General features: G+C 39.8%; 5 protein-coding genes, 1 long non-coding RNA gene and 3 other non-coding genes across 28 annotated transcripts; 5 read left to right on the forward strand and 4 right to left on the reverse strand.

Moving 5' to 3' along the window:
* The first annotated feature begins 39,609 nt into the window (after positions 1-39,609).
* Positions 39,610-39,681, forward strand: TRNAY-GUA (transfer RNA tyrosine (anticodon GUA)). Its single transcript has one exon. It is a non-coding gene; the product is annotated as a tRNA-Tyr (tRNA).
* Positions 39,682-65,639: 25,958 nt separating this feature from the next.
* Positions 65,640-86,156, forward strand: HMGCR (3-hydroxy-3-methylglutaryl-CoA reductase). Its single transcript, XM_019968060.2, has 20 exons — positions 65,640-65,775; positions 70,301-70,488; positions 70,903-71,014; positions 71,294-71,381; positions 72,866-72,950; positions 73,851-73,956; positions 76,660-76,766; positions 76,877-76,993; positions 77,419-77,579; positions 77,690-77,937; positions 78,051-78,229; positions 79,225-79,419; positions 79,765-79,923; positions 80,063-80,220; positions 81,015-81,120; positions 82,942-83,112; positions 83,354-83,494; positions 83,582-83,740; positions 84,221-84,375; positions 84,510-86,156. The coding sequence occupies exons 2-20, from the start codon at positions 70,324-70,326 to the stop codon at positions 84,562-84,564; spliced, it is 2,667 nt and encodes an 888-aa protein (XP_019823619.2). The 5' UTR covers positions 65,640-65,775; positions 70,301-70,323; the 3' UTR covers positions 84,565-86,156.
* CERT1 (ceramide transporter 1) lies at positions 85,523-227,063 on the reverse strand. Of its 8 annotated transcripts, none has more exons than XR_011568711.1 (19): positions 226,314-226,549; positions 221,273-221,407; positions 185,294-185,410; positions 163,978-164,085; positions 163,461-163,599; positions 156,332-156,415; positions 151,667-151,824; positions 146,549-146,641; positions 121,950-122,036; positions 116,619-116,711; positions 116,024-116,101; positions 109,651-109,746; positions 107,287-107,419; positions 106,401-106,471; positions 103,370-103,498; positions 102,257-102,386; positions 100,888-101,024; positions 95,347-95,524; positions 85,523-91,485 (listed from the first exon to the last, which is right to left on the reverse strand). XR_011568711.1 is itself a non-coding variant. In XM_070796856.1 (19 exons), the coding sequence occupies exons 1-18, from the start codon at positions 227,046-227,048 to the stop codon at positions 100,897-100,899; spliced, it is 2,268 nt and encodes a 755-aa protein (XP_070652957.1). In that variant the 5' UTR covers positions 227,049-227,063; the 3' UTR covers positions 95,554-98,621; positions 100,888-100,896. The 8 variants fall into 8 exon arrangements, 5 of the variants coding, with proteins under 5 accessions (XP_070652953.1, XP_070652957.1, XP_070652956.1 ...); XR_011568709.1 differs by having other exon boundaries at positions 85,523-92,438; XR_011568710.1 differs by having other exon boundaries at positions 85,523-89,017; positions 91,346-95,524.
* Positions 192,021-221,266, reverse strand: LOC139185186 (uncharacterized). The gene is made up of 2 exons (XR_011568712.1): positions 210,494-221,266; positions 192,021-206,037 (listed from the first exon to the last, which is right to left on the reverse strand). It is a non-coding gene; the product is annotated as an uncharacterized lncRNA (long non-coding RNA).
* On the forward strand, positions 226,987-307,703 carry POLK (DNA polymerase kappa). 4 transcript variants are annotated; one of them, XM_070796851.1, is made up of 16 exons: positions 227,100-227,118; positions 229,153-229,213; positions 269,145-269,309; positions 275,998-276,117; positions 282,715-282,867; positions 286,157-286,288; positions 288,874-289,027; positions 292,728-292,967; positions 294,130-294,254; positions 295,112-295,278; positions 297,548-297,580; positions 301,272-301,368; positions 302,440-302,611; positions 304,332-305,288; positions 305,841-305,883; positions 306,117-307,703. In XM_070796851.1, the coding sequence occupies exons 2-16, from the start codon at positions 229,211-229,213 to the stop codon at positions 306,199-306,201; spliced, it is 2,646 nt and encodes an 881-aa protein (XP_070652952.1). In that variant the 5' UTR covers positions 227,100-227,118; positions 229,153-229,210; the 3' UTR covers positions 306,202-307,703. The 4 variants fall into 4 exon arrangements, with proteins under 4 accessions (XP_019823621.2, XP_070652952.1, XP_019823622.2 ...); XM_019968062.2 differs by lacking the exon at positions 229,153-229,213 and having other exon boundaries at positions 226,987-227,118; XM_019968063.2 differs by lacking the exon at positions 227,100-227,118 and having other exon boundaries at positions 227,192-229,213.
* A 2,106-nt stretch (positions 307,704-309,809) lies between these two features.
* Positions 309,810-383,689, forward strand: ANKDD1B (ankyrin repeat and death domain containing 1B). Its single transcript, XM_070796807.1, is given in 23 exon segments — positions 309,810-309,864; positions 315,036-315,248; positions 315,251-315,328; positions 320,023-320,126; positions 322,562-322,660; positions 327,364-327,462; positions 327,560-327,664; positions 343,130-343,228; positions 343,266-343,273; positions 343,987-344,031; positions 344,033-344,075; positions 349,104-349,202; positions 353,978-353,993; positions 353,996-354,087; positions 356,570-356,656; positions 359,338-359,404; positions 359,566-359,727; positions 359,897-360,063; positions 368,951-369,184; positions 380,793-381,008; positions 382,491-382,589; positions 383,146-383,254; positions 383,628-383,689. Coding segments are annotated over 23 exon segments (2,358 nt in total).
* Positions 332,152-332,267, forward strand: LOC139185529 (U5 spliceosomal RNA). Its single transcript, XR_011569103.1, has one exon. It is a non-coding gene; the product is annotated as a U5 spliceosomal RNA (small nuclear RNA).
* Positions 359,260-359,375, reverse strand: LOC139185532 (U5 spliceosomal RNA). Its single transcript, XR_011569106.1, has one exon. It is a non-coding gene; the product is annotated as a U5 spliceosomal RNA (small nuclear RNA).
* On the reverse strand, positions 379,392-416,449 carry POC5 (POC5 centriolar protein). 10 transcript variants are annotated; one of them, XM_019968066.2, is made up of 13 exons: positions 416,302-416,425; positions 415,768-415,820; positions 412,310-412,405; positions 407,426-407,567; positions 404,933-405,016; positions 404,455-404,651; positions 402,750-402,926; positions 400,939-401,043; positions 399,119-399,298; positions 398,704-398,857; positions 393,790-394,076; positions 389,676-389,852; positions 379,392-386,859 (listed from the first exon to the last, which is right to left on the reverse strand). In XM_019968066.2, the coding sequence occupies exons 3-13, from the start codon at positions 412,391-412,393 to the stop codon at positions 386,716-386,718; spliced, it is 1,731 nt and encodes a 576-aa protein (XP_019823625.2). In that variant the 5' UTR covers positions 412,394-412,405; positions 415,768-415,820; positions 416,302-416,425; the 3' UTR covers positions 379,392-386,715. The 10 variants fall into 10 exon arrangements, with proteins under 10 accessions (XP_019823625.2, XP_070652959.1, XP_070652960.1 ...); XM_070796858.1 differs by having other exon boundaries at positions 415,768-415,929; positions 416,302-416,424; XM_070796859.1 differs by having other exon boundaries at positions 404,455-404,648; positions 415,768-415,951; positions 416,302-416,422.
* Positions 416,450-576,716: the final 160,267 nt, after the last annotated feature.

Genomic DNA, 576,716 nt, shown 5'->3' on the forward strand with positions numbered 1-576,716 from the left:
ACGCCTTGTTAATTATTAGCAAAATCTGGAAAAAATATTAAGGCAAATGGATTAATAAACTGTGATATATATTCATGGGCTTCCCTGGTGGCTCAGCAGTAAAGAGTCTGCCTGCCAATGCAGGAGACACAGGTTCAATCCCTGGGTTGGGAAGATCCCCTGGAGAAGGAAATGTCAATCTACTCTAGTATTCTAGAGAAATCCCATGGACAGAAGGAGCCTGGCAGCCTACAGTTTGTGGGGTCATAAAAGAGTCAGACATATGTTCATGTAATATGATAAATACAGCAGCAAATCTGAATGAATATAGTTATAAGCATCAACATGAATGACTCAAAAACATATCGTTTGGCCAAAAGGAAGGTATAAAAAAAATACATATTCACATAATTTTCAAAGGAAAAAGCAAAACTATTTAAAATATACTGCTTAAAGATACACAGATTGTGTAACATTATAAAGAAAATCAAGCTGAAAGTAGCAGCGGCAGTAGCACAGGTTTTTTTTTGTTTGTTTGTTTTCCAGTTTAGCTATTAACTTATTTTTTTTAATTGAAGGATGGTTGCTTTACAGAATTTTGTGGTTTTCTATAGCACAGTTTTTGAATCTCCTCAAATTCCCAGATATAAACAGAGAAACTAGAACAAAATTTGTGGACAACATTTTTAACACAACCATTTGCCAAAGTCTCTCCATGAACCTGAAAATACAAACGGATGGACATAAACACCCATGACCCCAAGAGCTCTGTGGTACTGGGGGCTGTGCAGGGAGAAACAGAGGGGAACCGGGGCATGTCTGACAGACTGAGAACAGAGAAAGCCCAAATAGCCAGGAGACAGTCTCTGGAAAGCACGATTCACTCGTTTCAGAACAGCCGCTGATATTGACAAGGGTATTCTCCAGTGCAACAGAGGGTTAGTACAGGGTCCTTTACTTTCAGAGTAAAGTCTGAAAGGCCACAGGCAGACTGGAATGCATGAATGTAAAGACAGCCAGGCAAAGCTGTCTTTCAAGATAAAAATCCCATACTGAGGAGCAAGTGCTGAAAATAGGTTTGAAAAGAGTAGAGATGGAATTTGTGTCTCCTAATGAAAAAACACTGTTTTGAAAAGTGTATTGTTTCCATTTTTATATGTATGCATCAGATCAGATCAGCTCATATGAGTCGCTCAGTCATATCCGATTCTTAGCAACCCCATGAATCACAGCACACCAGGCCTCCCTGTCCATCACCAACTCCCGGAGTTCACTCAGACTCACGTCCATCGAGTCAGTGATGCCATCCAGCCATCTCATCCTCTGTTGTCCCCTTCTCCTCTTGCCCCCAGTCCCTCCCAGCATCAGTCTTTTCCAATGAGTCAACTCTTCGCATGAGGTGGCCAAAGTCCTGGAGTTTCAGCTTTAGCATCATTCCTTCCAAAGAAATCCCAGGGCTGATCTCCTTTAGAATGGACTGGTTGGATCTCCTTGCAGTCCAAGGGACTCTCAAGAGTCTTCTCCAACACCACAGTTCAAAAGCATCAATTCTTCGGCGCTCAGCCTTCTTCACAGTCCAACTCTCACATCCATACATGACCACAGGAAAAACCATAGTCTTGACTAGATGAACCTTTGTTGGCAAAGTAATGTCTCTGCTTTTCAATATGCTATCTAGGTTGCTCATAATTTTCCTTCCAAGGAGTAAGCGTCTTTTAATTTCATGGCTGCAGTCACCATCCACAGTGATTTTGTAACCAGAAAAATAAAGTCTGACACTGTTTCCACTGTTTCCCCATCTATTTCCCATGAAGTGATGGGACCGGATGCCATGATCTTAGTTTTCTGAATGTTGAGCTTTAAGCCAACTTTTTCACTCTCCACTTACACCTTCATCAAGAGGCTTTTGAGTTCCTCTTCACTTTCTGCCATAAGGGTGGTGTCATCTGCATATCTGAGGTTATTGATATTTCTCCCAGCAATCTTGATTCTAGTTTGTGTTTCTTCCAGTCCAGCGTTTCTCATGACGTACTCTGCATAGAAGTTAAATAAGCAGGGTGACAATATACAGCCTTGATGTACTCCTTTTCCTATTTGGAACCAGTCTGTTGTTCCATGTCCAATTCTAACTGTTGCTTCCTGACCTGCATACAAATTTCTCAAGAGGCAGATCAGGTGGTCTGGTATTCCCATCTCTTACAGAATTTTCCACAGTTTCTTGTGATCCACACAGTCAAAGGCTTTGGCATAGTCAATAAAGCAGAAATAGATGTTTTTCTGGAACTCTCTTGCTTTTTTGATGATCCAGCGGATGTTGGCAATTTGATCTCTGGTTCCTCTGCCTTTTCTAAAACCAGCTTGAACATCAGGAAGTTCACGGTTCACATATTGCTGAAGCCTGGCTTGGAGAATTTTGAGCATTACTTTACTAGCATGTGAGATGAGTGCAATTGTGTGGTAGTTTGAGCATTCTTTGGCATTGCCTTTCTTTGGGATTGGAATGAAAACGGACCTTTTCCAGTTCTGTGGCCACTGCTGAGTTTTCCAAATTTGCTGGCATATTGAGTGCAGCGCTTTCACAGCATCATCTTTCAGGATTTGGAATAGCTCAACTGGAATTCCATCACCTCCACTAGCTTTGTTCATAGTGATGCTTTCTAAGGCCCACTTGACTTCACATTCCAGGATGTTTGGCTCTAGGTCAGTGATCACACCATCGTAATTATCTGGGTCGTGAAGATCTTTTTTGTACAGTTCTTCTGTGTATTCTTGCCATCTCTTCTTAATATCTTCTGCTTCTATTAGGTCCATACCATTTCTGTCCTTTATTGAGCCCATCTTTGCATGAAATGTTCCTTTGGTATCTCTCATTTTCTTGAAGAGATCTCTAGTCTTTCCCATTCTGTTGTTTTCCTCTATTTCTTTGCATTGATCGCTGAAGGCTTTCATATCTCTCCTTGCTATTCTTTGGAACTCTGCATTCAGATGCTTATATCTTTCCTTTTCTCCTTTGCTTTTCACTTCTGTTCTTTTCACAGCTATTTGTAAGGCTTCCCCAGACAGCCATTTTGCTTTTTTGCATTTCTTTTCCACGGGGATGGTCTTGATCCCTGTCTCCTGTACAATGTCACGAACCTCATTCCATAGCTCATCAGGCACTCTATCTACCAGATCTAGGCCCTTAAATCTATTTCTCACTTCCACTGTATAATCATAAGGGATTTGATTTAGGTCATACCTGAATGGTCTAGTGGTTTTCCCTACTTTCTTCAATTTAAGTCTGAATTTGGCAATAAGGAGTTCATGGTCTGAGCCACAGTCAGCTCCTGGTCTTGTTTTTGCTGACTGTGTAGAGCTTCTTCATCTTTGGCTGCAAAGACTATAATCAATCTGATTTCGGTGTTGACCATCAGGTGATGTCCATGTAGAGTCTTCTCTTGTGTTGTTGGAAGAGGGTGTTTGTTATGACCAGTACATTTTCTTGGCAAAACTCTATTAGTCTTTGCCCTGCTTCATTCCGTATTCCAAGGCCAAATTTGCCTGTCACTCCAGGTGTTTCTTGACTTCCTACTTTTGCATTCCAGTCTCCTATAATGAAAAGGACATCTTTTTGGGGTGTTAGTTCTAAAAGGTCTTGTAGGTCTTCATAGAACTGTTCAACTTCAGCTTCTTCAGCATTACTGGTTGGGGCCTAGAGTTGGATTACTGTGATACTGAATGGTTTGCCTTGGAAATGAACAGAGATCATTCTGTCATTTTTGAGATTGCATCCAAGTACTGCATTTCGGACTCTTTTGTTGACCATGATGGCTACTCCATTTCTTCTGAGGGATTCCTGCCCGCAGTAGTAGATATAATGGTCATCTGAGTTAAATTCACCCATTCCAGTCCATTTCAGTTTGCTGATTCCTAGAATGTCGACATTCACTCTTGCCATCTCTTGTTTGACCACTTCCAATTTGCCTTGATTCGTGGACCTGACATTCCAGGTTCCTATGCAATATTGCTCTTTACAGCATCGGACCTTGCTTCTATCACCAGTCACAACCACAGCTGGGTATTCTTTTTGCTTTGGCTCCATCCTTTCATTCTTTCTGGAGTTATTTCTCCACTGATCTCCAGTAGCATATTGGGCACCTACCGACCTGGGGAGTTTCTCTTTCAGTGTCCTATCATTTTGCCTTTTCATACTGTTCATGGGGTTCTCAAGGCAAGAATACTGAAGTGGTTTGCCATTCCCTTCTCCAGTGGACCACATTCTGTCAGATCTCTACACCATGACCTGCCCATCTTGGGTTGCCCCACGGGCATGGCTTAGTTTCATTGAGTTAGACAAGGCTAACTCCTAGTGTGGTCCTAGTGTGATTAGATTAGATTGACTAGTTTTCTGTGAGTATGGTTTCAGTGTATCTGCCCTCTGATGCCCTCTTGCAACACCAACCATCTTACTTTGGTTTCTCTTACCTTGGGCATGGGGTACCTCTTCACAGCTGCTCCAGCAAAGCGCAGCCAGTGCTCCTTACCTTGGACGAGGGGTATCTCCTCACTGCAGCCCTTCCTGACCTTCAACATGGGATAGCTCCTCTAGGCCTTCCTGTGCCCACGCAGCCACGGCGTGGGGTTGGTCCTCCCAGCCACCACCCCTGGCCTCGGGCGTGGGGTTGCTTCTCCAGTCAGGAAGATCCCTTGGAGGGGGAGATGGCAACCCACTCCAGTATTCGTACCTGGAAATCCCAAGGACAGAGGAGCCTGGTGGGCTACAGTCCATGAGGTGGCAAAAGAGTTGGACACGACTGAGCGACTAAACAACATCACCAACACCTATGGCGATCAAGAGCCCCAAATCTGGAATAAAAATAGAGGTTTATGGGACCAATGCAGAAATGCCAACTACTTTTTCAATATGTTGGCCAAGAAAAGATGTAGACAACAGTGAACAATCCCATCCTGGGACAAAAAGAGATAAAAGATATTCTTTCCTTCCCTCTCCTTCCATGTGTACACAAAACATGACTAAATACAATTTTGAGTCTTTGAGCAGAAGGTGAAGGTGTGCGATGGTATTTTTCAGGAGTCCTTTCACTGGGTTCCTGGTGTACAATGCACATGTCAATAAACTTTTGTTTGCTTTTCCCTTGATAATCTGTCTTTGGTCAGTCTAATGTACAAGGGCCTCAGAGAATCTAGGAGGATGGAGGGAAAGGTTTTCCCTTCCCTACAACATGAATATTCAAACTGTTTTCAACATAAAACGTAATTTTTTGTCTGTTTTTCCCCTTTGTGCACAAGAAAAATCGAATTCAAATATTTATAGTTCACCTCCTGTAAAGATTTAAAAATTAGGCTATCAGTCACACTTAACCAGTTCTCAGGGAAAGGGAAATTTATTTTTTTGTTACTAATGATCACTGTTCTTGGTTTTAGAAGATAACAAGGAGGATTTCCCAAAGTCTAAAAAGGAAAAGCAGCAAAGTGAGGTCGAACGTGCGTATATATATATATATATGACCTCATTTCCAAGGGCAGTCCTGACATGCCTTGCTTAAGAACAGCAGTCCATGGGACTTCCCTGGCCGTCCAGTAATGAAGATTCCGTGCTTCCAATGCGGGGGAGTGAGTTCGACCCTGGTCAGGGATCTAAGCTCCCAAATGCTGTGGTGTCAAAAATAAACAAATGTGCCTCAGGACATAAAGAAGTTCAAAGAAAGGTGAGGGGAGGGGAGCTAGAAACCCAGTTGGGTAGGAATTTCTTATATATACACCTGTACTTGTCAGAGAAGAATGAACTGAAAGATTTTAAAACATTCAGGCTCAGGCAATATTAGTAATAATATTTAACATTAGCATTGGAAAACAGTATGGAGGTTCCTCAAAAAAATTTAAAATAGAACTACCGTAAAATCCAGCAATTCCACTCCTGGGTATTTTTTCAAAGAAAACACAAATACTAATTCAAAAATAAATATGCTCTCCTATATTCACTGCAGCATTATTTACAATAGGCAAGACATGGAAGCAACCTAAGGATCCACTGCTAGATGAATGAAAAGGAATATGTGAAATATATATATATATATATATATGTATATGTGCTGTGCTGTGTGCTAAGTCATGTCATCTGTGTCCAACTCTTTGCAGCTCCATGGACTGTAGTTCACCAGGCTCTTCATCCATGGGATTTTCCAGGCAAGAATACTGCAGTGGTTTGCCAAGCCCTTCTCCAGGGATCTTCCCAACCCAGGGATGGAATCTGTGTCTCTTGCATCTCCTACATTGGCAGGCGGATTCTTGACTGCCTTTGTATTATGTTGGGAAAAAATATCTCACATATCATGTTTAATTAACAATAAGAAAATGTTGTAACATTTTCTTACATGTAACAATAAGAAATTAACAATAAGAAAATACGTGATAGGGTTGCTCACAATTAAAATAATATGGCTAATGGAGTTTAAATGATTAGGATAAAGGTCAATGGAGAGCATGCAGGGGTCTGGGTGCTTGCGGCTGACAGTACACTCAAGGGAAGGAGGCAAAAGATCTAGACCATGCTATTTCCGCCAGACTGACCAACACAGGGCAACAGGATTAGCAAGGAGGCAGGAAATCTCAGCAACAGCACTGTCTTGGGAGCAAAAATCATGCATTTAGCTGAAATGTCTCAGAAAAGAGGAGAATATGTCAAGACCTGGGCTTGAATCTTTTTGTTCTAATCAAAGAAAAAGAACAAGAAGCAAAAGAAAGTCATAACCCAAATAAGCGCACAGTTGAAATTGCTAAAGGTCAAGTAGCCACTCCTTTGCCCCAAACTCAGATCAACACAATTACGAGACACAAAGAGCTAACAGAGTTTTTGAGGTCAATTATCTCTCACCTGAAACAAGAGGGGACCCTGAGAAGATCCAGAGGCAAATGCTTAGAATAATGTAGGACCGCCTGACCCTTTGTCTCTGCTGGAAATGGCATCCGGCAGCAGGTGAGGGCACAAGTTACTGTTTACTTCTGCTCAGCCCACCTACTATTTTGAAAGCTCCCATTGGTAAGACTGTTTTTGAGGTAAATAAAGCTCTGGTACTTCCTTCCCGAGCCTCCTCTCAATTTTCCCCAAATACGACCTTGTTTTTAGACCTGAGAGACGCTGAGTGGTTTAGCATGGCATCGAAGCCTGCAAGAGGGACTGATGTGGTAGGACCGAAAGTCACTTCAGGAGTCTATTCAATCCTGGTGTCTTTCTGTTGCCTTCTTTACACTGTTTTAATCAGGAAAGTAAGCAATACGCAAGATGAACAGAGAAAAGTGTAGCAGAACTCGTTGTGCTGTCAAACAGGGCACTTCCTGTCCTAGGTCTCCAGAGTGAGGGTCTTTGCTATTTAGGCCTATACTTGCCTCCCTGACTACCTGCTCCCACTGGTTCTAAAGGGAAAAGGATTCCACTAGACCACAGGCTTTACATCTTTGGGTCTCAGTTTCTTCATCTATAAATTGGGCATTAAATGCATCTCTGACCACCTCACACAATGATTGTGAGACTTCAAAAGAGATAAACTCAATGTTGGCATTGAAAGTGAAAGTGAAGTCGTGTCCGACTCTTTGCGACCCGTGGACTGTAGCCTACCAGGCTCCTCCCTCCAGGGGATTCTCCAGGCAAGAGTACTGGAGTGGGTTGCCATTTCCTTCTCCAGGGGGTCTTCCCAACCCAGGGATTGAACCCGGGTCTCCCGCATTCCAAGCTTTAACCTCTGAGCCACCAGGGATTGAGAAGGTCCAATTAAAGACATTCTTGTTTTCAATAGTCACGTTCTGAATAACTGAGGAGTAAGACAAAAGGATATCTCAGATGGAGAACTATAATACCACTTTTATTAGTGATAAAGCTAATGTGAAAAATGAATTATATCTGCAAGCACATAGAATTCCAAATATAGAACTGAAGAATTAAAAGGACTTACCCACCCAGCACTGGAATACTCAAGTGCCCCTCATCACCTCCTCCCTTCCCAGTAAACACCTGGAATGTAGGGAAAGGGGAGAATTTATGATTCTGCCGGGTAGCTTGCTTCCAAGAGGAAGACAGTGTAATTGAGCTGAACATGGCTAGTTTACACTTCCAACCCTACCAATCTATTAGGTCATCTCTTCTTTTCTGGGGAAATGCAAAAAGAGAAAAAAGGACAGAAAGAATCAGGAACGTCATACAAGTAAAGTCATCTCCATATGGACGCGCACTTCAGAAATGTGGGAAAAAAAAAGAAAACACGGCCTTCACCTTCCCAAGAAACCGATCTTATCACACCACGAACACGTTTTATACTTGTATTCAAAAGCTGCACTTTAAATGTAGTACTTCATATCTATAGCAAATGCTGGGGGAAAGGGAACCCTCCTACACTGTTGGTAGGAAATAGAAGTTGATGCAACCACTGTGGAAAAAAGTATGAAGTTTCCTTTAAAAACTAAAAGGAAAGTTGCCATATGATCTAGCAATCCCATTTCTGGGCATAAATCCAGACAAAACTATAATTTAAAAAGATATGTGCACCCTTATGTTCACAGCGGCATTATCCACAATAGCCAAGACATGGAAACGATGTAAATGTTCACTGACCGACGAATGGATAAAGAAGATGTGATACATATATACAATGGAGTATTACTCAGCCATAAAAAGCATGAAATATTGCCATTTGCAGCACCATGGATGGACCTGGAGATTATCATACTAAGTGAAGTAAGTCAGAAAGAGAAAGACAAACGCCATATGATACCACTTATGTGCGGAATCGAAAATATGACACAACTGAACTTACATTCAAAACAGAAACAGCTTCACAAACATAGAGAGCTGATTGGTTTCCAAGGGGGTGCGGGGTGGGTAGGGGTGAACTGGGAGTTTGGGATTACTAGATGCAAACTAGTATACATATAATGGATAAACAGCAAGGTTCTACTCTATAGCACAGGGAACTATTTTCAGTGTCCTGTGATGAATCAAATGGAAAAGAATTGAATCACTTTCCTGAAACTAACAATGCTGTAAATCAACTATACTCCCATAAAAATCATTTTAGAAAAGAGAAAATGAGGAAACCACACACAAAAAGGCTAGTGAGAGAGTCCCTTTCTCTAGTCTGCTACAACGGTTTAATGTAGCATAATCATAGGGGTAACATCGCCTCATTTTTGGCACATTCTACTGGTTAAAAGCAAACAGCAGGTGTCGCTCTTACACGGGCCAAGAGATCATACAATGCTGTAACCCATGGGAAGCAGGGACCACCTTGCAGTGTGTCTACCACACGTGGTATGCAGTGGTACTGCAGTTCATCACATTATCACCTATGGTTGGTACTGTTACAGCAATAATGATGACTGTAAGGATGTGGTGATGAACAGATTTTTCTGAGTGCATAGTAGCAGTTACAGAAGAAAAGGAGCTGAGGCTTTTAAACTCTCAGCTTAAGTCATCATCATAGAACCAGAGAGTTTCTATGGCAGCCCTAAGGTTTTCAATGTTTTGTGGCCATTAAATTTCTCCTATGAAACTTAGGGCATTGACTGGGAAGAAGTGGGAGGCTGAAACTTAGAATGATTACCTTTGTTTGGATTAAGATGAAGCTGAGATTCTTGATTCTCGAGACACCCCTTGCAGTGTGGGGAGCTTACACTCTTTTTGTTTGAGTTGGCAAGCCTTAACTTGCCTGAAAAACCTGTAATGATTCTACATGAAGCAGGTGCCCATAAGGGGATGACTTTGTGGCTCAGTTGGTAAAGAATGTGGGAGACCTGGGTTCAATCCCTGGGTTGGGAAGATCCCCTGGAGAAGGGAAAGTCTACCCACTCCAGTATTCTGGCCTGGAGAATTCCATGGACTGTATAGTCCATGGGGTTACCAAGAGGTGAACATGACTGAGAAACTTTCACTTTCAGTTTCATGCTCCTTGAGATTTGCCCCTACACTCTATCCGGTCACAAGATCCATAACTAGGGTGAGATTGCACATTGCTTCGAGGAGATAAGTACGAAGTCTGACATGGAAGGAAATAGCTTACTCTCTAAAATAATGGCAAAATTTTGCTACTTTCTATTGGCAGAAAGCTGGTGAATATGTGAATGCACTGGTTTGATCAAGGAGGATGAAATGTAACTCTTGATGGATCAAATGTTATTGTTGTGGGTGTATTTGCCAGTGATTCTGGATTTAATGAGTTAGCAGTGGTGCACCTTTGTTTTTATCCGACAGGGCCTGCAGCCCACCGTCACAGTCTTGCCTGAAGGATGTGTCAATTTACCTGCTGTCTGCCAAAATTAGCAGAGATCTTGACTGTCTTCGATTCTATCAAGCATCACACTGGTCTATTACTAATTATGCCTATTGGCCTAATGAGCAAGAAATTTGCAAGTTTTTAGATTCCTTCTCCTATGCTATGACTCCAGTGTGGTGCACATTCCCACCAAGCATTCTGCCTTTTTTAAAGGTAGGCCATCTAGGGGCAGAATGCTTGGTGGGAACGTGCACCACACTGGAGTCATTATACAGAGCTAGTTACTGAGTAACTGGACAGATTTCCAGACATTTTTTTTTTTTAAACTTTATTTCTCTGGAACTTAGATTGACTTCACTCTCAAGCCCCCATTTCCACCGAAAGTAGAAAACATAAATCTTCCTAACTCAAGCTTTCTTAGTTTCATCTGCATGAGATGTCTTGTAGAAACAGCGATGAAAAGCAAGGCATGTGTAGCTTCTACTCTTGTGTTCCCAAGCTCATCTAGTTTTTCTTTCTTTTTTTTTTCACTTTGGCTGACAGATCTGAGTGGATAGAAAGTTCAGGCTGCAGTACAAGCTGCTCTTAAGCCCTATGACCAAAATACCAATGACCAATAATACTCAAAGGGTCTAGGGCAGGGGTTCCCAACCCCCAGGCCATGGACCAGTACTGCTCCATGGCAGGAGCAGTAGGAACCCAGCTGGATGGCAGGAGGTGAGCTTCCTCTGAGTCTCCCCATCACTTGCATTACCGCCTGAAACATCCCCTCTCCCCTTCCATGGAAAATTTGTCTTTCACAAAATAGGTCCCTGGTGGCAAAAAGGTTGGGAACCGCAGGTCTGGTGCATGTCTATCTAGAGACTTCTGTTAGCACCAATAGGCAATTCAGAGCATATACCTTAAAGATTTGGAAGCAATTTATTATCATCTCTTTTTCAAACAATATTAATCTGAAGTTAAATAACTTGTCTAAAGACAGACAGGTGGGAGGTGGTAGAGCCAACACGAACCCATGTCATTTGAATTAGCCAGCACACTCTATTGGCTTCCGTAATAAACACTCAGGGCTTCAATTATAGCACTGGTTGTTGTTGTTATTGTGGGCTCCCCCAGTGGGTCAGCAATAAAGAATCCTCCTGCAATGCAGGAGATGCAGAGACATGAGCTTGATTCCTGGGTCAGGAAGGTCCCCTGGAGGAGGAAATGGCAACCCAGTACAGTAATCTTGTCTGGAAAATCCCATGGACAGAGGGGCCTGGGAGGCTACAGTCCATGGGGTTGCAAAAGAGTCAGACACAACTGATCGACTAAACAACAATAACTTCAATTACGGGACTTATCTTGATCTAATCTATGCCTAGTCTTCCCACTAAATGGTAAATTAACTAACACGAAGTCACTATTTCTTGATATCCCACACTACCCTGCAGAATGCCTCTCACAGAACGGATTCTGCATTGAATGTCTGTAGGATTTGATAGCTACATCTCCACCCTTGAGGTATAACACTTACCTACGATGTGCTGACTTGGCAATCAATGAGCACCATAGCAGGGCTTCCTGGGTGACTCCGTGGTAAAAATCTACCTGCCAATGTAAGAATGCCAGAGATATGAGTTCAATCCCTGGGTCAGGAAGATCCTCTGAAGAAGGAAACAGTACCCCCGTTCCAGTATTCTTGCCTGGATAAACCCAGAGACAGAGGAGCCTGGCAGGCTACAGTCTGTGGGGTCACAAACAGCTGGACATGACTGAGCGACTGAGCACGTGCACAAGTATCATAGTAGTCTTTCCCCTGCCAAACCCAATGCCAAGGAGTCTCCTAAGTTACATTAGAATCAGAGCATCCATGTGCCCATGCCTGTGATCCTCTCTTGCAAAGTGCTTTCCTCATGACATCTGCTTTATAACCCACCCAAACGGAGCATGACTCTCCTCTGTGGGCAAAGTCATATTCTGAGACCTTTGATCACAACAAAACAGAAATTATACATCCAAAAACCAGACATCTGTAACCAGACATCTGTAAAAACCAGGTACAGTGCTAAGCAATATCCAGATATTAAATTGTTCTTGCGTTTGACTGAAGGCATAATTCCTTTACTTTTGACCTTCGGCCTCAAAGCTAGTGGTGACGCCACCTTGTGAGCGTAATCAGGTAACCCCACGCAAGAGTAACAAATAGCCAATTACAAAGTTTCACTCCGGGCCTAAACTGTGGGCCCAGGTGACACCCAAATGTCATCGTCTTTTACGTTATTCAGGACACTGAGAGTCAACCTCCTCCCTAATCTCTGTAGCAAGAAAGAAAGCGCAAGGTATGATTTTTCAACAAAGGGGGTTACAGCAGGGGATTTGTGGGCATTATTACTTGTGAAAATCAACATAGGCTTTGACATGTTTTGCTAAAGAACAACAGACAATGTTGATCCATTTGCTCCTCAGGAGACAGTAAAAGGACAAACTGACATCAGGAGATCTTAGACATCATGGGGTCTTCCACCACATTTGTCTACACCATGGGATTATGTCTAGTGAAAGTCTTCTTAAATGAGAAATCATAAGAATGAGAGGACATGTCTCAAGACCAGAAGATTGTCTCTGGGCCTCTGTGTGGGGACCACTCTATGAGCTGTTCAGTACTCGGCATCGCCTATCGGACTTTACCAAAATCTTTGGGAAATTCTACAGTGAGAGATATTTGGCCCATTCATTCAGCCAACACACAGTTTTGGAAATCTTAGACTCTGGGGAAAACTACTAAGTCTTCTGGAGTGAAGAGGAATGTGAATGGGAGACAAAGCAGATGAGGTCTCTTTCCTCAAGGAATGTGGACTTTAGTAGCAGAGGCAGGAAATCAGACAAGCAATTGCAACCACTGTGTGAAAAGCTATAATAAAGGAGGTTCAAGGATACAGTAGTTAACTCAGGGGAAGGGAAGGAAACCCAGCAGAGGTGACATCTAAGTGGACACCTGGGGAATTCCCTGGTGGTTCAGTGGTGAGGACTCCACACTCTCGTTGCCAAAGGTCTAGGTTCAATCCCTGGTGAGGGAACTAAGATCCCAGAAGCCATGTGGTGCAGTCAAAAATAAATAAATAAGCAAATAAAATGGTTAGTTAAAAAAAATGTCTATTAAAAAAATAGACATCTGAAGGATGTTTGCAGGTCAGGAAGCAACAGTTAGAACCGGACATGGAACAACAGACTGGCTCCAAATAGGAAAAGGAGTACGTCAAGGCTGTATATTGTCACCCTGCTTATTTAACTTCTATGCAGAGTACATCATGAGAAACACTGGGCTGGAAGAAGCACAAGCTGGAATCAAGATTGCTGGGAGAAATATCAATAACCTCAGATATGCAGATGAAACCACCCTATGGCAGAAAGTGAAGAAGAACTAAAGAACCTCTTGATGAAGGTGAAAGAGGAGAGTGAAAAAGTTGGCTTAAAGCTCAACATTCAGAAAATGAAGATCATGGCATCCGGTCCCATCACTTCATGAGAAATAGATGGGGAACAGTGGAAACAGTGGCTGACTTTATTTTGGGGGGCTCCAAAATCACTGCAGATGGTGGTTGCAGCCATGAAATTAAAAGATGCTTACTCCTTGGAAGGAAAGTTATGACCAACCTAGACAGCATATTAAAAAGCAGGGACATTCCTTTGCCAACAAAGGTCCGTCTAGTCAAGGCTATGGTTTTTCCAGTGGTCATGTATGGATGTGAGAGTTGGACTATAAAGAAAGCTGAGCACTGAAGAATTGATGCTTTTGAACTGTGGTGTTGCAGAAGACTCTTGAGAGTCCCTTGGACTGCAAGGAGATCCCACCAGTCCATCCTAAAGGAGATCAGTCCTGGGTATTCATTGGAAGGACTGATGTTGAAGCTGAAACTCCAATACTTTGGCCACCTCATGCGAAGAACTGACTTATTTGAAAAAACCCTGATGCTGGGAAAGACTGAGGGCAGGAGGGGAAGGGGACGACAGAGGATGAGATGGTTGGATAGCACCACCGACTCACTGGACATGAGTTTAGGTGGACTCCGGGAGCTGGTGATGGACAGGGAGGCCTGGTGTGCTGCAGTTCATGGGGCTGCAAAAAGTCGGACATGACTGAGCGTCTGAACTGATCTGAACTGAAGGATGTTAGACTTTGCCATATGATAAAGAGATGGTGGGGCTAGGAGGTGTGGGAACACTCTTTTAGGTGGAAATAATAGAATATTTGAAGATAAAGAAGAGTGGAAGAAGGAAGAAAATAGTGGGACTGGGCCACAATGTTGACATTGGTCAAGTGGTGGAAGATGAGGCTGAAGATGGAGACAGTCAACGGGATCCAGTGCTGCCGAAGGGTGCCACATGCCTGTGGATTCTAGATAGCTAGCTGCTGCTGCTGCTGCTGCTGCTAAGTTGCTTCAGTCGTGTCCGACTCTGCTTACGCATTTTGTTTCAAGTTGCATGGCATTCCATTGTACAGATGCACCAAATGTATTTACTTAGAAGGTGATAGGTAATCTTTCACTACCATGTATGATGCTACAGCGTATCACTTTGCCCATGAGAGCACAGCCCCCGTTGTCCATGACTGCTTTCTCAGTTAATCCTCACCTTACTCTCCACTCCACAGAGGCTGAGAAAAGGGCTCGGGTGCAGTTAGTCTATTGAAATGTAATTCCAGGAAACAGCAGAAAGGGAGTAGGGAGAGGGAGGTGAGGGGGAGGAAATGCCAATATGAAAGTGTGTCTGAGAAGTTGCCAGGACCCCCGAGATATGTACAGAGCACCCGCAGAATTGTTTACATGGAGACAAGGCTGGAGCACTTATCCGCCACCTCCCATGCCCCCCCTAGACAAAGCTTGCATTAGTTCCCCCTCAGGGCCAAGCTGAATTTCCCCTACAAGAAGCTCACTAAAGGTTACTGTCCACTGAGATGAGTCTGAGAAACCAAAAAACTGTCCACAGCAAGCTGGCTGAGGTATGTGGTGGGATTATAGAAACATCAGTCATATTTGCCTTTGTGAAATTCAGAAAAAAAGGCGCTCTATCTAAGCAGAGCCAATCCTGCATTCTCCTTGCTTGGTGAGTAGATAGCATCTCTGTGTTAATTTGAAAAAGACTTCTTTCTCTAGGCTTTTATCACCCTGCTCCAGGGCCAGCGTGCACAACTAGAAAAAAAAATAGACTGAATTTCAGCCCCTTGGCCAAAGGTATTCAAGCAGTGATCAACTTGTACAACCATATAGCACGTCCCGGTATGTCTCTATCAGGAGAGTCGTTTTCTCAAAATGGCCCAGAAGTATCCAGAGGTTCTATCCCCAGCTCCATGGATTCCTTATGTGTCTGCAGATCTCTGGGCACTCTCCCTGTGCATGCTCCTCTCTGGAACTCTATTCATAAATGCCATCCACCCTGGCCTCAGTTCGGTTCAGTCTCTCACTCATGTCCAACTCTTTGCAACCCCATGGACTGCGGCACACCAGGCTTCCCTGTCCATCACCAACTCCTGGAGCCGGCCAATGTCCATCAAGTCAGTGATGTCATCCAACTATCTCACCCTCTGTCATCCCCTTCTCCTCCCACCTTCAATCTTTCCCAGCATCAGGGTCTTTTCCAATGAACCAGTTCTTCGCATCAGATGGCCAAAGTATTGGAGTTTCAGCTTTAGCATCAGTCCTTCCAATGAATATACAGGACTGATTTCCTTTAGGATAGACAGTTGGATCTCCTTGCTATCCAAGGGACTCTCAAGATACTTCTCCAACACCACAGTTCAAAAGCATCAATTCTTCAGTGCTCAGCTTTCTTTATAGTCCAACTCTCACATCCATACATGACTACTGGAAAAACCATAGCCTTGACTAGATGGACCTTTGTTGGCAAAGTAATGTCTCTGCTTTTTAATATGCTGTCTAGGTTGGTCATAGCTTTTCTTCCAAAGAGCAAGCATCTTTTAATTTCACTGTGATTTTGGAGCCCAACTAAAGAAAGTCTGTCACTGTTTCCATTGTTCCCCCATCTATTTCCCATGAAGTGATGGGACCAGATACCATGATCTTAGTTTTCTGAATGTTGAGTTTTAAGCCAACTTTTTCACTCTCCTCTTTCACTTTCATCAAGAGGCTCCTTAGTTCTTCTTCACTTTCTGCCATAAGGGTGGTGTCATCTACGTATCTGAGGTTATTGATATTTCATTCAGCAATCTTGATTCCAGCTTGTGCTTTATCCAGCCTGGCATTTCACATGATGTACTCTGCATATAAGTTAAATAAGCAGGGTGACAATATACAGACATGACGTACTCCTTTCCCAATTTGGAACCAGTCTGTTGTTCCATGTCCAGTTCTAACTGTTGCTTCTTGATCTGCATACCTCAGGAGGCACTTCAGGTGGTCTGGTATTCCCATCTCTTGAAGAATTTTCCATAGCTTGTTATGATCCACACAGTCAAGGCTTTGGCATAGTCAATGAAGCAGAAGTAGATGTTATTCTGGAACTCTCTTTCTTTTTCTCTGATCCAACAGATATTGGCAATTTGATTTCTTGTTCCTCTGCCTTTTCTAAATTCAGCTTGAACATTTGGAAGTTCACAATTCATGTACTGTTGAAGCCTGGTTTGGAGAACTTTCAGCATTACTTTGCTAGCATGTGAGATGAGCGCAATTGTGCAATAGTTTGAACATTCTTTGGCATTGCCCTTCTTTGGGATTGGAATGAAAACTGACCTTTTCTAGTCCTGTGGCCACTGCTGAGTTTTCCAAATTTGCTGATATCTTGAGTGCAGCACTTTCACAACATCATATTTTAGGATTTGAAATAGCTCAACTGGAATTCCATCACCTAGCTTTGTTCGTAGTGATGCTTCCTAAGGCCTACTTGACTTTGCATTCCAGGATGTCTGGCTCTAGGTGAGTGATCACACCATCATGATTATCTGGGTCGTGAAGATCTTTTTGTACAGTTCTTCTGTGTACTCTTGCCACCTCTTCTTAATATCTTCTGCTTCTGTTAGGTCCATACCATTTCTGTCCTTTATTGTGCCCATCTTTGCATGAAATGTTCCCTGGGTATCTCTAATTTTCTTGAAGAGATCTCTAGTCTTTCTCATTTGATTGTTTTCCTCTATTTCTTTGCATTGATCTCTGAGGAAGGCTTTCTTATCTCTCCTTGCTATTCTTTGGCACTTGGCATCCAGATGAGTATATCCTTCCTTTTCTCCTTTGCCTTTCACTTGTCTTCTTTTCTCAGCTATTTGTAAGGCCTCCTCAGACAACCATTGTGCCTTTTTGCATTTCTTTTCTTGAAGATGGTCTTGATCCCTGCCTCCTGTACAAAGTCACGAACCTCTGTCCATAGTTCTTCAGGCACTCTATCAAATCTAATCTCTTGAATCTATTTGTCACTTCCACTATATAATTGTAAGGGCTTTGATTTAGGTCATACCTGAATGGTCTAGTGGTTTTCCCTACTTTCTTCAATTTAAGTCTGAATTTGGCTATAAGGAGTTCATGATCTGAGCCACAGTCAGCTCCTGGTCTTGTTTTTCCTGACTGTATAGAGCTTCTCCATCTTTGGCTGCAAAGAATATAATCAGTCTTATTTCTGTATTGACCATCTGGTGATGTCCATGTGTAGAGTCTTCTCTTGTGTTGTTGGAAGAGGGTGTTTGCTATGACCAGTGCATTCTCTTGGCAAACTCTGTTAGCCTTTGCCCTGCTTCATTTTGTACTCCAAGGCCAAATTTGCCTGTTACTTCAGGTATCTCTTGACTTCTACTTTTGCATTCCAGTTCCCTATCATAAAAAGGACAACTTTTGGAGGTGTTAGCTCTAGAAGATCTTGTTGTTCTTCATAGAACTGTTCAACTTCAGCTTCTTCGGTGTTACTGGCTGGGGCATAGGCTTGGATTACTGTGGTATTGAATGGTTTTCCTTGGAAATGAACAGAGATCATTCTGTCATTTTTGAGATTGCACCCAAGAACTGCATTTTGGCCTCTTTTGCTGACCATGATGGCTACTCCATTTCTTCTAAGGGATTCTTGCCCACAGTAGTAGATATAATGGTCATCTGAGTTAAATTCACCCATTCCAGTCCATTTTAGTTCACTGATTCCTAGAATGTCGATGTTCACTCTTGCCATCTTCTGTTTGACCACTTCCATTTACCTTGATTCTGGATCTGACATTCCAGGTTCCTATGCAGTATTGCTCTTTACAGCATCAGACTTTACTTCCATCATGAGCCCTGGCCTCCCCATGGTCTAAACCCTATTCCCCACACCGGAGACCCCCTGAGCCTCCCTTGCCTTGTCAAATTGGAACCTCTCTGCAGGCAGTGATCTTGGACACTGAAAGCATTCACCTTGCTTGTATTCCCAGTCTCTCAGATCACTCTTCTTGGCTGCCTGGTGGCCAATATTTTGAAAGTCATGATTTCATATACTTGGTCTGAATTTACAGTTGTTAAATATTAATATGAAGGTAAATTTGACATCAGTTACTCCTTTTCGGCCAAAAATGGGAATCTCTGTATACTCATGAAAAAAAATTATTATTGGGCTGGTTTGGATCTTTCTTGCATCAGGTGAGATCTTTCCTTGCGGTGCATGAACTCTCTAGTTGTGGCTCAAGGGCTTAGTTGCGTGGCATGTGGGACCTTAGTTTTCCAACCAGGATTGAACCCACGTTCTCTGCATTGCAAGGTGAATTCTTAACCACTGGGACACCAAGGAAGTCCCTGTATATGCATTTCTAATTTCGATAAATACTCCCAGAATTATTTTCACACCAGTGGTACCAATCTTTACTCCAACTGGCAGCAACATGTGAGGCCCGTGTCTTCATGTGCCAGCCACAAGACAGAATATTATCAAAATGTGTTTACCTTTGCCAGATTGATGGGTAAAATGGTGTCCAATGATAGTTTTAATATGCATTATCTTGCTGTGAGTGATATTGAGACTCTTTTAGGATAGTTAAGAACCATTTGCATTTCCTTTCCCATGATCTCTTTATTCACATCTTTTGCCCATTTTTTCTGGGTTGTTGGTACTTTTCTTTTTGACATATGTCAAGGTCCATTATTTCACAGGGTCACATTATCAGTTGAAGGTCACATCAAGCCAGAGGCTAAGGTGACTTTATCGTGCATCTCATGTCATAGTGTTTCATTTATGAAGCAGCATCATATTTTAGATTTTGCCTTAGTATTTCTTGAGTAAAATGTGAAAATGAAAATACTTTCTCAGCTAAAATAATGGTCTCAATACGTGAGAAGTGTTAGTCACTCAGTCATGTCCAACTCTTTATGACTCCTTTAGGATCCCACCAGGCTCCTCTGTCCATGGGGTTCTCCAAGCAAGAGTGGGTAGCCATTCCCTTCTCCAGGGGATTTTCCCAAGTCAGGGACCTAACTAACCCAGGTCTCCTGCAATGCAGGCAGATTCTTTACTGTCTGAGCTACCAGGGAAGCCAATATATGAGAACACACATGTAAATATGTTTTGAAGCAGGAACTTCCAAGACAGGTACATTTATTATTATGTAAGTGCCTTGAGGGAAGAGATCATGTTTTATTTTTATAGTTTAATACATTTTAGTCTTTCTCACCATATATATATACACACTCATTCTTAAAAGGATTCTCTGATAAAAATTGATACATTACCCCAAAATTGATACAAAGGCAGAAATTCTAAGCTTTCCTTTTATTGTTATAACTGTCTTCTAGCTTCCTTTTTTAGACTGCATTTTCTTCCGTCTTATATGCTACTTTCCTTAGTATTCAGTCTATATTTTTTCAACCCCTTGAGGAAGGATTTAATATGTCTTCATTTTCATTAAAAAGAACTCAGCTTTACCAAACTTTTGAAAGCAAAACACTTTTTCAAAAACAAAATTTTTGTTATTGAGACAAAATGTAAATATAGTGAAAAGCATCCATCTTAAAGGAACAATCTAATAAGGGTAAATCTACAGACAGGATGCTGGATGTCTGCATTATGGTGGTGTGAGTTATTACTTTTCTCTCCCCTTTGATTTCAGTTAAGTGAACATTCATAATTTTAAAAAAAAATGCCTCTGCAGAGCACACCAGGACACCTGAAAGATCTATCCATCTATGCATCGGAAACTGGGTTGACTGGACCACAGAGAAGATGGCAGAGCAAGAGACGTGGTGGCAGAGCCAATGGCAGCAAAGGCCGTGGCTGGTCCAGAAGCAAGCCAGCACGAAGTGGTGGAGGGTGAGGGCGCTAAATGGGAGTGTGCCTGGCCATGCAAGCTGCAGCTGCAGGGACCAGTTGCTCTCTCTAAGGAGAGACCACAGTGACTAGCGAGAACAAAAGAGACGCTTTCATATCTCTTGCTGCCTGCCTTGGGAGGCAAGGAGACGGCTCATAGACCTCTGACATCACCCCAGGCTTGAGGATTCCCCTACTGGGCTATGTGTTAGTCGCTCAGTTGTATCTGACTCTTTGCGACCGCATGGACTGTAGCCCACCAGGCTCCTCTGTCCATGAAATTCTCCAGGCAAGAATGCTGGAGTGGGTAGCCATTCCGTTCTCCAGGGGATCTTCCCAACCCAGGGATTGAACCCAGGTCTCTTCCATTGCAGGCAGATTCTTTGAGCCACTAGGGAAGCCCCTCTACTGGCCATAGGCATATTCAAGTGCTAAGTACGCACATTCCCCACTTCCTGCACCCTGAAATAGGCACTTATGCTGCCACCACATTCGCTTTTTTCTTTTAACGCACCATGGGTCAGTTCCAGAGCAAGAAGCCTAAAACCTGTGCTGTATCACCACCTTCTGGAAACATAAGAAAAGTTCCTAACTACCAACCCGTTAGATAAACAAAGCCTTGCCTGAAAAAAAGGGTGTGCATTATTTCAAATGCAGCAGCAGAGGCAGTTTTCATCAAACATCATAAAAAGTCACAGTGATATGGTATCACAAAAGTAAAATGACAGTTCTTCAACAGCCAAAGCCAAAAACATGGAATATTGAGATGTAAATCATAAAGAATGTAAATAGCTGTTACGAAGAAAATCCATGAGCTACAAGAAAGCTCAGAAAGGCAATTCAATGAATCCCAAAATAAAATTAATGGACAGAAGGAGTACTTTACCAAAGAGATGGAAATTCTAAAAAAATAAGCAAATAAAAATTCTGCAGGTGAAGAACCCAATAGATAAGATGAAGAGTGAATGAGAATGCAATGGAAATAGAACAGGTCATGTGGAAGAGAGAGTGAATGAACTTGAAGGTAGGTGCCGGGAGCCTGCGAGAGACATTCCACTTGTGACAAAGGTCATGAGGAAGGAGGCTCGGCATACGCAAAGGCGGGATCAAGCCTCAGGAGTCCCCCCAGATATTCTCGAGCATCTACCCCCAAAAAACCAGAGTCTGCCTACTTTATTGCTTTGTGCTCTCACCTCTGACTTTACTGGGGGCTGTCCCCCACCACCATCTCACTCTCTCTGTCAAAGAGTTAACTTACAGCTCCAATTAATAAAGTTCCTGGGCAATTAGGAGTGTTTAAATCCAAACCCCTCAGATCGCTCTCTAACTTGCCTGACAAGTTTACCCCGACTCCTACAGCTATGCATACGATTGTCCACAGTCTCCCAGCCTCGAGAGGCACGGGAAGCTTAAGATATTCAAATAGCTTAGAGCCTCTCAGAGAGTTAGAAACTATCAGAATAAAACTAGTAAAAGATTTCACTGATGAACCAATGCTTGCTGCCAAGTTTCCACATCCCCTGTGTTGTATCCTTGAATGTGTATTAATTAATAGTTGGTATGTAGAAAAAATAAGTAGTGGCCTTGGTGTTAGTAACTTTAGATCCTTAAGGTAATAAATTCTTTCCTTTGTTGTAAACCCATTACACATCCGCCCTATAGGAATGCAATTTTATCTTCGGAAGATGGTGCCAAACCTTAAAATAATTACTCTTAGAGAAAATAAGTCTTTGTTGATAAGTCTTTGTCAAGAGTCATAAAATGTTAATAAGCCTTCTGGCCAGAAGATGATGTAAATCAGCTAAACCATTTGTATATGATAAATTTGCAGGAAAGAAACCCTGGTTTTTGATAAGGATCAAAGACTGCTGACTTTGCATCCCCTATTATCCTCTATGTGTAACTTAGGGTATATAAGGCTCTGTTGAAAATAAAGCTATGGGCCTTGCTCACCAAAGCTTGGTCTCCCCATGTCATTCTTCCCCTTAACTTCCAGCTGAGTCTCCATCTGGAGCGCGGATATCCTCTGCGACCATTTATTTGCCTGGGCTTCTAAGACCCACTCGAGAAGGTGTCTAAGGTGGGGCACCTTCCGCTATTCGAGAGGGTGCCTGCGGCCTCCGTGGTCAGAGCTTACCTGGTGTCACGGGTTATATTGATTCTCCGTGTAAACCAAGCTACTCAGCTTCTTTTCTCCACTGAATTTTCCTACTGAGCTATCCTCATTTTATTATTCTTTATATCTTTGATGAATAAATAAATAAATAGTCACCGAAGCCATCTCTCCTTCGAATACCCTGGATCAGCCAGGGCTGGACCCCGGCAGGTAGGAATATAGAAATGATTGGGGTGGAAAAGGAGAGAGTATTAAGATTTTTAGAAAGTGAAGAAAACCTGACTCCATTAGAAGAGCCAACAGAAAGAAACTCCCTGGTGGTCCAGTGGTTAGGACTCCATGCTTTTACTCCTGGGGCTAAGGTTCGATCCCTGGTCAGGGAACTAAGATCCTACAAGCCAAGTGGTATGGCCAAAAAAAAAAAAAGTCAACATAAGAATAATGAGTGTAATGACTATCCCAGCAGCTGCAGAGAGTGAGAAGGGAGCAGAGTGTATTTAAAGAAATAATAGTTGAGAACTTCTCAAACCTGGAGAAGGAACTAGAAATTTGAGTCCACAATGCTAAAAGAACACCTTATTATCTCAACCAAAAAGACCTTCTCCAAGACATATTGTATCAAAACTGTCAAGAGACAACCATAAAGAAAGGATTTTAAAGGCAGCCAGGGAGAAAGACAGTAGCCTATAAAGTTACCCCCATTCGGCTATCAGCAGATTTCTCAGCAGATATAACAATTGTTATGTAAAGCAGTGCAATATATTCAGCAATTAATAACAGATATTAAGGGACAAATAGACAACAATACAATAATTGTATGAAACTTCAGTACTAGAACCTTGAAGATGAGGAGTACAGTGGCCAGCCACTGGAAGTTGACAATGACCAATTGGGAGCACCATGAAAGCTGATCCTCTTACAAGAAGCTGCCCAAGAACTCAAAGTCAACCATTCTACAGTCACTTGGCATTTGAAGCAAATTGGAAGGGTGAAAAAGCTCAATAAGTGGCTGCCTCATGAGCTGATCGCAGATCAAAAAAAATCATTCTTTTGAAGTGTTGTCTTCTCTTATTCTACACAGCAACAATGAACCATTGCTCAATTGGATTGTGATGTGAGACAAAAAATGGATATATAAGACAACCAGCAAAGACCAACTCAGTGGCTGGACCGAGAAGAAGTTCCAAAGCACTTCCCAAAGCCAAACTTGCACCTATAAAGGGTCATGGTCACTATTTGATGGTCTGCTGGCTGTCTGATCCACCACAGCTTTCTGAATCCCAGCCGAAACCACCACATCGAGAAGTATGCTCAGGAAATCGATGAGATGCACTGAAAACTGCAACACCCGCGGCCAACACTGGTCAACAGAAAGGGCCCCGTTCTTCTCCCAGGCGATGCCTGACTGCACATCGCCCAACCAAAGCTTCAAAAGTTGAACGAATTGGGCTACAAAGTTTTACCTCATCTGCCATATTCACCTGACCTCTCGCCGACTGACAGCCACTTCTTCAAGCATTTTGACAACTTTTTGCAGGGAAAATGCTTCCACAGCCAGCAGGAGGCAGAAAATGCTTTCCAAGACTTCATCCAATCCCAAAGCATGAATATTTATGCTACAGGAATAAACAAATTTATTTTTCATTGGCAAAAGTGTGTTGATTGTAATGGTTCCTATTTTGATTAATGAAGATGTGCCTGAGCCTAGTTATGATTTAAAATTCAGGGTCTGAAACCATAATTACTTTTGCATCAACCTAATAATAAATGCTCACGTTAAGAAATCAGAAAGGTCTCAAATAAACAACCTTACTTTACACAAGGAACTAAAGAACACACTCAGCCTCAAGTTAGCAAAAGAAAGGAAATAATAAGAACCAGAACAGAAATAATTGAAATGGAGACCAGAAGGACAATAGAAAAGGTCAATAAAACAAAAAGCTGGTTCTTCAAAAAGATAAAAAAAATTGACAAACTTTCAGCTAAACTAAGACAAAAGGAGAGAAGATTCAACTAAATAAAAATAGAAATGATATTACAGCAATACGTAGAATCATAAGAGACTATTATGAACAGTCATATGGCAACAAACTATATAGAAGGAATGGATACATTTGTAGAAACACATAATCCACGAAGACAGAATAAGGAAAAAACAGAAAATCTGAACATAATAATAAAAGCAGATATTGAATCAGCAATCAAAACACCCTCAACACAGAAATCTCCAAAGCTAGTATGACTTCACCAGAGAATCCTATCAAACATTTAAAGGATTAACACCAATCTTCCTCAAACTCTTCCAAAATATTGAGCAGGAGGGAACTCTTAGAAATTCATCCTGTACAAAATTAGCATTACTTTGATACCCAAATCAGATAAGGGTATAACAAGAAAACTATAGACCAATATCCTTGATTAATATAGATGCCAAAATTCTCAACAAAATATTAGCAACCTGAATTTAAGAACACATGAGGGTTATAAATTCAGACTTAAAATGAAGAAAGTGGGGAAAACCACTAGACCATTCAGTTCAATTCAGTTCAGTTCAGGTATGACCTAAATCAAATCCCTTATGATTATACAGTAGAAGTGAGAAATAGATTTAAGGGCCTAGATCTGATAGACAGAGTGCCTGATGAACTATGGACGGAGGTTCGTGACATTGTACAGGAGACAGGGATCAAGACCAGCCCCATGGAAAAGAAATGCAAAAAAAGCAAAATGACTGTCTGAGGAGGCCTTACAAATAGCTGTGAAAAGAAGAGAAGTGAAAAGCAAAGGAGAAAAGGAAAGATATAAGCATCTGAATGCAGAGTTTCAAAGAATAGCAAGGAGAGATAAGAAAGCCTTCCTCAGAGATCAATGCAAGGAAATAGAGGAAAACAACTGAATGGGAAAGACTAGACATCTCTTCAAGAAAATTAGAGATACCCAGGGAACATTTCATGCAAAGATGGGCTTGATAAAGGACAGAAATGGTATGGACTTAACAGAAGCAGAAGATATTAAGAAGAGGTGGCAAGAGTACACAGAAGAACTGTACAAAAAGATCTTCACGACCCAGATAATCATGATGGTGTGATCATTCACCTAGAGCCAGACGTCCTGGAATGTGAAGTCAAGTGGGCCTTAGGAAGCATCACTATGAACAAAGCTAGTGGAGGTGATGGCATTCCAGTTGATTTATTTCAAATCCTGGAAGATGATGCTGTGAAAGTGCTGCACTCAAGATATCAGCAAATTTGGAAAACTCAGCAGTGGCCACAGGACTGGAAAAGGTCAGTTTTCATTCCAAAGAAAGGCAATGCCAAAGAAAGCTCAGACTACTGCACAATTGCACTCATCTCACATGCTCGTAAAGTAATGCTCAAAATTCTCCAAGCCAGGCTTCAGCAGTACGTGAACCGTGAACTTCCAGATGTTCAAGCTGGTTTTAGAAAAGGCAGAGGAACCAGAGATCAAATTGCCAACATCTGATCGATCATAGAGAAAGCAAGAGAGTTCCAGAAAAACATCTATTTCTGCTTTATTGACTATGCAAAGCCTTTGACTGTGTGGATCACAATAAACTGAGGAAAATTCTGAAAGAGACGGGAATACCAGACTACCTGACCTGCCTCTTAGGAAGCAACAGTTAGAACTGGACATGGAACAACAGACTGGTTCCAAATAGGAAAAGGAATACGTCAAGGCTGTATATTGTCACCCTGCTTATTTAACTTATATGCAGAGTACATCATGAGAAACGCTGGGCTGGAAGAAGAACAAGCTGGAATCAAGATTGCCGGGAGAAATATCAATAACCTCTGATATGCAGATGATACCACCCTTATGGCAGAAAGTGAAGAGGAACTAAAAAGCCTACTGATGAAAATTAAAGAGGAGAGTGAAACAGTTGGCTTAAAGCTCAACATTCAGAAAACTAAGATCATGACATCTGGTCCCATCACTTCATGGCAAATAGATGGGGAAACAATGGAAACATTGTCAGACTTTATTTTTTTGAGTTCCAAAATCACTGCAGATGGTGATTGTAGCCATGAAATTAAAAGACACTTACTCCTGGGAAGGAAAGTTATGAGCAACCTAGATAGCATATTGAAAAGCAGAGACATTACTTTGCCAACAAAGGTCCATCTAGTCAAGGTTATGGTTTTTCCAGTGGTCATGTATGGATGTGAGAGTTGGACTGTGAAGAAAGTTGAGTGCAGAATTGATGCTTTTGAACTGTGGTGTTTGTGAAGACTCTTGAGAGTCCCTTGGGCTGCAAGGAGATCCAACCAGTCCATCCTAAAGGAGATCAGTCCTGGGTGTTCATTGGAAGGTCTGATGCTGAAGCTGAAACTCCAATACTGTGGCCACCTCATGCTAAGAGTTGACTCATTGGAAAAGACCCTGATGCTGAAAGGGATTGGGGGCAGGAGGAGAAGGGGACGACAGAGGATGAGATGGCTGGATGGCATCACTGACTTGATGGACATGAGTCTGAGTGAACTCCAGGAGTTAGTGATGGACAGGGAGGCCTGGCGTGCTGTGATTCATGGGGTCGCAAAGAGTTGGACACGACTGAGCGACTGAACTGAACTGAGGATTATATACCATGACCAAGTATAATTTATCCCTTGGATGATGTAAGGATGATTCAATATATGCAAATCAATAAATGTAACATATCACAACAATGTGCTTTCCAGATAGCACTAGTGGTAAAGAATTCGCCTGCTAATGCAGGAGATATAAGAGACTCGGGTTCAATCCCTGGATTGGGAAGATCCCTTGGAGGAGGGCATGGCAACCTACACCAGTATTCTTGCCTGGAGAATTCCATGGAGGAGCCTGGCGGGCTACAGTCCATAGTGTTGCAAAAAGTTGGACATGACTGAAGCAACTAAACCACCACCACCACCACCACCATCATACCAATAAAAGGAACAATAAAAATCACATGATCATTTCAGTAGATACAGAAAAAGTATTTGACAAAATACAACATCTTTTCATGGTAGAAACACTTAATAGACTGGGTATAGCAGGAATATACCTCAATGTAATAAAAGGTGTGTAGGAGAAACTCATAGCCAACATGACACTCAATGGAGAGAAATTTTAAATGTTTGTTCTAAGATCAGAAACAAGGATAGGATACCCACCCTCACCACTCCTATTCACTGTAGTCCTGGAAGTCCTAGCTGGAACAATTAGGCAAGATAAAGAAATAAAAGGCATCCAAAACAGAAAGGAAGAAATAAAACTGTCATTGCTTGCTGATAATATGATCTTATACTAGAAAATCCCAAAGAATCAGTTAAAAACAAACAAACAAACAAAAAAATCCTTATTTTTACTTATGAACACACGAACTGTATATCTCCTAACGGTAAACTGAATAACTCTATTCTTTATCAGAAATATTGTTTACTGAATTCTCTTTCTACAAAGTCACCCAAAACTAAAGCCTAAAAGTCATCCTGCACTTCCCTGGTGGCTCAGTGGTAAAGAATCTGCCTGCCAGTGCAAGAGATCTGGAAAGGTCCCACATGCTGGGGAACAGCTAAGACCCTGAGCCACAAGTATTGAGCTTGCGCTCTAGAGCCAGGGAGCTGCAGCTGCTGAACCCACATGCCACAGCTACTGAAACCCGCCTGCTCTAGAGCCTGCGCTCTGCAACGAGAGAGGCCACTAGAGAGGAGGCCTGCTCACCGCAGCTAGAGGAAAGCCCGTAGCGTGAAGACCCAGCACAGCCAAAAGCAAATAAGCAAAATTAGTTTTAAATGTCATCCTATACAAATGAACTCATTTACAAAACAGAAACAGACTCACAGACACAGAAAACCAACTTACAGTTACCAAAGGGAAAAGGCGGTGGCAGAGCGGATAAACTAGGAGATTAAGATTAACAGACACAAACTACTGCATATAAAAGAGATAAAAAACAAGGTCCTACTGTATAGCACAAGATATTCAGCATCTTGTAATAAACTATAATGGAAAAAGAATGTGAAAAAGAATATATATGTATATTAATATATAAATATACTTTGCTATACACCAGAATCTAACCTAACACAACATTGTAAGTCAAGTATACCTCAATAAAAATTAATTAATTAAAAATAAATCATCCTTTATTTCCCCTAATCCCTTTTCCCAAATCACTGAGTCCTTCACATTCTTCTACCTTTTGAATTTCTCTTAATACATCCTTTTCATTCAACCCTTATTACTCTGCTTTGGTTCTTAAACACCATAATTTCTCATCCAATTTCCAGACCTTCAAGTCCCACTTTCTCATTTTTCATTCCACCTCCAAGTGGTTTAATAAGCAAGTTTATAAAAGGAGCCTAAATATTCATTGCGTGAAAATGATTTGTTTACATAGAAGCCCTAAGAAAACCCACAGAAAAACTGTTAAAAATAGCAGAACTTGGTAAAGTGGTTGAATATAATAAAACATTTTTTAAAAATATCTTTCCTTTATAAGGAAATAGAAGGGAAAAGTAATCTGTTTATGATGGCAAACAAAATACCTAAACCATCATAGGCAAGTTAAAAAAAAAAAAAAAGAAATGTGCCATGAAGAGAAAAATAGCAAACCTCAGAAATATATAAATACAAAGAAATGTCTTTGTCACTTTTTCTCATCAGATCAGATCAGTCGCTCAGTCGTGTCCGACTCTTTGCGACCCCATGAATCGCAGCACACCAGGCCTCCCTGTCCATCACCAACTCCCGGAGTTCACCCAGACTCATGTCCATCAAGTCAGTGATGCCATCCAGCCATCTCATCCTCTGTCGTCCCCTTCTCCTCTTTTTCTCATGATAAACTCCTAATTTTTGTAAGAAAATATGTATAAATTTTTGTTCCTTGTAGACATATCCTATTGATGTCCTTGGTAGAGAGGACTGAAGAGTATAAACACGTCAGTTCAGCCCACATTAATACGTGGATTTATCGAATTGCCACCAGGAACTATTGAGGGAGAAGAGTGCTTGATGAAATAATCCTAAAATTCATGTGAAAGAACTTGTAAAATGGCAAGGAAAATTTTACAGAGAAGAACATTTAGGGGGACTAGGCTCCCTAGCTACCAAAACATTCTAAAGCCACGATAAGTAAAGGTTAAGATACAGCAAAAGAATACAAAAATGAATGAAACAGAAAAGGAAATTCCCATATATTTGTATAAACATCATAATATAATAGCTATTTTATATATTATAATTTAATTGGGAAGAAATGGATTATTCAAGGAACAATTGGGGACAAGGGTTAGATATTGAGAAAAAATATTAGTTGTTTAAGACTTTGATGTCATTTATTTATCTAATCTATTCCGAACCATAAATACAAAAGTATTTCTTAATAGTTGCTACCTCATGCCCCAGACACCAGTGTGAGTCAAATGCCTCCCACTGAACACACTGCATTGCAATAATTGTTTTACTCGTCTGTTGCCCAACTCAGACAGGGACAAAGAACTGGGAACTCAGACCAAGAGGAGAACTGCGGTGTGTCCCATCTTTGTTTGAGTGAGTGCTCAGATAGTTGCGTTTGACTCTTCGCAACCCCATGGACTGCAGCCAATGAGGCTCCTCTGTCCATGGGGCTTTCCTGTCAGTACTGCTACATGTGGGTTGCCATTTCCTCCTCCAGTGGATCTTCCAGACCCAGGGGTCGAACTTGCATCTCTTTCATCTCCTGCATTGGCAGGCAGATTCTTTACTGTTGAGCAACTGAGGAAGCTGTTTATTTTATATTAAATATCAGTATGTATAGAGTTCATAACAGAAGGGAGGGAACACTGTGTGTGCAGGCTGGTAAGCAAGACTCCCTTCAATAGCTTTTATTACTCAACTAGTAATTGATGGTTGGGTAACTCAAGATTTCCTTTTAGCTGTACAAGTTTAAACAACAGCAATTTCAAAATCAAGATGTTAATTAAATGCAGATTAATGGGGATTTAAAAAGATACAGTAGTAAAATGAAGATAAACAATACCCCCCAAAGAACAGAGAACTTTCAGCTACATCTATCTTTTATTCTACATGGAATAATACCATATCTTCTTGTGTGCTGTGTGCCTAGTCGCTCAGTTGTGTCCGACTCTTTGCGACCCCCTGGATTTTAGCCCACCAGGCTCCTCTGTCCATGGGGATTCTCCAGGCAAGAATACTGGAGTGGGTTGTCACGCCCTCCTCCAGGGGATCTTCCCAACCCAGAGATCAAACTCAGGTCTCTTGCATTTCAGGCTGATTGTTTACCATCTGAGCCACCAGGGAAGCCCAAGAATACTGGAGTGGGTACCTGGTCCTTCTCCAGGAGACCTTTCCCACCCAGGAATCAACCCAGGGTCTCCTGCATAGGAATACCGTATCTTCTTACATAACTCTAATTCCTCCCAGGTGTATTTCCTCATCTGCCAACATTTAAAGGAAAATACAAGATTCTTTGGTATGGCATATTTTTTTATCCTTTTTTACTTTTTTTAATTAATTAATTTTTATTGAAGCATAATGGCTTTTCAGAATTTTGCTGTTTTCTGTGGGTTAACAGTGTAAAGTTGTTGTTATTGAGCATTTTATAAACATTCATCAAGGTAATTATTTTTCCTGCTATGTTGGAGGGAACAGCTACACAGCATTGCAAAAAACTATGTATCCTCACAATGGTACAATGGAGCAACCATGTCTAGGTGTACAGAGTAGACGGGAGGGGAGACTACGTTCTACTAGATTTCCAAACAGCTTAACAGCAGCAACAGTGAGGTTTGTAGGTATGAGAGTGGTCGTGGTGGCTGTCGTTTAGTCACTCAGCTGCTTCCGACTCTGCGACCCCATGGACTGCAGCCCACCAGGCTCCCCTGTCCATAGCATTTCCCAGGCAAGAATACTGGAATGGGTTGCCATTTCCTTTTCCAGGGGATCTTCCCAACCCAGGGATCAAACCCCCGTCTCTTGCATTGACTGGCAGATTCTTTACCTCTGAACCACTGGGAATACCCAGTAGCAATTGATACTGTGGTAGGGGGGTTTATTTTGTTTTGTTTTAATATTTATCTGTTTTGGCAAGATCTTTTTTTTTTTTTTGCAAGGTGACAAGTGGACCATTTGATGGCTTTACTGTTACATAGAAGGAAATGTCTTCTGTGTTAATGATCAGGCTCCCAAAGGAAATTCAGAAAGAAAATCCATGCTGCCAAACTTGCTTTTCTTTTCCATGTATAATCCATAACTGAAGGACGCTGGATGATCTTTGGCTGGCTATTCTTCTCAATATGGTGGCCCTTTTCAAACTGAAGGCAGTGTTCATGAGCAGATGACATAGGCAGCCTAGAGAGAGAAGCTGAAGGAGGAGAGCTGGTGGCAGTTGGGAAGAAAAGGATTAGGGAGAAGTCTAATGAGGGCAGCAGGTTGCCTAATACTCTAAAACCCAAACACCATCTTTGTTCTTGCAGCAGTTTGATGGGCCCTTGTGTTTATGCTGACAGCTTCTCTCTGTCACTGCCTTCTTACTACCAACCAACCGCCTGACCCTCCATCTCATATCTCCTACTTACTCATAGTTTCTGCTTACTCATAGCTTCCATGTGCCATACTCTGAGTCTTTTGGATTCTGTTACTACCACCAACTCTTTGGTTCCTTCTTCAGACCTACAGTTCAAATTTCCTAGGAAGAGAATCGGCTTCACCAAACATTGTCCCCATTAAAATAGAGTTTTCCTATCAGGAGATTTAATAATCACAGGGCTAAGTCTATGGATTACGGAAATATCTAGGACTTCTACAGTCAGCAAGATCTTTGGGGGAGAAAAGTTCAATACCAGACATGGAAGGAGCCTGCGGACATAGCCACATAGGCTTGTCTGGTACTAAGACACAAAAGAAAGAACTTGAGAAAGTGGGATGGATGGGGAGTCACAACACGGGTTTTGTTTCATTGGTTGTCTGTAGTCTAGTCCCATCCATATGTCCTACAGGCTAAGGGAAGTTTTGGGTTCTAGAGTTTTGGAAATTTGGGCAGCATTTTTCATGTCTCTTACAGTACGTCAGTTCAGTTCAGTTCAGTCGTTCAGTCGTGTCCAACTCTCTGTGACCCCATGAATCGCAGCACACCAGGCCTCCCTATCCATCACCAACTCCCAGAGTTCACTCAGACTCACGTCCATTGAGTCAGTGATGCCATCCAGCCATCTCATCCTCTGTCGTCCCCTTCTCCTCCTGCCCCCAATCCCTCCCAGCGTCAGAGTCTTTTCCAATGAGTCAACTCTTCGCATGAGGTGGCCAAAGTACTGGAGTTTCAGCTTTAGATCATTCCTTACAAGGAAATCCCAGGGCTGATCTCCTTTAGAATGGACTGGTTGGATCTCCTTGCAGTCCAAGGGACTCTCAGGAGTCTTCTCCAACACCACAGTTCAAAAGCATCAATTCTTCAGCGCTCAGCTTTCTTCACAGTCCAACTCTCACATCCATACATGACTACAGGAAAAACCATAGCCTTGACTAGACGGACCTTTGTAGGCAAAGTAATGTCTCTGCCTCTCAATATGCTATGTAGATTGGTCATAAATTTTCTTCCAAGGAGTAAGTGTCTTTTAATTTCATGGCTGCAGTCACCATCTGCAGTGATTTGGGAGCCCAGAAAAATAAAGTCTGATACTGTTTCCACTGTTTCCCCATCTATTTCCCATGAAGTGATGGGACCAGATGCCATGATCTTCGTTTTCTGAATGTTGAGTTTTAAGCCAACTTTTTCACTCTCCTCTTTCACCTTCATCAAGAGGCTTTTTAGTTCCTCTTCACTTTCCGCCATAAGGGTGGTGTCATCTGCATATATGGGGTTATTGATATTTCTCCCGGCAACCTCGATTTCAGCTTGTGCTTTTTCCAGCCCAGCGTTTCTCATGATGTACTCTGAATAGAAGTTAAATAAGCAGGGTGACAATATACAGCCTTGATAATGACCAATGTACTTGTTTCCAAACACCAGATTGCTCACTCCATGAAGCCCAGTATTGGTCTTATTTATCTTTGTGCCCTTAGTGCCTGACATGGATGATGAGCAACACGGATGATGAGTTAAGTCCAACTCTTGGCGGCCCCTTGGACTATAGCCTGCCAGGCTTCTCTGTCCATGGATCATCTTGGTGAGAATACTGGAGTGGGTTACCATTTCCTCCTCCAGGGGATCTTCCTGACCCAAGGATCAAACCCTAGTCTCCTGCAGCTCCTGTGTTGGTAGGTGGATTCTTTACCACTGAGCCACCTGGGAAGCCCTGCCTGACACAGAGTAAATGCTTAATAACTATTGATTTGAATGAATGGTTGTGGCTTGGAATCTGAATATTAAGAATGTTTCTGAATAACTTGAAAGATCATAGTATCATGGCATTTTTTTCCTATTTTGTACTTGAAAAATATTAGCAGGAAAGACATTACATCTTTTGAGATCCTTCAATACATATTGATAATGTACATAATCTGAATTTTTAAAAAATGCCTTAATATACATTTCTTTACATATTTTGCTTTTTTCCATTTAACATTCTTTTGTACACAGATTTCCAAATATTGATGTAGCCACATAGTAGATATTTTTATGAACTTCCATGGTCTTAAATAATTGTCTACTTAACCATGTCTCAATTATTGGATGTTGAGAGATGTTATGGTGTCCAACAGAATAAAGACTTGTGTACATGTATAAGTTAATTTTCACCTCACCATAGAGGTATTTAGTTTATATTTAAAATACTCCAACCAAGAATCTGTACTCATGAGATAGATACACAAGCATTCCAAATAACTTATTGAAATCTACCCAACGGTTTGCTAATTAGCTGAGGGACATAATGTATAACTTTTGTTGGTGAAATGAGTGGTGGTCAAGATTCAAAGACTGGGCTTCCTTGGTGGCTCAGATGGTAAAGAATTCACCTGCCATGTGGGATATCTGTGTTCAATCCCTGGGTCAGGAAGATCCCCTGGAGAAGAAAATGAACCCCACTCCAGTATTCTTGCCTGGAGAATTCCATGGACAGAGGAGCCTGGCAGGATACAGTCCATGGGGTCGCCAAGAGTAGGATACAACTTAGCGACTAACACTTTCACTGCACTTTATTGATGAGATGAGTGGTGTTCAATTCATGAATAGGGTGTCAGAATCCAAGAAGCCCAACAAGTTATTACTCTTGGTGGAGCATCTGAGGTCTAGAGCTTTGCTTTATCCAGCAGCTGTCACTTCAGAAAAGATTCCTGATAACTACAAGGTGAATTTCTGCCCAGTCCACTAAGAGTGAACCACCAACTTCAGATACAAGTCAGAGTGCCTGAAGCCAGAGACTGAGATCTGCTCTTAGTGTTGGTTACAAGATAACTTTGTGTTTGTTTGCTTACAAATGATTAGGCAGAATTTGTTTGAAGATTTGCTTTCACTGTAGCTTATAACTTGGAAGCAAGTTTGTGGAACAGAGACACCCTCCACCTATTTAATCACCAGAGTATTTATTTGTACCTGACAGCTGCTGAACGATCAATGCAAAGAAATAGAGGAAAACAATCAAATGAGAAAGACTAGAGATCTCTTCAAGAAAATTAGAGATACCAAGGGAACATTTCATGCAAAGATGGGCTCGATAAAGGACAGAAATGGTATGGACCTAACAGAAGCAGAAGATATTGAGAAGAGGTGGCGAGAATACACAGAAGAACTGTACAAAAAAGAGCTTCACAACCCAAATAATCACGATGGTGTGGTCACTGACCTAGAGCCAGACATCCTGGAATGTGAAGTCAAGTGGGCCTTAGAAAGCATCACTATGAACAAAGCTAGTAGAGGTGATGGCATTCCAGTTGAGCTCTTTCAAATCCTGAAAGATGATGCTGTGAAAGTGCTGTACTCAATATGCCAGCAAATTTGGAAAACTTAGCAGTGGCCACAGGACTGGAAAAGGTCAGTTTTCATTCCGATCCCAAAGAAAGGCAATGCCAAAGAATGCTCAAACTACCACACAATTGCACTCATCTCACATGCTTGTAAAGTAATGCTCAAAATTCTCCAAGCCAGGCTTCAGCAATATGTGAACCGTGAACTTCCAGACGTTCAAACTGGTTTTAGAAAAGGCAGAGGAACCAGAGACCAAATTGCCAACATCCGCTGGATCATCAAAAAAGCAAGAGAGTTCCAGAAAAACATCTATTTCTGCTTTATTGACTATGCCAAAGCCTTTGACTGTGTGGATCACAATCAACTGTGGAAAATTCTGAAAGACATGGGAATACCAGACCACCTGACCTGCCTCTTGAGAAATTTGTATGCAGGCAGGAAGCAATGGTTAGAACTGGACATGGAACAACAGACTGGTTCCAAATAGGAAAAGGAGTACGTCAAGGCTGTATATTGTTACCCTGCTTATTTAACTTCTATGCAGAGTACATCATGAGAAACGCTGGGCTGGAAGAAGCACAAGCTGGAATCAAAGTTGCCGGGAGAAATATCAATAACCTCAGATATGCAGATGACACCACCCTTATGGCAGAAAGTGAAGAGGAACTCAAAAGCCTCTTGATGAAAATGAAAGAGGAGAGTGAAAAAGTTGGCTTAAAACTCAACATTCAGAAAACGAAGATCATGGCATCTGGTCCCATCACTTCATGGCAAATAGATGGGGAAACAGTGCCAGACTTTATTTTTCTGGGCTCCAAAAATCACTGCAGATGGTGACTGTAGCCATGAAATTAAAAGACGCTTACTCCTTGGAAGGAAAGCTATCACCAACCTAGATAGCATATTGAAAAGCAGAGACGTTACTTTGCCAACAAAGGTCCATCTAGTCAAGGCTATGGTTTTCCTGTGGTCATGTATGGATGTGAGAGTTGGACTATGAAGAAAGCTGAGTTCTGAAGAATTGATGCTTTTGAACTGTGGTGTTGGAGAAGACTCTTGAGAGTCCCTTGGACTGCAAGGAGATCCAACCAGTCCATTCTGAAGGAGATCAGCTCTGGGATTTCTTTGAAAGGAATGATGCTAAAGCTGAAACTCCAATAGTTTGGCCACCTCATGCGAAGAGTTGACTCATTGGAAAAGACTCTGATGCTGGGAGGGATTGGGGGCAGGAGGAGAAGGGGATGACAGAGGATGAGATGGCTGGATGGCATCACTAGGTTGATGGATGTGAGTCTGAGTGAACTCCGGAAGTTGGTAATGGACAGGGAGGCCTGGCATGCTGCAATTCATGGGGTCGTAAAGAGTTGGACACGACTGAGTGACTGAACTGAACTGAACTAACAACTGTTGAACGAATTGGCTTATGTCAGTTCTCAGTAGACAGCTTGAAATATTCCCTGTCAAAAGTAAGTGACAAGAACCTGAGGTCTTTGATGTTTAAGTGATTTGTTCAAGAAACACACAACTTGTTATGGCAGAGCTGAGGCCAAACCACAGGATCTTGTAGCCTAGAACTGTACAAACACACATCTTTATTTTTCCAAGGACATTCAAGTTTTTCTAATAATGGTCTATGTGGTGATCTTGAAGGCTAGATAAAGTTTTCATTGCTTAAAAGTTGTGTCAGGAAAGTTCAAGGTTGGCATATGACAACCTGAGTCATTTGGAGGCTTTATTCGTGTTTAGCTTTATTTTCAAGTCTACTAATCTTCATAATCTCAATTTAGTGATCTAATTTGAGTGACATTAAACTAGAACAGGTTAAAGTTATATAATTATGTTTGACTTCAATTATAGTTACTAATCAATCTAGATTGCTACCAATCGGTTACACTACATATATGAACTTACAGATTCACATGTTACTTTACTGTACATTTTTGGAGGCCTAAAATATTCATTTTCTATAGAGTGTGTGCATCATGCTCAGTTGCCTCAGATGCATCCAACTCTTTGCGACCCTACGGACCGTAGCCTGCCAGGCTCCTCTGTCCGTGCGATTCTCCAGGCAAGAATACTGGAGTGGGTAGCCATGCCCTCCTCCTATGTAGCACATGTGCTATGCTGCGCTGTGCTTAGTCGCTTAGTCGTGTCTGACTCTTTGCTGCCCCATAGACTGTAGGCCACCAGGCTCCTTTGTCCATGGGGATTCTTCAGACAAGAATACTGGAGTGGGTTGCCATGCCCTCCTCCAGGGGGTCTTCCCCACCCAGGAATCCAACCCAGGTCTCCTGCACTGCAGGCGGATTCTTTACCGTCTGAGGTATAGGGACGCCCCATGTAGTGTATACATACTAATCATTTCGCAGCTGGATCCTTACATGAGATTTTTTTTTTTTTCAAACTGGCTTCTGTCATTAAATGGCTGACTTTGGGTGAGTCACTTAATGTCTCAGGAAGTCCTCATAGGAGAATTAAGGTAGAAAATGTCTAAGAACAAGTCTCACTTCCAAACTGCCCTTCACCGCTCACAGTTTAGATACCCCTCGACATTCATGTTTACTTTCAAAGGGTATTCTAGACTCCTGTCTTCTTTCTAACTTGGATCAGGCAGTTTGGAAGGAAACCTGAAAATCCCCTTCACCATTTCCCTTGCACCTAGAACCAGCCCTCTGAGACTCTAAACTCTTCAAAGTCAAAGAGACATCTTAAAAAGAAAACCCTCCTTTCTCATCTAGCCTCTAAATTCCCTTCTACCCTATTCATGTCTAAAGTTCTACACTCTTCAGTTTTTCTGAGACTGTAATCGTTCCCTCTTCTAGACAAAACACTTTTCACTCTAAATGCTTTCTCTACTTCTAAGAAAGGAAGCAAGTGTCAGCTAGCATCTCTGTCCCAAAGTGTAGGTTTGTCCAAACTCCAATCAATTTAAAATATTTTGTGTAAGCAAAGTCAGTTTCACTCTTTTACCTCTGTCCCATTTAATTAAATTTCTTTTCTTTTGTCTCATCAAAAAATAATCACCAATCACTATACAAATTTGGAAATTATGGGAAACTGTAAGGAAGCAGATTTTTTTAAAAAAAAGAAGAAGAAACAGTGATAAACAAACTACCCCAAGGCAGCCACTGACCACAGTTGGGCAGTTTCCTCTTGGACTCGTTTGAGTCTCTGTAGTGACTTTTCACTTTTTCCTCCCACTCATCCTTCCTGTATACCTTCAGGGTCTGAGAACTCTCAATCTGCCCAAACAACCAGACTGAAGGATGAAAACTTTTAGAACTTGAAAAGGAAATTAAGTTCTAGAATAGGAAAAGCAATTTCCTCTTTTTCAGACCATGTTTTCTCCTCAACTTAGGAAAAAAAAATTATGACGGCTTCCCTCGAGGTCTAGTGTTTAAGAATCCACCTGCCAATACAGGGGACACAAGTTTGAACTCTGTTCTGGAAAGATCCCCACATGCCACGAAGCAACTAGGCCTCTTTGCTTCAGCTACTGAGCCTGCGTGGTGTAGAGCCTTGAGCTACAACTCCTGAAGCCCACGGACCTAGAGCCTGTGCTCTGCAAGAGAAGCCACTGCAATAAGCCCGTGAGCAGCAACAAAGAGTAGCCCCCCCGTAACCACAGCTAGAGAAAGCCCACATGCAGAAACGAAGGCCTGGCACAGACAAAAATAAATGAATAAATCTTTCTAAAATATTATGAACACTTTCAAAAACATGAAAAAGTTGAAAGAGTAATGAAATGAAAACCTGAATGCCTACTACCTAGACTGAATAATCGTTAACATCCTAAAATTTTGCTTTATTTCCATCAATCATCTATATATACATTTTTTCTTTTGAACCATTTGAAAGTAAGAAGCAGACATCGAGGCACTTTACCCCCAAAGACTTCAGCATGCATCTCCTCTGAAGAAGACATTCTCCTAGATAACTGCATATCATTACTTAAACTAGTAACAGTAATTTCACACCACCATTTAGTATCCAATCTATATTGAGATGTTTCTAGTTGTCCCAAGAATACACTTTGTGTTGCTTTTTTCTTTTGAACAAGGATTCAATCAAAGAATTACAGGTGGCAGTTAACTGTCTCTTTAGTCTCTTTATGGGCTTCCCTGGTGGCTCAGACGGTAAAGTGTCTGCCTGTAATGCAGGAGACCCAGGTTCGATCCCTGGGTTGGGAAGATCCCCTGGAGAAGGAAGTGGCAACCCACTCCAGTATTCTTGCTTGGAGAATTCCATGGATTGAGGAGCCTGGTAAGCTACAGTCCATGGGGTCGCAAAGAGTTGGACACAACTGAGCAATTTCGCTTTGCTTCACTTAGTCTCTTTTAGTTTAGAGCAGTCCCTTTTCCTTTTTCTTTTAAAATGAGCTTTACCTTTTGAAGTCAAACCCTATTTTAAGACCATCCTTTGAATTCATTCCCTGCCGGGGACCAGCCCCGGCTAATCCAGGGAATTCGAAGCGGGGACGGCGTCGGTGAGGATCAGGAAACAACTGCTTAATTAAACGTTAATTAAGGATATAAAGAGTAATAGAATGAGGATAGCTCAGTGAGGAAATTTAGTGGAGAAAAGCGGCTGAAATAAGGATAGCTCAGTGAGGAAATTCAGTGGAGAAAAGAGGCTGAATAATTCAGCCAGAAGGTAAGAGAAAGAACGACATGGTGAGACCAAGTTTTGGGTGAACAAGGCCCGCACTTTATTTTCCAAAGTAGTTTTTATACCTTAAGTTATGCATAGAGGATAATGGGGGAAGGGGTAGAGTCAGGCAGCAAGCCAGGCTTTCTTCCTGCAAACTTATCATATGCAAAAGCTTAGGTGATTTGCATCATCTTCTGGCCCAGAGGCCTGTTAACATTTTAAGACCCTTTCTTCAGAAAACTTATTTTTCTCTAAAGGTGATTGGTCAGGAGCCACCCTCCAAAAGCATTAGATAAAGTTGCATTCCTACAGAGCAAAGGTGTGGTGGGCTATAACAAGAAAAAGAATTAACTCAAGGGTCCCAGGTTAGAAACATTAAAGCTACTACTTACACCAATTATATTAATCAATACACTGCCAGGGACACAGCAGGTAAGGGATATGGAAACTTAGCAGCAAACGTTGGCCCAACAAGTGAAAATCCCTTCACCAATACAATTTCTAATCAATCTTTTAACTACTCAAAAGAATCTGTGTTTAGACAGTTTAGAACATCTCCTGCCTCTCACAGTTGGGAGGCTCTGAACAATCACATGTGGCCAGAAAAACCTATTCAGGCAGGCTAGAGGATTTCCAAAGGAAATCTGTTATTTTACCACCTAGTCTTTGAACTTTCACTTTAGTGAATTTATATTGTCAATACTATTATTAATTGCTCTAAATCATCCGTTGTTCTGAAATGAGAAAGAGTGAGAGACATTTCTTCTTTTCCTTGAGTTATATTTTCTTCTAGAGTAGATTCATTGTCTATCTCTTCACTTGCTCACTTCTTTAATCTAATTCACTTATGGTTCAAATGAATTATGGTATGTTTCTCTAGTTACCATACCATTTCTTTTCTTCTTGCTCATGTCTGAAGTGGGCTGCCATGTCTAGACTCTAGGGCAGTGTTTTTCAACTCAGGGTGATTTTGTACCCCAGAAAACATGGGGATATTTTTGGTTGTCACAACTCGGGTAGGAGTTGGTGGGGGGGGGGTTGCTACTGACCTTTAACAGGTAGAGGTCAGGGATACTGCTAAACATTCTTTAATGCACACGGTATTCCACTCCCCCACAACCGAGAATTATCTGGCTGAAAATGTTAAGTGATCAAGTTGAGAAACCCTGCTCTAGGGGCTTCTGTTCATCTGATGTCTGATCTATGACATGAAGCCACTGTCCTTGTTATTCTTCCATATTTCTCTTCCTTTAAAAAGAAGAACTTTCAAGCTGATTACTGGGCTTTCCTCGTTTCTCTGTATAACTGGAGGGGAGAAGGGAAGAGTCCTTCGGGGACTGTGTGTACCTGTTATTACGGTACCCGGGCTTTGCTCTGTTTTCTGAGATTTCTTATAACCAGGAAGCCTCTCCCTGGGTGGAGGAGTATCTATTTCTATGGCTTCCAATCATATTCCTAACTCAGCATGAAACCAAGAAAATGGTGAGATCGTGCAGTTCTTCTGACGCCTGTTTTTTGTGGGGCTTCTTTTGGCCGCACTGCATGGCATGTAGGATCCTGAGCAATGATCAGACCTGTGCCCGCTGCAGTGGAAGGGCAGATTCTTAACCACTGGGCCCCACTGGCCCCAGGGAAGTCCCTTTCCTGCCTCTGTGGCCATCCTGTGGTGATGGTGGCTTCTCTTTAGGGATCTGTGACTTTTCCCTGGTCTATCTGCTGACCACCTCAGTCCATTTCTCGCCTGTGTGTGTTTGGGTGAGCTCAGTCGTGCCTCACTTTTTGCGACCCCATGGACTGCAGCCCACCAGGCTCCTCTGTCTATGGAATTTTCTACGCAAGTATATTGGAGTGGGTTGCCATTTCCTTCTCCAGGGGATCTTCCAAGCCCAGGGATCAAATCTGCGTCTCTTAGGTCTCCCTCATTGTCAGGTGGGTTCTTTACCACCAGTGCCATCTGGGAAACCACTGGAAGTTGTTGAGATTGGATCAAACAACCTAATTCTTTTGCCTTGCTCAGTTGGGCTGGGATAAGATGAAGAGAGGGTCAACGGTAAGAATCTCTTTATTGCTTGGCTACTACTTACTTTTCGAAGTTTTGACCTAAAGTTGTACTCCTTTCCTTGCTTTATTGCTATTGGTGAAACCTCTCTATCTCTCTCTCTCAATCTCTCTCTCTTTCTGTCTTATGAAGATTTTATCAGGTGATAAGAACAGGAGATCTTTGTGTTCAGTCTGTTTTCTTTCCCTCCAATGTTCCTACTATAGCAATAGGTATTATTGCTCAATAATTATTGCTCAATATTGCCCTGACTCAATATTTTATTATGCCAATATTACTTTATTATCAATCTTGGATGACTATGAAACCAGGCCACCCAGGAAGCCACAAATCAATATACTCACTTGTCAAATATAGTTTTCAAAACACATGGGAGAATTGACAGTCTATGGCCATACCACCCAGAACAGGCCCAATCTCATCTGATCTTGGAAGCTAAGCAAGGTTGGGCCTGATTAGTACTCGGATGGGAGAATCCACAAACCTCTGAACCTCAGAGTCCAGTCTTTCTGCCTCGGACAGGCCTGGCACACAGATGTGCTGACTGTTCTGATCACTGGCGAGAGCTCTGTAGCTTTCAACATTCACCTTCACTAACAGCTACTCCCTGAGAAAGGGAGCATGCAGGGCACCATCTGCCAACAGACGCAGTCCTCCCATCTGCAATGCTCAGGGGGAAAGCTGAGCAAAGAGGCGGCTCCACAGACAGCCCAGCCAACACCCTGGCAGGATTTCTGGCCACAAAACCATTGCACTCCCTGTATGTACTGCGTTTGGAATGCCTCCAAATTTGCTAGACTCTAGTCAATGAGGACCTAGCAGCTGGACATAAATACTCATTTTTCATAGCCAGGAGAGGGTCAACTCCACAAGGGCTGTCTCTATCTGGCTTTGGCTTGCTGGTTTCTCTTCCACAGCTACAGTTCATGAGAGATCATAAAGCTGGCCGAAAGCAGGTGGGAGCTATTTCTGGCTGTAGGCCAAGAAAGCAGCAGATAGAGAGGCAGGAAATGATCAGCCCTTTTTCTCCCCAAGTGGCCAGCCTCCCAACCACTGAAGTTCCAGGAAGACTCTGAAAACTTAAAGAAATTCTGTGAAATCTTTCAACTGATTAATTCCATAGTTATATTCAGTTTAGTTAAGTTCAGTTCAGTCGCTCAGTTGTGTCCTACACTTTGCGACCCCATGAATCACAGCACGCCAGGCCTCCCTGTCCATCACCAACTCCCAGAATTCACTCAGACTCACATCCATAGAGTCAGTGATGCCATCCAGCCATCTCATCCTCTGTCCTCCCCTTCTCCTCCTGTCCCCAATCCCTCCCAGCATCAGAGTCTTTTCCAATGAGTCAACTCTTTGCATGAGGTGGCCAAAGTACTGGAGTTTCAGCTTTAGCATCATTCCTTCCAAAGAAATCCCAGGGCTGATCTCCTTCAGAATGGTCTGGTTGGATCTCCTTGCGGTCCAAGGGACTCTCAAGAGTCTTCTCTAACACCACAGTTCAAAAGCATCAATTCTCTGGCACTCAGCTTTCTTCACAGTCCAACTCTCACATCCATACATGACCACTGGAAAAACCATAGCCTTGACTAGACGGACCTTTGTTGGCAAAGTAATGTCTCTGCTTTTCAATATGCTATCTAGGTTGGTGATAGCTTTCCTTCCAAGGAGTAAGCGTCTTTTAATTTCATGGCTGCAGTCACCATCTGTAGTGATTTGGGAGCCCAGAAAAATAAAGTCTGATACTGTTTCCACTGTTTCCTCATCTATTTCCCATGAAGTAATGGGACCAGATGCCATGATCTTCGTTTTCTGAATGTTGAGCTTTAAGCCAACTTTTTCACTCTCCTCTTTCACCTTCATCAAGAGGCTTTTTAGTTCCTCTTCACTTTCTGCCATAAGGGTGGTGTCATCTGCATATCTGAGGTTATTGATATTTCTCCCAGCAATCTTGATTCCAGCTTGTGCTTCTTCCAGTCCAGCGTTTCTCATGATGTATTCTGCATATAAGTTAAATAAACAGGGTGACAAGATACAGCCTTGACGTACTCCTTTTCCTATTTGGAACCAGTGTGTTGTTCCATGTCCAGTTCTAACCATTGCTTCCTGACCTGCATACAAATTTCTCAAGAGGCAGATCAGGTGGTCTGGTATTCCCATCTCTTTCAGAATTTTCCACAGTTTCTTGTGATCCACACAGTCAAAGGCTTTGGCATAGTCAATAAAGCAGAAATAGATGTTTTTCTGGAACTCTCGTGCTTTTTTGATGATCCAGCGGATGTTGGCAATTTGGTCTCTGGTTCCTCTGCCTTTTCTAAAATCAGTTTGAACATCTGGAAGTTCACGGTTCACATATTGCTGAAGCCTGGCTTGGAGAATTTTGAGCATTACTTTACCAGCATCTGAGATGAGTGCAATTGTGCAGTAGTTTGAGCTTTCTTTGGCATTGCCTTTCTTTGGGATCGGAATGAAAACTGACCTTTTCCAGTCCTGTGGCCACTGCTGAGTTTTCCAAATTTGCTGGCATATTGAGTACAGCACTTTCACAGCATCATCTTTCAGGATTTGAAAGAGCTCAACTGGAATGCCATCACCTCCACTAGCTTTGTTCATAGTGATGCTTTCTAAGGCCACTTGATTTCACATTCCAGGATGTCTGGCTCTAGGCCAGTGACCACACCATCGTGATTATCTGGGTCGTGAAGCTCTTTTTTGTATAGTTCTTCTGTGTATTCTCGCCACCTCTTAATATCTTCTGCTTCTGTTAGGTCCATGCCATTTCTGTCCTTTATCAAGCCCATCTTTGCATGAAATGTTCCCTTGGTATCTCTAATTTTCTTGAAGAGATCTCTAGTCTTTCCCATTCTGTTGTTTTCCTCTATTTCTTTGCATTGATCACTGAGGAAGGCTTTCTTATCTCTTCTTGCTATTCTTTGGAATTCTGCATTCAGATGCTTAAATCTTTCCTTTTCTCCTTTGCTTTTTGCTTCTCTTCTTTTCACAGCTATTTGTAAGGCCTCCCCAGACAGCCATTTTGCTTTTTTGCATTTCTTTTCCATGGGGATGGTCTTGATCCCTGTCTCCTGTACAATGTCATGAACCTCATTCCATAGTTCATCAGGCACTCTATCTATCAGATCTAGGCCCTTAAATCTATTTCTCACTTCCACTGTATAATCATAAGGGAATGGATTTAGGTCATACCTGAATGGTCTAGTGGTTTTCCCTACTTTCTTCAATTTAAGTCTGAATTTGGCAATAAGGAGTTCATGATCTGAGCCACAGTCAGTTCCTGGTCTTGTTTTTGCTGACTGTATAGAGCTTCTCCATCTTTGGCTGCAAAGACTATAATCAATCTGATTTCGGTGTTGACCATCTGGTGATGTCCATGTGTAGAGTCTTCTCTTGTGGTGTTGGAAGAGGGTGTTTGCTATGACCTGTGCATTTTCTTGGCAAAACTCTACTAGTCTTTGCACTGCTTCATTCTGTATTCCAAGGCCAAATTTGCCTGTTACTCCAGGTGTTTCTTGACTTCCTACTTTTGCATTCCAGTCTCCTATAATGAAAAGGACATCTTTTTTGGGTGTTAGTTCTAAAAGGTCTTATAGGTCTTCATAGAACCGTTCAACTTCAGCTTCTTCAGCGTTCCTGGTTGGGGCATAGACTTGGATTACTGTGATATTGAATGGTTTGCCTTGGAAACGAACAGAGATCATTCTGTCGTTTTTGAGATTGCATCCAAGTACTGCATTTTGGACTCTTTTGTTGACCATGATGGCTACTCCATTTCTTCTGAGGGATTCCTGCCCGCAGTAGTAGATATAATGGTCATCTGAGTTAAATTCACCCATTCCAGTCCATTTTGTTCACTAATTCCTAGAATGTCGATATTCACTCTTGCCATCTCTTGTTTGACCACTTCCAATTTGCCTTGATTCGTGGACCTGACAATCCAGGTTCCTATGCAATATTGCTCTTTACAGCATCGGACCTTGCTTCTATCACCAGTCACATCCACAGCTGGGTGTTATTTTTGCTTTGGCTCCATCCCTTCATTCTTTCAGGAGTTATTTCTCCACTGATCTCCAGTAGCATATTGGGCACCTACTGACCTGGGGAGTTCCTCTTTCAGTATTCTATCATTTTGCCTTTTCATACTGTTCATGGGGTTCTCAAGGCAATAATACTGAAGTGGTTTGCCATTCCCTTCTCCAGTGGACCACATTCTGTCAGATCTCTCCACCATGACCCACCCATCTTGGGTTGCCCCACGGGCATGGCTTAGTTTCATTGAGTTAGACAAGGCTGTGGTCCTAGTGTGATTAGAATGACTAGTTTTCTGTGAGTATGGTTTCAGTGTGTCTGCACTCCCATGCCCTCTTGCAACACCTACCGTCTTAATTGGGTTTCTCTTACCTTGGTCGTGGGGTATCTCTTCAGAGCTGCTCCAGCAAAGCGCAGCTGCTGCTCCTTACCTTGGACAAGGGGTATCTCCTCACCGCCGCCCTTCCTGACCTTCAACATGGGATAGCTCCTCTAGGCCCTCCTGCGCCCGCGCAGCCATGGCTCTTTGGACGTGGGGTTGCTCCTCCTGGCCGCCGCCCCTGGCCTCAGACACGGGGTAGCTCCTCTCCGCCGTTCCTGTGCCATCGCAGCCTGGCACTCTCGGCCGCTGCCCCTGACCTCGGACGTGGGATAACTCCTCTTGGCTGCTGCCCTTTGGGCATGGGGTCCTCCTGGCTTCTGCCCCTGACCTCGGACGTGGGGTAGCTCCTCACGGCCGCGCTTCGCTTAGTGCGCCGGTCGCAGCCGCCACCATAAAATGGTATGGTAGCTATATTAGCCACCATAAAACTGGTAGGAAAATAATTTTTCAATTATTTGTTTCTTGGAATTCAACCAGTGGCTAACCCACTCAGGATAGGCTGAGGAGATGTGACCAAATCAGACAGCAGACCCTCATCATCCCTAGAGTTTCCTTTGGTTTCTGAAAGTTTGAAACCTGACTCTGTTGCAGACTCATGTCAACTGTTTGGCTTGCATGCATGCTCAGTCGTATCTGACTCTTTGCAACTCTGTGGACCGTAACCTGCAAGGCTCCTCTGTCTATGGGATTCTCCAGACAAAAAAACTGGAGTATGTTGCCATGTCCTGCTCTAGGAAGTTTTTCTGACCCAGGGATCAAATCCGTGTCTCTTGTGTCTCCTGCGTTGACAGGTGGATTCTTTATCAATGAACCACCTGGGAACCCTAGGCTGTTTGGCAGCTGTCAGCAAATTGTTAATTGGCAAACTGGCTTTTGATGAAATCGTTTTCAGGGACATGACCTAGAGCCCACTTCCCTCCCAAACACTGGTCCCTTACTACCCACTCTGGCCCTTAGCAAGTTGCCCATTCCAGGCTCTGGCATTGACAACCTGTTCCTGAGCCTAGTCTGCTTCCCAGGTCTCTGACCTCAGCTCACACCTGGCCAAAACCAGCCATTGCAGGGCCATTAATCAACTGGCTTGACTTACCTTAAGCCTTCTAAACTACTCATCCTTGATCTCTCAGAATCGTTGTCTCTGTCTTTCTCAAAGTTCTTTGTTGTTTTAAACTGTAAGTCCTGCGGATTACCCTTCCAGGTCAAGGCTGCTACCCTCTGGTGGAGTAAGCTGGCCCTCCTTGGTCACAGTGGAACGCCTCCAGAGTCATTCTAACTCATCCTCTCCATTTTTTGCTCTATTGGTATCTCTGAGCTACTTTTACTCCCAACACTTCTGGCAACAAAGGTGTCGGGTGTTTTCCAACACCCCTTCTTTAACTCTGCTACATCAGCTGGCTGCCCTGCAATCGAATTGAATTCTGACACTACCTACCTGGAATTGAAGCTGAAGCTCCAATAATTTGGCCACTTGATGTGAATATCTAACTTATTGGAAAAGATCCTGATGCTGGGCAAGATTGAAGGCAGAAGGAGAAGAGGGCAACAGAGGATGAGATGGTTGGATGGCATAACCAATTCAGTGGACATGAACTTGGGTAAACTCCGGAAGATAGTGAGGGACAGGGAGGCCTGGCGTGCTGCAGTCCATGGGGTCGCAAAGAGTTGGACATGACTTGGCAGCTGAACAACCACCACCACCTGGAATTAGAATCAGAGCCCACGAGTTAACGACTCAATTCCACACAACTGCCCCACTTCAAATGCTAGTCTTAAGCCCCAGGTTGTCACAGATGCTTCTGATCAACTAGTTATAAATTCGGGGTAGGGGGTCCCATAGACTCTCCCTCAGTTTTGATAATTTGCTAGAAAGGCTCACAGAATGCAGGAAAACAAATTTGTTGGTTTATTATAAAGGATTCAACTCAGGAAACAGCCAAATGAAAGAGATGCATAGGGCAGGGTTTGGGGGTGGGTGAAGGCCCTCTCTGGGTGTACCGCCCTCCCAGCACCTTGATGTGTTCAGCAGCCCAGAAGCTCTCTGAGCCCCATCATTGAGGGATTTTTTTTTTTAATGGAGGTTTCATTACATGCTGCTGCTGCTGCTGCTAAGTCGCTTCAGTCGTGTCCAACTCTGTGTGACCCCATAGACGGAAGCCCACCAGGCTCCCCCATCCCTGGGATTCTCCAGGCAAGAACACTGGAGTGGGGTGCCATTGCCTTCTCCATTCATTACATAGATATGCTTAATTAAATCACTGGTCCTTGGTCATTAACTCAATGTCTAGCCCCTCTTCTTTTCCTGAGGTGGGAGGACGGGGCCTGGGGAAAGGTGTTGAGGTGAAAATTTCAACCCTCTCATCTTGCCGGGGTCTTTCTGGTGAACCAGCCCTCACCTTGACCCTATCCAGGGACCCCAACCACCAGTCATCTAATCAGCATACAAAGGACACTCTTATTATTCTGTACATTCCAAAGGTGACCTGCTGTGGTCTCAGTAGAAGTGAGCTGCCAACCCTGCCGGGAGCCGGGAGCCGGAGAGAGACATTCCACTCGTGACAAAGGTCATGAGGAAGGGGGCTTGGCATACGCAAAGGCGGGATAGAGCCTCAGGAATCCCCTTGGATATTCTCGAGCATCTATCCCCCAAAAAACCAGAGTCTGCCTACTTTATTGCTTTGTGCTCTCACCTCTGACTTTACTGGGGGCTGTCCCCTACCACCATCTCACTCTCTGTCACAAAGAGTTAACTTACAGCTCCAATTAATAAAAGTTCCTGGGCAATTAGGAGTGTTTAAATCCAAACCCCTCAGATCGCTCTCTAACTTGCCTGACAAGTTTACCCGGACTCCTACAGCTATGCATACGATTGTCCACAGTCTCCCAGCCTCGAGAGGCACGGGAAGCTTAAGATATTCAAATAGCTTAGAGCCTCTCAGAGAGTAGAAACTATCAGAATAAAACTAGTAAAAGATTTCATTGATGAACCAATGCTTGCTGCCAAGTCTCCACATCCCGTGTTGTATCCTTGAATGTGTATTAATTAATAGTTGGTATGTAGAAAAAATAAGTAGTGGCCTTGGTGTTAGTAACTTTAGACCCTTAAGATAATAAATTCTTTCCTTTGTTGTAAACCCATTACACATCCGCCCTATAGGAATGCAATTTTATGTTCGGAAGATGGTGCCAAACCTTAAAATAATTACTCTTAGAGAAAATAAGTCTTTGTCGATAAGTCTTTGTCAAGAGTCATAAAATGTTAATAAACCTTCTGGCCAGAAGATGATGTAAATCTTCTTACATTTGTATATGTATATGTAAAAACCTAAACCATTTGTATATGATAAATTTGCAGGAAAGAAACCCTGGTTTTTGATAAGGATCAAAGACTGCTGACTTTGCATCCCCTATTATCCTCTATGTGTAACTTAGGGTATATAAGCCCCTGTTGAAAATAAAGCTATGGGCCTTGCTCACCAACGCTTGGTCCCCCCATGTCATTCTTCCCCTCAATTTCCAGCTGAGTCTCCATCTGGAGCGCGGATATCCTCTGCGACCATTTATTTGCCTGGGCTTCTAAGACCCACTCGAGAAGGTGTCTAAGGTAGGGCACCTTCCGCTATTCGAGAGGGCACCTAAGGCCTCCGTGGTCAGAGCTAACCTGGTGTCACAGGTTATATTGATTTTCCGTGTAAACCAAGCTACTTAGCTTCTTTTCTCCACTGAATTTTCCTACTGAGCTATCCTCGTTCTATTATTCTTTATATCTTTGATGAATAAATAAATAAATAGTCGCCAACGCCGTCTCTCCTTCGAATACCCTGGATCAGCCGGGGCTGGACCCCGGCACAACCCAACCTGATACAGCCAGCCTCTTCCATCTGAACTTGAACTGTGGGACATAGAGACCCGGAGCTGGGAGCTGCTCGGCATCAAGGGCAGAGCTCTGAGCAGAAGATCCCTCAGTTCATGCTCTTGAGTTTCCTACCATCTGCTTGTTTAAATTTTTCTTAGATTGCATAAGATCTGATATTGCAAGTTCAGCATCAGATCTATATCACACCAGGCACTATTTCAGCCAGCAGAAATGAGCTATTTCACTGTGGTCGATCCACTGGTTGGTTGAGTAGTCAGTCCCAGTCCCCTTTCCTGTGCTGTTCCCCGCCCCCCGCCCCCATCAAAGAGATTACAAGACTCCAATGTTCTATTTCCCTACTTCTCTTGGATTTAAGGGTGGCCATGTGATAGAATTCTGGACAAAGAGATACAAGCAGAAGTGTTCTGAAAAACTTTGGGGAAATTGTTTTTCTGATGAAAAAGACAGCTTCAGTATGCCCCTTCACCTTATTTCTCCTTTAAACTCTGGGAGACAAAACTTTTCCTCGACTCTGTTAAGAGTCTTTGGCTGGACCTGAGAATTAAGTTGACATAAGATAGGTTAACATGAGAAAAATGTACAAATTTTATTTTTTATCCCTACGTGGGAGACTTCACATAAAAATGAAGACCCCAAAAGCAGTTACACCCAAGTGCTTATATACCAGGTTGAACAGAGTACTAATTGTGGAAAAGTAACTGAAATATACAGGGAGGCTAAAGGAAAATAAGAGTTAACTTAATAAGATCTGTTTGTACAGGTTTCCCTTAGACTCAGCTCCTGATCTCTGGTGATAAGAATGTTTTCTTCCTGGTGTAGAGAGGCCATCTTCCACATGAAAGAAAAAGTGCTTTCAGGAAGAAAAAGGGAGGTCACAGCACCTTTCCTTCATCTGCTATTTTCAAGTACCTCTAGCTCAAAATTATCCTTATGCCAAAGTGGCATGTTCGGGGATGGCACTTTCTACTACTCTTCAGAACCCAGATGTAATACCTGGAGCTTCAGCTGTCATCTTCAAAGACCAACAGAATTGTAGAGGTGCTGTCCCTGACAATGCTAGTAACCGCCTACCTCCATATTTCTTGATGTGAGGGTGGGGGGAAATGTTTAAACCTCTGTGAGTTAGGGTCCCCATTACCTGCAGCTGAAATGAATAATTCAAAAGCAACTCATCCATGAAGACTAATTACCCTATATATATACATATATATGGAAGGAAAGTTATGACCTACCTAGATAGCATATTAAAAAGCAGAGACATTACTTTGCCAACAAAGGTCTGTCTAGTCAGGGCTATGGTTTTTTCTGTGGTCATGTATGGATGTGAGAGTTGGACTGTGAAGAAGGCTGAGCGCCGAAGAATTGATGCTTTTGAACTGTGGTGTTGGAGAAGACTCTTGAGAGTCCCTTGGACTGCAAGGAGATCCAACCAGTCCATTCTGAACATCAACCCTGGGATTTCTTTGGAAGGAATGATGCTAAAGCTGAAACTCCAGTACTTTGGCCACCTCATGCGAAGAGTTGATTCATTGGAAAAGACCCTGATGCTGGGAGGGATTGAGGGCAGGAGGAGAAGGGGACGACAGAGGATGAGATGGCTGGATGGCATCACTGACTCGATGGACATGAGTCTGAGTGAACTCTGGGAGTTGGTGATGGACAGGGAGGCCTGGCGTGCTGCGATTCATGGGGTCGCAAAGAGTTGGACACGACTGAGTGACTGAACTGAACTGATACATACACACACATATATATCCAAAGAAAATAAAAACACTAATTTGAAAAGATACATGCACCCTGAAGTTCAAAGCAGTATTATTTACAATAGCCATGCCATGAAAGCAACCTAAGTGTCCATCAACAGATGAATGAATAAAGATGTGACATAGATATATATACGATGGAACATTACTCAGCCAGAAGAAGAATGAAATTTTGCCACTTGTAACAACATGGATGGAGCTGCAGCAACAGCAAGGAGTGTATCATGCTTAGTGAAATAAGTCAGAAAAAGACAAATTCTGTATGTTATCACTTATGTGTGGAGTCTAGAAAAATAAAACTAATGAATATAACAAAAAAGAAACAGACTCACAAATATAGAAAACAAACTAGTGGTTACTGGTGGTTACTGGTGGGGAGAGGGAAGTTGGGAGGGACAAGATAGGGGTAGGGGATTAAGAGGGAAAAACTACTATGTAAAAAGTAAATAAGGCACAAGAATGTTCTGGGAAATATATATATTTATATATATATATATATAAAAGGGAATATACCCAATATTTCATAATAACTATAAATGAAGTATCATCTTTGAAAACTGTGACTCACTATGTTGAAACTAATAGAAGGTTATAAATCAGCTACATCTCAACGTTTTTTTAAACTCACCTTGGTGCAGAGAAAGTACTTCTTAGTATTGAGGCAGTAAGCCAAAATGTAATTTTGCTTGTTCTGGGAAACCTTTAATTGTTTTCTAATCACTCCACATGAACCCCATTAATCATGGGAACCATGTCATCTACCTTATTTAAAATTTCCACAATCCCTGAGCAGGGCTGGACTATCAGAAAAGTGCTTTTTATTTTATTTTATTTTTTTTTGAAAGTAAATATGTTTATTTAGTGAAGCCCCTCTATAATTTCCAAAATGAGCCAAATTCAAAGACCTAATTCATTTAAATATCTTTAAAAAATTTTATTAAACTATAATCAGATAATTTTTATTTTGTACTTGACTCTAAAATATTTAAGTCATTCAAATACAGCTGTTAAATTCTTACAATCATTTCCCCAGCTGCTTTGTATTTTTCACTTCCTAAAGTTTAGCTGGAACTGGGGACGGTGAGATGGGAAGAGGAAACACATCTGTAATGGCCATTTAATAAGCTATGCTCTGTGGCTAAATAATTATACATATAGTTATAAAGACTCTCATTCTTTTAAAATTAAATAATATCAAAATTTGGTTTACCTACAGTATCCAGTAAGCACAGAAACACTTTATATTACCTGAATTCAGAAACACATGGCACCAAACAGGGGACCACAAATATTATACAGGAACAGAATAATGCAACACAGGGGCAAAAAATGCTGAAGAAATTTTTTTTCTTTGCTGGAAGATTTTTGATTACAGTTTCAATTTCCGTGCTTGTGATGGGTCTGTTAAGATTTTCTATTTCTTCCTGGTCCAGTTTTGGAAAGTTGTACTTTTCTAAGAATTTGTCCATTTCTTCCACATTGTCCATTTTATTGGCATATAATTGTTGATAGTAGTCTCTTATGATCCTTTGTATTTCTGTGTTGTCTGTTGTGATCTCTCCATTTTCATTTCTAATTTTATTGATTTGATTTTTCTCCCTTTGTTTCTTGATGAGTCTGGCTAATGGTTTGTCAATTTTATTTATCCTCTCAAAGAACCAGCTTTTGGCTTTGTTGATTTTTGCTATGGGTCTCAGAGAGTCCCAAACAGGATAAACCCAAGGCGAAACACCCCAAGACATATATTAATCAAATTAACAAAGATCAAACACAAAGAACAAATATTAAAAGCAGCAAGGGAAAAACAACAAATAACACACAAGGGAATTCCCATAAGGATAACAGCTGATCTTTCAATGGAAACTCTTCAAGCCAGGAGGGGATGGCAAGACATACTTAAAGTGATGAAAGAAAATAACCTACAGCCCAGATTATTGTACCCAGCAAGGATCTCATTCAAATATGAAGGAGAAATCAAAAGCTTTACAGACAAGCAAAAGCTGAGAGAATTCAGCACCACCAAACCAGCTCTCCAACAAATACTAAAGGATATTCTCTAGACAGGAAACACAAAAACGGTGTACAAATTCGAACCCAAAACAATAAAGTAAATGGCAATGGGATCATACTTATCAGTAATTACCTTAAACATAAATGGGTTGAATGCCCCAACCAAAAGACAAAGACTGGCTGAATGGATACAAAAACAAGACCCCTACATATGTTGTCTACAAGAGACCCACCTCAAAACAGGGGACACATACAGACTGAAAGTGAAGGGCTGGAAAAAGATTTTCCATGCAAATAGGGACCAAAAGAAAGCAGGAGTAGCAATACTCATATCAGATAAACTAGACTTTAAAACAAAGGCTGTGAAAAGAGACAAAGACGGTCACTACATAATGATCAAAGGATCAATCCAAGAAGAAGATATAACAATTATAAATATATATGCACCCAACACAGGAGCACCACAGTACGTAAGACAAATGCTAACAAGTATGAAAGGAGAAATTAACAATAACACAATAATAGTGGGAGACTTTAATACCCCACTCACACCTATGGATAGATCAACTAAACAGAAAATTAACAAGGAAACACAAACTTTAAAGATACAATAGACCAGTTAGACCTAATTGATATCTATAGGACATTTCATCCCAAAATAATGAATTTCACCTTTTTCTCAAGTGCACATGGAACCTTCTCCAGGATAGATCACATCCTGGGCCATCAATCTAGCCTTGGTAAATTCAAAAAAATAGAAATCATTCCAAGCATCTTTTCTGACCACAATGCAGTAAGATTAGATCTCAATTACAGAATAAAAACTATTAAAAATTCCAGCATATGGAGGCTGAACAACATGCTGCTGAATAACCAACAAATCACAGAAGAAATCAAAAAAGAAATCAAAATTTGCATAGAAACAAATGAAAATGAAAGCACAACAACCCAAAACCTGTGGGACATGGTAAAAGCAGTCCTAAGGGGAAAGTTCATAGCAATACAGGCACACCTCAAGAAACAAGAAAAAAGTCAAATAAATAACCTAACTCTACACCTAAAGCAACTAGAAAAGGAAGAAATGAGGAACCCCAGGGTTAGTAGAAGGAAAGAAATCTTAAAAATAGGGCAGAAATAAATGCAAAAGAAAAGTGCTTTTTAAACACAGTATTCTTTTCATGAAGCACTAGCCTTCCAGATAAGGCGCACTCCAGAATCTGCAAACGGTTTCAGAAAACAGTACCCTTTGGAACCAAACAAAAAACCCCAGCGTGATTCAATGAAGGCAGAAGTGACTCACTCTAAAATGGAGCTATAGATGTGACTGCAGAGAAAACAGTGTTCTGTGATAAGAAAACCAATACACCTCACACCACATGCAAGAATAGATTCCAAAGAGATCAGAGATCTTAAAGAGCAAAACCCAACAAGTAGTAAGAGAAAACACAGATGGATTCCTTATGACCTGGGTGTAGGTGAAGGCTTTTGAATTATAATTTAAAATCTAGATACAATACAAGACTACATTAACATGAACAAAAATAAAACCCAAAACTTCTGCATGGCAAAAATGACTATAAGCAAAGTCAAAAGACAAGCTGGAAGAAAACATTTGCAAAATATATCACAAATGATGATCTAACTCTCATTATAAGCTGCACATCTCAAATCTAACAGCAAACAGAAGGGGAACACAGACACAGATTAGAACATCTCTAAACAAACAGGAATAGATTACCATTCACTCACTAGTTCCCATGCATTTTAGGACTTTATAGTTAAATTTTACTGGCAGAAAGTTTGAAATGCTTACCTGTTTACAGACAGGCTATTTCAACAGACTATTTCAAATCTAGTGTGCAGAAGAATTTCCGTCAAATCTGTAAAAACAAAATATGCACCCTATGTTTTAAGAAATACAAGGAGATTTCAAAGATATTTTTGACACTGACATTTCCCTCCCCCCCACCCCACCTCACATGGTTTTTTAAAAATGAAAAAGCCTTGAGATTCTGCTGGAGTTATGGTTTTGCACTGATTTTAGAAAATAACTCCCACAAATAATATGCTTCTTCTCTCTAGCAAAGACAAGATTTTACATATTGGAATCATAGTAACTCCAGTGGGATGTAGAAGCTTCTTGAATTCCTCCTTAACTGTCCATCAGCCCGCTTGTCCTTTCTATGAAATACCAAGGGCAGGAAATGTTTGCTGACTTCACTTGACAGGGTAAGTTCCTGCTTAGCAGTACTTATAACCACAGTCAGAGTTTCACTATATTTTAGAATTGTCAATAAGTACATATTGATCACTTTTCCACTAGAGTACTTGCGAGTTTCAAAATGTGGACATCCACCAGTTGCAGGGAGCAGGTCTACTCAGAGGCCAAGAACAAGCCAAGAGAGGCAATAAGAGGCCTTCAGAATGTGGTGTGTGAATGGAATACCATGGCCCAGGCATTGGGAAGGAATTATAACAGTTTCAAAAGAGGCTTAGTAGGAATATAAAAGGAGTGAAAAGGCTGATATGGCCACCCATGATTCCATCCTCGCAGCAGACGAAGGTACCTCTTACAACCCACTCCCGTATTCTTGCCTGGAGAATCCCATGGACAGAGGAGCCTGGTGGGCTACATACAGACCATGGGGTCGCAAAGAGTTGGACAAGACTGAGCTCACAGCACACACACCTCTTGCCACATCTCCTGCTCCTGTGTCATCATCAGCGGCAGTTCCTGGCAGACAGAAGGTGTCCCCTTCAAACATGTACTATCAAGTCTTTCAACTTATTTGCCTCAAGGTTTTGTCCAAAGCCTCAGGATGTGCCCTGCATATGTGCAGTTGGTGCCCCAGAGGGCACTTTGCAACCAAACAGGGAGGGGTAAGTGATCCCACCTCCCCACCTCTCCTGATCCACCACCCTTTGGAGGTGCCTTCTCCAGGTGGTGCCCCACAGAGCTGAGTCCCACTGCCCACAGTGGTGGCTAGCTGGAGACTGGCCTTTTCCTCTTCCCTGTTATTCTTTGCATACTTATTCTGACCTCCTAGAGTCACCCCCTAATAAGGTATTGCTCTAAAGTTTTTGACCCAGTCTTTGCCTTTGGGGAACCCAAATCAAGGTGGTCCTACTCTATGTGAAGGAAGAATAGGATCAACTGAAAAAGCAGGTTGAAGTTTTTAGACTCAGTCAGACCTGCTTGAAAAGAATAGGGTACCAGAGAGCAGTGGCTCTATCATGCTGATGCAGGGGAGAGTGGAAAGACATGTTTCTATTATATTTAAGGTCTCCCTTCTCTGTACCTGACTATACTTTTTGTTTTTACTGAAATGAAATGAGAAGGGTACCTAAAGACAGAGATCAAACAGTTTCACTCTCACTTGATTCTCTGTTAAATCCAATATCATGCAATGGCCAGATAATTACAAGTTGAGCTTTGAGCTTCTTACCAAAATTGAGATTATCTGGAGGTCCATCCAGTCCTAGATTACAAAATAAAGATGTCTCCCTGAGTGAGGAATAAAACAGAGACATAAGGCTTTCTCCACAACCTGTAACCAAGCTCCTGAAGAACTTCCCGGGTAACTGTTTCTATTTCAATCAAGGATTGGGCAAGGGTCCATTCCAACTGCTTTCATTACCTTCTCAAGGGCAGAAATTATTAGCCTATTGGTGACATCGACTATAACGATCTTGATTTTTCTTGGTGTCAAAGTGAAAGTGAAGTAGCTCAGTCGTGTCTGACTCTTTGCGACCACGTGGACTGTAGCCTACCAGGCTTCTCCATCCATGGGATTTTCCAGGAAAGAGTACCAGAGTAGGGTGCCACTTCCTCCTCCAGGAGACCTTCCCAACCCAGGGATTGAACCCGGGTCTCCCTCATTGCAGGGGCATGCTTTACCCTCTGAACCATCAAGGAAGCTGCTTCCTTGGTGTACACAGGTCAGATTTCTTCCTAAACATGTGTGTCAAAGGACAAGCAAGTGGGGGTTGTGAGCAGAGAGTCGTTGAGCAGAGTCTTTGCAGGTGTTTATGTTCTCCCTTGGAGAAGATGAACTACCCATCTTTCTAGAAGAAACAGAGAGAACTTGGCAATACCTTTCTTGAAAACAGAGGTTAATTTGCTAACTCCACTCATTCTCCAGGAGAAGGAAAAAATTAGCTTTAGGGATGTTTGGACCCACCTGGGGAGGTTTTATCAAGAACATCTCATAACATAGTGTCATTCAAGAAGCACAAATTATTCAAAGCCTAGAAAAATGTAAGTTTGAAGGAAAGAAGTAAGATTTGGGGAATGAGACAAGGTTAGAGGACCTATTGGTGCTCATTGATCCCTGCCCCCTGCCCCTGCACCAAGCATCAGCAGCTGTGGTTTCAGTTCAGTCCAGCTGAAACAAATGTGGAAAGAACTGGAAATTTTCTAAGGGAGGCAGGACTCACAGGCCTAAGAAATTTCAGAGTAAGATGCAGCCATTGTGGTAAAAAAGCGTGGAGATCACTGTTAGGATTGTTAGGTATTAAACAATGCAGAAGAAAAAGCGGGGAAATCAAGACAAAAGACTGACTGAAAGCTTCTGTGAACTATTCAGTCATTGTTACAGGTGTTGGAACAGAGCAATGAAAATAGTGAGGCCCTTTATTCTTTTTTTTTTTTTTTCACTTACGTTTTGCCACGCTGCTTGGCTTGCGGGATCTCAGTTCCCCAATCAGGGACCGAACCTGCACTCTGGCCAGTGAATGCACAGATTCCTAACCACTGGACCACCAGGGAATTCTTGAGATCCTTTATTCTGAAGAGAGAGTCCTCTTTGCTAGTTTCCCAGATTGCTTTTTTATGTTCAACCTTTCATAATATACATTTTTGGTGGATTTGTCTAGGTGTTAATGAGAATTCTATGGACGTTTCAAGCTAATGTTTAAAAACAACAGATCTTTGATCTTAGGTTTGTGTCTTTTCTTATGCCCTTAAAATCTTGATAGTAAAACTGTCTCCTGTTTTTGAGTTAAGTGATCAGCAACTGGATTGGGTACTCACCCAGTATGGGGACAATACGGAAGATTTAGAGGCAGGGGCCTTTCTTCCATCTTGAGTTGGGCACGTTGATTCTGCAAATAAAGATTACATTCCCCAACTCACTTGCTGCTAGATATGGCCTTGCACTTCTGGCCGTTGAGATATAAACAGTGAAAAGGAGTTGACTAAGCTGGGATGGGTCCTTTTTTTGCCCTTTTGTTGTTATTCTGCTTCTCCCAGGAGGACTGAAATACAGATTTGAAGAGTGGAGCTCCAGTTGCCAGCTTGGCCCGTAAGGTGACCCTGAGGATGGAAAACACACGCTGAGGATAGTGAAGCAGAGAGACAGAAGGGTCCCTGAGGGTATCTTGTGCTTCCATGTTAATTCTGGACAATCTATTTCCAGTTTCCTTTACCCAAGGGCTTAAAAAAAAGAAATGTTCATCTTATTGAAGCCACTTCTAGTTTAGGCTTTGTTACTTGTAACAGATTCATTGCAATTTGTAGCAGCTATAGTAAGGGGGCCATTTTGGGGGCCACTTTATCTACAAGTGACAGTAATTTCATATTAAAAGGTTGCCTATATTTGCAGGTCTGGGCAATTGTCCTTTGGCTTCTCTTCCAGTGGAGTTGCTCAGGAAAGCTGAGTAGAGCTCTTTTGGGTTCCTCTCCTTCTTCATTTTCTTTTGCATTTGCCTTGTTTTTTCCCCCCACCACTACTATTTCCTCCCTCAACTGGAAGAAAATACGAAGCTGAAGGAATAGGCCAGAAGTGGGAGAGTGAAGTTGAAAAGAAGGAAGATACTGGAGACTTGAAACTCAGCTGGATACAGCTTTCATAGTAAACGGCTCCCTGTGCTCTTATCACCTAAGACCAAGACTAGTTTTGTTATTGAAGGAGAAAAGTAGTGCTTGTACTTGGGTCAAAATGTGTGTTTTTTTTTTTTTCTTTCCTCCTTGTTTTATTTATTTATTTATTTTCTTTTTTGGTCTTTCATTGACTTTTTGGGAACCAATCACCCAAGCCAAGAAACCCTAAGAGTCTCAGGAACGTATGCTTACTCCTCTTTATAGATAAGCTGTTTCTCTGTTATCTGGGCAATTTTTTTTCCCCTGAGATAAGTAAATTCATTTAAAAGAAAAAATATGTATTTGAATATATCTCACACTTACCTGAGCTTCCCAGGTGGCACTAGTGGTAAAGAATCCGCCTGCCAAGCAGAAGACCCAGGCTCGATTCCCGGGTTGGGAAGATCCCCTGGAGAAGGGCATGGCAACCCACTCCAGTATTCTTGCCTGGAGAATCCCATGGACAGAGGAGCCTGGCAGGTTGCATGCCATAGGGTCGCAAAAAGTTGGCCACGACTGAAGCAAGTTAGCATGTACGCATGCATACTTACTCCTCAATTGATTCTACAAAGCTGGGGAAAGGCCTAAAGAGAAGAGTGGGGAAACCATGAATAAAACAAACAAAATCTCCATTAAACAGTGCAAGCAGTTTTGGTGCGTAGAAGTCTTTAATTGTGGGCACCCTCTCCTGAAGAGACCTTTGCTCCCAACTTCAAGAAAGGCTCCAGCTGTTGATTTCTGTCTACAAAGTTTTAGAATCAAGAAGCAGAATTCTAAGTTTTGCTACTGAAGTAAAATAGCAAAAAAAAAAAAAAAAAAAAGAGGAACATCCAAAACTTTAGCTTACGTGAGATGCCCCCGTAGAAATCTGAGATCTACCAATCTGTTTATGACTTCCTCACCTCTGACATATCTCATATCCTGCAGTGCTTCAAGATTTTTGCTCAATTAAATGTTCTGCTCCTGCATTTATGCCACCTCCATTCTCATGCTCAGGATCTTGAGTCTAGCGCCTTGAACAGCCTTCCTTCAAACCACTTCCTCCCTTTACTCAAAACACCCTGAACCCCAACTCTGTGCCCTACCTGTTTCCTCAGTGAACCCTTTGTATGCTGCTGCTAAGTCACTTCAGTTGTGTCCGACTCTGTGCGACCCCAGAGACGGCAGCCCACCAGGCTCCTCCGTCCCTGGGATCCTCCAGGCAAGAACACTGGAGTGGCTTGCCAGTTCCTTCTCCAATGCATGAAAGTGAAGTCGCTCAGTCCTGTCTGACTCCTAGCAACCCCATGGACTGCAGCCTACCAGGCTCCTCTGTCCATGGGATTTGCCAGGCAAGAGTACTGGAGTGGGTTGCCATTGCCTTCTCCGCGTTGTATACCTCATGCTAAACCCTTACCATGTTATCTGGAAGGACCTGTTTGTGTATGTTTTCTTACTTAAATTTGACCTTGAGGGACTTTCCCTGGTGGTCTGGTGGTTAAGACTCTGCACTTCCATGGCAGGCGACGCAGGTTCTATTCCTGGTTGGAGAGCTAAGATCCCACATGCAGCAAAGTGTGGCTAATATATTAAAAAGCAAACTGAAACTTGAGTGTTAGCCCCTGGCTTAGCAGAGTAGCTCCTCATTGACTATTTCTTGACCTTGAGCAGGAGTGATAATCACAGTATCTGCCAAAAGCTAAGTGGCCAGTTATTACTTGCAATGAACTAGTTAAAAAAAAAAAAAATCCTTGAAATTAAAAAAAAGTGTGTGTGTACGCAAGAAAAAGAGAGAGAGAAAATTACCCAACATGAGAAGATGTAAATTTGGATGCATCTGGAAACTGTGAATAAGAAATTAATAGATAAGTAAAATTCGATGTTATGAAAGGTCTTTCACAATGGATCATCAGAAACTTCAACAATCATGATATGTGCTAATACCAAAGATCAAGGCAGTGGAGGGATTTAGAGCATGTGCTTAGCAAATGGATTTCAAAGTTCATATTCCAAATGTGTAAACCTAAGCCGATTACTTAACTTCTTTGTTTCTGTAGATTCATCATTTGTCAAATGCATATTCTACTAATGCTTTCCTAATGTTATGAGAATTGAAGGCGTTAATATAAATAAAACACTTAGAAAAGTGGCTAGTGCATAGAAAGAACTATATAAGATTTTACTATTATTATTAATGTTCCTGTTATAATTCCTCATTCTAAACATGGCCCATGACAACAAGAAGGAAAAGTGGTGGTTGGAGGGCTAACATACTTATGTAAATAAACATTAATACTAAGAGCTATGTTCAAGATGGCAATGTGGGCCACTTGCTACTTTAAAAGTGTCTCTTAAAACTGTGCTTTTATAGGGTTCCCTGGTGGTCCAGTGATTGGGAGTCCATCTTGCAGTGCATAGGACACCGGTTTGGTCCCTGGTCAGGGAGGATCCCATGCTGTGGGGCAACTACGTCCCTGAGCCTGTGCTTTGGAGCCCGCGTGCCACAGGGACGGAGCGCACGCGCAGAAACTGCTGAAGCCCCTGCACCCTATAGCTCTGTGCTCGGCACTGAGAAGCCCGTGCACTGCAATGAGGAGGAGACCCCGCTCCCCGCAAGTAGAGAAAGCCCGCACATGGCAGTGAAGTCCCAGCACAGCCAAAACCAAATAAATATAAAAAACAAAACCAAAAACTGTACTTTTGCAAGTGTACTTTGCTGTGAGGTCGAAGCCACACAAGAAGACGCACAGATTTCCTTGACCACCCGACATCCCACTTTCCCCTTCTACGTTGTGTCTTTGCCAAATTTTGTGATCTCTCATTAAGTACAAATTTTTAAGAGTGGTAAAGATTCTTTCACATAAATTTTGGGAATCATATATAAGTTGTTTTAAGAATATCAGATCAAATCAGTCTCTCAGTCGTGTCCGACTCTTTGCGACCCCATGAATCGCAGCACGCCAGGCCTCCCTGTCCATCACCAACTCCCAGAGTTCACTCAGACTCACGTCCATCGAGTCAGTGATGCCATCCAGCCATCTCATCCTCTGTCGTCTCCTTCTCCTCCTGCCCCCAATCCCTCCCAGCGTCAGAGTCTTTTCCAATGAGTCAACTCTTCCCATGAGGTGGCCAAAGTACTGGAGTTTCAGCTTTAGCATCATTCCTTCCAAAGAAATCCCAGGGCTGATCTTTAGAATGGACTGGTTGGATCTCCTTGAAGTCCAAGGGACTCTGAGGAGTCTTCTCCAACACCACAGTTCAAAAGCATCAATTTTTCGGCACTCAGCCTTCTTCACAGTCCAACTCTCACACCCATACATGTTCTTTATTACTTGCTTTTGAACTCATAATTTTATTGGAGTTCATAATTAAGCAGAATTTGGGAGTACAGTTTCCAAATCTTGGTCTAAAGCCTTTTTTTGAAAAACCTTCATAATCCTTATTTGAATTTACATTAGTAAGCATTTGTATAAACTGTAACTAATAATTCTGAGATATCTGGTCCTTTTGACTTATGGGGACATTAAAAGTATGACAAAGTTTCTACCTCTTATACAAATCTTTCTTCTTCCTTTTGATAAAACTCATAATAGGATACTTCAATTTTTGGTTAGTTCCCTTTGGTCTTCTTCACTGTGAAAACTCTTTCCTTCCATTATAATTAATTCAACAAATAATTAAGAATCATCTAATCCTACGAAGAGGTATAAGATTCAGAAAAGGCAGTTTCCATGTCTGTCATGTTGCCACTGTAGCTCCAGTGCCAACCAAGGTGCACTGCATATAATAGGTGTTCACAAGTATTTGGTAAAGAAATACAAATAAAGATCCTACACCGAAGACGCAGTCTAAGTTTTAGCTCTGGGTTCAAATCCCAGTTTTCCTAATTATTACCTATTTGATCTAAAGTAAGTTGTTTAACAAACTCATTTTCCTTGTAAATGTAAATAATATCTATTTCATAAGGGTCATGAGAATTTAGCAAGAGAACAGTTTAATAAAACTTCTCCTGAGTGTATAGTACGTATCACGGACTGCATTTCAAAATACACGGCTTTAGAAATTGGATTGCAATTTGTGTTCTTAAGACATTTCCACATAATAAAATAATAACACAGGTCATATAATATGGACCTGTTTGGGTGTTCAAAGTAGGAAGAGATGACGTATATTTAAGGGAATTAGGAAACAAGGTGATATATGAAATGGTCCTTGAAGGAGAGCTAGGATTTCACCAGTTAAAATGAGCAGGCATATCCAGATGGAACACAGAGCTCATAAATGGGAAGGTAAAAAAGTACTGAGATGTCAGTTATTCTTTTGGCTGAACGTAGGGCTGAGGTCGGAGAAGGCAATGGCACCCCACTCCAGTACTCTTGCCTGGAGAATCCCATGGACGGAGAAGTCTGGTAGGCTACAGTCCATGGGGTCGCCAAGAGTCGGACACGACTGAGCGACTTCACTTTGACTTTTCACTTTTATGCACTGGTGAAGGAAATGGCAACCCACTCCAGTATTCTTGCCTAGAGAATTCCAGGGACAGAGGAGCCTGTTGGGCTGCCATCTATGGGGTCGCACAGAGTCGGACACGACTGACGCGACTTAGCAGCAGCAGCAGCAGGGCTGAGGTAAGAAGTGAGACACAAGCAAGAAATGTGGAGTAGGGCCATACTGAGGTTGCCAGTTTCTTTAATCCAGTAGGCAAGGAGCAACTCTTGATGGTTTGGGTGCAGACCAACGGAATTATAGGATTTGAAGGTGGAAACACCAAAGTGGAGAGACAGGTTAGGAGAGGTTATTGCATTATTTCAGCGAAGAGATAATAAAGGCCTGCAGCAGGGAGTGGTCAGAGGCAGCGTAGACATAACAAAGCAGGCACATTTCAGAGAATGGAGGGTCTGTGACTGGTGCCAGGCGCTGGAGGGAGAGAAGGGGAGTGGGGGAGGAGAGGGGGCAAGTGGTTTGGGGAGAGAGACCCGGTGACTGAAGCCATTGACACTATTTACAGAAAGGGGTATGTCACAGGGAAGTGTGGGGTTAGGTTTCGGAAATGGGTCAGCTTGAGGTCTGAGTTTCTCCTTTCTGCCACCTTCCCTTTTTAATATCTAGGTTTTCAGGGCCACCTCCACTTCCCTCCTCCTCTATCCACTAAGACATTGTGCCTTCTATTCTCATTCTCAACCCTGCGCTTATCTTCAGGCCCCATTTATTCTGTTCCCTATAGTACTCTCCCAGCCAAAATGACCCCAGGTCAGATCCTGGACTGGAGGACACTCCACCCGCCAGATCCCCTATCGTCTTCGCCTAGGCAGCTTCCATGAGTGCGCCTCCACGGCTCTATGACCAATAGGCAGGCCCCAGTGCTGGGATTCGACTCGCTATTGGTTGGCGGAGCCATGGTGAGAGATGGTGCGGTGCAGGTTCTCAGCACCAGCGAGAGCTGTGGGCGGTTGTTAAGGCGACCGTTCGTGACGTAGGCCCGTCAGGCCGAGCCAGCCCCAGATGATTGGCTAGACGATCGGACGATCCTTCCTTATTGGTCGTGGTGTCCTCCGGTGCCGAGCGTGCGTAGAGCGAAGGTTCCTTCCGCTCCGCGTCTCCGTTGACTGGAGACGGGTGGAGCGCCGGCTCCCGGGAACTGTGGCCTCTAGTGAGATCCGGAGGTGAGGAGGGCGGTGAGTGGGAGATAGTTGGGGTCGTGTAGGTGGAGGTTCTCGAGCTCCGTCCGACCCTGCCGGGAAGGGGCACCTGGCACCGTCGGCTGATCCGGAGGGGAGCTGAGCGGGAGGCTTTGCCCAGGGTGGCGCCTCGGTCCGGCGGGGACTGCGAGGAGACGTCCTTGAGGCGCAGCTGGCCGAGCGGCGGCCCGCATCTATGCCGGGGAGCCGCGGGACAGGCTAGGCCTAAGGGGCGGACAGGGGGCCAGCCTCTTCGGGGCTGCGGTCGCTGTCGATGGACCGGCGGGGCGTCGCCGCGTTCGCTGGTCCTGTCCGAAGCCGGCGGTGCTGGCCGCGCAGTCGTGATCGTTGGGGCGACAACGGTGCCAGGCGGGGTGACCTCGGGGTCCCCTTGATTCGATAAATGCTGGGGGGTTGTGGGGCAGACCGGCCCGCAGCTCGAGGAAAGGACGCGAAAAGTCTATACGGTGCCGTGGTTCACGCCCATGCTTGCTGTTCTTACTGGGTTCACGCCCTGGCGCTGCTGTTCGTCAGCACCTTTCCGTAAAGTGACGGATGAGATCTCCATAAATGCTGCTGACTAGCTCAGAGCTGTGGATCTGCATAGATGCATCCGGTTATTTCTTGGAGAAGCGAGTTGAGAGGATGCGAGAGCCCAAGGTAGAGACTTGCCCAAAGACTGAAACGATTCTTCTTTTTGCGAGAGGCGTCTTCTCCTTGGTGTTGATTACTGATGTCCTTTAATCTAAATCCTGTAGGTTGAATTATTTGGTTTTGGTATTTTGGCTAGGAGAAACGTACCTTGGAGATTCACAAATAGAAGTCAGTTTTTACGGTGGGAGGAAGTTGATGTACTCCATCTTAAGTGGTCGTTTGAAATTGTTCAGGGCTTGAAGACTTGCCTTCTCAGCATCACACAGTGTATTTGTTGTTGTTGTTGTTTGCTTGTGGATTGATTTTTCTCTTCATGCAGCGAGAAACACTTTATGATTTAGAGGTAATCTAGCGAAGACTCAGAGTGTGCTTTGGGGACGGACTGGATTTTGAGGGCCTTCTTGGTGGTAGTGTCTTTCCAGTTTGTGATAAAACTTGGGAGTAAAGACACTGACAGTAATATGAAGGCTAAAAAATATGCAAAGATCAAATCATTAACATGTGAAAACTTCGTGTGTGTGGCATGAACATTTCAAGATGAAGTGTGTGCGCTCATGTTTCATGTTCTCTTTTTATTCTTGTATGATCTAGACTATGAATAGGTAAACACATCTGTATCAGTAGCTGTTCAGGTTGACCATATGAAATTGTTGATATTTGAAACTTGACCATTATTCCCCATACAAAAAATAGCAGTTTCATATGGTTCACTTAATACTTGCCTTTGTTAAGGAACTTTGGAGCTCTAGCTTTATAAGTGAATAAAAAGATATGTGATTTACAAAGAGGCATAATGCCATAGAATTGAGTGTAGAATCCAGGTTTCCTGATTCCAGTGCAAGAATTTTCTCGCCCCTAAGATACTGGGTTGAGCAGCAGAATGTTAATCCTGTTGGAATTAAAAATGACTCAGTACAAGACATGGTTCCTGCCCTCAAAGAGACAAACATACACAGCAATTAATATAAGAACAGTGTAAGATAGTATATAATCAAGTACTGGAATATACAGCATACAAAGAGCACTGAGAGGGAGAAAGGATTAGAGTAGGATGCCAAAGCATCCTTTTCTGCAGTTTGCCACCGTAGGTGGTTTTTGTAGCACATTGGGTTAGAGTTTGGGGATTCAGTTTAATTTAAATTATCCATTCTTTTGAGTAATATATGAAATGTTTGCAGCATACTTCTGTCTGTCTGGGCAAGGCACACATTGCCTAACTTGATTTTTTTAAACTAAAATTTATTTTTATTGCAGCATGGCCTAAACACTTTGAATTTGCAGGAGCCATCCCTATTGCCTGCTGGTGCCATTTGCAACTGCTGATGAAGTTGGAGGATTGAATTCCATGACGTGTACATGCTTTGCATAATCACAGGGATATAGGGAGGTTGCTAGTGGGAAATGAGATGTGTGTGCAATTATGGTGACTTTTGACACACCTTTATACATTTGGTTACTCATTTTGTTTCCAAATAGGTGAGGTTCTCTGTGTTTGGGAATGGTTCATGGGCTTCTGTGTCAGTCTTTACCTGAATGTTGCAAAGATGACTTTACACCTAGGAAAGAAATGTCCCAGAATTGACAATGTTACCATGAAGCTTTTGAGGAAAAACATAATGTTCCTAATATATAATTATGGATTAATAATGCTCAACCTATTTGTGATCAAATCGGGGTGCCTTCTTGCTAGCAGCTCAGATTTTAATTCTGCTGAATTCACTTTTTGATGGTGAAAAATATATTGACTCAATAAGGGAGTACTCTAAGTTGAGAAGGCTTGGGGAGAAAGGAGTATTAAAAATTTTGACCTAATTTTGAAATGTATTTTCAGTTAATTCATCTTCTGGAACATTGATGCTATTAGACTAGTTTACAGGGTTTTTGTTTTTGTTTTTAAATATAAGGAAGTTATGTGATAGAAGGCCAGCATGAAAATCTAGGCTCTTATGAGGTTTTTAGTTGAAATGAAGTAGAGTTCAAGTCTAAGATACGATTAATATTCTCCAGTACTTCAAGTCCTTGCTAATTTAACAAAAGATATTTTTGTTACTGTTCATTTTCCAGGATAGTATAGAAAATATAACTTTTCCCCCCACCCCCTCCTCCTCCTTAATATGTTCTCTGAATGCAGAGAACTGGGGCCCTTGAAGAGGGGGGAATTCTATCCATACCCTGCTGCTGCTGCTAAGGAGGCCTTTAAAAAAGTCATCTTTAGATCAGGTTCAAGATGTGTCAATAACATGCATGCTGTTGTAGCTTAAGAATTTATTTTTAAGTAGCAGGTATTTCTCAAGCAAGTGCTATTAAGATACATGAGTGCAAGGCACTGGAGGATGAAATGAGGACTAGAACTCAGGGAGGAAGGTTGAAAACCTGAAGAGACACAGGCAGATGCATGCCACATATCTCAGTGCCTGCCAGCCTTTGAAATTGAGACCCACATTAAGAAATACATGTTATGTCAGAAGCCAGGACATACACTCATATCTATCATTTCATGAAACATAGTGTTTCAGGAAATAATACCTACCCATACCACATGTCTAACCCATTGCTGTTTTCTTCTTGTATTGTAAAATGTTTGTTCTGACTCATAAACTTGTGTTCATGGTCCCATTGATCCAGTGAAGGGATTATGACCTGCAGTTTGGAAACCACGTCTCTCTCTGGTGGTCTGCTGTGGCCAAAGCGTAAAGAGTAGAGCACTCTGAGTGATGCAGTGAGGGGTGATGCTTAGTAACTGCTCTGCTTCCTAAGTGTCTCTAATTTTCTTTTCCCGAATCCTTTAAATAGATTAATCCTTTATTTTCCTTAATTTGATGCTTTTTTATTTTCTTCTTCCATACACAAATCACTTGCTTAATTAGCCTAAATGAAAGATTCATTTGAAATCTTGATTGTCAGTCAGTGGGCCTAAAATTTAATCTTAATTTTTAATTGATTTTAATGGGTGGTTAATATGGTTTATCAAAAGCATTAATTTTAGTGTAAGAAGGCTTATAAGTTCCTATATTAGAGATCAATAACTATATTAGATTTTTAAAAAATCAGAATATCAAAATTATTATTACTTAGTCAACAAACATGGAGAAGCTTAGTTATGATACTCACTAGACCAAAATAACCCAAGTTCTGTTGGAAATTTTTGAATGCCACATATGTCTGCTTTGGCCAGCCAGCCCCTTATTCTTATACTGGTCCAGCATTTTTATTCACTCTTAAGGTCTGGGGAAAGACCTCTAGTGACAGCAACATTAGGAAGGTTAATAAACATCATTTTGCTAGTGACATTATGCCATGTGTTGTATGGGATGGAAAGGTCTAATGGACTCGTGCCCTTGAGGAGCTTTATAAACTAAGATAGTGGTTTATAGGACACTGACGGAGAAGATGGTTTGGTGCTTACCTTTTGCGCAACTAGAATGTAGAGTGAGGACGGTGCTTCTACCCATTTTGTGTCAGGGTAATCAGAAAATGAACCTGAGTGGTTGTTTCTCACTTGCGTTTTCTACTTTACTGCTCTCCTCCTTGGCTTAGATAATAATCAGGAGCTGAGATATTTATTTGGTTTGATCTTAAATGCTCAAATTCATACAAGTGGTAAGAAATAGCTGCTTTTAAGCTGTTTGCTAGTGAATAATAGAGGATTTAAATATTGTAAGTAAAAGAGTAATGAATCCTGTCATTTGAATTTTGTAATTATTTCCCAGAATTGCAAGGAACACTCCCAAATAGTATTATCCTTAAGGTACAAGACACTGCATACAAAAGCAGGGTTTTCAAAGCAGGGTTAAAGTGTTTTCCTAAAAATCCAGTGAGCTGTATATTAAGCGTTCATACTTGGTGCTCCTCCCAGGATCCGAGGACTCTGCAGCTGCAATGCTGTCAAGACTTTTCCGAATGCATGGCCTCTTCGTGGCCTCCCATCCCTGGGAAGTCATAGTGGGGACAGTGACGCTGACCATCTGCATGATGTCCATGAACATGTTTACTGGCAACAATAAGATCTGCGGTTGGAATTATGAATGTCCGAAGTTGGAAGAGGTTTGTGAGACTAATCTGATTGTTGACTCAATTACATTTTAAATTTCTCCTTTTAGAGACCATGTAATCAAAAAAACTTATGAGTAAAATTTTTATTTCAGTATTCATAACTTACCTCAAATTTTCATTTACTTATATTTACTTGTATTTACTTATACAGATACTTTCCTTTTGCTTTTGGTATACAAATGAGTGTAATTGACTTGACCTGAGAAATCTAGCTTTCCTAAGTGACTTAACAGTAAAAAATGATTGGCTTAAACATTGGATGTTTAAAACTTGGGAGTTAATATTTTATTTGCATTTTAATATTTTACTTGTGCCTGCATTATCATGATGATACATAAACTACTGATGCCAATACAAAATAAAAATTCTTATTTTTGATTTGGACTTTCCTATCTCTCCCGATAGGATGTTTTGAGCAGCGACATCATAATTCTGACAATAACACGATGCATAGCAATATTGTATATTTACTTCCAGTTCCAGAATTTACGCCAACTTGGATCAAAATATATTTTGGGTAATAATTTTATGTATGAACCTTTTTGTGTGCTATCAGCTTTTTTTATTTCCTGTGGGAATTTGCCTGTTTAAGTCACATGGGCGGGAGCGTGTGCGTTGCTTAGCGTGTGCTGCGTCTATTCAGTAGTTTCTTTTCATTTAAGTTAGACGTTCTGCTCTTTGAGACCTTAATAACCTGGAGAAAATAATACTTCCTTCAGAATACTGTAGGACTGTATATTATTATGTGTGTATAAGGATGAAATTTTTTCAGTTTGTTGAATTTTGTCATTTATAGGTATTGCTGGACTCTTCACAATTTTCTCCAGTTTCGTATTCAGTACAGTTGTCATTCATTTCTTAGATAAAGAATTGACAGGTTTGAAGTAAGTATTTAAAGCATAAATATACTTTCTTCCAAAATATATTGTTAAGAACTTTTCTACTCCATGTTATAAAGCGTTGTAATATTTAAATTAGCAAAAATTTATGGAAAATAGGGGGAAATTTTTCACGAAATCAGTTAGCTGATACCTGTTAATGTTTTGCTGTGTTTTGTTCCCCACTTTTTTTATGCTTAAAGAAAACCTCTGAGATGATACTCTGTATACTGCTTTATAACTTTTATGCTTATGGGAAGTTATAAACATCTTTGCATGTCCTTAACAGCTAGCTGTGTAGTATTTTCCTATATGAATATATTGTAGTTTATGTACTTAATCCTCTGAGTTGGATTTTTTAGGTCATTTAATTTCTTCCATTAATAACAATACTGTGATAAGTGTCGTCCTAGCAAATTTTTGTTCTTATTTTCTTAGGATACATCTGTAGGAGTGAAACAGTAGCCACTGTAGGTCTTTAGGGCTTTTAAGGGTCATTATTGCCAACTTAACTCTCCAGAAAAGTTATCCTTCCATAGATAGTATTTTAATTAATCAGAAAAGAATTATATACAGTACACTGGTTTTCTCTACTACCTGAAAATACAGCTCTCCTATGAAACCTTTTGTAAGTGAAGAAGCAGTCACCTTAGAACACATCTTCCTAATGGATGCACACAGACACTCACACAGTGTCTATCTTTGAACTCAGTCATGTTCGAATCTTTGTGACCCTGTGGACTGTAGCCCTCCAGGCTCCCCTGACCATGGGAATTCCCAGGCAGGAATACTGGAGTGGGTTTCCATTTCTCCCTCCAGGGGATCTTCCCCACCCAGGATTGAACCCAGGTCTCCTGCATAGCGGGTGCATTCTTTGCCATTGAGCCATGGGGAAGCTCTGGAGGCACGCAGTAAGCCGAGATGCAGCGCAGGTGTGCTTCAGAGCCGTGGCAGCTTGGTGCCGAGATGCTGACCACAGCCCCTGGGCAGTGCCACTCTGCTCCAGGTGCCCACGGCCTCTGCATCAGCTCCCTCAAAACAAGCACTGCGTGCTATTTTCACTTTTCACCTTTTTTTGTAAGAGTGAAAACCCTCTTTGGATTTCTTTTGGTTAAGCAAAAATGAGTACTATGTAAGTCTTTCTTAAAAGTGAAGTGGCATAAAGTGAGCTTTTGAAAAGTGGGGGATACCTGTATTCCACTGTTTGCCCCCATACTAATACACAAGAATGCATTTTTTTCTTTTACTAATGATGCTGTTTTGCTCTAAAATTATCCAAAGGTGTTTCTGTGTATTTACATTTTTAAACACTGAAAATCTTCTTAAATAGTTTGGCTAATAAATTTAGCTTTGAGGTTGTCAGAGGGGTATAGGGTATACGTCTTGGTCTGTAAAAGGTACACCAGGGCAAAGTTTTGTTTTAGGAAGGGATTTTTACTGATATTTCTCTTTTGTTAAATATACCTGATCATGTTGTTTTTTCCCCCCAGTGAAGCTTTGCCCTTTTTCCTGCTGCTGGTCGACCTTTCTAGAGCAAGTGCGCTAGCCAAGTTCGCCCTCAGTTCTAACTCACAGGTATTATTGATGAGACATGAATGTACGTGGTATTCTTTTCTCTCAGGTTGTTTACATTAATAGGAAAGATTAATAGAGCTTCTTCTTAGTCCATGATTCAGGAATTGCATATAATTTTGTCCAGTCTTAAGACTGGTCTTCTTAGGTACCCTAGGAACTGTCCCATTTTTCTGCCAACTCAATTGTAATTCCACAGCTTCTAAAATTTGGAATTTTCTCCATTTTCTTTTTTGAAGGTTTCAGAACGTAAGGTATTATGTCTTTTGCATAAATTACAGTTTCTACCTATTGAAACGCATTAGCGCACAGACAGGATCTAAGGGAAGAATCTCAGGGTAGATTGATTTCTAAACCCCTTGAATTAACACTAGCATTATTTCATCAAACGTTTCATCTTGGTGTTCATTAGTCACTTTAAAGAATGTAACATTTTTAGTAATACTGAGTATAAAATATCATGTACTTCTGCCCTGAGCATGTATTTGATGTATATTTATGATCATTTGAGCATTTTGACAAGGATATTTAAGTTTCATAATACTAACATAATCTCAAAAAATTTGAAACTAAGAACTTGTGTCAGTGAGTGGTAGCCAAAATATAAAATGATGTAGGGGTTTATGTGGGATTTACATGGCAGGACTCATATACCACCTCAAAGGAATCTTCCTAAGAAATAACTCAGTCAGTGGGTGGGGAACGCAGGGAAGTGTGCATACTCTTTTTTTAGACCTTTATATTGTTAGTGTCCTTTATATCTGGAATGCCTGTTAGTCTTACCATATTGTGTATTTTATTCTTCATATAGTATATTTGATTTAGTAAAAGCCCTGGGATGCTCCAAAAGTTCTTAAAATGATTTCCTGCCTTCTCCTCATTTGCTCTGTTTGTCTGTTTCAGGATGAAGTGAGGGAGAACATTGCTCGTGGGATGGCGATTTTAGGTCCCACCTTCACCCTGGATGCTCTTGTAGAATGTCTTGTGATTGGAGTTGGTACCATGTCAGGTTTGCAAACAATTTTTAATATACTTTAAAATTAATTTGTAGGAGAGAGGAACACATTATGTTAGTTAAAGTCTGACTTTTAAAAGTCTGACATTACAAAAATTTTAAAAATTTTAATTGTATGAATATGTAGGTATATCTGATCTGACCTTTTGTCTGTCTGCTTTAGTGAAAACTGAGCAGGTTACTGATTTATTTTCACTCTTACTATCTCATCATCTTCTCTGGTGCTCCACTTTTTTGATGACTTCAAGATGTTTTTGTCTGGTTTTTAACCAAGATTGGACTCTAGGCTCATTTAGAAAGCCATCTTCCAGCCCCTGATATCATCTGGACTGACTGAATGAGTCAGTTCCTTCTGTTAACTATCATGTAGGAGACAGTGCAAAAGTTGGGAGTTGGACAGATCTGAGTTGGGTCCACCTAACAGAGTGGTTAGGAAGATTTAATCAGTATGCAGTATGTCTTAGCACTGAGCCAGCATTGACCCTAAAATATATGTTTATTCATCGTTAACTGGATAGTAGAGAACTAGATGTTAAATATCAAACATAGGACTCCATTATATAGGACAGAACTTGTGGCCTCGTGGAAATTTGCCAGAAAGAATATATCATGCTGTTGTCAAGGTTTCCTAATTATTGAGACTAGACTTCATGGCCCTCTCATGAGGGCCACACTTGGCTAACTGCTCTTCTAGTGTATTTCCTGGTGCCTTGGTGTCCTCAGTAAGGGATTTGATTCTTTCAGAAGTACATCAACTTTTAAGAGTTAGTTGTCATTATTAGTTGAGATCTGTTCACTAGATTGTGTATAAGTATATATAATGTTTCTTCTAACTTCTATTTATTCAGTTATTTAATCTATCAGAACTTACTCAAAACTTATTCAGCAAAGAATATTTTTTAAGTTTTAAAATGTGTATTTCTTAAAATTTACTTTTTTGGGGTACAGTTTTAAGTTTTGACAAAGATGTAGTCATATAACTGCCACCACAGTCAAGAAAGCATTTTTGACCAGGTGAAAATATAACTATGTGATTTTAGTCAAGAAGAACAGTATATAAGAAGATGAGAGGATTATCTGGGAATGTGGAAAGCAATGGAAACTGATATGGGAAATAGGGCGATGACTTTGGTCAGGATAAGGCACATGGATAAAGGAAGTGATTCAATTTGATGTTGGAAAAGCCAGCAAGGAGGCATTTACAGCCATACAGAAATGGGAAAATCAGTGATTTGGCTTAGAGTAGAATAAAAGGACAGATTTAATACTTAAGGAAATGGCAACCCGCTCCAGTGTTCTTGCCTGGAGAATCCCAGGGACCGGGGGAGCCTGGTGGGCTGCCGTCTATGAGGTCGCACAGAGTCTGACACGACTGAAGCGACTTAGCAGCAGCAGCAGCAACAAGGAACAAACACTTGGGAAAGCCAGTAAAAAAGAAAAAACTCTGTACTTCTTGGAAGTATATAGTGCTGTCCCCATGTAGCAACAAAGTGGCACAAAGAAACTGTGCCCTGGGCCAGAGTGAGGAAGAATGGCCGAAGGGCGTGTGGCAGCAGTGGCTACACAGAGCTGAAGCGCGGGCAGCTGATGGCTGCACAGAGCGGAAGCGCGGGTAGCGGGGCTTAGAGCATTGGGCAAGCACGGTTTTGATAGTCTTCAGTTTGAAAAGATCCTGTTTGGCTACTATTTAAATGTAGTTGTTCATAATGCTTTTGGCATTGTAATTTTGCATTCTCTTGAATTTCTGTCTCAGAGAGTAATAGCTATAGAATTTTTAGGAAATACAGAATATGCTTTTTTCTTTCATTTAGTCCAATGATCTAATACAATTCAGAAAATAAAATCCAATGTTGAATTTTTTTAAGTTTTGTATTACTCTAGTTAGCAGTTTTTATGGGAGAAGGTAATCAATTTTTATATGTTTTCAAAACATTTTTATTTTAATATGAATAATGTCAAATATGTTTTATATTCAAATTTATTTGTATAGCGAGGGAGTAGGATTTGATAATCTAATCTCTTCCTAGCTCTGTTCCCTTCTATTTGAGATTACCAAATGACACCTGAAACATTTGTTAATTTTGGATGTTGGGTTGCCTTTCTGTGTTACATCATTTTTCAAAGAGATCAATGAAATGAACTGAAATTTTAAGACTGTCAATAGATACCACAGAGGTTATATTGAAATGACAGTTGAGTAGTGCACATAAAATATTTATTATGATACTATATCAAGAATGATATAACAGGCAGTGTGTTTTACAAAAAGTCCTTGGTCCGCAGGTGAATTGCTTCTGTGGTGATGAATGGGATTGGACTAGTGGGATAACCTGGTGGAAGGCATTTGCCCCATTAGAGTTCTGTCCCTGATATCTATCCTATCTCAAAACAGAGTACTGCCATTTGATACAAGGGGGTGATCGGATGGCATTAAGCACTGCCGTGCCTGGCACTGTGACTCTGGGGACATGGGAGGAGGCAGGGTCTCTGCCCTCAAGGGAGCTGTCCCTCTTGCACTCGGGCTTCACAGCACTTCTGAGCTCCTGGCTTCCTTTTCCAGTAGATGGCAAAGGGCTTAGTATGCTAATACTGTCACGTATTTGTCTACCTATAGGAAGAGCCTTGTGATGCAGGCAGCCGCAGAAATATACATGCTACTTACTCCCTGGTTCACGTTTTTCATTTTTCTCTAACCAGGGGTGCGTCAGCTCGAAATCATGTGCTGCTTTGGCTGCATGTCGGTTCTCGCCAACTACTTTGTGTTCATGACTTTCTTCCCAGCTTGTGTGTCCTTGGTTCTGGAGGTAAGAGCTGTTCTTATTTATGGCACTAGTAGAAGAAGAAGATTTCTCATTACGTTAGTTCACCTAAAGACAATCAGCACCTTCTAACGTAACACTGACTTCCTTTGTAGCTTTCTCGGGAAAGCCGCGAGGGCCGTCCAATCTGGCAGCTCAGCCATTTTGCCCGAGTCTTAGAAGAAGAAGAAAATAAGCCAAATCCTGTTACTCAGAGGGTTAAGATGATTATGGTAATTACATGATTTCTTTTCATTATCTTTGGTTCCAATATCATATTCTGCTTTTCAGTTTTTTTTTTTCCCCTTCTTGTCTTTCTACAACTTTTGGCTCTTGCATGGATATTCCTCTTCCTTTTTCCCCCCCCTCTTATCTTTTTCCTCATTCCTTATGAGATCTCTGGTCTTCTCTCTGCCCTAAATAGATTTTTCAAATCCTTCCACTTTCTCTTTCTTTGCAGCTCTGTTCTTTTGGGGCGGTGTTCTCAGCCTTTCATGGGGGTTGTCCCTTTGCTCAGTCACGTAGCGAGCCTGGGGCTTTCTTTACCTGGTGAGGGAGGGCATGGGAGGAAGACAGTGTTCGGTTATCCACTTGGAAAATGTGAGTTTAGGCTCCATTGATATGTAGAGGGTACATGATTTTTAAACTTTTATTTCAGTCTCTAGGCTTGGTTCTTGTTCACGCTCACAGTCGCTGGATAGCTGATCCTTCTCCTCAAAACAGCACAGCAGACAATTCTAAGGTCTCTTTAGGACTGGATGAAAATGTGTCCAAGAGAATTGAACCGAGTGTTTCCCTCTGGCAATTTTATCTCTCTAAGTAAGTTCCCTGAGCCCTACTTTGAATCATGGCACTCTGTGCTTCTGAGTTTAGGTTATGCCTTTTTTATTTCTGAGTAATAACATTTTCATTTGCTTTCTTCTATTTAGAATGATCAGCATGGATATTGAACAAGTTATTACCCTAAGTTTAGCTCTCCTTCTGGCTGTCAAGTACATCTTCTTTGAACAAGCAGAGACAGAATCTACACTCTCGTTAAAAAATCCTATCACATCTCCTGTAGTGACCCAAAAGAAAATCACAGACGATTGTTGTAGACGTGACCCTGTACTGGTCAGAAATGACCAGAAATTCCATGCAATGGAGGAGGAGACCAGGAAAAACAGAGAAAGAAAAGGTGATTTCTTATTCTCTTCATTTTCCGTTCTTCCAATGTTGATTTGTCAAGAAGTTGAGTCTTTTTTAAAGCACAAATTCAGTGTCTGAGATTTCTTTTGATCTCTTGAACAGTTGAGGTTATAAAACCCTTACTGGCAGAAAATGACACCTCACACAGAGCCACATTCGTGGTGGGGAACTCCTCCTTACTCGGTACTTCGCTGGAACTAGAGACACAGGAGCCTGAAATGGAACTCCCTGTGGAGCCTCGGCCTAATGAAGAGTGTCTGCAGATTCTTGAGAATGCAGAGGTGAGAAAGCAGACTCAAGTTGGTATCTTTCTTAAGAAAAGGAGTTTTTTATTAAAGGTAGGAAGGAAGTTACAGCTTCTGAGTACCTGTAAGTTCTCAGCACAGTGTTTCATGGTTTACAGGTCCTGGTCTTATTATTTATTCCCTGCAACCTTGTAAGATAGGTATAATTTTCTCCATTTTTCAGATGAGAAAATGTTGGCTCTAGGAGGGTTAATTAAGTATGTCCCAAAGTAAAACAGAAAACGCTAAAGCTGGGCTCAGGAGTCCAGGCCTTACCAACTGAAGACTCGGTGCGCTTTCTACTGCCGTTTGATAGAGAGAGGAGCAGCTACTGTATTGTATGTGTGTTAAGGCCTAGGAGCACTTCTACACAGAAATGAATTTCAGAGAAAGAAGAGAGGTTTGAGGGGCTTTTTGAGTTTTTAAAGTAAGCTTGATGCTCCTGAGGAGGCTTGTTTTCTTTCTGATGTTTGAACAGGATGTCCTGCTGACAATCCCTGTTTGACTTAGGGGTTTAGCATGACTGTTATGTTCCATTCCTGTCTGCTTACGCTGATTCATTCCAAATGTATGTGCATATGAGTGAGAGTAGGTTTTATCACTTTCCCTCATTCTTATTAATACGTGTACCAGTGTCTCAACTGCCATGCTACATACAAAACTTACAGGGTGGGTGTCAGAATCTTAATTATGAAATTTTTTCCCCCTATGTATGTCACTTGCAAAATTTAGTGTTTTGGCTTAACATTTTGTTTAGCTTTGCATTTTTATAAAGAATTTTTATTTTGATGTTCTCATTTCTACTCAAATCATCTCCTTCTTTAGAACTTCAAATTCCTTTGGGTTCTCAAAGTACTTGTATTTTAGTTCTGCAGAGAGCACTGTTTGTATAACATGGTCTATTTATTAATAGTATGAAGTATGATTCTTCAAGTCTATTTTTATTTCCCTCTATCAACCCCCTTCCATTTTTTTTTTTTCCATTTCTTTAGAAAGGTGCAAAATTCCTTAGTGATGCTGAGATCATCCAGTTGGTCAATGCAAAGCATATCCCAGCTTACAAATTGGAAACTCTGATGGAAACCCATGAGCGAGGTGTATCTATTCGCCGACAGCTACTTTCCAAAAAACTTCCAGAGCCTTCTTCTCTCCAGTATCTACCTTACAGGGACTATAATTACTCCTTGGTACGTTATTTTCTGTATTCAAGCAGGTTTTCTTTATAGCTTTAGTCTTTCAGTCTTCTTCTTGATTCGTCTTTTAAACTTTCATACTTTTATAAAACATTTTCCTTTTGAATTCATTTTACTGTAATTTTGTATTCTACTTATGGTATAGGTCATCAAAATTCAAAAATACTTTCCCTGTTATTTACAGTCATTACTCAAGAGTTTAGTGTTTTCAAGACTTTTTAAAGAGTAAATAAAAAAACTGGTTGAAAATAATACACTAAAGGATTAAGTTTGAAGGAATGACAGGGGCTGGGTATTTGGTATATAGATTTTTACTTGGTGCCTGACTTTACCTTTTAGGTGATGGGAGCTTGCTGTGAGAACGTTATTGGATATATGCCCATCCCTGTTGGAGTGGCAGGACCTCTGTGCTTGGATGGAAAAGAATTTCAGGTTCCAATGGCAACAACAGAAGGCTGTCTTGTGGCCAGCACTAATAGAGGCTGCAGAGCAATAGGCGTAAGTGGGCATTTATGTGTCTGCCTGTCAAGATACTCTAGGCGGTGAGATGAGATTTGGGAACAGTCAAGGAGACCTTTTGGGACAAGCAGAATTTTTTTCAGGATTAATGTCTGCTCTTGTCACACCCTCTGGATAGCTTGGTGGAGGTGCCAGCAGCCGAGTCCTTGCAGACGGGATGACTCGTGGCCCAGTGGTGCGTTTTCCCCGTGCTTGTGACTCTGCAGAAGTGAAGGCCTGGCTTGAGACGCCTGAAGGGTTCACAGTGATAAAGGAAGCCTTCGACAGCACCAGCAGGTGTGTGTGGGGGTGGGCGTGGGGGCTTATATGTGCATTCACATTTATTTCAGAACCAGCGCCATACCTAGGATGACGAAATATAACTAAACATATTGCCTTCTTAAGATGATGTAACAAAACATCAATTTTAAATCCATGCTTTCAGAATAGTGATGTTAATTCTTGGTTGGGATGGAGTGGGTGGGGTGGGATGGGGTGGGCAGAGCAGAATATTGATTTCAGTGAATAGCTACATAGAGGTAGTTCAAAACTAATACAATTATGTAAAGTTTAAAAATAAAATAAAATTAAAAAAAGAAAAAATAGTGCGAGCTAGTAAGTTTGTATGTTGGATTTAGAAGGCTCATTTTGATTAGGCTATTACTTTGCCCTAGAACAGTTTTGATCTAAAATTGCCCTAGGGCAGGATTGCCTGAGAAAAAGATTTTCCAAGCAGGATAGAGGTAAATAAATTAGTATAGTAGATGTACTTTGACTACAGAAAATTAAATTGATAAGGATAGTCAATACAAATGATAACGCCAGTATAGTTCAAGTTTTTATGCTTGTTTTTATATGACCTTTTAAAGTTTGTCATCAAATGACTTTCTGTATCCCTTCCTTCTTGCAACATGTAAGAATGAGATACAGCTGAAGCAGTATTCTAATAGAATATTTAATTAAAGAAAAAATACTTTTAATATGTAGTCTCCATGAGTTTTCTCTTAAGTATAAAATGAACCAAATAAGCTAGACTTTAGGATAATGTCCATTTTCTTAAAAAAAAAAGTCTTTGCTTCTTTTGTTTAAAGGTTTGCACGTCTACAGAAACTGCATATGAGTGTGGCCGGACGCAACCTTTACATCCGTTTTCAGTCCAGGTCAGGTGATGCCATGGGGATGAACATGATTTCAAAGGTGAGCATGGATGGACTGTAACAGAATTTGCTGGAGTGATTATCCCTGAAGAGGAGAGCAGACTCACTCTGTATGCCCTCCTATATTTTTGAATTTTACACCGTGTACATACTACTCAAGGAGTTAATTGATTGAAAGATTTTTATTGGAAGGTCAATATTGATACATGTAGGTCATGTTATATAAATCAGGCATTTGTTGGTTGGTATTGTTCATATTTGGGATATTTAATCTAGAGTTAGCATTTGGCATGCTCCGGGTCTACACTGAAGGGCTGGGAGGAATCTGGGGATTAGTGCTTCAGAACTTTGTCCTGTAATCCTGAAAGCTGACTTCTTCTAGAGACTTCAAAACACACAGTTAAGAAGCCAGGTTCATGTCTGTGTAGTTCCTTTAATTATCTCTTTATAAGAAGACTGTGTATAGTTCATCTTTTTTCTACTAATATTTGTTATTTATCAGATAGAAATGTAAAATTTTAAAGTCAACTAGTCAGGCTAATTATGCTTTCCCAGTTATAAGGACTATTCAGAAAGAGAGTATAGTGACTAAATACATATGCTTTAAAAATTTCCAGTAAATAGCAGTTCCTGAAGAAAAAATTACAAATAGGATTACTTTGACCCAGCAATTCCACTTTTGGGTAGACACCCAAAAGAACCGAAAACAGTCTCAAAAAGATGTTGGTAGAGCCACGTTCATAGCAGCGTTCACAGTCGCTAAAAGAAGCCCACGTGTCCACCCACAGATAAAGTGTGGGATGTACATACAGTGGAATGGTGTTCAGTCCTAAAAAGAAAGCAGAAAGAAAGAAAGAAAAGAAAGTGAAGTCGCTCAGTCGTGTCCGACTCTTTGGAACCCCACGGACTATAGCCTGCCCGGCTCCTCCATCCATGGCATTCTCCAGGCGAGAGTACTGGAGTGGGGTGCCATTGCCTTCTCCAGGGGATCTTCCCGACCCAGGGGTCAGACCCGGGTCTCCTGCATTGCAGGCAGACGCTTTACCATCTGAGCCACCAGGGAAGCCCCCAAAAGAAAGCATGCCACATGCTAAATGTGCATGAGCCTTGAGGTTCATGTACTAAGTGAAAGAGTCTGGTCACATAAAAAGAAGTACTACATGATTCCCCCTGAAGAGTTAGCTCGGTTAGTTAAATCCATAGGAGCAGAAAGAAGGGTGGTTGCCAGGGGGTGTGGGGAATGAGGAGGTGTTTAACGGGCATGATTTGTGGAGATTGCTGACACAGCAATGCGAAAGTTCTTAACAATACTGAACTATGCACTAGAAAATAGTCAAGACGGTAAGTTCTGTAAAGTGTATTTTACCACAGGTAAAAAAACATTTTTTTTAATTCCAAATTTTTTTAAATTGGGTTTTTGAAGTGTGAGTTAATTGATCTAACTTGATTAGAAGTCCTTGGAAGTCTTGTTATATTCTGTGTAAATCCTAATGACATTCCATTTACAAGATTTACTTGAATGTTTGAGTTCTCTTTACTGGCTTTGGTAACTTGGGCTTGTAGGTAACAATTTAATAACTAGAAGAGGGGATTTATGACACATTGGTCATGGATTGGGGTCCTCACTCCCCAGTGACACGAATATAGTATTATATCCTTATTATATCCTCATCATACGATTCATCAATGACTACGAAGAGCTTCATTTTCATATAAAAAACATATTAGGAAAAGATTATTATTACAGTTATTGTATTTAGAAGTGTTAGTATTATTAGATACAAAAAAAGCCTCCGATTCATAAATAATTTTGTGTGTTTTAATGTAGTTTTTCTTGTTGTTTTCTTTCTTTGGCTAATAGGGTACAGAGAAAGCACTGTCCAAACTTCAGGAGTATTTCCCCGAAATGCAGATTTTGGCCGTCAGTGGGAACTATTGTACAGACAAGAAACCTGCGGCCATCAACTGGATAGAGGGACGAGGAAAGTCTGTGGTCTGTGAAGCTGTCATTCCAGCCAAGGTTGTCAGAGAAGTGAGTGGATGACTAGTTTATTTTGTTAATCTTTCACTGGATTACAGAATTGGGAAGAGAAATAGTTACACTCTAAGTAAACTTGAACAGACAGGTGAATGTTTCATGTTCAAGATGACCGCTTCATTCACAGACCAAACCTTCACACTCCCTTGTGTTCTGGAGGCACTGAGAGTAGATCTGGTAACCCATTCCTAATCTTCAGGGGAAGATGTAAAATGTGCACAACTCTGTGTCCTAGGTATTAAAGACTACAACAGAGGCTATGATTGAGGTCAACATTAATAAAAACCTGGTGGGCTCTGCCATGGCTGGGAGCATCGGCGGCTACAACGCCCACGCAGCGAACATTGTAACTGCCATCTACATTGCCTGTGGACAGGTGAGGGCTCCAGCCGCCACCTTTCTTGTCTTTTGCTGCTTAAAGAAAGAGAAGTTTTATATTTTTACTTTCTATTTTTTTTGTCAGGATGCAGCACAGAATGTTGGTAGTTCGAACTGTATTACTTTAATGGAAGCAAGCGGTCCCACGAACGAAGACCTGTACATCAGCTGCACCATGCCATCTATAGAAATAGGAACCGTGGGCGGGGGCACCAACTTGCTGCCTCAGCAGGCCTGCCTGCAGGTGAGACGCGTGGGGGCACCGCCTGCAGTCGCCTCGAGCCTGGTTCTGACTCGTTGAGGTCCTCCGTATTGCTACCTGATACCGCGCATCACTCTCCTCTCATTTTAGCCAGTGTGTCCATTCATTTCCCACCCGTCTAACCCAGTGTGAATAAGTGTACCGCTAGCCAGGTCACAGGTGTCAGGTTCATTGTAGTGTATCCACCGTATGCTGGCTGGGAGATTTTGAAAACGTAGCACATCCTGTGGGGCCTGGTTCTGTTCTAACGGTGTTGCTGTTGCTGCGTTGCTCAGGCGTGTCTGACTCTGCGGCCCCATGGACTGCAGCATGCCAGGCTTCCCTGTCCTCTATCTCCCGGAGCTTGCTCAAACTCATGTCCATGGAGTTGGTGACCTAGTTGCCCTCGTTTTAGTTGATCGAGTAGGAAGCTGTTGCCATGACTGGAAGGTTGAGTCCTGCTGTGTCTGTCTCTGGCTGCAGATGCTAGGCGTCCAAGGAGCATGCAGAGACAACCCCGGGGAAAATGCGCGGCAGCTGGCCCGAATCGTGTGCGGCACGGTGATGGCTGGGGAGCTGTCTCTGATGGCAGCACTGGCAGCAGGCCATCTGGTCAGAAGTCACATGATTCACAACAGGTAAGACTGACAGATTGGTTTGATGTATTTTCCCCATGCTTAAAATATGCAGTGTAAAAAACCTACCTGTCAGATAAGCCCCAGCTTAACATTTTGCATTCCTGATATTTTGCATATCTGCTTTTCTGCCATAGGTCAAAGATAAATTTGCAAGACCTCCAAGGAACTTGCACTAAGAAGGCAGCTTGAACAGCCTGACCATTCAGAACTAAAAAATGGGCATTGGGTTCTAAAGGACTAACGTAAAATCTGTGAATTAAAAAACTCAATGCAATGTCGTGTTGAGAATGAGTAGACATGATCAGTGAGACGACTGCTTGGTTTCTGGCTCTTTCAGAATGATTGAGGTTCTTCTTTCCATGCAGAGTTCTCAGATCTGAAAACAGTTTACATGCTTTACATGCTGTGTCCTCTGCAAGATCTCGACATGGATATTATGCCTTTATAGCATCACAGATGGTAATCTACAGCACACTTCTGAAGGAGAATACAGCTGGAAAAAAAACTGTTTTCTTTTCATGGAACTCATGGAGATCAGTGTGAGATTGAACCCTCCTCCTGTCCACACCCACCCGGCCCCAACCCTGGGTTGAAAATGGATTTTTAAATTATATTGTAGCTGACAAAACTCCTGATTTCATAGTTAATTTATTAAGTCTGGGTTGTAGACCTTTAAGAAATAGGAGCTAAGTTTATTTTTTGTAAACTAATACTTCATTTGGTGCTGGTCTATTTTGATTTCGGGGAATAGCCAACATAATTCTTCAGAAAGGGACCTGCTTTCTTAAAAGGAAGAATTACTCTTATTCCCAGATTACAGAATTATGTGCTAAGCAGTGCTAAACAGTTTTCTTTCAAGAAAACAAATCACTGCATTTATTTTTGCAGGCTATTTGTTCAGAGACGACTTGTCTAAATATAAATGTTTGTCTAGATTGATTATAACGGATCTTTCAGTATATAAGGCTTTAAGAAGCAGAGTTTTGTGCTCTTTATTAAAGATACAAGAGCTCTTAATATTGCTTAGACAAAGGTGACTATTTATCAATGAAATACAAGTCTGTGACCTCTCTCAGAACTCAGAGGGTGGAAAAGGACAGGTTTGGGAGAAATTTACCATTTCTTGAAGCCAACTTAAATTTCTTAAGAGACAAATTTATTTAGCTGAAAAATCTAGGTAGTTTTTGTAAAGAACTGTACCAGATCTGTATATGTTGTAATAAAGTTTCTTGTGCTAGGAGTTTATTGAAAGTGTTCAAGAAATAAATAAAATCAACTGATATTCTGGTAAAATACTCTCAGCTTGGGCCAGAGCAGACAGTATTCTTTAATGTTGTCCAGGAAACCCTGGCTTGCTTGTTGAGCCTAATGAAGGGGAGAGTCCTCTTTCAGAGCCAGTGAAGGCACCGCATGAATGGCCTTGGAGGGAGTGTCCCTTGTCCTGTGGCCAGGAGGTTGGTGGCTGAAAGGTTCACACAGGGCTATTTGATGGACCCAAAAAAGCTTCCTCAGGGGGTCAGCAGAGTTGTTGAATCTTAATTTTTTTTAATGTAACTTTTGTATAAATAATAAAGAACTCCTTATTTTGTATTACATCAAATGCTTCAAGTGTTGGTCCTGGAAGGCTGGAGGCTCATGCAGAAGATGGACTTTGAGAACCATTCCAGTCATGCCATGGCAGCATGGAGAGCCTGAATGGTGGTGTCTGCTTTATTGCTGGGGAAGACTGACATTTTCTGTTGTTATATAAAAGTTTAAATTGTTTCTGTTGTGACTTTTCATCCAGTGACTTCTTATTTATCTGAATTTTTTATGGAAGTGGCAGTGAAAAATATTTTGGGTCCTCATTTTGGTGACTGTAACACATATCATCTTGCTAAACTGATGTTTTGTACAATTACTAAACTGTATACATTTTGTTATACTTTTTTCCCCCCAGTTCCAGTAAATTATGAAAAGGAAGTTAATACTAATAAGTGTAAGCAGTAACTCTTTTTTTGTTTGGATTAACTATAGGCCTGTCTGAGATTTAGAAGCTTTTAAAGTCTGGTCAGTGTGGTACCTCTAATGTGAATTGGTGTCCTAAGACCATTTATCATTCTCCATAATCTTCTCCAACTCCACAGGAGCGGCAGGCCAGTTTAACACATGCATTAAGACTATCTTTCTTATACTTTGAATTGTTCAGATTTATCATCTCAACTGGACTACTTTTGGATATTGGGGGTGTGGCGGTTAGTTGAGAGGAAGGAGCCATAAAGATTGGACAGCCAAAACCAAATGGCCATTGCAGGAGTGCATATAAAGCTTTTCCGGCTGAGTTCAGCTTAATATAGCTGAGGTAGGCCTCTTCAAAAGCTGATTCCCATTTACTCGTGATTTCTGACTTTACTGCCATAGTTAAACAGCTGTGTATGAATCCCTAAGAACCAAGCCCAGATACTTGAAAATCATTTTGAATTTTTCTCCCAAGGTGTCTTGTCCAGGTGGCCCCCTTGAGAGAGCATCAGGCTGGGCAGGAGACGGAAGGGATTTCATCTTACTGCTTGGCTGAGCAGTGAGATGCATGTGGCAGCACAGGATTTCCTCATCTCAGAGGCTGATGAATTAAATCCAAAGAGAACCTCCCACACTGAAGGGTCTGAGCTCACGAGAGGCCACAGAACAGTAAAACCTCAATACAAATCCACTGGGAACAGAAGACTGAAGTAAAAGCAGTAAATTCACTTACAGGAACTTTTAACACCACAGTTTCTCAAGCTGTCCTCTTTCTATTCGGACATGAATTTGTTAAGAACTTTGCCCAGTTAGCAAAAAATAATAGAAAACTTCTATACTGTAAGCCAAAAGAAGATAGCAAGTGATTTAGTTTATATTTCAGCAGATTCCCTTCTCATTATGATGTGCATGGAACCCCTGCCTCATCACACACACGTATGCTTTTTGTTCTTTTCCTCCTGAGCAAGTTGGCAAGCTGCTGAGTGCGGTGTGGCCCCTCTCAGGTGGTGGCCCTTTCAGACAGTAGTTCCCTAAGGCCAGGGGAGGCCTGGCGCCTCCAGCTGGGGTTGGGGTGGAATCAGGTGGAGTTACACTGTAGGTGTCTTCAACCTGACACCCTTGGTCTGGCGTGGGGCCAGGACCCTGGCAGATTTTTCTACTGTTGCTGCTGCTGCTCTCAGTCCTGGATTTCAGTCTGAGGGTCATGGTATTATTGTGAACAAGCTGTATGAGAAACTTGTGTCTATCTGGAAGTGCAGTTAGCAGACTCCCACGGAGAGGCCAAGTACTGCTTAATATTAAAGACAATTAGAATTAATCTTAAAGAAGTAATCTTGGAGATACAAGCAAATAGAAACTAGTATGTTATTTGGGTTTGTGTCTGCCACCTGTGATCCCTCCTCGCCCACCTCCAAATCACCTGAGTTCTCCACATTTTCAAAGAATGGTATGTCCCAGAAAAAGGCATTTTTAGCCCCCCATCCCCCTCACTTTCCTTCCCCTTGGTCTCTGCTCTCCCCCAAAGGGCCAAATAAGACAGTAGAGGACCAAAGGGGAAAAAAGGCCCACCTCTCAAGAGGTTTGCACGGATAGCACTCCCCACTCACCACTTCACCTCCCCCACCTCGAGCCCCCGAGTTTGACTGCCTTGCACTTGAACTTCCCAGGATGGTGGCACTGGAGTAAGATTACCCAGAGGCAAGGAGCTGATCATTGCACCAACCATTCGACTGGTTAATTCTGAAGCCAGATGGCCATGAGCCTAAAGGTGGGAGGGCCCTGTACCAACTGCTAACAAAGCACACAGAAGGCGCCTGTGTGTATTGTCAGGAAACGTGGCGGGAAAGCAGCAGGACCGGAATCCGAGAGAAGGCTACAGTCGCCTAGCCTGTGTTGCCTCCTTTGCTTGCCTGTTACTGCAACTGGGCTTCCCTGATAGCTCAGCTGGTAAAGAATCTGCCTGCAGAGCAGGAGACCTGGGTTCAATCCCTGGGTTGGGAAGAACCCTGGAGAAGGGAAAGGCTACCCAGTCCAGTATTCTGGCCTGGAGAATTCCATGGACTGTATAGTCCATGGGGTTGCAAAGAGTCGGACTCGACTGAGCGACTTTCACGTCACTTCACTTGAAATGGAAAACAAGGTTTAGTGGATGAGGTGGGAGGGACCGGGAAGGGAGCAAGTCTGTCTCGGTCGCCCCTGTAAAATCAGCCGGGATTGTATGTGAGAACCTGTAAAGCAGACTTGGAGTATTGTTAGCCCTAAATGATGTGCGATGGCAGGACCTCTCTCCCCAGCTGTCTCCTAGCCTGGTGGGGGGGGTCGCAAAGGAGATCAGGTGCTGGTGCCCCACCTCCCTGCCCATTTCACCGTGGGGACAAGGGCTGTAGCCTCAGGCTCTTCGGCTCTAGGGTATGACCTGTGAACAACCTACCTCATTCTGAAACCTTGATCACTCTTAGTAGGAAGGTCAAGCCAGGTCTTCTTCTGAAACTTTGATCACTCTTAGTAGGAAGGTCAAGCCAGGTCTTATGAGCAGCCAGCTCACCTCTGGCCCATGGCTCCGTCAGCGAATCTGGATGCTCTCACCCATACTGCACAACCCTCGGTAAGTAGCCAAAGCTTGAAGCTGGTTTGCTGGTACAGCCTGGATAATTACAATTTTAAATGGAAGCTATTGAGGAAAGGTCCATCTTTAACTTGCTTTTAGGACAGTACCTACCCAGGCCAGTAGAATCCAAACCTTCAACAAACTTGAGCACTCTACTCCATTAGAGAAAACAAAACTAAAATGATAAAAACATGTACAAATAAAAGTTGAAATTTTTTGTTTCCATATTTCAGTGGTAAATCTTGCCCACATTTCCCCCCAGATCCAGGCCTCTTGAAGACAGGGACCATGTCTTTTCTTGTAACTTAGTACAGTACCTTAAGTTTAAAGGTCCTCTATTGTTGGTGAATGACTGACACAATAAACTGTTGTAATTAGGACTTATTCCAAAGGGAAAAATATGTTACAATAGAAAGAGGACAGCAGTGTTGAGGGAGCTGGGGATTCCACTCGTGGCTCTGTCACTAACCAGCTGTGAAACCTTGGTTCCTTGGCTTTGTGTTTCCCTCAGACTTGTTGTTCAGTCACTAAGTCAACACTGCCGACTCTGCGACCCCACAGACGTCCCTTCTGCATGCCAACCTTCCCTGTTCTTCATCTGCTGGAGTTTACCCAAACTCATATCCACTGAGTCAGTGATGCCAACCATCTTATCCTCTGTTGTCGCCTTCTCCTGCCCTCAATCTTCCCCTGCATCAGGATCTTTCCCAGTGAGTCAGCTCTTTGGATCAGGTTGCTGAAGTACTGGAGCTTTAGCATCAGTCCTTCCAATGAATATTCAGGGTTGATTTCCTTTAGGGTTGACTGGCTTGATCTCCTTGCAGTCCAAGGGACTCTCAAGAGTCTTCTCCAGCACCAGTTTGAAAGCATCACTCAGCCTTCTTTACAGTCTAACTCTCACATCCGTACATGACTACGGGGAAAGTCTCGGATTTGCTAGCTTCTAACGCATTGTCTGGGAGAAGGCGATGGCACCCCACTCCAGTACTCTTGCCTGGAAAATCCCATGGACGGAGGAGCCTGGTAGGCTGCAGTCCATGGGGCCTCGAAGAGTCGGACACGACTGAGGGACTTCACTTTCACTTTTCACTTTCATGCATTGGAGGAGGAAATGGCAACCCACTCCAGTGTTCTTGCCTGGAGAATCCCAGGGATGGCGGGGCCTGGTGGGCTGCCGTCTACGGGGTTGCACAGAGTCGGACACGACTGAAGTGACTTAGCAGCAGCAGCAGCAATGCGTTATCTGGGCTTCTCTGGTGGGTCAGATGGTAAAGAATCTGCCTGCAGTGCACAAGACCTGATTCGATCCCTGGGTCAGGAAGATCCCCTGGAGAAGGGAATGGCAACCCACTCCAGTATTCCGGCCTGGAGAATTCTATGGACAGAGGAGCCTGGCTGGCTATAGCCCATGAGTCACAAAGAGTTGGACATGACTGAGCGACTAACATTTTCACTTTTTTCCCCACTTTTCAAGGCCTATATTCCAGAAAATGCTTTTATTTACTCTCTCCTCATGTATATGTTTGAGTCCATTGGGCTGATAAGCTGGTCTAGCTTATTAGTAGAGCTGCTAGAATAATACAACAGCAATGTCATAGTAGTTACATAATCCATCTACCAGACTTAAGTCCAGGAATGTGGACTCAGTCCTGGAGATGAAGGCACTGCTGAAACACTTAGCTTTAGATATTCAAGGCATTAGGTTTCCTAGGTGGCAGAGAACCCACCTACAATGCAGGAGACGCAGGAGACCTGGGTTCAACCCTGGGTTGGGAAGATCCCTTGGAGGAGGGCATGGCAACCCACTCCGGTATTCTTGCCTGGAGAATCCCATGGACAGAGGAGCCCAGTGGCTACAGTCCATGGGGTCACAAAGAGTTGGACACAACTGAACTGACTTAGCATGCACATTCAAGGCATTAGGTATGAATGGATTACTTGATCAGCAGAAAAGAGATCACGTAGGAGACTCTCAAGGCTACTCTGATTCTCCAGCTCTGAGTGCTTCCCCGTTCATTTACAAACACAGCAGTGACGGCTGGGCAGCTCGAGGCACTGTCACTTCCATATTACTGACATAATTGTCACTATTTCTGACATTAGCATGAGAATTATATATACAAGTAAAAACATCAATAATGGTTGACTTATTCTATATCCAAATCAGGAACCAAGTCCCACTGATTTTTCTTAGATATGTAAAACAATAATGCTCAAGAAGGCTCTCGGTGCTCCCCCTGCTGGTAAAAAGACGACCAAGCTACTTCACAGAGCCAAGTTTTCCATGAACTGCCTCTGCCTCTCGTTTTCTCCCTTACCAGACATATCCTGTAGGCTAAACCCCACATAGACCGAGTGACTTACCATTTGACTCAAAGCCCCAAAATGTGTGTGTCCCTTTCGTCATGTTGTGTCTTGCTCAGCTCCATGCCTTCAGCACTCAAAAGACAGCATGTAGGCACGTATTTGTGGTTGACCAAATTGCTCCTTACATTTGCACAGTGCTGTAGAGTTCAAAGCATTTTGAATACATTATCTTACTCTTCCCCAAACGATTCTGCAGTGTAGGTGATTTCATGTTATTTTATAGAGGAGAAAAATAGACGGAAACATTGAAATGATGGCAAGATCAAGTCATTCCAAGCGAGAGACCAAGAAAAACTCTGGTCTTCTGGCCTCTAAATTTCATTGCTTTTCAGTATGTTGAAAACATGGTATCCAGAAACATGGGGGAAAATTCACTTAGAAGGGACAGAAAAATCTACTGGATGTTAGGAATTAAGAGATAAAGTCACAAGCCACAAATTAATTATAGTTTTAAATTCAAATAATTGGCAGAGGAGAGTTGAACTTGTTAAAACACAGCAACAATCTAGGCCCTATTTACCTTTTGAGGCCACAACTGAAAACCGAGAATCAAAGACTTTCACGCACCTCAAATGTGGTTAAGTCTACCATTAATGCACTTTATTAAAATGCTCTTGATTACAAAGCCTATTTCCTTTTAGTGTAGATACATCTCTAAAAAGCTTGGTTATGACAAAAATGCAGGCTACATGTGGTTTGTATATATTCCCAGTCCTAGAACACTGCGTGGTGTGTAGCAGGTGCTCAATAAACATTTACTCTGCAACTTGTTTTCAGTGCTGTCGATCGACATTGCTCAAATGGTTGGATGTTGACTACATCTTGATTTAGCTACCATACAAGGATTCCCTGCTGCCGGGCCCAAGTACCACTTGGGTCTCCCAATCACAAGGAGTAGAGACATTAAAGAATTACAGTCAGCTGACCAGGTGTGGATCCAAAGCATGTTTTAGTCACTACCTCATTGGTCATTTTGCAGTAGGCTGTCCACAAAAGTGACAGCTATGTTGGATCTCATCGTTGGGTTGAAAAATTCAAGATTAAAATATTCTCCTTGGGCTTGTTTGTGATGATGTTTCATCCTTCCAAACTAGAAGACAGGAAGGAAGTTGAGGTCAAAAGGAAATGATGGTCAAATTTCAACTTTAAGACAAATTTATTTATCTAGCGGGGTTTTGTAACAGGTATTGTAGCTTTGTGAAGCTGACACTGAAGTGTGGTGTTAAGACCTTTACCCCAAAGTTCTAGTCTTCAAGCCCATCAGCTCTTCTATTCTGTCAAACACTGTATTATAGATATTAAATATTAACATATAAGACACTAAAAAGTAGTCTAATGCAGAGAAGACTTAAGAGTTTGAGTTACTCAGTGGGCCTGGAACCCTGGCCCACTCTCTTGTCTTTATGAGTGGTACCACCACCTACTGCGTGGTGCCATCACCTGCTGCCACCCAGTGGGTTCTCAGGGGAGAAGTTGGATAAAACGTGGGCAAGGTGTGTGGCACACGTGATGGAGACATCATTTGGCAATTCAATTATCATACATCTGGGTGATAAAATCTTGGGATGAGAATCCTGAGTAATTTCAAACGTCTTTTAAGATTTGTTCTAGACATCCTCATTTGGCATCTCAATGATCCTAAACTCTGGGCAATAAAATCTTGGTTGGGAATCTTAAGTAATTTCAAACATCTTTAAGATCTGCTCTAGCACTAAACTCATAGAATTCTCTGAAGGAGAACAAGGAGGCCACACAAAATAGTTTATGATATTGTTTAAGGCTATTCAAAGTGTACAGACATAGAAAGTTCATAAAATTTTTATGGGAAAACAATGCAAATGCTAACAATGTGAGAGCCCTGTGATGTAGATCAAAACGATAACAAGAAAATCTGGGCAATCCTATAAAAACAATTCGAAGTAGCCAGTTAGAACTATACCACATTTCCAGGTTACAGTCCGAAGTCAAGCCTAAGGCAAAAACTCAACAAAGTTAGAACTGCTCTTGAAAAACGTGTCATGAAGACAATACTATTTGTCAATAAACGCAACACAACAGAGATGCAAAAAGGCAAAATGGCTGTCTGAGGAGGCCTTACAAATAGCTGAGAAAAGAAGAGAAGCAAAAGGCAAAGGCAAAAAGGAAGGATATACCCATCTGAATGCAGACTTCCAAAGAATAGCAAGGAGAGATAAGAAAGTTTTCACTCAGCATTTCACTTTGCACTCAGTTATCAGTGCAAAGAAACAGAGGGAAACAATAGAATGGGAAAGACTAGAGGTCTCTTCAAGAAAAGTAGAGATACCAAGGAAACATTTCATGCAAAGATGGGTTCGATAAAGGACAGAAATGGTATGGACCTAGCAGAAGCAGAAGAGGTTAAGAAGAGATGACAAGAATACACAGAAGAACTGTACAAAAAAGTTCTTCATGACCCAGATAATCACGATGGTGTGATAACTCACCTAGAGCCAGACATCCTGGAATGTAAAGTCAAATGGGCCTTAGGAAGCATCACTACGAACAAAGCTAGTGGAGGTGATGGAATTCCAGTTGAGCTATTTAAAATCCTGAATGATGATGCTGTGAAAGTGCTGCACTCAATATACCAGCATATTTGGAAAACTCAGCAGTGGCCACAGGACTGGAAAAGGTCAGTTTTCATTCCAATCCCAAAGAAGGGCAATGCCAAAGAATGCTCAAACGATCGCACAACTGCACTTATCTCACATGCTAGCAAAGTAATGCTCAAAATTCTCCAAGCCAGGCTTCAACAGTACATGAATTGTGAACTTCCAGATGTTCAAGCTGAATTTAGAAAAGGCAAAGGAAGTAGAGATCAAATTGCCAACATCTGTTGGATCATAGAAAAAGAGAGTTCCAGAATAACATCTACTTCTGCTTCACTGACTACGCCAAAGCCTTTGACTGTGTGGATCATAACAAGCTGTGGAAAATTCTTCAAGAGATGGGAATACCAGACCACCTTATATGCCTCCTGAGATATCTGTAGGCAGGTCAAGAAGCAACATTTAGAACTGGACATGGAACAACAGACTGGTTCCAAATTGGGAAAGGAGTATGTCTTGTCTGTATATCGTCACCCTGCTTATTTAACTTATACGCAGAGTACATCATGTGAAATGCCAAGCTGGATAAAGCACAAGCTGGAATCAAGATTTCCAGGAGAAATATCAATAACCTCAGATACATAGATGACACCATCCTTATGGCAGAAAGTGAAGAACTCAAGAGCCTCTTGATGAAAGTGAAAGAGAGTGAAAAAGTTGGCCTAAAACTCAACATTCAGAAAATGAAGATCATGGCATCTGGTCCCATCACTTCATGGCAAATAGATGGGGAAACAATTGAAACAGTGAGACTTTCTTTTCTTGGAAGAAAAGCTATGACCAACCTAGACAGCATATTAAAAAGCAGAGAGATTATTTTGACAACAAAGGTCCGTCTAGTCAAGGCTGTGGTTTTTCCAGTGGTCATGTATGGATGTGAGAGGTGGGACCATAGAGAAGGCTGAGCACTGAAGAATTGATGCTTTTGAACTGTAGCGTTGGAGAAGACTCTTGAGAGTCCCTTGGACTGCAAGGAGATCCAACCAGTCCATCCTAAAGGAAATCAGTCCGGAATATTCATTGGAAGGACTGATGCTGAAGCTGAAACTCCAATACTCTGGCCACCTGATGTGAAGAACTGACTCATTTGAAAGACCCTGATGCTGGGAAAGATTGAAGGCGGAGAAGGGGAGGAGAGAGGATGAGATGGTTGGATGGCATCACTGACTCAATGGACATGAGTTTGGGTAAACTCTGGGAGTTGGAGATGGACAGGGAGGTCTGGCGTGCTGAAGTCCATGGGGTCGCAAAGAGTTGGACATGACTGAGCGACCATATATACATACACACATGTATATGTGTGTATATATAGTACATAAATATACACACATACACATATATATGTGAAAAGATTCAAAAAATATTTACCTTAACCTCCTATGTATTTGGGTCTATTCCATGCTGTTAAATTTTTTTTTTAGGTAACAACTCAGCAGTTTCCTTGATGCCCAACTGGGGTTACAACCTATAGTTTGAAGACCATTAAACTGGAGTATTTCAAGCTCTTAACTAACAGAGAATTATGTAGAATTATGTAGGTCCGTACCTGGGGGTTAAAAAAAACAACCAAGCAAGCACATTTGTCATAATATTTTAATACTTTTCCACTTTTAAATACTGGTTTTAATTTTGTGATTGTAACATGGAAGATCCAACTTTATTATTTTTTTAAAAACATCATCAGGATCATAAAGCTATTTAGAATAGTTACACTCTACACACTCCCAAGGTACGTAAAATGATTATGTTTTGAGTTTGTAGATGAACAATGACAATAATCGAAATACAGTCTGTACAACTTCTGGATGAATACTGGTGAAAAGTGTTTAACTGGACAACAACTAATAAGTTTAAAGATAACAAGCACAATTTCACAAGAGAACCAGCTCAGCCCAACTAAAATTTTCTCAATAGCAATGGACACTGATGTTGTAGAGGAGTACAAATTAGTTGATGAAACTGAAGAAATGGGAACCTCATTCCTCCTTTTCCTTCTTTTGTATTCTGACATCCCTCCCAGTCACCGCCCTCCTTGGTCTGGCTCCCCCTGTGGCGAACCCAAATCAAGAGCTGCTGTGACATACCCTCCACCTCAAAATCAGGACTCCTGAATTGCAAGTGGAACAGTGTGCTCTCCTGAACTGTACAGTGGGGACTCAGGGACAAAACCCCTCATCGCCAGTCCTGTTCATGCTTCTATCACAGCACAAAAGAGCAACTGAGTAGGAAAGAGTTAAATCTTTTCTTTTTTTTTTTGGCTTGGGGAAGAGAAGTAGGAAATAACTGTAGAAAAGAAAGTATCATGTATATTCAGCATGTTGGAATTAGCCATACGGAAATAATTCTAGAGGGTCTGAATGTTGTCTAAAGGGCTAGTACAGCTCCAAATTTTGATTTCTTTTAAACATCCTTCGTATTCCCTAACTCATTTTCTAAATCTGGTTGGGCAGGATTAACCCTAGTGAAGTTCCAGTGCAATTATCTGAGGATAAAATGTATCTTTTTCTTTTCTTTAATACAAATATTTTTAGTTTAATCATTTTATTTACAGAATAAATTGCAAAAGTATATCATTAACATTTAGTGCAAATGCAACTAGTGAAGATTTAGACACTGCTCTGTAAACTGTCCATACCTTTGTAAAATAAAGCTATCCAATTTAGTCATGATAGTTATCAGAAATGGCAAACAGAGAAACATTTATAGTGGGCATATAGAATATTTTAGAAGATTCCCATCAGTGGCTATGGTGAATAACCCTTCCCTCCCCAACCCTCCCATCCCAACTGCAGAACTGATTGTAAAATAAAATACACATTTGAGGTATAAATTTTTCTTTCTTAAACATCATGATAAAAAATGTTACCGGTGATGTAGTAAACTGATAAGATAATTTGTTTTATTTGCCTTAACTAGCATTACCACCATATAGGCACTTCTCCACATAGTCAAATTATGAACGGCATTTTTCTGTAATAAGGCATATTCCATGCACATCATTTAGAGAAAGGTAAATTAAAAAATAGAAAAGATTTATGGAGCATGAAATCTGCGTGCATGTAATGTGAGCATATGCTTTATATGTATTTTTCTCTCTGTACAGAATAATAAATACCACTATATTTGATGCAAGTAATTAACTTCCAGGATTGTGTATATTAAGTGATCAGACTAATCCCATCATTAAGTTATCACCTTGCATTTATCATTAAGACTCCATTACCATGTATGAAATATATACAGGACATGTTCCACATGACATGACTTTCTGCTTTACAAAATGGGTCTGGTTTCTGTGTTTCTATAGAGATGAACAAGTCAGCAAAGCATCTACAAAATGCCTCTGATTTGTGTAAGCACACTTGTGTATAAACAAAATGAAGGTTCTGAAGTGGGCAGTCATTTCCACTTCAGTGAGTTCCATTCCCTGCCTCAACTCCATGTGTCAAGGTTTTCAAAGAGGGAGGCCTAAAACTAAAAAAGGTATTTTACATTTAACTTCTTACAGCAACTAAAGAAAGAATTTCAGTTCGAATCACTCGGACTTCTTTTCTGCCCTGCTAAAGTTTCTGATCAAGAGGCAAACAGGAGTGACACCCACATTTTCTATGCCTATCTTGTAACATAGCTTTTAAACCAACCCAAATTAGAATGAAAAAACATACGTTACTGAATACTAGAAATACTGGATCAAATGCCAAACAGTGAGATTTGCTGGAACAATACCGTATGCCCTCTCACGTGTGTCAGGAAAACATGACATCATTTTATTCTGACTGTTTTACCAGAAAGTAGTTTATACCTAGTAAGGTTGTACAGGTGTTTCTGTTTGGAGGCAGACAGAACCAATTTAGGAATTACCAAATTGTGTTTGTAATAAACTGAAAAAAATCTGTAGCACACAGTACACAACTAAAAATACAATAGAAATATAAAGGTATCTGGAGAAAAAATAAAGCTTTTCACTCTTTCTCCATCAGAACCAAGGTTCTTCATGGGAGTAAGACTATAGAAAAGGCGAAATCACACGTTATTGACAGCCCTCAGTTATTAAGAGACACTGTACATAACAACATGAATTATTATAGAAATCAGCAGCAACGAATTCTATGATTATACAAAGCAAAAAAGTCAAAAAATTCCAGACACAGACTTGACTGTGGGCCTAAAAACAGAACCCCATCCAGGCACCTGGCGCACAGAAAGCGCGTGCCCACGTGCGTCCAACTTGTGTGCTTCTCTTCTGCGCACGGAGCCTGATAACAACTGAGGGTCTCAGGCCGAACCACAGAAAATTAAAAATTCTGAAAAAGTTTCCAAAAATTAAAGCATCAATTCCTAGTTGTGATTCAAAGTTGATTTTTTTTTCTCTCTTTTAGGAGCAAGCAAATAAAAATATAGCCATATACATGTAATTTTACATGTATTTATAGTTATATGCTGAGCAAGGAGATCTAGCAGAAGACAGCTAGTGTTAAGATGTTCAGCTTTGCTATTGCGGTATTTCTTCATTTTTGAACACAAGGCCAAGGTGTTGGGCCACATACAAGGCTATAGATCCTATGTTCCAGCTTAGAGCATTCAATTTTGTTTTTTAATTTTTTTCCTCCAACATGGAATGTCACACAGCCTTGCTTCAGTCACTGTAGAAAAGAAAATAACAAGTAAAACATTCAGTACTATTATGACCACTAGCACCTGTGGGACTACCAGAACAGACTTCTCCTTCCTTCTGAATCCATGGCATGCACAGAATCTCTACTGAAGTTTTACATTTTACAGATTTTTCACCTTAAGGAATATAAAATTATTAACTTTACATATTTGAAACATATCATGAGAAAAGAAGGCATAAGAAATCTTGTGAAGGCTAGAAAAAATGAAGACAGACAATGTGCTACAGGAAGCGAAAAGGGAATCAAGCAGAGGTCTCTGGATCTGCACCTCATAGGCTGGAACTTCCTTTGTCTTAGTGTTCAATATAAACTGTGCCAGACAGTATCAAGGATTTACTTAGGCTGTGGGAAAGAGGCCTGCCTTATCTTAAGAGATACCTTGTCAAATGAGTTTAAGAGTTCTAAGTTTTAAATATCTCTGGGCCTCACTAACTCTTTATGGACACTATTGAAAGTTACTATTTCTCCATCATCAAAGTAATAATGGTAGCTTTCCTAAGGTTTCAATGCTAGGATCCAGTTCACACATACATCTCCCAAAATTATTATGAAACAAACTGTTACTTTAGGTAAATGAAGATTTAATGTAGGTAAATGAAAATCTGATTTTCTGTCAGAAAGAAGCTCAATCTGGACTCAAAGAGTCCAGTTCTGTCTTTACACACACACATACACTGTATAAGATATTCTAAAAATAGTGCCTTTAGATAGTACACTTATGCTTTAAGAGAGTCCTTCAAAGGTCAGACTTTGTCCCAAACACTAACCATTCAGAGAAGACCAGTACCTGTTTAACATTTTCATGTAACCTATTTTCCTGGGAAAAGCTACATATCTGGGACTTCAATACAATAATCCCTGTGTTGGTGTCTGAAAGTAAATTAAGCCTATTTTAAAACAGAAGTAACACAATATAAACAATCAGAAATCAGACGTAATTATAGAAGTAGTTCTCAACTGGATGAAAAGATGCTAGAACTCATGTGTAACAAGAGGACTATAATTTTTTTTTGGCCTTGCCACGTGGCTTGTGGAAGCTCAGTTCCCGGACCAGGGGCTGAACCTGGGCCAGGGCGGTGAGAGCCTAGAATCCTAACCACTAGGCCAGCAGGGAACTCCCAAGAGGACTATAATTTAAATTGCACTGGGAGAATATTTCTCACCTATCGAGTTGGAAAAAATCAGAAAGGTTTATTTCCTACATTGTGTGAGTGTCAGAGAAATAGTACTCCCGACATGTTAGTGCTGGTGAGATGGTAAATTAATACAACCTCTACAGAGGGCACTACCTGAATTACAAATGCACAAGACCTCTGAAGTGCCAGCAGTGCCACAGCTAGTAATTTATTCACAAACTAAATGACACATGGGTATGACTGCAATACTGTTTGCTCCAGCAAAAGCTAGAAGCAACTTTAACATCTGCAAGTGGAGAACTGGTTAGATAAATTTATGTGCATCCATACAATGGGATTCTACACAGCCATAAAAAAAAGAATAAAGCAGCTCTGCACCAATGTGGAAAGACCTTCAAGATAAAGCGTAAGAAAAGCAAGATGCAGAATCCACTTACAGTATGCAGCCTTTTACCAGTAACAATAAAGGTGTATGTACGGCAGGAATATACTTGTATTGGCTTATTTAAGTGAAAATAAAACACTTCTGGAAAAACACAAAAAACTACCAGTAGCAGCTATACACTTTGGTATGTGGGGTATGCGGCAGTGGTGCAAAACTGGGTGATTAGGAGACAGGGGATAAATTTTACTGTGCATCTTTTCAAACTTTTGACTTCTGAACCATGTTAACATACCACTTATTAAAAAAAAAAAAAAAAAAAAGATTTCAGTGCCTAGCACAAAGATATTCAGTGCAGCATCATTTGACAATAAAAATATGGAACCAGCCAGACATTAACATGGGCCAGTGCTTAATAAATTTTACAACATTTATACAACAGATGTTAAAAGAATGATATAGTTTTATATATCTTTCTATGTACTAATAGTCAAGATATATTAAATAGAAAAAGCAAGCTGCAAGACAATACTTTGGGGAAAAAAATCAAAGATATATGTCAGTACATACATATAAGCCTGGAAGAATATACAAAAACCTAAAACTATTTTCTGGGAAGGGAAAAATAAGGGAAATTGTACTTACTTATTATGTCTGCAAGAGCCATGTTAATCAAATAAAGTTTAAAAAAAGGATAAAATACATTTTCCAGTACCTGTTAATACTAGAACAAAATAGGTTTTCCTGCAGTTTTTTCTTGTACGTAAGAAGTAAAACGCTTTAGAAACTTTGGATATTCTCGCTTTGCCACTGCCCGTAACACTGAGGCTGGGGCCCATCCTCCAGGGTTTACTGTGAGACAGAGGAAAATGCAAACTGTTAAGGTAATTCCCCACATGTGTAAAGCACTCACTTTGTTCTTCTGCCTTAAAAACTATTCCTCACAATAAAACAGCGCCTCTTAAAAAGTCTTGACCACTCAGTCCTTAGTACTGTACCAACCACCAGATGAGAACAGATAACAAACTAGAAAGCATTTATTACTGTTCTAAAATGTTCTTGGTTTCCTGAACTATATGCAAATATTAGTACAGCAGCACTTCAGCTTACTAAAGGCAGATTTATTCATTAAACTCTATTATAATCAAATAGTAACTTGCTCAGGCATAACTGTCTCTGTAAACATACCAGCAATGATGGTTCTGTATAAAGAAGGTTTGAACATTTGATTAGAGGGACTCTAGTTTACTGCAGGTAGGAAATGGGTGGAATGAGGAACCATTAAAAGTGATGAACAGGGTTGTCCAGCCCTAGGCCAGTGTGAAATAAATATATCACTGCTGCTGCTAAGTTGCTTCAGTCATGCCCGACTTTTTGCGACTAGCAGCTACTAAAGGACAAGGGAACAAAGATTTAGAAAACTAAAAAGTCTGACAATAAGAAAAACAACTATTCACCTGAAACTAGCATAATATTTTACATCAACTATATTTTACAAAAACCCAAAATTATAAAGTAAAAAAGAAGAAAACAATAATTTCCAGTAATCCAACAATCAAGCAACAAGTCAGTATTAGCATTTCAACTTTTCATATGTACATATTTTCTTCTTTTAACATTTACTGAAATGGTATTTTATATGCTTTTTCTCACCCCACTTAACTTTAAGTTATAAACATCTTTCTAAGTCACTAAATGGTCTTTGAAAATTTGGGTAAAAAAGAAGTGTTTATTTCTTTTCTCACTGTTGCTTATATTCCTAATTACACAAATATTCTATAAGACATGTATCTAATACAATGGTTCTTACAACTGTACATGTAATAGTGATCTAAAGATGAAGTTTACAAATTTACCTTTCCAGCCCCAGCTTCAGAAATTCTGATACAGTAATTATTCAGACATGTATATTTTGAAAGAGTCCCAATAATTTTGATATATATCTCTCCAAATTAAAAATTACTAAATCTAATGGATAAAAACTAAAATGACATTGGTAAATGGTATTTGTCCAAACTGTCAGTTATCATGTAGATCATAATAAAAACATCCATATGACCAAACACCAAAAACAAAATACATACCATTGGCCACGTATGTAATCTTGCATAGAATGTTGTCCCTGCTAATCTCCTGGTTTCCCTCTGGGGGGCTCACCAAGGTCTGACAAATCATAGCAACGTTTATTTTGGCACGGACACATCGATTGTTTAGCTGCCAAAAGAAAAAATACCACCACCAGTGTAGTAGATATCCAGTATTTTGTAACCTCTTCTGGTCTAATTCTACATTAAGTTCACCAAAACTATAACTCATCATCTCCAACAAAATCTTATATACACCAATAAAGGACACATACCAATGTCTGAATGCTGGGGGACAGCAACTGTGGGGTGTGGGGTTGAATTTACTTGAATGGATTAAAGGTTGCATTGTCACAAAGCTAGAAAAAAAATTTGTGTATGAAAGATGGTAATAGTCTTGCATTGAATATAAATAATACTCCAAGCATGTGAAGATGTGATCATTTGTGATGTTACTTGTTAAAGAAAAAAAGTATATATATTAATACATCTTTTGGAGTATTGGAAAGGAAAGTAGTACTCTATATTCTTTATCATATCACTTTTCGTAAGTACTGAATATACTCCTGTTCATTTTTCTATGTTCTGTTTTACAGCCTTAAGAAGTGTTTCAAACATTTCTGAATGTACACAATAAGAGTAAATGCCCTGCATGGTGTGATGCTGTATTACACAGGAAACTGTGTGCAGACATTAAACTGTCTCTTGAAAAAAAAAAAAGAATAGATGCCAAGCTGATTTGACATCAGGAACGTTTCCCCTCCTCCTAAGTAGTAAAAGTAGCTAAAACGAGATAGAAACCACAGAGGCTTTGCCTGCAGTTGATCATGGCTTGAGGTAACTATGAGAAGTAGCCTACCTAGTGACCCATCCAGCTGCATCATCGACCCTCAAGAGGAAAGGAAAACAGTCCTGCTGGGATGTTCATGGCATGACTGTTGCTCTCAGGTAACACTACTAGCTGTACTCTTCTAAGAAGTCAACTTTAATAAAAATTTAAGAAGCATTATCAAATCTTTATGTGTGGTGTGTGCTGATCACTTTTGCCCTGTGCTGTGTTGTGTATTTAACTTCATAGTGTACAATTATAACATGTTTATACACTGTACTTACAGGAGCACTGCTGTGATCTACAGAAAAATTACAAACTATCCAAGTCTCCGGGTCATTTTCATTCAAAGCTGGTATCTTTCGAATGGCAGACAGATATAAGACATCCCGCTGAGAGGCTGGCCACACTCTCTGTGGAAGAAGTACAAATATTTTGAAAGTCTGAACTCCGTTTTTCGTTTTCTTTTTGGCTGCACCACCCACTCTAGTTTTCTTGGGCTTCCCTGATAGCTCAGTTGGCCTGGGTTGGATCCCTGGGTTGGGAAGACCCCCTGAAGAAGGGAAAGGCTACCTACTCCAGTATTCTGGCCTGGAGAATCCCATGGACTGTATAGTCCATGGGGTCGCAGAGAGTCGGCCACGACTGAGCACCTTTCCCTTTCACACAGCATGCAGCATCTTAGTTCATCAACGAGGGATCGAACCTGCACCCCCTTCAGTGGAAGAGCGGAGTTTTAACCACTGGACTGTCAAGGGAAGTCCTAAACTTTGAACTACTTTTTATTTACATTTAATATGGAACTAACAAAGAAACAAATGTAAGACTAGTAAAATGTTTTAGTAGAAGGTAATATCTGTCAGATTTTAAATGGAAAGCACCCACACCAAAGGATTTGATTATGAAAACTGAGTTAATGACTTTGCAGAATACACCAAAAGAATAACATTCTGCTATTTACAGTTCTCTTTAAATTTGGTAACATATACGTAACATAAAATGCTTTAATTTTTAAGTGTACAATATTTTTTATTTCTGGAAAACTAAAACTAAAGATTATTAAAGTAATGTATTTTATATATAACACACTTTAAGTTACAATTGTAGTTAGTTTTCCAGAAATAATCCTAATATGACCTATATATTGCTGGGAGAAATATCAATAACCTCAGATATACACATGACACCACCTTTATGGCAGAAAGTGAAGAGGAACTCAAAAGCCTCTTGATGAAAGTGAAAGGGGAGAGTGAAAAAGTTGGCTTAAAGCTCAACATTCAGAAAACGAAGATCATGGCATCCAGTCCCATCACTTCACGCGAAATAGATGGGGAAACAGTGGAAACAGTGTCAGACTTTATTTTTCTGGGCTCCCAAATCACTGCAGATGGTGACTGCAGCCATGAAATTAAAAGACGCTTACTCCTTGGAAGGAAAGTTATGACCAACCAAGATAGCATATTCAAAAGCAGAGACATTACTTTGCCAACAAAGGTTCGTCTAGTCAAGGCTATGGTTTTTCCAGTGGTCATGTATGGATGTGAGAGTTGGACTGTGAAGAAGGCTGAGCGCCGAAGAATTGATGCTTTTGAACTGTGGTGTTGTAGAAGACTCTTGAGAGTCCCTTGGACTGCAAGGAGATCCAACCAGTCCATTCTGAAGGAGATCAGTCCTGGGATTTCTTTGGAAGGAATGATGCTAAAGCTGAAACTCCAGTACTTTGGCCCCCTCATGCGAAGAGTTGATTCATTGGAAAAGACCCTGATGCTGGGAGGGATTGAGGGCAGGAGGAGAAGGGGAGGACAGAGGATGAGATGGCTGGATGGCATCACTGACTCGATGGACGTGAGTCTGGGTGAACTCCGGGAGTTGGTGATGGACAGGGAGGCCTGGCGTGCTGCGATTCATGGGGTCGCAAAGAGTCAGACACGACTGAGCGACTGATCTGATCTGATTCCTCCCCTCCATCTACTACTTAACAAGTAAAATAATTTCTGCAGCCCATTTTCCAGGATCAATTATCTTTAGAAAATAAGAGCCTTCTGATTCTAAATGCTGCTAAGTCACTTCAGTCGTGTCCGACTCTGTGTGACCCCATAGACGGCAGCCCACCAGGCTCCCCCGTCCCTGGGATTCTCTAGGCAAGAACACTGGAGTGGGTTGCCATTTCCTTCTCCAACGCATGAAAGTGAAAAGTGAAAGTGAAGTCGCTCAGTCGTGTCCGACTCTTAGCAACCCCATGGACTGCAGGCTACCAGGCTCCTCCGTCCATGGGATTTCCCAGGCAAGAGTACTGGAGTGGGGTGCCATTGCCTTCTCCGATTCTAAATGACTGGTCATTTATTTTCACTGCAAATTACAGAGCGACTAATATTTTAAAGTCTAATAAATTTCAGACTCTACTTTAAACCCCCTAAATCAGTAAGTTAAAACAGAATCTTGTTATGCCTTTCTTGAGTAGCTGTCATGTAAATGAAGCCTAAGTCAGAGTCATTAAACATTACATGCCTCAGATAACAAGACTAACTCAAGAAATACATAACAAAACTGAAAATATTATCAAATATTCAACTCAATTAAAAATTATTTTAAAAAGAAAAATGAAGTACTTACTGAATCATCATGTTTCTTATATAACGTACTAAACTGCTTTTGGTGGATCTCTCCAAAATTTTAATTTATTATTGTTTATTCAACATAATATTTGGCAATGTTAAGAATGGAAATAGAGCAGAATAAGTTAAGAGAAATATTCTCTAATTTAAATATTTAGATTAACAGAGGAAGAAATGAAGTGAAAGGAAACCAATTTAAATGACAATGTTTCTTTGTGTTCTGGGGCATGACCAACAACCTCTCAATAGCTGATGCTCAGAAATTTTTCCCTGATGTCAGATAATCCATTTAGATCATGTTCACTTTTAAGTCTTAACACAGACTAATAACATACTTTCCATTTTCTATTACTGTTGCAGGAAACCGATTCATATTTGGTTACTCATTTATTTCCTCTAGAGACTAGATACTAGAAAAACATTTAAATAGATTTGAGTACTTTCTTCTCCAGACTTACTATATATCTTCTTCAACCATGTTCTGGATATTTTTCAGGTTTGTATTTGCACCCATTTCTGCTTTAAAGCAGAAATGTTTAAATAATCTGATTTACTTTTCGAATACATGAAATTCGTGATTAATAAAGTCTTTGAATCTTTTTGTGCAACTTAATTTCCTGCCAAATTTTACTTTAGAGAGTATTTTATATGTCTCTGTTCAAACTACGCTGGAATCCTTTTGGGATTAAAAGATATTTACCTTGTGCGTTTGATAAATGATGATTGCATTATCAGCTAATGTTTCCACCACATGAAAGTTTTCTATAGTTGCTGCAATGAAGAGAAAATGTTAGTAGTCAAAAAAATGTATTACCGTTTCCTAGTATGTGACTAATTCACTTACATTACGAATGGACATTATAGTAAAATGAACAGGATCTTGTTCTACTGAGGCTACATCCACATGGAAGGGAGTTTATATTTATTTAGTATTAGGGGTTATAGATGGTGGCAATGAGATCTAATCACCAGGAAACCTCATTTTCTTTGGCCCAGTATCCAGCTCCCACTGCAAGAACGCAGTTCTAATCATGGCTTCATTACTAGGGCACAAATTATTCCCTAACACCGTGACCCCTTCCCTCCCTATCATCCTTAATTTATTGAAGCTGAATAAGCTGTTCACCAAGGTTCAGGTGACTATGTTTGTAAGCCTGAGGAGAACACACCCCCTCCACCGACACCACTCCCCCCACAGCCCCCCTTAATCTACAATTTATGACGTAAACAAAGCAGTATAGAAAAAAAAGAAGATGATAAAATAGAAACCTTTTATTTTAGCCTTGGCTTTTCCACTAACTAGTTCTGTGGTCTTTAACGTGTCACTTAGGCTATCTGAATTTTACTTTATTACCTACCTATCACACAGGACTGTAGTGGATTAAATGCTGTAATTCACTGAGAAGCATTTTGTACAATGAAAAGCTCAGGTACTATCAGTCCCCTGTATGATTCTCCAGATAGTTTTTATAACTATCTGGAGTTTTTATGACTTTGTAAACTACAGCTCAGACGAAGAAAACCAGGTTAGATTTGGTATTCAATTTAAAATTAAAAACTATCAAAATATAATAATGGCAGCTTACTTTCCCAATCATTGCGAACATCAACATTCCAGAAGTAATTGCAGACCTCGTGTCCTGTAACGCCTTTAACTGCATGGGTAGCTTTCAAAGGATCCAGAACAATCCCATTTTCTTCTACTTCTCTTCTATATACCTAGAGGATATATTTTAAAATATGTTTGAAAAACACTTATGGAACATAAATATTCTGCCAAAAGAAAAATTAAAATTTCAAATTATTAACAGAGACAATACATAAAAATATTTAAAACTACAATTCCAAAGTATGCATATGTAATGAGTGAGAGCTACGAATACATCAATTTAAATTAGACATTATTTATTGAACATTCTCAAAGACCATTCATCATGGCTAAAAAGGCCAAATACAGCTGGTTAAACATTATCTCCTTAGGGATAATGCTGTATCCCCAGCATCTAGAACAGTATCTGAAACACAGAAGGCACTCAATTATTTGTTGAACTAATGATGGAACGCTAACATCGCATAAAGATCAATGATATCTTGTTTTTAAATACTGAGGTTGCATGCCTTAAGATCTATCTTGCTTTAAATACTGAGACTATATACATAAACTCCTGAACAAAATTAATTACTTCAAAATTACAGAGGATTTGGTACTTTAGACAGCTCTTTAGTAAGTTCTTTTGAAAAACAAACAAGTTATCACAGAGGAAACCAGCTCTGAATTTATGGAGTGCCTATGGAGCCGGACACTGTTAGGCATTTCACCTAATTTCTCTCCAAAGTACCTTTCCTTACATATTTATTTATGTTATTGGGACTGATATTTTTCCAGTAACCAAAACTGGAAACTCTAGACTTTTGATTTCCTCCCTTACATTTCACATAGCTTTTAATCTATTAGTAATCTATAAGACATCCAAAACTTGGCTTTTCTACTATTGTGTATCTTTTTTAGGTATGTTTTCATCACCTTGTACCTGAATCTCCTAAGTAGTTTTCTTGGTCTCTAGTTGCATATCCCTACGAGCCTAGTCCTTCTAAAATGTCACTCTGTATACAATGGCTAGCTCACTGCTACAGACAGTAACACATTTTGCTTAGTGGGTTATTTTATAAACCCCATAAACCAGCCCCAATGACTCTCTCTAAAGTTGCAGGAGCACTTCTTCTCTACCACTCACTTCAGGTGAAGGACCTCCACCTAGACAGTGACTCCTGGCTTCTCCAGCCTTTCACTTCCCCCTCCTTGGAGGGGGGAAACGGACACCTGAATGGTGAACACAGAAGGAGGGCCAGGCAGGCTTGGCTGAACCCCTTCTCCTGTGGGCAGGATGTATGCTGGTCTGCTTTTGGGGCATGCTCTTGTGGGGGAAGGCCTGTGATTACCTAGTTATGTCAGAAATATTATGTTTCATTCTGGGGTAACATATTAGTAAGACCTCATGACAGCTGGTCTTTATTTCTAAATCAGATTGTCAGAATTATAACTAACATCCTGGTCTCTCATTTGCTTATCTCTTCTGATTTCTTAATTTGTTCCCTATTCAGGAGGACAGTAAATTCCAACATTTAATACGTATCTCACTTGTGAGAATAATTCTGGTCAAAAATCTGTACAAAACTCCTGAATATAAATGCCCTCGCCTCACCTTTGTGATAACCTTGTTTCCATTTCTCATCATAGTCCTTGATGTAAAACAATCTGTCTCAAATCTGAGATCCCTTTCAATTTTTCTCCACTATTCACGTGTACTTTTCATTCAATATTATCTGGTAGAGCTAAATAATTGCATCTTTTAAATATCAATATCCTCCTTCCAACCAAAGTTTTAGCTTGGAGGGAGTCTTATTAAATATCTCTTTATCTTTAGCATTGTGCCTTGGGCATAAAGTAATCCAAAATTCAATGATAATGTTGTTGGTTTTCAACTGAACACTCAATCTCTTGTCCCTTGCTCTTACTCTCTTACGCTTAGGGATATGGGCAAGATTAGCTAATCAATGTCCAAAAAAAAGAAGCAGTGAGAGTAAGAACAAGAAGTGAGGTACAGACCAAAAAGGGAAAAAAGTTAACACCTGGGCACAACATTCAGTATATTTAAAGAGAGAAATATCCAGAGAGTCATTAGCTAATTGTGACCTGTTCATATCAAAACCCATTTTCTCCAAGGCCAAGGTAAAACAGAAAAATCTGTGTACAGATTTATACTATGATCATAAAAAATTATGTAAAAGCTAAATCAAGAAAGCAAAGAGACATTTTATTTCTATTTAGAGCTTCTTCAATCATACGTAATAGTTTACTTAAAGGAAAACTGTAAGTGCTATCTTACTTAGATCAGTAATAATAATACAGTATGACTGCAAGGGGCTGCAATTAGCCTGCAGGGAATTACCTTCATCTCCCCTTCTTCTACAACCAACTGCCAGTTGGCGTCCCCACCTACATCCTGCAATGAATAGGTCATGTGGTTCTGCACCATCTCTTCAACCTTAAAAAGAAAAACAGAACTGTAAGAATCCACGTCCAATAATCTCTAAAACAGAATGGTATTCAGTTATTTCAGTTCAGAAATGATGTTTTTAGAAAGGTAAGCAACCAAATGCACAAAGGTTAGTAGGTTTTATACAGTGTTGAAGAGTTTTAGTCCACATTCCAGATATCATATCCAGGTTAATGACAGGAAGGAGAAATGTGGGGAAAGAAGGTGCTTCACTCTACTTAACACTGGCCTAATGTCCATCAAGTGACCAAAATGTGTGTTTTCTGGAAGAAAGAACTACTCCTTCCTTTCCTACAATATGTATTCTTACAGAGATGTCGTCTTAAAGCATAAAATCATGGAACATTAAGCGTAAAAGGGGCACAAAGAGACCATCTAGTCCAGTGTTTCTGTAGTTAAATACTACACAGAAATATTAGAAAGCTTGTTTGTGTGTCAAGATTTCTCTACAAAAAGAAAATTTTTGTTATTTTATTCAATTCCTCTTTTATCATGAATATAAGCCAACTTAAAAAAATAACCAACTTCTCCATATATCTGATTCCATTTCATTATTCTACATTCTTTCTAAATTTCTAACTAAATTTCTTTTACTAAATTTAAATTGCAACCTCTGCTTTTAACTATCAAATTATCCTGACACATCTTTTATAAATAGAGTCAAATAGTTCTTCCTCCCAGAATCCTCAATCAGATTCATTGGTAAGATCTCATTTAAGTGTTCTCTGGAAACCCTCCTAGTATGAAACATGTTTATAAACAGAAATGAAGTGATAAACAGATTGTTTCTGAAGGAACTGGCACCTTTTCCATCTACACAAACAGTTTCTAAGTCCTATTTTCTTAACTTTTACTCATAATTTTGTTTTATAGAATATTAAAAGAAGGCAGAAAAGAATTGAAAAATATGTATATTAAGCTTCAATTTTAAGATTTATTCCTAAGTTTAACAACTTGTTGTACATAAAGTCTATTACATTCATTAGGGAAACATAAGAACCAGGTTTACATGTATTTTGAATTAAATACATTAATGATTTGGGAGCAGAGCTCTTAAAATTAGTCACTTTGAAGATACCATTTTTCTGCATATAAGGATGTTATCAATATGTTATTGTGATGTGTATACCAAGTTTCCTGGATTTCAGAAGGCATTTTTGGCTTCATAATTACTGAAAGTAGTTATGACTAAAAATGTCTCTTTAATTGGCAATGATCATCAGAAAAGTTTTTGGTAATAGTGTGTAGGCTGAAATTCTACAATCTACGTTTGTACTAAATAAATGTTACATAGTAACTTATTTCTTTATCCATAATCTTTAACGTGAAGGGTGTTGAGTTAGAGAACTGGAAGAAAATTTAAAACATGACTACTAGTCCATCTATAATTTTATAAAGCCTTAATTAGAAAACATAACTTCAAAGGCTGACTGGGAATAAAATCTTTGTGTCTCTAAAATTCTGAAATCCGCTTTGAGAGGTTCAGGATGACTAATGTAGAATTCCAAGTTACAAATACTACACACCAAAGGTATCTTATTAGAGGAAGAACAAAGCAAGTCCCAGTTAGCATGCACAAATAGAGCCTCCACAGCAGCCTGGCCTAAGGCATTAGTCTTCGGCCACACTAGGAGATTATTTTTAATCACTTTTAGATTTCAAGATCTTAGAAATCTTTAGATCCGGGTATGTACATACTTTTTCTGTAGGCTACTAGGAGTTAAGAACACCTATATTTATCATGAGATTAGAGGTAGAAGAAATATTTCTCCCAAAGAGGCCCTACTTTAAATGGATTATTTGTTTAAGAAGAATGTTAAGGATTTTATTCTGCTAAAAAAACAAAGAGAGTTCTGTTTAAAAGAACTTCAGTGCCATTTAGCTCTTTTGTTGAAAAAATATGCAGGTAATTGTGTTTCTATTTGGGAGAGTATTCCTAAATTAGTTATTTCAAATGTCTGAAAAATGAGAAGCTGTTTTTGATTTGTCTTTTGATGCAAAAGAAACCAGATTCCACAAATATAAACTGATAGGAAGTAACTTAAGTTTGAAACAGTGTACGGTAAATGCATTTAACATCGTCTTGCTAGATAGATGAAGCAACAGAATTCCTATTATAGCTACCACTGCATCTATGGAAAAGTTTTCAGTCTTTTGTCCTCATTTACTTCCTTAAGAGGGCTTGAAAACATCCAACAGAGAAACAAACAGGATGTATTCACAGCTGCGCTCCTAGGAAATTAACAAAACTAATAAAGTACCGAATTACTATATTAGCCATGTCTTCAAAGCCTCACCAAGGAATCTTTATCCATTACGGTATATTCCTTGAAGTAATAATAGTAAGGTTACAAAGAAAGGTGACACCAGTAAAATCTCAGTGTATAAATTTTATCTTAAAATATGCAGTAGCAATGTTACTACAGGGGCAGTGGCTTGGGCCTTTGTGACCACACTCATATTTCAGATATAAAGATGCTCCATTTACTGTTTCCAGTTTCAACTCTATATCAAAAATAAGTGTAACGCTAGGGACCATTAATTGGATGACATGAATAAACATTTGCCCAAATTTCTACCTTATCAGGTTCAAAATCTGATATACTAGAAAATAATGTTAAATTCACCCTTAAAAACAAGAAGGGTGAATTTTAGCCTAAGCGTAATTTCAGGAATTGTGTCCTTGGTTTTTTGCACCTTGAGTTGAAAATGGTAAGCTGACATAAACAGCATCTTCATAGCAAATGAACTATAAAAAGACTGGAGATAAAACACATTTGGAGGTGATGGCACTCCAGTTCTTACCTTTTCTTTCACTTCACATTTCAATCACTCAGTATGCCATTTTAGAAGGCTAGCTCTAAAGAAAATTGTCCTTTGATGGCACAACAAAAGTGTAATGAACAAGTCTCAGAAGGGCTCAAACAGAGTTTGAACCTCTTTTTCTTATCTATGTGAAAGGAATACAACTAAGCTTACTGTTACAGGGTCATAAAGGGATCTGCTGGACACAGTTATTTATTAATAACAAATTAACAGTATACTGTTAACCCAAAAGAAAAATGGTCAAGGATATGAATAGTCAATTCACTGAAAAATGCAAATAGTCAACGAGCAAAAATAACACTTCTAGTCTATCACATTGGCAAATATTAACTAAATTATAATATTCAGTGTCAGGAGAGGAAAACAAAACTGACCCGGGAGTGTAGCTAGTTCAACTTCTCTAATGGACAGTCTGGCAATAAGAATAAAAAAGCTTAGGCGTGTGCATGGCCTCTGTCCTAAAACTTCTTCTAGAAATATATTCTAAGAAAATAATTGGATAAATGTACCAAGATGTATATATAAAGAAGGTGTATATACAGGGAGGCCTAGGTAGCACTATTTATTAAATAATAGAGACTAACTGAAAATAAATGTTCAATATTAGGTGGTAAATCTAACATGCATATTCATACAACAGACAAGGAGATCTAGACCTATATTTACTGATGGGAAGATGGGTCCAATTACAGGTGTTTAAAAATAAAACAAAACAAAAAATGCTAGTTTTTATACAAAACAGTATATATAGAATTATCTACATTGGTAGGAAAAAACTATTACTGAAGTATGTAATTTTACTTAATATACATATATATGAAAAAAGGATATGTATAAAAATATTAATAGTGATCTATTATTTTAGACTATGTTCTAGTTCAGCTAAATTAGCACTTATCAGCATAAAAGTAATTAGCGATTTTATTTTATATAATAAAAAAGGGAGGGGTGAAATAGAGAATTACCACAACAGTAAAGTTACTAAGGACGAAAGTGGGCAAAAGCTTTACATAGACTTTTTTTTGGCAATGGTAATTCTCATCATACATTAACCTGTAGATGTACTACCCACCCTTTGATTTTCTCTCTTTTCTTTCCAACTAAGGATGCTTTTTATTTTCCTTTGGTCTGTGAGTTGCCACCTTTACATGGTAACTGTGTTATGAAAATAAATGTGGCCAAAAAAATCCATTTGGGAATGTAATTCTTTCCTACTTTCTATACCCTTTCATTTAGAGCTACTTCATTTCCAACACCTGTCCAAAAGATTCATGTGTTACTACTAATTTCCTAGTGCTGTGCTTAGTCGCTCAGGCATGTCCAACTCTTTGTGACCCTATGGACTGTAGCCTGCTAGGCTCCTGTCCATGGGGATTCTCCAGGCAAGAGTACTGGAGTGGGTTGCCATGCACTCCTTCAGGCAGATTCTTTACCAGCTGAGCTACCAGGGAAGCCCAATTTCCTAAGAGAGTCATATATTTTATTTGAAGTTATTTTCAGGGGCAATCTCAGTTTTACCTTTAATTATCCTCTTTAAGCAGGACTATGACCATTACATATCAACAAGAACAAAGTGATCATGAGCCAGTATTTGTATGTAGATGGCATAGCCAAATTAATCAATAGTTAACTGCCAAGTCTGCTAATGACAACAAATACGTTAGCAAGACAGTAAATACTTAGAGACCTCAATGCTATTGCTCTTAATTTCCCCTTCGGGCATATAAAAGAGCAGAATAATCAAAAGCTTTAAAAACAAAACCAGATCAATCATGAGCATTGTACATCAGGAAAAAATACTAGAAAGATTTTTCTCAACTGAGTTATACAAGAAATTAGGTGAAGAAGTAAGCTACATTTGGAAGTTTTGTAAAAATCTGGGCACCTGCTCCTCGACATTTCACTTGTATCCGAAATGTTTTATATATTCTATAACTAAGGTCCAGATCTGGGTTCTGAAGCCCTAATTCTCAGGCACCTATAGACAGTTCAAATTCTTTTCTTGCTCTCATTACATTTTCTTTAATTTATAGCCTGTATATTTCTATATTTTAAGAGAAAATAGTGACCAGTAATGATGTCTTTTAAAGAGTCTGTTATTTTATTATTTCAATGCAAGGTGAAGCTTAGCAAATAAACCAGTCTCCCGGTATTATCCAGTTTGGTCACTCATTTATTGTAAAATAAAAGTCACTATTTTAAAAGCATGCATAAATGAATTAGCCGGAGGTGAGAAATACTGTAATAAATCTGGCTAAGGGTAATTTCTGATGAGAAACTGATATATCTCTTTCCCAAAAATGTTCGAGAAAAAAGCTACAAAAGTCAGAAAAGAAATCTGAGTCATAAACAATTTTCTTCTTTATTACATAGTTGAAAACTAATGTAAATTTTATTCATACACCTGGTTTAAACTGATTTTTAAAAATCATTTACTGGAAAACTGAGAGAAAAAAATAATTCAGATAATTTTGATTAGCTCAAAGAAATAATATGACAATGATAAAAGCTCATTTATTGAGCACTTCCTACATGCTAGGTTCCAGCTCTAACACAGTCCTAGCTAGATGACAGAAGCAAAGCACAGAGGAGTTAGAAAAGCTGTCAAATATTATGTAGGAAACCAGATTTAAACGTGGTCATTTTGAGTAGAGTTCAGGTTCTTAACATGTGATGACATATCACAAACAAAATGCCATCACCATAAAAATACAAGGTTGAATGGCAAGTATGTAAAGATTAAAAAAATTTTTTTAACCTAATGCTGATGCAAAAATATCCTTCTGTTGGTACTTTTGATTTTATTATGAGGGCAGAGATGGCACGCATCCAAATCCCTATCCTAAATTCTTAAATGATGCTGATACTAAATAATTTAAAATCAATTTCCATAGATTTATCATATGGACAGGAATACTCATTTCCAAGGGTAATTTACCTAAGGAAAATACAACCAGTTCAACAAAACTTAGAATGGTAATGAGACAAATTTTATTTTAAAAGTTATTTCCCTGTTGAATATATTATGAGATATTTTAAATTATATTGGAAGTGAGACTTGAAACCCACTTTGATGCTATAACATATCCTATAGACCATGTCCACAAAAGTTGCTGAATGCTGTCTGAAGAAACAGATATCACAGCATAGTTAAAAACCAGATACCTTCTACTCGCTTCAGTTCAATTTGAAATCTTTCAGGAGTACCTCCTATATGGTGAAATTCCAAGCTATTCAACAACAGAGGATACAAAGGGCACATGCATGCCTGACAGAGAAACTATTTAGCAGATAAGGAAGGCTTGTTTAATGCTTGATGTTACTATTTAAAATTCAAACCAAAACAAGTGGCCTAATCAAAAGACTTCTAGGAACTGGGAAAGCAGGCTGAAACATAGCACAGACAGACTCGAGTCCACTCTATACGTTCATACAGTACCTGGGAGCTGAATCTGTGAACACCGTCAGAGGCACTGACTAGATCAATGGAAGACATGGAGGAAGAGCGACTATAGGGCTACCAGAGACAGACAAAGAAAAAACCAAGTAATCAGAACAAAGGCGCAACAGAGCATTCAGTACCAACTTCCAAACACAAGATAAAGAAAGAGAGAACAAAGCACTATATGAAACAGGCTCAGCAGCGAGGGCTGACTTCATGCACCTATTATGTGTAATGCTCCAAAATCCTTCTATAAAGAATGCAGGCTGCCAAAAATACAAAATGGTATCACTTAACCCCAGAGAAAAAAGATTTAATATTGCTGGCCACGTTTCTGGTTAACTGTTTTGGACAAGCCATTCCCTATCCCCCACCCTTCTTTTCCCTTAAATAAAAATGGAAGAACATTACAGTCAGAAGAAGATTTCTAACAGTTTTTGGAGGATGTCTATGGAAGAAAACATGTAATACCAAACAAAAAAAATCTCATTACTTAAATTCAGAAAAATGAAGAAAACTTATGTAACAGGGTAGTTTCATCAACAGTGAAGAATACAGTATATACTTTCAGTAAACTCTGGCATTAGCTTACCTTTTGGACAAATCTATGAGTCCCCACAGAAGAAAAGGCATCTCCAGATGGCATTGAAGTAGACCAATGTAACCTGACCTTTTCACTCTGCGACTAAGAAAGCACATAATTTTAAATAGGAAGGTTACAAAGTGTATTTTGCAACTTAAGAGTGGACAGTGTAACATTTAATTACTTAACAGTTTCAGTTCAGTCAGTTCAGTCGCTCATTCAGTGTGTCCGACTCTTTGCCACCCCATGAATCGCAGCACGCCAGGTCTCCCTGTCCATCACCAACTCCGGGAGTTCACTCAGACTCACGTCTATTGAGTCAGTGATGCCATCCAGCCATCTCATCCTCTGTCGTCCCCTTCTCCTCCTGCCCTCAATCTAGTATTTATAAATATTTGAATTATGAAGCTACTTCTAAAGACACAAGTCTTGCCAAATCTTGACACTTGATGTATCCTGATTTTCTTTCAGATTCCAAAGATACTAACCTTAGACCAAGGATATGGATAGCCCCTTGAATATTTCTTTTTTCAAAGGCTAAAGAAGTTTTCATTGATTCTCTTCAATTCCAACTCAACCACCATACTGATATTCAGTAGAGGAGCATTTTAAGCCAGAAGGGATGATCTGAATCATCCTGTCCAAGCACTTGTTTCAAAGATTAGAAAACCAAGGCCCAGAGGATTTAGGCAATAAGTGTTGAGCTACATAGTTAGTGGCAAAACTCAAGACTAACTTGTCTTGATCTCTTGAAAAGTTCAAAACTCTTCCCCAAATAACCCAGATTAAAACAAAAGGAAAAACACAGTGAAGGGGAAAAAACTAACCAAAAAAAACCTCAACACCAAAAAAAAAAGCACCCAAATACAAGGATGCTATTTCAGATGCTACATTTTTGGCACCCAAAATGAGAACTCACTTAGGAACTGGAAGTTTTAGAGTTCTGCATGTTAAAAAACGGGAAATGAGATCTATAAAATGAACATGAAAAGCAAACAGCCACTGTTGCAGATGACTTACCTTGGGTAGACAGATCAGTAAATGGGCACTATCAACTTAAAACGATGCACAACATGAGAGCTGTGAGCCAAGCTTCACTTGGGGAAAATGAGGACCACAGCCTAGGAAGGAGCATGGCAGACAGCTCTGAGACACTGCTCCAAAGAGGCAGTGAGGGAAGGTCAGCATATTTATGATTTTGGTGAAGGGGGAGTATATGTAATCAAATGCATTTTTGCATATGTCAGCTAGTCACCAGTAGCAGAAATCACCATGAAGGAGTTCAGTGAACTGGGCTCATAAAATCACGTCCTAAAGATATCTATCTGAAGGCCTATTCTGCCAATTTCCCCAGAGCACGGAGTGCCTCATTCCTCCTCTCCAACCTGTACTCTGTTTAGGGAGTGCTGAAGGACAGCAGTTGCAGCAGCACCTGTGATTTAATCCATATAGAGGCAGGCGGCAAGTGCCCATCTGCAGGTGACAGCATAATAGCCTTCACTGCCTTTAAAATCAAAAGGAATAAACAAGCCAATTTTTTATGCAAGTTAATTTAGGATATACAACTGACACACATGACTTATTTCTAAGATGCTTATAGTCTTGAGAATAACTAAAATTCAAGCATAAGTACCATCTAGTGGTTAAGTTCAGTTCAGTTCAGTTAGTCATATCTGGCTCTTTGCAATCCCATGGACGGCAGCACACCAGGCCTCCCAGTCCATCACCGACTGCCAGAGCTGGCTCAAATTCATGTCCATTGAGTCGGTGATGCCATCCAACCATCCCATCCTCTGTCATCCCCTTCTCCTCCTGCCTTCAGGTAGCCAAAGTATTGGAGTTTCAGCTTCAGCATCAGTCCTTCCAATGAACATTCAGGACTGATTTCCTTTAGGATGGACTGGTTGGATCTCCTTGCAGTCCAAGGGACTCGCAAGAGTCTTCTTCAACACCACAGCTCAAAAGCATCAGTTCTTCAGCACTCAGCTTTCTTTATGGTTCAACTCTCACATCTGTACATGACTTCTGGATAAACCACAGCTTTGATTAGACAGACCTTGCTGGCAAAGCAATGTCTCTGCTTTTTAATATGCTATCTAGGTTGGTCATAACTTTTCTTCCAAGGAGTAAGTGTCTTTAATTTCATGGCTGCAGTCACCATCTGCAGTGATTTTGGAGCCCAAGAAAAGAAAGTCTGTCACTGTTTCCATTGGTTCCCCATCTATTTGCCATGAAATGATGTGACCAGATATCATGATCTTAGTTTTCTGAATGTTGAGTTTTAAGCCAGCTTTTTCACTCTCCTCTTTCACTTTCATCAAGAGGCTCTTTAGTTCCTCTTTCCTTTCCATCACAAGGGTGGTGTCATCTGCATACCTAAGGTTACTGATATTTCTCCTGGCAATCTTGATTCCAGCTTGTGCTTCCTCCAGCCCAGCGTTTCTCATGATGTACTCTGCATATAAGTTAAATAAGCAGGGTGACAATACACAGCCTTGACGTACTCCTTTCCCGATTTGGAATCAGTCCGTTGTTTCATGTCTAGTCCTAAGTGTTGCTTCTTGACCTGCATACAGATTTTTTAGGAGGCAGGTAAGGTGGTCTGGTAAACCCATCCCTTGAAGAATTTTCCAGTTTGCTGTGATTCACACAGTCAAAGGTTTTAGCGTAGTCAGTGAAGCAGAAGTAGATGTTTTTCTGGAACTCTCTTGCTTTTTCTATGATCAAACGGATGTTGGCAATTTGATCTCCTGTTCCTCTGCCTTTTCTAAATCCAGCTTGAACATCTGGAAGTTCTCAGTTCACATACTCTTGAAGCCTGGCTTGGATAATTTTGACCATTACTTTCCTAGCATGTGAGATGAGTGCAATTGTGCGGTAGTTTGAGCATTCTTTGGCATTGCCTTTCTTTGGGATTGGAATGAAAACGGACCTTTTCCAGTCCTGTGGCCACTGCTGAGTTTTCCAAACTTGCTGGCATATTGAGTGTAGCACTTTCACAGCATCATCTTTTAGGATTTGAAATAGCTCAACTGGAATTCCATCACTTCCACTAGCCTTGTTTGTAGTAATGCTTCCTAAGACCCACTTGAATTAGCATTCCAGGATGTCTGGTTCTAGGTGAGTGATCACACCATCATGGTTATCTGGGTGATAGAGATGTTTTTTGTATAGTTCTGTGTATTTTTGCCACCTCTTCTTAATACCTTCTGCTTCTGTTAGGTCCATACCATTTCTGTCCTTTATTGTGCCCATCCTTGCATGAAATGTTCCCTTGGTTATCTCTAACTTTCTTGAAGAGATCTCTAGTCATTCCCAATCTATTGTTTTCCTCTATTTCTTTGCACCAGTCACTTAGGAAGGCTTTCTTATCTCTCCTTGCTATTCTTTGGAACTCTGCATTCAGATGGATATATCTTTCCTTTTCTCCTTTGCGTTTTGTGTCTCTTCTTTTCTCAGCTATTTGTAAGGCCTCCTCAGACAACTATTTTTCCTTTTTGCATTTCTTTTTCTTGGGGATGGTTTTCATCACAGCCTCCTGTACAATGTTAGGAACCTAGTGGTAATATATGGTACCATCTAGTGGTAAAACATGGTAACTGCACTGTTGCAGAATTAAGGTAAAGTGAAAAAGTGAAAGAAAGTGCTAGTTGCTCAAAAGTGTCTGACTCTTAGGGACCCCATGTACTGTAGCTCACCAGGCTCCTCCATCCATGGAATTCTCCAGACAAGAATACTGGAATGGGTAGCCACTCCCTTCTCCAGGGGATTTTCCCAACCTGGGGATTGAACCTGGGTCTCCTGCACTGCAGGCATATTCTTTACCATCTGAGTCACAGGGAAGCCTCTAAAGAAGGTGAAGACCCAAATTAATCTTGAAACTGAGTTGAAGGATTTAAGAAATACTTCCCTTCAATTTCCCAGAAAGGCTTGGTATAATTGCTGTGAATTTAATGATGATAAAACACTAAGCATGTAAAGTTTAAAAATAAAATAAAATTTAAAATTAAAAAAAAAAAAAAAACACTAAGCAAAGTTAAAAGTGAGGAAGTAATTATGGTGAAGGTAGTGAAAGCAATAAATGAGTTAACAATAAAAACTGAATGGTACTAACATAGAAGAAAAATAAATTCTTGGTCATCTTCCTTTCAAATTCATATAGTATTTGGTGATGAAGAGAAATTCAAAGAGACTGTTTTAACTCAGAGCAAATATATGTTTTTTTATTAATAGAATGATAATAAAATTGGATAATGATAATAGAATTATAATAAAATTGGCTGAGAGAAATATCAATAATCTCAGATATGCAGATGACACCACCCTTACGGCAGAAAGTGAAGAACTAAAGAGCCTCTTGATGAAAGTGAAAGAGGAGAGTGAAATAGCTGGCTTAAAATTCAACATTCAGAAATCTAAGATCATGGCATCCAGTCCCATCATTTCATGGCAAATAGATGGGGAAAAAATGCAAAGAGTGACAGACTTTATTTTTGGGGGGCTCCAAAATCACTGCAGATGCTGACTTCAGCCATGAAATTTAAAGAAGCTTTCTCCTTGGAAGAAAAGCTAGGACCAACCTAGACAGGATATTAAAAAGCAGAGATATTACTTTGCCAACAAAGGTCCATCTAGTTAAAGTTATAGTTTTTCCAGTAGTCATGTATGGATGTGAGAGTTGGACTATAAAGAAGGCTGAGTGCCAAAGAATTGATGCTTTAGAACTGTGGTGCTGGAGAAGACTCTTGGGAGTTCCTTGGACTGCAAGGAGATCCAACCAGGCCATCCTAAAGGAAATCAGTCCTGAATATTTATTCATTGAAGGACTGCTGCTGAAACTGAAACTCCAATACTTTGGCCACCTGATGTGAAGTGACTCATTGGAAAAGACCCTTATGCTGGGAAAGACTGAAGGCGGGAGACAAGGGGATGACAGAAGATAAGGTGATTGGATGGCATCACTGACTCAATGGACTTGAGTTTGAGTAAGCTCCAGGAGATGGTGATGGACAGGGAAGCCTGGTGTGCTGCGTCCATGGGGTCGCAAAGAGTCTGACACAACTAAATGGCTGGACTGAACTGAAAATTGGATACTTCAAAGAGAACAGGCAGAATATTTCCATTCAATTTCATGTTATTTATGCATGCTTCGTTTCAACAATTATTAGTCTTCTTTCTATTGCTTGAAAATTGATCAATGAAAAAAGTGACTTATAAAGGTGCTTCTATATTTGTAGACTCAATGTAGTTCATTTCTTAGGTTATTAGGATCATGATTTCAAATTCTATTTATATGAAATATACATCAAGGATTTAAAAAAATTTTTTTAATTTACATACCTGTTCTTCTATTTTATCTTGTCTGTCAAGAGCAGCTTCAACAGCATCAAAGAACTCCTCTTCATTAATCAAACTGTTTGGGCCTTCCTATTTAGACACATGGAGAGGGAGAAAAAAGCAGCTGATTCAAGAAAACAGAAAACAGTGATAGTCCTGGCATTAACTCTCGGAGAAAATTTAGAAGTGAGCCGTCAAACATTTTGGAACCAGTTAGTACACTAAGGTAATACACAAAGATGAACAACATATGTTCTATGCAAAACCACTAGTGTTACAATTAATTCATTCACTTGGTACTCAAATACTTACTATATATTCACCAAGACTGTGTTAGGGCAAATATAGTTAGCAGGGGGTTAATGAACTATGGCCAATATGCTCTATACAAAATCACTGGTGTTACAATTAATTCACTCATTTGGTGAGTGAATTCACTCAAATACTTACTATATATTCACCAAGACTGTGTTAGGGCAGATACAGTTTAACAGGGTTGGTGAACTACATGGCCAATTCTAGTCCACTGTCTACTTTCAGAATGGCCTTTAAGCTCAGCATTTCATTTTTAAGTGGTTGAGAAACAAGAGAGTAACATTTCAAAGAATTCCTGGTGGTCCAGTGGTTAGGACTCTGCACTCTCCCTCACGAAGGTCCGAGTTCAATCTCTGGTTGGGAAAGTAAGACCCCACAAGTGGAGCGGTGTGCCCCCAAGCCCAAATCATGACATGGGAATTGTATGAAATTAGGGCTTTACTGGGACATAATCACGCCCATTCATTCATAGACTGTCCGTGTCGGCTTTCATGCTACAGTGGCAGAGTTGAGTACCTGTGACATGAGTACTTGTCAGAAACCATATAGAATTGCAGGGAGGTTTTAAGTACAAAGTTGCAGAAGGTCTATAGCCGATGAAAAGTACCAACAGGGTTTCTGAAGGGGATCTTCCTAAGTAAAGACAATTACGTCATAGAGAAAAAAGTTGAACTAATGCTTGAAAGCCTGCTTAGAACAGTAAAGCAGTGGCTCCCAATCACTTGAGGAACTGCCTGGGGAACTTATTAAAATGAAAAGTCCCAGGCCCCAATTCACAGAAGTTACTTTTTAGTAGGTCTTGGGTAGAGCCAGGAATATGCATGTTAATAAGTCCTCCTAGTAGTTGTAATGCAAGTAGAACCTCAGCTGCATCACAAGATAAAAATACAAAGAATAACAGCAAAAAGGAAACAAGCAAGGTATGTACAAGCAAGGTGTCTTGCGGTGATAAAACACATTTAAGTGGACTGAACAACAAGTAGACTACAAGCGGAACAACAGCGCTATTGGGGTCCAGAGGAGGCTACCTCATGGTTCTTAATGGCATATTGAGTATTTTGAATTAAATTTACATAAGAAATGGCTGATGCAAGAGGAACACTCTGACACTCCAATCTCCCTGAAAACAGGAAACAAATCTCATGTGAAACGTGCATTCCCTGCATCCAGAGGTTGCTTTGTTGTTGCTGTTTAGCTGCTAAGTCGTGTGACTTCCGATCGCATGGATTATAGCCCGCCAGGCTCCTTTGTCCATGGAATTTTCCAGGCAAGGATATTGGAGTACGTTGCCATTTCTTCCTCCAGGGGACCTTTCTGACCCAGGGATCAAGCCCTGGTGGATTCTTTACTACTGAGCCACCATCCGAGGCCCTATCATCCTATCAATTCCTCAAAATTTTATTGTTTCTTTGTTGAATGAGCATAAAAGCTGAATGCTTTGGCCTCTTTTTAGGTCCCATTTCTGTGAGACTCCGCCATGCAGATGAATTAAAATTTGTTTTTCTCTTGTTAATCTGTCTCATGTCAATTTTATTATTAGTCCAGGCACAAGAACTCAAGGAGGGTAGAGGGGGGAATATTCCTCTCCCCAGCAGCTTCATATTATGGTTAAACTGAAGGCTGAAAAGGCAGGCTTGGGTTTAAGTTTCCTAAATTTTTAAATATACAAAATAAGACAAATGAACTATTGTGGGTCTGTCTGGAATCTTCCCAATTAAGACTGAAAATTCCAAGTCACCACAACTCCATTAAAAAGTCTGTAGTAACTCATCTCTACCCTGCCACAGCCTGGGGCCCCACAAGAAGAGCAGGAGGAACTGTGCTCTAGCGCTTCTGTTATTTGGCACAGGCATATCAGAAATCCTGATTCAGTGCAACAGTTCTAGAGGGTCATGAAAGTCACTTCAAAACCCCCCTGAACTTTTTAATTTAACTACAACACACATAAAAGTGCACATCTCAATGAATTACCAAAATATCTGTTTGGCACGTGGATTATTCTGAGCTAGCTAAAAACAAACAAAGGCCTGAAAGATTCAGGAAGAAATTCTGATTTTCCCCTCTCATGATCTAAAAAAGTTTTAGACAAAGTTTCTGTGCCGAGAACACAGCAATCACTAGAGAGATCTGCACGGAATGTGGGCTAGATGTTATGAGGGAAACTCAGCAGGATCTGCAGACCAGAGCCTGCAGTGTGCCACATTTTCTGCGTGGCCCAGCAAACAATGGTTTACCAAACATCTGCTTTTCCCTCTTCATGTGAATTACCTTACCCGTCTTTTAAGTTCCAAACCACTATGTCCCCATCTTTTGTCTTTAGCTGAAGATGCTATTTAAGGTGAGAATTTCGGCCATTTTGGGGAGTTACTCAGTTTCCCTGGATTTTTCCCACATAGACATATCATTAAACCTTGATTTTCTCCTGTTCATCTGTCCTGTGTCAATTTAATTTTTTAGATGAGCCAGAAAAAACAAAGAAAGGTAGAGGAAGATTTATCCCTCCCTAACATAACCATCTAATGACCAGCTATATCATGAAAGAGAGTCCTGCAAGACGCCCTTTATAAAGCCAAAACATTTCAGACACTCAAATGTCAACAGAATCATTTTGGTCTCTGTTGATGTTACAAAACCATAAAATACCAAAAATCTATTCTGAACTCAAATGTTTTCTAATGATTTTTAAATTCCACTGATCATAACCACATCTATACTTTACGAAGTTCTAATGCTCATTCAATCTATTCAAGAGTCAGAGTCTCAGGAGTCTACCAATTGGGAACTACAGTGCTAAAAATCTGAGAAAGAACTGGAATAAATTTTCCTTTATTAAAATACTTAAGTTCTCACAGCAAAAAAAAAAAAATTGTAAAAATGTAAGGTGACAGATGTTGTGATCATGTTACAGCATATATGTATACTGAAAGTTGCTCAGTCATGTCCAACTCTCTGCGACCCCATGGACTATACACTCCATGGAATTCTTCAGGCCAGAATACTGGCGTAGGTAGCTTTTCCTTCTCCAGGGATCGAACCTAGGTCTCCCACACTGCAGGCAGATTCTTTACCAGCTGATCCACAAGGGAAGCCCAAGAATACTGGAGTGGGTAGCCTATCCCTTCTCCAGCGGATATTCCTGAGCCAGGAATTGAACCAGAGTCTCCTGCATTGCAGGTGGATTCTTTACCAACGGAGCTATCAATTCAGTTCAGTTCACTTGCTCAGTCATGTCCAACTCTTTGCGACCCCATGAATCACAGCACGCCAGGCCTCCCTGTCCATCACCAACTCTCGGAGTTTACCCAAACTCATGTCCATTGAGTCAGTGATGCCATCCAGCCATCTCATCCTCTGCCGTCCCCTTCTTCTCCTGTCCCAAATCCCTCCCAGCATCAGGGTCTTTTCCAGTGAGTCAACTTTTCACATGAGGTGGCCAAAGTACTGCAGTTTCAGCTTCAGCTTCAGTCCTTCCAATGAACACCTAGGACTGATCTCCTTTAGGATGGACTGGTTGGATCTCCTTGCAGTCCAAGGGACTCTCAAGAGTCTTCTCCAACACCAGAGTTCAAAAGCATCAATTCTTTGGTGCTCAGCTTTCTTCACAGTCCAACTCTCACATCCATACATGACCACTGGAAAAACCATAGCCTTGACCAGATGGACCTTTGTTGGCAAAGTAATGTCACTGCTTTTTAATATGCTATCTAGGTTGGTCATAACTTTCCTTCCAAGGAGTAAGCGTCTTTTAATTTCATGGCTGCAATCACCATCTGCAGTGATGGAAGCCCATATATGTATGTATGTATGTATGTATGTATGTGTGTGTGTGTACCAAAGCATTACATCGTACACCTTAAACTTACACAATGTTATATGTTAATTATATTTCAACTAAGTTGTAAATAAATAAATGTCCTCTGAAGTAAAAACAAAAAACTTATCTATCTCATTAAGCTTGCCAAAGGAAAGAGCTATTTATTGCTAAGTCTATGGGACACTGCAGAGTCTTTATCTTACTTGCCCTATTAGCAGAGTTTCTTATGCTAATGATCTTCATTGGTGCCCTCATCCTCCTCAGTTCAGTCAGTTCAGCTGCACAATTGTGTCTGACTTTGTGACCCTATGGATTGTAGCACCCCAGGCCTCCCTGTCCATCACCAACTCCCGGAGCTTGCTCAAACTCATGTCCATCAAATCGGTGATGCCATCCAACCATCTCATCCTCTGTCATCCCCTTCTCCTCCCGCCTTCAATCTTTCCCAGCATCAGAGTCTTTTCTGAGTCAGTTCTTCACATCAGGTGGCCAAAGTATTGGAGCTTCAGGTTCAGCATCAGTCCTTCCAATGAATATTCAGGACTGATTTCCTTTAGGATGGACTGGTTGGATCTCCTTGTAGTCCAAGGGACTCTTAGAAGTCTTCTCCAACACCACAGTTCAAAAGCATCAATTCTCTAGCACTCAGCTTTCTTTATAGTCCAACTCTCACATCCATACATGACTAGTGGAAAAACCATAGCTTTGACTAGATGGACCTTTGTTGACAAAGTAATGTCTCTGCTTTTTAATACGCTGTCTAGGTTTGTCATAGCTTCCCTCTGGGATTTGTAATTTCCCAGTCCTCTTAGGCTTCCCAGGTGGCTCTACTGGTAAAGAATTTGCCTGCCAATGCAGGAGACATAAGAGAACAGGGTTCAATCCCTGGGCCGGGCAGATCCTCAGGAGGAGGGTACAGCAATCCACTCCAATATTCATACTTAGAGAATCCCATGGACAGAGAAGCCTGGTAGGCTATGGCCATGGACAGAGGAGCCTGGTGTGTTACGTAGTCTGTAGGGTCACAAACGATCAGACATGACTGAAGCAACTCAGCATGCACTTGGGCTTCCCAGGTGATGCCATCTGGGAATGCACCAGCCAATGCAGAAGACACGGGTTCATCCTTGGGTCAGGAAGATCCCTTGGAGTAGGGGAATGGCAACCCACTCTAGTATTCTTTGCCTAGAAAATTCCATGGACAGAGGAGCCTGGTGGGCTATAGTCCATGGGGTTGCAAAGAGTTGGACACAACTAAGCATTCACCTATGCACTGGGAAAAGCAAGCACTTTTTCAGGTTCCCGAGCAGGTTCCTCCTCTGTCTACTCCGTAAATGTGAGTGCTCCTCAGGGTTCCACCTTTGCTCTCCCCACAGCATTCTTACTATTTCTATGACTTCAGTCATCATCTGAAGATTCCCAAGTTCACAGCCTGTCATCTCACTCCTAAATGCAGATCTTTACATCTAATAATACATAAGATAGACTCCTCATGTGAATGTTTAAACTTATATGCACCAGGTCTAAAATCTGTTCTTCCCTCTCCACATCAATATGTCTTAGGCAGAAACCTGGGCCTGTTCTTGAAATCCTTTTTTCCCTCATTCAGTTACCACATACTACTTTCCAAATACCTGATTTGTCTATGTACATTCCTACTGTTCTATCCGAATTTAGTTCAGTTCAGTCGCTCAGTCGTGTCCGACTCTTCAAGACACCATGAATCGCAGCACACCTGGCCTCCTTGTCCATCACCAACTCCTGGAGTTCACTCAGACTCACATCCATCGAGTCAGTGATGCCATCCAGCCATCTCATGCTCTGTCGTCCCCTTCTCCTCCTGCCCCCAATCCCTCCCAGCATCAGAGTCTTTTCCAATGAGTCAACTCTTCGCATGAGGTGGCCAAAGTACTGCAGTTTCAGCTTTAGCATCATTCCTTCCAAAGAAATCCCAGGGCTGATCTCCTTCAGAATGGACTGGTTGGATCTCCTTGCAGTCCAAGGGACTCTCAAGAGTCTCCTCCAACACCACAGTTCAAAACCATCAATTCTTCGGCACTCAGCCTTCTTCACAGTCCAACTCTCACATCCATACATGACCACTGGAAACACCATAGCCTTGACTAGATGTTGGCAAAGTAATATCTCTGCTTTGGAATATTCTATCTAGGTTAGTCATAACTTTCCTTCCAAGGAGTAAGCATCTTTTAATTTCATGGCTGCAATCACCATCTGCAGTGATTTTAGAGCCCCCAAAAATTAAGTCTGACACTGTTTCCACTGTTTCCCCATCTATTTCCCATGAAGTGATGGGACCGGATGCCATGATCTTCGTTTTCTGAATGTTGAGCTTTAAGCCAACTTTTTCACTCTCCACTTTCACTTTCATCAAGAGGCTTTTTAGTTCCTCTTCACTTTCTGCCATAAGGGTGGTATCATCTGCATATCTGAGGTTATTGATATTTCTCCCAGCAATCTTGATTCCAGCTTGTGCTTCTTCCAGTCCAGTGTTTCTCATGATGTACTCTGCATATAAGTTACATAAGCAGGGTGACAATATACAGCCTTGACGGACTCCTTTTCCTATTTGGAACCAGTCTGTTGTTCCATGTCCAGTTCTAACTGTTGCTTCCTGACCTGCATACAGATTTCTCAAGAGGCAGGTCAGGTGGTCTGGTATTCCCATCTCTTTCAGAATTTTCCACAGTTGATTGTGATCCACAAAGTCAAAGGCTTTGGCATAGTCAATAAAACAGAAATAGATGTTTTTCCGGAACTCTCTTGCTTTTTCCATGATCCAGCGGATGTTGGCAATTTGATCTCTGGTTCCTCTGCCTTTTCTAAAATCAGCTTGAATATCAGGAAGTTCACAGTTCATGTATTGCTGAAGCCTGGCTTGGAGAATTTTGAGCATTACTTTACCAGCATCTGAGATGAGTGCAATTGTGCGGTAGTTTGAGCATTCTTTGGCATTGCCTTTCTTTGGGATTGGAATGAAAACTGACCTTTTCCAGTCCTGTGGCCACTGCTGAGTTTTCCAAATTTGCTGGCATATTGAGTGCAGCACTTTCACAGCATCATCTTTCAGGATTTGAAAGAGGTCAACTGGAATTCCATCACCTCCACTAGCTTTGTTCATAGTGATGCATTCTAAGGCCCACTTGACTTCACATTCCAGGATGTCTGGCTCTAGGTCAGTGATCATACCATTGTGATTATCTGGGTCGTGAAGATCTTTTTTGTATAGTTCTTCTGTGTATTCTTGCTACCTCTTCTTAATATCTTCTGCTTCTGTCCTTTATCGAGCCCATCTTTGCATGAAATGTTCCCTTGGTATCTCTAATTTTCTTGAAGCGATCTCTAGTCTTTCCCATTCTGTTGTTTTCCTCTATTTCTTTGCACTGATCGCTGAGGAAGGCTTTCTTATCTCTTCTTGCTATTCTTTGGAACTCTGCATTCAGATGCTTATATCTTTCCTTTTCTCCTTTGCTTTTCGCTTCTCTTCTTTTCACAGCTATTTGTAAGGCCTCCTCAGACAGCCATTTTGCTTTTTTGCATTTCTTTTCCATGGGGATGGTCTTGATCCCTGTCTCCTGTACAATGTCACGAACCTCATTCCATAGTTCATCAGGCACTCTATCTATCAGATCTAGGCCCTTAAATCTATTTCGCACTTCCACTGTATAATCATAAGGGATTTGATTTAGGTCATACCTGAATGGTCTAGTGGTTTTCCCTACTTTTTTCAATTTAAGTCTGAATTTGGTAATAAGGAGTTCATGATCTGAGCCACGGTCAGCTCCTGGACAGGATGTGGTCCACTGGAGAAGAGAATGGCAAACCACTTCAGTATTCTTGCCTTGAGAACCCCATGAACAGTATGAAAAGGCAAAATGATAGGATACTGAAAGAGGAACTCCCCAGGTCAGTAGGTGCCCAATATACTACTGGAGATCAGTGGAGAAATAACTCCAGGAAGAATGAAAGGATGGGGCCAAAGCAAAAACAATACCCAGCTGTGGACGTGACTGGTAATAGAAGCAAGGTCCGATGCTGTAAAGAGCAATATTGCATAGGAACCTGGAATGTCAGGTCCATGAACCAAGGCAAATTGGAAGTGGTGAAACAAGAGATGGCAAGAGTGAATGTTGACATTCTAGGAATCAGCAAACTAAAATGGACTGGAATGGGTGAATTTAACTCAGATGACCATTGTATCTACTACGGCAGGCAGGAATCCCTCAAAAGAAGTGGAGTAGCCATCATGGTCAACAAAAGAGTCCGAAATGTAGTACTTGGATGCAATCTCAAAAACGACAGAATGATCTCTGTTCGTTTCCAAGGCAAACCATTCAATATCACAGTAATCCAAGTCTATGCCCCAACCAGGAACGCTGAAGAAGCTGAAGTTGAATGGTTCTATGAAGACCTACAAGACCTTTTAGAACTAACACCCAAAAAAGATGTCCTTTTCATTATAGGAGAATGGAATGCAAAAGTAGGAAGTCAAGAAACACCTGGAGTAACAGGCACATTTGGCCTTGGAGTACGGAATGAAGCAGGGCAAAGACTAATAGAGTTTTGCCAAGAAAATGCACTGGTCGTAGCAAACATCCTCTTCCAACAACACAAGAGAAGACTCTACACATGGACATCACCAGATGGTCGACACCGAAATCAGATTGATTATATTCCTTGCAGCCAAAGATGGAGAAGCTCTATACAGTCAACAAAAACAAGACTGGGAGCTGACTGTGGCTCAGATCATGAACTCCCTATTACCAAATTCAGACTTAAATTGAAGAAAGTAGGGAAATCCGAATTTAAGCTATCTTCAATTCTTACCTCTAATACCGAAAAGAGTCTCCAAGCCCTTGGTCACAACTGTCATCTTCAGTCCACTCTCCTCACTGCAGGAAGCAGGAATGACTTTCTAAACTTTAGATCTGGTAAGTTCCTGTACCTCAAACCCATTGCCTGAGGCAGATTTTTCCAGCCAGTCTTGCCACTCCCTACTGTGTACAGGCCCCACCCTCCACATATAAGTGCTTTGTGTTACCCTGGGGCAAAATGCTCTCTTTTCTTTCTGGGTCTTCAAATGTTTTCTTTTCTATTTGCTTGCCTATAAGCAAATACTTTCCAGGCTATCCACTTGGTTAATAAATACTAAGCTCAGTCCTTCTTAAGGTTTTAGCTCAGATGTTACTATACCTGGAAGCCATCCCTGACTTAATATCCTCCCAGTGTTAAAGTGTTTCATAACAAACATTATTCTAATCACCCATTAACTACTCTGTGTTCCCATTATATATGTACTTAGTTGGATTCCCCTGCAGCTTGGTGGTAAAGAACCCACTTGCCAATTCAGGAGACACAGGTTCAATCCCGACCCTCCAGGGTCGGGAAGATCCCCTGGAGAAGGAAATAGCAACCTATTTCAGTACTCTAGCTTAGGAAATCCCATAGACAGAGGAAACCGGCAGGCTATAGTCCACCAGGTTGCAAAGAGTCAGACATGACTTACTGACTAAACAACAACAACAAGGTCCCTGGGCAGGATCCTTGTTTGTCTTATTCTTAAAATATCACCCATGCCCAGCAGGGCTTCCCTGATGGCTCACCTGGTAAAGAATCCACCTGTAATGCAGGAGACCTAGATTTGATCCCTGGGATGGGAAGATCCCCTGGAGAAGAGAAAGGCTACCCACTCCAGTATTCTGGCCTGGAGAATCCCATGGACTGTATAGTCCATGGGGTTGCAAAGAGTCAGACACAACTGAATGACTTTCACATTCAGTGTTTATAAAACCAAGATAAATGATGATGACGATAATGGGCTTTTAAAATTTCATTAATGATTTTAAAGTGTTTGCTTGTTCACTTTTATGCCTAGCAGTGTCTTGCATTAGTTATATCTTAAGGAATGGATTTAAGATTATAATTTCTGTGGCTACAGAGGACAGAAACAGCTAAATCTTTGTTCAGTAACTAGTACACTGTGATTGTTTGATAAGAACAAAACAAAGTTTGAATTAGTGTCTAAAATCCAATGGTTCAAAACTTGAAAAGGAGAAAAATGTGTAAGAACAGGCACTAGTTTAAGGATTATATAACTTGAAACTACAGGGATTTGACATAAAATTTGTATTTTATGACAAGAAAAAAATTTAAACATAGAAAAAAACTTTTCTCTTCCCTTTGGCCCCCCCTTTCCCCTCCATTATTTATTATATATCTGCATTATGCATCATGACCAAATCTTCCCCATCAGGAAAAATACCTGCCTAAGGGCTTCCTTTGGAGAAGGCAATGGCACCCCACTCCAGTACTCTTGCCTAGAAAATCCCATGGACGGAGGAGCTTGGTAAGCTGCAGTCCATAGGGTCACTAAGAGTTGGACACGACTGAGCTACTTCACTTTCACTTTTCACTTTGCCTGGAGAATCCCAGGGACGGGGGAGCCTGGTGGGCTGCCATCTATGGGGTCGCACAGAGTCGGACACAACTGAAGCGACTTAGCAGCAAGGGCTTCCTTGATGGCTCAGCTGGTAAAGAATCTGCCTGCAATGCAAGAGACCTGGGTTCGATCCCTGGGTTGGGAAGATCCCCTGGAGAAGGGAATGGATACCCACTCCAGTATTCTGGCCTGGAGAATTCCACAGACTGTATAGTCCATGGGGTCGCAAAGAGTAGGAAATGACTGAGGAACTTTCACTTTTCAATCCTAACGCAATAGTTTCCTAGTATCAACAAGACAACTCCTAAAAAGATAAACTTCTTTCTTGATCCTGTAAGGCATCACATGACATCACTTTATTCCGGTAGAACTGGGTTGTGCAAACTGTCGATATTACATCATTTGATGTACTGCTCCCATCTCAAGTTATTCTACTATGCTTTGACTTCTAATGGGCACAACAGTTCTCCTCAATTTGGCTTGAATACAATTTTCCATTTCTTTCTCAGACAGACTGATTAATTTTTATCAACATGCATGGTTTAGCTGGCAGGATGTCAGAGATGCCCACTAAATGACACTTGGGAGTCCACACAGAACCCATGCTCAGTGACAAGCATGGGCCCACAGAGCCCCACCAGCTTACCAGGACTCCTCAGGTGTTCTGGTGAGCTCTCCTAGAATCCAATCTCATAGTTTGAATGACGATCCTGAAAATTTTATTCATGCTATTTCACTTCAGATTTGGAGTCTCAAGGGGCACTTGTGCACTTCTTAGGCAGGACCTAGGGATTCTGGACAAGGGGCCCAGGGAAACACAGATGGCTGGGTATTTGTTAAATTTGGCTTAAATTGAAAAAAAAAAAACAAAAAACAAAGGTTGATATATGGTCTGAACAAAGCTTTTGTTAGTGAAATGAGAGAATGAATTACTCAGCTCTGAGAATAAGGGAGTTCCACTACAATCATTAAGTAAATTAAGTAAACACTACTCATGGGGGGAACTGAGGGGAAGCACAAGCGAGGCTGATCACCTATGGTCCAGGCACCAGTGGTAGCTGCAGGCTGTCACAGGGAGAACCACGCCCTGCGAGGTGAGCTCCTTGGGGCCAGACTCAGAACAAGCACACATCTGATCTGACACTCTGTCCTCAGAATGTTCTTCAGATCATATCTCATATCCCACATCTGAATTAGGCTACAAAATAGTGAGAAATTGTGCCTTACAGCCAAACCCTTTGGGTGGGCAGTCACCACTGGGAATACCAACTGGGTTTATGTATGCTTGCAAGTTCTTAAATGCAACTAGAATGACTTCAGCCCTGAAATGGTCGAAATAGGTTCTTTTAGCACTTCCAAACTGATTTTTTGCAACAGCAGTAAGTTTTTCTTTTCTAAAATTATATTAGCAGGGAAAAATATTCATCAGGCTACCTTCTTAGACCCTTTGAGTGGGAAGGTCTACTAAATTGTTAAAATTTTACAGAGTTCTCATCTTAAATATCGTACCTATTTTAATTGGTAAACATAAGCCCCCAAAGACTTCAAAATTTCAAGTCTCATTGAAAGATTTGTTGTAAAAGGCTAAAAAAAAGATTAATGATATAAAAGGTACCTAAAACTTTAACTACTGTTCCCCACTATTAATAATCTTCCGTCTGAATTGCCTTTCTACTCACAAAACACTATCAAATGGTTACTTTTACAACAGGAACACATGAGGCTTGTAGGCAAGCCTCTTCAGATCAAAGGCCAAACAAGGGCCACAGTTAGAATTTCTTAAAACCAGGGAGAATCCTCAAAATTGTTTACAAATGGATTACCAAGTTGGGAGGTGGGAGGCCAATGGTCTGACTAAACTGACCATAGGTGATACTTGAAGCCTGACAGAATTCGAGAGGGCTAGCTGGGAAGAGGCTCTCCCCCCCACCCCGCCCCCTGTAAGCTAAATGAAGGAAAGAAAGATTCCAACAAAAGTGAATGGGTATGTCAGTCCTTTGCTGGTGTCACTGAGATGGCCACCCAATTCTTTGAGAAAGGGGGCGGGGGGGGGAGCCAAACCAAAAACCTTATTTTACAAATCTAGCCTTTACAGCATCAGAAGGGTAGCTCCAGAAACAACCCAAAGCCCACCAATCCTTTTACCACTCCCAAAATGTCCCCTAATTATCTTAAGAGGTTTGTAAATAAAGGAAAAAAATAATAATTCTGGCCTTGAGATGGGGTAAATAACTTGTTACTTGACTTCTCAAATAGAAATGTGAATTGTCTCTCATCAGTCAGTTCAGTTTAGTTCAGTCGCTCAGTCGTGTCTGACTCTTTGGGACCCCATGAATTGCAGCATGCCAGGCCTCCCTGTCCATCACCAACTTCCGGAGTTCACCCAAACTCATGTCCACCAAATCGGTGATGTCTCTCATAAATACTAGCAAAGAGTTTAACAATCTAAACAGGTGATCTTGATTTGTTCCATTTGGCAGAAACCCAAATAGAATTCAACCTCTTTTATAACTGATGGATTTTACATCACTACAACTGATTTTTGGCTGAAATTCAGTAATATGTGTGTTTACTCGTATCTCTATATAAGTGCTGTAGATGTGTGGTACTGTCAGAATTATTTGGTAAAAGAGCTCTATTTAATTGGTTTAAAGGCAATTAAGCTCTTATATAAGTACTCAGAAATATATAAGAACCTGGTCAGAATGAATTTCAGGTTTATATGGTCCATGATATATTTAGTACCGACTTTATATATGTTTTTAAGTTAGCTTAAGCTTGTTTGCTTAACTAATACAGAAATGTCTTTAGAGCATCAGTTCAGTTCAGTTCAGTTCAGTCGCTCAGTCATGTTCGACTCTTCAAGACACCATGAATCGCAGCACACCTTGTCTCCCTGTCCATCACCAACTCCCGGAGTTCACTCAGACTCACATCCATCGAGTCAGTGATGCCATCCAGCCATCTCATCCTCTGTCGTCCCCTTCTCCTCCTGCCCCCAATCCCTCCCAGCATCAGAGTCTTTTCCAATGAGTCAACTCTTCGCATGAGGTGGCCAAAGTACTGCAGTTTCAGCTTCAGCATCATTCCCTCCAAAGAAATCCCAGGGCTGATCTCCTTCAGAATGGACTAGTTGGATCTCCTTGCAGTCCAAGGGACTCTCAAGAGTCTTCTCCAATACCACAGTTCAAAAGCATCAATTCTTTGGCGCTCAGCCTTCTTCACAGTCCAACTCTCACATCCATACATGACCACAGGAAAAACCATAGCCTTGACTAGACGGACCTTTGTTGGCAAGGTAATATCTCTGCTTCTGAATATGCTATCTAGGTTGGTCATAACTTTCCTTCCAAGGAGTAAGCGTCTTTTAATTTCATGGCTGCAGTCACCATCTGCAGTGACTTTGGAGCCCCCCAAAATAAAGTCTGACACTGTTTCCACTGTTTCCCCATCTATTTCCCATGAAGTGATAGGACCGGATGCCATGATCTTCGTTTTCTGAATGTTGAGCTTTAAGCCAACTTTTTCACTCTCCCCTTTCACTTTCATCAAGAGGCTTTTTAGTTCCTCTTCACTTTCTGCCATAAGGGTGGTATCATCTGCATATCTGAGGTTATTGATATTTCTCCCAGCAATCTTGATTCCAGCTTGTGCTTCTTCCAGTCCAGCGTTTCTCATGATGTACTCTGCATATAAGTTAAATAAGCAAGGTGACAATATACAGCCTTGACGGACTCCTTTTCCTATTTGGAACCAGTCTGTTGTTCCATGTCCAGATCTAACTGTTGCTTCCTGACCTGCATACAGATTTCTCAAGAGGTAGGTCAGGTGGTCTGGTATTCCCATCTCTTTCAGAATTTTCCACAGTTGATTGTGATCCACAAAGTCAAAGGCTTTGGCATAGTCAATAAAACAGAAATAGATGTTTTTCTGGAACTCTCCTGCTTTTTCCATGATCCAGCGGATGTTGGCAATTTGATCTCTGGTTCCTCTGCCTTTTCTAAAACCAGCTTGAACATTAGGAAGTTCACGGTTCACGTATTGCTGAAGCCTGGCTTGGAGAATTTTGAGCATTACTTTACCAGCATCTGAGATGAGTGCAATTGTGCGGTAGTTTGAGCATTCTTTGGCATTGCCTTTCTTTGGGATTGGAATGAAAACGGACCTTTTCCAGTCCTGTGGCCACTGCTGAGTTTTCCAAATTTGCTGGCATATTGAGTGCAGCACTTTCACAGCATCATCTTTCAGGATTTGAAAGAGGTCAACTGGAATTCCATCACCTCCACTAGCTTTGTTCGTAGTGATGCATTCTAAGGCCCACTTGATTTCATATTCCAGGATGTCCGGCTCTAGATGAGTGATCACACCATCATGATTATCTTGGCTGTGAAGATCTTTTTTGTACAGTTCTTCTGTGTATTCTTGCCACCTCTTCTTAATATCTCCTGCTTCTGTTAGGTCCATACCATTTCTGTCCTTTATCGAGCCCATCTTTGCATGAAATGTCCCCTTGGTATCTCTAATTTTCTTGAAGAGATCTCTAGTCTTTCCCATTCTGTTGTTTTTCTCTATTTCTTTGCACTGATCGCTGAAGAAGGCTTTCTTATCTCTCCTTGCTATTCTTTGGAACTCTGCATTCAGATGGGTATATCCTTCCTTTTCTCCTTTGCTTTTCGCTTCTCTTCTTTTCACAGCTATTTGTAAGGCTTCCCCAGAAAGCCATTTTGCTTTTTTGCATTTCTTTTCCATGGGGATGGTCTTGATCCCTGTCTCCTGTACAATGTCACGAACCTCATTCCATAGTTCATCAGGCACTATATCAGATCTAGGCCCTTAAATCTATTTCTCACTTCCACTGTATAATCATAAGGGATTTGATTTAGGTCATACCTGAATGGTCTAGTGGTTTTCCCTACTTTCTTCAATTTCAGTATGAATTTGGCAATAGGGAGTTCATGATCTGAGCCACAGTCAGCTCCCAGTCTTGTTTTTGTTGACTGTATAGAGCTTCTCCATCTTTGGCTGCAAAGAATATAATCAATCTGATTTCGGTGTCGACCACCTGGTGATGTTCATGTGTAGAGTCTTCTCTTGTGTTGTTGGAGGAGGGTGTTTGTTATGACCAGTGCATTTTCTTGGCAAAACTCTATTAGTCTTTGCCCTGCTTCATTCCGTATTCCAAGGTGAAATTCGTCTGTTACTCCAGGTGTTTCTTGACTTCCTACTTTTGCATTCCAGTCCCCTATAATGAAAAGGACATCTTTTTTGGGTGTTAGTTCTAAAAGGTCTTGTAGGTCTTCATAGAACCGTTCAACTTCAGCTTCTTCAGCGTTCCTGGTTGGGGCATAGACTTGGATTACTGTCATACTGAATGGTTTGCCTTGGAAATGAACAGAGATCACTGTCTTTTTTGAGATTGCATCCAAGTACTGCATTTCGGACTCTTTTGTTGACCATGATGGCTACTCCATTTCTTCTGAGGGATTCCTGCCCGCCGTAGAAGATATAATGGTCATCTGAGCTAAATTCACCCATTCCAGTCCATTTTAGTTTGCTGATTCCTAGAATGTCAACATTCACTCTTGCCATCTCTTGTTTGAACACTTTAGAGCATAATACTTTTATTATACTTAAATTTACTAGAAATCAAATAAAATCTTAGTGTTCCTGTTAGAAAATTTTTCAGCAAGTAAAAATAACAATATGATGAAACTTTTAACCCTTTAGGAACAATTTATGTTTTGGGTATGTCTATATAAAATACTCCTTCTAGATTTTGGTAACTTGAACTTTAGAGTTGCGCTTAATTAACTTAAATGGAATCCATTGCATACCCAAGTTGTTTCCAAGTAAGATATTCGGACATTATTTACAGAACACAGGTTTCCTTTTGCAGAGAAACTTCTAAAAGGTACTTAGAGGATTATTAATATGATGCTGCATTAAGACATTTTCTGTAAGAAAGTGAATGTTTTCTAGGAACAAACAGTATTTATAAACTTGCCAATCTAAAGAATAATGTAAAACACAGTTTATAAGTGCTTACTTTTTACTAGAAACTAGGTTTTAAGGTTAAAAATTATAATATATATAACTAAAGCTACTAAAATATTAAAGGAAACTGCGGGGAGCGAGCTCCGCCCCTGGCAAAGGTCATGAGGAAGGAGGCTTGGCATACGCAAAGGCGGGATCAAGCCTCAGGAGTCTCCCTGGAAATTCTCGAGCAATCTACCCCCAACACCAGAGTCTGCCTACTTTCTGCTTTGTGCTTTCACCTACACCTCTGACTTTACGGGGGGCTGTCCCCCACTACCTCTCTGAAAAAAGAGTTAGCTTACAGCTCCAGTTAATAATTCTTGGGTGTGACAGTGTTTCAACCTACAAACTCCTTTGGAAATCCTCTAGCCTGCCTGAATAGGTTTTTCCGGCCACGTGTGACTGTTCAGAGCCTCCCAACTGTGAGAGGCAGGAGATGTTCTAAACTGTCTAAATACAGATTCCTTTGAGCAGTTAAAAGATTGATTAGAAATTGTATTGGTGAAGGGATTTTCACTTGTTGGGCCAATGTTTGCTGCTAAGTTTCCATATCCCTTATCTGCTGTGTCCCTGGCAGTGTATTGATTAATATAATTGGTGTAAGTAGTAGCTTTAATGTTTGTAACCTGGGACCCTTGAGTTAATTCTTTTTCTTGTTATAGCCCACCACACCTTTGCTCTGTAGGAATGCAACTTTATCTAATGCTTTTTGGAGGCTGGCACCTGACTTTAGAATAATCACCTTTAGAGAAAAAGGCCTCCGGGCTAGAAGATGATGCAAATCACCTAAACTTTTGCATATGATAAGTTTGCAGGAAGAAAGCCTGGCTTACTGCATGACTCTACCCCTTCCCCCATTATCCTCTATGCATAACTTAAGGTATAAAAACTACTTTGGAAAATAAAGTGCGGGGCCTTGTTCACCGAAACTTGGTGTCACCATGTCGTTCTTTCTCTTACCTTCTGGCTGAATTATTCAGCCTCTTTTCTCCACTGAATTTCCTCACTGAGCTATCCTTATTTCAGCCTCTTTTCTCCACTGAATTTCCTCACTGAGCTATCCTCATTCTATTACTCTTTATATCCTTAATTAAAGTTTAATTAAGCAGTTGTTTCCTGATCCTCGCCGACGCCATCCCCGCTTCGAATTCCCTGGATCCACCGGGGCTGGACCCCGGCAGGAAACATTTTAGTATGCAAGGAAGATGGGAAGCATGTTTTCACTAAAAGACGATGAGAGGGACTTCAGGGGTGGTTCAGTGCCTAAGAATCCACACTCCCAATGCAGGGGACCCAGGTGCGATCCCTGGCCAGGGAACTGGATCCCAGATGCTGCACCTAAGAGTTCACATGCCACAACTAAAGATTACATGTGCCCCAACTAAGACCTGGTGCAGCCAAATAAATACATAAATAAAAAATTTTAAATACATGAATAAAAAGTATGAGGAATGGAAAGGCTTTTTTTAAAAGGGGAAGACGGGATAGTTTTGTCTTAGAGCTAGCTGGTTGTTTCTGAATGGAAATAACGGAAAAAATAATACGGATACAGAAAGCCGTTAAAGGGTTGAGGAAAAGGAATACTGAGAAAAGAGTTTTGTACATGGTTGGGAATGGCTAGGATAAGACTGAATTAAGAAAGTGATTTTTAAAGGTAAGTATACGAAACTTGAATTTAGTTTTCTCTCTGAGAAGACAGTTTCCTTAAAATACTGAGCTGCTTTTAGTAAGAGTGTGAGTTTCTTTGCCTTTTGGTGATTTACGACAACCTTTGAGCTCTTTTACTGTCGTGCTGGTTAAATGACACTGACCTATGATCCTATTTAACCAGGTTTTTGAAAGTTTTTGGTATTTTTGACAAAATTTCCAAAGATCAACTTCTAAATGAAGTTCACCGGACCTTTAGTTAACGTTGAAGTTTTTCAAAGGGCCCCTGGTATATGTTAAATTATTTGTTTTCTCTCCATCTCAGAGAAAAGATTAATTAACTATTAGGCTTATTTGGTATGTTAAATTACATGGCAAGTATTGTCAAATTTTAGTGGTGATAAAACTTCTGAGGGCCTATTAAATGGGTAAATGTTATTACTAGAAAGTCTAGCTTCCCTGGTGGCTCAAACGGTAAAGAATATGCCTGCAATGCAGAAGACGCAGGTTTGATCCCTGGGTTGGGAAGATCCCCTGGAGGAGGAAATGGCAACCCATTCCAGTATTCTTGCCTGGAAAGTTCCATGGACAGAGGAGCCTGGTGGGCTACAGTCAATGGGGAGTCTGATGGGCTATAGTCTATGGGGTTGCAAAGAGTTGTTTATGACTGAGCAACTAACTCTTACTTTTGTAGAAATTCTAGAAATTACATGGAACTCCTAAAATGTCCTGGTAACATGTTATCAGTAATAATTCTAGAAATTATCTTAAATTGTTTTATGTCACAGCAGTAATGAAGTTTGTCAATTGGACTGGAATCAGGTCTTTAACTTTTCAAAGCTTTTGTAATTTATGGACAGTTATTGTTTTACTCCAATGTTTAGGTAAAAATACTTCATCTTCAAGAATATTCATAAAAAGAACTTTTTTACAAGTACAGGTTTCTGATAACTTTCAGATCATACCACTGAACTGGGTAAGAAATTAAAGACTTCTGATGGAAAACTGGATGGTTTCATAAAACTGCTAACTGAAGATTAAGATCTAGGATTAGTCTCGCAGGACTGAATGAACTTATGAGTATGGTTATAATTTTTTTTTGTCTGAAATACTATTCATTTTTAATCTGCTTTCCAGATATAAAGAAACCCTTACTATACCTCTGAATATAGAAATAAAACATTTATCTTTTCTCTCTATCTGATCCCTTCAGAATCTGTAAACTCTTAGATTTTTAGCTTACCCAGGTATACAAGGAAGGCCACCTACTAACAGGTGCAGGAATCTCAAGGTATTCAGGGAATCTAGAGAAGAGAGCGGAGAAGGCAATGGCACCCCCTCCAGTACTTTTGCCTGGAAAATCGCATGGATGGAGGAGCCTGGTAGGCTGCAGTCCATGGGGTCGCTAGAGTCGGACACTACTGAGCAATTTCACTTTCACTTTTCACTTTCATGCACTGGAGAAGGAAATGGCAACCCACTCCAGTGTTCTTGCCTGGAGAATTCCAGGGACGGGGGAGCCTTGTGGGCTGCCGTCTCTGGGGTCGCACAGAGTTGGACATGACTGAAGCGACTTAGCAGCAGAGAAGAGAGAAATTCACCTAAACCCAGCACCCAAATCTACATTTATCACAGGAAGAATCCATGACATGCCTTTGGTGTGGCTTTCCTGGCCTAGAGAGTTTAAGTTCAACTGAGATTCATTATGAAGTTCCATCAGAGCCAATTTAAAGAGTCTATGTGGTCAATTAATCAGACATTTTGTGAACAAATTAGTCTTAATGTGGTTGTATTTGGTAGAAATTATGGTAATTTTACAGAAAGATAATGTTTAAGTGGTTATTAAATTCTAATTTTATTGAATGAGGTCTTCACTACTGTCTAAGATTCTTTTCTGAGATAGTTTCCTTGTTGTCATATTATTGTAAAGTTTAGTTATTAAAAGGGCACTCAAAGTATGTTTCTGAAGCTTATCACAGTAATTTAATTTTGGATGAAGATCGGATGTGCCATGACCTGCAACCAGGAGATTATTCCTACTGGGAAAGGTCTCAGATAAAGGACTCAGTCACATTAGAAGGGACTGTATTAGGCCTCCTCTTCTGAATAAACTGCAACTCCTGTTTCTGACACCTGACTTCAACTAAAAACAGTATTACCAGACCAGCACAAGAAGCCATCTGAAGGAGACAGCTAATCCAAGATGCTGCACCAGGTCTGTATACTGGTAACTTTGACAACTACTTACACTCGTTTTTTGGTGGGGTGGGGGGAAATCATATCTTTGCTTATGAATCAAATGTATTTCTTTCTTTAGTTCAGTCACTCAGTCGAGTCTAACTCTTTGCAACCCCATGGACTGCAGAACGCCAGGCTTCCCTCTCCATCACCAATGCTGGGAGCTTGCTCAAACTCATGTCCATCGAGTCGGTGATGCCATCCAACCATCTCATCCTCTGTTGTCCCCTTCTCCTCCCGCCTTCAATCTTTCCCAGCATCAGGGTCTTTTCTAATGAGTCAGTTTTTTGGTTTCAGTTTCTTTCTTGGGCTCAATATTTGCAAGTTTAGAATTAATCTAATCACTGGGTTTGGGGCCAATTACCTATGGCCCAGGTTGTCCTGCTGGATTTCTCCTCTCCAAGGCTCTAACTGGATGGCCCTTGGACATTTTATTTTAAAGAAACTCTAGCACCATGCAAGCTAATATCACCGCCAATATCCCTAAGTGAGATGCTCTTACCTGACCAAGATGCCTATTCTGAATCTGGCCATAAACAGCCCATTTCATTAGATGGTGAATACTGGGTAGCTCCTACAAGGACCCAATGGATTTATAGAACAAATTCATGACCTTGGTTTTTCCCAGGTTGGTTAGGAATACACATAGTTCATTTGCCTTGGGCTTAAGATCCCTTATGGGTAGCTTCTGTTAATCTGTAATGTGAGTACACTGGTTTCTATCAGGTATCCAATGGTATGACCATTTGGCCACAATATTTGGTAACTCATTTCATGACACATGAAGAGCTAAATTTCCACTTTGAACAATCTTCTTCCCAGTTCAGGGGAAACACTAGGAAAAGAGTTCAGTTTAGGAGGATCTTGGCTTAAATCTCTATTAATGATGATGTTGGTCCTCCTGACAATTTAAATTACAGTTTGTGGAGTTACAAAGTGATAGTTTCTTGCCTTCCATTCTGTGTATCACCTGCTAATAGTAAAACAATGATGTCTAAACAACCTGAATTTGTAGATCATGTCTATATAGTGCTCTATAAAATAATGGGCATACATAATGCACATGTGAGGAAATTTGGGTTAAATCATATTGGACAACCTGGAATCAGCTCTCAGTACTTGAACATTCTGCTAGTATAATTCCCTCTGCCAAAAGAGAACTCAGCTATTTGGACCCAGCGCTGAGAGACATGATGATCAAGGGCAGGTGAGCAAGAACCCTGGCATCAAGGGACCAAATATTTGATTGCCTAATGCTTTCTATCAAAAGATTAAAGATCAAAAGAGGGAAATTGTGAAATAAAATTAATATTTTATGGCAAGACGAGAAAAAAATTAAATGTTGAAAAAAAAACTTTTTCTCTGCTCTTTGGCCTCCCCTTTCCCGGCTACTGTATACTGTATTATCTGCATCTTGCATCATGACCAAATTTTCCCCATTGACAAAAACACCTGCCCAATCCTAAAACACAATGTTCTCCTAGCATCAACTCCTTAAAAGATAACCTTCCTTCTTGATCTTGGAGTGAGTCATGTTACCTACCAGTTTAGACTTGCAGAAGAGAGCTGTGTAAACTGTCAGTATTACATCATCTGATTTGATGTAGAGCCTTCTGTCTCAAAAACACTTCTAATGGATGGAACAGTTCTCAGAGCTGTCTGAGATGCTGTTCCTGGGATATAATCCTCAATTTGGCTCCAATAAAAATTTCCATTTCTTTCTTAATTTTTCATCAACAGAGAATTGATGAGAAAAAAACTGAAGTCTCCTTAACTATTAAAAGAGAAAGAGGGGAGGTGCATTTCAACTAGGTGGGAAAAAGATGGTTTAGTCAACAATTCCAACTGGAATATAAAATTACAGATTCCTCCATTACATCATAATTTTAAAAAAATCAGATGTGTTAATATATTTAGAAGAGATCATTAAAAAAAAGAACAGAAAATATAGATAATTATTTGCAGTACAGTGTGAAAGGATTTCAATCTAAAATGGAATCTGAGGATGTGAAATGGGAATCTCATACCTGTACCTAAAGAATGGAACTTAACTAAGAGAATGATTTCCGTAAATGCCAGATCAACAGAACACAGAGCCTTATCTCCAGACCAATGACCATCTGCCAAGTATCTCTCCCCATCTTCAAGCTAATGAATTTACTGCTTGGACTCTGGCTGGACTTCCCTTGTCTGCACTCCTTGCCCATAAAATACAGCTTGCCCGACAGCCTCTACAAAACTGCCTGTAACTTTCTATTTGGCATAGATTTACCAAATCATAATCTCTGCTATTCCCAAATAAACTCAATTTCTGTTAATTTGAGACTACCTCAGTTTACATCTTTAGGCCAAAAAAAGAACACTTTTTAAAACATGAAAAAAACATAAAGATAACTGTATCAAGACTGTGAGTTAAATACAAGAAAGCACAAAATTTGACATGGCAAAACTAATAAGATTTTTTTTCAACTATTAAAAAGAAGAAAATTGAGAAATGAAGTCAATCCTGTCCATCTTCTAAATCAAGAGAGGAAAAACACCCAAATTCTAACAATAAAAATGTCAAGGGATGTGTATAAGAGAGCCACTAAAGAAGAAATGCAAATAAACGATGAACATTTTTAACAGAAAGCCTAAATCACATCAATAAAGCAATTTCTTTAATGAAAATAAACCTATCACAAGGACCCTCCTTCTCTCTCCTCTGAAATAACAAAAGGGGAGACAAATATGAAATCATACAGTCGTACAAACAAGTTCCATTTGGAGAGTACATTCCTAAGTTCAATTTGTTCAAATTGTTAGCTCAGGTACCCAACTGACACAATGGGCTATACAGTACTGCACTGTAATAAGTTTATAATACTTTTCACACAAATAATACATACTACTATAGAGTATACAAAAGCACAGCCACTTGTAGAGGATGTACACACACATGGCAATGTACATCACATACATGAACCAACTGATGTGACTGGATATGCAAATGCATGTTTGCAATATGAAAAAAATAGGGTAAGTTTTAAAGGCTCATAGTTCCCCCGCAAACAAACCTAAAATAGCAAATCAACCTGCTCAGCTTCAGAGTAAAAGTTAAAATTTTTGTTTTAACAGCTAATATTTCAGTAATCTAGACTTTAAAATCCAAGACAATAGCTGACTATGTAATTTTTATACATTCTAGAAGGAACAAAATAACAGCTTATTAATTTAAAAATATTATCGCTCAAGTCTTCATACTACAGATTTTCACAGCTGGAAATCAGTCCCAACATAAAAAATATTATCAATAGCAGGTCTTTTTTTCCTTTCTAGAATAATAACGGCAAGGAATTTTTCTTCTATTTTCTTAAATACAATCTAATGTCTTTTTTTTAAACATTCTACTTCCATGTCAATGATACTCCTTGTACTCCTATATGTGTGTGTATATGGAGAGGCAGATTCTACTAACTGCTTAACAAATAACAAAATGGGGAAAGAAACTGATTTCAGACATTTTTCAAACATAAAGGTGAGGCAATTAGAACAGTTCATGCTCTGCTATGGATAAGACCTCACAGTATACAGCACAGACTAAAATCTTTCACCAGTCAAGTTCTTGGAGTTTTCCTCTGTAGGTTGCTTTTATTTAAAAAAACAAAAACAAAAAAACAATTAGGGACTTCCTTGGAGGTCCAGTGGTCAAGACTCTGCAGTCCCAATACAGAGAGCACAGGTTCAATCCCTGGTCAGGGAACTAAGATCCCACATGCTTTATAGTGCAAGCAAAAAAATAATGCATCTATTGATTTCAAATAATAAAATTTAAAAAAAAAGAAGGAGTTACAAGGTAATATCAATAAGTATAACCCTCACAGGCGAGACAAAAACTTGTCCTATAAAGCAGACAGGCCTAGTAATGAGCCCTTTAAGGCTCTTTATTTAAAGTTTTGTAGGAAAAAAATCTTTTCAGGGTAAGCCTAGCATATATTATAAAATATTCAAAATATTTAAAGGTTACAAAAGCATAATATAAAAATCACTTTTGTGACATAAATATATATTATTTTTTTTCTACGTGTTTCTAAGACCAAAACTATAATTTCATACCTCATAATCTGGTCCTCCAAAGTGGGATTTTTTCTTAAGTTCTGTCATGGCATTTTTGTATGCTTCCTCCACTCTTCTTCTCTTCTCAGTTTCCTTTAAAAAATAAAACCAGACGAAGAATTTATCATGTGATATGGGATTTTTTTTACATTTCACCAAAATTTTATAATTTGGCCAAAAAAATAATTCTTACTGCAGGAAGAATTTATCTTCCGCTCAAAAAAAAAAAAAAAGAAAGAAAGAAAAAAATGAGTATTCTTCTGTTCCAGAAAACACTGTTTTTCTGGGCCATATATCACATACAAGCTACCATAGGTTGAGAGAAGGAAATGGCAACTCACTCCAGTATACTTGCCTGGAAAATTCCATGGACAGAGGAACCTGGTGGGCTATAGTCCATGGGGTTGCAGAGAGTTGTTCACAACTGAGCACCTAACCCACACACACTAGGTATGTTACATATTTAAATGGATTAAGTAACTACCAAAGTGTCTACATGTCAAAAAAAAGAGAGATAAATTAGCATCAGAGAAACACCTATAATATATATTCATGTGTCTGTTTTCCCCAGTAGGAGCTAAATTTATTTTGTTATAGAGAAAAAAAAGCAAGTAATGGATGCCAGGAAGAAAATAACTCAATAATTGGTAAAACCAATCACTACAAAAAAGATATTCTAAGAGATGTTTCTTATACTTTCCAACTGCTGGATTAAATTATTTTAGAGCTGAAAAAGAGCTTAGATTTCTACTTTAACCTTCTGCTTTTATAGATAAGGTCTATAGCTCTCAGAATCTGCTATAAGATCCAAGGACAAAATTTTAGAAGGCTGGCCTTGGCACCAACCTCAAACTTTCTTTTTTAGAACAATGGATTGCAATGGGTCAAATCTGATATTAAAGCCTAACAGAATTATTATTAATATAAAGCACCTAATACCTTTATTCCTTCACCTCAAACATTTAAGGATTAAAGTCCAAACAGAACTCACACAGAGCTTGCTAAGCTGCTAAGTCACTTCAGTTGTGTCCGACTCTGTGCGACCCCATAGACGGCAGCCCACCAGGCTCCCCTGTCCCTGGGATTCTCTAGGCAAGAACACTGGAGTGGGTTGCCATTTCCTTCTCCAGTGCATGAAAGTGAAAAGTCAAAGTGAAGTCGCTCAGTTGTATCCGACTCTTAGAGACCCCATGGACTGCAGCCTACCAGGCTCCTCCGTCCATAGGATTTTCCAGGCAAGAGTACTAGAGTGGGGTGCCATTGCCTTCTCCCTAACACCTTTATTCCTTCACCTCAAATATTTAAGGATTAAAGTCCAAACAGAACTCACAGAGCTCACCCACTTCTAAAAACCCTATCTGAATTAAGCTGGTGCAAATCAATGAATTAGTATACTAGGCCTACAAACTGATTTTTGTGTACTGAAGTGAAGAGAGGACTACAGAACCATCAGAATGGCTAAAATCAAAATATAAAAAATCACTCACAAAAAAAAGACAATACCAAGTGCTGTCAAGGGTGAAAAGCAATTAGAATTCTCACTTACTTGCTGGTGGGACTATAAACTGATATAACTACTTTGGAAAACTGTCTACCTCTGTAGACCTAAAGCTAAGTATATACCTCATGAACTGATAATTCTACTGTTTGGTATATGCCCAAATGAAAACAGTGCATATATCCACCAAAAATACACATAACAATGCTCACAGCAGCTTTATTCACAAGAGTCAAAATTAAAAAATGTCCATCAGCAGGAAAAAGGAAAAAACACAGTAAAGTCATAGAATGAAAATGCATCATACAATGAACAGTATACAGTAATAATACTATATAACAAAACAACAAATTATCACTAAAAGTTACAAGATGAAGGAACTTCACAATCAGTATTGGGGAGGGGGTAGCCAGACACAAGAGTATATTTTGTATGATTCCATTTACAAGCTGTCCAAGAACAGGCAAAACTAATCTATAAGGATATATTAATAAGTTAAAACTGTGGTTACTTCTTGAGGCAGTGGTATGGTATGGAGTAGGAAGAGGCATGAAAAACCTGGGGGGTTATAAAAGTTCTACATTTTGATTTGAGTAGTGGTTACAGGGGAGTATACATATGTATAAAACTCATCTAGGAGTACATTTAAGAGTGGTACACTTCACTGTATATATATTAAACCTTAATTTTAAAAAATGAACAAAACAAAAACACACAGAACAGCAATAACACTAAAAAGACTTCGAGGCAAGTGAATAAACGTGCAATTACACACCTGTGAATCTATTAATATAAGCTAACATCTTTGATGAATAGGTTTTCTCTTACTAATATTGTTAACAACTAAAATTACTTAATCTTAGAATTCTTGGACATAACTGGCTAAAAATTAAGTATACTTCTATAAGAGAAGGAATTATTTATACAGGTAACTGAGAAAAATCATCACCACTGACGAACATTAATTTTAAATTATTTAACTGTAAGAACAATGGATATAATGTTAGATAAGAGCTATTAAACATAAAATTAGAGACTATAGAGATTTACATATATATTATACATATCTACTATATATTACTAGATAAACATATATTAGAAATCTACATAAAAAGTATATAGTTATTAAATAGCTATTATTTTATCAACTATCACGTATTTAATTACTCTCATTAGATTTTAAGATCCTTCAAGAATGACTTCCTGTTCATTACTGTTTCCTCATTTCTAGTTTACAGTTTAGCACACAAGCATACAAATACTTCTTGAAAAAAACACAAATTCATTTAAACCATATTGTTATCATTGTACTTTGCTTCCCAGTTATATCAATTACCTAAGTGAAGTGAAAGTAGCTCACTCGTGTTCAACTCTTTGTGACCCCATGGACTATACAGTCTATGGAATTCTCCAGGTCAGAATACTGGAGTGGGTAGCCTTTCCCTTCTCCAGGGGATTTTCCCAACCCAGGCATTGAATCCAGGTCTCCCACATTGCAGGCAGATTCTTTACCAGCTGAGCCAAGGATATGTTTCTTGATAAACAACTCTCTCTATTCAAGAATTTCCTAATCTTTACAGAGTGTGTGTGTATATATATATATATGAGTATATATGTACATACATGTGCATACATATATATACATACACACACTAAATATATATGCATATACTTTATATGCACACATGCATTTACATTTCCTGTAAAATGTAACTGGGATCCTATATCAACCTTAAGAAAAAACGTGATGGTGGAAAAGGTGAATGAAACTTGTAAGAGCACTATAAATTACAATTGTTTGCAGATTTCAATTAATACTACCATATTTTGTGCTGTTATTTGGTTAAATATGGTACCAAAAAAAGTGTTGTTTTTCACAGGTTCTTTGATACAGTCTACTTGGTGCTACCCAGTAAAGAAAGAGCATGGGTAAGATTACCAATATTGAAGACAACTGCAAATCCATGTCCCTTTTCAAATAAGAAATCTGATTGCCAAAAAGATGGGGAAGCCATGTGTTATACTTAATGGATTTTTTTAGGCAGTGTCATTAGAGCACATGACTAGAGATGGTGACCCTCTAGGGAAGGATTAGTAGATGGGGGGCCGGTGTGGGGGGGCACTTAAGAGAAAGCTACCAAAAAAGTTTTGAATAAGCTAATCCAGACAAGTTGAAAGATTCTCTTGAACCAGTAGTCTAGTGAATTTAAGGGGTTATCCTGTTTCCTCATACTTTTTTGTGTGTGACTCCTCTAAAGATTCACTATGATCCACAATTGAAATCGCTGATGGTCTAACAGTTTGACTCCAGAATAATAATGAAGTATACATATGTACCTTAAATGGATTTTTTCACTGCTTGGTTTTAAAAGAAAACATATAGTCAATCAACCTGGCTTACTTTCACTTGCACCTGAGAACATGGGAACCTTTTGTAAACATCAAGTGCCATTAAATCTATAGCCTTTCTGCTATTACATCCGTGATGACACTGCTTTCCTTAGTGTTCTGCTCAAATTGCTAAGACCTCCAAATACTGCAAGCAATATGACTCACTAACGGGTGATAAGATTCTGACTGACACCTGCCCTAATATCCAGAGATGAAATACAGAAGAGTAAAATTCTTCTAATTCTGCTACTTAATACCTCTAGACAAGCCTCTGGACCTCAGCTGCTTCTATAAAATGATGGCACTGCACTAGAACTAAATTCTCTAAGATATACTTTGGTTCTAACATTTTTATGATGTTAAATTATAAACAAAAGTTTTCCTACTAAACAAATTCACTGAGCCAAATTCTACTTCACACTTATAACTAAAGATTCATATTATAACATTATTATCAGTGCTGCAGTTTAAACAAAGGTGGAGAAGGCAATGGCACCCCACTCCAGTACTCTTGCCTGGAAAATCCCATGGACGGAGGAGCCTGGTAGGCTGCAGTCCGTGGGGTCGCTAGGAGTCGGACATGTCTGAGCGACTTCACTTTCACTTTTCACTATCATGCACTGGAGAAGGAAATGGCAACCCACTCCAGTGTTCTTGCCTGGAGAATCCCAAGGACAGGGGAGCCTGGTGGGCTGCCGTCTATGGGGTCGAACAGAGTCAGACACGACTGAAGTGACTTAGCAGAGGAAAGGTGAACATAAAGCAAATGTTCAATGAACAACAAAATGTGTGCTAAGTGACACCAGTGATGCTGGAAAATATACACGGCCATGAATGCAGTAAGTTAATATTTAACTTTATAAATTGGTATTTTTTTATATATACCAAGTAGTTCATAGAACTTAGGTATACTTTCATGTGTTAGACAATAAAGCTAGGAAATGTTAAATGGTTCATACTTCTATTTCAAAGCATTACTATTATCACTAGAAAAACTTTTATGTTAAAATCCAATGACGAATGCGTATCATACAATAACCAAATACATAACCAGTGAATCTCATTAGAAAAATGAATTTAAGATGTTCTAAAGTTTTAGAGGATTAGTACCACCTGCTACTTCTAACAATCCAAACGATCTTTCCCTAAGAAGTTAGTTAGGTTTAAATGTTTGATTGGTATATAAACAAAATCTGATTATTTTTTAAAAAGTAAAAAGAGAATCTTACCTTGTCCATTCTCTTTTGCCAGCTGTCCTCACGTTTTACCATCAGCTCAATACAATGAGAAAGTGTAGCAAGGATTCCGGCAGTAGTTGCTTTAAAAGTTATCGCCTCACCTTTAAAGTCTATACCATTAATTCCTTTTGGTGTTACATGTGGAAATACTGAAAAAAAAAAAATTATTCACTATAAATCTTTATAACAAAGAAATCATTCCTCACTACAACTTAAAATTAGATACTTTTTAGGAAACTATAAGAGCAGAACTTTCAAAATAGAGTTGCCTTCCTGTTGGCCAACACTTAAAAATTTCCATCCATCTCTACAAGCAAAGAAGCCTGGGACAACATATGTACTCCCAAGTCCTTTTCTCTGAATTCTGTTTCTTGAAATCTATTTGCTATGCTGTACCCAGTGAATAAGTGGTAAGAGAAGTAATAATTTAATAATAACAGATAGCCTAGAGTGAGACCTAATTATGGCAAGAACTATCTTATATTTTGAGAAACCAGGAATTTAAAAGAAAAATCTGAGGAGAAACTGCTGAAATGAATAACGTAACACAAAAAACTTAAGTAAATGTCTGAATATAATTCTGGGACCAATGCATACATAAAAATGGTTATGTTATATTATAATTTTAAGTTAGTCTTTGAATTAAATGAACAATCTTAAAAAAAAAACTCATAAGATGCAAATAAGACAGCATAATATCTTTCAGCTTTATTCATTTATTTTTGGGCCACCACGTGCAGTATGTGCAATCTTAGTTCCCTGACTAGGGTTCGAACCCACAACCCCCTGCATTGGAAGCGTGGTGTCTTAATCACTGGACAGTCAGGGAAGTCCCAGGGCACTATAGTTATAAGAAACCATTTCAATAGAATTCTTATAAATGAAATAATACTTCCAACTTTAAAAACTCATAATGTAGATATGACAGCAAAGCCACAATCCAAAAAATAAACTGACAAACTAAACCATCCAACTTTAAAATTTCTACTCTTGAAGGCACTGTTAAAAGAACGAGAGTTGCAGTTGTGGGATAAGTAAGTCTAGAGAGCTAATCTATAGTTAATAATAAAATAATGGTAACTGAGGAAATATGTTAATGAACTTGACCGCAGTAATCATTTCACCATAATCATATACACCAAATCACTATACTGAACACCTTAAATATGTTGCTGTTGTTTAGTTGCTCAGTTGTGTCCGACGCACTTCGATCCCAAGGACTGCAGCCCACCAGGCTCTACTGTCCATGGCATTTCCCAAGCCAGAATACTGAAGTGGGTTGCCATTTCCTTTTCCAGGGGATCTTCCTGACCTAAGGACTGAACTCACACCTCCTGCTTGGCAGGTGGATTCTTTACCAATGAGCTACCCGGGAAGTCTCACCTCAAATATATATAATATCCATAAAAAAATTTTTTTAAAGAATAATGAAACAAGCCACAGACTGGAAAAAAAAATCTCTGCACAGAATACATATGATAAAGGACATATCCTTTATCTATCTATCCATATATATATTAATATTAATATAGATATCTCAGTATATTAATATATCAATACAATACACAGTAATCTCAATAGGAAAATATAATCTAATTGAAAATTGAACAAAAGATCTGAATACACATTTCACCAAAGAAGAAATATGAACAGCAAATAAGCAGATAAAAAGATGCTCAACATTTATAGTTAACTAGGAAAAAGCAAATTAAAACTACAGTGAGATATCACTATATACCTATTAGAAGACTAAAATTTTAAAAGACTGACCACATCAAGAGTCAGTGGGGATATGGAGGAACTTGAGCTCTCAAATATGACTGGTGAAAAGTAGTTTGGAAGGTTTTTAAAAAGTTAAATATATACCTACCATATGAGTCAACCATTCCATCTCTCCAAAGAAATAAAATATATATCCATAAAAAAAACTGTGTTTGAATGTTAACAGGAACATTATTTATAATAGCTCCAAACCATAAACAATGCAAATTTCCACCAACAGACAAATGGACTGAAGAAACCTGTCATGTCATCTGTACAAGGGAATACTACTCAGCAATGAAGACACTGAATAATGATATGTGTAACAACGAGAAATTTCAAACTAAGAAAGAGATCAGGCAAGAAAAGTTGAATTCATTAGATTCTAGAAAATGCAGACTAATCTACAGTGAAAGAAGGGTTGCGGTTGGTTGAGAGGTGGAGAAAAGGGAAGACAAAAGGGATGGAGGCAGGGAACTTTTGAAGGACAGTCTTGACAGTGGCAATAGCATCATGATAATATTAAAACTAACCAAACTGTACACTTTAAATATATATACAGTGTATGGTATGTTGATTACATCTCAATAAAGCTATTTAAAAACCTATTTTTTCTTGTATTCACTCTTATAAAAGATCGTATTTATTTTATATGAAATAAGGTTTCCTTCTGGACTCTCAATTCTATTCCACTGTTGTATATATCTTTCCTTGAATTCCAGAAGAACATTTACTTTTGTTTCATTGACTACTCTAAAGCCTTTGACTGTGTGGATCACAACAAAGTACAGAAAATTCTTCAAGAGATGGGAATACCAGACCACCTTACCTGTTTCCTGAGAAATCTTTATGCAGGTCAAGAAGCAACACTTAGGACTGGACAAGGAACAACGGACTGGTTTCAAATTGGGTAAAGAGTACATTAAGGCTGTATATTGTCACTCTGCTTATTTAACTTATATGCAGAGTACATCATGCAAAATGCTGGGCTGGATGAAGCACAAGCTGGAATCAAGATTTCTGGGAGGAATATCAATAACCTCAGATAGCAGAAGACACCACCTTTATGGAAGAAAGCAAAGAGGAACTAAAGAGCCTCTTGATGAAGATGAAAGAGGAGAGTGAAAAAGCTGGCTTAAAACTCAACATTCAGAAAACTAAAATCATGGCATTTGATCCCATCACTTCATGGCAAATAGATGGGGAAACAATGAAAACAGTGACAGACTTTATTTTCTTGGGCTCCAAAATCATTGCAGATGGTAACTACAGCCACGAAATTAAAAGACACCTGACCCTTGGAAGAAAAGCAACGACAAACCTAGACAGTGTATTAAAAAGCAGAGACGTTATTTTACTGACAAAAGTCCATATAGTCAAAGCTATGGTTTTTCCAATAGTCATCATGTATGGATGTGAGAGTTAGACCATAAAGAAGGCTGAGCACAGAATTGATGTTTTGAACTACGGTGCTAGAGAAGACTCTTGAGAGTCCTTTGGACTGAAAGGAGATCAAACTAGTCAATTCTAGAGGAAGTCAATCCTGAATATTCACTGGAAGGATTGATACTGAAGCTGAAGCTCCAATACTTTGTCCACCTGATGCAAAGAGCTGACTCACTGGAAAAGAGCTGATGCTGGGAAAGATTGAAGGCAAAAGGAGACGAGCGCAAGAGGACAAAATAGTTAGATAGGCTCCCTGACTCAATGGACATGAATCTGAACAAACTCCAGGAGATAATGAAGGACAGGGAAGCCTGACATGTTGCAATATATGGGGTCACAAAGAGTCAGACAGGACTAAGCAACTGAAAAACAATTTGAAAATATGCCATGGCCACAGATTTTACTTCATATTCTTTCAAAACTTCAGCAAAAATAAACATAATTAGATTAACTTATTTTTCTCACAAAGGCTTATTTGCAACTTAAAAAAAAGTTTTACGAATCCATGTCAGCTTTTTCTTAGAATATATTAAAAGAAAGCACTGACTATGAGTGTCACAGGTTTCTGTTACAACCTAACTTCTCCCAACAGATACCACATATATGTGATACCATGTGTTATTTGTCTTCGGTTTATTTCTTAGCATAATGCCCTCCATTGCCCTCCAATGCGATTCCCTGGTGGCTCAGACGGTAAAGCATCTGCCTGCAATGCGGGAGACCTGGGTTCAATCACTGGGTTGGGAAGATCCCCTGGAGAAGGAAATGGCAACCCACTCCAGTATTCTTGCCTAGAGAATTCCATGGGTAGAGGAGCCTGGTGGGCTACAGTCCATGGGGTCACGAAGAGTCGGACACGACTGAGCAACTTCGTGAATGCCTTCCATGTTCATCTGTGTTGTTAAAAACACAGATTTCTAGTGAACAATTAGGAGTTCCATCCAGAAAGTAACTCGTTATTAACTGATAAATGAAATAAACCACTTTGTTCCTGAGTTTATGAACAACTGTGCTATGAAAGCAGCTATTTCAATAATCTTCCTTTAGTAACACGGATTAAATACATCGCAACACCAGTTTATCAAGTGGAAAGAGAAAAGAACACTAAAGACAGACATAGGCATTAAAGAAACATTCAAGTTCCATTACAATCTTTCCTAAGAAATACTTTTTCAGTACTAGAAACTGATTCTATCAAACACTACTGAAATAACTGGCCAATGTCTAAAATTTAGAATGAAATATTTATCAGATAAGCTGTCACATTATTTAACGTCAGACTGTATTTTACCTCCATGTCTTTTCCTAGAAGAAACGTTCATGTTCCAACTTAAAAAAGACTTTTTCCAATTACTCCATTAAATAATTATTCCTGTTAAATAGTTACTTTGACACTTTAGAAAGTATATTTTTTCCAAATACCCTGAGGGGGAAAACTTCACTACTTACCCTTTTCCTTATTGCCATTGGTATTATGCAAGAAGTCTCCATCAGAACGTGTCGTAGGAAAGTCATCTTCATCATCTTCTACCACTAAATAAAATATATTTAAGAATATCAGGATGAAAGCACACAGAAATTAACCAGTTTATTCTTATGTTCAACTGATTAAATATCTCTGGATTCCATGACTACACGATCTTATTCATCTTTGTATTTCCAGTGCTCATCAATGGATGTCCAATAAGTATGCTGTGAAATGTCTTTAAATACATTATAAAAACCATATCCATCCTCATTTTTGTAAGGGATAGTACTGAGATATAAATTATTCTGTCCTTTAAGTCTTCCTATCTCTTTTTCCTTACCTTGGGGAGATTTTCTAATTCTACCAGAGACCTACAAAGACTGAAGAGGATGGTAATGCTATCAATACATAAATAAGATACTTTATCTTGCCTCCAGTATACACAGGGAAAATATAATGACTTACAGTTCTGATACTGATTTTAATTCATCCCAGTATGTCTGTGCCTGGATATTCCTTTTAACTTATCCAATTCCAGGAAATACAGAATCCCCTGTGTTCTTCAACATACCTCTTTCTTCTATACAATACTCTCCTTTTACACTGCCTAACATACGAATCCTCTGCACTATGTATTCTGCTTCTTAACATCAATTTCTAAACCTCAGCCACCAACCTTAGTCTCTATTTTTGAATGGCTTCTTCAGTTTTAGGTTGGAGCAAAAAGTAACCGCAGCTTTTGCATTATTGAAATTTGCCGTTTGATATTAGAATACATTCTAAATAAATGTGGTTATGTTATATACCATTTTAATGCACATTTCTTGCTTTTTTTGGCTAATGATTACTTGTTTACTTTATATTTATTTTATATGGAAGTGATACTAGACAAAAAGCAAATTTGAGCATTTTCTCATTTGAGTTCAAAATGGTTCGTAAAGCAGTGGAGACAACTCACAACATCAACAATGAATTTGGCCCAGGAACCGCTAACAAACATACAGTGCAATGGGGGTTCAAGAAGTTTTGCAAAGGAGACAAGAGCCTTGAGGATGAGTAGCCTAGAGGCCGGCCATCGAAGCTGACGATGACAAGTGACAGCCATCATCGAAAATGATCCTCTTACAACTTCACGAGAAGCTGCTGAAGAATCAACATCAACCATTCTATGGTCATTCAGCATTTGAAGCAAATTAGAAAAGGTGAAAAAGCTTGATAAGTGGTGCCTCATGAGCTGACTGGAAATAAAAAAAAAATCATCATTTTAGTGTTGTCTTCTCTTAATCTAGGCAGCAGCAACAAACTATTTCTTGATCAGACTGTGACATGTGATGAACAGTGCATTGTACAGGACAAGCAATGACGACCAGCTCAGTGCTGGACCAAGAAGAAGCTCCAAAGCACTTTCCAAAGCCAAACATGCACCAAAAAAAGGCCATGGTCACTGTTCGATGGTCTGTAGCTGGTCTGATCCACTACAGCTTTCCGAATCCTGGCAAAACCACTGTATCTGAGAAGTATGCTCAACAAATTGATCAGATGCACTGAAAACTGCAATGCTGGCAGCTGGCACTGGTCAACAAAAAGGGCCCGATTCTTCTCCATGACAACGCCCGACTGTATCTTGCACAGCCCACGCTTCCAAAGTTGAACAAATTGAGCTACAAAGTTTTGCCTCAACCACCATATTTACCTGAGTTCTCACCAACTGACTATCACTTCTTCAAGCATCTAGACAACTTTTTGCAGGGAAAATACTTCCACAACTAACAAGATAGAGAAAATGCTTTCCAAGAGTTCACTGAATCCCAAAGCACGGACTTTTATGCTGCAGGAATAAACAAATTTATTTCTCATTGGCAAAAATGTGTTAATTGTAATGATTCTTATTTTGATTAATAAAGATGTGTTTGAGTCTAGTCGTGCTGTAGTCCATGGGGCTGCAAAGAGTCAGACACGACCTGGCAACTGAACAACAATAATGATTTAAAATTCATGGTCTGAAATCACAATTACGTTTATAGCAACCTAATATTATCTTTTGCTGAACTCCTTTTCTACAAGAGAAATCTTCACATTAAACTAATGTCTTACTTCTTGTCTATATCATCTTACGTCAGGAGCAATTTGGGTCTACAAGGAACATTTCATCTATTTTAACTCTCTCTCTAATGGAAGCAAAGCCTATTCCTATTTCTTATTCCCTCCCTGACTAAATGGAAAATAGCTTTATTCAGTATTACCATTTTCTAATTACTGGGCTCTTTCTTTTTTTTATTACCTGAAAATTCGTACTTATTTATAATAATTTTCAAACCACAAGCTGCCATTATCTATTTATATTAACACCTACTATTTTATCAGCAGCTAACTGCTATCAGTATCCAACTAACATTTTTCTTTTCCACGCCCATCATTATTCCTACAGACTTCAAAATCCATACTGTAGCTTCTGCAAATACTTTAGTTTCAAGATTAATCAAATTTCCAGATTCTGTGGATCTCTGGCTTCTCATCAATAATTTGCAAATAAGGTCAATTCTATGCAACAGTGGCTCAGAGGGTAAAGCATCTGCATGCAATGCGGGAGACCCGGGTTCGATTCCTGGGTCAGGAAGATCCCCTGAAGAAGGAAATGGCAAGCCACTCCAGTACTCTTGCTTGGAAAATCCCATGGACGGAGAAGCCTGGTAGGCTACAGTCTATGGGGTCGCGAAAGTCAGACATGACTGAGTGACTTCACTTTGACTTTAAGAAATTAACTACCACAAAGCTGCTCTGACTTTAAGTCATTAGTCATCCTCAGATAAGATCCTGACCTTGGCTCAATACTACTATGATTAACTGGTCTTCAATACCAAAATTTTTGCACTTCTTTCATCTCCTCAGCATCTACCTTGGGTTACTAAAGATTTCCTTTCATCTCCCTAACCATTCAGTAGCCTAGTACTATCGAGCAGAAATTTTCAAACTTTTTTTTTTTTAAAGCAAATAATCAACATATAAAACTGATGAAAACAAAAGCTTCTCCAGGTAAAAACGTGGCCTTCCCCCTTCCCTTCCCAATCAAGGACTCCTTGTCCATACTGAAGCACCTTTAACGGATGTCTGGCATGGTTTGAAACACTGTCCTAATACAAATCTCCCATCCCTATCAGACCAGTCTCACCCTCACTAACACCCATTATCTATTATGCTAAATTCCATCTTTGGATCTTATACATTCCTGCTTTCATTATCCCTGCAATTATCCAAATTAACCATATTAATAACAGCAGCTATTATTGATTTTTTGCTACTAAGCATGGTGTTAACATACATATTCTAATTTAAATCTCACAATCGTGCTTGTGTAACAACATCCATGTTACAGAGGAAAGAGATATGCAGAAATTGATAAGTGATTTATTTCAAGTCATCAAACTAATAATGAATAGAAAAATAAGATCAGAACCTTTATTTTCAATATGAATATGTATCTTGTTTTTGTGCGTGTGTTAAGTTGCTTCAGTCCTGTCTGACTCTGCAACCCTATGGACTGTAGCCCACCAAACTCCTCTTTTATGGGGTTCTGAAGTCAAGAATACTGGAGTAGGTTGCTATTTCCTCCTCCAAGGGATCTTCTTGACCCCAGGGATGGAACCCACCTCTCCTGCATTGGCAGGCAGGTTCTTTACCATTAGCGCCATCTGCTGCTGCTGTCGCTTCAGTCCTGTCCAACTCTGTGTGACCCCATAGACAGCAGCCCACCAGGCTCCCCTTTCCCTGGGATTCTCCAGGCAAGAACACTAGAGTGGGTTGCCATTTCCTTCTCCAATGCATGAAAGTGAAAAGTGAAAGTGAAGTTGCTTAGACGTCTCCAACTCTTCACGACCCCATGGACTGCAGCCTACCAGGCTCCTCCGCCCATGGGATTTTCCAGGCAAGAGTACTGGAGTGGGTTGCCATTGCTTTCTCCAGCACCATCCAGCTGGACCTAAATGGTTAATTAAATCTTACTGAATAGTGTGTGTGTGTGTGTGTGGCCGGGGAGGCGGGGGTTGGGGGGTAAGGGGGGGCAGCGGGCATTCAGTCTTACTAGCAATTATAATAAAATGTTTTAAATAAAAACACTGAACACTTAAAATGAGAGCTTGCTATTATCATTTCAGTGACACACAATGTCTTGGTAATTTAGTGAAAGTATTACTACACCTACAGAGATCCTTAGGTTGGCAATTCTGATGTGTAGTTGAAGCAAGAAACTATGGCCCTTAATGTTCTTATTCCATGTTCTTATTTCAGCTGTACCCAGCACGTACTCTTAAAAATAAAATTTTGCAAAATAGCCATTTATAGGGAAATTAGTTGTTATGGCTGAATTGTGCCACAACTAAATTCATATGTTGACATCCTAACCTTCCTATATTCCAAACTATGACTGTATTTGGAGACATGGTCTTCACAGAGGTAATCAAGTTAAAATGAGGTCATGACAATGGGCCCAGTCAATATGTCAAGATGACCAGTGTCCTTATAGGAGAAGGAAGTCTGGACATGGACACTTACGAAGGACGATAATGTGAAGACATGTGGAGCAGATGCTCATCCACAAGGCAAGGAAAGAAGTCTAGAACAGATCCTTCCCTCATGACCCTCATGGTTTCAGAAGGAACCAAACTTGCCAAAACCATGATCTCACATTTTTAGCTTCCAGTCTGTGGAGAAATAAATTTCTGCTGTTTAAGGCACAGGTGACGGAGTACTTTGGTGACGGCAGCCTTAACAAACCAATATGTTAGTCTGTCACTGTTGCACTTTCCAGGTGGCGCTAGTGGTACAGAATTCACCGGCAATGCAGGAGATGCAAGAGGTGTGGAGTTGATCCCTGGGTCAGGAAGATCCCCTGGAGAAGGAAATGGCAACCCACTCCAACAGTCTTGCCTAGGAAATCCCATGGACAGAGGAGCCTGGCAGCCACAGTCCATGGAATCACTAAGAATCAGACATGACAGAGCACACACACATCACTGTTGCTATATAGTCAAACACAAATAGTGTCTAAAGATATTTTTCAAATCTTCTACACAACTTGGTTGTGAATGCATGCCAATTTCTGCTCCTTCCACCATCACTTTCCTCCTTAAAATGCTATGTATTATTGACATGGAGACATGGACCATTTAAAAATTAAGAAGAATTCTACTCTGTATCTACCTTGTTTTAGTTTAAAGGACAGTTTGCTTGCTATCTGCAAACAAATGAAAGCTGATATGTAAGGTCTACTTTGACAGAAAAATAAGTATACTTTTTTTTAATTAATGAGAAATAAAAGTTCAACCGTCTTTATTTTTTAGAGAGATAAACATTAAATATTAAAGAGCCAAAAACTTGAAGTGTATCAAATATAAAGAATTTCAAGTCTACTGTGGATAAAATTAAGTATTTTAAGAGGAATATGGGCTTCTGCTTCAGACAAAGATGGAACAACAAGGAGAGAATTTACCCTCTCGCATGAAACTAAAAAATCAGACAAAATATATGAAGCAATGGTTTTCAAGACACTGGCTATGAGGCAACAAAGGACAGTGATCCCTAAGGGCTGGGGAACAAATGATGTGAGCCCTGTGACTGGTCCAGTCTACTGCGGTGAGGGTTTCCAAGCTGCAGAGTAAGGAGGAACTCCGGAGGAGCTGGTACTCTCTGAGGTGAGAAAATGGAGCTGAAAATCCAGATAGACAAAGGTCACTAGAGTTCAGAAGGCTGAGTACTTGGGAGAAGAGAGCTGTACTGTACAGAGACAGAACTCTGGATAGGGGCAGAAGGTCCCACTGAGAGTCTTGTGTAGAGTACTGATAGCACATATAAGTTGAGGAACTACAGAGGTCATAGAAAGAACCATCTGAAAGGATTCCTGGGAAAAGGACCCAAAGCCTATGTGGAGCAGGCAAGTGTCTGTCCCTACAACACAGACCTGGGACAATACATAGAGAACTGGCTAGAGAATGCTGAGCTGCTCTGCCTTAGTAGTGGGGAGAGATGGAAATACATTATTCTAGGTTTTTACACAATAAAAGAAGTGGTATATTACTTGAAGGTAGACTGTAATAACTTAAATGTGTATACTATAAACCCTGAAATAGCCACTGTAATAACAAATTTAACAAAAAGTCAACAAAGGAGATAAAAAATAGAATTATAAAAAATATTCAATCCAAAAGAAGGTAGAGAAAGGGAAAAAAGAACAGAGAATAGGAAAAGAATATGTAAGAAGGGATGGGCTCATGTTCTTCTACTCACCATCTTGTAGGCAAGTTAACAGAAAGAATATAAACCCACATAACACATTTAATAATACCAAAAAACAAAACCATGTCAGGGAACCTAGTCATACTGAGAACGAACTTAGCACTATTTAGTAAAACTGTTATGAGTAGTTCATTTTTGCCTATATAGCAGATTAACAGAAAAACTGAAGAACAGATACTACACCAGTAACATTCAGCAGTTAACAAATGAAAAGTATCTTTAGAATTCATATTACAGGTTAACTAAATATCATCTCTCTCTCTCTTTTACCTCTTAAAGGAAAAAATCTCCCTAGAAATTACTTATATATGTACATGTCATTCCATGATTATTCTATTCCATTATCCAGACTTCTTCCTCTATGAGAAAAAGGGCAGAGGAAAGGAAGGTAGAGGAAGAGAAAGAGGAAAGAGGGAGAGGAAGAAGAGGAAGAGGGAGGGAAAAAAGACTGACTGATTCCCGATGTGGAGGATTTAACATAAACATATGCTTGTCTCTTATGACTTGTCATAGGGTGCAATTTATTAGACATAATCATGTGAAATGCTCCATATTATCAAGATGATATTACATTTTTTAATAAAATAAAGAGTTCAAAAATCATTTTAAAATCTTCAATAATATCTGGTATGGGTGATCAGATTAATTAAGGTGCTATTAAAGTACACAAGTTACGTGGACACTGAAATCTGTGACATTAGTGATGTGCATCAAAAGTGACTATAATTACCTTCATCACTTAAAAGACATTACCCTTTAAGATCAAGAGGCTTTAAATCCATTCATTCTCCAAGTAAAAATAGTGGTAATAGCCTAATTAACCTTTATCCCTTTGAAATTCATCCTTGGAGACAGCATCAGCACAGGCATCAAAGAACTTCTGTAGGGTATCAACTTGTCTACACAGTATATCTCTAAAGGTTTCCATTTCAGCCAGTTTCTCACGTAAACTGTGGCCCTTCTGCAACATAGAAAATGGGAGGATGGAATCCAAGTTAACAAAATTAAAATTTACTTAGTCCCATGGGGTTTCATCATCTTTTAATTTAAGGTCTATATCTTACTACTGAGGGCTTGGGGTAAGAAGAGTTGTCAAGTTCAATGTAGTATTTCCAAGGAAAGACTTGAAACTAATTAATTGTTTGACAGTGATAAGCCTGAAGGAAATGACAGAAATAAGCCTGACAACTTGCTAATATTTAATATTTTCAAATTAACATTGTGATGAAAAATTATGAAAAATTTTTTTTCAAAAAACTATTAAATAAGTTCTGCTCACAACATTCAGTACTAAACTCAATTTATGCTGCCTTAACTTAAAGCATTCATAATTACAAACCTTGAATGAGGAGGTGGATGTTGCAGAATAGCCACTTGCTCCGGATACCAATGATACCATGGAGCCATGTCGACGCAAGCTGGATTCAGATCCATATCCAGATTCAGTCTAAAAAGGAAAGTAAACTACATGAAAAAATTAAATAAAAAATACTTAATCATCACAAGAAAAAACTTTTTAACCATGTCAGGTGAGGAACATTAAGTAAACTTATTGTAATAAGCATTTCACATTATATACAAATATCAAATCTTTATGCTATAAACTTTAAACTAATACAATGTTACATGATCAATTATAAAACTGGAAAAAATACTTGCGAAAACAAAAGTTTCCATATAAACTAATAAGGGTTATGGTAAAAAATTAAAAAATAAGGTTATTGGAACAATAATTAGAAATAAGAGTTCACTCAAGAAATACAGGTAATCCACTGGCATAAGCAATGTGTCTCAATCGCTAAGTGCCATTAATTTAGAAATTTACTGAATACCAACTGCACGCTGGGCTAGTGGGCTAACCGTTTATAACAGGAGAGCTACCTATAGTAGGTAAATTCATGGAGACAGAAAGCGGAGTCGTGGTTATCAGGGAGCTAGGAAGATAGGAGAATGAGGTGTTAGAGTCTACTAGGTACAGAGCTGGATAAGATGAAGTTCTGGAGATAGATGTGATGATGGTTGAATAACAATGTGGATAAATTTAATGTCACAGAACTGTACAGTTAAAAAGCTAAAATGATAGATCGTCATTCATATTTTACCATGGTAAAAAATTTTGGTGGAACAAGGACCAAAAGAAAAAGGAAACTTTGAATACTGTTTCTTTATCAAATTACTTTAACAAATTACTTATCCTCACATAGCTCAAATACCTCTGTCTCAATGAAGCCTTTCCTATTATTTCAGGTAGTTTGACTCTGTATTCTCAACATTCTTAACCTATTATGATTATGGCATCTACTACCCAATTTTAATAGTTACATTTCATTACTACTCCTGGACTACTGGACTTCGACCTTCTGTAAGACAGTTGCAATTTTTTCCATTTTTGGAGTGACCTTAACAGTTCATGACACAAAGAAAATCCCCAATTTTCCCAACCTATTTTGTCATCACGCGATAGAAGGCTTTATTTAGACTCAGCACTGTGATCTAATTTTGAAGAACTGCTACTCTTTAGGGGTCCCCAACCCATGGCGCCACAGACTGGTACCAGTATCGTGGCCTGTTAGGAACTAGGCTGCAGAGCAGGAGGTGAGGCGGTTAAGTGGGTGAAACCTCATCTGTATTTACAGCTGCACCCCACTGCTGCAGTTGAATCATCCTGAAAGCATCCCCTGATCCCATCTGTGGAAAAATTACCTTCAATCAAACAGGCCCCTGGTGCCAAAAAGGTTGGGGACCCCTGCTTAGGAGTATCAATTTTGTATCTCATCCTCCCTAGGAAAATGCAGTACTTCCCTTGTGGCTCAAATGATAAAGAATCTGCCTGCAATGCAGGAGACCTGGGTTCGATCCCTGGGTCAGGAAGATCCCCTGGAGAAGGAAACAGCAACACACTCCAGTACTCTTTCACCTGGAGAATTCCCTGGACCGAGGAGCCTGGTGGGCTACACACAGTCCATGGGATCGCAGAGAGTTGGACACAGCTGAGCTACTAATTTTCACTTTTCAAAAATATAGACAAAGGAATTGAACATTTGGAAAAAATAAGTTTCAAATACCTAAAACCTGTTCAAGTATTTAGGGTATCTGATTACTTTCTATAGATTTTAGAAGTACTGTGCATAATGTTAATCCTAGTCATAAACTTAAGAAGTAAAATAATACCTAATCATTTTTAGCATCCTATCTAGCATATGCTTCCCAAAGTCCAAGCTTCAGGTACATACTGGTTGTTAAAGATTCAAAATAAAATTGTCATACTGTAATAATGATTGTTCATAAAACATTCTAGCTATAAAAGGTACTGCAATATGTTCTTAACTGTTAATTTACCAAGAAATTACACACTTATGTTGTTCAGCTACTCAGTCGTGTCCGACTCTTTGCGACCCCATGGACTGCAGCACACCAGGCTACCCTGTCCTTCGCTATCTCCCAGAGTTTGCTTAAATTCATGTCCATTGAGTTGATGATGCCACTCAACCATCTCATCCTCTGTCACCCTCTTCTCCTCCTGCACTCCGTAAAAGTTATGACTAGATGGAATCAAAGCTCTTCTCCAAGACTTGTATCACCCTATACCACTCCCTATCTCAAAGCAAAGCAATATTTTACTAATGAGGTAGAAATTACAAAGTAAGCATTTTGATGCCAGGGAAACTATTAATGAAAGGATTAAATATATGCATTGTATATATGCTACCTCAAGAAAACTGATTATTAAAAAAAGACAAAGTTATAGTTCATGAGAAAAGCAGGCCAGGGGACAGTGGGGACACTAACTCTAAAGATAAATTTTGGTGAGAATACATTACAGTTGTCAAAACTCAAAGTGTCCAGTTAAGTTGATACATTTTATAAATTATACCTCAATAAAATAGCTAAAGAAAAAAAGGTAAGCTTGTTTCAGTATAACAGAATCCCAATAAAAGAGAATTCTAATTACAGAAATCATATAATTCATTAAAAAAATAAGACTTTTTCTTTTATCAAATAATGCCCTGGAACAAAGGCACTGACCTAGGTTTCTCGTGGCTCTAGTTTCTGTTTCCCATCTGAAAGGAATACTAACTTTCTGAGCACAGTGTTTCTACATTTTAACTGTTGTACTGTTTTGGTAAAGTTTTTCATAGATTTAAATATAGAAGACTGGAATTAAAAATAAGAAAAATCTATTGGACTAAATAGATTTAATGGACTATTAAATGTAATGGACTAAAAATATAAAGCACTTCAGAAGTCACTTATCTCAGATACTTGTATGTCATTCATTTCTAACCAGTAATTAATTTGAACTGTCCATTTAAATATAAAACTCATAATTTTCAAAATTTTATTTTAAAACAATTTTAGATATTTATTTTAAAATATTTAGAACCAAACAATTTGAAATTCAAATCCAAATGAATCTACCCTCTCCATTTACATGCTTTATATCAATGAGTCCTAAACAGAGTAAGTCAAAACTTTAAGATCTTGAAACAAAATACAAACACTACAAAGCTTTACTAATCATTTTTTGACTCTAAAAGACACTTCTTATATTCTTGTCTGTTTCTTCAGGTTCCACTATTTCAAAACAGTAATATCTCCTTACAACAAATGCATGACAGAACAAAAGACTCTAATATAGCAATAATGTTGCGGTACATTTTAAGTAATGGATAGTAAATGAATGTTGAGTCTGAGCATTTAGAATAACCGTGTTTCTATTTCTAACAAAGTTTCGCTTAAATAAATTGTATTATAAATTATATATATCATTCTAAGGGAAAAAATATAGTATACTCATGAATATCAATTTCATTCTATTCAGTTTAAATAATGGGGGTTCATTTGTCATTCTATGTCAGTAACTGCACTGGGACAACTTTAAAAATAATCTAAGTGCTTAACAAACATATACATGTACATACAAATGAATCACCCCTGTTTAAAAACCAGTCATTCTGGAAATGCCTAGCATTCTGGCAACAATGCATCAAAGATTCCTAGGTACTATTATAACATTGAGAGTGATTTTATGATACAGCCGCAAAATGGAGCTATCTAAAATCATTTTGGGGAGTTGCAGAATATAAATTTTAAAATGGTCTTACTACTTTAAAGGACTAGCTACAAACTGTAGAATTAAGCTTGACTGCCTTTCCTATTCACATGACATGGCTTCATTTGGTACTGGATTTCTCTCAAAACTCTATCAAAGATATCAATATTTTTCTTTTATTTTTAATAATTAAAAATTTTATTATTTATTTATTTAATTGGCTACGCTGAGTTTTATTTGTGGCATGGAGGATCTTTTTCTTTTTTGGTTGCGGCAGGCAAACTCTTCCCTGCATGTGACATCTAGCTCCCTGACCAGGGATGGATCGATGCTGGGCCCCCTGCACTGGGAGCACGATGTCTTAGTCACTGGATCACCAGGGACGTCCCCCAGGGATATCAATATTTTAAAAACATTTTGTCACAGGGGCTAAAAATTATTCTAAAAGATATAAAACTATTCTGAAAAGTTGCAATGTTGTTGACATCTATTTGGGCTTTCTAAGATGTTCACCTTAAAGGCAACAATACTCACCCTGAATTTATCATCTGTGTTTTGAAGGTGGGGTGAGGAAAATGGGAAGAAATTTCTTTATGGTCACAATGGATATACACTGTGAAATGTTCTTAAAAATTGTGACATGCTTTCAAAATTTCATTGGTACAATTTTAGGGATAATACATTAAAGGTACATAGCTTTTTTTCTTAATCTCGCTTTTCCACAGGAAAAAAAGTGGAACTTATTTACAACCTGTAATTACCAAAATAGTATTTTTTAAAACATCGATTTCCATCTAAAATTAATAATGTGGAATTCAAATGCAGTCACTATAGGAATATTTCCCCCCTTTAACATATATATGCTTTAAGATTCCCTCACACAAATTGCTTTACCAAAAAAAAACCATGATGGGATAGCTGTTTTGTAAGCAGTATTCATCAATGTGTTTTATATAAACATAAAATGCCATTTTGGTTCAATGACATACTTACTGAACATGTCCTATATAGTACAAGGTGGGGTTCTTTTAAATATTACAGTAATGAGACCACACCTTTATTATAATACTCCTCCTCATTTTAGGGGGAGGAAAAAGCATAATCTTTTGACCACCAGAGGGGGTCAGTAGCACTCTGGTGCTTTCCAAGCAGTATACTTGGAAAGTTGATACAAAGGTTACTATTGGTCAAAGTACGACAGTAACCTTCATACTAAATCCCTTACTTTTACCTTCTGTATCTTGATTTTTTGAGAACACTGAAGATCACAACAAATTAAATCATATAGTTCAAAGTTACAAGTTTTAAAAAGGACCAGAAATGCCTAAGAACTAATTTGAAAAGAGAACTCTAGGGACTTCCCTGGTGGTCCACTGGTTAAGATATGCAGGGAGCCCAGGTTCAATCACTGGTTGGGGAACTAAGATATCCCACACGCCACACCACATGCCACATGTCACATTAGTTTGGCTCATTCACACAGGAGATAAACATCTATTCTCATTTTGCACAGTCTCATTTTTCATCAGCCCATCTACACTCTGAAAACAGTGGTATAAGATACAAGAAAAAAGCTGATTTATTTTTTCATAGCACTTGCCTTCTGAAGAGCTTATTCCTTGTCCTAATAATATTCTCCAGGAAGAAGCAACCAAAGAAACTGAGAAAGAAATGAACTTCCTCATGGTGTCAAGAATTCTCTGTTTAGTGGCACAGGTCTACCCCTGACATTGTCCCTTTCCATTTTATTTATGGGAAAAGAGAAAAGAGAAGTAAGACTAAATGTTAACATAAGAACAAAGGAGTATTTTCCAGAAACTGAAACTCTAAAACTCTTAATAAAACCAAATGCGCCTGCCGTGTTGCCAGTATCCACACATCTACTTTCAATATCATTTTAAAGCAAACCACATGAGAAGCAAGACACCATAGCCAAGAGAACGATGTAATCAACAGGATTATGGCTTAAGTATCATAGTAAGTTGCAATGGCAATAATTTTGCTTATGATTCTAAGTAAACAAATTATTAATATTTGCTGTAATAAAATTTGGTACAATTTCACTTATATTAAAAATCTGTTTAGCCTTTCAAATATGTATGGTTCCCCCTTCAGAAGCACTAGCCTCTGAAGTGCAAAGAACACAGGAACAGGGAGGACACAGGCTTGAGTGTCACTGTCACCACTAGACAGGCAGACCAGTCAGTCATTACTTTCTTGGGCTTATTTTTCTTATCTTTAAAACGATATGGCTAGTCTAGAACTACAATTCTCTATATCAAGCTGAAAACACCAAAACTTAGGCTAAAAATGCATATATCCAGTGGAGGCCCAAATGTTCAACAAAGGGGTTGAACCAGCTGGAAAGATAAAACATAACACAATTTATTCAGAAAATGACACTAACAATGTATCAGATGAGGAAGGGTTGAACTTACAATGATTTCCAGAAAATTGCATTATCTCATATATCAAAGAAAATTTAAAATATATTTTGAAAAATTGTATTAAAGAAGATTTCATCCATTTCTGACTGCCTAGAACCCAGCAGCAATATGGCTAAATGAATAGAATATATTTGCTTACTCTCAAGATATTTTTCTCAAACCACAACTGAAAAACCACTATCTCAACCGATGAGTGGATAAAGAAGTTGTGGTACGTATATACAATGGAATATTACTCAACCATAAAAGGAACACATTTGAGTCAGTTCTAATGAGGTGAATGAACCTAGAGCCTATTATACAGAATGAAGTAAGCCAGAAAGAGAAAAATAATATTGTATACTAAGACAAGTATACGGAATCTAGAAAAATGGTACTGAAGAATTTATTTTCAGGCAGCAATTGAGAAAGAGACATAGAGAACAGACTTATGGACATGGGGAGAGGATGAGATGTATGGAGAGAGTAATATGGAAACTTACATTACCATATGTAAAATAGATAGCCAACAGGAATTTGCTGTATGTCTCAGGAAACTCAAACAGGGGCTCTGCAACAACCTAGAGGGGTGGGATGGGGTGGGATATGGGAGGGAGGTTCAAAAGGGAGGGGACATATGTATACCCATGGTGCTCATTCATGTTGAGGTTTGACAGAAAACAACACAATTCTGTAAAGCAATTATCCTTCAATTAAAGAATAAAAAAAAAATTATCAAATAAAATACCTCATTTGAAGGTCCTTTATGGAACTCGGTTATTCATTTTTCATTTTCTTCTAATAAGCATGAGATAGGCCTTCATTTATAGAAGTATCTAAGTAAGTAGTATTGTAGTGAGATAAGGCTGGAAGGGTTAACTACAGCCTTACTGCACATCTTATTTAAGTATTAAAAGAAGGCTAGAGGGGTAAAAGAAAATTAAGACACTGTCTACCACAATCCAAAGAACTACCACAGTGCCCAAATACAATATGATACTACAGAAGTAGAGTACACCAACAGCAGTGCCCACTCTCCTTGATTTCAGACATTCCTCTCTTATACTTATAATAATACATATCTTGTTTAATCTGTAGGGGAAATTAGACTTTTCAGAAAGCTACCAAGTATATCCTCTGCACCAAAAGCTTTCTTTAATGGGAATTTTAAAACATTTATTAATTAACTGATTTTTGGTTGCACTAGGTCTTCGTTGCTGTGCACAGGCCTTTTCAAGTCACAGAGCGCAGGGGCCACTCTTCATTGCAGTGCACGGGCGTTTCGTGTTGTGGAAAACAGGCTCTGGGGCACATGGGCTTCAGGAGTTGCAGCAGGAAGGCTCAGTAGTTATGGTGCACAGGCTTAGCTGCTTTGTGGCACGTGGAGTCTTCCTGGACCAGGGATCAAACCCGTATCCCCTGCAACTGGCCAGGTCGATTCCAACCCACTGCGCCACCAGTGAAGTCCACCAAAAGCTTTTTAAGTACCCAATCTGTGTCACAAAAGATGATTCCAAATAAACTAATTTTGACACTCTGAAGTTCAGTCATTATCTGTTTTTCAAATTCTTCCCCTTGTAGGGAGTCTAGAAGCCCAGCTGTTTTTTCTTAATTACATTAAAATGGAGATAAGAAATAACAGATAAATCAAACGAGGCTGTATAAAGGCAAGTTGTTTAACAATATTTCCACTCTAGCTTTAGAAAACAAGTACTAAAGAATAAGAGAGATCTTTCTTGTTTTGCCTTGAGAGGAAGGCTGATGAAAGAGTTGAGCAATTTTACATGGATATTTTATATATAAATCCCACAAAGCCAAGCTGGATAAATTATAACACCAATACCAATAGTAAAAGCTAATACTTAGGATACTTTGTGCCAGGGCTGATGCTAGAGCTTTAAGTGAATTATCTCATTTAATCCTTTTAAAAGCCTAAGTAAAATGGGTACTAATATTAACCCATTTTGTAGGTGATTTTATGTGATGAGTTGCACAACTGGTAAGGGAGCCAGGATTTAATTCCAAATTCAAGAGCCCATGATGTTAATCATTACTGTACTGCCTCAACATCCAGAGATTCTGCTTCTACTTCTTTTAAATCTGTCCATTTCACTCTTTTCCCACTGCCATTTCCCACTGCTGTTTTCCAGCTGTGGTCACCTAGTGTCTCATTTGGATAAATCCTCCAGATTTCTAACTACTTTTAGTCTAGTTCCTCTTGAAATCTTTTCTAGTGTAGCCAGGGTGGTACTTTAAAAACAGACATCTGATACTCCACTTTCTGTTTTAAATCCTATTTGGCTCATACTTCTCCTTGGATCAAGTTCACACACTGCTTGTAAGTCCCTGTTAGAGGCAGAAGTACAATTAAACTAAACTACTGTCAGCCTCCCTATTCATTTATTATCTATTATTTAAAATGTGTTTACTCAGTAAAGCTATAATAAAGTCTTTTGTTCTAGCCTGTTTTTTGTACGGAAATACCTGTTTTGAAACAGTGGAACTTGAAGAAGTAGACAAGGATATAAGAAGTGTGCTTTATAGTGAAGAAATCTTTAACAATACTTTCTAATATTTATATTACATCATAAGTGCTTAGTAAGTATTAGCTACCATTGCTTCTTCACCTTTGCACAAAGTCAGGATATTCCTTTATATCTCTACTTGAGAAACACTTTTACAGAGGAAAATAAGTTTAAAAGTAGCTAGCAGCAGATGTAACAAAATACCAGCACTGCTCATTAACTATTTTATGATTTGCTGAAGAAAAGGGGGCCAACGTATATTTGCTTTTAGAAGGAAGTTTCATAGGTATAAAGTAAAAAGGTCATAATTTCATTCTTTTTATCTAACTACAAAGAGATGAGAGTGGCAAAATAATTAACGCTACTTTTTGAGACTCCTTTAAATGTCCCAATAAGAGAAAAAACAGGGTTAATATGTCTAAGTAGTATTTTCTGCTGCTGCTGCTAAGTCATTCCAGTAGTGTCCAACTCCGTGCAACCCCAGAGACGGCAGCCCACCAGGCTTCCCCGTCCCTGGGATTCTCCAGGCAAGAACACTGGAGTGGGTTGCCATTTCCTTCTCCAATGCATGAAAGTGAAAAGTGAAAGTGAAGTCGCTCAGTCGTGTCCGACTCTTAGCGACCCCATGGACTGCAGCCTCCCAGGCTCCTCCATCCATGGGATTTTCCAGGCAAGAGTACTGCAGCGGGCTGCCATTGCCTTCTCCAAGTAGTATTTGCAGGACTGTTGAAATGTTAAGATGGTATTTGGCCAGGGGACCTGAACTATTAATTCTTTCCTGCAAGGATCCTGAAAGAAATACATGCACATAAAACAACAGTCAGCAAATGAACATTCTTAATTACTCTGGGGCTTTGATCGAAAACCAAACTTTTCTAAAAAGGACATGCATTCTTTTCTCAGGGAGTAAGGGAGGAACGAAATCTATTTCAAACACAAAAAGATCCTTGTAACTTACTGTTGAGTGAAGGAAAAGCTACAAAGTAGTATGGAATCTAAGGTGTACATGCAAAGAAATTATCTGGAAGAAATCTTTACCAAAGATGAAGAGTGGTCATTTCTCTGTGGCCAGAATTTTCAATTTCTTTTATATAGTTTTCAGTATTGGCTGTATTGTTTGAATTATTTACAGTAATCATGTATCGCCTCTACAAAAATAAAAACAAAAAATGCAGTCATAGAACACATGTTTAATCTATCTCACTTGGAAAAGGTTAAAAATTAATGAAGCTGGTAGAGACGCAGAGCAGAGAAAGGAAGATCTACACATTTTGTAGGTAGAATGAACGCCAGTCTGGGAAATAACCTGACAACATACAACAAAAGTGCTAATACCCTTAAGTAGAGCAGTCCTACTTCTGAGAATCCTTTATGAGGACACAAATTACAGAAAAATACTTCATGTAGAAGGGAGTAAAAACTAAATGCAAAAAATAATTGAAACCATCTAAAGGCCTAAGAATAAGCAAATGAGTACCAAAATTAAAATATAATGAAATATTAATGAAGTTGTGTTATAAGGAGAAAATGATGTTAGAGTTAAAAAATCAACAACAGGATATAAACTTCATTATTTCCATAAAGTTACAGGGGCAAAATGTACAGAGAATAAGAAGGAAATATACCAAAATGAAGAACTGTCTTGGTTATAAGACTGATGGTAATTTTGTAACTTTTTCCTTTTAATTAATAAAAGTTACTTTTAAAAAACCCAGGGCAAGGGGAGCCAATGAAATCTGATCAATACAACTATTTGCAGGAATGGTTTTAAAAGACTTAAGAATTTTTAGATCTAACTGTATGGTGAAGATTCTTTTTTTAAGGAGATTGATGATTTATTTCTTAGTATTCAACTATGCACCCATGAGAAAAAAGCTGGAACTAACTACAAAGCGGGGTGTATTACAAAAAATTGAGGTTTGGTTCTTGGAATAATGTTACCACGCACTAATCAATGTTCTCATAATCTGTTCAATCTCACTTTTATGCAAAATGGGAATAATACCTACACTGAAAGACTTCCCACAGGATTAAATGATAACACTGGCTAGTTACAGTCTATCCTTCTACAGGTCAAGGTGGGTGCTACTGAAGAGAACAACGGGCTAAGAAATAAACACTGATACATACATATTCCTGCCAATGATCATGACTTGTCTGTCAAGAACATGAACTTGATATATGACTGAAAAATGACAGAATTTTTTTTTTTGAGGATAACATTTTAACTTAAAGTTCATCTACTTTGCTACCTATTCTTATGATTCTTAACACAATGCTGTCTTTCATACCTCAATACCACACAAGCCCAGAGTATCTATCACACAATTAAGACAATGGAAGCAAAACTGTTTTTCAGGTATTTGGTAAAAAGGCATGTTTGATGAAAACGAATAGTTTTATGTACCTTGATTTTTTAAGAAACATTTTCTTCCAGTGAATGTTTGATACACTCAGCAAGTAAAATGAGAAAATAATTTCCACTGCTGTCAATATGCATAAGCCATGCCACCCACCACTACATTTCCATATCAGATAGAACAAAAGCAGAATCACATCTGTCCGGGTGACTGTCAGAAATCTTCCCTCCTGATTAAATAAAAATTCAAATACAATACTGAACACTGTTTAAAAAAAACAAAAACAAACAAGGACTTTAATACTACAAAGCTTCATTTATCTTTAATATTTTCTAAAACTAGCAATATGGAACCTTTATTCAACTCCAGATTAACTGTCCTTTTCCCCCCTCATCTTTTTTATCTAAAGAAACATTTTGCAAGCAATTTACAGACTTAAAAAGATACAAGGAATCAGCTAAAAATCTAGTAATATTTACCTGAATTGTTAGTAGCAAATATGTGGTAAGCATTACAATAACATGCAAGTTTGGTAAACTCTATACATCTTCAAGAAAACTAGAGATACCAAGGGAACATTTCATGCAAAGACGAGCACAACAAAGGACAGAAATGGTATGGACCTAATAGAAGGAGAAGATATTAAGAAGAGGTGGCAAGAATACACAGAAGAACTATACAAAAAGGATCTTCATGACCCAGATAACCACGATGGTGTGATCATTCACCTAGAGCCAGACATCCTGGAATGTGAAGTCAAGTGGGCCTTAGGAAGCATCACTAAGAAGAGAGTTGAAATTCCAGTTGAGCTATTTCAAATCTTCAAAGATGATGCTGGGAAAATGCTATACTCAACATGCCAGCAAATTTGGAAAACTCAGCAGTGGGCACAGGACAGGAAAAGGTCAGTTTTCATTCCAATCCCAAAGAAAGGCAATGCCAAAGAATGTTCAAACTACCACACAACTGCACTCAACTCACGCACTAGCAAAGTAATGCTCAAAATTCTCCAAGCAGGCTTCAAAAGTACATGAACTGTGAACTTCCAGATGTTGAAGCTGATTTAGAAAATGCAGAGGAACCAGAACAGAGATCAAACTGTGAACATCGGTGGATCAGCAAAAAAGCAAGAGATTTCCAGAAAAACTACTTCTCCTTTACTGACTATGCCAAAGCCTTTGACTGTGTGGATCACAACACACTGTGGAAAATTCTTCAAGAGATGGGAATACCTGACCTCTGACCTGCCTCCTGAGAAATCTGTATGCAGATCAAGAAGCGACAGTTAGAACTGGACATGGAACAACAGACTGGTTCCAAATGGGGAAAGGAGTACGTCAAGGCTGTATATTGTCACCCTGCTTACTTAACTTCCATGCAGAGTACATCATGTGAAACGCTAAGCTGGATGAAGCACAAGCTGGAATCAAGATTGCTGGGAGAAATATCAATAACCTCAGATATGCAAGTGACACCACCCTTATGGCAGAAAGTGAAGAAGAACTAAAGGGCCTCTTGATGAAAGTCAAAGAGAGAGGACAATGAAAAAGCTGGCTTAAAACTCAATATTCAGAAAACTAAGATTATGGCATCCAGTCCCATCACTTCATGGGAAATAGATGGGGAAAAAATGGAAACAGTGACAGATTTTATTTTGGGGGGCTCCAAAATCACTACAGATGGTGACCGCAGCCATGAAATTAAAAGACGCTTTGTCCTTGGAAGAAAAGCTATGACCAACCTCGACAGCATGCTAAAAAGCAAAGACTTTACTTTGCTAACAAAGATCCATCTAGTCAAAGCTATGGTTTTTCCAGTAGCCATGTATGGATGTGAGTTGGTCTATAAAGAAAGCTGAGAGCCGAAGAATTGATGCTTTTGAACTGTGGTGTTGGAGAAGACTCTTGAGTGTCCCTCGGACTGCAAGGAGATCAAACCAGCCAATCCTAAAGGAAATCAGTCCTGAATATTCATTGGAATGACTGATGCTGTAGCTGAAACTCCATTATTTTGGCCCCCTGATGAGAAGAACCAACTCATTGGAGAAGACCCTGATGCTGGGAAAGACTGAAGGCGGGAGAAGGGGACAACAGAGGATGAGATGTTTGGATGGCATCACCAACATGATGGACATGAATTTGAGTCAACTCTGGGAGTGTTGGTGATGGACAGAGAACCCTGGCGCGCTGCAGTCCATGGGGTCACAAAAAGTCAGACATAACTGAACAAGTGAACTGAACTGATGACATCAATACTTGTAAGACCTTTTCAAATTTTCAATATTCACCTGATCATGACAACCCACTCCAGTCTTCTTGCCTGGGAAATCCCATGGACAGAGGAGCTCGTCGAGCTATAACAGTTCATGGGGTCACAAAGAGTCAGACACGACTTAAGTGACTAATCCACTGTGCTCAGCTTTAGAAGACAGTACAAAATTGTTTTACCAGTGGATATCTGTTGCACACCATCCTCATCAACATTTGGTATTAAATCTTTTATTTTTTAAGCTACTCAGGCATATGGCGGTATCACTGTGCTCCCTGACATCTAATGGCATTAACTGTTGACTACCTTTTCATATGCTCATTACCCATTTGGATATGTTCTTTATGAAGTACCAGATCAAGTCTCTTGGCCTTTTTTTTTTTTCATTTGCACTGTGTAAACTTTTCTCATTAATTTGTAAGACCCTCCCTGTCTTTATGACATAAAATGTTGTCAAGTTATTTCTCCTCAACTGGCCACATGGTTAATAAGATTAGCTACCTAAATATCTTCTTGGTTCACTGTTCTTGTAAAATCCTGATTCCTCCTTTAATAACTGGTAAAAGATAAACACCTTCCTAGATAGAAGAACCTGGCTGAAAACTACAAATCAATGACATTTATTCCCTCTTTTTAGATTATAAACTTCATTAAGTATTTAGGCAACATTTGGAAGCACAAAGTGCAGATGAATTCAGGTGAATTCTGCTTTTGACTGCAACAAAATTGCAGGCAACAGAAACTAAAAAAGTTATTTTAAAAGCCTTTGACACAAGTATTTTTATTCTAAAACACTAAGACTATTAAAGAGAGTTAGTATCTTGTTTTCTTCCTTGATTTCACTAACCTTAAAAATCATGATAGTTAGACATTATCTATATTTAAGTGTTAAAACATTTTACTAACCATTATGGATTATTGCCTTTTCATACTGTCCATGGGAAAAGGCAATAATCCATAATGGAGGAGAAGGGGACGACAGAGGATGAGATGGTTAGATGGCATCACCGACTTAATGGACATGAGTTTGAACAAGCTTTGGGAGCTGGTGATGGACAGAGAGGCCTGGCGTGCTGCAGTCCATGGGGTTGCAAAGAGTCGGACACAACTGAGTGATGGAACTGAACTGATGGATTATTGCAAGCAATCAAGCGAGTAACTACCACTTTTAGAATCAACCAAATTCCTCATTTTAAGGAGAGAAACATCCAGAGACTTAATAAATGCTGGTTAATAAAGTTCAGTTGTTATATCACCTACTTGGGTTTTTCTACAACTTATCTGAGAAAATGGCAAAGCCCTGACTACTCCAGCAGCTAGTACTGGGTCTGCACTTCCCTCAACAATTAAAGGGCTTCCCAAGTGGTACTAGTGGTAATAAAGAACCTGCCTGCCAATGCAGAAGACAAAAGAGACACAGGTTCGATCCCTGGGTTGGGACGATCTCCTGGAGAAGGAAATGGCACCCCACTCCTGTATTCTTGCTTGGAAAATCCCATGGACAGAGGAACCTGGTGGGCTGTAGTCCATGAAATTGCAGAGTTGGACACAACTGAAGCGACTGAGCACGATTAGAACTCTTTAATATAAAGGAAAAGTAAAATTTGATTCCATCTTCTTCATCACTGTGGTGTGATGCAAATAAGGTAAAAGAAAAACTGGTTCTAATCCACTGAGCCCATAAATTACTTATATAAAGTATACACTAAAAACTAGTTGTTGTGAAAGTTTTATTTGCATTCTTAAACCTTCATCAATTTAATCAGATTCAAAATGGAAAGCTAAGTTTACATGATAATCATTTATAAAGCAAACAAGTATAGAATGAGCCTCTAGTACCTGTTCAGAAATTTCTCCAATATTATAGTTGGTTAAAAAAGGCAGAGGACTTCCCTGGCAGTCCAGTGAAAGACTCTGAGCTTCCATTACCGTGGGCATAGGCTCAATCCCTGGTTGAGGCACTAAGATCCCGCAGCAAACAGAAATGGGATGACTTTATATGACTTTGATGTTTAAAAACTGCTAGAAAGAAAACAGGTATATTCTGCCACCTAACTAAAAATAGTTTTCTAATAAATTTATGTCAAATTTAAGATAAAAGCAATTAAGATGTCAAGTAAGCAGAAACTGCTTCTTTTAGAAGTAGAGAAAAAGCACTAAGATCAAACTGACCCTGACATACCATAGGAAAAAGAAAACTCATTATGGCAGAAAGCAATACCATTTTTAAAAGATCTTTAAAGTGAGTCTTGGGCATCATTTAGGTTTGCTCAACCATGAGAATCTTCTGGTGGGGAAACTTTTTTCATAACCCATTTCAAGTAAAATATATCAATTCCTTAAAAAAAAATTGCACTTAATTTCCTCAGACAGAAATCCTTTAACTTCTCAGGCCAAGAATACACCTTTCTTCTGAAAGTAATCAAACGGAGCTTTACAGATGAATTAGTGAGCCTTCACACAGGAACAAAGGCACAAACACCAAATTGTAAAACAGCTGCCTGTAGATGCTCACCACAGAAAATCAACGTCTGTCAAAATTATCTGCATTCTTCCTCCCTAAATTGTATACTTTCCTATGACTGCTTAGGTCTTAGATAATTTACAAAATATAGGGAATATGGGTGGTCCATGACCACCAAAATTTCAGCATCTACTAAGGTTGCTCCCTTATGGAAATAAAGCAATGTCATGATTACTACAAACTTACCAGAGCAAAAAAACTTAACTTTATCAACGTGATTCTTACATCTGCTAGTACAGGGAGAGCATTCCTGCTAGTTTTCTTGTTTGGATGCGGTGGTGATGTAGGGGAGTCTGTTTCTTTCATGGTAGGAAGAAACCCTGTTTATTCAAAATCACATGCACTGCAACTGTAGAAGATTCTAGGAGTAATCCTATGATTCTTTTAAATCATAGAGTCAACAGATGGCTTATCATAATTCCTTTATTAACTGATTACACAGAAAATGCTCACAGAAGCCTTTAGATAATACTAGATACATCTTTACTAAAAATATTAACTTATCCAAATAAAAAATAACCAACCTGCCATCACATTTGTAGTTTTTAGTTTTAAAATAATTTTCAAAAACAATTCATTAGACCTCAAAGACAGCATGGCAGATGGCTAAGAGATTAAAAAAACAAGCAAGCCCCGTCTTTAAAGATTTATTTAGTGTTGTTTCAATTCCTAAGGGGAAATGCAAAGTATGAATGGATTCCACATATATAAAGGCAGCACATTATTTTAAATAAAATTACTGGTTTTGTATACATATGCCTCTTTCTATATTTTATATTAAAATAGAATCCCTGAATTTAAGAAAGACCTCAGAAATACCTTCTTTCCACAGGGACAACTTGAGGGACTACTTGTTTAATGTTATTTCTAATATATTGCAAAAATTTAAATCATGAAATCATATTAACTTTTCTTGTACTGAGCAAGTTATTATGGAATGAATACCAAGGAGGACAAAACAACAGAGTTAGACAAAGAACGGAGAAGGCGATGGCACCCCACTCCAGTACTCTTGCCTGGAAAATCCCATGGATGGAGGAGCCTGGTAGGCTGCAGTCCATGGGGTCATGAAGAGTCGGACACGACTGAGTGACTTCCCTTTCACTTTTCACTTTCATGCATTGGAGAAGGAAATGACAACCCATTCCAGTGTTCTTGCCTGGAGAATCCCAGGAACAGGGGAGCCTGGTGGGCTGCCATCTCTGGGGTCGCACAGAGTCGAACACAACTGAAGCAACTTAGCAGCAGCAGCAGTAGCAGACAAAGAACACAGAACCCTAGTGTATTTTTGTCAGTAATCATTCTAACACTAAATGTAAAGATTAAAGAGAAAAAACAACTCCTTAAATTACAAATTTCCCCCCTAAAATGTTTACAATACTGTAAATTATTTCAACTGGAAAACATATGTGTCTAACGCCTTGCCGATTCCTACAAAAAAGTTGTGTCCCTGAGCCTTTAAGAAGTTTATGGTTCAAAACAAACACCAGAGATATGAAGGACATATAAAAAATATGAGAACACTGTGATTTAAGAAGCTCAAGATTTCAGTCAACAAAATACATCTGCCATGAACACTTATACGATGGCAGAAGTGTTTGCTGGACAGAAGTTCTGGTTCCCAGGTCATACAGACCTGGGTCTGAATGCTGGCCCTTCACTGGCAGTTTAACCTTGGACAAGTTACTTAACCTCTCTCTGTCTCAATTTCCTAATGTGTAAAAACAGGACAGTCATGTTAATCTCACAAGGTTGTGAGAGCAAAATGTGAAAAAGCATATGAAGTGTTTATTACTCTATCTGGCACACTGTAATCCTCAGAAATGTTTGCTATCATCAACATCACCTCTACCATATTATTCTTGTTGAAGAGGTTCTGTAAAATAGAATTCCAGATATGTATGTAAGTATCTATGTATGGATGTATGTGTGAAATTGATTGATATATAAAGGTTATCATAATGAGAATAACAGCTTCCTGGAAAGAAAAGAACAGAAACCTCCAATTTCCCCAGCCAAACCTATCAGGGAAGCCCTAACAAAGGCCTAACAGCAAGAAAAGGCAATGGAGTGGCAGGGCCATCTGACGACATCAGAAGAGAAAAAGACAGGTCCACTGTTCCAAGTGTACTGTCCAGCCATCATAAGGACAGGTGGTGCCGTGGAAGTAACTCTGAACTGAACTGAGTGAACTGGAATGATAGGAACTCAGGTCATCTCTGAAGTACTTGCTTTATCATGATCTGGTTATTCCGCTTGCTTGTTTGTCTTTTGTGGGTTTTTTTTTTTTTTCAGGGAAGTAAACAATGCATTATGTCATCTTTCCTTCTTTAGGTAATTTACCAAGGTCACACAGTTGTTATATAATAGTGTTAGGATTTAATCCCATATATGTCAGACCCCAGTCTCCAGTGCTTAAACACTACAATGTAACACTGTTATGGCAATCCATAGGCAGAAAGATGAGTTCATATTTATCCTGTGTATATATATATGGTATGTATATGGTAGCAGAACTCAGACAAAACACACTAACCTGCAGGAAGTGAACCTGTAGGAACTATTTTCAAGCATTCCGCCAACGGTAACCAATAGCACAATCAACATAAAATTGAATCCTAAGAGTCTACTTACGAAAACACAGTATAGTCTCTGGCAAGTCACTTAAGTTTAATCTAAACCTCAGTTACCATGTCTGTGAAATAATATTTCCCTCATCTCTCACGGCAGTAGCTAGAAAATAAAGTACCTGAAGTATAATAATGCAATGATTAGTACCTGGTGAACCTCAAAATAAACAATACCTCCTATCCTCATCAAGATACCTTAACAATTTGATCTGATTCTGAATATCAATCTAAGAATGCTTGCTTAAATAGTAAAATTACCAAGTTTAGGTTCCACATTAATATTTTTTAGTGATTTTGAAGCATGAATCCGAAAACATCTCACTATCTTCCTGCTCCTGGTCTATGGGAAGAAAAAAAAAAGAGAGGAAACTTTTCTGGTTATGTTTGATGATAGCTTTTGAATTTTCTCTTTCCCATGTCGGTTTAATAACTCAATTTATTTTTAGAATTCAAATTCAGTTTAAATCTTCACTGATATGTTAATTGGTACATATCATTTTACATTAAAATTTAACAAATATTAATAAGAATAACAATGATTTTTCCTTCCTTGTTTATGAATAAACTATATTTAGAAATAAGAAAAGAAAGTTTATATACTGTATCTAGAACCTTGCTGCTGAATCTAAGAAATTAAATTTACCAAAACTCTGTTACCCAGAGTAAGTCACAATGTTCTGATGGAGACTTAAAGATCCTATCTATCCATTATTCAAAGGTGCAAAGAAATCAATGATATAGAAGAAATATATGCTTTATGCATCATTCTTCATACAAAGAGAAGAAACAAAATGACAACCTGCAAAGATTCCTGAACCAGCTTCACTATGAAGAATGAACAAAATCAAATATGCTTATTTAAAACAGAAAAAAACTAGTGCTGTAATCTAAATCAACTAAGCCAACAAACATCATCTCAGTTAAAAATACCGAAATTAGTTTTAATAATCCCTTTAATCATTATTAAGAGGGCTAGCCCTGACAACTACACAAAGCAGACCACTCTCTTTAAATGCACATTTAGCAACTCTCATTGAATATAGAACTCTTTATCCATAAAAAACATGGTATAATTTCAGTCAATTTGTGACTTCAAAACTGTTTCTTTTCCCACTATGTCATAAATGGGAAAAAACATCAGCCATTCTGGTAAGTAACCTTACATATATTATTTCATGTCTTCCTTTAAACACATTAAGAAGAGATGACAGCAAGGTCACATACGTCATGCATGGCAGACTCTGCAGTGTCAGAATTCAGGTTAGCCCCGTTCCAAAGTACTGAGATTTTAGAATTCTAGCTTGTCTCACTTTTATTTATTTGCTTTAATTTTTACTTAACTATAGTTGGTTTATAATACTGTGTCAGTTCAGGTATACGGCTTCACATCCTTCTCCATTATAGGCTATTACAAATTACTGAATATAGATCCCTGTACTACACAATAAATCCCTGTTGTTTATCATATATATAGTGGTGTGTGTATGTTAATCCCATACTCCTAATTTGTCCTTCCCCCTTCTGTTTCCCCTTTTGGAGTCACAAGTTGTTTCCTGCACCTATGAATCTGAGTCTGTGTTTTGTATTACTAAATAAGTTCATTTGTATCTTCTTCTTAGATTTCACATATAAGTGATATCACACAATACTTGTCTTCCTCTATCTGACTTTCTTCACTTAGTGTGATAATCTCTAGGTCCATCCATGTTGCTGGAAATGGCAGTATTTCATTCTTTTTTGGCTGAGTAATATTCCATTGTTTACATGTACCACATCTTCTTTATCCATTCATCTACTGATGGACATTTAGTTTGTTGCTTCCATGTCTACTGGGTCATCTTTTCTTTAAATAATACAAAACTGTTTACCATTTTTACACCATTTCCTGAGGTAATAATATCAAGGTAACTAAGATTCACAAAATGCTTTAAAGTAATATAATTCTAAAGTTAAAAAAAGGACAAAAGGAAAGCATGAAAGCCAGATTTCCTTAGGCTGGGAAAATTTATAATGAAGAAATAAACCTAATGCACGATCAATATCAAGAAGAAAGTGCCTGCAGTACCCCAGGCCTGACCAGTTTTTCTTGTTGTGTGTATGTGTGTACATGTTTTGTGTCTGTTAAATAACCAAAACAGGTGTTTCAGCTACAACTCTGTGAAACCCAAATGAACAAGTACAGACAAGTATATGAACAAACTCAGTTTTCTTAAGTCACAATCAGGAATGGCATGGTGAATTTGTAACTTTCCCTATTCCTTGTTTTACCACGAAATACTGAATTAGCTAATAATAGAGATTTTAAAAAAATATTTCTTTAGTCTATATACCAATTATTCATACAGAAGTCAAAAACTAGCTTTAAATATCAAGACTATGACTTATACACGTATTTAAGAAAGACTTTTTCAAAGTTTATTAAAAACTTTATATTTACCAAAATTTAACAATTTACAAATGATTATACTAAGGATTTACCCAAATGGTTACAAATGACAATAAAAATTAACACTGAAGCTTTCAACATTAGGATTTTACAATCTGATGTTATTCCAAGAATTCTTTTACCCAGATGATATAAAAGGCATTCATTATGAAGCAAACTCTAAATAAAAAACAAATTTATATACAAGGGCATATTTTGCTTTAATCATCAATTTAAAATATTTATCATGGCAATCCCTTAGTATAATTCAAATGTTAGAAACAAAATCATTTCAAAAATTTACACCTGTATTGCTTTATTTTACAACCCAAAACATTATGTTCAACTATTCAGTACACATGTACAGATCAAGATTCTTTTAGAGGTGTTTACCATGAGTCTCTTGCCTAAGTCTCTTTAGATAGGTAAACACTAGAGACCCACCTTGTGCTGTTCAATGGCATCTATCCACTGCTGTCTGTGATCTGGATCTTGAGCACGAAGATACCAAACACTATCATTTACACTAATATCAAATCGGCATTCATCAAAATCATGAGGCTGTGGAAGAAAAAGGGAGAAAAGGAAAAGCAAAGGTAATTATATTCTTAGAAGTGTTATACTCCACAGAAAAAACATGAACATACCCATTCTGCCCGGTGAGAGACTCTTGTTATTCTTTTTGTACTCAAATAACTTTTTGAAGATATTTCAGATAAAGAGCACAGCAAGGGTATAATTACCAAAAACCATGCTCATTCACTATTTCTACAAATGAACTGACACATGAACTACAGACATGTTTTTAAAAAAGAGGTAAAATATTTTCCATCAAATGCTTTGAATCAGTGTAAAGTAGTGGGAAAACATCTATTTCTGCTTTATTGACTATGTCAAAGCCTTTGACTATGTGGATCACAATAAACTGTGGAAAATTCTGAAAGAGATGGGAATACCAGACCACCTGACCTGCCTCTTGAGAAACCTATATGCAGGTCAAGAAGCAACATTTAGAACTGGACATTGAACAACAGACTAGTTCCAAATAGGAAAAGGAGTATGTCTAGGCTGTATATTGTCACCCTGCTTATTTAACTTATATGCAGAGTACGTCATGAGAATTGCTGGGCTGGAAGAAGCACAAGCTGGAATCAAGAGTGCCAGGAGAAATATCAATAACCTCAGATATGCAGATGACACTACCATTATGGCAAAAAGTGAAGAGGAGCTAAAAGCCTCTTGATGAAAGTGAAAGTGAAAAAGCTGGCTTAAAGCTCAACATTCAGATCATGGCATCTGGTCCCATCACTTCATGGGAAATGGGGAAACAGTGGAAACAGTGTCAGACTTTATTTTTGGGGGCTCCAAAATCACTACAGATGGTGACTGCAGCCAGGAAATTAAAAGACGCTTACTCCTTGGAAGGAAAGTTATGACCAACCTAGATAGCATATTCAAAAGCAGAGACATTACTTTGCCAACAAAGGTCTGTCTAGTCAAGGCTATGGTTTTTCCTGTGGTCATGTATGGATGTGAGAGTTGGACTGTGAAGAAAGCTGAGTGCCAAAGAATTGATGCTTTTGAACTGTGGTGTTGGAGAAGACTCTTGAGGGTCCCTTGGACTGCAAGGAGATCCAACTAGTCCATTCTGAAGGAGATCAGCCCTGGGATTTCCTTGGAAGGAATGATGCTAAAGCTGAAACTCCAGTACTTTGGCCTCTTCATGCAAAGAGCTGACTCATTGGAAAAGACTCTGATGCTGGGAACGATTGGGGGCAGGAGGAGAAGGGGAGGACAGAGGATGAGATGGCTGGATGGCATCACTGACTCGATGGATGTGAGTTTGAGTGAACTCCGGGAGTTGGTGATGGACAGGGAGGCCTGGCGTGCTGCAATTCATGGGGTCGCAAAGAGTCGGACACGACTGAGTGACTGAACTGAACTGAACTGAAAGTAGTGGGAATATCACTGACAACACAATTTTAAAAAGGGCAAAAGTAAGTTTTACTAAAGACATTTACTGATATTTTTCTGCTTTCATTATTCAAAAGTAAATTCTCATCATCAATAGTCTTTCATTAAATTTGATAAGTAAGATATTTTTATATTCTATCAAAAAATAACATTAACATCCTTCAAAATATCTCAAATTAACTTCTAGGCTTTTTTACATCTTTTAATAGCCAGGAGAGTCTCTAATGAAAAGCAAAAGTAAAATGAACACTACATCAGATCTATGTTAGAGGAAACTGCCTTCATCAAAATGTAAGCAATTAGTGCAAATGTAAAATATCTGGTTCAGTGTTTCACATTCTTCAAAACAATATATAAAATAAATATTTTATATACTTGTTTTTCTCTCAATGAATGAGTTCAAATATGACAGGATCATATCACAAATACAACCTCTTCTTCTACTGGATAAAGTACAATGTCCTCTTCTGTAAACTAGCTTAGCCTTAGAGGAAAGAGACTCCTCCCTAGTCTATATAGTAATAAACTTACTAGCTGAATGCAATCTACATATTGTGTTTATTCTCTCCCACCTTTAACAGTATCAATCTTTTATCTCCTTATCAGTTTATTCAACAAAAACAATATAAGCTAATTCCACAATGTTCTTTAGCCTATGAAACAATTTCTCTTTTAATATTAAGACAACTAATTCATGGCTCTGGCTAAAAGATAAAAGTTAAAGCTCTGAGTCACTATGTGCTGGGCATCGCAGGGAGGGAGTGCATGCTGGAAAGAAGAGACAGGAAGGGAAGGGACAAGACAGTGCACACCCTGCTTCAGTCACTATGAATATGGAAATACGCAAAAGACAACTTTAACACTCAAAAATATGACTGTAAACTTAACTGAAAGCTAAATATTCATAAATCTTAAGAATGAAGTCCAGTCATTAAGAAAAGCTTCTTGGAGGAAGGAATGCATATGTACTATCTGAAAAACTAAGTAAATAATTTATCTGATCAGTCTACTGTTGTAAATAAATAGCCCAGAGGTTTTTAAACTTTTACTATGAGATATAATCATTATTATATTTCTAGTGACTATTCTTAAAAAGGATTTATATTTCATAGTGTTCAATATTTTCATTAAAGCTTTAGAAAATAAAAAGGTAATATATATATACAGTCATTGCTTATTTTTTGCTGGGGACTGTTTCAAGGACTCCTTTGGACACCAAAATTTCAGATGCCTAAGTCCGACACATAAAACAGCTCAGTACAACTAGCTCTCCTTATCTGCAGACCCTGAGTTAGTGGATATGGGGGTCACCTATTGTTCAAAATTTACTAGTTTCCCCAGCCAATTCTTTTTCCAGCTTTCATATCTTCAAAATTTCCTTATAATCTTCCAAAGAGTCCCATGCCACATTTTAAATATTTCTAAAAACAGAAACTTGCCATTAAGTTTTCTCTGGGTGTGAATGACTTAATAAAACCTGAAATCAACGTAAGTAAACTTTGCCAAATTACTAAATCTGTTAAGTATATCAACTATGTTTTCTTTTCCCTATGTTTCAAAGTTTCAATATATGGAGAACTTTAAGCTTTTAATAGATAAAAATGTTATACACAGGAATGGAATAAAATGATACTCTGCAAATCTAGAATTAAAGAATTTGAAAACTTCATTGAATGTCACATTGATATGAGATGCAGTATCTCAATATCCGCTCAAAGAGATGGAGCTGACAGAACGTGTACACAAAGTAGCCATTTCTACCATCAGCAGTCTGAGGGATAGGTGACACAGAAGGGGGTCTACCAATTTTCAGGTGGCAGTATGTAAACGACACAGAAGTTTTGAATCCCTAAAAAGTCAAGATGTGCAGGAAGCGGCTAAAGAAATGACAGATTTGTTAAGAGGTGTGTTTAGGAGGGTAAATCAAAGTCTAGACAAAAAGTTTACACCATGTCTCAACACATACACACTCAAACACACAATACAACAGTCTCCCTTTATCTAAGAGAAATACATCCCAAGACCCCCAGTGGATGCCTGAAACTGTAGGTAGTACCAAATCCTACAGAGAGAACTGGCCTGTGAACAACAACAGGATTAGGGGTCTGGTGCTGCAGAAAGCCTGAGTGTCTTACAGTCATTCCTCTGCATCTGGGGTCACCATCCTCGAATTCAACCACTCCTGGATTGGGCAGTACTGTAGGTATTATACACTACTGAAAAATCCTGAGTATAAGTGGATGTGTGGGGTTCAAACCTGTGTTGTTCAAGGGTCAACCGCCCTATGTGTTTTCCTATACAGGTATTAAGGAGCAGGTAGTATACACAGCATGGATATGGACAAAGGAACAAGCCATGGCCCACCAGGGACAGAGCAGCCTGCATGACATCTCATTATGCTGCTCAAAACAATGTGCCATTTAAAATTTATCAACTGTTTATTTCTGCAATTTTCCACTTAACACTTTCAGATCTTAAAGGTAACTAAAACTGCAGAAATCGAAACTGCTAATGGGTTGGAAGGAACTACTGTGGATAGTTAGACTTTAATTCAAAGAAAACTAATCTTATCTTTACTTAGAATTTCATTGTGGATATTTTATTCATCATGCTGCTGTTGCTGCTGCTAAGTCACTTCAGTTGTGTCCAACTCCATGCGACCCCATAGACGGCAGCCCACCAGGCTCCCCCGTCCCTGGGATTCTCCAGGCAAGAATACTGGAGTGGGTTGCCATTTCCTTCTCCAATGCAGGAAAGTGAAAAGTGAAAGTGAAGTCGTGGATTACTCTAAAAAAACACATCAAAATACTATTTATCTTGATTACTGAGTTTTTTGATGCTATCTTAAATTTTACAACTTAAGTTAGTCCCTCATTGGTCTTATCCTAGTTGTAGCCCTGACAGATGATTAGAAGAAAACCAATAAAGGATAAAGAACAAAATTAGATGAAAAAATACAAGAGGTGGTAGATGTAAGAGATGACATGAGCTACCTTCAGAAAAAAATAACTAAAAAATCTAAAGAAGAGATAAAGCAGCAAGCAATGAAAAGTAAGCTAAAAGAGCTAAGAAAAAAGAAATGAGTTGAAACCACATCAGAAGCAGCAATAAAAAGCAAATAAGTCTGTTTTCTAAACAGACTTGAGAAAAATACAAAGTAAAAGAAATATAATGAGTGAACAAAGGAGGTTAAGCAAATGATTTAACTGGTGTTTTAAAAGAGGAAAATGCAACAAATGTAACAAAAAATTCAAAGACACTATCTTCTCTTCTTTTTTTAATCTTTTGGCGCCACCAGGCAGGCATGTGGGATCTCTGGCCCTAAGGATCTTAGTTTTCTGACCAGGGATCAAACCTGCATTGGCAGCACAGAGTCTTGACACTGAACCACCAGGGAAGTCCCGATACTATATTTAAATGAAATGTTCAATCACAGATCCAAATGACATATTATACCCAGGAAAAATGGTCGCAGGAAATAAACTCAATGTGAAGGCTTATTTTGTGAAATCAATTTAAGAAAGAAGAAAACGATTCTCAAGCTTTTTCCATTGTCACCCCCTACTCCAAGAAAAAACAAATTCTCCTTAGTGAGAGAGATCAAACAGTAAGAACTAAGATTTTGTCCAGTTCATTTTTCTTGGAGGCCACATTAGATATTGTAAATACCTAAGATTATTTCACTTTCCCAAAAACCAAGTATAGGGGCCCACTGAGAATGAGAACGCACATGCTAGGGAAGAAAGCCAACAACATAAAGGAAAACGTAGATGGGCCTCATCCTTTACCATGTCAACATTCACTGTCAACAACAGATATACCAAAAGGTGAAATGGCATTTGTATCTACTCTTGGTCTGCCTTATTTGTTCTTAGGGCTGCTGTAACCAAAAAACCCAGCATACACTGGGTAGCCTTTTAAAAATTTTTTTTTATTATTATTTTTTTGTTTACTTTACAATATTGTATTGGTTTTGCCATACATCAACACGCATCCGCCACAGAAAAACACCAATATAGTATACTAATGCGTATATATGGAATTTAGAAAGATGGTAACGACAACCCTATATGAGAGATAGTAAAAGAGACACAGATGTGTAGAACAGTCTTTTGGACTCTGTGGGGGGGGGGGGGGATGATTTGGGAGAATGGCATTAAAACATGTATAATATCATATAAGAAACGAATCGCCAGTACAGGTTCAATGGGTAGCTTTTTTGATTGTTTTATTAGTGAAGTTTTACAATCTACCTACGTGGCATGTGCTGCATGCTCAGTCTCGAAGTCGCATTTGACTCTTTGCAACCCAATGGACTGATGCCCTCCAAGTTCCTCTGTCAACACTGGACAGGGTTGCCATTTTCCTCCTCCAGGGGATCTTCCCAACCTAGGGGTGGAACCCATGTCTCCTGCACTGGCAGGCAGATTCTTTACCTCTGAGCCCTGGAAGCCCCCAAGGTAGCTTTAACAACAGAAATTTCTCTTAGTTCTGGAGGTATGAGCACGGGAGGGCGCTCAGGGAGGGCCTTCTTTCTGGTTTGCCGATGGCTGCCGTCTAGGTTTGTCCTCATGTGGAGGACAGAGAGCGCTTGGGTTTCTTCATCCTCTCATAAGGGTACCAGTGTCACCATGGGGGCTGTACTTACATGACCTCAACTAAATCCAAATTCCTCCCAAAGGCCCCACTTCCAAATTACCATCACAGTGAGAATTAAGGCTTGAACACATACCACAGCATCCATTATCTATCAAAATACCCTTACAAGAAAAGAGGCATATATCCACAAAGAAAAAGAAGGAAAACAGCTGCCAACAAAATTTAAAGCTGGAATGTGATAACTGACATTAACAGGCCTGAATATGCTGAAAAATAAATATATACAAGGAAAAAGACAAAAAAAAAGCCAATTTGTTTTGGAGGCATCAAGTAGCACTAAAGGTAAAGGCATGGGAAGAGCTGAAAACAAAACTAATCAAGAGTCATTAAAAAGTGGAACCAGACCCCTGGAACCTCATTTGCCTACCCCACTGTGCAGTAACATTAGAGGCCCCACCTCTCAGAGAGTTGGTACCAGACAGGTGTAGGAAGAAGGGACATTCCTATAAACAAGGAAAGGTGAAAAAGCAGATAAGGGAAAGTGTTCATATTAAAGGATTCTTTCCCTTACTTGATTCCCAAAAGTTCTGTACCCATACTTGTTCCTTCTATCTCCTTCTGCCTGTGAGGAAGATTCATCTGCAAGAAAACTAAGTAATCCGAGAGAAAAGACATATAGTAATAATACTTAGGGGTTTCATAACTGGACACTAAATCAGTATGAAAGTTCTAAACCACAAAGATATAGAAAAATTACCTTTCAGAACTGGAAGATATGCTTTATCCAAAATGGAGAAGTAACCAAGAGAAGTAAGAAGCAATGGAGATCCAGGAAAAGAAGCAGCAAAGGGACTTCCCAGGAAGACATTAAGGAAAATGCCCACAGCAGAGTTATGTAGAAGATGGAAAAGTCTAGATTAGAACAGTATGACAGGATGATTTAGAAGGAATTTCTCTAGTGGGAGGAAAAGTAGAATAAAAAGATTAACTAAAAAAGTTAAACTCAGTGGAGAGGGTGTAGGAAGATTTCCCTAGAAATTCAAAGAAAGCCAACCAAATTTTAATAAAGTTTACTGACATATAATTAATATATAATAAACTATCCATTTAAAGTGTACAATTCAATGGTATTTTCACTTGTATATAACCCATGAAATCAATACCATATCAGGACAGAAATGTTTTCATTTCTGTCTATTCCTTTGTCACCAGCTTCCAGAAACCAAGGATCTTCTTCCTTTCACTGTATATTGGTGTTCACTTTTTCTAAATTTATATAAATGTAATCAGATAGTAAATACTGTTTTTAGTATAACTATCTTGAGATTTACTCATTCTGCTGTGTTTTATTGATAACTTATTCTTCCTATTGCTGAGAAGAGTTTAATAATGCTGGATATAACATATTTTACTTATTCATACCTGCGGTTGGTAAAAAGTTCATGTCTTGTAAGGATACAAATTTTACTTCTTTTGACTTAGAAATGGGCTGACTCATAAAACAGATAAACAGTCAACTTTAAAGAACTGATGAAAGTAGCTGCAGCCATTTTACATTCTCACTGGCAGTCTTATCACATCTACTTACTCCACATCCCTGCTTGATTTACGTATAGGATTCTATTCTGTTCCCCTGATCTATAATGTCTATTCTTACTCCAATAACAGTATTTTAATTACTGTTGCTTAACAGCAAATCTTGAAATCATGTAGTATTATGTCCTCAAACTAAACTCTTTTTTTAAAAACCTGCTTTGGCTAGTCTAGGTAGTTTGCATTAGAAATTGTAGTAACAAGGGCATTAATACCTTAGATTTTTTATAGATTATTATGTTAAGATGTGATACTGTAACAATGCTGAGCCTTCTAATCTATGGACATAATATCTCTCCATTTAGGTCTTCTTTATCTTGACAATCTCACACAGTTTGCAGGTAACAGTGTCCAAAGTATAGTATACAATGTTAGACTGATTCCTGAAGTAGTTTTTTTACGCTGTGTATGGAATTGTTTTAAAAATTCAAGTAGTGTTTACTAAGAGTTCGCACACCACAAATGGAAAGATCCTACCTGCCTCAATGAAAATCAAAGATCCTACATGCCATAACCAAGATGCAGCACAGCCAAACAAATAAGTATTTTTAAAAAGTCAGTTTGCTTAGTGTATATGACAGTACATTTTTTAACTGTATATTAACCTTATATTCTACGGGGTTCCCTTGTGGCTCAGCTGGTAAAGAACCCACCTGCAATGCAGAAGACCTGGGTTCGATCCCTGGGTTGAGAAGATCTCCTGGAGAAGGGAAAGGCTACCCACTCCAGTATTGTGGCCTGGAGAATTCCATGGACTGTCCATGGGGTCACAAAGAGTCGGACACGACTAAGCAAGTTTCATTTATATTCTACAATCTTGCAAAATTTACTTAGTAGTTCTCAAAACTGTTTACCTAATAAATTTGAAGGAAAAAAGAACAACGTCGAGTTTCCCTGATAGCTCAGTTGGTAAAGAATCCACCTGCAATGCAGGAGACTCCAATTCAATTCCTGGGTAGGGAAGATCCCCTGGAGAAGGGATAGGCTACCAGTATTCTTGGGCTTCCCTTGTGGCTCAGCTGGTAAAGAATCCACCTGCAATGAGGGAGATCTGGTTTTGATCCCTGGGTTGGGAAGATCCCCTGGAGAAGGGAAAGGCTACCCACTTCAGTACTCTGACCTGGAGAATTCCAAAGACTGTATAGTTCATGGGTCGCAAAGAGTCAGATACAACTGAGCGACGTTCATTTTCACTTTCAGAGAACGATGTCACCTGCAAACGGCTTTACTTTAGCCTCTCTGATATTTATGTCTTTTTATATTTTTTTTCCCTTGCCTTACTGAAATGACCAGGATGTCCAGAACAATGTTAAACAGAAGTGGTAAGGGCAGATATCTTTGGCCTATACCTAATCTTAGGGGAAAGGCATAGTATTTCACCATTAAGCTTGATGTCAGTTGTGTGTTTTTGTGGATGCTTTCATTCAGTTAAGTTCAGTTCAGTCGCTCAGTCGTGTCTGACTCTTTGCGACCCCATGAATCACAGCACGCCAGGCCTCCCTGTCCATCACCAACTCCCGGAGTTCACTCAGACTCACGTCCATCGAGTCAGTGATGCCATCCAGCCATCTCATCCTCTGTCGTCCCCTTCTCCTGCCCCCAATCCCTCCCAGCACCAGAGTCTTTTCCAATGAGTCAACTCTTTGCATGAGGTGGCCAAAGTACTGGAGTTTCAGCTTTAGCATTATTCCTTCCAAGGAAATACCAAGGCTGATCACTGGTTGGATCCCCTTGCAGTCTAAGAGACTCTCAAGAGTCTTCTCCAACACCACAGTTCAAAAGCATCAATTCTTCGGTGCTCAGCTTTCTTCACAGTCCAACTCTCACATCCATACATGACCAGTGGAAAAACCATAGCCTTGACTAGACGGACCTTTGTTGTCAAAGTAATGTCTCTGCTTTTCAATATGCTATCTAGGTTGGTCATAACTTTCCTTCCAAGGAGTAAGCATCTTTTAATTTCATGGCTGCATTAGGTTGATGTTATTTCTAGTTCTCTTAAGAATTTTTATTTTCAATACTAAGTAGTATTGAATTTTGTCAAACACTTTTTTACTTGTCTGCCTTTACTGAAATTTGTTACAAATTTTTCTCTTTCATTTGTTAATACAGTGAATTAAAACGACTGATTTAATAAAATTATATTAACCTTGCATTTCTGGGATAAACAACACTTAGTCCTTTTTATGTACTATTGGACTTGATTTGCTAATATTTTGCAAAGAAATACAGTGTTTATGTCTACCAGAGATACCAAGCTGTAATTTTATATTCTTGCAATTTGTCTGATAGGCCTAGGTGTCATGGTTATACTGCCCACATAATGTATGTTGTAAAGAGTCTGTGTAAGATTGGGATTATTTCATTGAATATATGAAAGAATACGGTGGTGAAATCCTATGGGTGTGTTTTCTTGGTTAGGCAGGAATTTAAAAATTCAATGTTTTAGACATTGCTTTATTTACATTTTTAGTATCTTAAAAGCAGTAAGAGGGGAAAATATAACCCTGTGCTGTGCTTAGTCTCTCGGTTGTGTCTGACTCTGAGATCCCGTGGACTGTAGCCCACCAGGCTCCCCTGTCCATGGGGACTCTCCAGGCAAGAATACTGGAGTGGGCTGCCATGCCCTTCTCCAGGAAATATAACCTTATTATTTACCCATATATTTATTTTCTCTATGCTCTTCATTAGCGCCTAAAGATCTGACTTTGCCTCTGGTATATTTCCCTTCAGCAAGAAAAACTTCCTTTAGCATTTCTTGTTAAGGCAGGCCCATCCACAACAAGTTCTCTTAATTTTCCTTCATCTGAAAACATCTTTATTTCATTTTTGAAGGATAATTTTCATTGAATACAGAATTCTGAATGGAAAGTTTTTTGTCTTTGAGCCTCTACGGTTTCTAATGAGAAGTGTATGGTAACTTGAATCACTGTCCCCCAATATGTATGGTATTTCTCTATGGCTACTTGCAGCATTTTTTTACCTTTGGTTTTTACAGTTTGACTATGATTACTATGATTATCCTGTTATGTGTCTGTTAAGTTTGGGGAATCTGTAAATTTATATTTTTCACCAAATTTGCTAAGATTTTACCATAAGTTCTTCAGTTTTTTTTTTCCCTTTTTCCTCTCCTGAGACTTCTAAAGGCCATTTAATTAGAAATTGCCTCAGAGATCCCTGACATTCTGTTCATTTAAAAACAAACACAAAATCCTAAACATCTGTTATTAAGAATGACTTCTTTTGCTCTAAATTCAAAATCTTGATTTTCTGTCATCTTCATCTGCTACAAATCCTATACAGTGAATGTTTTTCATTTCAGATGGCATTCCTTTCAGTCCTATTGGTTCTTTTATACGTATTCTTTGTCTCTTCTGAAACTACCTTTTATTCATTATAAGCGTATTCTCTTTTACCTAAAAAAATTATAAATAATTATAATTTACCTCAAATTATTATAAAAATAATTTTACTTTAAAACCTTCGTCAGATAATTCCAATATCTTTAACTTCGCATTTATTCATGTCTTTGCCCTTGAGAATGTATTTCAATTTCCTGGCTCTTTGTATGTTGAGGGAGTTTATCTTGGACATTGCGAATGTTAGGTTGTGAATTCTGGATTCTATCGTATTATTCTGAAAAATACTATTTTGTTTCAGTGGGCAAAAATTTTTGCAGGCCAATTCTTTTGTGTGTTTAATGGGCAGCATCTAGGACCTTAGTTCAGAAGGTTTTGGTCTGGCCTGTACATACACTGCTGAGGATCAAGTACAAATCTGCGCAGAGAGTTAAACTCAGAATCTGGGGTTCTTCTTCTCTGGCTCTTTTTTTTTTTTTTTTTCTGGATTATTCATTAACTGGACCCCTCCTGGTTCTTACAGCTAAAAAGATGGCAGTTTTCTTTAAAGGAGTTTTAACATCCCCAAGTCTCTGCCACAGTACCAGTGACTCAGGTAACACCCCAGACTGCTTTCCATCTGTCTCATGCGTGCATGGCTCAGGAGTCAGCCAGAGACTTGGGGAGAGTTTATACACACAATTTTGAGTTCCCCTTCTTTGGCTTCTCATTTGCAGGATTCCCTCATTCTCCAGCAGCCCCAGATAGCAATAAAGAAGGCAGAAAAAACTTGTGCTTTTGTCTACTGCTCCCCATTAGGATCTATCCAGCAGAGATTGTTAGCCCTGGCAATGGCAGTCAGCTCCAGTTTCCATACTCATTTAGAATTCCCGGAACCAGACTCGGTGAAGTATAAGGGGTGGGGGAGGACAGGCTAAGCACCATGCTTATTTGTGCCACAGAACTACAGAAAGAATAAAAGAATGAGAATCAGTAATTTGAAGCTACAGACAGACTGATTAAAAGAAACAATTAGTCTGCCTAGACAACAGCTCTAAAAATAGCCAAACTACCACTCCAGCAGAAGATTAGAGTTTTCTATTTGGGTATGTTGAACTACAGGAACCCCTAAACTAATAGCTATCAAGGAAGGCTGAAGAAAGGGTTCAATATTTAAAAGAGGAAGACAAAGTCTACAGTGAGTAATAAGACCCCACTCCCACCACAAGATTCCACCTCCAAAGCAGTCAAGCAGTATGTCAAGGCTGTATATTGTCACCCTGCTTATTTAACTTCTATGCAGAGTACATCATGAGAAATATTGGACTGGATGAAGCACAAGCTGGAATCAAGATTGCTGGGAGAAATATCAATAACCTCAAATACACAGCTGACACCATCCTTATGGCAGAAAGTGAAGAACTAAAGAGCCTCTTAATGAAAGTGAAAGAGGATAGTGAAAAAGTTGGCTTAAAACTCAGCATTCAGAAAAGTAAGATCATAGCATCTGGTCCCATCACTTCATGGCAAATAGATGGGGAAACAGTGGAAACAGTGACAGACTTTATTTTGGGGGGCTCCAAAATCACTGCAGATGGTGAATGCAGCCATGAAATTAAAAGACACTTGCTCCTTGGAAGAAAAGTTATAATCAATCTGCTGCTGCTGCTGCTAAGTCGCTTCAGTAGTGTCCAACTCTGTACAACCCCATAGATGGCAGCCCAACAGGCTCCCCCGTCCCTGGGATTCTCCAGGCAAGAACACTGGAGTGGGTTGCCATTTCCTTCTCCAATACATGAAAGTGAAAAGTGAAAGTGAAAGTGGGGTGGCGAAGAGTCAGACACGACTGAGCAGCCCACCAGGCTCCTCCATCCACAGGATTTTCCAGGCAAGACCGCTTAATAAAAAGCAGAGACATTACTTTGCCAATAAAGGTCCATCTAGTCAAAGCTATGGTTTTTCCAGTAGTCATGTATGGATGTGAGAGTTGGACTATAAAGAAAGCTGAGCACCAAAGAATTGATGCTTTTGAACTGTGGTGTTGGAGAAGACTCTTGGACTGCAAGCAAAGCCAATCAGTCCATCCTAAAGAAAATCAGTCCTGAATATTCATTGGAAGGACTGATGCTGAAACTCCAATACTTTGGCCACCTGATGTGAAGAATTGACTCATTTGAAAAGACTCTGATGCTGGGAAAGATTGAAGGCAGGAGGAGAAGGGGATGACAGAGGATGAGACGGCTGGATGGCATCACTGACTCAATGGACATGAGTCTGAGTAAACTCCTGGACTTGCTGATGGACAGGGAGGCCTGGCATGCTGCGATTCATGGGGTCACAAAGAGTCGGACACGACGGAGCAACTGAACTGAACTGAAAGCAATCAAGGCTCCTAGAGATATGGGTGATTCCTGGGCTAGAATAGGTAAGGTACACAATGAACTTAGAAAATCTTGAGCCTAAAAGTAAGGGGGTACTTTTTAGCGGTGGGGAGGTGGTCCTGGGGGAGAATGTCAAAAGGACCAAAGAAAACAGCTCTCAAAGGACTTCAGTTACCCAAATCAAGGGCAATTAGATCATCAAAATACGTAAGTACAGTAGTGGATTATAGTTCACTGAATAATTCAGGAATGTATGAGTCCATTCTGTTAACAAATGGAACAAAAACAGAGGGCTTTTAAAGAACAAAAAAGAAGAATGCTGACATAAATGTGAAAAGGGTTCATAGAACTGGAAAATCTCCATTTTGCAATCATTACAGAAATCACTGGGTGAGGCAGGCATCATAAAAGATTATTAAATCAAAAAGGGGGACGAGTCTGATGAAGAATAGGATTTTTATACATGGTCTTAAACGTCTTCCCAGAGAGCTAACATTTTAAGTTCAAGGAGAACAGTCACTACAAGCAGGAAAACTGGACAATCCCTTGACTGGATGATTGAAATTAACATCACATGAGATGCAGACAGAAACATGTGCCTCTGATGTAGTATCATGAGAAGGATATCATATCATCTGGTAGTTATTTTACCAAGGATGAACAACCTGAGTCTAATCAGGAAAAACTGTAGGACAAACTCTGAATGAATAAAATTCTATGAAATAACTAGTCTATATTTTTTAAAAACATGAATGTTATGCCAGGCAAAGAATGGCTAAGGAACTGCTCCAGATTAAAAGAAACCAAGAGACATGAAAATTAAATGCAATATATACTCTGAACTGGATTCTGACTGGAAGGAAAAAATATGCTATAAAGGAAACTGCTGGACTAAGTGATAAATGTAGACTGTAGATTAGAAAAAGGTATTACATGAAACTTCTTGTATTTTTGATAGCCAAATTACATATTTAGTAAGAGAGTATCTTTTGGAAATTATTCACTAAAGTATGCATGATGTATACTATGTATTCTCAAATGACCAAGAAAAAAAAAAGTGTGTGTGTGTGTGTAGAGGGAAAGAATGGTGAAAGAAATAATGTTAAAATACTGTTGATCACTTATTAAGAAAATGAAGATCATGGCATCTGGTCCCATCACTTCATGGGAAATAGACGGGGAAACAGTGTCAAACTTTATTTTTGGGGGCTCCAAAATCACTGCAGATGGTGACTGCAGCCATGAAATAAAAGACGCTTACTCCTTGGAAGAAAAGTTATGACCAACCTAGCCTAGATAACATATTGAAAAGCAGAGACATTACTTTGCCAACAAAGGTCCGTCTAGTCAAGGCTATGGTTTTTCCAGTGGTCATGTATGGATGTGAGAGTTAGACTGTGAAGAAGGCTGAGCGCCAAAGAATTGATGCTTTTGAACTGGTGTTGGAGTTGACTCCAACAACTGTGGTGTTGGAGAAGACTCTTGAGGGTCCCATGGACTGCAAGGAGATCCAGCCAGTCCATTCTAAAGGAGATCAGCCATAGGATTTCCTTGGAAGGAATGATGCTAAAGCTGAAACTACAGTACTTTGGCCACCTCATGCGAAGAGTTGACTCATTGGAAAAGACTCTGATGTTGGGAGGAACTGGGGGCAGGAGGAGAAGGGGACGACAGAGGATGAGATGGCTGGACGGCATCACCGACTCGATGGACTTGAGTTTGGGTAAACTCTGGGTGTTGGTGATGGACAGGGAGGCCTGGCATGCTGCGATTCATGGGGTTGCGAAGAGTCGGACATGACTGTGCGACTGAACTGAACTGATTGCTTATTGGCCTTTTGGCTAAGACTAAGAGTAAAATGCTGGTGAATCTAGGTGTTCTTTGGAGTTATCTACATTACTCTGACAACTTTTCTGTATTAAGTTATTTTAAAATAAAAAGTTAAAAATGATACATTAAAAGATACCAGTAATAAACTCTGTGCTTTCTCTACTGTCAACAGTTCCCTGTGAGAGTCAGTTGCTCAGTCTCTCCTTGTATCTCATTGTCAAGGGGAGCCAATGTCATCAAACATTTGAGAAAACTTTTAACATTAAAATCAAAGACTAAACACACCAGGGGCGGGGCAGGGTGGGGGGCGGTGGATTAGGAGGAAGAATTCTGAAGAAATCAATGATGTAAGGACCAAAAGATAAATTCATACACACATACATACAGTGTGATTCATGCACACACAAACATGCACAAAACTTGTAACTCCAAACAGGCCCTCTTCCTTGACATGTTGACTTTGAGTTAATTGCCTCCTCCATCTTCTCTTGAACACCTAAGAGGCACCTCAATATATCCAAAACTGATTAGCTGATTTACCTCCAAAATGTCTCCTTTTGCAGGCTTCCTTTCACATTTCTGTAAATGGTAACTATGGGTTGCTTAGACCTGAAATCATCTGACTCCTCATGTTCCTCACACCTCACAAGGAATCCATCAACAAATCTGCAAATTTTATCAGCTCTACCTTCAGAATAATCTGGAATCCAACCATTGCTCATAATCTTCACCAACACAACTCTGGTCCAAGCCACCATTTCTCATCTGCATTACTTGCAAGAGCCTCCTACGGCTGCCTGATTTTATTTTCCTGCTTCCATTCCTGCCTCCGACAGTTTATTCTTAACACAGCAGCCAAAAGTGATCCTGTTACAAGGATCAAATCACTCCTCTGTTCAAGCCTCCAATAACTTCCCAGCTCACTCAGCATGAAAGCCAAAGTACTTACAACGACTCACAGTCAGGCTCCACATGGTCAGGTCCCACAGCCTCCTGCCTTCTTTGTCTACTCCACTCCAGCCATACAGGCCTCCTTACAATTGCTTCAAGTGGTCCAGGAGGGTCTTTACAACTGCTGTTCCTTTCCCAGTCACCTCTCCCCTTACTCCTTTTCCTCTTTGAAATTTCTTTTCAAATACTCCATTTCACTTATTATAAAAACTACCCCCTTTATCTCTAAAATATGGACAAATCTTACAATTTGATATCAACTAAAACTGGTAATGTGGCATATAAAATAATGGCTTATTGTAAATTTAGTGGCATCAAACTCATTAAAATACCAGTAATACTTTGCCAGGGAAACCTTCCCAGATCACCCTATAAAAAACGATGCTTAAAAAACAAAACTTTCTTAACAAATATGTGTTAGTGTAAGAGAGTAGATTCAAGAACAGATTCCCAGACAAGGTCACTCTGATCAACTTCAAGGCCCCTAGCTGCAAACTATCTTCCCCCCAATTTTTTGTTTTTGTTCCCCCCAGTTGTAAGGAGGCCTGTATGGCTGGAGTGGAGTAGACAAAGGCGGCAGGAAGTTGTGGGACCTGACCATGTGGAGCCTTACTGTGAGTTGTTATAAGTACTTTGGCTTTCATACTGAGTGAGCTGGGAAGTTATTGGAGGCTTGAACAGAGGAGTGATTTGATCATTGTAACAGGATCACTTTTGTAAACCTAATTTGCAAATCTTCAGAAAAATATACAGGAAGATAAAATTATAAGTATTCATTATTCAACTTTTTTCTTTTAACATATTGACTTAATATACCCTCTGGGTTGTTTGTCTCTTATTTTTACCTCAATTTTGATAATTTCTGAATAAACAAAATGGTTTCAATTTCTATCCTCAAATCAAGGGCTGACCATGATCCAGGCAGCCTCAATTTTTTCGTTTTTAATATGCTTTGACATGAGTGTTGTCCAATACAGTAGTCACTAGCCAGGTGTGACTGATTTGAACCAAGATGTGCTAGAAGTATAAAATATCATACACTCTGCATTTTGAAGACTTGGCATGAAACATCTTAGTAATAATATTTTATGACTATAAATCAGGATAATATTTTAGATACATATAGAAAACTTTTAATTACATATATGTGACTTGCCAGGTGGCACTAGTAGTAAAGGACCTGCCTGCCAATGTGGGAGACCTAAGAGACGTGGGTTCGAGCCTTGCATCAGGAAGATCCCCTGGAGGACAGCATAGCAACCCACTCTAGTATTCTCGCCTGGAAAATCCCCATGGAGGAGCCTGGTGGGCTACAGTCCATAGGGTCTCAAAGAGTCCAACACGACTGAAGCGACTTAGCACATAGCGCGTGTGGCTTGCACTTGGGACTCACATTATATTTCTATAAGACAAACATGATGTAAAGCATTCATTTATCTATCTAACTAACCAACTAACCATCTATCTGTAACCAACTAACAGATAAAATGGTTATGAGTACCTCTGATTTACCAAGTACTAGTCAAGGCACCCAGGATATAGTGATGAGGAAGAACAGACACAGTTCCTAACTGCAGAGCTCACATTAACCAAATCATAAGAACTGCAAAACTTCAACCACAACTACAGATAAGAAAGGTGTACTGCCATCCCCTTCCTCTCTTGCCCTCAATCTTTCACAGAATCAACTCTTCACATCAGGTGGCCAAAGTATTGGAGCTTTAGCATCAGTCTTTTCAACGAATATTCAGGTTGATTTTCTTTAATACTAACTGGTTTGGTCTCCTTGCAGTCCAAGGGACTCTCAAAGAGTCTTCTCCAACACCACAGTTCAAAAGCATCAATTCTTTGGTGCTCAGCCTTCTTTATAATCCAACTCTCACATCCATACATGACTACTAGAAAAACCACAGCTTTGACTAGACAGACCTTTGTCAGAAAAGTAATGTCTCTGCTTTTTAATACACTGTCTAGGTTTGTCACAGCTTTTCTTCCAAGGAGCAAGAGTCTTTCTAATTTCACGTCTTCAGTGACCGTCTGCAGTGATTTTGGAGCCCGAGAAAATAAAACCTGTCATTTTTTCCATTTTTTCCCCATCTATTTACCATGAAGTGATGGCACAGGATGCCATCATTTTAGTTTTTTGAATGCTGAGTTTCAACCCAGCTTTTTCACTCTCCTCTTTCACCTTCATCAAGAGGCTCTTTAGTTCCTCTTCACTTTCTGCCATCTGTATATCTGAGGTTATCAATATTTCTCCTAGTAATCTTGATTCCAGCTTGAGATTCATCCAGCCCAGCATTTTGCATGATGTACTCTACATATAAGTTAAATAAGCAGGGTGACAATATACAGCCTTGACATACTCCTTTACCAATTTGGAACCAATCCATTGTTTCATGTCTGGTTCTAACTGTTGCTTTTTGACTTGCATAGATTTCTCAGGAGGCAGGTAAGGTGGTCTGGTATTCCTATCATTTGAAGAATATTCCACAGTGACCGTGGTATCCACACAATCTTAAGGCTTTAGCGTAGTCAAAGAAGCATAATGCTGGACTTTATAACCAGAGCTTCTTACTCATTAGGTCTGAGGTAGGGCTTGAGAATTTGTATTTCCAACAAGCCCACAGCTGATACTGATACTACTGGCCTGGATATCATATTTTAGGTATAATGTCAATGCCCTCTGCTTATGTTCCTTTTATTTAATATTTCCTTGTTTTGAAGTGGCACATTTCCCAGAAGAAACATCTGTGGAATGTTTTTTACTTATTATTATGAGAATTCTCAAACATATGCAAAAATAATGAACCCCCATGCCACCATTCAGCTTCAACAATTACCTCACTGTCATTTTCATTTCATCAACACCCTCCACCAATTCATGCCTGCATAAATGGATTATTCTGAAGAAAATTCAAAACATATCATTTCATCCATAGATATTTAATTACGTATCTCTAAAATAAAACATTTTTCAAAAACCACAAGAAGTAAATTTTTTAAGACCTTCATATTTTAAAATGCTTTTATCTGCCTTTATACTTCCTTAGTGGTTCAGCTAGATACAGAACTCTATGTTGAAAATATTTCTTCACAAGGCAAGTATGACCTTTTCTATTTTACCTACCAGCGTTGTTCTTGAAAAGCCCACAGCTATTTTGAATCCTTGTCCTTTGTTGTGATCTCCCCCCACCTGCCGCCGAACCATTCAGGATATTTTTTCTCCGAAGTGGTCTGACTCACCTCAAAATATGTCTTTCACGATTTTTTTGTTTGTTTTTCACCTATGGTGTTGGATCTTCATTGGCCCTTTCAGTGTGAGAATCCATGCTCTCAACTTCTGTAAATGTTTCTCATATTCTTGCATTGAAAGTTGCTTTCTTTTCTCTCTTTCTGAAGCTCCCACAGTTCACATATCAAATCTCTTTCTTTAGTTTACCTTTTCTCCTGTTTCCTATCCTTTTGCTTTTTGCTACTTGTTGGGAAATGTGTATAATTCTACCTTCCAATTCGTTTGATTTTTTTAAATCACTGACCATATTAATAATTTCTAAGAGCTCTTTTTTACCTTCTTCCTTTCTTATAGTATACTTTTTTGGATTAATGATTCCAAATACTCATTTTAGCTCTTTGAGAAAAGTAACAAATTTTCTTATTTTGTGGAATATTTGAGTAATCTATTGCCTAGTATTACATTTACTCTCTTGATTTCATTTATACTGAAAACTTTCCTCACAGGCCTGGTAGTGTTGACTGTTCATTTCTAAAAGTGAGGGATCTAAAAGCTGCCTGGAAGCTATAAGGCTATGGGTAGTTTAATCAAAGATGGGATTCACTGTGGGATAATCTAGGTAGTTGGGTGACTTTGTTGGGGAAGTTCCAGTGCTATTGTTAGGTATTTCCTCTTAAGGTTGGTCAGATTCTCTAGAAGACTCTAGCAACCTCCTCCTCTGAGGATGAAAGTTTATTAGCTAGTGTTTTGGGAATCAAGTTGGGAATAGGAATGGGATGGGTTAGAGGGAGCTCTCAATATTTTATCAGCATACTTTTTTTAATCTCCCTTTATTCAGTGATTCCTTGCTTTAATTTTTTTCTAGTGCACATTCCTCCACTTTCCAACCCAGAAAACACTATTTTATCCACTGTAAAAGAACAATGCACCACCTTTTGTCAGGTGAGGGGTGGGTCAATTATCCAACTGCACAAAGTTGTGTGAGAAAAATCTGAGGATGTGATTGTTTCTTAAGCTCACATTTGACTCATCTTGCTTATTTACAACTTCCACTCTCAATTCTTATTTCAAGAGGTATCTGGTACTACTGAAGTATTACATGATTGTGACATAAATCAAGTTCACAGTATTCCCAACTCATAGCTTAGGAGTTGGATTTCTCAGATCTACAAACTCACTTAGCACTTGTCCATGTTTTTCCAGCTTCTAAAACTCTGTCTTCTATTGTCTTCTTGGGGCTTCCCTAATGGCTCAGATGGTGAAGAATCTGCTAACAAAGCGGGAGACCTGGGTTTGATCCCTGAGTCGGAAAGATGCCCTGGAGAAGGGAATGGCGACCCACTCCAGTATTCTTGCCTGGAGAATTCCATGGACAGAGGCTACAGTCCATGGGATTGCAAAAGGTCAGACACAACTGAGTGACTAACACATACATTATCTCCTTACCTTTCTCCCTTTCGGGATTAAAAATCTTTTTTTTAACTCTATTTCTAAACTAAAGAGCCTCTTGATGAAGGTGAAAGAGGAGAGTAAAAAAGCTGGCTTAAAACTCAATAGTCAGAAAATGAAGATCATGGCATGAGGTCCCTTCAGCCCTTCAGTCCATGGCAAATAGATGGGGAAACAATGGAAACAATGACAGACTCTATTTTTGGGGGGCTCCAAAATCACTGCAAATGGTGACTGCAGCCATGAAATTAAAAGACGTTTGCTCCTTGAAAGAAAAGCTATGACAAACCTAGACAGCATATAAAAAGCAAAGACATCACTTGGCTGACAAAGGTCCATCTAGTCAAAGCCATAGTTTTTCCAGCAGTCATTTTTGGATGTGAGAGTTGGACCATAAAGAAAGCTGAGTGCCAAGGAATTCATGCTTTTGAACTATGGTGTTAGAGAAGACTCCTCAGAGTCCCTTGGACTGCAAGGTGATCAAAACAGTCAATTCTAAAGGAAATCAACCCTGAATGTTCATTGGAAGGACGGATACTGAAGCTGAAACGCCAATACTTTGGCAAACTGATGCGAAGACCTGACTCATCAGAAAAGACCCTGATGCTGGGAAAGATTGAAGGCAGGGGGAGAAGATGACGACAGAGGACGAGATGGTTGGATTCCATCACTGACTCAATGGACATAGTTTGAGCAAGCTCTGGGAGATGGTGAAGGACAGGGAAGCCTGGTGCTGTGGTCCAATGGAGTTGTAGAGCTGGACACAACTGAGAGACTGAACAACTATTCTTTTTATGGGCAAAGAGATACAGTACATGAATCTTTACCTAGAAGAACTTCCTAATTTTTTAAAAGCCAAATGAAACCTCACTTTATGAAATTGGGTTTGTATTTAAGTTTTCAAGAATTATTACCCAATCCAGTCTCCTTCCCTCAAGACACCATCCTTGTAGAGATAACCTGAATTTCTGGATGAGTGTCAACTGGTCATGATGTCTTAGTTTCTTGTACCCTCATAATCAATTTATAATGATCTTTTTCTTTGTTAAGAGATAAATCCTCATTTTTTAAAAGATGAAAATATAGGAAAGCATATTTTTGGAAGTAATTTTTGGGTAATATATATTCTCTAACTTAGGGACTAAGAACATATCTCATTCTTTTTATCAGCTATGTTTCCTTCCTTAAATGAAGAAAGGACAGAGATTAAGTCTACACAGCAATCACTCCAAGGAAGAAGCTCAAGAGTAATACCAATTTCCCTAGTGAAATCACTACATGATGAGTCATTAGCTTGTAATTTTCAATCTAAAGCTTTGTAATTTTAATTAAGTGGCTGTGTGCCACTGAAGACCAAACTAAAAATCTTGAAATTAAGCAAAATATACATACAAATAGGTTCTAAATATGTTATTTTCTAATGACAGTGACAAAAATCAGTCTGTTAGTTTGGCAGAAAATATTACCACATACCTGAAATTATGATATATAGAATATATAAAGAACTTTCGTAACTCAACAGCAAGAAGGCAAACAGAAATGAGATTTGAAAAGATGCATTACCAAAGAGATACAAATAACAAGCAGATGAAAAGATGTACAACATGATTAGTCATTAGGAAAATGCAAATTGAAGCCACAATGATATCACTATACTACTACTAGAATAGTTAAGATAAAAAATCAACCAAAAAAAAAATAAAAAAAAAAAAACAAGCAATGAAAAAAATGTTGAGCAACTGTAATACATTGTTGGTAGACATATAAAATGGTACTGCCACTTTGGAACACAGCTTGGCAGTTTCTTATAAAGTTAAACACACTCTTACCAATTCCAAACCCAAAAGAAATAAAACATTATATTTACACAAAGACCTGTACTTGAATTATTAGCAGCTTACTTATGGTAGCCCCAAATTGGAAGCATAGATCAAGTGGGGAATGGATAAATAAACAGTGGTATATGTAATCTGTGGAACAGTACTCAGTAATAAAAAGGAGTAAATTAGGGATGCATAGAACATGGATGAGTCTCCAAAAGTATTACACTAAATGAAAAGTCAGACACAAAGAGTTGCACATTGTATGATTTCATTTTATATAACAATGTGGAAAAGGTAAAACTATAAGAACAGTGGTTGCCAGAGATTGGGGATGGAGAGATAACTAATCACAAAGAGGGCAGGCAAGAGCTTTTTGGGATGATGAAAATTATCTATGCTCTGTTGTAATGATCACATGACTATATACATTTGTGAAAACTGTAACTGTACACTTAAAAGGGTGATTTTACCAAGCATAAATTATACCTAACATGGTTTTTAAAAAGGCAAAATATGCCTTAACACACATACACGCACACAATAAGCAGTAGAACAAAGAAAAAAGTAGTCAGAGCATGCAGAAAGCATAAAAAGAGCTAGCTGTTTAGTATACTACATATTTTATACAAACACATATAATTTCTTTTAAGTTGTGAAATAGAACTCCTTGGTGCAAGGAAACTGCTTACAGGAAAAGCATGAGAACTGTTCAAATATGGCATGTCACATATTTCAACTTTAATAAGTCGTTTGCATCTTCGTCTTTGTCTCCCTTTAACAAAAGGCTTTGCCAGCTTCTCCTTTCTTCTTTAAAAACTGCAGGCTTTATTTCTAATACAAGCATATCACAAAATAAACTTAAAGAAATCTGACTGCCTCTTATGTTGCCAAGAACAAAAGTACAAGTATTTTATGTTATTTTGTTTAATACACATAATCATTCAATCCTTTCACCACTTAAGAAAGCTGAAGCTCAGAGAAATTTAGTAATCATTTGAAGGCACCTTTAGCCATAAGAGACAGAGCCAAGATCTAAATCTGGGTTTGACCTGAAAACCCATGAATGATATATTTTTTAAGTTTTTATTTTGTATTGGGATATAGCTGATTAACACAGCAAAGGCACTCAGCATACATATATGTGTATCCATTCTCCCCCAAACTCCCTTCCCATCCAGGCTGCCACATAACATTGAGGAGAATTTCTTGTGGTCTACAATAGGTTTTTGTTGGTTATCCATTTTAAATAAAGCAGTGTATACATGTCCATCCCAAACTCCCTCTCTCTTTCCTCTATCCTCCCCCAACCCTGCCCTCGGCAATCATAAACTTCATAAGCTCCTTCTCTAAATCTGTGAAATCTGTGAGTTTGCTTCTGTTTTGTAAGTAAACTCATTCGTATCATTTCTTTTTAGATTCTGCATATAAGGAATGTCATATGATATTCTCATTCTCTGACTTACTTCACTCAGTATAACGCTCTCTGCTGCTGCTGCTAAGTCGCTTCAGTTGTGTCCGACTCTGTGTGACCCCATAGACATCAGCCCACCAGGCTCCCCCGTCCCTGGGATTCTCCAGGCAAGAACACTGGAGTGGGTTGCCATTTCCTTCTCCAATGCATGAAAGTGAAAAAGTGAAAGTGAAGTCGCTCAGTCATGTCTGACTCTTAGCGACCCCATGGACTGCAGCCTACCAGGCTCCTCCGCCCATGGGATTTTCCAGGCAAGAGTACTGGAGTGGGGTGCCACTGCCTTCTCCGATAATGCTCTCTAGGTCCATTCATATTGCTGCAAATAGCACTATTTCATTCTTTTTTAATGGCTGAGTAATATTCCACCATATCTATATGTACCACATCTTCTTTATCTATTCCTCTGTTGATGGACATTTAGGTTGCTTTCATGTCTTGAGTATAGTGCTGCAATGAACACTGTATCCTTTTGGATGTTTTTCTCTAGATATATGTCCACAGGGTCTTACGGCAGCTCTATTTTTAGTTTTTAAAGGAACACTCATACTGTTCTCCATAGTGGCTGTATCAATTGACATTCCTTCCAAAAGTGTAGGATGGTTCCCTTCTCTCCACTCAGTCTCCAGCATTTATTGTTTGTGGATTTTTTTTCTGGCTGGTGTGAGGTGATATCTCATTGTAGCTTTGATTTGCATTTCTCTAATAATTAAGTATGTTGAACATCTTTTCATGTGCCTATTGGCCATCTATATGTCTTCTTTGGAGCAATGTCTAATTAGTCTTCTGCCCATTTCTTGAATGTGTTGTTTCTGTTAAGCATCACAAAGTGAAGTGGCTCAGTTGTGTCTGACTCTTTGCGACCCCATGGACTGTACCCTACTGGGCTCCTCTATCCATGGGATTTTCCAGGCAAGAATACTGGAGTGGGGTGCCATTTCCTTCTCCAGGGGAACTTCCCGACCCAGGGATCAAACCCAGGTCTCCCGCATTGTAGGCAGACCTTTACCAACTGAGCCACAAGGGAAGCATCACGAGCTGCTTGTAAATTTTGGAGACTAATCCCTTATCAGTCACATTATTTGCAAATATTTTCTCCCAATCTGTGTGCTGTCCTTTCATTTTGTTTACTGTTTCCTTTGCTGTGCAAAAGCTTTTGAGTTTAAGTAGGTCCCATTTCGGAGAAGGCAATAGCACCCCACTCCAGTACTCTTGCCTGGAAAATCCCATGGACGGAGGAGCCTGGTAGGCTGCAGTCCATGGGGTTGCTAACAGTTGGACACGACTGAGTGACTTCCCTTTCATGTTTCACTTTCATGCATTGGAGAAGGAAATGGCACCCCACTCCAGTGTTCTTGCCTGGAGAATCCCAGGGACAGGGGAGCCTGGTGGGCTGCCGTCTATGGGGTCGCACAGAGTCGGACACGACTGAAGCGAATTAGCAGCAGCAGCAGGTCCCATTTGTTTATTTTTATTTCCATTATTCTGGGAAATGGATGGAAAAAGATATTGCTGAGATTTATGTCAGAGAGTTTTTGCCTATGTTTTCTTCTAGGAGTTTAGTAGTGTCTGGTCTCATATTTAGGTCTTTAATCCATTTTGAGCTTCAAAAAGAATAAAATACTTTGGAATAAACCTACCTAAAGAGACAAAACATCTGTACTCCAAAAACTGTTAAGATGCTGATGAAAGAAATTGAAGATGACATAAACAGATGGAAAGATACACCATGTTTGTGGACTGGAAGAATCAATATTGTCAAAATGACTATACTACCCAAGGCAATCAATAGATTCAGTGTAATCTCTATCAAATTACAAATAGCATTTTTCACAGAACTAGAACAACAACAACAAAAATCTCAAAGTCCGTATGGAGATACAAACAATCCTGAATAGCCAAAGCAATCTTAAGAAAGAAAAACAGAGCTAGAGGAATTAGGCTCCCTGACTTCAGACTCTACTACAAAGCTACGGCATTAATGATATTTTAAGCATTTCAGAAATTAGGATAAAATGCTAAATAAAAAACTATATACGTATAGCATTGAGAATTAAAGCCATTATAACTTTTAATGGAGTATAAACTGCACAACTACAAAATCAATATGCTGTATGGCTGCAAGCAATATACTGTAAATCAACTTCACTTTGTAATTAAAAAAAGAAAAAATACTAAACAAAAACCTGTATAAGAACTTGAGAGAAGATCTTAAAAGATCTTGAGAGAAACTAAAAAAGAAGCTTGTTGCTAATTACTTAAAGCAGGCAAATCTAGGAAATTTTGTGTATTCCTTGTTTTAAGGAAACTTGAATGCTAAAATACAAACTATATTTATTAGAGATTTAATAGAAGACAGTAATAGCAAATCACACATTTTTGTCCTTTTCACTTTATTTAGAAAAAAAAATTAGTAAAATTTACATATAAGAAGCGTGTATCTCAAACAGACCTTCTTAGGATTAAAATGGGAAAAAAAAACCCTTTTCATCTTAATAAGATGCTTTAAACAATTGTTTTATAAACATTTAACAGTCATGTTCCTGTAAGTCTAATACCAAATACAGTGCATTGCATATGCATTTTTCCTAAGCTCATTAAGTGATAAAATAACACCAGGTGGGAATCAGGAGACTTGAGTTCTAATTTTAACTCTTGATAGTTTGTGTTATGGGTTACATTGTGTACCCCCACATTTATATGCTAAAGCCTTAGCCTGAAACATGTCAGAAAGTGGATTTATTTGAAAATAGGGTAACTGGAGATGTAATTAGTTAGGATGAGGTCACACTGGAGTAAAACAGGCCTCTAATTTAACTAGTGTCCTCATAAAAGGGGGAAATCTGGACACAGTTACATGCGCAGGGAGAATACCATGTAAACATGAATGCAGAGATGGGGATGATGCATTATCAGCCAAGAAATGCCAAAGACTGTCAGCATACCATCAAAAGCAACAGAAGGAACCAACCCTGACAACATCTTGATCTGGACGTCTAGCCTCCAGAACTATGAGACAATAAATGTTATTTAATTTGGTACAGTTGGAGGATACAAAATTAACATACAGAAATCAGATGCATTTCTACATACTAACAAAATATCAGAAAGAGAAATCAAGGAAATAATCCAATCTACTGTCATATGAAAAAGAAAAAAATGCATAGGAATAAACCTACCTAAGGAAGCAAACGACTGAGTGACTGAACTGAACTGAAAGGAGGCAAAAGACCTGCACTCAGAAAAGTATGAGGTACTGATGAAAGAAATCAAAGATGACACAAACTGATGGAAAGATATACCAAGTTCTTGGATCAGAAGAATCAATATTGTTGAAGTGGCCATACTACCCAAGGCAATCTACAGATTCAATGCAATTCTTATCATATTATCAATGGCATTTTTCACAGAACTGGAACAAAAAAATTCTTAAAATTTTTATGAAGATAGAAAAGACACTGAAGAGCCAAAACTATTTTGAAAAGGAAGAATAGATGTGGAGGAATGACACTCCCTGACTTCAGATTATACTACAAAGCTACAGTCATAAAAACAGTATGGCATGGACACAAAACCAGACAAATAGACCAATGGAATAGGATAGAGTCCAGAAGCAAACCCATGCACTTACGGTCAATTAATCTAAAACAAAGCAGCCAGAGTTACATACTAGAGAAAAAAAAATCTCTTCAATAAGTGGTGCTGGGAAAATTGGACAGCTACATATAAAACAATGAAATTGGAACATTTTCTATAGCATGTACAAAAATAAACTCAAAATGGATCAAATGCCTAAATGTAAGACTGAATACTATAAAACTCCTAGAAGAAAACATAGGCAGAACACTCTTTGACATAAATGTCAGCAACATCTTCTTGGATCTATCTTCAAGAATAATGGAAACAAAAGCAAAAATAAACAAATGGGCCCTAAGTAAACTTAAAAGCTTTTGCTCAGCAAAGGAAATCATAAACAAAACAAAAAGATAATCTATGGAATGAGAGAAAAATGTCTGCAAATGATGTAACCAATAAGAGTTTAATTTCCAAAATATACAAACAGCTTATACAGGTCAATGTCAAAAAAACAAAAGCCAAAACAATAAAAAAAAAAAAAAAAACCAGGCAGAAGACCTGAACAGACATTTTTCCAAAGAAGACATACAGGATGGCAAGAGGCGTATGAAAAGATGTTCAACATCACTAATTATTAGAGAAATGCAAATCAAAACTACAATAAGATATCTCCTCATACCAGTCAGAATGGCCATCATTAAAAAGTCTACAAATAACAAATGGCAGAGATGGTGTGGAAAAAAGGGAAACCCCCTACACTGTTGATGGGAAAACTGGTGCAACCACTATGGAAAATAGTACAGAGGATCCTTAAAAAATTAAAAATAGAGTTGCCATATGATGCATCAATTCCATTACTGCGTGTATATATATCCAGAGAAAATGATAACTTGAAAAAAGACATGCACTCTAATGTTCACATCAACACTATTTACAATAGCTGAGACATGGAAGCAACCTAAATATCTGCCAACAGATGAACTGATAAAGAAGATGTGGATGTATACACATACACACATGGAATATTACTCAGCCATTATAGAGAGGAATGAAATATTGCCATTTACAGCAACATGGATGGAACTAGAGATTATCTATTAACTGAAGTAAATCAGACAGGGAAACACAAAGATATACATATCATATCACTTACATGTGGAATCTTAGAAAATGATACAAATGAATTTACAAAACAGACACAGACTCACAGCTACAGAAAATAAACTTATTTACCAAAAGGGAAAGGGCAGGGGGAGGGGTAAATTAGGAGCTGCAAGAGGAAGGAGACATATGTATACCTATGGCTGATTCATGGTGATGTATGGCAGAAACCAGCCCAGTACTATAAAGCAATTATCCTTCAACTATAAATAAGTAAATTAAAAAAAAGAAAATTAGGAGTTAGGAATAGCAGAGACAAACTGCTATATATAAAATAGATAAACAACAAGGACCCAGGAACTAGATATCTTATAATAACCTATAATGGAAAAGAATCTAAACACATATATTTAAAAAAATTTTTTTAAAAGCTACCCAGTTTGTGGTTCTTTATTATGGCAACCCTAACAAACTAATGCATTTTGTAATTATATAATTTTGGATATGCTATTTCAAAATTCTGGGCTCTACATTTCAAATGCTATCTTTTTAAATATTTGTTTTCTTCTAAAACCTCTCACCAAATATTTTAAATATTTCTCACTGTATCTAAATATTAGAGTTACATTATTTGAGTTATACTCAACTTAAGATGAAGATAATATTTCCAAATGAACGGCTGAACAGATACTATTAGAGTCTAAAGACAAAAATCTTAGCAGTATAAGGTTCTAATTTGTTTAGATATTTACTGGCAAATGCTCCTCAAATGAGGAGAATTATCAACTAGTACTATCTAGTGCTTTTTACGGTTGACAGACCTTCCCCTCCTTCCTTGAGTTCTTATTAACTCAGTTCAACAGAGCAAAATTGCACATTTGATAAAAGGCCAACTTCTCGGATTTCTTACTAATCTGTAGTTCCTCATACGATGATCAGTTATGGCCCTCTTCCTGACTGGTGATAGCCAATTTGCTGAATATCAACTTAAATTATTATTTTCTACTTTAAAATCCCACATAAAATTTTTAAAAATTAAAAACAAAATTTTTTTCTTCCAGTTTTGCTGAGAGATAGTTAACTCAAAAACTGTTTAGATCTGACTACTCTTTATTTGGCACTTTTACAATTCTTTGTTTAATGATCATCTTCAATTTTGAATACTTCTTCCCCTTCCTGTTGGCTTCTTTGATTTTGCCAGGATCTTTCATTTCCTCCCTTAAAACCTTTACTTACCTAAGAGCTATTGGCTTACTTTTTTTTTCCCCCAATGTAGCAATAAAGATTTGCATTACCTTTGTTTTCTGTCTGAAAATATTAGAACACTAAATTGGTGTATACATTTCACTGTTGTGTGTGTGTGTGCTCAGTCATGTCCAACTCTTGGTGACCCCATAGACGGACTACAGTCCATCAGGCTACACTGTCCATGGGGTTTTCCAGGCAAGAATACTGGAGTGGGTTGCCATTTCCTACTCCAGGGGATCTTCCCAACCCAGGGGTTGAACCTGTGTTTCCTTCATCTCCTACACTGGCAGACAGATCCTTTACCATCCACTTGGGAAGCCCCGAATTTCACTATATCCAACCTATAGTAATAGAAAACCCATTCACTTAAAGAAGTTTTAGATAGTAGGTATACAAAGTCAGATGCCTAAGATGAGACTGGGGCTACAGACAGAGCTTAGACAAACGAATTCTTTTTGTTTTTTTGGACTGGGTCTTAGTTGTGGCCTGCCAGATCTTTAGTTGTGATGTGCAAACTCTTAGTTGTGGCATGTGGGATCCAGTTACCTGATCAGGGACGGAACCTGGGCCCCCCTGCATTAGGAGTACAGAGTCTTAGCGAATGGACAACCAACAAAGTCCCCAAACCAATTCTGAAGACATTACTATTTCCATTATTCCAAAAATCTGTACTAGCTAATTCCTGAAACATTGTCTAATCTCAATAACTACAAACAAACCATTTCACTTATTTTTACAAAAGGAGCATTAGCAGATTAAAGAACTGATTAAAGAAATGCTAGCAATGTAATTTTTAAATATGATACAAAAAGAAGGAATAGGCAAACCAACTGAACAAAAAAGAGTCCAGAAACGACCTCAAATATACATGGTAATGTAATATACAATAAAGATGACATTTCAAGTCAGTGGGGAAAAGGTGAATTTTTCAATTAATGGTATTTGACTAGATGTTAGCCGTTTGAAAAAAAGTTAGAAGTCCCCACATCACTCCTTTTACTAAAGTAACTCTCACAGAAATCAAATTCAAATATGAAATTGTAGTTGAAAATGTAACTACATGAGTTATAGTCTTTAAGGGCTTTCCAGGTGGCTCAGTGGTAAAGAATCCACCTACCAAGGCAGGAGATGCAGGTTTGATCCCTGAGTAGGGAAGATTCCCTCAAGAAGAAAATAGCAACCCACTCCAGTATTCTTGCCTGGGAAATCCCATGGACAGAAGAACCTGGCGGGCTGCAGTCCACGGGTCACAAACAATCAGACATGACTGACCAGCTCAACAACAATAACAACAAATAGTTTTTGAGGGGGAAACACCTATCCAAACACAATACAGTAGCCATAAAGGAAAAAGTCAAAAAAAGGACCCAAAATGTTTAATTTCTGTTAGGCTTAAAAAAAGACTATAAAACAAGAAGAAAGCGACAAATGACAACCTGAGGGGGAAACATTTACAATAAATATGACAAACTGCCAAATATGATATAAAGAGCTTTTACAAATCAGTTATTGAAAAAGATATGAACAAGCGACGAGAAGAGGAAAAACTAAGAGTTCTAAACATAAGAAGTTACTCAGCCCCTTGAATAAAGAAGTGCAAAATCTAATATGAGACACTATTTTTATCTATCAGTTTGACAAATATTTAACATTTCCAAAACCCGACTTTCTCAATACTTGAAGGTATTGGGAAATAGAGACACTCATACACAATCAGTAGGAATGAAAAGTGGTACTTTTGAAAGGGCATTTGACAGTAAACTATAAACAAATTTAAAAATATTACATATGTTTGTTTCAAGAGTGCTTACAGTAAAACAAACTTAAACATGAGCTAAATGTCCAAGAACAGGGAAATGGCAAATAAATGTTATAGGCACATAATTCAACAAAGTGTAGTAAATGTCCAAGACATAGTAAATGAAAACAAGGTACAGAATAATAGGTTTAGAATGATGCAATCTGTGTAAATGAAAAAGGAAGGATAGAAACAAATAAATGCTTATATAGACATGATATTATCTGGAAGAACAGACCAAAAATTTAACTTTGGTTATTTCTTGAGTACAGGACTAACAGTAAAGAGAAGCATTTACTTTGCAAACCTTTTCATGGTATGGTTTATATTTTTTTCACCATAGGTATTTTAAAACAGAACTTAAAAATTAATAAGTTTAAATACTCCATAAACATTGCTTTTGATTGATGAAATACAACTAATAATACAACTAACATTCACTGAACATCTATATGGAAAGTTTTGTAGCAGAGACTGAGTCTTAAGTAAATAACTACTAAACTACAATAACTGAAAAATTCAACTTACCACACTCATTTATTCAAGATACACATACATCATTTCCCACAAAGTGACACAGCACTGTTTTTCTTATTAACTTACTCCCAACCCCTCACATTAAGAATTATTTCCAGGTAACAAATTCTCCCAAGAAATACAAAGTTCCTTGAAAGTATTTCACTCAATTTATTATCACAGAGTTAAAGAACATGATTCAAATAAAGAATGACTTCATTGTTAAGCTAAAATAAGAAAACAATGAATTAGGTTCTATGGGAAAAGGTGGGCTCAAGTGTTATGTTCACTAACAAATAATAAATACGTTAATGAATTACAGTAGTCACAACTCTTCAAGTCCAGACTTCCTCACATATGAGCATTATGATTTCCTAAGGATGTCATGTGTGTGAATTCAAACATATTTATTATTTGCCTTCAAAGATTAATTGATACAGGTAATAGCCCACATTTAAGGAAAGCAAAGATAACTATTTAACAGAGGTTAGTATTGTATTTTCGGAGAGGGCAATGGCACCCCATTCCAGTACTCTTGCCTGGAAAATCCCATGGATGGGGGAGCCTGGAAGGCTGCAGTCCATGGGGTTGCTGAGGTTCGGATACGACTGGGCGACTTCGCTTTCACTTTTCACTTTCATGCATTGGAGAAGGAAATGACAACCCACTCCAGTGTCCTTGCCTGGAGAGTCCCAGGGACGGTGGGGCCTGGTGGGCTGCCGTCTGTGGGGTCACACAGAGTCGGACACGACTGAAGCGACTTAGTAGCAGTATTGTATTTTAAAAATTTAACTCAAATACATACTCTATTTGTCAACTTCATTCTGAGAAGCTCACTGAATTCAGTTATATTTTGGAATTTCCTTGAAATATTATGTAACAGTGAACCTGGGAACCCACAGAGTAGGAGCAAAGTTGAAGGAGTTCAGGAATGTAAATGCTTCTGTTTCCCCCGCCACCTGTTTAGCTATGCGTGGGTGCTCAGGCACTTCTGTCGTGTCCAACTCTTAGCAACCCCAAAGACTGCAGCCCGCCAGGCTCCTCCGTCCATGGGGATTCTCCAGGCATGAATACTGGAGTGGGCTGCCAGGCCTCCTCCAGGGGATCTTCCCAACCCAGGGATCTAACAGGAGTCTCTTATGTCTCTGCATTGGCAGGACGGTTCTTTACCACTAGTGCCACCTGGGAAGCCCTGCTTAACTATAGTGAAGATTAACTACCCCTCAGATTCTGCTGCTTTATTTTTTTTTTTAACCTTCTGTACTACCACCTAGCCCAGTGAATACTTCCACTAGGTTCTTCCAAACTTTTCAAATCATTTTGGTTTCCTACTCATTTATTTGATTATGAACTGCAATAAAAGTTCTGTAAGCAACTACAGATCTAAAAACAATAGAAATCTACAAAGAACTAACACATGGCTTTTTCCTGAGTAGATGCAATGTAAATATTTACTGAAACTTTTTCTTTTTCCCAAATAAGCCAGGCACTATTAACACAATCCATAATTCAAGACAACATAACTAAATTTAACTCCACAAAAATTAGCATGGCACTCTACGAATAGTATTTCTTAGGAAGATATAAAACCTCATTCGTCTCTTTCCACATCACCAATCAATAAACTATTTTCAAAGAGTCAAACAAGCACTGTAACTAACAAGCATCTAACAATATGCAAAAGAAGGAAGAAGGGAAGAACCAAAGGAAGACATTTCAAGATTATAAAATATATTTCTATCCCTGATTCATTCTTTCCTCGAGCATGAGCAGTGATCCATCTCAAAAGAAAGAAAACTCTAAAATGCTAAACTAGATACAATTTCAAAAGTTCATTATAATGAACCACAAACCAGTCAAAACAAACACTGAGTTTTTACGTTCAACCTATTTCTTTAAAATTGTCTTTAAGAATGGAGAGCAGTAGTTTCATTCTGAACATTTCCAAATAAATCCTCCATAAATTTTTCCAACTCAATATTCAACTAAGTATTTGTTTTCAAACTGTGAACACTTAAGGGCAGAATGTATGAAAAATGATGGAAAAATACTACATGATTTTCCTTAAATGTGTAACATAAACATATGTTAAGTCATTTAGATATGAACACATATCCAAAGCATACCATTTGCTTTTTATAAACAATATAAATTCTCTCATAAAGTGAATTCTCTTTGGATGTATCAGTGAAATCTAAGACTGTTTTAAGACACTCATTTTTAGATTTTTAACTACAACAGCTTCCTTAACTGACTTCCACTTAACTAATCTGCCTTGTTGTTACTGTTTTGGTTAAGTCTGTGTCCGACTCTCTTGCGACCCTGTGGACTGTAGCCCACCGGGCTCCTCTATCCAAGGGATTTCCCAGGCAAGAATACTGAAGTGGGTTGCCTTTTCCTTCTCCAGGCGATCTTCCTGACCCAGGGATCAAACTCACATCTCTAGCACTGCAGGTAGATTCTTTACTCTGAGCTCCTAGGGAAACTTTCCCAACCTGACTTAGATAACATGTTTTTAACCTTTATTAAACATGCCATGAATGGTAATCACTCTCAACTAGTATGTTATTTTTAGTACATTCAGGTACTTCTGACCTACTAGTTGAGTTACACGTTTAACAATTCATTCGGTTGTTCCTAAACCTGTTTATATCAGTTTACTTGCTGTAGTCCTTACATAACTTAAACATTATGTAAGCCTATGGAACACAAAAGCAAAGAGTTATATCTATGTAAATGAAGTTGAGTGCAAGCTGAGGAGAATGACTCAATAAAGGTGAGTCATTCTTTTAAAAGGTATTAAATTAGATAAAGGTGAGACATCTGTAAAATATTAGGGAAAAACATTAAAAGTCAAAAAGAGGAACCTATATTTAGGGTTTTTCAAAAGTATCTTTAAGGCTTTATTCCACTTTAGAGAATCAAAACTGGAAATTGCAGATCATGCATTATGGATGTACTACTTTACACAAAAACTTCTCTCAACCATGATCTTCAAAGAGATATTGTTAGCTCTACATCAGAAAGTTGATTAAGTGAATTTAGATTTATGGTCTATTACATTTTAAGTCAAAATTTCAAAATGTTACAATATGTATCTTTTTACTTTCCTCGTTTAACTTTTTCAATAACTCACTAAGTAACTGTGCCAACCTATCAGATATGAAGCCATCTAACATGTTTTTCTGAAGCCCTTGTTTAAGGGCTTGTTGTAACCAACTAGACAAATCCTACATGTCTAAATAAAATAACTGGAGGAGGCAACAGCAACCCACAGAATCCCATGGACAGAGGGAACTGGCAGGATACAGTCCATAGCGTCACAGAGTCAGACACAACTGAGCATGCACGCACACAAACAAAATAATAGTGTCCAGTGATATACTCTAAAATAATTCTACGGAAAAAAGTACTAGACTATGCTTCACAAGGGCAAGGATCTTAATCTATTCTTTTCATAAACATAAGCCCCAAGAATAGAGTTCCTAGTGTATAGCTGATGCTCAATCAACATTTGTTGAATGAAGGGAAACAGGAACTCACCGTGATGACAGCCTTGCTAAGACAGATGGATCCTCTGCAGCCATACTCTGTCTCATCTTCAGATTTGTAGTAACTCAGAGTGTTATTTTTCAAAACTACCCAGCGATCCTGCCACCCATGAATATAGTTTGTCCACTGAAGGAAAAGAAAACAAAAAATTAAGTCAGTATTTTAGAAATCCAAACACTCTTAAACAGCAGTCAATCTAAGTTTAAGACCAAAATGTGAAAAGTTCTAACTACAAACAGTTAAAATTAAAAAAGCTAAGATTTTCCAGATTAAATATGATTTTCCATAATTTCTTCAAAATTATAGATAAAATAGACAATAAATAAAACATAACATCTAAAGAATAAAAACTGAAGCACATTTCGGTTAAAAATTCTGCTTTTTTTTTTTCTGGTGTGCTTTCATCCTCCCCTCCTCACCACCTTCAAGACTTAAATTTGTTTCTGTCCCTGTCGCATTCGACATATTCAACAGCAAAATAAGTTTGGCTACACAGTCTCTCACTCCCCTCATGCATGAAGCATTCTAAAATAGAAGCCAATCATGCCCAAAACTCTGTTTTTGTTGTTAAGTTATTCCTATATGAAAATGTATGATGTTTCTGACTACATTAAAGTAAAAATACAGATCACCTCTTTGGCATATCTATCAACTACTTTTACCTCCATAGCACTCTTTGAAGATCTATTTTTCAAACTCAAGGGTAAAATACAAACATAAAATTGGTTTCCAAAAACATACTTGGATTATCTGTTTCCAGTACCTACAAATGGTTTGTGCTGCTAAAGTTCTGCTGCTGCACAGTGAGGATCAAAACCAATAAACTTACAAAGGCAGAAATGTAACCTCTATCGGAATTGTTGATATTGTATATTTTTATGCCCTGGGGTTTTAAGTAGACAATTCAAAAACTATCTGCCAAAAACTAACTCTAAATGGATTGTTAAAAATATACTGCATTGGCTCAGAGAAATCTTTTCTTTACTGTTTCCTAATTCAACAGGTTTGAGACTGTTTGGCTCTTAACATCTTCTAAACTCCACCATTACAAGCCCTCCCTAAGAACTTATCCACACAGGATAAGCGCCCTGAGATTTACCACCACTTAAGACAGCGACTTAAAATGACAACAAATAGACACAAAAATAAATTTACCTCTACCATAGAGTGCACTACCCCACTATGTTCCTATTTCTTTGGCTATACTGCTACTTCCAGTCATTCAGACTCAAACCCGGCTCAGGATTCTGGTATAGCATGGACAGAGCAGTGGATACAACATCAGAGAGGCTCAAGTACTTTCCTAGCTGTGTGAAAAGTTTTGACAAATTATTTAACTTCATCTTTCCTGCCTATTAAACCCTTAAATCTGACTCTCATCTTTTTTCAAGTAATCCAATCAAATTATCAGGGGCTTCCCTGGCGACACAGACGGTAAAGAATCTGCCTGCAATGCAGGAGACCTGAGTTCATTCCCTAGGTCAGGAAGATCCCCTGGAGAAAGGAATGGCTATCCACTCCAGTATTCCTGCCTGGAGAGTTCCATGCTCAGAGAAGCCTGGCGGGCTACAGGTCATGGGGTCGCAGAGTCGGACACGACTGACCAAATAATACTTTCTGGGTTCCTGAGAAGGCTTAATAACCTTACCTCTAATATCTTCTGCTTTTAATTTCATAACTTACATAATCTTATTTATTAGGCATATTTTGCTTATTTATCTTACATATTAACCTCATTTAGTCTCCAGTTACAAAACTTACATGAACAACTGATTGCCTACAATAGACACTGTTTAGACTGGTATACCTTAATCCTACCTTGTATTCAATTATTGCCTCTCAGAAAACTAGTAACTGTGTGACTACGGTCAAGTTACTTATCCTCTGTTTGTTTGTCACATTTTACCTCTTAAAGTTTTTTAAGATTAAGCATGAACAGACTTAGAACACTGCCAAGCACATAGTATTTTCTCAGTTGGAAGCAGAATTATGAATAGCTAATGAAGCTCTCTATACAAGGGACTTCCCAAGCAAGAATACTGAAGTGGGTTGCCATGCCCTTCTCCAGGGGATCTTCCAGACCCAGGAATTGAACCCAGGTCTCCTGCGTTGCAGGCAGATTCTTTACTGGCTGAGACATCCGGGTTCCCCAAAAATGAAGCTTAGAATCCTTCAGGGAACCTCACAAGAACAGATCCCTTTCAAAGTGACAGACAAGACACTAACAATTTTGTGCCCATACTTTTATATTATATTCTTATAGAAGACCCAATAATCACATAAACTTCAGGCCCTTTACCCAGGTAGTGTTAACTCTATTCACAACCAGGCGGCAGACTTCTGCCTTTCCTCCTAGCCTCACAACATTTCTTCACTCTTCCCCATTCAACAGAGCCAAGGCGATATGTGGGCACTGCAAGAGAATTAAATGATCCTGCTTCCTAGTAGTCCAGCAAGCATAAATTCAGGAGGAAAAAAAAACACATTTATAATAAGGATCAGAAGCAAGTCACACATAAAATGCTATATGAATGAATACTCTACTATATTCATAGGAGATAACACCCTTGAGGAAAGGAGTGCTGGGATGGCTGGCAAAATAAAAGTCTTCATAGAAAGAACAGTTGAGATGGACTCCAGAGATGGACAGAATTTCAGCCAATAGTTAGGTGTGTGAAGAAAACATTAGATAAAGATAAGGTAATAAAGTTGGAGAGAATTCAGAAGAAATTGGGTGAGATTTATCCAGGCTTAGTTGCTCTCAAGTCCATCTAAGGCCTGAATCTTTTCCCATCCATAACCCAACTTGACATCTGTTATAACCACCTAGAATTATTGTCAACCCAGTATTTTTGGAACTTAACGTGTCTAAGAAACAAGCCTGTAGAAAATATATTCATATTAAAAAAACGCTGGGCTGCTGTATTTCTCATACAAGTTTACTCTACCACCACCATTTCAAATTCACTCCATTCGTGGGGGAACAAAACAAGTTAGCATTAGGATTTAACTACATTACTAAACAGAAGTTAAACAACAGACACTGAGTTCTAACCTTTGTTTAAAATTACCAAGTGAATACAAAGATTCAAAATATATATGTACTTGAAACTTAAAAACATACATTCACTATAAAACATTCTTGATGAAAAAGCTTCCAAGAAAACATATGTATCCATAAATTGCTAAATTTCAGGGAAATTTCTTTCTTAGCTGTTAACAAGAATACCAAAACCTACGTCCCTGTTGATTCCAGGTACACAGCAACATGGAAGTTATCTGCCTACTAAAGAAGTGGTCAAATACTACATCTCTATGCACTTAAATATCACAGAGACAAATCTTTTTTTTTTTTTTTTTTTTGGTCATAAAGTATATACTACAACACTCTGCTTAAGTGATTCTTGGATACTCACACACAGCGCATACTCAGAGCACTGGTGACTCCACCCCTCACTACAATCCTATCCCACAAAAAGGGATAATCAATAGTTCAAAAGTACAGCTTGTTTTTGTAAAATACTTAACACACCACAATACTAATTTGGTGAAATTATCGGAATCACTGAGAAGCAAAAAAGATTCATTAACAGTTCCAAAGGAAAATGTACACCCATCACACATGTTCAATCCAGATTCCTAAATTACAAGATACATCTAATCCAAAGAGACCCTGGGGAGTTTCACCTTACTGAAAATTTTTCACTGAAATTCCAATAATGATTACATTATCAACACACTGTAATTTTTCCATACACAAATAAAAGTTAACACGTGCAAGCCTTAGTTTTGACATACTCATGCCTTTCATAGGTCCTTTCTCAGTCTTCTAAAGACAATATAAAAGCCTAATATGAAACGATTACACAAACGACGTCCAAAAGCTTAGCCAAAGTAGGTATACTGAAAGCATGGTGATTTCTTAATAGGCAGTGGCTGCACATGATCTAGTATCTTATGACCAGCCTGTTGAAAGACTGGACCCTGCTCCCCTTCTCCAAGTTAACTGCCAGCTCCAGCCATTTCTAAAAGTTTAACAGAAAGAGAAAACGAAGTAAAAAAGGCAATGTGGATCTTATCACAGCAAAAACCTAAAAGAAAAAGAAAGAAAAGAAGGAAAGAAAACAAAACCTTAACAACAAACCCCAAACCACGTACTACCAACGGAAAAGATTACCCACCTTCCCTCTTAAAAGGGGCCTCATCCATTTTCGTTAACTAGCTTTCAAATTCTACAAATGACTATCTACTTCGTAAAAATTTTGGAAAAAATGTTTTTAAAAAAATACAGGAAAAGTAAGATGTCTTTTCCTAACTCTGCCCCCTGTCTGCAAGAATACTTTACTAAATAACACTCTTCTTGGACTAAATAAATGTCGGTTTCCATTCTGACATGTTTCAAGTTACTACGAATATTTCTTGTACCTATCACCTGCCGATTCAATAGCTCCCTCTGAATTGGGGTAAAGGGTGAAAGGAAAGTACAAAACGTCCTCCTCATTTAGATCTCTCACTACATCTAGCCTGGCATAGTTTCCCACCTCACATTTCAGCACCAAGCCAAGTTGCTCCGGCTTCTTTCTCAAAAACTGCGTCTACAAAAATCCCCCACCCCTGCTCTGCTCGGCATCTCTGGACAAACCTCTTTACCGTACTCGTTCCTTCGGATACTGCTGTTGCTCATCCCGAATTCCTATATCCAGGACGCCTGCCGCCCGGGGTCCCGAGTCGCGGTGCGCATCCCGTTCCCAAACTGGATGGATCCCCGGGTTGGGACGAGCTTCCCCCGGTCCTAGGCCGCCGAGACCCAGGGCAGGCGAAGAAGACCGTCCCCTTCTGCCCCCACCCCCACCGCGGCCCCGGTCCGGGCACTTCAGCGGCAGGACTCGGCCCCACACCCCGGGCCCATTCCGCAGCCCCCGCCCCGGGACAATCCGTGTTCTCGCTGCCAGCCCCACCCCGTGCCCTCAGCTGCTCGCCTCGCGGCAGGTGAGTCCGGGCAAGGGGCCCCTCAGCCTCGCGGACTGCTCACCTTGCTGAGGACTCCGCAGCGCTCCACCGGCGGCCCGGACTCCGTCTCCGGATCCTCCTCCGAGCCCGAAGAGTTCCAGCTCTGGTTATCCGACATGGAGGCGCGACAGCCGAGCAGGAGACCGGCCCCCGCTCCCTGAGCTGCGCCGGTGGAGGCGCCCAGTCCCCGGGGTGAAGGGTCGGGGGATGGCGAAGGAAGGAGTGCCCGCTCCGGTGCAGGAGGGAGCGGGAGGAGGGATGGAGTCCGCCCGCCGCGCCGCCGCCGCCGCCGCCGCCGCGCCTGACACCAAGCGGACCGGGGAAGGAGGTCGAGGGGCGAAGGAAGCCTGCCCTTCCAACCGTCAGCCGTCGCCGTCGTTGTGACCCCTGCGCTGCGCCCGGCGCCGCCGCCCGAATTTGGCCCCCTCGATGCCAACCTCGGGGGAGAGGAAAAGAGGAGGAAGACGGGAAGAGGGAAAACCCAGCTGCAGAGACCCAGGTCCACTCACACCTCCGCTAGGCCGCCATCTTCCTGCCTAGCCCACTATTTACCCTCCCCTCCCCTCTTCCCTCCCTTTCGTCCTCCCATTCTCCCCTCTGCTCCCCGCCCCGTCCCCCTCCCAACGTCTGACGCGTCACGCCGAGGCTCGGAGTTCCCTCCCGCAACTTACCTCCGGCCCTCCCGGGTGACGCCGGGTAGGAAAGTAGGAGGAGCGGAGAAAGGAGAAGGCGGGATGGGGACCCCGCTGTGCTGCATTCTGGGAAGGACGCTGCTCCGTGCGCCGCGCAGCCTCCTGGGAGTTGTAGTCGCGGTCCGGAGGCAACTGGTGAGTGATCCGCGCCGGGAGGGCTGGTCGCCTTGGGGACCGTCAGAGGGAGGGTGGGCTTCGTTTGATAGTTGCATGACCCGTCCCCTGTGCCACGCTCCTATCTGTGCCTAGCGTGTTTATGACGAACCCGCCGGGCTTGTGGACCGGGACGTGAGACAGCTTGCGGGGGATGCCCGGGCCTGCCCTCCGTGGCCGTTTCCCAAAAGCCGGATAGCATCTTGCCGCTTGCCTGGGCAGAAGCATACCGGGCTTTTCTGCCTCAACCACGGGCCGGGGGGTTGCGACCTCTCTAATGACGAGGGCATTTCTTTCCGTCAAACCACCTCTGCAAATTTCGAAGATCTTCCGTCTCGCCGTTTAGAAGTTAGACTTCACCTGAGGTTTCCCAATTTAGAAGGGAGAATTTTTAGTCCCTTCTCACCAGAGCAAGAACTTTTCTTTGTTAGATTTACAGAGTTTTTAATTGTGGAAAGTAATTTTGGAGATGTCGGAGAATAAATGACATTGAAGAGTTTTTAAAGGAAAATAAGAATGTGAGGTGAGAGAGATGAGATGAGACTTCCCTCATTGTCCAGTGATTGGGACTTCGCCTAACAATGCTGGGGTGCAGTTTCGATCCTTGGTCGGGGAGCTAGGATTCCACATGCTTCGTGGCCACTTCCTTGCATTAACAGAGATGAAAGTACAGTAATCTTATTGAGTGATAACGGGTTAAGCAGTAGGAGGTTGGCTTTGCCTGAAGACTAGAATTAGTGGAAAGACTGAGAGAAGATCTAACAGATTTCATTTTGCTTTTTTGCATATATTAAGATAATTTTTATGGGGAGATCGTTAACTTTGTAGCATCAATTCTTTCATCTTGTTTGCTTCTTTTCCATCTTGTCAACTTCCTAATAATTGCCAAGAGTACAATTCCTTATTAAACCTTAGAAAGAATACCTGCTTACTGCAGGTGACAGGAGGATAGAAGTGAAATTTTCAATCTGTGGGAAAAGGCTCAGTGGCCAGAAGGCTCTAGTCGCCACAGAGGTCAACTTAACTGCAATCTTCAGGAAAAAAAACGGAATGATAGAAAGGGTTTTGTTTTCCTAGATTGACACGAAATGCTGAATCTGTTGTAAATCAGATACAAATTATTTTTCTGTTGTGAAATCAAGTGAAAACGCATAATTGAAAGCCATTCAGATGAATAAAACCTTGAGATAAGCTTTTGAAAATACTTTTTCAACATGTTAATTAGGAGATAATCCCAATTTTGTCATTCAAAACAGAAAAATAGAAAAAATTAACTTAGCACATTTTCCCTCTTTATTGAATTACTAAATTATATCCCTGGTAGCTCAACAGGTAAAGAATCCACCTGCAATGCAGGAGACCCCAGTTCCATTCCTGGATAGGGAAGATCCCCTGGAGAACGGATAGGCTACCCACTCCAGTATTTTGGGGCTTCCCTTGTGGCTCAGCTGGTAAAGAATCCACCTGCAGTGTGGGAGACCTGGGTTCAACCCCTGGGTTGGGAAGATCCCCTGGAGAAGGGAAAGGCTACCCACTCCAGTTTTCTGGCCTGGAGAATTCCTGGTTACAAAGAGTTGCACACCACTGAGCTACTTTCACTTCACCTTTAGAGTGTCAAATGTAGCAAATTTTGCTTTGCATTTCAATTACCTAATATAGTTGACTTCCTATCTCTGATTCTTTTAACTCTAGGTTTTAAAATGTCATAAGTCTCAAGGAAATGATTATGAAATGTTGAAAAATCCACTTCATATTGCAATTTATCAATAGAATCATGAGAGCATCATATATATTTATTTTTAAATTGAACTTTCTGTTGTATTTTATGAATTTCTAAGTTGTGTGGTTGTAAGCACCAATGCTTACATCACTAAGTTGCCCATTTAATCAGTAGGGAATTGTTTAATTGTAATAGAATTGTAATAGAATTAATGAGAGAAATTGCCTTTTTAAAAAAGCTTCTTTGTGTGTGTCTCTGTACTTACACAACTATTTTTTAAATGTTTTTAAGTACAGAAGGATTTTTGTACACTGATCAGAATACCATTTTGGAGGTTGGGATTCTCTTCTGTTAATGGTAAGAAACTGCAATACAAGAATGAAATACACAAGCTTTCTCTTTATTCTGTTGTGAGAATGATAGCTTCTGAGTTTTCTCTCTTACTTAGAACCATCCTCAACCTTATCAATATTCTATATTGTCTCTTAGGTTTTTTTTTTTAAACTTTTAAACTTGAATTCACCTGTTTTAAGAACAACCACTTGGTCCACTGTTTTATTTAATAGTTTTTCTTACCCTTATATTTACGTGATTTGCAAAATCTCCATATATTGTGTCTAGGTCTGTTTCTGGACTTCATTCATTTTTATTATCTATTTTGTCTGTAGCTGTGCTAATACCATACTGTTTTAATTATTTAACTTTATCCTATTTTCATATATATAATAACAAAACTCCTAATGTTCTTTCTCGTTTGGATATTTTTGTATATCTTCTCTTCCAGGTGAGTTTTTAGAACATTTTGTCAAATTACATGAAACACTCTATTGGAATTTGGATTAAGAATGCACTTAATTTGTGAAGCAAATGACATCTTTACATTATTAGTTCTTAGCCTTGGTCAGATACTTTATATACCTGATCTAACTTACTCCTTACAAACCACATAATGTAAGCATTGTTGGCTTCATCTTAAGGATAATGAAACTGAAGCTCAGTGCTGCCAAGTAACTTACCCAGTGCCAAACAGCTACTAAGTATTGGGGTTAGGTTTTGAAAACAGATCTGATTTTAAAGGTCATACCATTTTATTTGATTCAGGAGACCCCTAAAGGTGGGAAGAATTGTGTAAATAGTTTATTCTGTAGATGAGTATATCAGAGCAACTGTGCTCTTAATTCAGTTAATGGTTTTGAATATCTTTTCACTTACCCAGCCCTTACATCTATGCTGTCTTATTTAACCCTAATATAGAATTTATTAGGTGCTCTTCTATTTCTATTATTATTTCTAATATAGAAATAATATATTATTTTTCTAATATAGAAATAATATATTATTTTTCTAATATAGAAACTAAATTATTTATATTTATAATATAATTATTTATATTTCTAATATTATTTTCTATTTCTAATATAATTATTTTCTATTTCTAGTATGTCTTCACATGAAGACACTGAACCCAGAGATTTTAGATAACTTTCCAAAGGTCATACAACATCAAAGAGAATAGTTGTTGTTCAAACCAGCATCTCTTGCGTCTCCTACATTGGCAGGTGATTCTTTAGCACTGACCCATCTGGGAAGCCCTGTCATCCCACTACAATTCTTCAATTCCTCTTCTTTCTCCCCATCTTCACCTTGCTTCATTCTCCCACCTTTTTCTTTCTACAAAACCCCAATCCCTTCATCCCTGCCTCCCTCTCCCATTGCAATGACACAGAAACCAAAAACCTAGCAGTTTTACTAATCACCAGGTAGGGGTCTAGAAGTAAATATGTCTTCTTGTTGCTGGAATTACAGTAGCAGAGGATGTCCCAAGTTGAAACTGAGGTCATTGTCTAATATTTAAAAATGATGTTATAAAGAGCCTTCATTCGTCCACTTAGCCTGCCATAACAAAATACAACATGCTAGGTGGCCCTGGTCTCATTATCTCTTCTAATTCAGAATACCAGTCCTATTGGATTAGGGCCCCATCCTATGGCCTCACTTAACCTTATCTATAGGGCTTCCCTCATGGCTTAGCAGGAAAGGATCTGCCTGCCAATGCAGGAGACTGAGGTTCCATCCCTGATCCAGGAGGATCCCCTGGAGAAGGAAATGGCAACCCATTCCAGTATTCTTGCCTGGAAGATCCTGTGGACAGAGGACCCTGGTGGGCTACAGTCCATGGGATCACAGAAGAGTCAGGCATGACCTAATGACTAAACAACAACAAGCAAAATTATCTTTTAATAGGCCCTGTCTCCAAATACAATCATATTGAGAGTTAGGTCCTCAAAATATGAATTGAGGGGAGCACATTTAGTCCATAACAGTGCTTACAGGTTCTGTATTCCCACAGTGTTTATTACGGTAAAGATACATTTTGAGTTAAATAGTCCTTTTTAGCTAACCTGGGAATTTAACTGTTCATGGTAATCTTTATAATACTGTTCCCAACTGAAACATAATCAGTTAAAAACTGGAGATTTACATATAAAACCTGATTTTTAAAACTTAAGAATTACTAATCCGTGAAGTAGAGGTAATGATCTATGAATAGCAACAGTCTAAAAACTAAAGTACAAGTGAACAAAATACAGCATGTAAGCAATACAGCTGATATTTTTTTCCGCTTTTTAATGTGTTGAATAATAATCTGGGTAATGAAATTATGGACCACTTGAATTTCCTCTTTGAACCCTTTGGTATGAAAAAAAGTATGTCATGTGAGTATGTGTGTGCCTGTGTATCACTTTTGTAATAGAAGAAATTGTTTAATTATAAATGATATAAATTAAAGATTAATCTCTACATACAGTGTTCTAAGTTAATTTTCAACTTAGAGTTGTTAATGTCCCTGTTTTTCCATACATTTCCCTCTTTAACATAAAGCGAATTGATGATTACAGCATTTCTTAAGAATGCCCCATCGTGTCTTCAGAGTTATTTTCCCCAAGCTGCCGACCCCTATTCACATTTTGATGCACAGGTAATGACAGTTATGTCATAACTGCTGTCTCACTGACAAGGATTATATGAAACATCCCAAGTTTTGAAAAGTTAAAATATGAAAAAGAGATGTGTTCTTGAAGCAGTGAGATATGGTGCAATCAGCCTTCCCTGTCTATGGATTCCACATCCTTGGATTCAACCAACCTTAGGTCACAAATATTCAGGAAGAAAATTCCAGAAAGTTCCAAAAAGCAAAGGTTGAATTTGCTGCCCACCAGCAGCTATTTATACATAATTTACATGATATTTATGTCATTTACATGAGCTATTTGTAAATCATATTAGGTGTTATAAGTAGCCTAGAGATTATTTAAAGTATATGGGAGGCTATGCACAGGTTGTATGCAGATACCTCACAATTTAACATAAAGGGCCTGAATACTCATGGATTTTGGTATCCGCAAACAGTCCTGTAACCAATCCCCTGTGGATACTGAGAGAGGTCTGTACTTGCTTTTTTAAGCATTTCCCCTTCCTTTTTCCTCCGTTTTTAATTTTTAGAATATAAAAACATACATACAGTCCCCAACTTAGAATGATTCAACTTAAGATTTTTGGACTTTATTTCTTCTCTTTTCCCAGGCTAGCAGTATGTAATATGATACTCTCTTGTGCTGTTGGGCAGTGTCAGTGAGTCACAGGTCCTAGTCAGCCATGTGATCATGAGGGTAAACAACACAATTCTGTACCCTTAAACCTGTTCTGCTTTTCACTTTCAGTACTATACTGAGTAAATTACATGATTTTATCAAGGCTCTTCAACTGAAGGGATCAGAAATGTATTTCAGGTAGCTCAAATAAGAGATGTTATTGTAGAGCTCTCTGAATCCTCAGCTGGGCCTTGTATGCATATTTCAGTCCTTGGAAAATGAGGTCTTGGTGTTTTTCTGTTCATCTGTGGGGCCTCATGGTATCTTTCATCTCTGTGTTCTTGTCTTCTCAGTCTCAGTTTATTTGTCTCTTCATATCTCATCTTGCATGTTGTCCAACTTGTTTTAACTACCTGTCAGTTTCGGGGCCCTCTCCATGTCAGTAAAGAATCCGCCTGCAATGCAGGAGACCCTGGTTCGATTCCTGGGTCGGGAGGATCCCCTGGAGAAGGGACAGGCTACCCACTCCAGTATTCTTGGGCTTCCCTTGTGGCTAGCTGGTAAAGAATCTGCCTGCAATGCAGGAGACCTGGGTTCGATCCCTGGTTTGGAAAGATCCCCTGGAGAAGGGAAAGGCTACCCATTCCAGTATTCTGGCCTGGAGAATTCCATGGACTGTATAATCCATGGGGTGCCAAAGAGTCGGACAAGACTGAGTGACTTTCGCTTTCACTCAGTGTCTAAGTTTAAATTCTCAGGTAATTAGCCAGCCAGCGCTGTAATTAGCTCTTCCCAAAAGTATGGAATATGTCTGCCCCTTCTGTGGTTTGTTGGGAGTTGGAGGCCAACTAGAAACAATAGGCATGTCTAGTATATATATAATTTACATTATAATCTGTTTATAGCTGTAGGGGTGGGAAAGGGGGCATTCTGAGGGGAAAGAATTATGTAATGTATAAGAAAATCTAATTGTCAAATCACAAATATTCTTTTAAAAGGAATAACATGATAATGTTTAAATGACTGTATTAGACTGTATATATTATTTTTTCTTCTACTAAAAACATGACTAAAATTTTTTTATCTACTTTTTTCAAATATTAGTCCCCAAAATAGTGCTTAGAAGGCAGTCAATATAATTAATTAATTAATGTATTTTACCTTATCTTTTCAGTTAATGGTTTAATTCAGCAAGTATCCGATATGTAAGCTATTATGCTGACTACTATGAATAAGTTTAAAATAGTTATAGATTAAAAAAAAAAGAAGGGAATTGTGTAGGTCTGCATTCAAGGAGTTTATAACAGAAAACAAGGTAAGAAAGTATACATATGAGTTGAGCTGGTATTTTGTAAGTTAAAAGAAGGTACCTTTTACTCCTCTGGAGAAGGAAATGGCAATCCACTCCAGCACTCTTGCCTGGAAAATCCCATGGCTGGAGGAGCCTGATAGGCTACAGTCCATGGGAGTCACAAAGAGTCACAAAGACTGAGCGACTTCACTTTCACCTTTTACCCCTAGGATCTGACAGTGATAACTCCTGTTCTCTAATGTATTTTCTAATCCTTAGGCCACTTGCCCCAGGTCTTTTTAGTTAAAACAATGGTTGTTTGGGATTTTCAAGAAAAAAGGATTGTCTTTGCTTGCTGATCTCTTACCATCAAGTTATCACTTTAATTGTTTTATGAATCTTGTCACATTAGAAATATCATAAACTGATAGATCTCCTTTTCTTTTAACGTATAACTGTGTGTGTGACATTCAGCATGTGCCCTAAATAAAGTTCAGAGATTTAAAAGATTTAACAGCTCTTCTGCAAACCTTTTCCAGTTTAACCTGAACCGCTTGCCCTTTTGAATGCTTTTGTTTCCCACTTTTCCTGTTTTGACTACTAATAAATTATATTAGTCTGTTAGGCTTAGTGTTCCTGTCAGGCCTGTTAAAGAATCATATAGTTTCTGCCACTATGGTGGTTCTCCCTGAGTTCAGAGTGAACAAGCCGACAGTCCCTGAGTGTGAGTCCTAGGACTTCATCCTTAATAACCATTTTGACTTTGGTGTGTATTAAATAAATGCTAACTTAATAAATGGCATCAGTATAACCAGTCTCTCTTTATTGCTATGTATATCCCAGTTGTTGTGGTGTTATATGCGTTTGTAAAATGCTATTTTCATAAGTATATCAAAGTAGATATTCATTTATGTGAAATGTGGTGAATGCATCTATATCCATTCCTGACAATGTAAACACTAGTTTCAGAAATATTAGGGGCTGCAAGAAACTTGCATGTGTTCATCTTTTGTGACCTTGTACAGAATTCTTTTGTAATATCTTTGTGACTGTATTCAAAAAAGGGAGTAGTATACAAACGTGTGTAAAGTGAATGTAAAGAAGCTATTCATGGCTTTGCCTCCCAGTGTATCTTAAGCTTTTGAGTTGGTACCAAAAAATGGTTGTATGTTACCTGTTTGTAGTCAGCATCTGGCATGCATATCTCCCACATTAGTAATTTTCTGTTAGACTTAGATCTTTATAGATATAGTCATATCCAGTGTAAGTAACCCAAATGTACTAGTCTATGAATTAGCATAAATAATAAAACAAATTTTCCAGTTACTGAGAAAAATATGAAAAGCTGATCATAAAATCTAGTTGAATAAAAGGAGCCTTGTAGAGGGGTTGGAGCAACTGGGAGATTGGGATTGACACATATACAGTATTGATACTATGAATAAAATAGGTAATTAATGAGAACCTACTGTGTAGCCCAGGGAACTCTACTTAATGCACTGTGGTGACCTGAATGGGAGGGAAGTCCAAAAGGAAGGGGATATATGGATAAGTATGACTGATTTATTTTGCTGTACAGTAGAAACTAACACAACACTGTAAAGCAACTATACTCCAATAGAAATTAATTTAAAAATAGTAAGTTTAAAACAACCTGGAAGAAAAAAGGAGCCTTGTAATTAATCTGATGAATTTATGTGCATTCTTTATATGTGAATGGTCCTCACAGCCAGACAGCTGCAGAATTTCTCTCCTTCCTGTGTACGCTGGCACTATTTTCTTTCTCTTCTTTCCACCCCTTCCTTTGTATTACTGTTGTTTATATGTGTTGTGCATTGCTATTGTCTGCTATTATTTTTCCTCTTCTGTTCCTCCTCTACAGTCATTGGCAGAAGTTATGGGAAAAGCAGAGGAGGGAGTCAGTGAGAAATAGAAGCTAGGAGGAAAATGAGCTATAATAGAACCTTCATAACATGCCTTCCATCCTATTTTAATTGATTCATGGGCATAGGGATTATGCTCTACCTATTCTTAATTACTTACTTAGATTCGTTTTCCCACTTACTTTGATTCTTTTTCTCAAGAGTCCCTAAATAGTCTCACCATTTTTCCAGGCCCTGCAACTGCTCTTCATTTCTTGGTTTCAAATATAGACTTGATGTCCTTTTACTATATCCCTGTCATATTTTTATTTTCCTCAATTATGATTCTAAATGATTAGGACCACTTACTTGGGTTTTCCATGTTATGATGATATGATGGCTATCTAACTAGGCATTGTCAATATTTACCTTACTTACTTTCTTTTTCTTTGTTCTAACTACCCACAGTCCATTTGGATTGAAAGACTTGTTTTATTGACATCAATTATTGTTATTATGCTCATACTGCTAGGACTCACCTGTTACTCTGATTCTTAAGGTTACTTGCATATATATCTTAGACTCACTTATGTGTTGATATTTTACCATGTAACTCTCCAAGAACAACTTTATTTGAGTAAGGGAAAGGTACCTGTTGGTAATACATTGCATACAGCTGCTTAGGAATATGTCATATCCCATGGAAAGTTCTAACATTCATCAATAAGACTGATTTCAGAAAAAGAATTTCAAAGAACATGTAGGCCACCCTTAGAGCCAAGCCAGGCATGTTCCAAGCAGAAATATTCTTTCTTACTGTTGAATAAAATTAAAATTGTATTTCATTAACTTTTGTTTATATGTTTGGTTTTGTAGGGTTAAAAATGTATCAGAAGTAGTTGGTATTTAATAGGTCTCACTATAACACTAAAAAAATCCTTTAGTCTTAAAAGTAGTGTTTGTAGCATATGCCCTGAGAAAAACCACAATTCTAAAATACACATATACTCCAGGGTTCACTGCAGCTCTATTTATACTAGCCAGGAGATGAAAGCAACTTAAATGCCCATCAACAGATAAATAGATAAAGAAGTTGTGTTACATGTATACAATGAAAATTACTTAGCCATAAAAAGAAATGAGAGAATGAACTTGAGTCAGTTCTAGTGAAGTAGATTATCCTAGAGCCTCTTATACAGAGTGAATAAGTCAGAAAGAGAAAAACAAATATCATATATTAAGACATATATATGGAATTTAGAAAAAGGTACCAGTGAACTTGTTTGCAGGGCAGCAGTGAGAGACCCAGACATAGAGAACAGACTTATGGACACAGCAGGGAAAGGAGCGGGTAGGCTGAACTGAGAGCGTAGCATGAAGCATCGATATGACCTTATGTAAAAGAGAGAGCCAGTTGGAATTACCCTATAGCGCAGAGAGCTCAACATGGTGCTCTGTGATGACCTAAGAGTAGTGGGGTGGGGTTGGATGTTTAATAGCAGGGGAACATATGCATACCTATGGCTGATTCATATTGATGTATGATAGATACCAGCACAACATTGTAAAGCAATTATGCTTCAATTAAAAAAAATTTTAGAAAGTGAAAAATAAGTATGTAGTATACATCTATCAGAGAAGGCAATGGCACCCCACTCCAGTACTCTTGCCTGGAAAATCCATGGACAGAGGAGCCTGGTGGGCTGCAGTCCATGGGGTCGCGAAGAGTCAGACATGACTGAGTGACTTCACTTTCACTCTTCTTTTTCATGCATTGGAGAAGGAAATGGCAACCCACTCCACTGTTCTTACCTGGAGAATCCCAGGGACGGGGGAGCCTGGTGGGCTGCCGTCTATGGGGTCGCACAGAGTCGGACACGACTGAAGCGACTTAGCATAGCATAGCATACATCTATAATAGATAAACAGGAATATTGCTGTCTAGTCTCTGCATATATATTTTTTCCTTCTGTTTTTCTCCCCAAGCTTTTGAGTCTTGTAGCCTCTTTTCATTACATCGAGAAATTCTTTTGGTAATGTATTAAAGCCATACTACATAAAGCATTATATTCTTAAGTATTGATAGAATCCTCATGATAATTATTTTGTCAATGTGTTTGCTTTCTATTTTTCTTCCCAGCCCTTTCATTGTTTCACTTTTACTGTAATTTCAGATCCTCTTTTCCTTAGTCACATAAACTGAAAATTATCATTATGAAATACACATGTTGTTATGGTGATACAGTTTACCTTCATCTTCATTTAAAGTATTTGTTAAGAACTTGCTATATGGGGACCCTAATTAGGGTGCTGTAAAAATGAGATACATACCACACTTTCATAGACCCGTTATTCTAGCATACAGAAATGTGTCTAAGGATACAGACAGTAATACTAAGACTATTTAGAAATATAGACAAAAATAAGTAATAAAACTGTTGTTATGGTTTTAACAGTCACATTATTATTAAAAAGCATGGAGAGCTTTAAAATTGCCAGTCACATAGTAAGTGATCAGTGTATATGGATGAATGGAATAAGTTTAGTTGGTTAATGATTGAAGGGAAATTGTAGGGATTGCAATTAACAAAGACCAGGAGAAAAATCACTAAGCACAGTTAAACTTAATGAGGGACTAAAGAACCAAATTGCATCATAGTTTTTTGTAAGGAAGAAGTATCATTTGTTAAGGGCCTACTCAGTGTAGGCATTGTTTTAGGTTTATCACATTTAGTATTCATTTTTCACAAAAACCCTGCAACATACACATTATCCTTATTTTACATATAAAGAAATTAAAGTTCAAATAAATAAATTGCCCAAAGTCCTAGCTAGCAAATAGTCTAGCCCAAATTTTTGAACCTCATAGGCTTATACTATGTACTTTTTATACATACACAGTTGTCTCTATATCCTTTGGGCGTTGGATTTGTTTCCAGGATCGCAAAGATACCAAAATCTATGGATGCTAAAATCCTTTGTATAATCATGGCATGGTATAGTTGGCAGAGTACATCATGCGAAATGCCAGGCTGGATGAAACACAAGGTGGAATTAAGATTTCCAGGTGAAATATCAATAATCTGAGATATGCAGATGATACCACCCTTATGGCAGAAAGCAAAGAGGAACTGAAGAGCCTCTTGGTGAAAGTGAAAGAAGAGAGTGAAAAAGCTGGCTTAAAACAACATTCAAAAAATGAAGTTCATGGCCTCCAGCCCCATCACTTCATGGCAAATAGATGGGGAAACAGTGACAGACTTTATTTCTTAGGCTCCAAAATCACTGCAGATGGTGACTGCAGCCATGAAATTAAAAGACGCCTGCTCCTTGGAAGAAAAGCTATGACCAACCTAGACAACATACTAAAAAGCAGAGACATTACTTTGCCAACAAAGGTCCATCTAGTCAAAGCTGTGGTTTCTCCAGTAGTCATGTATGGATGTGAGAGTTGGACCATAAGGCAGGCTGCTGCTGCTGCTGCTAAGTCGCTTCAGTCGTGTCCGACTCTGTGCGACCCCAGAGACGACAGCCCACCAGGCTCCCCCGTCCCTGGGATTCTCCAGGCAAGAACACTGGAGTGGGTTGCCATTTCCTTCTCCAAGGAAGGCTGAGTACCGAAGAATTGATGTTTTTGAACTATGGTGTTGGGGAAGACTCTTGAGAGTCCCTTGGACTGCAAGGAGTCAAACCACTCAGTCCTAAAGGAAATTGGTCCTGAATATTCATTGGAAGGACTCCTGTTGAAGCTGAAGCTCCAATACTTTGGCCACCTGATGTGAAGAACTGACTCATTTGAAAAGACACTGAAGATGGGAAAGATTGAAGGCGGGAGGAGAAGGGGATGACAGAGGATGAGATGGTTGGATGGCATCACCAACTTTATGGACATGAGTTTAAGCAAGTTCCAGGAGATGGTGAAGGACAGGGAAGCCTGGCATTCTACAGTCCATGGGGTTTCGAAGAGTCAGACATGACTGAGCAACTGAACAACAAAAGAGTTGGCCTGCCCTATCTGCATTCCACATCTGCGTAGTCAGCCAACCTGGATCCATCGGTTGGTTGAATCCCCAGATGTGGAAACTTCAGATACAGAGGGCCAACTTTATTTAGACAAACAACAGCTGTGATCAATATTATTAAACATTTAAGCATTTGTTAGAGCCAGATTACGTTGCATGGTTTTTCTTTAGTTTGACAATTTTCTTAAAAGAAAATTCACCCACATATGTTTTTAGGGTGCAACAACATATAATAAAGCCAGTTTACAATTTTTTTTCTGACTAATAACTAAAGGTGTGTATTTGCTAGCCAGGCTGTGTTCTAATTACCCATAAATAATTTAAGTGATCTCTAGAGCCTGTTGCAATCATCCTTTTGTCTAATATTGATAAAGGAGTTATATAATCCCAGGGACAGGGGAGCCTGGTGGGCTTCGGTCTATGGGGTTGCACAGAGTCGGACACAACTGACACGACTTAGCAGCAGCAGCAGCAGAGCCTGTTGCAATCATCCTTTTGTCTAATGTTGGTAAAGGAGTTATATATTGATCTAAGTTTTATGTCATGAAAAGTAGTCATTGGCATTTATCATCATGTTATATATATTTTGTTGTTGTTGTTGGAGTAATTTAGGAGTAATCTTGAGAAGTAATAATAAAGGGATAGAGAACAACAACATTACTAGAAATTATAATAACACATAGTAAACTCAAGTTTTTATTTCATATTTTCCTGAACTAGGTCATGTCCTTTGAAAGTAACTAGTTGCTCACTGACTTTTATGTGTGGTCCTGGAACTATCCATTTTTAAAATAAAGATCCCAGATTTCATATGCATCTTTAATAGTAACTTCTAGTATATCATTACTTCTGGCTTTTATCTTGCATTTGTATCATCCAAATGCAATGACATTACAAACACTGACATTCATAATCTAGTTTTTAAAAAAGCAACCATTCTCTTTCCTTCATAATTGTGAAACATTTTCAATTTTATGTTTATAAACACCAGTTAGAATGAAGGCCAATAAAATTTTAATTTCTTCACCATCACTTCCTATTTCCTTTGTGTAATATCTACATTAAGCATTTGTACACTTACAAATTATATTAAGTAACTTTTAGTGCTCAAACATCATAAAGGATGAAAGAACACTGTCATACATCCTGTTAACAAAATGGGATGTTCCAAATTATTCTTGCAAAATACCCTGTGATGAAGGCCTCCATGTTAAATGACAAACTGGGTGGAAATGCCACATTTGCTTTTTATTCTTAAAAGTGCATTGTTCACTCATTGATTTTTGAGTTTGATAAAATATATCTATGTGAATCATCTGAAATTTCATAGCCTGAGATTTTGCTTATAATATGAATTTCACCATCACTATGGTCTATAATACTATTAGTCTCTTTATGTTTATTTTTAGAGTTGTCTGATAATTGTGAAACTCCTCTGTCAAATTTCCTCTTTTTGCCTGTATGGGTAGAAAGTGAAAAATTTAGAACTCTCAACTATGTTTATTGAAAACCACCAAAAACAACAACAAACCCTGAAAAATGTCTCTATGCTTCTTTTATACTTACATTCAAAGACATAATACTATGGGCAACACAGTAAGAAAACTAAAGAATGATGTAATAGTGATAATTTATTTCACTACTAGATCATCTTTCTAGATGATTCCATTCCATTTCCATATAATTTTTAAAATAATTGATTATTAATGATTAATTCACAGGATGATAAAATAACAAAATATAGGAAAAATAAGATCCCTAAGATATTTTATGGTATATCTTCAATTTATAGAGATCACCATAATGTATCTTCAATTTGTGAAAGATTCAAATAGATCCATAAAGAAATCTCAAAATAGGGTGAAATTATTCTGATTTTAAAAAAGTAAGTTTGAGACTTTCCTGGTTGTCCAGTGGCTAAGACTCTGCACTGCCAATGCAGGGGGCCTGGGTTTGATCCCCGGTCAGGGAACTAGAGCCTGCATGTTGCTACTGAGACCCTGTGCAGACAAATAAATTATTTTTAAAAGTGTAAATCTGTTTTTGTTCCTTGGAAGATTCCTAAAAAGGAATAAGATTTGAAATGTCAATTCCTATAATAAAGTTGCTCAAAGAAAAAAACTCAAAAACTAAAATTGAGTCTAATAGTCTTTGTGGTATACCAAGGGTTAATATAACCACATTCCTTACTGTTATTTCATAACCAAACCTGAACTAGTTTCTGTTTCCTTTCCTGTCTCAGGTGAAAAAGTTAAAAACTTTTTTGTATTTCCTTCTCCAATTTCAGGCAGAAGGTTAGCCATTGTAATTCATTCCAAGATAATGTCTTGGCCAAATGACAGACACACCTTAAGTATCAAAGCATATCTTAATATATTACAGGTTCATTTCTCTTTTCCCAATCCAGTGGAATTTTTGCACTTTTAAAAACTAGATGGAGAAAGTGTAAGAATAGATGTATTAAAAAAAAATCGTGTAGGGGTTTCCCTAGCAGTCTGGTAGTTAAGACTCTGCAGTTCCACTGTAAGGGGTGTGGGTTTGATCTGTGGTGGGTGAACTAAGATCCTATAAGCCACACAGCATGAACTAAAATAAAAAATAAAGTTATAGTAATGTTTAGAAATCAAGTATAAAGTATATGATAAAAATTTGACCTTAGGGACATCACAATAGTTCATTTTTGTTAGAAATAACTAAAATACTAAAAATGTTTCAGTTTTTCACATAAGAGAAGCATAGCTGTCATGTATATACCATTGTAGCAAGCATTTCACAGTGGAACTGTACTTTATGTATCATGATCTGAGAAAATTATCAAAAACCAACAAGAATTCAAGGGAATCAATAAGCAACATGGGATAATACTTTTGCCTCAGTCAGACATGTTGAAAGATGTATGAAGTAAATACTGGTGAATTTCAGAGGCAAAGCCCTTCTCTTTGCTTATTTCTAGGGATTACTGGTAGTTTGTTTTGTTTTGTTGGTACTTTTTTATGGAATAAGAACCCAGACTATTTTGTGAGTAAGGTAAGTATAATACTTGATATTTCAGATAGTAAACAGATGTATGTGTGTGTGCTCAGTCACCCAGTTGTATCCAACTCTGTGACCCCATGGACTGTGGCCCACCAGACTCCACTGTCCATGAAATTTTCCAGGCAAGAATACCGGAGTGGGTTGCCATTTTCTTCTCCAGGGGATCTGCCTGACCTAGGGATCAAACCTGCATCTCATGTCTCCTGCACTGACAGGCAGATTCTTTACCGCAGCACCACCTGGGAAACCCAGTTAAACAGGTACATAATCCAAATCTATTTGTAAGTCATATTCCTGGCAGGGCGCGGGGGAGTTGGGAATTTTTGATGTCTTGGAAGCATGTTTTCTCTTTCTCAAAAGGGGATATTTTGGAAAAAGAGAAAAAAGCAAATGCAGGGGAAGGGTGGGAGGGGATAAGGAAGACAGCTGTGCTGCATATCAGAAACAGAGGAAGCCTTCAGTTCTTTAAAAGAGCAGATGAAGAGGAAGCAGGAGTAGAGAGGGAAGTGTTCACGGAGAATTTAGGAACCTGGTCTAGATCTGTCCTTTAAAGGAAGGTATGTGTCTAGGCATCATGACCAAACTGTTGAAACCAAGATGAGGAGGAAAAACTTGAAAGTCAGAAAGAAAGAACATATCACATATAAGGAACAACAACTTGAATGATTATGATCTTAACAGATATAATGGAGACTAGAAAACAGTGAAGCAACATCTGAAATTCACTGAAAGAAAATGAACTGATTTCTATATCTGATGAAAATATCTTTCAAGAATAGAGGTAAAATAAGTCTACTGGCATCTCAGGCAGTGTTTATATATTTGGCATACACATTTAAAATGTGGGCTCTGGACACAGAATCTGGAATTGAGTTCAGGCTTGGACACCTTCTCCTTATATATCTTACTGTCATATACTCTGTTGGGATAATATATAAACTAGTGAATAAACATGAAGAATAAATTAGAGAATGCTTCTTAAGCAGGTGCCTAACATATGGTAAGTTGTTAGAACATGTTAGTTATCGTATACTCATATGTGTTTTTAGAAAATGTAGCTAACCTTATGGAATTTCATATTTTCAATTTTCATCTGTTCTATTTTTTCCCTTAACTTTACTGAATTTGGCTATCCTTGAAAACGGAAGAAACACTGATAGTGTTGTGAAAGAGAAGTCATTTTTACTGCTACTTTGACCTGTACAAAGACCATACTTAGGAAACTCTCATTTTCATAAAAAAATCTTTTTATGAATAATGCTTTCCCTTTATTTTCTGCATTGCTTTAGGGAGAAATATAGGGCTTTTTATTTTGATAATTGATTTTACTATGATTATTGAAGAAATTGCCCTTCAGATTACTAGGAAGATCTGCAGTTGATCCCCAAATGTATTTTTATTTGTATACTGTTTCTAACATTTCAGGATACTCTTTAAAATTTCCTAGTTTTTAGAAAAGTTTGAATGAACATCATATTTTCATAGTTTTATTTTAGTTTCTTTGTCATTATTTCGTATTCTTCAATTGAAGACTTCCTAGGCTTTTAGAGAGTTTTCAAGACTGCAATATCATTTAAAATATTACAGCAAATGTAATGTATTTTATGTATTACAACTATTATCATCACCAACCATACCACTTTGATGTTACTTCCATATTAGTCTGCAAAACAACTACTCTTCCTTTTTTAAAATTTCAACAATTTTCTACTTCACCTTTTTTGTGTTTATAGTGTTAAGTGTGACACCTTTGAAGCCAAATCTGAAATAGTATCAAATCTCTATAACTTTAAGGTACTTACTAAATATGCGCCCTGGTTTCCTCATCTCTTATGAAAATTAAATAGGGTAATGAGTGTTAAATACTGTAAGATCAAAACACTTTTACAGTTATTGCATTTAAAAAGATTTAACAAGCTGTTACCATTAATTTTATTACTTTCTGTTTATTAATCTGCACATCATTCATTTATTCAACATGCATTTATTAAATAACAGGCTCAATGACCTATCACTGTACCCAGATTTTGCCCTCTTGAATTTTATTTTGGTTATTTAGTTGATCAGGTTATTAGTATCTTTACAATTTTCATCTTTATTCCAATGAAAACAATTGGGGAATTCCCAGGCTGTTAGAACTTGGAGAACTAATATCCCACAAGCTGCATCAGTTCAGTTCAGTCACTCAGTTGTGTCAAACTATTTGCAACCCCATGGACTGCAGCACGCCAGGCTTTCCTGTCCATCACCAATTCCCTGAGCTTGCTCAAATTCATGTCCATCAAATCAGAGATGCCATGCAGCCATCTCATCCTCTGTCATCCCCTTCTCCTCCACCTTCAATCTTTCCTAGCATCAGGGTCTTCTCCAGTGAGTCAGTTCTTTGCATCAGGTGGCCAAAGTATTGGAGTTTCACCTTCAGCATCAGTCCTTCCAATGAATATTCAGGACTGATGTCCTTTAGGATGGACTGGTTGAATCTCCTTGCAGTCCAAGGGACTCTCAAGAGTCTTCTCCAACACCACATTTCAAAGGCATCAATTCTTCAGTGCTCAGCTTTCTTTATAGTCCAACTCTCACATCCATACATGACTACTGGAAAAACCATAGCTTTGATTAGATGGACATTTGTTGGCAAAGTAATTTCTCTGCTTTTTAATATGCTGTCTAGGACAGAGGAGCCTAGTAGGCTGTAGTCCATGGGGTCGCTAGGAGTCAGACATGACTGAGCAACTTCACTTTCACTTTTCACTTTCATGCATTGGAGAAGGAAATGGCAACCCACTCCAATATTCTTGCCTGGAGATACCCAGGGACGGGGGAACCTGGTGGGCTACTGTCTCTGGGATCGCACAGAGTCAGACACGACTGAAGCGACTTAGCAGCAGCAGCAGCAGGTTGGTCATAACTTTTCTTCCAAGGAGCAAGTGCCTTTTAATTTTATGGCTACAGTCACCATCTGCAGTGATTTTGGAGTCCAGGATATAAAGTTTGTCACTGTTTCCATTGTCTCCCCATCTATTTGCCATGAAGGGATGGGGCTGGAGCCCATGAACTTCGTTTCTTGAATGTTGTTTTAAACCAGCTTTTTGATTCTCCTCTTTCACTTTCATCAAGAGGCTTTTTAGTTCTTCTTCACTTTCTGCTGTAAGGGTGGTGTCATCTGCATATCTGAGGTTATTGATATTTCTCCTGGCAATCGTGATTCCAGCTTGTGCTTCATCCATGCCCTCATTTCACATGATGTACTCTGCATATAAGTTAAATGAGCAGCATGACAATATACGATCTTGATGTACTCTTTTCCCGATTTGGAACCACTCTGTTGTTTCAGGTCCAGTTCTAACTGTTGCTTCCTGACCTGCACAGACTTCTCAGGCGGGAGATCAGGTGGTCTGCTATTCCCATCTTGTAAGAATTTTCCACAGTTTGCTGTGATCCATACAATCAAAGGCATTGGCGTAGTCAATAAAGCAGAAGCAGATGTTTTTCTGGAACTCTCTTGCTTTTTTGATGATGCAGCGGATGTTGGCAATTTGATCTCTGGTTCCTCTGCCTTTTCTAAATCAGCTTGAACATCTGTAAGTTCACAGTTAACATACTGTTAAAGCCTAACTTGCAGAATTTTGACCATTACTTTGCTTGCATGTGAGATGAGTGCAATTGTGCGGTAGTTTGATCATTCTTTGGCATTACCTTTCTTTGGGATTGGAATGAAAACTGATGTCTTCCAGTCCTGTGGCCACTGCTGAGTTTTCCAAATTTCCTGGCATTTTCGGTGCACCACTTTCATAGCATCATCTTTTAGCATTTGAAATAGCTCAACTGGAATTCCATCACCTCCACTAGCTTTGTTCATAGTGATGCTTCCTAAGGCCCACTTGACTTCACATTCCAGGTTGTCAGGTTCTAGGTAAGTGATCACACCATCATGGTTATCTGGGTCATGAAGATCTTTCTTGTATAGTTCTTCTGTATTCTTGCAACCTTTTCTTAATATCTTTTGCTTCTGTTAGGTCCATACCATTTCTCTCCTTTTTTGTGCCCATCTTTGCATGAAATCTTCCCTTGGTATCTCTAATTTTCTTGAAGAGATCTCTAGTCTTTCCCATTCTATTGTTTTCCTCTATTTCTTTGCATTAGTCACTGATGAAAGCTCTCCCTGCTATTCTTTCAATTCAGTTCAGTTCAGTTCCCTCGCTGAGTCCTATCTGACTCTTTGTGACTCTATGGACTGTGGCACTCCAGGTCTCCCTGTCCATCACCAATTCACGGAGTTAACCAAACTCACGTCCATTGAGTCGGTGAGGCCATCCAACCATCTCATCCTCTGTCGTCCCCTTCTCCTCCTGCCTTCAATCTTTCCCACCATCAGCGTCTTTTCAAATGACTCAGCACTTCGCATCAGGTGACCAAAGTATTGGAGTTTCAGCTTCAACATCAGTCCTTCCAATGAACACTCAGTACTGATCACATTTAGGATGAACTTGTTGGATCTCCTCGCAGTCCAACGGACTCTCAAGAGTCTTCTCCAACACCAGAGTTCAAAAGCATCAAGTCTTCGGCACTCAGCTTTCTTTATAGTCCAACTCCCACATCCATATGTGACTACTGGAAAAACCATAGCCTTGACTAGACAGATCTTTGGTGGCAAAGTAATGTCTCTGCTTTTTGATATGCTGTCTGAGTTGGTCATAACTTTCCTGCCAAGGAGTAAGTGTCTTTTAATTTCATGGCTGCATTCACCATCTGCAGTGATTTTGGAGCCCCTCAAAATAAAGTCTGACACTGTTTCCACTTTTTCCCCATCTATTTGCTATGAAGTTATTGGGTCAAAAGCCATGATCTTAGTGTTCTGAATGTTGAGCTTAAAGCCAACTTTTACTCTCCTCTTTCACTTTCATCAACAGGCTCTTTAGTTCCTCACTTTCTGCCATAAGGGTGGTGTCATCTGCATATCTGAGGTTATTGATATTTCCCCAGAAATCTGGATTCCAGCTTGTGCTTCATCCAGCCCAGCGTTTCTCGTGATGTACTCTGCATATACATTAAATAAGCAGGGTGACACTATACAGCCTTGACATACTCCTTTTCTTATTTGGGACCAGTCTGTTGTTCCATGTCCAGTTCTAACTGTTGCTTCCTGACCTGCATACAGATTTCTCAAGGGGCAGGTCAGGTGGTCTGGTATTCCCATCTCTTTCAGAATTTTCCAGTTTATTGTGATCCACAAAGAGTTCTTTGGAACTCTGCATTCAAATGAGTATATGTTTCATTATCTCCTTTGCCTTTCACTTCTCTCCTTTTCACAGCTATTTGTAAGGCCTCCTCAGACAACCATTTTGCCATTTTACATTTCTGTTTCTTGGGGATGGTCTTGATCACTGCCTCCTGTACAGTGTCATGAACCTCCATGCATGGTTCTTTAGGCACTCTAACAAATCTAATCCTTTGAATCTATTTGTGGCCTCCACTGTATAATCGTAAGGGATTTGATTTAGGTCATACTTGAATAACCTAGTGGTTTTCCCTACTTTCTTCAAAATATATCTGAATTTGGCAATAAGGATTTCATGATCTGAGTGAGCCACAGTCAGCTTCCGGTCTTGGTTTTGCTGATTGTAGAGAGCTTCTCCATCTTTGGCTGCAAAGAATATAATCAGTCTTATTTCTGAATTGACCATCTGGTGATGTCCATGTGTAGAGTTGTCTCTTTTGTTGTTGGAAGAGGGTGTTTGCTATGACCAGTGCATTCTCTTGACAAAACTCTGTTAGCCTTTGCCCTGCTTCATTCTGTACTCCAAGGCCAAATTTGCCTGTTACTCCAGGTGTTTCTTGACTTCCTCCTTTTGCATTTCAGTCCCCTATAATGAAGAGGACATCTTTTTTGGGTGTTAGTTCTAGAAGGTCTTGTAGGTCTTCATAGAACCGTTTAACTTCAGCTTCTTCAGCGTTCCTGGTCGGGGCATAGACTTGGATTACTGTGATATTGAATGGTTTGCCTTGGAAACGAACAGAGATCGTTCTGTCATTTTTGAGATTGCACCCAAGAACTGCATATTGGACTCTTACTGACTATGAGGGCTACTCCATTTCTTCTATGGAACTCTTGCCCATAGTAGTAGATATAATGGTCATCTGAGTTAAATTCACCCATTCCGGTCCATTTTAGTTCACTGATTCCTAAAATGTTGATGTTCACTCTTCCCATCTCCTGTGAGACCACTTCTAATTTACCCTGTTTCACAGACCTAACATTCAGTTTCCTATGCAATATTGTTCTTAACTTCCATCACCAGTCACATCCACAACTGGATGTTGTTTTGCTTTGGCTCCATGGGATGCATAGGGTGGTCAAAAAAAAACAGTAATAATCTTTATTATACAGCTGTTTTAAAGCACTACTGCTCAAAATGTGGCCTGTGGACCAGTACTAATCATTAACAAGATAATTACTGAATTTGAGAGTAACGTCTTTCTCTCTCTCTATATATATATACATATATATACACACACAGATATATATACACACATGACCAGTCATATATATATATGTATGTATTAAAGTGCAGTGAAAGTCACTCAGTGTGTCCGACTCCTGGCGACCCCATGGATTATACAATCCATGGAATTCTCAAGGCCTGAATACTGAAGTGGGTAGCCATTCCCTTCTCTAGGGGATCTTCCCAACCCAGGGATCAAACCCACGTCTCCTGCATTGCGGGCAGATTCTTTACCAGCTGAACCACAAAGAAAGCCCACAAATACTGAAGTGGGTAGCCTAGCTCTTCTCCAGCAGATCTTCCCAACCCAGGAATCAAACCGGGTCTCCTGTGTTGTAGGTGGATTCCTTACAAAAACTGAGTTATCAGGGAAGCTCTACGTATTTAAAAGCTATATATATTCACTATCTCCAAGTTTCTGTGCATCAAGAATCTTGGCTGGGCTTAACTGAGCACCTTTGGCTTGTGAGGTTGAAGTCAAACTCTTGTGCAGGACTCCAGTCTTGTCTGAAGACTTGATGGAGAAGGATCTAGTTCTACATTCACGCACGTGGAGCTCCTCTCAGGACTGCCTCACATGGCAGCTGACTTCCCCAGAGTGAGTAATCCAAGCGGTAATGAGAGTATTAGAGATAGAAGTCACTGTCTTTTATAACCCATTTTTATATATAACATTTTATCACTTCTGCTTCTGCTATATATTTTTTGTAAGAAGAGAGTCACTTTATTATACATTATGGTATTTGTTTGTTGTTCCTTTTTCTTAGTTTTCCTAGCATCTATGATGTATTATTAAAGTTTATTTTAGTAGTATTAGGAAATGCATATTTCATTTGTAAATGAAATTTTGTTTCTTATCGTACTTGGCAGTATAAAAATGAGTGCTTCACATGCTGGAAACTACTGCTAAATTTGATCAATTTTCATAATTCAATACTATGTACAGATTTAATAACAGGGTTAGTTCCAGTAGTCATGTATGGATGTGAGAGTTGGACTGTGGTGTTGGAGAAGACTCTTGAGAGTCCCTTGGACTGCAAGGAGATCCAACCAGTCCATCCTAAAGGAGAGTGTAAACAAAATTTTCACTGTAAAAAAAACGTAGAACACATTTTACAAAATATGCAACTCATCATCTAAATAGGAGTGTATAAGCTAAACTTTGGGACTTTACCTTTGAATTGATTAGTAAATGTGTTTTGTATCAGGATATAAACCCATGGGTTTGGGTAAACTCTGTGTGTTGGTGATGGACAGGGAGGCCTGGTGTGCTGCGGTTCGTGGGGTCCCAAAGAGTCGGACATGACTGAGCAATGGAACTGAACTGAACTGAGTTAACCATAATAGCTTACTGTTACTGGGCAAGTGGTTTTTGGCAAAAATATTATCTTAGTAGGTTTTACAAATATGCTAATGCCAACCAGTCCATTCTGAAGGAGATCAGCCCTGGGATTTCTTTGGAAGGAATGATACTAAAGCTGAAACTCCAGTACTTTGGCCACCTCATGCAAAGAGTTGACTCATTGGAAAAGACTCTGATGCTGGGAGGGATTGGGGACAGGAGGAGAAGGGGACGACAGAGGATGAGATGGCTGGATGCCATCACTGACTCGAAGGACGTGAGTCTGAGTGAACTCTGGGAGTTGGTGATGGACAGGGAGGCCTGGCATGCTGCGATTCATGGGGTCACAAAGAGACACGACTGAGCAACTGAACTGAACTGAACTGAATGCCATTATGGTTTAAAATTCTTAAACCTTGATAAATTTAAGCTGTCCCTTTAATAAAGACCAATACTTTATTTTAACCTTTTATAATTATATTTACATAGCAAGAAGCCAGATTTTAAGTCCCAAGACAGAGTTGCTATTAGTCTTAGCTTAGAGTAAAGGCGGTAACAAGCTATATGGTTCTAATCTCTGTTAAAATAAATGGATACAGTTTTCAGAGTCAGCTGGTAAGGAAGATAGAAACATTTCCAATGATTACTAGATTGGAAATCAAAAAGAAAAATTCCATAAGGAAACCAGAGCATAGTGAAAGGTTGTTGCTGAATGACCCAAAGACGCCGTGATTCTTGGCCTCCGGAGGAGAAGAATTCCATCTGGGGCCAGAGACGAGGCTTGATCGCTCAGAGCTTTTGTGTAATAAAGTTTTATTAAAGTATAAAGGCTGTGATTCATGGGGTCGCAAAGAGTCAGACACAACTGAGCGACTGAACTGAACTGAAAATATAAAGGAGATAGAGAAAGCTTCTGACATAGACATCAGAAGAGGGTAGAAAGAGTACCCTCTTGCTAGTGTTAGCAATGGAGTTATATACTCTCCAGTGAATCCAAAGAATGTCTGGAGGTTGTAAAGACCTCACCAGACCTACTCCCATAGTTTACATTTTAAGATAACAGAATTAGCCGGAAGGTTTAATCCAGAGACTGTCCTCAGGCAGGATACATTATTGTTTTATAATCCTAAAGAATGTAGAAGAAGAAAAAGTTTGTTCTTTCTTTCTCCTTGAGAATTCCAGACCCCTCTCTCCTTGGGGACCCCTAGACTTCTTATCAACCTTCCTAGGAAATGACTCTCTCATTAGGATTCATTTTCCTTTTTTTTAAAAAAATCATGGTGTCCTACAGAAGGAGGGACATCTTGCTTTCTTGTGAAAGTTATATAATACGAGTACATTTTTAGATTAAGGGATTAAAATTATCTGTTAATGTGAGCATTGTAAATAGCAGATATATACTTTTTTTTTTTTTAGATATATACATTTTTAAAATATGCATGTTCTAAACTAAAGTTCCAGAGATTGACTTGAGGATATTCTGTGATTTGATTTAAAACCTTACTCTGAAAAAACTTGATTTACTCTTAGAAATATATTTAATGTGATTTTTTTAATATTAAAAATGCATTTATGTGTCAAGCTTCATTAATACAAACTATTTCTGTACACATTCTACACATTAATGTATGTTATTTTTAAATCAGTCATGCCAAACATGACTGCATTTATACAATTAATTATTATGAGGTCAAATTCCACATTAGGTATTAATACTGAAATTTCATACATGTCTAGACTTGATTACCTTAATATTATATTCATACACTTAAGGTAAACTAAAATATAACTCCTTGGTATCTTGATTTGAAATTTAGAACCATATCAGTGTTGTAGCCTTAAAAGCCATGAAGAATATTTCCTTTCGGTCTGCTAGGTTCCACAGTATGCACGGGGTGGGTACTGTTTGTCCTTTCCAACTTCCCTAAAGTTGGGTGGCATATTGTGTGTATGGAGACAGGGGACAGTTTGTGTGTGATTTTTTTTTACTTACCATGTATTTAGTAATGAAGATTTTTATTAGTTTTATATGATTTCTCAGTCAATTCCAGGCTTGTATTTACAGCTAGGCCTGTAGGTTTCATCACATTTTAGAGAAATAAGTAATAATGAAAGTGGAAGGAGAGAGTCCACATTTGTGGTGTACCTGCTATGTGTTTACTATGCTGTGGTCTCTTACATATCACACATTAATATTCAGAAACCCAAGTTTTACAGAGCAAATTACCAAAATTTATAGACCTTAAATTACCCTTGATGACACAACTTGGTTATATTTCAGAGTTTAAACTTCAGTCCATGTCTTTCTGGCTTCAAAGCACATACTATTTGCACTATGTCAAAATTCCTTTTAGAATTTAATTCTTTTCTTAAGTCTTCTGTATGTTAAAATAAACAGCATATTTAGTTCTAGTTATGGAAAAAACATCTATTTCTGCTTCATTGACTATGACAAAGCCTTTGACTGTGTGGATCACAATGAACTCTGGAAAATTCTGAAAGAAATGGGAATACCAGACCACCTGACCTGCCTCTTAAGAAATTTGTATGCAGGTCAGGAAGCAACAGTTAGAACTGGACATGGAACAACAGACTGGTTCCAAATAGGAAAAGGAGTACGTCAAGGCTGTATATTGTCACCCTGCTTTTTAACTTATATGCAGAGTACATCGTGAGAAATGCTGGACTGGAAGAAGCACAAGCTGGAATCAAGATTGCCGGAAGAAATATCAATAACCTCAAATATGCAGATGACACCACCCTTATGGCAGAAAGTGAAGAGGAACTAAAAGGCCTCTTGATGAAGGTGAAAGAGGAGAATGAAAAAGTTGGTTTGAAGCTCAACATTTAGAAAACTAAGATCATGGCATCTGGTCCCATCACTCTGGGAAATAGATGAGGAAAAAGTGGAAACAGTGTCAGACTTTATTTTGAGGGGCTCCAAAATCACTGCAGATGGTGATTGCAGCCATGAAATTAAAAGACGCTTACTTCTTGGAAGGAAAGTTATGACCAACCTAGATAACATATTCAAAAGCAGAGACGTTACTTTGCCAACAAAGGTCTGTCTAGTCAAGACTATGGTTTTTCCAGTGGTCATGTATGGATGTGAGAGTTGGACTGTGAAGAGGGCTGAGTGCCAAAGGATCGATGCTTTTGAACTCTGGTGTTGGAGAAGACTCTTGAGGATCCCTTGGACTGCAAGGAGATCCAGCCAGTCCATCCTAAAGGAGATCAGTCCTAGGTGTTCATTGGAAGGACTGATAATGAAGCTGAAACTCTAATACTTTGGCCACCTCATGCAAAGAGTTGACTCATTGGAAAAGACCCAGATGCTGGGAGGGATTGGGGGCAGGAGGAGAAAGGGATGACAGAGGATGAGATGGCTGGATGGCATCACTGACTCGATGGACTTGAGTTTGGGTAAACTCTGGGTGTTGGTGATGGACAGGGAGGCCTGGCTTGCTGTGATTCATAGGGTTGCAAAGCGTTGGACATGACTGAGTGACTGAACTGAACTGAACTGATGGAAAAAGATTTTAGTAAGTCTGGACTCCTTTTGCTTTTGTTTGTTAATAACTCTCATTGCCTTGCCTTGCCTTGCCCTAAGTCTTATGCTCAGTCACGTCCGAGTCTTTTGCGACCCCATGGACTGTAGCCTGCCAGGCTCCTCTGTCCATGGGCTTCTGCAGACAAGGATACTGGAGTGGGGTGCCATTTCCTCCTCCAAGGGATCTTCCTAACCCAGGGACTGAATCTGCATCTTCTATATCTCCTGCATTGGGATGCAGATTCTTTACCACTGAGCCACCTGGGAAGCCAATAACTCTCAATAAATTTAGTTAGCATAAATTATTTGTATAACAGATGATAGTTTAATAAATTATTCTAGCTAGGTAGTTTTGCACGTATTTTTATTTTTAATTCCAGCTGCCTTTCACAAACCTTCCTTTAAAGTTATTTGAAACTTCAAAACATTCAGTATCACTAAAACCAAGTCACTGTCTCCCTCCCACCACTGATAGGATATAACCCTGGAAAGAGATCATCTCATCAAGAATAATTATTTTTACTAATTTAATATAAATTTCCAGATTCTACATTATCAACTGCTCTTCTATGTCATATCTATCTAAATGTACTCTTTGTGATCCCATAGACTATACAGTTTGTGGAATTCTCCAGGCCGGGATACTGGAGTGGGTAGCCATTCCCTTCTCCAGGGGCTCTTCCCAACCCAGGGATCAAACCCAGGTCTCCTGCACTGCAGGTGAATTCTTTACCAGCTGAAGCCACCAGGGCAGCTCAAGAATACTGCATTGCAGGCGGATTCTTTAGCAGCTGAGCTCCTGGGAAGTCCTCTATGTTGTATCTATCTAAATGTATTTTTATAACTGTGTTAGTAATAATTTAGAAATAGATCATTAATTTTTAAATCCTAAATTCTTTTTAACATGGTATGATATGAACAAAAGTCAGATAATTTTAATTCATTAGGGCACAGAGTAGGTGTATGGATATATTTTAAATCGTTTTGGGTTAACAACTCCAAAAATCACAATTCTTGCTAATTTTCCTTTTTCCTGTGATTGGCAAATTTTCTGGATGTTTAATTTTTTATTTCTGATTTTCAGGCATGTATAAAACCCGGACAAAGACATAATAATAATGATTTTTAGAGCCTAACTTCTTATGGAAACCATCTTTTAATTAAAATTCATCAATAGTAAACAATTGTTTTCTGATAACTGTTAGTATACAGTCTTGGAGTTGGTAACATTTCAGTATATATCAGTGTTCATTTAGGTATTTCTAAGGAATCAGGAGAACCAAAGAAATGAAGATTATTATTAACTTTCCCTTTTCTGTAGGCTGCCTATTTATTCTTTTACTTTAGTGATAGAATATATATGAAGAAATTATGACAGCTGTACAGCATTTGTAGAACGAAGATTTGAGAAAAAGTTTGAGATTTTACTTAAGATTTCACATGAAAGGGTTACATTGTGAAAAGTATTTCAAGCTCTTGCCATAGACTGTTAGAGCTATAAGAAATCTAGAAATCAGCAACAGTGGATCAAGAAATAATATCAAGGTTAGGGCTCAGAAAAAATTGGAGCAATTTGGCAGAGGAGGTAATTGAAAGGATCATTTTTTCCAGGATAGGAAAATAACATAATATCCTATATAACTCTTTCTGACTTTATTAAATATTTTCCTTACAATAATATAAGACATAATATAGTAATAATATAATAGTTGAGATTTCCCATTAGTAGTGTAATACTCCTTATTATTCTGGCTTCTTATGCAATTCTATATTAAAACAGTAACATTTGAGATTGTAGAACTTAAAAAATGATTACCATACCAAAAAGAGTGCCTTTTCCTCTATTCTAAGAACATATGTGTTCAACTATTCCTTAAGATTCATGTGCTTTACTGTATACCTCAGCTAAAACAAAGTTAGTCTGTTTGGTATCACATCTAGGTAAGGGAAATTAAAAGATGCTTACTCCTTGGAAGGAAAGTTATGACCAACCTAGATAGTATATTAAAAAGCAGAGACATTACTTTGTCAACAAAGGTCTGTCTAGTCAAGGCTATGGTTTTTCCTGTGGTCATGTATGGTTGTGAGAGTTGGACTATAAAGAAAGCTGAGCACCAAAGAATTGATGCTTTTGAACTGTGGTGTTGGAGAAGACTCTTGAGAGTCCCTTGGACTGCAAGGAGATCCAACCAGTATATCCTAAAGGAGATCAGTCCTCGGTGTTCATTGGAAGGTCTGATGTTGAAGCTGAAACTCCAGTACTTTGGCCACCTGATGCAAAGAGCTGACTCATTTGAAAAGACGCTGATGGTGGGAAAGATTGAAGGCAGGAGGAGAAGGGGACGACAGAGGATGAGATGGTTGGATGGCATCGCCAACTCAATGGACATGAGTTTGGGTAAACTCTGGGAGTTGGTGATGGACAGGGAGGCCTGGCATGCTGCAGTTCATGGGGTCGCAAAGAGTCAGACACGACTGAGCGACTGAACTGAACCAAACTAGATAAAGTAAATATTTTTGCTGACTTGGGCTATGATATCCAAGAAAGAACCTCTTAGACTTCCACCTTCATGTGAGTGTAAACAAAATTTTCATTGTAAAAAGAACCTAGAAGACATTTTACAAAATATACAACTCATCATCGAAATAGGAGTGTATAAACTGAACTTTGGGACTTTACCTTTGAATTGATTAGTAAATGTGTTTTGTATAAGCATATATTTCATTCTGTACTAAGAAGCAGATAGTTTCGGTAAATTATTCTGTGTCTGTGAATTTTATATGTCTGTATGATTATGTGGAGTGTAGGTTTTTGAATGCCTTCTGTCTCATTCAACTTTCAATTCAGTTCAGTTGCTTAGTCATGTCTGATTCTTTGTGACCCCATGGACTGCAGAATGCCAGGTTCCCTGTCCATCACCAACTCTCGGAGCTTACTCAAACGCACGTCCATTGAGTTGGTGATGCCATCCAATCATCTCATCCTCTGTCGTCCCCTCCTCCTCCCACTCTCAATCTTTCCCAGCATCAGGGGCTTTTCAATGAGTCAGTTCTTTGCATCATGTGGCCAAAGTATCAGAGTTTCAGCTTTAGCACCAATCCTTCCAATGAATATTCCGGGCTGATTTTCTTTAAGATGGACTGGTTGGATCTCCTTGCAGTCCAAGGGACTTTCAAGAGTCTTCTCCAACACCGCAGTTCAAAAGCATCAGTTTTTTGGTGCTCAGCTTTCTTTATAGTCCAATTCTCACATCCATACATGACTACTGGAAAAACCATTACTTTTACTAGACAGACCTTTGTTGGCAAAGTAATGTCTCTGCTTTTTAATATGCTGTCTAGGTTGGTCATAGCTTTTCTTCCAAGGAGCAAGGGTCTTTTAATTTTATGACTGCAGTCACCATCTGCTGTGATTTTAGAACCCCCCAAAATAAAGTCTGTTACTGTTTCTATTGTTTCCCCATCTATTTGCCATGAAGTCATGGAACTAAATGCCATGATCTTTGTTTTCTGAATGTTGAGTTTTAAACCAACTTTTTCACTCTCCTCTTTCACTTTCATCAAGATGTTCTTTAGTTCTTGTTCGCTTTCTGCCATAGTGTGGTGTCATCTGCGTATCTGAGGTTATTGATATTTCTCCCAGCAGTCTTGATTCCAATTTGTGCTTCATCCAGTCCAGCATTTCTCATGATGTACTCTGCATGTAAGTTAAATAAGCAGGGTGACAAAATATAGCCTTGATGTACTCCTTTCCCTATTTGGAAACACTCTGTTGTTCCATGTCCAGTTCTAACTATTGCTTTCTGACCTGCATACAGATTTTTCAACAGCCAGGTCTGGTGGTCTGGTATACCCATCTCTTTCAGAATTTTCCAGAGTTTATTGTGATCCACACAGTCAAAGGCTTTGCCATAGTCAATAAAGCAGCTGCTGCTGCTAAGTCATGTCAGTCGTGTCCGACTCTATGCAACCCCATAGATGGCAGCCCACCAGGCTCCACCTGATCTGCCTCTTGAGAAATTTGTATGCAGGTCAGGAAGCAACAGTTAAAACTGAACATGGAACAACAGACTGGTTCCAAATAGGAAAAGGAGTACATCAAGGCTGTATATTGTCACCCTGTTTATTTAACTTATATGCAGAGTATATCATGAGAAACTCTGGGCTGGAAGAAACACAAACTGGAATCAAGATTGCTGGGAGAAATATCAATCACCTCAGATATGCAGATGACACCACCCTTATGGCAGAAAGTGAAGAGGAACTCAAAAGCCTCTTGATGAAAGTGAAATGGAGAGTGAAAAAGTTGGCTTAAAGCTCAACATTCAGAAAACGAAGATCATGGCATCCGGTCCCACCGCTTCATGGGAAATAGATGGGGAAACAGTGGAAACAGTGTCAGACTTTATTTTGGGGGGCTCCAAAATCACTGCAGATGGTGATTGCAGCCATGAAATTAAAAGACGCTTACTCCTTGGAAGAAAAGTTATCACCAACCTAGATAGCATATTCAAAAGCAGACACATCACTTTGCCAACAAAGATTCATCTAGTCAAGGCTATGGTTTTTCCTGTGGTCATGTATGGATGTGAGAGTTGGACTGTGAAGAAGGCTGAGCGCCGAAGAATTGATGCTTTTGAACTGTGGTGTTGGAGAAGACTCTTGAGAGTCCCTTGGACTGCAAGGAGATCCAACCAGTCCATTTTGAAGGAGATCAGCCCTGGGATTTCTTTGGAAGGAATGATGCTAAAGCTGAAATTCCAGTACTTTGGCCACCTCATGCAAAGAGTTGACTCATTGGAAAAGACTCTGATGCTGGGAAGGATTGGGGGCAGGAGGAGGAGGGGACGACAGAGGATGAGATGGCTGGATGGCATCACTGACTCGATGGACGTGAGTCTGAGTGAACTCCGGAAGTTGGTGATGGACAGGGAGGCCTGGCGTGCTGCAATTCATGGGGTTGCAAAGAGTCGGACACGACTGAGCGACTGATCTGATCTGATCTGAGGCTCCCCTCCCTAGGATTCTCCAGGCAAGAATACTGGAGTGGGTTGCCATTTCCTTCTCCAATGCAGGACAGTGAAAATGAAGTAACTCAGTAGTGCCCGACTCTTCACATCCCCATGGACTGTAGCCTACCAGGCTCCTCCGTCCATGGGATTTCCCAGGCAAGAGTACTGGAGTGTGTTGCCATTGCCTTCTCCCCAATAAAGCAGAAGTAGATGTTTTTCTGGAACTGTCTTGCTTTTTCAATGATCCAATGGATGTTGGCAATTTGAGCTCTGGTTCCTCTGCTTTTTCTAAATCCAGCTTAAACATCTGGAAGTTTGCAGTTTACATACTATTGAAGCCTGGCTGGCAGAATTTTAATATTACTTTGCTAGCGTGTGAGATGCGTGCAGTTGTGCGTTAGTTTGAGCATTCTTTGGCATTGCCTTTCTTTGGGATTGGAATGAAAACTGACCTTTTCCAGTCCTGTGCTGACTGCTGAGTTTTCCAAATTTGCTGGCACATTGAGTGTAGCACTTTCATAGCATCATCTTTCAAGATTTGAAATAGCTCAACTGGAATTCCATCACCTCCACTAGCTTCATAGCAATGCTTCCTAAGACCCACTTGACTTCACATTCCAGGATATCTGATCACCATCGTGGTTATCTGGGTTATAAAGTTCTTTTTTATATAGTTCTTCTGTGTATTCTTGCCACCTCTTCTTAATATCTTTTGCTTCTGTTAGGTCCATACCATTTCTGTCCTTTATTGTGCCATCTTTGCATGAAATGTTCCCTTGGTATTTCTAATTTTCTTGAAGAGATCTCTAGTCTTTACCGTTCCATTGTTTTCCTCTATTTCTTTGCATTGATCACTGAGGAAGGCTTTCTGTCTCTCCTTGCTCTTCTTTGGAACTCTGCATTCAAATCTGTATATCTTTCCTTATCTCCTTTGCCTTTCACTTCTCTTCCTTCCACAGCTATTTGTAAGGCCTCCTCAGACAACTATTTTGCCTTTTTGCATTTCTTTATCTTTGGAATGGTCTTGATCACTGCCTCCTGTACAGTCCATAGTTCTTCAGGCACTCTATCAGATCTAATCCCTTGAATCTATTTGTCACTTCTGTATAAATCATAAGGGATTTGGTTTAAGTCATACCTGAATGGCCTAGTGGTTTTCCCTACTTTCTTCAATATATATCTGAATTTGGCAATAAGGATTTCATGATTTGAGTGAACCACAGTCAGCTCCTGGTCTTGTTTTTGCTGACTGTAGAGAGCTTCTCCATCTTTAGCTGCAAAGAATATAATCAGACTTATTTCTGTATTGACCATCTGGTGATGTCCATGTGTAGAGTCTTCTCTTGTGTTGTCGGAAGAGGGTGTTTGCTATGACCAGTGAATTCTCTTGGCAAAACTGTTAGCCTTTGCTCTGCTTCATTCTGTACTCCAAGGCCAAATTTACCTGTTACTCCAGGTATTTCTTGACTTTCTCCTTTTGCATTTCAGTCCCCTGTAATGAAGAGGACATCTTTTTTGGGTGTTAGTTCCAGAAGGTCTTGTAGGTCTTCATAGAACCATTCAACTTCAGCTTCTTCAGCATTACTGGTCGGGGCATAGACTTGGATTACTGTGATATTGAATGGTTTGCCTTGGAAATGAAGAGAGATCATCCTGTCATTTTTGAGATTTCATCCAAGTACTGCATTTTGGACTCTTTTGTTGACTATGATGGCTACTCCATTTCTTCTAAGGAATTCTTGCCCACAATAGTAGATATAATGGTCATCTGAGTTAAATTCACCCATTCCAGTGCATTTTAATTCACTGATTCCTAGAATATCGATGTTCACTTTTTGCTATCTCCTGTTTGACCACTTCCAATTTGCGTTGCTTCATGGACCTAACATTCCAGGTTTCTATCCAGGTTTCTTTACAGCATCAGTTGCTTCCATCACCAGTCACATCCACAACTGGGTGTTGTTTTTGCTTTGGCTCCATCCCTTCATTCTTTCTGGAGTTATTTCTCCACTGATCTCCAGTAGCATATTGGGTACCTACTGACCTGGTGAGTTCATCTTTCAGTGTCCAATCTTTTTGCCTTTTCATACTATTCATGCGGTTCTCAAGGCAAGAATACTGAAGTTGTTTACCATTCCCTTCTCCAGTGGACAACTTTTTGTCAGAACTCTCCACTGTGACCTGTCCGTCTTGGGTGGCCCTACCCAGCATGGCTCATAGTTATATCCAACTCTCTTTGGAATAAATTAAATAAGCAACTCAGGAAGTAAAAAGGCAATGGAAGAAAATACATGCATGGTTCTCTCTTAAAGAGTTGACCTTAATTCCTTAATGAGAACTTGAGTTTGCTCGTTTGTTTGTTTTTTTTTAGCCACATTGTGTGGCTTGTGGCATCTTAGTTCCCGGAACAGGGATTGATCCCTGACCACAGTAGTTGAACGTGCCTGAGTTCTAACCACTGGACCACCAGGGAGCTTTGAACTTGAGTTTTCTTTTAGCATACATCCCTTGATTTATGAACTGTGGGGTTACATTAGTTCTGTTATTTCTCTTAGTGATGCATATAAATTTTTAGATCTTGCAAATAATCCTATCTCAAATTATTTTGAAATTTTTGTCCATCTTATTTTGCCAGGACATAAAAAAAGGTAAAGCTGATAATACAGAGATTCCTCTGTGCTTTCATTCCCAGCATATAAAAGTTGTAGTCACGTGGTTTGTGTGTATGTGTTCACATATGTGTATGTAAAATAATTGGAGAGGAACATGTTAACAAATTAACACAATCTGTTATTTAAAGTCTTGGGATTTGACTTTTTCATTTTCTTAACATTTTAAAAGGTATTTTTTTATAATAAATAAAAATGAAAGTGGAAAAGTAAGTCAGACATTAATTTGAAAATTACTACATTAAAATTTGAGTAGTAAGAAAAAAAAATTGAGTGGTATTCTTAATTTATTACATTTAATTCACTCTAGTAATGGTAATTTAATCACAGTCTAGAGTTTTTATGGGTACTTAATCTGTTCAAACAAACATTTTGAATATTTGAGGAATTTAAAAATATTTGTTCTTAAGATACATAATGGTTTTTTGAGGGAGGTGAGGGGGTTATTGAGTTTGATTATCATATGTTAGAAATAAGAAGCAAGTTCCGCCTTGAAACCTACTATAGTTTAGTTTTCCCTCTTTCTCTTCTTTGCCCTCTTCCTTCTTCTCCTGTTCAGTCCTCTGTTTATCTCTCTTATTACCCTTTGTATATTTTGCCTGTTTCCTGATAGATTAATTCCAGGTGACTTTGATCAATATGCTAAGCACTTGTGATATTATTTATATAGTTTTGTGTGCTTTTTTATAAGAAGTAGGAACTTTAGCACATAAAACTTACTTAGAATTCCTTCTGAAAACTTCTAATTTTCCAGTCTACTATCACCAAAAATAGAGGTTGGCCTTGCATTTTTTAAGTGGTAACCTGAATAGTCAGTGGTAGAATTAGACTGGAAAAATTTGAATATTTGCAGAGAAAATGTACTTTTAAACCAATATGCTAAACCACAAGGACCTGGAGTTCTTTCCTTTGAGCTGTACATTTACTGTTTGTGCTTCTGAGCTGAAGTGAAACAGACTGTATTCTATAATATCAAACAATAAAAATGTTTGACTGTTTTCTTTCTCAAAGAAACTTTTTGTTTATAAGGCACAGTTATATCCATTCATAGGCCTTGGGACTATATATGTGACTATATGTGAATGCATAATATCCACAGGACAAATACTTCTTTGGAAGAAAACAAACAAAATTCTGTATGATCTGTGAACATCAGCTTTTTTCAAGGATACTCAGAGTGTACCCTCTTCCCTTTTAGGGTCTCTTTATCTTAAAGAGAGAGAAGTAGGACAGGTGATTATCACAGCTTTGGATATTTGGCTTAACTTTAGTAATAATAAGTATTGATTGAGGTTTTATCATGTACCAGACATGCATTGGAGAAGGAAATGGCAAGCCACTCCAGTGTTCTTGCCTGGAGAATCCCAGGGACGGGGGAGCCTGGTGGGCTGCTGTCTATGGGGTCACACAGAGTCGGACACGACTGAAGCGACTTAGCAGCAGCAGCAGCAGCAGCAGACGCCATACTGGTACATAATAAAAGGGAAGATCAGCGTTTCTAGGCTTCCCTGGTGGCTCAGACCGAAAAGTGTCTGTCTGCAATGCAGGAGACCTGGATTTGATCCCTGGGTTGGGAAGATCCCCTGGAAAAGGAAATGGCAGCCCACTCCAGTATTCTTGCCTGGAAAATCCCACGGACGGCAGAGGTCCGTGGGGTCGCAAAGAGTCAGACACAACTGAGCGAAGGGAAGAAACACCATACTAGGCACTTCCATTATATGCTGCCCTCACAAAGCTGTTTGAAATAATACTAAATCTCACTTCCCAGAAAAATATGGAAAATTATTGTACTTTGTTATAGTATGTGATCACCTCTGTTAGGAGCTCCCCCTTTCAATTTTGGATTTTTAGGTAAAAAAACTCAGTGAGAACTAATGGGAAGAATACAGATAACCAGTACTAATGAGAAATTTTAGAAATTTGAAAATAAGAGAAATACTAAAAACAAAAGAAGAATCACCATAATAACATAAATGATAGTACCAAAAGTAGCATGTAGAGATCCAAGTATACTAAAGCTTAGTATGATGTTTATCTTTCTTCAATGATTTTTCTTATATTTAGATAGAATTGAAGAATATTTAATCAAAGAAATTAGATTTAACAAAGTAACTTAATTGCCCAAGGTAGAAATATAAGCTAGAATTTTTTAATATTAATGGAGCCTGGCAAGCATGTAAATTGTAAATATTCTTACATTATAAGTCTCAAAAGCTTTAATAAACCAGTTTAACCATTAAATATCATAGGAAAATAAGGCTTATAAAATCAAAAGTTGTTAAGCTATAGACTTGTCCTTATGTATATATTAAAATAAGGGAAAATTAATAGTATTTTTAAATAATTAACTTCAGAAAAGCAGTTTTTCTCCCAGTCTTTTAATGTGAATAAGTGACCTTGCTATGTGAATAAAAGAATTAAGAAAATGATAAAAACTGAGTTCAACCATATAATAAATATTTATTGACCACCTACTCTGTGCCAAGCACTGTGTGAGGCATTTGGTATACATCAGTGGGAGAACCACGTTCACTGCCCTCATGGAACTTAACGTTTCCATGGGGAGGCAGACAGCAAACCTAGTAAGTAAGTATGTCAGGGAGTGATGAACGTAGTAAGTGAACTATGCAAAACAGTAGGGCGTTGGGAAGAGGGATGGGACGGATAACCAGGCTACAATTTTAAATAGGGAGTCAGGGTATGCCCTCATTAAGAAGGTGACATTTAACCCAAGACTTGAAGGAGATAAGGGAGTCTAGTCAAAGAACTGGCCAAAGAACCCTCCAGGAGAAAGGAACTGTCGGTGCAAAAGGCCTCAAGGTCAGAGCACCTCACAGATTTGAGAACAGCAAAGTTGGACAGCAGTGAGCAAGCAGGGGAGAACATTAGGTATGAGGGTAGACAGGTAACAGGTAAGAGTGATACAGATTCTGTAAAGATTTGGGGTTTTATTCTAGAGTGAGGTGAGGTACCATTATACAGTTTTTAGCAGAGGAGTCATGTGACCTAACTCATGGTTAGAAGAATCAGTTTGGATACTGTGTTGATAATTGACTATAGGAGGGCAAGGACAGGAACAGAAACGATTTAAGAGGCTATTGCAATAATCCAGGAAAAAAATAATGGTGGTTCAGACTAGTGTGAAAATAGTGAGAGAAAGTTACATTCCTGTTAGACTTTGAAAATAGAGCCCACAAGATTTCCTGACAGTTTGGATGCGGAGTGTATGAGAAAGAGGAGAGTCAAGAATGACTACAAGGTGTTTTGCATTATCGATTGGAAGGGATTAGAGTTGCCCCCAGCTGAGATGCTTCTGCTGCTGCTGCTGCTGCTAAGTCGCTTCAGTCGTGTCCGACTCTGTGTGACCCCATAGATGGCAGCCCACCAGGCTCCCCCGTCCCTGGGATTCTCCAAGCAAGAACACTGGAGTGGGTTGCCATTTCCTTCTCCAAAGCATGAAAGTGAAAAGTGAAAGGGAAGTCGCTCAGTCGTGTCCGACTCTTCGCAACCCCATGGACTGCAGCCCACCAGGCTCCTCCGTCCATGGGACTTTCCAGGCAAGAGTACTGGAGTTGGGTGCCATTGCCTTCTCCGTCAGCTGAGATGAGGAAGGCTGAAAATTGAGCTGGTTTGGGGGATGGAGGCAGATTAGAAGGTCCATTTCGGACTTGTTAAATTTGAGATGTCAGGCAGGCATTTGGACTAGAGCTGTAAACTTGGAAGTCATTAGCATGTAGATGAAAGTAAATCTGTGCCCATGAAACTGGATATATGTTGCCATGGGGCATCATGTTGCAGTGGGGCATCAACAAGGCAGCAAAGGTAACTGAAAACTACGTGTCTCACGACTTTGCCTGGCGCCAATATTGCTTATAGCCCAGTCCTTCTCACCAATTAAGGACTAAAATCAATTCTCAAGAGATTGGGGACTAAGTAATATACTATATGTGAAGTAGTAGGCATTCAATAATTGTTTCTTTTCCTTTCATACATTTCACCATTTAAAGGAAAATGCAGCCTAAAGGTAGGCTGTCTGCATCTAGCCTCTTCATTCTTAAGTAGTGTTGGTCTGGGAAAATTATGAATGAATTACACTCACCTGTTTTACTAGAAAATGAGGCTATTGGATTACTAAAGCATAAGGCAAAATACAGGATAATATTACGCTGAATGTGAAAGCTGAAGAGAAGAATATTCAAAGGATAACAGAAAATCAACCTGTATTCCCTTAGTTACCAGTGGTTCTTATACTTCATGGCACACTGGAATTATTTGGGCATCTCTTAAAAATATTTATATCTGACTTCTACTCCTAGACTTTCTGACCTACTTGGTATGGCATATAAGCTGGGCATCAAGGGTTTTAAGATCTCTACGGTGGATGTAATGTGTAGCAAAGTTTGATAACTATTGTGATATACAGGTTTTTATTTTTTTCCTAATGGAACCATCACTAATACTCACAGTATTCAAATTTCATTTTATAATTTACTTTTTTCTTTGCTGGTACTAAAAATGAAAGCAACTCTCAAGAAAAGGTCCTCTTAAGGGCATTATGCTAAGGGAAATAAGTCAGAGAAAAATACTGTATAATCTCACTTACATGTGGAATCTAAAACCAAAAACAGAAAACTCACAGAGAACAGATTGGTGGTTGCCAGTGGCAGTGATGGGGAGTGGAGTGAAGGGGTGAGAGGTAGTGGGTGGGGGAAATAGGTAAAGGGAGTCAAAAGGTGTAAGCTTTCAATTATAAAATAAGTCATGCAAATGTAATGCACAACATGGTGACTATAGTTAATACAACATTGTATTGTTGAAAATTGCTAAGAGAATGGATCTTAAAAGTTCTCATCACAAGAAAACCATTTGTAACTATCTATTTCTGCTTTATTAACTATGCCAAAGCCTTTGACTGTGTGGATCACAATAAACTCTGGAAAATTCTGAAAGAGATGGGAATACCAGACCACCTGATCTGCCTCTTGAGGAACCTGTATGCAGGTCAGGAAGCAACAGTTAGAACTGGTCACGGAACAACAAACTGGTTCCAAATAGAAAAAGGAGTACGTCAAGGCTCTATACTGTTACCCTGCTTATTTAACTTATATGCAGAGTACATCTTGAGAAATGCTGGGCTGGAAGAAGCACAAGCTGGAATCAAGATTGCCAGGAGAAATATCAATAACCTCAGACATGCAGATGATACCACCCTTATGGCAGAAAGTGAAGAGGAACTAAAAAGCCTCTTGATGAAAGTGAAAGTGGAGAGTGAAAAAATTGGCTTAAAGCTCAACATTCAGAAAACGAAGATCATGGTATCTGGTCCCATCACTTCATGGCAAATAGATGGGGAAACAGTGGAAATAGTGTCAGACTTTATTTTGGGGGGCTCCAAAATCACTGCAGATGGTGATTGTAGCCATGAAATTAAAAGATTCTTACTCCTTGGAAGGAAAGTTATGACCAACCTAGATAGCATATTCAAAAGCAGAGACATTACTTTGCCAACAAAGGTCCATCTAGTCAAGGCTATGGTTTTTCCAGTGGCCAGAAGAAAGCTGAGCGCCAAAGAATTGATGCTTTTGAACTGTGGTGTTGGAGAAGGGACTCTTGAGAGTCCCTTGGACTGCAGGGAGATCCAGCCAGTCCATTCTAAAGGAGATCAGTCCTGGGTGTTCTTTGGAAGGACTGATGCTAAAGCTGAAACTCCAGTACTTTGGCCACCTCATGCAAAGAGTTAACTCATTGGAAAGGACTCTGATGCTGGGAGGGATTGGGGGCAAGAGGAGAAGGGGACGACAAAGGATGAGATGGCTGGATGGCATCACCGACTCAATGGAAGTGAGTTTGAGTGAACTCCAGGAGTTGGTGATGGACATGAGGCCTGGCGTGCCGCGATTCATGGGGTCGCAAAGAGTCGGACATGACTGAGTGACTGAACTGAACTGATGGTGATGTTAAAATAGAAAAAAGGGAAGGGGAGAGCAGGGGGTCAATGGGGAGAGAAGGGCCTTAAGGCAGAGTAGAATAAACGAGCCTGCTGTAAATCATCCAAATGAGAAGTTATGGTCATAATGTGTTGTAGATTCATGGCAGCTATTCACCTGGCTATTTATTTGTAGTATGTGAAAAAAGTGAATGTGTTAGTCGCTCAGTCATGTCCAACTCTTTGCAACCTCATGGACTGTAGTCCCAGCCCAGGGATCAAACCTGAGTCTCCTGCATTGCAGGCAGATTCTTTACAGCCTGAGCCACCAGGGTAGAAGAGCCCCAAACTGGAGGCAGCTGTGATGTCGTGATAGCTGCGTTAGATCTGGAGTAAGAAGACTTGGAGTGAAATCCTAGATCTTTTGCTTTTTATCAAAGCCATGGTGGGCAATTCATTTAACCTTCCTGAAATTCAAATTTCTTTCTCCCTAAATGAAAATGAGCAAAGCTATTTTCTGTGGTTGTTTTAATTGTTTTTAAAAGCTAATGTATGTGAAGGTAAATTATAAAGAGTTATATTAAGATCCTAAAGAATTATTATTTGAAATTAACCTCAGAAGTGACATGACATTGCAAAGTGTAATGATTTCCTGTAAGGGGATAGATGTTTTTTTCCTGTATTTTTTCACTGATTTAAGAATGGAACTCTGCAAACAGTAAATGCTATTGAACTTACATTTGGCAGGGCAAGTGTTATTTTGTATTTATTTCTCATACAGTGCATTGTGCTGTGCAGTGATTATAGTCACCCAGTTGTGTCTGAGCTCCTCTGTCCATGGGGATTCTCCAGGCGGGAATACTGGAGTGGGTTGCCATGCTCTCCTCCAGGGGATCTTCCCAACCCAGGGATCGAACCCTGGGTCCTCTCACATTGCAGGTGGATTCTTTACTGTCTGAGCCACCAGGGAAGCCCATACAATGCATTAAATAGGGGGGAAAAAATGAACTTTGGACACAAATGTTGTCACTTATCAAATCTCTGTCAGTAGGCATGTTCCATAACTCAGGTTTCTTTTCTCTTTATATTGGGGATAATAATATCTACCTTCCAGGGCTGATGGAAATATTCAAGTGTAAAGCACCATGTGTAAAGCACCATGTGTAAAGCAAATTCAAGTGTAAAGCACCATGTGTAGTGACTGGCACAGTGTTGGCAGGAAATGTTAATTTTATCCTTTCTTCCCTCCATGAGTATAAATCTTGGGATAATAATTTTAAAATCTGAGTACTAATTATTTCTCAGTAGCCAAAAAATCTTAACTGTCATTTTTGTTTTGCTGATTTCTATGTCATTTTAAAATGACACCCCTCTCCCAAACCCTTGCCCTCCATGAATGCTTTGAAAAACATGTTTGTTTTGTATGCTTTTTCAGATAATAAAAAGAGCCATTTTACCATTAACTTTTTTTCTTTTCTTAAGGTTTACACCATGGGTAGCACAAAGGAGAAGAGTGATGGCACAAAGGAGAAGAATGACAATTACAAAGACGATCTTCTGCTTAGGATGGGACTTAATGATAATAAAGCTGGAATGGAAGGATTAGACAAAGAGAAAATCAACAAAATTATAATGGAAGCCACAAAGGTATGTTTCTTCTTCCTTTCAATATCTTTAATTTAGTAACCTTTTTACTTTTTAAAAAAAGGAAATTATTAAGTTCTTGATGACACTTTAAGTATTTAAATATATAAAATTGTTAAGCTCCAGTGCATGTAGAATAATCTCTCCTTTCTCTGCTAATGCTTTTGCATTCTGCTTGGTACTTAACACGCACATAGTATGCTTGTTAAAGCAAAATAATGTGTGTCTTCTTTTTCAGCCCTTTTTTCCCACCTCAAGAGGAGAATACTACAATTGCAGGTTTTTTTGTTTTTGTTTCAGTTATATCTTGGAAGTCTTTCTGTATAAGAAAGTAAAGATCTTCCCTCTTTTTATGCCTGCATAGGTGGATATACTATGATTTATTGAACTAGCCAGAATCTTTGTTAATGAACATATAAGTCATTTGCAGTCTTTTCATCTTTACACATAATACTACAGTAAATAACCTTGTATTTCATAACTTTATTACATATGTGCAAATATAACTACAGGAGAGATTCCCTGAACCAAATACAGATAGCTTGAAAGGATATACACATGTGTATTTTTCAATGAATTGCTCAATTGCCCTCCTTATTAGTTGTATCAATTTACATTTCCACTGCCAATATATAAGAATATATTGAATCCATACCAACACAGTGTGTTACTGTACTTTTGGATTTGCCAGTCTTCAGTAATGCAATGTAGTGTTAATTTATGTTTCTCATCCAATTTCAAAATGTTTGTAAGATACCATTAAAAATACAAAGATAAGTAACATACTAGAGTAAAATATCTATTTGCAAAACACACATCTATTAAAGGACTTATATCCAGAAAATATGAATTATTCTTACAGCTCATTAATGAGAAGACAACCCAATCAAAAATGTGCAACACATATAAATAGACACTTTACTAAGGAAGATATAAGAATGGCTCATGAGAAGATGTTCAACATTAGTCATTAGGAAAAAGCAAATTAAAACTACAATGAGGGACTTCCCTTGTGGTTCAGTGGTTAAGAATCCTCCTTCTACAAATGCTAACAAGTCTGAAAGGGGAAATTAACAGTAACACAATAATAGTGGGAGACTTTAATACCCCACTCACACCTATGGATAGATCAACCAAACAGAATTAGCAGGAAACACAAAATTTAAATGATACAATGGACCAGTTAGACCTAATTGATATCTATAGGACATTTCACCCCAAAACAATGAATTTGACCTTTTTCTCAAGTGCACACATAAAATTCTCCAGGTTAGATCATATCCTGGGCCATAAATCTAGCCTTGGTAAATTCAAAAAAATTGAAATCATTTCAGGCATCTTTTCTGATCACAGTGCAGTAGGATTAGATGTCAACTACAGGAAAAAAAGTATTAGAAATAAAAACATATGGAGGCTAAACAACATGCTTCTAAATAAGCAACAAATTACTGAAAAAATCAAAAAAGAAATCAAAATATGCATAGAAATGAATGAATGTGAAAACACAACAACCCAAAACCTATGGGACTCACTAAAAGCAGTGCTAAGGGGAAGGTTCATAGCAATACAAGCATACCTCAAGAAACAGGAGAGAAATCAAATAAATAATCTAAGTTTACACCTAAAGCAACTAGAAAAAGAAGAAATGAAGAACCCCAGGGTTAGCAGAAGGAAAGAAATCTTAAAAATTAGGGCAGAAATAAACGCAAAAGAAACAAAAGAGACCATAGCAAAAATCAACAAAGCTAAAAGCTGGTTCTTTGAGAGATAAATAAAATAAACAAACCATTAGCCAGACTCATCAAGAAAAAAACAAAGAAGAATCAAATCAACAGAAATGAAAATGGAGAAATCACAACAGATAACACAGAAATACAAAGGATCATAAGAGACTACTATCAGCAGCTATATGCCAATAAAATTGACAACTTGGAAGAAATGGACAAATTCTTAGAAAAGTATAACCTTCCAAAACTGAACCAGGAAGAAATAGAAAATCTTAAGAGACCCATCATAGAGAAGAGCTAACACCTATCCTAGACATTACTTTGCCCACAGAGGTCCGTCTAGTCAAGGCTATGGTTTTTCCAGTGGTCACGTATGGATGTGAGAGTTGGACTGTGAAGAAAGCTGAGCACCAAAGAATTGATGCTTTTGAACTATGGTGTTGGAAAAGACTCTTGAGAGTCCCTTGGACTGCAAGGAGATCCAACCAGTCCATTCTAAAGGAGATCAGTCCTGGGTGTTCTTTGGAAGGACTGATGCTAAAGCTGAAACTCCAGTACTTTGGCCGCCTCATGCAAAGAGTTGACTCATTGGAAAAGACTCTGATTCTGGGAGGGATTGGGGGCAGGAGGAGAAGGGGACGACAGAGGATGAGATGGCTGGATGGCATCACTGACTCGATGGACGTGAGTCTGAGTGAACTCCAGGAGTTGGTAATGGACAGGGATGCCTGGCGTGCTGCAGTTCAAGGGGTCACAAAGAGTCGGACACGACTGAGTGACTGAAGTGAACTGACTGAACACCTATCCTACTCAAACTCTTCCAGAAAATTGCCGAGGAAGGTAAACTGCCAAACTCATTCTGTGAGGCCACCATCACCCTAATACCAAAACCAGACAAAGATGGCACAAAAACAGAAAACTACAAGCCAATATCACTGATGAACATAGATACAAAAATCCTTAACAAAATGCTAGCAAACAGAATCCAACAACATACTTAAAAAATCATACATCATGACCAAGTAGGCTTTATCCCAGGGATGCAAGGATTCTTCAGTATTCACAAATCAATCATTGTGATACACCACATTAACAAATTGAAAGATGAAAGCCATATATTTATCTCAATAGATGAAGAGAAAGCCTTTGACAAAATTCAACATCCATTTATGATAAAAACTCTACAGAAAGCAGGCATAGAAGGAACATGTGTGGTGTGTGCTTAGTCACTCAGTCGTGTCTGACTCTTGCGACACCATAGACTTTAGCCTGCCAGGCTCCATGGGATTCTCCAGGCAAGAATACTGGAGTGGGTTGCCATTTCCTTCTCTAGGGGATCTTCCTGACCCAGGAATCAAACCCAGGTCTCCTGCATTGCAGGCAGACTCTTTACTGACTGAGCGACGAATAACTCAACATAATAAAAGCCATATATGATAAACCCACAGCAAGCATTATCCTCAAAGGCGAAAAATTGAAAGCGTGTCCCCTAAAGTCAGGAATAAGACAAGGGTGCCCACTCTCACCACTACCATTCAACATTGTTTTGGAAGTTTTAGCCACAGCAGTCAGAGAAAAAGAAATAAAAGGAATCCAGATTGGAAAAGAAGAAGTAAAACTCTATTTGTGGATGACATGATCCTCTACATAGAAAACCCCAAAGACACCACCAGAAAATTACTAGAGCTAATCAGTGAATATAGTAAAGTTTTAAGATATAAAATTAATACACAGAAATCCCTTGCATTCCTTTACACTAACAATGAGAAAACAGAAAGAGAAATTAAGGAGTCCCACTCACCATTGCAATGAAAAGAATAAAATACTTAGGAGTAAATCTACCTAAAGAAACAAAAGACCTATATATAGAAAACTAAAACACTGATGAAAGAAATCAAAAAGGACACAAATAGATGGAGAAATATACCATGTTCATTGCTTGGAAGAATCAATATAGTGAAAATGAGTATACTACCCGAAACAATCTATAGATTCAATGAAATCCTTATCAAGCTACCAACAGTATTTTTCACAGAAGTAGAAAAAATAATTACACAATTTGTATGGAAATACAAAAAACCTCGAATAGACAAAGCAATCTTGAGAAAGAAGAACAGAACTGGAGGAATCAACCTGCCTGACTTCAGACTATACTACAAAATTACAGTCATCAAGACAGTATGATACTGGCACAAAGAAAGAAATATAGATCAATGGAACAAAATAGAAAGACCAGAGATAAATCCACACACCTATGGACACCTTATCTTTGATAAATGAGGAAAAACTATACAGTGGAGAAAAGACATTCTCTTTAACAAGTGGTGCTGGGAAAACTGGTCAACCACCTATAAAAGAATGAAACTAGAACACTTTCTAACACCGTACACAAAAATAAACTCAAAATGGATTAAAGATCTAAATGTAGGACCTATAAAACTCCTAGAGGAAAACATAGGCAAAACACTCTCTGACATAAATCACAGCAAGATCCTCTATGACCCACCTCCCAGAGTAATGGAAATAAAAGCAAAAATAAACAAATGGGACCTAACTAAACTTAAAAGCTTTTGCACGATGAAGGAAACTATAAGCAAGGTGAAAAGACAGCCTTCAGAATGGGAGAAAATAATAGCAAATGAAGCAACTGACAAAGAATCTCAAAAATATACAAGCAGCTCATGCAGCTCAATATCAGAAAAATAAACAACCCAATCAAGAAAATGGGCCAAAGAACTAAACAGACATTTCTCTAAAGAAGACATACAGATGGCTAACAAACACATGAGAAGATGCTCAACATCACTCATTATCAAAGAAATGCGAATCAAAACCACGATGAGATACCATCTCACACTGGTCAGAATGGCTGCTATCAAAAAGTCTACAAACAATAAATGCTAGAGAGGGTATGGAGAAAACAGGATGCTCCTACATTGTTGGTGGGAATGTAAACTAGTACAGCCACTATGGAGAACAGTGTGGAGATTCCTTAAAAAACTGGAAATAGAACTGCCTTATGACCCAGCAATCCCACTGCTGGGCATATACACCAAGAAAACCAGAATTGAAAGAGACACGTGTACCCCAGTGTTCATCGCAGCACTGTTTATAATAGCCAGGATATGGAAGCGACCTAGATGTCCATCAGCAGACGAATGGATAAGAAGGTTGTGGTACATATACACAATGGAATATTACTCAGCTATTAAAAAGAACACATTTGAGGTTCTAATGAGGTGGATGAAACTGGAGCCTATTATACAGAGTGAAGTAAGTCAGAAAGAAAAACACCAATACAGTAGATTAGCACATATATATGGAATTTAGAAAGATGGGAACGATGACCCTATATGCAAGACAGCTTAAGAGACACAGATATAAAGAACAGACTTTTGGACTCTGGGAGAAGGTGAAGGTGGGATGATTTGAGAGAATGGCATTGAAACATGTATAATACCACATGTGAAGTAGATGACCAGTCCAAGTTTGATACATGAAACGGCACTCAAAACAGGTGCACTGGGACAACCCAGAGGGATGGGATGGGGAGGGAGGTGGGAGGGGGGTTTGGGATGGGGGAACACATGTACACCCGTGGCTGATTCATGTCAATGTATGGCAAAACCCACCACAATATTGTAAAGTAATTAGCCTCCAATTAAAATAAATTAATTAAAAAAAAAAAAGAATTCACCTTCTAATGCAGGGGACACGAGTTCAATCCCTGGTTGGGGAACTAAGCCCAACTATAGAAGCCCATGTACCACAACTAAAGAAGCCCCCTGCATGCCACAATGAAGACCCAATGTAGCTAAAAAAAAACAAAAAAAAACAAAAACCACAATGAGATACATTCATAGTATTATAGCCTAGAATCACTGTAATAAAGACAAACAGTAACATATTTTGCAAGGATATGGAGAAATTGGTATCCTCATACATTGCTGGTAGACTTGTGAAATGCTTCTGCCATTTTGGAAAACAGTTTTGCAATTCCTCAAAGGGTTAAGTAGGGAGTTGCCATGTAACACAGAGATTCCACTCCCAGGTACATATCCAAGGAAGATGAAAACATGTGACCACATAAAATATGTACACAATTGTTCATTGCAGCATTTTTCATGATAGCCATAATGTAAAAATGATCTCAGGGTCCATCAGTCTTATAAATAGGTAGACAGTATGGTCACTGATGGAATGATAGATGATTTTCTAAAAGTTACTTTCTATATTTTATTTAATGGCTAATATTAAATATTTAAAAGTACTGTTTACTTAGAACAGACTACTAATTATTTCTCCATTAAAAAAAATGATGGGTTTGTTTGAGATTAGCAGAGAATTGCAGCTCAAAGACTGCAGCCATAGTAAGCCACATGCAAGTGCTCAGCAAAAATAAAGAGAACTCCTTCCAAGAGGAGAAAAGGAAGTTGGCAAGGGTATATAGTAAACAGAGGCCATTACTTTTCATTGGCTGAGTTGTTGCCAGGAAAGTCTTTGTTCTTTTTGTTGCTTTCTGCTATCATCGAAGGGGGCCAGAACTCCCTCTTCTGATCTCTGAGTATTTAATTGAGGTTTCTGTTAATTTTTTACAATGATTTTTCAATGAACATAAAGGAGATAATTGATGACCCAGCTGACTAAGTGATGTGCCCAGAGGATCCCACCTAGGATATGCTCTTATTTCCCAAATGCAGATCTATACTCATCTTGGAGAGTTTGTGCTGTGCTTACTGCCTCACAACAATCTTGTGATTTAGGTAACTATAAGTTCATTTTACAGATTAGGGAGCCTGAGGCATAATAAGATGAACTTTAGGGTCACCGAGCTAGTAAGTAATGGAGGTAAGTTTTGAATTCAAGCCATTCTCTTTCTAGAGTCTGTCCTCTTAGCCATCAGTTCACAGTGATGCTTTCCTTCAGCCCTTTCTCTTACGCTATGCATTCTTTTCCTACATTAGGGATCCAGATTTTATGGAAATGAGCTCAAGAAAGAAAAGCAAGTCAACCAACGAATTGAAAATATGATGCAACAAAAAGCTAAAATTACCAGCGAGCAGCTAAGGAAAGCACAATTACAGGTATTAATTCAATTGCTAAATATAGTAGGAGCTGGTAGAATAATAATTGGTAGTTAAAATGCATCATGGTCAAATTATAACTGAAAACAAGGTGAAACGTAAATGTTTGTTACATTGTAAGGGATAAAAATGTAACAAATGTGCATACAACTTTGTAAAAATTGCTCTATGTTTTTACATAAAGAACCACACCTAAGTATTGTCACCTCTATTAGAGTAAATGGAGCCTTAGGTTAAGTAACTTACCCCCTTTCATATGACAGGTAGTTGCCAGAGCTAGGATTTAATCCAAAGCGTTTGTTCTTTTTATTATATACATACGTTGCAGCTGGAAAAGGCCCCAAGTTAAATGTGACATGTTTTTTGAAAAACTAATTTTTCAAAAAAGATTTGGGGGAACATGTTAACTAATTAAATTTGAAAGTACTTTGAAATGTAGTTGTGTTACAGTAAAAGTCACGTAAATGGTAGAATGCCAAATGTACATGAATTTTTAAGATAAAACACAAGACTTCTAAAACTTTGGGGTCGTTTGGCTTCTTTGGCATCTTTGGGGAATAAATGCTTAATTTCCTGTGGTATTACAAGTTCTTTCAATAGAAAAGTTTGAGAAGAGCCAGTCAATAAGGCATTAGGTGGTACACTGAGAACTCAAGGCAGTAAAACTAAAGTTTACATTTAGAGAGTTTTACCCTCTATCAAAATCTGATTCAGTTATACAAAGTACTTTAAGCTATAACATAGCAATAAAACTATAACATTAATCAAGTGTGCTATAAAATTCTTCTCATGATGGGAGTTCAGATATTATAAATTTTGTTTTCTTTACCAAACTAGTATGTCATTTTTTTGGACATATGCTTTCCTAGAGCACAAGCTAGTTTTTGATCTTCTGTGTTAAGTAGTCTGCTATCGTGACTGAAGATAATTTGTCAAATCATTTTTAGTGTTTCGTGGCAGCTCAGCCTATGGAGGTACATGACATTGTGATGATCGTTGGTATTTGTGTATCTTTGCACTCTTGTCCTGTTATTTTCACCAAAGATTGTACCATTTTACATTTTCAACATAAAAATGCTGGTTTCCTCACATACTTGTGTAAAACTCAATTTTATCAACTTTATCAGTCTTTTAGTTTTTGCTGATACAATGTCCAAAATATTATTGTTGTTTTAATTTGCCCTCCTTTGATTACAACAGAGAAAGAATGTCTTTTCACATGTAAGTTAGACATCAGTATTTCCCTCTTGTGGGAAGAGCCTCCGTTATTCTGTTAGGATATAGGCTAAATAACTGGCACAAGAGACCCTAAAATATAATGGTTCAAATAAGTTTATTTCTTTCCCATATTATAGGTTAAGTAGTCCAGCTGCTCTGGTGGTTCTGATCACCATAGTAATTTAGAGACTCAGGTTCTGTTATACATTGAAAGAAACAAAAAGGAGAAAACTTAATTTGAAGGAAAGTAATTTGCTATTAAGCAAGTGAAAGAGAAGTTACACGTGTTACCTTTTTTTTTTTTTTTTAATACACGGTGTTACCTTAACTCACATTTGAGTTTCATGGCCACACCTAAGTGCAAGAGAAGCTATAAAATATATTCTCTAAGTGAGTAGCCATATGCTCAGCTGAAAATCTATTACTGTGGAAGGAAGAGAATAGATTTCAGGGTTCAACTGCAGTCCAAAGCAATATTCTTTGCTCACATTTCTAGAGTTTATTACTCCTCATTTATAGATCTTATTGTATGCTGCTGCTGCTAAGTCCCTTCAGTCGTGTCCAACTCTGTGCGACCCCATAGACGGCAGCCGACCAGGCTCCTCTGTCCATGGGATTCTCCAGGCAAGAACACTGGAGTATTGTATAATAAATATTTTTTTGTCTGTCACTTGTAAAGATTTTTCTAATATGTACCATGTAATTTTATTTATTGAATGATAATAACATAGTTTAATGCTCCCCCTCACCATTCTTCTTTAGAAAAACATTTTCTTTTCATCCATTGTTTTTTTATACAAGATTAAGCATTATTTCATCAAGTTGAAAAGAAATTCCATTCCGTCCAAAGTAACACTGTTTTTAAGTTGATGTTACTCCTTAGGCAGTTTAGTTTCTGGAACTCTTTTTTATTTATAGCCCACAAATATCTTTAATAAAGTTTTAAAGATGTAATACCTGGGAGTGGCATAGCAACGTCTTGCTGTTTATACTACTTTTAAAACTCATATCCTTAAACATGCTAATAATCTGAAGAAACAGAGAATCCCTTACATTGTGTAGCGGAACTTCACGTTTTGTTAATGGTTTTAGTTGACTATTCCATGGGAGGCTCTGTGACATCTTTTGCAAGGGAAATGGCAGGAAGTGTGTTTTTTGTTGATTGTAAAATTGTTTCAGTTTTTGAGCTTCCTTTAAAAGAAGTTATATAAGTGGGAGGGGATTGAGGAAATCCTAAGAAGGCTAGAAGATCTGAAAGAACAGAGAGGTTTTCATGGGAAACGTGTTTCTGTTTTGAAGTAATGAAATTTCCAAATAGTATTTTATTTTACTATATTTTATTATATGTAATAGATATTTTATTATATGTAATAAGTAAGCTCTGAAGGCATAAACTCATCTGATGTTTCTTCAGAACCTTAAGTATCTCTACCCAATCCCATCCTCATTAAACTTCTTAAAAGCATAATCATTTTTATAGCTGTCAAAGCATCTTATTGTAACTTGGGCTCATGGATCAAATAGATAAGCATCCATGTTATATTAAATGGCAACTACTCAGTAAATCAGTGCATTTTGACCACTTTAACAGTTGATTTGGAGAACTCATATTTATTCCACAATTTTTAGTTAATACTAAGTTAAGAAAATGAAAAACAGTATTTCTGAAGTAATCTCCTAAATCTTTTAAAAATAATTTTTAAAATGTAAATAAGATATAATATGGATATAAAATATGCCACTAGAACTCTATTTGAGCTTATTTCAGTGTTAAATACTTTTAAAAAAATTTTGTTTTAGGGAAGTATCATGATATAATGGAAAGAGTATGGGCTTTAGAGAAACCTGATTTCCAGGTTTAGTTCTAACATTTACCAGTTCTATGACTTAGAGCCAATTACATAATCTTCCTCAGCTTTAGCTTCATGTATAAAATGGGGATAAGTATCCTCTCAATTAATTTGACCAGTAGGTGAGTTAACATAAGCATTTTGCATATTACATATAATATAATCAGCAAATATCATTTCTACCTTAAAAACTATAGGTAATATCACTAAGCCCTTACCGTATCCCTAGATAAATGCTTTACATGGGTATCTCTTTTAATTCCTTCCATCTTTTGAAATTGGTTTAGTCTCTCCTTCAGTTCAGTTCAGTCACTCAGTCGTGTCCGCCTCTTTGTGACTCCATGGACTGTAGCACGCCAGTCCCTCTTTACAAATAAAGTAAAAATGAGAGGGGTTGAGTTGCCCACTATCATTTAACTAGTAAGTGGCAGGGCCTGAGACCCAAACAAAGCGCTTACCCACTGTGACACACACTGGCCCTGAGCTGTAGCAAGAGGGACGAGGTACATGTTATATACTCAGACTTGGAAGTCATTCAGAAGGAAAAATGGAGGGAAGGAAACCATGAATGAGGATTTCAGCAGATGAAACTGGAAAAAAGCAGTGGTGTGCATTTGGTAGATGTAGAAGAAAAGAGTTCAGACAAGGGTGACCAATGAGAGATAGTAAAGGAAAGTGGAATGTGTGAGTCATTCAGTGGCGAGGTTTCCTTTTGGCAACTGTACACTTGCTGTAAGCACAGAAAGACAATAGATTGTTCAAGAAACTGTCAGAGGATTAACTTGTGAGTCTAAGGAGAGGTGTTTTTTTCCCTCCATTTGGCTTGCTTTCTATTTATTGTCTTCTTCCTTTTCAGTGTTTCTGGGTTAAGATATTTCAGATGCTGCTCCCTTATACTCAGTCGACTCAATTCTTAGGCACGTTTTCTGGGTTAATCTACCCTTGTTTTTATTAGTCTCCATGATTTGTTTACATATTTTTAATGTCAGGATGTTATTCTCTATTTTAAAATTGAAGTACTGGAAGAAATAGTTATTTTAAATCTGGATGATAAATTGGAATAATGTTAAAAAGTTCTAGTTATTAGATGTAGTGTCTCACTGCATGAGATCAGGCTTCTCCAAACTTTTTCTACAAATGCTATTTTCTCTTTTTAAATGAGATATATATAAATTATATGTATGTAATAAGTGTATATATATGTTGTTCAATGCTAAATCATGTCCATATATAAAAGAATAAAGTTTATACTGATAAATATAAAAGGGTATATAAGTCTCTCTTCCCTTTCTCTTTTATGAGGAATTTATTTGTATAGTTGCCATTATTTATTTTCAGGTTGCTAACCTTTAAGATTTACATTCTCAGTAACTTTCACAAATCAGTAGAGCATTGTTAGCTGTAGCCATCGTACTGTACCTTAGACCCCAAATCTTATTCATCTTTTTTTTTAACTGAAGTAGATCAGTCGGCCTATAACACTGTGTTAGTTTCAGGTGTACAACATAGTGTTTTGATTTTTGTATGTTACAAAATGATCACCATGATAAGTCTATAGTTACCATCTATCATCATATTCCCCATGTTGTACATTTCATTGTCCTGACTCATTCTGTAACTGGAAGTTTGTAGCTTTTAATCTCCCAATGAGGAAAAAATTTCATAGCAGATAAGGTCTTTCTCCTGATGGAACTCACAATTTAGAATCTAGTACGGTAAGTGCCATGATAAGAGCAAGAAAACAAATAAGGGAACGTTGAATTCTGTGGCACAGAGGACAGAGATCCAGTTGTCATTGAGGGATGTCTGAGCCAATCCTTGAAGGGTTGGTGTCAGAACTAGGAAGGGCATTGTACGCAGAGGAACAGCCTGAAGAAGACACAGAGCAGCTAGGTTATTCAGTGAGTTTTAGGCTAAACAAGGTTGGATCCTCTAGAAAGCCTCACTGTGGCTATTGGAGACAAATATGAATCAGAGTGATTGTTTATAAAAGAGGAATTGCAGTTTTTTGTTTGTTTTCTCAGGGGTTTTTTTGTTTGTTTGCTTGTTTGTTTTTGGTTTTACTTTTTCTAAAATGATTTTTAATTGGAGGATAAAGGAGTTACGGTTTTAACTTGTACCTAGGAATTAACTAGTGTCACTATAACATTAAGAAAGAAGACCTTGAAAAGAAAATTTCTGCAGAATGAAAACAAGGTAGAAGTCAAACAAGGGGGAAAGCCTCCATTATATGCCCCTGAAAGTCTCCACCTTTTATAAAACCTACTCTAGGGATTGTCACATTTCATTCAGAGCTCACCCCACTTGCTTATTTCTGGCTGCTTTTCTCTTAATTTTTTATTGCTTTGTTGTGAAGTTTTCCAGTGATCCTTTTATGAGTTAAACTTGCATTTGTTAAAGTTGGGCCGTGTGCCAGACACACCTCCATGCTCTTCATGTGATTCTGTTTCATTCAGTAGCTTTCTTCTCTCTTCTCTTCATGATTTTACTCAGTGGTCTTACTGACTTCCTTATATGTTACTAGATTAAAATGGTCACATAGCCACCCTCAGCTGCAGAGGAAGCTAGAATATTGTATATTTAGCTTTTTCAGCCTGCACAGTAGATGCCACAAAAACGAAACACTTGGGAATGGGTATGTTTGCTACATAAGCCCTTTCTCACTGCCCTATTCTGGTTATTTCTTTCATTTCTCTTTCTTCTTTCTTATCAGTCCAACTGTTTTTCTCTAAAGAAACAAAATTGTTTAAACATCAAAATTTCTCATTGTTATTCTTGAAATTTCATGAAAGAATAAATCGTAAATTAAATTTTCAATTTTGATTCAAATAGACTACCAATTATCAAATTTTAACCTTAAAATAGCAATTCTACAGAGGAAATGTTTACATCATGCCTTAAGACAATCAGTTGTACAGTACTATTCAACATAAACATCATATGCCAAAGAAATATAATCATTTATTGTACATTTCCTTTCTTAGTATTTTAAGACATTAATATTATGAGTCAGATGGAAGTTGTTTATTTTACCTAAACAGAAGCTTTTAGTTACAGTAAGTTTTCCAAATTTATAAAGCAGTAGAATTATTTGATATATAAGCAGTTGGAATGCTTTATTCATTCAGTAAATATTTATTAAGTACCTGTTATGTACTTGTGGGTATTGAAAAATGAAAGAGTTGGTAGGGAATGATATTTGAGAACAGACTGCCTATGCTCATGGAAATAAAAGCCTAATGAACAATAATCAAATATACATAGATAGGTATGGGAATGGGTAGATGAGTGGCTGGCCAGATGGATGGACAGAGACAAACAGACACCTACTAAAAATAAGATTAGTGTTGGGACTTCCCTGGCAGTCCAGCAGTTGGCAGTCGGTGCTTTCACCACCATGGGCCTGGGTTCAATCCCTGGTCAGGGAACTAAGATCCCACAAGTGGAGGTGGGGGAAAAAGGTTAGTGTTAGGATTACTGGTGTTTCGATATTCTATTCCTAAAATGTGTTAACCTTTTAAACATTGAGGTTGACAGATTTGCAGTGGAATTGGAGCAGAGCCGGGATCTGAACAGCACCATAGTGCACATTGACATGGACGCTTTCTATGCAGCTGTAGAAATGAGGGACAATCCAGAGCTGAAGGATAAACCCATTGCTGTAGGATCAATGAGTATGCTGGTAAGTAGGTAAGATTGGAGACAAAAAAGAAGTTTCATGACATATTCATATTCAAATAATCGGTTCATGAAGGGAAAAGACCTTATTAAGTTCTACGAGTTCTATCAGAATATTTTTCTAGGTGTTTTATAGGTATTCACTTACTGAATCCTTTCAACATCACTTGAGGTACACATTTTTATTTCCGTTTGACAGATAGGAAGACAAATTCAAAGAAGTGTTTTATAATGTTCCCAGTGTTATCGATTCAGTTCAATTATGTCCAACTCTTTGCGACCCCATGACCTGCAGCCCACCAGGCCTCCCTGTGCATTACCAACTCCTGGAGTTTACTCAAACTTATGTCCATTGAGTTGGTGATGCTATCCAAACACCTCATCCTCTGTCGTCCCCTTCTCTTCCCGCTCTCAATCTTTCCCATCATCAGGGGCTTTTCCAGTGAATCAGTTCTTCCCATCAGGTGGCCAGAGAGAGTACTGGAGTTTCAGCTTCAGCATCAGTCCTTCCAATGAATATTCAAGACTGATTTCCTTTAGGATGGATGTACTCTGCATATAAGTTAAATAAGCAGGGTGACAATATACAGCCTTGACGTACTCCTTTTCCTATTTGGAACCAGTCTGTTGTTCCATGTTCAGTTCTAACTGTTGCTTCCTGACCTGCATACAGATTTCTCAAGAAAATGTTATAAAGCTGGTAAATGATAGAGTAGCGTTTTATCTTTCTGTTGCAAATTATATTTTTCTTAAGTAACTGTTCTAGTTAAAGAGAATTGAAAAAGAAAAAGAAATGTTATGCTAAAGCAGAAATTTGCAAACAATGGCCTACAGGCCAAATCCAGCCTGCTGCCTTATTTTGTAAATAAAATTTTATTGAATACAGCATTGTAAATCAACTGTATGTGCGTGCTTAGTGGCTCAGTCGTGTCCGACTCTTTGTGACCATATGGACTGTGCAGCCAGCCAGACTCCTCTGTCAATGGAATTTTCCAAGTTAGAGTACTAGAGCAGGTTGCCATTTCCTACTCCAGGGGATCTTCCCAATCGAGGGATTGAACCCACATCTCTTGTGCCTCCTGCATTGGCAGGAGGATTCTTTACCACCGTGGCATCTACTCCAATAAAAATTTTAAAAAATTTTATTGGAGCACTCACACCCACTCATTTATTATTGTTTCATTAAAAGAGCCGAGTTAGTAATTGCCACAGAGACCATATGATCTGCAAAGCCTAAGGTGTTTGAACATTTACAGAATAAGTTTTACCAACGCCAGTTTTGGAGTAACATTTTTTATTTAATATAAGTACTGTAACTAAGTAGTTCTTTCCATGACTTTGCATTTCTGTTACTGTGTGGCTTTTCCTTATTGCCACCCTCACCATAGCAGGTAAAAGTGACCAGAATAGCTGTGTGTAGCCAAAAATGTGTTGGGAATTAGAAATAGCAACTGAAATAGATGAGTTTGGTTAAAAAAAAAAAACACACAAGAGAAATAAAGAAGGTTCTTCCTTGTTCTAACTCTTTTCAGTGCCTTCGATAGCTATTAACATGATTCCTGAGTTGTTGTTTTATTATGAAACTACAGTCTGTTTGTTCATTCTCTCTACTCCCACAAGTATGTAGGCAACTGACAGTCCTGCTTCTAAAATAATCTTTATAGGAAAGTATACTCCCCTTTCCTACAAATCATCAACTAATACTTGAAAAAAAGTATTCAACGTTATTAAGAATACATATCACCGTGTTTTTATGTGAAATTATGCACATGAACCCCTTTAGTACTTAGTGAACGTTCATTTGGGCTCATGCTTCTGTAATTTGAGCAGAGTACAATGGGGAGGGTTTGTTTATCCCACTTGGGGTCGGCTAGGACTTTACCTGGAGCTGAAGGATCCCAAATGGCTTCACTAACGTCCCTCCAGCTATGAGCTTTCCCCTCCACATGGTGCTTTCTCCTCCACATGGTCTTAAATCCTGTTAATAAGATCTCTGTAATCTAACACGAGATCTTCACATAGTTGCTGGACCCCACAAAAGCAAAGGCAGAAGCTGCAGACTTCTTTATGCCTAGGTTTCAGGACTCATATAATGTCACCAAATGACATTCCTTTGGTCAAAGCAAGTCACAACACTAGTCTCTTGGTAAGAGGAACTAGAACCCACCTTTTGACAGGAGGAACTGTGAAAGATTGTGACTGTGATTTACAATCCCCCACAAACCTAAAAGTTAAAAGACGTCATATATAAAATTGTTTTTCTACTCTACTGTAGATCTAGCTTTTTTAAATATCAATCCCAATAGATTTCTTCATATTAACATTTAAAGCATTGGTTTGTCATCCAAGTGCTGTCTGCATTTTCTGTTCCAGAATGTTGACCAAGGATTAGCATAGTTTTGATTACTATCAAGATTCTTTAAATGCCACTTGAAAACTATAAATGGCAAATATATTATCATTTCTGAAATACCCTTTCATTTGGTAGATTTTGTTTTACATTCTTTGAATTTTCAGGGATTCCAGGGATTCCATTTGTGATTAATTTTTTCTAAATGGTACTGTGGCCTACCACATTAGCCTAGATTGTTGCCAGGTATTTTCATCAACAGGATTTAATAATTAATGTTTTCCTGTTTACTCTCATAATTGTTAAGTGCCATCTCCTAGTTAAAATGTGTTCACCAAAAAAGGTATTCCAGCCTTAAGAAATGCAGCTTAATTTTAAAAGTTCTTTTGTGCTTTAATCATTTCATGTTTGAGACTTCATTTAACTGACCATATATTACACCATATATTTCTTTTTTTTGTAGATGAAAAATTTCCCAAATCCCAAATAGAGCAAATTCTAAATCCATACTATTATACTATACTATTACTTTATATACTTTTACTTTCTGTAACTGCTATACTGTTTGTACTATATAGCTTTATACTACTGTAACTTTTAAGTAACATCTCCCTCTATCATCTAAACTTTTATATGTACTGTATTACAGATATTCATTAAAGCCAATGAAGTTTAGTTACTTGAAATGTAAAAGAACCTTTTTAATAGCACAGTCTTGCTTTTTACCTCATGTCACATTATAAATATGAGAAAACAGTGGGAGAGGGTCGTGGTACTATACCATGATACGACAAAGTCAAAAGCTTGATTTGAGACAGTGGCCTATAAAAGAAATGTCTTTGAATTGAAAATGCACATCAGTAATGTGTTTCTTTTGAAAGCATCGATCAATATGTCAATTTTGGTTTGAATGTTTTTTCCTATGTGGTCCACTTTCTTTCAGTCTACTTCAAATTACCACGCAAGGAGATTCGGTGTTCGTGCAGCCATGCCAGGATTTATTGCTAAAAGACTCTGCCCACAGCTTATTATAGTGCCCCCAAACTTTGACAAATACCAAGCTGTGAGTAGAGAGGTAAGTCTGCTATCTCACTCCTACTTATAGCCTCTTGTTGATTTCGCGTCATATAGAGAGACAGGTCCAAATACCATAGCACATCAGAATCTATCCTTAGCTTATCCCTGTAAGTCTCCTTTCTACCACTTCCTCAGCTTATGTATTGAATATTGAGCTGCATATATGTCCAGACTATACCCTTATATTTCCCAGTTTTTGTTTTTTGGTTTTTTTTTTTTTTGCTTTTCCATGTGTTTTCTCATCTGCATAGAAAATTCTTATCTCCCCAGAAAACCCTGAATTACCTTAATTATAACCTAAATTAACTTTAGCTATTTTTCTGTTAATGTCCAATGTACATTTTCTTCTAGAATCACCTTATATTTATAATCTACAGACTTAATCCCATAACATTAATTCCAAGCTCTTTTCTTTTTTTTTTTTTTTTTTTAAATTTTTTATTCCTTTATTTCTCATGTGTTCCCCATCCTGAACCCTCCTCCCTCCTCCCTCCCCTCTGGGTCGTCCCAGTGTACCAGCCCCAAGCTCTTTTCTAAGTAAAATTTTTATCAATGTTTTTTAACAAAATTAACTTATTTTGATTAGCTGCTCTCCTGGCCCCATAATCTAGTGAAGGTGCTTATGAGCATTTAATATCCCGAAAACCATAATCAAAGAAAAAGGGGAATAGTCTATTGCTTTGAAGAGGATCTCCGAAAAATAGAGATTTGGTTATTCACGAAAGTTGCCTAAAGTGTGATATATGAAAAACTGTCCTTTCCTCTAGTTTTGGTAATAGCTGGACCATCATGCCAGTGCTAAAACTTAAGTCAGAAATTGAAATTTTAGTGTATGATGTCAAAATATGTTTAGACTACTGTGGCAAAACGCACCGTGTTAAAGACTGCTGTCTGAATCGAAACACTTAAAAACTCCAGCCTCACACTTACTACCATTTGGTCATGTAAACTGTCTTTAGAGTCACTCTTCTTATTTGTGCTCCACCTCATTTCTCCTGGAAATGAAAGCTCCCCCAGATTAAAATGATATTCCACCCCAATTTTTTTTTTAAGTTTTTAACAATTCTTTCAAAAACCAGTCTGTGGAAACAAGTGCTTTGGTGCCTGCATCTGCAAAGCTGGTAGGGAAGGGGAGGCATTCACATGGGTTACCGTGTATCTGTTGTTGTTGAGTCCTGTCTGACACTTTTGCAACCCCATAGACTGTAGCCCGCCGGGCTTATCTGCCCATAGGATGTCCTGGGCAAGAATACTGGAGTGGGTTACCATTTCTTTCTCCAGGAAATCTTTCTGACCCAGGGATCAAACCTACATCTCCTGCATTAGCAGGAGGATTCTTACCACTGAGCCACCTAGGCTTTTAATACTAATAAGTTTGAAAATCCTTCAAAGACTTTTAAGTTCTGCTTTAAGTCAGTAAAACTTCTGGCAGCATAACAATGAGAACCAAATTGTTTGAGTTCCCTTTAGTCATTTACATAAGTTAGAGAAATCTGTCTTCAAATTTGAACAGAATCTAACTAGTTTATTTGCAGATGACAAGTGGGTTCTTATCTGTAAATGAACTACAGTACAGATTCACTGACAGCAAATGCGTTCATATTTATGGCTTGTTTAAAAGTTTAAGAAAAAGCCATTTTTGTTTTCTCCAAAAGAATGAAGTTGCTGTAACTGTTCTCCAAGCCTTGGTACTTCGTTTTTACTGGAGCCTGTCTATTTTTGTTCTTGAAGAAGTATCTTATGTAAAGGAAGTTAGTGAGTACTCATTGTCTCCAGAGGACACTTCTCATTCAGAATCATCTTAGTTGGCTGCCAACGACTGACTTTCCAGTTCCATTTTCATGAGAAAGATTCCATCTGAGCACATTGTAAAAATGATTTCTTCTATAAGAACAAAGCTAATTAAGGTGCTTTCTGAGTAGAGCTTGGCCAAGTTTTTTGTCACATTTTCTAAAATTACCTTTGATTCAGCTGTTCATAGTTATATTAAGCCAAAAAGCTTTCTTTTTATAAAACATCTAAAAAGATTTTCTCATGATACCACAGACAGCTTTAAAACACTAGATGAAACATTACATATTTCAGCAAATATGTTTTTCTAATATATATGTTATTTTGGCAACCATTTCCTTTAATTTCAGCTAATACTTCAGTGGTTAAAAAACTTCATAGTTTCATATAATAAAATTATCTTCTATAAAAGGCATTTCTGGAATCATACAGAGATTCTGATGTCTTTACATATTTCTTTTATTCCAAGATGCAACTCCAGACTTTTCCCCATCATTTAATATAGTCATAGTACAGTTTTTGTCATCTTTTCCATTCTGAATCCTGGCAGCTGTTTTGTTTTCTGAATGGATACATGCATTATTGAGTGGAGTTTTATAGATATAATTAATTGAAGTAGAACCACTTTCTAAAGCAACATAGTACCTTCATGTAAGATTATTCCTTTTTAAAATGAACAAAAAAGGTCAGAAAAGGAGAACAAGATCCTATTGTTCCCACTTCAGCTAAAAATTATGTTGCTTAACTTTTTCTCTGCCTATCGGAATGATGTTAAACATGTTCCTTTTGAAGGTTAAGGAAATCCTTACTGATTATGACCCCAATTTTATGGCCATGAGTCTTGATGAAGCCTACCTGAATATAACAAAGCATTTAGAGGAAAGAAAAAATTGGCCTGAGGACAAAAGGAAGTATTTCATCACAGCAGGGAACTCTCTAGAAAACGGTAAGCAATTTATTAGAATGATCAGACTTTAAAAAAAAATTATTTGGATTAACCAGTTAGCAGGCATAGATGTAGGACTAGATATATCTTTATTATGAAAAAGTATTAAAAATGAAAATCAGAAACTTAAATATACCAGTGGGATTTCTGAGATAAATGTCACTTTTAAACCGAATGAAATTCTTAAATCTCTAGACTTTGAGTGTGCAGAGTCCCTACCCAAAGTAATTTCATAGCAGCTTTTTCCTAAGATCTAACCTAACTGAGGATTGGATTGCATTGAATCTGAGGAGGTTCTCTGTTTAAGGTAGCCTTTGGTTGTAGCTGTTAATAATAGAAAATAGACTTTTAAAAAAAATTAGTCTCAAACATACTAAAACATTGAATGGGATTTTTTTCCCCTTTATTTGATAGATTTTCCATAATCTGGTTACTGTGATTACTGTTTTTAACCTTGCCAAAATTAGTAATTCTCCAATTCCCTTCTTTGCCTTAGACCTTATTTTGACTCTTTTTCTATATAATGAAACAGAAGTTTTATGACCCTAAGGGTTTTTTCAAATGGGACCCTTATCATCTATCCAAAACAATGCCAAAAAACATGCAGATAGTACATGTACTCTGTCAACTCTCTGTTTGAGGTGGGATTACTTCAGATGCTAGCGCTGCCCTGGACCCCTGGGCAAAGTTCACCTGGATGAAAAGGTAGAAATAGAGGGTTTGCCTGAAACCCACAGCCACGTTTCATGTGCACAACTCATTAACTGCTTCAGAGGGGACAGGCTACCATGGTTTGGGGCTCACATCTTAGGAGCAAATTTAATATGGACATCAAATCATAATTTTATCACCTTGCTTAGAGCTCTAAGGTCTCTCTCTTTAAGGGAAACATTAAACAATATAAGCAGTAAACAGTTTCTGGATGTAGAGTCTTGAAGCAAAAGGTGTTTTGCTCTTAGTAGAACTTGTTTGGGGAAGTGACACACAAAGCCTGAGATTGCTTAAAATCTTACTCTATTCCTTAACTTTTCACAAGAGAAAGGAGGGGAACCATTAAATATCAATAGTTACATTGAATCACTCCCTGAGGGTCTCCTATATTCTTGGTGTGGCATGCTCAGTCGTGTCCGACTCTTTGCAACCCCATGGGCCTGCCAGGCTCCTCTGTCCATGGGATTTTCCAGACAGGAATACTGGGCTGAGTTGCTGTTTCCTACTCCAGGGGACCTTCCGACCCAAGGATCAAACTTGCGTCTCTTGCGTCTCCTGCATTGGCAGGCTGATTCTTTACCACTGTGCACCTGAGAAGCCACCATAACAATTACTTTCACAATAAGTTATAAAAAAGTATATCGGGGCTAAGATAAGTGTTTTTATTCCCTACTAATGTTCTTTTCATTTACTGTACATCCAAACTCATTATGAGGATGTGGATTTTTAATATCTGTCATTCTTAATATGTATCTATGTACTTTCCTCTTCATGTATTTCATATTCTTAAGCAATTTAAATAGTTTAGCTTTTTTTTTCATATCTAAGTCCCTGTGGACTGGCCTTTCAGGCGTGTCTGATTTCACATTATGCCAAGAGAAGCTTTCAACAGTGAACTGGAGTCATGGCAGGTGGTTGACATAGCTTCCTCTAAAGTCCAAGGCATTTGTCTGTTGTTTGCCCCTTTTCTAAAAGGTGCAGTTTTGGAAAAGTATTGTTAACTACCATGTCTAGATAGAAATAAAATAATGATAATAATTTTATGTTTATTCTCTCTCATAAATCTGGATGGTGCTAGCCAATATAAAAAACTAAAATACTGTACCGAATACTTTTTAGCACCTGCCATCCAGATGGGATCTTTAGTATTTCAGATTATCAGAAACCTTAATTTTGCACTTTGATCACCTCAGATCAAAGGGGCTTATAAAGATATTTCTTTCAGCAAGCAAATGAGAAACCACTAGTGGTTGGTTGCAGAGCCAGGCCTCACAGAGAAGTAGACACCATTGAGCAGTGACTGAACGATGAACCTGGACGGCAGGCTTTGCTTTCTGTCATAGTGTTCCATAGTCAGCGCCTCCCCTGAGGATGCTGTGACAGAAGCTGGCGGTATAGAACATGGCAGAAGAGGTTGCAGAAGCGGGCTGTGAACGTTTCTTCCCAGACCTGCAGGTTTGCCATAGCTCTTTACCTTGACTGCTACATGTCTAGGTGGGGAAAGTGTCCAGGTAGATGCCATTTCAACTGTGCCACAGTCTTAATCCCCTGTGAATTGCTCTGTATTTCAAAACCAGATAATGGAAAATGAACTGAAGTACATAAATAACAGCTAATTTATAATTTGAAAATAAGGCTTATTTTGTAGTGGCCTGGGAATTCAGATTTGGAAAATATCTCTGACTTAATTCATATTACATATTTAAAAATTTGATACTAATCAGGGGTCTGTCATATTATTTGTGTTATCTGTAAACTCTTTCTAAAAAACCAACTTCATTTTTTAAGTATAATGCATTTGTTTGTGTCTTGAAACTAAAAATTTAATCTTTGCTTCTGTATGTACCTTAATTTGGAAAATGTTTATGTGTAACAAAATTATGAGCTGGAGGGAGTTCCTGGGTGGTCTCGTGGTTAGGATTCAGTGCTTTGGCCGCTGTGCCCCAGGTTCAATCCCTGATCTGGGAACTGAGATCCCACAAGCCACGTGGGGCCGCTAAAAATAAAAAAGAATTATGGAATGTATCAGAAAGCTCTGTTGTTAATCTTGTTTTTATAAATTTTACACTTAAACCGATTTCTTCTCCATTAAGCCCAGAAGGTAAAGTTCATGGATTTGTTCGTGAGGACATTTTTAGTATTGGTATAGATTTAAATGTATTTCACAGTTTAAATTCATTAAAAACGCAATAAAAAAAGAAAAAAAAAAAAGAGGTAATAACCAGATTAGTATTTTTGATTTACTTTTTAATAATATTAGTCTACAGCCCTTTGGTAATAAAGGCTTCTCACCCTTAAACTTGGATCATTGTTAATCTGATTAGACCTTAAGAATTTATATATTTAACAAAATATAACTTCCAAAAATAATTTCTATTTATTTCAAATGTGCTGTTAGTAAGAGTGATACTTTATTAAAAAAAAAAAAAAAAGTCAAAATTAAAATCAGCATCTGAAAGAATAAAATTCAGATTATTTTAACACTTGGAAAGTTCTTCCATGAATGAAGAAAATGATAAGGGTTTTTTTCTCCCCTAAAAATAAAATCTATCTTTCAGGCATAATTACTCTAGATTGCCTAATGCCTTTTCCTTATTCTTAAATTCTAACTTAAGGTTCTTTTTTCTCCTAGAGATGAGCAAAGGGAAAAAAACTTTTTTTTTTTTTTTAAAGAAAAAAGTACTGTGAATCTAATTCCAACTCTAGTTTTCAACTAATTTTCTTCAAAAATTAGTGAATTTTACGTAAGGTATTTCTTTTTAAATTGTTTACAATGGAAATGGGTGACATTCTTTTTAAGAAAAGCTTAGAATCAGTGTTTTCTTTGTTGAACAGTTAAAAATATAAATGATAATATTTCTGACCTTGGTTCTTAGAAACAAAACTAAATGAGATTTGTTTTGTCTTTAAAAAGATTGACAGAAACATAATTTATAAAGTATGTATTTCTTAGGATGAAGATGAATTACTGTTCCTGTTTACGATTTAGATAAACCAGGAAAGGAAGTTAATGAACTGAGTGAGCATGAAGGATCCATCTCTCCACTCCTTTTTGAAGATAGTCCTCCTGATTTGCAGTCCCCAGGAAATCCTTCCCAAGTGAACTTTGAAGAGCCAAATAATCCTCAAATACACCAAAACTCAATTGTTTTTGGAACATCAGCGGAGGAAGTGGTAAAGGAAATTCGTTTCAGAATCGAGCAGAAAACAACACTCACAGCCAGTGCAGGTACTTAAAAGGATATTGGTGGTTCTAAAAACTTTCAGACTAGCTAATTCAAATGTAATATTAGTAGTTTCTCATTATAAAGTGTATAGTTAACAAATTTTACTTGGCCATTTTTTAATTAACTTCTGATAGTTTACCTATTTAGAATGCTGTGAACTATAGATAAATGGGAATTAAGCAGAAACATCCATGTGTCCAAAGCAAAAACTTACCATAAAGCTCGTGTAGCTATCTTTTTCGAAACATAAAATATATTTTAATTGGTTTTGGACATAATACTTTATCAGTTTTCCCTTTGAAGACTTAACAGTACAAAAAAAGGGCCCAGCTGACCATACAAGGTATGGACAAGACAGAAAAAAACACCAGCAAGCTGCATAGCAATCTAGGATCATCTGGTAAAGGGAAAAAGAGCTTTCCATATGTCAGTCACTCATGAGGATAGCTCTGAGTCTTAGTGCAGAAACAGATATTCATGAAGACCCTAGATTATTTTAACAAAGCCATATTATAATTGGGTTAGTCTTTTCTTCCTATGGCAAAGCATGAGAATAAGTAATAAATTGTAGAACGATGTGTATAAAAATTGAAATAAACTATTTATTATATTTGAATATACCTATTTCTAATTATCTTAATTATTAAGACACCTAGAAATTATAAAACACCTCTCTGAAAAGTGGTGGTAATTTGCTTTGTGTGCATATAAAGTATGCACACATTTCATTATCATTGTTTCAAATATACTAGAAACCAGAATCTTTGATTTTTTTTTCTTTATTTGGGTAATCTATACAAAAGATCTTTTCAAAGAGAAAGCTTTCATCCTAAATTATATTATCAATCTTTTCTATAAGACAGACTGTATTCCTACTAAATATAGTAGGAAACTAATATTATCACTTAAACTCAAAAATTAAACTTTAAGATACCATGGAGATTTAAATATTCCTCATTTCTGCTGCCACAGTAACTAATACAGTTTCCTTTCCTGAAACCATAGCAAGCCTTGGGGAGATAGAGAGTAATCAAATGCTATTTTTAAAGTAGCATTCCACATAATTTCAGATTTTTGTTTTTAATTTTTTTATGTATTGTTATCACATGTTTTAAAATTATACACATCATGTTCTTTGAGTCATTGGAGTGTTCTTCTTTAAAGGCATTGCACCCAATACGATGTTAGCAAAAGTATGCAGTGATAAGAATAAACCAAACGGACAATACCAAATTCTACCTAACAGGCAAGCTGTAATGGACTTCATTAAGGACTTACCCATTAGAAAGGTGAGATTTTATATGAAATGTATCCTCTATATATACCCTCTGATTTCTGAAGAAATAGTTAAAGAGGATTAAGAAGTAGAAACTTGGAGTTATTAAAAAAAAAAAAAAGTCGTGTAATGAACAGCCTAGAGTCTATAGTCAATAATATTATAATTTCTATGGGGACAGACGGTTACTAGACTTACTGTGGTGATTGACTTGTAATGTATATAAATGTTGAATCACTGTGTTGTACACCTGAAACTAATGGTGTATGTCAACTATAACTTTGATTTTAAAAAATGAAAAGAGAATAAAAAGTCATTTATCCTACCATTCCCTGAGTTTGCTGCTGCTGCTAAGTCGCTTCAGTCGTGGCTGACTCTGTGCAACCCCATAGACGGCAGTCCACCAGGCTTCCCCGTCCCTGGGATTCTCCAGGCAAGAACACTGGAGTGGGTTGCCATTTCCTTCTCCAATGCGTGAAAGTGAAAAGGGAAAGTGAAGTCGCTCAGTCGTGTCTGACTCTTAGCGACCCCATGGACTGCAGCCTACCAGGCTTCTCCACCATGGGATTTTCCAGGCAAGAGTACTGGAGTGGGGTGCCATTGCCTTCTCCATGCCTGAATTTATATGACCACAAAACTCTTTTATAAATGCTTTTTAAAAACTCTATGGAATTTAAAGTTTTAAATTCCCATGTAACACTAGTTTAGGAAATACGGCCACAAATTATTTAAGCCATTTTCTTGCATGACTTTTGAAACGAGGACATTATTTATACCTTTTATGAGTTATAAAAGGTATGATGAGATTATAATATCAGTTCTTACCTTAATTTTAAAATGTATTAATGATAAATGTTGATTCTCTTCTAGGTTTCTGGAATAGGAAAAGTTACAGAGAAAATGTTAAAGGCCCTTGGAATTATTACTTGTACAGAACTGTACCAACAGAGGGCATTACTTTCTCTCCTTTTCTCTGAAACATCTTGGCATCATTTTCTTCATATTTCCCTGGGTCTAGGTTCAACACACCTGGCAAGGTATCTGCACCTATAATATAATCATTCTGCTTTTTCTTTATTGTCTGCTGAAATAACAGTTTTCACCATTGAGATAGAGGCTAGAAGGAGAACGTGTTTGAAATTCTTTTAGGCTAGCTCAGCTCAGAATGTAATTTTTGAATTAGAGTCAAAAGATTGGATATGAGAGAAAAAGAAATGAGGAATAAAGAATCCCTCCTAGGTTGTTGGCTCTAGCAACTGGATAGATGGGTAAGAGGAATGATGGGTGCTTTCTTTTCTGAACCTGCTTTGTTCTTTGTTTAGAACATAAGAATACTGGTGGTCGGATTGTTGAGGAAGGAAAGATGGCTTATGCTCCAGTACTCACTCTTTAAGCAAGTAGATGTAATGATTCTTTGAAAAGCTTCATGAACTTCCTGCATTTCTCCTCTTCTACTGAGTACATTGTGTTAGGCACCGTTCTAGGCACTGGGGATAATAGCAGTAAACAAGATGAAATACTGCCTTCATAAAGTGTGCAGAGTAGTGTGGGAAAAAGAAAGTCACCAAGTGAAGAAAGGAAGGCAGAGTAGGGGCATAGAAATTGACTTGGGAGGGTAAGAGGTGGTGCTGGCTGTACTCCTCCAGTGGCGGAGGTCTGAGGGGCCAGCCAGGCAAAGACCTCGGAGAAGAGGAAACAACTAGAGGAGAAGCCCTGTGTTTTCTCCCTGCTGCTCTTTCCTCCTGGTCTTAAAAAGAAGAATCCCAGAGCTAAAAGGGTACACTGTTTAGGGTGGGTGAAAAGAAGGCACTAAACAAGAATGAGAATTAACACTAAACTAAACTAAAAGACCCTGAGGGCAGGAGGAGAAGGGGACGACAGAGGATGAGATGGCTGGATGGCATCACCGACTCAATGGACATGAGTTTGGGTGAACTCCGGGAGTTGGTGATGGACAGGGAGGCCTGGCGTGCTGCAGTCCATGGGATCACAAAGAGTCGGACACGACGGAGTGACTGAACTGAAACTAAAAGATTACTGAGGAGGTGTATAAAATGTTTGATTAATCAGTTAAATCTGTTAAATCTTACAGAGATTGCAAGGCCTATGCTGTTGCTTTTCTCATCTTTCTGTGCTCCTCATTCTTTGGAATCCAGGTAGCTGACTTTGATGCTGAGTGGATGTAATGAAAGATAAGAGAAGGACATCACAGTACTATAAATAACCCAGTATTTGAAGATTTTGGAAAATAAAACTGTCTTCTTTATTCCAAAAATTACCTTCTTTTTATTTCCATAGTGCTTGAAAACAATATAGCTTTTAATATAACATAGCAGATATTAACCAGTGGTAGAGACGGGGGAGCCTGGTGGGCTGCCGTCTATGGGGTCGCACAGAGTTGGACACGACTGAAGCGACTCAGCAGCAGCAGCAGCAGCAGCAGAGATGTAGATAATGCTTTTAAGTGAAACTCATGGGTAATTTTTAATAATATAAAATAGCAAACCTACTTTCCTTTCTATCTACATTCTCTGTTTCCCTAATTTGCTTTATTTTTTTAATCTCTTGTGCTTCCTACTTTCTAATCTGTTCTCTATTTTTGTGTTTGTCTGCCTCCACCAAGGTAGAAGTTTCTTAAAGGCAGTCACTTGGTCTGTTTTCTTCATTATTGTATCTCCAAGGCCTAGGACAGTATTCGATTCGTAATTGGTTCATGAAATACTTGGAAAATGAATAATCTATGTGTCATTTCAGCTTTTTGCTTCTAACTAGTCCTGGCAGAGCAGCTAGAATGCAACCTAACTAGAAGGTTCAGATTCCCAGTCATCACCCTATTGCCATAGACCACATTTTGACTGAGCTTCTACAGAGTAGTATAAGTAATAGACAGGCTAGTATTGATGTGTCCTAGGCCAGAAACTAGAAAATAAAACTGTTCAAAATTCAGTTATATCTTATAACTGAAAGCCATTATGCTACCACATTCTGTTCATTTTATCAGTTGTGAGTTTCGATATTCAGGTTTTTAATAGAAACAATTTATAATATCCTGTTTGCAGATGTGTTCTTTGATAGATATAGACTTGATCCGTCACGCATGTAATTCTATTAGCTTATCTATCTACATTCTTTGGTGATAGTTTTTAGATTAAAAAATTCACTGTATTTAATGATGTATAACTTTTAATCCAAAATATTATTGAGATTTCTAAAGGGTAGCTGATCTTAAATCATTTTGGTTGACTAAAAGTAACTCAGTGTTGTTTGGAAAGCAAATAAAAGTCTTTTTATTTTTTTCATTTCAAGGGATGGAGAGAGGAAAAGCATGAGTGTTGAGAGGTAATGTTTTATTACTAATTATTCATAATTTGTATAATTTTAAACTAATTTTTAATAAAATATCACTGAAATTTTAAAAATCTATTTGTAAACCAGATAACAATTTTCAGCAGTTGACACCCCTAAAGTAAATATTCTAGTACAGTGCTTTATTATCTTTGCTTGCTATGCTGTCAATGGGGGAAAAAAAAATTTAACTGCAGTTTTTTTTTAATGTTAGTTTTGTTCCTATTCAATGAAAACCAAGAATTTTAGGATTCCAAATCTAAATTTCTAGGTTTGTTTATAAGAAAAATAATACTCGGTAGTTAATTTAAGATATGATAATGGAAGTTCTTCCTGAAGTTCTTCAAATACTGGTAAATGACTGAAGGCACCAAATATTAAGATCCTGATGAACGAGAGCTTAGAGGTGATCTCATTCAGTGGTTTACAATCCTGTTTAGAAGTCAGATGAAATCTTGATGGAACCTTATTGTCTTGGGATATATGTCATTGTCTGAGAAGTCTCTCACTGACCTCCTAAAGTTCCACTAAGACATGTAAGAACCTCAGACCAAGACATCTCTGGTGGCCCAGTGGTTAGGGGTCTGCCTGCCAGTGCAGGGGACACGGGTTCCATCCTTTGCTGGGGGAGCTAATATCCCCCATGCCACAGAGCAGCTAAGCCCATGCACTACAACTACTGAAGCCTGAGTGCCCAGAGCCTGTGCCCTACAGCAAGAGAAGCCACCGCAGTGAGAAGCCCTCACCCCACAACTGGAGCGAAGCCCCCACTTGCTGCAACGAGATAAAGCCTGCACACAGCGACAGCACGGCAAAAAAAAAAACCTTGGACCTACTGTAAGGCTGTGTTCATTTTGCACATATATTATTTGTGATCAGAAAAACTGAATAACTTTTCTAAAACAACGCACTCCGTGAATGACTTGATAAAAATTGCTGTTTCAGGCTGTGATTTACATAAGAGCAATCAAAGGAAAGGGCTCTCCTGGTGGCTCAGTGGTAAAGAATCATCCTGCATTGCAGGACGTAAGAGATACAAGTTCAATCCTTGAGTCGGGAAGATTCCCTGGAAGAAGGCATGGCAACCCACTCCAGCATTCTTGCCTGGAGAATCCTATGGACAAAGGAGCTGGCAGGCTGCAGTCCATTGGGTCACTAAGGGACAGACAGAAGCCACTTAGTACATGTGCACGCACACACGCAGCCAAAGGAAAAGAGGGGAAAGCATTCAAATGTGAGAGAGCATTGTCCTATTTCCTATTTAATGATTTTTCCTCCTGTTTTGTCTTCTATTTTGTTATTGAGAACATTGCTTGCTGTACAAGAATATTAACTAATATTACTATTTCTTAAGAAAGGGGCAGCAAACCAATAGGAAAAAATGAACAGAGATCCAATTAGTTAATGGAAGAGAAGGTACAAATGGCTTTACAAACATGTGAAAATAATCCCAGTCTCTTATTTAAGAAGTACAGATTAAAAATGATCTGAGATAGCATTTTTCATTAATCAAGTTGGCAAAGATACACACTCCACTGGCAAAACTATGTGAGTGAAAAAGGTATTAAACTCTAAAGGAGAGTGTGCTAGTTTCTGATTAGTGGTTATGAAGGTCAGAAGTCCTAAAATTAAAGTGTCAGCAGGGTTGCATTCCCTCTAGACGCTCCAGAGCAGAATCCATTTCCTTACTAAAAGCTTCCAGAGGCCACTTGCATTCTTTGGCTCACGGCACTGTTCTCCATCTTCAGATCCCGCATTTTGTCTTTCTTTGACTCTTACCCTCCTGCCTCATAAGGAACCTAGGGATTACACTGAACCTACCTAGATAATCGAGGATCATTACCCCCATTTTAATTTGTGTAAAATCCCTTTCACCATGTAAAGTACTAGATTCTGAGAGATTAGGATTTAGACATCTTTGGGGACCATTATTTTGCCTACCACAGGGAGCAAGTGATTTTGTCTGTCAAGATATAGATACTCATGTACTTTGATCCCACTATTCTTTTTATCTAGAGATTCATTCCACAGGTGTCATCACATGTCATTTTACATGTATACGAAGTTGTGAATTGCATTTTTTTTATAATAGCAAAACGTTGGAAATAACCTAAGTTTCTACAAATAGAGGATTGGTTAAATGATCTTACATATTTAAATTAGGATATCATGCTGCCATATAAAGGGCTTCCCTCGTAGCTCAGCTGGTAAAGAATCTACCTGCAATGCAGGAGACCCTGGTTCAATTCCTGGGTCGGGAAGATCCCCTGGAGAAGGGATAGGCTACCCACTCCAGTATTCTTGGGCTTCCCTGATGGCTCAGCTGGTAAAGAATCTGCCTGCAATACAGGAAACCTGGGTTCGATCCTAGGGTCAGGAAGATCCCCTGGAGAAGGGCATGGCAACCCACTCCAGTATTCGCCTGGAGAATCCCATGGACAGAGGAGCCTGGTGGGCTGCAGTCCATGGGTTCACAAAGAGTTGGACACGACTGAGCAACTAAGCACAGCACAGCACAACTACCATATAAAAATGAGGAAATTATTTACTTACAGGGAACTCACCAGGATGAATGAGAAAAGTAAAATGGTAAACAATGTCTGATGTTTTACTGTTTATATAGGGGAAGTGTTTGCTCGTTTATAAAAGTATGCTGCTGTGGCTACTGCTGCTAAGTCGCTTCAGTTGTGTCCGACTCTGTGCGACCCCATAGACTGAAGCCCACCAGGCTCCCCCGTCCCTGGGATTCTCCAGGCAAGAACACTGGAGTGGGGTGCCATTTCCTTCTCCAATGCAGGAAAGTGAAAAGTGAAAGTGAAGTCGCTCAGTCATGCCCGGCTCTTAGCAACCCCATGGACTGCAGCCTACTAGGCTCCTCTGTCCATGGGATTTTCCAGGCAAGAGTACTGGAGTGGGGTGCCATTGCCTTCTCTGTTATAAAAGTATAACATACTTTTTATATGCACACAGTATTCTGATGAATAAACAATAAATAGGAAGCTGGCAGTGTTGGTTGCCACTGGGAAGGAGAACTGAGTTGCTGTGGGCAACTGGGTGAGAAGGGGCACTTTTCACTGAATGGACTCTTCAGGATTTGCTCAGGGTTTTTACTGGTTATGCTGCTTTCTCTTTAGTGTCTTCCTCTTTTTCATTAATATGACCTTCAACACTCTTGTGCAAATGAACTCACAAGTTCTACATTTAATCTTACCAGCTCATTTCCAATTGTCTATTAAACAACTTTATATAGGGGCCATGAACCAACCCCATAAAATCTACTTGAAGATAATTCTCTTCAGACAATATTCATGCAATAATTGGAATGATGTTCTCATTTGTACTTTCTTAAGACAGTCCTCTGTAACAGTCTGTATACCAATATATCCTAATGTTTTGTAAGTTCTTGGGGCATTATCCTTATATGTTGGTGACTTCAATCATCTTTTAAAATACATTTTAGAGAACAAATGTACGTTTGCTAATCAGTTTAGCTATAAATAATCTCCCATTATTTAGGAAGATCTTGAATATTTTTACTTAATTATATCTTAGTACATCTGAAAACTTTATTCAGTTCTATAGAAAATATATCTTAATGCTAGGCCATTTACATGTAGTGTATCATTTCTAAATTATCCTGAATTGTAGTTTACTTTGTGCACCCAAATCATTCTTCTCTTTGTAGGACATTCAGTGAGATAAGTAAAGCAGAAGAACAGTACAGCTTGTGCCAAGAACTTTGCAGTGAACTTGCTCAAGATCTACAGAAAAAAGGACTTAAGGTACTTCATTTTTATATGGTATTCTTAGTTTTCTAAATTTTTAATAATAAAAAGCAACCTTAAACTGAGAGTTAGATTTTGCATTTAAAAACAAATTGGGATATATCAAAAGAGTTCTTATCCTCAGTAGAGACAAACTGAATTCTAACCCTTATCTGAAACCTGTGATGAGATCATTTTATGAGGAGCAACTTACAAGGCTGGAGTGACTCCAATATATTTCCAGAGGAGTTTGTATTACATTGGGAGTACATTTGAATAAGTTCAAAATCAGAGTTATATTGGCAGTAAACAATAAGGCAAAGAGAAGGATTTCTCTAGAACTGTACTTTTTTAAATGCCTTTCCAATTATCCTTTAATGTCATCGTCAGGTAGACAGTGACCTTGTGGAATAGGCATTTTGTTTCAAGGCCTTAATCCAGGTTGCTTAATACATTGAGAACAAAACCTGGAAGTCTTTGAACTTTGTGTTTTATAATCTTCACTCACAACAACCTATGTTTAATATTTTTCCAACACTCTCAAAACAGAGGTGGAGTTATTACAAAGTGTAATACAAAAGCATTAAAAAGGTATTGCAAAGAAAGGGCCATCTAATGAATATTTTCTTATAATTCTTCTCTATTATACCTTAAATATAAAGAGAGTTCTTTTTAAAAAAAACTTTAAATAAACTTTTCATTTTAGACTCATTTCAGATTTATAAAATAGTTACAGAGAAAATAGAGACTTCCAGTATACCCAGTTTCCCTCATTATTAACATCTTATATTATCATAGTGTACATTTCTACAGTACAGAATAAAGTTAACAGAAATGACCAGTTAACTTTGCCCTTTATATAAAAGTCTTTCATAAAAGATCAGTTGGGGAGGAAAATGGGATTTTTAGATTACTTATGGATTTTACTTATTCTTTATGACTATATTCATTACCATGTTTTGTAAATAATTGATTATATGTCCATACTCTCTGTACATAAGAGACCTTTCTGAATTTTTCTAACATGTAAAAAACTTTTTTTCTAGAAGTTAAAGAGCTATATAAAATAATATATTCTGTTTGTTACAGGGTAGAACTGTTACCATTAAGCTAAAGAATGTGAATTTTGAAGTAAAAACTCGTGCCTCTACAGTTTCAACTGTTGTTTCAACTGCAGAAGAAATATTTGTTATAGCTAAAGAACTGCTAAGAACAGAAATTGATGCTGATTTTCCACAACCCTTGAGATTAAGACTTATGGGTATAACTTTTACTGTTTTTCCTTAAAATCTGCAAGACATTTCCTGAGAGTCAATTTGAAAAATAGTCTCACCTCCATTTTATTTCTTGAACCCATTCAGGGAGTTGTATTTCTTCTACTTTCATTTTTCTTGATACTTAGAACCTGATACACGTGAAGCCATGATCACTAGTTTAATTCCTGTAAGAATCAGTTAGTCATTCTTTTCCTTCAATACTTACTGAAATCCTTGGGGTTAGGCATTTTTCAAAATTTTGAACTTCAGATTTTAGAAAGCAAATTCAGTACATGTTGAGTATATTGTGTAATACTCTTTTGGGATCTGAGGCAGCACTTTATGATCAAACATTTTATTATTTCTGTAGCAAAACAAAAAATATTCACACTGAGTTGTAAAGACTCTAAATAGCTTCACATCAATCTTGTCATCAGTTAACCATTTGTTGCTGACAATTTTCAGAGCTTTTAGATTTCGGAATTACAGATAAAGGATTGTGGCACTATAAAACCACATTTCTAGCCATCATGGGGTAAAAAAGACAAACAAACCACGTTTCCAAAGTGAACAAGTGAGAGAATGTTGGCACTCAGATGCCAACTTTACTGCTTGGGGGTCGTCAGCCATACTTTCACATGTGAAAGATAGCACACGTGGAAGTCAATTTGAATATAGTACGTTAACTAAAAGAGCTAGAGTAGATGTTAATAGCAGCTTTATTTATAATTCCCAAAACTTGGAAGCAACCAAGATGTCTTCCAATAGTAGGTAAATGGAAATTGTGGTACATCCAGACAACAGAATATTATTCAGCACAGAAAAGAAGTGATCTATTGGGATAGAGGATGGGGGAGAAGAAAGGAAAGGAAATGAGCTGTCAAATGATGAAAAGACATGGAGGAAACTTAGATGTATATTTTTAACTTAAAGAACCAATGTGAAAACACTACAATACTGTATGATTCCAATACAGAAATGCTGGATAAAGCAAAATGGTAGAGATCTGAAAAGATCAATGGTTGTCAAGGGTGGGGGGAGGGAGGAATAGGCAGAGCACAGAGGATTTCTAGGGCAGAGAAACTATTCTGTATGATGCTATAATGGTAGACACATGTCCTTATACCTTTGTTAAAATCCAGACTGTGCAACACCAAGAGTGAGCCGTGATGCAAACTGTGGACTATGAATAACAATGTCATGTCAGTGTAGGTTCATTGGTGGTAACAGCTGTTCCACTCTGGCGAAGGATGTTGATCGTGGAGGAGTTTGTGCATGTGTGGTCGCAGGGTATATATGAGAACTCTCTGTACTTTCTACTCAGCTTTGCTGAGAATCTAAAATTATTCTAAAAAATAGAGCCTATTGCAAAAAAGGAGCTAAAGAATCAATGCAATTGGCTCCAATTAGTTACTCGGTATTTAATGGTATCGTGAGTCAGATATTAATGGAAAGACCTATATATATAGGTCTTTCCATTAATGCTAACTCCAATAGATACTTACTATTTAGTATACCCAGCATTATGAAGAGAGTAAATTTCTGTTCATAATACCACCTTTGGGAAAGTATCTAATTCAGAGAATATGCAGTGTTGCTTATTATTTTTGGCTAAACAGGCTTTTTAATAAGTGTCACAATACTGTTACGCAAAATGTCTATGCTTTACAGTTGAGTTGGTTTTGTTGAATTGGAAACGGATTAATTCTGGTTGGTTTAATTTAGGGGTGCGGCTCTCTGGTTTTCCCAATGAAGAGGAGAAGAAACACCAACAAAGGAGCATTATTGGCTTCTTACAGCCTGGAAACCAAGCCCTTTCAGCCACCGGGTGTATATTAGAGAAAACTGACAAAGATCAGTTTCTAAAACCTGCACAAATGTCTCATAAGAAGAGTTTCTTTGATAAAAAACGATCTGAAAGGAAAGCGAGTCCCCAAGACACATTTACATGTGAAACCGTAAATAAACAAAGTTTGCAAACATCACAGTCATTCCAGGTTTTAAACAAGAAGATGAGTGAGAATTTAGAAACAGAGGAGAAATCACATAGCTGTCAGACATTTACCTGTCCTGTCTGCTTTAGGGAGCAAGGAAGCGTCAGTCTGGAAGCCTTTAATAAACATGTAGATGCATGTCTTGATGGACCTTCCATCAGTGGAAACTCCAAAATGTCCTCGTGTTCACACGCTTCCTCTACAGAAGAAAACAAGAAAGAAAATGTATGTGATTCTGTCTCTCTCTGTGAGAAGCAGGGTTATGAAACCCACCAGAAGAATACAGAGATCACGTCAGTAGATCCTATAGAGCTGGTAGAGACTACCGGTAAACCATCAAATACAGAAGATACAAGTGCTTTAAGTAATAAGCCCAGTGAAGAAGAGGAATGTTCTGGTCTTTCAAGCAAATTATTTAATATGGATCCTCAGAATTCTTGTACTGTTTCATTGGAAAATGAAGATGTTGGGTCATTAAGAAGGCAAGAATCCCCCCAACCTAATTTATATGAAGTAATCAGTGACCAAGTTCTAGTTTGTCCTGTTTGTAACCTAGAACAAAAGACTTCAGATCTTACCCTATTCAATGTGCATGTAGATGTTTGCTTAAATAAAGGCATTATCCAGGAACTGAGAAAGGATAAGATTAATCCATGTAACCAACCCAAAGAAAGCGCCAAAAGTACTGGTGAGTTTATGGGTTTTTTTTAAAGAGCTTGATTTTCTAGGAATGCTTTATTAAAATTCAGATTGCTATTAAATCTAAAACATATACCTTTAAAGGGATAGTTTGTGTATGTTGCCACTTAGGAAAATGTTAGTTACCTTACCATAGGCTAGAATTAGCTGAAGCCATTAGATTTGAAATTTGGGGAAATCTTTGGTTTAGGCTTGCCTTAGCACAGAGTGAACTTAAAGATTTAGGGAACTGAGTGATCTGATCCAAAAAGAAACTCCTTTAGAGAACGTTTGCCAAGGCACAGTGGTAAATTAACTGTAATTATATGGCCAGAAAGCCTCTTTAACTTGTTTTCTGGTAGTTCTGACTCTGACCCAGCTTCCAAATTAGCTGCAATACTAATGAAATAAGTAAATTACAAAGAAATTATTTATAAATTCAAACTATGTAATCCTGAAGAGATTTTTATTATCTTTAATCAGTTAACTTTAACTCTTTAAATCTTTAGAAACCGTTTTTACTATTTCATGTTATTCATTATGCATTATCTTCCCTCTAAAGATAACTCAGGCAAAGCGCAGAAGACTGGAAACAAAACAAAAAGGTATGGCTAATTTGAGTTTTAATAAAGCTAGCCATGAAATTGTTATATCTTGAGGCCTGATTTTTAGGAAATGTTAAAATTTGCTTTTATAAATCAATAGTAAAAGTTTTAAAATCACTTATTTGCATAAGCAATTTAAAAAATCTCTCCATGCGTTTAATTTTGTGCTTTTCTGTTGTTGTTATTGTTTTTCTTCGTGTGTATTATTAATCACATGTTCTGTTTTATTCCAGGCCAGGATTGATGACAAAGTACTCAGCATCAAAGAAACCAAAACCAAACAATCCCAGACACACTCTTGATGTATTTTTTAAATGAATGTTGAACATTTTATCAATTTTTGATTGAAACTTGTTATTTTATAATAACTGAATGTATTCTTCCCTGTTTCAAGCTTACAGATTCATTTAGTGAAAAGCAAGTACAATAATCCCTTTGTATAAATTTGGAATATATACTAATTTACTTCTGTATACTTCTTTTGATAACAATGAGAATTTCACTTTCAGTTATACTTCAGTTAGATAATTCTGTTAGAAATAATTTTCAAATGAAAAGTTGGGAATGAGATCAGGAAGTGATTTCTTTATTATGTTTTATAGTGAATATAAAAACATATATTTATAAGGGCTTTCAGAGGTTCAGATAAAACTATCAGAGCATAAGAATTTTTAGCACTTAACCACTTTGTTGGCACTGGATGCTCTGCTTGATCTTAGTATCTTCTACAACTTTGAATAATTATTTTTAGCTCCTAGTATCTTCAGATACCTCATGAGAATTCGTTACTAGTATTTATCATAAGTTCTATGAAGAGTATTGGCTTAGCAGAGTTAGCCTGCATGCTTTTGTTACCTTCAGGAAAATAATATCACAGTGTTATTTTCTGTGTTAAAAGAACTTTTGTTTAAAATATGATTATTCATTTTATTTTTTTAATTTAAAATTTCTTTGTCCAATGAATAAGCACTTATTCACTTTAAAAAATATTTAAGATTCAAGGTCATTATTTTCTTATCTAAGACTTTTAAATGGCAATATTTCATTTCTTGGCAGTTGTATTTGTACTTTACACAGATCTGTAAAAAAAAAGAATAAATTGTACACTATTTTTATCATGATCTTCTAGAGAAGAATGTGCAATTCAAAAGATTAATGTGTTTTAAAACACCTCATTTATCTTAGTTCTTTTTCTATCATGTTTTTATTAATATTCGTGAAAGAAGACAGCTTAACAATTGTTAGCTTAAGTAGTTGCTCCAAATGCTTTCATGGTATCAAGAGTTTTTATGAAAAACAAAACAATTATTTAATAGAAACATGCAGATGGGACCCATTGTCTGTTACTGCTTTAAGGAACTGAATCTTTTATTCTCATATTTTTGTTTCTTCTTTTCGTATTTTATAGCTCATTACCTAATTGTATAAGGACATAATGTTTTAGGAATAGTGTAAATTAGGATCTCACACAACCTTTGGCCAAAGTGGTAATTTGACTTTAAATAACTAGATAGTTTAAAATTAGGCTTAGTGTTTATTAGAATACCAATTTCATGCCTAATATTATTATATGCTATGATGAATATCTAGTTATAGAACTGCGATTCTTGATTATGTGATTTGCTTATATTAATTCTCTACAAAATTAAGTTCAATGAAGCACTGATGTAATGTATTGAAAAGTAAATAACACCATATTCTTTTGTATTTTGTTTCAAGTTTATTTTTATTGATTTTTCAACATTAGAGTAAATACTAAATTATTTTCATTTAGATTATTCATTTAATGAAATGCTATCATTTAGTAATATTTAATAAAAATTTTAAATGAAACTTTAAATGTTTAATTTTTTAGCAATAGAAATGCTTTCCTTACTTTTCCACTCTTTTCCTACCTCTGTTATTTTCAGTCTTATTTTCTTTGCCCAGAATTTTTTCCACATCCTTTTCTGTTTTATCTAATAATCCAACTCATTTTATTATAATTTTATTTGGGGGACATTAAAAAAACACAGCAAAACCACAAAGAATAAGCACCTATAATCTTACCTATGTGGAGGGTGACAATATAGCGAGCCACTTGGGAGAACACATTTGCAACACATATAATTTACAGAATACTAGTATCCAGAATGTATATAATCCAGAATACACAAATGATTCCTGTGAATCAGTAAGAAAAAGACAACCAATAGAAATTTGGTCAAAAGCCTTAAAGTGGCACTTTACATAGAAATCCAGGTGTCCAAGAAACATGAAAACATCCTCAGCCATTTTAGTAATGGGAAAAAAACCTCAAAGAGATATAATAACACCTCTCCCAGATTCATAAGAATGAAAAGATCTAATGATATTGTTTTGGTGATGATGTGGAGCAATATGAACTCCTTTAAAAAAAAAGGAAAGAAATTTAATTCTTTATATGGCTGTGCCGGGTCTTAGTTGCAGCACTCAGGATCTCAACCTTCATTGCAGCACATGGAATCTGTATTTGCCGCAAGCGGCATGTAGGATCTAGTTCCCTGACCGGAAAGGGAACCCAGGCCCGCTGTGTTAGGAGCTCGGAGTCTTAGCCACTGGGCCACCAGGGAAGTCCCTATGAACTCTTACTTTAAACAACCTCTTTGGAAAACAGTCGGCCCTTTAGCAACTCTGAAGATGTGTATACTCGATGTGTAACTGCACTCCTGTATATATGCTGGTTATCTTCCATTTGCCCTCCTGACTTATTCTGTGCCCTTCATTCTGCACTATGTCCAATGAGGCATCATGGCAGCAAGAAGCCACTGCAGAAGGTTTCAAGGAAAAACGATGAGGTTGGGTATTTATTCTCTCATATAGCTTTCTGATATGATTCTCTCATATATTTTTCACTTTCATGCATTGGAGAAGGAAATGGCAACCCACTCCAGTGTTCTTGCCTGGAGAATCCCAGGGACGGGGGAGCCTGGTAAGCTGCCGTCTATGGGGTCGCACAGAGTCGGACATGACTGAAGCGACTTAGCAGGAGAAGTAGCAGCATAGCTTTCTGAAGCTGGTTAAGCCCCTTGAACAAAGGTCACAACCTCTTCATATGTCATTCTCTGCTGTCTCCCTCTCCAGGCTCTGACAATCCCTTTCTTACCCTCACCCTTTCACCCTACAAGGTGGCAATAGTCTTGCCCTTATTAGCCCTCAGGTGCTGCCCTATCTTTTGTGCTTTCCTCACACCCTGCCCAGGTGGCGCTCGTGGTAAAGAACCCGCCTGCCAATGCAGAGAAATAAGAGATGCAGTTGGATCCCTGGGTTGGGAAGACCCCCTGGAGGAGGGCATGGCAACCCACTCTGGTATTCTTGCCTGGAGAGTCCCATGGACAGAGGAGCCATGGGGTCACAAAGAGTCTGATAGGACTGAAGCAACTTAGCACAACACACACAAGCTGCCCACGCTTTTGTAAATGGTCCCCTTTTAAAAACTCATCTCAAAATACAAGGTTTTTTTCTTTGTTTCCCTGCCAGGGCCATAACTGATACAATGTCTTGGGGTAACTATTGAACATGTTTTTAGGAAGCATTTGCAAGGTTACACATAGCAGCACTGCAATAACCAAAAAATATGGAAATAAGCCTAATGGTCAACATTGGTAGAAAGGCTAAATTCTACCATTGCATTTTCATGTATATTCAAACAATAGAATTCTACACATTAGTGAAAGTGAAAGAACAGGTAATCAGAAGGTGGGTGGACATCACAAACGTAATGTGCAGCAACAGAAGCGAGTCATAGAAGGATGCCGTCAGCAAGATTCCAGGCATGTAGCTAAAAACTGTCTAGCGCTTTAAGAATGTATTCATATAAATCAAACTATAAAGAGAACTAGGTACATTATTGTCCCCGAGATAGAATAGTGACTTTCTGTGGGGAGAAAAGGGGATGTGATTGAGCAATGCACGTGGAGCTGCTGAAACGCTGTCAGCGCTCTCTTGTCTTAGGTGGTGACTGTGGGTGTTTACTTCTAAAATATTATTTAAATTGTACATATATATTTTATACACTCTTGTTCATAAATGACCTATATCACAAGTTTTTTAAAAAAAGTCAGAAACTTCTTTCTTTATTGAGGTGAAATTTTCCTCCATCTCTGCAGGTATTTGCCTCGATCAAGAAAAGGTACATTTCTCTCTGCTAGGACTGTGCTGAACACAGCAAGAAAGAGCCATCCCTTGTCAACATTTTCACTTTTTCTCCTAACATTTCCCCCAATGCTACAGCCACAGCAGCATTTGGTCTACTCTCCAGTGTCAAATTGTCAAAGTTGGCCAAATATTTTATCATCTCCAAACAAATCACCATCTTTCCAGCCTATGATATGCGTCCCCGTTCCTCAAAGTCCCTCCTTTAAACACTAAGTCAGTTCTGTATATTGGGTTTTATTTCAGCACCCTACTTTTTAGCATCACTTCAGAATTTCATTTCAGCTGTGAGTTATAGAAACCCAATCTGTCTCTTAAAAAAATCAGTTCTAGTTTTCCCATGAAACATGAATTTCATTGGTTAGCATTAGCTCAGTAGTTCAAAGATGGGTTCACAGTCTAATTTTCTTGGCCTCACATGGCCAGCTTCTGGTCACAAAATGGGTGGGCTTTTCCATGTCCAGCCTTACACATGAGTTCAGGTAGGAAGACAAGGAAGTGAAAAGGATAAAAGGGCAATGATAAAGGACTCCCACTTTAAGGAGCTTTCCTGGAAGCCCTATGTAACAATTTCCACTCCATCTCATTGGCCAAACTGTCACATGGCTTCCTCATACTAAAGGGAACCTGGAAATGTAATTTTTAGCAAGACACATTGCTGCTGCTGCTGCTGCCAAGTCACTTCAGTCGTGTCCGACTCTGTGCAACCCCATAGACGGCAGCCCACCAGGCTCCCCCGTCCCTGGGATTCTCCAGGCAAGAACACTGAAGTGGGTTGCCATTTCCTTCTCCAATGCATGAAAGTGAAAAGGGAAAGTGAAGTCGCTCAGTCGTGTCGACCCTCAGCGACCCCATGGACTGCAGCCTTCCAGGCTATTCTCCCCTAATTCTGTAAGTTCAGTAAAACTCAAAACTTCTCATGTTTTTTCTTGGAAGTTGTTAAGTAGGTCCTAAATTTTATGTGGAAGAGCAAAGGCCCAAGAATAACAAGGTAGAACGACAGGCCCTAGTACATATCAACATTTATTAAAAAGCTGTTGTAATTAATACCACATACTAATAGAGTAGTACTGCTACTACTAAATTGGAAAGACTGATGCTGAAGCTGAAGTGCCAATATTTTGGCCAATTGATGCGAAGAGCTGACTCATTGGAAAAGACCCTGATGTTGGGAAAGATTGAGGGCAGGAGGAGAAGGGGGTGGCAGAGGATGAGATGGTTAGATAGCATCACTGACTCCATGGACATGAGCTTGAGCAAACTCCAGGGGACAGTGAAGGACGGGGAAGCCTGATGTGCATGGAGTTGCAAAGAGTTGGACACAACTTGGTGACTTAACAGCAACAATAGAGTAGTATTGGCATGGATATATACGTTTTAGACAACTCAGTACAAAAAGTATCTGCTATTTAATGAACCGTGCCTGAGGTGCTGCTGTCCATGTGGTTGCAAACAGTCAGACACAACTTAGCGACTGAACAAACAAACTGCCTAAACTCTGACCTTCCGACTGATTGCTCGGCTTTTCCTGCTCTAAACCATTTTGTGCAATTATTGCACATTAGCCACAAATGACGTTTTCATAATGTCACCATTATGTTAGACACAAAAGATGTCAAAAGCTCTCAGCTCTGTCCAGGATCAGCGGGAGTTGAGAAGAAAGAATTTTCAGCATATGATAATTTCTGTGGTGCAAACGGGCTTCCCTGGTGGCTCGGCGATAAAACACCCGCAGTGCAGGAGACACTGGTTCGATCCCTGGGTCAGGAAGATCCCCTGGGGAGGAGAACATGGCAACCCACTCCAGTATTCTTGCCTGGAGAATCTCATGGACAGAGGAGCCTGGCAGGCATAGAGTCGGACACGACTGAAGTGACTGAGCACGCATGCATGTGCAAATACCATGACAGATTTCAAGCTATTGACATGATGTCAATCAGTTCACAAAATTCCTAAAAATTTAACAATCAGCTTTTGGTTGCCAGTACAAATGAGCTCCTACAAATCACTGTCCCTGGCGCACACTAAACTCAGGTTTGACGTTCAAGGACACTGAAGTCACACAGCATAGCTTGTAGTTTCCTCAATAAGCCAAGCTGCTTCTCCCTTCTGGTTTAATGTCAGTTGCTCCCTCTGTCCAGAATGTGCTTCCTGAATGCCCCTTTGCCCTCTGCATACACAGTAAACATACATGACCATTCATCAAAAGACAATTAGCCCAAGGATCACCGTTCAGCCCAGGGACCACTTTCAGGAAATGGTCCCTGCGCTCTAGGAAAACTGATCAGTCACTCCTTTGTGCCCCTGTTTCTGAAATGTTCTTTGCTGTGACTTTGCTGTGGTCTCTCTCTACTGGGTTGTAGGCTGCTAGAGATGCTGTCTTTCTCTGATCTCTGAACACTAAGCATGAAGTACAAAGCCTGGCACTTAGCAGACGTTAACTATTATTTGTTGACATATAAATGAATAAATAATATTTGTCCAAAGACTGATGTCTCTTCTATCTTACCATATTTTCTTTGGAAAGACAGGGTGATGGCTGACATAGATGGCTGCACTCAAGCTGGGTCATAGGGATGGACATTCCAGGAACAGAGAACTGCACTTCTTCCCCTTTATTGGGTAGTGGCTTGTTTTAGAAATGGTTTATTACTCTGTTCTTTCAAGGTAGCTTGGAAATATTTGGTAAAAGGCTCAAATTATGACCATTAACTTAGGGCTTTAAAAAAATGCTTTTTGAGGAAATTTCTCATTTTGAAAAGTGTATCTGGTGCTGATTTTTTTCTCCCATTTTGAAAAACAATTATATGTTAGAGCATCCCAGGTGCTGGTAGGATGTCCGTGAACTTCACAGAGAGGTGGTGTTTATACCCCTGGAGCAAAAACTGGTTTTTTTTTGTTGGATCATTAAGGGATAATCACCTTTGCTTTGTAATACACAGTTGAATTACCAGTGTTCAAGAAAAACTCAAGTGATATTATAAGGAGTATTGAAAACATGATCACATTTATTAAATCATAATATTGGACTGTTCCCCTTACAAGTGTGAGGTAATTTATTTTCTAAAATTGTTGCTATCTACAGAAGGCTCAGGGAGACAGAAGATAATTCAGAGGCAAATAGTTTTCACCCTTTCCATCTAATCGCAGTCTCTTAAGTTTGTCATTATTGCAAACTCATATATACCTACGTGTACATATGCATAGATGTACATACACCACATGAATATGTGTGTATATACCTACTTTGTTTTGGGGGACTCCAAAATCACTGCAGATGGTGACTGCAGCCATGAAAACGCTTGCTCCTTGGAAGAAAAGTTATGACCAACCTAGACAGCATATTAAAAAACAGAGACATTACTTTGCTGACAAAGGTCCGTCTAGTCAAGGCTATGGTTTTTCCAATAGTCATGTACAGTTGTGACAGTTGGACTATAAAGAAAGCTGAGTGCTGAAGAATTGATGCTTCTGAACTGTGGTGTTAGAGAAGACTCTTGAGAGTCCCTTGGACTGCAAGGAGATCCAACCAGTCCATCCTAAAGGAAATCAGTCCTGAATATTCATTGGAAGGACTGATGCTGAAGCTGAAACTCCAATACTTTGGTCAACTGTTGCGAAGAACTGACTCATTGGAAAAGACTTTGATGCTGGGAGGGATTGGGGGCAGGAAGAAGGGGACGACAGAGGATGAGATGGTTGGATGGCATCACCGACTCAATGGACATGAGTTTGAGTAAACTCCAGGAGCTGGTGATGGACAGGGAGGCCTGGAGTGCTGCAGTCCATGGGGTCGCAGAGTTGGTGACCACTGAGTGACTGAACTGAACTGATACCTACTAAACACACACACATGACCTCTGCCAAACCTATATCTGTTATTAATTCTGTCAGCCCTTGTTACACCATTTCTTTTTATTCCTTTTGTCAAGTCTTCAACAGCTGCCTAATCTTTAGTCTTCCAATTTATGTCTCAGCTTTCACCAGTTTCTTTCCTTTCACTAAACCACAGACAATGCTTTCCTAACATCACTCTTATTTCTGTGTGTGTGTGTGTGTGTGAACAAGAGGTGGGTCAGTTCTGGGGTCAAATCTAGTTCTGTTTTATGAGGCTTTTTTTTCACTCTCAGAATATGTTAAACTTTGAAACTCCTAATTCAAGCACACTGTGTTTATGTATAGTAGGGATTCGGTGGCGATATCCTGGCTGTTCACTATTCTACATTTCTTCCTTATTATTTGAATTTTAGCTAGGCATACGATTGCCCAGCATAGTTTACTATATTTCATTAATTCTTTACTTTCTAAGCCACTACAGTCTGTGGGGTCGCGAGGAGTTGGACACCACTGAGCCGCTAACACTTTCACTTTCAAGAAAGAAAGAATACCCAAGATGGGGAGGCCAGTAGGTTACCACCGCAGTTAAAATGGGATACCAAGGTTTTCCATTTTCAAAGAGGGAACTGAGTCGTACTTTATTCAAAAGAAAATTCTGGAAGCCCATTTAGAATTAATTCAGTACTGAAGATCCAGTAGTGTTGGTTTTATAAAGCTAACCTCGACAACTCCGAATTGTATTCTATTCAGTTCAGTTCAGTCGCTCAGTCGTGTCCGACTCTTTGTGACCCCATGGACTGCAGCATTCCAGGCTTCCCTGTCCTTCACCAACTCCCGGAGCTTGCTCAAACTCATGTCCATTGACTCGGTGATGCCATCCAACCATCTCATCGTCTGTCCTCCTCCCGCCTTCAATCTTTCCCAGCATCAGGGTCTTTTCCAATGGGTCAGTTCTTCACATCAGGTGGCCAAAGTATTGGAGTTTCAGCATCAGTCCTTCCAATGAACATTCTGGACTGATTTCCTTCAGGATGGACTGGTTGGATCTCCCTGCAGTCCAAGGGACTCTCAAGAGTCTTCTCCAAATTGTACACAGAACCACCTAATGTGGCCGGGACTTTGCTCTTAATTTCTCACCAAAGGTGCTTCCAGCACAGCGCGCGCCACACCTGAAGGCGGCCGCGCCGGGGCAGGACTGCAGCCCCGGGCTAGGCGCCCGCAGCGGAGAGCGGGCCCTGGTGTGCACGGTGCCCGCGCGTGGCGGGCCTCGGGGTCGGACGTGGAACCCGGTCCGCTCGCCCCAGGGCGCAGGGCGGCAGCGAGGGGGCTGCGGGAGGACCTGAAGGGCGCGGCGGCCGGCCCTAGAGGGGCCTGTCCCGGGGCTGCAAGCAAGAGCGGCCTCAGGAGGTGGCGGCGGCGGCCGGAAACGAGTTCCGTGAGTCCGGATACAGGCCTGGAACTCCCTCGGCGGCGGCGCGGGGCGGGCCTGGGGAACTGGTTGAGCAGCTGCGTGTGCCCCAGGGACCAGAGCCCATCCTCACCCCTGCGGCCTAGGTGGACTGGGTTTCAGCTTTGGGATCCACACCCTCCCAAGGGTTGGCTCACGTTTCTCAGGACGTTTTATTTCAGGTTAACCCTGCACTGTAGGTGGAAGGAAAGTGTTCCTCTTTCAAATTAAGGAAGAGGATTTTCCAAGAAATGATTCAGCCCTTTTACAAATAAGGAAAGAGTTTTATGTGCTGTTATCTCCTACTGCCTGAGCCTTCACTAATTTATTGTGTGACCTCAAATAAGTCACCTCATTTTTCTGTACTTTAGTTTTTAAAGCATGGAGGGGTTCCTCTGTGCCTTGGGAATAAATTTCCAGCATAAACTGAGAGATGCTGTTTAAGAGTCTTTAAAGTTAAGCATGACGTCGAGTCTCTTAACAGGCACACCATCCATGTCAGCTCGCTGCGATGGCCTCATTTCCCAAAGACCAGCCTTGGGTGCAGAACATCAGTTTCTTAAGATAGTCTTCAGTTAGTTCATCCATCCATCCATCCAGCTAGCCAGCTGTTCTTTCTAGAAATATTTTCAAGAAAGTACTATGTAAATGCATATTTTAGATGTAGAGAAGCAGACAGAGCACGGCATAAAGATGCAGAAAGTAATATGTAAATGAACATTCTAGATGTAGAGATACAGACAGAGCATATTCTGGCCCAAGCTCAATTTCTTGTTGTAAGGGGTTGATAGATAATGAAATAAGTAAGCAAATAAATGAATGAGATATTTTAAGGTAGTGGTAAATGCTATGGAGACTATGGAATAGAGTGATGTGATTGTGACAGGGGAACAGGAGATGTGGTGATCAGGGCAGACAGGATATTTGAGCCAAATCTCTGAATGATAGGAAGGAATCAACCATGGGACCTTCCTCAGCGATCAATGCAAAGAAATAGAGGAAAACAATAGAATGGGAAAGTCTAGAGAGCTCTTCAAGGAAATTAGAGATACCAAGGGAACATTTCATGCAAAGATGGACACAATAAAGAACAGAAATGGTATGGACCTAACAGAAGCAGAAGATATTAAGAAGAGGTGGCAAGAATACACAGAAGAACTGTACAAAAAAGATCTTCATGACCCAGATAATCACTATGGTGTGATCACCAACCTAGAGCCAGACATCCTGGAATGTGAAGTCAAGTGAGCCTTAGGAAGCATCACTATGAACAAAGCTAGTGGAGGTGATGGAATTCCAGCTGAGCTATTTCGAATCGTAAAAGATGATGCTGTGAAAGTGCTGCACTCAATATGCCAGCAAATTTGGAAAACTCAGCAGTGGCCACAGGACTGGAAAAGGTCAGTTTTCATTCCAATCCCAAAGAAAGGCAATGCCAAAGAATGCTCAAACTATTGCACAATTGCACTCATCTCACACACTAGGAAAGTAGTGGTCAAAATTCTCCAAGCCAGGCTTCAGCAGTACGTGAACTGTGAACTTCCAGATGTACAAGCTGGATTTAGAAAAAGCAGAGGAACCAGAGATCAAATTGCCAACATCCGCTGGATCATCAAAAAAGCAAGAGAGTTCCAGAAAAACATCTATTTCTGTTTTATTGACTATGCCAAAGCCTTTGATTGTGTGGACCACAACAAACTCTGGAAAATTCTGAAAGAGATGGGAATACCAGACCACCTGAGCTGCCTCTTGAGAAATCTGTATGCAGGTCAGGAAGCAACAGTTAGAACTGGACATGAAACAACAGACTGGTTCCAAATAGGGAAGGAGTCCGTCAAGGCTGTATATTGTCACCCTGCTTATTTAACTTATACGCAGAGTACATCATGTGAAATGCTGGGCTGGATGAAGCACAAGCTGGAATCAAGATTGCCAGGAGAAATATCAATAACCTGAGATATGCAGATGACATCACCCTATGGCAGGGTGAAAAAGAACTAAAGAGCCTCTTGATGAAAGTGAAAGAGGAGAGTGAAAAAGTTGGCTTAAAACTCAACATTCAGAAAACTAAGATCATGGCATCTGATCCCATCACTTCATGGCAAATAGACGTTGAAACAGTGAAAACAGAGGCTGATTTTATTTTTGGGTGGTCCAAAATCACTGCAGATGGTGATTGCAGCCATGAAATTAAAAGACACTCCTTGGAAGAAAAGTTATAACCAACCTAGGCAGCATATTAAAAAGCAGAGATGTTACTTTGCCAACAAAGGTCTGTCTAGTCAAGGCTGTGGTTTTTCCAGTAGTCATGTATGGATGTGAGAGTTGGACTATAAAGAAAGCTGAGCGCTGAAGAATTGATGCTTTTGAACTGTGGTGTTGGAGGAGACTCTTGAGAGTCCTTTGGACTGCAAGGAGATCCAACCAGTCCATCCTAAAGGAAAGGAGTCCTGAATATTCACTGGAGGACTGATGCTGAAGCTGAAGCTCCGATACGTTGGCCACCTGATGTGAAGAGCTGACTCATTTGAAAAACCCTGATGCTGGGAAAGATTGAAGGTGGGAGGAGAAGGGGACGACAGAGGATGAGATGGTTGGATGGCATCACCGACTCGATGGACATGAGTTTGAGTAAACTCTGGGAGTTGGTGGGGGACTGGAAGGCCTGGTGTGCTGCAGTCCATGGGGTTGACACGACTGAGCGACTGAACTGAACTATGGGAAGTTTGGGGGGAAAAGCATTATAATTAAGAGGAATAGCAAATGCAAGGCAGGAGTGAAACTGATCTATTGTTGAAAAAGGAGGAAGCGGACTTCCCTGTGGGCCGGTGGTTAAGACTCCACCTGACAATGTGGGAGATTCTGAGTTCGATCCCTGGTGGGGGAGCTAAGATCCAACATCTTGGTGTTCTGCAACTAGTACTGAGATTTTGTGCCCTGCAAGGGAAGATCCTGCGTGCAGCAATTAAGACCAAGTGCAGTTAAATAAATATTTTAAGAAAAAGAAAGAGGAGTAAGAGCAGACTATTTGAATATTAGGTATTGCAGGGGAGAGCGGATGATATTGGTGTGGTACACAGAACCAGTTCAGGCAAGGCCTTGATGCCCTGAGAGAGGAACTTAAATTTGGTATTGTTGGTGTTTTAAAAGTTTAGCCATTCTAACAGGTGCATATTGGTATCTCCTTGTGGTTTTAAGTTATGTTTCCCTAATAGATACTGATGCTGAACATCTTCTCATGTGCTTATTGCCATCTATATATCCTCTTTGGTTCCTCTTTGTTCCATTGAAGTCTTTCCCTATTTTTAAATTGGATTTTGTTTTCTTACTGTTGAGTCATTTGTCAGATGTGTGATTTGCATATATGTTCCCCCAGTCTATAGGTTGTCTTTTTTATTCTCTTAACAGTATTTTTCACAGAGCAAAGTTTGAAATTTTTCTAAGGTCCACTTTTGTTTTCGTTTACAGTCATGCAGTTGGAGTCATGTGTAAGACAGAACTCTTTGCCTAATCCCAGTTTATGAAGCTTTTCTCCTGTGTTTTCTTCTAAAAGTTTTATGATTTACAAAAAAAAAAAAACTTATTTCTTTGGCTTCACCAGCTCTTAGTTGTAGCAAGCAAGATCTTCGATCTTTATTGTGGCATGTGGGATCTAGTTCCCTGACCAGGGAGGGCCCCCTGCCGTGGGAACAGGAAGTCTTAACCACTGGACTGCCAGGGAAGTCCCTTTTCAGCTCCTTTATATTCCAAAATAACAACAAACATCAACAAAGAAGCAAACAAACAAAAAACAACTCAGTAAATCCTGGAGTCTTCTCTAAGCTATTTAATAAAACCTGCCATCTGAATATGTATTATGTATGTGACCTGTACATACAGGACCTAGAAGCTTCCCTTGTGGCTCAGGCGGTAAAGCGTCTGCCTACAATGCGGGAGACCCGGGTTCTGGGTCAGGAAGTTCCCCTGGAGAAGGAAATGGCAACCCACTCCAGTATTCTTGCCTGGAAAATCCCATGGACGGATGAGCCCGGTAGGCTACAGTCCGTGGGGTCGCAAAGAGTCGGACACGACTGAGCCACTTCACTTCATGTGACCTGTGATGTTCGTACTGTACAGTAATATTAATGTTTCTAGTAAAAGTCAAATCTCCTTTCATGTAAATGAAAATAAAACATGTTTACCACTTTTAACCTTCATTCGTGACTATTTATATGATGTGCTGTGTTTCATGGTTTTGTTTCTGCAGATCTGGCATCCCACAGGGTTCTGCCGACAACAATTTTATCTCTGTAAGCTTGTATAGAGTATTTGGGCTCCTCCCTGCCTAATCTTGTACAAACATTTTATAAACAACGCCCCTTGAGAAGTCAGTGGCCACCCTCCAACCTCCTAGAGCTATATTCTGCATTGCTGACTTCAGGGTGGTCCTTGAGAATAATGTTTTGTTTGGGATAGGAAGATGTTTAAGGCTGTGAAAACACTTGCAGTGTGAGGAGAATGTGGAATCTTGATAATACAGCTTTATAAAATATTGAAGCAAAGTTCCCACACCCAAAATAGCAGACTGTGAAAGGCTCAAGGCTGTTGTTTCAGGTTTTTAGCCCCAAGGTTTGCCACATGAGGTTTGCTTTCTCTTCAACCCTCTTCGATTCCCACAGTCATGCTTGCTTGCTTGCTTTCAGAGCTGCCAAATGAGAGAAGCTTCCAGAATGCTGCTAAAAGCAATGATTTGTATCTTATGGAGAAGCTGTTTGAAAAGAAGGTTACTATTAGTGCTGTGAACAATGTGAGTAGAAATCACAGATGTGACAAGTGGTAGCAGTGTGGGTTTACACAGTGCAACTGAAATAAAAACAAAATCGAGTCTGCTAAATGAGATGAGGGGGAGCTCTTTTGTTGGCAATTCCAGAATGTTTAAGCTGATAGTGGAATCAAGCTGTAGAAGAGGCTCTGGGTGTTTTCGTTGTTCTAATCTGAGGGGACGTGCCCAGGGTCTTTATGTGCAGCTGTGCTAAGCCTATGGGTGGGCAGTGTAGCCAGGTGTCGAGGTTATGGGCCTGGACTTGGTTCTGGATCACAGCCTGTGGATCACTTTGGCCTCACACATTCTGGAAAGGCAGAACATCTTTTGCTATACAGTGCATCACTGTTTTCTCATCAGTGATGTGCTTTGTGGTTGGAGCCTTCCAAATGTAAAATCCAAAGGAAAGTACGGGTTTGCTTTTTACTGCTTGTGGAATATAATACATCTGCCTGTTGGGCAGTGAGGCCTCTCCAGAGACCCAGCTCTCACTTGTTCTTCCGTGCCTGGTTTAGGGGAGAAGTCTCACTGCCAGAAAAATGGATTGCTTACTGCTTGGTTTTGTGGATTTCCTGACAGCCCCACAAGGCAGGGTTCATCAGAGTGAACAGACTGGAGGCTGTCTCTGTTGTTTAGGACGATTTGTGGAGAGTGGTTCAAGGTGGGGATGGCAGAGGTGGGTTGGATGCTAAATGAAGCGTAAACTTTAAGAGACCTGCTTGTACAGACTCCTTCCAAGGAACGTGGAGGGCTCTGGCAGTGTGTTCCATTGCTATATGATTTTGTAAAATCTGAAAAAGGAAGAAATTTAAACTGCCATCAGTTAAGCTTTCTGACTCTGGCCTTAAAGAGGGCTCCTGAAAAGTGTAAACTTCACGTTCCGCAAAACCTGGATCTGTTCCAGGCAGTAAGTCATAGAAGCTGAGGTGTGCAGTGGAAGGATGCTTAGCAGTTGTGCATGGGTGTATGTGAGGGCATTTGTCTGTCTGTGTATATTGTGTGCATGTCTGATATGTTATGTGTGAATATCCTGTTCATTATACATAGACATCCTAGAAAGAGTAGAAAAATGGCAAATTTTTGCAGCAGAACAATTTTAGGAACAAAAAAGAGGAAAGGAAACAAGAAAGGAAGGGAGCAAAAGAAATAAGGGCCTTTGAAAGTAATATCTAGATTAACTGTTGAATAAGTAAAGCAATAATAATTTATCTAAACAGCAGGAAATAGATCTTCCAATATACCTTTCAATAACCCTTTGAAAATTTTTCCATAGAACTTTCTAATATTTTAAACCATACTTTTATATAAAAGTACTTAATACACTAAAACTAACAGCCAGTGTAGCAAGTTATCATAAACTGCTGGTGAATTATATTATAGTTTCTAGTGACATCTTTTTTAGTCCTGTTTACAGCAGATTGCTGACATGGTTGCTTGTAGAGTTCTTTAAAATCAGTGATGGCAAAGATGAAAAAAAAAAAATGGAAGTGGTTTTACTGACTTACCTTGGATGCTATTTTGGTTGTATCCTTATTCACAAATAAAGTTAAAGGGGAGTTTCTAAGCCCAAATTGGACATACTAGAATGTAGCTCTAGACTGCAAACAATAGCAAGGGTAACTCATGTTTTATCAAACCTAGTTTATCACCGATTTAGCTACTAAGGAAATCAGATGTTTAAACAGTTCTCAATGGCCATATTTTTGCAATAATTTATTAATGAGAAGCAAAGGATAGTAAATTCTTTGGAAGCAAAATCAATGTCCAGAATGTGGGGAATATGACATGTGTTTTACTTACAAGCCCAACATCCTTTGTCTGAAGCACATCAGACTGTCTCCAGATGTCCTGGGGGCACCAGGTTGGCTTTTCTTTGCAGCAAAAGATAGTCATGCTTTTTCTTCTGCACGTGTCTTTCCTTCTTTCCTTCCTCTCTCCCTCCCTTCTTTCTTTTTGTTTCTTTCTTTCTCTTTCTTGATTTGTTTGATTCAATACAATTTACAGTCCAAAAAACTACAGGGGAATGAGCCACATATGGACTGAACTTCTGGGAAAATTTTTTGTTATGCATTATCAATACATCCTACCATTATTAATGATTGCATACAGGAAAAATACAGCTTTTACACTCTAGTTGAAATCTATTATATTGTTACAATCAGTCATAGGTTATGCAGTGGATTTCAGATTGATGTATGCACTCCAGTTGGTTGCTAAATTCTCTGATGTTATCTAATAGTAGAGAAATGTAAGATTATGCTGGATACAGTTCTCATTGCTTTTAAAGAGAAGGCAAAGAGTAGATAATCAAAACACAAACACCTGGTTTAAAAAAAAATTGTGGCCATTTCAAGAACCAGGAATCTTAAAAAGGCGAAATACTAATCAGATGACTGAAGACACAAATTATGTTTCCTCAGATGAACCTCACAGTCTTGCATTTTGCAGTGGGGACAAATCGTTTATCTGCTGTGGATTTCTTGCTTAATCACAAGGTCAGGGTAGATATTGCTGATAAAGTAAGCCCATCATTTGGTAGAATGGATTCAGTTCAGTTCAGATCAGCTGCTCAGTCATGTCCGACTCTTTGTGACCCCATGGACTGTAGCACGCCAGGCCTCCAAGAGTTTACTCAAAGTCATGTCCATTGAGTTGGTGATGCCATCCAACCATCTCATCCTATTTCGCCCCCTTCTCCTCCTGCCGTCAATCTTTCCAAGCATCAGGGTCTTTTCAAATGAGTCAGCTCTTTGCATCGGGTGGCCAAAGTATTGGAGTTTCAGCTTCAGCATCAGTCCTTCCAATGAATATTCAGGACTGATTTCCTTTAGGATGGACTGGTTGGATCTCCTTGCAGTCCAAGGGACTCTCAAGAGTCTTCTCCAACACCACAGTTCAAAAGCATCAATTCTTCAGCACTCAGATTAGAGCATAACTATTGTAAGGGGAAAATCTGGTCACTTGGGTTATCTTTTCTCCACATACACACAAACTGTTTCCATTGACAGTATTCATTTTGGAAAGATCTCTTTAAAGAATATGCATGTCATGTGCTCTTTGTATTTGGTGACAAAACTGTTTCTTCATTACCAATAGGACTTAGGCTTTTGCTTATTTCCCATGTTGACCTTATGTCCAGTAGCATGCATTTGTAAGGATAAAATAGTTGCCCAGAGGATCAGTTGCATAACCCAGAGGTGAGGACTCTGGTTCAATGTGGGCAGCACCTCCAAGTCTGGGGAAGAGGCCGACGAGGTAAATGGAAGTTCTTACTCCAGATGTAGACAAAGGCTCCCAGGTGGAGGGCAGGTGGTGCTCAGAGGATAATACAAACATCTACTCTCAAAGCTGCTTTCAGTTCAGTTCGGTCGCTCAGTTGTGTCTGATTCTTTGTGACCCTGTGGACGGCAGCATGCCAGGCCTCTCTGTCCATCACCAACCCTGAAGCTTGCTCAAACTCATGTCCATCAAATTGCTGATGCCATCCAACCATCTCATCCTCTGTCATCCCCTTTTCCTCCTGCCTTCAATCTTTCCCAACATGAGGATCTTTGCAGTGAGTCAGTTCTTCACATCAGGTGGCCAAAATATTGGAGCTCCAGCCTCAACATCATTCCTTCCAGTGAATATTCAGGGCTGATTTCTTTTAGGATTGACTGGTTGGATCTCCTTTCAATCCAAGGGACTCTCAAGAGTCTTCTCCAACACTACAGTTCAAAAGCATCAATTCTTCGGCGTTCAGCTTTCTTTATCATCCAAATCTCACATCAGTACATGACTACTGAAAAAACCATAGCCTTGACTAGACAAACCTTTGTTGGCAAAGTAATGTCTCTGCTTTTTAATATGCTGTCTAGGTTGCTCATAACTTTTCTTCCAAGCAGCAAGCATCTTTTAATTTCATGGCTGCAATCACCATCTGCAGTGATTTTGGAGCCCCCCAAAATAAAGTCAACCACTGTTTCCACTATGTCCCCATCTATTTGTCACGAGGTGATGGGACCGGATGCCATGATCTTACTTTTCAAAATGTTGAGCTTTAGGCTAACTTTTTCACTCTCCTCTTTCACTTTCATAAAGAGGCTCTTTAGTTCTTCCTTGCTTTCTGACATAAGGGTGGTGTCATCTGCATGTCTGAGGTTATTGATATTTCTCCCAGCAATCTTGATTCCAGCTTGTGCTTAAACTACCACACAATTGCACTCATCTCACACTCTAGTAAAGTAATGCTCAAAATTCTTCAAGTCAGGCTTCAACAGTAGGTGAACCATGAACTTCTAGATGTTCAAGCTGGATTTAGAAAAGGCAGAGGAACCAGAGATCAAATTGCCAACATCCGTTGGATCATCAAAAAAGCAAGAAAGTTCCAGAAAAACATCTATTTCTGCTTTATTGACTATGCCAAAGCCTTGGACTGTGTGGATCACCACAAACTGTGGAAAATTCTGAAAGAGATGGGAATACCAGACCACCTGACCTGCCTCTTGAGAAACCTATATGCAGGTCAGGAAGCAACAGTTAGAACTGGACATGGAACAACAGACTGGTTCCAAATAGGAAAAGGAGTCCGTCAAGGCTGTGCATTGTCACCCTGCTTATTTCCCAGCATATGTCTCAGTAATCTGGGGCGTGTTCTTTTTTTTTTTTTTTTTTTTGCTTTTCCATACCTGAACTTTACTGAAAATAAGAGAAGACATAATGCAGTTTCAGTGGTAGCCCAAATTACTGCTAAAGGCTTATACACTTCAAAATGGAAGGCCCCCACAGAACCTCATTCCTTGTTTACTGATTTGTATGCTATACATTTATCAAACTGTCTTCCAGGTTTACAAATACAATTGATCACAAGAGGCAAATAAGATGTTCTGAGAAGGCTTACTTTTTGGAAGGCACATTTACAGAAGTTATAGATGACTTTTTTAATGTAGTACCATGTTTATTGGATTAAATACTTAACCATTTAATGTACAATTGTACTACTGTTTTTATTAGGGTCTTAGTTTGGACTGATGTAAGAAATATACCATAGGCTGGGTGGTTTCTACAACAAACATTTGTTTCTCACAGACCTGGAAACTGCAGAGTCCAAGATCAAGACGGTAGCACTTCCAGTGTCTCATGAGAGCCATTTCTGGTTTTCTTCACTCTCAGTGGAGAGCAGAGTGAGGAGTCAAGCTCTGTGTCTGTTTATAAGGGCACTAATCCCATTCATCAGGGCTCCACTCTCCTGACTTAGTTAGCTCCCAAAGGCGTGATTTTCAAATCCATCACACTGGAGACTAGACTTAACATATGAGTTATTGAGGGACACAAACATTCAGTCCAGAGCAGGGTCCTATATTTTTAAAAAATGAAAATGTATCAATGACAGAGTTTTGGAGTGTTGGGTACCTGTCTCATTTCCCCTATAAACCCTGTGGGTTTTCTTGTTTTTATTGTTGTTTGCCTTCATTTTAAAAGAGATTTATTTAAGAATTTTTTTCAGCTTTGTTGAGGTATAGGTGAAAAATGAAATTGTGATACATTTAAAATGTACATAGTGACGATCCAGTGTGTGTATACATTGTGAAAAGATTCCTCCCATCTAGATAATTAACACACTCATCATCTCCTTTCTTTTTTTGGTGAGAACATGTAAATTCTAGGCACTTAGCAAATTTCACTTGTATAAAAGTCTTCTCAACTAGAGTCACCATGTTATACATTAGATCCTTAGACCTTATTCATAGATTTTTTGACAGAGATAAAAGGAAATAGAAAAGCAGACACATGAACTTACAGATAAGGATCCTGAGGCTTAGGGTTAGCTAAGCTGAGCAAGACTGCAACCTTTGGAAGTGGTAGAGACAGAGTTTGAGGTCAGTTTGTTTGAGTCTACAGATCATGCTCGTAATGTCTGCTCTGTAGACTTCTTTAACTTGGAGCCTAGGGCTCAGGTCTCGATTTTCCCCAAGTCACAACCCTTCATTCCCACCTCCCTGAGATAACCAGTGTTAACTGCTAGCTGGTTCCTTTCACACTTGTCTGCCTGCTCCTCTGGTGCACAAGTCTGAGTCCCCCAGCATCGCTGCGGGTCAGTAGGTCTTGAGCAGAATCTCAGCCTCTCTTATGCACGTGTATGTGTATACACACACTTACATGATTTTATACAGAGAGTGTATTTTAAATAATTTATACATAAGTAGAATTCTTTTTATAACTTCAGTCTTCTCTGGTTTTCCTTTTTTTGCGTAGCTTCCTCTTCTCCAGTAACTGCATTTAGTAAGTAGGATCTGTGTGTTTATTTCTGTACTTTTCCTCTTGCTCATGAAATCATATCCACATTGCTAGCTTTCCACCTACTTACCCACTTACAATAGATATAGATACATACATAAGCACATATGAGTTTTTTCGGTCATTGCTTGTTTTATAAAAAATGGGATTGTATTGTATTTTCTCTGCATCTTATTTTCCACATTTCATAGCTACCTAATGGAAATTTCTCCAACTGTTATAGCCCTAATTAATTATTTTTAATGCCTACATGATGTGGTGTGACTGTTCCTGATTTGTTCAGTGCTCCCATATTGATGGACATTTATTTATCTTGCTGTCGGTTTTAAGGGTTGCAATTAATAACCTTGTGTATGTAACATTAAGTCCAGAAATTTATTTTCACGGGATAGAGTCCCAGGAGTGGGATTGCTGGTTGTATTTAAAATTTTAATAGATATTGCCAGATTGTTTAAACTGAAATGGTTTCATTTCCACTAATATCTTAATAGAGTACTTTTTTTGGTCCTTGTTGATTTGTAAGGATACTTCATATATTATAGAAGGTAACCATGTATCCGTATTAAGTTACATTTAAAAAATCTATCTTTTGTTTACTGACTTTATTTATCAACTTGTTCCTTCTATAACTTTTGAATCAAAACACTGTACATTATAATCTAAACTTTCTTCTAGTATGTATATTGTTTGTGTGATTTTTGCGTATGTATGATATGATACAGGATTTAATTTTGTTTTTTTTTTCCAGATGATGAATCGCTTGTACCTGTATTACTTTTAAATGTATTCATTTTCCCCACAGAATTGAAATATCACTTTTGCTGAATACTGGGCTCTCTCATTTCTTGATCTTCAGCAGTTAGGTATTAACCTGGCTTTTGTTGGTTGAGATAGTGTGGTGGCTCGCTCAAGTGATGGGTTCCTTTCTTCCCTTTTCTTGAGGAAGCATGGCTTGACAGTACTTCACCGTGCAGCCTGGTCTGGAAGTCTCGAGAGCATACTCATGTTGATTAGAGCTGGAGCGGAGCAGAGAGCCAAGAGGCAGGTAGGTGTGTGGATCACACCCGGACATAAGCCCTCTCTCGCAGTGCAGGAGGGGGAAGGTTACAGAGTAATTACTCCCCTCCCCTGGCTCTCTTTAGGATGGAGTGAATGCCCTCCACTCTGCAGCTCAGAGCAATGGCGTGCGCACCGTGGACCACCTCATTCAAGATCTGGGCCTGGAGGACCTGGACCAGCCTGACGAGGTGTGTTATCACTGTGGGTCTCAAATAACCCCCACTAAATTGCACTGTCTTCCTGTCCCTGCTGGAACTGCCAGAGCAGCCGGCGCAGATGGACCCGGCCCTGTAGCTGACTCCTCCCGCACTCTGGCAGACCACAGAGCAGAAGGCAGTTATCGGTGCTGGTGGTGGCCTTGGCCCCTGCATGTGGGCAAGGCAGGAAGTAATGAAGAAGCACTCTCTACTCCCTCATCCTGGCCATGGGATGGACAGCATCCACCCTGTGTGGGTGTCTGTATCTTACTCTGTGATGCCTGGCCTTTTGGGAATGTACTTGACCCAAGGCGGTGCTGTGATGAGCCATGGAGTATACAGCAATTGCACCATACTTGTCTCTATTTTTTTCTTTTCATAAGAAGTATGGTAATAATAATAACAGCTACAGTGGCTCTAGTGGTAAAGAACCTGCCTACAATGCAGGAGACATAAGAAATGTGGGGGTTTGAGCCCTGGGTCGGGAAGATCCCCTAGAGGAGGGCATGGCAACCCACTCCAGTATTCTTGCCTGGAGAATCTCCATGGACAGAGGAGCCTGGTGGGCTGCATAGAGTCCATGGGGTCGCAGAGCTGGGCATGACTGAAGCAACTACGCACCACTTATTGAATGTTTATCAGTGTGCTTGGCCCAGAGGAAAGCTATGTCCACACATTATTTCAGTGAGAGCTCTAGAGCTCAGCACATATGGATGCTTAACAAATCATTGCTGAATGACTTAAACTGTTAATCCCCATAGTAATCCTATAATGAAGAAATATCTTTATTTATATTTGAGGAAGTCAAGGCTCAGAGACACTAACTACCTGGTCTGAGGTCCCCAAACTGGAAGGTGGCAGAGCCAGGCTTGAATTCCGCTCTGGTGAGTCCAGCCACCGTGCTGTACTGTCCCCCTTCTCAGAGGACCGTGGGCACTGCCCATGCACTAGGGAGCAGCCCTTTCCAGGCTTTCTCACAAGGCAGTGCCCTCTGTGGGGTGGGCATTTGGATTTCAAATGGGACCTCCTCTTCACTGTGCCTGTTGAACTTCATTCTCCATTGAAGACTCTCTAGAAGTTAATCAGTAACATTCATTTTATTTCATCTCTTTTAGGAAACTTTCACATTTTTTTTACCTCAATCTTAAAAATAATAACAAAAACTTTTGACAAATGAAGTCTATACCTTTCTTTACTTCCTCTAAGTATGACTGAGCAACCATACATTTTATAGCCTGGAGCAGACAGACTTGGCTGAGGTCTGGGCGTATATTAAATATGAGGGTTGAGCAAGTCCTGCAACTGCTGAAGTCCTCAGTGCTTGCCTCTGGGCAATGGGGAGAATAAAACCTATTTCACAGTGGCACCAAGGCAGGATTTTGAGGGACGTCTTGACCTCCATGTCTCTTTCGATCAGCAATATCTCCATTCTTTGATGTAAATGATTTTCATACTTCCTCAGTCTTATGTACAGATACCTCTGCCTGTGAGCCAAATGGCAAGCCATTCTCCCACCCCTTTCCAATCCGACACCAACCCTAAGCCATTCCCATGTAGCAACATCAAAGTAGCCATTGCCGGGATGCTTAAATGAGTTAATGATGACAGAGCACTCAGCAAAGAGCCTGGCCCATGGTAAGTGCTCACTGAATGGTAGTTGTTATAACAATTATTATAGGGTGTCTTGTTTCCTCAGACTGACAACCATCATCAAACAGCATTTAATGTCAGGATGAAGAAGTCAGACACTCCAGTTTGATCCATGCTAACTAGGAGTGTGGCCTACGATTGAATTCCATTCAAATCAGCAGATGTGTGTTCACAGCTGGTTTTGTAAGAGACACAGGACTGTCTTCCTTTTCAGTGGGCTCTGGAGACAGCTGTGTGTGGGGAAGATCAGACAGGTTGAGGGGGCTCAATGACCAAAGCAGGTTTACGGTGCGCCTTCCCCACTTCTGCAGCTTCTGCTGGGCTTCCTGTCTGTTATCTCTTTAGCTGGCTCTAAGTTTGCCCTGTCCCACTCCTCTCCCTCCAACTCTGACCATTTGTTGGGGAAAAGGCTGAAGAACCCCGACTATGCAGAGCCAGGTGTTCAGCTGAAAGATCCTAAAACGAAGCTGCAATGAGAACCATATGCAGAATGAACAAATCATGAGTCCCCTGGGTCATCTAGGGAGCGGAGTCTCTGAGTCCCATTCCTAAAGAAACCTGGATTCATCCATGGGAGAGACAGTCTGTCCTTTTTCTGAGATCTGTGAGTGGGGTCAAGGATATTAGCCAAAGCCAGTGGGAACTGGGATCCAGAGCTCAGGGTCCGCTAATTCATTGTTGGTACCACATTTGTATTTGCTTAAAGGTACTGTGGAGCTCATGAAATTCACTGAATGGAAAAGACTGCTCCACCTTCACAACTGCCTTTCTTGCCCAGTTTCTTATCCACAGAAAGTGACTGAGAGCCTGTACACCTGCCCAGAGTTACTAATTCTTCTCATTAGCCTTGGAGGGAACTCCAAAAGCTCACAAGGAAAGCAGAACAGGGAGGAGGTTTTTATTAATCAAATGTATGTAAGTAGGCCCAGAAGAGATTGGGTAGGATGGCAGAGATGGAAAGCACCGGAAAATATTTTGAGGTTTCTCCCAACTCTGTAGCTCTAAAAAATATGTGGCCTCTCCAGAGGAGAGAGATTAGAGCAGCCAGGAGAAGTTAAGCATTAAGTAGTCTAGATATTTGGACTCTATGTGTAACTTCCACCCAGTGATCAAAAATAATACTCAGACCAAAAAGTTTGGAGAGGGAGGGACACTGAAGGGAAGGGCCTCAGAGGCCACTCATGTATCTGGATATTTACAAAGTCTGGTGGTACAACATGAGGTTGGTTCCAGCTGTGTAAAGAGAGGACCTTCCATTGGTTTAAAGGAATCTTACAGGAAGTCTCTAGAGGTCCAAACGCAAAGAAACTCATCCTTGTTGAGAAGGCTGGAGATAATGAGCATGAGGGTCTGAGAAGACAGCTTCTTCTGTGGACCTGTGGGCCACACCTCACAGCCTTGAAAGTGAAGTCGCTCAGTCGTTTCCGACTCTTTGCGACCTCGTGGACTATAGCCTACTAGACTCCTCCATCCATGGGATTCTCCAGGCAAGAATACTGGAGTGGGTTGCCATTTCCTTCTCCAGGAGATCTTCCCAACACAGGGATCAAGCCCGGGTCTCCCGCATTGCAGGCAGACGCTTTACCATCTGAGCCACCAGGGAAGCTCAAGTGTTTCTCTTCTAACTAGGCAGAAAGGCCCCACCAAGATTTCATCAAACCTGTTGCCTCTCGTCTGGGGAGAACTGACCCAGCGGCTCCCATTCACAGCAGTTCCATGACTTCAGAAGCAACGCACTGCTCTTCCAGCACTTTCTGCTGAATGTTCTCTTTCTCTCTCAAATATCCAGTTATGTAGGGACCCACTGCTTTCCCCTTTTGCTGAATTCAGCTGCGAATTCCTCATAGCAGGTTGGACTTTGGGCTGTTTGTGAAACTTTTACTCAACTTGGTAACTTGTCAAATAACCCTGCTGCTGCTAAGTCGCTTCAGTCGTGTCTGATTCTGTGCGACCCCATAGACGGCAGCCCACCAGGCTCCCGCGCCATTTTTTTTTTTTTTTTGGCCTGCGCAGTTTGAGGATCTTAGGTCCCCTACCAGAAAAGGAACCAGCAGGGACTGAAAGCTAGAGCCCAAACCACTGGACCCCCTGGGAATAGCCAAAGCTCCAATTTTAAACAGGACACGGCTATGAATTTTTCTCAAACGGCAGAATATTCCAGAGTGTACATCTTGGAGGTGCACGGTACAGACAGACAAAACACCTGTGCGCCCACCACGCAGTTCAAGAAAAAGGAAACTAGTCTTTGTAAGGAGACCACTGAGACTCGCAGAAGCGCGGAGCAGCCAGCAGCCTCTGTGCTGCCCCCCCAAAAAAAAAAAAAAAAGAAAGAAAAAGGAAACTGTCAAACTTTGAAAACCCTCAACCCACCGAAGGGAGGAACCACGGTCATGAATTTTGTGCCAGTCACTTGCTATTTTTTTTTCTTTTTCAACTTAACAGCAAAGTCTGTAACAGAAATCAAACTCAGACATACACAAAACATCTGAAACCCGGGTCTCCGCTCGGTGCGGCGTGTGAACGCCAGCCTGCCAGCCCGCCGCTTCGCCCCCTAGTGCTGACACAGGGGCGCTGCGTGGAGACAGCTTTCCCAAGCGGAGAGGCCGCCCACTTGCCTTATTTGCATACCCACCGTGCGCTGCACACCATACACGTTTAAAATTATAAAACTTCAAATTTTCTTTTACCTATGTGTTCTGAAATTAGACCGTTCTTTACAGAGTAATCTAGAAATTTTTGTTCAGGCACTGGCTCTCGGTGTTAGCTAGTCACTCTCACTGTTCTAGGAGTTTCTGTTACTCGTGCTGTGAATTGCAAGGCTGTAGGTTATACTCTGGTTTCTCTTCAGACCGTATAAATCTTTCGCCTTTTACTAAAGATTTCCGTGGAGAGAAACAACTCTGAGTCTAAAACTAATTTTTTGAGGCCTTGTTTTCACAAGGCTACTTATATTGGTTAATGAAAGGCTTGTTGGGTTTGGTTAGAAAAGTGTTTGTACCTATGATGGTGCAATCCAGATTTGATATCTCAAGGGGAAAAATCTGCTGGAGAAAAAAATGCTAAGTCACTTCAGTACTCTTATCTGAAAATCCCAAGTGAAAATTCTTGTAGGTTACAATCCACGGGGTTGCAAGCAAAGAGTAAAACACCACTGAGCCGCTTATGGAAGTAAGGCTGTTAAACTGTATATTTTTCTGTTGGTTTTGGGGGAGTATAGTGTAATCCCCGGTTATTAAAGTGAGAATTGTATACATGTTATCTTTAACTCAGTCAGTTTGTTTTGTCGATGAGTTAGTACTTCGCATCAAGTGGCCAAATTATTGGAATTTCAGTTTTAGCGCCAGTCCTTCCAGGGTAAATTCAGGACTGATTTTTTTTAACATTGAATGGTTAGATTTTCTTATTAACAGACTCTCAAGAGCCTTTCTCAACACATTAGTTAAAAAACATCAGTTTTCCAGTGCTTAGCTTTCTTATATAGTTTAGTTCTCACATCCATACATGATTATTGGGAAAAGCATATGTTTGACTAGATGGACCTTTGTTGGCAAGGTTAGTGTCTCTGCTTTGTAATATGTTATATGTTTTCTTCCAAGGAGCGAGCGTCTTTTAATTTCATGGCTGCAGTCACCATCTGCAGCGAATTTGGAGCCCACCCCCCGCACCCCAACATTTTTGGACTGCTTCCCCATATATTTGCTCTGAAGTGATGGGACCAGAAGCCATGATCTTAGTTTTGTGAATGTTTTTTTTTTTTTTTTTTTTCTGAATGTTGTTTTAAGCCAACTTTTTCACTCTCCTCTTTCACTTTCATCAAGAGGCTCTTTAATTCTTCCTCACTTTCTGCCATAAGGGTGGTGTCATCTGCATATCTGAGGTTATTGATATTTCTCCCGGCAATCTTGATTCCAGCTTGTGCTTCTTCCAGCCCAGCGTTTCTCATGATGTACTCTGCATATAAGTTAAATAAGCAGGGTGATAACATACATCCTTGACCTACTCCTTTCCTGATTTGGAAACAGTCTGTTGCTCCATGTCTAACTGGTGCCTCTTGACCTGCATACAGATTTCTCAGGAGGCAGGTAAGGTGGTCTGGTATTCCCATCTCTTGATGAATTTTTCCATAGTTCATTGTGATCCACAGTCAAAGGCTTTGGCATAGTCAATAAGGTCGAAGTAGATGTTTTTCTGGAACTCTCTTGCTTTTTCGATGATCCAATGGATGTGGGCAATTTGATCTCTGGTTCCTCTGCCTTTTCTAAATCCAGCTTTTCTAATCACAAGTGATTAATGAGAAAGCGTATGTTTGTTTTCCTTATTTGAATACCAGACCACCTGACCTGCCTCTTGAGAAATCTATATGCAGGTCAAGAAGCAACAGTTAGAACTGCACATGGAACAACAGACTGGTTCCAAATAGGAAAAGGAGTACGCCAAGGCTGTATATTGTCACCCTGCTTATTTAACTTATATGCAGAGTACATCATGAGAAACGCTGGGCTGGAAGAAGCACAAGCTGGAATCAAGATTGCTGGGAGAAATATCAATAACCTCAGATATGCAGATGACACCACCCTTATGGCAGAAAGCGAAGAGGAACTCAAAAGCCTCTTGATGAAAGTGAAAGAGAAGAGTGAAAAAGTTGGCTTAAAGCTCAACATTCAGAAAACGAAGATCATGGCATCTGGTCCCATCACTTCATGGCAAATAGATGGGGAAACAGTGCCAGACTATTTTTGGGGGCTCCAAAATCACTGCAGATGGTGATTGCAGCCGTGAAATTAAAAGACTCTTACTCCTTGGAAGGAAAGTTATGACCAACCTAGATAGCATATTGAAAAGCAGAGACATTACTTTGCCGACAAAGGTCCGTCTAGTCAAGGCTGTGGTTTTTCCAGTGGTCATGTATGGATGTGAGAGTTGGACTGTGAAGAAAGCTAAACGCTGAAGAATTGATGCTTTTGAACTCTGGTGTTGGAGAAGAGTCTTGAGAGTACCTTGGACTGCAAGGAGATCCAACCAGTCCATCCTAAAGGAGATCAGTCCTGGGTGTTCATTGGGAGGTCTGATGCTAAAGCGGAAACTCCAATACTTTGGCTACCTCATACAAAGAGTTGACTCATTGGGAAAGATCCTGATGGGGATTGGGGTCAGGAGAAGAAGGGGATGACAGATGGCTGGATGGCATCACCAACTCGATGGACATGAGTCTGAGTAAACTCCGGGAGTCGGTGATAGACAGGGAGGCCTGGTGTGCTGTGATTCATGGGGTCGTAAAGAGTCGGACATGACTGAGCGACTGAACTGAGCTGAACTCAATCTTTCTTGATGAGCAGTTAGTTATGTGTGAAGTTGATGGGGATTTTGATTATTTTAGGGGCTGGTTAGTTAAATAATTTCAGAAAGAAAACGTGGTTATTGTTTTTTTTTTTTTGTATCAAGTTTGAAGTCCAGGGTGTATTTTATGATTGAAATGCTTTAATTGGGACTGTTTTGTTTTTAAAATGCTCAACCAGATTGTAACTAAAAAGAAGCCAGCTCAAAGTATAATAGACTATAGATCTTATTCTCCCTTCATGGCTTTAGGGCTGGATTGTCTGTTTTACTTATTACAGGTTTGGTTATTAGAATAATGTTTTTCTTGTTGAGACTGTGTAAGGCTTTCTTTCCCTAAGAATGAAATGGAGTCACAGATTTCTTAGGGCAGGCAGGTGTAATAATTTGTCCCCAAAGCGAGTGTACCCATTTATACTTCTGCCAATCACCTATGCATATTCCCATTGTTTCTCAGCCTTACTGGGCCTTGGTATATTCAGGTTTTAAATTTCGCCATCTGGTAGTCAAAAAGTTATTATATCTTAGTTTTAAGGTACATTTCTTTAATTACTAATGAGGTTGAACATCTTTTTAAAGACGTTTTGGGCATTCATGGTATCTCTTCCATGAAATGCATGTGCTTGTCTTTTGCTGCAATGTCATTTTCTAAGTGGTTGTAGTTTTTGATACAGACTCTAGAGACTATTTTTTAAGTAAGACTTTGGTTTTTATTTATTTATGGCTGCACTGGGTCTTCATTGCCACTCGGGCTTTCCCTAGTTGCTGCGAGCAGCGGGCTACTCTCCTGTTGCAGCTTCTGATTGCGGTGGCTTCTCTCGTTGCAGAGCACTGACTTCAGGCACGCTGGCTTCAGATGTTGTGAATTGCAGGCTCTAGAGCACAGACTCAGTAGTTGTGGCACACAAGCTTAGTTGCCCCATGGCAGGTGGGATCTTCCCAGACCAGGGATGGAACCTGAGCCCCTGCACATTCTTAACCACTGGGTCACCAGGGACGTCCTCCAGAGTCTAAATACATACTCTTTGCTGGTTATGTGGTGCAATTTCCTTCTCCCAGTTTAAGGCTTCCCTGTCCAACTTTTTTAGTCTCTTCTGGCGAACTGGTCTAAATTTTAATATTGTCAGATTGATCTTATTTTAAAAAATTGTATTCTGATTTTGTGCTTTTGTGTGTGTTTAATAATTCTTTGCCTCGTTATTAAATTCTATATCTTCATATTATATATATATATATATATATAATTTTTTTCTCTTTTCTTTTTGGCCATACTGCACAGTATGCAGAACTTCCTCTGTGTGCTGTGCTTCGTTGCTCAGTCATGTCCAGAGCCTTGTGACCCATGGGCTATAGCCCGCCAGACTCCTCTGTCCATAGAGATTCTCCAGGCAAGAATACTGGAGTAGTTTGCCATGCCCTCCTCCAGGGGATCATCCCAACCCAGGGATTGAACCCAGGCCTCCCGCAGTGCAGGCAGATTCTTTACCATCTGAGCCACCAGGGCAGTACAGAACTTTCTCTACCAGGAATTAAACCTGTGCCCCCTGCAGTGGAGGTGGGGAGTCAACCGCTGGACCACAAAGGAAGTTCTGTATCTTTTAAAGTTATGCTTTTCATATTTAAGTTCTTGATTCATCTGGAACTGAATTTTTGTGCAGTAAGTCCTCTACATATGAACCTTCACATTGTGAACTCTCAAAGAGGCAAATGTGTGTTCACATGTCCAGTCACATACGCTGACTCACGTGTCTGGCGTACATTGTCATGTGTGTGCATCCTCTACAAATGGTTGTGCTTTTGTGTACCTTACTGAATAGTGCTATGTAGAGTACAGTAGTACGGTAGCTTTATTTCAGCCCAGGATGTCCAGAAGCAAATGTAACAGCAGTGGTGATGTAGCCGAAACTAGTATACTTTTCATGGTACTATATTGTGAGATTAAAAATGTTTTCTTTATTTTTTGTTTTGTTATGTATTATTCATGTGAAAAATGTTATAAACCTATATGCTACTGCTGCTGCTAAGTCACTTCAGTTGTACAGTACTATATAGCCAACTGTGTTATTGGGTACCTAGGCTAACTTTGCGGGACTTATGAACAAACTGGACTTAAACGAATGTGCTCTCAGAATGGAACTCATTTGTATGTGAGGGACTTATATGGTGTGAAGTGCGGGTCACTTTTATTTCTGACAATCACCCAGCACTGTTTATTTATTGCTGTCTCTTCCCCACTGATCTGCAGTGACAGCTCTGACAGACATCAGCTTTCCTTGCAAGAGTGGGAATGTTTCTGTGCTCACTGTTTTTTTCTTCAAACCACTCTACTGTGGTGTGATTGACCTACAAAAAGCTGCACATGTTTAAGGTGTACAACCTGATGAGTCTGGAGTTAAGTACAGACCCGTGAAATCGTTACCACAATCAACGTTGTAAACACTCTGGGCTCTCCATTCTGTTCCGTGGGTCCAACTTATCTATCCCTGAGCTAATATCACACATCTTAATTCCTGTGGATTTATAATAAGACGTGAAAGTGGTAGGCTTAATCCCTCTCTTTGGTTTTCTTTTCAGGAGTAACTTGGCTATCCTTTGTTCTTCCAAATATGTTTAGAATAGCCTTCTGATTTCCATGAAAATTCCTACTGGGGATTTCCCTGGTGGTCCCATGGTTAAGACTTCTGCCAATGCAAGGAAGGGATGCAGGTTTCTATCCTTGGCCGTAAGCTAAGATCCCACATACCTCATGGCAAAAAAAAAAAAAAGGTAAAACAGAAGCCATATTATAACAAATTCAATAAAGACAAAAAATGGTCAACATTAAAAAAAAATCTTAAAAAAAAAAAAGAAAATCCTATGGGATCTGAATTTATTTATTTAATTAAATACGTTATTTATTTTTGGCCATACTGCCTGGCATGTGAGATCTTAGTTCCCCAACCAGGGACGAAGCCCCAGCCCTTGGCAGTGAAAGCATGGAGTCCTAACCACTGGACCACCCAGGAGTTTTCATAATTTGAATTTACTATCTAACTACATAATTTTTTTAAAACTCCTTTTCTGATATTTTTTCTCTTTTATTATTGAACAGTTAACATATACAACGTTGATCTTATATAATATGAAGTAGAAATGATAGTGGACCTCTTTTTCTTACGCCTGATCTTAAAGAAATGCTTTTAAATATTTCTGCATTGAATATGATGTTTATTTTAAGTATTAGATAACTTTTATCGAGTATTTGCTTATACTCTCTGTTTACTTAAGTTTTGCTGCATCTATTAGGATGATCATGTGCTTTCTTCTTTTAAATTGTTAATGTGGTGAGTGACATTGATTTCCAAATGTTGAGCCAATTTTGCATTTCTGGGATAAATTTGTCTTAGGCTGCTATGACAAAACACTATAAACCGGGTGACAGCTGAGACTTCTTTCTCACAGCTTGGGAGGTTGTAAGTCCGGAATCAGGATGCCAGCACGGGGCTGGTTCTGGTAAGGGTCGTCCTCCAGGTTGCAGACTGTTGACTTCTTGTATCCTCACAGGGCAGAAAAGAGAGCCAGCTAGCGCTCTGGCCTCCTCTTATTTATAAGGGCACTAATCCCATCCGTGAGGACTCTACCCTCATGGCCTAATTACTCTCAAAGTCCCTGTCTCCTAATTCATCTCACTGGGTTTAGGGTTTCAACATATGAACTTGGTGGGAGGGGACACAGACTTTCAGCCCACTGGAAAACCCAACTTGGTTATATTATTAATTTATTTTAATTTTTATTGCTTTTTAAATTTGTATTTAATTTTTATTGCTTTACAATGTTGTATTAGTTTCTACCCTACAGTAAAGGGAATCACTATACATGTGTATATATATATATTTTTTTGTTGTTCAGTTGCTCAGTTATGTCTGACTCTTTGTGACCCCATGGACTGCAGCACGCAAGGCTTCCCTGCTACTGATGCTAAGTCACTTTAGTCGTGTCCGACTCTGTGCTACCCCGTAGATGGCAGCCCACCGGGCTCCCCCGTCCCTGGGATTCTCCAGGCAAGGAGTGGGTTGCCATTTCCTTCTCCAATGCATGAAAGTAAAAAGTGAAAGTGAAGTTGCTCAGTCGTGTCCAACTCTTCGCGACCCCATGGACTGCAGCCTACCAGGCTCCTCCGTCCATGGGATTTTCCAGGCAAGAGTACTGGAGTGGGGTGCCATTGCCTTCTCCGCAAATAACCCTGCAGTAAACTTAAAAATGAAAAATAATTTTAATGAATAACTGCAACACCTTAGACTTATTCATGTGCAAACAATTTAAATGCATTGAATTAAGACATATTAGGTTAAGTACACATTAAGCTAACACAGGAAAAAAAAAAAGGAACAGAAACTCTGAACCATTCTCATTTTTGCTAATTAAGAAAGGGATTTAGGATACTGAGTTGTGGTTGTCTGGGGTCTGAAGCCTGAGGTGCTGACACCAGGCTCCACAGTCCTCCAGGCAGAAAATCTCCCTGCCTTACAGTGAGGACCGTCTCCGTTCTTGGAGACAGCTGCACTGGGTAGAGGCCCATTCGAACATAATTTAAAAGGGTTGGGTGGTTAAAAATATGAAAGTAGACACAATAAACTATATTAAAAAAAAAACTCACGTTTTCAAACTTCTTATTTTGCTTAGAATATGTACTAGAGATGGGAGAAAAGATTTGTATCTCATTTTACTGTCAGCTGGTCTTTCTTTATGCTACCTTTTGATACGTTTATAAGATACAGACTACTTTAAATGTCCTTATTTTGTGTAATTTGGCTTTCACTTTTTTTTTTTTTGTTTTTGATGATAACATTTTTTAAAGAGCATCCAAAGTTCGAAGCAATGGCTGTTTTGTTAGGGAGGAAAAATGTTTTATCTTTGATAACCTCCCACTTATCAGACTAGACTTTCTCTGTGGGTGGGTCCTCTGTCACTTTGTTTAACCATGCAGAAATGCAAGACTTTGTAGCAACCAAGGATAACATAGTAAGGCCATTTTAAGGTTGAACAGACTCCTAATATTTCCAGCAGTGTTTTTCCCCAGATTGCTAAATATGTATTAGTGAGAATTCTTTCTGTTATGAGTGACAAAAATCCAGTTTAATCTGGAAAAAACATTGAAGGTAGTTTATGAACTCCTAACTAAAGAGTTTGAGGGTGTATCTCGCTGGCTGCAGGCATGGCTAGATTCAGCTCCCGCCCAACTCTTGGCTGTTTCTGTTGGCATTTTTACAAAAGTATTTGTTTATTTGGCTGTGCCGGGTCTTATTTGCAGTATGTGAGATCTTTACTTGCAGCATGTGAACTCTTAGTTGTGGTATGTGGGGTCTAGTTCCCTGACCAGAGATGGAACCCGGGCTCCCTGCACTGGGAGCATGGAGTCTTAGTCACTGGACCACAAGGGAAGTCCCTCTGTGGGCATTACTGATAAGCATACTCTCCACATAGTGGGAAGGATGGCTGCTAGCAGCCTCAAGTCTAAATTCTTATGAATAGTGTTATGGATTTTGATTCATAAGAAAGAAAATTTCTCCCTCATCAAATATTCATCAAATATATAAATATTTATATTTATCATCAAATATATAAATCACAATAATTCTGTTTGGCCCTGCCTGAAACATGTGCCCAATCCTGAACCAATTCCTGTGACCATGGGTTATATGATCGTGGCAGGTAAAGCCTGGCCATTGACAGCAGTAAATGGGCTCAATTAATGGTTGTGTGTGTGTGTGTGTGTGTTGGCAGGGAGAGGGGCAGGGGAGCGGTTCTCCCAAGGAAAAGCAAAGACACAAGCAGCAAATGTCCACGCGCAGACAGAACACCATCACGTGTTCTTCATGCCCTTTGTGCATAAAGGGCTAACAAATCACCTTTCCTTTCTGCATGAGAATTTAAACCTTAGTTAACTTTCTGGCTCTGTGTCTCTACAAACAAAAGTACAATATTAACTCTTACTAAGCAGCATTGCTTATGATAAAAATGATTCCTGATCGGTAAGCTGCATCTGGACTTGGAGGAACTACAGATGAATTGTGAATGCCAGAGGAGAAACCATACTTTGGGCATCTCTGAGTTCAGTGACTTCTTTTCTTCTGTTCCAGGGCATTAGCCACCATTTCTTATCACCTGCCTCCCCAACCACAGGCACAAACTCAAACTGAGTTACGTACCCCCACATATCACCAATTTGGTTATTGCATTTCATTACAATCACTTGCATATTTGCTCATCTTCCTTAATGGACTCTGAGCTTCCTGAGGATAGGGTGTCATATTCTTTTATCTTGGCCACTTTTGCTTAGGACAATATCTAAGATATATATATATATATATATATATATATATAAATGCTTAATAATTGTTAACAGTTGTTGAATAAATGAGTGACTAATTTGTAAGAATGTGTGACTAAATGTTTTCATCTAATATATAATCAGCGTTTCTCATCTTTCTTTTTGTGATTGGTTTATATGGACCTTTGTTGGCGCTCTCTGCAGGTATTTGTATAAGCTGGACACAATCATTCTGTCATTTCCCAAAAGCTGTTGATGGCTCATGGGGCTTCCCAGGTGGCTCAGTGGTAAAGAATCCACCTGCCAAGTAGGAGATGAACCCTGGGTGGGGAAGATCCCCTGGAGAAGAAATGGCAACCTATTCCAATAATTGCCTGGGAAATCCCATGGATAGAGGAGCCTGGTGGGCTATAGTCCATGGATTCAAACAGAGTTGGCCATGACTTACTGACTAAACACCAGTTTGTGGCTCAAGACTCTCTAGAGCTTTATCTCCAATTATGGATCTAATCTCACAAGCAGCAAAAGTGGGCACCAAGCATTCTCTGTCTTTTTGCTTTGTCCTTTCTTGGTGATTCAATGAGGACAGGATTTCAGACTTTGAAGGGCTAGAGATATAGGTCTAATTGGCAACATATTTGGCTCAAAAATATAAATAAGGTGAATTTTTGGTGCCTGTTTGTTACTCTGGCATGTATAGAGTCCCATAGGACTGATCCATACATACTTTTCTGGAAGCCATTTACTATTTTAGCACTTTTCCTTCCTTTTTCTTTGAGTTGTTGGAGAATCATGAGCTATTATCTCAAGCAAACAGTAAGCATTACTTTTTATTATCTTACATTAGCAGGAGATCAGATAACAAATCTCAGATTCAGGGAACTTCTTATAAAGAGTCTTGTGTCTTGCTTTTAACATTTCAAACATCTTGCTAAGCTTTTGGTTAACAACATAGCAGGCCAATTGGTGAATGTTTTCTTTAGTTGACGAAAATACTTCTGCTGCCCACCAAGTTGGCCACCCCAACTTGTTTTCCTGCTTTTAAATACCTCAGGTTAGAAAATTGAGTTTTTCTATAGGTGTTTCACTGTTCTTTCAATAGCCAAATGACGTTTTGGCTATCGAAAATGCAATCTCCCTTTGCAATGTGAAGATTTGGAGAAACTACCATAATCAGAAGATTCTACCCTTGAACTTTCCTCCCTAACAAATCACACCTAAACATCTCTCTTAAGCTGTACTCTCTGGATAATTCCTAATTTCTCCATCCTACATCATACAGACCTGTTCTCAAGAGTTTTCCTGTTGATCCTTAGTGAATGTCAAAGAGAAGTATATGAGCAGGCATCTGAGCCACCAGGGAAACCCCATTAACAAGCAGGGAGGGCCTGGAAAGAAGCAGTTGATACAATGTCATGTCTCAAGACAACACTTGTCATGTCAAGACTTCCCTGGTGGCTCAGATGGTAAAGTGTCTGCCTACAATGCAGAAGACCCGGGTTCAATCCCTGGGTCGGGAAGATCTCCTGGAGAAGGAAGTGGCAACCCACTCCAGTATTCTTGCCTGGAAAATCCCATGGACAGAGGAGTCTGGTAGGCTATAGTCCATGGGGTCGCAAAGAGTCGGACATGACTGAGTGACTTCACTTTCTTTCTTTCATGTCTCAATGAGTCATGTAAATATTAAACCCTGGAGGATTTCTGCTTCAAGCATTTTTATCAGTAAGGCAAGGCTTACTGAGTGATATGCAAATGACTCAGATGAGGTCTGGCACAAAATCAGCTTCTCAATAAATAGCTGAGTGAAAGACCTGTTGCATAAATGCAGAAAGTTGGTAAAAATGTTCCATTTGAAAGGGAAGATAGTCTGGCTGTGAGGTGGGGCCTTCCCCAGACGCTTTGGAAAGACCATGTCTGAACGTACCTCCCTGCCCCCGTGAAAATGATTCTGTGCTGATGGAGTTTGGGGCGAAAACTCAGAACTGGATCTGGTTTGAAGTGAGAGAGGTTGTTATGACCTGCCCCTAAGAAGAGCCCAGAATGCCATGACCAGAATCACCACCTTGGCCTTCTTGCCCTCCTCAAAATGCTCCCCACTTGGCCAGTTGTCTTGTGTGTTTAATAAGTGTGTAATAATACAGGCATTTGTGACTGATTTTCAGAAGGGAAGAAAACCATTTCTTTTGGCGGCAGAGAGGGGCCACGTCGAAATGATAGGAAAACTTCTCTTCCTTAATCTGCATACTGCAGAAAAGGACAAGGTGAGATGGAATTTTATTTTTTCACCAAGGACTAGAGAAAGGGAAGTGGCAGTTGAGGTATAGATTTGGCAATGGCATTCTGGTGAGCAGTTGAGTTCTTCACTTGTTACTACAGTCGGAAAGATCATGGGATATCCCAATGAAATCAACCCACTTTTTCAGTGGACTGTCCGAATCACCAATTTTGCTCCATAAATGTCTGAAATCAGAGGACTACATGGAATTTTCTACTGTCAGCTCCAGTTGCTCTTTTCTTGCCCTGAGATCTTCTGGGGACTCCAGTCCCACCTGACCAGGGAAGGAAACACCGAGTGGATGTCCATGTGCTTGTGCATGTCTTTGATGCTTTTTTTAAGGAGCAATTCCTAGATGTGGGTCAAAGAGTGCCACACACTGTAAAACCCTTCGGGATAATATTGCTAAAACTACCTCCCAGAAGTCTTGCGACAGTTTGCCTTCCCAAAAGTTATATACAATTACTTGCATTATTCCATTTTTTACTAGCAGATTAGCAGCGAAGGTAAAAAAAGAAACATGGATGGTTTGTTTCCTTCACATTCAAACAGCTATGTATTTTCAATTTAAAACTTTAAAAGTATGAATTTCACTTAAAACTATGGAAAACATGGCCAGTACTGGAGCCACAGCTTTATCCAGTGTGACCCCTGCCCCTGGAAGCCATTCTGCAGCCCTGCCTGTGGGTGCAGCATGTTCCTGGGAAGCTCTCCTGAGGGGGTCTCTGTTCTAGGGGGGGAGAGCGCTGCCCTGCACCTCGCAGAAAAGCGTGGTCACAGCCCTGTGGCCAGTGCTGCTCACCCAGTCACCAGAAATACATGAGATCAATGAGGTATGTGCAGGGGCTCATACAGGTGAGCATGCGGTGCAGAGGAGGAAGAGTGAGAAGAACAGCTTTCGAGAAAGGAATAGGGGGCAAACAAAAGTGTTTGTGCCACAGGCTGCAAAGTGAAGTGCAAGTCGCTCAGTCGTGTCCAACTGTTTGCGACCCCATGGACTACACAGTCCATGGATTCTCCAGGCCAGAATACTGGAGTGGGTAGCCTTTGCCTTCTTCAGGGGATCTTCCCAACCCAGGGATTGAACCCAAGTCCCCCGCATTGAAGGCGGGTTCTTTACCAGCTGAGCCATAAGGGAAGCCCACAGGGTGTAAAAGGTGATGCAGAAAGGTTCCTCCCTTTTTCTTTAAAGGAACTCACAGCGGTTCATTTGTTAATCCATTCACTTATTCACCAAAAAATATTTAATGTGTACTCTGGATAATGGTTACAGTATGAGGCAGAGAGCATCACTGACTCAATGGACCTGAATTTGAGTACGCTCTGGGGGATGGTGGACAGAGGAGCCTACAGTGCTTGGGGTCCCAAAGAGTCAGACAAGACTTAGTGACCGAACCATGACTGAACCCTGCTACGTAGAGTGTTTTCTTATTCTGGAAGCCTACAGGGCAAGATGGGCATACAATAAATATTATATTGGGTTAAATACACTAATAGATGTATATGCAGTGTGCTATGGGAACACAAAGGAAAATCTGTTTCAGAAATACCTCACACAGACGAGGTGATATATTATGTGGCTCTGGGCATTCTAGTGAACACTGGTACCAGGAGACGGAGCCCAAGTGAGGGAACTGAGGCATGAAAAAGCACGGTGAGTACTGGGAACGACAGCACCGAACCTGAGGACAGCTGGGGTGGAGCAATGGGAGGCCGCGCTTACCGGGAGCAGAGACCCGGGAGGGTTTCAGGCGGCACAGAGCGGTGGGAGCCCTCGCAGGCGGGGCAGGACACTGACGCTGTGCTCTGAAGGGAGGACTGGGGCCTGCAAAGCTGGAGGCGGGGCGTCCCTTCAGGTGACCCGAAATGACAGGGGCAAGGGCTCTTGGGCAGACTCTCAGGGGCAGCACACAGCCTGAGGTGGGAGGAGGTAGAGGTCACAGGACTTGTGAGCAGGGGCTGGGGAGAGGGGAGACTTTCTGCCCCGCAGCTCCCTGGCTTGCACTCCCAGGACGGTGGGGTGCCCATCCCTGAGCTGTGGAGGGTGAGAGGAGGGGAGGAGGGGGAGCGCCTCAGTCACCAGGGAGTGGGCGGGCTCTCCCTGAGACACTGTGGGAGGGGATAACTCAGGTGAGGGGAGCGGAGAGATAGAAAGCAGGCCTGGGTTCAGCGGAGAGGCTGCGGCTGCGGAGGCAGACCATGAGTCATCTGCTCTGGGAGGTCACTTTTTAACCTCTGGGTCCACGCCTTTGGAGCTGGCTGTTTGGAGATCCAGGTGATTTGAGTCCTCTTGAACTTCATAGTAGTGATGATCAGATTGAAGTGCTTTAACTTTATGAAGATCCTAGGAATGTGATCTTCTTGAATAAAAGTTATGAATGATGCGTGAGAAACTCAAGGAGAACTGGATTCACCCAGCAAAAATCTTAGCCCTGATTGGCCTTCACAAATATAGAGATCCAGTCCTATAGTCATAGGATTTAAAGTCTTAGTCATGCTGGCCCTTTTCTATTCTAATACTTTACCACTGGAATGTGTGCACCTGGATTTAATCCACATTTTAGCTATTTTTGAGTCAGGGCACATTGAAGAAAAGTCTTTAAGTCTAACAAACTGTACTTGTAGACTGTGATAGATTTTATTTGCACAAAGTATCTAGTGATACTATTAATCCTTTGGATGAAGCCCATAAGGTACATACGGTCTTGGGCTGCCTCTGTTTTCTGACATAGGCCCTTGCCAGACCATGGAGTGACTCATGGGACTAGGCTTGAGTGTGGTGCTCTCCAAACATTCTAGGTAGCAAACTCATATCAGTAAAGAAAATGTGAGCATGTGCCTTATCACAGGTGCATTTATCATTAAATCAATATATTATAAAACATATGCCAGAAATATAAATTTTAAAGATTGAGATAAAAATAAACATAAATAGCAATTTTCATATTTTCTCTACACTGAAAGGATTATCTTATAAACATCTGATATGTTTTCCTCTGAGTTTTCTTTGTGTTCCGATGCATGCATATTTTTAGGGTCTTTCCAAAATGCCTTTAACCCTTCTTTAGCTCCTGGCCATTTAGGTTTTGTTCAGTTTTTCTTCATTATGGAAATAAGGAAGTAATCACTGCAAATGGTGACTGCAGCCATGAAATTAAAAGACTGTTACTCCTTGGAAGAAAAGTTATGATCAACCTAGATAGCATATTGAAAAGCAGAGACATTACTTTGCCAACAAAGGTCCATCTAGTCAAGGCTATGGTTTTTCCTGTGGTCATGTATGGATGTGAGAGTTGGACTGTGAAGAAGGCTGAGCACCAAAGAATTGATGCTTTTGAATTCTGGTGTTGGAGGAGACTCTTGAGAATCCCTTGGACTGCAAGGAGATCCAACCAGTCCATTCTGAAGGATATCAGCCCTGGAATTTCTTTGGAGGGAATGATGCTGAAGCTGAAACTCCAATACTTTGGCCACCTCATGGGAAGAGCTGACTCATTGGAAAAGACTCTGATGCTGGGAGGGATTGGGGGCAGGAGGAGAAGGGACAACAGAGGATGAGATCATTGGATGGCATCACCAACTCGATGGATGTGAGTTTGAGTGAACTCTGGGAGTTGGTGATGGACAGGGAGGCCTGGTATGCTGCAATTCATGGGGTCGCAAAGAGTTGGACACGACTGAGCGACTGAACTCAATTGAATTTATGATTGATTTCTTAGAACTCTGCTCATACTTGAAAATTTGAGGGAGGTGAAAAAATTTAACCTGCAAATTGTTTACAGTGTTTGAATACTTTATGAATATTGCATTTAACAATCAATGATGTATGACTATGTTGATTAAATATTTATTCACTTCAATTTGGTGGTTTTCTTTTGGCATTTGGAACCAACTGTTTTTTTTGTTGTTGTTGTTGTTAAGATTTCAAATATTTCTTTGGTGCTTAAAAAGTCTGAAGGTCATACACTCTGTGCCTCTTGTGTCTTGTGGATGAGATGCCACAGGCCCCTACAGCTCTTTGGGTTCCTGGCTTTGGGCTCTTTACAAACCTGTTTCTGCATCACATCCTTCCACTAGGGGGCATTTCCTACCATTCTGATCTCAGTCTAGATGTCACCCAATCCAAGAAGGTTTTCTTGATCACTCACTGGAAAATAATCATCCAGTCACACTATTTCACTTCTCACTGTAGCATGCTCATTACCACTAGCTGATATTATTCTTCTAATAACATCTAGAATCTAATAGATGGATTTATTCTAAATCTGTTGATTTACTGATTTACCAGTCTACTGATCTATATATCGATTGTCCACCCCTACTGGAATGTAATGTCAGAGATATTGTCAGTCTAATCATATCCACGCCCCCACTATTTAACATAGGGTCTGATACATAATAAGTGCTCAATAAATTTTTGTGGCTTTATTGAGATGATATTGAAGATCATTGCTCACCTTTACTAGCTCATGTATTTCCCAAGTACTGTGATGGTTTCAGGAAAAGAGGTAGGATGCTGTGGTTGCCAGAATAACAGCCCCCCAAAGAGGTCCACATTAGGATCCTAGGAACCTGTAAGTTTGTGAAGTTACAGAGCGAAGGGGAATTAAGGTTGATCATCATCTGACCCTACAACGAGATTATCCAGGTGAGCCTAATATAATCACAAGGATCCTTTCAAGCAGAACAATGAGGCCAGCAGGGAGGCCAGAGGGATGTAACACGAGAAGGACTGAGCACCCCATTGCTGACTTTGAAGGTAAAGGAGGGGGCTGAGAGCCAAGGGGTGTGTGTGGCTTCCACAGACTGAAAAAGGCAAAGAAATGGATTCTCCTGAAAGCCTCCCTATAGGCCTTTCTCTTCACTCAGTGAGACTCATTTCAGACTTCTGACCTCTAGAACTGTAAGATAATACATCTGTATTGTTTAAGGCACTTACATTTGTGGTAATTTGTTATTTGCAGCAATAGAAAACTAATAATATAGGTGGTTCTGTTACTGTCACAGAGGAAGACATAGAGGCCCATCCTTGAGCCTCTATGAGGCCATTTATTCAAGGTCATTCAGGCATTTAGTATCAGCTCAAGCTAGATTCCCATTGGTTGGAGTGTGTATCAGTTCTGTGAGTATTTGTTCCACTTGCCTATCACTTTAAAACCAACCAACCCAAAGCACAGCGGCTTAGAACCATACACTATTATCTTTAAGCTTTTCTTCTTGCAAGGACTTTTGCAAGAGGATGGGATAATCAGGGGCTTCCCAGGTGGCCGAGTGGTAAAGAATCCCCCTGCAAAGCAGGAGACACAGGAGACGTGGGCTTGATCCCTGGGTCAGGAATATCCCCTGGAGGAGGAAATGGCAACCCACTCCAGTATTCTTGCCTGGAGAATTCCATGGTCAGAAGAGCCTGGTGAACCACAGTCCGTGGGATCGCAAAGAGTTGGACACAGCTGAGCCACTAACACTTTCATGCTGTTTTGAGGTGGTACCTGCAAGGGGACAGTTACTAGTAAACAGAATGAAAGAGGGTTGAGACATTTCTGGGGCCAAGAGCAAGTTCATTTCTTCTGGGTCAAGGAGAGGGTTAGCAGGGTATATAGAGAGAAGACCTGGCCCCAGTTCACTTGGTACTTCCTGGCTTTAGCTCATGTTTGCCTGAGGCATGCCTAGGACCTGACTCTTTACCTAGAAGCAGCAAAGAGCACCCCCCACCCAATAATAAGAAACACATTGGATTTTCTCTTTAAAAGAGTCATACGGTTTCATTGTATTCATTGATAACCATGAGAAGAACACCAGAAAGCATGCTGGATTCTAATGGAAATCCCTCCCTGCCTTCTCTCTCCACCTGTCTGTTACAGATCAATATCAGTGCTTTGCAGACAGCAACTCGGAATGGCCATGCATCATTGGTCAGCTTTCTTCTCAATGAGAACGTTGATCTGCACCAGAAGATGGAAGTGAGTCTATTACGATAACATGGACTTTGATCCCAGCTCTGTGAGGCTCTGTGTGCCGTAAGATGCTGCCTGCAGATATGCTGGGGAGAGGGAAGGGAAGAACAGGTGACCACAAAGGAGGAATTCTTTCTGGGAGGGCTGACCAACTCCTTTTGCAGACTGAGTTTTAATCATGAGAAATAGAATCCGAGGGCTGAATTTTAGAAAGCTGTTGCAGTTCCTGAACAAAATGAAATCTTTGTGTTTTAAATATTTATATTTGCCGCAGTTAAACTTTCTCAAGTGTCTGGAGATGCCATTCTTGTATTAAATTTATCAGTCTGGGAAAATGATGACACTGCTGTTAATAGGAAGGAGAAGGATTATTTTTCGCCCTTCGCTGACCGATTTTGTTTTTCTTTTGAAAGTCAGTCATTTGTACTGATTTAGGTTTTCTGAAGTTGGCCCTGGCAGAATTAACAAAGGCCATCTGTGCTGGAATTAGATGCTATTTTTCACTCTACTTTCATTTCTCCTGGGAGAATATTCTTTCCTCTGCTCTTGTTTAAGCCATTGCTATTTATTGTGTTAACTGGAGAGAAGGGATGTGATTTAAACCAGGATTGGTAGTTTTTGGAGAATGGTACGAGAGGCTCTGAATTTGTCCGGTCTATCCAAGGATGCCCCCTGTTTCTCAGGAGGGTTTGGGGCCACAGCAAGGCTGGTAGTCCCAGCAGGAAGGGCCCTCCCTGTGTCACTGGGATTAGGGATCTGTTCTTTTTTTTTTTCATGCTTGGTGTCATAGAGACCAGGTCCTCCCAGAGCAGAAGAGGTCTGTACGGAAAGCCTGCCCCTCCACCCCATCTGTCTCCGACTGCCCTTGCTCACCCTTGGACAGTCTGATGCACACAGCTTTAGGTCCCATCTGCCCCTCCTTTCCTCCTCCTCTGAGTACTGCTGTGTTCTTTGCTCAATCACTACACCTTTCTTCCATCCATCTACCCCTGTGGGAAGGAGGCTGGTGTTGATGTCGGAGTCAGGAAGATCTGGGTTTGAATCCTGTCTCTTCCACTTCCTAGCTCAGATGCCTCAGGAGGTGATTTAACCTCTGAATTGATAGCTTAGGTGATTCAGGATCTCCAAAGAAGAAGATTTAGCTTCTGGACCAGGTACCAGGCTTGATCACTCAAGAGCTTTTGTGTAGCAGAGTTTTATTTAAGTATAAAAAGGGACAGAGAAAGCTTCTGACATAGACATCAGAAGGGGGCAGAGAGTGACCACCTTGCTAGTGTCAGCAAGGGAGTTATATACTTTTTAAAAACATCTGCCTACAATGTGGGAGACCTGGGTTCAATCCCTGGGTTGGGAGGATCTCCTGGAGAAGGAAATGGCAACCCAGTCCAGTATTCTTGCCTGGAGAATCCCATGGATGGAGAAGCCTGGCAGGCTACAGTCCATGGGGTGGCAAAGAATCAGACTGAGCGACTTCACTCACTCACTCACAGTGAATCAAAAGAATACAAGGTTGTAAAGATCTTACTAGACCCACTCCCACAATGTACGTTTTAAGATGACAGGATTAGAACTAACAATCTAAAGATCTTACCAGACCCACTCCCATGATATACATTTTAAGGTATCAGGATTAGTCAGAAGGTTTTTCAAGGAGAAACTGTCCTCAAGCAGGATACATTGTTGTTATATAATCCTTGCTGCTGCTGCTGCTAAGTCACTTCAGTCATGTCCGATTCTGTGCGACCCCATAGACGGCAGCCCACCAGGCTTCCCCGTCCCTGGGATTCTCCAGGCAAGAACACTGAAGTGGCTTGCTATTTCCTTCTCCAATGCATGAAGGTGGAAAGTGAAAGTGAAGTCGCTCAGTCGTGTCTGACTCTTAGCAACCCCATGGACTGCAGCCTACCAGGCTCCTCCGTCCACGGGATTTTCTAGGCAAAAGTACTGGAGTGGGGTACCATTGCCTTCTCCGATATAATCCTTAGTACAGAGTTTAAACTGAGTTGTTTGTTGTGTAATCATCAGTTCTGGGCTTAAGGAAAAAAATGTTTTATGTGACTAAGACTAAGGAATGTAGAGAGAGAGAGAGAGAAAAAAAAAAAAAAAAGACTTTGTCCTTTCCTCCTCCTTGAGAATTCCAGGCCCCTATCTCCTCTTCAAGAGCCCCAGGCCCTTCTCTCCTCCTCAGGGACCTGGACTTCTTATCAACCTGCCTAGGAATTGACTCTCTCAGTATGTAAAGTGTGGAATAGAAGACCTAACTGCTGGGGTGGTTGTGAATGAAAAGCTGTCAGCCTCGTGTTTTTAAACAGTATTAACTGTTGGGGATATGAGAGTATTAACTGTATGGATGTGAGAGTTGGCTATAAAGAAAGCTGAGCACTGAAGAATTGATGGTTTTGAGCTGTGGTGTTGAAGAAGACTCTTGAGAGTCCCTTGGATTGCAAGGAGATCCAACCAATCCATCCTAAAGGAAATCAGTCCTGAATATTCATTGAAATCACTGATGCTGAAGCTGAACTCTAATACTTTGGCCACCTGATGTGAAGAGCTGACTCATTCGAAAAGACTCTGATGCTGGGAAAGATTGAAGGTGGGAGGGGCAGGGGATGACAGAGGATGAGACGGTTGGATGGCATCACTGACTCAATGGACATGAGTTTGCGCAAGCTCTGGGAGTTGCTGATGGAGGGAGGCCTGGCATTCTGGAGTCCTGCTGCTGCTAAGTCGCTTCAGTCGTGTTGTCATAGACGGCAGCCCACCAGGCTCCCCCGTCCCTGGGATTCTCCAGGCAAGAACACTGGAGTGGCTTGCCATTTCCTTCTCCAATGCATGAAAGTGGAAAGTGAAAGTGAAGTTGCTCAGTCGTGTCCGACTAGCGACCCCATGGGCTGCAGCCTACCAGGCTCCTCTGTCCATGGGATTTTCCAGGCAAGAGTACTGGAGTGGGGTGCCACTGCCTTCTCCATTCTGGAGTCCATGGGGTCCCAAATAGTTGGACACGACTGAGTGACTAAACTGAACTGAACTGTTGGGGCCGTGAGTGTGTAGTGGTGCCATTAGGAGGATGTGTTTTATGTGCCTTCCTGATGCAGACTAACGACATCGTCTCTGCTTGAGCAACCCTGCGCCGTCCTCTGCACCCACCCTCGAGGCATCTGCACCCCTTCTCTCCACTCTCTCTCCTCTCAGCTCAGCTTCTGTGGTCCACAGGGTCTCACTGCATCCCCTTTGCTGCTCTGTCTTCCCTGTGCCCCAACCCCGCCCCTCCCCACTAGATGCCCCTCACCTCACTCTCACACCTTAGCTGTGTTCTCCTCGCCTTTTTTCCTCCCTGCAGCTGCCTTGTCCACCCCCAGGGAGGTGTTTTCTCTTGAGCCCCCGGGACCAGGGGCAGCTGGGTGGGAGTAAGGCAGCAAGAGGCTGTGTGTGACTGTGGAGGCGGGCACTGAGCTTGCCAGAGCTGGTAAGGAGCCCGCGGTGGAGGTGAGTAGTGCGTGGCCGGAAGACAGGCATTTTAGCCACAAAAGTGGGAGGAAAGCAGACTGTCGGGCCTAGTGAATACACAGTGGTCAGACTACATAGGTGGGAGGGCTGAGCATGGACCGTACCCTAGGTGAGGGGGTGTTAGTCCCACAACCCGCTCGAGGGAGAAAAAGCCCTAGTTCAAGGCAAGTTAGGAAATATGGAATATGACTGCTATTTCCTCCTTGTGGTTACTCCCACTGCACTTTAGCTCTTTGAAGGCTCTGCAAAGTCCTGCAATTAAGGTATTCAGTAGTTTCTTAGTCTTCATATTTGAGCTCAGACGTCAGTTCTTCAAGAAAGTTTTTTTCTGCCCTCCAGAAAGTTTGGCCCTCAGCCCACCCCAACATATGTTATCTTACTACTCTGCAGTTTTCCTCCAAGGTACTTAACACAATTAGTAACCGTATATTTATTTTGTGACTTAAAAAAAATCAATGTCTACTTTCCCTACTCAATGAAAGATTCCTGAGGCTGGGCCACGTTCACCATTGAACCCCGTGTTGCTCTTCTTCAGTCGCTCAGTCGTGTCCAACTCTTTGTGATCCCATTGCCTGCAGCACACCAGGCTTCCCTATCCTTCACTATCTCCCAGAGTTTTCTCAAACTCATGTCCACTGAATGAGTGATGCCATCCAACTGTCTCATCCTCTGTCATCCCCTTCTCCTCCTGCCCTCAGTCTTTCCCAGCATCAGGTCTTTTCCAGTGAGTCAGCTCTTTATATCAGGTGACCAAAGTATTAGAGCTTCAGCTTCAGCATCAGTCCCTCCAATGAAAATTCAGGTCTGATTTCCTTTAGGATTGACAGATTTGATCTTGCTGTCTAAGGGACTCTCAAGAGCCTTCTACAGCACCCCAGTTAGAAAGTATCAATTCTTCAGTGATCAACCTTCTTTATGGTCCAACTCTCACATCAATACATGACTACTGGAAAAGCCATAGTTTCCATTCATTCATAGGCCAGGCTCTTTTTCAGGATGCTGACTGAACCCCTAGCGTCCTGAAAAGAGCCTGGCTAATAGTAGGTGCTCAGAATCAAGTTCTAGAATAAATGATGCAGGAGGGTGGGTTGCTGGTGAGTAGGTTAGCTGTGCGGCCTTGGCAGGCAAATGATTGCTGAAGACTTAATGAAGGACTCACCACCACGCTGGGCAGTGTCAGTGTTCAGGGGATTATCTGCTGAAATGAGTCACTTTTTGATCTGAATGTTGAAGCCAGAATTTTTTGAATTTGACATTGTCATTTGTTTCTGCAGCCTAAGGCGTCCCCTCTTCGTTAGCTGTTCTCAATAACCATGTCACAGTGGTGAACAGCTTATTAAGTGCACAGCATGACACTGATATCTTAAATCAGGTAAGCCAGCAAGTCAGAACCTGGAGAGTCAATTTTCTTGTTTCAACTCAGTGTGTTTAGGGGTAGTTTTGATCAAGTTCAAGGTTCCTGGGAGGAACAGGCACATTTATTTTTTATCCTTTTCCTCCTCTCACCCTCACTCCCACTTGCACACACATATTCTGTCTTTTTCAAATGCACAACTGGGATTCAGCCAGTGCATTATTAAACTGTTCACGTTTAACAGGCCCAGTGCTTCAGATAGATAAACTGTAGCTCGGCGGTAAATCACCAGAGCCTCTTTAAATCAAAAGCTACTCCCCCAGTGTGAAATGTTGTAGTTGGCAGAGAACCCTTTTCCCCCAGAAGGAAGCTTTGTTTCTGTATGACAGACAGTAAATGAATGTATCTTCTTTTTGCCCAAAGGCAAAAGAGACCTCTTGAAAAAAAATCTTTTTTAAATCACCATGAATTCAGTCATTGGAGCAGAACCAAATGCTCCATAGAAGGCATCCATCACTGGCTAGAAATAGAAATGTTGAGGCGGAAGAATTAAGAGGATGGGGGTGGGTGCTGTCTGCACTGGGTCCTGCTGTGGGACGGGCTGCACTCCTCCAGAGGCCAGGAGTGGGAAGGAAAACTCTCAGAGAGAGGGGTCTTAACCCATGAGCCTCGGGACCTCTCCCTCCTTCCTGGCTGCCCCCTCCAAGGTCAGGAGCAGCCATGATTGGTGAGGATGCCTGAACTTACCCACTGGGCAGTCCTCGGTTTCCTCATCTGTGAAGCCAGAGCACTGATGCCCATCTCTGCTCCAGCTCCAACCTGTGAGGTCACTGGTGCCCTGAGGTGAATGGGGACTTAACTCCCTGTCTGTCCCTTCCTTCCCCAGGGACCATTCTCCTCCCTGGTCTTTTACTATCCCAAAAGTGAGGGAAAGAAAAATCCCCCTTGTTATTAAACATACATGTGTGTTCAGCTATGTTAATGCCCCAGATCTTTTCTTATGGGCAGCATCTTTCTCTCCACATGGACAGAACTCACAAGTGGTTCTGGTTTCACTAGCTCCACTCCAGCGAATGAGGCTTACTAGACTGCCACCCAGGGTATCAAACTCTTCATCATTGATGGTTTTTGTTAGACTAAGAATACACACAATGTATAAAAGTAAGAAAACATAAATAAGCTAAAAACTTACAATTTGGTTCTAATCCCCCCCCAAAAAGAGAGCTCTCTTAATATTTTGGTGCATTTCCTGCCCTCTAGACTTCTAGCAGTTTTGCCATAGGGAGGTTTTGTGAGTATTTGGTGTGTGACACTAGTCTCTGTTCCATGTTGGTATAGACTTTTGATCAGTCTGTCAGTGTAAGCTCCGTGTCTTAGGTACTGAGCCGCCAGAGGGGCACACTGCCACCTACAGTGGGTCTTTAGTGAATGCCTTTTGATATTAATTCTGCTAACATCCCAAGCAGGTTGGCCCTGTGCGCTAGGAGGAAGAGTCCTGAACCAGGTGGCACTGCCCAGCTGTGTGACACTGAGGGAGTTGCTTCCTCCCTCCGGTTTAGGAGTTGGGCTGGGTCGCAACCAGTGTCCCTTTCTGTGTTAATATTTTAGAAATGTCTTCACATCAGAATTTCTTTCGGTGGGAGGTATAAGATGGGTGGTTTTCTTGAGATTTCATCTATTTCTCTGAGACACTCCTGTCCTTTTTGTCGGAAAATAGTTACTTCAGAAAGGAATTAAAAGCTGACACTCCTTCTATACACTATAATGTAGGGAATTTGCAAAATAGAGAAAAGCATCAAGAAGGCAATAAAAATAACCTCTAATCCCTCAATCTAGATGTTATCATTCTTAACATCACCAACGCATTTTCTTCTCTTTCTCTATTTTTATATATAAATTGAGCTCAGCTAGATAGTGTTTTTTTCCTAAGGTTTTAAATGTTACAAGCACTTTTTCATTTTTACAAATCTCTGAAATTATTTTTTATTCTGGAAAAATAGATGTAACATAAAACTTAACTATTGTAACCATTTCTAAGTGTACAGTTTGGTGGCATTAAGCATATTGACCATGTACATAACTCTCACACTATCTCCAGAGCTTTATCGTTCCAAACTGAAACTCCATACTCTTTAAACAGTAGTTCCTTATTCCCTTCTCCTCGACACACCATTTCGCTGTATCTCTATGAACTTACTACTGTAGGTATCCCTTATTGAAATTATTTTAAAAAGTCGTTTGTGATGGTTGCCTACTTTTACAATATGTGTATATACCATAATTTATCTCATGAGTCTCCTTATTAAGCATGTAACTTCCTTTCAATCTTTCATTGTTATAAATAAACAGCAATTAATGTCTCCTGTTCCTGTTTAAAAATAAGCTTATCTGTTTTCCCTTATGCCTGTGGAGGACACCTTTGCTTTCCTGTGTCTTTTCATTATGTAGCTTTCTTCTCTCTTTAACATGCTTGAATTATATTTTTGAAATTTCTCATGGCAGAGGCTTGCAGACTCCTTTGCATGTAGCTGCTGATTTTGGAAACATGGAACTTGAAACCGTGCTGAAGGCTGGCTATAACTTGAAGATTGTTTACAAGGTCAGTCCATGGATTTCACTCTGTTTAACTGAGCTGGTTGCTGAGTCCTCCCTGTTGGATGAAAGCCTTGAGAGGCAGTTTTAGAATTCGTGCAGTTTAGTCACTCAGTCGTGTCGGACTCTTTGCAACCCCATGGACTGCAGCACACCAGGCCTCCCTGTCCATCACCAACTCCCAGAGTTTACTCAAACTCATGTCCATTGAGTCGGTGATTCCATCCAGTCATCTCATCCTCTGTCGGACCCTTCTTCTGTCCCCAATCCCTCACAGCATCTGGGTCTTTTCCAATGAGTCAACCCTTTGCATGAGGTGGAAAAGTACTGGAGTTTCAGTTTTAGCATCAGTCCTTCCAATGAACACCCAGGACTGATCTCCTTTAGGATGGACTGATTGGATCTCCTTGCAGTCCAAGGGACTCTCAAGAGTCTTCTCCAACACCACAGTTCAAAAGCATCAATTCTTTGGTGCTCAGCTTTCTTCACAGTCCAACTCTCACATCCATACGTGACCACTGGAAAAACCATAGCTTTGACTAGACGGACCTTCGTTGGCAAAGTAATGTCTCTGCTTTTGAATATGCTATCTAGATTGGTCATAACTTTCCTTCCAAGGAGTAAGCGTCTTTTAATTTCACGGCTGCAATCATCATCTGCAGTGATTTTGCCCCCCAAAATAAAGTCTGACACTGTTTCCCCATCTATTTGCCATGAAGTGATGGGACCAGATGCCATGATCTTCGTTTTCTGAATGTTGAGCTTTAAGCCAACGTTTTCACTCTCCACTTTCACTTTCATCAAGAGGCTTTTTAGTTCCTCTTCACTTTCTGCCATAAGGGTGGTGTCATCTGTATATCTGAGGTTATTGATATTTCTCCAAGGCAATCTTGATTCCAGCTTGTGCTTCTTCCAGCCCAGCGTTTCTCATGATGTACTCTGCATATAAGTTAAATAAGCAGGGTGACAATATACAGCCTTGGCTTACTCCTTTTCCTATTTGGAACCAGTCTGTTGTTCCATGTGCAGTTCTAACTGTTGCTTCCTGACCTGCATTGGTTATTGATATTTCATCCAAGGCAATCTTGATTCCAGCTTGTGCTTCTTCCAGCCCAGCGTTTCTCATGATGTACTCTGCATATAAGTTAAATAAGCAGGGTGACAATATACAGCCTTGGCGTACTCCTTTTCCTATTTGGAACCAGTCTGTTGTTCCATGTCCAGTTCTAACTGTTGCTTCCTGACCTGCATATAGGTTTCTCAAGAGGCAGGTCAGGTGATCTGATATTCAAATAAGGAAAATAAACATATGCTTTCTCATTAATCACTTGTGATTAGAAAAGCTGGATTTAGAAAAGGCAGAAGAACCAGAGATCAAATTGCCCACATCCATTGGATCATCAAAAAAGCAAGAGAGTTTCAGAAAAACATCTACTTCTGCCTTATTGACTACGCCAAAGCCTTTGACTGTGGGGATCACAACAAACTGTGGAAAAATTCTTCAAGAGATGGGAAGTCACCTTCCCTGCCTCCTGAGAAATCTGTATGCAGATCAAGAAGCAACAGTTTGACATGGAGCAACAGACTGGTTCCAAAACGGGAAAGGAGTAGGTCAAGGCTGTATGTTATCACCCTGCTTATTTAACTTATATGCAGAGTACATCATGAGAAATGCTGGACTGGATGAAGCACAAGTTGGAATCAAGATTGTGGGAGAAATATCAATAATCTCAGATATGCAGATGAGACCACACTTCTGGCAGAAAATGAAGAATTAAAGAGCCTCTTGATGAAAGTGAAAGTGAAAAAGTTGGCTTAAAGCTCAACATTCAGAAAACGAAGGTCATGGTATCTGGTCCCATCACTTCAGAGCAAATATATGGGTGGGGCGGGGGGAGCTCTGAAATCACTGCAGATGGTGACTGCACCCATGAAATTAAAAGACGCTCACTCCTTGGAAGAAAAGATATAAGCAACCTAGACAACATATGACAAAGCAGAGACACTAACCTTGCCAACAAAGGTCCACTAGTCAAACACATGCTTTTCCCAATAATCATGTATGGATGTGAGAATTGAACTATATAAGGAGGTTAAGCACTGAAAAATTGATGCTTTTTAATTCACGTGTCGGGAAAAGCTCTTCAGAGTCTCTTAGTAAGAAAATCTAACTAGTCCATCTTACGGAAAATCAGTCCTGAATTTTCATCGGAAGGACCGGTGCTGAAACTGAAATTCCAATAATTTGGCCACCTGATGTGAAGAACCGACTCATTGACAAAACGAACTAAGTTAAAGATAACATGCATACATTTTTACTTTAACCACCGGGGATTATACAATAACCCCCCAAAACCAACGTAAAAGATAAACAAAACACTTTCACTAAAGAAAGGAAGTGCCTCAATCGTGTCTGACTCTTTGCCGCCTCATGGACTATATAAAGCCTATCTGGATCCTTCCATGAGACTTTAGATGCAAGAATATTGGAGTGGGTTGAGTATTTTCCACCCAGAGATCAACAGGTCTCACGCATTGTAGGCAGACCCTTTACTATTTGAGCCACCTTTCTAATAAACCATCACAAGTCTTTCATTAACCAATATAAGTAGCCTTGCCGAAGCAAGGCCTCAAAAAATTAGTTTTAGACTCAGAATTGTTTCTCTCCACGGAAATCTTTAGTAAAAGGCGAAAGATTTATACGGTCTGAAGAGAAACCAGAGCATGGCCTACAGCCTTGCAATTCATAGCGCGGGTAACAGAAACTCCTAGAACAGTGAGAGTGACTAGATAACACCGAGAGCCAGTGGCTGAGCAAAAATTTCTAGATTACTCTGTAAACAAGGGTCTAATTTCAGAACACATAGGTAAAAGAAAATTTGAAGTTTTATAATTTTAAACGTGTACGGTGTGCAGTGCACGGTGGGTATGCAAATAAGGCAAGTGGGCGGCCTCTCCGCTCGGGAAAGCTGTCTCCACGCAGCGCCCCTGTGTCAGCACTAGGGGGCGAAGCGGCGGGCTGGCTGGCTGGCGTTCACACGCCGCACCGAGCGGAGACCCGGGTTTCAGATGTTTTGTGTATGTGTGAATTTGATTTGTTACAGACTTTGCTGTTAAGTTGAAAAAGAAAAAAAAAATAGCAAGTGACTGGCACAAAATTCATGACCGTGGTTCCTCCCTTCGGTGGGTTGAGTGTTATCAAAGTTTGACAGTTTCCTTTTTCTTGAACTGCGTGGTGGGCGCACAGGTGCTTTGTCTGTCTGTACCGTGCACCTCCAAGATGTACACTCTGGAATATTCTGCCGTTTGAGAAAAATTCATAGCCGTGTCCTGTTTAAAATTGGAGCTTTGGATATCCCCAGGGGGTCCAGTGCTTTGGGCTCTAGCTTTCACTCCCTGCTGGTTCCTTTCCTGGTAGGGGACCTAAGATCCCTCAAACTGCGCAGGCCAAAAAAAAAAAAAATGGCGGGGGAGCGTGGTGGGCTGCCGTCTATGGGGTCGCACAGAGTCAGACACGACTGAAACGACTTTGCAGCAGCAGGGTTATTTGACAAGTTACCAAGTTGAGTAAAAGTTTCACAAACAGCCATTAATTGGGCACCCAAAGTCCAACCTGACCATCCCTTCCCACAGGGATCCCAGAGAGGGTGTCCTGGAGGGCTTCCCAGGAGAGGAGGCCGGTGGAGAGCAGCACGAGGAGCTTGGTGCCTCCTGGGCGTATCTTCCTCCTGAAATTTCCCTTCACCCTGCCATGAGGAATTCACAGCTGAATTCAGCAAAAGGGGAAAGCAGTGGGTCCCTACATAACTGGATATTTGAGAGAGAAAAAGAACATTCAGCACAAAGTGCTTGAAAGAGCAGTACATTGCTTCTGAAGTCATGGAAATGCTGTGAATGGGAGCCTCTGGGTCAGTTCTCCCCAGACGAGAGGCAACAGGTCTGATGAAATCTAAGGCTGTGAGGTGTGGCCCACAGGTCCACAGAAGAAGCTGTCTTCTCAGACCCTCATGCCCATTATCTCCAGCCTTCTCAACAAGGATGAGTTTCTTTGCATTTGGACCTCTAGAGATTTCCTGTAAAGAGTCCTTTAAACCAATGAAGTTCCTCTCTTTACACAGCTGGAACCAACCTCATGTTGTACCACCAGACTTTGTAAATATCCAGATACATGAGTGGCCTCTGAGGCCCTTCCCTTCAGTGTCCCTCCCTCTCCAAACTTTTTGGTCTGAGTACTTATTTTTGATCACTGGGTGGAAGTTACACATAGAGTCAAAATATCTAGACTACTTAATGCTTAACTTCTCCTGGCTGCTCTAATCTCTCTCCTCTGGAGGGGCCACATATTTTTTAGAGCTACAGAGTTGGGAGAAACCTCAAAATATTTCCCGGTGCCCTCCATCTCTGCCGTCCTACCCAATCTCTTCTGGGCCTACTTACATCCATTTGATTAATAAAAACCTCCTCCCTGTTGGGCTTTTCTTGTGAGCTTTTGGAGTTCCCTCCAAGGCTAATGAGAAGAATTAGTAACTCTGGGCAGGTGTACAGGCTCTCAGTCAATTTCTGTGGATAAGAAACTGGGCAAGAAAGGCAGTTGTGAAGGTGGAGCAGTCTTTTCCATTCAGTGAATTTCATGAGCTCCACAGTACCTTTAAGCAAATACAAATGTGGTACCAACAATGAATTAGCGGACCCTGAGCTCTGGATCCCAGTTCCCACTGGCTTTGGCTAATATCCTTGACCCCATTCACAGATCTCAGAAAAAGGACAGACTGTCTCTCCCATGGATGAATCCAGGTTTCTTTAGGAATGGGACTCAGAGACTCCGCTCCCTAGATGACCCAGGGGACTCATGATTTGCTCATTCTGCATATGGTTCTCATTGCAGCTTCGTTTTAGGATCTTTCAGCTGAACACCTGGCTCTGCATAGTCAGGGTTCTTCAGCCTTTTCCCCAGCAAATGGTCAGAGTTGGAGGGAGAGGAGTGGGACAGGGCAAACTTAGAGCCAGCTAAAGAGATAACAGACAGGAAGCCCAGCAGAAGCTGCAGAAGTGGGGAAGGCGCCCCGTAAACCTGCTTTGGTCATTGAGCCCCCTCAGCCTGTCTGATCCTCCCCACACACAGCTGTCTCCCATGAAAGCATCCAGAGCCCACTGAAAAGGAAGACAGTCCTGTGTCTCTTACAAAACCAGCTGTGAACACACATCTGCTGATTTGAATGGAATTCAATCGTAGGCCACACTCCTAGTTAGCATGGATCAAACTGGAGTGTCTGACTTCTTCATCCTGACATTAAATGCTGTTTGATGATGGTTGTCAGTCTGAGGAAACAAGACAGCATTTCACCCTATCATAATTGTTATAACAACTACCATTCAGTGAGCACTTACCATGGGCCAGGCTCTTTGCTGAGTGCTCTGTCATCATTAACTCATTTAAGCATCCCTGCAATGACTGCTTTGATGTTGCTACATGGGAATGGCTTAGGGTTGGTGTCGGATTGGAAAGGGGTGGGAGAATGGCTTGCCATTTGGCTCACAGGCAGAGGTATCTGTACATAAGATTGAGGAAGTATGAAAATCATTTACATCAAAGAATGGAGATATTGCTGATCGAAAGAGACATGGAGGTCAAGACATCCCTCAAAATCATGCCTTGGTGCCACCGTGAAATAGGTTTTATTCTTCCCATTGCCCAGAGGCAAGCACTGAGGACTTCAGCAGTTGCAGGACTTGCTCAACCCTCATATTTAATATACGCCCAGACCTCAGCCAAGTCTGTCTGCTCCAGGCTATAAAATGTATGGTTGCTCAGTCGTACTTAGAGGAAGTAAAAGAAATGTATAGACTTCATTTGTCAAAAGCTTTTGTTATTATTTTTAAGATTGAGGTAAAAAAAATGTGAAAGTTTCCTAAAAGAGATGAAATAAAATGAATATTACTGATTAACTTCTAGAGAGTCTTCAATGGAGAATGAAGTTCGACAGGCACAGTGAAGAGGAGGTCCCATTTGAAATCCAGATGCCCACCCCACAGAGGGCACTGCCTTGTGGTCCTCTGAGAAGGGGGACAGTACAGCAATGTGTCTGGAGTCACCAGATCAGAATTCAAGCCTGGCTCTGCCACCTTCCAGTTTGGGACCTCAGACCAGGTACTTAGTGTCTCTGAGCCTCGACTTCCTCAAATATAAATAAAGGTATTTCTTCATTATAGGATTACTATGGGGATTAACAGTTTAAGTCTTTCAGCAATGATTTGTGAAGCATCCATATGTGCCAAGCTCTAGAGCTCTCACTGAAATAATGTGTGGACACAGCTTTCTTCTGGGCCAAGCCCACTGATACACATTCAGTAAGTGGTGTGTAGTTGCTTCAGTCATGCCCAGCTCTGTGACCCCATGGACTGTATGCAGCCCACCAGGCTTCTCTGTCCATGGGGATTCTCCAGGCAAGAATACTGGAGTGGGTTGCCATGCCCTCCTCTAGGGGATCTTCCCGACCCAGGGATCAACCCTTCGCATCTCTTATGTCTCCTGCATTTCTGGATCTACTCATTGGAGAAGTTTCTTATTCTGGGAAGGATTGGAGGCAGGAGGAGAAGGGGATGACGGAGGATGAGATGGCTGGATAGCATCACCAACTCGATGGACGTGAGTCTAAGTGAACTCCAGGAGTTGGTGATGGACAGGGAGGCCTGGCGTGCTGCGATTCATGGGGTCACAAAGAGTTGGACACGACTGAGCGCCTGAATTGAACTGAATGTTATTTAAACGAGGTTATTAATTGCAATCCTTAAAACTGACAGCAAGGTAAGCAAATGTGCATCAATATGGGAACACTGAACAGATCAGGGAACAGTCACACAACATCATGTAAGCATTAAAAATAATTAATTAGGGCTATAACAATTGGAGAGATTTCCAAATGTGGAAAATAAGATGCAGATAAAATATAGTACAATCCCATTTTTTATAAAACAAACAATGACCAAAAAAACTCAAATGTGTTTATGTATGTATCTATATCTATTGTAAGTGGGTAAGTAGGTGGAAAGATAGCAATGTGGATATGATTATATGAGCAAGAGAAAAAGCACAGAAATAAACACACAGATCCTACTTACTAAATGAAGTTACTGGAGAAGAGGAGGCTACACAAAAAAAGAAAAACCAGAGAAGACTGAAGTTCTAAAAAGAATTCTGTTGCTGCTGCTAAGTCACTTCAGTCGTGTCTGACTCTGTGCAAGCCCACAGACGGCAGCCCACCAGGCTCCGCCATCCCTGGGATTCTCCAGGCAAGAACACTGGAGTGGGTTGCCATTTCCTTGTCCAATGCATGAAAGTGAAAGTGAAGTCGCTCAGTCGTGTCCGACTCTTCGCAATCCCATGGACTGCAGCCTACCAGGCTCCTCTGTCCATGGGATTCTCCAGGCAAGAGTACTAGAGTGGGGTGCCATTGCCTTCTCCAAAAAAGAATTCTTCTTATATATAAATTATTTAAAATACACTCGCTATATAAAATCATGTAAGTGTGTGTATACACATACATGTGTGTAAGAGAGGCTGAGATTCTGCTCAAGACCTACTGACCTGCAGTGATGCTGGGGGACTCAGACTTGTGCACCAGAGGAGCAGGCAGACAAGTGTGAAAGGAACCAGCTAGCAGTTAACACTGGTTATCTCAGATAATCACGATGGTGTGATCACTCACCTAGAGCCAGACATCCTGGAATGTGAAGTCAAGTGGGCCTTAGAAAGCATCACTATGAACAAAGCTAGTGGAGGTGATGGAATTCCAGTTGAGCTATTTCAAATCCTGAAAGATGCTGCTGTGAAAGTGCTGCACTCAATTTGCCAGCAAATTTGGAAAACTCAGCAGTGGCCACAGGACTGGAAAAGGTCAGTTTTCATTCCAATCCCAAAGAGAGGCAATGCCAAAGAATACTCAGACTACTGCACAATTGCACTCATCTCACAAGCTAGGAAAGTAATGCTCAAAATTCTCCAAGCCAGGCTTCAACAGCACATGAACCGTGAACTTCCAGATGTTCAAGCTGGTTTTAGAAAAGGCAGAGGAACCAGAGATCAAAAGGCCAACATCTGCTGAATCATGGAAAAAGCAAGAGAGTTCCAGAAAAAACATCTATTTCTGCTTTATTGACTATGCCAAGGCCTTTGACTGTATGGATCATAATAAACTGTGGAAAATTCTGAAAGAGATGGGAATACCAGACCACCTGACCTGCCTTCTGAGAAACCTGTATGCAGGTCAGGAAGCAACAGTTAGAACTGGACATTGAACAACGGACTGGTTCCAAATAGGAAAGCAGTACATCAAGGCTGTACATTGTCACCCTGCTTATTTAACTTATATGCATAGTACATCTTTAGAAATGCTGGGCTGGAAGAAGCACAAGCTGGAATCAAGATTGTCGGGAGAAATATCAATAACCTCAAATATGCAGATGACACCACCCTTATGGCAGAAAGTGAAGAGGAACTAAAAAGCCTCTTGATGAAAGTGAAAGAGGAGAGTGAAAAAGTTGGCTTAAAGCTCAACATTCAGAAAATGAAGACCATGGCATCTGGTCCCATCACTTCATGGGAAATAGATGGGGAAACAGTGGAAACAGTGTCAGACTATTTTTTGGGGATCCAAAATCACTGCAGATGGTGACTGCAGCCATGAAATTAAAAGACGCTTACTCCTTGGAAGGAAAGTTATGACCAACCTAGATAGCATATTAAAAAGCAGAGCTATTACTTTGCCAACAAAGATCCGTCTAGTCAAGAGTATGGTCTTTCCAGTGGTCATGTATGGATGTGAGAGTTGAACTGTGAAGAAAGCTGAGCCCCGAAGAATTGATGCTTTTGAACTGTGGTGTTGGAGAAGACTCTTGAGAGTCCCTTGGACTGCAAGAAGATCCAACCAGTCCTTCCTATAGGAAATCAGTCCTGGGTGTTCATTGTAAGGACTGATGCTGAAGCTGAAACTCCAATACTGTGGCCACCCGATGCAAAGAGCTGACTCATTGGAAAGGACCCTGATGCTGGAAAAGATTGAAGGCAGGGGGATAAGGGGACGACAGAGGATGAGATGGTTGGATGGCATCACCAACTCAATGGACATGACTTTGAGTAAACTCTGGGAGGCCTGGTGTGCTACTGTCCATGGGGTCGCAAAGAGTTGGACATGACTGAGCAGCTGATCTGAACTGAACTGAATCCATTCTACCAAATGATGGGCTTACCTTATCAGCAATAACCACCCTGACCTTGCGATTAAGCAAGAAATCCACAGCAGATAAATGATTTGTCCCACTGCAAAATGCAAGACTGTGAGGTTCTTCTGAGGAAACATAATTTGTGTCTTCAGTCATCTGATTAGTATTTCTCCTTCTTAAGATTCCTGGTTCTTGAAGTGGCCACAATTTTTTTTTACCTGGTGTTTGTGTTTTAATTATCTACTCTTTGCCTTTTCTTTAAAAGCAGTGAGAACTGTATCCAGCATAATCTTACATTTTTGTACTATTAGACAACATCAGAGAATTTAGCAACCAACTGGAGTGTATACATCAAGCTGAAATCCATTGCATAACCTATGACTGATTGTAACAATATAATAGATTTCAACTAGAGTGTAAAAGCTGTATTTTTCCTGTATGCAATCATTAATAATGGTAGGATATACTCATAATGCATAACAAAAAATTTTCCTAGAAGTTCAGTCCATATGTGGCTCTTTCCCCTGTAGTTTTTTGGACTGTAAATTGTATTGAATCAAACAAATCAAGAAAGAGAAAGAAAGAAACAAAAAGAAAGAAGGGAGGGAGAGAGGAAGGAAAGAAGGAAAGACACGTGCAGAAGAAAAAGCATGACTATCTTCTGCTGCAAAGAAAGCCAACTTGGTGCCCCCAGGATGTCTGGGGACGGTCTGATGTGCTTCGGACAAAGGACGTTTGGCTTCTAAGTAAAACACATGTCATGTTCCCCACATTCTGGACATTGATTTTGCTTCCAAAGAATTTACTATCCTTTGCTTCTCATTAATAAATTATTGCAAAAATATAGCCATTGAGAATTATTTAAACATCTGATTTCCTTAGTAGCTAAATCATGGATAAACTAGGTTTGATAAAACATGAGGTACCCTTGCTACTGTTTGCAGTCTAGAGCTACATTCTAGTATGTCCAATTTGGGCTTAGAAACTCCCCTTTAACTTTATTTGTGAATAAGGATACAACCAAAATAGCATCCAAGGTAAGTCAGTAAAACCACTTCCATTTTTTTTTTCATCTTTGTCATCACCGATTTTAAAGAACTCTACAAGCAACCATGTCAGCAATCTGCTGTAAACAGGACTAAAAAAGATGTCACTAGAAACTATAATAAAATTCATCAGGAATTTATAATAACTTGCTACACTGGCTGTTAGTTTTAGTGTATTAAGTACTTTTATTTATTTATTTATTTATTTATTTATTTATTTATTTTTCGGTGAACAAGGCCCGCACTTTATTTTCCAAAGTAGTTTTTATACTTTAAGTTATGCATAGAGGATAATGGGAGAAGGGGTAGAGTCATGCAGCAAGCCAGGCTTTCTTCCTGCAAACTTATCATATGCAAAAGCTTAGGTGATTTGCATCATCTTCTGGCCCGGAGGCCTGTTAACATTTTAAGACCCTTTCTTCAGAAAACTTATTTTTCTCTAAAGGTGATTGGTCAGGAGCCACCCTCCAAAAGCATTAGATAAAGTTGCATTCCTACAGAGCAAAGGTGTGGTGGGCTATAACAAGAAAAAGAATTAACTCAAGGGTCCCAGGTTACAAACATTAAAGCTACTACTTACACCAATTATATTAATCAATACACTGCCAGGGACACAGCAGATAAGGGATATGGAAACTTAGCAGCAAACATTGGCCCAACAAGTGAAAATCCCTTCACCAATACAATTTCTAATCAATCTTTTAACTGCTCAAAGGAATCTGTATTTAGACAGTTTAGAACATCTCATGCCTCTCACAGTTGGGAGGCTCTGAGCAATCACATGTGGCCGGAAAAACCTATTCAGGCAGGCTAGAGGACTTCCAAAGGAGTTTGTAGGTTGAAACACTGTCACACCCAGGAATTATTAACTGGAGCTGTAAGCTAACTCTTTTTTCAGAGAGAGGTAGTGGGGGACAGCCCCCCGTAAAGTCAGAGGTGTAGGTGAAAGCACAAAGCAGAAAGTAGGCAGACTCTGGTTTTGGGGGTAGATGCTTGAGAATTTCCAGGGAGACTCCTGAGGCTTGATCCCGCCTTTGCATATGCCAAGCCTCCTTCCTCAAGACCTTTGCCAGGGGCAGAGCTCGCTCCCCGCATCTCCCCCTTTTTTATTTCTTAAAAGAGCCAGATGCAGCTCAGTCGCGAGCTTCTGAATGTTCTGCCGAAGAATGCTGACAATACAAGGAAGAATGATTATGAGAAGCAAAATTAAAGCACCAGCAGCGATGTATCCAAGGATATTAGACAGAATGTTTTTTCCTGAAATGAAGTTAGAGAAAGTGTGAAAAAAGTCATTAGCTGCTCCAGGGGCGGTAAAATCCAGTTGAGAGTGTTCCAGGGTCTGTATTTGATTATGAAGTTTCCCTAAGTCCAGGCCAATGTCAGAGCTGTTCCAAACACCTGAGATATGATTTTTGATTTTTTTCCCATTCATAATCTGTCTTGTTTACCTTTAAAGATGTCACGCATATCCACCGGTAATCAGTGTGGCAAGACAGAGCCATTTTCACTTTTAAAGCCTGTAACTCGGTCCCAATATGCATTATTGCCTCTTCTAAGGCGTCTACTCTCATCTCCAATCTTCTATCTATAACTTCCTGTGTTGCTAGAGTTAAAGAGACATTTTTAGACATAGCATCAACATATTGGGCAGTATGCACTTGTTGAGTCAATGATATTGCTGCCACAGTAACAGAAGTAATTGCTGCTATTAAAGCTGCTATTCCTAAAATAAGTACCCACAAATTGTCATGATCACATTTAATCTTGTAGTTGTTGTAACACAGCAAGACTATAGTTATATGAATAAGTGGTTACATCATAAGATAAGGTGGACGTTGTAACACTACAAAGGAGCAAACATTATATTGAGGGTTTAAACAAGATGAGAGCATGCATTGTTCACAAGTCACTACATTGGGTCCACCAGTGAAAGTCACATGTACATTAAGTTTTCCAGAATCATTGGTAAAGAGAAAAACATAAGGAGAGGGTAGATGAGCCAAAACAGAATAAGTAGAATTATTTTCTGGTTGGAGTTCGCGCTGCAGCAGCCCCGTCGGTCTCGCTGGGGTCTCGATGTTTATCTTGCCTCCCCTTCCGGTGGGCTCCTCTTTTGTGATAGAAGCAATGGGGGAACTGGATGTCTGGGGGTCTGCAACATGGCGAATCAACCTGTCCTGGATCTAAATTGGAGAATCTGCATCCTTCGAATTAGCCTGTTCCGGGCACCACTTGCCGGGGTCCACCCCAGTGGATCCAGGGAATTCGAAGTGGGGACGGCGTCAGCGAGGATCAGGAAATAACTGCTTAATTAAACTTTAATTAAGGATATAAAGAGTAATAGAATAAGGATAGCTCAGTGAGGAAATTCAGTGGAGAAAAGAGGCTGAATAATTCAGACAGAAGGTAAGAGAAAGAACGACATGGTGAGACCAAGTTTCGGTGAACAAGGCCCCTGTATTAAGTACTTTTATATAAAAGTATGGTTTAAAATATTAGAAAGTTATATGGAAAATTTTTCAAAGGGTTATTGAAAGGTACAATGAAAGGTACATTGGAAAATCTATTTCCTGCTGTTTAGAAAAATGATTATTGCTTTACTTTTTCAACAGTTAATCTAGGCATTACCTTCAAAGATCCTTGCTTATTTCTTTTGCTCCCTTCCTTTCTTGTTTCCTTTCCTCTTTTTTGTTCCTAAAATTGTTCTGCTGTAAAAATTTGCCATTTTTCTACTCTTTCTAGGATGTCTATGTATAATGAACAGGATATTCACACATAACATAGTCAATAAAGCAGAAATAGATGTTTTTCTGAAACTCTCTTGGTTTCTCTATGATCCAACAGATGTTGGCAATTTGATTCTGGTTCCTATGCCTTTTCTAAATCCAGCTTGAAGATCTGGAAGTTCACGGTTCATGTGCTGTTGAAGCCTAGCTTGGAGAATTTTGAGAATTACTTTCCTAGCCTGTAAGATGAGTGCAATTGTGCAGTAGTTTGAGCATTCTTTGGCATTGCCTTTCTTTGGGGTTGGAATGAAAACTGACCTTTTCCAGTCCTGTGGCCACCGCTGAGTTTTCCAAATTTGCTGGCATATTGAGTGGCATATTGAGCACTTTCACAACAGCATCTTTTAGGATTTGAAATAGCTCAACTGAAATTCCATCACCTCCACTAGTTTTGTTCATAGTGATGTTTTCTAAGGCCCACTTCACTTTGCATTCCAGGATGGCTGAGTGAGTGATCACACCATCTTGATTATCTGGATCATGAAGATCATTTTTGTACAGTTCTTCTGTGTAGTCTATCCTTTCTGAAATGGACCTAAATTGGACAAACCTGTATCTTGATATTAACATCCCAATTTTAATTGAGATAAGTTGTTAATAATGTTTATTCCCAACAATAAAAAATATATTTTAAAATGCAAATTATTTATTTTTTTGAAAAGACGATAAATTCACATGGTCCAAGAATTTACAAATTAGTGAATGTTTTCCAGTAAACATTTCCCATCCACCCGTACCCTCTATTGTCTGGTTCTCATGCTATCCTTGCGATACATACCCATTATTATAAATTTCTTCTTTTCTTCCCAGAGTTTCTTTATGTATAAACAGCAAACATAAATATATTATACCTTTAGTCTATTCCTCCATCCTTTTTTTACAATAGTATATACATATATTGTCCTATATTGAGTGCTGCACTCAATATGCCAGGAAATTTGGAAAACTCAGCAGTGGCCACAGGATTGGAAAACATCAGTTTTCATTTCAATCCCAAAGAAGGACAATGCCAAAGAATGTTCAAACTACTACACAATTGCATTCATCTCACATGCTAGGAAAGTAATGCTCAAAATTCTCCAAGCTAGGCTTCAACAGCATGTGAACTGAGAACTTCCAGATGTTCAAGCTGAATTTAGAAAAAGCAGAGGAACCAGAGATCAAATTGCCAACATACATTGGATCATAGAAAATGCAAGAGAGTTCCAGTAGAGCATCTACTTCTGCTTTATTGACTATGCCAAAGTCATTGACTGTGTGGATCACAATAAACTGTGGAAAATTCTTTAAGAGATGGGAATACCAACCACCTTACCTGCCACCTGAGAAACCTGTATGCAGGTCAAGAAACAACAGTTAGAACCGGACATGGAACAATGGACTGGTTCAAAATCTGGAAAGGAGTACGTCAAGGCTGTATTTGTTAAATATAAGTATTTATTTAATATATATATATATAAATATAAGTATTTATTTAACTTATATGCAGACACATCATGTGAAATGTTGGGCTGGATGAAGCACAAGCTAGAGTCAAGATTGCCAGGAGAAATGTCAATAACCTCAAATATGCAGATGACACCACCCTTATGGCAGACAGCAAAGAGGAACTAAAGAGCCTCTTGATAAAAGTGAAAAAGGAGAGTGGAAAAGTTGGCTTAAAAGTCAACGTTCAAATGATGAAGATCATGGCATCTGGTCCCATCACTTCATGGCAAATAGATGGGGAAACAGTGGAAGCAGTGACAGAGTTTATTTTCTTGAGCTCCAAAATCACTGCAGATGGTGATTGCAGCCATGAAATTAAAAGACACTTGCTCCTTGGAAGAAAAGCTATGACCAACCTAGACAGCATATTAAAAAAGCAGAGACATTACTTTGCCTACAAAGTTCCTTCTTGTCAAAGCTATGGTTTTTCCAGTAGTCATGTATGGATGTGAAAGTTGGACTGTAAAGAAGGCTGAGCACCAAGGAATTGATGCTTTTAAACTGTGGTGCTGGATAAGACTCTTGAGAGTCCCTTGGACTGTGAGGAGATCTAACCAGTCCATCCTAAAGGAAATCAACCTGAATATTAGTTGGAAGGACTGATACTGAGGCTGAAGTCTAATACTTCGGCCACCTGATGCAAGGAGCTGACTCATTGGAAAAGACCCTGTTGCTGGGGAAGACTGAAGGCAGGAGGAGAAGGGGATGATAGAGGATGAGATGGTTGGTGGCATCACTAACACAATGGGCATGAGTTTGTGCAAGCTCTGGAAGATGGTTAAGGACAGGGAAGCCTGGAGTGCTGCAGTCCATTCGTTGCAAAGAGTTGGACATGACTGAGGGACTGAACGACAGCACATTGTCCTATATTTAGCATTTTCCCCGTACCAGTATAAAGCAGTATACTTTATGTATAAGAATATAAGCACATGGAGAGAGTTTCTTCTTTTGTTACAGTTACATAATGGACTGTGGTGGGAACATAACACAAGTTGTTTAGTTTCCAGCTAATGGGCATTTAAATTATCCTTATATGCTTATGATAAGTCACTTCAGTTGTGTCCAACTCAATGCAACCCTTTCGTCTATAGCCCACCAGGCTCCTCTGTCCATAGAATTCTTGAGGCAACAGTACTAGAGTGGGTTGCCATACCCTCCTCAGGGCATCTTCCCGATCCACCCAGAGACTGAACTCATATCTCCTATGACTCCTGCATTGGCAGGCGAGTTCTTTACCACTAGCATTATCTGGGAAGCTCAAATTGTTCTTAACCCTTTGCTATTATAAACAGAACTACAATGAATAAATTTATATGTGTCTAAACTTGCTTTTTAAATTTATTTAGATATTTTAATTGTAAAATATATTCAATATAAGATGTACATCTTAACCATTTTGATTTTCTTATTTTATTTAAAAAAACATTATTTAGCTATTTATTGGCCTCTCTGTGCAGCATGTCAGATCTTAGTTCCCTGAACAGGGATCGAACCTACGCTCCCTGCATTGGTAGCATGGAATCTTAATCACCAGACCACCAGGGAAGTCCCCATTCACAATTTTTAAATGTCCAGTTCTGTAGTGTTAAGAATATTCACTTTGTTATATAGCCAACCTCCAGAACGTTTTCATCTTACAAAACTGAAACTCTATAAACTATAACATTCATTTCTTCCTCTCCTAGCCCCATTCTACCTCCTGTCTCTGAATTTGATGGCTCTGGGCACCTCATCTAGTGATGAGTGATATGATATAGTCCCTTTTGTGACTGTGTACTCAAGGCTCAACCAAGTTGCAACATGTATCAGAATTTCCTTACTTTTTAGGGTTGACTCTGCCTCTTGAGAAATTTGTATGCAGGTCAGGAAGCAACAGTTAGAACTGGACATGGAACAACAGACTGGTTCCAAATAGGAAAAGGAGTACGTCAAGGCTGTATATTGTCACCTTGTTTATTTAACTTCTATGCAGAGTACATCATGAGAAACGCTGGACTGGAAGAAACACAAGCTGGAATCAAGATTGTTGGGAGAAATATCAATAACCTCAGATATGCAGATGACACCACCCTTATGGCAGAAAGTGAAGAGGAACTAAAAAGCCTCTTGGTGAAAGTGAAAGAGGAGAGTGAAAAAGTTGGCTTAAAGCTCAACATTCAGAAAATGAAGATCATGGCATCCGGTCCCATCACTTCATGGGAAATCGATGAGGAAACAGTGGAAACAGTGTCAGACTTTATTTTTCTGGGCTCCAAAATCACTGCAGATGGTGACTGCAGCCATGAAATTAAAAGATGCTTACTCCTTGGAAGGAAAGTTATGACCAACCTAGATAGCATATTCAAAAGCAGAGACATTACTTGGCCGACAAAGGTTTGTCTAGTCAAGGCTATGGTTTTTCCTGTGGTCATGTATGGATGTGAGAGTTGGACTGTGAAGAAAGCTGAGCACCGAAGAATTGATGCTTTAGAACTGTGGTGTTGGAGAAGACTCTTGAGAGTCCCTTGGACTGCAAGGAGATCCAACCAGTCCATTCTGAAGGAGATCAGCCCTGGGATTTCTTTGGAAGGAATGATGCTGAAGCTGAAACTCCAATACTTTGGCCACCTCATGCGAAGAGTTGACTCATTGGAAAAGACTCTGATGCTGGGAGGGATTGGGGGCAGGAGGAGAAGGGGACGACAGAGGATGAGATGGCTGGATGGCATCACTGACTCGATGGACATGAGTCTGGGTGAACTCCGGGAGTTGGTGATGGACAAGGAGGCCTGGCGTGCTGCGATTCATGGGGTCGCAAAGAGTCGGACACGACTGAGCGACTGATCTGATCTGATCTGAAGTTTCCCTTGTAAATATACCACCTTTTGCTCATCTGTGAGTGGACATTTGGGTTGCTTGCACCATTAAGCCGTGTTGTATATTTGTTTTTAAAGATGGCCAGCTTTATATCTTGCATGTGACGCAATTCTGCAGGCTCAACCATGGAGGGGCTCGGGTGACCACCTGTTAGGTCCCAGCTTTCCTGAAAAGATATAAAGAAGTCATTGTGCGGCAGCTCTGCTAGGTACTCACACTCACTCACAATCACATCTTTGTTCAATTCTTGCATCTCTTCTGTGAGGTGGATGGAATTATCCCAGTTTTTAAGAGAAGACTTGGGAGGTTTTTGATGACATCAGGGCCATTGTAAGAGGCACGGCTGAGCATCAAAGCCAAAGCTACTGGCTGCTTGGCTCCCCAGCACTTCTAGAAGTTGCAGTTTTTCCTTCCAGATCTGTACCCTCACTGGTCATGAGCTCAGGGCATCCCTAATTCCCATTGCAAGCCTGCATCCTCCCTAGTCCATTTCAGGACCACGTATTTCATGTTTGCGGATTCTGAAGTGGTGAAATGTTATTTTGCTTGTCTCTGTATGTCAGTTTTCTTTTTCTGAACATAAAAGTAATACAGTTTGGAAAACATGTTTGTTACAGTTTGTGGAGGAAAACAAAACCAGCCATATTTCCATCACTTAGGTGAAATTCCAGTGGTGGCTCATTAACTTCCGTTAACATTTAGTGCTAGTATTGGTTTGGCCAAAGAGTTCAATTAGGTTTTTCTGTCACGATATCTTACAGAAAACCCAAAGGAAGTTTCGTCCAGCCCGATATTAACATTTAGCGTTAGTAGCTTCTCGTGCTTTCTTTTTGTGCTTTGTTCTACTTTTTCGTTAACAACACCTCCAGGGCAGTCTGGTGAGTAGAGAATCCATAGCATTGGGCAGGGAACTTACGTTGGGCCCCTAACGCAAGTGGATTGAATATTGCAGTGAACATGTCTCTGCTACAGCTCGATTCTCTTTTCAAAACAAAAGCCACAGTTTCCTGGGCCTCATGATCTGTTTTCCAGGTTTCCTTTCTCCTCCTCCCTCTTTTCTCATCAGGTCTGGTGCCTAGTTGGCATCCAGGATGTATATAATTAATGATAAAAACTCTCTTTTCTCCCTGTTCCCATGATTTTTACCAAAGATAAGTGACTGTTTCTAAGACTGAATGAAGGTCTGGACTGGCCCTAGAGCTCAAATGGTAAAGAATCTGCCTGCAATGCAGGTGACCTGGGTTCGAGCCCTGGGTCGGGAAGATAATGGCTATCCATTCCAGTGTTCTTGCCTGGTCTATCCTGTGGAGCCTGGTAGGCTATAGTCCGTGGGGTCACAAACAGACACGACTGAGTGACTAACACATGCACACACTGGATGGAAAAGAAGGAGCCAAGTTTTGGGGTAAAGTTGACTTTCCCTGTCCTCTCAGCCTTTGGTGTCACAAAGCTCCCAAGAGGGCCACGCACCCTCAACAGCACAAGTATCTGCATTTCTACTCCAGCCATGCTCCCTGCAAAGGTTTTCCTATGAGCTTGAAACCTCTGGCTCTCAGAATGCTGCCTTTCCCAAATAGGCTAATTATGGTGATTCAGACGGCTTTACAAGCCAGAATTTAGAGAGCATACAATTAGATGCTTGCTAAATGCCTGCAGAATGAAGTTCTTCTTAATTTCATTACTATCTCTTTTGATTAGAAGCTGATTACTTTCAGCTCCAATTTTCAGGTTCACCTGGGTCTCAGTGTCTGGACTAGCAGACAAATCATTTGAATTGGTGGGAGTTGCATTTCACAAATACTCAGCCGTATGAGAGACTTATCAGGATAAGTTTTTGGATCTCTAAGCATAGAAACATGGGTTTCTGAGGTTGGAACTTCTTCCGAGGTTATTTCTTTTCTTTCTTTCTTCTTCTTTTTTTTAAGGAAAAATATTTATTTGTTTATTTGGCTGTTCTGGGTCTTTGTGTGGCATGTGGGATCCAGTTCCCTGACCAGGGATCAAACCTAGGCCTTTTGCATTGGGGACGGGGAGTCCTAGCCTCAGGACATCCAGGGAAGTGCCTTCTGAGATTCTTTCTGACCATTCATTTTAATCATCTTCAGGGTCTCTGAGCAGACTTTCCACAGGTCCTTTGGAAAGCAAATGAGAACCAGCATCTTTTGCTTGGGGAAACAGTATAGATGTGTGGCTTGTGCACTGCACAAAATCTAGGGGAACTTGAACTATACCCACCTTGACAAAGGTATGCCATTTGTAATTTGTATGAGGCGCCATATGGGCTCCAGGGATTTATGCCCCCAAATTATGTCTAAAACATCCTTTATTGCTCATTCCAAGGGCTTCTCAGGTGGCGCTGTAGTAACGAATCCACGTGCCAATGCAGGAGACACAGGAGATGGGGGTTTGATACCTACGTCGGGAAGATCCCCTGGAGGAGGGCATGGCAACCCACTCCAATATTCTTGCCTGGAAAACTCCATGGACAGAAGAGACTGGCAGGTTACAGTCCATAGGGTCTCAAAGGATCCAACATGACTGAGCAACTGAGCATGCATGAATGATTTGGTTAAGATTCCAAACCCTCATCTTTGTTTAAAAGTGATATGATAGAATAGAAAAATCTCTGGATAGGAGTCCAGGAAGTTGAATTCTACATTGTTTTAGTGTTACCATTATTGATATTTATTCTGAATAAAATTCATCCCTTTTCTGTTTTATTACTCCTTCAATAGATGGCCTCTTCAATAGATGGCCTTCACTTGCTGATCTACTGTGGCTCTTTGGGCTCCTGGCATCATGTCAGCATTCCACTTGGGGAGGAGGAGGGAAGGAAGGGGAATGACACCCCTCTTCTCTTTAAGGATACTTCCCAGAAGTTGCATGTGCTGCTTCATTTACATGACGCTGGCCAGTACTTAGTTCACATACGGAAATACTCGGGTGGCCAAATGCCCAGCTAAAATCAGGAGATCTGTTTTAGAAGAAAGGAGGAAAGGCAATTTGGTGGGGGAAGTAGGCATGGGATATTAGCTAAAGTCTGTGCCACAGGTGGAGTTAGCTTTTGGAGGAGAAATGTGTGTGATCACATTATTTATTTGCTGAGGACTTCCCAGTGCAGTGAGCCAGAGTGACCCCTGCCAATCTTAGAGAAATACATTGATGAACTATACTACTGAGGATACATGTATTCTAGTAAGAAACCAATAATGAAAATGATTGTGACCATTAGTAAAGGTCAGTCCTATCCACGACTCAAATGTTTGACATTTTTATGTGCTGCACAGAAATGGTGAAGCTTTTGTTAGGTGGGGATAGAAGAGCTGAAATAGCAGCCAGTGATTATTCAGATACCTTAGGAATCCTAAGTTAAAAGTTGTTAAAATCAAATCTTTTGCTTTATATTTTTATTAGGTATTATTCCTACTTAGAGTTTTGCAGTTTGCAACATACCACTGTGCTGGCTGTTCAGTCCTCAAGTATTCTGCAATGGTCATGCAAACCTTATTCATCTTGAGAATACAAAAACTGGTCTCCAGGACATTCCTCTGCCTTCTTGCATCAGTATTCCCTCCGATAGCTGCCACTCATGTAGCATCTCAATAGAATTCCCACCCCCATCCCCCCACCCCACCCACAACCACCCTCCACTGTCCTAGACTGAATCCCTGGTCCAATAGGCTGGAGCCAGAATTTAGGTCCTAGTCCCTCTTCCCCTGAAGAACCTCACGCCTGGATTGATGTCTAATTTGCCAATGCTGAGAAATGTCCCCTTAAGGCCTTTTAAGGCAGAATGCACTGATTTGCCTTTTTGCTCACAGTACTGTTTAATTCGCTCAATAATCCTGGTACATTGGGATTATTTCAGAGTCCACTCTGTCCTCCCCAGACTTTTCTTATTTGCCTTTAAGACAAAGCAAACTTGACAAAGTTGACAACGCTTGACAATTAGAATTCTGTTTAATCGCTCTTTTTCCTCTGATTTCTATTCCCTCTTCTTTTTCCTCTCCCTCTTTGTCTAGCCTCACTCTCACTTTCTTAGATCATCACTATGTTTAATTGAGGATGACTTTCCCAAGTTCCATCTTTTTGCTTGTTTTTTAAATGGTTGTTTTCACATTTTCTTCAAAAATAGTAATATTCACTGGTTCTATTTTTAATTCCTGATAGCATTTTTAGATTCTTTCTCCTAGATGAGAATAAATCATTTTTCTACCAGAAGAATAAGGCCTCTTTCCTTGCCAATCTTTAAGATTGGAGAATTAGATGAACTTTGAAAATCATAAATAATGCACGCCTATAGCTGGTGATGTAGACCCACAGAAAATGCTAAGAGTTGTTAACCCCTGGTGACAACTGGGATCCTGAAGTCTGGAGTTGGAGGAAGACTTATTTTTTTTTTAATATATATCCTTAACATTTTTTAAACCAAAGTTATTTATTGTTATTTTATTATTTTAAACTCTTTTTGTTATTAAGTTTATATCCTGACCTAATATAAAATGGTTCCTAATGAGAAAATTAGAGAAACCATTGAAATTTCCTCTCTGTCTCATATCCATTTACTCATCTACCTAACCACCTAATCATCATCATTAAATTCAATGGTTCAAATGGGAGCTTCCTAACATCTGGCTTATGCTATTTTAATTTCCACCAGTTATGGCTTATGTTATTCCCGCAAATAGTGCAGTGCTTTATGGATGAGCTATTAATGCTTTTACTGCCTGTTGAAAAAGACCTGGGCTTTCCAAATCCCTGGCCCTTTCTGTGGAAGCCTGAAGGACAGCCCAGTCCTGGAATGCACACAGCAGGCATGCTTCCAGAGAAATGAAAGTGCTGTAGTGCAGAGTTGAGAGCAGAGGCGTTTTGTAGCCTTCTCTTTCACTGGTGGTGTTTGGGGTTTTCATCTTCGATTTCCCATTTTCAGGAGATGGGATGACAAGAAAAGGAACAGGGCAGCCCCCACTCCTGTTTGTTGGAGTCCGCCACCCCCACCCTTACCTCTTTTAGGTAGAGAAAGGCTGGGGTGAAAAAGACCCTGCATTCTAAAACCTTAAACAATTATGGCACAGTCATTCCTCCCATTCTTATCTCAGCGTCTGTTCAGATGCTAGCGTCCAGATGCTAGAAAAAGGTCTTGCTGTGCCCCTAGGTCAAGTTTCCCGGGAGTTTTTGTGGACCTTCCAGAGGAGTTTACTGATGCTGTGAGGGTGCAGCCTGGTCCATGCTGGAGGCTGGGGCACAAGCCCCCCCACTTTCTTCTCATAGGTTTCGAAAACCAGGTTCCCGCACCCCTTTAGTCCACTTCCTGCCCCAGCATTGACTTCCAGATTGCTGTTCAGAATATCTTTCACTAAGATTCACTTTTATTAAAAAGAAAGACAAAAATAGAGGTCACTATACGTAAAAGAGGGAAGGAGGCCTCTTGGTGGGCTGTGTGTCCTGGGAGTCCCGTATTCCCTCCCTCCGGAGGGAGGCTTGTCTGGAGCCCTGATGGCACATGCACGGCAGGTGCAGTCGTAGGGAATCATGACCTCTGCTTCCACTTTGTGATTTCCTCCAGTTGTTCTGGTTGGATTCTGTAGGACTCTGGTGGAATCTTCTTGTGTGTGTGTGTATTCTTAAAAGGGACAAAAGGAACTTTGACAAGTCAGAAAACAAGACTCAATCCAGGCATGGTACTGTTGGACAGCCTGGCTGCAGTGCTGTAATACATGTTGTATTACACACATGATTGTATTACATAGAGTGCAGTTGTATTACACACAATGTGATTGTATTACATACCGTGCAGTTGTATTACACACGTGATTGTATTACATAGAGTGCAGTTGTATTACACATGTGATTGTATTACATACCGTGCAGCTGTATTACACACGTGATTGTATTACATACCGTGCAGTTGTATTACATACAATGTGATTGTATTACATACAATGTGATTGTATTACATACCGTGCAGTTGTATTACACACGTGACTGTATTACATACAGTGCAGTTGTATTACATACAATGTGATTGTATTACATAGAGTGCAGTTGTATTACACACAATGTGACTGTATTACATAGAGTGCAGTTGTATTACACACAATGTGGTTGTATTACGTACAGTGCAGTTGTATTACACACAACGTGATTGTACTACATAGAGTGCAGTTGTGTTGTATACGTGATTGTGTCATGTACTGTGCAGCTGTATTACATACAACGTGGAGGAGCCCTGTCTTCTGCAGCCCTGAGAGTCAGGGTGCCCATTCACTCTCCCCACAGTCATCAGAGAGCAGGAGGGACAGAAGCATCGACTATGGGGTTTCATAAAGAATATATCCTGTCTGGGCCCCACGGAAATGTTGACAGGAGAAAATTAAACACCCCAGAGAAGAAAAAGCAATACTGGCTGGAAGTAAGGCATTTAAAGGTGCATGTGCTGTGGTGACATTCCCATAGCCAAGGCACCCCCGTCTGTTTCCTTAGGAGTGGTAAGCAGGCTGGGGTAGAGGCACGGGACACAGCGTGGCAAAGTCCCTCACGCTTCCTGAGTCAGACAGACCCCAGCTTGTTTCAGACATTTGTCTCTATGTTGGATGACAAAAAACATCAATCCAGTTAATGTTGAAAGCATAGTCTTGGTTACCACCTTATAGATTCCATCTGAAAAAAATACATTCATATATACTCTGAAATGAGGCAATCAGCAGAAAACATCTGAAATCATCTGATATGGTTCCTTTTAATCTAGGAGCAGAGCGAGAACATGAAGGGATACATCAACCAGCTCTACCAGATCAAGCAGGCTCACAACCCGGAGACCAGGCACATTCGCAGTCTGCTCTGGCACCTGGTTACGTCAGCTGAAGGCCAACGAGCGGCAGAGGCTGCCCGTTTGCAGAACTTTACGGACGCCCAGATTAGAGCCATCGAGGAGCAGTGGTCAGGTCAGCATGGCCCAGGCCATGTGGGCAAGAGGCAGTCAGTTCACTTACACCACATACAAGTACATTATGGCACTTTTATTGCTAATTCTAAGGATACATTTTCATGTGAAAAAAAAGGAAGATAATGCATTGAAAATGTTGAATATTGATTACAGTTTCTAAAAAGATTTCTTTAGTATTGTTAAGATTTCTCCTTGTTGCTAATTAGTCATATAGTGTTCTGCAAAGTCTTCAGAAAAATGGAATTGCCTTCTGGAAATTTCTCTCGACCTAAAAAATTGATTTGGAAATGCATTATGCCTTCGGAGTACTTGCTGTCAGGATAAAGGTTTTGGTGTATTGCATTTACACATGACAGGGTGCCTAGAATGCGTCTAGTGCTGTGAGGGGATCCATACGTCAGCTCTGTCAGTTGCGGTGCGTGTTTGATGGAGTTGATAATCAGGTTGGCATGACAGTATCAATGGTAACAGTCACAATCCAGTTACACTGTAGCTGGCATGAAGGAAGTGGTGGTGGTGGCTTAGTTGTTCAGTCATGTCTGACTCTTGTGACCCCATGGACTGTAGCCTCTGTCCGTGGGATTTCCCAGGCAAGCATACTGGAGTGGGTTGCCATTTCTTTCTCCAGGAGAACTTCCTGACCCAGAAATTGAACCTCGACCTCCTGCACTGCAGGTGGATTCTTTACTAAGCTATTAGGGAAGCCCAGGAATCGGTGGGCGTTTGAGCAAAGGAATGACATGTTGATTATGGTATTTAAGAAAAATTAGTCTGGAGGCAGCAGGATAAGGACGGGCACCGGATTCACCTAGGGGTACATTCTTTATGGGTACAGTTTGCTCCCCCTGAAATGCCTGTCCGTCTAACAGTCGACTTCCTCCCCAGAGCTCGGGCCCCCCATTCCTCAGCATCTGGCAGGGGTTTGTAACTGTGACCTATAGGCAGAAGTGCCCATGGCTTCTCATCTCTACACCCAGCACTTCCCCCACACCTCTTAGGGGTATAAAGTCTACTGAGACATGCCCAGTGGAGTCCTGCCTGGCCAGGAGCTGCAGATTCCATCCGAGGAGCTTTCTGGAAGCTGGCCTGGCAGGTGGGTGCATGCTGGCTGCTCAGGTTGTGGTTAATGTGCTGCAGCAGCAGGACCTGGGAGCTTACTGACCTGCGGATCCTCACTCCAGACTGGCTGAACCAGAAGCGCCAGCCTATCCCAGGGCCATCTGAACGCTGAAGAAAAAGCTCCACGTTGCTTTAAGATTTTCCCTCCCTTCTCCTCAGCTTTGATCCGTGTTAAGCACAGTAGGTGTGTGACAAGAACTCCAAACTCTGGTGCCCCCTAGAAGAACCAGTGAAGGAAGGGCTTTCATGCACTGGGCTTCCTATCTCACAGCTGCCAGAGGGGGAATGAACTTGCAACCACAGCCATGTGGAAACTGAGTTAGAACTGAGTTCCCAGGAAGGAGGCGTCAGCATCTGCCCTTTGTGCTTGGCTCTGGAAAGGAGAGCTTCTGCAAACACGGCCACAGGGCTCTGCTTATTTGGCTGCATGGGGCCCTGGCGACACAGGCCACGCCGGTCAAACACCTAGACAAGGAGCTGGTGCGCACAGACTTTCCAGAACCAGCTGATGAGTTAGACTTTTCAACAAACAGGTGGAAACCGCTGCTCCCTTAAAATGGTCGAGGACAGTTGGCAGATGTGCTCCCCTGAGCCACGGCAGTGCCAGCTAGGTGTCTGAACACGCAGCTTCTCCTTTGGTGACTTAGTCACTCTGGTCCCACTGTCAGCCTGACGGTTCAGTGCCATTCCCCAGCTGAGCATTTGAAAAGTGTAGAACTTTTGTGAGGGGCACGGTGGGTGTGGGATGGGAGGTGGGCAAGAGAGCTGAACCGTCTCATGCAGTTACAGGACAGTGCCCCACAGCTACGAATGGTCTTACTCAGAATGCCTCTTCCTCTTGGGACCTCTACAGGTTCGCGTGTTTGAAGAAGTTCTCTCTGCGTTGAGAAAAGAGAGCTCATGGGCTATTATTTTGCCAGCTGGGATTAACAGCTAAAAAGCACTCTACCAGGGACCGTACTGTCAGGGAAGATGGTTTGAAACCTTATCAGCATGTTAGAGGTGTTATTTATAATTCATGTAATAATCATTTAAGCAGAATATAGGGACATCTGCCATTATTTTCGCTGGTGTAGTTTTACCTGAAACTGAGAACATAAAAGCACATCAGGTTACGAATCCAGTATTGTTTCAAGCAGTGGCAGGTACAAAGGAATAGTGCATGGATGATGTCTACCTTCCATGGTCTTATCCTCCTAGCTCCGGGTTGTTCCCTATGCTTTGAATTTGGTTTCTTTGAAAGAGTGTCCGCAAGAGCCCTCAGAGGCGGCCCACTGCAGTGGGTGAGGGCATGCACTCTAGGTGAGACTGTGTGAGCTTATAGCTCAACTCCGACAGATAATGGGCTGTGTGATTTTGAGCAAGTTCTCTAGAGAACTCACTCCACCAGTGTTCTCAACTGTTAACTAGAAAAGCGTCTGTGTCAAAGGGCCGTTGTGGGATTGAGTGATAGTGCCTGACTTGTAGCAAGTGCTTAATAAAGGTCAGCTATTAATCATGCTATCTGATTTTTTCCAGAAAAGATTCGTCAATTTAAAAGTGAAGCTGACTCAAGGCCCAAGAAATGTGCAGTTTCATAAATGCCTAAAGAAATGAAACTAAAATGATTTTCCATTCAGTATTCAATCCTCTTAAATTCAGTTCTTTAAATGTCATCAAGTTCTTCAGCAGAAGTATTCATTTTCCTTTCAACTATGAAGATGGCAGTGACAGGATTCTCTAACAGATGATGAAATGGTATTATTATACTTTCCAACCACTGAAGTCAAAAAAATTTTGGTTTTGCTTAAAGCAAGTTGTATACGATTTTCCCATTTCTGTCATTTGATGCAATACCTGATAGCTTATCTAGTGATAGAATAATCTACGATTTTGTATATCATGTTTTAAAAATTATGATGGTGGGAACATTATGGTATATGAAAAAAACCAAGGGTTTTAGAACAGACAGACATGGTTTTGCAATTTATTAGCTGTGAGCCTTTGGTCTAATATTCAAGTTCTCAGATCTTTCATTTCCTTCTCCATAGGCTGGGGGAAAAGGCTGTCTCTTCTGTAAAGCTGAGTGATGATGGAGAGTGCCATGCCTGTGAAATGCCTAACCTCGTATCTATAGTACTGAAATGAACTGTTGATTTCTAGTCCACAAGAGAAACTTGCTTTGGAAATTTTGTAGCTGTTGCCTTTAAATAACACCTATATGTAATATAATATTTTACTTAAAACCAGAGGTATATACACCAATGTTTTTTAATCTCTTGGTGATGTAGTTACAGGTGATTTAGTACTTTCCATTTTTTTTCATATTGACCATGCATTATTTCTGTAATCTGAGACAGTTCTGAAATATGAAATCAAGTATTGATTTCTATCAGCTTATGTGTACCTATTCATTATAACTTAAGGCTCTCCATTATCAAATTCTGACTCTAAGTCTGTAAGGCCAGAAATAAAATCGTGAGCAATTCCAGTTATTATATCATGAATTTATAGTTCTATATTTCATCTCATGCTGATTGTAAATGGTACATTTAACTTTTAAAACAGGTTTTAAACAGGTATGATGTTCACATGATGCTAAAAAGTTTAGAGCATTGTTGCCGCCTGAGACCACGGTTTCCAAGGACCATGCTTCAAAATCTGGGTCACCTCTTTATGCAATCATAAACAAAGATGAATACATATTTTTACTGTTTAAGTGTTTTAACTGTTGAATTTCAGTTGAATTGGGCTAATACTAATTACTTGGTGCTGCAGACAATATACAATTTCTAGAGTTTAAAGCTTTAAAAGATGTTTATAATATTCTTAATTACAGTATTCTTAATATTGACGTTAGTCTGTCTATGTGGTTGCGGCTCTGATACTGAAGACCATCCCTAGCTGTCATGTAAGTTCCTTAAAAAGCAGAGCCCAAGACCAAAGTAATGAGCAACTGCTTTTCTCAGGAGTGAAATCCGGGAAGCAGGAGTGAAGGAAAAAGGAAGTGAGATGGGGAAGGAGGGAGAGCTGAGACCAGCGTGATTTATCTAACTGGCTAACACCTGGTATCAAGTACAACTGACTGTTTGACCTCAAGGATGGACAATTTATACAGGGTTTGGAAAGTTAAGAACGGATGTTTGCCCCAGTGGGGTGCTGACTCCACGCTGCAGGTGAGCAGAGACTTCAGATGTCTCGACTCTCTGGTGGGCAGGGAAGGTCTGGGAGGAACAGGCCTGTGGTGCAGGCGGCGGGAGAGGAGGTGCTGTGGGTTTGTGCTCATTGGAGACCAAGAGCCGCCTGCCACAGCAGAAGCTGGCTGTCGTCAGCCAGAACCCACAGCAAGTATAGGGAGGATCGTATGCTATTGCGTGAGAAGGCTCTAATACTCTCCTGGGTTTCCCTGGTGAACACTCTTTAAGACACAGCCAGATGCTTTTATAGTTCAAAAAAGCCTTGGTGTGTCCTTTAGAAAATGGGATATTTACTGACCTCACATTTATTCTCTAGTCCTATTACTACACGAGGCAGTAAGAAAAACTGTATTTCCAGTGGTAAAATTAGAGCACAGGGCTAGGTCATGTTCAGACAGAAAGAGGCTGAAACCACCCACTTCTATGAAAGATACAGAAACCTAGGCTCTACACAAGTTCTTTGGAATCTGCTCATTTTTATGTAAGCCTAAGAACTTTGGGAAAGAGGTGGGGTAGGTAGATCTCATTACTTCAGAGGTGAGGATCCTGCCATTAAGTATCTGGCTCAAGACAGCCCAGTCAGCCAGCAGTAAAACCATCAGAAGCCTGGTCTCTGTTCTCCTAAATCTGTTTGTCCAGATGGCTTCTTCCTTTAGTCCAGCCATGGACAAGTCTCTGCCAGGCCTGGAAGGACAAGTCTCGCCGAATTGTCCAGGGCTATACCACCACAGGACAATGTCTGCATGTTCAGAGCAAAAAAGGGTTCAAAGGTACAGAGTTTCAACAAGGTGAGAAAGAACATGAGAAATAGAATCCTTCTACTAGGAAACCGCTTTTTGATGTTTCGGTGACTCTGTTTTTGTGCTAGTAAAATGTTTTTCCTCTTTTAACATTAAAAATTTTACTCATAGGTATTGCTATTTCCCCTATTTTTAATTGTTAGAATCCTAGAAAAATGAGGACTAATATACTAAAGTCACAAAAAAACTCTGTGGTATTATTATTCTTGGCTTTTATCTTTTAAATTTTCAAATAATACCTTAGTCTCTATTAGTATAAATAATTTTTTAAAATCAAGTTCTCTTTCAAAGTTTACTTGGTAACACTGGAAATGATTTAGCCTTTTACAAAAACAGGATTTATGCACTTTGATATAATCAGTGACACATTGACCCTATTAAAAAAATTAAGTCCAGTTTCTTTTTTAATTAAAAAAAACATTTTACTTAATTGCTTAAATAAAAAATAACATTAAAATAATTCTACATATAGTTACAAAGGATGGTACAGCTTGAAAAAGTCTCTTGTAACTTTGAAAAAATGAACATGATATATCCATAATGTTCTAAGAATATGAAATTTTAAAAACTAAAGACTTCTAATTCTTGGTAAAGCCAGAATTAAAAGTCCTCTACATGAACATATTCATTTTAGTCAACCACTTTTATGGACTGAATGCTTGTGAGAGACTGGGTGTGAGTTGATCTGGTTCCAAGAGACCTGGAAGCTGAGGTACTACCTTCAGGATGAATGGTCCGCGGATATTTTGCTGCAGTAGCTTGAGGAATGGTTTGCTGAAAAGCAAAAATATACTTTAAACAATTCTATAAAATTATACATAATAAATATTATTTCAATATTATTTCATTATCTACAGTTTAACCCAACAAACATTAGTACATGTAGATTCCTATTAGGGTCTTCCATTTAGAAAAGTCATCTTTAAAATACTTGACATAAAATTATACATATCATATCAAAACATTCACTGTGCATTTCAAAAGCTCTATGATACAGCTTTTGCTTAGGAAATGGACAAAACCTCTTGAAACAAAGATCCTCATGTCAGATTCCATTTAATTAGAGTTCCTCTTTAAAGAAATAAAAAATAAGCTCCTTTCTTGAAGTATTTTATATAAATGTTTCTTTGTACATAAATAACTGGATAACTGCTACAAATGGAAGAGATTTTTGCAAATGGTATGAAATTTTAGTTGCTAACCACCTGATCTGACCATAAAAAAAGAGCTATTTCTCCTTAGGGATAATAGGCAAGAGAACTGCAGAAACAGACCATGGTACCACTGGCATTGTGTCTACAAAACATAGCACAGAACCAAGTAGCCTTGCTGCTGCTGCTGCTGCGTCGCTTCAGTCGTGTCCAACTCTGTGCGACCCCATTAGATGGCAGCCCATCAGGCCCCACCATCCCTGGGATTCTCCAGGCAAGAACACTGGAGCGGGTTGCCATTTCCTTCTCCAGTGCATAAAAGTGAAAAGTGAAAGTAAAGTTGCTCAGTTGTGTCTGACTCTTCGCGACCCCATGGACTGCAGCCCACCAGGCTCCTCCATCCATGGGATTTTCCAGGCAAGAGTACTAGAGTGGGGTGCCATTGCCTTCTCTCCAAGTAGCCTTAGGGGTAAGCAATTATCCAGCAGACGGAGCTCCAGTGTCAGAAATCTGGAGAATGGTTTATTAGTAAGTAACTGTTTCTAATAGTTCTAGTTCTTGGGATCCTGGAATAAAATGAAAAATAGTACAGAGGACTGCCACTGTGCCTGTTACACAATCCAAAGCAGGTAATAATGGAAGCAGTGTATGGCTATTTAATTCATGGCCAATTACTGAAGAGTCATTGGACATACTAAATAAACAAAAGGCAGTTAGATAAATATCAAACAGGGGTTTTAAGTCTTTATAGTTTCTTGGTTCTTTTTCTGTAAAGTATCACTCCAATCAGTACAAAACCACAGTTTGTCGGAATTAAAAATAAACACATGTGCTCTCTTTACATCTTATCTTACAAATGGACAGTCTCTCTCCCCCATTTCTATATAAATATCCTATGTGCTGATCAAAACAGAAATGAGTTCATTTCCTCTCATCTTTGATAACTAAGCTCACATTTTCAAAAATACGTAGAGAACTCATCTAAGGACTTTCAAAGTCTGTCCAACCTACAGAGGCTAAGATGATTCTCCACCCTCCACGTGTTCAGTCTGGACTCGGTACTTCCATCTCAGTCTGCAGCCTCACTGTCGGACTTCACCTGAGGCTAAATTTAAACAATCAATCCAGCTTCTTTTGACTTAATCATCTAGCAACAATCTAGTATCCACAAAAAAAAGCATTTACAATCATTCCTTGCATCTTTTTGACGTATTAAGTAGACAGGAATGTTTTTAAGACTGCAAGTTTATATAGAGGGCATTCTCTGTTATAATAAAATCAATCTTTGTTTCTCTTTAGGGATGTGTTCTCATAACTTTTAGAAATTAAACTTTTTGAGATAATTGTTGATTCATGTATGATTGTAACAAATAACAGGAGATATCCCATGTGTCCTTCTCTAGTAATTTTTATTAAATTAAATTTGTTTATGGCTTTACAGTTTACAAAGTGCCTTTATGCATCTCATTTAATTTTCACAGTACCTCATTTAATCCTGCATCCTGACAGTTAACTCTAGGAGCTAAGTACTCTTATTGCTCCTGTTTTACACATCAAAAAAATGGAGGCTCTAATATTTTTTGATTTGTATATGATCACAAAGGAAGTAATTAGCTAAACTAAGGCATTAACTCAGGTTTTCTCATTTATTTTTGCTTAAATTCCATGTACTTTTCTTTATATCCCATGAATTTATTGCAACCTGATTTTTCCCCCAAGTTAGAAATATGTTGACAATTGTATTTGAAAAAGTAGGAAGCAGACTTCCAAAAAAAAAAAAAAAAAAAAAGGAGCAAAAATTAAACACCATAAAAGTAGATAAGTTTTTCTTAGGGTAAAAAATATGCTATATGGATAGCAATTAATGAGTAAACAGTTTTTGTCTTTTTAAAAAAATTATTGAGAAATCATTTATGTATTTTGCCCTTTTGGCCATCAACACACTGGATTACTTTTTGTATTTGATAATTTTTATACTATCCCGGATGAGCCCCTACCCTCATTCCCTAGTGGCTCAGATGGTAAACCATCTGCCCACAACACCGGAGACCTGGGTTCGATTCCTGGGTCAGGAAGATCCCCTGGAGAAGGAATGGCAACCCACCCCAGTATTCTTGCCTGGAGAATCGCATGGACAGAGGAATCTGGGGGGCTACAGTCCACGGGACCGCAAAGAGTCGGACACGACCGAGTGACACACACACAGCACACAACTGACAAGAAACAAGTCTCTGAAATTCATCTCTTAAAATAGGAAAGGTACACATATAAAGCAGATGTGACCATTTAAGTATATAAAGACTGTGGTCGTAAAGGCACAACAAGTACCAGTTATCATGGATTTTGATCTTCTCCTCAACATGGCATTTAAGTGCTTATTAGTCTATCATCTCTCAGGAAAAAGGTTTTGTGACCAAAAGTTATCAAAAGCAGACTCACCACTGTGACCGGATGATGTTTTTCCACAACAACGGAGCTCATGGGAGGAGAAACTCCCATTATAGCCAAACTGCTACTGATTCTGTTTTTTGAAGCAAAATCACACCTCCCTGTGATCCGGGCCGTGATTGTTCTCCCAGCTTTCTGTTGCGCTGATGTCACCACCCTGGGCCCATACTATAAAAGAAATACCTGGTTGGCAGAAAATCTATGGCAAAATCTACGGTACTTTTGCTTCTGTAACTTGAAAATACACAGGCGCTTAAAATAATTGTATATTCAACCAACTCTAACATGGGGAAAATTTTTTAAACAAGACAAAAAACATAACATAAAACCAACCATTTCAAATACCCCTTTAACCTTGGTATTCCAGCTATTTTATAGGATTTTAGGAACTTCTAAAGCTTTATTTTGAAACAGCTACAGATTCATGGGAAGCGGCAAAGAGTGCACGAGAGGCCCCACGTGTGCAGCACCCAGCCTCCTCCAACGACTGCACCTTAGACAATTACTGCATACTTAGAGCAGCAAAGCCGGCAAGTCGGCCCTGGCACGGATGCCACTTTATCACATGTGGACTTCCGTAACTATCACTGCAATCAAGATACACAGCTGTTCCATCACCACAAGGCTCTCCCTCACACTGTCCTTTCTTTAGAGTCATATCCATCTCCCTTCCCAAACAATCCCTATTCTTCAGAACCACTAATCTGTTTAATGAACGACCCTTATGGATAAATTACCAGTACACATATGCTTTTCTGTCTTCCCCTTTTCCTTATGGCATTGTTAATATAATTTTTCTTCACGAATAGGTTTTTCTTTTTTGGTGGGGGGCGGGGGATCGCACTATGTGGCTTGTGGGATCTTAGTTACCCGACCAACGATGGAACCCAGTCCCTCAGCAGTGAAAGCACGGAATCCTAACCACTGGACCTTCCTTTTCCTTTGAGAGCTATTTGCAGTGTATTGCAAAAAAATGGGATGATCATATCAAAAGGTAATGCCAGGTTTTACAGCTTTTGTTGCTTACAGTTGGACAATACTCCAGCTGGGCAAAAATTAAAAGGAGTAAGAAAAAAGGGAAATGGCATATTTAGACAACTCTAATATTTGTATTTAGTATCTGACATGGAAACAATGCAGATTATTGCTCAAGAGTACAGGGCTCTGAAGCCAGATTTTCAAACTCTGAATTCAAACTGCATTAGTAACTGTGTCCACTGGCAAGTTATTCTCCCTAGCCCTCAGCTTCCTCATTTATGAAACAGGGAGAGCAGCCCCAGCTGACTAATGCTAGCCTTTCACTTTCCGTTCAGATGAAGAGTGAAGAGAAACCTTACTGAACAGCTTAAAAATCTAATTCCAACTCTTCCAATTATTTCAACTGGAGTTATAAAAAGTCAAGTGCCATCTACTGTTCCACTTTGTGAACTACAATAGTACATTTGCTAAACAGCACACGTTCAGTACACGTGCTGTCAAAGCGAGCACATATATTTTTTGAAAATTATTTTCATCATGAAATTATGATATTTTAACACACTGATGATGTCTGCAGAAATGAAATAATTTTACAGATGAAAACGTTCTTTCACTAGAACAGTATACCTCCCTTCTTCGGTTATTTGTCTCCTGATACTCTGCAGTTTACTTTCTATACACACCTCCTTCAGGTCCTGGAAATATTGAGGAAGACTAGAAAACGTTTTGGAAGGAAAGGAAGTTTCTGTGATTCAAATGAAGAGAAAGACAGCCGGTCCTGAATCACAAATCTCTCTTCTTTTCCTGTGTCCAGCAACAATGGTTTCATGTAAGGTAAGTAATCCAAGTAATGTATTTGTTTCTGCTTTTGTCATTATGGTTCTTTCCAAAAGCAAGAAGACATATTTGAGGTAAATCTGAGTATTTAATTTAGAGGATGAGATGGTTGGATGGCATCACTGACTTGATGGACATGAGTTTGAGTAAGCTCCAGGAGTTGGTGATGGACAGGGAGGCCTGGTGTGCTGCAGTCCATGGGGTCTCAGAGTCGGACATGACTGAGCGACTGAACTGAGTATTTAATTAAATAGAAAAGGAAGAAAACTAGCATGATACCTACAGATTAGTTTGTCATTCTCCTTTCTCTCTAAAGGCTGTACTTACGTCAATGAAATGGAATGTGTGACTGTTCTAAAGGAGAATGTAGTTGGAGGGATGGGGGAAGAAAAAGGCCTATCTAATATTGTGTTTTTTAGGTTTCAAAGACTTCAAAATTGTCTCAGGTAACCAAACTGTTTCAAAAAGTAATAAAAAAGGGTGGTAAACAGACTCATTCATTGGGTTCTTCCTACACACATTCAGATTCAGATACAAACCCAGATGTACAAATGTACGTGTAGTCATATTTTAGAAGGGAATTTTGAAAAATCTAGCTCTCTGTGTTATCTGGATATGCATATGAATGACAAACCACCATGTTTATTTAAATGAGATCATTAGTATAGGATCTCACTTCAAAATGTGTAATCATGAGAAATAAACACAGCTGAACACATGCCAGTAGAACTGTAGTATCTTTCTAAATCAAAACTCCCCGACACATTCAAATTTCTTTTAAGTCATATTTTTTTTAAGCCTCTTTGAATGAGGAGCAAAAATACGTTGAGATTTGCAAAAATAGATTTAAAAAATTTCCCCCTAAAGTTAGTAGCTTTCCAAAGGCAGAAATTCAAGTCAGCAGGAATACTTCAGATGACTAATCGTCCAGTTGACTCAATATGTTCCCTTAGCTACAGAGAGCTGCCGAGCACTATGAGAGCACATCTCCAATCTAACTCTTTTAAAACCTAAAACCTACTCGGCCATCTTTCTTCCTTTCATGTAAGTGGTTAGGGTCAGGGAGGAGAGGGAGACAAGCAAATAAGAATCATCCCAGTGCCTTTATAGAAGGCTTTGTGCCAGATCCAAGCCAGAGTAGGGAAGAAGGGCATATGGTTATTTTTAAAAAGCCCTGCAGAGTTGAATTTGATAAACTTGGCCAGTATCCTTATGCCCTTTGAGAGACACTGAAGAATACAGGTTTCACAACAGGAGGCCAGGAAGTCAGAACCATGATATGCAGATAAATAGTTTGATTAATTGAACTTCAGGTAAATTCTCCCACAAGTACTCCATCCTCCTTCAGTACTCTTCCCCCTCTATGCTGCTAAGTCGCTTCAGTCGTGTCCGACTCTGTGCGACCCCAGAGACGGCAGCCCACCAGGCTCCCCCGTCCCTGGGATTCTCTAGGCAAGAATACTGGAGTGGGTTGCTATTTCCTTCTCCAATGCATGAAAGTGAAAAGTGAAAGTGAAGTCGCTCAGTCGTGTCTGACTCGTAGCGACCCCATGGACTGCAGCCCACCAGGCTCCTCTGTCCATGGGATTTTCCAGGCAAGAGCACTGGAGTGGGGTGCCATTGCCTTCTCCTCCCCCTCTATGGACCCCTCTATTAGCAGCTAGTGACTTTAGGAAAAACAATTGCTATCTTCATTCCAATTATAAATGAAAACTTAAAACCTAATCAAATTAAGATGGAGTCACTACAGAGTAGCATTAGTATCTGCCATCCATGAAGAGGGAAGGCCTCCCTGGTAGCTCAGGCAGTAAAAAATCTCCCTGCAACGTGGGAGACCCACGTTTGATCCCTGGTTCCGGAAGATTCCCTGGAGGAGGGCATGGCTACCCACTCCAGTATTCTTGCCTGGAGAATCCCATGGACATAGGAGTCTGGTGGGCTACAGTCCATGGGAATCACAGAGTCGAACACAACTGAGTGACTAACACAGACAGTTGAACAGAAAATGTACAGAAGAGCCATTAGCCTCCTAGACCCTTGAAACTTTCTTTCCTTTAAAACGTTCTTCATTTTTAATTATCACTCCTGTAATAGAATTGTCAGGTATTATTTTCACTATAAATTAATGTTTTAGTTAATTTGTATATTAAATATTTTCTGTGGATTGGCCTAAAGACCATCTAGATTTTTTTTTCTCCATGGCAAAATAGGTTCTGAGTTCAAAATATCCACTATACAAATTAGTTTGGAACCCTTTTCCCAGCACAAGCACCTACATTACTGTACTGACCATTTCCTCCTGTGCAGCAGAAGCTGTAGCTATCAGCCCAGCGCCATGGGGGGCAGAGACCGAGACGTGGGCTGAGGAAGAGGAAGTGGCGCCGGCAGAGGTGACGGAAGCCGCCGAGGGAAAGGCAGCCGCGCAGGTGGCTCCGAGGGCCGCTGCTGGTGGGGACGGCGGCGCTGCGCCCGCTGAGGGCACCGGAGCGGCTGAAGCATCCAAATGAGCAGAAGGAGGCTCTTTCCCTTGAACACCAGGCCCATACTCTTCCCTTTTATTGGTTGTGAAATCTGTTCCTAGAAACCACACATTAATTCCATTAACACGTTTCCAAGTTAAGATTACTTTTCTCTTCCCAACAAGGAAAATCCGTCCTAGCTAAAATTTGGTCCCACAGAAATACAGAAATGTGTTATCACTGGATATGTCAGTAGGGTTCAGTGAATACACTATGTCAGTGTTGACTGGTTAATGTCAGCATTAACCATTAAAGACTTCAGACCACTTTGACACATGACAGTTAATGAGTGATTTGCTTTTATGTGAAAAGAAAAAAAAAAATTAGGTACTCACCTGGGACCTTACAACCACTACAATAATACGGTCACACTGTGCCTAAGGATTTATGTTCTTTCCATTATTTCATACAACTACCCTGATAAATGGCCTGGTATTTAGATCTTTAGAATAATTTTCTGATAATCACCCTACCCTCTTCATTTACCATCTATCACTGCTATTCTAACAAGACCAATGAATTTTTTTTTAAATAAACTTTTTAGAGACATTTTAGGCTCACAACTAAACTGAATGAAAGTATGGAGTTCCCATATACTCCCTGTTCCCACATACCCACAACCTCCCCTACAATGGATATTATGCACACAGTGATACATTTGTTATAGTCGATTAACCAACACTGACACATCACTGTCACTCACAACTTGTGGTTTAAAAACCAATGTATTTTTAATTCTTGATTTTTTCAGCAAACAGTAATAGATCAGTTTGTAACACTAAAATCTTTACTTTTGATACTGTAGAAGAAATGAATTCTTGCAGGTAGATTATATGTCATGAATTAAGAGCATATTTGTACACAACTGATTTAGTGACACATATATAGTAACCTTTTCTCAGAACTGAAACTTAGTCTTAGATCAAAGAAATATAAAATGTCAGCTTCCAGAAGCTAGGATGAAGGGTCCTATTCTAGATTTTTCCCTCTCAGTATGAGGATTTGGTTAAAATTTCCATTTGAGACTGTATATGCACGCGTGCTTAGTCGCTCAGTCAAATCTGACTCTTTGTGACCCCATGAACTGTAGGCTGCCAGGCTCCTCAGTGCATGGATTCTCTAGGCAAGGATACTGGAGTGGGTAGCCATTCTCTTCTCCAGGGGATCTTCCTGACTCAGGAAATGAACCCAGATCTTATTCTTTACCATCTGAGACACCAGGGAAATCCATATATACCTGATATCAAACATCAGGTGAGGATTTCAATATTCAGTCACTGAGATGTTTCAGAATATTTGAATAGAGGGCATTGTGTAACCCTATGTTTAAATGGTTTTCTATGTTGTCCTCTTTCCATCTAGAAATTTGGGCTACTATGTAAGTTCTTGTCTTGAGAATATCTTTATATAAAATTGAGCAACAGTTACTTCATTAACAAAGTTTAATGAGGATTATAATGCCTAGGTCCTTTGAAATAATTTGGAGAGACTAATTCAATATAAAAAGTTAAGACATGGGCATTATGTCAGCAAACTTAAGGGCATTATGTCAGCAAGCTAAACATTTTTTTCTTGTGCTTTTAACGTATCTCTTTACATGATCTGAGAGACGATTCAAGCCTTTAGAGAGAAAAGCTTCTTGGGATGAAGCTTTTCCTTATGGCGATGGTTTAATTGCAGATTCAAAAATCAGAAGGAAATTTCAGTGGATTAAGTGTATAGCTTCCATAAACACATTTCAAGAAATTACCATTGTAACTTGATAAGATACGATTTATTTTATGTAAACATCATTGCAAAGCAAGGAGTAGAAGCTCAGCTAGATTTATTACTGTGCACGAGAGTAAGTACCTATCTCAATTATTCTTTTTCTTTTCCAATATAAAGTTTGCTGAATGTACAAGAAGAGTTTATCACTTAGGGTATAGAATTTTTTAGGGGGTGGTGGGGGGCTCTGTCAGGCAATTACCTAGAAACAAAGATTGTCTTGGTTTGATCTGAAATGTAAAACTTGAAGCTATTCTTGAACTAACATGGAAAAATAAAATGGCTATTGTTTCAAAAAAATGATAGAACTATATTGTTGACAAGATATGAATTAAGTTTATTTTCTACAAACTGTTATTGATGAAGACATGGATAATATGTTCATGTTTCTGAAAAGTAATCTGTACATGGCGGGAGGGAATAATAAATATTATTTCTAACCAAAAAAATAAAAAAAATAAAAATAAATAAAAAGACTGCTTTTGCTTTGAAAACACACATACACACTGAGTTTTAACATGTTTTTCATAAAGTGACTCTGATTGTCTACTTTTAGGTGGGCGGCAGACTTATCAGGTATGGAACCAGTATCGTAATTATTCTAACTGGACACATTTTTCAGCTAGAAAGTATTTTTATACTGTTCCTAAAACTACTTTAAAAATTGGCAGGTATCCTTTTAAAGGCCATTTGTATTGTCACAATTTGTCTACCTCACAGAAACTTCTCGGAGATGGCAATGGCACCCCACCCCAGTACTCTTGCCTGGAAAATCCCATGGACGGAGTAGCCTGGTAGGCTGCAGTCCATGGGTTGCTACGAGTCAGACACGACTGAGCGACTTCACTTTCACGTATTGGAGAAGGAAATGGCAACCCACTCCAGTGTTCTTGCCTGGAGAATCCCAGGGACGGTGGAGCCTGGTGGGCTGCTGTCTATGGGGTCCCAGAGTCGGACACGAATGAAGCGACTCAGCAGCAGCAGCAGGAGAAACTTCTATCTGAACTATAAGATTTATTAGGACACTATACAATATGATGCACTGAGGATTATGGCTAGCAAATTATTGGAAGAAATTAAAAAAATTATAAAAAACAATTATCTTCAGGGGACCAGGAATAATTTTCTTTTCTCTTGAGAATTTTAAAAATTCTATTTTAATAGCTGTTATTAAAATGCCACAAGACTTAATTATCACAGAGCAAGCCCAGCATTAGATTACAATGAGCTTTTGCCTTTGGTAGCTTCATCAATACTAGAGTGTACTGCTGATGTGTGTCTTACTATTCCTGCCATCTTTTTCTTCCATTGTTATAATAAACAAAGCACACGGCCACGCAAAACCTCTCAGATTCCAGAACCTGGCATTAGCTACAGATGACAATAGACTTCAAGGCAACAGGAGCAAAATAAGTCACATTGTATAACGATCAAAATACACATCAGAAATCCTACTATGCATATTTGCCCGTAGGAGACACTGCTGTATTTGAATTTAAAAATTTAAGATGGTAAATATATTGAGGTGGTAAAACACTGTATCCTAAGTCAATTCACAACCTTAAGTAGGTTATGTTAAATAGACTTCTTGTAATCGAATGTAGCAAGTTCTAATGATTCTAAGTTCTCACTGCACTTGTGAAACCCAGTACATGTTTTTATAAGTAGATAGTTAACTTCTTCAATTTAATATATTCAACTTGCTAACAATTAAAACTGAAAGCAGATTCTTCAATCACTGGACATGGTACATTTGTTTCCAGCATTACTACTCAATTAAAAGCCCACTTGTTGGAGAAATCAAGTACTCATTTGGGTATCAGCAAGATAAAGATTCAGTCTTGAGGGTCTATCTGAGCCTAAGTCTCTAACTTGCCAGGGGGCCACAGATCACGACTGCTTTAGAAAGAACACAACTTGCCTGAACTCACCACCATCCACAGCACACACATTTGAAATAAAAAATATTTGTTGGTGCTTTGAAATGAGGGCATAACAAGCACAGACAAGTTGTTCACAGGACTGAAATCATATTAACGATGTTACAAAATAAAATTGTGTCACTGATGAATAATCTGATTTTCAAGCAGGATTTAAAAATACTGCAAAAATGTTCACATATTTATATACATTAAGTTTATGAGGCCAACTTAAGACTGCAACAATTATATCATTACTAGCCTCTTACATGTTAAGTGTTTTTTGTCTTTTAAAGTGCTTGCAATTGTATTTCATTGCATTTTCACAAGAACCCGCTATAAAGCAGGTAATGAAGATTTATATTATCTTCTTTGTTCATAGAAGAAATTTTAGTTTTCTAAAACCCAGTGAGCAAAATAGGCCCCATTGTAAATTGGTGGCAAAGCTGTTTTATGTCATGAGGATGATAAGAATCATTCAGATCTGAGCCAATACATGAACTTTTCTTGACACAGCATTATTTTAGTTGACTTCTATAGATAGGCCTATATTTGTATTTGTTGAAATGAGTTTTAGTTGAGGCCTCTCTTACACTGGAAGACAAGCAAAAATGGGGAACCATGAATAGACAAGAAATATTTAATCAACAAAACAGTTCAAGGCATTTGGCTACTTAGGAAAAAAACAGAAATTTTATACTTAAAGGCATTACCATTATAGTTAAAAGAGCTTTAAAATAATGTTATATATTCAAAGCATTATTACAGCACTGAGCCTAAATATTAACAGTTTACTGGATCAGATATAAGATACTGTAAGTAACCATGACAGAGAGAATTTTCATGGCAGATTTAAAACTGGATATAACATTATGATATTTAAAATAGTGTTTGGATAAGATACTGGATAAGAAAATTAGTGCTGCAGACCACACCAGTCACTGAAATCTCCTCAAATCCTTTTTGAAAGTAGGCAGAGAATCTTAAATAAACACTAACCTGTATCACCTCTGTTCTGAAATATCGTCATGGCCTCAAGATTTAATGCACACACACCCCTCATGAAGGCTTTCTTCATGGAATCTTCAAAGTGCTCTTTTTCATGCTGCATCCTTTGGATCTCAGCTTTTGCATTTTCCAAAGCTCCAGTTAACTAAAATCAGGAGAATTTTTAAAAAGAAGAAAAAAAACTGAGCTACAAGGAAGAATATCATTTATTGTTTTAAAAAAGAGACTTCTTATACTGTGAAGTTATTTTCGTATGAAATACTAAAATCACTTTAGCATACTTCTTCCACGGAGTCACACCACAGTGAATGAAACTTGAGAAACAGGTTTCTTCGCCATTGAGTGATGGCTACTCAACTTTTTAATTTTTACTTAAAAAGGAGAAAATAAAGCAAAAAATGTCTACCAGAGCAACTTTGGCTTCATAGTCATTGGAAATCTGGACACAGACTTCTTCAGCTCTGGCTTGACAAGCTCGTTCCACCACCTCTTTCCACTGCTTCTGTACTACGGCCCGCCAGCCTCTCCAGACTTTCTTCAGTAAAGTTCGCTGAAAATACTGGTCAGCTAGTTTACTTTCATAAACCTGAGTGAAAGTAATACACAAACCCAAAACACAGTGGACTGGTAAATACACTGGCAGCAGCAATACAGAACATAGCCTGTGGGGTAAGCGGGGTGCCTGCGTTACCACTTCACAGCGCGTACTCACGCTCTTCTCATGTGCAGACGGGACGGGCTTAGGGAGGTTAAGCGACACGCCCAGCCCACACAGGCAGAAAGTGCAGAGCCAGCCCTGCCTCATTCCAGAGTCTAAGCTCCTATCCATTACATCACGGCTTCATGCAACTCATCAAGGCAGGGGAGACACAAAACACCCGATGGAAGAAAATGAGTGACTTGCCCATGCTATCTTGGTTATGAATCTGATGACCTTCTGGCCAAGAACAGGACTAGGAGCTGGATGGCAGAAAGGGTGGCGGTGTGGCTCGAGACGGCCCTTTCTCTCCAGCTTGGCGGCCACCGTAAGCAGATGAGTTTACACACTCTGCCATCATATTTTACAGCAAACTTTTGCCATCATATTTTATAGAAAATTGATCCTAGCAGGAACACATGCTATTCTTCTATCAAAGAATTTAAAGTCTCCTGAAGAAGCATTTCCAATTTTCAATTTTCTTAAAAAAAATTTTTATTCAAAAAGTGATGGCAACTTAAACTCTTTCAACTAACATTTGAATATAATATATTATCATTATGTCACCCAATAAATAACCTTCCAAATAGGACTCAATTTTAAATAGCCCTTTTAAATACGGTTAATGTAGATTTAATCTACTGGGAAATAAAGGAAAGCACTAAGAAGCACTCTTAAAGGAGAAATCGTACTCCATGACAGTAACAGCCTTTTCCTTAAATATTACTCTCTTGGAACTAAATGCATAAAGATTACTCCATGACTCACATGATTATCATAAATAAAATACATCTATACGTATGTATCTCCATCCCCTACATTCTTGAGTCTTTGTCTTCTTGTGGGATACATATATACTTTCATACTTTTCTACTTCTGATACAACCATCTACTATTTTCAATTTATATTTACACTGATATACTTAATTAAAATAAATTAATTAAAATTTAATAAATTAATTAAAATTTAACATATCACGTAATTAAAACAAAACATATTCAAGTTTAAATTATACATAAACTCAGAACAATTTTTAAAAATCTTTATGGACATGGATTTTTAAAATTCTTATTGAGGCAAATTACACAACAAACATTTATGCAACTTTATAATGTATAAATATAGTACTGCCTCTTTAAAGATGATAATTCAGGCATTTTAGAAGTAGAAACAATATAGGAAGCTTATGATATGCTAAAGATGATAAATTCATGTAATTAAATCTGAGGTCGAATTAGTTAAAGGGGTTCCATAACCAGGACATATGTAATTTAGGTACACTCTGTATTTAACCTACCATGAGGCAGAAAATGTGTATCAACAAGTCAACAAAATATAAGGAAGTATTTTTTCCCCAAACTGTACCAACATCAAGTTTAAAATAAGAGTAACATTAAATTAATTAATTTTGACTTATTAAAAAACAAGTCTTTCTCTGACTTGAACAAGAGTTCTAATACGTGATTCTAAATGCTTCTGAGTTCAGAAGTCTAATAAATATCAATCAGCTTTTGTTTTTCACACTTACATCCTGCCTTGATTTGACATGGTTGATTCGCCAGTGGAAGAATGTTCTCATCAACTCTATCCTTTCCTTTTGCTTGCCTATTGCATGAGACAAGCTAGAAATCACCTGTAAACAGCAACGAGTAAAATGACTTTTTCATATATCAAAAAATGCTAGAAAGAATACTTACGGATCATTACTGTATTCATCTAGGTAACCTCATTATCTTTAAAAAGACCAAAAAACTTCCCCATGTGAATACACTACTTATCAATGAATGAAGGGGAACAAAAGAGGAAAGAAATCTTCATTATGTGTATCCTAGTAATAATCAATAAAATGTTTATGTGTATGAAATTAATATGATCACTGGCATTTAATTCAAGAAAAACCATCATACATTGGAGAGTTTTGCTACGTATACAAAATGTTTTTATTCACTAGACTTGAGGGCAGAGACCAGTTTTAAAATATATTTCTAGTCCCTAAGTACCTTTAATAGCTTGGATTAGAAGTTCCTCAATAACTGTTTAATGATTTTCTGGATTCAACAAACTCATAAAAGTAAATAATAGTTACATTTTGGTGTACTTTTTCGGCGATAGTATTCCTGTTCTCTTAAAAAAAAAAATCTATGAAGGCTTTTAAATCCTGAGACAATATTCTCTCTTATAAAGAACTGAACAACTGGGCCCATTAAAAGAGATTTAGTAAATTAGGCATATTTGCTGAGAGATATTTATTCTGGTTCTTTAAATAATTTCCAAAAGTGGAAAAGGGCAGGCATTCTAAGATACTAGTAGTATTCTATTAAGCTGTGTAGTGGCACATAGCTGTTCACTTTGTTTTCAAAAACTAGATATGCATGTATACTCTTTTTGTGTGATACACTTTGAAACAAAAAAATTTAACAAAATATTTTAAAACTGTCAAGGACAGGGTTTTGAGGGTAATATAGAAAATGACTGACATTAGTATCATTGTTTCAAAAAAGCAAGCAAGTTATGTAAAATGACTGATTCTACACTGCATCCTATGACACTCTCAAAAAATGTATTTAAAAAATAACCACAGTCTTATCTAGTTCACTCGAACAGTGAGGGCTGCATCTGCAGACAAGTAGCTGAGCTGTCTGCTGTTCTCCAAAAGCCACCGTCCTCCTAGGGGAGCTGTAGGTTTGCTGCCCATCTGCTTTGTTCAAGGTGCTGTTGGGAAGCCCCAGATTAGCACAGACTTGAACCCTACTCAGTGTTCTTGCCTGGAGAATCCCAGGGACGGCGGAGCCTGGTGGGCTGCCATCTATGGGGTCACACAGCGTCGGACACGACTGAAGCGACTTAGCAGCAGCAGCAGCAGCAGAACCCTACTCTCAAGTTCTTTAAGAGGCTAACAGAAAGCAAAACACACAGTGCTCTTGTGCTTATCAACATAATGAAGAAAGGACTTCATGAATGAATAAAGAAATATCACAGATGGAACGTGGGATATCTATACCCCTCTAAAAGGATGGTTTAAAATGTGGGTAATGCTGGATCCCTGACATTCTCTTTAGGGCAGTTAGGAAGAAAAGATGGGGAAGAAAAAAATAGTGTTCCCACACTCAATATAGCACTCTTTGAGCACACTGAATGTGGTGGCCAAGATAAAATGACATGATCCTAGCACATTTAATATGAAGAATAAATCTTATTTTTATGTATCTACTTTTCTACTAGTTTCTGAAGTGATCTTCCCTTTGTATCTTGTACAATCTAAACACTCAGTTCCTGGCATTTATTACCTAACAAGACATTTACTGACTCTCACTTAAAAAGCAGTATGAAAAAGAAGACCTCATCTTTTCTCCCAATGGAGACCTCATAGGTTTTCTGCAGCTCCTTCAAGCTGTTGATCTGGCTGTACAGTTGTTTTAAATCTGCTGCATGTTTCTCTCTCTCTTTTTTCATTTCCATTCGGTGCCAGTCAATAAAATTCAGTCTCCATTTACTTAGTTCAGATATGATGTTTGTCTGAAAAATAAATATGCTGACAATTAAGTAGTTTGCTCCTTAATGCTCCTCATGACACTGAAATTAGGAAAAAAGTTAAAAAACTCAAAACAAGCATTCAACATAAGAGCTATTAAAAAAAATCCACTAATGAAAACATTTGCATGTTCAACAAGCCACAGCTCTTCTTAGTTCACACACCATACTAAGTACATACTTTTTCCTCCCATTTTAAGTTACTTTTATGAAATCTTGGATGGCATCACTGACTCAATGGACATGAGTTTGGGTAAACTCCGGGAGTTGGTGATGGACAGGGAGGCCTGGCGTGCTGCGGCCCATGGGGTCGCAAAGAGTCGGACACGACTGAGCGACTGAACTCAACTGTCATTAAAATTTTTTAGGTCTCATTCATTAATAACTAGGACAAATAAAGTCAAGGACTTAAATATCCATATTTAGGTGAATGAGAGAAAAAGGAAATGCAGGACCATGGCTGAGGTCAAGCCACTGGACTGGGATGGTATTTAGACAGAGATGAACAGTGGAGACCATCAGAGTTGATGTTTTCTTCCTGCAAATCATTCATCACAATGGGCACCTTACAATGAATTGCTAAGACTGATCGCTTTTTACCCTACTGACTGGCGTAAGTAAAAAGACCAAATAATCATGTTATCAAAAAACAGTAGGGATAACAGTAGGGTTAACTGAACATGTGACAGTCTTGAAATGGTTGGTGTGTACTACCTCAGTGGACTTACACCATGGTTAGAAGCATGAAACCTGTTCCATGGAGAAAAATTATACCAAAATTTTACTTCTAGAATTTAAGGTTTCAAATATTGGAGAAAATATAGATGCCACAAAACTCTGATGATCATAATTTCTCCGTGTATGTGAATACTCAGTTTAGTTTTCTCAAACTATGTTTCAGAAAAAACTGTCATTTTCTCCACTATATTTTAAGCTGCAGAAAAACTGCCATTTCTGGAATACTTTGTTTTACTTAGGGATCACTAACATCACCAAAATAAAAATAAGTTCTTATCAATTTATCAGTTATACCTTGTGGTTGCTGTAAGTGGCTATAAAATGAATATATGTTGCTAAGATTGGGTCTTATGCTTCATATAAAACGAGACAATTCCATTAGTCATAGGTATGACGTGGGAAAGGTTCAACAAGTGTCTCAGTCACACATAGGCTGAGCCATTCAAAATATTGGAGAAGTTCAGGGGAATATGCAGAGCTGTTCCAGCAACTATTTAAAACTGTGCTATTCCAAGTATGGCTTCTGAACTGTCACCCGGGAGCTTGTTAGGCAGTGCTCCATCTTGAACCAGGACTGACTAAGAAGTTGCAGTTTATCAGAATCCCCAGGTGACTCATATGGACAGTAACGACTGAGAAGCACAGATTTACAACACTGGACTGACCTTTGGCAGCTACAGTTTGTTTCGTTTTGAACTTTTTAATTCAAAGAAATGAAGAATAAACAGTGGTCTCGAGCAAAACTGCTACATTACATATTAAACAACTGTAATACCTTAAGACCTGAACTCCAGAGATCAAGCACATTTTCCATCTTTTGAAGGTTTTCATCAGAAATAAGAAAATCGGTCACAATTATTTCATGGGCATCGACAGGACTGGAATTAGACCCTGGTGAGGAAGAGTCAACTAAAAGATTTGAGCTGAAAAAATCCATGACCGGGTGAGGCGGCTTCCTTGGGGATGCTGCTGCTGGTGAAGAAAAGGAAAGTTGGAGTAATCTAATCTGCGTTCTAATCCAGCAGTTTTAAGAAAAAACGCCACACATTATAATGCATTAAATCTGTCTTAAGTATACTGAGCATCTTATATAATTATTTTTAAAAGTACTGCTTAACAAATTATCCATAGTAGCATTTAAAAATCCTTGCAGTAAGTAATATGCTGAAATTATTCCCCTCACTACCTGGATAATATTCACCAAAGTACAAAATGTTGTATATTAACAAAAACAAGCTAAGGAAAAGTCATACCATCTGTCTTTGAATGACTTGAAGTATTTAAATCACATCCTTTTCCAACTTCCATCCTTGTTTCTCTCACTGCAGGGCTATTTCCTGATGAAAAGAAAGAGGTTTTTCTTTTAATTAAACCTAATCAGTCTTATATAAAATACCTAATCACACATACCTAATAGAAGAACGTAGCTGTGCGTAAGTAAGATTTTAGAACAAGGAAAATACAGTAGGCTAGGGACAAGAACACTAAGACAAAGAATAAGAAGGAAGGAAAAACTGTGAGACTTAAAAAAGTCTTATTGCATCATTAATAAGTTTAATTCACCCAACAAATATGGATGAAAAAGAATTCAGTTTACTAGTGGCATTTTAAGTGTCATGTCCTACAACACTGGACATTTCTAGGGTCTGCTGCTTTTCACTAGCTCTACTAAAACCTAAGTGACACTGGTTCCCTCCAAATAGGGACTTCTTCACTTCTACCTCAGAAACCTTTAGTCAATACATGGCAAAAAGGAAACTGGAAAAGAACCTCACAAGGATGGCTTTGTCAGACGCTTAGATACTTTGCCAGCTTCAACACAACCTTCTTTACACCAAGCAATGGCAATACCAAGAGTAAAGAGAATGGGGTGATAAATTTACAAAGTTCACTCTAACTAAGTCTATGTATGAATAAGAATGTCTAAATTCACTGAATTTATGCATTTTGATCTCAAATACTTTTTGGAAAGGGCAGAGCAAATACAAATACTTTCATTGTTGCTCAGTCACTCAGTCCTGTCCAGCTCTTTGCAACCTCATGGACTGCAGCACACCAGGCTTCCCTGTCCTTCACCATCTCCCAGAGCGTGCTGAAACTCATGTTCATTGAGTCAGTGATGCCATCCAACCATCTCATCCTCTGTCATCCCCTTTCCTCCTGCCTTCAATCTCTGTCAGCATCAGGGTCTTTTCTAATGAGTCGGCTCTTCACATCAGGTGGCCAAAGTACTGGAGCTTCAGTTTTGGCATCAGTCCTTCTAATGAATATTCAGGATTGATTTCTTTTAGGATTGACTGGTTTGGTCTCCTTGGAAGTCCAAGGGACTCTCAAGAGTCTTCTCCAACACCACAGTAAAAAGCATCAATTCTTTGGCATTCAGCTTTCTTTACAGTCCAACTCTTACATCCATCATGACTACTGGAAAAACCATAGCTTTGACTATATTGTAGATGCTAGAAAAGACCAGCATTCTTAGGTCCCAAAGACTCTGTGTATGTGCATGTGGACTCAGTTATGTCTGACTCTTTGCAAGCCCATGGACTGCAGCCTGCAAGGGTCCTCTGTCCGTGGGATTTTTCAAGCAAGAATATGGGAGTGGGTTGTCATTCCCACCTCCAGGGGATTTCCCGACCCAGGGATTGAACTCATGTCTCCTGCATGGGCAGGCGAATTCTTTTGCCACTGAGCCACCTGGAAAGCCCCAAGTGATTGCTGTAGGAGAGTATTTGGGTTTGGGTTTGCTCAGTAGAAAATGCACGTAATTAAAACACGGTCAAGATCACTCATAGAGAATGAATAAATCCAAGGGTCATATCTCTTGAAGATCAACAAAATTTGGGCAGAAACTGTTCAGTGCTAGTATGTTTCAGTGTTAGAAGAAATACACGTTTTGAGGTTCTGGTCCTGTTCGTTGATCTTGTGCTGTAGGATGAGAAGCAATGAGACTCCACGACTACGGAGGGAGAGGAATGGCAGACAGCAGGGCTGTGGCCCCCGAGGCGCCCGAGAGCCTGTGGCTGAGCTGGCTGTGCTGTGCGCTTGGAGGAGGGTCTTTGGGGTTTACCTACTGCTAATAACTGATCATTATCAGGGCCGATTCAGGAGGGTAGTCTGTGCCCCTTGAAAAACACTCATTTTGAGTGAGCTGTTTGGGATCTTGTATTGAATAAGGAACAGACAGTAAAAGGAGCTTCATCCTCCTTTCTCCACCTTTCACTCACTCATCTATCAACACACATCCTGGTTTGTATTAGTTCTCAGTTCTTTCAGTAACACAGTTCCCAAGTGGGTTCGTCCTCGTGGTGACAATCCAGACAGTCCTCCAGGCCCAGATAAATGCTGCTGACAAAGTCCGATCACGTGGTCATGAACTTAAGGGGTTCTGCGGGCTATCTATGGACTATCTCCAGTTTGGGGGCTTGGGCATTTCATTTCCAGTGTTTCTCGGCATAAAACCATTGTATTGAAAGAGATGCAACACTACACTAAGAGACATGTAATTGCTACAGTGTTTGCTTTAATTTTATGATTTTTCATAAGACAGTCAAACGAAGTTCAAATAAAAATTCAACTGTCATGTAAGAGCCAAGAAAAACATATTAAAATGTAAACTCTCCCCCAGATGACAGACATATACTGTTGATTGAGAAGAAGCACTACAGAAGTATTTTCACTATCATAAATCAACAGAATTAAAAAGCTCAGTAAACATCTTAAGGGACATCTTGAAAAATATACATAACCTGAATTTTGAAGAATATCATCAATTATAGCAGGAATTTTAATATCTGGCACTGCTTCTCCCTTTGAATGAGACGGCTGTGAAACACCTGCTTCAATATTTGGAGTCACTATAGCGTAACGAAGCAGTTCTTCATACTCTTCCTATGAAAAGCCAGCAACAACAAAAATGCATTATACCCCTGTCACAATGGACATTCTGGTAAAGGAATGGTCACAAAGGTGTTTTCTACTCCAGTTTCCAAAACAGTATGCCCAAACAACAGAAAGAAATGTGTACTTGGGATTTATGTTTTTCATTCATCATTTACTTACTCTCTTGTAGTAAGTGAAATTTCTTAAAAACAAGCAAGAAATTCAACAAATAGACCTACCCCAATTTCTTCTGGTGATAATGCTTTAGCACCCATATGCTTTCAGCATGTCAATTTAAAGCGGTGACACAAAGATTGCCTGGGGCATTTTCCTGAAGCCTATCAGCAGCTACAACACACAAGAACCTTCTCTCAACTGGCAACTGCTTGCAGGGGAGAAAAAGACCCAGTCATGCCTGTTTGGAATTTAGTTCCATGATGCTGTTCCCAAAGACTCTACAGTGGGAGGGTCTAGGGATGAAAAGTAGCTTTGGCTCTTATCGCCTCCTGCCCCACCCAATTCTACAACCACCCTGAGTCTCTTTTCATATATAAGCATGGAAAGAGTCTAAGAGAAATACTGGTAGAGAAAGAATAATAAGGTGAAAAAGAGAACACGAATGCCAACCTGTTCAGTTCTACCTGCTGGCAACATCATGGCACATGAGAAAAGAGGATTAAAAAATGGCAGGTCACCAAGGGTAGGCACTACAGGAATATTCCTCAAGGTTAAAGCAAAAAGGAATTTCCTGATACAGATAGATAGATATTTGTTTAGCCAAGTCAAAAAAAATTCTCTCAGTACTGGAACTTAGTCTCTGTTCAAAAGGGGCTGGTCACTGAGGCCACATATATTCCTATTAAGGACTTCTAAGAGTCTTTTTTTTAAATTAATTTCTTTATTTTGGCTGCATTGGGTCTTAGTTGTGGCATGCAGGATTTTTAGTTGCACATGCAGCTAGCTGAAGTCCCTCTAAGGGTCTTATGGCACGGACCTAGAGAACGTCTTTGCATTAGGAATTGGGGGAAGGTTTAAAAGCTATGAAGTGTCTTACTCTATTATTTAATATTAATTTTTCTCCATAAAAAGTTCAGATACAGAAAATTCCATTATCATCATTAGTCATAAGTGTCTTATTATTTGATTCACCATCAGGATGAAGAGTTAAGTGATGCTCCAAATTACCTCCTTGAAATGTCACAGTAACTACGTGCTGAATTGAATTAACAGAGATTGTCTACATCAAAGAAAGAGCCCCACCTTTAATAAGAACATTAGGATACAGTATGGGTGTTTGAAAATTAGTAACCCGTATTGTTTCCCTATGGGTTTCTGTGAGTAAGAATACTTAACTAAACACACCCAAGTATTTTGCTATCTTTAACTTTTTAGAATCTACTTCCTCTGGAGGCAGTAACAACTAGCCAGCCACATCAGCTCTGCTCAGTTAGCTTATTACCACAGGAATAAACTGTGCCTCAAGGAATGGAGGGGAAGGGACAGTCAATGACTTTAACTTGAGGCTTCCCTAGTTTGACCTCAGAAAAGGGAGAAAGATCCAAACACATATTTCTAAGTTCCCACAACAATCAGTATGAGTTAAAGGGAATGTAAATACGTATACATTAATAATGTTTAATATACATATATATTTTAACTGCCTTTAAGGGAAAAAATGGAAAAATTAGTCATTTAAACAATTATTTACATTTCATATATGCAGACACAGGCCAAATGGGTTATTTTTTAGTTTAGGATAAATATAAATAATATCATCTTCCTTTTTCGTACCTTTAAAAAAAATTGGAGTATAATTTATTTTTATGAATTTATTTATTTTTAATTGAAGGTTAATTGCTTTACAGTATTGTGTTGGTTTCTGCCAAACATCAACAGGAATGAGCCACAGGTATACCCATGTCCCCTCCCTCGTATACCTCCTTCCCACCTCCCTCCCCATCCCACCTCTCGAGGTTGTTACAGAGCCCCAGTCTGAGCTCCTGAGTCATACAGCAAACTCCCATTTGGCTATCTGCTTTACATGTGGTAACGTATATTTCCATGTTACTCTTTCATACAACCCACCCTCTCCTTCCCTCCCTGCCCCAACCGGGTGTCCCTAAGTCTGCTCTCTACGTCTCTGTCTAAGATTGGAGTACAACTGCTTTACAATGCTGTGTTAGTTTCCGCTGTACAGAAACGTGGATCAGCCATAGGTATACATACATCCCTTCCCTCTGGAGCCTCCCTCCCACCCACCCCTCTGTTCCACACCTCTAGGTCATCACAGAGCACTGAGCTGAGCTTAATAATCTCTCCTTAACTGTCAAAGATAACCTGCCTTAAGGTAAAAAAGAACCCTAATGACCAAAAATTGTAATTCTGCCTCCCCCCTCAATCGCTGGACTGATGTGACCCTATAATAGAGCTGAACCCATGCCTACCAAGTGTGGTCAGGGCAACTGGCTGACACTTCAAAGTTGTGATTAGAGGAAATGATAAGTCAATAAGTACTACGGATGCTGCCCATCCTTCAGCATTTATCATCATCGGTCTTATGAAGCATTCACATGTTGGAAACAGTAATGAAAATGCCCTTACGGGGAATACTGATTTATGAGGGGCTTTTGTACTAAGTGTCTGGTGTTAAATATTTACTATATATGTCAAAGTATATAGTTACTTTATGTTTTTAAACATTATTTTTGGCATTTATATTTTTAAATGTTTCCAGTAATGGAATATGGGAAGGCTTTCAATTGTTGTCAAGGACCAGTAGAGTCATAAGTTGAGGGTTACTAAAAACAGAATCTCAGTTAGGGTAGCATTCTAAGCATAGGTAACCAATAACACAAAATGATTTCTGGCATGTCTAGAAGATTCTTCCCCCTCCATCTCTTAAAATTCTACTCTAGAGATTTCTTTTGACATAAAGCTTTGTTTCTTGACAAAAATGACAACACGAGATCTTACAAGGTGTTCACATTATAAGGTCTTATAAGGGTTCTGGACCCAACAATTACAAAGTGTGATTTGTAAGCAATTCTCTGACACCACTTGGGTGTCTCAATTCTGACACTGTCCAGCAGAGGCGGCATCAGATTCCACAGGTTGAGGGTTAGTCCCATGACTGCCCTCCCTGCCCCACACTTCAGATGCCAGTCCAAGGCCAGATTATCATCTGTGCTTCAGACCAACCAGCTATGGACCAGAGTGGGTTTGACTCATTTGCTAGAGGGTTCACAGAACACAGAGAAACATAATACTAGACCGCCAGTTTATTATAAAAGGCTGTACTCCAGGAACAGCCCGAGGGAAAGGATATATAGGGCAAGGTACGAGGAAGGGGTGTGGCGCTTCCATGCCCTCTCCTGACAGGCCAGTCACTCCGCACCTCCACGTGTTCTCCAATGGGAAGTTCCCCAAATCCAGTCCTTTTGGGTTTTTATGGGTCTTTATTAATAGGCACAACTGATTAAATCACTGACCACTGGCGACTGATTCAACTTCCAGGCCCTCTCCCCTCCCTCACGGTGGGGGAGTGTGTGTGATGGCAATTTCCAACCAGCTAATCATGTGGTTGGCCTTCTCCTGGCAACCAGTCTTCATCCTTGGCTGAAGTCCAAAAGTCATGTCATCAACGTAACAAAAAATACCTTCATTTCCTCACTAGTTAGGAAATTCCAATATTTTTAGGAGCTCTGTGCCAGAAATGTGAGGATGACCAAATATTTTTATTATAAATCACAGTATCACTGGTATGCCTAAGGTAAACCATTCTCTTTTGAAGAAGTTGGAATACAGAAAAGATGAAGGATGCAGTAAAGCACTGTCACCTAAAAAGAAAGCATGAAATGGGGGAGATACCATTCAAAGGGAAGGCAAGGATGAAACATCTATGTCACAATTTCAGACCACTTTTACCCTAGTAAAAAATCACGGATACTTTTCCAATAGCTTCCCAATTCCTCAACCTGTAATTTCAATTAAAGGAACACATTTGTTTCATAAAATATTTCCCTAAAGCTTCTGTCATCTTCCATGGTGTCAAATGCCACTTATTCTACTTAGGCATAAACATACCATCCAGCTTTTCCCCTCTTAAGAGGGAGAAAACCCAAGATAGACCATGTCAGTATTCTCCCATTTAAAATCTACTCTAGAAATCTTAATCCATATTTTTGATGGTAAAACGTTTAGAATTAACAGGAATTTAAAACATTTCGTATAAAAGCCACACCTTGCATAGTCGGTGTACCTGTCACTGCCCAGGTCCTGGGCACCAGCGGGTGCTCGATGGTGCGGCAACAGGGGCCAGAACCAAGAGTGGAACACTGGGGAGTCTAGGGCCCCAGAACTCTGGACAGTTTCCACATCAGGCTGATTTGCATTAAAGTGAAAGCAACACTCATGAGAGAGAGCTACAAAGAGAAAATTTCAACCAAAAAAGTGTTTCTTCAGATTTTCAGCTTCTCCTCTCATTTTATTTTTTGGAGCTTTGGTACAGAGAATGCTAAAAGAGTTCATGATTATTTTCTGAAAGGTTAATTAAAACAATGCAAGGTATTTTTCCAAGTGTGTAAAATAACTCCCAACTTTTGATATCATTATAATTTTACACACATTATAAACATATTATAGTTATGAATGTAAATGGCATGAACGAATGAGAAATGTATTCTTAGTTTTTCCTCATACTGTCATGTATTTGAAATAAGAAAGTCATAGTAAATTTAGACATGTCTTCCTACCTGAAGATCTGAGGAGACAGAACTGCCTCGGTCGGACTCTTTTTGCAAAACCGGAGGTGAGCATATCTCCCCGTCTGATGACATTCTGTATAAATACTATAAAACAGTAAAAGCTAACTTTAGTTTATTTTTTTGCAATATTTAAACTAAAATAAAATGCTTTCTAAATATGAGTGTGTGTGTGTGTGTGTGTATTGTGTGTAATAACATCCTATCCTGGAAACAATAATCATTCAACATGTTAAAATCATTCAACATACTGAACACCCACAGGCAAAAATCACTGGGTAAGAAAAAAATACTCAGCTCCCAAGTAGGGAGCTTATGATGTGGTCAAGGAGATGAGGTAAACACATGAAAAGACTAAAGGAAAATGGAAGCTCCTCAGAAACAGCCACAGCGGGGGCTGTGGATCATCATAGAGTGTGACTGATGTTGAACAACGCATGAGCACCTAGATGCTGTGTCTTCTCCTACGAGACACTGAACCCAGAGGGAATGAACGATTTGTGTAAATTCTCTGCTTGGGGAACTGACCTTTTGGGAATACTCTTTTAAGAAAAGCAAGATTATACAGAACAACAAATTCTAATACCATGCAAAGAAACACTGTTTAAGATCTTAACCAAAAAATAAGTAATGATATAAGTACTATTAGTGACAAGTACATAAATTATTTAAAAGGCAAATAATGACTATTCAAAGTGATCTGAATACCAGTTATATGTAAGACTTGGGGAGAAAGGTAAGATGAAGAAGTCCTTGTCCTCAAGGACTTTGCAATCTACAAGAAGGGCTAGACATGCATATACTGCTGCTGCTGCTAAGTCGCGTCAGTCATGTCCGACTCTGTGTGACCCCATAGACAGCAGCCCAACAGGCTCCTCTGTCCTTGGGAGTCTCCAGGTAAGAACACTGGAGTGGGCTGCCATTTCCTTCTCCAATGCATGAAAGTGAAAAGTGAAAGTGAAGTCGCTCAGTCGTGTCTGACTCTTAGTGACCCCATGGACTGCAGCCTACCAGGCTCCTCTGTCCATGGGATTTTCCAGGCAAGAGTACTGGAGTGGGGTGCCACTGCCTTCTCTGCTTTGAGCAGCAGTATGATTTTAAGGATGTTGTAAATTTAATTACTTTTGAAAAAAGTGCTGTTAAATACTAAAACAACAGAAGCACAAAGTAGAAAGGTTGGAGTAGCCTGTTTCATGGGGTAGGACAGTGAGGGTGTGAAGAAATGGGAAGAGCCGACTGGGGTGTTGAGACCTGAAAGACAGATAAAAGATTAAAGGATATGTGCGGCAACAGTGCAGCATAAGCAAAGACAAAGAGATGTAGACATATATGCCAGGAACTTCAAGTATTTTGTGAGGCTGGAGCAAAGGGCACAGATCAGGGTTTGGCTAAGGATGAAACAGGCAAGGTGAGGAGCTGCCAGATCATGGAAGATCACAATACATCATGTTAAAAAGTTTCACCTTTTTTCTAGGAGAAGTTATTAAACTCTTAATTAAACAAGTGATAACATGATCAGGCTTGTCTTTTAGAAAGATCACTCTGGCAGCTTTCAGGATGGATTTGAGAGGTGGGATACTAAAGAGAGAGCAACTGAGAGCCAACTGCAGTAGTCCAAGACATATATGTTCCTTCTGGTAGTAATCCGAGGAGATAAACAGGGTCAGAGGTATGACTCTAAGTTGCGTTGTGGCAGTGGAAATTCGAGACTGTGATCAATAATCAGTTAAGGGGTTAAAGGGAAGAATTGCTGGTCTGGCCCAGATTTCTGGCTGGCAACGATGGTTGGTAGTGATACTCTCCAAGGCAAGGAATACAGGAAGATGAGTAGGCTGGGGGAAGGGTAATATGGTCTCATTATCAGACTTACTGGGGTGAGGTGACTCTAAGGCACTGAAGTGAGGCTGCATGTATGCAGTATCTGGCCATGCCAGTTATTTGACGCACAACTCCAAGTACTGCCACTCACAATGGCTACAAGGTGAAAGGTGCTTCATGGAGTTAAGCAAAGTGGGAGCCTTACACTGGAGGTAAAGGTTTGGAAATTCATTTTGAGGAATCAGCATAATGGGAACTGCTGATAAAAGGTAGATGTTAAGATCACCTAGGAAAAGAAGTGTGAGTTCTTATTCTGAGGTCCCTAGACCCAAACCATGTGCAGTATTTTTTAGCGCATGCACATTTTTTCTAGAAAGAGGCTCCTCATCTTCCAGTATGTGTCCGGAGGGTACTAAAGCCTTAGTAAAGTTAAGGACCACTACTGTAGCTGGGATGGGCTTCCCTTGTGGTTCACTAGGTAAAGAATCCACCTGAAATGCAGAAGACACTGGTTCAATCTCTGGGTCGGGAAGATGCCTGGAGAAGGAAATGGAAACCCACTCCAATATTCTTGTCTGGAAAATTCCATGGACAGAGGAGCCTGGCAGGCTACAGTCCATGGGGTCGCAAGAGTGGGACATGACTTAGTGATTACACCACCACCACTTTAACAAGAGCAAAATTAAAATCAGAACTGCTAATATTTAAAGGATAAGTGAAGAGGAACCAAAAATGATGGAAAAGGAAGTCAGAACAATAGAACATTGAGAACAGCATCACAAAAACTTCCAGGAGGGAATGGTCAGAGACAGATGCCAAAGGAAGATGAGAATCTGGCAGAATCCCTTGAGTTTGGTAATCAGAAGTCGCTGGGGCATTTGCCTGAACAATTTCAGTGGAAAGTAGAACAAATCTTAATCAAGTAGGCTGAAAATTACCAGATGAAGAAACTGAAGGAGAAAGGGCAGATCCAGGTAGAAGTGCAGTATTAGAATGGAAATACAGATTGAGGCTAGACTATGGAAAGGAAATATTAACTGTATTCAATGAGCATTACTGTGTAGACACAAGATAAGTAAACTAAATCTCAGCATGACTGACTTTAGTTAAGCCAATTAGGGAGGATAAAATAAGCACATGCATCTGCAGCAAGGAAGGCTGCTTTAAGGGACTCAAATCCACCACTGTGGTAACTTTGTCCTTTCTATTTCCATTCACGTCTTCCTTTAGGATGTGTCTGAAGACTGGTAATAAGGGGGCTGGGATTGGGGGTACACAAATAAGCTGAAAATCATGGTCACATCTCAAAAAGAGCTTCTTTATATATATATATATCCTGCAGATGCAAAACAGTATACTTTTAGAAAATATGCTATAAATCTTCCATCTGTCCTGCTTTGATGACATCAAAAGTATGACAATTTATCTAAAACCCTACAACAGTAGTATTTCCTTATTGTTTCTAGTTCTGAGACAAAAGAGAAAATCAAACTTGCTTTGATGGAAAGCAGATGGACATCAGACAATCAAATTTTCAGAATTCTCTAACCCAAGAGCTCAGAAATCACGAGATAAAAAGTTCTGAGCATTTGTCTAAGGCCAAAGAAATCAAATTAGATCTTGGTAATTACCTGGCTGTTACTGGAAGCGGGGTCCAGGAATTCAAATTAATCCCCAGGAGGCACTGGAAGAGTGAATTAACGTGCAAGCTGGCAGCTGAGTGAGGTTTCTGCGGCCTTGACCGGTCCTAAAAGCAGGCAAGGGGGTGCGCCAGCCCCTCCCCACGCCACGGACTACAGGCAGAGGAAAAGGCAGCTGCGAGCAAGCACAGGGCTACAAGTTCTCTTACCGCTGTGTCACATCAAATTGTTATTTAAATACAATGAAGTGTCACACACGGTCATTTTACCCCATACGTCTTAAATGACCCGAACCTACAGCTGCAATACCGTTATTACACTTCAGGCAACTTTCCTTCCTGCCCTCTCTTCCCCGACGCGGAGGAGGGGAAATCTCTCGATCTTGCCCTCCCGCAGCAGCTCAAGGGCCCTACTTTGAGGAAGACGCCCCCAACCCCGTCGTGTCCGATCCCCAGGGGCTGCAACCCCGGCCGAGGCTATTTAAATCCCACTCCAGAGCCTCCGCCAGGGGCGCCGCTTACCCACCTCCGAGGCTCTCTGCAAACCCCAACTCCACGCTCCGTGTCTTCTCCCCTCGTCGCCGCTACAACAACAGCGAGTCCAACAGCTTCCCCAGCAGCAACCTGACAGTTTCAAACTGCAAAGAGGAAGTAAAGACGGCCCTGGGCATTGGCCGCGAGCTTCAGCAACCTGCCGTCTGATTGGTCCGGGCGTCGGGGGCGGGGCTCCGGACCGGGGGAGAGTGAAGCCGGAGTGAAGTTGCTTCCGGAGAGAAGCAGCCTGGCTATGGCTGGTTCGGAGAGGGCGCAGTCTTAGGTAGCTCCGCCCCGCTGTCAGAAGCCCGAAATCAGTGCGGTTCTGGCCTGAGGGTTACCGGGCAACCCTGAGAACCGATTTGGTTAGACTGCCAAGCAGGACTGAAGTCAGCTAGAGTGGAATACTGTTGTCTTTTCGAAAATGCCCGTAGTCTATGCGTGTGGTCCTCAGGCATATGAGTTGTCTCCCTCCGGTGCACCACGACAGAATCACTACCCCCGCCACCTGCTGATTACTTCAATCTTGGGCAAGACTGAATTTTTAACAAAGACCAACAGTGATTCACCTAGAGCCAGACATCCTGGAACGTAAAGTCAAGTGGGCCTTAGAAAGCATCACTACAAAAAAAAAAAAAAAAAAAGAAAGCATCACTACGAACAAAGCTATTGGAGGTGATGGAATTCCAGTTGAGCTACTTCAAATCCTGAAAGATGATGCTGTGAAAATGCTGCACTCAATATGCCAGCAAATTTGGAAAACTCAGCAGTGGCCACAGGACTGGAAAAGGTCAGTTTTCATTCCAATCCCAAAGAAAGGCAATGCCAAAGAATGCTCAAACTACCGCATGATTGCACTCATCTCACATGCTAGTAAAGTAATGCTCAAAATTCTCCAAGCCAGGCTTCAGCAATACATGAACCATGAACTTCCAGATGTTCAAGCTGGTTTTAGAAAAGGCAGAGGAACCAGAGATCAAATTTCCAACATCCGCTGGATCATGGAAAAAGCAAGTTCCAGAAAAACATCTATTTCTGCTTTATTGACTATGCCAAAGCCTTTGACTGTGTGGATCACAATAAACTGTGGAAAATTCTGAAAGAGATGGGAATACCAGACCACCTCACCTGCCTCTTGAGAAATCTGTATGCAGGTTAGGAAGCAACAGTTAGAACTGGACATGGAACAACAGACTGGTTCCAAATAGGAAAAGGAGTACGTCAAGGCTGTTTATTGTCACCCTGCTTATTTAACTTATATGCAGAGTACATCATGAGAAACGCTGGGCTGGAAGAAGCACAAGCTGGAACCAAGATTGCTGGGAGAAATATCAATAATCTCAGATATGCAGATGATACCACCCTTATGGCAGAAAGTGAAGAGGAACTCAAAAGCCTCTTGATGAAAGTGAAAGTGGAGAGTGAAAAAGTTGGCTTAAAGCTCAACATTCAGAAAACGAAGATCATGGCATCTGGTCCCATCACTTCATGGCAAATAGATGGGGAAACAGTGGAAACAGTGTCAGACTTTATTTTTTGGGGCTCCAAAATCACTGCAGATGGTGACTGCAGCCATGAAATTAAAAGACGCTTACTCCTTGGAAGGAAAATTATGACCAACCTAGATAGCATATTGAAAAGCAGAGACATTACTTTGCCAACAAAGGTTCGTCTAGTCAAGACTATGGTTTTTCCAGTGGTCATGTATGGCTGTGAGAGTTGGACTATGAAGAAGGCTGAGTGCCAAAGAATTGATGCTTTTTTTAAATTTTATTTTTAAACTTTACAAATTGTATTAGTTTTGCCAAATATCAAAATGAATCCGCCACAGGTATACATGTGTTACCCATCCTGAACCCTCCTCCCTCCTCCCTCCCCATACCATCCCTCTGGGTCGTCCCAGTGCACTGGCCCCAAGCATCCAGTATTGTGCATCGAACCTGGACTGGCAACTCATTTCATACATGATATTATACATGTTTCAATGCCATTCTCCCAAATCTTCCCAAACTCTCCCTCTGCAACAGAGTCCATAAGACTGTTCTATACATCAGTGTCTCTTTTGCTGTCTTGTACACACGGTTATTGTTAGCATCTTTCTAAATTCCATATATATGCGTTAGTATACTGTATTGGTGTTTTTCTTTCTGGCTTACTTCACTCTGTATAATAGGCTCCAGTTTCATCCACCTCATTAGAACTGATTCAAATGTAGAATTGATGCTTTTGAAGTGTGGTGTTGGAGAAGACTCTTGAGAGTCCCTTGGACTGCAAGATCCAACCAGTCCATTCTGAAGGAGATCAGCCCTGGGATTTCTTTGGAAGGAATGATGCTAAGGCTGAAACTCCAGTACTTTGGCCACCTCATGTGAAGAGTGGACTCATTGGAAAAGACTCTGACGCTGGGAGGGATTGGGTGCAGGAGGAGAAAGGGACGGCAGAGGATGAGATGGCTGGATGGCATCACTGACTCGATGGACATGAGTCTGAGTGAACTCTGGGAGTTGGTGATGGACAGGGAGGCCTGGCGTCCTGCAATTCATGGGGTTGCAAAGAGTCGGACACGACTGAGCAACTGAACTGAACTGAACAGTGATTATGATTGCAGGGGTCTGCGGACCACACTTTACGAAACTGCTAGACTAGGTTATATTAATGACTTCAGACGTGTCAGATTGCAAGGCAAGCCCTTCTGGTGAAGCGAGTGTTGCCCGTAGAGTCATTGTTAAGTACATCCTGGTTGTATCACCTACTTACTGTCACCTTGGATAATGCTATCCACATATAGGGTTGTAGGGGGATTAAATGACTTACTATATTTAAAAATACCTATCACACAAACATCAAAAAACTAGCCTTTCAGCTTGTATTGGCATAACTGCTAGAGGTACGTTAGGATCCACATTGCAAAGGGAATGTTCCAGGCTGAAGAGCAAGTAAAGAGATCTTGGTGAATTTTCAGGCTCCCTGTGGTACCTAGAGGATGAAGTATCCGTTTCTTTTTCTGTAGATAGAAGTGGCATAACCTGGATCTCACCTACTTACCTGTGAGTAGAGCCAGACTTCTATTTATGCAAGCAATGAAATAAGAAGAGCACCAGCAGTTTCTTTGGCACAAGCTATATTTGTTCCCCGCCCTCCATCTTTTCCATGCTTATTATAAGGACAAATTCCTATTGATAGATAAAAATTCACAACTGGTTCAAAAATCTGTTTTTAAATTGGATTGCCATATGGTGACCCCTTACAAGGTAATTGTTTCTGATTCATTATCCCTGTGCCTTCTTGTACTTGGCTCCATGTTTCTCTTCTCTATCTCTTTGAGGGGCAGATTTTCATAGAAAATTGATGGGTAAGCCATCACCACTCTTCCATGAAGCCACATTTAAAAGAGAACAAACCTGTCTCTATGTTATTAATTTAGAACAGACTCTTTTCCAAGGTTCCTACAGGGGGAGCCAAAGAGAGGAGACTAGTACTCCCACAAATCCATAAAAATTGAATTGCCAGCTTGAACCCTGTATGCTTATTCATTCAACAAATATTTATCTAACAGTCATCATGTACAAAGCATTCTGTTGGTACTAGGAATATAATGGTAAGCAAAATAGACATACTCTGCTGTCATGGAACTTAGTCTAACTGGAAAAAACAAAGTTAACAACGACAAACCTCCCTCACAAATGCATAAATAATTATGAATTATGTTTGAAGTGAGGAGAAATCAGGAAATGCCTGTGTGATAAAGTACATTTTAGCTGAGACCTGAAGGATGAGTATTTAAAGAATTGCTTTCTTTGAGTTGCAAATCTAGAGAGAGGGAGAAAGAGGCAAATAAAGAGAAGTCCAGGGAAAACGAATAGGGGGTGGAGATGGGAGAGGTTTCAGGGTTAGAACCTTTGCTAGGGTTATACTGGGTGAGAGTGCCATGGTGTGCCCCGAGATCTTGATGTATCACAGATAGCCCAATGGATGTTTTTTCCAACAAGACTGCTGGCTCACAGATTTTCCCTCCCTTCTTTTTCATCATCTACTCCTCCATTCAAATGAACCTGCTTTTGTCACAGCCTCTCAGGCTGGGCTTTGTTTCTTCAGGTTATAAGTGGCTGGCATAGCAAATTAACTTCCACAGATGTGAGAGGCCATCTGTGGCGTCTCCAGAGAGGTCCATTCCTTATGAACTATGAGTACTGGCCTTCTGGAAACAATGCTCTAAAACACCGTGACTTGGTGAAATCTGAGTTTCCTCAGGAAGGTTTGCAAAAAACATGGTAGACTATTTTTGGGCAGTTGGCTTACAGTGCGTGTCCCCACATAGAAGTTCTGTAGTTGGACTACACAATCTGTTTAGAATGCCTGTGCACACTGAAAGCCGAAAAGATGGATTTATTGAACACATTTAACTGAGAGAGAGAAGAGGGAGAAAGACTGTCAATAAGCGAAGATGAAGGGAGGTGGTGGGCATCATGGGCGCCGACGAGGCATTGTGGCAGCGCTGTGCAAGGCAGGTATTTGTAGTGCAATAAGAGCTTATTCAGAATATCTTATTTCCTGGAATCCATAGTTGCATTTTGCAACACAGCATTCCATGGCCTTTTAATGGCCTTTTGTTTCTTAGCCCTCATTATCTGCCTTCTGTTTTTCCTAATTATGAAGACATGCCCTTGAACCTCTCAGTTAGCATTCTCTAGTCAAATAAAAACTTCTTTATCCTTAGCATTTCTTTCTTCTGATAAAACAATCTAGAACTAGCTGCGAGAGGTAGATTAATTAGTTTTTCAGAGCACAGTATTACTGAGTCCCACTGGTATTTTGAGTACTATACAGATGCTGTATTCTTGAGTCATTAGGGCTTCTGAGGGTAGGTTTGCAGATGAGAGTAATTCAGCTCAGTGATAGGAATCTGTGCAATTATTTTTTTCAATCCATAATTTTTTTGTTAGTGCATAATGCAGGAGATCCGGATTCGATCCCTGGGTTGGGAAGATCCCCTGGAGAAGGGAATGACTACCCACCGCAGTATTCTGGCCTGGAGAATTCCATGGACTGTATAGTCCATGGGGTCTCAAAGGGTCAGACACAACTGAGCGACGTTCATTTTCACCTTCTGGTGATTCACAGTATTGTGTTAGTTTTAGGTATACAGCAAAATGATAAGGTTATACATATATGTTCTTATTTAAAATTCTTTTCCATCATAGGTTATTATAAGACATTGAATGTAGCTCCCTGTGCTATACAGTAGGTTCTTACTGTTTACCTATTTTATATATAGTCGTGTGTACCTGTTAATCCCATATTCTTAATTTCCACCCCCCAACACCTTTGGTAACCATGTTTGTTTTCTGTGTCTGTGAGTCTGTTTCTATTTTGTAAATAAGTTCATTTATACTATTTTTTAGATTCCATATATAAGTGTATATAGCATTTGTGTTTGACTACTTCACTTAGTGTGATAATCTCTAGGTTCATCCACATTGCTACAAATGGAATTATTTCATTCTTTTTTATGGTAAGTAATATTCCATTTTAATCTGTATCTATCACACCTTTTTTATCCATTCATCTGTCAATGGACACTTTGGCTGTTTCCACGTCTTGGCTATTGTAAATAGTGCCCCTATGTCTTTGCAAATTAAAGTTTTCATCTTTTGCTGATATATACCCAGGAGTGGGATTGCTGGATTATATGGTAGTTCTATTTTGGTAGTTAAGTAACCTCAATATTATTTTCCATAGTGACTGCACCAATTTACATTCATACCAACAATGTAGAAGGGTTCCCTTTGCTCCATGCCCTCTCCAGCATTTATTATCTGTAGACTTTTTGATAATGGCCATTTTGACTGGTGTGACACCTCGCAGTTTTGATTTGCATTTCTGTAATAATCAGTGATGTTGAGCATCTTTTCATGTTACTCTTGGCTATCTGTATGTCTTCTTTGGAGATATGTCTATTTAGATCTTATGAAAATCTATGCAATTCTAAATTATGACTCTCTCCTTTTGTCCCTCTCTCCTGCCTTCCTTCTTTCCTGTCCACCTCCCCTTTTTTTTATGAAGGGAAGGGGAGAGAAGCTAGAGCCAGCATTTCGAAGCAGATTTGAACACTGTTGTCATAGACTTTGTTTCATCTCCTTGATAGTACCATTTGAATAGATTTTTGTTGTTGTTCCAGTTTGTATGTGATGGGTCATGCCAATCAGTCCACCTCTATCTATGTACATGTTCTAAAGTTCAACTGCAAATTTATTGTTTGTAGTTGAAATGCATTTTTCTACCAAAAAAATGAAACTGTTTTTTAACTTCAAGGTCAGCTCCATTTTGAGTCCATAATAGGGCTGAAATGTTCAGAAGTCAAAAAAAAAAAAGAGTAGAAAACAACATTTTTGCAACACTAGTAGATGTAATAAAGAGGAGAAATAATACCAAATGACAATTTTATTGTGTTCTTATATTGAATGCTGATGAGAAAGAAAAAGGGTGATATGGTGGATGTGAGGATGCACTTTTTTTGAAGACGGCCACAGGAAAATATTATTGAAGGCCTGGGGAATTGATGGGGGATGGCAGGAGAGGAGAAGACATGGTGAAATTAGCATGAAACAGATGTATGTTTTCTGCTCTAAGATAATACCGGAAGCTTCCCTGCTCCTAGCCCTTGTGAGCATCTGTGAGTGCTGGTCTCATACAAAATACTTCGTGAGTTGACCCCATAGATGGCAGCTCACCAGGCTCCCCCATCCCTGGGATTCTCCAGGCAAGAACACTGGAGTGGGTTGCCACTTCCTTCTCCAATGCATGAAAGTGAAAAGTGAAAGTGAAGTCACTCAGTCATGTCCAACTCCCAGCAACCCCAGGACTGTAGCCTGCTAGCCTCCTCCGTCCATGGGATTTTCCAGACAAGAGTACTGGAGTGGGGTGCCATTGCCTTCTCCTAGCCTGCATCAAAATCACTTGATGGTTTCCTTAAACACAGTTTGCTGGGCTTTAACTCTCAGATTTTCTGATTAAGTGGGCTAAGGGGCAGGGGGGCGGGGAGGCAAGAATTCACATTTCAAACACATTTGCAGGTGACGACGTGATGCTGCGGATCTGGGGGCCACACTTTGCCCTGGGTCAGACCTGTCCTGCCCCTCCCTGTGAGCCGCATGCTCTCTGGGTACAAGTTTCAGCCTTCCCAGCCTGTCACAGTCAGACATTTCTTTGGCTCTGCCCTGGACCTTCCAAGCTTTGTATCTGATCCTCTGCAGGTTGAAGGTCATTTTCTTCCCAAGTCCCAAAGATACCTTTCCAGACTAAAGACTGTGGAGCCCCAGTTCTGATAGCTGTTCACCTAGGAGATCTCTGGTGTCCTGAATCTTGGAAGTTTCACTCTCTCTTCACCCCAGTTTCCTCTGCTCTTTTCAGTTGTCTGTGGCACATCCAACCCCTAGCAAATCTGCTCTGCTGAAGTGCAGCTTTTTGCCACCTCTTCTAAGTAGCACCAGGTCTTAATTCATCCTGTCTGTGACAGATATGTGATCCTGAAAGCCAGCTTATGTCACCTCTTTTCCCTCCAATAGCTTTTAGCCAGACTTCTGTCCCTTGCCTCAGAGCTGCTGTAATAGAAGCTGTGAACTGGCTTCTGGGGAGACTAGTTCTACAGCTTTGGTTCCCTGATAAGTTCAAATACTTCCCACGTCTCATCACTCACTCGTTGACCTTTCTCTCAGAGAAGTGGTTTTTCAGAGCTGTAGTTTCAAGCCCACAGCAGCCTTGGAGTAAAGCCAAAATCTCAATAATATTACTTTTGTTTGGTCCCCACAAACCTGATGACAAAACCTTCTTCTTAGTTGCCTTCTGTGAGTCACAAACAGCCTCCCATCAGGTCCTGTGAAGGGTTTTGCCATTTTCTTCCTTTCTCACTCAGGATTTCTCCCCGTGCCTCCACCATCCCTGTCCTCAAATGGCCTGCAGCTGAGACCTCCCATTTCCCAGAGACACTGCTGCAGCCCAGCATGCCATCACCCCCCACACCCATCTGTTCCCACGGTGGCTCTGCTCTCTCAGACCCCTGAGGCACTGCTGGCCATTCTGCTACAGCAGGGGCAAAACAGCGCTGGTCAAAACTGCCAACGTCTCTGCTGAATGCACTGGCCCTCTTGCGGCCAGAGTTGCTTTTTTGATGCGAAAAAAGATGGTGGCTTTCATGTGATAAAGACGATAGGTTCTCTGCTAAAGTGGAAAGGAGCCTTAATATTTATTATTTCTTAATTAGCTTATTCGGCTGCAGTCTTAGCTGCAGCACTCAGGATTTTGCATCTTCACTGAGTCCTTTCGGATCCTTTTTAGTTGTGGCATGAGAACTCTGAGTTGCGGCAGGCCTGTAGGATCTAGTTTCCTGACAAAGGATCAAACCCAGTCCCCATGCATTGGGAGCTCAGAGTCTCAGCCACTGGACAACCAGGGAAGTCCCCATAAAGTGGGAAGGATCCTTTTGTATCTATCGCCCAGTGCCTTTTACCTGGGTTCCCAGGTAGTGCTTCCTGATGTTGCCCTGTGACAGGAGAGAATTCAGTGAAGGAGCCTTTGGAGGAGATGGCTGTCCGCCTCCCAGAATTCCACTGTGTAGAATTAGTGCCAAGAAGTCTCTGCATAGAAATTTAAAACTTTCCTGAACTCCCTGCTCCGCCTTTGTATTCAGTGGAGTTATGGAACTGGTTGCCCACAATGTGAACAGAGTGTGATGTACATCATTTTCAGGCCCAGGAGTTTAAGAAGTAGGCGTGCCTCCTTTCTCTTCTTTCTTTTCCCTCGGGCTGGCTCTAAGACCTCAGGGAATGTCACAGTGTAGGATGGAAGGAAACAGGACATCCGCCTCAGACTCTGCTGTAAGCAAGAAAAATAGTTTTCCATGAGATGTTACAGAAAAATCCAAACCAACTTTTTGGCCAGCCCAATATTTTCTGTACACATAAAAACATTTAAAATGGTAAACTGCATGTTATGCATAGTTTACCACAATTTAAAAAATACATTACTACTGTGATAAGTTATTGAAAATTTGATGTTTACTTGTACAGCAGCTACCATTACCCAAATTGACTCTCAACTCCCTAAAGTTGTTTTATTTGAGACTTCATTTCCTAGAACCGTGGTATAACTCTCGCACAGAATGTATCAGGGGCAACACTCCAAGTTTCACTTCTTTTTTCACATTGGCCTTTTGTCCTTGGCAAGTTTTTCTGTGCCTGGACTCCCTTAGCACATCTTCAAAGACCTTTCTAGAAACACTCCTGTTATTCTGGAATAGTGATTTGGCTCAAAGACTCCAGGACAAGGTGCCTGGATTTGAACCCAGCTCTTCCTCTTACTAGCTGTGTCACCTTGGGCAAGTTACTTAACCTTTGTGTGTCTTGGTTGTCTTAACCTCTAAATGGGGCAATAGCATTACTTACTTTCAAAGGTTCTTATGAGGGTTCTGTAGACCAAAAGAGACAGTACACACACCTGGCTAGAGCACACATCGCTGCTACCTAAGTTTTAACTCTGATACTACTGATAGTATACCTCATAGCACCTCCAGTCCTACCCACATATAGACGACTCTTGGGTAGATAATTTAAGTTTGAGATGAGCTTCTTACTACAAAATAGAAAATGTTACATTAATAACAGATGTAATTTCCACTCAAACAGTAAGGGCAGATTCTTATCTTTTGGAGTACTCAACCCCCAAAGTACTTGAGTAATTGTTATGTATCAAGCAATTTGCTGGACCATGTAATGTATATTTTGCTATTAGTTGTTATAAAATTCTGCATAATTAAGCCATGGGAGAAGAACCGAAAATTTAATTTGATTATATATGGGGAAATGTGATGCAATATTAACCACTATTACATTTTACAATATTGTATTGTATATTTATCCCTAAAGTATAGAATTATTTTTTAGAATGCTATTTGCATTTTAGAATTTTTATTAGTAAGAAAAAAAAGCAAACGAATAAAACCAGGTCAATTAAAGATTGTTTATTTCCTAGAAGAGAAATGATATTGAAAACTGAGATTTTATAATATTCTTCAAGTGTCATTTTTACCCACTTGAGATATGTAAGATACGTAATCCTAATATTATATAAAGCATGCTCTATCATATACCTTAAAATATGTGTGTATACATATATATATACACACACACATATATATATAATTCTGCTAATATAAAAATGGAAAGTTCATTTTAAAAATTATGAGTTGAGGAATTTCCCTGATGGTACAGTGGATAAGAATCTGCCTGCCAGGGCAGGGGAAAGAGGTTTGATCCCTGGTCTGGGAAGATTCTACATGCTGCTGATCAACTAAGCTCATGAACCACAATTACTGAAGCCCATGTGCTGCAACTGCTGAAGCCCCTGTGTCTGGAGCCCATGCTCTGCAATGAGAAAAGCCACTGCAATGAGAAGCCTGCGTGGGGAAACAAAGAGTTGCCCCTGCTTGGGGCTGCAACTAGAGAAAGCCTGGTGGCAGCAATGAAGACCCAGTGCAGCCAAATTAATAATAAATAAAACAAATAATAAAATAAAACATTAAAAGTTATGGTTGATAGAATTTTATATTTAAAATCATTTTGCTTTAGTTATTATTCAACTTTATTCAATCATTTTTTTCAAGATTAGAGGACATGACTTTAGAGACTATTCTAGTAAAAATTCAAGTCATTTTTTATTTTTATGACACTGAACAGTTACAAAATTTCTGTAAACACCTCAGAATTCTAAAAGGAAAATGTTAAGAAAATGCTGTTCTATAAAATCAAAATTTAAATTCGAGATTGCTAAATATCATGATAGATCTGCCTAATTTATAATTGAAATTCAGCTGAAGCTGTGGAAAGAAATGTGTGAAGTATAAAAGTATTAATTTTACCATGTAAGTAAATGAGGGAATGAAATGGTTATGCTGAATTTTAAGTCAAGTAACATTGACTACTCAAACATCTTCTAGGCCTCCTGACCCCCACCCAGTACAACCCCCCACAGCTGCTGGATTTGTGGGATCTTAACTCCCTGACCAGAGATTGAACCTGGACCCCACCAGTGAAAACACTGAATCCTAACCACTGGACCTCCAGGGAAGTCATTCCCCTAAGCACTGTTTTCTTAAAAAGCTTTAAAAGTAAATAACTATTAATTCATTTATGGTCAGTGAATATATAATATTATAAATATGATAAGTATATAATTTAAATTAAAAAAAATTTTTTTAAATAACCTTGTCTTAAAATTATGGAACATTTGTATGGGAAGGGTTTTGTCTTTTTTTTTTTTTTTGATGTAAAATAGATTTGAAGAAAACTTAATGGAAGTATTGTTATCCAACACTATCATTTAAGAATTACTTTTCAGGGAAAGCAAAATATTTCAGTATTTCTATTTAAATAACTCACTCTTCTAATAATAAAATTCTAATCACAAGTGTCTGTGAAAACTATAAATTTTGTCTTCTATACTTTGCCTATGATAGAATGTCAAAATAAAAGTTAAGTGAGTCTTTTTTAAAAAATGAATACATAAAAAGGGCTTTTAATTTATCATTTTGTTACTTTGGGTATGTGTTTTTCCTTTCTCCTCAGTTTCCTGTCGCAGCCCGTAAACACCCAAATTTCTTTCAATGCCTATGCCAAACACCACTTCTTTAAGAAGTCCATTTTTGTTTTTGTATTATTTCTTGTGATCTCTTCCCAACTTGTGCACTTTGTACGCTTAACTCATATTGTATTCTGTCATATGCTGCTAAATCCTCTGGAAGAGTGTTTGTGCCTTCCTCAATTTTGTGTCACCTGTGGGATTAAGCACAGACCTTACCTGCGTAAATACCTTATCTTACCTAAATAAACACTTGCTGAATCAAAAATGCTGAATATGTACAGTTTTCCCCTCCTCTATAAAAGGATTTGTGGTGTCTACTGATGTAAACCTCTCTCCTCATTTCATGTAGACCCACAAACTCCAGAGCGAAGTTCAGCCTGTGACATGACTCAGCAAAGCTGTTCCGGCTTGGTAGCTTGACATGACTCAGCAAAGCTGTCCAGGCTTGGTAGCTTCTACAAAGCGGAAGGAAGTTTGTCCCAGCCACGCCAGGTGGCAGTGTGGGCCACGGCTGCATGGCCATCAGGGTTCATGTACGAGGAAAAACAATGCAGTGATTTCACAAAGAAAACGTTTGAAAATAATATAACACAAAAGGGATAATTGAACTCAACTTTCTATATTTTTATCAGAGCTTCCAAGATGTGTGTGATTTATATGATAGCTGCTGACAGGGAAAAGTGAAAAAAGGAAGTTTGTTATTTGTGCTGCCAACAGGTACACAGAGAATTAATAAATATGTATCCTAGCAAACAAGAGTAAATATTTGTATTACATAAGGGAATAAAAGTGATCATATTGAAATTTATTGCTATTTTATGGTTTTTTAAATATGAGAGTAGCTGTTAAAGGCACAGTTATTCTTTGGGATTCAAGTTGTCAGGACTATGCTACCTATCAAAAATTAAGAGATTAATCTGATTGTCAAGAAGTCTTTTTTTTTTAAGTTATAAAATGGTTGAGTTCTGGTGCAGGTTAATGATTTCTGCAAAATGTTTTCCATGCATGTATTATTGTCTTAAAGTTGGGATTATAACTGAAGTCCCTCTGAATGTGGGATATAGTGGGATAAGGGATAATTGGATTATTTTGGTATCTACCATATTCCTCCATGTAGTAGCAGAGTGTGCAATGCTTGGCAAGTTATTATCATGTCTACATTTCGGTTGGTTTTCTGAGTACTCTTTGCAACTATAAGATATAGGAAGCCACACCAACAGAGAGAAGTCTCTCCTTTAGATGTTATTGTGGACATTTGTTATTAGGTGTTATCGTGGACATTTGTTATGTAGGGCATTTCAGATTACCTATCTGGTGGCTCAGACGGTAAAGCGTCTGTCTACGATGCGGGAGACCTGTGTTCTATCCCTGGGTCGGGAAGATCCGCTGGAGAAGGAAATGGCGATCCACTCCAGTACTATTGCCTGGAAAATCCCATGGACAGAGGAGCCTGGTAGGCTACAGTCCATGGGGTTGCAAAGAGTCGGACACGACTGAGTGACTTCACTTTCACTTATGAGCATTCTTCTAATGTTAGGAAAACGTCCTGTCTTATGAGTTCCCCTTGCCCAGGTTGAAGTAGAAAACTAACTTTGCCAGGTTCCTTTGCTGTAACGGCACTGGTGCGTATGGCCTGGATTCCAACAATCGGATGGTCTCGCACATGACTTTGATCAGCAGCAAGCAATGGAGAAGGAGGCTTGTAGAACTTGTCATCTGGCAAGTATGGCAACAGTAGTATTGGGTTCTACAGGGGCATCGCTGCCATTTCTGGCATCTACTGAGCATCACCAGCATGAGTTGGACATCTGTGCAAGTCAAGGTGGAGGCACCAACCAGTGGTACCAGGGGTGTCTGAGCTGCAGGGGCCACTGCAGAGTAACTGGACATCGTTCCTGTCTGCTCAGCATCCAGACTTGGTTCTCAAACCCTCTTGACACTTCTGTGAGCTACCTGTGCTCACATGCATGAGTGCTGAGTTGTTTCAGTTGTGTTCGACTCTTTGCAACCCTATGGACTGTAGCCTGTCAGGCTCCTCTGTCCATGGGCTTCTCCAGGCAAGAATACTGGAGTGGGTTGCCATGCCTTCTTCCAGGAGATTGTCCCAATCCAAGGACTGAACCCATGTCTCATTATGTCTCCTGTATTGCAGGCGTGTTCTTTACCACTAGCAGCACCTGCGAAGCCTGAGAGATTCATACAGCCTTTAATTAATTTTTTTCCACTTAAACCTTCCAAGGTGGACCCTGGAAGGGGCTTTTTTTAAGGGCCCTTAAAAAAGGGTGACCTTTTTTAAGTTGTTTGTCACTTAAAAAATCCTGATAGAAACAAGGAATGATAGAACATACTCTTTTTTTCTTGGGGTTTGCCAGGTGGTACTAGTCTTAAAGAACCTGTCTGCTAATGCAGGAGATGTAAGAGACATGGGTTCAATCCCGAGTTAGGAAGATCCCCTGGAGGAGGGCATAGCAACCCACTCCTATATTTTTGCCTGGGAAATCCCATGGACAGAGAAGCCTGGTGGGCTACAGTTCATGGGGTTGCAAAAAGTCGGACATGGCTGAACGACAACACTTTCATTTTTTTCCTAGACATAAATTTTGGGAAAAGTTGTAAAAACTTTACTGTTTTGTAAGTCCAGGGAAAGTTTTATATGAAACCAAGAAAGGAAAACAGAAAGACTACAATATCATGATATAATACAATATAATATTATAATCTGGAACTGATAAAGATCTAACAAGTGAGATAGAGCAACCAAAACTGAGTTAACAAGAGGTCATTTTAATATTTATAATTATAAGTAAAATGCTTTTTATAAATAAGAAGGAAATAGAGGACCTAATGTTGCCAATTCCAGAATCTTTGTGGATTCTGCAAATCTATTCAGTTTCTTCCTGGCTTCCTCCACGACTGGTTTAGGATTGAGCTTTCTTTAGATTCTTTCCCATTTATCTAGCTTTCAAAATTATGCTGCAATTGTCCCTTTTTTTCTTTGTCCTTGTGGTTTTGCGTCCTTTAAAAATGTTCTTTTCTGATGTTTCAGTGTAGATTTGGGAGGAGTTGAACAAATAGAAATTTACCTGAAGAAAAGAAAATAAGGGGGAAATAACCCTAATGTTCAGAACTAAGAATTTTAATGTTCGTACTAGGAAACACTCTAACTTGATATCAAAGAGTAATTTAGCAAAGTACCAGTCTTTTAGCAGAGCAAAATAGAAGACTTGCTTTTGTTTGACCAGTACCCCGTTTTTCTTCTAGTTACAGAATCCCTCTTTATTATAGGAAAGGCTTGGCATGGGATTATTTATGAGAAGATAAGAAATAACTGTTGAAGAAAGTGAGGCAAAGGATTACCCAAGGCCATGAGGCAGTACCATGGGCCAGCACAGTGTCATGAATTTAAAATGAATTCAGTCCTTCTAGTTATGTGGTTTCTGTCCAATCATGCTCAGCTGATTAGGTGTGGGTGTGAAGCAGGTAGAATAATTTAGTGTGGGATACTGTTTAGCCAGTTGAAGTGCAGGGCAAATATAGTGAAGGATGCGAGAGAGGGATTCTAAAGACAGACAATGGACTCTTAGTGTGATAAGGGAGAAAAGCAGGACACGAGGTAGGTGAGGGAGAATGAAAAGCTGGAAAGCCCACTGGTGTCAGTGCACAGGTAGTATACAAAGTGAATGGGAGAAAGTGGTCGTCAGAGAATGGAATCACTGGCATTGAGATGAAAAAAAGGCTTTTTGGTAAAAAAAAGATATTATTCATCCATTTTCAATAATACTCTTTCTTTAAATAATATATATATATATAACTTATAATAAAATTCACATATCTTAAGTATGTGGGTTGATGACTTGACCAATATATACACCTATGTAATTGCCAAGTGGCTCAGTGGTAAGGAATCCACCTGCCAATGCAGGAGATGCAGGAGACATGGGTTCTACCCCTGGGTTGGGAAGATCCCCTGGAGGAGGAAATGGCAACCTCCTCCAGTATTCTTGCCTGGAGAATCCCATGGACAGAAGATGGGCCATAGTCCACGGGGCTGCAAAAAGTTGGACATGACAGAGTGACTGAACACACAATGCTTACGTAATTACAATCAAAATTAAGATATAGAAGATTGCCATCTTTCCGAGTTAAGATTTATAATTAATTTACTGGAACCGCTCTTTCCTGTATACTTAAATACTCAGCTGTACTGAGTCAATCAGCAAATTTTTAAGAAAGCAATCAAGATTCCAAAATGTCTCATAACAAAATTAGAAATTACATAAAGATAATTGAAGTAAAAGACAAAGAACACATTGTTCTCTTGGCTCATTTCATTTCTCCCCAACAATGAATTTTCATGAGTTGCTTGGACAATTAAGGTAAATTGGTATTTTAAAGTCTGTGATTATTTGTGGCAGGGGTACAATATTTTTAGGCTTTTGTTTGTATATTTATACTGATTATCTATGAGCAACTGTGAGTAAAATACCTTCTGTTTTAGAACAGCTCATTTAGAATAGTACTTGCCAAACATCACTTAGATGTAACATTATATGTAAAACACAAGGGCTTTAATGACTTGCTTTAAAATATTTAATTGAGAAGAGGAAATAAAAAATGGAGGGAATATGATCTTAGAGCACAATATAAATATCTTCTATGACTTTGGGGGGAAGAATCTGTTAGAATAAGTTTTCTGAACACCTCAAGGTTATATCTTCAAGAGCTGCCTTTTTTCTTTTAACAAGTGATACAATACTCTTTTTAAACTTAAAACTTGGGGAGAGAGACCAGATCGGGGAGGGGATTAAGAGGTACAAATTACTATGTATAAAATTTAAAAAGCTAGAGGGAGGTACTGCACAGCACAAAGAATATAGCCAATATTTTATAATAACTTTAAATGGAGTATAATCTATGAAAGTATTGAATCACTATGTAGTACCCTTGATATACTTAGTTGCTTAGTCAAGTCTGACTCTTTGCAACCCCATGAACTGTAGCCCACCAGCCACCTCTGTCTGTAGGGATTCTCCAGGCAAGAATACTGGAGTGGGTTGCCATGCCCTCTTCCAGACGATCTTCCCAAGCCAAGGATCATACTCAGGTCTCCTGCATTGCAGGCGGATTCTTTATCGTCTGAGCCACCGGGCAGCCCAGTACACTTGAAACTAATATTATAAATCAATTATTCTTCAATCAAAAATGTAATATTAGATTTCCTGCCATCTTAGTAGAACATATAGAATATAATCTACATGTCCTACAAGTGATAATCATGCACATCAGTTCACCCAGAGATGTTGTCCTTGAAATTTGTTAAAATTCATGGAGACCAAGGTGATCAGAGGAGGGAGCAACATAGTAACTTAGGGCCCTACTCTCAATGGCGAATCTTCCTTTTTCCTCCTGTCCTCCGCCCTCCCACAGCCATTTGCTTCTAACCTATCCATTGAGGTTAGATTGAAGGTTGATTCAGGGAACCTGATAGACTTGGTGACCCCATTACTAGCTTCACTTTACGTTCTTTGACATTTTGGTTTTGAAGAGGGGCTCAAGGGAGACCCTAAATGCTTTCATGTAGGAGTCAAGTGATAATAATCACAGGTTTTCTCAATTTTGTTCCTATAGGTCTCCCAGTTAATTAAACATAGCAAAAGCCTAGCTGCTGGAGACAGGGTACATTACTGGATTAGATCTGTGTACTTTAAACTTTTGCAGTTATGAGATGAATAAATTCTGGGAACCTTGGAAGGAAAGTTATGACCAACCTAGATAGTATATTAAAAAGCAGAGACATTACTTTGCCAACAAAGGTTCGTCTAGTCAAGGCTATGGTTTTTCCTGTGGTCACATATGGATGTGAGAGTTGGACTGTGAAGAAGGCTGAGCGCCGAAGAATTGATGCTTTTGAAGTGTGGTGTTGGAGAAGACTCTTGAGAGTCCCTTGGACTGCAAGGAGATCCAACCAGTCCATTCTGAAGGACATCAGCCCTGGGATTTCTTTGGAAGGAATGATGCTGAAGCTGAAACTCCAGTATTTTGGCCACCTCATGCAAAGAGTTGACTCATTGGAAAAGACTCTGATGCTGGGAGGGATTGGGGGCAGGAGGAGAAGGGGATGACAGAGGATGAGATGGCTGGATGGCATCACTGACTCTATGGATGTGAGTCTCAGTGAACTCTGGGAGTTGGTGATGGACAGGGAGGCCTGGCGTGCTGTGATTCATGGGGTTGCAAAGAGTCGGACACGACTGAGCGACTGATCTGATCTGATCTGAATGTACAGTATGGTGACATGGTGACTATAGTTAATAATGTGTGTGTGCTCAGTTGCTCAGTTGTGTCCGACTCTTTGCACCCCCATGGATTGTAGCTGGCCAGGCTCTTCGGTCCGTGAAATTTTTCAGGGAAGAATACTGGAGTGGGTTGCCATTTCCTTCTCCAGGGGATCTTCCCAACTCAGGGATCAAACCTGCATCTCTTGTGTCTCCTGCATTGGCAGGTAGATTCTTTCCCATCATGCCAACTGGGAAGCCCCTAATAGTTAATAATACTGTATTATAAACTTGAAATTTGATGAACCTGTAGATCTTACATGGTCTCACCACACAGACACACATAAATGGTAACTGTGTGAGGTGATGGATGTGTTAAATAACTTGATTCTGGTAATTAACTCACAGTGTGTACAAATATTAAATCATCATGTTGCACGCCTTATATACTTGTTTCTCAACTATACCTCATAAAGATGTGGGGGCATGTTCTGTGTACTTAAAAGTGTAGGAAAAACCTAGTTGGCCAACTCAAAATTTGGCATTTTATTTCTTTTCTTTTTGTCTCTTGTATTTGAAGCCGATCCTGAGATTTAAGGACTCAATAAAAGTACAGTTGGTCCTCTGTATCCATGGATTCAGATAGAAAATATGTGAAAAAAATTTCAGATACTTCCCAAGAGCAAAACTTGAATCTGCTGCAGGTCACCAATGACGTACATACCATTCACACTGTATTGTGTGTCAGCCACTCAGTCGTGTCTGACTCTTTCTGACCCCGTGGACTGTAGCCCACCAGGTTCCTCTGTCCATGGGAATTTCCAGGCAAGGATACTGGAGTGGGTTGCCATTTCCTTCTCCAGGGATCTTCACCACCTAGGGATTGAACCTGGGTCTCCTGCATTGCAGGCAGATGCTTTACCATCTGAGCTACTAGGGAAGCCCCAAAAGTTTGTTTAGTTTAGTTTTTGTATGAAAGTTGCTCAGTTGTGTCCGACTCTTTGTGACCCCCATGGAATTCTCTAGGCCAGAATACTGGAGTGGGTAGCCATTTTCTTCTCCAGGGGATCTTCCCGACCCAGGGATCGAACCCAGGTCTCCCGCATTGCAGGCAGATTCTTTACCAGCTGAGCCACAAGGGAAGCCCCCACATTGTTTTAGATACTATAAGTGGTCTAAAGATGAATTAAAGTACTCAGGAGGGTGTGCATAGGTTATATGCAAATACTATGCCATTTTACATAAGGACTTGAGCATCTGTGGACTTTGGAATCTGCAAGGGTCCTAAAACCAATCCCCTCATATTGAAGGAGGACTTACTGCGGTTTAATTGGCAGGTGAAGGCAGGGCCACATGGGCTTGAGAGAAGGAGCTGAAGGTGATCAAAAGAGCGTGTGTTTATTGAGTTGGTTACCCTCCCCATCCCTGCCCTGGGCAGCTGAATTTCAGTCCACAGCTGACCCCATGCCAGCAAAGTCCCCGCAATCTCGAGCATTACTGATGAAGTTGATGAAATGCTAGCATCTCTGTACTTTCTACTTGCCCACGTGGGGCACTGTGTGCATAAGTGGCGGGAGAAGGCCCTTAGGGACAGAAATGGGGGTCCTGGTAAGGTGGAAGTAAGTCATGTTAAAAGAGAAACTGAGCCCTGTTAAAATTAAAGAGTTTGAGCGAAAAATTGATATGGCAATGACAATGCAAGTGGTTTTCTAACCACTCCAGCTGGAGCTGGAGGAGAGACCTTTATGGAGAAAGGCAGAAGCTAACTAAGGACATTATTGATTGGCTATGGCTTAAAGCATTTTCAGCTGTTTGTGATCTGCTGTCTGTAGGTTTCCACTTCGTAACCTTGAGATGGTTACAGGCTTAGATTTTGGTTTGCCTATGCCGGCTGCCATGGCATTAAAGCCTTAGTCTAATGGCCTCCTTGCTTAATCAATTTAACAGGTTGTATGCACTGAAGTGACGCTGGCAGGGGGATGTGGGTGGGCCACCAGCAGTGTCCACTGCAGCTGGAGACCATCACACGGGAATGCTATGATCTGTAGACTTGCATTTGAGAACAAATTGTCAACCTAAATAAAGAGGTAAACCAAGGCAAGTTTAAATGGCCAAAGAGTTTACTCTGGAATAGAAGAGGAATTGTAATTTAGGAAATGCAAATTGTAGCTAGCTTTAAGCATGTCTGTTGAGGATTTGGGACAGACTGTATTTATGGAAAAGGTATATAAAGAGCAGGTCATCCAGCCAAAGTCCAAGCAGTAAGTCCATTGGCTTAAGTATGAGGAGAGACTCGTGGCGCATGTTTATTGGTCAGAAAATAAGTTTCCATTCTTCTGTAAATCAGGCTTCTAGGGGAAATCATTATTCCTGTTATTAAGTTTCATTTTCCTGAGGGTCCATGCGTGAGATTTTCCGTTTCACATACTCTGGTTCCAGTTTGGATTGAAATCCTTTCACAAAATTAAGAGACAATTATGACTTTAACTATACTAACATCTGGAAACATTAGTCTACAATGTTTCTGGAGGAAAAAAACCTAATTGCTATTCCCATTCCACCTGTGTGTGTGCATGCTAAGTCGTTTCAGTTGTGTCCCACTCTTTGCAAACACATGGACTATAGCCTACCAGGTTCCTCTGTCCATAGGATTCTCCAGGCAAGAATACTGGAGTAGGTTTCCACGCCCTCCTCCAGAGGATTTTCCTAACCAGGGACCGAACCCTCATTTCTTACATTTCCTGCATTGGCAGGTGGGTTCTTTACCACTAGTGCCACCTGGGAAACCCTTACATTCTACTTACCTATGGTTTATTTCTCACATAAGTTATCCAGTGAATTGTCTAACTCAACCTTGTCTCCATTTTTGTAACAGTTTACTGCCAGTTTGAATTTCTTCTCTTTTGAATAGTCAGATAGGATAGGATAAGCAAGAGGAAATTTATTTTCTAGTGTGAGTTTACTCCAGTTCTTCAAATCAGACAACTTTTAAAATTATAGAGTAATAATTCTGAAAAATATTATAAGTCAAACACTCAGTTCAGTTCAGTTGCTTAATCGTGTCCGACTCCTGGAAACCCCATGGAGAGCAGGATGCCAGGCTTCCCTGTCCATCACCAACTCCCCAGAGCTTGCTCTAACTCATGTCCATTGAGTCGGTGATGCCATCCAACCATCTCATCCTCTGTCATCCCCTTCTCCTCCCGCCTTTAATCTTTCCCAGCATCAGGGTCTTTTCCAATGAGTCAGTTCTTCACATTAGATTTACAAAAACTTCATTATTGTCTTTATAAGATGATGTTCAACTGTGGGAACAGTGAGTACAGATAAGCAGGAATTCTGTCTCATGTTGAGGTGGGAAGCTTTTTGTCGGCGCATCTTTTTATAACAGATGCTTTCAATGGCTCTTGCATTACAACACCCCTGAGAGGAAAGGATAGTTAATATTTATGCTAACTAACTGGATGGCTCAGCAGGTAAAGAATCCACCTGCAATGCAGGAGACACAGAAGATGCGGGCTTGATCCCTGGGACAGAAAAATCCCGTGGAAAATGAAATGGCAACCCACACCAGTATTCTTGCCTGAAAAACCCCAGGTTCAGAAGAGCCTGGCTGGCTACAGTCCAATGAGTTGCAAGAGTCAGATAAGACTGAGCGACTAAGCACTCAGGAAAGAAAATTACTCCTGGATGTCACTGACTGTTTTGAGTCGAAGTCCAGCAAGAATCCTCCTGCCCATTGTCACTCACTCCAGTAAGATAAGATCGAGTCTGGTTCAGAAGCAAAGAAAAGTTCTAGTATTGGCGAGGCAGGAGCTTGGTACCTGAGCACAGCCTCTCCACACAAGCCCTCCGCAGGGCTGCTCTGCGGCGCTCTTGTGGTGGCGGGAGCGGAGAGGGCCGTGGCCTTTGCCCTTGCTGCGCAGGCGCTTTGCTCTCTGCACTTCCGACGGAGGTGCCGGGCGCAGCCATGTTGTATTGAGGTGCGGGCAGCAACTCTTAAGCACACTGTTCGTGGACTTGGGGTGTTGGTGTGGCAGTTCTGTACCGGAAACTCTTAAGGCCTCTGCATATGGCTCCCTAGAGGTATGTGGAACTAGTCTAAGCACAAAAGAAGAGGTTAAACTTTATCATCTAGATTTCATCTTGTTTTTCCAGGGAAACTCAGTGGGCTCAGTGGTGACAGATATTCAGATATTTTTGTCTCCTAGCCTCCAATTCGAAATTAGTTTGCGAATGTATATATACATGTGTGTGATATATATATATATATATATAAAATTTTATTGTTTTATTTTGTACATGCAACTTTACTTCCATGGGTTGGGGAATTAGGGTCTGAGGTGAACTTCAAGCTTGAAAAGCACTTGTTGATCTGCTATATTTACTCTGTACAGTAAATCAAGTGGTTCTTGGTATTCCCTTGGGAATTTGTCTGAAAATCATGAGGTATCAGATAATGTCTGGCCTTAGAAACCTCAGAAGTTCATTTGGGGTTGGTGAGTCTTAGAGCAAATCCCTGGTCTCTCCTGATCACCAGCCCCTCCCCCTCCCACTGAGCAATGATCTCAGTTATAGAGGCCCTACCTTAAAAACAACCCTTAGTTGTACAACAAAAATAAATGATTTAGAGTGCCAGTGGGTCCTAGTGTGAAAGTGCAAGGGTTAAGTGTATTCTCTTGTGTCACATACTCTTGGGAGTAGTTAAGGTTGTACAGCAGAAGAACGGTAACAAAATAATTGGGACAAATCATCCATTTTCAAACTTTTTGTTTTTAGGACCCCTTACCCTCTTAAAAATTATAGAACAGTCTTATGGACTCTATGGGAGAGGGAGAGGGTGGGAAGATTTGGGAGAATGGCATTGAAACATGTAAAATATCATGTATGAAACGAGATGCCAGTCCAGGTTGGATGCACGATACTGGATGCTTGGGGCTAGTACACTGGGACGACCCAGAGGGATGGTATGGGGAGGGAGGAGGGAGGAGGGTTCAGGATGGGGAACACATGTATACCTGTGGTGGATTCGTTTTGATATTTGGCAAAACTAATACAATTATGTAAAGTTTAAAAATAAAATAAAATTAAAAAAAAAACTAAAAAACTAAAACTAAAAAAAAAAAAATTATCGAACAAACCAAAGAGCTTTTGCTTATGTGTGTTATATCTATTTATATTTACCATTTGAGAAGTAAAATAAGAAAAAAATCTAAGTATTGGGAAGCTGACAAGCTCATGGTAGAGAATATGAGTTTCCAATATTCTAATTTATTTTCAGAGATTGTTGTTGTTGTTCAGTTGCTCAGTCATGTCCGATTCTTTGCAAACCCATGGACTGCAGCATGCCAGGCTTTCCTGTCCTTCACCATCTCCCTTAGTTTTCTCAAACTCATGTCCATTGAGTCAGTGATGCCATCGAACCATCACATCTTCTGTCGTCCACTTCTCCTCCTGCCTTCAATCTTTCCCAGCATCAGGGTCTTCTCCAGTGAGTCAGTTCTTTGCATCATGTGGCCAGAATATTGGAGTTTCAGCTTCAACATCAGTCCTTCCAATAAATATTCAGAACTGATTTCCTTTAGGTTTGACTGGTTTGATCTCCTTGTACTCCAAGGGACTCTCAAGTGTCATCTCCAACAGCACATTTTGAAGGCATCAGTTCTTCATCATTTAGCCTTTTTTATTGTCCAGCTCTCACATCCATACATGACAGCTGGAAAACCATAGCTTTGACTATATGGACCTTTGTCAGCAAAGTGACGTCTCTACTTTTTAATATGCTGTCTAGGTTTATCATAGTTTTTCTTCCAGCGAGCAAGCATTTTTTAATTTCATGGCTCCAGTGACTATCTGCAGTGATTTTGGATCTGCAGTGATTTTGGAGCCCAAGAAAATAAAATCTGTCACTGTTTCCATTGTTTCCCCATCTATTTGCCGTGAAGTGATGGGACCACATGCTATGATCTTCGTTTTTTGAATATTGAGTTTTAAGCCAGTTTTTTCACTCTCCACTTTCACCTTTATCAAGAGGCTCTTTAATTCCTCTTCAGTTTCTGCCATAAGGGTAGTGTCATCTGCATATCTGAGGTTGTTGATATCTCTCTCCAGAATCTGGATTCCAGCTTGTTGCTTCATTCAGCCCAGCATTTTGCATGATGTACTTTGCATATAAGTTAAATAAGCAGGGTGACAATATATAGCCTTGACGTACTCCTTTTCCTATTTGGAACCAGTCTTTTGTTCCATGTCCGGTTCTAACTTTTGCTTCCTGACCTGCATATAGGTTTCTCAAGAGGCAGGTCAGGTGGTCTGGTTTTCCCGTCTCTTTCAGAATTTTCCACAGTTTATTGTGATCCACACAGTCAAAGGCTTTGCACGTAAGCAAATTTGCCGGCTCTTCCTGGTGAAGAACTTTCTGTGTTTCAATTAGAAATAATGTGTTTCAATTAGAAATAATACAATATTGTATTGTATTATATTGTATTATATTATATTGTATTAATACAATACAATATTGTAAAGTAAAAAAAATAATAATACAAAAAATTAAAAAAAAGAAATAATGAAAAGGAAAGTAGGTGTAAAACCTGAGGAACTTACCCTTTCCAATATTTTGAAATGCAAATACACACACACACACACACATATATACAACACACACATGCATTTTGTATTTGAGTGTGTGTATATGTCTGTGTATACATAATAAACTTCTAGTACAAAGAGCAGAACATTGAGGCAATAAAAAATACAAATGTAAAGAACAGGTTTTTGACATGTATCTCTGCTCTTGATACAACATAGTTGGGGAGAACAGAGATAAATGATTGATTTTTCCAGAGTGTGTTTAAAACAACAGGAAGTTTTGATTTCCTCTGGAAGAGAAACCTGCTCTATGTTCGACCTGTTCTTTGAAGAATGTCGAAGCCTGGGCAACTAGCTCTTGGGTAACTGTGATCGGCAGTGCAGGCTTCTTTCTTAAGATCACAGGTTGCCCTTTATTTCTTAAGCTGCAGTTTTGTGCTGCTGTTTTTCCCTCCCCATCTGATTCATTCTGAGTCATGGGGAGCACACTCTCACTGTGATGGGGTACACTGCAGAGAGAGCTGCCTTGCTTGTTCTGCACCATTAAATGCTTGCTTGAGTCTTCCTATAAGAAATAGTTTGGAGAGTCACGACACAGGGGGAAAAATGGGAGTATGAGGATTCTGCCTGAAAAGGCTGGATTAGTAGAAATGAGATTAACTAAGAGAGTTTTTCATTGTTTTCCTAGGAAAAAAAATAATGAACTAATGTTTGTGAAATCTCTGTGTGTCAAAATTCTCAAACAACCAAATAGCTTTTAACAGTGGCATTCTCTCCTGATGGAAGATTCCGTTCGAGCATACCAGGTTCTTAGGCAGGCGATGTAGGCTGGGGGAAGGATCACCTTAGTGGCAGAACAGCATTACCAAATGTCACATCTCCTTGGTCAATAGTCTTCCCCATATACATATTCGTCTAATCCCTCAGTGGGGAGTTGAAGGATGTCATCCAGTCTCACTGAAAAGACATGATTTTCCAGGATGTGGGAGCCTTCTGTTCATTAAGCTGAAGCTGAGTGTACCTTGATGAGTTTAATCTGAACATAATGACCCTGAACTCAGTGGGAGTCACTTCCCAGGATATAGGACAAGGGCAGTATACCTTGAGGATATTGAAAGCTGGAATAGGATGGAAGTGTGGTACATTTCTCTTCTTTCCTCCTTCTTTCTGTGCTTAATACAGTTATTTCAAATGTAAGTATGATACATTTAGAAGATGGAGACAATGAATCAAAAATCACTCTTTGACCTCTCTTTTGCCTCAAAGCATTGAAATCTAATTTATTTGCTGTAACAGTAATAATTCCCTTCACAAGACTCAGGAACAATAGCACGTAAAATGCAATTTATTGCATTAATGGTGAGCAATTGGAACAAAACATTGATTTAGAAATCATTCTGTGAGTAATTATGTGTGTGCTTTGTGTTAAGGGAAAAATACATAAAATGGAAGGATGTGAGGGAATAAAACATGTTTTCGTTGGCATGATATGATCCTTTTGCTTGAGAATCTTTCTATAGTTATAAGTTATAAAAAAGCATATTTGAAAAAAAGCATATTTGCCCCCGAAACTGTGTAGCTTGCAGTAAAATCCATTTTGAGCACTTCAGAATTCAGCTCACATAGCCGTCTTGTAGGCTGTAAGGAGGTTCAAGCTGTTCTAAAACAGTCATCACGATCCATTACACTTTGTTCCCTGCAGCTTTTGTTCCCAGTTGCGTGTGACACTGTTGATTATGAAAGAAAATTTAAAATATATGCTGACTTTACATTTGGAAGGATTATAGTTTCACTTGTTCAAAGCATTCTTGACTATATTATACCTTCTAGAATATAGTATGAAAACCCAGGGCAAAGGTAACATTTCAAAAAAGGATATGGCAAATTAATATTCCTTCTTTGTTAACAGAATTATCTTAAGAGAAAAATACTTTGTGAGAGTGTGAGTTTGTTTAAATGTGGGAAACAGAGCCAATAATTTAAGCCCGAAAGGTTTACTGCAAATACCTATATTACTGAAGCAAAAGCATTTTGCCTCTATACACAATAAAGAAAATTTATCTTTAATTGGAGATTGTATTGATTTTTAATTAATAATAAAATGCATCATATCTAGTATATTAAAGTATGTTTAGAATATAAGTTTTCTCTTTTTGGATGTTGAATATTATAGAGAAAGACCTACTTTGAGATGTAACATATTTGAAGGGAAAACACATATTTTTATATTAGTTTATTCCTTCAAGCTCTAAGCAAAACTGAATGTTTTCTCCCAGGAACAGACTCCTGCTCCTTTTGATCATTATTACTTAATATATTCCGGTTATTGGATCTTCTTTGAGACCTTTTATACTTTCCTTCTCTATGTAATCAGGTACCATGTCCTACCAAGTCGTCGTCTTTTTATTTTTTTTAAAGTATAGTTGGTTTACAGTGTTGTGTTAGTTTCAGGTATACAGCAAAGTGATTCATATATTTATATGTACATGAATATATTTTTATATGCTCTTTTCAGATTCTTTTCCATTATAGTTTATTACAAGATATTGAATATAGTTCTACGTTTTCTCTTTTTTTTTAAATTTTTTTCTAAGTTTTTTCTTTTAAAAAGAAAAACCTTCAAAGAATCACAGATTTTTATGTCTTAGAAGGAAGTTTCTGTAGTCCAGTTTTTTCAAGACTTGTTTAAAGTAACAGAACCTTTTCTCTGAATGATACCTAGAAGCCCCCAATTTACTGTTACCACTGTTACTACTGCTGAGTCTGATTTGGTTGAAGTAAGGGTAGACAGGAAGGTCATAGACCTCTATCTGTTTGGTCCATTTTTCTTGGCTTGCTGTCACCTTCAAAGATACTTTATTAAACAAAGGTCCAGAGATTAAGTGTCTTGTCCAAGATCATTAAGACAGCTAGTGCAGAGCTGAGACTAGAAGTTGCTACAATTTAGAGCCCTTTGGATCCATCACCCATAACTATTGCTATCACCACCAGCTGCTGCTAAGTCACTTCAGTCGTGTCCGACTCTGTTCGACCCCATAGACGGCAGCCCACCAGGCTCCCCCGTCCCTGGGATTCTCCAGGCAAGAACACTGGGGTGGATTGCCATTTCCTTCTTCAGTGAATGAAAGTGAAAAGTGAAAGTGAAGTCGCTCAGTCGTACCCGACTCTTAGCCACCCATGGACTGCAGTCTACCAGCCTCCTCCATCCATGGGATTTTCCAGGCAAGAGTACTGGAGTGGGGTGCCATTGCCGCCAGAGATCTGGCTTATTGCAATACATTCTTAGCTGTCTTTGATTTCTCCCCTTGTACAGCCTCATCTATGGAACAGAAGGTATTTTGTGTTCCTTGGTACAGCAAGCTCCTATGGCTCTCCACTGCCTATACAAGCAAGCCCCAGTCTTTATGGGTTCACTTGAGGCTTCTCATAAGCCACTTACATTGTTTCCCAATCAAAAGCCACAATGCCAGCCTGTTTGCTTTCTTCACTGATCATTGAACTATCTCCAAGTCTTTTTTTTTTTTTTTTTTAATATATTCCCTTCTGCCTGGAATGCTGACTTTCCACTGAACATTCAAGGCACAGATCAAGATCCCTGAAGCCTGTCCTAACTATACAGGTTCATAGTTACTCCTTTTGTTTTTTTGGAGGATAGCATGTATTCTGTACCATTATTTTGGCTTTTAAAATTCAAATTGATAAGGATATGTATTGTCCAGTCAGTAAAAATGTAAGTTCTGCTAGGACATGGACCATAGCTTATTCTGTATGCAATACTGGTGCAGTGCTGGGTGAGAACCAACTATATTTTATGAGTGAATTAAATTGAACTGAGGTGATGAAAAATTCTCCCTGCTCTTGATCACCACACAGGAATCTACTGCAGCCTTTTTCATGTAGCAGATGATAAATATTTCATCCATTTCATCCTTTGTCCTTTCCCACTTTAAAAAATTGAATCTAAAAAGATTTTCTATTTGATCATACTCTGTAACTATGCCATCAACCTAATCATTAAGCATTCCTAGTTGAATATAACATGTCAGTAATTAAATATTTTATTGCAAATGCCAATTTTAAAAGTTCTCAGTAAATGTCTTTATACTTACATAGTACAATAAATATGATACCTGTTCAAAAATTAAGATTCACATCAAAAGCCGTATTTGCTCCTAGAGCAGAGGCTGTCCACACCTCTCTCATATCCAGATGACAGACTCAGGCAGGACTCCAGGACTTGTTTACCTATACACCTACAATTAAAATTCAGAAGGCAGAGTTCTATGAAATGAAAAATAGAGTCAGATGCTTATTGATTATTGGCTTGACAATGACAAATAGTTTTGATAATTAGGTTATGTGATGAGTATTTTTGATATACTTTGTTAATACCTTTCTTAAAAATATGCAAGCTGAAGACTTAAGTCAGTTTATTGAAAGTTTAACAAAAGCAATATATATTAACAATACTGACAATATTGAATATAATTAACAATGTCTTAGTTTTCCCAGTTTGTTCTTAGGCTATAGGAAATGATGCTAAATGAAAGCTTAAGAGATATAGTTAATAGTTATTTGATCAGTCTTAGAAAAAACTTTTTGGTGTCTCTAATGATAGGTAACAAATCTCTTCACAATTCAGGATGATTTCTGTTTCTTTGCTTTCAACAAAACTGAGGAATGTCTAATTGAGTTGTTAACTCGTGGATCACAAAAGTAATATTTGAAGATGTGCCATTGTGTGGTTTTGGAATATAAAGTAAAAGATGTTCAGAGATGAATGACATTTCCATAACAAATTTTTCTCCAATTCCATTTATTTATACATGTGAACAAAGATTCTCAGAGCTCACAAAAAACACTTTATAATTGTTACTGAACCCAGTCTCATTGTAGCAATAAGTAATATTCACCCACTAAAACGTGTATTGAGATAAAAAAAATCCTCATCTACTCCATTAATGAAAGAATTTCTAAATTCTTTTATGTTTAAAATCTATATTATATTGCTTTTGTTAAACTCTATATTAGTAATAATGATAATTATGATTCAATCTAGGAGGAAAGATTCTGGAAAGATGAAACCACATCAGGAAAAGATTTTCAAGAATGAAAATATTTTACATAAAGATACTCTGTAGGAAAGCTGGAATGGAAACACAAGTTCAAGGAGAATAAAGAATGATACAACATTTCTACAATATCAACAAGTGTTGATGATCAGATTGTTCATATAAATATATATATTTCAATGCATGGTATTTGGGTATTAATACAGCAGCTTTGGTATTTATATGTTTTTGATATATTAATTATTCAATTATTTTAAAATGTCAACTTTACAACATACCAAAAATCAAATCCTTTGCAACCATGTAAATTTTTTTTGTCCAGAAACTCTGTTTTATTACAGTCTTGACTGAAATTCTCAATTGAAGTTTATATTCACTTTAAGTGAACATGGTGAAATGTTTGATAATTTAAGATCCTGTAGAAATTCTGCATCATTATTCTAAATGATTAAATTATAAAGTTCATTACATACATTTTGTGGAGATATAGAAGATGAAGAAGTCTATATTTGATGTGTGATGGGGGTGGTTTAGTTGCTGTCATGCCTGACTCTTGTGACCTCCTCATGGACGTAGCCTGCCAGACTCCTCTGTCCATGGGATTTCCCAGGCAAGAATACTGGAGTGGGTTGCCATTTCATTCTCCAGTATTTGAAGTGTTCTGACCTCAATTTCTTGCTAAAATAATATTAAAAAAATCTATACCTGACTACCCTATTACAGCAACCATGCAAACTTAAAATGAAATAACTTAGGTGTGAATTAACACCTGGTGAATGGTACATAGTTTTTCATAATTATTTTGAAGGGAAATATAAGTAAATCTTGGAAACTCCTCTGGCTAAGAAGCACTGACTGTCATAGCATTTGCCTGTCTCCAGCCTTATCAGGTGCTTTCCTCTTGTTTACTTTCTTCTTCCAAAGCTCACTGATTCTTTTTTAGTTCTCTGGATGCTTCAAGTTGCTTCCTGCCTAAGGATTTTTCCTCCTTCCTTATCTACTTAATGGCACCACTCTGCCCCCAATACTAATTCAACTACCCTTAGCCAGATGATGTCCACTCATCCTTCTGAACCAAACTCCAGTGTAAGGTCTTACAGAAGCCTTCTCTAAGTCATTTCTCAAAAGTAGGTTCCCTAGACTTCTCTTTAATAGCTTAACACCTTAATCTTTTCCTGAGTATCTCTTATGCCAGTTAGAACTTTAAAATTTGAATATATATATATTTATTTATTTATTGTGAGTCCTTTAGGGCAAGTACCAGTTCCATCTTGCTCACTGCTGTATTGCCAAGAGAGTCCAGCACAGAGATGGTGTTAAAGACAGTGAAAAGAAATTATTTATGGCTTTTGTTAAAGATGATAAGGCAGATTTTATTTAGTTTTGTTGTGACAAATATAGGGACCACATTGATAGACTTTTTCAGTGGGAACAGAGATTGGGCTCAGCTCTGAATAGAGCATGGGCAAGTGGGAATTTAGGATGGGGGTCAGTGGATGAAAAATCCCTAAGGAAAATGCCAAGAGCAAGGTGGAATTCTGGCTACACCTGTATAACAGGGGTCTTATGGAAGATAGGCCAGGGTGATCAGTTACCACCTGGTGGTTGGCAGACGATGAGGAGCATCATCAAATATTGGGTGGGTGGGGTGTTCTTGTTTCAGTGACTTAGCAGAGTTCTTCTTAAAACTGAATTTTACAAGGAGTACACAGATGAGCCTTTGAGAAGTGTTTAGAAGCCTGACTAAAGTTTGGTCAAGCAAAGACTCTGTGTCAGTGGGTGCATAGAAGTGACTCAGTGTTTATTGAAGTGAATATTTGTTGAATAACAACAGCTTATTCTTAATATCTGCATGTTTCACAGATACTGGTAGAGTATTATTACTCATTTAAGGAAGAAGAAATTCTATATTCATGAAAGATCTCAAGAAAACTTCACAAATAGTTCCATGGATCCAATAAAGATTACATACATAAAGAGACTTGCAAGGTGTTAAAATAATTACTCAGATGTTGGCTAGTCCGTGTAAATACTCTGCAACACTTTGAATTCTCTGAGATGCAGTCACCAGAATGGGTTCAGATTTGCAGGAGATTTTTTTGAGGAAAATGTATATTAAATATAAAGGGGAGAAAGCTGGAGTAGGTGGGGAATTCTTCAGACTGTGAGGCAATTAGGACACTTTTGAAGGACAGCGAAAAGGAAGGAGAATTTGACAGAAAAGTCTCTGACTTCATTATGTGTCTAAGAATGTGCCAAGCAAATCAATGAAGAGTTCTCCAGCCTGCTACCCATTAGAGGAGTTTCATATCCTGCAAGATGGACCTACACTAGGACCACTGCCATGTGGAACCAAGACTGGGGAGGGCCCAGGGGAAAGAAAGCGAGACCTTGGTGCAAACATGGTGGTGGATCCCAAGGGATGCAGTTGAGGCTGTTGATCCATTGTGCTCATGCCAGCAGGAGAGCTGAGTGGTGCATTCACATGGCATTCACACCCAGAAATCTAGAAGTGTATCATCTGTCCAACATACTGTAGTTTATCTATACACAGTGCTGGGGGCAGGGCCCATATTTTTTTATTTTTATTGACTAGTTTGTAATTAATGACATATATGTTCCTCCATGAATTTGACTGAGTTCATTCAATAATGCTACCAAACTTCTTGGCCTAACTTGTGTTTGCCATCAGCTTACTGAATATTCCAGACAATATGGATCTCACTTCTTCATGAGCATTTACTGCTTGGAACTGACAGGTTGGTCTTTGGTTATTCCAATGTTGGATTAAAGAACAATTAAAAAAATGAGGAATAGAGATAGGACTTTAGTGAACCGTCCTCACTGTTGTTAAAGTTCTTAGGCACAGCCACTTCCAAAATATTGCAACATGTAAGAATTCAAAGGAACAGAAATTCAGAAATATTTAATCATAAAAGCACCTCCAGTTTCAGTGGCTAATCACTATTACTTGGCAGTGAGTTCTACTTTGGAGAAATGTAAAGACCTAGGGATAATAAGCACTTGTAAAGGCTGGAGAAGATCAATTCCTGTTTTCTCCTTGGAGTTTCATCTGTCCTCAGCAGTTACAATTAAATCATCAATTCCATTCTCCCCTAGAGGAGTTTTGTTAATGGCACTGTTGCTATCCTTGTCAAGACACCCTTGGAGGAACAGTTTCAAGCGTGGTCACCATGGTGATGCCACATGGGTAAATACTCACTCTCACTCTGAGGTGACCCAGACTTCACAGACCTTGATTTTAGGCCAGGCTTGTACTCTCTTTATATGTAATTATGAATCAATCACATAGAGCACTAATAGTCATAATACAGAGGTCTGATATTGAAATAGCATTGAGGGGTAAAAAGCTTTCAAATTTCCTCTCTCTCATTATCTGACCTTCCCTCCCCAGGGCAACTTGGTTTTGAGTGGCTGTATACTTTCATGGTGGTTTTTCTGGGTCGCTTTATTTTTTTTTCTTCTCTTCTGATTCTTTACATTAGATACTTGTAGAGTATTAGGATTAGGAAATACAAGGAATATACATTTTTCATGTATAGTGACCACCTGTTTTCATCATCAAAGTAATATAAGGACCGCTGGTCAAGATAGGATCAGAAACCTCTCTAATCTCTGTTTCATGAATTGCCATGGTGATAGGAAGGGAGTAGAATTGGGAAAGGACCAGAACTTATAAAATCCACGTGAAATTTATTTCTGACTTGGACATTGGCTGATTCCTATTGTAACTGTGAAGAATACCATCTTCTAAAAAAGTCCCTTTGCATCCTCTCAGGACTTTAGAGATTGTGGCTGATGGGGAATATGTTCTTGCATTTGTAATGCTGTTTTAGTTTTACTCATACATTTGCCACGAAGAAGGAAAACTGTAATGTCCTGTGGTTGTTTGAGGGTGTTAATGGTATCAAGCAAGAATTGCAATGGAGAATCTCAACTGGAGGACCCCTTTCCAACTACTCTTTCAGCAAGAATGCTGATACCTGAAGAAAGAATGTGCCCTCCAGTGAGAGAGAGACACACAGAGAAACAGGAACACACACACACACACACACACACACACACACAGAAAGAGAGACAGAGATGGACAGATAGACACACACATACATGCAGTGAGCTCTAACCATCATGGCCACAGCAGTACTGCAGAGCTGACTAGAAGGAAGAGAGACTTTCATGCTTTCATGCTAATCAATGGTGTGGGTTTAATCCTCACCATGAAGTCCATGGAACAAGAATGAGGGCTGTCTGTGATCAGACACAAGGGGCTCTGGGGAAAGGAGACAGCACAACACTGAAGAGAAAGAGGGGAGAAGGGACAGGAACAACTGGGCTCATAGTAGAGGATCTAGACAGCTGCATCCCAGATACTATTTCCTGATCACTCTGGTTAAGGTAGTTTCCTGTGTTCTACAGAATACCAGTTCTGTTTAGATAGGACACACCAAAAAGAGGATTCCATGATCAAATAAATTAGGAGATACCTCCTATCATACCCTCCCAGGTGGAGGTGTATAATACACTGTAGAGTTGTGTGAAGTAAAAAAGCATTCTAACTTCATTTAAACCCAGTGTTTCTCAAACTTTTTGAATATAAAACCTTATTTAGATATTGACTGTTTATATCTAATGGAAAGTGTGTCCTGTTGAATACATTATGGAAATGCCACGGTAGTGGTTATCACCATATAATGTAGAGCCGTGAGAACTGGATATCAGAATCCAGAATTCCGATAAATGTACTCAACTCTAGTGCATCAGGGTCATCTGGAAATTTGTAAAAAATGCCCATTTCAGATCTCATCCTTAATCTAAGAAATCTGAATCCAGATGATCAGGTCTTATGATCTGTACTTTGAAAATGTTTCCCTGGTAGTAATTATGAGCCAGTCCAGAAGCATTCTATGGATCAGCCTTTAGACACCATGGGCTCAGGGTGTTCCAGTTAAGCTTTTGCTGGCTCTGTGAAGATCAACTCAGATAATCCATGTAGGTAGTGTTATATATGCTGCTGCTGTTCACTTACTGAACTGAATATAGTCTACCTGTACTTCAGAGCCCAAATTCTGGTGCCCAAGGCAAGCAAAACCCAGTAATTTTTCTTCTTCCAGATTTCTACTTTAACAAAGTTAGTTTTTCTGAATGTGTTACCTTTTATTTTTAAATAAAAACAATGCTATTTAAGGAATTTAATGAAAGGTAGATGACAGGATAGCATACAGAATAATTTTATGAATCTGCAATTCAAGTATAGAAGGATTTAATCTAGGGAAATAAACAGACTAAACTACCCTTTTAGTATTTTGGTAGAAATGACACTGATTGTACATGGAGTGACAGTTGAGTGGAGAGAAACCTGGCCACCTTTCTTGCAGAATCTACTCCAACAGTCTGCTCCTGAGGCTCTTCCGTAGACGTCTGCACCATCCTTAGGGCTTAGCTTGACTGTTTACTTGAAGGTGATGAAGCGTGAATGGTGATGGTTCTCATAAGGTTGTGGTTGTTGTTCAGTCACTGAGTCATGTCCAACTCTTTGCCACCCCATGGACTGCAGCATGCCTGGCTTCCCTGTCCTTCACTGTCTCCTGGGGTTTGCTCAGACTCATGTCCATTGAATCGGTGATGCCATCCAACTGTCTCATCCTGTCATCCCCTTTTCCTCCTGCCTTCAATCTTTCCCAGCATCAGAGTCTTTTCCAATGAGTTGGCTCTTTGCATCAGGTGGCCAAAGTACTGCAGCTTCAGCTTCAGCATCAGTCCTTCCAATGAATAGTCAGGGTTGATTTCCTTTAGAATTGATTGATTTGATCTCCTTGCCATCCAAGGGACTCTCAAGAGTCTTCTCCAACACCACAATTCCAAAGCATCAATTCTTTGGTGCTGACCATAGGTTCTTTAAACTTAGCTAAGAAATTATGATTCCATGGTCAGAAACAACTGTGTCTAGTAATGATTTGATGTTGCCAATGTCTGTTCAGAGTCTTGATGGTTACAGTAAAGTAGGTAGGATTGGAACTTTAAGAAAAACTCCAAAAGTCTAGATTGTTCCTGTGAAATAGATTTATTTTTTCATCAAGGCTTCTTGGTTCAGCTCAATGGAGAGGAACACACATTTGCTGGTCTATTCAGAGAAACCTTCCAGGTGATGTTTTCCTGGTTCCCTTCTACATTTAATGATCAATTCCAAGGCAGTATACCTAAATTAGAAGACCCCAAAGACTGTTAGGTGAGAAGTTTGCCTTTGAAGCAGAAATTGTCCAGCAGAAAAGGAATGTGATACTTTGAGGCAGTGCTTCTGAAATGTGAATGAACATATGAATCACCTGGGATCTTGTTGAAATGCAGATTCTGGTTGAGCATAGCAGGGGTAGGGCCTGAGATTCTGCATTTCTTGCATGCTCCTGGGTAATGCTGATGTGTCATGAGCCACACTGATGTTCTAAGCTATTTGGAAAGCTATCCTCTGGGAGCATATCTGGAAGCACAAGAGAACAGTGTATTTATTATACTTCACCCAGAAGCATTCTGAACAAACTGTGTGGAAGTGCAGCTGGACGGTTACACAGAATTAAAAAGTGTTTCCTCTTTATTTTTCACCTTTGCAATACTTGTGGCTGCCAGTTGAACAAGGCTAGTGCAGCGTGAGTGGCTGCCAGCGGACAGTGATGAAAACAAGATTTACTGAAAAAGGTTTCTTATAAATAATTTGGAAATACTTTCGGAATCCATTTCTTGGCAATGGAAATAGAACATTGCAGATCCTTTTATCATCAAGTGATTGATTTATATGTGGGAAGTCCTCGGTGCTTCTGGAATTACTTAATGATGCTATGCCACTGTCTATAAATCTGAGAGGATATTGTACAGAACATGAAAATCCCAAAGGAAGGAAGCCACGTGAGATCATGCTCTTTTTGCACAGTCATCTAATACAAGGTTTTGCTGGAGAACTGGGTGACATAATCTGTTTCACATGAAATGGCCCCTTGGGGATAGATTAGAGCCAAAACAGGAATCCACAAAAGAAGTCCATTATGTTTGGACAAGCATCTAACCAACCTTTCTTGTGTTTTTCTGGGCATATGATCTCCTCTTTTTTTGTGACTCACTTGTCAAGTACATTTTGCCCACACACAGGACATATAATAGTCTGAAAGTCAATTACGTTCGTCCCAGCTGTAAACTGACTGCAGAGATGACTAAGAACACCATGGAATTGAACCTAGAATAGTAATTTTGCTGTTTTTGTTCAATGCTGTATTAGGAGAAAAAAAGATTTTGAGGGCTATTGGATTGGTAAAACTTGGTATGAATTGGTGATAATATAGTGATAATTTATCATGTGTGGAGACAGGGTGGATGCAAGAATTATTTGTATTGTTATTTTACTGAGTTGGTTTTGTTATTGACTGTACAAAGGAAATTAGTCCCGTGTCATACATATTCACATTTTTTCCATAGTTTGCCTTTTTCTTTGGATTTTGTTTAGTGCCTTTATCCACACATACATTTTGAAATTTGTGTTGCCTTCATACTACCAAGTTCCCCCACTGAAGTGAAGTGAAGTGAAAGTCACTCAGTTGTCCGACTCTTTGCCACCCCATGGGCTATATAGTCCATGGAATCCTCCAGACCAGAATACTGGAGTGGGTAGCCATTTCTTTCTCCAGGGGATATCCCCAACCCAGTAATCGAACCCAGGTCTCCCACATTGCAGGCAGATTCTTTACCAGCTGAGCCACAAGGGAAGCCCGAAGTGTACAACTCAATAACATTTAGTGAATTCAGAGTTATGCAGTCATCTGCTGTGGTCTGATTTCAGAATATTTCCATTACCCCCAAAACAGTCCTTGTGCCATTTGCAATTATTATAATTTTTGATCTCTTTGACATTTATTTTGGTGGAAGGAGTGGGTTAGGAATCCAGCTATTTTTTCCAAATGGCTAGCCTGTTGCTCCAATATTTCTGCCTCACAGATTTGAAATACCACCTTTTATCATTAGCTAAATTTTTATTTATACTTGTGTTTAGCTCAGTATTCTAATCTGTTCCATTAGTTGATGTTTATTAGTCTTGGATGGTCATATATTTATAAGTGAAAGTAACTCAGTCATGTCCAACTCTTTGTGACTCCCAAGGACTGTAGCCCACCAGGCTCTTCTGGCCAGGGGATTTCCTAGACAAGAATACTGGAGTGGGCTGCCATTTCCTTCTTCAGGGGATCTTCCCGACCCTGGGATCTAACCCAAGTCTCCTGCCTCAGAGGCAGATTCTTTACAGTCTGGGCCAAGTTAATGGAAAATTATGATGTTTTAATGGAGAAGGAAATGGCAACCCACTCCAGTATTCTTGCCTGGAGAATCCCATGGACAGAGGAGCCTGGCAGGCTACAGTCCACTGGGTCACAAGAGTTGGACATGACTGAGCAACTAAACCACCGCCACCACATGATGTTTTAATTGTGGAGGTGCTAGATTTCAGTTAGTCCCTTCTTTTTCAGATTTCCCCCAATACCTCATATGTCTAGTTTTATATCATTTGGTCAAATGCTTCCTCCATGCCTTCATAGCTGCAGGTCATGCTGCTTTTAAGCTTAATTTTTGATGCCTCTGGTTGTAAGATGACTGCCTCTACTACAGTATATATATGTGTGTGTGTGCATGCTCAGTCATGTCTGACTCTTTTGACCCCATGGACTGTAGCCTTCCCGACTCCTCTGTCCATGGAATTTTCCAGGAAGAATACTGGAGTGGATTGCCATTTCCTTCTCCAGGGGATCTTCCCAACCCAGGGATAGAACCCCTGTCTCTCATGTCTCCTGCATTGGCAGGTGGGATCTTTACCACTGTGCCACCTGGGAAGCCCTCTACTACAGTATCATCTCTGAATTCCAGGTAAGGGAAGGGCAAAAGATGTTAGCTGATTGGTCTTCTTCTACAGAGCATTCTGGGAGCCTTGCCCAGTGGCCTGTGCTTTCATTTAGTTGACCCAAAGTCTATCTTATAGATACTTCTGGTTTCAAGAAAGCTGGGAGATGTAGTTTATCAGCTGCACAGTTGCCAGCCCATTAAAAATCAGAATACTGTTCATAAGGAAGGAGATTAGATATCAGTAGATAACCAACAGTGTATGCCACTGTCCTGTTCTTGCATAGTTTTGCAATGACGGGACCAGAAATGTCTTGTTTTCTTTTTGTTCAGTGTAACATCATTGTGCATTCACACTCTTCAATTCATATCACCATTTTGGTGGAGACCAGTTTGTATGCAAATACGTGAGCTGAATCGTATGACTGCTCCCAGTAAGAATGACGGTATCTGTTGTCTTTTGTGTGTACAGTCATTGGGGAACCCTAAACTTTTCTTTGGTTTTCACATTTTACCTGGTGATATTTGTGGCATACTTCTGTCATTTTATTTAACGCACAGGAGTTAGAGATTGTCAATTGGATAGAAATGGGGCAAAGGAAATGGGGATGATAAGGGAAGTTTCTCAAGTATGCACAGCAGCATTTAGCTGTTAAATAGCAATGGTTAGTACTTCGCTGCCCAATTATTGCCTATAAGATATGGTTGAAAAATAAAATGAGCATATAAATGATGTTCAGTAGAGATGTTAATAATCTCTTTAGTGAGCATTATTGTTGTCAGCATGAACTGCAGTGGTGTGCACTAATACTCAGGAAAGTGCTCTGTTAGTTTCCTCCACAACCATCCCCTGGGAACATATGATTTCTCACTACCAAAATTTCTGTTTTGAAAGGCACTCTGAGAGCCATTATAGAATTCTCATGTAGTAATAATGCTATTTTATATATTTTAAAAAGACATTTTCAAAGTATGGCTCTCATGGGTGGATCTAGGTTTTGCAGGACCTGAAACTTAGTTAAAAAAACAGGCCTTCTTTAAGAAGAGAATATAAAATGGATGTAAATGTGAAAACTTACTTATAATGAGAGAAGATAATAAAGACAATTGATAAATTTAAAAAGGTGGCAAATACACAGGTATCACAAAAATCCAGAAAAGTATATAACATTATGTTTAACATAACCTCTCTAGTACTTTTTACCCCTACATTTTTTTTTTTTTTGTCTACACAGTATTTGACCAGTATTTGCCTCTTCATATGGCAAAGACTTTGTAATGTTTTCTGTAGAAAAAATAGAAAGATAATTTAATCTTTCCTCTGTTGTTCAGTTCAGTTGCTCAGTCATGTCTGACTCTTTGAAACCTCATGGACTGCAGCATGCCAGGCCTCCCTGTCCATCACCAACCCCCGGAGTTTACTCAAACTGATGTCCACTGAGTCAGTAATGCTATCCAACCATCTCATCCTGTGTCGTCCCCTTCTCCTTCCTCCTTCAGTCTTTCCCAGCCTCAGGGTCTTTTCAAATGAGTCAGTTCTTCGCATCAGGGGGTCAATATTGGAGTTTCAGCTTCAGTATCAGTCCTTCCAGTGATTTTCAGGACTGATTTCCTTTAGGATGGACTGGTTGGATCTCCTTAAAGTCCAAGGGACTCTCAAGAATCTTCTCCAACACCACAGTTCAAAAGCATCAGTTCTTGGGCATTCAGCCTTCTTTATAGTCCAGCTCTCACATCCATACATGACTACTGGAAAAACCATAGCTTTGATTAGAGGGACCTTTGTTGGCAAAGTAAGTCTCTGCTTTTTAACATGCTGTATAGGTTGGTCATAGCTTTGCTTCCAAGAAGCAAGCGTCTTTTAATTTCATGGCTGCAGTCACCATCTCCAGTGATTTTGAAGTCCCCCAAAATAAAGTCTGTTACTATTTCCATTGTTTCCCCATCTATCTGCCATGAAGTGATGGTAAAGTGATGCCATGATCTTAGTTTTCTGAATGTTGAACTTTAAGCTAACCTTTTCACTCTTCTCCTTCACTTTCATCAAGAGGCTCTTTAGTTCTTTTCACTTGTAGTTGATTAGAATTTATTTTGTAATAGTTAAAAAATGTGTCTTTGACTACTCATTCTTGGTAATATCAGGTAGTATTTAGGGTTCTTGTTAAATTTTGGAAAATCTTTGTTAAACTTCTTTTACATATGAGCTATAAGATCTCATTTTAAGTTTTCTTCTGCAGTAATGAATCTTAAGTACTTTCTGAACTGACAGAAAGTAGTCATTAACACTCATTTACCAGGTCATCAAGTGTTGTCCTAATTTTCCTAGCATATTACAAGTTTTACATTATCTGACAGGAGAGAACTTCCCTTTTGTCTAGGCATTGATGAGAATATCTTTTACTTGTTATTGTATATGTCTGATGTTGAAAGGATTTCCACAGACTAGCAGCTGGATCCTCACCTATCATACTGTTTTCCTACCACTGCCTACAGAATTTCAGTGTCATGTGCCATAGGACACAGTCACATCTCAATACAATGACTGTACTTGCACCACTGTGTCCTGATGCTGAATTGGCACTTCAGTGGGTTGTGGTAGTATTCCTGGAAACCTTTCCCACAAGAGGATAGCTATCCATAACTTGCTTATACAGGAGTTGTCTGTGAACTGCATAAATGTATCCCATCAACTCAGATGAAATTTATCCCCAGATGAACTTATACTTAGGTGAGTCCCCAAGAGCCACAGCCCCTCCAGCACTATACAGCATGATGGGAAACATGAAAGAGCAGAAATTGAGATGGCGAGTCATAGTCTTAACCAATTACACCCAAGATCGCTTACTTTTGCAAATTTTACAAATTTTCTGAAAGAGTGAGTGTAAGATTCCTTCCCTGGAAATACACTCTGTGGAGGAGTTTTGCATGCAGTGTGTTTATTCGTGAGTGCCCTTAGGGTCAGTACCTATGGGGTAAAATGGAAGAAAGCAGGATTGGGCAGAAAGAGAAGTTGAGTTGCCTCTGCTGACTTCATGAAGAACTCTGGAGCCTTCGAAGAGTCCTTGGCCTTTCCAAGTTGTCTAGCTTTTCATTTTCATTATTTATTTAAAGAGGTAAAACAGTCATATGGTAGAAAGTTCAAAATATTCAAAAAGAGTACCCAGAGGAAATTCATTCTCCTACCCTTGACCTTCAGTTCCCAGGTACCTTCTCCAGAGTTAACCGGTGTAACTTCTGTATATGTACTTTCAGAGATATTTAAGCATGTAAAATCACATTTCAATTTTCTATTTCTTTTTTTCTCCCTTGTATACAAATGGCAGCATACTATACACTAGGTTCTTCATTTTTTTTAAAAACTTGTTTTGAGTTAATTTTAGACTTACAGAATAGTTGCAAAAATAGTACAGAGTTTCCATGTACCTTTATTCAGCTTCCCCTTGTGTTAACATCTTATATAACAGAACAGTCATCAAAAGACACACATTTTCTCTCTTCACTATCGTCGGTGGTTAATTTCTAGTTCTTTTGGGTCTCAGATGAAATGTTACTCCCTCACCAAAGCCCGTTGTAGTCAATCACCAACATCTAGCACAATGCCTGAGCTATAGTAGACATTTAATTAATTTATGTTATTCCTATTTTTGCTGATGAGTAATGCTGCAATTAACATCCCTGTGCAATATCTCCATCCACATTGTAGGTTATTTCCACAGGAAACTAACTGAGTTTAAAAGGTATGAATATTTTCAAGACTCTAAATACATTGTTGTCATTGTTTAGTTGCTCAGTTGTGTCTGACTTTTTGCGACCTCATGGACTGTAGCAAATTGATTGAAAATGTATTTGCATTCCCTTTTTATTTTCCTCAGTTGCTGCTTACTAAAAAAAATCTCATTTCAGTGAGTAGGCATGTTGCTGTCACACAAGTATTTATTCTTTTACAGTTTTCTTATTCAGTATCACATGATATCTATTCTGAAAGGCAGTTTTTTTTTTTTTGCCAAGACCACAAATGGTTCCCCTAAAGGTTTTTTTAATGCCTCAAATTGAGCTGTCATCTAGTTCACTGATCCAACAAAAGGATGATAATACATTTTATATAAATAATTTAGGAGGATTCCTCCTGTCAAAACAAAAAGTGCCTCTAAAAAGCAATTCAGAAAAAATACTCTAGCAAGTCCACAAATGATATTTCACACTTATCTTATGCTTTATGTGTGAAAGCCATATCACATATTACAAATAATAAACTATATTTTATTATCACATTCTTAACTCAGGATATTATGTAGCAATTGAGGGACATGAGTAAGAGAATAAATGTTCTCTTACAGAAAATATGTCAGAAACCAGTCATCAAGATTAAGAGTTTTCTCCAACTGGCTAGTATGTTAGCAACCAAATTGGAGTTTGGATATGCTGATGTTTTATATTGAGTCAGATTATTTGATAGCCTTTGTCATGGGTTGACAAACATTTCTGTAGGGCCAATAGTATATAGAAAAATGCATAGTGACAGAGAACAGAATAGTGGTCGTCTTGTGTTGGGGGCGTAAAAGTGAAAGTGTTAGTCGCGTCCCACTCTTTGTGACTTCATGGACTGTAGCCCTCCAGGCTCCTCCATCCATGGAATTCTCCAGGCAAGAATACTGGGGTGGTAGCCATTCCCTTCTCCAGGGAATCTTCCTGGTCTAGGGATCGAATCAAGGTGTCCTGCATTCCAGGCGGGTTCTTTAGTGTCTGAGCTACCAGGGAATTTGGATACAGGAGAGAGATCACACAGGGACACATGGAAACTTTGGGGTGATGAATATGTTCACTATCTTGATTGTGGTGATGGTTTAGGGTATATATATGTCAAAACTTGTCAAATTATACACTTTCAATATATGTAATTGTTATATGTCAATTATACACCAATAAAGCTATTTTGTTAAAATAGTAACACCTAAATAAATAGTAAATTAATGTAGAATTAAATCCATGTATCATCACCAAAGTCATGATAATGCTCAACATTATAATTTGTTGAGTGTTTACGACCCTCCCGGGAATTCTAAGCACTTTGTATGTTTATGGACATTCAGTTATTGCACTAACCATGTGAAGCAGTACTGTGATGATCACACTTTACAGATAAAGAGACTGAAGCATCCAGAGATTAAGAAATGTAACCGAGGTCATAGAAGTAAAAAGTGGCCAAGTCTAGATCTGGGTCCAGTGATTTGGCTGTAGCAATTGTGCTTGTAGGATTAGTCATTATAAATGAAAACTGAGAGAGACTGTGTAACTATGGGGCAGAGGAAAGATCCAGACATGGGGACAGCCTAGAGTGAGACATGTCAGTATCCTAGGCAACCTGACACCTTTGGCCCCCTTAAAGCCAATAGATATTTCTTTAAAAAAAAAATTTTTTTTTTCATGGGGTTATGAAGAAGATGATTTTCTGTTAATAATAATGTTATACTTTTTCATGTTCTAAATATATATTGACTATTCATAAAAATTCATACTTGTTTTAAGTTATCTTTCATTTACCAGTTCTTCCTATTGTGTCTTGTAACCAGTTCTCTAATGATAGTGGTAACAGGATTTGGTGGGAGTCTTACTCATGTTTTAAAGCTATTTTTTCCCACTTGTCTGTGCATCTTGTCTTCCCTTCTGTTCTCTTAGGCAAGCAAGAAACGAAACAAGTCTTTGAGAGGTATATTACAGAACTTAAAATTTCTTTCTTTTCTCAATAAATAAACTATGCTGTACATCATTTTAGCTCAGTTGTTTCATTAGCTTGTAAGCTCCTGTGAATGACTAGTCTCAGTGTCGCTGCTATTAAGTGTTGGGCCAAACAACTTGTACGTCACAAAAATACTCAAGGAACATGGGTTGGCTCTGGCAAAGAGCATTTTTTCCATCACTCACGGTTACTCCTCCTTTAGAGGAAGGGGGGCCAAATTACATTTTGCCACTTATGTAAAGAATTGATTCTGGAGGCTTGAGTTAGTGGCACTGTATTTCTGCTTTACTTCAGATCTGTTTTAATGCCCATTATAGCTGACTGCTGCTTGGTAGCCCATGTCTGAATCCACTTCTGGGAATATTTAAATCCTAGCAGTCTGATCAGAATTATACTGAACAAAATAGGATGGAATAAAACAGAAACATACTGCAATCTATCTGTGAGGATTTCAGGAAGTGAGGAGTCACTGAAGGAAAATTTGCTTAGTGTTTATCCAGCAGCGCTGGAGACCTGGAAGGTACTGCACTCAGAGAGTGTGCAGACGTGGGCCCTCTACGTTTTTGGTGCCTCCGGCTTTCTCCATAACAGGAGCAAGCAGGTTAATATGAGGTGAAGGAGAATGTGGTGATCTGTTCAGTTCAAATGAATGGCTTCATTTTCAAGCTCATTAAGCACTCTTCCCTCTGTTGTGAGTCTCCTTTGGTCAATAAAGGAAAAAACTCACCCTGAAGAGTAACAGCACTGTGGTGATTGATTTGTTGTCTAATAGCTAAGGCTGATTCTACTTATTTGTGGGTGAGATTCAAATTGACTAGCGGAGAAGGAAAACACCTGTTTGTTTTCTCACCATTAAAAGCACGCTCGACAACAGTAAAATAATTGCTTTATGTTTATTCTTGCTCTTCTCTTAGAGATTTGACAGGCTAAATAATCTATCAGTTTGTGTCCCAATTTATGATTTAGAATAGCAGTGGAGCTTCTGACTGGAAAAAGGAGGATATTGATTTATGACTTGGGAAAAAATGGTTAAACTGTTGATGGGCTATCAACATGTATAAACAAATGAACCACTGAGATCCTGACTAGGGGTTGACGCATGTTTAATTGTGTGTGGGACACAGGAAGGTTTTGATGACAACTGGAAGACAGTAGTGAGAAGGAAGAGGCTGAAGCCTCACTGTTTAGAATTGATTCTATTGAATGATTCTAGATGACGCACTTCACTTTTTTGTTATCTTGGTGTTTCCATCCCAAAACTACATATTTAAAGATTGTCTTTGACTTTCTGAATAAGAATTTCTTGACAGGACTGAACTTGAAATGATCCAAGGACTGACTTAGTTCAAGTATGGTGGGTGCAGATGGCTTGAAATATACAGAATGATTAATGGTAGAGGTGTCATAGGTGATTTTTATTTTCTATAGTTTCCAAAATGATATTATCATTAGGAAAAATTAATAAATGTAATTTAACTAAGAAAAATGGACTTAAACCTCATTGGTTGTATTCCCAATTAAACTTAATGGAGTCCTCAAGAGCCATAGCCCCTCCAGCACTCCACAGCATGATGGGAAACATGAAGGAGCAGAAGCTGAGATGGAGAGTCAATTCAGTTCAGTTCAGTTCAGTCGCTCAGTCGTCTCCGACTCTTTGCGACCCCATGAATCGCAGCACACCAGGCCTCCCTGTCCATCACCAACTCCCGGAGTTCACTCAGACTCACGTCCTTCGAGTCGGTGATGCCATCCAGCCATCTCATCCTCTGTCATCCCCTTCTCCTCCTGCCCCCAATCCCTTCCAGCATCAGAGTCTTTTCCAGTGAGTCAACTCTTCGCATGAGGTGGCCAAAGTATTGGAGTTTCAGCTTCAGCATCAGTCCTTCCAAAGAACACCCAGGACTGATCTCCTTTAGAATGGGCTGGTTGGATCTCCTTACAGGCCAAGGGACTCTCAAGAGTCTTCTCCAACACCACAGTTCAAAAGCTTCAATTCTTCGGCGCTCAGCTTTCTTAACAGTCCAACTCTCACATTGATACATGACCACTGGAAAAACCATAGCTTTGACTAGACGGACCTTTGTTGGCAAAGTAATGTCTCTGCTTTTCAATATGCTATCTAGGTTGGTTATAACTTTCCTTCCAAGGAGGAAGTGTCTTTTAATTTTTGGCTGCAATCACCATCTGCAGTGATTTTGGAGCCCAGAAAAATAAAGTCTGACACTGTTTCCACTGTTTCCCCATCTATTTCTCATGAAGTGATGGGACTGGATGCCATGATCTTCGTTTTCTGAATGTTGAGCTTTAAGCCAACTTTTTCACTCTCCACTTTCACTTTCATCAAGAGGCTTTAATTAGTTCCTCTTTACTTTCTGCCATAAGGGTGGTGTCATCTGTATATCTGAGGTTATTGATATTTCACCCAGCAATCTTGATTCCAGCTTGTGCTTCTTCCAGCCCAGCATTTCTTATGATTTACTCTGCATATAAGTTAAATAAGCAGGGTGACAATATATAGCCTTGACGTACTCCTTTTCCTATTTGGAACCAGTGTGTTGTTCCATGTCCAGTTCTAACTGTTAGTAACCTTAATCAATTACAGCTAAGATATCTGACTTTTGAAAATTTTACAAATTTGCTGAAAAAATGAATATAAGATTCCTTCCCTGGACACACTCGGAGAAGGAGTTTAGTGTGCATTTGTTCATTATTGAGTGCCCTTGGGGTCAACACCTGTGGATGAAATGGAAGAAGGCAAGATTGGGCAGAAAGAGAAGTTGAATTGTTACCCTGAGTTTATGAAGAACTCGAACTAGAATGGCCTTTCCAGGATGTCCAAGTTTTAATTTTTGTTAATTTTTTAAACACATAAAGCATGATTGGTCAGCATATGGTAGAAAATTCAAAATATTCAAAAAGAGTATCCTGAGGAAATTCATTCACCTACCCTTGACCCTCTGCTCCCCAGTACCTTCTCCAGGATTAATCTGTGTTACCAGTTTTGTTTGTATACTTTCAGAGATATTTTAACTGTATAAAATCACATTCATATTTCTATTTCTTTTTTCTCCCTTTTATATAAATGGCAGCCTGCTATCTATACACAAGAGCAAGTGGGTTCACTCCATAACAATATGGAGTCCAGAGGTGGGAATTTGAGGCCCTAAAATCGCTGTCTCAGATGACAGTCCCCCTGTGCTGGGGCCCTTCATTTCCCTTTCCTATCCTCTTCCTTTCCCCACATGCCTAGCTTTATTTTACTAGTGTGGTGAACGCGGGGGAGTCGTGATTCCTAGCTGTGGTAGGCTGAATGATGATCCCTAAAGGTATGTAGAGCTTAATCCCTGGAACCTTACAAGGCAGAAAGATTTTGCAGATGTGACTAAGTTAAGGATGTTGTGATAGGGGAGATCATCCTGGATTATCTGCTGGGCCCTAAATGTAATCATCAGTATTCTTATAAGAGGGGGGCAAGGAGATTTGAGTCCAGAAGAAGACAATGTGAAGACAAGCAAGACAACACTCTGTTGGCTTTGGAGATGAAGGAAGAGGCCATGAGCCAAGGGATGCAAAGACTCAGTTCTAGAGGCTGGAAAAGAAAGGAGATGAGTTCTTCCTTAGAGACTCTAAAGAGAGAGCAGCCCTGAGACACCTTCATATCAGTCTAATGAAACTGATTTAAGACTTTTAATTTTATTTAAATCAGTTTAAATTAATAAATTTAAATCAGTTTAAATTAAACTGATTTAAGCCTCCAAAACTGTAAGTGCTGAGAAAGCATGTGTGCTACTTTGAGTACCAATTTGTGCTGATACATACAGCCACAGGGAGTGAATCCAGTGGTCATATCCTGAACAGATAGCAGTAGGCTTTTGGAGTCCAGAGAAGGGAAAGGCTTCCCACTCCAGTATTCTGGTCTAGAGAATTCCCTGAACTGTACCATGGGGTTGCAAAGAGTCGGACAGGACTAAGCGACTTTCACTTTGGAGTCAGCAGCTTCCTCAAGTCCTTCGTCACAACAGGAGCATCCAAATCATAAGCAAATGTTTCTCTTGTTAATAAGGATTGATTTTCATGGTGTAATAGCTTTACTGAAAGCTTTCCAACTTCCTGGGAAGGAATGTGATGGAGGGATTTTAAAACTCCACCCTGCCCCAAGGTGAGGCACCTGGACACCCATCATTCCATACCTTTTCTTTACGTTAGTGTTGGTCCTGGCCCAGTTTCTGTGAAGCTAGGTAAGGGTAATGTGCCCTTACCATCTAGTTGCTCTCATTGGCAGCATGGTAACATGGAGAAGTTGTCAGTTCTGAAACTCATCTTCTCTAGCAGAGCCTCTTTGGGCAAGTGAAAGTTGCTCAGTCGTGTCTGAGTCTTTGCAACGCTATGGCCTATACAGTTCATGTAATTCTCCAGGCCAGAATACTGGAGTGGGTAGCCGTTTCCTTCTCCAGGGGATCTTCCCAACCCAGGGGTTGAACCCAGGCCTCCCACATTGCAGGTGGATTCTTTACCAGCTGAGCTACTAGGGAAGATCTTAGGGCAAGTTCAGTCAGTTCAGTCGTGCCCGACTCTTTGCAACCCCATGGACTGCAGTACACCAGGCCTCCCTGTCCATCACCAACTCCCAGAGCTTACTCAGACTCATGTCTGTCATGTCGGTGATGCCATCCAACCATCTCATCCTCTGTCGTCCTCTTCTCCTCCCACCTTCAATCTTTCCCAGCATCAGGGTCTTTTCTAATGAGTCAATTCCTTGCATCAGGTGGCCAAAGTATTGGAGTTTCAGCTTCAGCATCAGTCCTTCCAATGAATATTCAGGACTGATTTCCTTTAGGGTGGAATGGTTGGATCTCCTTGCAGTCCAAGGGACTCTCAAGAGTCTTCTCCAACACCACAGTTCAAAAGCATCAATTCTTGGGCGCTCAGCTTTCTTCATAGTCCAACTGTCACATCTATACATGACTACTGGAAAAACCATAGCTTTGACTAGATGGACCTTTGTTGGCAAAGTAATTCTCTGCTTTTTAATATGCTGTCTAGGTTGGTCATAGCGTTTCTTCCAAGGAGCAAGCATCTTTTAATTTCATGGCTGCAGTCACCATTTGCAGTGATTCTGGAGCCCCCAAAAATAAAGTCTGTTACTGTTTCCATTGTTTTCCCATCTACTTGCCATGAAGTGATGGGACTGGATGCCATGATCTTAGTTTTCTGAATGTTGAGTTTTCAGCTAACTTTTTCACTCTCTTCTTTCACTTTCATCAAGAGTCTCTTTAGTTCTTCTTCACTTCCTGCCATAAGGGTGGTGTCATCTGCATGTCTAAGGTTATTGATATTTGTCCTGACAATCTTGATTCCAGCTTGCACTTCATCCAGCCCAGCATTTCTCATGATGTACTCTGCACATAAGTTAAATAAGCAGGCATACTCCTTTCCCGATTTGGAACCAGTCTGTTGTTCCATGTCTGGTTCTACCTGTTGCTTCTTGACCTGCATACAGATTTCTCAGGAGGCAGGTCAGGTGGTCTGCTATTCCCGTCTCTTGAAGAATTTTCCACAGTTTGTTGTGATCCACACAGTCAAAGGCTTTGGCATAGTCAATAAAACAGAAATAGATGTTTTTCTGGAACTCTTTTTGCTTTTTTGATGATCCAATGGATGTTGGCAATTTGATCTCTGGTTCCTCTGCCTTTTCTAAATCTAGCTTGAACATCTGGAAGTTCATGGTTCATGTATTGTTGACGCATTTCTTGGAGTATTTTGAGCATTACTTAGCTAGTGTGTGAGATGAGTGCAATTGTGTGGTAGTTTGAATATGCTTTGGCATTGTCTTTCTTTGGGACTGAATTGAAAACTGACCTTTTCCAGTCAAGCTTGCTCTCAGATATTTTTTTTTTGCTTCTCTGTTCACATGAGATAGAAACTTACCATATCATCCTTCCCCACTAAGCTGTGATTGGATATCTTGGTGCCTCTCTATTCAGAGCTCCCAGTACTGCCAAATGAGGGACATCACACAAGAGGTTTTCAAACCCAGTACCAAGGGTGTGCTGGGCCTAACAACACTCAGGAGAACTCCAGACTGACCATTATTTCTGCCACCAGACAGAGGACAGAAGTGACCTGATTAGGTTTATAAACGTGTCTTTGCTTTTAAAAAGCATTCCTTCAGAATCTCTTCTGGGAATAGTGGATAGAATCCCTGGAAAATCTTCTCAATTATGAAGAAACTCAAACTGTGAAGACTTATTAGGTGTGTTAATTGTTCTGACTTCATCAGAGGAAGATGTATCATAGGGAAAAAAATGATTTCCAGCTATTTTTCTTTTAAAGTTACAAACAAGTTCTTTACTATTTATTCTCTCCATTGGTTGATGTTTGCATGGTGTATAGCAAATACTCTTGTGTGTCACTCTGTCTTCAGCGCCTTTCCTTTCGACTGTTGAGTTGCATCAGATTCTAGTCTGGTTTTCACCTCAGGGCCCAGTGAGCTGTCTGAGCGTGGCCTCAGTCTCAGCATGTGTCTGCTCGTCCAGTTGTCTCGGTGTCCCCAGTGGTGTTCAGGGTCATGGGGCATTCATTACCTCTGCTGGCTCCCCGGGAGCCCAGAGCACACACCCTTCAGATCTCTGATTGCCCTTAGTCGTGGTCCTCCTTTTGGTCTCTATAGAGAGAGTTGAACTTGGCAAATGTGCATTTGGTTCATCAGTAGACACAACCTGATTGATGAGCTAGGCCTTTAGCACACTGGCTAACTGAGAAAGGGTAATTTTCATGTCTGGGTGAATTCAAGGGTAGCAGAGCTGCCTTAATTGAATCTCTTATCTGTCCCTACATTTTCTTGCAATTCTTTTTTTTTTTCATAAGTAGTTTAAACATAAGTATCTTTTGCAATGAGATTTGAGATGAAAATGTGAAATGAGGGACAGCATGTTTTATACATTTGGAATGGGTTCACTGCAAGTGGTACACTCCTCGAGGTCTCCAAATATGTTTGTTTTGTTGGACAGCTTTGCCCAGGGCCCACTGTTTGTGCCCTCATAGCCACTATTCCTGAAAGCCATTTAGAGTAAATCTGCAAACTGTAGTCATCAGATAATTAAAGCTTTCTGCAGAAAGGAGAAGCCAACATCCCAAGTTTAATAAGAAAGATTTCTTGACAGTTTGACTGCTAGTGTTGAGGCCCCTTTTATTACTGTCTTAAAAGTGAAAGTCGCTTAGTCGTGTCTGACTCTTTGCAACCCCATGGCCTATACAGTCCATGGAATTCTCCAGGGCAAAATACTGGAGTGGGTAGCCTTTCCCTTCTCCAGGGGATCTTCCCAACCCAGGTATAGAACCCAGGTCTCCTGCATTGTAAGCAGATTCTTTACCAGCTGAGCCACAAGGGAAGCCTTATTGTTTTAAAGACCATAGTTTTAAGAGTGAATATATACTTTTTAGGGAAATACACTAATAAACAGGATGGCCAAAGGTAAGTTTACTATAAATATCTCTGAATTTTTTTAAAGGAAACATATCTGCATGTTCATATAGACAATATATGTATATTCTATAAATTGCTGGATGGGAGGAAAAGGAATCACTGAACTCTGACATTTAATAATACGATTTTCTCTTTGTATGGTCCAGTTGGACCCCAGTACCATTAGGAATCATTTAATTTCCCACTTAAGGTTGCTGCCATTCCAAGGCATGGGTTCAGTTCTCGGGGACTTTTCCCTGGGCCTTTGGCTGTGTGCACATTAACAGAGCTCTGGAAATGCTACCTCCTGGAGCTTATTATTAATCTCTCTTTGTATAACTCACTTCCGGACAGCTCAGCTTTCCTGGTAAGGGACTTGTTTCTGATAAATTGCCTCTTGCCATTAAACTTCCTTGAAATCTCATATTTTATCCTCTTCTATTGATTTAGTCTCTTTCCTGCTCTCTTTGCTCATCCTTGCCCATCATCCTCCACCATTACTAGCTATGGTAGGGAGATGACTAACGCTTAAGAGTAGGTTGAACAATTCAGGTGCAGCATCATTTTGGGGTATATGAGGACCACTCTGTCCTCAAGGAAGAGGTGGGTCTTCAAATGAAGAACCGAAGCTTGTACATTTACCCCCGTAGACCCAGGGCCTTGGAATAGACAACAATAGTGGGTGTGATGCTAGCTGCTTAGGCCACATTTTCTTAGCTGGAGATTTGTATGCAGGAAGTTCATTAGGAAGAGCTCTCAGGAATAACACTTGTCAGGGATTGAAGGAGGCAAGATTGGGCAGAGGGAAATGTGAAAATAAGATACAGTTGCAACAGAAGAGTCTGCTGATTTTACAGAGCTGGGATGACCCTTCAGAGCTGTCCTGAATTGAGCAAGAAAGCGGGGAAGTGATAGTCATTATATATTGGTTGATTATTATTACCCAATGAGAAGGGTATTACTACTGTTATTCCTATTTAACAATTAAGAAATCATGGCTTAGTGAGACTAAGAAACTTGCCTACAGGCACATGGTTAGTATATAGGAAAAGAAGAGTTTAAACCCAGGGAATATCCTTTTCTGCTTGTCTTGCTTTTAGTTTCCTGGTGACAATCAGTCTTTTAATTGTTGGAATTTCTTAAACTTAAAACGGTGATGTTAACAGTACATCATTTCCCTTCTTGATAAAATACCAGTGTGCTTGGGATTAGATTTATTTGCTCAGTTCTCCCAGCAGCCCCTCACAGTAAGAAGCTAGCCAGTGTATGCTGCTATGGCAGTTCTGGGGAAAACTGTGAATGTGGATGTGTGTAGAATGTGTTTTCTGTGCAGGAGAGGAAAAGAATTATACCTTTGTGTTCCGTCAAATATAAATCCTGTCTACACACAATTATAGCAAGAAGTGCAGGTTTACCCCCAAGAAGGCGTGACTGTGGAAACTGAATGTCTACCTAATTCCCAGACCTGTCTTATGGCAATGAGAGTCTATGTAATTGAAGGTTTGCTAGTACTTGCAGTTTCTATAAGAACTGTCATTGCAACTCTCATTTATTACTGGTAAGAATGTAAAGTGGTTGCTGTAGCCACTTGGGAGACAGTTTGGCAGTTTCGTACAAAGCTAAATGTAGTCCTACTATATGACCCAGAAATCACCTGCTTAGATATTTGCCCAAATGAATTGAGCATTTCTGTCCACACAAAGACCTGTACATGAATATTTGTAGCACTGTATTCATAATCTCTAAGAGTTCTGTGCAACTAAGATGTCCCTCAGTAGATAAATAGATAAACAAACTGGTACATTCATACAATGGAATACTATTCAGGGATGAAAAGAAATGAGCCATTAAGACACAAGATGACATGGAGGAAACTGAAATGCATGTTGCCAAGTGAAAGAAGCCAGTCTGAAAAGGCTACATCCTGCATTATTCCAATTATATGACATTTTGGAAAGGCAAAACTATACAGATAGTGGAAATATTAGTGGTTAGTGAGGGATTAGTAGGGGAAATGCAGATTTTAGGGTGGGGTAAAGCTGTTCTGTATGATACTATAGTAGTGGATTCATGATATTATACATTTGTCAAAACCCATAAAATTTTGCAGCACAAATTCTTAATGTATAAAAATTAAGAAAGAATCATTTATAATAGGAGGTCAGGTGATCTCAGCATAGAATGCAGACTGGGACAAGAGAATCTGAATGTATTTCAAATATTTTATACAATCTCACCCAAGTGAGTAAAGGGAGATGAACAGACCTCAATCACGTTGGAAATGAGAGGAGTTTGTAAGATGAATGAAAAAAGAATTGTCTATGAGTGCTTACTCTAGTGGATGAAATTGTTTTTCATGGGGGTGCAGGTTAGCAATTCTATTACTACTCTGCATGTATACTGGAATTGGATAATTAAGGATCATCCATGCAGAAGAGTCCCAAATAATTTATGTAAGTACCTTGCCCTAAAAATGGGAGAGCGTAACACCCCACTCCTTATGTGTGGGCTGCACATAGTGACTTCCTCCAAAGAGGACAGTGTGGAAAGTGATGGGAGAAAAGGGTGACTTCAGTGGACAAAGCTGTCAGACACTGCTTCAGCCAGGTGATCAAGGTCAGTGTCAGTGGCCACGAATCATACTGACAAAATGTACCCTTAATATGATATGATGAGAGTGATCCTTCACCTCTATGATCTTTCTCCCCAAAAGTCTATCTGTGAGAAGCATATTAGACAAATGAAGTGACTTCCTACAGTATATCTGATCAGTACACCTCAAACCTGTCAAGATCATCAAAAACAAGGAAAGTCTGAGAAACTGTCTCAGCCAAGAGGGCCTAAAGAGACGTGCCGGCTAAAGTCATGTGGTATTCTGGATGGGCTTCTAGACCAGAAAAAGGACATTAAGTAAAAAGTAAGGGAATCTGAATTAACGATGAAAGTGAAAGTGTTAGTCCCTCAGTGATGTCTGACTCTCTGCCATCCTCTTGGACTGTGGTCCACCAGGCTCCTCTGTCCATGGAATTGTACAGGCAAGAATACGAGAGTGGGTTGCCATTCCCTACTCCAAGGGATCTTCACAACTCAGGGATCAAACCTGGGTCTCTTGCATTGCAGGCAGATTTTTTTTTTTTTTTTTTTTTACCATCTGAGCAACTCTGGACGTTAGTTAATAATACATCAATCACTGGCTGGGGTGCAGGTTTTAGGGGAATTATGACTGACAGGAACAAAAAGTGTGTTTAACAAGTAATAGGCTAGGAATCCTGGGTAGATAAGAACAAATACCACTTTTAGGCTCATTTCCCTTCCCTCCACATCTCACATGGATTTTCAGGGAGAATTTTTAATGCCTTATCCTAATATTAAAAATATCTTATGAAAGACCAAGAACACATTAGTTATTGTAAGCTAATAACCTAAGCTTCAAGTTTAGGCTCTCTGGATGGAGTTCATCCCTCTTCTCATTCCACTATGATTCTGCCTTGACATTCTAAAACCTCAAACTTGATTCTTTAATTTAATTTGTATGGAAGAATCTTCTATATTGACATGTGGCTCTAAATCATTCCTTTTCACTATGAATATACTGTGATTTGCCCATTTTGCTGAGGGACATTTGAATTGTTCTGTTTTTGGCAATTGTAAATAATACAGTACTAAATATTCTTGTGTGTGTCTCTTGATTCACTTTTACAAGAGTTTTTCTAGGCTACGTCCTAGGAGAGGAATAACTGAGTCAGAGTATGGTGCATTTCTAAATTCTTCTATTGTTAAATTGCTTTCCACTTTATAGTCCCATCAACCGTATGAGAATCTTATTTCCTGATCTCCTCAGTAACACTTGTTATTATTGGATATTAACAATTTGCTTATCTGATGGGTATGACTGAATATAGTTCTTATATTCCTCACATGATGTCAAACTTAGGTGGCAGGTATTATTATCAACTCCATTTTATAGATGGAGAATGTAAGACTTAGAAAATAATTTGTCCAAGGCCTCACACTTAGTAGAGGACAAGAAGTCAGGAATGATCCTGGAGAAACTCAATTCCAAGCTATAACATTTTAGCTAACACTTGACTCAGGCCTGGATGTGTTATTAAAATGCATAAACTCCCATAGTCTGCCCTCTCTTCAGACTTCTTTCCATTTATTCTTTTTATCCTTTGCTGCCTTCGTCTTTTCTCTTCCTTCTCTCCCTTAGTCCCTTTCTCCCTCCCTTTCTTCTTCTCTCTATCCCTGTATTTTAAAAAGTGATTTTAGTTGGGTTATCCTACACAGTTATTCATAGATTTGAGAAAATAAAGTGAATAGGTATAATAAAATCTTGAGAGATTAACCAATTTTCTTACATTGTATGTGATGAAATGAAAAATTCAAACATTTCAATCAAGATTGAAATGGAAAGAAGCAAAGCTGAATCATTGGCATGTGTGCAATTTGAAAATGACTATTAGCAAAACCTCTCTGGAGCAGCTGCTTCTGATACACACCACTTGTCTCTTGTAATTAGAACAGAATTTAAGCTTCCTTAGGAACTGAAATTATGCCGCAAATTTATAATTAACAATAAAGTTTTGAATGGAGAGTTGTCCCTTCATTCCCCCCCCACCTTACTCTCTCTCTTTAATTTCTTTGGCAAGTTCTTTTCTTAGCTAAAAAAAAAAAAAAAAAAATTATCACCTAAACAGGTAATGTGAGGAATATGATTGCAAAACAAAAGACAAGCTCAGGATGTTGTAAACGTTGGAGTTGGAAGAGCAGTGAAGTAAATTGGATTCAGTCACCAAAGCACCAGGTTCAGCAAAATTCTGGACTTAGAGTTTGTTAGGAAGAAGATACAAGAAGCTGAATCAGTATTTTCACACAGAATGTTATAGTTCATCGTGTTGCTTCTTTATTACATAAAGAGGAAGTCTCTTCTCTGTGCCCACACAGCCTCTCTGCATCTTTAGGAGGTTTCTGCCTTCCATGAAGCTTTTTGGTTCATGTGGTTGCTACCATCATATTGCAGAAGATCCTTGACAGCAGAGCCCATGGCTAGTTCATCTGTGACACTCACAGATACTAGCGACTTGTCTGGCACAAATAGGTGGATGACATATGATCACTGAATTACGTTAAACTGAATTTAATAAAATAACAAACATCCTGCTTTCTAATTCTGATCATGTCTGTGAAGAACTGGTTCAGAGCCCATGAAGAACTGTTAAGATGACAGCAAATCTCTTCATCTCCATAGCCCCAAACTCTTTAAAACAGCTCTGTTAATAAAAAAATTAAAGTATCCTAGATAGGATATTAGGAGTGAGGTGTGTTATAGCTTAGCAGGTAACCAGTAAAGGCAGTTCTGTTTCTTGAGATGCACCTGAAAAAATAATCTATACCTTGGGTAGGTAGATTTAACCTTGTCTGAAACTTTTTCCCCTTAAATCAAGACTTGAGTTTGGGTAGGTGTGAAGGGTGAGTTGAAAAGAGTGTCTTAATGTTAATTTGAAAGGAAAACATATAGGGATTCACACACACATAGTTGAAAGAGTAGTAAGCAGTGGAGAGTTCCCAGACAAGGTATGAAAATACATTACAATCTATAGTTATTTTTTAAATAATTTACTTATTTGTATTCGGTTGCCCTGGATCTTTGTGGCTGTGTGTGGGCTTTCTCTAGTTGCGGTGAGTGGGACTACACTTTGCTGGGGTGCTCGGGCTTCTCACGGCGGTGGCTTGTCTTGTTGTGGAGCACAGGCTCTAGGCACATTCAGTAACTTCAGTGCAGGGGCCCAGTTGCTCCTGGACAAGTGGAAGTCTTCCTGTACCAGGGATAGAATCCATGTCCCCTGCATTGGCAGAGGAACTCTTAACCACTGTACCACCAGGAAAGTCCCACGATCTATAGTTATTAAAGCACGATGGCACTAGGGCAGGAACAAATCAACTTGTTTATCTGTTCACCCGTTGATGGAGATTTGGATTTCTCCCAATTTTTGCTATTATGAATGGAACTTCTAACAACATTCTTGTACAATTCTTTTAATTCACTCTGATAATCCCTTTTAATTAGAATGTACAGATTATCTATATTTAGTGTGATTATTGATATGGTTGGATTTAAAACTACTATTTTGTAATCTTTTTTTTAATCTCCTGTGTTCTTTGTTCCTCTTGTTGGGGGTTAAGTGAGTATTTTATATGGTTTCCCTTGTGGCTCAGTTGGTAAAGAGTCTGCCTGCAATGTGGGAGACCTGGGTTCGATCCCTGGGTCAGGAAGATCCCCTGGAGAAGGAAATGGCAACCCATTCCAGTACTCTTGCCTGGAGAATTCCGTGGACAGAGTATTTTCTAATATTTCATTTATTTCCACAATTGACTTATTAGCTATCCTTGATTTGTTTGTTTTTAGAGGTTATTTTCTAGTTTAGAATGCACACCTTTACTTGTCACCCTCCATTGACAGGTGGCAGAATTTGTTAGGGGCTTCCCAGGTGGCTCAGCGGTAAAGGATCCACCTGCAATGCAGGAATTGCAGGAGACACGGGTTTAATTCCTGGGTTGGGAAGATCCCCTGGAGGAGGGCATGGAAACCCACTCCAGTATTCTTGCCTGAAGAATCACATGGATAGAGGGGCCTGGTGGGCTGTTGTCCATGGGGTTGCCAAGAGTCAGCCACGACTGAAACGACTGAGCACGCATGCACACGGTTGGTTGCTCTTTCCCCAGTGACTTCAACAGAAAATGAGGTTCAGATGGGCTTTGTGCCTTTCCCACTCGACCGAGGGAAGCCCTCTCCTGCCTCTCCCCCTGCTTAGTCTTTCTCAGGAGCACCCTTTGGAGGTCTGCATGGAAGAATCGCAAGTGAATATGAACTCTGCCTGTGTCTGAAGCTCCCACGAAGTCTGTGATATCACACTAGTCCCTACTGGGCCTTTAAGCAAGTTGTTAAGAATTTTAGCTGAATTCTTCTTGCCCACTTGTATTGCGTTTAGCGTCTCTCTCTCCCATACTCAGCCACAAGTAAGCCAACGTTTTCTACCTCCTTGGAGGCTCCTGTCTTTCCTTGGCTTTCAAACTGCTTCACTGGCCTTTGATCTCAGCTCTCTGATGAGTTTTTAAAAAGTTGTAAACTAGCAATTCATCCTTTGGTGGTGGTGGTGGTTGTTGTTCTTGGGATGAGAATGATACCTTTCCAGCTACTTGCTAGGCAGAAACAAAATTCTCACAATAGAGGAATTTTAATACAGGAATCTATAATGGAAAAGCTGAGAAGCCGATTAATAGGGGTTGGTGAGCAAATCAAAGATTTGCAATGTCAGGAAGCCTAGTCTGGGACATGAAGGGAGGAGGTGCTGTTCCAGTAGCTAGGGTAACCAAGCAGAATCTGAAACCATTGGGGGGGTGGGGGAGCTTGTCTGGTGGGAGCTGGAGCCATAGGGATAACACAAACACTGCTTGAAATGGTTTTTATGACATTGGAGAAGAAAAAAAAAATACTATCTTCTCTTCCTCTTCCATTCAGTTTTCTGACAATGCCACCCATTGGCCAAACCAGCTGTTTTCAACTGACATGACAGCATGGAGAATGTAACCTGCTGAGATCAAATTACCTCCCTTATTAGATAGAACATAGTAGCTGAAGGATGAAATATAGAATGATGGAATATTTCCTTCTCCATACTAAGCTTCCTATATCTTATAAATGTAGTTATATCACAGTTTTTGTCTAAATAAATGAGTGCTACAATATTATGAATATGTATGTACCTGTCTGTAGCTGAGCCATCAGGGAAGCCCAGTGGTTAAATACGTGTGTGCATGCTGAGTCACTTCAGTCGTGTCTGACTCTTTGCAACCCCATGGACTGTAGCCTGCCAGGCTCCTCTGTCCATGGGATTCTCCAGGCAAGGAAACTGGAGTGGGTTGCCATGCCCTCCTCCAGGGGATCTTCCCAACCCAAGGATTGAACCTGTGTCTCTTATGTCTCCTGCATTGGCATGGTTAAATACACATAGCATAAAATTCACCATCTTGGCTACTTTAAAGTGTACACTTAAGTTCTGTTGTGTGCTCTGCTGTGCTTAGTCACTCTGTCATGTCTGACTCTGGCTCCTTTGTCCATGGGGATTCTCCAGGCAAGAATACTGGAGTGGGTTGCCAAGCCCTCCTCTAGGAGATCTTCCCAATGCAGGGATCAAACCCAGGTCTCCCGCATTTGCAGGCAGATTCTTTACCATCTGACCCACCAGGGAAGCCCAAGAATACTGGAGTGGGTAGCCTATCCCTTCTCTAGCGGATCTTCCCAACCCAGGAATTGAACCAGGGTCTCCTGCACTGCAGGCAGATTCTTTACTGGCTGAGCTACCAGGGAAGCCCTCAGTAGTGTAAAGTGTATCAAATTGTTGTGTAACCAATCTTCAGAACTTTTTCATACTCAGAAACTCCCCCTTTGCCCCTCCCCACAACCCCTGATATCCATCATTCTACTTTCTGTTTCTATGAATTTGACTACTCTAGATACCTCATGTAAATGGAATTATACAGTATTTGTTTCAGTATAATGTCCTCAAGGTTCACCCATGTTGTGTCAAAATTTCCTTCCTTTTAAAGACTGGGTAATGTTGGATTGTATGTATGTACTGTATTTGTTTGTCCATCCATTCATCATTGTTTATTTGGGTTGCTCCACTTTTGACTATAGTGAATAATGCCACTATGAGCATGCATGTACAACTGTCTCTTTGAGTTCTGCTTTCAGTTCTTTTGGATATAATATCCAGAAGTGAAATTGTGGGTTCATATGGTATTTCTATCTTTAGTTTTTTTTTGAGGAACCATACTGTTTTCTATAGTGGTTGCGCTACTTTACATTCTCATCAACAGTGCGCAAGGGCTCTAATTTCTCTACAACCTTGTCACCATTTGTTACTTTCTTTTTCTTTTGGCTGTGCCATGTGGTTTGAGGGATCTTTGTTTCTCAGTTCAGTTCAGTTCAGTCGCTCAGTTGTGTCTGACTCTTTGTGACCCCATGAATCACAGCACGCCAGGCCTCCCTGTCCATCACCAACTCCCGGAGTTCACTCAAACTCACGTCCATCAAGTCGGTGATGCCATCCAGCCATCTCATCCTCTGTCGTCCCCTTGTCCTCCTGCCCCCCAGGGATCAAACCTTGGCCATGACAGTGAAAGCACACAGTCCTAATCTCTAGGGAATTCCCAGCACTTGTTACTTTCTGTTGTCTTTTTTATAACAGCCATCCTAATGGATGTGAAGTGATATCTTCATTCTGGTTTTGGTTTGCATTTCCCTAATGATTAGTAATGTTGAGCATCTTGTTATAAGCTTCTTGGGTATTTTTAAAACCTCTTTGGAGAAGTGTCTATTCAAGTCCTTTGCCCATTTTTAAATTAGGTTTTTTGTTTTTTGTTGTTGGATGGTAGGTATTCTTTACATATTCTCCATATTAGTCCCTTATATCAGATATGTGATTTGCAAATATTTTATCCTCTTTAATAGGTTGTTTTTTCATTTCACTGATTGACATAAAGAAGTTTTCTGTTTTGATGTAGCCTAGTGATTTATTTTTACTTTTATTGTTTATGCTTTTGGTATGATTCCCCCCAAATCCTTACCAAGTCCAATGTTATGAAACTTTTCACTCTATATTTCCTTCTAAGAGTTTTGTAGATTTAAGTCTTACATTTAGGTCTTTGATCCATTTTGAGTATACTTTTGCATATGGTTTAAGAGTGCAAAACCATTCTTTGTGCATGTTGGTATCCAGTCTTCCAAATACCATTTGTTGAAAAGACTGTTCTTTCTCCACTGAATGGTCTTGGTACCCTTGTCAGAAGTTGCTTGCTCATATATGTGAGGGTTTGTTTCTTGGATCTCTATTCTGTTTCACTGATATGTATGTCTCTCTTTATGCCTGTACCACAGTGTTTGATTACTGTGGCTTTGTAATGAGTTTTGAAGTCTACAAGTGTGAGACTTTCAACTTTATTCTTCTTTTTCAAGATAGTTTTGGCTATTCAGGATCCCTTGAGATTTCATATAAATTTTAGGACAGATTTCTTTCTTTTTTTTTTAAAATTTCTAAAAAATCTCCTTTGGGATTTTGATTTAGATTACATTAAGTCTGTAGATTGTTTGTGTAGTACTGACATTTTAACAGTGTTATATTTTTACTAACTCACCCCATCCATGCCCTCAATTGTGATTGATCTTGCCCAGGCTAGAGAGATCTTCTGATCTCTTGTCTTTTTGCTCTTCTTCACACCTTGTCTGAATGGGCTGGTGAAGTACTCTGGGCATTGGGGTCCTATCTACTTAGAAAGACTTTCAATCAATCCTCTTGTTGTTAGCCCAACCTAAACTGTTGGACTCAGTGATATCTGGCTTATCCAGTTCTTGAAAATTCCCAAGGTTCAATAATTAATCAAGTTTTTGACACATAATTAGCTTACTTATTGGAGTTTTCATTACAGATTCCAGTGTATTTTTTCTCTGGTCTATTAGGCTATTTTTCACTTATTGTTTTTCAATATTCAGATTTTGTTGACATCTCTTATATGCTGTCTAGTCAGTCAGTAGAGTTGCTCAGTCATGTCCAACTCTTTGCGACCCCATGAATAGCAGCACACCAGGCCTCCCTGTCCATCACCAACTCCCGGAGTTCACTCAAACTCATGTCCATCGAGTCAGTGATGCCATCCAGCCATCTCATCCTTTGTTGTCCCCATCTCCTCCTGCCCCCAATCCCTCTCAGTATCAGGGTCTTTTCCAATGAGTCAACTCTTCGCATGAAGTGGCCACAATATTGGAGTTTCAGCTTCAGCATCAGTCCTTCCAATGAACACCCAGGACTGATCTCCTTTAGGGTGGACTGGTTGGACCTCCTTGCAGTCCAAGGGACTCTCAAGAGTCTTCTCCAACACCACAGTTCAAAAGCATCAGTTCTTTGGTGCTCAGCTTTCTTCACAGTTTAACTCTCACATCCATACATGACCAATGGAAAAACCATAGCCTTGACTAGATGGACCTTCGTTGGCAAAGTAATGTCTCTGCTTTTGAATATGCTATCTAGGTTGGTCATAACTTTCCTTCTAAGGAGTAAGCGTCTTTTAATTTCATGGCTGCAATCACCATCTCCAGTGATTTTGGAGCCCAGAAAAATAAAGTCTGACACTGTTTCCACTGTTTCCCCATATATTTCCCATGAAGTGATGGGACCGGATGCCATGATCTTCGTTTTCTGAATGTTGAGCTTTAAGCCAACTTTTTCACTCTCCTCTTTCACTTTCATCAAGAGGCTTTTTAGTTCCTCTTCACTTTCTGCCCTAAGGGTGGTGTCGTCTGCATATCTGAGGTTATTGATATTTCTCCTGGCAATCTTGATTCCAGCTTGTGCCTCCTCCAGCCCAACATTTCTCATGATGTACTCTGCATAGAAGTTAAATAAGCAGGGTGACAATATACAGCCTTGACGTACTCCTTTTCCTATTTGGAACCAGTCTGTTGTTCCATGTCCAGTTCTAACTGTTGCTTCCTGACCTGCATACAAATTTCTCAAGAGGCAGGTCAGGTGGTCTGCAGAATTTCCCACAGTTTATTGTGATCCACACAGTCAAAGGCTTTGGCATAGTCAATAAAGCAGAAATAGATGTTTTTTCTGGAACTCTCTTGCTTTTTTCAATGATCCAGTGGATGTTGGCAATTTGATCTCTGGTTTCTCTGCCTTTTATAAAACCAGCTTGAACATCTGGAAGTTCACGGTTCATGTATTGCTGAAGCCTGGCTTGGAGAACTTTGAGCATTACTTTACTAGCATGTGAGATGAGTGCAATTGTGCGGTAGTTTGAGCATTCTTTGGCATTGTCTTTCTTTGGGATACTCGTATGCTATAATTATCCTTTATTTTCTTCCCTGTGGATGTATAGTTTTAAATTCCCTTTCCTCTCATTTTAGTAGGATTTCAGAGGAAACAAGGAAAAAATAATTATATTCAATCCACCAAGTTTACTCACATATTTATGTATTATCACAATGTCACATTATTACATTTTAAATAATGAAAAGAACTTATAAGAAGAAATGATTTTATTGATAGTTATAGTTAGGCAAATTAATTTTATGCCTAATTCAACTTAAAATGCTTTGCTCTTAATAGTAAGATGATGAGGAAAAATGGAAACAGTTGCTTACATTATTAGATATTTAATTTTCTCTTCATTTGACTAATTTATTTAAAGAAAATGAATGGATAAGAAAGCTATGGTACATATACACAATGGAGTATTACTCAGCCATTAAAAAGAATACATTTGAATCAGTCCTAATGAGGTGGATGAAACTGGAGCCTATTATACAGAGTGAAGTAAGCCAGAAAGAAAAACACCAATACAGTATACTAACGCATATATATGGAATTTAGAAAGATGGTAACAATAACCCTGTGTACGAGACAGCAAAAGAGACACTGATGTATAGAACAGTCTTGTGGACTCTGTGGGAGAGGGAGAGGGTGGGAAGATTTGGGAGAATGGCATTGAAACATGTATAATATCATGTATGAAACGAGTTGCCAGTCCAGGTTTGATGCACGATACTGGATGCTTGGGGCTGGTGCACTGGGACGACCCAGAGGGATGGTATGGGGAGGGAAGAGGGAGGAGGGTTCAGGGTGGGGAGCACATGTATACCTGTGGCGGATTCATTTTGATATTTGGCAAAACTAATACAATTATGTAAAGTTTAAAAATAAAATTAAAAAAAAAAGAAAATAAGGAGAAGATGGCAAGAGATTATAATAATAAAAAACTTAAAATACTCAGAAAATGCAGAGTACAAATTTGTAGATATTGCTCAATCCCAGATATGTAAGTCTAGAATGTCAAGATTAAAAGATGATTCTTTATTTTCTCTCCATACTCAAATAAAAATTGTTATTGTAAATATTATTTACTTTTTCTTCATTGTATTCACAGTGCTTTGATGTTTACCAATAGTCAGATTGAGTCTATAAAGGGGTAAGAAATAACATCAGGGTGGAAGCAGAGCCAAAGGAGAATAGACTAGAGCTACATACCTTTGCAGACACGGAACTCTGACAGGCAAGCAGCTTTGAAAGCAGTCCTTGATAGTTTTTTTTCTGGCTGCTATAACTGGCTATGACTTTGGATTGCTTTCCTCTGTTATCGAAGTTCAGCCTATTTATGATTGTAAACATGTCAGTCAGACCATGCTGGGATGTACAATGAGGTATTTCCTCTCAGTCTTCTGTGTTCTCCAAATTTTGTGTAAAGACTGTCTTATAAATGCCAGTGAAAAGAAGTTCAAGAGAATTCCAACAGATGGCATCAATAGGATGTAGAGGGCAGAGGGCATACAGAAGAGGAAGAAGGATCCTAGGTACCAGGTGGGAAAGGGGTGTCATGCTCTGAACAGGCCAACAGAGCTCCTTCTAAGGGAGCCCTCCTTGCCCCTAGCCCACAACAAGAGCACTGGTAGGTATGCTATGATCCCACCCTGGGCATAGCTCATTAGAAGAGGAATTCACTTTGACCTAGAACTAAACTGTGGTGGTTTAATAGACATTAGCAAATTCTTTGAAACTTCTGTTTTTGAAAGATGGGGTCTGTGTCCCCTCTTTTTGAGTCTAAGCTGAACTTAGTGATCAATTAACCTATAGAGTATGGTAGAAATGCAGTCCATGGGGTCGCAAAGAGTCAGACACGACTGAGTGAGTTCACTTTCTTTCTTTCTATAGTTTCTTTTGGAGAAGGAAATGGTAATCCACTCCAGTGTTCTTGCTTGGAGTATCCCACGGACGGAGGGGCCCGGTGGGCTGTGGTCTATGGGGTTGCAAAGAGTTGGACACGACTAAGCAGCTAACACACACACACACATGGTAGAAATGATATTATATGATTAGGAAGCTAGGTCAGAGAAGGTCATTTATCTTTCACCTGGTTCACTGGAATGGTCACACTAGGCTGTTGCATACCATGTAAAAATTTTATCATCCTGAGGCTGCCATTCTGCAATGAACCCCAAACAATCCATATAGAGAGACCACACAGAGAGCCCCTGAAACCTCAGGACAAAGAGAGGTGCCTGGCTAGCTACCAGCTGCTTCACGCCTGGTGGTCTTCTAGTTCCACCTTCATCTTATTACAACTGCATGGACACCCTGGCCCACAGCTCTCCAGCTGAGTGCTTCTTAAATTCTTGACCCCCAGAAACAGGAAAGAAAAGAAAATTATGGTTGGTGTTTTAAGCCACTAAAGTATATTGTTAACTGACACAGTTATAGACAGTTTACTTACAGTACCAAAATATTTTCCAAAAATTTATTGGTAGATAACAAACTACTCCAAAGCTTAGTGGTATAAAGCACTCTTTTATGTTAATATGCTGTGCTTTGCTTAGTCGCTCAGTTGTGTCCTGACTCTTTGAGACCCATGAGAATAGACAGATCCTCTGTCCATGGGGATTCTCCAGGCAGAATACTGGAGTGAGTTGCCATGCCCTCCTCCAGGGGATCTTCCCAACCCAGGAATTGAACTGGGGTCTTCTGCATTGCAGGTGGGTTCTTTACCAGCTGAGCTACCCAGGAAGCCCTAGATACTGTCAATCAAGAATTTAGACAGATGCAGTAAGGATGGTTTGTCACTGCTCCATGATATCTGATGCATACGCTGGAAAGACTCGGAGGCTGGGGATGATTGAATGGCTGGGGTCTTGCATCGTGTGGAAGCAGCTCCCCCACACATGTGCGGTGATTGACTCTGGTTCTTGGCTGGGACCTCAGCTGGGGCACCTATCTGGCTCCTCTGCCTGGCCTGGGGCTTCCTTATAGCATGGTGGCTGGATTCCAAGAGCAGGCTAATAGTTTCTTAAGGCCTGGAAAACTGCACAGTGTCACTTCTGTTGTGTCACACATCCTAAATTCAAGGGGAAAAGACATACAGTCTCATCTTTGGATGGGAGGGGTGTTCAAGAATTTTGGATGCACTTAAATTACCATCTATCACACAACCCGTAGTCTAGGTATTGATCTGTAACATGGCCTGGTTCAAAGAGATGAACTGGATTAATTATTTTCTCTTTTTTGAAAATTTAAACTGAGTAATATAAGGGAATTATATAGTTAGAATTGGGAGGTAGAGATGAAAAGAATAACTTGACAAATAGACAAGGCCAAGGGTAAACCAAGGTTATGAAGAAGCAGAAACCATGAGACAGCAGAACGTCTGTTGAGTAGAGATACAATGAAGAGAGAAGGAGAAATGAAGTAAAATTCATGTGCCCTGGGGAAGGGCCATAATAAGACAGGGGTTGTCTAGAATGGCCTCCTGTCTGGCAATTCCTGTTCAGTTCCAATTCATGCGTTGCTTTTAACAATGGGATTATCTTTCTTACCCGGTTTTCTAGGTCACAGTTAATAACAGTGTGCTACATGGCAAGACGTGCTGAAATGAATGAGGTTGGGAAACAAGTTTCCTCTTTTCTCAGAGTTGTTACTGACATGATGATTGAGAAGCACCATTAGAGAGAAATTACTGTGTGAAGTGGTACTGCTGAGTGGTGAGAAAGAGCCACTCTGCTCATTATGTCCACCTAAAGTTGATCATTAGAGGCTAGGAAGAGGAGTAGGAAGTGGGCACAAGAAAATAATGTGTTATTTCTAAAGATGGATCGTTTTCAAATGCATTTTGAAATGGCAGTGAATAACCAGTAGAAATCTGGTTTTATGTAACCACAGGGATTATATTTGTAAATAAGAAATGAAAAAACTTCAAAATATATTTATTCAATAGGCTTTTCCTGAAATTCGAGAACATTTGCATTATCTGGTATGATGGTTTCATGACTATTTAATTCAGTGACATATGCTTTAAAATTATTTTATTCAAATATAGTTGATTTAAAATGTTACATTTCTGCTGTACAGTAAAGTGATTCAGTTATACACATTCTTTTCCATAGTGGTTTATGAGTATAGTTCCCTGTGCTGTATACAGTAGGGCCTTGTTGTTTATCCATTCTACATAGAAGCGTTTGTACCTGCTAACTCCAAACTCCCAATCCATCCCTGCCTGCCTGCTTCCCTCTTGGCATCAACAAGTCTGTTCTCTATGTCTATGAGTCTATTCATAAATAAGGTCATTTGTGTCATATTTTAGATTCCACATACAAGTGACATCATATGGTATTTGTTTTTCTCTTTCTGACTTGCTTTACTTAGTATGAGAATCTCTAGGTCCATCCATGTTGCTGCAAAGGCGTGATTTCACTTTTTTATGGCCGAGTAGTATTCCATTATATATATATATATATATATCTTCTTTATCCATTTATCTGTTGATGGACATTTAGGTTTCCATATCTTGATTATTGTGAATAGTGCTTCTGTGAACATAGGTGTGCATGTATCTTTTTGAACTACAAGTTTTGTCTGGATGTGTGGGTGATACACAATTTTCAAAGAAATATTTTGCTACCCAAGAAACTAGATGTTCCCAGGGTAGTCTTAAATGGGGTGTTTGGAATTCAGCTACTGGTATATATTGACCCTCTTATCTAAAGGGATAGTTAAGCACAATGATTATTTTAAATAATTAAAATAAGTATTAAATATTAGTGAGTCATGTGAAAGTATGTAAAAAGCCCAGGAGCTTTTCAAAGAATGATCTTTGCTAGCAGGTACAACCTTCCCCTGACCCGATTTCAGATTATTTCTTTACTCTCACAGCAAGAGCAGCTCAAAAAGTGCAACTTTATTGGCAGAATTCTGAGTCTGTGGTCAAAGAGATCTGTAAGAAAAAGGCATGTATTAGTATTTTTCCCTTAAATAATTAAGCAATCATTAAGGTACCACTTGGAGAAGGCAGTGGCACCCCACTCCAGCACTCTTGCCTGGAAAATTCCATGGACGGAGGAGCCTGGTAGGCTTCAGTCCATGGGATCGCTAAGAGTCGGACACGAGTGAGCGACTTCACTTTCACTTTTCACTTTCATGCATTGGAGAAGGAAATGGCAACCCACTCCAATGTTCTTGCCTGGAGAATCCCAGGGACCGGGGAGCCTGGTGGGCTGCCGTCTATGGGGTCACACAGAGTCGGACACGACTGAAGCGACTTAGCAGCAGTAGCAGCAGCAAGGTACCACTACTGAAACAGCATTGACACCAAGAATATCATCTTCTTATTAGAAAGAGTAAAGAATTCTGAGTTGTGAATAATGCTAATAGATGTTGTATGATATGAAGTCAGATAAGGGGAGGGTTGTACCTGCTAACAAGGGTCATTCTTTGAAAAACTCCTGCGCCTTTTACACATGTTCACCATGACACACTAACATTTAATACTTATTGTAGCTATTTAACCTAACCATTGTGCCAAAGATATAATTGATCTTTCTCCTGTAGGGGAACATAGAGTAACAGTGCTTTAATTTTGTATGTCTCTGTTCTATAATGACAGGCTGTCATTTTCTGTAATTTACCAGAGATGATGAACAATGTGGGTAGGCTGAATGTCGTTGCTTAGTAACCACCTTTTAAAAGTTTCTTAAGTGTAATTGCCTCTCTTCCAGGGAAACATTGATCCAGCTAATCTGCATTGAACCACTCTCTAAGCAACTCAACATATTAAACACCCTTGTTTTTTTAATTTCAAATTATTTGCCTTTTTAAATTCTGTTAAGGTAAGCCACTTTTGTTGTGACCACTATTTGCCTTTGAACAAAATGAGACTTCCAAATGATTGTACATTGTCATTTCCTTCATTGTTTTTCTGTATATCTTTTCATATTGCCTTTTTTAAACAGCTGAGGGTAGAAACTTGTGAAGAATCATGAAAATCTTCGGTTCCATTCCAAATAATTCTAAATGCTTTCACACACCACCAGTCTTTAACCATGTTTTAAAATGTGCACCATATGAATGTTCTCTTTGCTTCTGTCCCTCATTCCACCTCTTGTTATTAATCAAATGTCTATATTGCTATTTAAAAAAATGTGGCGTCTAAGCGGACACCTGGCATGTAACTTCAGTTTTTACAGTTGTGTCTGCATATGCACCCTGACTTGAAGGAGGAAAGCGCCAAAGCTAGAGTTCTGTTAAACACTTATTGCTAGTGTTTGAGGATAATATTTCTGTGAAGAAGGCTGAGGGCCGAAGAATTGATGCTTTTGAACTGTGGTGTTGGAGAAGACTCTTGAGAGTCCCTTGGACTGCAAGGAGATCCAACCAGTCCATTCTGAAGGAGATCAGCCCTGAGATTTCTTTGGAAGGAATGATGCTAAAGCAGAAACTCCAGTACTTTGGCCACCTCATGTGAAGAGTTGACTCATTGGAAAAGACTCTGATGCTCGGAGGGATTGGGGGCAAGAGGAGAAGGAGGCGACAGAAGATGAGATGGCTGGATGGCATCACTGACTCGATGGACGTGAGTCTCAGTGAACTCCGGGAGTTGGTGATGGACAGGGAGCCCTGGCGTGCTGCGATTCATGGTGTCACAAAGAGTCGGACACGACTGAGCGACTGATCTGATCTGATCTGATTTCAAGTCCACCTTGTATAGCTGCCCACTTTTTATCATGTGGCAGGAAGAACTATTGATGTAGGAATAATTCACAGCTGAGGTCAAAGCCGACTTATTCTTTGATTCTGAGTTTGAGGTGATTGTGAGATAGAAGAGACCAGAAATGGATTTGAGGAGCTGAAACAATATGTTTATATTTCTGCCTGTTAATCCCCAAACTCAATAATTGACATCCAAGCTAGAGGTAAGGAGAGAGTTAGAGAGGGGACAATGGAAATTAGAATCAACGTAGTGACTTCACACCCAAGCGTATGTCTCCACCCTCTCAAATCTTCCTTACATTTCAAGATCACAGGGAAGAGAGTCTCAGGAAAGTTTGAAACAGCTGCAAGCCTGCCAGAGAAATACCTTGGTCCATGCTGTCTCAAAAAAATGGCAGAACACTCACATTTCCCATGGTTCCTGGGATCCAGTTATTCCTGGGTCCCCAGCATGAGGACACGGAAGTTAGTGCTGAGTGAGAGCTGATGAACCATCTGCCAGAAGGCCACTTTACAGGACTGAGAAATAGGAAGGAAGGAAGAAAGGGTTAGTCACTCAGTTGTGTCTGATTCTTTGCGACCCCTTGGACTGCAGCCTGCCAGGCTTCTCTGTCCATGGAATTCTCCAGGCAAAAATACTGGAGTGGGCTGCTTTTCCCTTCTCCAGGGAATCTTCCTGACCTAGATATTGAACTGGGGTCTCTTTCATTGCAGGCAGATTCTTGACTGCCTGAGCTAGCAGGGAAGCCCATAGGGTTGAGAAGGTCTTCACAGTAAGAATGCTGTTTGCAGTTTCAGCCAAGAACAAGGCAGATTGCAGAACTGAACCTGAGCTCTGTCTGAGGAAGCACTGAACACTTCAAGAGGACAGACAAGTTACATCCCCAGGAGACATCAGCAGAGATGCAAACTCAGAGAGGTGACATCCAGTCTACCGATGTTGCAATGCTTCTGCATGGACTCGGATAGTACCCCAGAGACAAGGATGGAGGAAGACTGAACATTCAGTTTGCCAAAGTTTAACTTGGTAAATGATTTGATTACAAGTTGGAATTGATTGAGTGAAAAATCACTGCTGGACCAAGAAAATCCAGGAACTTCTTGTTTTAAGTTCCCTCCCTTTGTACAGACAGGGGAAACAGATTTAATTGTTATACAAATAGAGCAAACATGTTTGTACCCTGTTAACCTGTATCTGTGTGCTCAGCCTGCTATTGTGTCAAGATGGCAGAGGCTGAGGGGATGACGGTGAAGTTTCTGTCCTAGATGGAATAGTTTGGTGCTGTGATTAAGAGTAAACAATTTGAAACAGAAAACTAGTTTTCTGTTTAGGGGCAGATTATTTGATTCTACTCAGTTTGGCCTTTCTCATCAGCAGAAATATGAAGTGTTCAACTTCATAGGGCTGTTGGGAGGTTATGAGATGAAATATACCACACTTTTGGTGCACAGTGTCTAGAATAAAATCACAGTAACATATTCTCTTTTAAAATTTTTATTAAAGTTGATTTACAATGTTGTAGTAGTTTCAGGTGTACAGCAAAGTGAACCTGTTATACATATATCTGCTTTTTTAAAAAAGGATTCTTTTCCAAAATAGGACATTGCACAATATTGAGTAGAGCTCCCTGTGCTGTACAGCAGGTTCTTATTAGTTATCTATTTTATATATAGTAGTGTGTATATGTCAATCTCAGTCTTCCAGTTTATCACCCCCCCCACATCCCCTGGTAACCATACTTATACATCTGTGATTCTACTTCTGTTTTGTAAATAAGTTCATTTGTACCCCTCCATTTTTTTAGATTCCACATATAGGCAATATCATATTTGCCTTTCTTTGTCTGACTTACTTCACTCAAACAAGTATGACAATACCTAGGTCCATTCATGTTGCTACAAATGGTATTATTTTGTTCTTTTTATGGCTGAGTAATATTCCATTGTACATATGTACCACATCTTCTTTATCTGACAAGGGATTAATCTCTAAAATATACAAACGGCTCATGCAGTTAAATATAATAAAACAAATAAGCCACTCGAAAAATGGGTGGAAGACCTAAATAGATACCTCTCCAAAGAAGACATACAGATGACCAAACAGCACATGAGAAGATGCTCAGCATCACGAATTATTAGAGGAATGCAAATCAAAACTACAGTGAGGTGCTGCCTCACACTGGTCAGAATGGCCATCATCAGAACACCTACAGACAGTGAATGCTGGAGAGGGTGTGAAGAAAAGGGAATCCTTCTGTACTGTTGGTGGGAGTGTAAATTGGTCCAGCCACTCTGCAGAACAGTATGGAGGTTCCTTAAACAAGTAAAAATAGAATTAGCACATGACCCAGAGATTGCACTCCTGGGCATATACCCAGAGAAAACCACAATTTGAAAAGATACAGGCACTCCAGTGTTCATTGCAGCACTATTTACAATGGCCAGGACATGTAAGCAACGTCAGTGTCCATCAACAGAGAAACAGTATCATATTCTTGACCTCCAGTTTGCTCCTTCATCCTCATGCCACCCCCAAGCCCTCCCACCCCTCAGCATAAAAGAAGGTGCCACACAGGTAGAACTTCTTCCCTATTCACATCTGTATCCACAGTGTCTGGCACAAAGTAGATGCCCAATAAATAGCTGTTGAATGAATAATTTAGAAAGGAGTCTGGAGAGATAGCTGAATGTATTAAAGTGGGTTCTCCCTATTGAAAGTGAAAGTCGCTCAGTCGTGTCTGACTCTTTGTGACCCCATGGACTATACAGTCCAGGGAATTCTCTAGGCCAGAATACTGGAGTGGGTAGCCTTTCCCTTCTTCAGGGGATCTTCCCAACCAAGGGATCAAACCCAGGTCTCCTGCATTGCAGGTGAATTCTTTACCAACTGAGCCACAAGAGAAGCCCAAGAATACTGGAGTGGTAGCCTATGCCTTCTCTAGTGGATCTTCCCAACCCAGGGATCAAAGCAGGGTATCCTGCATTGCAGGCAGATTCGTTACCAACTGAGCTATCAGGGAAGCCCTTGGATAAGTCCCAAATGACTTCAGTGAGGTAAATGAAAGAGCAGATGGTTGTGAATGAGTCTCAGGAGAGCAGGTTGTAATCAAAGGGAAGGACACAGAAAATAAGCATGGTCATATGCTCACATATGTATTCAATAGAAAGGGAACATTTATCCATGGTGTGCATGGACAAAAAATTCCTGAGCAATTAAATGATACCTTTATAGACCACTGTTGTATTTTTCATCACTTCCCAGTGGCTCAGTGGTAAAGAATCCTCCTGCTGATGCAGGACAGGTGGGTTCTATCCCTGGCTTGGGAAGATCTCCTGGAGAAGGGAATGGCACCCCACTCCAATATCCTTGCCTGGAGAATTCCATGGACAGAGGAGCCTGGAGGTCCCACAGTCCATGGGGTCGCAAAGAGTTGGACACGACTGAGCGCACACGCATGGTTGTATTTTCCAACAAGTTTTCCTCTTTATGGGGACGTGCATCTGTGTCTGTTTCTACTGTGTGTTTCTGAGTGTCTGTAAAAGACTTAGACTAGATTTTTCAGTCTGACTTGCTTGTTTTAGATCTCTATATCTATTTAATTTATCCATCTGTCCTAGGAAAAATGGGTTTTTCTACATGAAAAATGTAAACAATAGAATTTAACCGTATCACAAGATCAGTACTAACACTTTAAGAATCTGTTTTTAAAAAAACTTCTATTGCTTTAAGAGGAGAAGGCAATGGCACCCCACTCCAGTACTCTTGCCTGGAAAATCCCATGGGCGGAGGAGCCTGGTAGGCTGCAGTCCAGGGGATCGCTAAGAGTCAGACATGACTGAGCGACTTCACTTTCACTTTTCACTTTCATGCATTGGAGAAGGAACTGGCAACCCACTCCAGTGTTCTTGCCTGGAGAATCCCAGGGACGGGGGAGCCTGGTGGGCTGCCGTCTGTGGGGTCGCACAGAGTCGGACACAACTGAAATGACTTAGCAGCAACAGCAGCATGGCTTTAAGAAGCTTTAAGAGCTTGTAAAGATGAAGAAGATTTGAAAAGATTTTCATTTGACACTTCAAGACCACTGTAAATTTTTAGAATATAATTAGCCCTTAGACCTGGTTCATTTATAAAATGGGTAACAGGATTGACCTTGGAATAAGAGCAAAATTGTAAAGGCTAATGGGATTAGGACATAGTGTACCTTCTTTCTTTCTTCTCCTTTTGTAAAAATATAAAACCCTTAGAAACTAGAGTTTTTATTATTTTATCATAATTGCCAGAAATTATGGGTAATAGTTTTCAAAAGGAATAAAATTTTATGTTTCTAATATTTAAAGAGGTTTAATACCCTTGACGTAGTGATGCTGTTTAACACTGTTTTTCTTGAAAATCCTCCTCATTTGATTTCCATATTCTTTGCCACATAAGGAATGCCCTATGTACAAGTGGTCTGCCCTAATATTATGACAATTCCATCAAGCTATACATAAGTGCTCTTTTATTTGTGAGAAAAGATTCTTTTTTTCTTTGAAAATAACTATTTGAATATGTCATCATTGAATAAGGTAGAACAAACGTTTCATGCTTCTGTAAAGATCTTTTTCTGAGATCAATAGCAGGAAAGAGTTATTTAGGGGAAGCTAATAGAATCCAACTGAGTGGGAAGGATTTGGTCCAGTGATTCTCGAACTTTAGTGTTATGAGAAACACCTGAAGAATTTGTTAAACTGCAAATCTCTAAGCCCTGTACCCAGAGATTTTCATTTACTGGATAGTGTAGTTGACTGAATGGTGGTCTCCAAAATGATATTTCACATTCTGTCCCACAGAATCTGTGAATATGACCTTATTTAGTCATCCTGGATTATGAGGGTGGGCCCTAAATCTGTAGAGATAAGGGTCTTTATAAGAGATACACAGAAGAGGAAAAGGCACAGAGGGGAGACAGCCATTTTGAAGGCAGAGGTTAGAGTTTTGTGGCCACAAGCCAGGGAACACCTGGAGCCACTAGAAGCTGGAAGAGGCAAAGTGATTCTTCCCCAGAACTTGGAAGGACTCACAGGCTTGCTGACAACTCTGTTTCCAACTTCTGACCCTTAGAACTGTAAGAGAATAAATTTTTGTTGCTTTACTGTAAACTGCTTCAGCAGCCCTAGGCTACTAAAACAGGTGTAGATCAAGAACATGCATTTCCTACAAGCAGATGCTCAGGTAAGTGGACTGTGATTTGAATAGAACTGATTTAGTAGATGCGGCAAATTTAAATGAAAAAGAAATCCAATTCAGGGATATTCCATGAAAAGATGAATGCAATAAATTTAGATCATCAAACTATTTAGGATAGCTGAAGATGAGCAAGAATGGAACCAAGAAGTTAGCTTGAATTGCTTTTTCTCCTTTTTGACTGTTTCTGCTGCCTTGAGTGTTCTATGCTCACAGGAGTCTGTTAACCTCAGGGTATCCTCAGGCCTTGGTTGAACTTCATTTCCTGGACGGGAGCTTCCAGATTAGGTTAGCCTTTGTTGTAATACTGTTGCAGTTCTCTGTATGTCTTTGTGGCATTTGTCACCATAGTAATGTCTGTCTTTCTGGAACGTTGTATATTTTTAAAGGACAGAGGCCACAAAATTCTTACGCATGGCTGTACCCCCAGTTCTAACACAGAGTCTGACACACAGAAGGTATTCAAAAAACTTACCAGTGAATGGAAGTTGAGCCCTGTCCTAACTAAGGTGGAATTAGAACTTCAGAGATCACTACTCTGAGTAGAACATTTGCTGTTTCCCTATTGACTGCAGATTTTTATTAAGCAGATTTAATAGATAAAATCATATGTTAGGAGGAGGCCAAAATGATTATTAAGTACTTCTTTCTGTTGCAGAATTATTTACTGAGTTATATGCTCTGAATCAAAAGATGGGTTTTATAAATATATTTAAGCTCTGTCCACTCTGATGATTGATGTGATCATGCTTTTCACCTTTGAGGCAAGTTGATTTTCTGTTGCTTTGTGATATACATATGCAAAAAAAGAAGACACTTTCTGGAATGTATTCGTTTTAACAAACACAAAAGACATGTTTTTATTAGGCTTTTAAAGATAGGCTTTGAAACTGCAGCTTCTTATTTTTTTAATCGATAATATGAAATCAACTTTTGGAGTGGACCATTACTTTTCATTTCTGAGATCAAAATGACTGATTTGTTACCATGGCTACCTAACACTAGTCAGAATTTAATTGTTAAATCCCAGGCTGTCACACAGATTAGTATTCAGTTTTGGTTGAGTCACTAGTTTCAATTCTAGCTATGCAAAGTGACCCAGGAAATTTCAGCAGAAATTGTTTTCTCACAGGAGTTCATTCTTCTTCTATGCAATATCTTTTTTCTTAATCTTTCAAAGTTGACTTTTTTCAGCTTTATTGAGGTGTAACTGATGACTAAAATTGGAATATATTTAAAGCATACAATGTGACCGTTTGATATAAAGGATGCTTCAGTGAGATATCTTAAATGGTTTTTACCAACTAGATAATATTTTATATATTAGCTGCTAACTATTCTGCTAGTAAGTATAGTTTTGAATTACTATAAAAACTTTGAGCCCAAGTTTTAAATTTGTATCTGTCTGAATCAAAAAGCCCATACTATTCGCATAAGACTATATTTAAAAATAAAATAACTGGTGTAGGCACTTCCACTTCAGGCTAGGTTGTAAAAGTGTGATGTTGTGGTTTATAAGAAATATAAATTTGGCCTTAGCCCATGATTTCTGGCTCATGGGTCCCCAAAATGCTCAGAATTTTCTGAAAAATAAGAGCAATAGGAGCATCTTTTGTCATAACATTTGGTCTCTTGTCCTCGCTTTCTGAAATCACTCAGAGCCATAAAGGTGAGATGGGGTCTTGCTAGTCACGATAAGCCCCTTTCCACAAAAACTGTGTTTACGTTAATGAGGTGACTTTTGGACCCACACCTAAGGATGGGAGCTCACGGGCAGGGGAATCAGTCATGGGATTAGAGGGTTGGAACTTTCAGTTGTCCCCCTGCCCTATCTCCTGGGAGGGGATAGAGGCTGGCAATTGAGTTCAATCACCAGTGACCAATGATTTAATCAATCATGCCTATCTAGTGAGTCCTCCATAAAGCCCCTGAAGGATGGGTTTGGAGAACTTCTAGGAGAAGGCAATGGCACCCCACTCCAGTACTCTTACCTGGAAAATCCCATGGGCGGAGGAGCCTGGTGGGCTGCAGTCCAGGGGGTTGCAGGGAGTTGGACACGACTGAGCGACTTCACTTTCACTTTTCACTTTCATGCATTGGAGAAGGAAATGGCAACCCACTCCAGTGTTCTTGCTTGGAGAATCCCAGGGACAGGGGAGCCTGGTGGGCTGCCGTCTGTGGGGTTGCACAGAGTCGGACATGACTGAAGTGACTTAGCAGTTTAGCAGCAGGGTGTCAAACATGGAGATGAGGGGAGATTGGTGAAGAATGTTGCCAGGGTGTGATGGTAAGTGTTTACCAACCAGGTCTCTGAAGAAAGAACAAACTCCAACAGCATTATACTATTACCAATTTCTGTGATGTAGATACTCCCAACATGGCTGATTTCAAGCTACCAATGTAATATTAATGAACTTGAAGTTGGGTAGAGATGCATGGTGGAACAACATGAAGTAGCATTTCCACAACAGAGACAAAACAGACATAAACTTTTAAAAAATCTTTATTGATGTATAGTTGATTTACAGTGTTGTGTTAATATCTACTATACAGCAAAGTGATTTAATTGTACATGTATACATTCTTTTTCATATTATTTTCCACTATGGTTTACCACAGAATAGTGAATATAATCCTGTGCTATACAGAATAACCTTATTTATCCATAAATAGTTAGGGAAACAGTGGAAACAGTGTCAGACTATTTTTTTGGGCTCCAAAATCACTGCAGATGGTGACTGCAGCCATGAAATTAAAAGACGCTTACTCCTTGGAAGAAAAGTTATGTCCAACCTAGATAGCATATTCCAAAGCAGAGACATTACTTTGCCAATAAAGGTTCGTCTAGTCAAGGCTATGGTTTTTCCTGTGGTCATGTACGGTCAAGTCTGGGTGGAGTTTGTGATGGACAGGGAGGCCTGGCGTGCTGCGATTCATGGGGTCGCAAAGAGTCGTACACGACTGAGCGACTAAACTGACTGAACTGATGTATCCATTCTAATGTATTTTTTATCTGCTGACCTCAAACTCCCAATCCATCCTCCCCTGCCCACCATTTCCCTTGACGATCACAAGTCTGTTATCTATGTCTGTGAATCTGTTTCTGTTTTGTGGGAAAGTTCTATAAAAGTCATATTTTAGATTCCACATATAACTAATATCAGAGTACATCATGAGAAACGCTGGACTGGAAGAAACACAAACTGAAATCAAGATTGCCGGGAGAATATCAATAACCTCAGATACGCAGATGACACCACCCTTAGGGCAGAAAGTGAAGAGGAACTCAAAAGCCTCTTGATGAAAGTGAAAGTGGAGAGTGAAAAAGTTGGCTTAAAGCTCAACATTCAGAAAACTAAGATCATGGCATCTGGTCCCACCACTTCCTGGGAAATAGATGGGGAAACAGTGGAAACAGTGTCAGACTTTATTTTTCTGGGCTCCAAAATCACTACAGATGGTGATTGCAGCCATGAAATTAAAAGACACTTATTCCTTGGAAGAAAAGGTGTGACCAACCTATATAGCATATTCAAAAGCAGAGACATTACTTTGCCAACAAAGGTTTGTCTAGTCAAGGCTATGATTTTTCCAGTGGTCATGTATGGATGTGAGAGTTGGACTGTGAAGAAGGCTGAGCACCAAAGAATTGATGCTTTTGAACTGTGGTGTTGGAGAAGACTCTTGAGAGTCCCTTGGACTGCAAGGAGATCCAACCAGTCCATTCTGAAGGAGATCAGCCCTGGGATTTCTTTGGAAGGACTGATGCTAAGCTGAAACTCCAGTACTTTAGCCACCTCATGCGAAGAGCTGACTCATTGGAAAAGACTCTGATGCTGGGAGGGATTGGGGGCAGGAGGAGAAGGGGAGGACAGAGGATGAGATGGCTGGATGGCATCACTGACTCGATGAACGTGAGTCTGGGTGAACTCCGGGAGTTGGTGATGGACAGGGAGGCCTGGCGTGCTGGGATTAATGGGGTCACAAAGAGTCAGACACGACTGAGCGACTGATCTGATCTGATAACTAATATCTTATGGCATTTGATTTTCTGACTGACTTCACTCAGTACGACAATCTCTAGGTTCATCCATGTTGCTATAAATGGCATTATTTCATTCTTTCTTATGGCTGAGTAATACTCTGTTGTACATACATATCTACCACATCTTTGTCTGTTGATGGACACCTAAGTTGGTTCTGTGTCTTGGCTATTATAAACAATGTGGCAGTGAGAACCGGGATGCATGTATCTCTTTGATTTATAGTTTTGTCTAGACATATGCCCAGGAGTGTGACTGCAGAATGGTATGGAAACTGTATGTTTAATTTTTTGAGAAACCTCCATACTGCTTTCTATAGTGGTTGCACCAATTTACATTCCTACCAACAGTGTAGGAGGGTTCGCTTTTCTTCACACCCTCTCTAGCATTTTTTATTTGTAAGTTTTGATGATGGCCATTCTGACCAGTGTGAGGTGGTACCTCATTGTAGTTTTGATTTGCATTTCTCTAATAATTAGCAATGCTGAACATCTTTTCTTGCATTTGTTGGCTTTCTGTATGTTTTCTTTGAGGAAAGATCTATTTAGGTCTTCTGCCCAGTTTTTGATTAGGTTGGCTGTTTTTGTTACTGAGTTGTATGAACTGTTTGTATAGTTTGGCAATTAAGCCCTTTTCAGTTGCATCATTCAAATATTTTTTCCCTTTGCATAGGTTGTCTTTTTTTTTTTTTTTAATGGCTTGCTTTACTGTACAAGAGCTTGTAAGTTTAATTAGACCCCGTTTCTATATTTTTCCTCCCATGTTTACTGCCTTGAGAGAGACTGACCTAAGAAAACATAGGTACAATTTATGTTAAAGAATATTTTGCCTGCGTTCTCTTCTAGGAGTTTTATGATGTCATGTCTATATTTAACTCTTTAAGCCATTTTGAACAACAGATATCTTAAGGGCATAGAGAACAAAAAGCTGTAAAACTGGAAAGTTATGATTTTTGAGTATTGATTGCCTTTGCTTTTAATACTGGAAATGTAGAGGTAAATGTCTTTTTATTTGCAAATAATCTGATTATTTATGTAGAACATTTTTGAGGTTCTGGGACCATTTTCCCTTACTTGTGGCTTTTCTAACTTGTCCTTTACCTTCAGCTGCTCTGGTTCGGAAGGGTTTTTATGCCATATCATGGCTTCACATTTCAACTATTTGGTTCTGACTCACTTGGTGACATTAGTGTCTGAGATATTTTAGAAGACTCATATTCTGATAGTGAAATAGCTCATTTACCAAACAAGATTTTGTGCCCAGATATCTTTCTGAGCTGAGTGTCACTTTTTCCTATTGTTTTCCAGAACCCCTAATTACATTTCCTCTGTTGATTTATTCTGCCGATTCAATTTGCTTACTAGAGAAACTTTAAAATATATTAATTTTCAATACATGGCTTTCAATTTTCAATACATGGCTAATATAAATTTGGACATACTCAACTTTCTGCCCATTACATAGAGAAAGAAGTTTACAATTAGTCCTAAATAATATAAGTTTGAATTCACAATAATTTGAATTATTCTAAAACAATTTTAATGTAATATTCTAAACATCCTATTTACAGTTTCTCATTTTGCCAAAGAGATGAGAAGCAATATAAAAAACACATTCTGGTTAATAATTTGTGGTTATGTTTATCATATAATAAGAGAAAATAAAGGACAAGAGGACTTTCTAGAAAAATTGATTCTGATATTCTCTGCTTTGTTTAGAAATAATACAAAACTGAGTTTTGTAATGACATCTCTGGTTTTCCAAACTACTTCTTGTTGAGTGCCATTCACTTATTTATTTACCAAACAGAACCTACTGTGTAGCTGCTCTGAGCTCCTTCAGTGAAAGCTGACACAGGTGAGGGTTGGATTCCAGGCTGGATAGTTAGAATCAAGTTTCCCAAAAAGATGGAAATTGACAGCCAAGACAGATCCGTTACATCGACCTTGCTTGGCTGGAAAACTGGGACCTTGAAATAAGGCTGAGGGCCATGTGGGTGCATGTCCCTGGGGAATTTGGCTCTGTGGTCTCCCCTGTAGTCTCAGTCCACACTGTTGGAGTCCCACCGAGCCTAGTGGCATGCACTAGAGTTCAAAGTTATATTATTTACAGCTAATTATAAACTATTAAAAAAAAAAAAAAAACTATTTCCTCAAGAACCCAACCACCTCCTCTACAGGCTGCCAGGGATTCAATCCTGGCATAACCAGCTGTTAAGGGGGGTAAGAAATCACACTCTGAAGGACCAGCGAGAATTAACTAGCATGTACCAGCAGGGCCTGGAAAGTTCCCCTAGGAGTGATGTGGTGGGAATCAATTCATAAAACACTTGAATATGAAACTCATCAGGGACTGATTTTTTTTTCTCTGCCATTTGTGACAGTATTTAAAAACAAAACCAGGAGTGTTCATATTAGAACACATTTGTTCTCTGAAGGGAGCAGTTTGTCTGCTGTATGTGAAGTGGGTCAGAGAGGGGCGAAGACTGGAGGGAGGGAATCTCTGTGTTAAACAGTCAGACCAGGAAATACTTGTTCCTGGAATAGAACTACTGAAGCAGTTTGCTTAGCAAGACTCACTTAAAAACCTTCTCTTCACCGAGCCCATCAATAAAAAGCTGTTGTGCTGTGAGTTGAGAGTCATGCTGCTGAGGGCTGAGAAGGGAACTGGAGGTGAAGACACAGAGCCCAGGGCTGGGTGGTGCCAGCATCAAAAGGAAGGCAGACTGGAAACCAGCACCCTTCTGCTCCTGGGACCTGCTCACCAGACTGGTTTGCCAACACTACTGCACGGCCACAGCTGTCAACAGCATTCCCCTGACAAGCCTTCTCTGGTTCATGGCATGAATTGCAAGGTACAGGTTTTGCTTGAGAGATTTCTCTCAGAATTCTGAGTTTTCCTTCTTTATTTATCTGAGACAATATTTTATTAAGACAAACCTAAAAAGGAGCAGCCAAGCAAGCATTTGTTTTCTTATAAGTTTTAATTAGAAAGAAATGCCAAACACGTTTGGGTATGTTCCTCCTTAATCCTTCACACCTCTTAACAATTTTGTTCTTGGACTACTTTAATAATGTTTCATTTTAACTCACCATGAATTCTATAAAAAACCAGATTTGTGTAGTTTCAGCAGTGGTTACTTGTTGTCTCAGCCAAAGGAAATATTTTTTACTGGCTTAGGCTGAAGAAATGAATTAAATTTTAATCTTTAGCAAGTTTAGCAAATTAGAAAAGTCTGTGCAGTTCACATGACACTCTTTTATCTTAGTTTTTCTGTGTTGCTTCGTTCAATCAAGAAAAGAAAGAAGAAAAAAACAGCTTGTGAAGATCACCATACTAAGAGTATGGCTAGTTTCCTTAAGTAAAGAAGGTAATTTCCCCTTTGTCTGTAAATAAAATTGTCATGGCTTTCTCCCCATTCCCCGTTAGCAGTGTACAATAGCACTTTCCTCAGTGCAGGTTAGAAAAGAAATAAGGAAAAAAAAAAAAAAAAAAGAAAAGAAATAAGGGATCCCTGGGTAAGAAACAAGTGGAGCACAGACAAGAAGACCACAGGTTCTGTAGATTTCCACTTACACACCTACAAAACAGTCCAATAGAAATACTAAAAACTGATCATGGAAGATATGAAAGGGTGGCCCAGTTTGCCAGGAAGTCAGTCTGTTGTTGGGCAGATGAGACTGAAATGAAGGCTGGACTAAGGTGAATCAAGGCTGTCCAACTTGGAGCCCGGGGAGTCGAGGCACACAGTTCTCAGCAGAACTTCCTCTCCTTCTCTTATTTAGGAGGATGCCTGGCATCGTGGTCTGGCAGTGGGTGACAAGTGGGGCCTGTGCCCCTGGGACACGCCACACTGAGTGGGGCCAGGAGCGATTTTGTTCCCGGTGTGTACTAAACACAGACATCTGTCCCCAACAAAGGCCTCATCTGGCTCCTCGTGAGGAGAAACATGCCAAACAAGGACTCAGGGTATTGCTGCAGCTAATTCCTGGCTGCTCAGTAAACTCAGAGCTTAGCGCCAGCCTAAGCACTGTTCTTCGTGCTGTGACTGCCTTTGGCTTAGACTCTGGCTTAGTGACCCAGGCAGTTCAGTATTTACACTCTGAATGGAAAATTATATTAAATCCCAACCTTACGCTTCACTTTTTATCTGGGCCTGAGAGATCTGGACGAAGATCCAAGTAATCTTTGACAGACTCCTTCTCGCCTCCACAACCGAACAAGTACAGATGTACCTCTTTAAGGATGAGCAAACAGGAAAGATCCATCTGACATGTAAAAAGATATTGCTGTTTTAAAAGAGGGAGCTATGCTGTAGAGCCAAAGCAAGTGCCTTCTTATGAACTGCAGTTACTGTTCAGAATACAGGGGGGAAGTTCAAGTTTTAAATTTATGATCTTCACACTGAGTCTACAAAAGTAAAGAAAGTGGTCACAAAGAACAATCTGAGGTTGGAAAAAAGAGAACAGAAGAAAAACGACTGATTGTCATGGTTAAAGCCTAAATGAAGATCAGGTTTGGGGTTGCAGAAAATTCAATTAGTGAACTAAATGATAACCCCTGGAATTCATCCAGGATTCAGAGGAATAAAGAGATGAAATAATGTGAAAAAATTTTAAAGATAAGTAATGAAAGACTGAACAAGAATCTCAGAAAAAGAGAACAGTACAGTAGGTGTAGGAAGAGAAATAACCAGGAAATAGATTAAAAAACTTCCTGGAGCTGAACAAATATTAAACATTAATTGTTTTCAGATTAAGAGGTCAACAAGTTCTGGTAAAATTAAATAAGATCAACCCCTAGACAGAGCCTGGAAAATATTTTGACTTTCAAAGATTAGAGAAAAATCTATGCTGCTGCTGCTGCTAAGTCGCTTCAGTCGTGTCCGACTCTGTGCGACCCCATAGACGGCAGCCCACCAAGCTCCCCCGTCCCTGGGATTCTCCAGGCAAGAACACTGGAGTGGGTTGTCATTTCCTTCTCCAGTGCATGAAAGTGAAAAGTGAAAGGGAAGTTGCTCAGTCATGTCCGACTCTTCGCGACCCCATGGACTGCAGCCCACCAGGCTCCTCCATCCATGGGATTTTCCAGGCAAGAGTACTGGAGTGGGGTGTCATTGCCTTCTCTGAGAGAAAAATCTACACCTATTCATAAAAAGTTATCTACTAGGAAGGAAATGGAGAAGGCAATGGCACCCCACTCCAGTACTCTTGCCTGGAAAATCCCATGGGTGGAGGAGCCTAGTAGGCTGCAGTCCATGGGGTTGCTACGAGTCAGACACGACTGAGCGACTTCACTTTCACTTTTCACTTTCATGCATTGGAGAAGGAACTGGCAACCCACTCCAGTGTTCTTGCCTGGAGAATCCCAGGGACGGAGGAGCCTGGTGGGCTACCGTTATGGGGTCGCACAGAGTCTGACACGACTGAAGTGACTTAGCAGCAGCAGGAAGGAAAAGCCCCAGGGTTTCTCTACTACCAAATGTCTAAAGAGAAAGGAGTAACTGTTACAGACTTCTGAGGGAGAAAGATGTGACACAAAGATTTTACTACATAGACATTGAGAGAGGAATTTAAAAATAAAATGCTACATTTTAAGAAAATGGAAGGTCACGTGCATAAATATTGTTATCAAGTTCTATTAAACATCTAGAGGACAGTTACTTTTCTTCTGTTTTTCTTATGGTAGAGCATAGAAAAGATGGAAATCTTTTCCATTTATTTAAACATGTTTAGCATAAGCCTAATGTCAAAATCTGGTGGATATAGCAGAAAAAAATGACAGGATAGCTTCATATAAATATAGATTTTAAAATGTGGGGGGGAAATAAGTAAATTGATTCAGTAGCATAATGTGAAAATAATATGCCAAGTTTAGGTGGGTTTATTTCAGAATTGAAAGGACTGTTTAATATTAGGAAATCTATTCATGCAGTATGTCATCAGAGGCCAAAGGGGGGAAAAAAAAAAAAGGTTCCAGATAGAGAAAACAAGGCATTTAATACAATTCAACTCCAACTTCTGGCTTTAAAATGTTTATAATGAATAATAAATAGAAGCTTTTTTTTTTTTTAATCCAAATCTACTATCATGCCTGATACTGAAGCAGTAAAGGGATTCCTATTAATAAGAACAAGACAAGAATTCCTGATACTACCATTGTTTTTTTCTGGGAAGTTCTTATTACAATTATGTGAGAAAAAGAGTTAAGAAATATAGATACTGGAAGAGAAAAATACAAATTATTTTTATTTGAAAATAACAAGACTATTTACCTAGAAAACCTCCCCAAATAAGGGAAACACTACTTATTGTTACTAGTTTAAAAATAAATATAAAAATAAGATTGTTTTGTTATATGCTGCAAACAACCAGTTAGAAATTACAAAGGGAAAATTTCATTCATGATAGGACAAAAACACCAAATAAATAACTTGTAAAAATCATAATAAGAAATGTGTAGGACCAATATAAGAGCATTTATTAAATTTATTAGTAGTAAGAAAAAGATCTGAATAAATAAAGAGACATCATGGTTAGTGTTGGGAAGAATAAAAATTATACATTCTTCCCAAAAAGATACACATTCTTCCCAAATTAATTTATACCTCGTGAAGTCAATTCCAATTAAGACCCAAATTTGATTATTTTTATATTCAAACAAAATTATTCTTAAGTTTCTCTGGAAGAGTAGTTTCTAGGAAAAACAATATAATGGGGGGAAAACCAGATATCAAAATATAATTTAAAAAATACAATAATTAAAACATCTATAAATATCTGCTCATTCTCTATGGAATGAGAAGGTATAGGTGGATTCAAAGAAGAGAACTTCAAACCAGAAAAATATCATATTTGATGTAAGTATTTTAGAGAAATAAAGCTCATAGGTTTCAAACAACAGCTAATTTAGAAATAAAAATGATTATGTTAGATTCCTACTCCATTACCTTGAAATAAATTCCAGGTAGTTAAAATATAGAAATATGAAAAGTAAAGTCATTAAGAAAATTAGAAAGATGTAGATGAATATATAATTTAGTACCAAAGTCAGAAACCAGAGGAGAACATTAGTATATTCTAGCTACCTCAAAATTAAAATTATCTGTTAAAATCATTATGTACAAAACATGAAAGTAATGAAAGCAAAATATGTCATAATCTGTGAAAGAGGTTATAAAACTGGCTTACAATAGGTGCCAATAATAAATACTTGTTGAATATATGAATCAATAAGTGGAAATGAAAAGCACTTTTAGGAAACAATGAGAAAGACAGTAAAGTCCCAGTGGAAATGAGGGCAAAGGGCATGAAAAGCAATTTCACAAAAGAAATACAAGTGCTTAGCATACATATAAAAAATTCAATTGCATTAGTATAAGATAAATCCAGTTAAAATGAGTCACCATTTCTTAACTAAATTGGCAAATATTAGAAATAATCCTAGTACTTTAATCCCACAGAGTCCTGTGTTCTCATACCCGAGATAATATTGTTGTGACATACTCGTTCTAGACATCAGTTTATGCATTATGGGAATATGCATTAAAAGTCTCAAAACATTTGTGTTTATGTTGGAAACAGCCATTTCACTTTTGGAATCTTATCCTAAGGAAAAAGAATCAGACAATCACAAAGGAGTTATTTATGAGGATGTTCATTGCAGCATATTTAAAATGTAAAAAAAAAAAAAAAAAGGAAGGACCAATTAAATCTCTAATGAACATTTTAAAATATTTTTGAAGAATATTCAATAAAGTGAGAAGACACAATCTAGATTTGGGTGGAAGGCAAACTGACAGTGTTATGTATTGCTGATACTAATAACTGTCTATAACATCTGTTGAGGGCTTGCCAAATGCCAAGCATCATACTTATATTGCACCTGAAACATCTGCCTATCCTTCACTGCGTGTAGGTTCAAGTCTTATACCCATTTTGCAGAGGAGAAAAGGTCTGTCTCTTTTTGAGAATCTACTTCCTTTAATTTCTTTAAATACATCTATGTAATACATAGAAAGACTGATAAAATATCCTTTAAAATACTATAATGGCAGGAAAATGGGTAATTCTTTTTTTTTATATTTTTATTATTTTCCCCAATCAATATGGATTGGTATTATTTCAGAGAGAAAGCTTCAACAATTTTTAAATCCCCAGATTAACTTAGTTCAAGCCCTAAACCACTTCCTCTCCTTCCCTAGCACATAGGTTCTCAGTGAGAATTCTTTCACCACCAGAATTAAAAAATTAAAAAGCAGAGATATTAACTTTGCCGATAAAGGTCCATATAGTCAAAGCTATGGTTTTTCCATTAGTCATGCATGGAGGTGAGAGTTGGACCATAAAGAAGGCTGAGCACTGAAGAATTGATGCTTTTGAACTGTGGTGTAGGTGAAGACTCTTGAGAGTCCCTCGGACTGCAAGGAGATCCAACCAGTACATCCTAAAGGAAATCAGTCCTGAATATTCATTGGAAGGACTGATGCTGAAGCTAAAATTCCAATACTTTGGCCACCTGATGTGAAGAACTGACTCATTGGAAAAGACCCTCATGTTGGGAAAGATTGAAGGCAGGAGGAGAAGGGGACCACAGAGGATGATAATGGTTGGATGGCATCACCGACTCAATGGACATGAGCTTGAGCAAGTTCCAGGAGATGGTGAAGGACAGGGAAGCCTGGCGTGCTGCAGTCCACGGGATTGCAAAGAGTTGGACACATCTGAGCAATTGAACCACAACAGCAGTGAGAATTCATGTCCATAATTAGTGGTCTTGACATAATATAAGATAATAAATCATTTAGAGCTATTAAACATAAACATAAACCCTACACTGGCCATACCATATACTGTAATGCCTAAATGAGTGGAGCCAGAGTGCTGGGTCCAAATCCTCCCTTAGACTTACCATTCATTTCACCTTGGGTAAGTCAACTGATCTGAGGAAATTAGTCATTTTCTCTGTAAAATGAAGAGGAAAGTAGTAGCTTCCTCATTGTTTACTTTGAACAGTAAATGAGTTAATATGTGTAAAGCATAGTGACTGGCCCATGGTAAGTACTACATAGTGTGAGGTATTATTTTTATTAGTAAATGTATTAAATCTTGAAAGTACATAATATTATTTTAGAAAAATTTTCAACAGACTGAATTGTTTCAGGTATATTTCTGGTTTGTTAACTGGGAAATAGCATTCACTAGAGCTGAGCTTTGTCTGAAATTCTATTCAAGGCATTTTCACGATGCTATTGTTTACCAGCCACTCCAATAATGGAAGATGCAAGAAAATAAAAATTCTGATTAATAAAGAAATTAATAAAATCTGGGGCTCAACAAAAGTGCGTTTGGGTTCTGCTAAACTTGGAAAGATTAACTCCAATCTTGGGGCATTTTCTTGGGGAGGGCAAACAGAAAAATAACACTCTGACTTAATCATGCTCCACAGGTGTGAGCACACCAAAGGGGCCATGCGAATGGACTGTCTGATTGGCTTTCAGTAGCCTCATAAATGCTTGACTTTTGTTAATGTGGTAATTTTGGAATGATAAGTGGAACCTGCCAACAATGCCATTTTGCTTGATTGCACTGTAATTGCTTTTAGGTTATTGATCTCAAACTGTGCATAATAAGAGACTATTTTAACTCTAATAATAAATAATACACTTTGTTTTTATATGGCTAAATAATATCCTACAGAAGCCACATCCTTACGTTCTAGAATAATGGTTTAATATAACCATTCAAGGAAGCCCTGCTTTTTCTGACTGTTCATAGGGTTGATGGACTTGCTTATTCTTATTTCACAATGTAAAACTGGGTTGAGGTGTGCTTGTTGAGTATGTTGCTGCTGCTGCTGCTGCTAAGTCGCTTCAGTCGTGTCTGACTCTGTGTGACCCCATAGACGGCGGCCCACCAGGCTTCCCTGTCCCTGGGATTCTCCAGGCAAGAACACTGGAGTGGGTTGCCATTTCCTTCTCCAGTGTAGGAAAGTGAAAAGTGAAAGTGAAGTCGCTCAGTCGTGTCTGACTCTTCGAGACCCCATGGACTGTAGCCTGCCAGGCTCCTCCGTCCATGGGATTTTCCAGGCAAGAGTACTGGAGTGGAGTGCCACTGCCTTCTCCGGAGTATGTTGCAGACTTACCTAAATAATGAATTTAAAACACATTGTAAAAAAAACTCTATAGAACTCAATAACAACATACTTCATTCTAGTGTGCAAACAGTATTAGATCTTCACAGCACAATTAGTGATAATAATAAAAACCTTTGTGACATTTAAGATGCTAAATAATACTTGAAATTCAAGGCAACAAAAACAAGGAAACAATAGAAGAGAGGCTATTTTGAGTGCCCGTAATGCATTTGTGACTCAACATGTGAAGGTTTTACAGGGCTTGTTTATCCTAGAGATGTGACACATACAAGAAATTTAGTGCTCATTGTTCCAAAGCGTGGCTCTTTGTGACAAAGAAAATTATAGGGATTTACCAAGTAAATATTCCCCTCATCATCCTATCACCCCTGCACCCCCAACCCTAATTAGAGTCTGTCTTTGTTGTTGTTTAGTCCCTGAGTCATGTCCTACTCTTTTTCGACCCCATGGACTATAACCCTCCAGGCTCCTCTGTCCATGGGATTTTCCAGGCAAGAATACTGGAGTGGGTTGCCTTTTCCTTCTACAGGGGATCTTCCTGACCCAGGGATGGAACACAGATCTCCTGCTTGGCAGGCGGATTCTTTACCACTAACCCACCCGGGAAGCCCTAATTAGAGTCTAGGGATGTCTAATGTTTTGCACTGATGGGACATTCTGCAATTTCTCTGTGTCGACTTAGCTATTAAAAGAATATTCACCTCAACTAGTATAGCATTTGTTATGTGCCAGACACTATTTGGATGCTTTACATTCCTTAACTCATTGAATCCTCAATAAGAACACTACAAGATAGGTAAATTATTGTCCCCATTTTAAATATGAAGAAACAGGCAGAAAGTGGGTACATGACTTGCTGAGGTCAAATGACTAATAAGTAGCAAAGCCAGGAAGACTGGCTCTCTAAAGATGGGGCTAAGAATACTTGGATCACAGAACTATTCAGAGAATTAATAAGATATCTTATAGAAAGTTCCCAGGACTCCAGAGGGTTTGTTGTAATGTATATGTACACAAATGTACACAAATGCACTTGTGTGTATGTCTGTGATTTTTCTGTACTTCTTGTGTGGCTCAGTGCCTGATTATTCCCTTTGAGTTCTCTTTCCCTGTGTTCCACCACTGACCATGGAGGGCTTTGATGTAAAGCATCAATCCTCGGGAGCCATTTCTCTCCAAACATGGCACCCAGGTATGTTTCTTCGGGTATCAAACATTGTAGTAGTCAGTGTGGTAATTACAAGCACAAAGCAAAATAATAATGCTAGGTGGTAGTGCCTAGAGCGATTTGTCTCCCTGCTAAACCATTCCAAATAAATACACATTGTTAATTTTTTTCTGGAGAAGGAGATGGCAACCCACTCCAGTATTCTTGCCTGGAGAATCCCATGGACGGAGGAGCCTGGTGGGCTACAATCCATGGGATCGCAAAAAGTTGGACACAACTGAGTGACTAACACACACACACAGACACACACACACATATTAATTTTCTTATTACACAAGTACAGCTTAAGATCCCATCCTACCAAACTCCCTTTGTTTCTAATTAAATTGCCCCTTCTAAGTCTTACAATAATATAGAAATCTTTTAATATACAGATTCTAAAGCTGCTAGTGATACTGGTGCTATTGCTGCTGCTAATGCTAATAGCGTTTGACATTTTTTTTTTTTTTTGGAGGGGTTTGCAGGCATTCTTCTTAGTATCTTACACATTTCTTCATTTTACCCTTACAATAGACCTAGGAGGCACGTAACGTTATTTCTTACTTATTACCTTCTTCTCTGTCTTCCCACTTCCTCTGGAATCACAAAGCTCTAAGTTGCAGAGTCAGAGTTCAAGCCAGGGCCCGCCAGACTCGAGGCGGGGCTCTCGGGCAGTTTACTCTGGAGGCCTAGCACACCTCCTTGGAGCAGTGCCCTGTGGGTATCTACTCGTAGTGCGTGTTCCCTGCTCCACGACCAAACCAAGTGTGAGTGTGGCTGCAGGGGTGGCTGGTGGACAAACAGTCCAGTGTCTCCCAGTCTTGCTTTTGGTTGCAATTAGATAGTACAGCATACAAGCTCTGACTCAGTGCCCTGGGCTGCAGATTTCTTTTGTTTATTGCAGGGCACTCTCAAATAAAGGCTTTTAAACAAGCTGTATTTATAATAGTGTTTGCTCACATTGGTAAAGAAAGCAGAATTTCACATTTAGATAGCTGCCAATCTGTTGTGACTTGACCTTTTTTTCCCTCCCTGGGAGTTTGACTACCAGAATATCTGAAGCAAAGAGCCAGGTTAAACAACCTTGTTGAGTCCTTTTTGGCCTATGGCTGTGGGCATTAGTGACCACGTTTTTGGAGACTTCGGTAAATCCTTAGAGAAAGTAATACTCATTTTCTGTGTGTGCTTTTCTTCCCTGCCTTGGCCTCTGTCATCACTGTTCTTACACTCATGCTTTGTTTAAGCGATAAGTCAGGCAGGCAGCACCACCGGTCTGTTTTCACTGAGATGTCAGGGTGTGCTGTGTTCTCTGCCCAACACTCCAGAGCCTTCTTTAGGTGACACTTCTGTGAACACCTCTGCCTGGCCTTCTGCCACAACAATCTCTCAAATTGGTGTTTGGCTCAAGTTCTGTCAGGTTCTTTAAACATTGTATTTTTATTTTTATGAAAATTTAAAACTTAAAAATGGATAAAAATCAAAACCTCTTTTTGTGCAAAAATAATTCATGATTAAGAGACATTTTCATAAGACTTGATGTTCATAAATCAGTGTTCCTCACTTAATTCCTGGAACCCTTGAAATCCACAGACTTTCTCAGAAGACGGATGGAGCTTGGAACATTTGCATTTCCTGTCTAACAACTGCTCTGAGGTCTTCCTTTTGCAGGGGAATCTCCCATTGTGCTAGCTCCTCACCCTGTTCTGTGTCTCTGCTTATTCCATCCCTTTGTTTCCCCTTTTTTCTTGCAACTCCCACCTTCTCCACTTATATCAATCATCTCCTCTGAGTCCTTTTTTATTCCCTGTGTCCTTGTCACTTTCTGAGCCTACCTTTCTCTTCTGCTTGACCTTTGCCCTCTGCCCCTGGTAATTCCACTTCTGTTTCTGGCTTTAAAGTTATTAACGGGCAGGAAATGGAAGAGCAGAGAAAATCAGCCTGTGCTAACAAGTGATCTGAATAATACAACATATTTAAAGAAATATGGAGTCCCTGGTGGCTCAGATGGTAGAGTCTGCCTGCAGTGCGGGAGACCCAGGTTTGATTCCCTGGGTTGGGAAGATCCCCGGAAAGGAAATGGCAACCCACTCCATTATTCTTGCTAGGAGAATCCAATGGACGGAGGAGCCTGACAGGCTACAGTCCATGGGGTCACAAAGAGTCAGACATGACGGAGTGACTTCACTTTCACTTAAAGAAATATGATTTTCTTTGATAACATTGTGCTCAAGAGGGAGGGAATAGAGCGCTAGAAGTTAGCAAGTCTTAATAAGAGAAAAGAAAGATTAAAAGTGAGTGGGTCATTGCTCAAAGATGAAAATTATTGTTAGCTGCCTTCTTTCTGCAGCTGTACTATTTACTCAGGTGTTGGTTATTGTTTTGTCACTCAGTCACGTCCGACTCTTTGAGACCTCATGGACTGCAGCCCGCCAGGCTCCTGGGTCTATGGGATTCTCCAGGCAATAATACTGAAATGCGCTGTCATTTCCTTCTCCAGGGAATCTTCCCGACCAGGGGGTCAAACTTGCATCTCCTGCTTGGCAGGTGGACTCTTTACCACTGAGCCACCAGGGAAGCCTCTTTACTCAGTAAATTCTTTTTAAAACACTTGCATATGTGGGCTATCTTATCATAGGCTTCTGCTTCTAAGATTTCTGAGGTTTTAATTCTTCAAAATTTATTTTATTTCCTACACATCTCCCAGGAGATAGAGCTTCCAAGTATTCTCTGAGAGTCTTCAGGACCGGTCCCCTGTCTTCTCCTGCAAACTCACACCAAGTACCACACAGATCTTCTCCAAGACGTGTGGAATGAGGGAGGCCCTTGGTCTTGTCTTTATTTGTATCATCCAGTTGGAGTATGTTGTTATTATTTCCTAGCTTATATAATCTTTAGTTATTTCCTCCTTATAAGACATGAATATGTGTTCCGAACCAGACCAACTTATTTTGAACCTTTGGGGAGGCTGTAAGTGATTAATGAGTAGTTTTTGCTTTGACAAAATCTCCTCAAGGCTAGTTCACAAATCTTGGAGATCATAAGATACGAAAAGATGATGGCATCCCTAGCCTTCCTCTTAAACATGATAGCGTGAGCACATTAGTTCTTCTCGACTCCCTCTCCTACTAACATGGCAATCAAAGGATAAACAAAGGTGAAGAACCACAGAGATGCTGAGAATGGAAGAAATTATGGCAGCAGATGAGAGAGAATGACTGCCATTTTGGACTAAGGAAAACAAATGGATAAATGTAAAAACAGTTAGCCTGCCAAAGAAAGCTGAAACTTGTGACACTGTAGGGGAGAAATCAATACAGAGAAAGTAATTTTTGCATCACTGAACCCTAGAAAATTTCAGGAATTAGAGAAACCAGATATTCCTAAAGGTGAGACTACAGGGCAGAACCCCAAACAGAAAACTAGTTGAAAGCCTTTTGAAGAGTCAGCTAGATTTCCAGGTTCCTTCTTCCAACCCCCTCAGCTAATCAGTAAGCACGCTCAGCCAATTCTCCCCATAGCAGAAGGCTGGATGTTCACTGTCTTAGAGATATTGAGCCATATGAAGTCAGGTGTCAAGGAGACCAGACATAGATGGGTACAGTGGCATGGCACTGTACTGAAAATAAGGCAAGGGAATTAAATGAAAATCCATAAGCTGAGGGATGAGCCCCATCCTCAGTCTCTTCTTCTTGGCTCTGAGAATGCTATACCTCTTAGACAGAAGATTGGAGTAGTTCCATTTGGGGTTATCCAGAAAAACCCAAGAATATTAATTCGAAAAGATACATGCATCCCAATGTTCATAGCAGCATTATGTACAATTGCCAAGATATTGAAGTAACCTAAATGCCCATCAGCAGATGAATGGATAAAGAAGATGTGATATTTACATATAATGTGCTGTGCTTAGTTGCTCAGTCATGGCCAGCTCTTTGAGACCCCATAGAGTGTCGCCTGCCAGGCTTTTCTGTCCATGGGGATTCTCTAGGCAAGAATACTGGGGTGGGTTGCCATGCCCTCCTCCAGGGGATCTACCCAGCCCAGGGATTGAATCCAGGTCTCCTGCATTGCAGGCAGATTCTTTATACTCTGAGCCAGCAGGGAAGCCCATGAATACTGGAGTGGGTAGCCTATGCCTTCTCCATGGGATCTTCCCGACCCAGGAATTGAACTGGGGTCTCCTACATTGCAGATGGATTCTTTACCAGCTGAGCTACCAGGGAAGCCCATTTATATACAATGGAATAGTACATATCCAAAGGTTGTATAAACATTTTTTAAAAATTTAAAGGATGTTTATATGGCAAGCCGACTCAGAAGCTAGAGAGAGATTCTGCCTCCAGGACAGAAGGCAGTGGATTTGTTTCCTGACCAGTAGAATAAATATAATGTCTCCTTGCAGGGCAAAGTGTAAGCTGATTTTCTAGTTTAGTTCAGTTCAGTTCAGTCGCTTAGTTGTGTTTGACTGTTTGCGACCCCATGAACTGTAGCACGCCAGGCCTCCCTGTCCATCACCAACTCCCAGAGCTTACTCAAACTCATGTCCATTGAGTCGGTGATGCCATCCAACCATCTCATTCTCTGTCGTCCTCTTCTCCTCCTGCCCTCAATCTTTCGCAGCATCAGGGTCTTTTCAAATGAGTCAGCTCTCTGCATCAGGTAGCCAAAGTATTGGAGTTTCAGCTTCAACATCAGTCCTTCCAGTGAACACCCAGGACTGATCTCCTTCAGAATGGACTGGTTGGATCTCCTTGCAGGCCAAGGGACTCTCAAGAGTCTTCTCCAACACCACAGTTCAAAAGCATCAATGCTTCGGCGTTGAGATTTCTTTATAGTCCAACTCTCACATCCATACATGACCACTGGAAAAACCATAGCCTTGACCAGACGGACCTTTGTTGACAAAGTAGTATCTCTGCTTTTTAATATGCTGTCTAGGTTGGTCATAACTTTCCTTCCAAGGAGTAAGCGTCTTTTAATTTGATGGCTGCAATCACCATCTGCAGTGATTCTGGAGCCCAGGAAAATAAAGTCTGACACTGTTTCCACTGTTTCCCCATCTATTTGTCATGAAGTAATGGGACTGGACTCCATGATCTTAGTTTTCTGAATGTTGAGCTTTAAGATTTTCTAGTTACTCCTTTTAAAAGATAGAGTTTCTTTTTTTTCCCCCCACAACTTGTGGCAACACAACATTGTTAATCAACTATGCTCCAGTATAAAATAAAAATATAAAAAATCTAGCAACTTCATTCAAGACTTTAAAAATAAACATGACAACCTTTGATTATATTCATAAATAATAAAATAAAAGATAGGGTTTCCTAAACTCAGGGTTCTTTGGCTGTGATGCAAACCTACCCTGTGTTCTGTATCACCCTGTAGGATTTGGAGAGCAAGGACCCTGTGAACGTGAAGTTCATTCTGCCCACTGGGCCATAAGTAACAACAGTCTTTGTCTTTGACCCTGGTGTCTTATGTCTTCTTCTAGAATCTATGAGCCTGTGGCAGATTAACTTGCTAGCTTTCAGGTAAAGATTTCAGACCCTTCAGTTTTTGACACTGAGAAGCAGACTGGGAGGAGATTGGCAAGCACAAAGTCAGTGGGAGGTGATCTTGGAAAGAAGGCGATCAAGGAAAGAAGGCTGGGCTGATGGAAAAGTTAAGCTGTTGGATTGCAGTGCAGCCACAAGCCTCAGTCAATTCCATGGCCTGTTCTGAAGCCAGGATGGCCTTTCACTGTTGTCCCAGCTCGAGAGAAGGGTTTGGCCTGTATGCTGTTTGCACGGACAAGTCTGTATTTGAGTGGCCCTCAGGAAGGGGACTTGACCTTGAGTAAGTCCCCTCTAGTTAGCTGAGGGCAAGTCCAGGAGATGGACCCAGCTGAGAGCTCTCAGCTGCCACGAGCTAATGGAGCGGGTATAGGCAAGACAGTTTGGAATTTCCTTTCATTCATCTGTTTCCATTCTAAGGAAGTTTCCAGACATCAGACTCTGCCTCTTTTTACCAAGGGATGTCTCGGGGGGTTATTTCCACTCCCACCTCGCCCTTGCACAGACTCCTAAGTGACACACTGCCTCCCCTCTGAGTCACGAGAGGAGGCTAGAGACCTCTTCAGCTTTTCTTTTCTTAACCCTGTCTGGGGAAGCTCCTTCTTTGTCCATTTGAGCAGAAAGATTCTTCCAGCACTTGAGTTTTCACTTAATTCTTTTCTCATCTTCAGCCTTCATCCAGACTTCTAAAGTTTCTCTTTTGCTTGCAAAGATCCTGAAGCCATTCTGACTTTAAGTAGATATTTACCAAACACTTTTTCTGGTCTAGCGGTTGTGCCAGACACTTAGGATCTAATCGATGGAGGTGTTCTTCTCACTTGCTTAGTAATGGTTCAACTCTGAGCTCATTTCATTCAGCAGACACTTAACAGAGTTCCTACTTTGTGCCCAGGTCTCTTTGAGACTCTGGAGTAGTATTAAGTTAAAATGTTTATAGCTGCAGGGAACAAAGACTTGACTCCGGAAGCTTTTAAAATATAAGAGGACTACTAGGCTGACTACCCATCCAAGTTTGCCTGGGACTGTTCAGTTTTAGCACTGGAAGTCTGTGCCCCGGAAAATGGCCCAGAACTGGACAAACTGAGATGGTTGGTCAGCCTACACCTACCGGGCATGGTGCTTCCTCCTTAGTGGTGGAAAGTGCAAGATGTAGCAATTTGTCCTTCATTTTAGAGGGGGTATCCCGGCATGTCACAGAGCGCTGGACCCTAAAATCTTCACAGATGGGGCAGGACCTTGCATCTTGTCAGTTTATCTCTCATTCTCTGGAATTCAGTACTATAAGAAGGCTTCCAATATACTTGTTGCTTCTCGCTCATCTGGTCAAAGTGAAATTAACATCGTGGACTAATGTGGTGGTCTGGGCAATCAACGATGGAATTTAGGGCATTCCTACAGCTCTCTCCAGAAATCCTTTAAAAAACCCTCTTCTTTAATCTCTAGATCCTAATCATTTTATACTCAAAATGTATACAAAATATTGGTTTCATCTAACCAGTTTTTTAGACACCTATTTTGAACTCTCAGCATGGATCTGACTTCAAAATATGGTGTCTCTTTTCTTGATGCTGCAGCCTAATCTGAGGTAGCAAGAACCTCATCTTACTTCTCATTTCTTAAATGTTAGTTCTCTGCTCAAAAGCATTCAATTGTGGGGTTTTTAAAAAATAAGAATAAACTTTTATTTGACTGTAATTGAAAAAAAGAATCTCAGAAATTGTGTTTGGCTATAATGATGCTAAAGCTGAAACTCCAGTACTTTGGCCACCTCATGCGAAGAGTTGACTCATTGGAAAAGACTCTGACGCTGGGAGGGATTGGGGGCAGGAGGAAGAGGGGACGACAGAGGATGAGATGGCTGGATGGCATAACCTGCTCGATGGATGTGAGTTTGAGTGAACTCCGGGAGATGGTGATGGACGGGGAGGCCTGGTGTGCTGTGATTCATGGGGTCGCAAAGAGTCGGACACGACTGAGTGACTGAACTGAACTGATAGCAAATTTTAAAAGTTACATTTCTTTATACTTTTAACATTTCATCTCAGTCCATCATGGAAATTTTGAACCTGTCAAAGGAGGATTATTACCACTAATAATAATAATTACCATTATTATTACCACTAAAAGAACTAAAGGGGCACTTTAGTACATTGCAACCAGCAGGGAGGGACACTTTGATCACAAACTTGTGACTCCAAAAAAAAAATTATGCTGGGGCTTGGTTTATTTGAGGCTGAACTCAAAACTACTTTGCATTGAAAAAATAAAATTTAAATCATCTGCTTTTTGTTTTCTGGGTTTTATTTTTTGGGTACTTGGAAATAAAATTTAAGCTCTTTACTGTGGATTTTAAAGGTACCGCTTCCCCCTGCCCACTTACCCAACTCCATTTCATGTCATGTCCTTCATCACAAATTGACCGCTAGGCCATTTCATTTCCCCAGATAAGCACATTTCCTTCTCCCCTTTGGGTATTTATATCTGGTCCTTCCTTAGAGTGGAAGCCTCTTCTTTTAGCTGTTTTTTGTTTTTTTTTTTTTCCTGTGAGTTTATATTATTATTATTATTATTTTTGTTGCCATTTTTCTTTCTTTCTTTCTTTCTTTTTTCAACTTTATTTTATTTTTAAACTTTACAATATTGTATTAGTTTTGCCAAATATCGAAATGAATCCACCACAGGTATACCTGTGTTCCCCATCCTGAACCCTCCTCCCTCCTCCCTCCCCATACCCTCCCTCTGGGTTGTCCCAGTGCACCAGCCCCAAGCATCCAGTATCGTGCATCGAACCTGGACTGGCGACTCATTTCATATATGATATTATACGTATTTCAATGCCATTCTCCCAAATCATCCCACCCTCTCCCTCTCCCACAGAGTCCAAAAGAGTGTTCTATACATCAGTGTCTCTTTTGCTGTCTCATATACAGGGTTATCATTACCATCTTTCTAAATTCCACATATATGCGTTAGTATACTGTATTGGTGTTTTTCCTTCTGGCTTACTTCACTCTGTATAATAGGCAGTTTCATCCACCTCATCAGAACTGATTCAAATGTATTCTTTTTAATGGCTGAGTAATACTCCATTGTGTATATGTACTGCAGCTTTCTTATCCATCATCTGTTGATGGACATCTAGGTTGCTTCCATGTCCTGGCTATTATAAACAGTGCTGCGATGAACACTGGGGTACATGTGTCTCTTTCCCTTCTGGTTTCCTCAGTGTGTATGCCCAGCCATGGGATGGCTGGGTCATAAGGCAGTTCTATTTCCAGTTTTTTAAGGAGTCTCCACACTGTTCTCCATAGTGGTTGTACTAGTTTGCATTCCCACCAACAGTGTAAGAGGGTTCCCTTTTCTCCACACCCTCTCCAGCATTTATTGCTTGTAGACTTTTGGATCACAGCCATTCTGACTGGCGTGAAATGGTACCTCATAGTGGTTTGTCATTAAGACAGTATGGTACTGGCACAAAGACAGAAATATAGATCAATGGAACAAAATATAAAGCCCAGAGATAAATCCACACACATATGGACACCTTATCTTTGACAAAGGAGGCAAGAATATACAATGGATTAAAGACAATCTCTTTAACAAGTGGTGCTGGGAAAACTGGTCAACCACTTGTAAAAGAATGAAACTAGAGCACTTTCTAACACCATACACAAAAATAAACTCAAAATGGATTAAAGATCTCAACCTAAGACCAGAAACTATAAAACTCCTAGAGGAGCACATAGGCAAAACACTCTCTGACATATATCACAGCAGGATCCTCTATGACCCACCTCCCAGAATATTGGAAATAAAAGAAAAATAAACAAATGGGACCTAATTAAACTTAAAAGCTTCTGCACAACAAAGGAAACTATAAGCAAGGTAAAAAGACAGCCTTCAGAATGGGAGAAAATAATAGCAAATGAAGCAATTGACAAACAGCTAATCTCAAAAATATACCAGCAACTCCTACAGCTCAATTCCTTTAGCTTTCAAGTGGCTGCCTCATTCTCTTCCTGCAGGTGTCGGCTTGATGGCTCCAGGGTCAGTGCCTCGGGGAGTTCTTCTGTCGACTTCATCTAAAGTAGGTCAGCTCCCACCTGTCTTTATTGATTCCAGCAACCAATATGTGAGCTTCCTAGGACCTACGACAACATAGGATTTCTTCTCTGACCCTCCACTGGACCAAAAACTCCATGGGACTGGGGCCATTTCTGTGTTTTTCCCTGTGCAGCACCCAGAGTTTTGCATATTACTCTGTTATTATTCATTTGCTAGAGCTGCCACAGCAAAGCACCACAGACTGGGTGGCTTAAACAGCATTCATTTCCTTACAGTTCTGGAGGGTAGAGGTCTGGGATCAAGGCGTCCTCAGGGTTGGTTTCTTCTGACACCCTGCTCCTTGGCTTGCAGAGGACTATGTCCTCCTCATGTCTTCACCGGGTCTTCCCTCTTTGTATATCTGTGTCTTCTTGTAAGGACACCAGTCAAATTAAGGCACACCCTAATGACGTAATTTTAACTTGCTGCTGCTGCTGCTAAGTCGCTTCAGTCATGCCCGACTCTATGCGACCCCATAGACGGCAGCCTGCCAGGCTCCCCCGTCCCTGAGATTCTCCAGGCAAGAACACTGGAGTGGGTTGCCATTTCCTACTCCAATGCGTGAAAGTGAAAAGTGAAAGTGAAGTTGCTCAGTCGTGTCCGACTCTTAGCGACCTCATGGACTGCAGCCTCCCAGGCTTCTCCGTCCATGGGATTTTCCAGGCAAGAGTTCTGGAGTGGGGTGCCATCGCCTTCTCTGAATTTTAACTTAATTACCTCTTTAAGATCTAATCTGCAAAATATAGTCACATCCTGAGTTTTAGGGCATAGGACTGAAACATATGACTTGTGGGGACATAATTCAGCCTGTTTAAAACCCTGACAAATAGTAGACACTGAATAAGTATATACAGAATGAATAAATGATTTCACAATTATCATGGCATTCAAGGACTGTAAAATAGAAGGAAGCTTAATGCCTGTCTGAGGGTCGTGTTGTAGAGATGCTAGTTTAAGGGCTTGGACTGGCCAATGGCATCTCTGTTTCTATAGGCTCCATAGGTTCTTCTAATGCATAGTCTTTAAGTATTACTAATCCATTCTAGTCCCCCTAATTTTGAAGAAAGGAAGGCCTCAAAAGTTTAGGCACTTGCCCAAGATCATATAAGATCATAGTCTGCTGGCAAAGGCCCACATAGTCAAGACTATGGTTTTCCCAGTGGTCAGGTACAGTTGTGAGAGCTGGACCATAAAGAAGGCAGAGCGCTGAAGAATTGATGCCTTCGAACTGTGGTGCTGAAGAAGGCTCCTGAGAGTCCCTTGGAAAAGCAAACAGATTAAACCAGTCAATCTTAAGGGAAATCAACCCTAAATACTCATTGGAAGGACTAGTACTGAAGCTGCAACTCCTGTATTTTGGTTATCTGATGTGAACAACTGACTCATTGCAAAAGTCCCTGATGCTGAGAAAGATTGAGGGCACGAAGGAGAAGAGAATGTCAGAGGATGAGATGGCTGGATGGCATCACCAATGCAATGGATGTGAACTTGGGCAAACTTCCGGAGATGGTGAGGGACAGGGAGGCCTGGCGTGCTGCTGTCCATGGGGTCATGAAGTCGGACACAACTGGGTGACTGAACAACAATAAAACTAATATATAAACTGAGATGCCTGGCCTCCTCTGTGCTTTCTAATACATTGCACACCTTCCTTCTAATGAAAATCATACACTCGTTAGACTTTAAGTTATATATGAAAATGAAGTCAACATTCAAGGGGTGCCACTGTTCCTTTGTTTGCCTAAGTCAGTGTTTTGCAAAGCAGGTACACTTGTTCAAGGAGCCGTGAGTGTTAGCAAACCTCCTCCCATTGTGGCAAATCTATTTTATATATAGAACTCAGTGAAGGCTTATAGAATAGTGCACAGCCACCTTTGTTCTCACCCTGGGTTGGGCAGAGCGGGGAAGACGGCTAGCCGTTGCTTTTGAGAGTATGTGGCAATAGCCTCGCTGCCTTCAAAGCTGATGCTTCCCTGCATACTATCCCAAATGCTCACCCTATTTCTATAAACCTCCATTATTCCACCACTGATTAAAGAAAGGGAAAAAAAACAAGATGGTAGCATGATGATAACACTTATATGCCACCAGGTCGATCCCCTGCTTGGAGGAAGGTATGAATGTTGTCTTCTGAACTGGGGGTCTACAGAGTGTATACCTCTTTGCCTAGGCTCCCCTGTTGAGGCTCCTGTGAGGTTCATTGAAACAAGAATAAGAACTGGCCTAAGTGAGAATACCACGGGTACCCTTTGCCCTGGACTTTAGGGCCTGCTGACTACTGCATGGGGAGAGGCCTGTTGCTGATGGGGGCCAGGGCCTCTGCATCAGTGTTAGCAGAGTGCAGGACTCCCAGTGATGCTCCTCTCATGTTAAGAAAGCCTTCCCTCATTTTGTTTCTAGCTGGGCATGTGTAGATATCAGAGTCAGGATGGCACTGAAGGGCTCTTTGCTTCTCTGAACAGCACTGCTGTGTGGATGAGGGGGTAGCTGATGGTGGGGTCTCACACAATTGTTGTTGTTCCTTATTCTTTAGCATGCTGTGTGGTAGACTGACTGTTGCCTTTTTAATTCTGAGGTACTGTCCCAGCCCTAATTTTGTTGTTGTTGTTGTTCAGTCTGTTAGTCGTGTCCGACTCTCTGTGACCTGATGGACTGCAGCACGCTAGGCTCCCTGTCCTTCACTGTCTCCTGGAGTTTGCTCACATTCATGTCCATTGAGTTGGTGATGCTATCTAACCATCTCATCTGACACCAATCAGTAACTGATATTGATTGCACTAAAAACTAGGGTCTTTGAGACTTTGGTTATTGATCAGACTCAAACACTGGGTTTACCTGTGCCTGCGGTGGAGAAACAAGATATGTTTAGAACTCGTAATCCTTGACCAGGTGCCTTTATCTACTGTTGCAGATTTCAGGGACTCTGCAGAGTAGGACACTCATAAGGCACATGCCCATACTTTATATTAGTGCTGGGAGATCTGTAAAATAGATATGATGTGCAGGCTTGTTCTGGGTTTAATATATCATCATTTTGGTCCATCCAAGAACACTGATGCATAATCAGTAATCTCTAAGTACATTTTTAAGTTAAAAAATTTATTCAGTACTTTAAAAATTATCTATTTATCATCATTTTAAAATCTCTTTCCTGTAACATAATTTTGATCTCCATTTTTTTTTTCATCATTTCTGGTGAATAATCTATTTGCTGGAAACTTGAGTTATAACAGATGGCATGAAATAGAAATGTTATCTCTGCAATTTAAAATCCATTTTCTTTTATTCCAGAAGTTTATTTTTGAGGTATCTGCCTTGCAATCTCAGACTATGTAAATGTGTTTGTGACTTGGGAAAGAAACGTGCCACTGACTGGCATAATTGAATTGTAGAATAAATTTCCTTCTCCCTTTTCATCTTTATTAGGCTGTGTCTAGACTAGGAGCTGGCACTGCCTATTTTGTGTTGCAGAGATCTGAGTGGGGCTAGGAGGGATCTATGATAAGACACAGACCCAGAATGTCTTGAGCATGCTGGTCCATTAAAAACAGTTTAGGGCCTGATAACCCCTGACCTGCATAACAAAATTTGATCGCCTGTTTCTTACTGCTCTATGTGCTTTTCAGAATCTTGAATTTCAGCCTCCATCTCCAAGTTAAAACTCTTTTACCTGCCTTTGAAATGTTTGACCTCTTTTGTTCTTTAGATTTGATTTTGGCCTTGCCTAAAATGCCAGTCCTTACTTCAGGACCACCTTGGAAATGAACTGAGATCATTCTGTCATTTTTGAGATTGCACCCAAGTACTGCATTTTGGACTCTTTTGTTGACTATGAGGGCTACTCCATTTCTTCTAAGGGATTCTTGCCCACAGTAGTAGATAAAATGGTCATCTGAATTAAATTCACCCATTGCTGTCCATTTTAGTTCACTGATTCCTAAGATGTCAGTGTTCAATCTTGCCATCTCCTGCTTGACCATATCCAATTTACCTTGATTCGAGGACCTAATATTCCAAATTCCCTAGCAATATTGCTCTTTACAGCATCGGACTTTACTTGCATCACCAGAAACAGCCCCAGCCCCAGTTGTCATTTCCATTTTGGCCAGCCACTTCATTCTTTCTGGAGCTATTAGTAACTGGCCTCCAGTCTTCCCCAGTAGCATATTGGACACCTTCTGAGCTGGGGAGGGCAGGGCTCACCTTTTGGTGTCATATCTTTTTGCCTTTTCATACTATCCATGGGGTTCTCTGGGCAAGAACACTGGAGTGGGCTGCCATTTCCTCCTCCAGGGTACCGTGTTTTGTCAGAACTCTTCACTGTGACCTGCTCCTCTAGGGTAGCCCTCATGGTATGGCTCACGGCTTCACTGAGTTACACAAGCCCCTTCGCCACAACAAGGCTGTGGTCCATGAGGTCAATAAAATTTTCTGTGGGTTTGACTAACTTCTAACACTGGAATTTGAGTCAACAAAATTACTTCACAACTGCCATGCGAAAGGCATAGAGGAAATATGCTGAAAGGAAATAAGATAGAGGAAGAGAAACATTCTTGTTTGAGAGCCCAGAGACGTTGCCAAGGATAAAAAGGACTTTGGATCTCTGGCAACTAGTACAATTGACTGGATGTTAGGGGAACTGTGTGGGTTGAAGCCACCAAGACAAGTAGAATTATCAACTTCAGCTTTAGAATTCTGTTTTGAGATTTAAGTTTTTGTTTACAGCTCAGGTTGCTACTTGCATTATTCTTTTATTCAAAGGATAAAAAGCCATCAATTAATATTATGGAAGGCACACTCATAGGATACAATTATCTGGGGAGAATGGTTAAAGAGGTTTGCATAAGCACACGTGGGATATTGAAAGCCTGAATTACACATTACAGGTCAAGACCAAATATGTGTTCTTCACTTCTTATGGGTGGGATTTTTTATATAGTTTGGTGTAGCTTCAGAAGGTTAGGGAGAGATGAGGTGTTTTTTTGTTTTTTTTTTTTTTTCTCTTCTGATTTGGGTGATTCAATTATTGCCTATTATGTCTTTTGGCTAGGATACTTTGTTTGCTTAAAACAGGTCTTTGGAACATAAGCTGAGATGGTTCTTGAAACAATATAACCAGCATTTAGATCCTTATGCTGAGGCTTCAGATAAAATTTGAGGCAGAGCAGGAAAGAAAAGCATAATGGTCTGTGGACAGGCAATCCAGCTTGTCTCCAGTCTCCCAGCTGATGCTGTAAGGTGATTTTCTAACTTACTCTGTGGAACTTAAGAGTTCTCTTCAGAGCATCCTTGAAAAAACAAACAAAAAACTTGCATGCCAGTCTGCTCTATTTCTTTTCTTGAAAATGCTGAAAAAGCTGTACAGCTTTCTAATATATTGTTATGCCATCTGTAGTGGATTGAATAGTGTCCCCCACAAATTCATATCCACCTGGGACCTCAGAATGTGACTTGATTTGGAATTAGGGTCTTTGCAGATGTAATTAGGTAAGATAGTCATAGTGAATTAGAGTGGGCCCCAAATCCAATGACCAGTGTTGTAAGAGGTGACTTTGTATACACGGACACACAGGGGAGAAGGCCGTGTGCAGCGGAGCCTGGAGTGATGCGGTGACTGGTGCAGGAATGCCAAGGTTGCTGGCATCCACCAGGAGCTAGGAGAGGGGCATGGAGCAGAGTCTTCCTAAGAGTTTCTGGAAGGAAACAATGCTGCTGACACCTTAATTTCAGACTTCTGGACTCTAGAACTGTGAAAGAAGAAATTTCCCCCACTATCCTTCAACCACTTCTAGGCATAGCTGCTTTGTGTCCCACCCTGTACTGAAAAAGATACAAAGAATGCAACAGTTGTAAAAGATGCCCCCTTTTTGTGTCTTTGCTTTTTGTGTCTGTTTTTGGCTGATTATTAACCTTTTAAAACCAGGTCACCTGTGGTTGGAATCGGCAACTATGACTCTGCAAGAGATACTGTGGTCACACCTGGCTTCACAGAAGATAGTTAATTATCGACACGTGTCAGGAATCTGCTTTAGTTGAAGATAACCTTAGAATCACTAAGAATCACACCCAAATGAGATTTAGCTGTCATTAGGCTTCTCTCCACCTCTCAGCTTGCAGACTCTTGTTGGCCTCTCCTCCTGCACATGGCTTCTGCACAGAAGCTTCTTTCCAGGAAGCCCCAGGGAACACGGATGCAGGCAAACCCAGTTTATTTTGTTTTCACCGGCACAACGTACAGCAGCAGTTCTTAACGGGTTAATCTTGCACTTCCCAAGGGATTTTTGGCAATCTCTGAAAAGGATTTTTCTGCTGTCACAGCTGGGGCTTCTTACTGGAATGTATTAGGAATGCTAATAAATATCTTCCATGGTGGCTCAGTGGTAAAGAATCCACCTGCCAATGCAGGAGACACAGGTTCGATCCCTGGGTCGGGAAGATCCCTGGAAAAGGAAATGGCAACCCACTCAGATATCCTTGCCTGCGAAATCTCAGGGACAGTGAAGCCTGGGGGGCTACAGCCTGTGGGGTCACCAAGAGTCAGACACGCCTGAGCATGCAATGTACAATATACATCATAGAATGCACAGGGCAGATAATCATCTTGACTAAAATGTAAATAGGGCTGATGTTGGAAAAATCTGCCTTAGAGCATCTTTTTTTGAAGATGCTGGTGGAGAAGTTTCTGGGGGATTCTGATTGGCCCAGTTTGGGTCATGTACCAACTAGGGCTTCCCTAGCGGCTCAGACAGTAAAGAATCCACCTGCAATGAGGGAGACCTGGGTTCAGTCCCTGGGTTGGGAAGATCCCATGGAGGAGGGCATGACAACCTATTCCAGTTTTCTTGCCTGGAGAATCCCCATTGACAGAGGAGCCTGGCAGGCTACAGCCCAGGGGGTCGCAAAGGGTCGGACATGACTGAGGGACTAAGCACAGCACACACCCAACTTTGAACCAATCAAATTGGCCATAATAGTAACCGCTAGGGCCTCATGGTTAACCCCATCTATACCACATTAAATAGGGGCAGTCCCCAAAGGGTAGAATGCTTGGGGGGAAATGCATGCTCATAAAGGAGAAAGTAGAGGTGCTCTGACTCTCTTGACTGAAGTATTACTGAAAAGAAACAAGGCGATCTTGATCACGGCACATCTCCAAAGGAGCGTACCAGGGCTTGATGATTCCTTCAGCAAATGCCCACAGAAATTCTTGTCTGTGCCTGGCTCTGTGCCAGGTGCAGGATGCAGGAGCCAAGGTGGTGAACTTTACTGTCAGGTTGCTACACTGTGGTGATACTTACAAGGCTAATGGAGGAGATAGATAGGAGCAAACACCCATGTAAAACTGAGATAAGTGCTAAGAAGGAAAATGGCCCTTGGAGAGAGCTTAATAGGAATGACTGATCTTGGGTAGGTGGGACACTTGTCATCTGGCATATGTGAGAGCAAAAGTGAAAAGTGAGTGTTAGTTGTTTCATCATGTCTGACTCTTTGCGACCCCAGGAACTGTAGCCTGCCAGGCTCTTCTGTCCATGGACTTCTCCAGGCAGGAACACTGGAGCCGGTTGCCCTGCCTTCCTCCAGGGGATCTTCCCAACCCAGGGATCCAATTCAGGCCTCCTGCATTACAGGCAGATTCTTTACTGTATGAGCCACCAAAGTGACGAAGTGAAGTCGCTCAGTCATGTCCAACTCTTTGCGACCCCATGGACTGTAGCCTACCCTCTGTCCATGGAATTCAAAGGCAGACGTAAATACGGGTTTGTGCAGAAATGTGGTCGCTGGTGCAGACCAAGGTTGGCCCTAACCGAGACAGATCTTTAAAGTATCATAAATTTGGAAAGGCAGGTAGATGGTTAATTTTCTTTTCTTTATTCTGATTCTGAGTAACCAGGTAAGAAAACAGGTGAAGCAGAATATCTAAATTGTTCTAATGCAATAGAGGTTTGAAGGAAGACCGAATATTAAACATGCCTTGAAGAAGCCAGACCCTAGAACCACCACCATGGACCTCTGATGAGGTCTCTGAGCCCTGTCCCTACATGGACAGCCTTGTCTCTGCTCCTCACCTCCTGGCAGGCACATTCCCGGGAAAGGGGGATTTAACTGGGTGGTGCTCTTGGCCTTGACCAGAGAATGCCAGTGTCAGCTGGGAATGAGTTGGAAAGGGAGTATGACTTTTCTTCCATGACAACTTTATGGAGCTTTTTGGAATACGTCATACAATTCACCCATGTAAAGCATACAATTCAATAGTGCTTAGTGTACTCACAGATTATATGTGAATTGATTTGAGAGAATTTTCATCACCTCCAGAAGACTACCCATTTACATTCACTTCCCATTCCCCTCTCCCTCCAGCAGTAGGCAGCCTCTAATCTTTCTGTCTCTATGGATTTGCCTGTTCTGGACTTTTCATACAGGTGGGATCATACACCATGTGGTCTTTTGGTTTGGCTTCTTTCACTTAGTGTAATGTTTTCAAACTTCATTCATGTTGTAGCAAGTAACAGTACTTCATTCCTTTTTATAGTGGAATAATATTCCATTGAATGGATGTTCCACTTCTGTTTGCTCATTTATCAGTTGGTAGATGTTTGGATTCTTTCCAGCAGTAAGTTGTATTAATTATTTTTGGATGACAGATGAGCAAAGGAAATGATGAGTTCCAATCTGCTTCTTGGTTTGGGTACCAGTGAACCCACTCTCAGAGAAGGCAATGGCACCCCACTCCAGTACTCTTGCCTGGAAAATCCCATGGATGGAGGAGCCTGGTAGGCTGGAGTCCATGGGGTTGCAAAGAGTCGGACACGACTGAGCGACTTCACTTTCACTTTTCACTTTCATGCATTGGAGAAGGAAATGGCAGCCCACTCCAGTGTTCTTGCCTGGAGAATCCCAGGGACGGGGGAGCCTGGTGGGCTGCCGTCTATGGGGTCGCACAGAGTCGGACACGACTGAAGTGACTTAGCAGCAGCAGCAGCAGCAGAACCCACTCTGTCTATGGAGTTATGAAGAAAACTCTTACATACCCAGTGACCCAGGGCCTGTTAGTGTATTCCAGTCCCAGCAATTCCCCGTTCTCTCCATCCATGGACATCTGGGTTTGGTTATGCCAGTCACTCAGCCTTTTCCACAATTCCATCCATTCCTGTTTTTTCTGTTCCTCCAATTCGGTGGATTTATCCTTGCCAGTGGTTTTGATCCCACCAGTCTCTGCCAGTCCTTCTTCAAGTGCTATTTAACCTCTCCAGCAGTTCAGTATCATCTTGTATAATAACCTCTTACGAAGTTGCCTCATTTTGTACTTGAATCCCCCTTTGACATTCAGCAATGTCATTCAGTGGTTGTGGTTCTGATAGGCATCATGCCTTTTGACTGTGGGAAGGTGGATGTCACTGTCCTCACTTGGCAGAGATACTGACACTCAGAAGCCAGAGGCGGTAGCATTGGCTCCAGAATCAGTGGTTTGCTGACCAGCTCTCTATTCCTCCCTCCTAAGGGTGCATGCTGATGTCCACAGTGCACTGCTAACCACAGCAAGATGTGGCTGAATCGGTCTGCAAATGACAGCCCATCCTCATGTGTCAGAGTCCTGAATGATCTCCCTGCTAGCTACCTTCAGTTAGTTCAGTTCAATTCAGTCGCTCAGTCGTGTCTGACTCTTTGCAACCCCATGGACTTCAGCACACCAGGCCTCCCTGTCCATCACCAACTCCCGGAGTTTACTCAAATTCATGCCATTGAGTCAGTGATGCTATCCAACCATCTCATCTTCTGTTGTCCCCTTCTCCTCCTAACTTCAATCTTTCCCAGCATCAGGGTCTTTTCCAATAAGTCAGTTCTTCACACCAGGTGGCCAAAGTATTGGATTTTCAGCTTCAACATCAGTCCTTCCAATGAATATTCAGGACTGATTTCCTTTAGGATGGACTGGTTGGATCTCCTTGCAGTCCAAGGGACTCTCAAGAGTCTTCTCCAACACCACAGTTCAAAAGCATCAATTCTTCTGTGCTCAGCTTGCTTTATAGTCCAACTCTTACATCCCTACATGACTACTGGAAAAACCATAGCCTTAACTAGACAGACTTTTGTTGGCTAAGTAAAGTCTCTGCTTGTTAATATGCTATCTAGGTTGGTCATAACATTGCATCCAAGGAGTAAGCATCTTTTAATTTCATGGCTGCAGTCACCATCTGCAGTGATTTTGGAGCCCCCCCCAAAATAAAGTCTGTCACTGTTTCTCCATCTATTTGCCATGAAGTGATGGGACCAGATGCCATGATCTTAGTTTTCTGAATGTTGAGCTTTAAGCCACCTTATTCACTCTCCTCTTTCTCTTTCATCAAGAGGCTTGCTACCTTGATAAGACACTAAGAATCGCCCTTTTTATCTGGAGGTGGCAGAGGCATCTGTGATTCTGCTTGCCTTTTCTCTGGTACCACAGATGCTGCTCTAATGTCACTTAGTTTAAACGGGGGAGGTGAATGGATTTGCACTGTCTCAGTGACTGGCTAATTGCAGTTGCTGAGTACACGCTCTCATTTCTGTTGACGTACTGTGGGAGTGTGAGGACTAGAAAATGGTATGTCTGTGGGAGAGAGGCAAGAATGAGACAACAAGTGGGCTAAAGGTAGAGGAGGCGGCTTTGTTCTTAGAGGCTGTTGTTTTTTTTAATATCCCTGTTGAGTGGTAAAATTGTTTCTGCTCTCAGTTTCTTTCCATAAAGTCCCTGTTGGGACTCTAGGAGAACATAGGTAGCAATAAATACATGTGTTGGCCTTTAGTTTTAGCCTATTTTTCTCTCGAAGCCCAAGCTACTGCCAAGTTTGTTCTAGGATTTTTTTCTCAATGTTATCTTGTGAATAGTTGCACATTGTTCTTATGAGAGAAAGCTGAGTTGGTAATGACCAATACTACCATCTTGGTGATGTCACTCTCCTAAATCCATAAACTAATTAATGTTTTTCATTTATCCTTCTCAACTTCCCAAAATAACAGGTGGTAAAATTATACTCATTTCCCCCCATCCCCCTCACAAAAGACGTAAAATCACAAAGATTCATACTACCACCACCTTCCCGGGGGAACTCCAGAGCTATAGGATTATGCCTTGCTGTTTGTTGCTGCCGCCCTGATGATGCCTGTTGTAGAGCACTCCAGAAATAGCTGTGGAATGAGCGAACCAATGTACGTACTAGGCTCAACAGATATTTGATTGATTCCATCTTATTGCATGCTTAAAATAGCTTCATCTTCTTTTTAAATAGAAAAAAGAACACATCCTTGGCTACAAAAAATGTCAAGAATCATGATACAGTTGGAGCAAGTATAAACAGTGTGTGGGATATGATCAACTGGGACCTTGTTTTTGTTTGCATTACCTTACATCACTTTAGACTTTAATTCAATGGAGGGCCCTGGATTAAAAACTCTGCAAGGCCCCATTACTTTTCTTCTCACCCTTAAGTAATAGTGAGCCAATTAGAAGAGAGGAAACCAACAGAAACAGAGGAATGTATAAAAGTTTTCCACAGAAAATATTTGCAGAATTATTTCAGAATAAAGCCAAAGTAATGTACTTTAGCTTAATTGGTTTTGGACTATTTGCTGAGATTACATCGCTCAAGAGGAAGATCAAGCCAGGTGGGCTGGAGTAACTCTCAGTTGGCCAAATTCTCTTTTTCCCATATGGTGGAAGAGTACATTTGATTTAGGATACAGTGGAAGCCATAAAGGTGAAAATCCAAGAATGGCCCTGATCCATTTTAGGTCAGTCCAAACCAGGCCCCGATTCATTCCTGGCAAATGCAAACCAGGTTTTCTATGAGGCATACTGGGCCATAGGAATGGGCCAGTGGGAGAGAGAGATATCAGGTGCTTGGGCCCAACCTAGTAATTTAGGGTTTCCCAAATGATGGTGTCTTAAGGAGTGGAGTGAAAGTATTGGAAGTCCCCAATATCTAATCTAGTGAGTTATTTATGAATCAAGAGTCTCCAGAAATTGACCATACTTGCAGTCAGGTAGGTAACAGTATCATGCTTCTGGATAATCCATTGTATTTGGAGGAAAAGATCCAACCTACACTGGGTGGTATAAATTAGAGCAAGATACATCTCAGGGTCCCAGAAAATAAGCTTGTAATGGGCTTAAGTCTAAGTACTGGAAAATAGGGAGATAGTTAGAAAGTCTTGGGAAAATTGGGGGTTAAGCAGACATGGGAGTAGTTTTGGGGTCAGAGGGGGGGCTGTCATTCTGAAAGCTTTTGAGTTCACTACATGTACAGTGTATGTAGTTGTATATAGGATGGCAAGACTGATTCCAGCCCCATCATCTGATGGGAAACGATCCCACTGCACTTCCAGGGACTTCCTAGGTTCCAGGATTGTAGGTTGGATGTGTCAGAAGTAGTTGGAGGACACCAAGACTGGTGAACCATTCTCACCCCGTGTTTCAGGAACAGAGCTCTCAGAACCATTGCTAACCCAAACATTTGCCAAAAGAGAGAGAGAGAGAGATTCTGGATTCTTCTGAAAAAGCTAGAGAATTAGAACAGGCCTTGCAGGGTATCTACCACTAAAATACGCAACACAGTAGAAATCTTCATACTGTTGTGATAAGGCATAGTTTGAAAAAAAAATTTATTTAATAAATGAACAGATGGCATTTTAAGTGGTTAATGCAAGGCCACAGAGCCAATTATTTGTAGAGCTGGGATTATACAGTGTCACACTACTCAAGGAACAGTAACCTTCTATCAGTTGCCCTAAACATCACTCCAGTACTTTGGTAAATACAGTGAACCAAACAAAATTCTTCTCCATGTCCCTGGAATAAATAAAAGCTGGAGTTTAGACTTTTTTTTTTTTTTTCTTTGTGCTATGTAGCTTGCTGCTGAGTCACTTCAGTTGTGTCTGACTCTCTGCAACCCCATAGACGGCAGCCCACCAGGATGCTCCATCCCTGGGATTCTCCAGGCAAGAACACTGGAGTGGGTTGCCACTTCCTTCTCCAGTGCATGAAAGTGAAAAGTGAAAGTGAAGTTGCTCAGTTGTGTACGACCCTCAGCGACCCCATGGACTACAGCCTTCCAGGCTCCTACATCCATGGGATTTTCCAGGCAAGAGTACTGGAGTAGGGTGCCATGCTCATAGGCAAGCAAACAGAATGATAGGGGCGTATGTATTGTCATTTCAATGATAAACAATTTTCTGTAACTTTTAAATTAAGCAAATGTTATATATTGGTGAAAGATGGAGGCTCTAAGGAAAAAAAGGTGAGTTGGAGAAGTAAGAGGAAGAACTTAATCGTCACAGAGATGTCTGGTGTGCGACAGCCCTTGGTACCATTTTGTGTGTGAGGAGCTATAAGCCCCTCCACTCATGAAAAGAACCAGAGTTTAGAATCTCATTCAATATCCTGACTGTCATTTAAGGTGTTACCAAGGTAGTATTCTCTCCCAGTAGGTAAAGAACACGCTCAGCTTTGTCTCATCAGCAGGTTGTTTTGGTGATACGTTGGGGAGCCAGTATTTAGCAGTGGCCCTTATGCCCTGTATTCTCTGGGTCTTTCTGCTTCAGCTTCCCTTACTCCATTCCAAATTCTGTATTGTAAACTCCAAATTCCAGAAGTCTAAGAATTTGTTGTCTGCCTAACTTCTGTCATCCTTGTTGGACAAAACTGAACTGTCAGGCCTCTTACGGGATGATTGTCAGTTCAGGGATCTATTGTCTGTGAGTCAGGTCCCTCTCCTGGTCCAAAACATAGAGTCAGGTGGTGGAGGTACATGGCACCAGACATAGCCGTAGAAGTTTAATGCGTTAGCTACATCCACTTTGAATTCTTCTTTTCTTTTCCAGGCAGAGGATCTCTTCTGCTGTTTTCTTTTTTTTTTTTTTAATTAATTAATTATTTTTATTGAAGGATAATTGCTTAACAGAATTTTGTTGTTTTCTGTCAAACCTCAACATGAATCAGCCATAGGTATACATATACCCCCTCCCTTTTGAGCCTCCTTCCCACCTCCCACCCTATCCACCCCTCTAGGTTGATACAGAGCCCTTGTGTGAGTTTCCTGAGCCATACAGCAAATTCCCATTGGCTGTCTATTTTACATATGGTAATGTAAGTTTCCATGTTACTCTCTCCATACACCTCACCCTCTCCTCCCCTCTCCCCATGTCCATAAGTCTGTTCTCTATGTCTGTTTCTCTATTGCTGCTCTGTGAATAAATTCTTCAGTACCATGTTTTTAGATTCCATATATATGCATTAGAATATTATATTTATCTTTCTCTTTCTGACTCACTTCACTCTGTATAATAGGTTCTAGGTTCATCCACCTCATTAGAGCTGACTCAAATGTGTTCCTTTTTATGGCTGAGTAATATTCCATTGTGTACATGTACTACAACTTCTTTATCCATTCATCTTTCGATAGACATCTAGGTTGCTTCCATGTTCTAGGTATTGTAAATAGTGCTGCAGTCAACACTGGGATACATGTGTCTTTTTCAATTCTGATTTCCTCAGGGTATATGCCTAGGAGTGGGATTGCTGCGTCATATGGTGGTTTTATTCCTAGATTTTTAAGGAGTCTCCATACTGTCTTCCATAGTGGCTGTATCAATTTACATTCCCACCAACAGTGCAAAAGCATTCCCTTTTCTTCACACCCTCTCCATCATTTATTGTTTTTAGATTTTTTGATGATGGCCATTCTGATCGGTGTGAGGTGATATCTTTTTGTAGTTTTGATTTGCATTTCTCTACTAATGAGTGATGTTGAGCATCTTTTCATGTGTGTGTTAGCCATCTGTATGTCTTCTTTGCAGAAATGTCTGTTTAGGTCTTCTGCCCATTTCTGATTGGATCATTTATTTTTCTGCTATTGAGCTGCTTGTATATTTTGGAAATTAATCCTTTGTCAATTCTTTCATTTGCTATTATTTTCTCCTATTCTGAGGGTTGTCTTTCTACCTTTATTATAGTTCCTTTGCTGTGCAAAAGCTTTTAAGCTTAATCAGGTCCCACTTATTTACTTTTACTTTTATTTCCATTACTCTAGGAGGTGGGTCATAGAAGATCTTGCTTTGATTTATGTCATTGAGTGTTCTGCCTATGTTTACCTCTGAGAGTTTTATAGTTTCTGGTCTTACATTTAGGTCTTTAATCCATTTTGAGTTTATCTTTGTGTGTGGTGTTAGGAAGTGTTCTAATTTCATTCTTTTACATGTAGCTGTCCAGTTTCCCCAGCACCACTTATTGAAGAGGCTGTCTTTGCCCCATTGTATATTCTCGCCTCCTTTGTCAAAAATAAGGTACCCAGAGGTGCATGGGTTTATTTCTGGGCTTTCTATCTTGTTCCATTGGTCTATATTTCTGTTTTGTGCCAGTACCATACTGTCTTGACTGTAGCTTTGTAGTATAATCTGAAGTCAAGAAGGCTGATTCCTCCAGATCCATTCTTCTTTCTCAAGACTGCTTTGGCTATTCAGGGTCTTTTGCCTTTCCATATGAATTGTGAAATATTTTGCTCTAGTTCTGTGAAAAATGTCATTGGTAATTTGATAGGGATTGCATTGAATCTGTAGTTTTTGTTTGGTAGTATAATCATTTTCACAATATTGATTCTTCTTATCCAGGAACATGGAATATCTCTCCATCTGTTTATGTCATCTTTGATTTTCATTAGTGTCTTATAATTTTCTGTGTTCAGTTCTTTTGTCTCCTTAGGTATACTTATTCCTAGATATTTAATTTTTTTTTGTTGTAATGGTGAGTAGGATTTATTCCTTAATTTCTGTTTCTGATTTTTCATTGTTAGTATATAGAAATGCAAGTGATTTCTGTGTATTGATTTTGTGTCCTATAACTTTGCTAAATTCACTAATTAGCTCCAGGAATTTTCTGATACTATTTTTAGGGTTTTCTACGTATAGTGTCACATCATCTGCAAACAGTGAGAGCTTTACTTCTTCTTTTCTGATCTGGATTCCTTTTATTTCTTTTTCTTCTCTGATTGCTGTTGCTGGGACTTCCAGAAATGTTGAATAATAATGGTGAAAGTGGACACCCTTGTCTTGTTCCTGATCTTAGGGGGAATGCTTTTAGTTTTTCACCATTGAAAATAATGTTTGCTGTAGGCTTATCATATATGGCCTTTACTGTGTGAGATAGGTTCCTTCTGTGCCCATTTTTGGAAGAGTTTTAATCATAAATGGGTGCTGAATTTTGTCAAAGGCTATTTCTGCATCTATTGAGATTATCATATGATTTTTATCTTTAAATTTGTTAGTATGGTGTATCCCATTTATTGATTTGTGTATATTGAAGAATCCTTGCATCCTGGAATAAACCCAACTTGATCATGGTATATGAGCTTTTTGATGTGTTGCTGAATTCTGTTTGCTAAAATTTTGTTGAGAATTTTTACATCTGTGTGCATCAGTGATATTGGCGTGTAGTTTTCTTTTTTGGTGTTGTCTTTGTCTGGTTTTGTTGTCAGGGTGATGGTGGCCTCATAGAATGAGTTTGGACATGTTCCTCCCTCTGCAGTTTTTTGAAAGAGTTTTAGAAAGATAGGCATTAGCTCTTCTCTAAATGTTTCACAGAGTTCTCCTGTGAAGCCATCTGGTCCTGGGCTTTTGTTTTTTGGGAGATTTCTGATTACAGCTTCAATTTCAGTGCCTGTAATTGGGTTGTTCATAATTTCTATTTCTTCCTGGTTCAGTCTTGTCAGATTGAACTTTTCTAAGAAACTTTCCATTTCTTCGAGGTTGTCCATTTTATTGCCATATAGTTGTTCATAATAGTCTCTTATAATCCTTTGTATTTCTGCACTGTCTGTTGTAACCACTCCTTTTTCATTTCTAATTTTGTTGATTTGATTCTTTTCTCTTTTTTCCTTGATGAATCTGGCTAAAGGTTTATCAATTTTGTTTATCTTCTCGAAGAAACAGCTGTTAGTTTTATTAATCTTTACTATTGTTTCATTTCTTTTTCATTTATTTCTGCTCAGATCTTTATGATTTCTTTCCTTCTACTAATTTTTGGGCTTTTTTGTTCTTCTTTCTCCAGCTGCTTTAGGTGTAAAGTTAGGTTGTCTATTCGATGTTTTTCTTGTTTCTTGAGGTAGGATTGTATTGTATTCCCTCTTAGAACTGCTTTTGCTGTATCCCATAGGTTTTGGGTTGTCGTGTTTTCATTGTCATTTGTTTATAGAAATTTTTTTCTTTCCCTTTTGATTTCTTCAGTAACCTGTTATTTAGAAATGTGTTGTTTAATCTCCATGTGTTTGTGTTTCTTACAGTTTTTTCCTTGTAATTGATATCTAGTCTCATAGCCTTTTGGTTGGAAAAGATGCTTGATATGATTTAAATTTTATTAAATTTACTGAGGTTTGATTTGTGACCCAAGATGTAGTCTATCCTGGAGAATGTTCCATGTGCACTTGAGAAGAAGGTGTATTCTTCTGCATTTGGATGGAATGTCCTGAAGATATCAATGAGATCCATCTCATCTAATGTATCATTTAATACTTGGGTTTCCCTATTAATTTTCTGTTTTGATAATCTTTCCATTGATGTGAGTGGGGTGTTAAAGTCTCCTACTGTTCTTGTGTTACTGTCAATTTCTCCTTTTTTGTCTGTTAGTATTTGTCTTATGTATTGAGGTGCTCCTATGTTGGGTGCATGCTGCTGCTAAGTCGCTTCAGTCGTGTCCGACTCTGTGTGACCCCATGGACTGCAGCCCACTAGGCTACTCCATCCATGGGATTCTCCAGGCAAGAACACTGGAGTGGGTTGCCATTTCCTTCTCCAATGCATGAAAGTGGAAAGTGAAAGTGAAGTCACTAAGTCATGTCTGACTCTTAGCGACCCCATGGACTGCAGCCTACCATGCTCCTCCATCCATGGGATTTTCCAGGCAACAGTACTGGAGTGGGGTGCCAGTGCATAGATATTTACAATTGTTATGTCTTTCTCTTGCATTGATCCCTTGGTCATTATGTAGAGTCCTTCCTTATCTCTTGCAATATTCTTTAAGGTCTGTTTTGTCTGATATGAGGATTGCTACTCCAGCTTTCTTTTGCTTCCCATTTGCATGGAATATATTTTTTCATCCTCTCACTTTCAGTCTAAATGTGTCTTTAGGTCTAAAGTGGGTTTCTTGTAGACAGCATATATATGGGTCATGTTTTTGTATCCATTCAGTCAGTCTGTGTCTTTTGGTAGGAGCATTTAATCCATTTACATTTAAAGTAATTATCAAGATTGCTTTGGCTATTCGAGGTTTTTTGTATTTCCATACAAATTGTGAAATTATTTGTTCTGGCTCTGTGAAGAATAGCCAAAGCAATCTTGAGAAAGAAGAATGGAACTGGAGGAATCAACCTGCCTGACTTCAGGCTCTACTACAAAGCCACAGTCATCAAGACAATATGGTACTGGCACAAAGACAGAAATATAGATCAATGGAACAAAATAGAAAGCTCAGAGATAAATCCACACACCTATGGACACCTTATCTTTGACAAAGGAAGCAAGAATATACAATGGATTAAAGACAATCTCTTTAACAAGTGGTGCTGGGAAAACTGGTCAACCACTTGTAAAAGAATGAAACTAGAACACTTTCTACACCATACACAAAAATAAACTCAAAATGGATTAAAGATCTCAACCTAAGACCAGAAACTATAAAACTCCTAGAGGAGAACATAGGCAAAACACTCTCCGACATACATCACAGCAGGATCCTCTATGACCCACCTCCCAGAATATTGGAAATAAAAGCAAAAATAAACAATGGGACCTAATTAAACTTAAAAGCTTCTGCACAACAAAGGAAACTATAAGCAAGGTGAAAAGACAGCCTTCAGAATGGGAGAAAATAATAGCAAATGAAGCAACTGACAAACAACTAATCTCAAAAATATACAAGCAACTCCTACAGCTCAATTCCAGAAAAATAAATGACCCAATCAAAAAATGGGCCAAAGAACTAAACAGACATTTCTCCAAAGAAGACATGCAGATGGCTAACAAACACATGAAAAGATGCTCAACATCACTCATTATCAGAGAAATGCAAATCAAAACCACTATGAGGTACCATTTCACACCAGTCAGAATGGCTGTGATCCAAAAGTCTACAAGCAATAAATGCTGGAGAGGGTATGGAGAAAAGGGAACCCTCTTACACTGTTGGTGGGAATGCAAACTAGTACAGCCACTATGGAGAACAGTCTGGAGATTCCTTAAAAAACTGGAAATAGAAGTGCCTTATGACCCAGCAATCCCACTGCTGGGCATACACACTGAGGAAACCAGAATTGAAAGAGACACATGTACCCCAATGTTCATCGCAGCACTGTTTATAATAGCCAGGACATGGAAGCAACCTAGATGTCCGTCAGCAGCTGAATGGATAATAAAGCTGTGGTACATATACACAATGGAGTATTACTCAGCCACTAAAAAGAATACATTTGAATCAGTTCTAATGAGGTGGATGAAACTGCCTATTATACAGAGTGAAGTAAGCCAGAAAGAAAAACACCAGTACAGTATACTAGCACATATATATGGAATTTAGAAAGATGGTAATAATTACCCTGTATACGAGACAGCAAAAGAGACACTAATGTACAGAACACTCTTTTGGACTCTGTGGGAGAGGGAGAGGGTGGGATGATTTGGGAGAATGGCATTGAAACATGTATAATATCATATATGAAATGAGTCGCCAGTCCAGGTTCGATGCACGATACTGGATGCTTGGGGCTGGTGCACTGGGACAACCCAGGGGGATGGTACAGGGAGGGAGGAGGGAGGTGGGTTAATGATGGGGAACACGTGTATACCTGTGGCGGATTCATGTTGATATATGGCAAAACCAATACAATATTGTAAAGTTAAAAAACAAAAACAAAAACTTAACCCCAGGAAAAAAAATTAAAAAAAAATAAAGTAATTATCAATATATATGTTCCTATTGACATTTTCTTAATTGTCTGGGGTTGATTTTGTAGATCTTTTTTTCTTGTATTTCTTGACTATATAAGTCCCTTTAAAATTTGTTGTAATGGTGGTTTGGTGGTACTGAATTCTCTTAACTTTTGTTTGTCTGAAAAGTGTTTTTTATTTCTCCATCAATTTTGAATGAGATCCTTGCCAGGTACAGTAATCTTGGTTGTAGATTTTTCCCTTTCAGTACTTTAAATATATCCTGCCATTCCCTTCTGGCCTGCAGAGTTTCTGCTGAAAGATCAGCTGTTAAGTGTACAGGGTTTCCCTTGAATGTTACTTGTTGCTTTTCCCTTGCTGCTTTTGTGTTCCTTTCTGTTTAGTCTTTGTTAGTTTGATTAGCATGTGTCTTGGTGTGTTTCTCCTTGGGTTTATCGTGTATGGGACTTTGTGTGTCTTGGACTTAATTGACTATTTCCTTTCCCATGTTGGGGAAATTTTCGATTATAATCTCTTCAAAAATTTTCTCATACCCTTTCTTTTTCTCTTCTTCTTCTGGGACCCCTATAATTTGAATGTTTGTGCATTTGATATTGTCCCAGAGGTCTCTGGGACTATCCTCAGTTCTTTTCATTCTTTTTACTTTATTCTGCTCTTCAGAAGTTATTTCCACCACTTTATCTTCCAGCTCACTGATTTGCTTTTCTGCTTCAGATATTCTGCTGTTGATTCCTTGTAAGTATTTTTAATTTCAGTAATTGTGTTATTTCTCTCTGTATGTTCATTTCTTAATTCTTCTAGGTCTTTGTTAATTGATTCTTGCATTTTCTCCATTCTGTTTTTGAGGTTTTTGATTATCTTTATTATTATTCTGAATTCTTTTTCAGGTAGTTTGCCTATTTCCTTTTCATTTGTTTGGACTTCTGTGTTTCTAGTTTGTTCTTTCATTTGTGTAGTATTTCTCTGCCTTTACATTATTATTATTTTTTAACTTGTTTTGTGTGAGGTCTGCTTTTCCCAGACTTCAAGGCTGAATTCTTTCTTCCTTTTGGTTTCTGCCCTCCTAATCTAGATAGCATATTAAAAAGCAGAGACATTACTTTGCCAACAATGGTCCGTCTAGTCAAGGCTATGGTTTTTCCAGTGGTTATGTATGGATGTGAGAGTTGGACTATAAAGAAAGCTGAGCACTGAAGAATTGATGCTTTTGAACTGTGGTGTTGGAGAAGACTCTTGAGAGTCCCTTGGACTGCAAGGAGATCCAACCAGTCCATCCTAAAGAAGATCAGTCCTAGGTGTTCATTGGAAGGACTGATGCTGAAGCTGAAACTCCAATACTTTGGCCACCTCATGCGAAGAGTTGACTCATTGGAAAAGACCCTGATGCTGCGAGGGATTGGGGGCAGGGGGAGAAGGGGACGACAGAGGATGAGATGGCTGGATGGCATCACCGACTCAATCGACGTGAGTTTGAGTAAACTCCGGGAGTCCGTGATGGACAGGGAGGCCTGGCGTGCTGCGATTCATGGGGTAGCAAAGAGGTGGACACGACTGAGTGACTGAACTGAACTGGACTGAACCGAATGTTGGTCCAGTGGTTTGTGTAAGCTTCATATGGGGTGAGATTTGTGCTGAGTTTTTTGTTTGTTTGTTTTTCCTCTGACAGGCAAGGCTGAGTGAGGTAATCCTGTCTGCTGATGGCTGGGTTTGTATTTTTGTTTTGTTTGTTGTTTAGATGAGGCGTCCTGCACAGGGTGCTACTGGTGATTGGGTGATGCCGGGTCTTGTATCCAAGTGACTTCCTTTGTGTGAGTTCTCACTATTTGATACTCCCTAGGTTAGTTCTCTGGTAGTCTAGGGTCTTGGAGTCACTGCTCCCACTCTAAAGACTCAGGGCTTGATCTCTGGTCAGGAACAAAGATTCCACAAGTGGTTTGTTATGGCTTTAAGTGAAATTAAAGCAAATACCAGAGGAACCCCAGACCAATGGCAGTTGTAAAATCAGGCAAATAATAATTAAAATAATGGAATATACACATATACATGTATACCCATAAGCAAAGTCAAAATAGTCCAACAAAAATAAAGTACAGTAAATTGACCTGGAGAACAAAGGAAATAAAAAATTATATTTACCAGTTAAGAACAAAACTAACTAAAGCACAAGCTGGAAAACAAAGCTAAAGCAAGGTGCCATGTGGGGAATAAAGCCATGAAAGCAAATCTAATAAATAATGTTGAGAGGAAAGGAAAGAAAGAAAAAGAAAGAATAGATATGCAAAGTTAAATTGGGTAGATGAAGAAGATTTATATATATTAAAGATTAACTGCAAAGGGGAAAGAACAGTAGGAAAGGCAAACAGAGATATAAATGTAGAAAAATACAATAGGTTTAAAAAAATTAAAAATTTAAATTATGAAAAAGAGAAAAGAAAAAAATAATGAAAAAAAGCAAGAAGAAAGAAAAAAATAACACAACTGCAAAAGCCCAACGTAGAGGCAGAGGTTTATACCATCAATAAAAAATGTGACTGAGGAAAAAAAGCTTAAAAACTTAATTAGATTTCATAGTGCCAATAAAATTGACAACTACAACAGAGGGGGGAAAGAAAAAAGGAAAAAAAAAAAGAGGAAGAATCCAAAAGAATCTACAGAACAAGTCAAAACATAAGAATAAAAAATATTTTTCTTGAGTCACTGCTGTCAGAGTCCTGTCCATCGCTGGGAGTCACAGTCCACCTCACCTCCCTAGGATGCCCTCCAACACTGTGCTGATTTCTGGACCTGCTGTGGGGGCAGCTCAGATTCTAATCTGGTCCTTCTCCTCTGCGTACTTGCCTTCAGTGTCCACAGCTATGAGAACTAGTGCGTTTTCTTTTGTGGGAGCTCTCAATGACCTTTTATATATTCCATAGACATAGAGTCTGGCTAGTTGATCGTGTGGATTTAATCTGCAGCTTTTACAGCTAGTGGAAAGGTTTTTAGCCACACTGCCCCTGGGTTAAACCTATGGTGTTATTTCCACCTCTGCACTGGAGTTTGCTCCTGAGGCTGCCTGGGAGGACTTGGGTTTGCCCTTGTGAGGGCCAGGTGTGGAGGTGGTCTGCTGCTTGGGTCGCAGGGGTTCTGGCAGCACCAGGTACTCAGGGAAGTTGACGGCTAGGGTAGCAGGAAATACAGTGCTCTAGAAGGGTATGGCAACCAGTATGGGCCAATACACGCTAGCCTGGAGAAGCCGCCTGTCAGAGAAGCCTGGCAGGCCACAGTCTACTGGGTCGCAAAGAGTTGGACAGGACCGAAGTGATCCTGTGGGCATAGATGCAAGACTTTTTTTGCCTGTCGCAGCTCTGCCCCAGTGAGGGTTGAGCAAGACAGTGATGCAGCTACTTGGCTTGTGGGGACCCTGGTGGCACCAAGTGTGCAGGGACATGGACTGCCTCCGCTGCAGGAGTTATGGCCCTATCGGAGTCTTTTTTCAAGCCTCTTGTAGTTGGCAATCAGAAGGCCTCTTTGGCCAGTCTTTCTCTGTAGCTCCACCCATTCAGGCACTTAAGGGCTCCATTGCCTGGGGTCTGTCTCTGTTGTTTGGCACATCAGGCACATAGAGGGGTCCCCCTGGCTGGGGTCCTACTCTGTAGTTCAGTGAGTCAGACATTTGATGGGCCAGCCTCTCTATTCTTCAGCTGCCGATGCTGGTGTGTGGGGAGAGAGAGAGGCTATGGTGATGGCTCCATCCCCCGTACGTGACTCAGCAGTATCGCCTTGCTTCCATGGCTGCCTGGCTTTCCTCTACAGGTATTTCCCACCACAGTCTCCTCCCCCATTTCCCCTCGATCCGTCTCTCCACAGTCAACAGCAGCCCTCGCCTTGGGATTGCTCCAAAATCCCTAAACTCCAGCTCCCAGCCGCTGCGCCTTCCAGGGGACCTGCTTCCCTGTCCAGGGTATGTATGACTGTGGCAAGGACTGTCTGATTCTCATTCCATTTAGGCTGCCACAGATCAGCTGTTTCACTCTCAGCCTTAAATGCTTCTCCTCTGACTCAGACAATTGCCCGGATGTGGGGATTGGACCCCTGCCTCAGTTCCCCCACCCACCGAGGGCAGGTCCAGGCCTACTAACACTCCTGTTTTTCCCCCAGTTCCTTCCTTCTACCAGGTTTTGCATGGTTCTATATATTCTTTTCTGCTGGTCAGGCTCTCCTGTCCACTCTCCGCTGGTGTTCTTCATGCAGTTCTGTGTCTGAAGGTGTATTCCCGATGTATCCTTGGAGAGAGATGTACTCCACATCCACCTCCTCCTCTGCCATCTTGTTCTCTTCTACACCAACTTTCTTAAGGAAAAAATCTGTGGATATCACTTCTTTACAAGGGGGCTGACGGTATAGGAGGTATCCAGAGAGTAGACTCTGGTAATGCTATAAAGGAGAGTGTTGTCTAGGAGATGAGAACAAGAATGTGGTAATAACATTATAGCTTAAAGATTGAGTCCACTTTTATCTGTTGACAGCAAAGGACACAATCAGCAAAGAACAGAGGGTGACAGATGTTTGGGGCTCCCCCAGCATTTTGTTTCAGAGGTTCATGTATCTAACAAGCCTATGCCAAAGATTGCTGTTAGCATTCAATAAAATAATACCCAGGAAGCTATTTTTTAAGCCTGTAAAAAAACAGAATCAGGGACCATTGTACACGTAAGAGAATTTCATACGTGCTCACCACAGTGAGGCCGCTCCCAGACCTCTGTTCCACCAGGCTCATCGTACATGCACTCACGCCGTCTTAGGGCCCCAAGAAGGATGCCTCCATCTCCTTTGCCATAGTCTGTAAATGGATCTCAAGGCTGTGTTGGCTGGGCCCCTGTATGGCAGTGTGCAGAGGAACTGTTTTCACAATTTTTATTTACAAATCCCCCCATCCCCTCACAGGGCTGAAATGGCAAGTCCAGTACTCTGTATACAACACACAGAACCACTCTTTCTCTCCAAACAAAGGGCTTGACCAGCAGATTGGTCTCATCATGGGCACTTCTCCAGGAGAGTTATCTCCCAAAGTTTTCTCAAACTTCAACCAAAAGGGTGCTGGAGGGCAGCCCCGGAAGTTGAGCAGATAAACCCCAGGTACACTTGAGTGTACCTTGGACTCAAGGGCTCAAACTCTGCTTGTGCTTCAGTGATTAGCACTGGGTGTCTGTATCATGAGGATGGAGACATTATATAATGAGGACATTACTTGCACTATTATGTACAGTTTAAAAATACATTAATTTTATAAACAGGGAAGATTTTTCAAAAAGCACAAGAACATAGACTTCAGAATAATCTATTTGAGGAGGCTATAGTTTTTCAGAATAGGATGATTTATCATCCCCTAGGGTGGTGAAATGTAATCCTTTAAATGAACAGGATGACCTCCTAATCATAGAGCTCTATGAACCACTTGGGTTTCTTTTACTCTTCTTTCTTTGGCTCATTTCTAAGCCAGAGATAGCAAGACTCTGTATAAGTTACTGAATATTGGAATTATTGAAACACTGACATCGGAGTGTCTTTGAGTTTCAGGTTGAAACTTCATATAGGTCCCATTTAACAGTGGTTGATAGAAAATAGCAGTCTTCACTTTAATCAAAGTTTTATGTAATTTAGGAAAAGAGTTACAAGCTAGGGTAGTTTGACATAGATATAAATTATCCTCATTGAGCTTATCCAAATTTATATCTGCTCCAAGGCTTGAAGCTGTATAATAGAAGTTTCTTTCAGAGTTATTTTAGTTCATTTCAATAAAAAAATGAACCACATATAACAAAACATTTTTGGAAAGACAGAAGGGATTCTTGGCATTTCAGTTGACATTGAAAGAACTAATGAGCTTTGCTACTGATAATTTTTGCAATCATATTTGCTTCAAAGAGTGATAATTAATGATTCTTAGACACGTATATCTTTCTTGTTTTTGTTTTTTCTGTTGAGCACCAGAGTTTTCCTGGCTTGTACTGCAATATGCTAAATAGGCTGTCTCTACTTTTTATCTGCATATTCTGTGGATCTGATGGCTCTGAATCCAAGTCATTTGAATAATTTTGGAGACCAAAATTTCCTGTTGAACATATATTGTATATAGCCAGATATTGCCAACAAGTAAGGGGGAAAAGGCTGATATGGGAGAGCAGTAGGTATAAGCTGCAGTCCTGCCAGGCTGAGTGTTCACTGGCTACCAAGAGCCAAAGTCCTCTGGTATGCAGTCCTCACAGCTGAGGATCAGGGCAATCTTAGTATGTTAACCATTAACCATTTTGCATCCTGCAACTTTACTGAATTTATTTATCCTGAAAGTTTTTTGGTGCAGTCTTCAGAGTTTTCTATATACTATATGATATTGTTTACAATCAGAGACAATTTTATTTCTTCCTTTCTGATTTGGATGCCTTTTCTTGCCTAATTGATCTGGCTAAGACCTCTAGTATTGTGTTGAACATTGGCCATCCACCACCAAGGAGGCCTGCTCTTGCCACTCTCATTGTCTTTTCATTTTGAGATGGTTTCCTTTGCTGTTGAAGTGCATACCATCTATACCCAATTTACTTGAGAGTTTTTATCCTGAAAAGATGTTGAACTTTGTCAAATGCTGTTTCTGCATCTATTGAAATGATCATATGATTTTTGTCCTTTATTCTATTAATGTAGTGTATCACATTGATTGACTTGTGTATGTTAAGCCATCCTAGCATCCCAGGAATAACTCCCACTTGATCATGATATATGTTCCTTTTGAATGTGTTTTTGAATTCAGTTTGCTAATATTTTGCTGAGGATTTTTACATCTATGTTCATCAGTAATTTTCTTTTGTCTCAAGATATTTTTGATTTCACCTTTGATTGATTTGGTTTTTCAGGAGCATTTGTTTAATCTCTGTAGATTTGTGAATTTTCCAGTTTTCCTTCTGTTATTATAGTTTTATAACATTGTTATTATGGTTTCAGTCTTCTGCAATTTGTTGAGACTTGTTTTTGTAGTCTAATGTACGAGCCATCCTGGAGAATGTTCCGTGAATGCTTGAAAAGAACGTATTCTGTTGCTGTTGGATGAAATGTTCTGTATATATTTGTTAGGTTATCTGTTCTAATGTGTATTTAAAGTCCAATATTTTGTTACTGATTTTCCGTCTGGATGATGCATCCATTTTGAGAGTGGGATATTGAAGTCCCCTACTACTACTAAACTGTGGTCTGATTCTTCTTTCAAATTGAATATATTTAGGTGCTCCAATGTTGGATGCATAAATATTTGCAGTTATTAAATCCTATTAAAGAATTGAACCCTTTATCTTTATATAATTATCTTCGTCTTTTATTATGCTTTTTGATGTAAATTCTATTTTATCTGAGATAACTATAGCTACTCCTATTCTCTTTCGGTTTCCATTTGCATGAAATATATTTTTTCCATTCCTTAACTTTCACCCTGTATGTTTACTTAAAGCTGAAATGAGTGTCTTGTAGATAGCATACTTTTTTTTACCCATCCAGTCACTCTGTATCTTTTAATTGGTGAACTTAATTTATTTACATTTAAAGTAAGTATTGATAGCAAAAAAATTTATTAATGATGTCTTATTAATTGTTTTCTGGCTGTCTTGTACTTCCTTTGTCCTTTTCTTACAGTCTTCCTTTGTGAATTAATGGTTCTCTGTAACAGGATGCTTTAACTTACTTATCTTTATCTTTTGTGTCTACTATAGGCTTTTTCTTTATGGTGACCATGAGGCAGCCTTCCATAAGAGATCCAATAGTTTTTTTTTTTAATACCTTTATTATTTATTTATTGGCTGTGCTGTGTGTTTTGCTAGATCTTAGTTCCCTGACCAAAGTTTGAGCCTGGGCTCTGGTAGTAAAAGCACTGAGTCCCAACTACTGGACCACCAGGGTATTCCCAAACATCCTGTGGGTATAGCAGTCTGTTTTAATCTGATGACAACCTAACTTCGATTTTATATAAACATTCTATCCATTTACTCCCCTCCATTTCATGCTTTTGATGTCATAATTTACATCTTTTTATACTGTGTCCATCAACAACTTGGGGCTTCCCTGACGGCTCAGCAGTGAAGTATCTGCCTGCAATGCAGGAGACTGCCTGCAATGCAGGAGACTTGAGTTCAGTTCCTGGGTTGGGAAGATCCCCTGGAAAAGTAAATGGCAACCCAGTCTAGTTTTCTTGCTGGAAAATCCCATGGACAGAGGAGCCTGGCAGGCTACAGTACATAGGATCACAAAGAGTCGGACATGACTGAGCGAACAAACCACCACCACATTAACAAATTATTGTAGCTATAGCTATTTTTAATGTTTTTGTTCATTAATCTTTATAGTAAAGTTAAGTGATTAACATACCACCAGTATGTATATGACAGAATATTACGCCAGTATATAATATTACTTTATTAGAATATTCTCAATTTAACTATATACTTACCTTAACCAGTGTGCTTTGTATTTTCATGTGTTTTCATACTACTAGTTAGTATTATTTCATTTCATCTTGAAGAACTTTCAGCATTTCTTGTAAGAAGGGTCTGGTGACGGTGAACTCCCTCAGTTTTTGTTTGTCTGGGAAATCTTTATCTCACGTTCATTTCTGAGGCACAGCCTTGCTGGTTAAAGTATTCTTGGCTTGAGTTTTCTTTGGGAACTTTGACCGTATCATCCCACTCTCTCCTAGCCTCTAAGATTTCTGCAGAGAAATGAAATGGATCACTGACATCCTTTGTCTTGACTGAGCATTCCTGCCCCGAGACACCCGTCCTTTCTCAGGGGGCTGGTGCTGTCATGCTCTGTGCTGCACACGCTCCACACTCTACAGTCAGCAAGCCTGCTCCATAGAACCAGGGAATTTTTGCATAAGACCAAGTGTGGGGAATCAGGGGCACCTTCTTATACTCTTTGGCCTCTATGACTTTCAGGAACATGATTATCAGGAATGGAGAAAGAGGATTAATTTGCAGTTAGGGAAAAATATAAATCACTGTATAACACCTCAAAGCTCTCAAACAGAGGGGAGAAAAACTATATCTGGTTCTGTAAAGGTAATATTTATTAATTATAAGAATATATGAGAACTTATTTGTGGCTAATTACCACATGCACTAATGTTTATGTATGCAGGTAATTGTGTCCAATTAATTTCGTTGTAAGTTTTACTGGATTGTACTGTTACACAATAGTAATAATAATGTTATTTTTACTGAGCGCCTTCTCAGTGCATGTATCAAGCTAATGACTTTATGTAAAGCACTTTATTTAGCCTCATACTCTGCTGTCAGTCTTTGGTTGCTTATTGAGCATGGTCCATCTTTTATATTTTAAGAGAAGCAAACTACCTTTTTAAATAAAAGAAACTTATTTTATTTTTTGTTTGTTTACATTTTATAAAATAATTGGCTGGATCCTAAAACTCTGAAAGTCCTGAGTACAGACTCGTTGTATATGTTTCATACTTATCAGAACTTTTACTGTCAAAATTCTGTCATACCAACAAAAATAGATTTTTATGGGATTGTCCCCAAATTGTTCTTGGCCTCCAACAGTAAGCAATTAAAGAAAATGTTTGATGAGAGCTGGTTCATAAGCATTCCCTCTTCCTTTCTTTCTCCCTCCCTCCTTCCCCTCTTGTCTTCTCCCCTCTCTTCCACATCCTTTTGTTCTCCCCTTCCACTCTCCTCCCTTCTCCTCTGCTTCCACTCCTTTATCCTCTCCTCCTCTCCACTCTCTGTCCTCTCTCCCTGCTAAGTCTGGCAACACCCGTTAAATTGTCTCAGGTGCAATGTGGAGACATTTGGGAAGGGAAACATTTGTAAGTGAAAGCAGAAAGTTTCATGCTTCCTCACATTATTCTGGAAAAGAACAAAAGTTACCAACTTTAAGTTTTACAATATCCTGGAAAGGCACATATTCCTCTGCAGAGAGGATGTCCAGCTGTGGTGTATTGGAAATTTAAGATTGAATTTAGTTGAGGCTCACTGATTCTGTTAACAAAAGGAATTGTACAAAAAGGTCTCTATGACATATTGTTTCCTTCATGGGTCAGCAATTGGTTCCACAGTGTGTGTGATGACTTGGACACAAAACAGAATTCTCTAGAAGGTTTGTAACCAAGGAGATTGCATTTCAGAATGCAGTTTCTGTTCTCTGAACTTTATGAAAAAGAAAGACACTGTGAACTGATGGTATGAAGTTGGAAATTCATCAGTGTGAGCTTTATTCTAATGACACATTTAAAGCTTGAGAGAGTTTTCAGGAAATTTTTTTGTGAGTAGAATCTACATTTGAAAGAAAGACACATTTGAGAATGTGTTATGAGAATATGTTAAATATTTTATGGACTGTTTATATTGATTTGACAATCAGTTTCTTTTGGTTAAGAGTCACAGTAAGCAAACGCTCTTTGTCATGTCCTAAGAGACAGAATCCTCATTTTAGGAATAACTGGCTAAGAGGGCTCCACCCTGCAGCATTTCCTTCATCTCTAATCATTTGAAGGGCCATGGCACAGTGGGAAATGCACAGATAAGAAAGCTGGATGTTAGTTTATGTCTGTCTCAAATCTCCTGCTGCTGCTGCTGCTAAGTCGCGTCAGTCGTGTTCGACTGTGCGACCCCATAGACAGAAGCCCACCAGGCTCCTCTGTCCCTGGGAATCTCCAGGCAAGAACACTGGAGTGGGTTCAAATCTCCTATGTGGTCATAAATCCATCAGCTGCTCTGAGTCTCAAACTCCCAGTCTGTAAAATGGAATAGTTGAATCATATGTTCTTTACCAGTCCCTTCTACCTATAACATGCTGTGGTTCAAAATGGTGATGACTGGAAGTGCCCTGATAATACTGTGTGATGTTGGTCTCTTTTTTTGGAAACTGTAGTGCACGGACAAATCTTTGTTCCAAAAGCAATGCTGCCTTTTGATATTGCTTTGCTCTCTTGTTTGAGCACTAGCTCATTGTGCATTATATTAATGTCAAATGGAGGCTGAGGCCACATTCAACTTAATTTGCTATTGAAAGGAAGCAAGCTTAAAGCGATTTCCCCCAAACAGTCAAATTCTCTTTGAAATACCCTGCAAAAACTGCCTAGATAAATCAAATTCATGTTTTGAAGAATATTATTTTTTTGTATAACTTTTGATTTTGCATATCTACTCCCATAATGTGTCAGTGGAGTTCATATTGAATAGAAGAATTTAATTCTATCATCTTTATCATCTTTTCTAAGTTTGAACTGAACATGGCTTTCCAGTTTTTTGTTTTTTTTTTTTTTTTACTTTTTCCAAGGCAAATTGAAGCAAATCTTCAAGTGCTAACTTTTCTTTTTCATTTAACACATCATTACCACTGATCACCTCCTTTCTGCGGGGCAGTGCTTATATCAGTCCCTCACCAGATGACCTCTTGAAAGAACCCCCAGCTCCAGGGCTACTGAGATAGTTCCCAGACCTCTGAGGAATCAGGCTCCACTCAAGCATTCTTGGTACTTGCCTTCTCCACTTCTCTTACCTTATTCCCAGCCTTCATCATCTCTCGCCTGGACAACAGCCTCCTGGCTAGTCTCTCTGCTTCCAAACTTACCACCAATCCATTCTCTACATAGCAGTCATACTGGTTGTGTGTTGAGTCATGTCATTCACTTCTCTCCCCTCCTCCAGTGGCTTCCCATTGCATAAACATAAAATCCCAACTTCTAAGACTATGGCTATGGGAAACCTCATACCATCTTGCCCAGATCCCTCTAAAAAAGGACCCGTTGCTCTGGCTACTGGGAATGCTGTTGATGGATACCTTCAGCTGTCAATCCCTTCTGTGGTAGGGAGCTGCCTTGCCCTAAATCCCACTCTTCTCAGGGTGGCTCACATCCAATCACAGGTCAATGCAGTGGGTAAAGACTTGGCTATCTTGGCCTGAAGGACTATTCTAGCTCCAGATGGGATTGGCTCCGCCTGTCATTTGGGCTGGAACCTCAACTCACTTCTTGCTCTGCCCATCTTGCTTACTTCCTTCCTTCTTTCCATACGTGTTGATCCAGAGGGAATTCTTTAATAACCATCCTGCAAACTAAACTCCATCTCAGAACTCAGCATGTATCAGTGGCCTGCAAAGCCCTATATTATCTGGTTCTTGCCTACTTCTCCAACTTTATCTCGTGCCTTTGGTGCCCTGAGACACTGTACTCCAGTCTACTTGCAGTTCTTGGCTTGTTCCTTCCTACCTTAGGATCTTTGTACCTGATGTTTCCTCTTCATGAAAGCTCTTCTTCCTACTCTCGTTCTTGCTTATCTGTTCTCAACCTAAATATTACTTTCTCAGAGAAGCGTACCCTAGGCCTGCCCTCACCATCATCTTTAACCTAACAATACAAATTAGATTTTTCCTCATATTCTTTTTCATATTCTGCCCTTTTCTTCCATTAAACTGTTCACAATTTGTGATTATATATTTATCATAAATATATAATCTGTTCAACACTTTATAGCCACTGTATCTTTGACATTTTTCCCAGTGCTTGGCCCCTAGTAGATGTTCAGCAAATATAATGGCTGAATGAATGAATGGCCTGGAGAATGCTTAAGGGAAGGCCTCAATATCGCTAGCCCGTGGCCACTTTTATCCTTAGATCACTGTTCAGGAAGCTAGACTGGGGCGGGCTGCCCTGGGGTGGGACCAGCACCACCACAGCCAGCGGTCAGCTGGAGGTTTTGATGTGGGGAAGTACCTTCTTCCTCTAGTGGGGAACCATCTGGGATCCGGGCCCGCTGCTACCATGCCTGCCTTCTCTCCCTCTCCTGCCTCACTCACCTCCTTTCCCCTATAGATGTCATCTCTAGTTTTCTATGCTCCCTTATGCTATCTGTTCTCACCTTGCCTACCTGGCTTTGTACATACCGCTGTATCCACTTCAGTAAAGTCACCTCATTCCCCTGTGTGTTCATAGCCTTTGAGGAGGTCCTCTCATCTTAGGCTACACATAGCCTTCCTAGAAAACATGGAATCACTATTCAACTCCATTGAAACTTAGACTATTACTTAGTATTTAGGTGTTGTACCCAACAGAGGCTGAGAAGGTTATAAGGTTGATTGCTTTCAATTCTCACTCAATCCCAACCATTCTGTTGAGTCCTTACTGTTATTATCTCCATTTTATGAAGCTTAGATGATGAAAGTGATTTTCCTCAGGATAAGAGAAGACATTGGGATTCAAACTCAACTGATCTGATTGAAGGGCCAACCTATAGTCTTAATACTCCATCTCATTAGACTATGATTATATAATTCACTCCATAGAGACAAAGGACATTGCTTTATTTCCTAGGAAGCAGATTTTGTTTTAAAATCTGCTTTGGTTTCTTTCTTTCTTTGTTTTAAAACATAAAGATTTTGAAAAAGAAAATCAGAATGACTCAGACCTTAGAGAAATCCGTCTCATTGTGTCATTGTTTTATTAATTTTGCTTTTGAGTTGTAATCTGCTTATGGGGGGGGGAGTGTCCATGATCACAGTAAAGCCATTCCCACTTAAGTCCTCTCCTCCTCAAGGGTGGAGAGGATCAGGGAAGAAGCAGTGAGCACCCATTGGTGCTGGTTTGATGGACAAGAGCAGACTGAGGAAAACGATTTTTTTTTTTCCATTTTCAGCCATCTCGTGCTCTCCATCTTGTGTAGTAGCTTTGGTTACTTTGTGGAAAAATGCCATCTGCTTAAAAAAGCATATAACACTGACATATAGAAGTGTTACTGATGTATTTAAACATGTAGCAAGTTTTCTTATAAAAAATGCTCAGGGTTCCTTGTTTTTTTTTTTTAAATATATCTTACCTATAATTTAATAGTTTATATACTAATTTTTCTCAGACATGGTTGAAATTTGATATCTGATTTTCCAATATAAAACTGTGTATTCTAAATTAGATACTCCAGTGTGAATTAGATAAAATTTTAAAAATTCATTTTGTCCTTGATCTTTGAATTATAAGAATTGAAACAACAAAAAATGAAGTTTTTCACCTACCATACTGGTAAAAACTTTACCCAGCTTTTTCGTCAAAAATTGATAATGTTTAGTGTCTGGTACTGATAAGAATGTAAGAGAAGCATGTTCTTTTATGTGGTGGGATAGGAGGGAAGTATCTCTGAAAGTTGACTGGACAATTCCATTTCTTGGAATCTACCCTCTGGAAATACTCATGTGCAGAGCAACTGATGTATAAATCATTACAGCATAATTTTAAATACTGCAAAACTAGAAACAACCATCAATAAAGGAAAGGGTAATAATTATGGGTTAATTAAGGATATAATTATCAATACTGTAGATAGCATCAGTTCAGTTCAGTCGCTCAGTCGTATCCAACTCTTTGCGACCCCATGAGCTGCAGCACGCCAGGCCTCCCTGTCCATCACCAACTCCCGGAGTTCACTCAGACTCACGGCCGTCAAGTCAGTGATGCCATCCAGCCATCTCATCCTCTCTTGTCCCCTTCTCCTCCTGCCCCCAATCCCTCCCAGCATCAGAGTCTTTTCCAATGAGTCAACTCTTCGCATGAAGTGGCCAAAGTACTGGAGTTTCAGCTTAGCATCAGTCCTTCCAATGAACACCCAGGACTGATCTCCTTTAGGATGGACTGGTTGGATCTCCTTGCAGTCCAAGGGACTCTCAAGAGTCTTCTCCAACACCACAGTTCAAAAGCATCAATTCTTCGGCCCTCAGTTTTCTTCATAGTCCAACTCTCACATCCATACACGACCACTGAAAAACCATAGCCTTGACTAGACGGACCTTTGTTGGAAAAGTAATGTCTCTGCTTTTGAATATGCTATCTAGGTTGGTCATAACTTTCCTTCCAAGGAGTAAGCATCTTTTAATTTCATGGCTGCAATCACCATCTGCAGTGATTTTGGAGTTCCCCAAAATAAAGTCTGACACTGTTTCCACTGTTTCCCCATCTATTTGCCATGAAGTGATGGGATCAGATGCCATGATCTTCGTTTTCTGAATGTTGAGCTTTAAGCCAACTTTTTCCACTCTCCTCTTTCACTTTCATCAAGAGGCTTTTGAGTTCCTCTTCACTTTCTGCCATAAAGGTGGTGTCATCTGTATATCTGAGGTTATTGATATTTCTCCCGGCAATTTTGATTCCAGCTTGTGCTTCTTCCAAGCCCAGCATTTCTCATGATGTACTCTGCATATAAGTTAAATAAGCAGGATGACAATATACAGCCTTGACGTACTCCTTTTCCTATTTGGAACCAGTCTGTTGTTCCATGTCCAGTTCTAACTGTTGCTTCCTGACCTGCATATAGATTTCTCAAGAGACAGGTGAGGTGGTCTGGTATTCCCATCTCTTTCAGAATTTTCCACAGTTTATTGTGATCCATGCAGTCAAAGCCTTTGGTATAGTCAATAAAGCAGAAATAGATGTTTTTCTGGAACTCTTGCTTTTTCCATGATCCAGCGGATGTTGGCAATTTGATCTCTGGTTCCTCTGCCTTTTCTAAAACCAGCTTGAACATCTGGAAGTTCACAGTTCACGTATTGCTGAAGCCTGGCTTGGAGAATTTTGAGCATTACTTTACTAGCATGTGAGATGAGTGCAATTGTGCAGTAGTTAGAGCATTCTTTGGCATTGCTTTTCTTTGGGACTGGAATGAAAACTGACCTTTTCCAGTCCTGTGGCCACTGCTGAGTTTTTCAAATTTGCTGGCATCTTGAGTACAGCACTTTCACAGCATCATCTTTCAGGATTTGAAATAGCTCAACTGGAATTCCATCACCTCCACTCGCTTTGTTTGTAGTGATGCTTTCTAAGGCCCACTTGACTTCACATTCCAGGATGTCTGGCTCTAGGTGAGTGATCACACCATAGTGATTATCTGGGTCATGAAGCTCTTTTTTGCACAGTTCTTCTGTGTATTCTTGCCACCTCTTCTTAATATCTTCTGCTTCTGTTAGGTCCATACCATTTCTGTCCTTTATTTCTGTCCAACCATCTTTGCATGAAATGTTCCCTTGGCATCTCTAATTTTCTTGAAGAGATCTCTAGTCTTTCCCAGTCTGTTGTTTTCCTTTATTTCTTTGCATTGATCACTGAGGAAGGCTTTCTTATCTCTCCTCGCTATTCTTTGGAACTATGCATTCAAATGTGTATATCTTTCCTTTTCTCCTTTGCTTTTCGCTTCTCTTCTTTTCACAGCTATTTGTAAGGCCTCCCAGACAACCATTTTGCTTTTTTGCATTTCTTTTCCATGGGGATGGTCTTGCTTCCTGTATCCTGTACAATGTCATGAACCTCCATCCATAGTTCATCAGGCACTCTATCTATCAGATCTAGTCCCTTAAATCTATTTCTCACTCCACTTATAAGGGATTTGATTTAGCTCATACCTGAATGGTCTAGTGGTTTTTCCCTACTTTCTTCAATTTAAGTCTGAATTTGGCAATAAGGAGTTCATGATCTGAGCCACAGTCAGCTCCTGGTCTTGTTTTTGCTGACTGTATTTTTTTGGGCTCCAAAATCACTGCAGATGGTGACTGCAGCCATGAAATTAAAAGATGCTTACTCCTTGGAAGAAAAGTTAAGACCAACCTAGATAGCATTTTCAAAAGCAGAGACATTACTTTGCCAACAAAGGTCCATCTAGTCAAGGCTATGGTTTTTCCAGTGGTCATTTATGGATGTGAGAGTTGGACTGTGAAGAAAGTTTAGTGCCGAAGAATTGATACTTTTAAACTGTGGTGTTTGAGAACACTCTTGAGAGTCCCTTGGACTGCGAGGAGATCCAACGAGTCCATTCTGAAGGAAATCAGCCCTGGGATTTCTTTGGAAGGAATAATGCTAAAGCTGAAACTTCAGTACTTTGGCCACCTCATGTGAAGAGTTGAATCATTGGAAAAGACCCTGATGCTGGGAGGGATTGGGGGCAGGAGGAGAAGGGGACGACAGAGGATGAGATGGCTGGATGGCATCACTGACTTGACGGCCGTGAGTCTGAATGAACTCCGGGAGTTGGTGATGGACAGGGAGGCCTGGCGTGCTGTGATTCATGGGGTCGCAAAGAGTTGGACACGACTGAGTGACCGAACTGAACTGAACTAAACTGATAGAGCTTCTCCATCTTTGGCTGCAAAGAATATAATCAATCTGATTTCCATGTTGACCATCTGGTGATCCATATGTAGAGTCTTCTCTTGTGTTGTTGGAAGAGGGTGTTTGCTGTGACCAGTGCGTTCTCTTGGCAAAACTCTATTAGCCTTTGCCCTGCTTCATTCCGTATTCCAAGGCCAAATTTTCCTGTTACCCCAGGTGTTTCTTGATTTCCTACTTTTTCATTCTAGTCTCCTATAATGAAAAGGACATATTTTTTGTGTGTTAGTTCTAAAAGGTCTTGTAGGTCTTCATAGAATCATTCAACTTCAGCTTTTTCAGCGTTACTGGTTGGGGTATAGACTTGGATTACTGTGATATTGAATGGCTTGCCTTGGAAACAAACAAAGATCATTCTGTCTTTTTTGAGATTGCATCAAAGTACTGCATTTCAGACTCTTTTTTTTCCATGATGGCTATTCCATCTCTTCTAAGGGATTCCTGCCCACAGTAGTAGATATAATGGGCATCTGAGTTAAATTCACCCATTCCAGTCCATTTTAGAACTGTTAAAAACCATCAGGCAGATATTAATTGACTGACAAATGCATCTAAGATATATTGCACGCATGCCTGCTAAGTTGCTTCATTTGTGTCTGAATCTTTGTGACCCCATGGACTGTAGCCTGCCAGGCTCCTCTGTCCATGGGATTTTCCAGGCAAGAACACTGGAGTGTGTTGCCACTACCTTCTCCACGAATCTTCTTGACCCAAGGATCGAACCTGCATCTCCTGTGTCTCTTGCATTGCAGGTGGATTCTTTCTCCCTGAGTCATCAGGGAATCCTGCAAAAGCAAGTTATAAAAGAGTAACTGTAGTATTATCTTGCTTATGTTAAGGGATAGGTGACATTCATATACATAAATCTGCCTGCAATGAAAGAGACCTGGGTTTGATCCCTGGGTTGGGGAGATACTCTGAAGGAGGAAATGGCAACCTACTCCAGTACTCTTGCCTGGAGAATCCCATGGACACAGTAGCCTGGCAGGCTATAGTCCATGGGGTCTCAGAGTCAGACACGACTGAGCACATACACACATACAAAGGATCAGAAAGGTTGTTACTAGTTTTTATCTGGAGAACACATGGGGAGGGAGTCTTTGGGAGGAAGTATAGGACTTTTCCAACTCACGGTTTATGTGTGCATTTCTGTATCATTTAGTTCTTTTACACTGACTATCCAAACACAAAATACCTTTGTAATTTTATAAGAGAAATGAAGTTATTAGTGCGAATCTACAAATTTGTAGTTAGGTTAAAATGATAGATTTCTATTAAAAACTGAGCTCTCTGCATGCTACACATAGTATTTGAATTATGCTACCTTAATGGGATATTATTCCTGTCACATTGTTATAGGGAAATAAAAAAGATAGTAAAGCTAATCTGTATCTAGTATACTATAAATGACTACATTAGACACATTGAGAATTAAAGCATTCTGTTTCTTTGTAAAAAAATTTATCAAAGGTAGTTTGAAGAATGATTGCCTTCTTGTCACGTTACATACATTATGAAGCAAGTATCTTTCCTATGCCTTGCGTGCGTGCATGCTAAGTCACTTCAGTCATGTCCAACTCTGTGACCCCATGGACTACAGCCCTCCAGGCTCCTCTGTCCATGAGATTCTCCATCCAAGAAGAAGAGGTTGTCATGCCCTCCTCCAGGGGATCTTCCCAACCCAGAGATTGTGAACCCATGTTCCTTACATCTATCTGCATTGGCAGGTGGGTTCTTAACCATCTGTGCCACCTAGTTTTGGATTGTTTCCCAATGTTTAATTCTTTGTTCTTTGAATGTTGTTAAGTACCTCTGAGAATTCATTTAATGTAAAATTTTTTGCTGATGTCACGTCCTCTGGGACATCTTCATCCTTTTCACTGTAATTCTTTTTCTTCGTATATGCGGATGAGTTCATCTTTGCTGAGTCCCTCTGGTCGCATATCTAGTGTCTCAAGTGATGGCAGTGTCAACATTGCCATGATCGACTAGTTCTTCTATAACTCTATGTTTGATTCAAATTTCACCTCTACCATTACCATTTTTGTCACTTTTTTGCACCTTCTTTTTAATTGGCCAATTCCCTCTTTCAGGTATCCATTTTAATAAAATGTCATGTGGGTTTTTCACTGGGAAACAAATAGGCAACATAGCGATAGGCTTTGCTGTGAGTGGGCTTCATCTCTGATCGTGATGTCCACCTTACTTTTTACATAGTGATTTGTGAACTGAGGGGCTGGTAATGAAGTCTATATATTCTGCAATTGCTCACAGTTAATGTAGAGTTTAACTGAAATTCAAATAGTGTACTTTGGGGACTGGCGTTATTGAACGAAACTGTGGCATCTAAAATGTGTGCATATGAGTACTGTGCAAATCGAGAGCTACCTGTGTATGCTTAACAAGAATGCACACATGTGTTCATCAAAGGATATGCATACGAATGTTTATTGAGGAGAAAAGTGGTCAAGATGGAAGAGGAATGAAACTCTGAGCTCACTTCCTGCCATGGGCGTATCAAAATTACTGCCATTTACAGAGCAACTCTTAAGGAGAAAGACCAAAAAGATCTTCTACAGATAAAGGTATTAGGAAGGAACCACAACGAGAAGGGTAGGAAGGGTGGAGATAGAGTCAAGATCCATACCCTAGGTAGGTGACCCCCAAAAGGAGGATAATTACAATGGAAGCGGTTTTCACCAAGGTCCGAGGGCTCTGAGGCCCGCCTTGGGTTCCCTAGCCTGGGAGTCCTGGAGCAGGAAGTTGATGCCCTTGGATATTTGGCTTTGAAAGCAGTTGACTCCCAAATCTATCCCTCCCAAACCTGACCTCTGTCCTGCTCCAGCAATTGCACACAGCCTGTATGTACCATGTCTGTTCAGGTCTCCATGTCTTCACTCAACTATCCCCCGACCTAGGTCTTTCCTCCTCTCCTTTACCTGTCTTCCTTTGTCTTTTACTTCAAGTCTGAATTCAGGTTCGTCTCTTCCAACAATCCTTCCCTTGCTCCTGCCTTATTTCCACCTAAGGTCACTTCCCTGGGAACTGAAATTTAGTCCTATAATTATCATCCCATGTTGAAATTACATGTGCAAAAATGTTTCCACCTCAAGACTGTAAGCTCCCCAAAGAGCAAAACCTTGCTTGTTCACCTGTATGATTCCAAATACCAGTACTAGCATATAACAAATAGGTATTAGCATATAAAAGGTATTAGCATATGATAGGCATTCTATATATGTTTATTTAACAAGCATATTGAAATAATGCTTGGCACTTTCATTCACCTGTGTCTTCAGGTTTTGCTTTTGTTAGTATCTGATAACCTTTGCTTTGACGGGACTAAAATTGTTTCCTACCAGTTAATGGTCTTCTTGGTTCACAACGAAATTTGCAGGCCATGCACAGTCCACAGAGACTCTAATATCTCATAGACAAGAGCTTCTGCCACACTTGATTTACTGCTTAATGGGTGTGTTTCTTATTTCAAAGTGTGACTGCTCTTCTGCCTATTAGAGTTGCCTTGTACCAAACCTTTAAAAGAGAGTTAAAGGAAAGGGCAAATAATCCTATAGTAGTTACAGCACTACTTCATGATGAGAAAACAAGATTGGAAGGTTTAGTGACTAAATGGATTTAAATTGCAAGAGATTCTTAATCTTTTGTTACTTATAAATGAAGTGGGTAACCCTTAGGTCACCAGAGTATTTTTCAAATGTAATTTTGTGTTTGTTTTTTTATTACTTTCTAAGACCTGCAGCTGTTTTTTCTTTTCTTTTTGTTTTGTGGTTGATTGTACTCTTTGCCTTTCTTCCTCTTCTCCATCCCTCCTTTCTTTCCTACCTTCCATTCCTCTCTCTCTGCTTCCCTTCCTTCTGTACTTCATTCACTGATAGACTTTTACTTTTTGGAGAGGTTTTAGGTTCACAGAAAAATTGAGGGAAAGATACAGGGATTTCCCACATACATACCTCTTGCCTCCCACATACACAGCCTCCCCCACTATCAACATCCCCCACCAGAGTGTTATATTTGGTACAGCTTATGAACCTACATGCATTCTGGGGTTGTTCATTTAAAAAGAGAGGTATGTGGTCTCCCCTTCTTCTTTCCTCTACCCACAAGGTAGAATTTAGATGCGATGGGCAGCGCTGGAGCAGCCACGCTGGATCATGAGATAAAAGCTGTGTGCTGAGAATGGCCAAGCCATGAGACAGAAAGGACTGGAATCTCCAGCACCATGGAGCAACTCTAATGGCTTCAGTTGCCTACCTCAGTCAGTTTTGTGACTGAGAAAAAAAAGTCTAACTTGTTTAAGCTCTTGTTTCTTTGCCCTTTTCTACAATTGGACCTACAACTGTATCCTAACTGATGCATAAATTCCCATCATTCATAATTTGTTTCTGGGGACTAAAGCATAATATTGGCACAGGCCTAGGATTGGAGGACATTTGTGGAGACAGGGAGCCTGTTGTTGTCACTCAGTCGGGTCCAGCTCTTTGTGACCCCATGGACTCTAGCCTGCCAGGCTCCTCTGTCCATGGAGATTCTCCAGGCAAGAATACTGGAGTGAGTTGCCATGCCCTTCTCTAGGGGACCTTCCCAACACAGGGATTGAAGCCAGGTCTCCTGCTTTGCAGACAGATTCTTTACCAGCTGAGCCACCAGGGAAGCCCAAATGATTCCTCTATCCTTTTCTTTATCCTCCTCACCCTTCTCTATCTGCTTTAGCAAGAGAACTTTTTATTGCTACCAAAGAGGTCTGTGAAGATGGAAGAATTAACTTACTTGAGCAGAAGTGTATCAATGTTTTTATTTCTTGAAAACAAGGTGCATGACATGAATTGTTGCAACAAAACAAAACCCAAAACCAGAGAACTAATTCATATGGTTGACTAAAGACTTGGAAACTGCTTACCCACTTACTGTAATGGTTTGTCCGCATCCACTTTTATGGCTTTATGAGTGTAGTATAGCTTAATTCATGTATCCTGGGATGTTAGTATTCAGTAATCAAGTTGTTACTAATGTTTTCATCGATAATATGTGTGTCAGCAGGCCAACTAAATTGTTCCATGTTGATTGGATAAACAGATGTTACTGAAATTCTCACGCTGGTCGAGATGGGGTATGTAGACTATTGTGGCCCGTCTCACTGGCCACAACTAAAACTTAGGACAGCATAGAAAAGATAATTACTGGAGGACTCTGAGAAGTAAACAATAATACAAAAATAGAGACTGAAGTCAAAATTGGTTAATAACCTGTAGCAAGAATTTCATGGTTTGGGGTTTTATTTATTGTTGTTGTTGTTTTTCTTTCTCTTTCTTTTGACTGTTGGCTTTGGACTGAGGGCAGGATGACATGAGCAACTATGCAGGAACTGGGAAAAAACAGGCCACTGTGAACCAAAGTGTGACTGAGACACCAGAGAGAAAAGACTGGAAGTGAGGATCCCTTGGGGCTTATCTGCATGAACCAACATTAGGTCCAGGCTTACCTCCAAGGTGGGCACATGGAGACAAGACCCAAAGAAAGAGAGAAAGGGCTCCCAGAAATAAACTGCCCTGTGAGATATTGACCAGGTCTAACTTCTGGGTCCTTGCCAGCCAGACCCAAACAGCATACTGAAGGCTTCAAAAATGAACTGATGTTGGAACCCGCAGAAGACAAGATAGACTTTACAGTTTAAAACAAACCAGGCTGATTGTCTGTTAAACAAATTACTTTCTCCAGAGGATTTTTTTCTTCCAGTTTCATTGAAATATAATTGACGTGGTGTGGTGAGTGTGCGCATGTGCTCAATTGTGTCCCACTCTTGGCAACTCCATGGACTGTAGGCAGCCAGGCTCCTCTGTCCATGGAATTTTTCAGGCAAGAATACCGGAGTGGGTTGCCATTTCATACTCCAGCAGATCTTCCTGACCCAGGGACCCAACCTGTGTCTCTGGCATCTCCTGGCATTGGCAGGCAGATGCTGTACCGCTGCTCCACCTGGGAAGCCCACCTGATGGACAGCACGGTATAGGTTGGCTTCCCAGATGGCTCTAGTGGTAAAGAGCCTGCCTGCTAACACACGAGATGTAAGAGACACAGGTTTAATCCCTGGGTCGGGAAGATCCTCTGGAGGAGGGCAGGGCAATCCACTCCAGTACTCTTGTCTGGATAATCCATGGACAGAGGTGCCTGGCAGGCTACAGTCTATAGGGTCTCAAAGAGTTGGGCATAAATGAAGTGACTTGAGCATGCGCTATTTACGTTTAAGGTGCAAGGCATAATGATTTGACTTACCTCATGAAATGATTAACACTATATAAGTTTAGTGAATATCCAACATCTCATATAGATACAATATTAAAGAAATTTTATATTTGTGATTTACATTGTATCCCTGGTACTTACCTATCCTATAACTAGGAATTTGTACCTTTTGACTGTCTTTATCCAATTCCCCCTGCTCAAACCCCACACCCCACTTTTGGTAACCACAAATCTGATCTCTTTTTCTATGGATTTGTTTGTTTGTCAAAGTATAATTGACCTAAAATACTATGTTAGTTTCTGGAGTATGGTGTCATGAGTCAGTATATCTGTATATTTCAAAATAATCACCATGGTAAGTCTAGTTACCACCTGTCACCATACAAAGATATTACATAATTATTGACTATATTCCCCACACTGTTCATTTCATACCCGTGACTCATTTATTTTGGAGCTGAAAGTTTGTGTTTTCCTCATCTATTTCTCTCATCCCTTTATTTTTCTCCCCTCTGATAACCACTTCTTTGTTCTCTGTATTTGTAGGTCTTTCTGCTTTATTGTTTTGTTCATTAATTTGACTTTTAGATTCCAAATATAAGTTAAATCATATAGTATCTGTCTTTCTCTGAGTGACTTATTTCATTTAGTGTAATTCCCTCTAAGTTCACCTGTGCTGTCACAAGTGGAAAGATTTCATTCTTTTTTTTATGGCTGAGTAATATTCTTTGTGTGTGTGTGTGTGTGTGTGTGTGTGTGTGTATTGTTGTTTTGTCACTAAGCTGTGTTTGACTCTTTATGACCCTGTGGGCTGCAGCACACTAGGCTCCTCTGTATGGACATATGTATGTGTGTGTGTATATACATATATATACAGCTATATATACACGCATGCACACACACATTTTCTCCATCCATTTATCTACTGATGGGTACTTAGGCTGCTCCCATATATTGCCTATTGTAGATAATTCTGCAGTGAACATAGGGGTGCATATATCTTTTCTAACTAGTGTTTTCATTTTCTTTGGATAAATATCCAGGAGTGAAATTGCAGGTCATACGGTAGCTCTAGTTTCAGTTTTTTTGAAGAACCGCCATATTGTTTTCCACCATCAGTTCAGTTCAGTCGCTTAGTCGTGTCCAACTCTTTGTGACCCCATGGACTGCAACAAGCCAGGCCTCCCTGTCCATCACCAACTCTTGGAGCTTGCTCACACTCATGTCCATTGAGTCGATGATGCCATCCAACCATCTCATCCTCTGTTGTCCCCTTCTCCTCCTGCCTTCAATCTTTCCCAGCATCAGGGTCTTTTTCAATGAGTCAGTTCTTCACATCAGGTGGCCAAAGTATTGGAACTTCAGCTTCAGCATAAGTCCTTCCAGTGAATATTCAGGACTGATTTCCTTTAGGATGAACTGGTTGGATCTCCTTGCAGTCCAAGAGACTCTCAGGAGTCTTCAACACCAAAGTTCAAAAGCATCAATTCTTCGGTGCTCAGCTTTCTTTATAATCTAAGTCTCACATCCATACCGGAGAAGGCAATGGCACTCCACTCCAGTACTCTCGCCTGGAAAATCCCATGGTCAGAGGAGCCTGCTAGGCTGCAGTCCATGGGGTCGCTAAGAGTCAGACATGACTGAGTGACTTCACTTTCACTTTTCCCTTTCATGCATTGGAGGAGGAAATGGCAACCCACTCCAGTGTTCTTGCCTGGAGAATCCCAGGGACGGGGGAGTCTGGTGGGCTGCCATCTATGGGATCACAAAGAGTTTGACAGGACTCAAGCGACTTAGCAGCAGCAGCAGCAGCAGCAGCAGCAGCAGCAGCACATCCATACATGATTACTGGAAAAACCTTTGCTTTGACTATATGGACCTTGTTGGCAAAGTACTATCTCTGCTTTTTAATATGCAGTCTAGGTTGGTCATAGCTTTTCTTCCAAGGAGGAAGTGTCTTTTAATTTCATGGCTGCAGTCAGCATCAGTTTATTTTATTTTATTACTAATCTTTTATTTTTTCATATCTCACTCAAGGTGTCTTGAAAGATCCAAGTATGAGATTTGTTGAGTCTGGTTAGGGACCGTGCCTTCATTTCCATGGGTGGGGAGAAGTGGCCTTGGGTTTCTCTTGGTCCCTTTTGGACACCCACAAAGTTTCATACAATTGGGAACTTCCCGAAATAGGAAGAATTTGGAAGTGTCAGTGGGAATAAATGTCCTTTGGGACATCTTAATCAGTGCAAACATGAGAGTCAGGAGTTGTGTCTTGATCCAACTTAGTCCCTCTGGGAGTGATGTGGGAGTGGTGAAAGTCCTCTGGGAGGAGAGAAGGCCCCAAGTTTTGTCTTTGGCCTGATCACTCACTCCATATTCCTCTTTATCTCTCCTTGGCTTTCTCTCTCTGCAGTCTCAATTCAGAACCCACAACCTATAATCTATTTTCTCCATCCTCGCCCTTGGAAAGTCCCAACACCCAGCCCCCCCCCCGCCTCCCACTACCCCTTTCCACACTAGGGAGGTCATCATAGTCCTAGGACTCTGCTCATATCTTAAAAAGTCTGGTGCCTCAAACTCTGGATGCTGAGAGATTTCTTCTCCATAGGCTTTGCTGGATACAAGGGTGGGAGGGCCAGATGAGGACGTGTGCTTCAGTCTGTAGAGTAAAAGGAAGATAATGAGTGTCCTGATGTTACCAGTGGCAGCTAGAGCTCATTTTTCCCTGAGTCACCCAAGGGCACATTGTACCTGACTATCGGGCACATAGAAACATCCTATCTCAAATAAGAAAGGTACAACCTCTTACTAACATTTCTTTTAAACTTTTTCTTAAAAAATAATCACCCTGAGCATGATTGGGCTAAGAAACATTTGTCTCCTCCTTGATCTTACTTTTACTAAAAGGGGCCACAAATTATGTTCGTTATGTTTTCCAAGTTCTTATCAAGAGTGGAAGGTCTTTTCCCACCCCATTAAATATTAGCTATAACTGAGCTTTGAGGCACCTTCAATGTGTTTACATGCATTGAGAATATCTAAGAGGGAATACCTCAAGTTACATCGCTTACATTTATTCCATTATAGAACTTGTGCTTTATCTTATGAGTCTAGTGTTTCGTGATACCTACTTAAGAACTAAACACAATTGAACTGAAATGAGAAATAGGCCTTTACCAATGAGTTTAATAATTTACCACACTCACATGTGTTATGGTTTTCAAAAAGACTGCACATGGAGGAGGAGACTTAGAAAGTTATTTCCTATTTTGATAAATTATAAAATGATAAGTATTATTAATTTTATCTAGTTTTACTAACATTACTAATATTATAAATATTATTAAACATTAAATTACTAAGTACTAGTAAAGTAATATGACTATTTTTTAAGCAAACATGAGAATTTTCTACATTCAAAAGAATACTCCCTCTTTTGAAGTAGTCTGTTTAAATAGCTAAATTCTTAGTTTAATGATACTACAGTTGGTCAAGATGTATTTGGAATTGATCCTTGGGCTATCCTTCGTAGGCATATTGCTTTGAGAATACTTAGAGATGGCAGGATGTCTTTTGAGGGTGAATTTTAATTTCTAAAACTGCCAAAGATCACTCAGAGTCAAGCCAGATATAAATGGATGAATAAACTGGGAAACATTTGACTCTTAAATGTGACTTGGGTCTATCAGATTGAATTTTCTGATGGCCTTGAGAGACAGTCCAAAGAAGGAATTCAAAAATATTTTTTGAACAATGACAATAACCCTTTGATAATAATGTTTCTTCCATGGTGTCTGCCTTCATTTAGATATTTAAGCTTTGCTGTTGAAGACTCTATGTTATACCCACATGCTCAAAGTCAAATTAATAATTCTAATTATCTTAAAGATTAGGTAAAATGTAAAAATGTGAAATTAAATTCCCCTAAGTTAACTCTCAGCACCTATCTTCTCTGTCCATTTTTATTCTTGGTCTATAAATTTATACAAAAAGTGCTATAGGATATTAAAACTGTCTTTACTGCAGGCTTGGCTGGAGCTAGTTCTGTTCAGATAGTCTAGATGGTAGAAAGAAAGGGATAAGTATTCCTTTGTATGAGAGTAGAAAAACATTTGCCTCAAAGATCTATTTTAGACTAAGAAATTAATACACCAAATGGACCTGGCCCGGTGCCTGCTGTTTACTGTTTTCTGATTGGGTGCAAACACGTCTGTGAATTTTTGGAGGTGAGCCAGCCCCTCTGTACTCATTCTCGTTGATTAAAATGCTCTCAGTAAAGATTCTATTCAGAATTGATCGCTCTGTTTTAGCCTGCTGGGAAATGGGAACTGCGAGGGCTTCTTAAGCTGAATGAAAAAGTTATTCCATTTCAGCAAGCCTCTCTCAGGTCCAAGGCTAACAAATTTCTTAAGGTTGGGGAACCTTTCTAAATTGTATTCCAGGCCAAGGAACCCTTGTGCTTCATGGGGTATGGTTTGGCCAAACAAGGAAGTAACAAAGGAGATTCCAATTTAATATAACTGTCTCAGGGACAGGGATTTACCTGATCATATAGAGATGCTCCACACAGAGGGAATATATATATTTACACACACATCCATCAAGGAGAGGGCAGTGATTTGTTTTCACTGAAAAAGACACTCGTTATGGGTATAGATATGGATATATCTTCCCTATCACCATATTTCTCCCAACAGCACTATCTGTAGACTTACAGAAAGCTTCGTACACTGTTATAGTATCTGACATAAAATTTCTTTTCACCAAGGAGCTCATTTTATAGCAAAGGAAGTAAGGTAATATAAAAAAACTTAATTGTTATCTCTCCTGCTTATCCCATAAGCAAGGAAATCTTTTGAAGTGATTGGTGAGCAGTAGTAAAAATAATAAGGAATCATACTCATGTGACCCAAAGAACTCACAAGTCTTTATTATAACCTAAATGGTTCAGTAAGTATACCAGTGAAAGTGAAATAAAGATTGATATTCCTCTCAGGAAGTATACCAGTAAAAGTGGAATAAAGATTGATATTCCAACTTGCTTTTAGTGAAACTGAAGGACAGAAAGTTGAAATAACCCTGATTAAGATAAGTCATCTGCATTGTTGGATTTGAAGCTCTTCAGTTTCTCTGATTTCCAATACACTCTTCTTCCATGTTTGTTTTCCTTTCCCATCAGATCTCATATCAATACCAACCGGAGGCCATCCACTACAGAAGAGACACCAATGAGATAGAGTGGACAGCTTGTCCAGTGAAAGTCAGCTAGCTACGCAGTCTAGTCAGTCCACTCCAGTGTCTGTACAACAGGCCAATGAATTTAGAAGCCACGGTAGCAATGGTGGTGGTGGTTTGGTCTCTAAGTCGTGTCCGACTCTTGTGACCCCATGGACTGTAGCCCGCCAGGCTTCTCTGTCCATGGGATTCTCCAGGCAAGAAAACTGGAGTCGGTTGCCATTTCCTTCTCCAGGGGATCTTTCCTACCCAGTAATCGAACCTGGGTCTCCTGCAATGCAGGCAGATTCTTTACCAACTGAGCTACAGGGAAGCCCTGTAGTAGGGATGAAGGCTACTCATGAGCCCACGTCATGGGATCCCCAAAGATGCTCTGGCAGTTGCCTTTGCTGAATGTCTGACATGTAAACAACAGAGACTGATGCTGATATGGGACCACACTGAGGAGAATGTGGTGTCAGGTTTATTACATCTGATTCCCTGGATGGGACAGCGAATTACTCTTCCTAGGATCCGGACACGTTCTGAAGGTGTGCTTGCCTTCCTTGCCCTGCAGCTTCTCAGCCAGTCCAGGCACATGGAATGTTTGATTTCTTATGGAAGCCTGTTAACCATGTTGTGACCCAGGGGCCAGGTAAGGATAAAAGGTGTCCAACAGTGGACTTACAGTCACAGCAGCCTCTTATCCTACCTTATATTGCCCAGAAGGCTTCTGCATAAGTGTATGGTGCTGTGTTTTTAGTAGGTGGAACACAAGAGGTTAAAGTAGGAGTGGACCCACTCGCCATTACTCTCAGTGGCCCACTTGGGAAATTGCTGCTTTCCATACCTGCAACTCTAGGCTCTATGTGATCAGAAGTCCTGACTCTCAGGAGAGGGACACATCTCCTAAGAGACACAGAAAATGTTTCATGAAAGCTCGAGATACAGGAGACTCACAGGGCACCTCTTGGTGCTTCTATGTCCATAGATGGGCAATTACAGCAACTGTGGCCTGGGTTGGGCACCAGGGCTGGGACCTTTCATGGGTGAAGGTGTGTGTCATCCCCACGAGCAAGAAACCTAGACCAGCAGAAGGGCTGCTTGAGAATGAGGTGAATCTAGAAGGGAGGGAGGGAAGAAGATGATGAATGTCCCTTGCCGCCTTAGGTCTGCAGCAGTATGGATTGTATCTGGTCTTACTGCCCCTCTGGTCATTGGAAGTCTTTCTTTCAAGAACCTGTGACCAGCTACCACCTTGAAGAATCAGCGATATGACAGAGGGAACCAGGGAACTGAGTGATGAGAGAGACATGCTATACCAGATGCTGGCCAGTGCCTCAGATTCACTACCCCTGGGGTTACCACAGCGGCCACTTCCAGTCTGCATCTCTGTGTCTGGAGACTTTCTCTAAAACACCCAAACCAGTCTGCCCTCATGCACACCAGGTCTTAAATGAAGGGGAGTTGACATCCCCAGGAGCAACCCTCACTAGACACTGACAGTAATTGGTGCAAAGAACCCCAGGTCCCTCACCCCTCAAGGGTATCATTAGGCATGGGTGTTTTATACCACTTCCCAGCTGCCTACTGTGGTAACACACCCTCTTTGGCTGCCTTCCCTGCCTCACTTCCCTACTCCCCTATGAAACTAAGGTGCCACCTAATGAATCACCAATGGCAAAACAAGAGAGTGGTTGCCGAGCCAGTGGGGAAGCATTGTCTCACCCCCTAGACTCTGAGTCCAGAACCAGCATTCTCAAACATGGCATTGCCTGCCTATTCACTCTCAACCATTAATGGAAAGATGTCGAAGTATAGTCTGCATGACTTGGAAACCACTCATGGATACCCTTGGAAATGGCTTGAGAAGCACAGAGCATATCTAGATAGCATACATACTTAAAATTTAGAAAACCTTCTCTTTCTTTTAAACCTCCAGTGGCTTTCTGAGTTCAGACTGCAACCAGTGTAGCTATTACACAGAACAGAAGTCATGTGATAGAGCGTAATTGTAAAGCAATTTTATTTGCCTGATCAGACTCACTTGGTGGGCTAATTCCTTCTCTCCCTTGGACACAATCTCTGGTAGACCTAGAGTTTTTTACACTTGTTCATAGATAATAAGAGTCTTCCAGGTACCCTTGGTCACACACATATGCATACATACACAAAAACCAATTTCACTGCAGAAATTAAAAAATCCATTCTTATGTAATAATGAGAACTCTAAACTTGAAGTTAAAGTGTCTTTTCTCCCATAGCTTGGGCCTGCAATTAGAAAGGCAAATCCGCCCCCAGTTCCCACACGGGAGGTTTTTTAAGGGAAGGTGGGGGCCGGGAAAGGACTTCTTCAGCAGAACTGTTGTGACCTGAGATGGCACCCTCTGGGTTTTGGGGGTGTTGAAACTGACTCTCAGTGGGCCTGGGAGATCTTCAAAACTCTCAATGGGCCTGGGAGACCTTCAAAACTCTCTCACAATGCATTTGTGGATTCTTTGGAGACACTGTGTAGCTGGTAAGTTTTCATCTGAAGTTCTGTAAATGTGAGGAAACATTTCTCTCCAAACTGGCAAGCTCCTACCCCTCACCCCTAGACACCTATATCTGTTGATATCTTCCTGTTCCTTCTATTCAGGCAAACTTGCTCCTGGCAGGAAGTCCTCCTGGGCATGTACTCTTGGGAAGTCCTCTTAAGGCAGCTTTCAGCTGGGCCACATTTGGTTCCCAGAAGACATTCTTGCATCCACTGCCCTGACAAACTCTTGAGTGCAGACCCATTCCAACTTGGCCATTCATCCTCACTCTTCAGATGGGCAGGTTCCAGTCACTGCCTCTGGCCTTGGAGATTTCTCAGGTATAGATTTCCACTGGCGTCCTAGGCTCAGGAGGTATATATCGGGCTCCCATGGTTCTCTCTGAAGCATCTCTCATTACTCTTAAAGTGGGTGGGAGTGTTTCCATAGTAAGGTGGGGTGTTCACAGCATATCCACACTTCTCTCCAAGGAAATCCTCTCCCTGGTCTCTTCACCCTTAACCCTTTGATACTCTTGAAGTATATATCAGGATAAGAGTTTCAAAACACTTCTTTTATAGGTCATTTGGCAGTTCCCTTTGGCAGACGTGGGCCAGTTTCTATCTACTTCTTTGATACCTTCCCTTTTCAGATCTCACACCAAAACTGTGAGTCTTTTATTAACATCAGTTTTCATTTATTCATGTGTATATTCTTTTACCATTTATTAAATACCTGCTCTTTGCACCATGGTGGCTGCTAGTGATTCAAGGGTTAAGACAGGGTTTCTGACTTAAGAAGCCTAGATTTTAACAAATTATACCTTGAAGGCAGGCAGATAAAGGGCCTCTTTCCTAATTTTCTGCTATTTGGCTGAGTGCAGGCTCCCCTTAGAGGACAGCTGCTCTCCTTGCCTGCCACCTAAATAGAACAGCCCTTTTTTGGAACTTCTGTCCTTTGTTTGAAACTTCTTCAAAGGAAATTCCAGTTACAATCTGGAGGCAATCGATTGCCTCCACACTTACCCTGTTTAACATTTCAGTGTGTTAAGTAGTTAGAACTGATCAGTCCTGTCTACTTAACGCAGTAGTTTTTGACTCTCTTCGTATTTGGTGGTGGGGACTGTGCTAATAGTAATTTTAAAATGCTCCCCAAGTGATTCTAAAATGCAGCTAGGGTTGAAGCTTATCAATAAAACATACACACACACACAACATTCTTAAAATCATACTGCTGCTCAAAGTGGAGAAGGCAATGGCACCCCACTCCAGTACTCTTGCCTGGAAAATCCCATGAATGGAGGAGCCTGGTAGGCTGCAGTCCATGGGGTCACGAAGAGTCGGACATGACTGAGCGACTTCACTTTCACTTTTCACTTTCATGCATTGGAGAAGGAAATGGCAACCCACTCCAGTGTTCTTGCCTAGAGAATCCCAGGGACAGGGGAGCCTGGTGGGCTGCCGTCTATGGGGTCTCACAGAGTTGGACACGACTGAAGCGACTTAGCAGCAGCAGCAGCTGCTCAAAGATTTAGTCTAGCTTCTATCATTATTGGGAGAAATATCAATTATATAAAATCACAGAGATGACATAATATACACTTCAGACAACACTGTTTCATTGTTACTTTGTGGGGTCCATTGCTCACATCCTCACTCTTTGTCTTCTGTCAGTCCAAAGACAGAAATACCTGATTTTGTAAATGTCATTCTTTCTTGTAGAGGGAAAAAGAAATGTAAGACCAGTTCTCTTCACAGAGAAATGAGAAATTGCACTAAAAATCAATACTCGTTTAAAATCTCAGAGCATCATTACTGCTTCCTCAGACAAAATTAGCGGCAATGCTCCTACATCACATTTTTATTGCAGAATGAATTTGCAAAAAAAGATGTTATAGTGAAAAATGATATCCAAGCTTAAGAGTGGCTTCATGGGATTATAAAATCTTGCTAGCATGACCCCTCACCCCAATTCTAATTCTTCCTGATGCTATTTTTATATGATCTTTAAGGTCAATCATATATCAACGAACTCAGACTCATGAGTGTCTTATATAATAACCATGTTAAGTCAAGCGCCAAACACTGTCTATTGCTCTGCTGTTTTTATGACTTTTTACAACCTGTTTCTAATATTTATAGCTCTGTTATTTATTGTATTTATAAGTTCCTCATGCATGCCTGCATGCACTCATTTATCCATCCCCAAACATTCCCTGAGTGTTCATTTCAGACACACAAAGATAAAAGGACAGGGCCCTGCCCCTCGTGCTGTGACACTTCTCTGTGCTCACACAACCACAAGCGCCCCCTCTAGGCTGCTCAACCGATGGATCTGACTCCTAGGGACTGTGTCTTGTGCCTCTTTGAAGGCCCTCTCTTAATATTTGTAGGAATGGGCAAGAATGCAAGTGGAATCCCATGTACCACACACCCTGTATCACATATAAATAGTTTAAAGTTAAATATTAAGCTATCACACCTCTAAATAAAATATAGTCTCTCATCTTACCTTGTAAATATACTTTCATAACTGTAAAACTGAAAAAATACATATATTTTCTACATGACTAAAAGACAGCAGATATCAAGATGACTTGATTAGTTATTTTTAGTATATGCCTTTAGGTGGTTTAATTATTTTTAAATTATTTTAATTATATTTTAATTATTTTTGTATGTCAGTGGGCTGGCACTATTTGGGTGAATAATAAAGATGTATATATAATTCATAAATTATTATGTATTTTCCATTAAATTGATTTTTTCTTGCCTTCATTTTAGCAAATTCACTGATGGCCTTGCTATAATCAAGATTTTTAGATTATTTATATTCTCTTGAAAGAAATGATGTAAAGGGATAAAAATCAAAAGTATGTGTATATAAATGAAAACATAATTAGAATGTTTTTAAAATGTAAATCAAAGGAAATATAAGATTGAAACAAGTTACTAATGTGTTTCTAAAGTGTCTTTTCCCTTAAAATGACAAAATAAAATTAATAAATATCAAATTATTATATAAAATTATTTTTAAAACCTGAAATTTAATCTCTGTTTTGATATTTTAGTTACATAACATTAGATTATTTTAAATAAACGATTTTCATTTTTAGTTTTCAACAGCCATCTTGTTGCCAATGTAAAGAATTAGTATAGATTTGCAAACGTATTACATTTAGTTCTATATAAGTGCAAATTTGAAAGCAATGTAAATTATATAATATTATGAGGTGCTTCTTGACTATTATATGCAACTGTTGTAACTGTTGTGCGAGATAAGGAAGCCATTGGCTTTGTTGCTTTGTCATCAGCCTCTCAGTCAAGTTCTCCCATCCTGTTTTCAGCCCCCTTCTCATTCTTAACCTTTATAAGAGCTTCTCTGGTCATCTCTTCCATCAAAGCTCTTTGCAGAATGTTCTTAGGTAAGACTCTCTCCAGCATGTTCTACCAATCAACATGTTTCCTCTACTTCCTTTCAGAAATCTGTTGGAATCTCTAATCCATTCATGGCTCCACTCTTAGTGTCTTTACTGTTATGCATTTATTCTGCTTTTATCCTTTTCCTCACATTTTAATGGGGTTCTGAAGAGGGGAAAGAAGGTTAGTAAATATGTGTATTCAGTTGTCATCAGGAAATTTATGTTTCTTTTGCATGAACAAAAGCAATTTTTATAACTAGTTAAAAGAAAAAAGACGATAAGAGGATTTAAAAATCTTCAGCTTCCCAGTGAAACCCATAATTACAATAGTATATTCACTAGTGCAGCCCAATATGAAATATAAATAAAAACTCTTCCTTTTAATATTTAAGATGCCAGTATTTGAGGGACAGGTGCACAGGGTTGTCTTTATGTAGAGATTGTGAGTCTGTAGATACATTCACTTATTCTTGCTTATGATCAAGGGCACACTCATCGTGAGAGCAGGAGGTAAGAAGAAGGGCACCATTGGTGACCATGAGAGATGGGGGCTCACCATCCACCTGGAGATTAAACCAGCCACCTCGGCCTCAGAGACACTAGATCTCACAAAGTGAACTTGTTATTTGTTGTGCTTGTAGAGCGTTATGGAGTAAGAAAGTAGAACAGGTTGGTTTCTCTCCTCCTGGGAGAATTTTTTTTTTTATACTTCAGTGGTATTAAGTACATTCATATTGTTTTGCATCCATCACCACCATCCATATCTGGAATTCTTTTCATGTTGCAAAAACTGAAATTCTATACCAAATAAACAATAACTCCATTTCTCTGCTCCTCAGGCCCTGGCAAGCACCATTCAACTTTTTGTCTTTATGATGTTTAATCTAAGTACCTCATATAAATGGAATCATATAGTATTTGTCCTTTTGGGGTTGGCTTATTTTACTTATTTAATGTAATGTCCTCAACTTTCACCCACGCTGTACTATATGTCAGAATTTCCTTCCCTTTTAAGGCTAGATAATATTCCATTGTATGAATATACCACACTGTTCATCCACTCCTCCATTGATAGGCACTTGTGTTGCTTCAGTGTTTTAGCTATTGTGAATGATGCTGCTTTGAACGTGGTATAGACATATAAAATTGAGGTCTTGCTTTCAATTCTTCTGAGTACATACCTAGAAGTATAATTGCTGGATCGTAGGGTGAACCTGTTTTTAATTTTTCAAGGAACCACTGTACTGTTTTCACAGCAGCTGTACCAGTTTACATTCCCAGCAACAGTGCACAGCATTCTGATTTCTCCACATCCTTACCAACACATAGTTTTCCATGTTTGAGTTTTTTTTTGATAGTAGCTGTCCTAATATGGATGAGAGTTGGTCTTCATCATGTAATTTTACACATTTATTCTAGACTGAGTCTTTGAATTCTACCTACTACTCTATTGTTAGAGATACAGGAAGAGAAAATACTAGAGCTTCTTCAAATGCTGGAAGATTATCTTCAATTTTCCAAAGAAATAATAAAAATCAATTACCAAGCATAGCTGTATTTGACTGTCAAAAATGTTCACACATAAAGGCAAGAGATTAAAGCCCATATTAAATCTTTCCAGATCATCAGCTTCATGGAGCAGTTTTTTTAAAAAAAGCTACAGTTGTCACTGTGTTGAGCTTCTGAACACAATGTGCAACAGCTATGGAAGCAAAGACCCTGTTATAATTGCACTCTATATGACTTCTGGAAGCCAAGTATTTTCCACTTTGTTAATTACCTGCCTTCAATACAAATTGGGAAGGAAAAGTATAGCAAAGAAGGAAAAACTCAGATTGAGACTTGAACACATGGTCTTTTAGTTGAGATCACACACCTGGTGTCAGGATGGAAGCTTAGATTTTTGATGTCTCTTCACAGAAAGAATTCAGGGAGAGACAAAGTGATAGATAAGAAGTAGACTTACTTAAAGACAAGCACACTACACACACACACACACACACACACACACACACACACACAGAGTGTGGGCCATCTCAGATGGTGAGAGGCCCTAAATATGGCCATGTTTAGTTTTTATGGGCTGAGTAATTTCATAGGCTAATGAGAGGGAGGATTATTTCAACTATTTGGGGGAAGGGGTAGAGATTTACAGGAATTGGGCCACCGCCCACTTTTTGGTCTTTGACGATTGGCCTCAGAACTGTCATGGCACTGATGTGTGCGTCACTTAGCATATGCTAATGTATTACAATGAGCATATAATGAGGCTTAGGGTCCACTGGAAGTGAGGTCTTCCACCATCTGGGACCGAGTTAGTTCTAATCAGTTTTCATCATGTCCTATGGCTATGTCGTTCTTTTAAAGGTTGTGCCCTTCCACCTTCCCTCCTGTTTCACTCCTACAGCACTACAGGTTGGTGATTTTCAAATACAAATCAGGGGGCTTGCTAGAACATAAATTCAGAAAACATCACAGGAGTACACCTGATGAAACAGTATTTGTGTGCACTTTGATGGTTTGGAATTTTGTTAAATGATGGTAGCATCTGTCTCTCTTCAAGTCAATTTGATGTCTGTCTAAAATTGAAAAGGTGGACTTATGAATTCATCCACTGAAGTTGGATATTAATGATCACATCTAATAGTACCTCATGAGAAACACTTGGCTGGATGAAGCACAAGCTGGAATCAAGATTGCTGGGAGAAATATCAGTAACCTCAGATACACAGATGACACCACCCTTCTGGCAGAAAGTGAAGAAGAACTAAAGAGCCTCTTGATGAAAGCGAAAGAGGAGAGTGAAAAAGTTGGCTTAAAACTCAACATTCAGAAAACTAAGATCATGGCATCCGGCCCCATCACCTCATGGCAGATAGATGGGGAAACCATGAAAACAGTTGGCAGACTATTTTTTTTAGGCTCCCAAATCACTGCAGATGGTGACTGCAGACATGAAATTAAAAGATGCTTACTCCCTAGTAGGAAAGTTATGACCAACCTAGACAGCATATTAAAAAGCAGAGACATTACTTTTCCAACAAAGGTCCATCTAGTCAAGGCTATGGTTTTTCCACTGGTCATGTATGGATGTGAGAGTTGGACTATAAAGAAAGCTGAGAGCTGAAGAATTGATGCTTTTGAACTGTGCTGTTTGAGAAGACTCTTGAGAGTCCCTTGGACTGCAAGGAGATCCAACCAGTCCATCCTAAAGGAGACCAGTCCTGAGTGTTCATTGGAAGGACTGATGCTGAAGCTGAAACTCCAATACTTTGGCCACCTAATGCGAAGAACTGACTCATTTGAAAAGACCCTGATGCTGGGAATGATAGAAGGGAGCAGGAGAAGAAGGGGACAACAGAGGAGGATGAGATAGTTGGATGGCATCACCAACTCGATGGACATGGGTTTGGGTAAACTCCAGGAGTTGGTGATGGACAGGGAGGCCTGGAGTGCTGCAGTTCATGGGGTGTCAAAGAGTCAGGTATGACTGAGCGACTGAACTGAACTGAACTGAACTGAATATGTCAAAATCCTGACTACATGTCTAAAGGCAAGTTTTATTTCCAATTCATGTGGGAATTTATTTAAAACTTACAGGATGCCTGAAACCTATTTCCAGTGTCTTGTATTGAAGATGGTAATGATGTGCACTGGAGGTGATCTCTTAAGCATTCTCAGGCTTCATTATGGCAAGATGGACCCTTCAGAAGGGGATTAGCATCCTGAGACCTCACCCTCTGGTCTTAAGGACTGGCAATAGAAAGGACATTCTGGCTTCCAGGAGGAAAGCCTGTTTTAATTATGCTCTATATGCAGAGTCTTGGTATGCATGCATCACAAGCTCTGTAAAATAGAGAGGGGGTGGATTGGTGCGGCTCTAGGAAAAGCATCAGAACACAGATGTCTTTTCATGGTGACACAGTAAACTCAGGAGAGCAGTGAGGCTCAGGGAGCGTCAATGTCTCTATCCCTTAAAACTCTGCATTAAACTGTCCTGTGAAATAGACAAAGAGGGGAGATGCTTATACTGTGCTTTTCTGTCCCCACAGAGAAGGGTTTTATGTCAGTAACTGTAATCTCAAGTCATTAATTTTAAATCAACACTGCAGAAGAGCTAGGATGCAAATGTATTTACTGAAACAGTGCAGAAATTATAGTGAAATGGCTCATTTGAAGAACACATTGGAAAGGCAGGTATAGATTAATTGAAAATTGTATACAAAGAGAAAAATAGAGTAAAAATTGATGTGTTTGTTTAATATTGACTTGTTTAAAAACAGTAGATTCGTTGCCAAGTTGCTCTTTACTTCCTCTCTCTCATACCATTTTTTCCTTTAAATAGACACTTGCAGATTTTTTCTCCTTCTCTTGAATGAGTGGGGATAATCACAAAATAAGAAATATGAAGACCATTTATTGAGTACAGAAAAAGACCTCTCCAGTCACCTTTCTTATCTGTGGGTTCTGCATCCATGGATTCAACCAACAGTGAATGAAAGATATTCTGAAAAAAAAATTTTTTTCCAGAAAATTCCAAAAAGCAAAGCTTGAATTGCCACTTGCTGGCAGCTATTCACATAGCATTTATTGGGTATTTTTAAGTAATCTAGAGATGATTTAAAGTAAATGGGAGGATGTGTGTAGGTCATATGCAAATTCTTTGCTGTTTTATGCAAGGGACTTGAACGTCCATGGATTTTGGTATCCCTGGGAGGTCCTGGAACCAATCCCTGTGGATACAGAGGGACAGCTGTAGTTGTTTCTTGCCTGAGAGCCTGCAAGAGAAGAAAATGGAATTTAAACTCTTCATTAACTGCTGTTAATTCATCATTTTCTCTACAATTAGCTTGAAATGAACTGTGCAGAGAGGATGTAGCCTGTGTAACAGTAACAGGATTTCTGCCAGATTTCAATCTTGGTGGTTGCATTTCTTCTTCCTCATGTCTGTCTGAGAGGTTACAACAAAAGCATCATGACCAATTGGACAACACCATGTTTTTTTTTTTCTTTTTTCCAACTTACATTCCATTCCCAGATTCCATTCCATGGGCATTTCTTAATATTTGAGATCAAGTCCAGAAACTTACCTAAGGGAAAAAAAAATCTGTTAGTAGAGTATAGCAGGAACTTAAGAAAAAAATTATATGATCAATAGATACCCAGAAAGTATTTAGTAAGAATCCCTTGTCTCCAATTAATTTGAAATGGTGGCTGTCTTCTAAAACAGCAGCTATCTTGCAGTCCATGGAGGAAACACTAGAAACATTTCTGTTAATTTCTAAGCAATTCTTGGATGCTTGCTAGAAG

Source organism: Bos indicus, chromosome 10 (assembly GCF_029378745.1).
Source record: "Bos indicus isolate NIAB-ARS_2022 breed Sahiwal x Tharparkar chromosome 10, NIAB-ARS_B.indTharparkar_mat_pri_1.0, whole genome shotgun sequence".
NCBI classification, from domain to species: Eukaryota; Metazoa; Chordata; class Mammalia; order Artiodactyla; family Bovidae; genus Bos; species Bos indicus.

Coding starts and splice junctions, on each gene's coding strand:
- HMGCR (XM_019968060.2), top strand. CDS start 70,324: ATGCTGTCAAGACTTTTCCGAATGCATGGCCTCTTCGTGGCCTCCCAT. Junction 71,015..71,293: donor TGGATCAAAATATATTTTGG/GTAATAATTTTA, acceptor TGTCATTTATAG/GTATTGCTGGACTCTTCACA. Junction 73,957..76,659: donor TGGAGTTGGTACCATGTCAG/GTTTGCAAACAA, acceptor TTCTCTAACCAG/GGGTGCGTCAGCTCGAAATC.
- POLK (XM_019968062.2), top strand. CDS start 227,026: ATGGGGACCCCGCTGTGCTGCATTCTGGGAAGGACGCTGCTCCGTGCG. Junction 276,118..282,714: donor TAAGGAAAGCACAATTACAG/GTATTAATTCAA, acceptor TTAAACATTGAG/GTTGACAGATTTGCAGTGGA. Junction 301,369..302,439: donor TACAGAAAAAAGGACTTAAG/GTACTTCATTTT, acceptor TGTTTGTTACAG/GGTAGAACTGTTACCATTAA.
- CERT1 (XM_070796856.1), bottom strand. CDS start 227,048: ATGCAGCACAGCGGGGTCCCCATCCCGCCTTCTCCTTTCTCCGCTCCT. Junction 122,037..146,548: donor TTGGAGGACCAGATTATGAG/GTATGAAATTAT, acceptor GTGTCTAAATAG/GAAGGCCCAAACAGTTTGAT. Junction 107,420..109,650: donor TAGAAGAAGGGGAGATGAAG/GTAATTCCCTGC, acceptor TATATCCTCTAG/GTATATAGAAGAGAAGTAGA.
- POC5 (XM_019968066.2), bottom strand. CDS start 412,393: ATGTCATCAGACGGGGAGATATGCTCACCTCCGGTTTTGCAAAAAGAG. Junction 398,858..399,118: donor ATGAAGCCAAAGTTGCTCTG/GTAGACATTTTT, acceptor TCCTGATTTTAG/TTAACTGGAGCTTTGGAAAA. Junction 386,860..389,675: donor AACATCATCCGGTCACAGTG/GTGAGTCTGCTT, acceptor TTTGCTTTTCAG/CAAACCATTCCTCAAGCTAC.